This window comes from Leucoraja erinacea, chromosome 5, assembly GCF_028641065.1.
Source record: "Leucoraja erinacea ecotype New England chromosome 5, Leri_hhj_1, whole genome shotgun sequence".
In the NCBI taxonomy this organism is placed as follows: Eukaryota; Metazoa; Chordata; class Chondrichthyes; order Rajiformes; family Rajidae; genus Leucoraja; species Leucoraja erinaceus.
The window spans coordinates 60585197-61161912 of record NC_073381.1 but is presented as its reverse complement, the minus strand read 5'-3'; the positions used below and the strand labels follow the sequence as shown (position 1 = coordinate 61161912).

Below are 576716 nucleotides of genomic sequence, written 5' to 3'. Positions count from 1 at the left end.
CTCTCCTGAGAAATACATCAAGGTGCTAAAACTGGTTTGTGATCACATGTTTGCAACCATTCTTACATACAATGACAGTTTATATAATATTATATAATATTATATAATACAAGACGATTTAAGGTCAAAACTGGTGTCAAGCATGGGTGCTGTACGCCTCCTGCTCTCTTTGCCATCTTCATTGCAGCCATCTTCCATTTCACCAGCTAAATCCTACCGCCAGGCATCTAAATACCTACAGAACAGACGACAGGCTCTTCAACCTGAACAGATTCCATGGCAAGAGTAAAATCACCCCCACCTCCATCATGGCACTTCATCATGCGGATGTCAATGCCATTTTTTCTCACTCTGAGGCCATCCTTGATGTATTTGCAAACACTTGCAAGCTCTGTGGTTTGCTCTGAACATAAACAAAAACACCGAAATCCCCCACCAGCCACTGCATGGCATCTTGCCATCATCGCCAACAGTGCATATCATCACTTGCCACCTGGAAATATGGATCGCTTTCTTGATAGCCATCTCTTCTCCAATGCAGACCTCGTCAAGGAAATACATCACTGCCATTTCTGTGCAAGTGAGGCTTTTACGAAGCCCAGGAGTAGTCTTCAAAGACCATGGCCTCCAAGTGAGGGCCAAATCTACGAAACCATTATTCTTCTCACCCTACCATAGGGAGCTGAGACTTGGACCACTTACAATGTACACCGCAGAGTCCTTGAATCCTACCAGCAGAAGTGCCTCCAGAAGATCTTGAGAATTAATGGGAAGACTCATGCACTAACCCCAATGTTCTAGAAGAGATTAGCATTGCCTCCATCAGCACCACTATCACGAAATAGCAGCTCAGATGGCCATGTTGTCAGGATGCAGGATATCTATCTCTCATCTACTGGTTGGACAGCGAGCCCCCAGAGGTCGGAAGAAATGCTACAAGGATTACAGGAGGATCAACCTCAAAACGTGCTACATCAGTCCCATCAACTGGGAGGATATAGCAACATGGAGAATCACTGTTCCCAAAGGAGCAGCAGTTCATTAAGAAAATTTCCGAAGGCTGCAAAACATAAGTGCCAGCAATGAAAAGAGAGACTCGCCAACAGGACGACCCAACCACAATAAAACCAATGCCATTCATCCATGCCCACATGGGTGGTTCCAGGATTGGCCGTGTCAACAGTCTCAAGGCACACAGAGGCCCACTAGGAAGCCAACCATACTTGACCAAATGATCAACATTGATGTAGTACAGGTACCAATTGGCCCCATCTTCTTAGGACTAAGAGCCGATTCCAGCAACGTTGTTACATTTCCTATTAACATCTGCTAATGCTGCAAACATTAGAATCACACATGATAATGCCAGAAGATTCCCAGAGATTGAATGCTTGCTCTTTGTATCTTTATTTTCAATGAATTTTCATGAGGATGCAGATTGCAGTCATGTTTGCAGATCACACTAAAGTGGGTGGTATTGTAGATAGTGAAAATGATTGCCAAAAATGGGCAAGTTAGGCTGAAGAGACTGTTTCCACACTTTAGGTAGCGATGTTACAAAACTTACCTTCAGCGGCTCTGCAGGTCTGCCACCGTCCGTGTGCGCGACCTTGGCGCCTTTGAGGGGGGGGGGGGGGGGGGAATGGGATTAAAATCCAGTTTTCTACCGCCTGTCCGAGGCGGATTTCCTCGGGCTGCTAGCTGCTGAAGAAAAATCGATCGGTCTTCCGTTCCCGTTTTTTTTTATAATCGCTGTAGAATTTAATAGTTTGATTAAAATAAAATGCGATTTCTAACGGCCTCAATGCCTACAACGTGACAGATTGCATGAACGGGACAAAACAAAGGGTAAGTCGTGTATTTTATATGTAATCTTGCGTCTTGGGATGGCTTTAATCTAATTTTACGTTGCGGAAATGTGATTTGGGCCCCATACGAACCGGCAGTGTTTTTCCTGCCGATGTGGAGTTCAAATTCACCACGAATGCAACGTTCCAATCGATCGCGTTGCAGAAAACCCCACTTGCAAGATGATTCAAATGATCTTTTTTTTGGACAATCATGTCATAAAAACATCTAAATCATCTATATTTTGTGTTATTGTCTATTCATAGTCAATATTTTTATACTAAATATCAGTTTTTCAGTCCCATGTATTGTGTGGAGACAAATAAAAAATGTTAATTATATTGATCACTGTGTCTGGTAGCATTAGGTCATAATAGATTAAATTTATGGGATTCTGTTGATTAAACATTACATTCCTTCCATTCTGGCACAGAGATCAAGATCATGACAGTTTTAAGGATATTTTCATAAAAAAACATCAAGTTATATAATGTGAAGGACTTCTGTGAATGGGAGGCAGTTTGTTATTTGGATGACTTAGGCTATTTAAAAGGTGGACATAGGCGCCTTTTCTTAAGAAATTGAATCTACAGGACATTCTTAATGGGGAAAGTAGTGGGCAGAAAGGCATGTCATGCGTGGTTTGAAGAGCAAAAACCTGTAGTTTACAATGCCAAAATTGAAAAGTTGAGGAAAAACAAGGTGTACAGTTGCTTATTGGTTACAATCTGAGGAGCATGATGATGCTACTGATTATGATATGCCAATGTACCAGCTAGCAACTGATCTTCTCCATAAAGACTTGGTCTATTGCTAGTAATTGTCATTTATTTACCTATCTGTTACGGACATACAGCATATAATACAATAATATTAAAGTTCTGATCTTGAGAATATCACATTTTTGAATTTTCACGACAGTCTGGGTGTTTATTACTATTTCCGTCACAACAGTCAATTTTGTAATTAATTACAATTAGGTAGTTAACTAATTATATGCTTTAATTTCAGGTCATCCAAGTAAGATGTTTTATATTTGTTCAGAATGCTTCAATCTACAATAACTGAACATTTCATTCAGTTGATTTTTAAGAAAGTTATGGGCTTTTGACTGTCCTCGATCACAGCTTTTGTGTTAAGTCAATGGAAAAGCAAGGTTAATTTCGGAGTATGAAAATAGCGATAGCTTTTTTAATACTGAAGATATGAAAGTGAATTAGGTGTCAAATTAAACTTCTTTTTATGCTTCATCTGATGGGATAAATTGCAGACTTGATTTTTAAAATCTCAAAATTTTGTGACATTGCTACTGTAAGACTTTATGATTCTATAACTATGCTGACTATGGTCCAACAGGAAGCCATGGACATGTTCTTAATGTATTTTTACATTAAATTTTGGTTTAGTTTTGCACAGTCTTTCTCTTAACACTGTATTTTTTTAAATTTATGTGCAATTTATATATGATTTAAGTTTTTTATTGGTCGTGAAAGTGGGACAGGCCCTTTAGTTTATCATTGTGAACCTCTTCATCAGCTTACCCATTACTTTCATTTCTGTGGATCTGCAGGCTAGAAAGCTGAAAGGGAGCAAACATTACCTGTTCAGCATAACGAAGATTGTGTATGGGTGGTTGTTGTTTCACCATGCGTGACTGTATCAGCATCTAGTTAACGCTCTGGAACAAACGCAGTGTCTCCAAGCTTATAATTTCCCAATGTATGAGGAAAATGTCTTCTCATTTCTTTGTCTTTCTTCTTAGGGAGAATAAGCGTTTCACAGTTGGTCACACTCCTCCAGTATATTGGATCGACTGACATAGACAGACTAGAGAGAGAGGCATTGTGTGAATGCTTAGTTCTGAGGAAACTAATAACTATTTCCCAAGTATCATCAGATGTTAAAATATAAATGATGTGAGGGTATTCCTTGTAAAATATATTTTAAGGTTATGTGTGTCTGCATGTCTGCATGCATGCGTGTGTGCGTGCATGTGTATGTGTGCACAAAACTGCATACGTCAGTGGAAAATGAGTGGTGATAGATTTTCCTTTCTTTCTGCACCATAGGGGAAATGCCACCACTGACCATGCTTGTAGCTGAAAAATAGTCACCGTGTCACGTTCTGAATTAGTACCTTCAGGAAAGAAGAAACAAAACCTGACCTGTTTATAATGGTATTTGCTAGTGTTGTCAATCATTCCAGAAACTTTTGCCTCTTGGACTATTGTTCTATTTTGCAGGAATATAAATCTTGCTTCAAATAAAGAGACAATACTACGTTTCTGTCCCCTGTGAATTATGAGCATCTAAACACAAGTGCACATTCAGAATCATTTAATATGATATCACCAGGCAAACATAAAGAACAATAAAGAAACTGTAACTCTACTCACATCCCATTAAATCAAAGCATTGAATTAAGCATTTTGAAAAGAAGGCAACAGGCTGAAATAGTAAATTTAACTTGTCTTTCATTAAACCAAATAAGGTTCAGGTTTCTTAAGAAAACAAAGGTCTATGACAATCAGCGGCTGGATAATCTGCAAATATTGGACAAAAACATTATGCTTACACAACCAATGTCACATCCGACAATCACACTGATCAGCTTTATATAATTTTTTCCTTTTAATTCTTTCTCTGTGGCAATTCTGTTTAACCTGGTTCATTCAGTAATTTTGTTCGCGACCTGACATGATTATGATTCAACTTATTTTAAAGCCAATTCACAACAGGCCCAGAAAACCCTGGTTCGTTAATCTAATTCATTATCAACCTAGATCTCTCCGTAAGTTAGATTTCCTATGAATTTATTATTGTTGCACTGGAATCAAAAATGAAGAATAGAAAAACATATGACATAGAAGCAGGAGGAGGATACTTGGTCCTTTGTGCCTGCTGCATCTTTCAGTAAGATCATGGGTATTCCTTTATCCCAGTACCACTTCCATGTGCGTAGACTTGGTCCATTTTGGACTTCACCTTATTAGAGACAATCTACCTCTCTCCACAATTTTAAATCATGTTTGATGTTTTGTTTCAGATCTGTTGCAGCGTCATTGACCTGAAATGTTGACTTTGTTTCTCTATCCATGGGCTTGCCACCTAACCCTCAGAGTGTTTCCAGTATTTACTTTGTTATTTCAAATTTCCAGCAGCTGCAGTGTTTTTGTTCCATTTTCTATTCTCCGGTGGCTTTTTAGCAAAATACATGTAACCATTCAAATATGTTTTCATCCAAGCTTTACTCTTGTCTTTCTAAAGCCTAATGAACAAACCGAAGTTGCCAAAGTTAGGTGATCAAAGAAAACTCATTTGAAATCCTAAATTGTACATAAGAACATACATACATTATGAACAAAAAACTAGGCCTTTTCCACTCTTCAGACCTGCCCTGCCATTCAATAAGATCATAGCAGACTGTTTCCTGGACCATCTCTATATACAGCAAAAAAAAACACATTGCTGGGAACACTCAGAAGGTCTGGTAACATTGGTGGAAAAGGAAACATAGTTAACATTTTGGACTAACAGAATGGGAACTTCGGGATCATCGACAAGCAAAGTTGTTTCACAAAACAGTCCTGTAGTCTGAGGTACACAAAAATGCTGGAGAAACTCAGCGGGTGCAGCAGCATCTATGGAGCAAAGGAAATAGGTGACGTTTCGGGCTGAAACCCTTCTTCAGACTGATAGGGGGTGGCAGGGAGAAGGAAGGAAATAAGGAGGAGGAGGAGCCCGAGGGCTGGGGGATGGAAGGAGACAGCTCGAGGGCTAAGGAAGGGAAGGAGACAGCAAGGGCTAACAAAATTGGGAGAATTCAATGTTCATGCCCGCCGGATGCAGGCTCCCCAAGCGGAATATGAGGTGCTGTTCCTCCAATTTCCGGTGGTGCTCACTCTGGCAATGGAGGAGACCCAGGACAGAGTGGTCGGATTGGGAATGGGAGGGGGAGTTGAAGTGCTGAGCCACCGGGAGGTCAGGTAGGTTCTTGCGGACCGAGTGGAGGTGTTCGGCGAAACGATCGCCCAACCTCCGCTTAGTCTCACCGATGTAGATCAGCTGACATCTAGAGCAGCGGATGCAGTAGATGAGGTTGGAGGAGATACAGGTGAACCTCTGTCGCATCTGGAACGACTGCTTGGGTCCTTGAATGGAGTCGAGGGGGGAGGTAAAGGGACAGGTGTTGCATTTCTTGAGGTTTCAATGGAAAGTGCCCGGGGAGGGGGTGGTACGGGAGGGAAGGGAAGAATTATCAAGGGAGTTGCAGAGGTAGCGGTCTTTGCAGAAGGCAGACATAGGGGGAGATGGGAAGATGTGGCGAGTGGTGGGGTCATGTTGGAGGTGGCGAAAATTATGTAGGATTATTTGTTGTATGTGACGGCTGGTGGGGTGAAAGGTGAGGACTAGGGGGACTCTGCCCTTGTTGCGAGTGCGGGGATGGGGAGAGAGAGCAGTGTTGCGGGGTATGGAAGAGACCCTGGTGCGAGCCTCATCTATGGTGGAGGAGGGGAATCCCCGTTCCCTGAAGAATGAGGACATTTCAGATGCCCTGGTGTGGAACGCCTCACCCTGGGAGCAGATGCGGCGTAGGCGGAGGAATTGGGAGTGGGGGATGGAGTTCTTACAGGGGCTGGGTGGGAAGAAGTGTAGTCCAGATAGCCATGGGAGTCAGTGGGTTTGTAGTGGATGGCGATCAGAAGTCTATCACCTATCAGTCCTGCAGTCTGCATTGGTTTTCTCCAGTGTTGAGACCACATTGTGCGAACTGGATGCACACACTAGGTTTCAAGTGGACCACTGCTTCACCTGTTTGGGTCCCTGGATATTTGGAATCAAATAGGTGAAAGGTGTTGAATATCCCATGGTTGCATTGGAAGGCCTTGAAAAAAGGTGAGTGAGTGACAGAAGAACGGCCCATTAAACCTGTGAAGAAAATAGTCCATGTGGAATGCTGTAGACGTAGGAAGTAGATGGGACATGATCAAGGACTCACTATACTATAGTAGAGGGACAGCTATTGTTAGATTTTTTTTTTTAGAATTAGAATTAGATTCCTTTATTGTCATTCAGACCTTTCGGTCTGAACAAAATTATGTTGCCTGCAGTCATACACAGAACCAATAATAACAAAACATACAATAAACACAAATTAAACATCCACCACAGTGAGCTCACCAAGCACATCCTCACTGTGATGGAGGCAAAGTCTAGGAAAAAGGAATCTACGCTTCTCTTTTTGTGAGGACGGTTTTTGTTTCAGTCCAACTCCTCCCTCTTCCATCAACACTTTTTCCAATACATCACTAGCAATGTCAGAGCAGCTTCATGCACTCGTACAGAATACAAAAAGTTCAATACATTGTCCGATAATTTCCACACCGCAGAGAATTTCACACATTTTCTGGATCTCTCTCAAAGGGTAGGCTAGTGACAAATATCTGTTGCAAGCCTATTGACACTCATAGATATCACAACTATGTTTCATCCCACTCTGAAAGTCTATGTAACAACTCTATTCTATTCTCTCAGTTCCTTCATTTCTATTATTACTGATCCAACAATAAGACTTTGCATATGTGTTTCTGAAAAGCCTTGTGCCTGAACTATGGCTTCCCCTGCACCATAGGCGATGGAGCCCTTTATCAATCTATTTATTTCACCTCCGTAATCAGGCAATTTAATTGTCCTCTCACCAGCTAGAGTGTGTTTCTGACCTCCCATCTACTTCAGTGGAGATTTTTAAACTATATTTAATCAGACATCATCAGACTTCATCCTGCACTAAATGTTTTACACTTCACACTGTATCTGTACGTTATGGACTGCTTGATTGTAATCATGTATAGTTCTTTCATCGACTAGATAGCAGGCAACAAAAAGCTTTTCACTGTACCTCGGCACATGTGACAATAATAAACTAAACTAAAAAGGTGACCTTGTTTACAGCTGATCACCATAGTAGCAATGGCCACACCTGATCGTAAGCTTTCCCTTTGTCCAATTCATCTCTCATCGCCTCATGGTGAATTAATACAAAAGTATTCTGGCTGATGAAGGGTCATATTTTACATATTCCTGTAGAGTTTAATCCCGTGAAGTCAAAAGTCGGCTTATCTGAAAATGTCGAGCTTTATTTCTTGAGCTATTTATGAAAATGTTCCCAAATTTGAAATATCTTTGAAAGTAAACGAGCTGATGATGTCACAATGGATCTGCTCGCGCTGTCCATTGTGCACTGTGTTCCACGTGCTGTCTGCTGCGTACTGTTTTCCCGCGTGCTGCGAGTTACGAGTGAGTGTCCCCCCCCCCCCCCCCCCCCCCCCCCCCCCCCCCCCTCGCAGTCGTTTGGTTGCCGCCCGCCCCTCATGCCCCCCCCCGCCCACTCACAGTCCACTCACACTCGGACAGCCGTCCGCCCCACCCCGCCCCCCAGCCCAGCCGCCCTCCCCCCCAGGCTCTGGATTGAAGCCACTGAACACGCAGTAATTTGGTTGAATGCGCACATCGCTGCCCACTCCCCACTCCCTTCCTGCACTCCCTGCTCGCTTTTCATGGCCCACTCACTTTTCAGACTGTGGCACGTGCTGCAAGTGAAGAACGAGTAAGTTGGGCCCTGTAACAGAGCTCCCTCTCTCTCTTTCACTCTCTCTCTCTCCCCTCTCCCTGGGCCCTCTCCCCGCCGGACTCTCTCTCCCTCCCCTGGGCTCTCTCTCTCCCCCCCCTCCCCTTTCGGCTCGCTTTTTCACTCCCCCCCTGGGCTCTCTTCACCCCTCACCCCGCGCTCTCTCTTCCACCACCCAGGTCTCTCCCCCCTTTCCTCTCCCCCCCTCCTCCCCCCCCCCCTACTCTCCCCCCCTCCTCTCTCTCCCTCCCCCTCCTCTCTCTCCCTCCCCTTCCTCTCCCCCCCCTCTCAATCCCCAGCCTCTCAATCCCCAGACTTTCCCTTCCTCCCCCAACATCCCTCTCCTCCCCCTCCCTCCCCCTCCCCCCCCCTTCATTCCCCCCCCTCTTTCCCCCCGCCCCTCTCTCCCCCCCCCCCCCCACGCCTGGTATAAGTGCAAATTGTCCCTAATGTGTGTAGGATAGTGCTCTCTTCCCCCCCCCCCCCCCCCAGTTCCCAGGCTCTCTTAAAAATGTTACCATTTTTCAAAGCCTGAATTGTAAGCGTCTTATCAATCAATATTTCTTTCTTTTACAAAGCACTCTTTTCCACGCTCAATCAAAATTTTCAATAAAAGGAGCACCCCCCCCCCCCCTCTCTCTCCCCATGTGGATGCTGAGCAACACATGGCTTCTCCATTCTCTCTCTCCCCCCCCCCCCCTCCACAGCGTCTCAGCATCCATCCCTGCCTCCCACCCCGTGCCAACCTGACCCAGAATTTCATCTCCACCCCCTCTTCTCTCTCTAATATACATTTAGAATTTAGCATTCAATTTCTCTCCTCTCTCCCACCCCTCCTCTCCACCCCCTCTTCTCTCTCTCCCCCCCTCCTCTCTCCCAAATGGTCCTCTCCACCCCCCCTCTCTTCTCTCTCCTCTCCCCTCCTCTCTCTCTCCTCCCCTTTCCTCTCTCCCCACCCTCTCAATCCCCAGCCTCTCAATCCCCAGCCTTTCCCTTCCTCCCCCAACATCCCTCTTCCTCCCCCAACACCCCTCCCCCTCCTCCCCCCCTCTTTCTCCCGCCCCTCTCTCCCCCCCCCCCCCCCCCATCGCCTGGTATGTGCAAATTGTACCTAATGTGTGTAGGATAGTGTTATTGTGTGGGGATCGCTGAGTGGTGCGGACTCGGTGGGCAAAGGGCCTGTTTCCGTGATGTATCTCTAAACTAAACTAAACATGTGGCAATAGAGTTGAAGCAGTAGCAAGGGAATTTCCCTGGCTTATTTCTTATATGGACCCCTCTGTCCAGGGCACATGTCCTTCAACTGCCTGAAATACCAGAATGAAAATAGCAAGGGCTGACAGCCACAGAAGAAATGCCCAGCCATGATTGTATCAGCTGCAGCTTGCTACCCTGCCCCCAACCCTGCTATTCATCAGGCTGTAGTAAAAATGTTACCATTTTTCAAAGCCTGAATTGTAAGCGTCTTATCAATCAATATTTCTTTCTTTTACAAAGCACTCTTTTCCACGCTCATCAAAATTTTCAATAAAAGGAGCATCGAGGAACCTTGATATTTCTTTATTGCATGCTGGATGCTGAGCAACACATGGCTTCACCATAAGAGAATGAAGAAGGAAATACCAGAGAGATATCAGAAGCACAGTACACAGCTGCACGAGAGAAGTAATGCTTCACAGCGTCTCAGCATCCATCCCTGCCTATTTCACATCGTGCCAACCTGACCCAGAATTTCATATGCGCAGGAAGGAACTGCAGATGCTGGTTTAAACTGAAGATAGACATAAAATGCTGGAGTAATTCAGCAGGCCAGGCAGCATCTCTGGAGAGTTGGAATGGGTATATAATTTTGCAGATATGCGTATCCATAAATCTTGTGTTATAACCGTAAACTCATTTTATTAATATACATTTAGAATTTAGCATCCAATTTCTCTACTCTATTTTTACTACATAAAAGGGCCATAAAATGCTTGATGAAGATTGAATTGCTTATTTATAGTTACTTGCTTCTAGGATTAGGCTTCTTTGAGTAAAAGATTTCATTGTCCAAATGGTCGCGTATTCCACAATTTCTACACCTATCTCTTTTTTAAATTAAACCTCTTTAAGTACTATATAATGTTTTAATTTATTCAATTAGCAAATACTCTATTATTGAAAACTACTTGAAAGCAGATTGATCTTGCAGTCAATGACTTGTATATTTTTTAACTTTCATTTTGTAATTTGTTGCAACACAACCAAATATGCATATTACTTGCTTCATTGCTCATAATAATTCCCTTTTCAATGTCCTTATTTCTTTTCTAATTTCCAGTTATGTAATCTTCCACTGGTTTTTATCTTCAAGCCTCTCCGCCTCTACACTTGGGCCTGTAAAGGAATAAAACAATGCCAATTGTTTAGCTGACAATATTCTGGATGGGTGATTCATACCACATCCGTAATTTGGTCACAACCTTTTGCCATTGTCTCCTCAAGGTTTACAGCTAGGGAGTGTGCACTGTGTTCTCAGCAGTGGAGTCCTCATATCTCTGAAGGTCTCTGCTTCATTAAGTTGTTGGCACCACAACACATATTCACCTTAATTTGAGACAACCTTGTATAATATCTCAAGATTAGACTCCGAGAAAGGTGCTAACGCTGTGTAAACAGTAGCTGTTCTATTTCAGAAGACCTTGTAGCCAGCAAACCACATACGTTATACACTTGCCCTCCCAATAACCCAGAAGATGTCAAGCTGAGCTGAAAATCACTTTGCTCATTCAGCTAAGAAGCCAAAACCAGAACTCGGGGATTTGCAGTCACAACTGTTTTATCCATGACTATACATTCATTGGTTCTATAGATGTTGCCATCATTGTACCACAAATCAATCTCTCATGAGAGTTCACTCGCAGAAAAAAGGATCAGGTAAACACAAGAAACTGCAAATGCTGGAGTCTTGAGTGAAAAAAAGTGCTGGAGTAATTCGGCAGCATCTGTGGAGGGAATAGAGGGAGATTCAGGTTGGGCCCTCTTTAGACTGACTGGAGTAAGGGGGAGAACACTGATTGTGAAGCCTCACCAGCGCTGGTTAATCTAAAGGAATATCATGATTATTTCAGTGTAACGAGCCCAAGGCCGACAAAACATATCTTTACAATGAAGATGTGAAACAGGCATCACGCCGTCTCTTTCATAAGTAATAAAGCTAATTTCTCATTCAGATATGGACACTGGGTACTTTGCTTGTTGCCATCACTAACATGGCAAATAGTGCATTTCTGACGCAATTAATATGCAAAGAAAAACCACATTTTGTTCATTCAAGGAATGTTGGCTTCACAGGCTGAGCTAGTATTTAATTGCCCATTGCCAATTTCCCTTGAGAATGTGTTAGTGAGCTGCCTTCATGAATCACTGTAGACCTTGCCGATATACCCACACTGCCGTGAGGGAGGGAATCCCAGGGCGGTATAGCCTCAAGTGTTCTCCCACATTGAGGCTTAATTCGAACTCCGCAACATCGTCGCAGATGCCACCCGTTACTTCTACGTGGTGGGGGCGCTCAGTCAAGAGACTGCCGCCCGGTTGCGCCCATACCTGCAAAATCCGCCCACATTCGGTAAGTACAAAGGTCTCAAGGCGCTGCTGCTCCACACTTTTGGGCTCAGTTGCTGCGATCGCGAGGCCCGCCTGTTACACATGGATGGCCTCTGCGATCGTAAGCCATCCGCGCTGATGAGCGAGATGCTCGCTCTTATGGATGGCCACCTGCCCTACTTGCTGTTCGAGCAGGCCTTCCTCGAGCAGATGCCTGATGACATCCGCCTGCTCCTCACAGGGTCAGATTTTGGTGACCCCCTGCAGCTTGCTGAACGGGCCGACGAAAGGAAGATCATTGATGAAGCAACTGAAGATGGTTAAGCCTCGGACACCACCTTGAGGATTTCTTGCAGAGATATCCTGTGGCGAAGATGATTGACCTCCAACCATCTTCCATTGTTCAAGGTGTGATGCCACTTAGGTACCCAGAATAAACAGCAAGGCACGATCAAATCTTTATGCCTTGGATTCCAGTTATCTAATTATTATTGTGGTGCACGACAATAAATGTTTCTATATGTTTTTTCTCATCATTTCTCAATATAGGCGGCATGGTGGAGCAACTGGTAGAGCTGCTGCCTCACAGCACCAGAGACCTAGGTTTGACCTGACCTCGAGAACTGCCTGTGTGGTGTTTGCACTTTCGTCTGGTGACCACATGGGATCCCTCCAGGTGCACCCGCTTCGTTACACATCATAAAGATGCGCATGTTAGTAGGTTAATTGGCCTTCGTAAATTGTCCCTAGTGTGTAGGCAGTTGATGCAAAAGTGGAATAACATAGAACTTGTGAAAAGAGGTGATCGATGGGCAGCGTGGACTCAGTGGCCTGAAGGCCCTGTTTCCTTGCTGTATCCCATTAAATAGGTTTAAATGTTAGAATAGGAATCACGGAATGGAGAAACTTTATCCCTTTCCAGTTAACCAAATTCGTGCCTTTAAGGTTGGCTCAATCTTGAAACATGTTAAGAGATATTATATCTCAATTTTATTTCTAAATCATTCTATTGGAATGGTAATGTCTTTCCTGAGCATGATACAAGCTGGGTGGTTTCTGCTGAGTTAAAGAATGTAACCAAAACAATATGTTCGAGTTAGAATGAAAAGCAGTGTTTCTGGTAATCATATATCCCTTGCTTTCTGTTTAATTGTAACCAGGTTAAGGTATTTTACGGAATGACCTGTAGGAATTTCCTGAATAGAGTTGGGCTTGCATCATGTTAAGTCACCATTGTTACAGATCACATAATGTTATGCAGATGGCCAGTCATGGTTTTATATGGTACATTCATTGCACGATTGATTTAGCAGATTGTTATAATCATTTAAAGATAGAATTAATCAAATGCTATGCAACTGTGCACTCTAGATGAAGAGGATAAAACATTATTCTATATTTCACCAGTAAAAAAATGTCATTACAGTACAAATTTTAACAAGTGAGCTGTGTAAGTGAGCTGACTGGATATTTCTCTCATACTTGCTCATCTTAAGAGGGTGAGGCTCATTGAAAGTTATTCATAAATGTTACCACTGTTTATTAATCTAGTAACAATAGCAGGTGTTAGTGATATCAAATAGAATTAATTAAAAAGAGAAAATGCACAAATTTGAACCTGAGCCACAAATATAACATGACAAAAAGTTAAAGTTACAAATTGAACAGAAATTCAACCATTGAGCCTTTGAGCCCACTTCACTCTTCATGGCTGTGTCCCATCAAGCCAATTCAAGTTGCAAAATGCTAACAACCACAATATTTAACTATTTCCATTGGGCTATCCTTTTCGGGGTTGGAGATAGTTTTACGTTTCCCTTAGCCTTGACTGAAGAGTTCTTTTCTGAAAGCACCACAAAATTAGCCGACCTTTGGACAAATACATTTATAGAGACATGGTGTCATAGAGGCATACAGCATAGACACAGGCACTTCGGCCCAACTTCTATACTCATTACCCTGACTGATGAAGGATAATATACCCGGACCTTTCTTGATGACACCATTTTCAGGGAACTATATACATATACACCTGATCTCCCGGTTGCTAAACACTCTAATTCTCCTTCCGATTCCCACACTGACCTTTCTGTCCTCCATTGTGAGAGTGAGGCTAAACGCAAAGTGGAGGAACAGCATCTCATATTTTGCTTGGGCAACTTACAGCCCAGTGATATAATTATTGATTTCTCTCATTTCAAGTAACCCCGGTATTCCCTCTCTCTCCATCCCTCCCCCACCCAGTCGCACATGCTTATTGTTTTCACCCAATATACAGCTAACAATGGCCTGTTTCCTTTATCATCGTTACTTTTTGCATATCTTTCATTCATTGTTCTTTATCTCTCTACATAATTGTCTATATCTCTCATTTCCCTTTCCCCTGACTAATCCGTGGAAGAGCCCCGACGCAAAATGTCGCCCATTCCTTCTCTCCAGAGATGCTGCCTGTCCCGCCGAGTTATTCCAGCTTTTTGTGTCTCTCCATCTATACTTTTTGCCAGATGAGAGCAAGGAGAAGATGGAATGAGTAGGGTATAACATGCCTTTGATTATGTTTGCTGTTTTACTATGACAGTGTGAAGTATAGATGGAGTCCATGTTGGGAAGTTTGGTCAGTGTAATAGACTGGGCTACATCTGCAACTCTTCACAATTTCTTGCGGTTTTGGACCGAGCTGTTCCCAATCCAAGCTGTGATGCAGCCTGACAGTATAGTTTCCTATTGGATGTATTGGTGATTACTATATATTATGGCCTCCAGATATGCTGATCACAACATCAAAAACATTCTTTCCCCACCCTATCTCTGTACCCTTTCATCATTTTAAAGGCCTGTTAGGTTGTGGGAAGACTAATCCAGCATATTGTTTTGCCTGAGCTGATGGCTCATCCATCAAGGGATGGGGGCAGATGCACAATCCTCAACTACCTGTTAATAGCACTGAATGAAATTGAATACTCCTTGGATTTGGGCAGTAAAGATGGCTCTGAATTTATTGCGATCTCTACTACTTGTATAATGTGTTCCAAGATCATTTTAACTCTTCTGTCTGAATGTCATTTCTTCATTCAGTTTACTGTGAATCTTTGAAATTGTTTACCTAATAGGCCCATGCAGGCAAAGCAACTCAATATATTCAAGCAATCAATAAAATTTTGGTTTAAGAGATGAATGAAGGGCTATGGTATTAGTACAGAAAGGCAGTGCTGAGGTAAAAGACAATCCATGAGCTTATAGTATGGTGGAGCAACCGCCGAGGAGGAAAGCACACTTCCTTCCCTTTCTTATGTCTTCAATATGTTATTTTGTAATGATAAACCAGCAACACCTGTCAGCCCTTATACGAGGTGACTCTTTGCATAGTTTGTGTATGATATGCAAAACAGAAAATGTCACTGTGACAATCAATCAATCAATTTTTTTGTGAACTGATTCAGGTGGGCAACATATTGTGGGCGGCATGGTGGCACAGCTGTTGAGTTCCTGCCTTACAGCGCTTCCAGCACCGGAGACCCAGGTTAGATCACGACTACGTGTGTTGTCTGTACGGAGTTTGTATGTTCGCCCTGTGACTGCATGGATTTTCTCAGAGATCTTTGGTTTCCTCCCACACTCCAAAGACGTACAGGTTTGTAAGTTAATTGGCTTGGGTTTGTATACTTGGTGTGAGTGTAAATTGTCTCTAGTGTGTGTATTCTTGGGTCAATGTGCGGGGATCGCTGGTCGGTGCAGATTCAGTACTGTCCCCAGCGGGTCATATGCAAAGAGACAGAGCAAAGTCTAGGATCAGCTGACTGTTAGTCTTCTGTCTGAGGCCAAGGATCTTCTTGGTGGATGTTATAGCAAATGCTTTCTCAGAAACTGCCTCGATCTCATCTTCAGTCATAGTCAGTCTTCTCATGGACAGCAAAGCAACATTAAGCTGGAGGTGGTTTGAGTATGCAAATGTTATTACATTAGTCCCATGAAAGCTGCTGTCGATATTTAAGTCGGGAGTTCGACAAACAGGTGGGGACAGATTACCTCTAGAATTTCCCAGTTTACAAATCACAACTGATTATGGCTCAATTTCTGGTTGATTATTCCTCCGTGGCAAGAGAAGCCAAAAATGTCCATCCTTATGGTCAATAAAGGAAACTATGGTTATCCAAGTGGAAACAGAGACATCTCACAAAGGGTGAGTAGTCTGCCCAAGAACAAGAGGGGTATACTTCTAATATTTTCTCAAGGTTGAAGAAAAGTGGAGCATGCCAAATCAGGCTAGGATTTAGCTAGTCTGATCATGTGTTTAGTTAACCAATTTAAGATGGATAATTGTCTTTCAGCAATTTATCTGATTCAGAGGATTTAGGGCCTCAATCGATCTTGAAGATGTATACTTTTCCATATGTATACACGAGAGGCACATATATATCTGTTGTTTTGATGACAAGCCAGTGGTGGAAATTTTAGGCTCTACCTAGGGGTTTTCGTCAGGCCTAGGCTACCTTACAAAGATTCTAAAGCTAATGCTGCCCCACTGAGATTAAAAGGGCATTGTGTCATGCAGTTTATAGACGACATGCTTTTGTAGCAGATAAGTCTCAGGGGTTTTATCAGTAGATGCCTCTTACGATATTAAAGATGAGGCGACATGAATTTTATAGTGTCAATTTTGCCTACTCATTCAGGGTGTCCATTGTAAAAGGCAGCTGAAACATAGAAACATAGAAACATAGAAATTAGGTGCAGGAGTAGGCCATTCGGCCCTTCGAGCCTGCACCGCCATTCAATATGATCATGGCTGATTATCCAACTCAAGTATCCCGTACCTGCCTTCTCTCCATACCCCCTGATCCCCTTAGCCACAAGGGCCACATCTAACTCCCTCTTAAATATAGCCAATGAACTGGCCTCAACTACCCTCTGTGGCAGAGAGTTCCAGAGATTAACCACTCTCTGCGTGAAAAAAGTTCTTCTCATCTCGGTTTTAAAGGATTTCCCCTTTATCCTTAAGAAAGAAGCTCCTACTTACTCGAAGTCATGAGTGGTGGCCAGTTCAGCCTATTTCTTGTGCAGCTAAGTAAGATTGTTTCATATTTGTTTCAGAATGCTTCAAACTATAATAACTGAAAATTTATTTCAGTTCTCTTAAATTTTAAGAAAATTATCAGCCTTTAAATGTACTCGATCACAGCTTTTGTGTTAAGTCAATGAAAAAGCATTAGGGAACAAGATGCCAATTTCCAAGTATGAAAATGGCCATAATAATTTGAGAAGGCTTTTCAATATAATGTACTCTCATAATGAGGACAATGAAGATATTTCAGTTGTCACGCTGGATGCAGAGAAGGCATTTGATCAAGTAGAATGGCACTATTTATACAAGGTACTCCAAAAATTTAATACGGGAGAGAATTTTATTAGATGGATTAAACTACTTTACGATAGACCTACAGCAAGAATATTAACTAACAATACGCTATCTCCAAAATTTTACTTATCAAGGGGTAATAGGCAAGGGTGTGCCTTATCACCGTTGCTATTTGCCCTTATGATAGAACCGCTGGCCGAAAGGATTAGAAATCACCCGAATATTCACGGATATAACACCAAGGACTCAAAGAATAAAATTTCATTATATGCTGATGATATCCTTTTATATATTACTAATACACAAATGAGTATACCCACCTTATTAACACTAATTGAGGAATTCGGCTCTTTTTCAGGATATAGAATAAATTGGAATAAAAGCGAAATTATGTCTTTAAAACCACAGGATTCGAGACACTTACTAAAATTCCCCTTCAAAATTGCAACAGAAAAAATCAAGTATCTGGGTATTCAAATTACGAGAAGACACAAATCATTATTTAGTACCAATTTTATACGACTATTAAATAAACTGAATGATACGATTAAATTTTGGAAAACGCTTCCGCTCTCATTGATAGGTAGAATTAACGCTATAAAAATGACTTTCTTACCACAATTAATATATTTGTTTCAAGCGATCCCAATATATATTCCAAAATATTTTTTCAAAAAACTAGATTCCACTATCACTAATTTTATATGGGACTACAGAACACATAGAATTCAACGAAAGCATTTGTGCAAATCTAAAGAAGTTGGGGGTTTATCATTACCTAACTTTATGTATTACTACTGGACAGTGCATATTAAGAACATAATGTACTGGCTGGATAGTTCCACTCAGCAGTTGGAGTGGATAAGAATGGAGAAAGAGGAGTGCTATCCGCACGATATAGGAACGATCCTGCTCTCACCGATAAAATTGAATAGTATAATATATAAGAAGAACCCTATTCACAATATAATAAGAATTTGGAAACAAATAAAAGTATCCTTGAAATTAAATAATTTATCAGTACTAACCCCACTATTGAACAACCCCGCATTCAAACCTTCTCTCATCGACAACACATATCAACAATGGGATAGACTGGGGATTAGGAAAGTAGGGGATATGTATGAAGTGGGCAAACTGTTATCATTTCAACAATTAAAACTAAAATTTAAATTGAAGGATAATCAATACTTTAAATATATACAGGTATGTGACTTTATGAAGAAATATACACATAGAATTCAAACTATATTTTTAGACCCTTTAGAAGAAGCAATGAATATTAAGGCTGATTCACAAAAAGTAATATCATACTTTTATAATAATATATTAAATAGAGAATCACCCTCAACAGAAGCATTAAGGGAAGATTGGGAACATGAGCTAATGATAAAGATCTCGAAGGATAGATGGGAAAAGTATTTGATGAATACACATAACTGTTCTATTAATGCAAGACATAATTTAATTTAATTCAAATTATTACATAGACTATATTATTCAAAAACGAGGTTGAATAAATTTTATCCAAACGTCTCTCCCAGATGCGATAAATTTTTGTTTCAAAACGCTAATATAACACATTCATTTGTAGGATGTACAAAGTTTGAATAAATTTTGGAGTGATATATTTTATATATTTACAAAGCTTTTCAAGTCAAGAATAGAACCCAAAACGGAATGGATTATATTTGGAATAAGAGGAGAAGATACCAATTTAAATAAAGATCAAAATGTTTTTTTTAATTATGGGTTAATAATTGGAAAGAAATTGATAATTAAATTTTGGAAAAATACAACCATACCAACTGTTAAAATGTGGATTAGGAATATGATGGACATAGCACGCCTTGAAGAAATGAGACTCCGACTAATAGATAAATATGACCAATTCTTAAGGAGTTGGTCTCCTTTCATCGACTTTTTGGAATCATGTGATGCAGCGGTACCATAAAGATTGCTGATTTCAGTTCATGACGCGGATAGATCTACATCTCCAAATACAGATTTGAAAAATTCTCTTTTAAGGGGCCTTCTCTTCTATTTCTACTTTCCACTTTCTCTCTTTCTTTTTTATTTTTTATATACACACTTCACGTTTTTCTACTCTCTACCATCTATTTTTCCACTTTTTCCTCTTTCTATTGTTTTATTTTTCTTGTCTTGCTTACTTCCTTCTCATAACATAAAACTAGAGGTTGTACATAGAATGGATTACGGTATTACATAGTTGGCACCTAAAATTAGGTTCCACTGTACTGTTTTGTACTGTATTAACTCCTAATAAAATAAACAGAACAAAAATAAACAAAACAAAACAAAAAAAAAAAAAAAATGGCCATAACTTTTTTAATACTGAAGAGATGAAAGTGAATTAGGTGTCACATTAAACCTTTTTTATGCTTTATCTGATGGGATAAATTAAAGACTTGATTTTTTAAATCTCAAAATTTTGTAAAATTGCTACTATAACTGTGACGGCTCCCACGTTCCAGGTTGCACATTCCGTACTGCTTATGGTAAAATTTGCCACTACTGTAAGAAGACTTCATGAAATGAACCTACTGATAACAAATTCCAGGTGCTGGAAGCGCCATCCCCTGCTCGCCTCCCTGGGTACCAAGATAACAGTCCAGACATCCACTCACTGTTTGCTTCCACTAACAAGCAACTTGACCCTAAAGTCTCTCTGCTCGTTAACAGCAACATCGCGCTTGCAAAGATTGACACTGTTGCTAATGTCTTAATCTGAATTTAAACAAATGTCATGACCTTTTCTGAATTTAAACACATCCGTAATGCCGAACATTTTGCAAACAATTTGGCCATTTTACGAGCCTATGTGGGAGAGGTACTGCTCCCACTTGGAGAACCTGAACTGAATTGTTGCCTGGAGTCGCAAGCTCACAGTTTTTAATTGTCCGTGGGGATGCTGCAACTCTGCTTGGCATTAATGCATGCCAGGATCTAGGTCTGGTTACCTTTGGGCCTGCTGTCCATCAAATCTCTCCCACTGAGGGCTCCACTCAGCAGATACTTTCACAATACAAAGAACTATTTGACGACAAGCTTGGAAAGCTTCCCATCAAGTACAACATCGCCACTGATCCAAATGTCCTACTTGTGGTCCGAGCACCACACCGTATCCCGCATGCTATGCGCGACAGAGTACACATTGAGCTCCAGCGGATGGTGTCCCTGGGTGTCATTGCTATGGTTACTGACCCATCTGATTGGGTTTCCACCATGGTGGTTGCAACAAAAAAAAAACAAGAAAGAAATCCAAATCTGCATCAACCCCAGAGACCTAAACACAGCGATAAAACGCCCACACTTCCCAATGCGCACAGTAGAGGAAGTTGCTGCTCAGACAGGCAGTGCATCTGTGTTCTCTGTTCTGGATGCCAAAAGTTCATTTTGGCAGATCCCGCTGGATCCTGACTCATTCAATCTCACCACGTTCGACACACCCTTTGGCCGCTACAAATTCCTGCAGATGCCCTTTGGCATTAACTCTGCAAGCGAGGTTTTCCAATGCGCAATGGAACAATCATTTGCGGGGTACCTGTGTGCCATCATTGTCGATTATAAAAGTTGAAATAGCCGCACATAGCCGTCATGTACATCAATGATTTGGATGATGGTGTGGTAAATTGGATTAGTAAGTATGCAGATGATACCAAGATAGGGGGTGTTGTGGATAATGAAGAGGATTTCCAAAGTCTACAGAGTGATTTAGGCCATTTGGAAAAATGGGCTGAAAGATGGCAGATGGAGTTTAATGCTGAAAAATGTGAGGTGCTACACCTTGGCAGGACAAATCAAAATAGGACGTACATGGTAAATGGTAGGGAATTGAAGAATACAGTTGAACAGAGGGATCTGGGTATAACCGTGCATAGTTCCTTGAAGGTGGAATCTCATATAGATAGGGTGGTAAAGAAAGCTTTTGGTATGCTAGCCTTTATAAATCAGAGCATTGAGTATAAAAGCTGGGATGTAATGTTAAAATGGTACAAGGCATTGGTGAGACCAAATCTGGAGTATGGTGTACAATTTTGGTCGCCCAATTATAGGAAGGATGTCAACAAAATAGAGAGAGTACAGAGGAGATTTACTAGAATGTTGCCTGGGTTTCAACAACTAAGTTACAGAGATAGGTTGAATAAGTTAGGTCTTTATTCTCTGGAGCGCAGAAGGTTAAGGGGGGACTTGATAGAGGTCTTTAAAATGATGAGAGGGATAGACAGAGTTGATGTGGACAAGCTTTTCCCTTTGAGAATAGGGAAGATTCAAACAAGAGGACATGACTTCAGAATTAAGGGACAGAAGTTTACGGGTAATATGAGGGGGAACTTCTTTACTCAGAGAGTGGTAGCAGTGTGGAATGAGCTTCCAGTGGAAGTGGTGGAGGCAGGTTCATTGGTATCATTTAAAAATAAATTGGATAGGCATATGGATGAGAAGGGAATGGAGAGTTATGGTATGAGTGCAGGCAGGTGGGACTAAGGGAAAAAAAAAAATTTGTTCGGCACGGACTTGTAGGGCCGAGATGGCCTGTTTCCGTGCTGTAATTGTTATATGGTTATATGGTTATATGGTTATTTGGATAGCAGTAACAGGATCGGTCCAAGTCAGCATGGATTTACAAAGGGGAAACCATGCTAGACTAATCTTCCGGAATTTTTTGAGGATAGGAAAATGGACAAAGGAGAGCCAGTGGCTGTAGTGTACCTGGACTTTCAGAAAGCATTTGATTACGTCCCACATAGGAGATTAGTGGGCAAAATTAGGGCACATGGTATTGGCGGTAGAGTGCTGACATGGATAGAAAATTGGTTTACAGACAGGAAACAAAGAGTAGGGATTAACGGGTCCCTTTCAGAATGGCAGGCAGTGACTAGTGGGGTTCCGCAAGGCTTTGTGCTGGGACCGCAGCTATTTACAATATACATAAATGATTTGGATGAAGGGATTCAAAGTAACATTAGCAAATTTGCAGATGACACAAAGCTGGGTGGCAGTGTGAAATGTGAGGAGGATGCTATGAGAATGCAGGGTGACTTGGACAGGTTGAGGGAGTGGGCAGATGCATGGCAGACGCAGTTTAATGTGGATACATGTGAGGTTAACCACTTCGGTATCAAAAACAGGAAGGCAGATTACTATCTAAATGGTGTCGTTGGGAAAAGGGGAAGTACAATGGGATCTGGGGGTCCTTGTTCATCAATCTATGAAAGTAAGCATGCAGGTACAGCAGGCAGTGAAGACAGCGAATGGCATGTTGGCCTTTATAACAAGAGGAATCGAGTATAGGAGCAAATAGGTCCTTCTGCAGTTGTACAAGGTCCTAGTGAGACCACACCTGGCGCATTGTGTGCAGTTTGGTCCCCTAATTTGAGGAAGGACATTCTTGCTATTGAGGGAGTGCAGCGTCGGTTTACAAGGTTAATTCCTGGGATGGCGGGACTGTCGTATGCTGAGAGAATGGAGCAGCCTGGCTTGTATACTCTGGAGTTTAGAAGGATGAGAGGGTATCTTATTGAAACATATAAGATTGTTAAGGGTTTGGACACGCTGGAGGCAGGAAACATGTTCCCGATGTTGGAGGAGTCCACAACCAGGGGCCACAGTTTAAGAATTAGAGGTAAGCCATTTAGAACGGAGACGAGGAAACAATTTTTCTCACAGAGAGTTGTGTGTGGTCAACTACCTGGGGAAATTCATTCCAAACCTCAGCGATAAAACTGCCCCCCTGCCTGGTCCTGGTACCCACAGCACAAAAGAGCTTTCCAAATCTTCAAGTTGCAACTGGTCAGTGTGTGGAATTCTCTGCCTCAGAGGGCGGTGGAGGCAGGTTTTCTGAATGCTTTCAAGAGAGAGTTGGATAGGGCTCTTAAAGATAGCAGAGGGATATGGGGAAAAAGGCAGGAATGGGGTACTGATTGGGGATGATCACATTGAATGGCAGTGCTGGCTCGAAGGGCCGAATGGCCTACTCCTTCACCTATTGTCTATTGTCTATTGTCTATTCTCATTGCCGGACACAACACGGCTGAACATGATGCCAATCTAAAAAAAGTACTAGACCGTGCTAAAGACATCCACCTCAAGCTCAACTCTCTAAAATGCTGATTTTGTGTCACATAAGTCAACTATGTCGGCCACGTTTTCACCAGTAATGGTCTCCGACCGGACCCCTCCAAGACCACTGCCATCAACGAGATGCCAGTTCCCACTGACGTTACGAGTTTACAGAGATTCCTGGGAATGGTCAACTACCTGGGGAAATTCATTCCCAACCTCAGCGATAAAACTGCCTCCCTGCCTGGTCCTGGTACCCACAGCACCAAAGAGCTTTCCAAATCTTCAAGTTGCAACTGGTCAGTGCTCCAACCCTTGCCTACTTTGCTTTGAAGTTGCCGGTGAACTCACTTGTGATGCATCGCAATATGGACTTGGCACTGCTTGCCCACAGACTTCAACCGAAGGCGACTACAGACATGTTGCTTATGCCTCCCGCACCCTGACTGAACTGAACAATGTTATGCCCAGATCGAAAAGGAATTGCTTGCTGTGGTTTTTTGCCTGGTAAATCTGTGATTATGGAAACAGACCACCAGCCACTGGTCACCATTCTGAACAAACCGACATAATCGAGTGGCATGGAAAACACTATCTGGTTTTCCTTGATTCGTATTCAGGTTGGTTTGAAATTGACCTATTCCAAACCATCACATCCAACGCAGTCATCCAAAAGTTGTCATGCTACTTCTACGTGCACGACGCCTCTGCGCGTCTCCTATCTAATAACGGCAGTCAGTTCATTAGTCAGTGTTTCGAAAACTTTGCTCAACGATGGGATTTTCGCCATGTCACCAGCAGTCCTGAATTTCCACAGTCCAACGGACTCGCAGAACGGGCGGTTCGTAGCACCAAACAATGAATGGAGCCCTCACACCTTGCTAAATCTGATGTATTCCTGGACCTGCTCAACTTCAGGAACATCACCCGTGACCCAATACTGGGGTCTCCAGCCCAACGCATGATGTCTCGACAACCCCGTGCTGCGCTGCCCGTGCCCCAGTAGCTGCTGTAGCCACAGGTCCGTTCACCTCCTGTTGTCCAGAAACAACTCCAACTGAAACGCGATGCACAGAAACAATCTTTCGACAAGTCCAGCAAACCACGTAAACCTCTCTCTAGTGGACAAGTTGTTCGCCTTCAGACCGACAAGGGCAATGGCCATTTAGGTGACGTTCTCAGCCCTGCCAAGGAGCTCTTACCTGGTGAGCGCCGACGGAGGCCTTATAACCATATAACCATATAACAATTACCGCACGGAAACAGGCCATCTCGACCCTTCTAGTCCGTGCCGAACACATAATCTCCCCTAGTCCCATATACCTGCGCTCAGACCATAACCCTCCATTCCCTTCCCATCCATATAACTATCCAATTTATTTTTAAATTATAAAAACGAACCTGCCTCCACCACCTTCACTGGAAGCTCATTCCACACAGCTACCACTCTCTGAGTAAAGAAGTTCCCCCTCATGTTACCCCTAAACTTCAGTCCCTTAATTCTCATGTCATGTCCCCTTGTTTGAATCTTCCCTACTCTCAGTGGGAAAAGCTTTTCCACGTCAACTCTGTCTATCCCTCTCATCATTTTAAAAACCTCTATCAAGTCCCCCTTTAACCTTCAGGCCTTTTAAATAATCTATAATTCCCTGTATGTGTTATTAGCGTTTCAGGTATTGTATTATTTAGCAAATACTTATTAGTGTGTTTATGCTTATAGACCACCGGCATTTAGTTGTGCTTCATTTCATTTCTACAAGGAAAGATGTAGATTGGTTACTCCACACTAACCAATTATAGTGCTTTATTAGTAGAAGCTCCGCCTACTACACGGTTTATATTATCATAACCCAGCTCGTGCGGGCAATCTAATCGTCGCCACACTGCTGTAACAACTTGCTGAAGCGTACTGTAAGTGATCTTTAATAAAACTATGTTGTACCATGTTGTGTACAGACTGGGTCATTTACAGGTCACACCACAGTCTCTTTCATCACAGGGAAAACAGTCCTAACCTATCCAGTCTTTCCTTATAACTTAAAACCTCCTTTCCAGGCAACATTCTTGTGAATTTTTACTGCTTGCTCAATTGATTGCACCTTTCCTACACTGCACACAATACTCCAAGTGTGGACTAACCAATGTTTTGTGCAACTCTTTCATAATGCCCCAACTACTGTATTCAATGAACTTGATGAAGGCAAGAATGTCATTTGCCTTCCTCACCTGCCTGTCTATCTGTATTCAAGATGGTGATGGTAGATGGTGTATGCGAAGACCGGTGCCTGTGAATGGGCTGTGATCTCACCTCCCACACACATTTAGTTTGGTTTAGTTTAGTTTAGAGATACAGCATGGAAACAGGCCCTTCAGCCCACGCTGTCCATGCCAACCAGCGATTACCCCATACAGTGCATTATCCTACACACCAGGGACAATTTACATTTATACCATAATTTAACCTCCTAACCTGTACATCTTTGGAGCTTGCTAGGAAACAGGAGATCCTGGAGAAAAACCACGTGGTTACATACTCCATACAGACAGCTCTGGTGGTCAGGCTCAAACCTGGGTCCCCGGTGCTGTAAGGCAGCAACTCTACCGTTGTGCCACCATGCTGACAGAGGCATTCTAAAAGTTTCAAGGTCACCTAGGAAAAATGAGCGATGGCAATATTGGTGGGCAGAAGCAAAGGGACAACTGCAGGAGGCGATGGATGACAGGTTTGCAGAGGTTGCAGGGTAAAGTCTGTGGTGTAGACCCAGCAGCTGAGGGAAATATGTGGATTAGACGTTGGATGAATGCACAGATCTGGTGCGGCCTGCAGCAGCTGCACAGAGCAGCAGAGTGCCGGTGGAAGGTACCAACTGCACCACCAGATCAGGCTGACCCCTACATCACTGATCCAGTGCCGCTGTCAGGACAACTGGCCTTTAAGGCCAAGGTAAGACTCAATATGTTTAAGAATGTGATACTTGAGAGCTACAAGTTCACACCAAATAAGTGGGTCTATGTGTACTGCCTCAGAAGATATCAACTTTTTTTTAAACACACAAAATCCAAGATGGCGCCGGAGCATGGCATCTCTTTACCTGCCCTTCCAGGAGAAATATCTCCTACCATCCAATACAAATGCTCAACTTTTCTAAATCTCTTTCTAACTATAATCTGCACTTTATATATTTCCCTTTGCTCTATCCCTTTGTACTTGAGTTTGAACTTATTTATTTATTTATTTATTTAATTTATTCCGAACAAGTAAAGACATTAAAGATATTAATAGTAACCAAATCGAAATTATCAAACAATTGGACATTACAATCAATATTTACAAGCAATGAAAAGAACAAAAAGCAAATTTCCAATGTCCAACTCTGTGTCTGTACAAGCTCAAAAAGGAGTGAGAAGAAGAATAACTTATTAAATCTCACCCCTTTTCCCCAACACTTCTACCATATTTAAAAATCAATTAATTAATAATAATAATACTACCCCAGGCAATTTCCCATAATACCTACAGACATCTATATACATACAACTATTATACACATACAAACTTCATATATTCTCATGAACTGATTATATCTATGTGTGGTATATCTGATCTGTTCGGATAGCATGCAAATCAATTTGTTTTCACTATATCTCAGTACATGTGACACTAATAAACCTAGCCCAACAATTATTGCACTATTTTACGTATGTGTGAGTGTGCTTACGTACAGTGTGATTTGTATGCAAAACAAAGGATTTCACTGTATCTAGGAATATATGAGAATTAAGTAACTATTAAACTATTGAATTATTGTATCTTTTCCTTTAGGGAGCTGTGTACTTGACCCCTAGGTCACTGTTCAACAACAGTTCACAACGAAACTGCCACTCACAGCACACATCCTGATCTGATTTAGCTTCCCAAAATACATCATTTCACACTTGTCTCAAAGTCCATCTATCATTCCTTTGCCTACTTTATCAAATGATCAATATCCGGTTGTAAACTTTGACAAACTTCTTAACTTGCCGATACACCACCGTAGTTCTGGGTTTCAAGGAATTGTGCTCATTGAGAAAGTAACTACGTTTCAAAAATGCCAGACCACGATGCATCCCAAAGACATGTGCCCATCTCTCTGTGATGTGTCATTCATTTATTCTACCTGAATTAACAGACGCTGGGTCAGAAAAAAGAATTAAAAAATGTTGAAAATTAAGAATGTTAATATTTCTAATTCTTTTGAAAATTCATCGATCTGTAATGTCTCTTGTTTCTTACTTTATTAATGCTGCTCACCTGCTGAGTATTTCCAGAATTTTCTACCTTTTTAGCATCTTCTGACCCCGCCTTCTTGTTTCAACTAGTATTAGCATAATACTTTTATGCTGCCCTTAATCGTGTATCTGTACATTTTGGAAGGCTCGATTGTAATCATGTATTGTCTCTCTGCTGATTGGTTAGCACGCAGCAAAAGTTGTTAATTGTCCCTCGGTGTACGTGACAATAAACTCTGAGCTCTGAAGCTGAACCAAATGCTATCTGTTTATTTTACAGATTCCACTATGCCATCTAATCTTCCCTCATTTCCCTCACTGCCTATCCTACTGCTTCTCAACTCACAGACCCATTCACCCACAACCCCTCTTCTCCTACCCGTCCATCCTCTGCCCATTATATCTCAGACCTTTCAGCTCATATTGATATGCAAATTTTACATATTTACCACAGTGAGCAGCCAGGTTGCTTCTTTAAGTCAAGTTGAATGGAAAACCTTTCCAGGCTTTTGAATTTCAGTAACATCACCATTTTGGATTTGATTTTGCTCCACATGCTCTCGCCCCTCTTCGAATTTATTAACAATTTTTCATGGTTAATAGAAATTGCAAATGTCTTAAGTCTCACCAGTACAATCATAAAATTCAGAAATTATTACCTACGTGTCCAAACTTTACCACTCATAATGTTCTGGTTACAGATAAATAATAACCTTGTGAAATAACTGCAAAGGAAACAATGTGATTTATATGAAACAGGGGATCTATTTGTTAAATAAGATATATTTAATGGATGTTTCTAACTAAAGAGTCAGTTCTCAGCATAAAATGACACTGAGCAAGGAGCATTCTACAGAACATTGAGGGCACAGCTGTTACTTTCAAATAATAGAATGATCTTTAATTTTGTAAGCCAGCCAAGAAGAAGCTGTTGATTAAAAAAAAACGATGAAAGTTCTGGTAATTAGACCACCGGCAGTTCTTTTCTGAATGTTAAAGATGGATTGAATCAATGTTCAATGAAAAGTATACAATGTATTTTGTTTGTTGAAATCCTTATGTTACATTGAGAAAGTTAAGTAATATCTTCACAGATTCATTCTTGAAACTGGAGAAGCATTCAACAACATATTCTAAAGATCAGGGATATTCTGATCAACACCCTGTGGACTCTTTGTGCTGTCCACTAATTGCTGTTCTTCACAGTGAAGTCTGTAACAGGATCTGTTTTTGCCTTTAGAGTTTGTACTGATTTTAGGTAATCTGGTTCAATCCACAATACAGATGGTAAATTTCATTAATTGGTTTGTATTCACGTCAGATTACAGGGACAGCTGGAGGAGAAGCAGATACCATGCACATTTTTCCATGATTTCTTCAAGTCAGGCAATTCCATGAGACAGAGATAACGTTTTCAAAACTGTTTGGTTTTTGTTGGCTGATAAGGTCAATATCAAAACCACAAACTCTTCCACATATGTTCTAGGTGATGGCTGATGGAACATGCAATGCTGGACTTCAGTGTACCAATACCATTCCAAATGCGTAGACGTAGCCTAGACCAACATGCAAACCAATCTAGGAACAAAAAGTTGAAGACAAGGTCCCACATAAGAGATTAGTATACAAACTTAAAGCACATGGCATTGGGGGTTCAGTATTGATGTGGATAGAGAACTGGCTGGCAAACAGGAAGCAAAGAGTAGGAGTAAACGGGTCCTTTTCACAATGGCAGGCAGTGACTAGTGGGGTACCAAGGCTCAGTACTGGGACCCCAGCTATTTACAATATATATTAATGATCTGGATGAGGGAATTGAAGGCAATATCTCCAAGTTTGCGGATGACACTAAGCTGGGGGGCAGTGTTGGGTGTGAGGAGGATGCTAGGAGACTGCAAGGTGACTTGGATAGGCTGGGTGAGTGGGCAAATGTTTGGCAGATGCAGTTTAATGTGGATAAATGTGAGGTTATCCATTTTGGTGGCAAAAACGGGAAAGCAGATTATTATCTAAACGGTGGCATTGGGAAAGGGGGAGATGCAGCAGAGACCAGGTGTCATGGTAACCAGGGAAGGTAGGCGCAGGTGCAGCAGGCAGTAAAGAAAGCGAATGGCATGTTGGCTTTCATAGCAAGAGATAGGAGCAGGGAGGTTCTACTGCAGTTGTACAGGGTCTTGGTGAGACCACACCTGGAGTATTGCGTGCAGTTTTGGTCTCCAAATCTGAGGAAGGACATTATTGCCATAGAGGGAGTGAAGAGAAGGTTCACCAGACTGATTCCTGGGATTCAGGACTGTCTTGTGAAGAAAGACTGGATAGACTTGGTTTATACTCTCTAGAATTTAGGCGATTGAGAGGGGATCTTATAGAAACTTACAAAATTCTTAAGGGGTTGGACAGGCTAGATGCAGGAAGATTGTTCCCGATGTTGGGGAAGTCCAGGACAAGGGGTCACAAGCTTAAGGATAAGGGGGAAATCCTTTAAAACCGAGATGAGGAGAACTTTTTTCACACAGAGAGTGGTGAATCTCTGGAACTCTCTGCCACAGAGGGTAGTTGAGGCCAGTTCATTGGCGATATTTAAGAGGGAGTTAGATGTGGCCCTTGTGGCCAAGGGGATCAGAGGGTATGGAGAGAAGGCAGGTACGGGATACTGAGTTGGATGATCAGCCATGATCATATTAAATGGCGGTGCAGGCTCGAAGGGCCGAATGGCTTACTCCTGCACCTAATTTCTATGTTTCTATGTTTCTATGTTTCTATGTGTCTAACTCAGCGGGTCAGGCAGCATCTCTGGAGAGAGGAATGGGTGACATTTCAGGTCGAGACCCTTCTTCAGACCAGCCAGGAGAAAGGGAAACGAGAGATACAGCCGATGTTGTAGAGAGATAAAGAACAATGAATGAAAACTATGCAAAAAATTAACACTGATGAACGAAACAGGCCATTGTTAACTGTATGTTGGATGAAAATGAGAAGCTTGGGTGGGGGAGGGTGGAGAGAAAGTGAATGCTGGGGTTATTTGAAGTGAGAGAAATCAATATTCATACCGCTGGGCTGTAAGCTGCCCAAGCGAAATATGATATGCTGTTTCTCCAATTTGGTATAATCTCACTCTGACATTGGAGGAGACCTAGGAATGAAAGGTCAGACTCTGCGATAGATGTTGATAAGAGATCATTAGGAGAAGCGAAGGTAGGTGAAACGAGCCCAGTCTACGTTTTGTCTCCGCGATGTATAAGAGTCCACATCCACACTGGCCATCTGTGCAATTATAAAGCATGATCACACTGCCATCCTGAAAGCTATTTCTCCACTTTGAGCAATCATGGGCCTGGTATTCCAAGATGTCAGTGGGAACGTTGAAACCTTTCAAGGAGACTTTGAGGTTATCATTGGATCTTTTATTTCTCTACTCACCTGGTAATCATTTCAAATGACGGAGCTTAGAACAAAATTATTGTTTTTGTAGTGTGGTGTTAGTCAAGTGAGCATTACAACCTGCCTAGCAGAGCTGATTGAATGAAATTACGACTTTTTCTTGGAATATTGGTCAAGAAAGTGGAACTAAACTTTTGTTGTTTAACTTTCCAGTAGATTTGGAGGGTCTTATCTAGGCAGTTGGTTCAATTTTTCTCATATTTTGTAGATCGAGCCTCAGAAGCATATATGAGGCAGGAATCACAGCTGCCCAGTTTTGTGCCAGGTTTGAAGTCTTGATTTACAAACATTCTTTTCCTTCAACAACCAAAGAGTCCTCTGTCTCAGTAAATGCTTGGCCTTGTTGTGAGCAAAATCCTGTTATGTTTCAGAGACAAGTGAAATGTTATGGCAGCAGCCCGATCCAGCCCCTGGCTCCTGTTGCATTGCACCATTGTCTGTGTGAAAGACTGCTAAGATGTCTGAATCACCCACATGACAAGCACATTATGAATAGGAAGGAGCTGCAGATGCTGGTTTAAATCGAATATGGATACAAAATGCTGGAGTAACTCAGTGGGACAGGCAGCAGCTCCGAATGGAAAACTTTTCAGGTCGTGACAAGGGTTTTGACTCAAAACATCACCCATTCCTTCTCTCCAGAGATGCTGCCTGTCCTGTTGAGTTACTCCAGCATTTTGTGTCGAAGCAAATTGTGGGATTAGGGTGATCTCTGCATGATTTGCTCTTCTGCATCTAAATACTTGATCCTGGAATACCACAACAATAGAAATGTTGGCACAAGGAACTCAATGTCAAAGTTCTCAAGAACCCCTGAGCGGTAAATTGTTATTCCCAGCCCACAGTAGCGGTACAGTGCCCTTATATGGTCTGCTCTGAAATTTCATCGTAATTAAACCAAGAGTGAGGAGACTCTTTGGCTTCGGTACGACAAAGAACCAGAACTAGTTTGATGAGAATGACCAGGAAATTCAAGAGCTAAATGAACCACAAACCCAACATGTTCCAGGATTGTGAGATCCATTATTCCTCAAGGGAAAATAAACTTTTCCACAGATGCCTACGACAGAGATTGAGCAGTAAGTAAGCAAGTAAATAAGTTTATTGGACAAGTATTCACATACAAGGAAATTGCCTTGGTGCTCCGCACACAAGTTACAACATGACATACAGTGACAGTTACGAATGACTCAGAAAATACTAAACATTAATAATAATAAAACATTCATGATAAAACACCATTGATCAAGCATGTGAACCAACAAAATACCAGACCAAAGGGAGGCTACAGATTTTTGGCTGTTGAGTAGAGCAACTACTTGTGGATAAAAACAGTTTTTATGTCTAGCTGTGGCAGCTTTAACAGTCCGGAGGCACCTTCCAGAGGGAAGTGATTCAAAGAGTTTGTGGCCAGGGTGAGAGGGGTCAGAGATGATCTTGCCCGCTCGCTTCCTGGCCCTTGCAGTGTACAGTTCATCAATGGAGGGAAGGTTGCAGCCAATAACCTTCTCTGCTGATCAGACGATTCGCTGCAGCCTCCAGATGTCGTGCTTGGTGGCTGAGCCAAACCAGACTATGATGGAGAAGGTGAGAACAGATTCTACGATGGCTGTGTAGAATTGGACCATCATTGCCTGTGGCAGATTGTGCTTCCTCAGCTGCCGTAGGAAGTACATCCTATGTTGTGCTTTTTTGACTGTGGACTTAAGGTCATATGATGGTTCCCAGGAACTTAAAATACTCCACAGATGTGACTGTGGTGTTGTTGATGGTGAGTGGGGTGAGGGGAGGGGGAGCTCTCATAAAGTCTACAATCAATTCCACTGTCTTAAGAGCATTGAGCTCTAGGTTGTTGCGATGGCACCAGGACGGCAGCTGTGTCACTTCCTGTCTGTAGGCAGATTCCTCCCCATCCTGGATCAGTCCAATCAGGGTTGTGTCATCCGCAAACTTGAGAAGCTTGACAGAGGTGTCTGTGGAGGTGCAGTCGTTGGTGTAGAGGGAGTAGAGGAGAGGAGCAAGTACTCAGCCTTGCGGTGCTCCTATGCTGAGCGTTTGCGGGTCCGAGATGTGCTTTCCCAGCCTCACATGCTGCTTCTTGTCTGTCAGGAAGTTGGTGATCCACTGACAGAGGGGTTCAGGCACAGTCAACTCGGAAAGTTTGGAGTGTAGTAGCTCTGGCACAATGGTGTTGGATGCAGAGCTAAAATCAACAAACAGGATCCTCGCATTGGTTCCCTGGATGTCTAGGTGCTGTAGGATGAAGTGCAGGCCCAGGTTGACTGCATAATCCACAGATCTATTGGCCCGATATACAAACTGCAGAAAAAAGAGTAGATGGTGGGTGGAAATTGCACGTAATGTTCAACAAGCCATGGCCTGTTTCCTTTATCATCATTATTTTTTGCATATCTTTCATTCATTTGTTCTATATCTCTCTACATCACCATCCATATCTAGCGTTTCCCTTTCCCCAGACTCTCAATCTGAAGAAGGGTCTCAACCCGAAATTCCGTTTCTCCAGAGATGCTGCCTGACCCGTTGAGTTACTCCAGCTTTTTGTGTCTATCATCGGTTTAAACCAGCATCTGCAGTTCCTTCCTGCACATTAAGCAATAACCACATGGGTTCTTCAACATTGTCAATCCTATCTATAGCCCACGTGCCAACAGTTCAGAACAGAGGCAAACTTATCAAGGAATCCTCTGAAGAACTCCTTCTCTGTGATTGATGTGGTGTCATTGACATTCCATAGCAGCCTGTTCTGCTCCCTTTTGCTGCCACCATAGACCATACATGTTACATGTATGAACTCATTCGGACCGAAGAGTCTCCCACAATGCTGCAACCATCGTGCAAATCTGTACTATTAACTATCTATGATCAATTTGAATCATGGACCTGGTACAAAGGGCCACACAATTTATTTTGTTCCTATATGTGAGTTAACAACAACAAGGTGCTCCGTTTACAGCTGGTGAGTGATAGCCATGTTTGGCACTGGATATCTTACAACACATTTACCTTAATTCCTCTCCCACCCACCCCAAACCCATAACATATAATCTCCATAAGAACCAAAGTTGGAACAGACTCCCTTACCGTTAACTTCGGAACATAGAGCGTACAACAAAACAAAATAGTTAATCTATCTCAACACAAACAAATGCAGATATTTGTCATTGGCCCTCACTGCACCCCTTCAGGTACAGTTAAAATGTCATCAGGATCCATTTGGCAAATGTTCCTTCGTTGACATTGACATTAAATTGACATGAATGAAGGATGAAGAGCCACGCTGCCCCCAAACTCGGAAATGTGAGAGAAGGATCTGCAGATGCTGGTTTAAACCGAAGATAGACACAAAAAGCTGGAGTAACTTAGCAGGACAGGCAGCATCTCTGGAGAGAAGGAATGGGTGACGTTTCAGGTCGAGACCCTTCGTCAGACTATCTTTGGTAATGTGAGGATCTTTTTGCTAAAATAAATGGGACAGACACTTCTAGAGTGCTGAGAGTCAGACATTTGAAGAGATTGGAAAGTGAACCAAGAAAATAAATGAGGGAATATTCGGTCAGCATGTCAGGACTGATTAGCAACAGACTCTGCCTTCTGCATGAGAGCAACTAAACCAAAATAAAATCAGAAATGGCTGAAAGTACAGATCATATCATGTGTTGTGTAAAGAAAAGATTAATTAACATTTTAGCTGACTATTCTCCATCACAGGAAATAAATCACAATTATTTTTTTTTGTTCTGTGAGACAAGCCAGTGCATTAAGTGTATTCCAAATCCAAACTGAGAGATAAATGTTCAAACAGCAAGAACTAAGGGAGGTTAACCAATGACCATATTTGGGTAAATGTACAAAGAATGGGATTGCAAGTAATTTTTTCCAGATGCTTTTCTTTCTCTGTTTAGCGAGTGAATTTGTTCCATTTCCTTGGATTTAGACTCTCTCCCACAGAAATGTTCAGAAATTAACTGTTGAAGAAAAATAACACTGAAAACTCATGACATCCATATATAATGTATTTGATTATCAGTTTTCTTCCACAAGCTGATCTTAAGAAATTGTAGAATCATAAATGCATACAGCATAAAAACAGGCCTTTTCACCTCCTTGCTGACCATTTTACCCATCTAAACTCATCCCATTTGCCTACACTATCTCCATATGCTTTGCACATTGCCTTTTTATACGCCTGTCTAAATATCCCTTAAATGTGATGATTGTATCCGATTCCACACCTCCTCTGGCTGCAGGTCTAGATATGCACTATTTTCTATATTAAAAAAAACTTATTCATCAAATGCTCTAAAACTCCAACATGTCAATTTAAATGGTTCATTGAGGAAGGGAGGCTGCAATTATTGTGTTGTTTCTGTGATTCTACACCGCTGCTTTGAAGTAAGTCGCGCATGCGCACTGGACGGGTTCTTCACGTAATCCCTCATCGTAACTCCTCATAAAATACAGATCAAACTTCAAACTGGTAAGTTCTCATTTAATCTTACTATCAAATGCTACCATAAATTCAATAATATGAGATAAGCATATTGTGGAAAACTGGAACCCATAGTGCAACCAAGTCAAAGTCCATAATAGATCATTGTTGTTGAGGTAGTGGTTAACGTTGTGCAGTATTCAAGAGCCTGGTGGTTGCGGGGAAGAATGGGTTCTTGAACCTGGAGGTCATGGTTTTCAAATCCCTGTACCTTCTTTACCATGATAGTGAGCTGGGAGTATGCAAGGGTGGTGTGAGACCATGATGACATGAGTTGCCCCATTGAGACATGGCTCCTGGAGTTCCTTTCAATAGTTGTGAGGTCAATACCTGTAATGGACCAGGTAATGTCTACCACTTTCTGCAGCCTCCTTCATACCAGGGTGCCTGAGTTACCAAGCCAGTCTGAGATGCAACGAGTCAGTATGCTTTCTACCATGCACATGTTGAGGTTCAATAGGCTATATGGTGATGTACTGAAACTCCTCAATCTTCTTACAAGGAGAGGTAATGTTTGTGATTGCATCAATATGCTGGCCCAGGCCAGATCTTCAGAGATTTGCATATTCAGGAATTTGAAGCGTTTGACTCTCGTCACTACCATCCTATTGATGAAGCAAGGTTTGTGAATCCCTAGAGTGTAGGAAGGAACTGCAGATGTTGGTTTACACTGAAGATAGACACCAAATGCTGAAGGAACTCAGCGGGACAGGCAGCATCTCTGGTTAGAAGGAATGGTGACATTTCAGGTAGAGTCTGAAGAAGAGTCTCAACTCGAAATGTCACCCATTCTTTCTATCCAGTGCCTGTCCCACTGAGTTACTCCAGAATTTTGTGTCTATCTTCATGGATCCCTAGCTATCCTTGGTCTTGCCCAACGTTGAGATCAAGGTTGTAGTTCTAGCACCATTGATTCAGGCTATCAGTCTCCCTCTTGTAGTCTGACACTTTGTTATCCATCATTTAACAAAACAATGGTAGTATTGTCAATGAATTAAAGATGGCATTGCGATTGGCTATACAGTCATTGGTATTGAGTAGAACAGATAGACTTGAGGCTCCTGTGTTGATGGTTATCAAAGTGGTGTTGGCAAATCATATTGATTGTGGTCTGCTGATGTGAAAATCAAGAATCCAATAGCAAAATCCAATCCAATCCTCCCTTCTCTGGATTCCCCATTTTTCTTCTGCATCTTCTGTTCCTATCTAACAATCACCCCACCCTATGATTCTACATTTCACTCCCCACCTCCCTTTCTGATCAGATTCCACCATTTGTAACCCTTTGTCTTCTCCACTTAACACATCCAGTCTTGGTTACTATCTCCACCCTTCTCTCTCCCCACCCGGTAATATAATTAAGAGAGAGAATTCCAGAATTTAGGGCCTTGGCAGTTGAATACACAAATACCAGAATAATTAAACTGGGGAATAGACAAGAAGTCATTTTTGCAAAACCATCAATACAGTAGGTTGTACAGTGGGAAGAGATTTAAAAACAGACAGAACTAAAGACAGAGACAAACATTTAAAAAATAAAGCTTTGCTCTACCAGGAGTTAATGTCAGCAAGCATAGAAAGATGATGAATGGGATTAGCCACAAGTTAGGACAAAATGAGCAGCATTTTGGATGACCTCAATTTTTTAATGGAGTTTTTTCCAAAGCATCATACTTTTACATTCCGGGAAGATTAAAGTTTGGGATTAGAGTAAATTTGATTTACGATCAGATTTCTATTGACAATATGGCTTTCACATTTCATCAAATTACTGAACCCTGCTGATTTGCTGACCCTTTGTCCCAAACCCACACTGGTTTCTTGACCTGACTTCCACCTTTATTGCTCCCTTAAACTCCTGCAGAAATACCTGCTGGTAACCAAGTGTCTGGGTAATGAGTATAGATAATTAAGATCATACTGTAGTTACCATATTAGACTGCTTGTATTGTACATAGACCAGATACAGCAGTAAAAACAACAGCATGTGCCAGGTTCCATGTTTACTTTAAGCAAGTAAATGACAGCACTTGAAGAATAGGTCTTTTCACTTGATCCTTCTATCGTGAGAGATCAAAAGCCTCTCTCAATTTACTGACTTTGAAAGCAGTTTAGTGTAGTGGGTTTCATTAAAAATCAGTGGGACTCCTACATTTCTTCTGGTGATGCCAAACAGATACGTCAGCCAACTACTTATAAATTCCTTGGATGCAGCAAATCTCAATTATAACAAAAAGAAAATTTAAGTTTTGCAAAGTTATGTCAGAACTTACTGATGTGAGAAAAGAATCAAACTCATCGGAATTTTTACGGTTAATTAATTTTACAATAATTACATTTTGGCGCACAAAATTTTGAGGAATTGTTTTATTTGTTATGTTTTTATCTATGTTCGATAGAACTTTATTATAAAAGTATATAAAATGATTGTAAAATTATATAGAATCTTGAGAGGCATAGAAATAGTACACAATCGGAAACATTTTCCCAAGATGGAAATGTCAAAGACTAGAGGGCCTACTTTAAGGGACAATGTTTAAGGAAAATAGGTGGAATAATAATGCACCATCGGGTGTGGTGGTGGAGTGGCATTTAAGAGACTGTTGAATAGGCACATGGATATGCAAAGAATGGAGGGATAAGGATCATGTGCAGGTAGAGGCAATTAGTTTAATTTGGCATCATATTGGACATGGGCATTGTGGGACAAAGGGCCTGTTCCTGTGCTGTACTGTTCCATGTTCTGCTGTATATATTGATTTTTTTATTTATATCAACTTTTATAACCAAACCTGGGATCCACGAACTATAGCTGATAGATTTCAATGATCTCTCAAAGCATCAATGCTGGAGGCAGAGGTGTGTGGAAACTTGTTAGTGAAGCAGCAGGTCTGGAAATCTTGTGTATGCGCATCAATTGTTGTAAGTTGCTAAATAAGTGGCTGTCAATTATTTATTTTTTCAGTTTCGGTTTAGTTTATTGTCACGTGTACTGAGGTACAGTGAAAAACTTATGTTGCGTGCTAACCAGTCAGCAGAATGACAATACATGATTAACATTGAAACATTTATGGCCGGTTCTGACGGTGCGACCTGACGCAAGATGTCACCAGAGTGAAGTGGTCGTGGTTCAGCACGAGTTCCGTACGATATAACGGGGGGTAGATAAAGAGTTCCCACGGTACTCGGCAATTCTGTCATTTGTGCGAGTGACTTGTCCGTCTCCCGATCTTTCCCGTTAATCGTGAATGAACATCGTGGACTGTAGTGTAGTTAATCACGTGGCACAAATGATGTCACTTTTTTTCACACACTATATAAATATCCTCCGTTCGTAGAATTGGCTCATTTGCAGACATGCCTATACAAAGTTGGTTCGAGTACAGGCTGGTTGTTATTTTCATTGGGGCGCTGTATGCATTAGCGCAACATGTGCATCGAAAACGCTTGCGTGAAGGCAGAAGGGTGAGATTAATTAAAAAGAGAATTAAGATGAAGTCTCACTGGGTTAGGCCCATGTTTCAACATAGACCTCAATTTGGACAATATGAGCAACTGCTTAATGTGCTGTGCGAAGAGGATAAAAGTGCATTCAAAAACTTTGTCAGAATTTCACCCGAGCTCTTTAATGAGTTAAAGAATAATTTGGGACCTCTGCTGAAGAAGACTGACACGGTAATATAAGATAAATTAAAGGTAACTGCAAAAACAGCACTTTTACATCTGTAGCATTGTATGTTTTTAAATCATGGATAACATTAAATTGTTCTCCTGTACATAAACTAATATATTGTTATAGATACTCACATGAGCACCCGGGATACTCCGCAGCCTTCGTCTCCAGCAGGTTGCTCTGAAATCCCTATTTCTATAATGAAATGAAATGAAATAGAGAATCTCATTGCATTGATACCACTCCACCAGTTCCCCCCTCTTGTCCCCTGTGTACAGTATAGAGACAACTTCTGCCATCTTCCCTTTTTATCATCTGCTGAGGCTATTAGGGAGGCAACACTACTGGGGAGGCAATCGCGGTCCACCTTGATCACCCTCTCCCTGCCGCCAAGGAGCCCACAGGCAGTGGTATCTTGGCAGGCAAACCTGTCTCTCTTGCTGAGTCTCCTCCTCATTTACCTGCATGGTCAAAAACTTTCTGACTTTCTTTGACCCCTTTCTTTTGCACTTTTCTGAGAGGCATCTCTGCAAGTTTACTGTGAAAAAGATTCTCAGACAATGACAATTAGGTGGGATTCCTCGAACACATGGTACATTGGCGATATTGAGACCACCTGTCTTTACTCATTGTGTCCCCTCTGTCAAGCTTCCTGGTTTACCGTTCGCAGGAGTTCCCACGGTACCCGCATGAATCATTACAGATATCGCACGGATATCGCACTGGCATCTGCGTTCATACAATGTTGCAACGCTCACCAAAAAGTGCTCGTCACTCTTGGAGAAATTCAAGAAATTCAATCTCCCGACCTTACAAAGTTTCACGACTACCTGCCGTTAACGCCACGGAGGTCCTTGGTGGTCCACGAATGTCGCACTGTTATCGCAGGAGGTTCCCACGATGTTAAACTCTTGCGTCAGGTCGTACCGTGAGAAAACCCTTTTACAGTGTATAGATAAGGGATAGACACAAAATGATGGTGCATCTCAGCGGGACAGGGAGCATCTCTGACGAGAAGGAATAGGTTGAGACCCTTCATCTTTCCTACACATGATAAGGGATGATACATGATAAGTTTTGTGAAATCATATTGAGCTTATAAAGTAGTGTTTTTATTCGTTTTGAATTATTTTTAATTTTAGTTAATGCAAATCTTTACTTTCAGGCAATTTAGCAGGTAAATTCTACACTTGCAGCAAATGCTTGCAGTAAAACCCTAAGAAAGGGAATGCTATTATCATTTCTGAGCACTTGAATTCTTTTGAATTTTCAATACTGCTTTCAGTTGGATATTTTATCTTATTGACTGCATTTCAGTTGAAGGTAAATTCTGGCCAAATTGAGAATAAATATTTAGTGTTCTTTTACATAATATTGCCCTGTCCTGGAATGGGAAAAAAATGCTTGTGTGAGCAGGAAATTAATGTTTTAAGTTGAAGGAGACCTTTTCAGGAAATGATTGTATAAATGGGGAGGGAGGTGAAAAGGTTATGGTTGAACAGGATTATCCAAGAAGATTAGGGAAGTTAAGGGGAGATTTTCAGTCACTTGATGATACAAAGCTGGGCAGCAGTGTGGGTTGTAAGTAAAATGCTGAGGTTTCAAGGAGATTTAGGTAAGTTGAGTGAAGGGTCAAGAACATGGCAGATGAATATAATGTAGAAATCTGTGATATTATCCAAGTGGAAAAAATTATAAAATTATTTTTTAAATGGCGACAGAATGGAAGGTGTTAATGTCCAGAGGGATCAAGGTCAACTCATATTTTAATCAGTGTGAGTGAACATGCAGGTTTGGAAAGAATTTAGAAAGTCAGGTGATTTGTTGGCCCTTATAGCGAAAGGATTTAAATACAAAGGCAAGGACATTTTAATTAAAATATATAGAGGTTACTTCTGGAATAACATGGACTGGTCTGGTTTCACTAATCCAGGAAGGATATACTTGCAATGGGGTAAGTTTAGTTTTTTAGTTTAGTTTAGAGATATAGCATGGAAACAGACCATTCGGCCCACCAAGTCCGCACTGACCAGCGATCCCCGCACATTAACGCCATCCTACATACATTAGGGACAATTTACACTTATACCAAGCCAATTAACCTACAAATCTGTACGTCTTTGGAATGCAACAAAACTTTGTTAAATTGATTTCTGAAACAGTGTTGGCACAAGATGGTGGTTTAAGGTGACAGATACATAACCTCCAAAGTTTATAATTTATTTAAACATAAAAAAACATCTTACAGGGTAGATGCAGGGTGAGTTTCCAACAAGTTGGGGCATCTAAATCTGAAGGTCAAAATACCATTCCTGACTGGGATAAAAGAACACTGGCATTCTCCAGCCACCAAGCACATTGATGACATAGATCAAGCGTTCTGGACACTAAGGGAATCAAAGGTCAGTAGGGCTGAGGTAAAAATCAGTCATGATTTTATGAGTGGAGGAGAAGGCAGAAGGAGCCAAAGACCGACTCCCACTTCTGTTTCATGAGCTTCTCTGTTCTTACTTATATAATTAAAGGCTTTTTATGGAGTACATTTCACTCACTTTACTTTGACAAGTTTGTAAGTTCAATAGGTTAAATGAAGACAAGTGCCATGACTGGCAGGTAAAACGTTAGAACGGATATATATATTTTCATGCTAATTAGACACCAGAGAATAGAAGTTTGGTTCCATGGTGCATTGTTTAACACCATAATGGGTCCTCATTTGTGCGCAATTTCAATTAATATATATCTCACACAATACATGAAATTGGATTGCATACCTCCCTACGTTCCATTCAAAGCATGCCTGTAGCATGCCAATTGTGCAGCAATGTTATGAATCACCATGCTCACTTGAAGCCTATGTTCTTGTCTTAGGCTGTCAATATTAAATTTAAAAACATTATGGGCTATGCACAGGTCATCAGGTTCGAAGAGGCAGATGACACGTACAAGTGCTGTGTAAAGGATTCCCTTGGGACACAGTTTGTTAGGCCTTAACATATCAAAGCACATACTCCATATAATTATTCTTTGAAGCCATATGGTTGGAAAAAAAACTGATAAAAACACAATGAAATGAAAACTGTTGTGGAATCCATATAGATATTCCACGGAATTCTTTTAAAAAAGAACATGGAGCCACCCCTGTGCTCTCTTGATCAACATTCTACCTTCTATCAGCACCACCACAGGTAAATCACTTGGCCATTTAACACATTGCCGTTTGATCTGATACTACAATATGTAATGGCCATGTACAGTGGCTGTGCTTCAAAGCATTTTATTGAACATAAACTACTTTAAACCATTACCAGGAATCCTGATAAAGTGTCACATAAATATAAGCTCCTTAGAGTCATAGAGCCATAGAATTATATAGCATAGAAACAAACCTTTTGGCCCAACACGTCCATGACAACCAAGGGGCCTTCCTTCATTGATACTCACTCACTCACCCATTCACCCATTCACTCACTCACTCACTCACTCACTCACTCACTCACTCACTCACTCACTCACTCACTCACTCACCCATTCACTCACTCGCTCACCCATTCACTCACTCACTCACTCACTCACTCGCTCGCTTGCTCACTCACTCACTCTCACACACAAATTTCCTGTCTATAGGTTACTAATCTTTAGCACAGTTTAGTTTAGTTTAGTTTAGTTTAGTTTAGTTTAGTTTAGTTAGTTTAGTTTAATTTATTGTCATGTGTGCGGAGGTATAGTGAAAAGCTTTTTGTTGTGTACTATCCAATCAGCAGAAAGACAATACATGATCGAGCCATTACAGTTTTTTATTACATGTATGACTGCAAGGCAACAAAATTTCGTTTAGATCGAAAGGTCTGAATGACAATAAAGGCTACTTTACTTTACTTTACAGTGTTTAGATTGGTAAAGGGAAAAACTAAATTTCAGGTCATATGCTTGAAATTTAAATGGCTATAAAACTTTCTTTACAAAATGTCCTCTTTCTTTATTGCTATTGATTAGTCAATAACAAACTGATTATAATTGTTATTAGCCAGTAATTTGGTTTAAAAATTGGAAAAAGCTCCAAATACATAATTCAATGGTTTAATTGAAATAAGGTTACTGTTTCATCAAGGTATTTTTCTCATTTTCTATTTCCATTTCAGATTTCCAGCGTTTTCCCATTTCCAAATGTTTTTAATACAATTACCAGCTGATGGCTTAGCCTGCCCTTAGATATATCAATGAATATTTGGAAGAAAATCTGATCAGTTTCTATTTCAGATTCGGTTGGTTTTGTTCATAGCCATGTGTAAATGCGTGAGTGAGTAAGTGAGTGTGTGTGTGTGCATGTGTGTTAGTGTGAGAGTGAATTTGTGAGTAACTGAGTGCGTGAATGTGTGAGAGTGTGTATATGAGAGTGCAAGTGAGAGTGTGATGAGAGTATATGAGTGTGATGAGTCTGTGTATATGAGTCTAGCTGATAGAACCGGCAGTAATACAATAGACAATAGGCGCAGGAGTAGGCCATTCGGCCCTTCGAGCCAGCACTGCCATTCAATGTGATCATGGCTGATCATCCCCAATCTGTAACCCGTTCCTGCCTTCTCCCCATATCCCCTGACTCCGCTATCTTCAAGAGCCTATCCAGCTCTCTCTTGAAAGTATCCAGAGAACCTGCCTCCACCGCCCTCTGAGGCAGAGAATTCCACAGACTCACAACTCTCTGTGAGATAAAGTGTTTCCTCATCTCCGTTCTAATGTAATCACACACATTTAAATGTGGTTCAAGCTAAAATATTGTAATTTTGTGGATTTGTTTCTGTCAAAAATTGTAAGTTGCTGCCTGGTCAGTAGCCAAGCAGAGAAACATAGAAACATAGACAAATAGGTGCAAGAGTAGTCCATTCAGCCCTTTGAGCCAGCACTACCATTCAATATGATCATGGTTGATCATCTAAAATCAGTACCCGGTTCCTGCTTTTTCCCCATATCCCTTGATTACTTTAACCAAAGAGCTAAATCTAACTTTCTCTTGAAAACATCCAGTGAATTGGCCTCCACTGCCTTCCGTGGCAGATAATTCCACAGATTCACAAATCTCTGGGTGAAGACATTTTTTTTTTACCTCAGTCCGAAATGGTCTACCCCTTATTCTTAAGCAGTGACCCCCTGGTTCTGGACTCCCCCAACATCGGGAACTTTTTCCAAAATTTAAGAATTTGTATGTTTCTATAAGATCCCCCCTCATCTTTCTAAATTCCAGTGAATACAAGCCCAGTGGACGTATTCTTTCAACATATGTCTGGTTCTTCAGCTTGTTATAAAACCTCATCAGTTTCTGCTTCATTGAAACCTATGGAATTAAAAATGGGTTGGTTTTGTTCATAGCCAGTTGATCAGCTCCATACAGACAATGACCAGATGGCAGAGTTAGAACTAACTCTAAGAACATGTGTAACTTATATTACCTGACAATATCTGTAGAACTTAACAGGAAAGGGAGAAGTGCTCGAGCCCTGTTCTGTTTTAATTTGCATGCTTCTGGATTTGACACAACTGTCTCTACAGGACACTCACTATTCTCAAAACACCTTCAGAGATTTTGTTTAAAAATTGTCAGTTTGCATTTTATTTTCTCTCATCATACTTATTGGGTTATTTGGGGGGGAGGCAAAATGTCCATGTGTTTAAAATCATGGAAATAACTTTCTATGGTGAATCAGCAGAGAAGGATGTTTGTTGCCAAGAACAGATGAGCAACATCCCCTTGGGATCAAATGTTGAATGTGTGTCTGTGGGATGCTTTACAGGGATGTGAAGGTGATGGTGTGGTTGCTCACTCAGCAAGTTGTCAATGCCTTTTCATCTTCCAAAGCAAAATCTGGGAACTTTCCAGTAAACTTCAAAGGTAAGAAAGAAAAGAAAAAAATAAACATGTTTTCAGGATCTTCAATAGTGCCTTGTAGACAAATGAGGTATTGTAGACGGCCTCTGTGTCCAGATACATCAACCCATTTATGCACACACAACAATAAGATGGATGATCTTTTAATTTGCTTTTAGATGTTAGTTAAGGGATGAATATTGGTGGAGCAATAAAAGAACTCTCCTGCTCTTTTGTGCCCTGAATAGTGCTGAGCAATTATTTACAGACATTTGAAAGGCAGGTGGGGCCTCGCTTTGATGTCACAGTCAAAAGATGCCTTTTCACAACATAGCGTTCTCCGTATCAGGCTGGATTATGTGTGTGCAAGTTACCCAACAATTAGGATAGTATATGCTCCCTTTGACATGCCTCATTATTCCAAAAGTGTCATGGTTTCATTGTTAATTGTACTGTATATAACATTTCTAAAGATTGGATGGTAAACCAAAAAATTAGCAAAGCAACTGAGTTTACAAAACTTGCCAACATTTCAAGTTTGAGTTGATCAAACCACGGCAATACAGTCTGGTGTCCCTAAACTGCTCACTACTGATACATTGAATGCAAACATCAAAATGTTAGCAATTCCGATTACCCCTATATAAAGCCAAAATTTATCAGGCAACTGAATCATCCTACCATGACTAGAAAGCAGTCCTGAACTACTATCTACCTCATTGGTGACCCTCTGACTATCTTTGATCAGACTTTACTGGCTTTACCTTGCACTAAACGTTATTCCCTTAGTATGTCTCGATACATTGTAAATGGCTCAATTGTAATCATGTATTGTCTGTCAGCTGACTGGTTAGCGTGCAACAAAAGCTTTTCACTCGGTACACGTGACAATAAACTAAACTAAACTAAACTGAACTAAACTGAATGTATGCTTCCACTACTGAAATAGAAAATTTATCCTCCTGTGAAATTGTTCTCACTTTTGGGGAAAAAATTAATTCTGGGTCACCTAGCTAAATGTTTAATGAAAGGTTTGGACATATAATGTAATCCATGTGTACATGCATTCCACATGTATGTACACATACATTACATTATATATAATATATGTGTAAATTCCTATGAATGAGGAACACTGGTAAGGCACCCCATCCTTCAGGTTTGCACTACCTTTTATTCATCATAGACTTGGTTGTAAGATAAATCCACAGTAACGTTTCAGTCCTTTGCTAATCAAGTATCTTTTTACCTCTGCCTTAAAAATATGACTCAGCTACCACCACACTTTGAGAAAGAATTTCAAAGACTAACAACACTATGTGGAAAAAACACTTAATCACTGTCTTCAATGGGAGACCATTAATTTTAACTAGTGACCCTTATTTCTGGATTCTCCTGTAAGAGAAACATTCGCTCCACATCCACATTGTGAATACATCTCAGGATCTTATATATTTCAAAACAGTGATGTATGTGAACTCTACGTAGCTTCTAAATTTCAAATTCTAGCTCCTTTGTCTTCAATGGAACCAACTTTTACAAGAATTATAAAATCGCCACAGCTTTCTGTATTCTGTTTGATACGTAAAACCACAATTAGTTTCTACCTTGGCTCCAGAACCCGGCAAGGATTTAGAGTCAAGCCCGCAAACCTCTTGTGTCAACTGCAATTCAGCTGCTGGAACATGTGGTTCTGAGTCAGAAGGTTCAGATTTCATATCCCACCACAGGAACTTAAACACATAAGTCACCCCAGTACTGATAAAATGCTGTTGCGGTGGTGCTGCTGTATTGAGAACATGTTAAACTCTGACTTTGGCTCTGAAGTGGAGATTAAATAAAACCTAATGCCACTCTAATGGAGGAGAACAAGGGAGATGTCTTGAATGTCCTTAGCTAAAATTCGCCTTTTAATCATCATTATTTTTTTCAAGTATAATTCGATCATTGCAACTGGTCATCCATCTTATTGCAGTTGCGGGCTCTTGTCATGTTTAAATTGACACACATTTTCCCTACAATACAACAGCGTCTACACTTCAAAAGGATTTGGGGCACTGTAAAAAGCAAAACATTTTAATATAATATAAATTCAAATCATTCCACCATTCTTATCCAAAGATCTCTCTCATTATTGTAATTCTCAACTTGTTTCTCGGGGCAAGGATTGATTGTTTTCAATCGGGTTCTGTGGATTCTGTGAGATCAACATTCAACCTTTGATCTTGTCTATTATCGGGGCAGGTGATGCTTGAAGGATGGGTGGGGTGGTCAATTTAGTGGGTCAACTCTTCCTTCTCTCATTTACACTGAAACTCTAGGTACTCCAGATGAATGGATTGTGAATTATGAATGCCATTCTAGATGCTCCTTCTCTATTTTAAGTTGGCCTCAGTCAGGAAGCCAAAAGGAATGTTTTTGTACTTTCAAGGTGCTTTTTTAAGGTATCATTCCTCAGGTAATCTCTTAACTCTTCTGTCATGGAGTTCAGATTCGAGTCATTGTCATAGAGTCATACACTGTGGAAACAGACCCTTCAGTCCAAATTTCCCACACAGACCAACATGTCCCATCTACACTAATCCAACCTGCCTGCGTTTGGCTCACATTCCTCTAAATCTGTCCTATCCATGTACCTGTCTAATTGTTTCTTAAATGTTACAATAGTCCCCGCCTCAACTACCTCCTCTGGCAACTCGTTTATGCAACCACCACCCTTTGTGTGAAAAGGTTACCCCTCGGATTCCATTTAAAACGTTCCCCCCAACTTAAACCAATGTCCTCTAGTCCTCCATTTTCCTACTCTGGGCAAGAGATTCTGTACAATTACCTAATCTATTCCTCGCATGATTTTATACATTTCTATAAGATTTTAAAAAATGCCTTTTCCCAAAGTCTGGCATTAGATGACATACTCTGCTTTCAGAACTAACTGAGTATAATCGGGCCTTGGTCCAGGGGATGTTGACATGGGAGATGGTGCTGTAAATGGCTAACTAATTCTGCCAAGGATTTGAGGGGTTTTTAGAGATAGTATTTGTGGTATTTCCGCTTAGTGTCAAGGTACTGTTGTGGGTAGTCTGTTTCTCTGAGGTATACTGTACGTGAAGCCAGAGATCACTGCCAATAGCTGCTCTGGGAAGCTAAGATTAATCACTTCTCATCACAATACCTGCCTTCACTGAGGTGCAAAATTATTTATATTTTCAAAGGTATAATCTTGCCTCTTTATTGTTGTTCAGAGGTGTGTCTGTAGGAAGGGGGGGGGGGGGGAGGCGGGGGAGGGGGGGAGGAGGACATTTATGCAGAAGGGTCCGTGGTATATAATCTTTGTCTTCTGGTAATTAAATGTGAAGCTCTTTGAGTCCTAAAACTTCTCTGAAGTTTCAGTGAATGAGTGGATATTATAAAGAAATTGGTGATATATGGAACAAGCTGCTACAAGAGGTGGTAGAAGCAGGTACAATAACAACATTTGAAAGACATTTGGATAGGTACATGGATAGGAAATATTGAAGTTGACGGATGACCATTTCTGACAGTGAATCCTACCCGGTGAAAATAGCTTTTCTTTGCCATGCACAGTATTCTTCTGATCAGTTGGGCAGTTGGGCTGAGGAATGGTTAAAGGAGTTAAATACAGATAAGTGCGAGGTGTTGAATTTTGGGAAGTCAAACCAGGGCAGGACCTACAAAGTGAATGGCAGGGCTCTGGAGAGTGTTGTAGACCAGAGATCTAGGAGTGCAAGTACATACTCCCTTGAAAGTGGCATCATAGATCAAGAAGGCGTTCGGTACATTGACCTTCATCAGTCAGAGTACTGAGGATAGAAGTTGGGTAGTTATGTTACAGTTATACAAGACATTGGTGAGGCCTCATTTGGACTATTGTGTTCCATTTTGGTCACCCTGTTATAGGGAAGATGTTGTTATGCTGTAAAGAGTGAAGTGAAGATTTAGAAGGATGCAACCAGCACTTGAGGGCCTGAGCTACAGGTAGAGGTTGAGCAGGCTGAGCTTTATTCCTTGGAGCACAGGAGGATGTGGGGTGATCTTATAAAGGTGTATAAGATCATGTGAGGTATAGGTAGGGTAAATGCACAGCCTTTTACCTAGGAAACAAATTCCCCGTACGTTACAAAACATACTTGGCTAATAAAATATGATTATGATTATGATTATGACTATTATGATTATGAGTAAAGGAATCAAGAGCCAGTAGACACAGGTTTAAGGAGAGGGGTGGATGATTTAATAGGAACCTGAAGGGCAACTTTTTTACACAAAGTATGGTGGGTATATAGAACAAGCTACAAGAGGGGACAGTTGAGGCAGGTACTATCACAATATTTAAATTACATTTGAACAGATACATTGATAGGATAGGTGGGGTGGAAGATTACAACCTTCACGTGGTCCGCCCTGTTTCGACGAATGCAATCAACCCGCCGTGCACAATCAAGTAAGATCAAATAGAACAAGTTGTCCTACAACTTTAGGCTGTGCTCGCCATACGCAAGAAGAAGGAGATTGGGTAGGTTTAGACAACTATGACTCAAAGACCACAATATATTGCAGAGAGTTGTAGATGTAGCCCAGTCCATCACACAGGTTAGACTTCCTATTGTTAGCTCCATCTACTCTTCACTCTGCCTCGGAAAAGCAGTCAATATAATCAAAGACGTGTGCCACCCAAGTCATTCCTTCTTCACCTTTTGCTGTCTGGCAGAAGGTACAGAAACTTGAAAGTGCACGTTGCCAGACTCAGGAACAGCTTCTTCTCCTCTGTTATCAGGCTTCTGAATGGTCCTTCCATAAGCTAGCATATGTTCGACTCACCTCTACCTCTTTGAAGACATTGGTCTTTATCTGAGGAACTGATGTGCTACAACGCTGACAACTGTATTCTTCCCCTTTGCACTATCTATTGCACGAGATTGAACTAATTGTATCTATGTCGAATATATCTGATCTGCTTGGATAGCATGCAAAATAAATCTTTTTACTGTACAATAATGTGACCTTGTCACATGTTATTCGTATGGCTGTATGGTAACTCAAACTTCACTGTGCCAAATGGTGCATGTGACAATAAATGTGAACTTGAACTTGAACTTGTAATAATAATAAATCGGGACCTACCATAAACACATACTATAAAAAAACTCACCTGTACCATTGGAGACACAAGGAAATGCAGATGCGGCTTTACAAAATAAATAGACACAAAGTTCTGAAGTAACTCAGTGGGTCAGTTAGCATCTGTGGTAAAAATGGATAGGGTACATATTCAGACTGATTCAGTTTCGACCCAAACCTGTTACCTATCCATGTTCTCCTAGATGCTGCCTAATCCATTGAGTTACTCCAGCATTTCATCTATATTTTGTTTTTCATCTATACCATTGTTACTTCCATAGCCAAATATTCAAGGTTCTCCATGGGTCTATTTAATCTTAAACTACATTTATGTTTGCCTTCCATCTTTTACTAATTCTCTATCCCAAATCACTCACAATTTGTTACAATGCACGGTGGCGCGGCGGTAGAGATGCTGCGCTACAGTTCTGTCGACCCAGGTTCGATCCCGACTAAGGGTGCTGTCTGTATGGAGTTTGTACGTTCTCCCCGTGACAGCATGGGTTTTCTCCGAGACCTTCGGTTTCCTCCCACACTCCAAAAATGTGCAGGTTTGAAGGTTAATTGGTTTGGTATAATGTAAAACTGTCCCTAGTGTTTGTAGGATCGTGTTAATGCACGGGGATCGCTGCTCGGTGCGGACTCGGTGGGCCAAAGGGCGCGTTTCTGCGCTGTATCTGTAAACTAAACTAAACAAAATTATTCTGGTTCCACATACTAGTTGTGTTTTTTCTACTTCATCTAACAGCAGGGTGAGGGTACATTCACCAGAAGGAATGCAGTAATTCCTTGCCATCACCTTGTCAGGGAAAATTAGAGATGGGGGGGAATAATTGCCGGCATTACCAGCAACACCCATATATGGTAGAATGAACTCAAATCTTTTTCATTCACACCAGGCTCAGCTTAATTGGCTCCATACTCTGGACCAGTCCCAGCTTCCTATCCCATCCCTTGAAAGACTCTTCTTTGAATAAACTTTTAATTATCACTTCTAACACTTATTTCACACCAATTTGTGCTCAATTCTGCTTCTGTAAAGTGTTTTCTGAATGTTTATTTACGTTAATAGAAATACTTAACTCCAAAAGTGTTTCCCTTCTACTATTAGTTTTTTTTTAAGTCTAATCTTAATATTGGTCAAACTTTCTCTAATTTATATTTAATTCTTTCAATCTCAAGACTGCCTTGTAGTAAAGAAGAGTCCTCGCACCCACTTCACATAAAAATCCTAAAGTGTTTCCATATTGGATGATATTCATTTCGACATTTCTAGTGAATTTCTAAAAAGAAAAAATAGCAACATTTGAAAAATGATATATACCTAAAATAAAATCACTCATTTTGTGTCATAACAGACATATAGGATGATATACTGCACATGATTAATGTAGGTGCTTGGATGTTTCACATCAAAAATCAGTACAGTTGCCATATGCTCATCTCTAACTATAAGCCATAAGGTAAAGTTCAACCATAAGGTATGAAGAGAACAATATTCTTGAGGGTTTATTTCAGGTTATTCACCACATATTGATGCCCAATCTATCGTTGGCATTTTGCTCCCTATAACAAGATAGTTAATGTCTTACATTAATTTCTATGGTTATATTTATCCATCAACACTTATCCATTGTCCATTATCCATTATTTTGAGTCATTAATCCACAAAATTATTCATCAAGAAATCCATCAATAGGGAGAAAAACAAAATATGTTGAATTATATATAGATCCTAATGAAGAAATCTGACATTTAGATGCAATTTAATTTAAAAATCCTTTTTTTTTTCCATCAAAGAGCTGAAAATCCTGGTCCAAACCCTTCCTCACCCATTAGTTCACCAAACCGTCTGATGGAACAAGCACCTCATTTATAAGAATGTATTCCAAGTGCTGTTATTTTATTGTCATGTTTAAAGGGCAATATACCATGCTATGGCAAATCTGCTGAGAAAATATTGCAGCTTTATATTCTGTTGATGTACCCATTGGAGCAATTGCAATTTTGCACAACTAATGATGAAGATCGCCATCTACAGGTCTATTTACAAAGCTGCAAGACAGGAGACTTCAAGTAAACATAATTATTGACAGCCATAGATGTCACATAGCATCTTTAGCTATTGGTCCTGTACATACTAATCCGGTCAATAATTAATGCACAAAGAACTGTTCTTCCAGAACCCAAAGCATCTTATTTAAGAAAAGTTCTGTTCTTCTTTAAATTTAGTGCAAGGAATGAGGCTTACAGCCGCTGTGATAGCAGATCTCATAGTGTAACCAGGAGCATAGCAACCTGCATGGTAACGGTGCATCAGACTGCATTCCTCGACTCAGTGCAAGCAAATTCATAGACATTGCAAGGTCCCTGACAGTGAAACCAATGACATTTTTTCAGCAAGGTTATATAAACTGTATCAACATTAGAAAAGCTATTGGCCAGCATTATTCTGTAAAATCAAAATCCCACCTCCTCTATCTCACCCACCACTGCCTTTCATGCTGAAATCAGGGATAATTATGGTTTACAACTAGCTGCCATGCCTGCTATTTGATTTTGTTACCATTTTGAAATGGGTGTTTTATCAACCACATAATGTCCATTTAAACCACAAAAGGCTCTCGTATGATGCTACTGATGTCAAGGTTACGTATTTACAATCTTTTTTATCCATTTGAAACTAAAATTAAATGTAGCTGTTTAGATTACTATATATATCATTTTCAGACATAAATATGTATGAAATGCTCAATTAATTATAGTTACAATAATGTGTAGGAAGGAACTGCTGATGCTGATTTACGTTTGGCTTCAATATGAATGCTAAATGATCAAATTATTCATATGATAACATCCTTTCATTTTAATAGATGGATTATCTGCAATTTCAGTGTTAAAATTGGTGTCTGCCGTGAAGTGACAGTGATTTTTGCTGATGTAGTAAAAAGCTCCACACAAAGTATTTAGCAATCTATTGCAAGAATTTCCTCTTTTCTAACTCCTGCTTGTGAGAGGGATCTCCAGCACTCAGTCTCTGTGATGCCATCAAACTGGTTGAACATCTAATAAATTGTAGAATTCTCTGTAACCTAGTAACCTTTGTTTTAAGGTGAGGGGGGATAAATTAGGAACCTGAGGGGTAACTTTTTCACACATATGGTGCTGGGTATATGGACCAAACAGCCGGAGGAGTTAGCTGAGCCAGGTGTTGGTCCAATAAGGGTTTAATCAATGTTGACTTCCTGGATATTGATGATGGAGATCTTGGTGATAGTAATTTCAAGGGTATTTGAGCTGCCGGAGGAGGTAGTTTAGGCTGGTACTATAGCTTAATTTAAGAAACATTTTGATAGCTTCATGGATAGGACAGGTTTAAAGGGATATGCGCCAAATGCAGGCAGGTGGGACTAATGTAGATGGGACATATTAGCCGGTGTGGATACGTTGAAAGGTCTGTTTCGATGCTGTAAGACTCTATGACTCTATAACTGATGTTTTAGGTGGAATGTTAACTAAAGGCTGGAGTATATATATGTAATTAAAGTAATATTGAAATATAAACTGCTGGTGGAACTCAAAGAGTCAGGCATTTGTGGAGAGAAAGGACAGCTTGTCCAGCACTTTGAATTTTGCTCAAGTTTCCAGCATCTGCAGTTCCTGTGTCTCTAATGTTGACATACCATTTATATACAGTGAAAAAATACTTTTAATTCTAAAATCCCCAAAACAAGATGTTTTCAGGGAAATTACAAATCAGACACATAAAAGATAAGGAGATAAGGCTGGAACACCAAGGCCGGCTGGATCGCTCGTTTGCTAATGATTTTAATTCACTTTTCCATTCCCTTGTTCCCTTCACATTCAAGGCAATTTTACAGATGTGAATTGACCTACAAACGCATACAATGGGCTTTACAGCGACTATGATTATATGATCCTTTCTCAGGAGAATGTTATTGTGAAGACTGATATTCAGCATGGATGTGGATCCAAATTGGGATGTGGGAGGAAATGGAGCGCCTGGAGGAAGCCCACATGGTTACTGGGAGAATGTGCAAACTAAACAAATGCAGCACCTGAGGTGAGGATCAAACCCAGATCTCTGGCATTGCAAGGCTCCACCAGCTGCACTACTACGCCATCCCACATTTGATGTAACTCTTTTCAAATCATGGAGACATTAAGTGGAATTCCCATAGTGGAAGGGATAAAATCTAGAGATCTTTACAAAATAAACAGTAATAAAGACAATTAGGGATTCTGCAGAAGCTTCTATACCCAAAAGAATATTTGGAATCTAGAACCTGCTACCACTGTGACCCAAAATATTGACTACTTCATTTACTGCAGATGCCGCCTGGCCTGCAGAGCATTTGCATTATTTTCTGTTTCTCTTTCAGATTTTTGTGCACACTTTAAGAAAAAAATTAATTTCCCAAAAGTTGTAGTTGGGGTAAATAACATATACGTATATAAGTGGAAGTGAAAATAAAATACATGCTGGAACAGACTCATGTTTAGCATTGACCAGTGCAAGTCGAAGATAAGGTAAATGGCTATATCTTTGCTGCAAAATATAAGTAAATGAATCAACTTAATTAGTTGAAAGAGCTGCAATTAATCTGATATTTTCAATTAGGGTAATGCTGGATATTAGGACTGGATGATACTTCCTGTATTGCAAAGAAAATTAACTAAAAGGTGAAAGATTAGGAGGAAAGTTTGATCTGAAATGTAAGTGATCTTCAAGGCACCCCAGATCATCGGATGCGTAAACCTCTGTCATATTGCAAAATGTCTAGATAACTTACAGTATAAGAAGTTAACAATATTATAACACTACTAAGCTGAATTTACCTCAGAAGGATCTAAATTTATGGAAGGTGACAGGTTTGAGCTTTGAGTCCAAAGGGGAATTGGATAATGAGCTTTCCTGAAATGTAATTAACCACCAATCATAACATTCCCAGAAGGCATTGAAATAATATGTTGAGTGGAGATTGAATTCATCGATACTTACATATACATTATTCAAGTTAAACCACACCTTTAATGTGTGGTAGAGGCCGAGTGTGGTTGTTAGGGTTTTGGGCAGCAAGAGTTTGATCAAAGGTCTATAATCTGACCCAATAATCATAAAAAATTAGATCTAACACTGCTGACTTCCTGCTCAGATAGATTCAGAGGACAAAGCACACATCTGATTTGAATTTCAGAATATGCGCTGAGGGAAGGACATTCAGAGGAACTGATAAAATCGAGAAGGATCTCGACCCAAAACGTCACCCATTCCTTCTCTCCAGAGATGCTGCCTGTCCCGCCGAGTCACTCCAGCATTTTGTGGCTACCTACGATTTAAAACAGCATCTGCCGTTCTTTCCTACACGATAGAGTTAAGGAGATACATTAAAAAATAAGGTTGATCAGAAAGCATGAAAACTGAATCTGCTGATGTGATGAGGAGATAATAGACCTGCATCTTCAATGTGCCCCCTGTGAAGATCCTGTGAAGCAGACGCGGGCGGGCATGGTTATTACTTGCATCGGCGACCACCTGGGAATGGCAGGTGCAATAGGGCCTCTGCCTGACAGCAGATTAAATTCATGCCCCATCAAGAATCTCTGTCACTAATACAGACACTGAATAAAGTAATGGGGGAATGGCATGGAATGATTTATTTGTTCTGATACAGGATTGTCAAAGAATGATACAATTATCTATAAATAAATCTTTGTTCGCTTTATAATTGCACAATGCCTTGTTGATATGTTTTCAGCATCTCACTAATGAAATATGAATCATTTCATGTTTCTGAAGATTAGAGATATACATGTGCAAAACTGCAGTTTCAGGACCAGTTAATGTGGTATTTTATGTTCGAACCAAATCATGTTGTGCAATACAATTTGTACATTATTGTTTAAAAAAGCACACCACACTCACAGGATCACATACAATCCACACACAGGAATGTGAATAATAGATCTGAAACATATCCAAAAACAATCTGTCCAGAGATATAGCATAATTATATCTAACAATGTTTCAAGAAAGGCTAAGGTTTCACCAGCAACTGCAAAGTCCACAGATTGTGCAGTTTCTGCATCCTTTTGAACCCCCCTCCAGAACAAGGGGCCACAGTTTAAGAATAAGGGGTAAGCCATTTAGAACACTTTTTCACACAGAGAGTTGTGAGTCTGTGGAATTATCTGCCTCAGAGGGCAGTGGAGGCCGGTTCTCTGGATACTTTCAAAAGAGAGCTAGATAGGGCTCTTAAATATAGCGGAGTCAGGGGATATGGGGAGAAGGCAGGGATGGGGTACTGATTGGGGATGGCGGTGCTGGCTCGAATGGCCTACTCCTGCACCTTTTGTCTATTGTCTATTGTCTTATCTATTTTGTAGAAACTGCAAGATTTTAGTTTTATATAGCATCTCAAGATGTTCAGATTAATAACATTTAGAAAAGAATAGATATAGAGAAAACAGCTACAACAGTATTTTGCTTTAATTTGAGGATTATACTTTATGGTTGCTAGCAGAGTCAATTAAAATCTGCATATTTGACCATGTTGCCTGATTTGTCTAACAAACAGAAAAGGCAGGTTTGCACGTACTTAATTTTCACAGCCCATCTCACTGGCTAAAATTGTATATCCCATTGCTAGCACCTGCCCAGTGTCTGGAGCCACACACATAATTATCTAACAGCTGCTACAAGACCAACTCCTCCACAGTATGTCTTAAATTTCTGCTTTGCCTGTCAGATTACGATCATGTCCTGTCACAATGTCAGTAACATTTTCTGTTGTAACTCCATCCGTTGGCCAGCAGGCGGTTACAAAGTTTATGGTTCAATCTTTTCCAATATAATCCATGTATAATTTGGATCGCCACAGAGTCACGTGACATGGAAAATCCTCCCCATCTGCTTTTCTTATCTTTGTATGTGGGTCTATGAAACTTATGTCCATCTGAAGTCAAGCCATCATTGTGAAGTCAGAGTTAGCCAATTATTACATGGATAAATACGGATAAGCTCTTGAAGATCATCCTTCATTCGTATAATGTATTGTCCTATTTGTATAGTTCCCCTCTTGTCTCCATTTGGCTGGATATTTTTACCTAACAAAAATATCTATTAATTTCAGCCCTGGGAGAGAGTTTGCCAGAAGATTTTGCGTTCCCCAGAAGGCATGTGAAAACAAATAATGTTTGTGGCTCAGTGTCAACACATTTGTTTCTCTCTAGGTTTCTTGCTTCATGAGTGGTTTCAGCCAGAGGCCAGCCTGACTATCATCATATTTATGATTTATGTTAAAGAAATGAATCGCTTTTCTGTGTTGTTACCCCATCCCTGATCCTTGCAATCATAGAAACATAGAAACATAGAAAATAGGTGTAGGAGTAGGCCATTTGGCCCTTCGAGCCTGCACCACTATTCAATATGATCATGGCTGATCATCCAACTCAGTATCCCATCCCTGCCTTCTCTCCATACCCGCTGATCCATTTAGCCACAAGGGCCACATCTAGCTCCCTCTTAAATATAGCCAATTAACTGGCCTCAACTACCTTCTGTGGCAGAGAATTCCACAGATTCACCACTCTCTGTGTGAAAATGATTTTCTCATCTCGGCCCTAAAAGACTTCCCTCTTATCCTTAAACTGTGACCCCTAGTTCTGTACTTCCCCAACATCGGGAATAATGTTCCTGCAACTAACCTGTCCAACCCCTTAAGAATTTTGTAAGTTTCTATAAGGTTCCCCCTCAATCTTCTAAATTCTAGCGTGTACAATCCGAGTCTATCCAGTCTTTCTTCATATGAAAGTCCTGCCATCCCAGGAATCAGTCTGGTGAACCTTCTCTGTACTCCCTCTATGGCAAGAATGTCTTTCCTCAGATTAGGAGACCAAAACTGTACGCAATACTCCAGGTGTGGTCTCACCAAGACCCTGTACAACTGCAGTAGAACCTCCGTGCTCTTATACTCAACTCCTTTTGCTATGAATGCTAACATACCATTTGCTTTCTTCACTGCCTGCTGCACCTGCATTCCTACTTTCAATGACTGGTGTACCATGATACCCAGGTCTCGTTGCATCTCCCCTTTTCCTAATCGGCCACCATCATCATCAAATGAACATGTGCAAATGAGGGATAAATAGTGAAATAAGATCCCCAATAATTGTCATGCCGAATAAACAGCCAAATCACCAAGGCCAAAGGGTGCCACCCATCTATAGTGACCCATCAAAACATGCGGGGCCAGCTATGAAACTATGAAGCAAAGCAAACCATGTGTTTGACTAAGCCTCAATGGCAAATGTCACTCCAGGTAGAGACCAGATATCTGCACAATATTCCAGATGTGGTCCCAATAGAATCGTATATAATTGGATTAAAGTGTCTTTACTCTTATACTCAAATCCACTTGCAATAAAGGATAGCATATTGTTTGCCTTCCTGGTTGCTTGGTGAACTTGTGTTACCTGTTAACAGTGGTTCGTGTACCAGGACATTCTTATCCCTGTAAATACTTTCACTCTCTTATCATCTAAAAAATACCCCTCCTTTCTATTTTTTCTACCAATGTGGATACATTTACATTTCTCTTCATTATATTCCACCTGCCATGTCGTAGCCCATTTATTTAGTTTTTTTACTCCACAAAAAGCTGGAGTAACTCAGCAGGTCAGTTGGCATCTCTGGAGAAAAGGAATAGGTGACGTTTTAGGTCGACAGGCTTCTTTTTCTCCAGAGATGCTGTCTGACCCGCTGAGTTACTCCAGCTTTTTGTGTGTATCGTTGGTTTAAACCAGCGTCTGCAGTTCCTTCCTACATATTTAGTCTGTATATATCTCACTACAACTCCTCTGCAACAAGCTCACAGCACACACTACACATAGTTTAGTATCATATCAAACTTAGACCTATTATATGTTGTCTTCTCATTCAGATCATTGAAATGGGGCGCCCTCTGTGTATAATTACTCAGCATTTAGCTACTTGATGAATTACAAAAATTGTTCTGAGTACACATTACTTCTATTTGTTAGTCATTGGTGTTTTGAAGTGAGCTTCCTACATTGTTTAAAACTAGACAACAATGCAACCTTAACTTTCAAACCTGTTCTATTGAGATGAGCTTGTTGAATCACTTCTAAATTAATTGTTGAAACCAATGGAACAGTTTGATTAATTGTGCATGTCACAAAGACAACTCAGTAGGCATTTGTCTGAGAACACTGTGTGGCCATGCATTGCTGTGGATGTCCGAAAGAAGACAAAGATGAATTTGCAATGGACCAAGAGCACAGTTCAGTACATGTCCTAATTCAGTTCAGTACTGTTTGCAAAATATCCTTTGTAGATTTGGATTAGGCAGTGGAAACTGAAATCATATTTTGTTTGTTTCACTTTGTAAATAGCATATTCCTCACTGGTCTTCCATGCAAAGCCATTGGAACACCAACAAGGCCACTCTACTTTTCTTTCTGATGAGATGGCCTATCACTTATCTGTTGGATTTGATTCACAAGCTGAGCAAATTCTAGGTCTCCATTACACTGATCAACATTCTATTTTGACTCCCATCAATTGTTCTGACACAGACTTTCCAGGTCATGATCTGGATTCCTGCCAGGCACTGATACATTATTTCTCCCAGACACAATTCATGGCCAGACACTGATGGCCCATATTCAGCACCCAACCTCTTGCAGCCTCTTTGTTTTGCAACCCCTATGATCAGTCCTGCTTTCAAGCTTACCTACTATGTCCCTTTCTGCAATTGCACATTGTGTACAAGGAATACAACAGTGCCCTATGCCTTGGGAACAATTGAGTTTACATGTGACAAGCCAATGAATCAAATCAATAACACATTACCTTGTGGATGTCACAGTATTTCCAGCCTGAGACATTTAGGTGGTAGGATATGTCTTGGAGAAATTTCTCAAGCGCAGTAATTATTATTGACATGACCTTCCTATGCTGTCTAGAAATTTAACTTTAATGTAAAGCTTAAAGAAATAAGATAACATTCCCACCATGATAAGATAAAGATATATATCACCAGAATTTTAAAATCAATTTGATCCATTGCAAATTTCAAATAATTCTTATTCACAATAAGGTTTACATACTTTTGTGGAAAAATTCTGTTCATGAAATTATATTCCATTTCCAATCTAACCCATGAATTTGTTTTCAGCAGTCCTTCAGAACTGATTTAATTTAAGTTGATGTGAAATTATATAATCCATTGAATTATTTACTTTACTATTCTGTTTATTGCAGTGTTCAACATTCACCTTGATCAAATAATGAATTAAGGATATAAGACAATTCCGATCAATGACTGTGAATGCCACATATGGGAACAGGCTGTGTAACATTGTATTCTTGCTGACAGCTGTTTAAAAAATGTCTGGGGTAAAGCATCATATTGACTGCAGCCACTGTGAAATGTAAAAGGGAGCCACGTATCCAATCATGAAGCCTGTCCAATTATGCAAGAGTCACTGTACAACATAAGAATAAGTTCTGCATGGGCCCATGCCACTCAAATGTCTAATGTTCCCAATGCATGCTGGCTTCATCCAAGTTCATGCCAAAAATATTATTGTCTCCATATTAAATTAAAAGCAAGATACCAATGATTCCTTGTAAAATAGAACATTGTACTGGATAAAGTTCACCAGTTGGAGACGTATAATAAATGTAATCAGGCCCTTTGGCCCATTAGCTTCAAAATAGTTCTGAATACGGACAGGGCAGATCCTCAGGTTAATGTTCTAAATTGGGACAAGGCTAATATTGATGTTATTAACCTTGCAAAGATTGGCTGGTGTAGGTTGTTTACGGGCGAAGGGACATCCGGAATGGTTGGTTTTAAAAGGGTCATAGTGAGAGTTCAAGGTATGTTCCTGTTTGAGCGAAGGGCAAGGCATGTAAGGAGTAAGAAACCATGAATTATGAGGCAAAGGTCGGATATAGGGAGCTGAAATCAAGTGTATTCCTGGAGGAGTATAGGATATTGAGGAGCGTAATTAAGAAGGAAATCAGCATGGCAATAAGGGAGCTTGAGATTGCTCTGGCTGTTAAGGTTCAGGAAAAAACAAAGATAACATAAGAATATTAAGGTGCAGGAAGTAACTGCAGATGCTGGTTTAAACCGAAGACTTCAGACTGACGAAGGGTCTCGACCCGATACGTCACCCATTCCCTCTCTCCAGAGATGCTACCTGTCCCGCAGTTACTCCAGCATTTTGTGTCTATCTTCAGAATATTAAGGTGAACAGGATAACTAGAGAGAGAGTAGGGCACCTCAAAAACCAAAGTGGCCCTCAATGTGTGGAGCTACAGGATGTGAGTAAGGTCCTCAATGAATATTTCTCCTGTTTTTACCCTTGGGAAATACCTAAAGACAAGGGGAAGTTATTTTGTATGTTTTGTGGGCAGTTCGTATAACAGTCGTGGAGGTACTGTATTAGGACATATGAAGGTAGATAAATCTCCTGGGCATGATCAGATATATCTATGGGAAGGCTAGAGAAGAAATTGCAGGGATCCCAGCTGAGATATATGAATCATCATTAGACATGGATGAGGTGCTATATAAGTGAAGCGTGGCTAATGTGGTGCCTGGGAACTATAAGCTTAACATCTGTGTAGGAAAGTTAAGAAAGCGGATTCTGAGGGATAAGATATTGGACAGACACGGGTTGATTAAGAATACTCAGCATGGGTTTGTGCGTAGGAGGCCATGTCCACAAATTTAATTGAGTTTTTTGAAGAAGGTTGATGGGGGTAGGGCCATAATCGTAGTCTGTGCGGACTTTCAAGGGATTTTGCTTGGTAGGTTGCTTGGTTACATTGCATAGGATCTAGGGAGAGCTAGCTAGCTAGATACAGAATTGGTTTCATGATAGGAAGCAGAGGGTGGTGGTAGTTGTAGAGTTGTAGGGCGGAATTGTAGAGGTGAAATGAGACTGAGTGCCCTTGATTTCACTAATCGATTTAACCAAAACTGACATGAGGGTGCCCTAGCTGGATCAAAGTCAATGGGATTCAATATTCTAGTAGGGTGGAAACATGCAGTGCCCAAAAGGAGGATGGTTGCAGAATGTTGAATTTTATTCACAATAATATGGCTGAATGGGAGATGCCAGAGGGTAATGGTGGATGGCTGTTTGTCGGGTTGGAGGCACGTGACTAGTGGGGTGCCTCAGGGATCTGTGTTGGGCCCTTTGTTGTTTGTCATGTACATCAATGATCTGGATGAAGGTGTGGTAAATTGGATTAGTAAGTATGCAGATGATACCAAGATAGGGGGTGTTGTGGATAATGAAGAGGATTTCCAAAATCTACAGAGTGATTTAGGGCATTTGGAAGAATGGGCTGAAAGATGGCAGATGGAGTTTAATGCTGATAAGTGTGAGGTGCTACACCTTGGCAGGACAAATCAAAATAGGACGAACATGGTAAATGGTAGGGAATTGAAGAATGCAGTTGAACAGAGGGATCTGGGAATAACCGTGCATAGTTCCTTGAAGGTGGAATCTCATATAGACAGGGTGGTAAAGAAAGCTTTTGGTGTGGCTAGCCTTTATAAATCAGAGCATTGAGTATAGAAGCTGGGATGTAATGTTAAAATTGTACAAGGCATTGGTGAGACCAAATCTGGAGTATGGTGTACAATTTTGGTCGCCCAATTATAGGAAGGATGTCAACAAAATAGAGAGAGTACAGAGGAGATTTACTAGAATGTTGCCTGGGTTTCAACAACTAAGTTACAGAGAAAGGTTGAATAAGTTAGGTCTTTATTCTCTGGAGCGCAGAAGGTTAAGGGGAGACTTGATAGAGGTCTTTAAAATGATGAGAGGGATAGACAGAGTTAATGTGGACAAGCTTTTCCCTTTGAGAATAGGGAAGATTCAAACAAGAGGACATGACTTCAGAATTAAGGGACAGAAGTTTAGGGGTAACATGAGGGGGAACTTCTTTACTCATAGAGTGGTAGCGGTGTGGAATGAGCTTCCAGTGGAAGTGGTGGAGGCAGGTTCGTTGGTATCATTTAAAAATAAATTGGATAGGCATATGGATGAGAAGGGAATGGAGGAATTATGGTATGAGTGCAGGCAGGTGGGACTAAGGGAAAAAAATTGTTCGGCACGGACTTGTAGGGCCGAGATGGCCTGTTTCCGTGCTGTAATTGTTATATGGTTATATGGTTAATATCAAGTACCCCATGCCTGTATGCAGCAAGACCAAGATAAACTTCAGGCATGGGTCAGCGTGGCGATTAAGTGTTGCATCTTCACCAAGAGAGTTTATCCACATTGACTCATTCAGTGAGGAAACAGGCCCTTCAGCCTAACTTCTCCACACCGACCAACATGTTCCATCTACACCCAGTCCCACCTGCCTGCATTTATCTCATATACCTCTAACCTGTCCTATCCATGCACCTGTCTAAATGTTTCTTAAACGTCGCAATAGTATCTACCTCATCTACCTCCTCCGGCAGCTCACATACTCACAGAAATTACCATTACCAAGATCACCATCATCAATATCTAGGGAGCTACCATTGATGGATGCACCATAGAGTGCATTCCATTTGGATGCATCACAGCTAGATTTGTCAACTGCTTTGCCCAAGAACACATGAAACTGCAGGGAGTTGTGGATACAGCTCTGTCTATCACACACACATACCAGCATGCCTCCCATTATTGTATCTGCACATCATGCTGCCTCAGGAAAGCAGCCAACATCACCATGGAGTACTCACAACATGGTTATTCCTTCTTCTCCCCTCTCTCATTGGGCAGAAGATACAGAGGTTTGAAAGCATTTCCAACCAAATTCAAGAGTAACGCTTTTCCTACTGTTATCAGACTGTTGAATGGACCTCTCACAAGCTAAGGATGTATTTCTGATCATTCAATCTAATTTGTTGCAGCCCTTGCACTTTTTTAAAAAATGCACTTTCTCTGTAGCTGTCTGATGTTACCTCCCAAACGTATGAACTCCGCTACCAAGGCGCTGGCTCATGTAAAAGCCACCACTTGTTGGTTCACCTTTAAGCTGCCCTTCATTCCAAGTCAAGTCAAGAGAGTTTATTGTCATGTGTCCCAGATAGGACAATGAAATTCTCCGAGTTGGAAATATGGTGTTTCTTCAATGTCATTGTCCAAATCCTGGAACTCCTTCTCCATCCTGAAGGACTGCAGCAGTTCACGATTATGTCTCATCAACACCTTCTCAAGAGCATTATGTATAGGTAATAAATGAGTAGATAATTGGATTTCCTTATGCAATAGCAATAGGCAAGTTAATATGCATAGTCTATTTATCTTGACATAAATAATGACTCATTGCATTAATGTTTATGCAATACAAGGGAATGACAACAAAACAAGCCAAAGTGCACATTACAATTACGAATGATGATCTTTTTAGAGTCTTGTGCTGGACTGGATGTTTTTTCTCTCTTTATGATAGTCAGCGCACTAGGTGGCAGCCTATCCCACATTTCAGCCACTCAAACAGAAATGTTCCCAGAGTTGGCAATATGCAGTGTGGAGACCATGACCTGAATCCCAACCAATGCATTTCTTTGACATGCATGTGGGTTGAATCAAGTTCCCCAGCCCATGAGAATAAAATCTAACTTCTTTCTCGAGTGAGCGCAGTTTCTGCAGCATTGACTATATCATGATAGCACTTAAGGGGCTATTTAACAAACTCCTAGATATACAGAGAATGGAGGGATATAGATCACATGCAGGCAGAGGAGATTAGTTTAACTTGGAATCATGTTCGGCATGGACAATGCAGACCAAAGGGCCTGTCCCTATTGTGCTAGGCTCTATCCAATTTATTTTTAACATTGTAATTGTACCTGTCTCTACCAATTCCTCTGGCAGCTAGTTTGAATCTTCCCCCTCCTACTTTAACGTCCACATGTGAATGAAGGCTGTGCCATCCACCTTATCTATGCCCTTGATGATTTTATAAGCTTCCAATGGACACTCCTCAATCGCCCTCACTTAGTCTATCCAGTCTCTTAAGCTTTCTAATCCTGGTACAATCTTTGTGAAACTTTTCTTTGCCCTCTCTAGCTCAATCATGAAGAGTATATGAGAATGTTTACAAAAAGACGTCAACTTTTATTTTAATTAAAATATAATTTTAACATATTCTTCAGGATCCAGAGTTGGCTGTTGCAACATTATTGGAGACCACACATAAAAATGTTTTGGAACTATGAAAACATGTGAGCCCAAAATGTAACTTTATTGACAATTGCTATGTTTACTCATTAATTTTGTTAATCTTAATTCAGAGGAGAAGTCTCCTAGTTGTTGTTAAAAGGAGGAGAGGGATGTTGGTTCATGGGAACTGCTCCAGTACATCGAACGCACGAGCCGGCCGGACTTTGGACCTTGAATAATTGTGCCAAAAATGGCGGTGCCACATGTGTGATATTTGCAAAATGAATTTCACTTTGCATTTGTGTATGTGCCAAATGAAGCACTATGGAACTATAGAACTATATTGAACTATTGATAATTAATATAGCTCCATTCAATTTCTAAACCATTATAGCTCTCTCCTTAGTTTGAAAGATGAACACTCAATCCATCCTGGGTAGACAAAAGTGCTGGAGAAACTCAGCGGGTGCGGCAGCATCTATGGAGCGAAGGAAATAGGCAACGTTTTGGGCCAAAACCCTTCTTCAGACTGAAGGGTTTCGGCCCGAAACTTTACCTATCTCCTTCGCTCCATAGATGCTGCCGCACCTGCTGAGTTTCTCCAGCACTTTTGTTTACCTTCGATTTTCCAGCATCTGCAGTTCCTTCTTGAACAATCAATCCATCCTGCCTCTGTTAATGGTGTTTACTTTCCTCCTCTCCCCTTTTATTCTTTATTGGATCTCTGTTCACAAACCTGATTCATTGGGTAACATGTGGAACAAACAACTTTGGATCCTGGCTGCACGGTGGCGCAGCAGTAGAGTTGTTCCCTTACAGCGCCAAAGGCTAGAGACCTGGATTCATTCCTGACTAGAGTTGCTGTCTGTACACAGTTTGTACATTCTCTCTGTAAACACATGGGTTTTCTCCGGGTATCCTGGCTTCTGCCCACATTCCAAAGATGTGCAGGTTTGTAGGTGATTTGGCTTCTGTAAATTGTCCCTAGTGTGTAGGATAGTGCAATTGTCCAGGGTGATCGCTGGTTGGCACGGACTCTGTGGGCCGAAGGGCTACAGTTTCCACACTGTATCCCTAAAGTCCAAAGTCTAACTAATTTATGCCCTTCAGCTCTCAACTTCCAAATGCAAAGTTGTCTTCTCTTTTGTCTCACCACATTCTTCCACCAGTCATTAATGTGTTGCAGAAGAGACAGTGGCTTTTAGTTTGAAGAAGGGTCTCGACCTGAAACGTCACCCATTCCTTCTCTCCAGAGATGCTGCCTGTCCCACTGAGTTACTCCAGCTTTTTGTATCTAATGTGTTGCAGAAGCCAGATTTGCAAGCTATATGTTGCTGTGTCTGCGGTTTTATGTTTAAAATGTCCGGCACAATTTTATGTAGGGCCGATTTACCAGAAAATTCAATCAATTTACTGGATTCTGCAATTTAACAAGGGTGACCAATTAAGCTTGCTGATTGAATGCCAGACTAAATTGCCAAATTGAATCGTGTGTTGTGAGGGAGATCATTTTTCATTTCAGAGTGGCTGACTGTGGGAATGCTTGTGGAAGGAAATTTTGCTGAAAGATTATGAAGGAAACAGATTTGGCCCCGACTGGAGTTGGCAGTTGTGCTGTAAGTGAAATGGTGTCATCCTCCTCCAGAATTCCCACCCGCTACGCCTATGAGTTTCAACATTTATCACAGACATCTGGACAATTTGTTTCCCTGTCATTGCAATGTCGAGGATAACAATATTTCTTTTCATGATGCTGAGAAAATATAGAAACTGCAAGCTGTGTAACATTTGTGAAATCTTCTGTCAATAGAATTATTGACTGGGTGATATCATGCACAACACTGGATAGTAGAAGTCACTGAAATACTACTTACCTAAGAGAAACCTCCTACACTTGCAAGGATCTCACCTTACCAATGTTAGCTTACAGCAGGGTAGACTGTCAGAACCTTTATTCCAGGGTGGAAATGTCAATGATTAGAGGGCAAAGCTTTAAGATGGAAGGGGCAAACATTAAAAGAAATGTGTGAATCTAGTTATTTTTGCACAGAGGTTGTTGAGTGCCAGGAACATGCTGTCTGAGATGGTGCTGGAGACAGATATAATACTGGTGTTTAAGAGGCTTTTAGATAGGCACATGGATCTGCAGAGAATGGAGAGATAGTGATCATGTACAGGAAGATGAGATTAGTTTATCTTTGCAATATATTCAGCACAGTCACGGTGGTACAGCGGTAGAGTTGCTGCCTTACAGCAAAATGCAGCGCCAGAGATCCGGGTTCGATCCCGACTATGGGTGCTGTCTGCATGGAGTTGGTACGTTCTCCCCGTGATCTGCGTGGGTTTTCTCTGAGATCTTTGGTTTCCTCCCACACTCCAAAGACATGCAGGTTTGTAGGTTAATTGGCTTGATAAAAATGTAAAATTGTTCAAGTTGGCGATATGCAGAGTACTGCCCTGCCGACTACAATATTCAGAAGGTTCATAGACATTGGTTCAATGGTTCCTTATTGTCACACCGGAGAACAAGGAACTTATTTTTGTTGCATAGTCAGTAAAGTATTACTATACATAAATCTTAGATTAAGTACAAAGTGTACAGAAATAATTTACTGAGACTATATACAGGATTTGTCAGCATTCTCAAAGTCCAACTGGCTTTAAGTGCAAAACCCTGTTGTCCTGGTGGTGTTGCAGGGTTGGCCTAGCCAAGTTAAATTGTTGGCATCCTCCACCACAGCTGAACCTCTCTGTGCCACTGTAGGCCATGTCCATTCCGTGTGTTAGGTCTCTATCGAAGCTATGGCCAAGAAAGGTTGTTTCTACTACCTCAGAAAGCTTAGGATGTTTGGCATGTCGCCAACAATCCTCACCAACTTCCACAGATGTTCTGTAGAAAGCATTTTATTGTGATGCATCACAGCATGATTTGGGAACAGCTCCAAAATAGCCCACAATAAATTGCAGAGAGTTGTGAACGTAGCCCAGACCAAAATGCAAACCAATCTAGACACAAAATGCGGGGCAGACAGCATCTCTGGAGAGAAGGGATGGGTGATGTTTTGGGTCAAGACCCTTCTTCAAACTGAGAGTTGGGGGAAAGGCACTCGAGAGATATAGATGATGTAGTAGAGAGATATGGAACCAATGATTGAAAGATATGCAAAAAAGTAACAAGAATAAAGGGAGCAGGCCATTGTTAGCTGTTTGCTCGATGAGACCGAGAAGCTGGTTCTTTCATTAATTTGTTCTATACCTCTCTACATCACCTCCCTCTATATCTCTAATTTCCCCTTCCCCTGACTCTCAATCTGAAGAGGGATCTCGACCTGAAACGTCACCCATTCCTTCTCTCCATAGATGCTGCCTGTCCCACTAAGTGACTCCAGCATTTTGTGTCTAGATTGGTTTGCATGTTGGTCTAGGCTATCTCCATAACTCTCTGCAATTTCTTGTGGGCTATTTTGGAGCTGTTCCCAAGCCATGCTGCAATGCTTCACAATAAAATGCTTTCTATAGAACATCTGTAGAATTTGGTGAGGATTGTTGGGGCATGCCAAACTTCCTAAGCTTTCGAAGGAAGTAGAGACATTGGTTTGCTTTCCTAGCCACAGGTTCGATATGGCTGGTCAATGATAAATTGTTGGTGATATTTAATCCTTGGGATTTAAAGCTTTTAACCATCTCAACATCAGCACCATCAATGTATGCCGGGGTGTGTGTACAGCTTCACTTCCTAAAGTGAATAACAATCTCCTTGTCTTGCTGACATTAAGGAAGAGGTTGTTGTCTCAGCACCGAGTTACAAGGTTCTCAATTGCCTTTCTATACTCCATATCGTCGTTATTTGATCTCCGGCCCACTACAGTGGTGTCATCTGCGATTGAGATTGACTTGGATTGGTATTTGGCTGCAGTCATGAACGTATTGAATAGTAGGGGGTTGAGAATGTATCCTTGTGAGCAACCGGTCTTCAAAATTATGGTAGAGGATTATTTGTCACCTCTGGATCTGGATCTGGATGCAGTTCGCTGAAAAGTTCTAGGTAGAGCATCACTCAGCACTTTTTTTAACACAATCCCACACTCACTTGGGACAATTTTTTTTTTTTTTTTTACATTTACCAAGCCAATTAACCTACAAACCTGCACATCTTTGGAGTGTGGGAGGAAACCGAAGATCTCAGAGAAAACCCACGCAGGTCACGGGGATAACGTGCAAACTCCGTAAAGACAGAGACTCTCTTTTCACACAGAGAGTGGTGAATCTCTGGAACTCTCTGCCACAGAGGGTAGTTGAGGCCAGTTCATTGGCTATATTTAAGAGGGAGTTAGATGTGGCCCTTGTGGCCAAGGGGATCAGAGGGTATGGAGAGAAGGCAGGTACGGGATACTGAGTTGGATGATCAGCCATGATCATATTGAATGGCGGTGCAGGCTCGAAGGGCCGAATGGCCTACTCCTGCACCTACTTTCTATGTTTCTATGTTTCTATGTTTCTATGTTTCTATGACAGCACCCGTAGTCGGGATCTAACCCGGGTCTCCTGGCGCTGCATTCGCTGTAAGGCAGCAACTCTACCGCTGCGCCATCGTGCCGCCCTATCCTGGCTGATTATGGTCTGTTGGTCTGTAAGTCGAGAATCCAGTTGCAGAGTGGAATGCTACCTCCAAGTTCCACGAGTTTGGATATTTATTAGCTTTATTAACTCCAAATACAATGGTTAATGGAAATCGAAAATTGACCAGAAATTAATATTCTGGAAATGCTACGGAGATTAACACATCTGTGATGAACATTCAGATTCTCTGCTGAAAACTGATCATTTCTGCTATTTACTGGCAACATTTTGAACATCGATTTGTTGCTCACATATTTACCAGATAATCTCACAAACCTATTAACGTTGTTAATTGACATTTTGTTGATATTCCCATTGGCATTTCTAAATAATGGTTATAAATATTTGCACTAAAATATGTTTTCCCGCAATTAGACATTTCTTGACAATTACTACATTTGTTTTCTTTGTTATAAACAAATTGTGTTAGTCATTGATATCGTGATTTGGGATTTGCTCTGTTTAATGGTTTCAATTCTGGTTCTGCAGCCAACCCCAGTAGCATTGGAAATGCTGAACTCCCAGAAGAGGGCAGTATAAATAGTATTCAAAATCCTTGCTAAACCCCCGCTGGTGCTTTTATGTGTAAGAAGGAACTGCAGATGCTAGTTTAAACCGAAGATAGACACAAAAAGCTGGAGTAGCTCAGCGGGACAGGCAGTATCTCTGGAGAGAAGGAATGGGTGACATTTTGGGTCAAGACCCTTCTTCAGATTGGTTAGGGACAAGGGAAAGGAGAGATATAGACTGAGATGTGGAGAGATAAAGAACAATTAATAAAATATATGCAAAAAAGTATTGATGATAAAGGAAATAGGCCATTGTAAGTTGTTTGTTGGGTGAAAATGAGAAGCTAGTGCGACTGGTGGGGGAGGGATAGAGAGAGAGGGAATGCTGGGGCTACCTGAAGTGAGATGAATCATGCCACTGCACTGCAAGCTGTCCAAGCGAAATATGAGATGCTGTTCCTCCAATTTGCATTTAGCCTTTAATATTTGAAGTAGGTGAGGTTTGGAGTGTGTGAGGTTTGCCATATAAATAGTGCATTTCCTTCCAAGATCCCATCGTCTATCTCTCTCTGTAAGTTCTCTCTTTTTAACTCATCCTGTCCAGTGACCTACTGAATTATGAGCAGAGGGTGAAAACAAAACTGTGATGACCTCTATACATGAATGATCTAGTACAGTTCTCCATCCTGACACGCTGTGGAAGGTTTATGATTTAAAAATAACAGACAACTAGCTCTGATGGACTGACAACTGCTTCCATGTGTTGAGTGGTAAAGGAGAAAGATCTGCTGAATAAATCTGCTGGAAAAATCAATGAAGGGAAACAAAACAACAGGGAAGGAGTTAACTGAAATAGCCAGAGACGCTTCCCTTCTACAGTCATGTTGATGAAGCTACTTTGATGTTATTCCATTTCTCCTCCAGCTTCATAATTGTGAATGCTATGTACTCATATAAGGCAATGCCAAAGAGCATTTTTTTCAAGCTTGCAGAAAGATTCCTTTCAGTTCCCTAAAAGGAATCTTTTGATTGCTGAAGAAGCCGTTACAGCTACATGTGCTGTTGAAAAGCTATGCACCCTGCATATTTCATCTGTGAAGAAAGATTTCAAAAGGTTGCCTTTCATAAATATATTGGTCACTGTTTTAATTTTAATAAAGACATCAAGTAGAAACAAAACATGAGATTTTCTTAAATATGTATTTTTAATTTACTGATTTTAACGGTATATGTTGTATGTATTACCTCTTTTTCAATTTAGTGCATTTTACACTTTTAGTATAAAACATAGAAGTGTCTGGATTAGAACTCCAGATTTTATAGTCGTAGACCTTTACAGTACTGAAATCGGCCCTTCAGCCCACCTTGTCCATATTTACTAAATTGGAATATTGAGCTAGTCCCACTTGCTTGTATTTGACCCTCTAAACCTAAGCTGTCCATATATCTCTCCATAGGTCCTTTAAAATATGTCATTCTATAACTTATTCTGGCAGCTCAAACATAGACTATTCTCTGACTGGAAAAAAATCCCTTCATGAGGAATTTAAATACTTTCCAATAAGGAACTAAACTTTTAAATATCTCCTCTCCCACCTTAAGCGTCTTTGATAATCATCTACCCAGGGGAAAAGACTATTAGTGTTCACTTTATCCATCCCCCTCGTGATCCTGCACAGCAAAATAGGGTCCCCCCACAGCCTCCTTTGCTTCGAAGAACACATGTTGCATCCTGGTGAATCTCTTTTGCACCCTTTGCAACATAATAATATTTTTCCTACAGCTGGCTGACTAGAACTGCACACAGTACTCAAGGTGTGGTCTCACCAGTGACTAGTTCAGCTGCATCAGATTGTCCCATCTTTTATACGCAGTATCCTTCCAATGAAGGCAAGCATGCCCGACACCGCCTTCACCGCTCTGTCCACGTGTCTCACCATTTTAGGTGACCATGCACCTTAACCCAGATCTTTGTTTTGCACCACTCTCCAAACCCCTTCCATTTACTGTCTAAGTCCTGCCTGGGTTTGACATACCAAACATTGATTTCATAATAAATGATAAGAAATTTGCAGACTTGCCCAGGAAGGGCAAATCAGGAGGGAATTAAAGTACGTCAAGGTACTGAACGTGGTTGATTTAGAAACATAGAAACATAGAAAATAGGTGCAGGATGAAGCCATTCGGCCTTTCGAGCCAGCACCCCATTCATTGCGATCATGGCTGATTGTCCCCAATCAATAACCCGTGCCTGCCTTCTCCCCATTTCCCTTGATTCCACTAGTCGCGAGAGCACTATCTAACTCTCTCTTAAATCCATCCAGTGATTTGGCCTCCACTGCCCTCTGTGGCAGGGAATTCCACAAATTCACAACTCTCTGGGTGACAAAGTTTTTTCTCACCTCAGTCTTAAATGGCCTCCCCTTTATTCTAAGACTGTGGCCCCTGGTTCTGGACTCGCCCAACATTGGGAACATTTTTCCTGCATCTAGCTTATCCAGTCCTTTTTATAATTTTATATGTTTCTATAAGATTCCCCCTCATCCTTCTAAACTCCAGTGAATACAAGCCTAGTCTTTTCAATCTTTCCTCATATGACAGTCCCGCCATCCCAGGGATCAATCTTGTGAACCTATGCTGCACTGCTTCAATCACATGGAGTCCTTCCTCAAATTAGGAGACCAAAACTGTACGCAATACTCCAGATGGGGTCTTACCAGAGCCCTCTACTCCTATACTGAAATCCTCTTGTTATGAAATTTAATGCATTCCAAGAAACAAAGGAAGGAGAAAATTATGTAACTGAATATAAATTTCTCTGACCTGATGGGTTGCCTCGAAGTAATAGGTACGGAAAGAAAGACGTTTCAAACAAATTTGCCACGCAATTTACCAAAACTTTTAAGATTCAGAAATTGAGTCAAGGGATCAGCAATTTCCAAATGTACACGAATGTAAAGATGGGGGCTCAAGAAATGTGAATAATGGAGATATTCCTCCAATTTGTCTGATACAAAGTTGAGGCAAATAGCCAGGATTTAATTGAAGGACAGATAGATAAATCCATGTGGAGGAAAGAAACAGAAGCTTTTCCAATAGAATTTGATGTAGTGAAGGCGGAGTCTCTTGAAGAGTATAAAAGGTGCATGTCATCTAGACTGAACAATCTGTTTCTAAATTGCATATCCAAATATAATTGCTCTACAATTGATGGGGAGGCAGGAAACCATATCTAGAAATTAGATCAAGTAGAACTGTGGTGGTAGTTCACAAAGTGCTGGAGGCAACATCTTCCCTCCACAAATGCCTGCCCTGCTGATTTCTCCAGCACTTTGTATTTTGCTCAAGATTCCAGCATCTGCAACCCTTGCGTCTCTCTGTTTCAGTAGTTCAGTTTAAGAAAGCATTTAATAAGGTCCCTTTGGGTAGGGACGTCCCAGCGACACTAGTCCCACCCGCTTTTGGCCCTGATCCCTCCAAATCTCTCCTATTCATGTACCTGTCTAACTGTTCTTTAAATGTTGGGATAGTCCCAACTTCAACTACCTGTACCATCTCTGGCAGCTTGGATTTACAGAGAAATCTTAGCATGTCTCTAGCACCATGAACTCTTAACTCTAGGTTTTCTTCTGGAATACTTCTGCAATCATGATACAGAAATATACTAACATTTTAAATATTGCCATATGTAGAACAATACAACTTTGGCACAATTATATGGTAATCTAAGCATAGAAATATTAATTTCCACATAGGATTACGTATTTGGCAATGGATTTTTCCCACAGTGATATGCAGTTCACCCCAGCCTACTTGTATTCCTTCATTACCAATCTACTAATAGTATGATTTATATTCCCTATTATGAACATTTGATGGATAAATACATATTCTGCATATGTTTAAATTGGGACGATATAATTTACCCACGGAAATGTGGTTTACATAGTCCTGAAATTTCAGATGTTTCATTAAAATATTTAAATCTTTTTAGGAGCACATTCAAAGACAATAACACAATTCATCGTTTGGTTGGAGCATAATGGAATGTATTCAGCTGAAGTATGTCAATAGAATTTGATTTTTAATAAGCATATCCATTGATGTCTTCTTTCACCATTAACTTTTGTCTGTAATCTGAGCTAATTGCTTCACGTGTTCTGTGGGAAATAATCAACAGAGATGCCTACAAAATATTTTTCAGCCTCATTTCTTTTGCTATTCACTGGTACAGAGGACAAATCTTGTTTTCTTCATTTATAATAATTACAAACTGTAATCTCTATCAAATTACATTTTAAATATTTTCTATCATCTTGCTTATGAATCTAAATGTTACCACTGTTTTTAGTTTTGTTTAATTTTGAGATACTATAATAATAATAATAATAATAAATTTTATTTATGGGCGCCTTTCAAGAGCCTCAAGGACACCTTACAAAATTTAGCAAATAGAGTAAAAACATGTAAGCGGAATGAAATAAATAGTAAAGACATCACCAATACACAAATTAAAGACAGAATTCAATCCAAAGACAAAAATCAAAAACACAATATGAATATGAAGAGAGAGCAGCGGCAGCTAAAGCGCACCAGCGTACACTCTCCCTTCCGGCAGCCATCTTGGACACAGAATAAAATAATCATTTACACACAAAAAAACATCCCCCCACAATGGTTACCACTGTGGGGGAAGGCACAATGTCCAGTCCCCATCCCCAGTTCTCCCATAGTCAGGACTATTGAGGCCTCCACAGTTGCCTCTACGGAGGCCCGATGTTCCTGGTCGTTCTCGCCGGGTGGTGTTCCTCCGGCCTCGGGAAAGTCCTCACAGTGGCTGGGATGGCTGGAACGGCCGATTCGCTACCGGAGTCCGTGGCATTCCGAAGCCGCCAGGGCCGCGTCGGTTGGTGCTCCAAGGCTCCCGATGTTAAAGTCGGCGCTGCCGCCCGCAGCTGGCCGCTCCACCGTCCCGCAGCTCGACGGTGTTGATCATGGCAGTTTCAGCATACCGGAGCTCCAGCGCGGCGACCCAGAGCGGCGACTCAGGCAAGGCATCGCCCGCTCCACTGCACAATAGCGCTCCAGCGCTGTGCCGCCACTGAAGCTGAAGGTGTTGGGCGGTCCCCGCCAGGAAAACGCCGCTGCACTCCCGCTGGTAGGCCGCAAGGACGGGTCGACGGTGCAGCCCGGGGAAAAAGCTGCCTCACTGACCAGGTAGGGACCTAGAAAATAGTTTCCCCCTTCCCCCCCCACATAAAAAAGTCAAATTCCCCAACAAACATAGGACAAAATTCATTAAAATTGATTTAAAAAAGTCAATTGAACGGACAGCTGCTGGTTAGGATGGCTCCTCCTCCTCAATACAGCACGGTTATCAGGCCATTCAGCCCACTGAATCTGCACCGACCAGCGATCCCCGCACATTAACACTATCCTACACACACTAGGGACAACTCGCACATACACCAAGCCAATTAACCTACATACCTGTACGTCTTTGGAGTGTGGGAGGAAACCGATGATCTCAAAGAATAACCATGTGGCCATGGGGAAAATGTACAAACTCCATACAGACAGCACCAGCAGTCGGGATCGAACCCGGGTCTCCGATGCTGCAAGTGCTGTAAGGCAGCAACTCTACCGCTGCGCCACCACGTCACCCACTGATTATTATGTACTTTTTACGTTAAGTAATGGTCATTTAATAAAAGCTGGCAAGATAATTTTTAATTGTATGGCATTTTAAAAGGTTTTTCATATCATTTTTGTACAGTAAGTTTGAAGTCCAATTACTCATATAGTGATAAATGCTGCAGTTACTCCAACAGCTTTGTTCCACAAGCACCATTGAATAGTTAAAATGTTTTTGTGAATAACCAGGAGACCTTGAATTCGTTCTCTGTGGTATTTCTTTCAAGTACAATCAACCTGCTGTGTGCTGATTACTCTTAACTATATAATCCAAATGTTTAACATGTTATGCCAAGGAGCATTCACATCAAATGTTCCCATTACATCAGTCTGACCAGCACCAGGTTGCATCCAATACATCTTTGTCCAATTCAGAGCTCATGTAGTACTATACTAAAATGTCAGAAGAGATTGTTTACTCAAATCTTGGTGTCAAACTTGAATTTAGAACCCTTAATTTAGTGTGCTTGGCAGTTTATTATTGTCACGTGTACCAAGATAGAGTGAAAAGATAGAGTGAAAAGTTTTTGTTTTGTGTGCGTTCCTGTCAAGGAAAAGGCTAGTGTTGAATACAATCAAGCAGTACACAGTGCACAGATAAAGGATAAAAGATAAACATTTAGTGCAAGATAAAGTTTGATAAAGCCCAGTCAAAGATACAGTAGTTCAAAGGTCTCCAATGGGGTAGCTGGGCTGTCAGGACCACACACTAGCTGATGAGGGGAGTGTTCAGTTGCCTGATAACAGCTGGGAAGGAGAGAGCAACAGAGGGAGCAACCAGGGTGAGTCATACTGTTTCATGCTCAACGGGGGCACTAATTGCAACAAAAAGCAAAATGTGGTGCCAAACCGCTGATGTGCATCTCACGTTCACTTTTTAACAGGATCGTATTCTGAAGTGTCCCATAGATGATAGAGTTGTCAAAACTTACAAGTGTTAATGGGAATTAACAATGTAAATTCTATGTTAAAGCAACAAATATACATCATTGAACAGCACCTCATATTTCACTTGGGTAGCTTACACCCCAGTGGTATGAACATTGACTTCTCTAACTTCAAGTAGCCCTTGCTTTCCCTCTCTCGCTCCATCACCTCCCCCTTCCCAGTTCTCCCACCAGTCTTTCTGTCTCCGACTACTTTCTATCTCTGTACCACCCACTCTCCTGACATCAGTCTGAAGAAGGGTCTCGACCCAAAACGTCACACATTTCCTCTCCAGAGATGCTGCCTGACCTGCTGAGTTACTCCAGTATTTTGTATCAATTTCTCATTCTTTCTTAAGAAAAAAACAGAATTGAGATGCATAAAATTTCCTTTGACTAGTGATATGTCTGCTTCCTATCCTATAATATCATTTTGCTTGATGAATTATCTCTAATCTCATTTTACCAAAGGTTCCTTTCCTGGTCTTGAGAAAGAAGACAAAAAGGGGTAAATGGGTAATTGACTGCATGTTAAATACACTTGCAAATAGCTGTGGGATTTTTATTTTACATGCAAATTAAATATCATGGATTTTCTTAATCTAAAGTCGGTTGAAAATTTGGATGTGCAGCTATATTTTCTTTCTCCTACTTTACTGACGTATATGGTGAAATAGTTGAGTCTCCTCTGGGGATGATGATTTGGATAACAGACTATTTATCCCTAATTGCTGGCCAAGAAATTCTGGTAAAGTCATAAAGAATGAGATAAATTAAACTGAACAGAAAGATAGAGCATGAAAACAGGCCATTTGGTCCACCGAGTCTCTGCCAACCACCCATACCTTGTTGTCATAGTTCTGTGTTATTCCACTATTGCATCCACTCCATACAAAGGTTATTTATTGTCACCTGTAATGCAACACAGTCAAATTCCATTTTTTTACATATAATTCAGTAAGGTATTACTATACATAAGCACAGTCTTAGATTAGGTACAAAGTGTATAGAAATAGACCACTGAGACAACAAACAAGTGTCGCCAGGTGTTGCCGCCTTTATAAAGGGGAAATCATGCTTGACAAATCTTCTGGAATTTTTTGAGGATGTAACAAGTAGAATGGATAAGGGAGAGCCAGTGGATGTGGTGTATCTGGACTTTAAAAAGCCTTTGGCAAGGTCCCACACAAGAGATCAGTGTGCAACATTAGAGCACATGGTATTGGGGGTATTGACATGGATAGAGAACTGGTTGGCAGACAGGAAGCAAAGAGTAGGAATTAACGGGTCCTTTTCAGAATGGCAAGCATTGACTAGTGGGGTGCCGCAAGGCCCAGTGCTGGGACCCCAGTTATTTACAATATATATTAACGATTTAAATGAGGGTATTAAATGTAACATCTTCAAGTTTGCGAATGACACAAAGCTAAGTGGCTGTTTGGGCTGCAATGAGGATGCTATGAGCGTGCGGGGTGGCTTGGATAGTTTGGGTGAGTTGGCAGATGCATGGCAGATGCAGTATAACGTGGATAAATGTGAGGTTATCCAATTTGGTGACAGGAACAGGAAGGGTGATTATTATCTGAATGGTGCTAGATTAGGAAAATGGGAGGTGCAATGAGACCTGGGTGTGCTTGTACATCAGTCACTGAAAGTAAGCATGCAGGTACAGCAGGCAGTGCAGAAAGCCAGTGGCATGTTGGCCTTCATTGCGAGAGAATTTGAGTTTAGAAGCAAGGAGGTCCTACTGCAGGTGAGACCGCACTCGGAGTATTGTGTGCAATTTTGGTCTCCTAATTTGAGGAAGGACATTATTGCCATTGAGGGAGTGCAGCGTAGGTTCACCAGATTAATTCCTGGGATGGATATGTTCTCTCTTTGGGTTTTCTATGCTGTTGTACGGTGATTGTTGGTTGGCACAGACTCAGTGGGTCGAAGGGCCTGTTTCCATGCTGTTTCCTTTCCTGTTCATATTTTTGGAGAAACAGGACAATGCTGTGAAGGTGTCAGTTTCTGTGGAATAAGAAAGAGGAGTGTTATTCGTGATTGTTATTGTTAATTAAAATAGAGTGAATTAATTCTGATGTGTGGTCGTCAACCTGGAATATTGTTCTTATATTCTCTAGCCACAGCAGTCGGCTTGGCTGTGAGTACGTTTTATATTTGCTTGGGTTTACTGTGCATGTGTCATTTGACTGTGTTCCTTTCTTGCATCAAAACCAGTCATTCTTGCAGGAACCATAGTGGATCATTATGAAGAACAGGAGTGAATTTGGTATTGAAGATCCAAATGTGATCTGGTTGCTGCGATCGCATTCAAACTTCACAATGAACACTTGTCTGAACCATAACCAGGTTGCCAAAGCAATACAGGAACAAGTAACAATTTGACCGTTGAAGTGGTTTGAAAGTATGAGTGACTATCCTACAAATTAAAATCTGATAGTAGTTGGTTCTCAGTCTCAAGAGAGAAACATAGAAACATAGAAACATAGAAAATAGGTGCAGGAGTAGGCTATTCAGCCCTTCCAGCCACCCCGCCATTCAATATGATCATGGCTGATCATCCAGAATCAGTACCCTGTTCCTGCCTTCTTCCCATATTCTTTGATTCTGTTAGCTTGATTTCATTCCGAGAGCCAAGAATATTAAATTGTTATATGTGCCTTCAACAGAAAAATTAAATTCTTATTTGTATCAGCTTGACAGGCCCATAAATGCAATACGTGTGGATAATAATCACAATCACAATAATACTTTATTAGCTAAGTATGTTTTGCAACATTCGATGAATGTCATTTGTCAAGTCTGTCATACAAATCGGATCCCAAAGTCGGTCCGAGGAGGCCTCAAGCTCCATCGACGGTAGGCCACAAAGCGACTGGAGAATGGGATCCGAAAATTAATCACATCTCCGGCAAGGTCAGAAACTCCCGACCCCAAACAAAAAAAGACGAAAAAACAAACAGACTGTTGGCGGGGCTGCCAATCGTGCGGTGCCCCATAGTGTTTATTTGTTTAATAATTTTATAAATTAATTAATGTATTACTATTACAAAAATCAAAGTCCTTAATGTGACTGGACAGTCCGTAGAAGTTCATAATTGCTGAGGTTAGTGTTTGGTGTTCAAGCTGGTTGTCGGAAGAAGCTATTCTTGGCCACATTGTTCAGTCTCTTGAGAATGAGTAAAAATGAACTGAAGACTAAAGGGATGAGATATAAAAAACTGAAAATGCAGGAGACAGCCCAGACTAGTATTTTGGGTACTTGGAACTGACTCAAAAGAACTGTCAGATACAGGAGTAAACTAGCAAGTTTCTTTATTGTAGGACGCCACCATGAGTCTCCTCTAGTGCGTGCGTCCCCTCGCACAAGACATAACATATGCTAATTACATTATATACATTACACTGCTCCCCCTTTTACTTGGAGGCAGGTAACACCGTTTACATTATATACATTACAAAATTGAATGCATTTTTTAAATTAATACACATGTGATGAGTTGTGGTTAAAGTATAAAGTATTTCCTTTCAGTTGGGCCACAATATATCTTGGGTGTGTTCAAGTTTGTTCATGAATTCTCAGGTCCCAGATTTATGGTCCACAGTCAGACACTATTTCTCAGAGTGGTAATGTCAAAGACGAGATGGCATAGCTTTAAGGTGAGAGGAGCAGGGTTTAAAGAAAACACGTGGAACAAGTTATTTCACACAGAGTGGGGGGTGGCTGGAACAAAGAGCCAGAGGTGGTAGCGACATCAAACACGATTGTGGCATTTAAGAGCTTATTAGATCGGCACACGGATATGCAGTGAATATGCATGGATACACTGCACATTTCATTTTGACCTTCTGGTAACTTGCCCAAAATCAAGGATAGTTATGGTAATCCATCAGATTAAAACATGTTACTGATTTAGATCAGCAAGATTAATTCCATCTTCTTAAACTGGTGACCGGGTGCGAATTGAATTCTGACCACCGTAATAGCTTAATAACAATTTAACATGGACCAGTATTCACAGATAATTTCAAAAGAGACCATCTTCAAGCAACAACATAAAAGAAACCATGTTGCACACTTTCAAAACTACTTGATATTGGAAAGTTACATTGATTTGGCCTCTGGTTACAACCTTAATGGAGTACACATAAAAAAAAACACTTTATTTTTTAAAAATGTAGCAAGACTGCACTGAAATATCTTGGCTGCATTTTGTTTAGTTTGAAAATATAGATGCCATTATGCTTGGTCAATTTAATATTTATTAAGTAAACAACAGTTCAATCAAAATGTACAATGGCAAATCGCAAGAGGAAAATCTGAACACTGCAACTATTTCAGGTATTTGTCAAATCTGAGCATGATTAAATTTAAAAAGAAATCTTGTACCTAATTACTGCAGTGAACTTGTGTGCTCTTAAACAATGTCAAGCCTCATGAACTTCAGTATCTAACAATAGAGTCCCTTATTTGTAGCTGGTGGTCACCAAATTGATTATTCCACTTAAAGGACTATTAAGCATTCCAAACAGATGATATTATCGTGCCATGGAAGATGAACCCAGCTTGGTTCCGTTTCCCTCTTTTTTTACATGGGTGTAGTTGATCTTGATTAAGAGCTATCTGTCTAAGGGACAATCTGTGCTAAACCATTCTTGACAGGCTGAAGAGATCACAGTGCATCAGTTATAAAATATTTTAAATGCCGATTTACCGATTGGTAAATTTGAAACATTTCAAAGGTTAAGTTCATTCCAATTATTTTGTTCCCACAAATTCCATCAATTCAACAGTGCATAATTTATTGAATTGGATAATACAGTATTACAAAATGGATTGCATTTTCATAACTTGTATTTATGCTGTATTGCAGTTTACACTCCATCACCAAAGTTGCTGCTTTTTCCTTTACAGGGGCCACAGAGCGTTTTTGAAAGTGGGGGGCTGAGCGATCACTAATCACTGGCTGTGTGTGTGTGTGTGTGTGTGTGTGTGTGTGTGTGTGTGTGTGTGTGTGTGTGTGTGTGTGTGTGTGTGTGTGTGTGTGTGTGTGTGTGTGTGTGTGTGTGTGTCTGTGTGTGTGTGTGTGTGTGTGTGTGTGTGTGTGTGTGTGTGTGTGTGTGTGTGTGTGTGTGTGTGTGTGTGTGTGTGTGTGTGTGTGTGTGTGTGTGTGTGTGTGTGTTGCCCTGATCTCACCCAGCATCCCTTGTGCATATTCGCAGCCAACAAGTGTGTATCCAGCCTTCGCAGCCCCATGGCCGCGAGGGTCACCAAACGTCTCGCCTTGCCGACAAGGGGGTCTGGTGCCGGCACGATGTCTGGAGCTGTGGTCAGGTGTCTGGCGTCAAGAGTGTGGCCGGCATCGTGGATCCCAGTCTGGGATAGAGGGGAGAGGCAGTCGGCAACGCTCGGGGGCGGTTGAGAATCGCTCCCGATCTGTAGGGCAGGTATCTGGCTGATAGAGTGTGTTGGCGACCAGGGCTCTGGCTCTGGGACATGGATGGGCAGGATGCTCCATATCTGAAGGATCTGAGTGACTGTGAACAGGTCTCCTAATCCTCAATGTGAAGCAATCATGTACAATAAACATTTAAACACCAAACAGTGGCCTTGCCAGCCCAATGGCAATCGGTTGATCACTAATGATTGCATCGATATCTTGCTCATTGCCAATTTATGGCAGCTCCTCAAGCGGGAATATGTCGCACATCCCAAACCATGAGTTATTCTTGGTTTTCTCAATCTTTTTTGGATTGTCGGCGATGCAAAAGAAAAACAAACGTTTGAGTGAATGAATTGCTGCTTTCAGCAGGGGCGTAAATTGCTTTTAAAACATGGGGGGGTCACAATGAGGCCTGACATCTAGGACAGAGATCAACAACCTACGGCCCACGGGCCGGATCTGGCCCGTAACCTGAAATCATCTGGCATGCAGGAGACCTGGGCGCTACAGCCAGACCTGGGGCAAGCAAGCCGACCTGGGCGCTACAGCCAGTCCAAGGGCAGGCGAGCCGACCTGGAAACTGCAACTAGTCCCGGGCTGCTGGAATCGACCTTGAGGGCTTCGGTCGCAGAGCCTATGGACTACCATCATGGAGATGGCAGACTTCGGAGGCTGTGGTGGCGTAGCGGTTGCAACCCGACTTCGAAGGCTTTGGTTTTGCTGCAACATGTTTCACAAAACATTGAGGGGGGGGATTGTCCCCCACCTCTCAAAACATGGGTGGACAGGTTCCCCCCCCCCCCCCCCCCCCCCCCCCCCCCCCCCCCCCCCCCCCCCCCAAGATTTCCCCCATGCGCTGAATCTCTGGAACTCTCTGCCACAGAGGGTAGTTGAGGCCAGTTCATTGGCTATATTTAAGAGGGAGTTAGATGTGGCCCCTTGTGGCTAAGGGGATCAGGGGGTATGTGGAGAGCGGTGACGGCTGCAGTCCGGAATGTCAATGGATGACCACTGTGAACTAGAAGCTGCTGTTCGTGCAGCAATTAGATGGCTGCAGAGGTCAGCATCCAGCAGAACTTTTGTCTGATCGAACCCTCCCTATAATATCTCCCAGATACACATTACTCCGGTAGACACAAAATGCTGGAGTAACTCAGCGGGACATGCAGCATCTCTGGAGAGAAGTCAGCTGGTAATGTTTCAGGTCGAGACCCTTCATGTAGAGTGAGTTATTCCAGCATTTTAGTTTACTTTTGAATTAAACCAGCTTTACAATTGGTACACATACCAGTCCGGCCCGCTTTGGTCTTTAGACTACAGCCTTTTAGACTTTAAAGATGTAGTGCGGCAACAGGCCCTTCAGCCCACCGAGTCTGCGCCGACCAGCGATCACCCCATACAGTAGCCCCCCCCACCCCCACCCCGGTTCCGCAGCCCATGCTTTACAGAACAATTACTGTCCATTGCTAATCTATTTCTGAAACAATAATGGGTAAAACTGGAGATAAAAATTGTTTGATGGAACGATCAAAGATACACTTACTGCAGGCAGAGCTGTGCTAAATCTGAAACTATGCTGCGAGGTTATATCAAGCCAGAAGTTAAACATGCTATGATTTTTCCATTGGGTATTTAGTGTCTTTGGCCTTACTAGCAATTTCATATTTTAAAAAGAGCACTTGCTTCTACAACTATTTTACTTGTTTTTTTGTTTTATTTAATATTTTTATTAGAAGTAGACATATTATAGTAAAAAGACTTTTCATATACATCAGTCATACATTATTAAAATTTTCAATTATCAATTACTTCTGCTTCTAGTGTTTTTATTTTTTTATAGAAAAAGAGAGAAACAGAGGGTAGAAAGTTACAAATAAAAAAACAAAACAAAAAAATACACAGAAAAACAAAGGAGGTGGAATGGATTACCTGTAATACGTCAATGGAGATAGGTTCGTAGATTATAAAGTATAGCTTTTCATCTGATCCTGAGTTCAAGTTTCAGTTGGGTCCTCGTGCTGTGCCAATCTATCCCTTCAGATAGTTAATGAATGGAGCCCAGATTTTATCGAAAAGATCTTGTTTGTCCATTAAGACAAGTCTAATTCTTTCTAAGTATAGGGTCTCCGACATTTCCGTAATCCACATTTTAATTGTGGGGGTTGTAGGGCCTTTCCAAAATTTTAATATTAATTTTTTCCCGATTATTATACTGTAGTCGAGGAAATTTCTTTGGTTTGTTGTGAGTGTTAAACTTTGTTCTGATATTCCAAGTATTATTAATTTTGTGTCTGGGTCCAGTTTTGTATTAATAACTTCTGAAGTTATTTCAAAAATATCAGTCCAGAAATGTTTAAGTTTTATACAGTTTGCAAACGTATGTGTTAAATTAGCCTCTAGATGTAGACATTTATCACAAATAGGAGAGATTTGTGGGAAGATTCTATTTAGTTTTATTTTAGAGTAGTGTAGTCTATGTAAGACCTTGAATTGTATTAAAGTATGTCTGGCATTTAATGAACATTGATGTATTTGTTGTAAACTTTCGTCCCACATATCTTTCGTTATAGGGTGACCTATTTCATTTTCCCATTTGTATCTATATGGTTCGGACGGTGGTACCTCGTTGTTTAGTAGGGTGTTATAAATATAAGCTATTAGTTTTTCAGTATTAGGATGCTTGTTCAAACATTCATCAAGAATTTCTGATTCCCTACTCCTGTAGACTTGTGTATTAGATTTAACATAATCTCTAATTTGTAGATATCTGAAGAAATTATTTGAGTGCAGTCCATAATTCTGTTGTAACTCTTGAAATGAAAGAAAAGTGCCTTTCCCATAAAGATGTCCTATATTTTTGATTCCATAATTTTTCCATTGTGTGAAACCTTTGTCCATAAAGGATGATTTGAATAAAGGATTATTTACAATGGGAAGGCATAGTGGTATATTATTCAATTTTAAATCTTTTTTTATTTTTTTCCAAATTCGTATTCCACTATGTATTATGGGGTTTTCTTTATAGGTTTTTTTGTGCAGTTTTGTGGGGGCAAATATGATCGGTCCAATTTCAAAAGGTAGACAGTCTTCCTTTTCCATCATTAACCAATCTGGTTGTTGATCCATTTCTTCCAGCCAGAAATTCATGTTTTTAATATGGACTGCCCAAAAATAAAATAAGAAATTTGGCAAAGCCAAACCTCCATTTATCTTTGACTTACATAAATGTTTTTTACTTATTCTATGATTCTTATAATCCCAGACAAAACTTGTAACAATGGAGTCGACTTTTTTGAAAAAAGTTTTTGGGATATATATCGGAATTAATTGAAGTAGGTACAGTAGTTGCGGTAAAAAAATCATTTTTATAGCATTAATTCTCCCAAGCATAGAAATGGGGAGTGTTTTCCAGTATTGAATATTCTTATGTAGTTTATTCAGTAAGGGTGGGAAATTTAGTTTAAATAAAGAGGTATATGTCTTAGTTACATAGATTCCTAAGTATTTAAATTTATCTTTAACTATTTTAAAAGGGGATTGTTGTATTGTATGTAAATTGAATTTTGTTATTGGCATGATTTCGCTTTTATTCCAATTAATTCTATATCCCGAAAACTGACCAAATTGAGTTATTAGATTTAATAGGTTTGGAATACTAGTTTCTAACTTTGTAATATATATTAGTACATCATCTGCATATAAGGAGATTTTATTCCTTGTGTCTCTAGTATTGTATCCAAATATTCCTGGATGGTTTCTAACGCTTTCTGCTAGGGGTTCGATTGCAAGAGCAAATAATAGTGGGGATAGTGAACATCCTTGTCTACAGCCTCTAGAGAGATTAAATTTAGTTGATAACATTTTGTTTGTTAATATTCTAGCTGTTGGATTAGAATATAACAATTTAACCCATGTACAGTACTTCTCTCCTAGTTGAAATTTTTCCATCACCGAAAATAAATATGGCCATTCTACCTGGTCAAATGCTTTTTCAGCATCTAACGAGATAATTGCTAGATCTGCATTAGGGATTCTATTGGAGTATATAATATTAAATAATCTTCTCAGATTATAAAATGAATACCGTTTGGGGATAAACCCTGTTTGGTCGGGATGTATTAATTTGCTGATCACTAAGCTCAATCTATTAGATAAAATTTTAGTTAATATTTTCTGATCAGTATTTAAGAGGGCTATAGCTCTGTATGAACCTGGGTCTTCAAGATCCTTGTCCGTTTTTGGTATGAGTATGATTGTAGATTCATTTAGAGTTTCTGGGAGTTTCTGTTGAGTATAAGCGTATTTGTACATTGTCTGTAGGCGTGGGGAAAGCAAATCATAATTTTTTTAATAAAATTCAGAATTTAGACCATCGGGGCCTGCAGACTTTCCGTTTTTTAAAGATTTGATTGACAACTATTTTACTTGTTATATGAAGGTTTTTAGTTTTTACCTTTTTAGCTTTTAGTGTTTTTGGTTTTAGAGATATAGTGCAGAAAGAGGCCCACCGAGTCCGTGCCGACCAACGATCCCTGCTCACTAGCACTATCCTACACACCAGGAACAATTTACAATTTTACCAAAGCCAATTGACCCACAAACCTGTACGTCTTTGGAGTGTGGGAGGAAACCGGAATCTCGGAGAAATCCCACGCGGTCACAGGGAAGACGTAAACTCCATCCAGACGGCACCTGTGGTCAGGGTCAAACCCGAGTGCATGGAGCTGCAAGGCAGCAACTCTACTGCTGCACCACCCTGTCGCCCATAATTACAAGGCACTCCCGTTATAAAGTATAACTCCGAAAATTTCGAAACTTTTTTTATCTTTTAAAAGAAGTTACCACCCATAACATTTTGAATTGCAGTTGTTTTCTCACTTTTGAAACTGCAAGGAAGACCTTTTGTGTGTAAGAGGCAGGTTTGTTTTACAGCATTCCATAAATGCAACAAGGCATAATTCAAGGACATTGGATTTATAGATTATTTTTAATCCTTGACCCTAAATACCACATAAAATGGTTGCTGGCAGAAACTTGATCTTTAAGAAATGCTCAATAAAATGGAAACATTTGAATACAATCAGCATAACCTGTTTGAATGCTGCCGTGTTCTAAAATTGAGATTGAAATGGATAAACATTGTACACAAGCATATTTGGAACAAAATGAATAATGCCAATATTGCATGAGAATTTGTTTGAAGAAAAGACTTTGACTACCATTTCCCTTAATCCCTTAAACCCTTCATGATTTTGGGTTGTTTAATGTATTCTGCATTTCTTAATGTGTATCTTTTTATAAGAATGCTGATTTTTTTGGGCAAAAGTGTCGGTCCTTGTGTTGTGCTATTCTATGTTTGAGTTTGAGTTCAGTTTATTGTCATGTGTACCGAGGTACAGTGAAAAGCTTTTTGTTTAATTTAGAGATACAGTGCGGAAACAGGCCCATCAGCCCACCAAGTCCACACTGACCCACGATTCCCATACGTTAATGCGATCAATAGGGACAATTTACAGTGTTACCAAGCCAATTAGCCTACAAACTTGTATGTCTTTGGTTGTGTGCTAATCGGTCAGAGGAAAGACAATACATGATTACATTCAAGCCATCCTCAGATCCATGAGAAAGGGAATAATGAGAATAACGTTTAGTGTAAGATGAAGTCCACGTAGGCCTCGCTGGTCAGGTCCTCGTGGTGCCAGGAGTCATTGCGGTAGACAACTGGTCCAGGGAATTGGAGAATCGATAGATCTGTGAGGAGATTAAGTAGAGCATAGTTAAAGTAAGAAAAGAGATTAAAATGACGAATGATTGTAATGCATTTCTGTGTCTAGCACACAAAGAGTCGACTGGCTTGAGTGCCATCTTGGACCTATGTAAATAAATTCTGGCCAACAAAGTTATAGAGATCTAAGAAAACAAGGTAGAATGTAATTTCTGGACAGGTCAATTCCTGGAGTTACTTTCTTTATTCCAATGTTTAAGTTCAAAATGTTTGGAGATACAGACTATTTAGAGCAGGCGTCTCAGAGCCCAGGAGTGACAGCATCAGCACTATCCATGCTAAGCCTTCCAAATCACTGGTAGGATGAACACATGAACATCAGTGTCCTATCCCAGGTCTGTATTAACCAGCACTAGGGTCAAAGAAACACTTATTGCTTCTGAAGTGCAGAAGAAGTCTGAACCAGACTCCTAAAAAAGTATTCTACTGTATTTACCATCATAGTAAGAGATGGACAGGTGGACAGAGGAAATGATCCACATTTCCCCATTCATTCGTGAGACTCTCTGGTCCAAGAATGCTAAAAGAAACAAAAAGGACCTGGAGCCCTGGTGTTAAGGTCATATCAAAGCCCAGAATAAACTGTGGAAGGAACGCATCACCTTGAAAATTACCTCTTTCCACCCATTCAAATATTCACTGCCCCACCTGTGACAGAGTTGTTGGATTTCACCTTGACAACAGTCCACATTAAGTGGTGGGGAAGCAGGTTTTAGCTGATTCCAAAGGACAGCTTAGGATGACAGAGACCCAGGTTCATTCATCACTTCTGGTGCTGTATCTGTGGAGTTTGAATAGACAAAGGGGAATGAGAAGATGGGAGTAGAAAAAAAGGATGAAGTAGAAGTGTAATTTTTTCATATAAGTAGAATTAAAGTTGAGGCCTCACAGCCGCTGGTTCGATTCTGATCTCTGAAGCTGTTTGTGTGGAGTTTGCATGGTCTCTCTTGACTTTTTCCCTCGGGTGCTTTGGTTTAATCCCACATTCCAATAACATGTAAGTTGGTTGGCTGCTGTAAATTACCATTAGTTCAGATGAATGGTAAAAAAAAGAGGGAAACACAATTAAAGACCATGGAGGAGTGAATAGATTAGAGCAAAATAAATTGGCATAGACTTGATGGGTGGAATGGTCTCCTTCGAAGGAAGCTATATTTTCAATATAAGGAAAATGGATTGGACAGCTCTTGTTCACCAAGATTTGAATGATAATGAATAATCATAAAAATAACCAAAGCCTGGACCACAAACCTTCTTGGACATCCAGTCACAAAATATAGGAAAATGTAGGCCTTTTTAAAAGAAAATGAACAGTGGGAACATTCAATGGGAAATATGAAACAAGACTCAGTACTGTACTGTTGTGCCACAAATTCCACAGTAAATGACTTAATTCACTTCGTCATTCATTTCCATTCTATTTAATTTGGACCTTGGTGTCAATCCAACAGAACAAGAAGATCTTTCAATTTTTAACATTTTATCAGGATTGCTTGTGTCCTGTGTGAATGGGTATTTTTTCTTATTTTTGCAGCATCCTCCCATCACTTGATCAGACTAAAGTTTTACACCCGCTTCAAGCCCTGTTAATTTCCTAACCACTAGTTTCAAAATCTGTTTGTTTTGTTAAAATAAACTGGTTAGTTACATTAACATCCCTTCACACAAAGTCATGCAGTTTCTGAATGTGCTAGGAAGCTCTTTTGGCACGCTGTTGAAAAGGCACCCTGTGCAAGATTCAACATGTGTTATTGCAGGCATTTTACATTTTCATCTACAGTATATTATTGAAAATATTAACCTCTTAAAACTTTTTTGGTCAAATAATGGTAAAGAAATTTGATTAATAATGAACAGGATTGTAATTATATTATTTTGTGGGAAGTTAATTTGCCTTTATCCCCTCATTTGCTTTTGTCACAGCCTTCTGGCTGTGGAGGGCAAGTCAGTGGATATTTTTAAGGCAGAGATAGATACATTCTTGATTAGTACATGTGTCAGAGGTTATGGGGAGAAGACAGGAAAATGGGGTTAGGAGGGAGAGATAGATCAGCCATGATTGAATGGCACAGATTTGATGGGCCGAATGGCCTAATTCTGATCCTGTCACGTGATCTTATGATCTTTATCAATCATACAGATTTGAACGTCAAGAATGTTTAATTGCCTAATGTACCTTCAATGGAACAATAAACACCTCTCCTGCTGCAGCTTAACAAGTCATTAAATGCAATAACACACATAATAAATAATCAAAAACACAGTAAAATAATAACTGTTACTAGGTAACTGAGGTCACTTTTAACAAGCTGTGATATTACAGTCAACAATATTACAATTGTATTGAACTCAACTGCTATTTAACATCCAAAACTATTTGTCTTATACTTAAATGTTCAAATTGCATTCATTCCTATCCACCTTCAAATATGTAATGTAAAAATTGTTAAATATATTAAAAAAAACATGCAATAGGACCAATCCTAACAATTGCCTTGAAGCAAAATGTTTTCTTTCAATTTGTGCATGAATTGGATGTTAAAATGGCATTTATTGTTCATTATTGGTTTTGATGCTGGATCTCAAGAATGTTTTTATAAATTGCTGCATCCCGATCTGGTAGACGATGAACACCAGGATTGGTGAGGAAGGATCAGTGATAAAGCTCCATGTCACATTGATGAGGAACTGTAGATGGTATTGTAGATGGTATTGTATATGGTATTGTTCTATCAATTTGCTTCCATTATCCGGTAAATGGATGAAGTTGTAAAGCCGGGAAGTACTGTTGATTACATTTCAGAGGATTCCAGTAATTTTTATCAATGGGACGCACAGCATACATAATGCCTTGGCTGTAATGCTAGGTGGTGGATTGGGGCAGCTTTATCTGTTGTTGCATTCAAGGTAAGTAAAGAATATTCAATCACACTCCTGCCTTTTATCTTGTTGATGCATGAACGGTTTTGAAGATTTTGTTGGATGACAATTAAGGTGAGGAACGTGGATGGGAGGAAGAAACATTTGCTGCAAAATATTCAGTGTCTGACGTAGTCCTATAGTTACCTTTCCAGTCTCCCAGGAATTTCCTGGCACAAATATGTGTTACGTTTGCCAATTATCAGCCAAGCCTGAATTTTTGTTAAGGTCTTCATGCATATGGGTATGGACTACTTCATTATTTGATTGTATGAACTATGCAATCATCAGCCTGCATTTTTCATTTTATGGACCGTGAAAATCATCAATTGTATTTAGTGAACCTTGCACTCTGCCCTGGTGGAATCTTACAGCAACCCCTTAAAATCAGGATGATACAAAAAAAACAATTAATTTCCTTTACACTTGCTGCCAAGCTGCATTGCATTTCTGAAGATGAAAGAAAGGGTGATAAAGTTTTCATTCCCCCCCCCTCCCCCTCTCACACAGTCACATCAGATTCTCTTTAAAAAATGTTTGATTTAAACTAATTTACTCAGCATTGAAAACTTCATGAGATGCAAACTTTTCAAATATGTTCTCCAGTTTTTCAAATGGCTTTGAAAAAAAGCAGGAAAACTATTCCAGTCAAAGAGTTAACTTTCTAAATTCATGGAAATTAATTGAGATTAACAACTCTTGACATCTGCTTTGTAGTTTTATATTTATTTTCCATTTTGGACCTTGGATATTTCCATTGGAGGGGGAAAAAAGTGAAACAAAAACTGGATATCGGAGAAATATGTCCAAAAATGTACAAAACTACAGCACTATAAAGATAGTTTATTGTTAGACTAGTTTACACAAACCTATAAACCTGGGCAAAATTGGTTAAAGTCATTTTTAACTGCACAATAATTTTTGGGGGAAGTTTGAAGGTTCAGTATTCTCTGTATAGTTTTGGCATGTAGTGTCAGTTTTTCCATCTAGGGTGAAGATTGCTAGTGCTACCTTACATCACCTCTCTGTACCAGAATGCCGTCTTTAAATTGTCAGACTGCCTGTCCTATCCGGCACTGAATGAGCAGCAGTTTCCAAATTTTCAGCAGACTGAAGCCAATTGTATTCAGTCTGGCCACAAACTCTTTTCCTTCATGACAATTGTCGAAACTGAAACAGACCGTTTGAAACCTCAGTGCATTTTTTTACATTTTTGTTGAATTTTGTGCTTTGTTGATCTAAATGATGACAGAATAATCAACTCACTAATGCCGATGACTAAATGGTAACATTATTTAAAAGTCCAATTACATGAAACCTGCATTCATAGCCTGGCTGCTATTTACCTTTCTACATATTTGCAGATTAGCCTGCACACTGTACAGAAAATACTGAGCCTTAACTACTCTCTTTTCTACCTAAAACTAGAACTGACCTTCAACAGCCAATTGACCAGACCTAATATTCATCTTTTTGGATGAAATGGGATTGCAAAATGCTTCTCTCAGATATTACAGACTACCACAAGAACAGGCCACCTTCACTCTCAACCTCCTGGCCTCTGGATTTTTGCAGTTCTCATTTGTCTTTTGTCAAAGCTGGGTGATCCCAACCACACTCAATGTCAGCGGCTACTCCATCATCCCATAGCAGTGGGCATGACGACAATATCTACTTTGCTGGTGCCACAAGCTAGAAGCATTCATGGCCTGTGTCCCTGTGTTTTGAGAGAGATACATCCCTGGCATCTTACTGGCAGGAGCACCAGGCTCAACTAGCTGCAGCGCTACAAGTTCTTTATTGGGGCTACCAACAGTCCTGATATCATTTGTCCTTCATCCTGAACCATTATCCTGTCTCTTATTTTTTTTTAATGATGTTGGGAAACTTATTCCCTGCAGCCTGATGATGAAGAAACATCTCTTCCGCAGCTGATGTTGCCCACTAGCTTATAGAAATCCCTATTCATAAACTAAAGAGAACCACTCACTGCCCTCAAGAATCCCAGTGTTGTCATGGTGATATAAAGAGTAGTGATTATAGAATAGGTTTGCGATTTTATGTGCTCATGCCATTAAAGGATAAACTCTGATAAGATCACTGATAAGCTCTCAACACATTGTTTAATACATTTGACCAGGAATTTTCACTATCTGTGAAACAGTCAGTACAGTAGGGAGCTCAACCAGTGCTGATGAACCTCATGTTTTAAAAAATACATTTTTGAGTAAAATATTAACTTCAAATGTTTAAAATATGGTGAAGATGAATTCTCAGGCCAATGCTTTTAACAGACTTTGCTTAGGGGCAACACATAAATGAGATAGAGAAAGGGCGATAAGGATGGCTCCTTGGGGAACACCAGAGGAACAGTGTGGGTGTGGGAAGGAAAACTATTATTGATGATTCACTGGTAACAATCAGACATTTTAAAAAAAGAGACAGGCAAGTGAAGTTCATCCAGCTGTGTAACCATAGATGGGATTTAGTACAAAGTGAAGATAGACACAAAAAGCTGAAGTAACTCAGTGGGACAGGCAGCATCTTTGGAGAGAAAAAATTGGGTGACGTTTTGGGTTGCGACCCTTCTTCTACCGAGTGATATGGTCAGCTTTGTGATGAAGATTGCAGACTAGTTGAAAGGCAGGGAAAGAAAGATTGTATTTGCCATAATCACAGAGGCTGACTTAGTGTTGGTCGCCTGCCTTAATCATAATGATGGAATGTGGTTGCAGACTATGGTGGTGTACAATTCTGCTGCTGAAGATTCACCACACTGAGGAGTCAACAAGTAAATCTGGTCATTAATACTCCAGATGCACACCTACTGCATCAATAGATACAGTTAAAGCACAGTCTTTTACCCAGGTTTTGGGAATCAAGAACCAGAGGACATGGGTTGAATGTGTGAAGGAAAATAATTAATAGCAACCTGTGGAGCAACTGATTGGTAAATGAAATGAGCTGCCAGAGGAAATAGTTGATACACATACCATAACAGAATTGAGAGTCAAAAAGCATGGAATCATGCTCTTTGGCCCAATTTTCTCCTGACAACCAAGATGCCCCATCTACACGTCCCACCTGCCTGCGTTTCACCCATATTCTTCTAACCCTTTCCAATTCTTGTACCTGTCCAAACGTCTTTTAAATGTTGTTTTGGTACCTGCCTCAATTGCTTCCACTGACAGCTCGTTCCATAAACCCACCTCTGTATAAAAAAAATGAAAAGTAACATGGACAGGTACATAGATAGGAGAAATTAGGGTGGTCAAAAAGGCTTTTGGCATGTTAGCCTTCATCAATCAGAGCATTGAGTACAGAGGTTGGGAGGTCATGTCGCAGTTGTGTAAGACATAAGTATTGTGTTCAGTTCTGGGCACCATGTAGTAGGAAAGGTGTTGTCAAGCTGGAAAGGGTGCAGAGAAGATTTACGATGATGTCACCAGAACTCTACGGCCTGAGCTACAGGAAGAGGTTGAGCAGGATTGGACTCCTTGGAGTGCAGGAGGATGAGAGGTGATCTTATAGAGGTGTATAAAATCATGAGAGGAATAGATCGAGAAGATGCACAGAGTCTCTTTCCCAAATTTGGGGAATTAAAAACCAGAGGACATAGGTTTAAGGTGAGGGGGGAAGATTTAATAGGAATCTGAGGGGTAATTTTTTAACGCAAAGGGTGGTGGGTGTATGGAACGGGATGAGAGAGGAAGTAATTGAGGCAGGGACTATCACAATGTTTAAGAAACATTTAGACAGGTACACGGTAGGACGAGTTTAGAGGGATATGGGCCAAACGCTGGCAGGCGGGACTAGCATAGATGGGATATGTTGGCCGGTGTGGGCAAGTTTGGCTGAAGGGTCTGTTTCCACTCTGTAAGACTCTGACTAAGTTTATAGGGATATCCAGACATGTGACATGTAAAAGGCTTTTCTATTGGAAAATCCATGTAGCAAATTATGAAGAAGGTTTTGATGGAATTTAAACTGAGCTTATGAACTCTGCTCTTCACTACATAAGTTGTAGATGTGGCAATATGTTAATTGTAGTTTGTAGCTCTCCATAACCACATCAGCTGCTTACACTACAGAACATATGTCAGTGTATTTTCTAAGACCAACGCCCTCAGCATTGAGACTATAGCCACTCTGAGTTGGCACATTTGTGGAGGAAAAGATCAGGCAACATTTGTGGAGGAAAAGATCAGGCAACATTTCGAGTCAGGGATTTTCTTCAGATTCTGACGTCTGAAGATGGGTCCTAACTTGGAAAGTCACCTTTCTATTCACTCTAGTCTGAAGAAGGATCCCAACCTGAAACATCCTATCCATTCCCTCCACAGATGCTGCCTGACCCAGTTGATTTACTCTAGCACTGTGTGTTTCGCTCAAGATTTCAGCATCTGTTGTTCAGAAGTCCATAAGTTATAGCAGCAGAATTAGGCCCTTTGGCCCATCAAGTCTACTCTACCATTCAATCATGGCTGATCTATCCTTCCCTCTCAACCCCATTCTCCTGCCGCCTCCCCGTAACCCCTGACACCCATACAAATCATGAATCTATCAATCTCCTCCTTAAAAATATCCATTGACTTGGATTCTACAGCCTTCTGTGGCAAATAATTCCACAGATTCACTACCCTCTGACTAAAGAAATTCCTCTGCATCTTCTTTCTAAAAGGCCTGTCCCACAAGCATGCGCCTGCATGTGGCAGGCGTGACCTAACGTGGTCGCTTGAGCCGTCTGGCCTCACGGGGCCGGTCCCATTTCGATCGCCGGAGCCGTATGGAGTTATGCGGAGCTGGTCCCGACATCGCGCGGGGCTCCAAAAAACTGACAGTGTTTAAAAATTCCGCGCAGCAACGGCCTGCCGGCCCGCAGCCGCCTCAACGCCGTGTCACTCACTCGACCTCCGCGCGGCTCCCGTTTCTGGTTTGGTCGCGCTTGCCGCATGCAGGCGCATGCTGGTGGGACCGGCCCCTTAGGTTGCGCATGTTGGTGGGACCAGCCCGTTAGGTCGCGCTTGCTGCATGCAGGTCACATGCTCGTGGGACAGGTCCTTTAAGGTACATCCTTTTATTCTGAGTGCATGACCTCTTGTCCTGGACTCTCCCACTACTGGAAACATGCTCTCAACATCCACTCTATCCAGGCCTTTCACTATTCGGTAAGTTTCAATGAGCCACCCCCCCCCCCCCCCCCCCCCCCCCCCCCCCCCCCCCCCCCCCCCCCCCCCCCCCCCCCCCCCCCCCCCCCCCCCCCCCCCCCCCCCCCCCCCCCCCCCCCCCCCCCCCCCCCCCCCCCCCCCCCCCCCCCCGCCCTTTTTCGACATGTATTGCATGCTGGTCAGAGAACATTTGTCACGAGGGTGAAACACAGCTCTAAATAAAAACTACATAATGGGCCTGTCCCACTTACGTGACTTTTACGGCGACTGCTGGCACCCGTCATAGGTCGCTGCAGGTCGCCAAAAATGTTCAACATGTTGAAAATCTAGCGGTGACCAGAAAGATGCTACGACTCTTTGGGCGACTGAGGAGACTACTCACGACCATAGAGACGACACCCCGGCAACATGTGTAGCCTGTATGATCGTGAGCAGTTGACCAAAGAGTCGTACCTTGTTCTGGTCGCCGCTGAATTTTCAACATGTTGAAAATTTTCAGCAACCTGCAACAACCTATGACGGGTGCCGACAGTCACCAAAAAAGTCGAGTAAGTGGGACAAGCCCATAACAATTCCATGGAGGCCTCATATTTAGAGAATAATTTGCATTCCTGCAGTTTGAGAGTGTGAGTGCATGCTTTCCCAGTCTCCCTTTTATCCCAATACCTTACCCATCTACCTTATGTCTTCCTCTCATATCTAATGAGTTGACCAATACAAAATACCTCAATGCCCATGACGTGATGCTCCCTGTGATCACCATTCCCTGATGCTCATGCTCCATCCAATGCTAGGCTTGATCATCCCACGACTTCTGCCACCTGGGGTCTCTTTACCCCATTGTTACACTCTACACTTTGCTTGACTCTCTCTTTTCAAACCACAACGGTGAAACTTGTGGAGGAGAGGCCTTTCTTTACACAAAGTGTTTACGATTACATTGGCTTCTTGCACCTCTCGTGTGATGGAATTTATTTGAAGTGCTTGAGCTCCCGCACTGCAATACTTTATTGTGCCTTTGTGGAAGCTTGAAAATGCTAGCCGGGCATGTTTAAAGGTTTAATTAGAGAAGCAGACTTCCACAAATGCAAACAACTCTCCAGATCTCATTTAATTTACCCTGTCATTTGATCTGTTTCTGTATTGTGAAATACAGCTCATATACTTGTAATTGAAAATAATCATGGAAAAGTCCAACATACTATATAGCTAAATATTATTTCATGTGAGTGGCATTCTACATACACTGAGGCTCCTGTTCACACGTTTCACAAAGTACTCTGTGTGTTTATGGAAAACGTTTACTAGTAATTTATTTAATCGGTGCATGAAGTACAACTTCAGAGTATTACTGCTTGATTGAGCAACTTTACTTCAGAAGAACTGTATTATAAAACATGTTCTGCATCCTATTGGTCTTTCCCCCTTATTCCGTGTACGTGTGACCCTTTCCACGTCCGAGCCTACTGTACATTTTAGATTAATCTGCCAAAGCCTGAAAGCATAGGGGCAGGAAGTTGCAGTGAACTGTGGACTGTTTGCAAAGTCCTGGCTTTTTGGATTTGAGCAATAAACCGTGAGACAGAGGACGTTGATGGAAATATGAGAGCGAGCTGCACGTTTGAAAGAAACCAAAGCTGTGTGTAGGTTCCGTCTGTATCCTGGTGAATTTGAGATAAGGTGAACGGGAACTGCTGCACTTTCCTGCAATACAAATCTTTCTCCTGACAGGATTTGTTCCAAGTGCTGCCCAGCTGTGTGTTGTTTAAGAGGAGCCTCTAGGGGAAAAGCAGAGCAGAAGCTGGGAAAGGAAGTGAAAGCATTTTTCAAGGGCTATCGTTAAGACTGCCTTAAAGTGGTACATCTGGCAATTGAAGGCAGGAGGTAGGAAAAACATCCATAGCCTCGAAACAGGAGGAGCAAGCAGACTCCAGAGAGAGTCTGACAATAACCTGAAGAAAAGACTGTCAGGAGAAGGGGAGGAAATGGCTTGGATTTCACTCTGGCAGCGTGTTTTTTACCTAACTGTCTTTGGATTGCTTTACCCAGCCACTAGCTCTGGGGAAAGCAGTGGTCTTTCTATTAACACTGAAGATAATCCCACTGGGAAACCTACCAGCTTTAGCAATCGGCCTTCAGTGCACGTAAAGAATCAGTCTGAGAAGGTAATCAACTAATTTTCTATAAAGAACATGTAAATATTAATGCTGTGTTCAGGTGAATGTTATCACTGTTTAAAATAATCTCTATAAACTATTTATAATCTGTTTAAAATAATCTTTATAAGATATTTATAGAGAAAAATATCTCCATAAGATATTTAAGAAACAAACTAAGAAAAGATGAAATCTATACTTGGAATTCCAGCAGCATACAGCACTGCGATTGAACAGTTATTTTGTATATTTCTGCTATTGTTCTCAGTTTTTCTTCTATATTGTGTTAGTAAAAGGAAACGGCTGCTGACCTTTCCATTTCTAGTGCTTTCTGCTGCCTCTCCCACTGTGCCACATTCCTTGCCTGGGTCTCAAATCACTCCAGTTTATCTAAGATTAATTAGTAGGTTTGGGGACTTTGGATCTGTTGAACTGCAGTTTATGGATGAGGAGGAATGCGAAATCCCATGTAATTCAATGAACAAGTTACAAATAGGCAGTGATTGTTTAAAAAAAAAGAAAATGTAAACACATAGATATATAAAAGAAACAAGATGAGTAAGTATTAAGGGACTGAAGAGGAGCAAATAAAAAGGGAGGGGTTTCAAAATTATTACTCCAGCAGATGAAGGATGAAAAATATTTTTTAATTAAATTTGAATCAAAATTTTAATTGCAAAGCAATGGTATTTTGGTGTTTCTTTTAAGATGGAAAAAATGACTGATCCTTGTCATAGGGGAGTAACTTGTGGAAATGGTTATCTGAGGATTTATTTCTCCTAAATCAAAGGCATATGTGCTCGGATACTGCTGATTTCCTATAAAGTACATAATAATTTCCAACAAAATGTAAGAAGGAATCATTAACCGCATTGTTTTCTTCATGTGTCCAATGATGTCAACATCAGGGATTCTCAACAAATTTCTTATTTCAGACTGCAGGCGCAGCCACATGGAAAGGGGTTGACAATAAAGAGAAATAATGATCAGTAGGATATGTCATTAAAGACATCATTCTGATGGGAGTTTCTCTAGTCTGGAGAAAAAACCTAGCACTGTTTCTTGTGAGCAAATGATTACCAAACTATCTGAGCTATAGACATCTGTGGAATGTGCTACATACTTTTAGGGTCACAAAAAAATGTTTTTTTTAACATGGTACAAAGACCCCAGTCACTGAATTTAAACTTCTGAGTACGAGCACAGAGTCAGGTTTAAGTTAGTATATATTCCACTCTGGCAAGAGATCTGAAGTCTTCAAGCAGATCTCCTTGCCTGACCGTCTATCAGTTAATTGAGGAATGATGATGTCCAAGGATTCAAGTAAAGAGATAAAATTATACAAAAAGTTGACGTGAAATCAAAATCTACGCTTTAAGTGTAAATGCTAGTCTGACACTGAATAATCCTCTGAAATCACTTGTGTAATTCAAATTCCAGTTGTGAAACTAATTTGTACTTTCTGCAAACACAACATTAAAACAGCCAAATACATCTGTGTCAGTAAATAGGCACACTTGAAACATGACACATAACTGTAGGAATTGAGTAATTGTGTGCCTTTGTAATGTGTGCGGCTACCTTTGAGGCCCAGTTATTTCAAGGGGGTTAGGCTCTGTTTAAATTATGAAGCATGAACAAATGAGGAAAGTTAATAGTCATTTTGTACCCAATTATCAATGCCGAGCGCAATACCAATGTTAGAAAATACACATGTAAAGTTCAGCTCCCAAATAACATGATACATAGCAGTCACAATAGGTTTTTTTTTATCTGCTAATATAAGAAATTGGCAAAGTATGTTTAGATCTTGGCATGCTGGCAACTTGCAGTCTTTCAGGAGTCAAAGCAATCAAAGTGGCCATGGCCACCTTATCAATTGTTTAATGTAAAAGGGACAGATTATCCAGTGTATCTGATTTCATTCAGCACACAATTTGTAATTACATGGGAGGTTTGTTGAGGCCTCATAATCAACTTTGAAGAAATTATACCTTGTCATATTTATTCCTATCAGAGATTTTTGGACCTTTACCAACCAAATAAATTTGAGTTTTGTTTTTATTTATAATCCTGTTAAATAGTCACATCACTCCTTACAGTATTCATACAGAACCTAAATACCACATTTATTTAGAGTATTGTGTTCAGTTCTGGGCACCATATTATAGAAAATACATTGTTAAATTGGAAAGGGTGCAGAGAAGATTTACGACGATATAGCCAGGACTTGAGGGTCTGAGCTAGAGAAAGAAGATGAGCAGGTGCAGATTCTATTCCTTGGAGTGCAGGAGGATGAGGGGTGATCTTATAGAGGTGTATAAAAATCATGAGAGAAATAGATCGTGTGTATGCAGAGTGTATCTTGCCCAGAGTTGGTGAATCAAGAAACAGAGGCCATAGGTTTAAGGTGAAGGGGGGAAGATTTTATAAGAATCTGAGGGGTCCTTTTTCACACGGAGGCTTGTGGCTGTATGGATTGAGCTGCTGGAGAAGGTAGTTGAGGCAATGACTATCGCAATGTGTAAGAAGCAATTAGACAGGTACATGGCTAGGATAGATTTAGAGGGATATAAGCCAAACAAAGGCAAGTGGGATTAGTGTAGGTGGGACATGTTGGTCGGCGTGGGCAAGTTGGGCCAAAGGGCCCGTTTCCACAGTATGACTCTAAATCTAAACAGAATGTTTGGCCCAAGTTCTCCAAGCCATACCTGAGCTGGCTACCTTACATTTGGCCCATATCCCTCTTAACTGTTCCTATCCATGTACCTGTCCAAAGGTTTTCTAAACATTGCAATTATACCCACGTCTACTACTTCCTCTTGCAGCTCATTCCATATACATACCACCTTCTGTGTGTGAAATAGTTGCCTCTCAGATCCCCTTTAAATCCTACCCCTCTCATCTTAATCAATGCCCTCCAGTTTTGGACTCTCCGACCTGGGGAAAAGTAATTTCACGATCCATTTTATCTACATCCCTCATGGTTTTATAAACCTCTATAAAGTCACCCCTCATGCTCCTTTGCTCCAGGGAAAAAGTCCCAGACTATTCTTGTACCTCAAGTCATCCATAATTTGTGTATTTACCAGCATCTACAGTTCTTTGTTTCTACTCTTATCTGCACCCTCTCTAACTTTCTCATATCCTCCTTATCGTTTAGTGACAAAACTTCCCACAATATTCCAGGCACAGTCTCATCAGCGTCTTATACAGTCGCAACATGAGGTCTCATCTCTTGCTCCATCGATAAAGGCAAACAAGCCATATGCCTTCTTCATCACCCTTGTCTACCAGTGTTGACACTTTCAGGGAACTACACAATTCTACCTCTTGGTCTCTCTGCCCTGCAATACTCTCCGGGGCCCTGTCTTTAATTGGGTATATCGTGCTTTGGTTCAACTATATATCTCTTCATTTGATTTTTAAAGATTTGAAAAAGCTTTAACAGCTGGCTTCTTCTTCTTCTTCTTCTTGCGTATGGCGTGCTAGCACAGCCTAAAGTTGTAAGACAACTTGTTCTGTTTGATCTTCTGTTTGTGCACGCCAGGTTGATTGCATTCGTTGAAACAGGATGGACCAGGTGAAGGTTGCAATCTCCCACCCAACAGTTGGCTAAGCCACTCACTCTATTTAACCAGGTGTCAGGAATATTTGAATTATTTTGAAAATGCCTATTATTTAACAACATTCAAAAACGTAATCAATGGAAACATTATTTTATTTTGAAACTAATATTTGAAACTCCCAAATAAAATCATCAAAGCAACTTGATTAATGTAAATTACATAAATAGTTGCTTACCTCACTTCCTCATTGTTGTTTCTTCCCATTCAATTGAACATATACATTGCAGACTCAGTGGAGAGATATCCCAGTGTAAGTGTTGGTGAATTGGTGAATTGCTTTGGGCTATTGCTCTGTCCCAGGTCTCCAATAGAAGTCCCCATAAAGCAGAGCAGGGAGGTTGCTGATGAGAAATTGCTGGTCAAACAAAGTTTTCATAGCAGGTTCTGGCTACTTGATAAAATGACTTGGAATATTTTAATTTATCCAGAATTCTTTGTAAACCACCATAAATACAATTTTGATTTATATTGTTTTATAATCCATCATCATTATACACAATTTGATTAGCCCCAAGGAACTTGATTAGATTTGCCCCCTTGATTAGATTTAAGTGAATGCAATGTGAACACCATGAGCATTCCAATTACTCTGGGAGATTGTATATTTGGACCTCTAACGTAAATTGAGTTTTATGTAGGAACATCATTCATTTAAGCTTTTGCCTTAAAAGCAATTGAGAGATTTTACCAATTAAGGGAAATTCTGTTGAAGTGATGATGTACTCTTGAGTCTAATGTTTTATGTTACTAATAACAGAGGTTGGTGTGAAATGCATAGTCAAATGCATTGTTAAACAGTATGTGTTGAGCTAACAGTAGGAAGTGCTGCAATAACAGTTTGAGGAAACCAGCTGGATTTTGTATGCTTAATATTGTATACTGGAGTTCAGATGTGTCCTCCATATGATATTTTTAACCATTAAAGAGTCAAGAGTAATTAATTACCATGTACAATCAACAGAACAATAAAATTCTTACTTGCAGCCGAATGTTAGGTCTGTAAACACAATACCATCGAGTTATACAGCATGGAAACAGGCCCTATGGCCCACGTCGACCAACATGCCCCACCTATACTAGTTCCGACTGCCTGCACTTGGCCCATACCCTCCAAACCATTCTATCCAGGTACCTGTCCAAATATCTCTCAAGCATATTGATAGGACCTGCCTCAACTATTTTAAATATGGTCCCACCAATGTCTTATACAACTGTAACATTCTATACCCATAGATAAAATATAATAAACAACAAAAACAATAAACGAATAACTCCAATATTAGTGCAAAAAAGCCAAAAGTCTTTAGTGTAGCTAAAGACAGTCCAGACTTCATGACTTAGTCAGTGTTTGCAGTGTTCCAGAATTTAATGGTTGCTGGCAAGAAGCTATTCTTGAACCGAATGATCACGGTTTTCAGATGGTAGGTATGAAATGAGAGTGTGGTCAGGGTGGTGTGGGTCTTTCACGATACTGGCTGCCTTTTTGAAGATGCCTTCAATAATGGGGAAGTCAGCAACCCATGATGGAATGAGCATGTCCAATTATTTTTGCCATCTCCTTCATCCCTGGGTATTTGAGTTGTCAAAGCAGGCCGTGATGCAACCAGTTTTCAGATTTTCTTGATTTTGTTTTATCCCTTTTTGAGATGTTCTATGGCTCATGAATTCTACATTTCAGTTTAACCCTTTTTTTAAAGTTGTCTAGATTGAAGATCTGCTGGAGAAAAAATAAGAGATTCAACAAAATGTTGGTACACAGATTTATTCACATATCAATCTCAATTAACTTCACTCCCCACTTCACAGAAATTACTTTGATTACCCTTGTCACCTTCCCACAAGATCACTCAAAATTAAAATGAAACATTCATCTGAGAAACCTTGATGTCACTGATTGAATTCTGACTGGCAACAAAGACATATGTTCTAAGAATGCCACAAGAAACTGCAGATGCTGAAATCTTGAGCAATAAACAAAGCTGTGGAGCAACTCAGCAGGACGGGCAGCATCCGTGGAGAGAAGATGTTGGCTGACTTGTTTTTTCCACAATCTTCTGAGGGCAAATACAAATCAGCCAGCATCTTCTCTCCACATATGCTGCCTGTCCTGCTGAGTTCCCCCACCATTTGTTTGTTGCTCAAGATTTCAGCATCTACATTCCCTTGTTTCTGAGGGTAATTGCGTCTGTGATCTTTTTGTTCTGATTGGACTGGAAACAATAGTTAGGATCATTGTGTTTAATGTTTAAGAAGGAACTGCAGATGCTGGAAAATCGAAGGTACTCAAAAAAGCTGGAGAAACTCAGCGGGTGCAGCAGCATCTATGGAGCGAAGAAAAAAGGCAACGTAACGGGGCTAAACCCTTCATCAGACTGATCGGGGGTGGGGGGGTGGGGTGGCAGGGGGGAAGAAAGGAAAAAGGAGGAGGAGCCTGAAGGCTGGGGGATGGGAGGAGACAGCAGGAGGGCTGAGGAAGGGGAGGAAACAGCAAGGACTAACAAAATTGGGAGAATTCAATGTTCATGCTAATAAGGGCCAGATGAGGGAAGGAATATGTTTGGTTAAAATACAACCAAATTAGGCTGCAGATGCCAACAATAATATTGAGACAGAATAAGCCCTGTGTTTAGTTTGTGGTTTAGATAATGAATGCAAAAATATTGGAATTTCTAAATTTGAGACCATTTTGCATTATTTTGTGTAATGACGAGAAAATAATGATCGTCTTTCAAGACAAACATTTTTAACTATATATTGAATTATTTTTCAAAACTTTTAACTACTGGAGGAATTCAGCTGGTGAAGCAGCATCTGTGGAAGTAGGGTCCTGATCCAGGGCTAATCCTTTGCTTCCATAGATGCTACCTGACCCTCTGAGTTCCTCCAGCAGTTTGGAGACTGCTTTTGCTCCAGATGCCAACCATCTGCAGTCACTTGTTGCATTTGTTTCACTCTTTCCCCCTGCTTGCGTCATCCTAATACCCGATGAAAAGACTGTGTGCCGGCATTATTAAAAAGGACACAAGCCACAGGGATAGAGATTTATTAAAAGATATTTACTTTTAAGAATGCAATATATTGTTAGTTGCATGTTGTAGTCTACTTCCAAAATTTGGTTTTATTGATAGTTGTATCAAACATTTAATATACATGGGTTTAAATGCAAAAGACAAGACATAGGAATCAAAAATGTAATTATCTCCCTTTTATAAATGTTTGTTAATTGCTCTGCATTCTTTTCTTCCACGTAATTGTTTATTGCATTAAAACCCTAGTCCAGACTTTAGCTGTGTGCTGGGAGAGATACAAAAGTAGTTTAGCATAAGCGACTAGGGGTGCTTTTATAGCCTTGAGAATCAGTCGATATACACCTGGCTGGAATCCAGGTCTTCAAGTTGCACGCCATCCTGTCTTGGCCATATGTGATTGTTGGACGAATGCTCAAGAATAACTAAGCAAATGCCATTTTGGGAACACTCTAACCACAAGGCTTACAACCATTCAAATAGAAGTCCCACTATGACTTACAGGGAGATAACAAATTCAGCCCTGTGCAAATTATTCACATCATGAAAATAAATCTGTTTTAGACAGCAGAGCCAGAATAGGATTATACGTGATCACAGATATTGTTATGAGGAGGCACTTGGTATACAGTTCCAGGACTGTGTCCAATATATGTCAGGTTATTTTCAAACTGATGCGATTTTTTTTAAATGACCATTGTCGGATTTTCAAGGAACTCGGGGAAAATTATGATTCAGAAAAGGTGGTTTGAGTGTGATATGCCAGAGACAGAATGAACTATTGCACAAAACTTTGGTAATAAAGTTGCTCAGAAAAAGAACAGGTGGTTACATTGTAACAAAATTCTCCAGTTCTCAATGACTAATTGTTTGATCAGCTTTCGAAGAGGCAAGGTTCCATGGTGTGAGCAATGGTTAATATTTACAAACAATAATATTTTTGCTCTCTTCTATAACTTCCCGTATACTGAGCCCACAAATTCAGTTCATAAATAAAGCATTTATGTGGAAATTGCATACAGAAGCAATGGGTAATTCAACTATGTTTATGCATCTTTCAGTACATTCAGTTAATTCTAAACTGGCAAGATCTACCTGCAACAAGAAAACTAGTCGCACAGTGAAGATACTGCATTTTTGCATAATCATATTTGCATTTTTTCATTCGAATTTCTCCATTTAAGACCAGAAATGGCACATGGTTTACATTAGCGGGGACAGTTGCATTAAGTAAAGCATTCGGTTTTTTTTACTCTTTCCTGTGAGCACATATATATCACACTGCTGACGGGTGTGCTCATTATGTTAAAAGGAGAAATTGCTGGAATGACTCAGAAGGTCAACCATCATCTGTGGAAAAAGAAACAGTTAACATTTTAGGTCAAAGAACCTCATTGCAATTTTTGGTTCATGAATACTGTTAACTTCAACCAACTGTCACAAATCATAATTACCACTAATGTTGTTACCCATTTCATGACCTTGTGAATCAACCATGTCCGTGATTTGTACACTCACACTTCGAACCTAATTGCAAATACAAGATTAATGAAAAAGTGGAAAAAGTTTTTTTTAGGTCACTGAAAGTTTTTAAATACATAGGTTTCTGAGTATGGATGATTATTGAAAAGAGATATTGAAATAGATCATATTATACACAATAACATTTGTAAGCCTTCCTCCTCCTCCATCCAAGAGAGTCTGGTACTTCATTTTGGCAAATCGACTATCTTTTGCAATCACAAATTCTTGGTAGATTATCAACTGATTACCCCTCTCATATCCTTATAATGAAGGAGACCTTACACTAAGGTGTGGTGCAGTCAGATGGAATTGCAATGGCATCTGAGACAAGCTGAAGAAATCCAAACTAAAAATTACTTTGAAATTCAGGAATGAATGTATTGCTCATAATATCCAGCTGCCAATGCTTGGAGGTAACTAAACATTGACTCATAATTTTATCTGACTCCCACTTCAGTTACCATGTAGTAGCTCTACTTTTGTTGCATGTAACCGCTCTCAGTAGTTTGACATTTCTGAAGGATGATCAATAGGAGATCATTATTTCCATTTTCATCTTTTTCCTTTTATATATATTTTAGTCTCTTTTAAAACTAAAACATCATAAGAACTGAAACAGTAGGCGATTCAACTGCTTTAGTCTGCTCCATGATTAAATAAGATCAAAGGTAATCTAATTTTCCTCAATTTCCCTTTCTTGCCTTCTCCTCAGAACCCATAATTTCCATGGTGATTAAAAATCTATCTCTCTCATCTTTGAATAAAATTCAGACTTTGAGATTCCACAGTTTTCTGCGTCAAGGAACTCCACAGATTCACAACCTTTTGAAGGAAGAAAGTTTTCCTCATCTCAGTCATAAATTAATTTGTATACTGTCTACTGTACATTTACTCAAAATCACTAATATATATTGGGACAGTTGTAGTGCCAGCACTGAAGATGACACCTTACTCTACTCCCTGTTTCTTATCAGTACCCTAATTCTCAATCCATGCAAAAACATTACCTTCCACACCTACCAATATCTCCTACACCAACAAAGGTCATGTGCAATAACCTTTTCATTACATCCTAGAAGTTCCTTTACTTAATATCATTTCCCAAATCTATCTCATTATACGTTACTGATCCAATATAGTCTACTCTCTAATTTGGCTTTATAAAACATTCCTGTAAATCTTATCCTGAACGCATTTGATGAATTCATCAGGGCAGCACAGTAGCACAGCTGTAGAGGTGATGCCTTAGAGCGCAAAAGACTCAGGTTCGATTCTGACCATGGGTGCTGTCTGTACAGATTTTGTACGTTCTCCACGTGACCTGTGTGGATTTTCTCCGGAATCTTTGGTTTCTTCCTGCACTCCAAAGAAATACAGGTATGTAGGTTAATTGGCTTGGTATAATTGTAAATTGTCCCCAGTGTGTGTAAGATAGTGATGGTGTGTGGGGATCGCTGGTCGGCACAGACCCGGTGGGCTAAAGGGCCTGTTTCCACGCTGTATCTCTAAACTAAACTAAACTAATTCTTTGGTTCCCTTAAAAGTTCCAGTTACCTTGTGGACACATTTTAAACTTGTGGAATCATATTTTAATGCATCGAGGACTAAATCCACAACTTACTACCATGTACAGTATTTTTATTCACTCAAACACCATCATTAAATAAAAAGTTGTAAGAGCTGCTCCATTGAATGCTTGAGATGGATATAATGCCATGCAGACCATTTACTCTGCTGCTACTGTTGATGGGCTTCATTGGCTGAATCTTGATTGTTGTAGGATTTTAAGGGCTGACTCAGATATTTTGTTGAGAATTTTACATAGTAGTCATCAGAATACCACTTTGTTCAGGGAATGTAGATTTCCCATTGACCATTTATTTTGACAAAATGAAGAAAAGAATGACAATGTCATAGAAACATAGAAAAATACAACACAGGAACAGGTTCTTTGACTTACCATGGCTGCACTGACCATGATGCTAAATTAAAACTAATCCTATCTGCCAGAGCCTGTATCCTTCTATATATTCTGCCCACGTGTTCACCTTAAACATTGCTATTGTATCCCCCCTCCCTTTACAGGCATGTTAACACTTTCCACCCTCTTGTGTAAAAAAAGACTTGCCTCACAACCCCCTCTTAAACTTTCACCCTCTCACCCTTTTGCCACAAATCTCCTTTACATTTTCTCCCTCTCACCTTTGCCATTTGACATATCCATCCTGGGAAGAAAACTTTGACTGTCTACTCTATCTATGCCTTTCATCATATATACTTCTATCAAGCCGCCCCTCAGTTTTTGATGATCCACAGAAATCAATCCGAGTTTGTCCAACCTCTCTATAGAATTAAAACTATGCAACCTAGGCAGCAGCCTGGTGAAATTCTTCTGCACCCTCTCCAAATATTTTAACATCCTTTGTATAATTGTGGTCATCAGAAATATGCACAATATTCCAAATGTGGCCTAACCAAATATTTATACTACTGCATGACTTCCCCCAACTTTTATACTCAATGCATTGACCGATTAATACAAGGACACAATATATTACATCAAGATAAAAAATAGTTTGAGACAATAGTTTTAGAATGGTTACATATTGATTATGTGTTCTAGATGTCTGACTTTTTAAAAAAGCACAATTCACGCTACAGTACCAACCAATCCCCATCTCCAACAAGACAGAATAACCAGCTACCATTGTCCTTCCATCATATTCCTGGCACAGATATTCTCAACTTCACCATCTTGATGTTATTATCCAGACCAGTCAGATAAATACTGTGGCTGAAAGAGCAGATCGCAGGCTGGATATTCTGTGGTGAGTGGCTCGTTTCACAACACCCCATGTTGTTCCGATCATTTTGCAAGGTCCCAGCTGGGAATGTGATGGAACATTCTCCACTTGTCTGGATGAGCGCATCCAACATGACTTAAAAAAATGAACATTGCTCAAGATATTGGGCGGCACAGTGGCACAGCGTTTGGGCAGCACAGTGGCACAGCAGTAGAGTTAGTACCTTACAGTGCCAGAAACCCAGGTTCAATCCTGTCTATGGGTGCTGTTAGTATGGAGTTTACACGTTGTCCCTGTGACCACGTGGGTTTTCTCCGGGTGCTCAGGTTCCCTTCCACACGCCAAAGACGTGCAGATTTGTAGATTAATTGGCTTCTGTGAATTGTCACGAAAGTGCAAGATAGAACTAGTGCATGGGGTGATTGTTGGAGGGGCGAAGGGCCTGTTTTCACACTGGATCTCTAAAAAAAAACAAAGAAGCCCATTTGCTGTACAGTCCATCCACAACCATAAATACTTCCAAGCACACTAACTATAAAATTAATTTCACTATCCAGGGGTTCTTCAGTTGCTTAATGCAATACCACTATTTTGATGTCATAACAGAAGAATGATAACAGGCATATTGAAACACTACAACCTGTACTTTTCCCTCTTTTTCACAGACCTTTGTGATATGCAAGTATATTGTCTTTCCTTCATTATTGTTAGATCAAATTACCGGAGTGCCTTAAGTAACAACACTGTGGAAGTATCTTCACTGTACAGATAATACAAGTTAATGATAGCTCAAGACCATCCTCCCAAAGGGAATGTGGAATCATCGCATCTTCTGAAATGAAATTTTGGGGAAGGACAAATAAATATTGGCTTTGTAGTAACACTATGTCACATATATTTTTAAAGATCCTGATTTTTTATACTTTAGGTAATTTTGTGTATATTGTATGTGAATGAATATTGTATGTTTTCTTTTGTTTTTTGCAAGTGTCAACTTTACACAATTAATTCAATTTATTCCCCAAAAGTGTTCAATATTTGTGAAAAGATAAATATTATTCTGTATTCCTTTGTTAATTTGAAATACTATTAATAAAAATGACTAATTTGTACAAAGTAGTCATTAAGGTTCAAAAGCGAATACGTTGAAAATTGCTTTGGATATATTGAGCTTTTGAACAGTTTATTTGGTTGTTCCCAGGCTAGGATTTTTTTAATATACTTGAGTTTGATATGGGCTATTCTATTCAATGAAATCTGAATCCAGTTACCTGCTCTTTTTCAGAATTGCCCTGCAGGTTTCTACAGCACAGATAATGGAGTGTGTCTGCCTTGCGACTGCCACGGACATTCAGCGGAATGCCTTCATGATTCTGGAATCTGCATTGTGAGTGTTTGTAGCTTTCATGCATCAGATATTGTTGTTAGATTTTTTAAATCCGAGTGGTTTAAACATTAGTCAGTTCCAAATGACTGAACAACTGAATGTTCTAAGTCACTCTGGCTGTTTCACCTTTTTCCTTGTTTTTTTCATGTCCATATCTGGCAACTCTAATGACCATCAGAGTCGTGTTTTACCAGCTGTTTCTTTTCAGATTACACTCTCGAAAGATAATACATGGCTTTACTTGCTAGACAAAAACAAGCTGGGTATGATTGCAGGCCACATGGATTGGTTGGACACATTCTAAGTAGAACATTCCTTGCCAAATGGCCATGTTTAGTATGGATTTTTTTGATAGCGGGGTGAACTGTTGGTAAACTCTGACTTAATGCTAAAGAGGAATGAGGGGACAATGGTCAGTGCACATTTTTACATGTGCTGAATCTAAATTTATTTCGGTCCCTCATCATTAAAACTATTCTTAATTGTTAAAATGGTTAAAAAATACAAATTAAAATAAACCCTTCGTCTGCATATAGGTGCTCAATTACATGGAACCGATTGATGAATTAAAACAATTAAGGAATTAACTTACATCTTGTAATTCTGAACCACTCCTATTGAGGGGAACAGATTTGAGTGATATCAATTCTTTTAGCCTGTGCTTTCGACTGCTGAAAACTTATACACTGTTAAGCATGTCTGTTGAAACTATATATTACTCTCATAAAACAGGTGGCCTTTGTTCTAAGTGACCAAAGGCCAAGGCTAGACTTTTGCGCTGGGAAACTGTTCAAACAGTCTGCTTGTGAAATCATATAAAACACATCATGGAATTTGCATTTTCACAAAAGACTTGGGGGTAAAGTAGTTGATGTAACTGTTAAGTGCAGGTAAGACTCCAGATCACGAGCTAAGTAGTCAACAGATGCTTTTGTGCAATGATGCACAATACGACACATATAAATTGAAGAACTTAAATGAATCAGGTACACTAATGTGATATACCTTCCGCAGACAATTTATTAGATTAGGACTAAGATGCCTGAACAGAAGGAACAAAAGTTGTTGTTGGAATGTTTAAAAATATGGCACAATCCAAAATTTGAAACGGGGTCCGGAGGAGCAGAGGGATCCCGGAGTACAGGTACATATTTCACTGAAAACAGGTAAAAAGGATGATCAAGAAGGCTTTTGGGACATTTGTCTTCTTCAATCAGGGTATATAGAAGTTGGGATGTTATGTTACAGTTGTACAATGCGATGGGAGGCAGTTGGAGTATTGCGTTCAGTTTTGGTCACCCGTGTTGGACCAGTTTTGGTCAGTTTTGCTACAGAAAGAGTGTTATTAAGCTGGAAAGAGTGCAGAGAATATTTCTGAGGATGTTGCAAGGACTCAATGGCTTGAGCTAAAGAGAATGATTGGGCCAGGTAGGACTTTATTCCTTGGAGTGCAGAAGGCTGAGGGTGATCTTATAGTGTATAAAAACTTGAGAGGAATAGATAGGGTGAATGCACATAATCTTTTACCCAGAGTAGGGGAATCAAGAACCAGAGGACATACATTTAAGGTGAGAGGGAAAATATTTAATAGGAACTTGAGGGTCAACTTTTGCACATCGGAGGTGGTAGGTTTATGGAACGAGTTGGCAGAGGAGGTAGTTGAGGCAGGTAAGATAACTTTTAGAAGGCGTTTGGACAGGTACATGGATAGGAAAGGTATAGAGGGATATAAGTGAAATGCGGGCATATGGGATTAGTGTAGATGGGGCGTGTTGGTCAGCATGGACGAGTTGAGTGGAAGGGCCTGATCCCATGCTGAATGTCGCTAAATGCCTTTGTAATGCCCAAATTGCATCCTTGCAAATCCTGTCTTGTGGCTACTTACTGTACTGTAATAACACCTAATATCAAATTTAACATGGGTAAAACTATGCAGGTTTATAACTGGTTACTGTTAAAGATGTCTGAAGTTGGTTTGACTTTCCAGTTAATTTTGCATCTTTGGTCTCAAATCTTTGAATATTTTCTAATGTATGTATTTCCGGAAGTGGCGGCACTGCCCAAGTAGCTGCGGCTGGCCTGAGGTCTGTTTGTCTTTTCTTTTTTTGGTTTATTTTTGGCCCGTTGCTACAGTTTCCTCAGGACTTCTTCCTGAGGAGACTAAAGAAGGTCCATCTTTCTCCTCAGATTCTGGTGAACTTCTACCGCTGCACCATTGAGAGCATCCTTACCAACTGTATCACAGTATGGTATGGCAACTGCTCTGTCTCCGACCGGGAAACACTGCAGAGGGTGGTGAAAATTTCCCAACGCATCACCGGTTCCTCACTCCCCTGCATTGAGTCTGTCCAAAGCAAGCGTTGTCTGCGGAGGGCGCTCAGCATCGTCAAGGACTGCTCTTACCCCTACCACTGACTGTTTACCCTCCTACCATCCGGGAGGCGCTACAGGTCCCTCCGTTGCTGGCCCAGCAGGTCCAGGAACAGCTTCTTCCCTGCGGCTGTTACACTACTCAACACTGTACCTTGGTGATTGCCAATCACCCCCCCCCCCCCGGACACTCCTCCCACAGAAAATAAATAAATAATTGCACTACTCTGACAGTATGCACGTAAATATATGTATTTATTGCTCATATTCCATGTCGCTCTTCTAGGGAGATGCTAACTGCATTTCATTGTCTCTGTACTGTACACTGCACAATGACAATAAAGTTTGAATCTGAATCTGATTTATTTCGGTTTATTTTAGTTGTGTATGTGTGGGGGGGGGTGGGAGAAACTTGTTTTAGTCTCTTCCTTCGGGGGGATGCGACCTTTTCTTGTTGTATACCCCGTCTCCATCTCCGTCTGTGCTGAGGTCTAATGGCGGAGCTGACGGCCTCCAACTGGGACCGACCTCGAGGCTCCGGAGGCAGAGCCAGCCAGGGCTTACCAACGTGAGGCTGGCCGACTTCGGGGCTGTGGCGGCAGCAACCCGACCTCGGCCGCGGGCCAGTAGACTACATCGTCGGGAGCTTGCAGGCCCCAGGTTGGTGACCTGTTTTTCCGGAGCTCCCGCAACAACAGCTTCGTCCGCTGGACTGGAGGGCGGCAGCTTCAGCAGCTTCGACTGCCCCGGGCCACGGAGTTTGAACTGGCCCGTTCGCGGAGCTCGGATTCAGCCGCGGGACTTAATTACCATCACCCGGCGGGGTCACAACATCGGAAACCTGGATCTCCTCAACACAGAGGGAGAACAAGGAGGGAAGAGACAAGGACTTTAAGACTTTTGCCTTCCATCACAGTGAGGAGGGCCTGGTAGACTCACTGTGGTGGATGTTAAATCTGTGTTTATTGTGTGTGTTGTTATTTTATTCTATGTTATGACTGCAAGGCACGAAATTTCGTTCAGACTGAAAGGTCTGAATGACAATAAAGGATACTTGACTTGACTTGAAAGGCAGCAATAAAGTTTAAATATGTATGTTAAGGTATATATTAGTAAGATTAAACGAAAACTTACCAGTTTGAAGTTTGATCTGTATTTTATGAGGAGTTACGATGAGGGATTACGTGAAGAAGTCCGCCCCAGGACGCATTGCGGCATAACTTCAAAGCAGCGGTGTGGAATCACAGACAGACACGTATTTGAAGTAACATAGTAAAGAATAAAGAGACATCAATTATCAGTTTGATCCATGTAATGAGGGTGGGAGCGGAGGGCACGTAATCCCTCATCGTAACTCCTCATAAAATACAGATCAAACTTCAAACTGGTAAGTTCTCGTTTAATCTTACTATTTTACTTCGGAGTCACGTGAGTGACTTCGTGAAGATTTCAAAGCTCTGTGATTTCAAACCGTGTAACAGCTTTATATCACTCGCTGCCGAAGCCTTTGAGGGAGGAAGCGTGTTATCATAATCAACCAATGATTCTGTTTATAGAAAAAACCAATGGTATTTTTACAATAACACTGAAGAATTTTAAATGCTCCCCTTGGCTAATTTGAATATTTGCAGATTGGAATCTTTCCTGCAAATAAAAACAGGTTTTGTCAACAGTTTATAATAATTTATTTCTCTGAACGTTTTACCCCCACTATTCTGCTGTAGCCAGGATGTGGTTTACAGGCACGTCCATTCTTTTGCCGTTGACGTGGAAGCTTCTCCTGTGGGATGACAACTTTATACATGTTAGTTTTATCCCAGGAGCTTTAACTTGCTTGAGCCATTTCAAAAAAGGCTTGTTACCCGACCACAAGGTGTTTTGTGACCAACCCACAAGGCTTTTCATCTCCCTTGCATAATTAGGTTGTGTCTATGTAAGGTAATAGGGTCTTGGCACATACCGTGTTTTCTGGCGGGTAGCCCGGGTTTTATGACTGGATAAGGTGTTCCTGGTCTGGTTTGACCATTCCCTGGACAAATGATAGAGATCTGGTCTGAAGCTGTGAGCATGGTGTCCAGTTGAAAATAGGAGTAGTGACTGGACCCTCTGTGCTGCTCCATGTGCCTTCAACATATGTTTTTAGTGCATAGAAGGTTCAGGTTTAGGGCTCTGGCTGGTGGGATCCCCTGAAGTATGGTTAACCACTGTGACATCCCATATATAGGTGTACCTAGTCTAGGGGTTTAGAGTTTTAATACCCTTCAACTTTACCACCAGCCAGTGACCCCATGGCCTGTTGTCCTGTAGCTGTTTTGAAAAAGAACAGGCAGGGCAATTCTAGCTGTGTTGATGGCACTGTAGCCGAATCCTTCATCATGATGAAGGTTCTCCAGGAATTCCAGTTCGTAGTACCTGTATCGAATGAGTAGGTTTTCCCTGTATCCTTGCAGTACTTCTCTTGATGCTGGACAAGTGTTGTAGTCCAGTGGATGTTCAAAAGGATGCTGACATGGTGTCGATTGTTCAGTATAACAATCCCAGTCCCAGAGGCTTGCGCAGAATCTGCAGCTCAGGAGCTTATTTTCTCATGGCACAGTTGATTTGTGCCCGGCTCCGATTATTAATAATTCTGGGTACTGGAAAACACCATCCAAGTTTCAACAGCCATGTCATGGCGTGAAGTGAAACAAGGGCTGCGTAAGTCCGTCAGGTACTATCAAATACCTGAAGCAGAATCCTTTTGTACTGTGCGTTGTTCTCGATTGGTGAGGCAGAAGGGAAAAATACATAGAATTAATTTCACCAATGCAGCGTGAACGCATTTGTCTATCAATATTATAAATACATTCTTGAATGGCAACATGACCTATAGGTCAGAAAAGTTAATATATATAGCTGACGATCTTTCTGCTGGAACTATCTGTCCCAGAGAAATTTTTTAATGAGGATTCCACTGGCCCAGGGTCTGGTTTCCCCCCGCGACATACATAGGACATCCCCGAACACCTGGTGATATAGCGTTAATGCAAATAATCGATATCAGTTTCACATTCCATTTTTATTGTCATTGTCAGTGTACAGTACAGCGACAATGAAATGCATTAATATCTGTTGCATCATATAGCTTAATAGTTTTGTTAACTTTATATGAAAACATCTAATTGATGTAGTCCTTAATATTATGTGACCTGGTGTCTGTCACTGTATCTTGCTTACCGCCCAGGTAAGTTGTTGATAGTCAAATACATCTATGGATATACCATTGCCAAATTGGTTTGACCAACTTCTCATATGATACCGACTTTATGCTGCCATATGGTTAATATAGGCCACCTCCATAGTGTAGTCTATTTATACCCATACATGCAAGTGCTTTAAAACTCATAAAATTCACCCGAACATTTTTTAGATAATTAATGCCCAGTATAAGTGGTAACCCCACCACTGTCTTTCTGATATTACTTCAGTGGGTAAGTTCATGAGATGCTCAATGACAACCTATATGTTGTTTTTGATACTAACATCTGAATGATGTAGACAGAAATGGTACCATTTTTTCCCCAATTACTCTGTTATTTGTCGAGTAGTTGGTAGTTTGACCATTACTTTGTGCTTGTTTGTGCCAATTCAACTATGTTGTCTCTTGGCATCCTTATAGTTACGTGGACTGAATTAATATGAAAGCCAAGATAGTCCAAGAAAGCGCTCTATATGCTGGTAGGAACCAGACCCACCTACCTCCATGGTTATTGGCGGTTTTGTGTTTTCTGTTTTATGAGTGGTTTTGTTCTGAGGATGTGCTGGCGACGTTGGGGGGGGGCGCATTTTCCAGGGGGTCCGCGGCGGGCCCTGATCTAAAAGATCTTTGGGGATAGTGCGGCCCCAAGCTTTCACCAGTCCCATATTCTAGACATAGACTGGTGGATGCCGTGAGGTGCTGCTGTTAGGGTATCGAAAGTCGTGGTTTGCTCGTCCCTTGGCCTGCCCTCATGATGCCGAAGGTTTTTGATACCTCTTCGATCTCCTTCAGCTTTTTGTTCAGATCTTTCCCAAATAGCAGTGAGTCTGCCTCCGCTGCTGGGCTTTGCTCAAGCCTGCATCTTTGAGATTGAGGGCAGGTGTTGTATTTCCCTTCAGAGATTATTTAGTTCGAATCGTGGTACACCTTAATACCAGCACTTTCTGGTGGCATGTGTTGATCTCGTTATCTCCACAGAACAAGCATAGGCTGTGATACCTGACATCAGGAGCCTTCGGATCCGCTGTAGCTTGAGTTTTTATGCCCGCATAAGGGCCCCCACAACTTCCAGATTTTGCTGTTTTAGGCTTATTCCCCTTAAGGGCCTCATAGTTCTCTGGTGCTGTATATTCTTGCTGGCTGCCATTGTTTTGGCTCCGGCGATGCTCCAGCCCGTGGGGTTGCTACGAAGCGGTCCACGACACCCAACAGCTGTTCCTGATCCTGCACCTCATGCATACTCCCGATTTTGTCCGCCTGCCCCATTTGCAGACCAGCCCTGCCCTGGTCACCAATGCTAGCCTCCTGCTCCAACCCGTGGTATGAGGGTAGCAAAGGGCAGTGCCTGAACGACACTATGGAGGAGGTGCCTGTCCTGTCTCGCAGGGAGCGCTGCTGTTCCCGGTGGACCTTCTCCTCTAGGAGCTGCTAAGTGCAGCTCAGACGGCTGTCTCTCTCTGCTTTGGTAGAGACATGTCCCCCTCCGACGAATCGGAGACGACCGGCCGTTTGGCTTCCTGGCCGCTTTCCCAGTCCGCCGTGCAGGCTCTGGCGAGACTGGCTTGGCTCGGTCTCAGGGATAGCGAAAAACCGCTCTGCGAGCGACGCTGCCGCCGGTTGCTGCCCCGCTGGTAGAGTTGGAGCGGGGCAGTTTCTCTTTGCGAGTTTTTTGCGTTGTGTTCCTGAAATCTGTAATAAAACACAACTGCAAACTCACCTTTCCAATGCCCAAGAGCCGCTCCTGCAGCTCAGGCGGCTGTCTCTCCCCCTCCTGGGTGGAGAGACGTCCCAGTCCGATGTCAGCTCCACCGCCGGGTTTTACACACATCCAGCCCGCTGCTCAGGTGCTAGCGGGCTGGCTCGGTCGCGGTGTCGGGTTTGCGGACCGCCCGCTAAGCGGTCCACCCCTGTTTGCTGCCCAACGACGTCCTTTCGTCCTGCGGGCAGGTGCAGCATTTCCCCCCCCCAAGCCCGCAGCTGATGCTGACGGCTTGGTGCAGAGTCGGGAGCGGGGCGCTGATTAGCGGTCCTCGCTCTATCTAGCAATTCTGGCTGACTCTGCACTCGGGCTGCTGCTCACCTGCACTCGGGCTGCAGCGCACTCCACGCCAGCACTGCACAGTGGGTCCCCCTAACGGCTCCGCAAATGTCGGAAGCCTCCTCCCGCCCGCCTGCCTGCCTCACCTGGACAGTACTCGCGAGCGAGCGAGGACTGAGGGGGACCACAACGCAGTGCTAGCGCCGTCTCCTGCGCTCTTGATGTCGCCCCTGTGGAGAGTTTACCGGCACCGGCACAGCTCCCATTCATGGTCCGCCGGCGCTCTCTCTCCCTAGTAGCATCTTTCCTCCCCTCCCTCGAACGGAAAACTCCTCCCGGAGTCCAAGGGGGCCGCTTGCACGCCCTGCGGGAAACAAGCAGACGCAAAGGGGCTGTAACAGTAAAGGTAAGTACTTACCTAAACTTAAATTTTTTCTCGTTTCTTCGGGAGCCCTGACTCCCGGCTGCCGCTTTGCATGCTGAAACGTAATGCCGCAATGCGTCCTGGGGCGGGCTTCTTCACGAAGTCACTCACGTGACTCCGAAGTAAAATTAGCATATAAAGCTTAAGAAGCATGTCTCCAATCATTTTGAAAGAGTGACGATCAACAATGATATATATAATTTCTGAAATATAACTCTCCTTTATACAATAGTAAAGAGACGAAAATGTGTTCTTCATTGTACTCGTCATCTCCTTAAAAAGGCCAATATAACAATACAACAATTTGCAAGGATTTGTGTTATTTTTCTATGCTGCACACATTTTTTCTGCACAAATGTGAAGAGGATCAGTTCTGCAGATTTTGTATTACATGTTTTCAGATTACATGATGAGTACTGTGCAGTGTCTAATTACAGAGTGCACCAAAGGCTATCATTCCACCCACATACAATTTTAGACACTATTTCTGACCTAAAATATTTTTTTGCATGTGCATATGAATTACTCCCCAGACTAGCAGTTAACAACATTATATAAATGATTTTAATTACAGAAGGATATAGGCCTATAGACCGGTGTCTATTCAAACATGGGAATGCTAAATTTGATTTGTTCACACCATTGACCTTGCATCTATAATGGTAGATGATGGTTGCTGGGCACAAGGCTTGATAGTCTACATGAGAAACACGGGCACAAAATATAATTGGAACCTGTTCCATCTCCAATGAGCAGGTTTTATTTTCTGTCAACTCTCCTCTACATTAAAATTGTCTTGGCTTCCATTCTGCTTCTTTTTCTACAAAGAACAGAATTGTTGTTTTGTATTCGCAAGGATCACTTGATTGACCAGTCTTCACATTTGGGGCAAATTTAGCTTCTTTTTTTTAATTCCATGCCACCTTGATATCTGCCATAGCAGTATTGTGCAAAAACAAATGTGTTTGTATAAATGCCGGAGAGGTAAACTTGCTAAATGTTTGGGATAATTCTTGAAATGTAACATATGGTTTTCTATTGGATTGCAGCGTTGAAAACACTGTTGAAAGTGATTTTCACTTCTCTTTCCTTCCTCATCCTACTTAACTCTTTTCTACATGGCAGTTTTATGCTGTGTGTCCTCCAACATAAAGCTTTGCAAAGTTTTGGGTTCTTTTTAACCGTTTCTTCAGGATCCAGGCATCCTTAATTGTAGTGGTTTGGCAAATGAATAGCTTGCTATGTCAATTCCAATGCATTTATGGATTTGGAATCACATACAGTCCCGTTCAGGTGGGGACAGCAGATTTACTTACGTGGAGACACGAGACACTGCAGATGCTGGAATCTTGAGTAAAACACAAAGTACTGGGCGGCATGGTTAACCAGCAGTCGAATTGCTGCCTTACAGCGTCAGAGACCAGGGTTCGATCCTGACTACGGGTGCTGTCTATACGGAGTTTGTATGTTCTCCCTGTGACCGTGTGGCTTTTCTTTGGGTGCTCCGGTTTCCTCCCACACTCCAAAGACATACAGGTTCGTAGGTAAATCGGCTTCGGTAAAATTTGTAAATTGTCCCTAATGTGTCGGATAGTGCTGGTGCATGGGGATCGTTGGTCGGCACGGACTAGGTGGGCCGAAGGGCCTGTTTCAGCACAGTATCTCTAAACAAAAGTAAATTAAACTACTGGAGTAAACAGCTGTTCAAGCCTAATCTCTGGAGTACATGAATAGGTGACATTTCAGGCCGGGACATTACTTCCGAAGTCTGGAAAAGACCTGAAACGTTGCCTATCCATGTCCTCCAGAGATATTGCCTGACCTACCGACTTACTCCAGTGCTTAGATTTCTTCACCTATTAGGCATTAATGGATGAGAGGAGGCTTGGTTTAGTGTCATTACCAGTCTTTTTTTTAATAAAATTCCAGATTGTTAAATTAATTCAATTTCCACAGTTGGATTTGAACTCGGCTCTTTGGATCATTAAACCAGGATTATCAATCCAATAATTCAACTGTTCCATCAGCACCATGACCATAGGAAGGTCAAAGGAGCACCAGCTGTCATAGTCATGCATGATACTGTTCCTTTAGTTGAATCATATATCCCCTGTATCTTCCTCTCAATCACTCACTAAGCCATAGGAATATAGTGGGTAAATTAAACCAAGTACTTTATTAAACAAAGGAACTTACAATGTGCCAAAACAGCATTTTTATTATGTGCTCACTCCCCACAGGCAAGCAACTTCTGGCAGAATTTACCACAAAGCAATTACACACCATTGAACAGAGCAGTTGCTATAAATGCATATTTTAAAGAAACATTTAACTTCTAGCAGCACCTGATGTACATCAATGTGTAGCTGCTCTCTGGTTGTTTTCCATTCCTAAACCGGGACACCAACATCAATCAGCACGTCACACGTCTATCTTCCTGGAATAGAACATCAAAATTTAATTGATGATAAATTTGAATAATCATCAAATTTAGGACTTTGCTGACATTCATGGTTTAGATTTGCACTGAATAAAACTTCATACCAATGATTTTTGTTCTAATAATATCTTGATGAATACATTTTTGGCACATCTTTTTTTCTATTTTCTCAACCACATTCTCGGTTCTATGTAATAATTACATCCAGTAGAATCCCTGATTACTTGGTGTTAAGGAAGAATACTGTTAACCTTTGATAATATGAAGTAGCATTTATTAATTCTGCTTGTTTCAATTTTCATTATTGACAGAATTGCTGACCTCTCTGTTGATTCTAAGCACCAATTCTCTCCAGAAAATGTATAATATAGCAACTAAAGTAATTTATTATTCTCAAGCTTCCTGATATCAACAGAGGCCTGAAATACAGTGCACTGGTTGCAGGTTGTTAAACCTGTCAGAAGATTCATTGCACCTGATTAACTTTTAATCTTTCCAATTGCCATCTCAGTCCTCAAGATAATTTGCTGATAATCTTTTCCCTGGGTATACTGTGTCCAGATTGCTCATTAGGTAAATGGCATGGAGAAGTTTGAGGCTTTGATCAGTGAATGATATGTATACACTAGATATATCCACCTGTACCTTGGTAACCAGCCACCTAATTGAGAGCATTTTATTCCCACATTATGAACCTCAGTACAAACACACAATATGTATGCTCCATTGGGAAATTATTCCACTTGCTGCAGATTACAGTTCATAGTGGGGTGGATAACATACTAGATCAGCAGTGTCAATGATGAAGGTTAAAACCCATAAGCTACTTCAACGATCAGTGAATTTTAAGGCAAAATACCAGTGATGTTGAAAATCTGAAATAAACAGTGAGAATACTAGCAAAACTAAGTGCATCAAGCAACATTTATGGATGGATAAAACCAATGTATTGTTTCAGGTCGATAATCAGTCCATTCAAACAAAATATTGTCAACCTAAAACATTAGCTGTGCCATTTACTTAAACAAATGTTGAGTATTTCCAGTTTTCCACTTTATAGTGTATCTGACATGTTCTTGCATTGCACAGTCACTTGACACATCTCTATCCACTTTATCATAATCTTCTATAATAATAGTTATTATACATAATTTATAATTTAAATATTATTTATTCAATTTGCAAAGCCTTACTCTGATAGTGGAGGAGGCCCAAGACAGATGAGGAACAATACCTCATATTTTGCTTGGGCAGCTTACAACCCAGCGGTATGAATATTGACTTCTCCAACTTCAAGTAAACCTTGCTTTCCCTCTCACTCTATCCTTCTCCCATCCTAGTTCTCTGACCACTCTGACTGTCCTCCTGATTACATTTTATCTTTGTATGCTTCGTTGTCACCTTCCCCTAGGTGATCTAATCTATATTGTCTTTGAACTTCGTCTCCTTTAATGACTTGTTTTCACACCTAACCCTTCCATATCTCTTTTTCAGCCTCTCCCCTGACTCTCAGTCTGAGGAAAAGTCGCGACCCGAAACATCACCCATTCCTTCTATCTAGGGATGCTGTCTGGCCCACTAGTTACTCCAGCACTTTTGTGTCCATCCTTGGTGTAAACCAGCATCTGCAGTTCCTTCCTACGCATAACTTGCCAAAGACTCAACTCAATCAAATATTATTTTTAAAGTGCTCTGTGATTACATCCTTCATAATACATTTGAATTCTGAATGTAAATGCAAGCAATGCCCAAGATGACAGTCTCTTCCAAAGAAATCTTCTCACTCTCTTCCCATTGCACAGAAATCTCTCAGTGCTCATTGAAATATCAGTTTAGTTTATATTTGAGTGGAACTCAAGCTCACAAACTTCTAACATGGAGAGAGTGAATCATATCTTACATTACACTGCATTATGCACAATGTTCTAGGTTTCAATCTATGCCAGCCTGAATATGGTTAACAGCAGAACCACATGACAGAGTTAAGCTATAACAAAGCATTGCCAATGTGATTGAGAGCAACAGCATTTACAAATGTAACTGTATTTGAACGGCAACATATCACTGGTCACAGAGGCTAACTTATCTCAGTTGCACCACTGAATTGTAAAGACATATGAAGGTTGTCATTTATACTAAGCTAGTCACTCACAAAAAAAATGGGTCTTTTCAGAAATAATAGGCACCATGCCAAATCTCCAGGAAGCTGCTTCAGAGAGATATTGTGTTCCTGGAGCCATAAGTCTGACATTCATGAAAGCCGTCTGTGCTTCTTTCCTCTATTCTAACTATTAAATATGCATCAAAACCAAGTTAAAAACATACACAACTAAGGTATATCATTTAAAAAAAATGTAAGTCACATGGATTGCGCGAGTGAGTTACGAAATTGGATCCAAAATTGGCTTGGACATTGAAGACAAGGGATAGTGGTAGAGGAGTGGAGGTCTGTGACCAGTGGTTTTCTGCAAGAATCAGTGCCTGAACCTCTGCTATTTGTAGAACAGTACAGCACAGGAATAGGCCCTTTGGCCCACAATGTAATATATATTAATAATCTGAATGAAAAGGTGGGTTGGTAAAGAAGGCAGGTGCCATGCATGCCTTAATCGGTCAAGGCCTTAAATATAAAAGTTGAGAATACATATGTATTACATTTTTGGTTGACTACATTTGGAGTATTGCATGCAGTTCCAATCGCCACTCTGTTGAAAGCACATGGATCCTTTGGAGTGGCTGCAGGAGAGATTCACCATGTTGTTGCCTTGATTGGAGTGTATTATTAGTATTTGTATCAGTTTAGTATTGTCATGTGTATGAGATCCAGTGAGAACCTTTGCTTTGTGTGCGATCCAGGCAAATCATACCATACATGACTACATCAGGTAGTGCAAAATATACGTGCAAAAGTACAGAATATATTATAACAGCTACAGAGAAAGTGCAGATATTTTTTTAAGTGTCAAGGCTGCAGACACTTAAAAGGCCCTTTTTAGCAATCAATAACATGTTGAACTTCACAACCAATTTTGACTTCATACATTGCTCTTTCCTTTTCAATAACTAATAAATCAAGAGAGACACAAACAGCTGGAGTAACTCAGTGGGACAGGCAGCATCTCTGGAGAGAAGGAATGGGTAACGTTTCGGGTCGAGACCCTTCTTCAGACTCAGGGTCAAAAAACAGCTGCAAAAAACACTTAAGAAACTCAGCAGCATCCAAGGCAAACCAGCCTGTTAGCCTGTCCCGGGCCTCCTACCTTGCCAGAGTGAGGCCACACACAAATTGGAGGAACAACACCTCATATGGGTGTCAGGTGTTATGGGGAGAAGGCAGGAGAATGGGGTTAGGAGGGAGAGATAGATCAGCCATGATTGAATGGCAGAGTAACCTTTATGGGCCGAATGGCCTAATTCTACTCATATCACTTATGATCTTATGATATTTCACAAGGATAGCTTACAACCCAGCAGTACAAATGTTGAATTATCTAACTTTATGTAACTTCTACCTACACCCCATCTCCCTTCCTCCACCCGAACCATTTAACAAGTTCCACAGATTACCACATGGTATCCCTCTTAAGATTATACTTAAGATCGTACCTTGTCAACAATCAAACAATGGGCCTACCAAGCACCACCTGCCTGAGATCATTTGTTGCTTGCCCTGATTGGTCCTGGTCTTTTCTTGCCTCCAGCTTTAGGCCAACACTGACCCGCTGAATTACTCCTGCACCTTGTATCTATCTTTGGTATAAACCAGTCTGTTTGTCTGGTATCTTATCCATCACCCAGTATATTCATTCATTCCCTCCATCACCAGCGTACAGTGGCTGTGGTGTGTACCATTTATTAAGCTGGAGTTGCTCTCTAAGATACTCTGGCAGCAATTCTGAAACCCATGACCTCGACTACCAAAAATAAATTGAGTAGCAGAAAAATAGAAACCCAACATCTGCTCACCATCCCCTCCACATCTACCAGCTTCTCCCTCACATCCTCTCTCCCATCTGGTTCTATCTTCCCATTAACTCCTCCACACCTGGTTCCATTGATCATTTACCAAGCTCTAAATCCACCCTAGGAATCATTCCTCTTCCCTTTCAGTCCTGATGCAGGATTTTGATTCCAAACACCTTACAACTTGTGCCTTCACAGATACTGTTTGACCCATTGTCCTCTTCCAGGGTTTGGTCTGTGGTAACACCATCTGTATCTTCCTCCAAATCACTGAGCGATTTGTAAATATATAATTTTCCTGTCATTTTTGCTGGTTCAAATCCTGGAACTCCCTATCCAGCAACACAGAGAAATTCTCTCAACTGTGCAAGGCCCATGGGGCACTATTGTATAAGTACTTTGAAGGTGTGGCCTGCTTTGTGTGTGCCAAATGGGGATTGGGCTGAGCAAGTCCCAGACTATGCCAGCTGATGCTGTAAACCAGCTGTATGAAGTTTCCCCTTGTCACATGTCAATGGGACCATCAACACCTATACCCAAACCTCTATTCATCCATCCCAGTGGCTATAACTTAGACCACTCCAGTATAACCTTCACAAAATCGGAGCTCAATACTAGCTGCACTTCATTTATCGTAATTATAATTTCATACAAAGAGCGGTGGGTGTATGGAACAAGCTGCCAGGGGAGGTAGTTGAGGCAGGGACTATTGCAACATTTAAAAATCTATTAGATAGGCACATCGAAGGACAGGTTTGGAGGGATATGGGTCAAACACAGGCAGGTGGGACTAGTGCAGGTGGGACTTGTTGGTCGATGTGGGCAAGTTGGGCTGAAGGGCCTGTTTCCACGCTATATGACTCAGCCTTGCTGTCAAGACCAACATTCATTGTTCACCACTAACTGCCCTTTAGAAAAGTGATGACATGTTACTTTTTTGAACTGTTGCAGTCAAAGATAATACTTTCTCAAGGGCACCTTCTTGGTTATATGATCACTCCATTATATGAAGAGCTCCTGTGCATTAAGGCATAATAAATATGTAATGTATCTAAATATTCAGTATACTTTATTTTTTTCTATCAAATCAAGCTCTTCAGGCAGAACTATTTTGAAAATATGAGTTTATGTGGGAAATTGGGGTGACATCACAATTAGCAAAATTGGGAGAGGAAGTAAAAATGGAAAAAATTATTGGATTTGGTGTTGTCATGGAAATGTCTACTGTAAATATTCACATCATCTACCTTGTTGTCATGGGAACATTACTTGCTTTGCATCCAAATTTCTGTTTGAATGGAGTTGAAGGAAATATTGCTGCTGGCATTTGAGAAGAATTCTCCAGGAAAGAAGCAAGTCTTTCAGGCAGAGTCCTGCGCTGGAATAAATCTTAGAATAGTATCTTTATAACGCAGCACGTCCCAGCTGTTTAAATTAGATTCCAGAAATTTGGAAATGAATATCATATGAGTAGAGGTTCCTAAAGATGGGAAAACAACATGAGTTCAAAATAATCTGCTTAATTTATAAAGCCCCTTTGATGGCTTACAAACAGACTTAATTATTGAAAAAGCAGAATGAGGTAATTTATTAATTGTTTGTGGGCAGTGATTAGTATTGCCACCCCCATCTTTCACAAATGCAAAGGTTTATGGAATATATTTTGTACTTTTGTGCCATTTTGGTTTAGATTGTGATCTTGAATGAATCATGTTAAGAAAATGCAGCCATATGGAAACTCCAAGCAAATAATTGAAGAGAAAATAAAGCATAATAACTTCCATCATGATCTTATTTCAACTACCTCACCCAGTATAAAATGCAATTTATTGGGATGAAACGTGTAAATCTGGGCCAGATCAAGTTGGACTCAACCTACATCTCATGTTTGCAATCCCACCCAACCTCCTCCAAATTTCATGTGAGCCTTACAATGACACTAATGCATTCTGGCCTTGCAAATCAAATGAAAATTGAGGCATCACAGTCATGATCACCCTGAAAAATAAAGTGGTCAGCAGTCAGGTCTCAGATGGTGAAATATGAGGCTTGAGCTACAGGTTGCCATCATGTTCTGTTAACAGTATGTTGTGTCATTGGCCTTTGGCTCCACTTCTGCACGGATTCAATTATCAGAGAAGATTAAAATCAGTAATATTAAAATGCTATAAAAAAAATACATTAAAATATTAAAAAATAATTTGGAAACACATTTAACTTAAATACTAGAGGGCATAGCTTTAATGTGAGAGTACAAAGTTTAAAAAAGATATGCGGGGCAACAACTTTTACACTGAGATTGCTGAGTACCTGGAACACAGTGTCAGGGGTGGTAGCAGAGGCAGATTCGATAGTGGCATTTAAGAGACTCGTGTATATGCAGGGAGTGGCAGGATATGGATTATGTGCAGGCAAATAGCGTTGTTCTCTTTTGTACTATGCTATTCTAATGTTCCATGACAAGATCATGACAAAATTGACCATTGCATTAACAAGAGAGTACTTAATACAGTGAAGGTAGACACAAAATGCTGGTGTAACTCAGTGGGACAGGTAGCATCTCTGGAGAGAAGGAATTGGTGACGTTTAGGGTCGAGACCCTTCTCCAGATTCTGTTTCCAATACATCTGTATTCGCTTTATACAGTGAATTTGTCAGTATGCTGTGCAGTGGGATATTTCTCGCTAGACACTATTAAAAGATGATGAGAAAGTACCTTCTTTATCATCCAGTCAATAATCGTAAATAAATTAGGTATTTTCACACAAATGAATTGTTGCCATTTTTTTAATGTAATGCTGTTTATTGTGAAAATTCCGATAAGACTTGGTATGGAAATCCAATTTTGGCTTGAGTGGTAAGAATGTGTAAGGCAATCGGCCACCAATGATTTTCATCTTGCACACATTTTCAAAAGAACTGAATGTGCCGACTTGTGAACTGCCCATCGCCAATAAATTTCGACACATTTTACACTGGAAACCAAAAAAACAATTTCCACTTTCCAAAATTGCATTCAGATTAAATACCCAACAAGTTAATTAAATCAGAAGTAAAGATTTCCTTCATGAAACAACAAAAATAATTTCAAAGTTTGAGCAATATATTACAGAAGCTTTGTCGCAGCACAGTAATGCAGCAGTAGTGTTGTGGCCTCACAGCGCCAGAGACGCGCGTTTCGATTATGACTATGGGTACTGTCTGTACAGAGTTGTACGTTCTCCCTGTGACCACATGGGTTTTCTCCAGGTGTTCCAGTTTCCTTCCACATTCCAAAGGTTTATAGGGTAATTAGCTTAGGTAAAATTGTAACGTCTTGAGCGTGTAGGCTAGTTCTAGTGTACGGGGTGATCGCTGGTTGGCATGAACTAGGTGGGGCGAAAGGCCTGTTTCTGGGCTATCTCTCTAAAGTCTAAAGCTGGAATCTAAAATAAAGAGAAAATGCTTACTCGTTCACCAGGCCTAATGGACCCTTTACAATGAGAAATAAGAGTTGATGTTTCAGGCATGAGATCTTTTTATTCAACCATGAAAGGTTGGAAATGAAAGAAATTTAAAATTGTAGTGAAAAGAGAAGGAGTGGAGAAAACAACAGAGAAGATGTGCGATGGGGCAAAGCTCAAGAGAGATTAAATGATGTGTGATGTGAATATCAGATGAGAGAAGATAGTAAAGATTAATGAATAACAAGAGTTATGATTGGGGTTGGAATAAATAGGATACGAGTGAAATCTACAGTCCTAGAGGGAAAGAGATAATACATTCTAAAATGTTAGAGACATGAATGGAAAGGTTAATTATCTGTAATTGTTATTGTGATAATTCCCCAAGGTGGTTACTTTAACTCACATGGAGTTTTGTTGGAACAATGTAGGAAGTCAAGGAAGGAGAGAACACAAAGGGAGTGTGATGGAAAATGATTGCTGGGAGGCACCTGGAAATTCAGGGTCACTGCTGCAGACTGAACAGTGTACTGCAAAGCTATCACCCAATTTATCTTTGGCACCAACCCTGACTCGCGCCACTTCCAGGCCAGACACCCGCCACCACTGCCAACCCGTAGTTGCACTCCGGCTGCCTAAGGGCCTTGACAATTTTCTCCCCTTGTAAATACACTCTTCTCAAGCATACCCCCCAGTCTAGTTCATCAAAAACCACTGAGTCAAGCACTGGAACAACTAATCTTTATTTTTGGATTGCACAACAAATTCCCCTATACAATACCTAAACCACCGCGGGTTTGATCCTTGTATCTGCCTGGCCAATCCCTTCAGCATCATGCAAGCAGAAACACTCCAAAAGGTCACGAAGATCGACAAAAAACCTCGTGGGGGCTGCCTTTTATAGGTCCCCGAACCTTGAGGGGCCGAACTACATAGGGGTGGTCTCTTTACAATACAATCAAACATATTAATTACATCAGTACATATAGACAGTTCCCCAAACCAATAACAGAGGCTCCCATATATTGCTTCAGGAGAAGCTTCTGGAAGAGGCTAACTTAACTTGAATAATGGAACATTTACCCTGGAATTCAAACAAACCTGCCAGTGCTCAACACTTTGGTCAATCAACAAACAGCAGGGTAACTGTCTCACAACATTATTTACAATATTTACAATGCTGTTGCAGTAATGCAATCAACTTCATGCATTTTACACTTTCTTGGAGGTCATCTGCAGAGATCTCATTCTTTCTGTCAATTGAAGAAATACTCATACATTCCTTATCTGCAACATTGATCTGGGCTCTAGACTTACTGGCACCATTCAGCAGCTTGTCTTATTTCTGCAGAGTACATCAGACTTAAACAAAATGGCCTAACAATACACGAGTCCTTTACCAAATTTTGGTGCTATTACTGCTCTGTTTTAGCCAGGATTTACACCCCAATCCTCACCTCCCTCGCGGCAGCTAACAGGCCGGGACTGTCAACTCGCCTGGATTCCAGGCCCAGTTCCAGACCAAGAGTCTAAAGAAGACTCGGTGGCACGGTGACGCAGCGGTAGAGTTGCTGCTTTCCAGCACTTGCAGCGCCGGAGACCCGGGTTCGATCCCGACTACAGTTGATGTCTGGACATTTTCCGCGTGACCGCATGAGTTTTCTCCAAGATCTTCAGTTTCCTCCCACACTCCTAAAACGTACAGGTTTGGGTTTCCGTAGTCCGTGTAGGCTTGTGTCAATGTTCGGGGACTGCTGGTTGATGCGGTTCAGTGGGCAAAGGGCCTGTTTCCACGCTATTTCTCTAAACCTAAAACTAAAAACACTAAAAAAGAGTCTCGACCCGAAACATCACCTATCGTAGAAACATAGAAAAATCAGTGCAGTTGTAGGAGGCCCTTCGAGCCAGCACTATCATTCAATATAATCATGGCTGATCATCTAAAATTAGTACCCCGTTCCTGCTTTTTCCCCATATCCCTTGATTCCTTTAGTCCTAGAACTAAATCTAACTCTCTCTTGAAAACATCCAGTGAATTGGCCTCCACTACCTTCTGTGGCAGAGAATTCCACAGTTTCACAACTCTCTGGGTGAAGATGTTTTTCCTAATCACAGTCCTAAATGGGCTACACTCTAGCCTGTCCAATCCTTTAAGAAGTTTATGTTTCTATAAGATCTCCTATCATCCTTCTAAATTCCAGTGAATACATCAACCCATCCTTTCATCATATGTCAGTCCAGCCATCCCGGGAATTAACCTGGCGAACCTTCGCTGCACTCCCTCAATAGCAATAATTACCTTACTCAAACTAGGAGACCAAAATTGCACACATTCTTCCAGGTGTGGTCTCACTGCAGTAGAACATTCCTTGATCCTAAACTCAAATCCTCTCACAATGAAGGCCAACATGCCATAGTTTTTTTTCACTGCCTGCTGTACTTGCATGCTTACTCTCAGTGACTGATGTACAAGCATACCCAGGTCTTGTTGCACCTCCCCTTTTCCTAATCTGACAGCGTTCAGATAATAATCTGCCTTCGTTTATAATTGGATAATGTCACATTTACCCATGTTCTCCAGAGATGCAGCCTGACCCGCTGAGTTACTCCAGCATTTTGTGTCCTTTTGTGTATTAACAAGCAACTGCATTTGTTTCTTTCTACCACTTATACACCGTACTCGATTATAGCAGACAATCGGCAATAATAGACACTAATCCGCTCTCCCCATGGTCCATTATAATGAGGTTTACTGTACAAGCAAATTGTTGCTACCTCAGGACATGGAATTCAATGCCTTAGACAATAGGAAGGAAGAATAAGATGGTACATTTTGGATTTATTAAGCATCAGAATTCTATTGTAGAAATAAAAGCAAATGGTGACTTTGGATTTCACAAATAGAGAAGCAGTGATTTATGTGCCTGTCCCACTTAGGCGACTTTTTAGGCGACTGCAGGAGACTATACGGTCGCCACATGGTAGCCACATGTTCGCGGGTGATTGCCGGGAAGTTGGCTTCATGGTCATGAGTAGTTCCCGCATTCTCTGAACTAGTTGCAGATTCATTCTGGTCGCATGTTGAAAAATTAGCAGCGACCAGAATGAAGCCGCCATGGAAAGTAGCGAGAATTCTCGTGCGGTAGGTGCAGTGGTAGTGGGTCAGCAGGAGGTCGTAGGTTATCGTAGGTTATTGTAGATTGTTGCTGATCAGTGAATTTCATTGGATCATTGGGGAAAAAAAAAAGTAAACAGTAGTTTCAGAACCAAGGGTAACCGACCGTTAATGTTAATGTCCGCCGAGCTCCACAGCCGTGTATCACTGGCTTCTTAAAAGTTGTCTCCCTTTTCTCTCCCCCCCCCCCCCCCTAAAGGACTTAAGTGACCCTTCCCGTACACTGTGCTTTCATCGTCATAATTACAGCACCAACCTTCCCGTTCATCGTGGTGTGTGTCTGCATCACATTGGCTTTGCACCGTGTGAATTTCACTCAGACAGCGCTCCCCCCGCTTGCCCTGTCCCCCACCTGCATAACTGGCTGGTGAAGGAAGCGATGTGTGTGTGTGTGTGTGTGTGTGTGTGTGTGTGTGTGTGTGTGTGTGTGTGTGTGTGTGTGTGTGTGTGTGTGTGTGTGTGTGTGTGTGTGTGTGTGTGTGTGTGTGTGTGTGTGTGTGTGTGTGTTCCACTCTGACAGTCGCCGTTCCAGTCGCCGGTTTTTCAGCGACCTGCTATGACTTGACAGTCACCGGCAGTCGCCTGAAAAATCACCTGCGGGACAGGCCCATTATCCACTGTTAGAATTGAACAAAATCAGTGACCTTCAGACAAGCGCATAAGAACTGTCATCATTCTTGAATGTTAGGGAGTGGGGGGGAGGGATAATATAATGATGACAGAGAGTAGGAGTCATATGTGTCATTATTTGTTCTCCTCACCATAGACATGGCCTGAACTACTGGACTACTTCCAGCTTGTCCTGCTTTGGTGTGGCCTCTTGTTCAATCTCTAAATGCTTTCCAAGTATTTTTTTCATAAAGCAATTTTCCTAGATAGATATATTTTTCACTCAATCTATACTAATGTCAGAACTAAGATTGTTTATAATCCAAGCAAATTGTACTCAACAAAAATATAATCTGTAAAAAAACAAGAAGTTGAAAATTCAAACAGCATATGCATCTGCTTCTCTTTCTGGTATTACATGAATAATTTACTCACGCATATTTCAGAGTGTTAACTAAAATAAATATTGCAAAGATAAAAATTACTTTAGCTACATTTGGAACTGATTTGGAATATTTCACTCAGTAAATGATAAAATCTGAATAATTTATCCCTTTGCATTTCAGAATTGTCAGAATAACACAACAGGAGAGCACTGTGATAAATGCCTTGATGGATACATTGGTGATGTCGCTGAAGGCCATTATAAATCCTGCCAGCCTTGTCCTTGTCCTCTAAGTGTACCTAAATACAAGTGAGTTAGATAACATTGCCCTAATAACTGCAATCTTGCTTCTGCCAAATGCAACAAAAATGACAAACAATGTTTAAATAAGTGTCTCCAAGCCACGTAATGAAAAAAAAAGTCAAATGAAGATTTGCTGTCAATGTGTTATTGAAGTCTGATTACAGAACTTCCAGTGTTTTAATGTAAACATGTGAGATTCTGCATAAAAATGAATGTGACATCAATAGTTAAGGCAAACATGAATTTCAACTGGAAATTACATTTAATTCAGTGGAAATCTCCTTACAAAACCTAGTATGTGTTCTATCTGTTTGAGATATTTATAAATGACTTGGACCTCAATGTAGTCTGAAGTCTGAAGAATGGTCTCAACCCGAAACGTCACCCATTCCTTCTCTTGGAGATGCTGCCTGTCCTGTTGAGTTATATGAGTTTTGTGTCTATCTTTGGACCTAAACGTAGATTAATTGATTAGTAAGTTTGCAGATGACACCAAGATTGCTTGGACCGTGGACTATGAGGAAGGCTGTCAAAGGGTATGGTGGGATACTGATCAACTATAGAAATGGATGGAGAATTGGCAGATGAAGTTTTATCGAAGCAGGTGTGAGGTATTATACTTTGGGAGGTTGAATGTAAGAGGAATATATATCATTAATGACACAACTTTAACAGCATTGATGTACAGAGGGATTTTAAAGAGAATTGTTTTTTTCTGGAACAGCAGAGGTTTCAGGGAGACCTGATAGAAGCATAACATAATGAGGCATAGAGTAGACAAGCAGAATAACCTTATTTCGAAAGATGGAAATCCCAAAGGGCAAAACTTTAAATTGAGATGGGCAAATGTTTAAAGGGGATGTGCAGGGCAAGTTTTTTTTTTACACAGAGTGTGGTGGACGCATGGAACGCACTGTGGGGGGTGGTGGTGGAGGCAGAAATGATAGTGGCATTTGATAGACTTTCTGATGGATTTCCAGGGAATGGAGGGATATGGATTCTGTGCTGGCAGATAAATCTTTGATAATGGCATTATGTTTGGCACAGACATTGCAGGCTGAAGAACCTTTTCCAGTGTTCTACTGTGTTATGTTAGAAATAAACTGTTGCAAATGCTGATCTCAGCAAGTAGCATTGATTTTGAATAGTTAGAATGTGCCCTGAAATATTATCTAAGGGACTACAGTGAGTGGAAGAAAATCTCGGTGCCTGTGAGAATCTTGATATGTAAAAAAAACTTTGAGATGTAAACTGAGAAACTAAGTAAAATTGCTTTTATTTTGTAAATTATTATATATAGCTTGCAGCTTGTTGTATATAGAATTAATGCCCTTTGTTCATTATGAAAAGTTAGCGGATCATCTAACGATTTGATGAATTTGTTCATGTCATTGAACATCAAGGATGTTAAATTATAATAAATGAAATTCACTCAATAAATTATTATGATATTAACATCACAATGTGAAGCCTGATACAAAATCTACCAGAAACCATGAAAACATAATATTTATGTGCACCTTTTTAATTTTTATTTTTATTTACAGTTTTGCAGTTTCCTGTACGATTAAATCTGATAAATTGCGGTGTATTTGCAAGGAAAATTATGCTGGGCCCAAATGTGAAAGGTCAGTATTTTCTAAACCAGATTTTTAAACCCGGTTTGCTGGATTCATGTTGACCTGACTTGTGTTTGTAATACCAGAGTTGTTGCCCTAAGGTTGTAGTTCCAGTCGTGTATTACAAGTGCTTTATATTTATGTATATTTAAAAAATGTAACACTATGCATGACCCACCTCCCCCCCCCCCCCCCCCCTCTACTATTCATCCCATGCTATCAACAAAACCCTACTATTCTTTCCACCTGCTTAGATTTACTGTACGAAACTTAAACTTGGATTGTCCCATAAATTAGATGGATATTTGTGGTTTTGAATTTTAATGATAATGATCACATAAACGCCTGGTAAACTGATTGAATGGATCGCACAATTGTTTCCAACCTGAAGTGAAAATAGTGCAGACTGTGATAGGTAACTAAGTCTGCTATTTAAGGAGAAAGGGCATGAATATTCTATTAAAAAATATATAACATAACTGAAATAATGATTTTACTAGATGCAACTGCAATCTCACCAAGCTATAAGTTCTTTCTAAGAAGATAGGAATTTAAATGATCTTTCACCCACACAAAATTAGCCATCAATAATAGGATAGTTCATGAACCATGTTATAGCTGTTAAAGTTAATTCCAATGCAATGTCTTGTGGAGCATTTCATCAATTCCATTTCCGCACATTTTACAGTTACTCAGCTTAACTATTGTATATCACAATGGTGAACAACCATGAGTTTAGTTTAGTTTTAGTTTAGAGATACAGCGCAGAAACATGCCCTTCGGCCCACCGGGTCCGTACCGACCAGCAATCCCCGCACATTAACACTATCCTATACACACGAGGGCCAATTTACACATTCACCAAGCCAATTAACCTACAAACCTGTAAGTCTTTGGAGTGTGGAAGGAAACCAAAGATCTCGGGGAAAACCCACACGGTCATGGGGAGAACGTACAAAATCCATACAGACAGCTCCCATAGTCGGGATCGAACCTGCGGCTCCGCCCTTGATGTTATTTGCTTCAGGTAGCAAAAAAAAGCATTTCCAGTCTAAATTAAATGCCAACTTGGGTGATAAGGAGAGACCAAATTAATAAAATGAGAGAGTGATAAAGGAGACTAAAGGGAAATAAAAAGGGTATTTTGTTATCCCTCAAAACAATTAAAATTATAATAATAGACCTACTCTTGTTATATTTAAATTACGCTGCCAGGGAAGTTGATTGGCAATTATGTATAAGGATTTATGATGTTGTTAAAAGGATGCATGGACTGAAATATGCACATATTTGGAATATATCTAGTCCACAAATATAGGACATGCCATTCAACAAATGGGAAGCAAGATTACAGAATACTATTTTTGCAAAGTTAGCCATGCACAACTATAAATTTCTGCTTTATTTTCTGGCTCACTCTACTTTGGCAGAAATGTGCTTGTTATTTGGCCAATCCACTCATTGCTCTGGAGCCTGAACGTAGAACATTGTTTGAGTGTTGAAGAGAGAGTTTAAATTACATGCAAATACTCGTTTAATTGATCCCAGGGTACTTCGTAATGGTGTTCAGTAGAAATTTAGAACATGTTCCATTTCCTAGGAATAACAATCGTAATTTAGCCCACTTTAAATAAAAGGCGAATTATTTTAATAAATGTCCCATATATGTAAGAATACATCTGCATCATCAAAAAGGGGCAAGGCATTTGCTTGTGGTGTTAAATGATATGTGTTTTTTTCTAGGTGTGCACCTGGTTACTATGGAATACCTTTATCATCCCAAAACAGTTGCAGAAAATGTAACTGCAATGGCAACTCTGATCCGAATCTAATATTTGATGATTGCGATAAAATAACTGGATATTGCCGCCATTGTGTGCAATATACAACTGGAAACCACTGTGAACGATGTGCTCCGGGTTACTATGGAGATGCCATCAACATCAAAAACTGCACAGGTATTTATGTCTAGTTGCATAATTGGGCAACACATCATTTGACATGTTACATCTGAAACAGAATAGATAATAGACAATTTTAATCCATTTAGATGCAACTTAATATTATGCAGTGAATTATCAAATGAGACAGATATACATGTGCCAAATAAAAATTAGATTGTGACTTTCTGGGAAGCTTATTGTATTGACCACAGCTCTTATTCTTTTGAGAAATGAACACATGATTTAATTTCTCATCTTTCTAATAATCCTTTAACAGTCTGATAAAATGGACTTAATTTCCTGTAAAGAAAGATACTGGCTACAACCTATAAATGAAAATTTCCTCGTGGTGAAAGGTCTGTGGGTTAAGCATGTCACAGCCAGGTGTGCAGAAGAGCCATGGGCCAAAGTGTGTCAGTATTGTATTCATAATGAAAACTAGGATATCTAGAATCTTTATTGGTTTAGTAATGCCTCGGAAAATGAAGCACTTTCCTGCATACAGCAAAACAAAACATTTTCAGAGGTGTTCTAGCATGGCAAATAACAACATTGCCAGGTAATGGCCTCATAAGCGAGGGTCCATTCAACCATATTAATGTAAATAACATGGTGGGGAGGGAAGAGAAGTGAAGTCATGGTTAGCAGAAATCTTGTTGGACCAGCCACATGGACACAAGTGCAGAGCAGAGGCTGGGTATCCTGCATTGGGTGAGTTATCTCAGAAGACCTGCAAATCTTACCGCATAAGAAACCTAGGTCAGGAATTATGTAATTTATCCTCCACTTGCTTGGATGATTACAGCTCCAGGAGTACTCAAGAAATGTTTGTTTTGATCTAATACACAATAGCCCAGAGTTTTCTGGTGATCTGCACTGTACTTTCACCTGTCTGCTAAACACAGGCTTTTCCTACTATAAATGGTGTCATCTAATGGCAGGAGGCTTGGTGGAAGTAAAAAATAAAGTTACTGAAGAAAGTCTTCACAGTCATTTAGAGCATGCCACCAAGCTAATGCAACCAACAAACTTCCCTCGACGATAAAAATTCATGCACAACCCAAAAACAAAACAGAAATTAAATCTGTTTCTCTCAAGTTTTTTTTAAATATTTATTCAATCTGAAAATGTATTAAAAAATACTTAAAACACTAGAAAACACATAAAAACAATTGCAAGCATTTAAGTAAATGTAGTTAATGAAAATAAAAAAGTTAACTGAAACTTGCCTTCCTTCCTCACAAATATTCCTTCTATTGAAATAAGTGTGTGACTAACACTATTCAGTAATTGTACAACTGGGTTCGAACCCGACTACAGGTGCTATCCGTACAGAGATTGTTCATTCTCCCTGTGACCGCGTGGGTTTTCTCCGTGATCTTCGGCTTCCTCCCACACTCCAAAGACAAGATTCAAGACTCTAGATTCAAGAGATTCAAGAGAGTTTATTGTCATGTGTCCCAGATCGGACAATGAAATTCTTGCTTTGTTTCAGCACAACAGAATATAGTAGGCATAAATAAATACAGAACAGAACAGATCAGTGTGACCATATACCAATGAATATATATATATATACACACATAAACAAACAGACAAAGTTCAATGGGCTATTTAACGATCAGAGTTTTGTTTGAGTTGAGTTTAGTAGCCTGATGGCTGTGGGGAAGAGCTATTCCAGAACCTGGATCCTGTACCTTCTACCTGAAGGCAGTGGGGAGATGAGTGAGTGGCCAGGATGGTGTGGATCCTTGATGATGCTGGCAGCCTTTTTGAGGCAATGACTGCGATAGATCCCCTCGATGGTGGGGAGGTCAGAGCCGATGGTGGACTGGGCAATGTTTCCAACTTTTTGCAGTCTTTTATGTTCCTGGGCGCTCAAGTTGCCAAACCAAACGACGATGCAACCGGTCAGCATGCTCTCTACTGTGCACCTGTAGAGTTCGAGAGAGTCCTCCTTGACATACCAACTCTCCGTAATCTTTTCAGGAAGGAGACGTACAGGTATGTAGGTTAATTGGCTTGGTGCATGTGTAAATTGTCCCCAGTGTGTGTAGGATAGTGTTAATGTGCAGGGGTCGCTGGTCGGTGCAAACTCTGTGCGCCGAAGGGCCTGTTTCCGCGCTGTATCTCTAAACTAAACTAAGCAGTGCAGGTACATTGTAGGAATCTGCTATTTGCCAATTGCACTCAGCTGGAACAGATCAGCAGCAGGATCCACTCAGTAATACCTCACTGAGGTCCTGCCAGTAAATTTAGATGGGTGGGTGACTTGGACCAGTCAGGCAGGTGGTTGACTCTCCTCGCGTCTGCTGACCCTGTTTTTCGTGGTGGTCACAGGTTTAGGAGGTTCAGTAACTGCATTATACACTTGTCAAACTGTTGGCATTTCTTCGGGGAGATCCCAATCAAAATGCAGATATTTCCAAATCCTTTCTCACGTGGGAACAATAAATATCAAGAGAGTCAAGAGTCAAGAGTCAATTTAATTGTCATTTGGACCCCTGGAGGTCCAAACGAAATGCCGTTTCTGCAGCCATACATTACACACAAATAGACCCCAGACACAACATAATTACATTTTACATAAACATCCATCACATAGCTGTGATGGAAGGCCAAAAAAAACTTATCTCTCCACTGCACTCTCCCCCCCCCCCCCCCGATGTCAGAGTCAAAGTCAAAGCCCCCGGCTGGCGATGGCGATTGTCCCGCGGCCATTGAAGCCACGCCGGGTGGTGCGAGGTCGCACACCGGGTCTTGGTGTTGGAGCCCCCGGTGTGCGCTCGCAAAGTCCCGCGGCCATTCCAGCCGCGCGGGGCGGTGGTGTCAGGCCCCGCTCCAGGAGGTCTTCAACCCCGCAACACGGGCGGGAGAATTCGCCGTTGCAGGAGCCCCGAAAAGCGGTCTCCCTCCAGGGATCCGCGGGCTCCCGGTGCCACCGTCCGCAGACCCGCAGTAGCAGCCTCCGCATCAGCAGCAGCAGCGGCATCGGCAGCAGCAGCAGCAGCAGCAGCAGCGGCAGCAGCAGCAGCAGCGCTCCTCCACCGCTCCAACCGTTCCGGACTCGGCCAGCCCCGCGACGATAATAAATATATTCCTGACTGTAATATTGAATTGTATTAAAGTAATATCCGAGACAGATTATGTAAAAGCTTAGTCATAAAATAAAATTGATCCTTTCAGTTCTTTATGAATTATTCACAACTGCCATTGCATAAATCATTGTAAAGTCTGTGGCAAATTTAGCTACAGAATTTTATAAATGCAATATTTATGGAAATGATGTAATTCCTTGAATCTCTACTTTTACAATTCATAAATTGTGCCAGTCAGTTCATAAATGAATTGCATCAGTTTGCAATAAAATATTGGTGTAACATTTTTCTCTGATAGTTGTATATCCATCTCACCCTCATTGTTCTGCTGCATGTTTACATTGATCCATGCCCCATGGAGAAAAAAAACACTAGCTTCCTTCCTGCATTTGAGCGTCAGCACTATTGGTGGAAAGCCTTTAAAAGCCATTTTAACGGAAACACTGTCAATCTCAGTGAAACCAAAATAATACAGGATACAGGAATACTTATTTTTCTTCTTTATTTTCCCTTCTAACCCCAATCCCACTTTGATTAGTATGGGTGTCAGGGGGGGTTGAGGAGAAGACAGGGTAATGGGGTGAGGGAGAGATAGATCAGCCATGATTGAATGGCAGAGTAGACTTGATGTGCCGAAAAGCCTAATTCTGCTCCTATCACTTATGAATTTATGAACGCCCCCACCTAACTCTACTCACTACACTGTCTAAACATGAAAAGATGATTGCAATAGTAGAATTTACCTTATAATCGAAAACTGGGATACAACTTGAAGGCCTGAAAGAAAAATAGAAAATGGTGGAAGAGAAAACAGAGTTGATGTTTTGTTGATGATCCATCATCACAACTGGGGAGAATTAAAAAATGAAATGAGTTTCAAGTTGCAGAGAAAGGGAGAGTCAGCACTCCTTGATCTTGGGCCAAAATTCTGTTTTTCTCTCCATAAACCCAGCTAAGTAGTTCCAGCCTTTTTCCTTTTTATTTTACAATGTTCTTCGTCAAGGTCATCCTCCAGATTTACGTACTAGTGGAAGAGGCCAGGAGAGGCAAGAAGAACAAATCACCGTGGTGAAACATAACCCCCCTCCCCCCCTTACATTTTTCCTGCTGGCAAAGTTGCATTTGCACTTTTGTTATGCTGTGTTTTGGCCCAGTTTGGCAAATGATCTCTGTTGGAATTTTGGCTATTAATGGCTTTCAGGCAATTAAATGTTGGGATATTCAACTGAAGTAACTCGTACTTGTCATTCAAAAAATTCCAAGCTAATATCTGCTTCCCTGAAAGTGTGTGTATTGATAGCTCTGTCACATCGAAATATGCCAGATTTCTCTTGGACCATCAGTTCTCTTTCAAATGATGCAGATGCCAAATTGCCTTGGAACTAAAACATATCTTTTATTTTTAAAAGATTGTTCCTGTCAGAAGTGTGGCACTAGTGAGTGTGATCATGTGACTGGGCATTGCCGCTGTAAGCCAGGAGTAGTGGGAGCCCTCTGTGATCATTGTGAGGTGAGTATGTCAAACAATTCAACAGGACCACGTGGCATCAAACTGGTTAATCTTCCATTTTATGTTGTAAGGGGTCAAAGAAGAGTAAAGTTTTCCAGTCAACAGGGAAGGAAAGAGATAACTGGTTTCAAGAACAGAGGGAGACAGGAGAGGTGGTGGCAAGGAGTTGATTCATGTTGCAACCATCATCATTCAATGATACTTTATTGTCACATGGACCTGGGCGAGGGAAACAATGAAGAAAATGTAAAAAGGAATTCACGAAATGAAATACAGCAAGGGATGAGAGAAAATGCAAGAGGAAAGGAGGGCGGTCCAGTGAAGAAAATGTCCATTAACTCTTGCAGTTGTCGGAAGGGGAACTGGGTGAAATGGGTGCATTTCCTTCCCTGGACATAAGTGAAAGGGCATAGAACATGCTTCATCAAGCTAAGATATTTCTCTTGATTTAAACTGGCTGGTTAGAAGGCTCGCATACCTCAAGGTAGTGGAGATGGAGATTGGGGTTGTTGTGGGGTAGGGGAAATGTATGGGAGGTGGAGTTTAGAGCATGGAACTTTGGGCATAGAGCAATACAATATAGGAACTAACTCTTGGGCTCACAATGTTTGCACTGAACATGAAGCCAAGTTAAACTGATCTAATTTGCCTGCACATGATCCATATCCCACTATTCCTTGCACTTCCATGTGCCTACCTAAAAGCCCCTTAAATTACACTATCATATCATTCCAGGGTTCCGGGCCCTCACCACTGTGTAAAAAATACTTGCCCCGCACATCTCCATTAAACTTTCCCCCCTCTCACAATAGAGCTATGCCCTCTAGTGTTGGACATTTGTACCCAGGGGAAAAAGGTCTATCTCATCTTTTTATATAATTGTTAATAGGGAAAAGGGAATGATTTCCCAGTTGTATGCAGAGAGCAAGCACCTGTTTTTCTGGTGGAAGTGAAATGGAAGGCAGATCTAATAGCTCATCTGAATGTTCCATTCAACTGTTCAATTCCATTTTCTTGTTTTCAAATGTGGCATCCTTTCAGTAAAGGGGGGGGAGGGGGGGGAGTTGTGGAAAATAATAGGGACATGCCAGTGGTGCCGCTGATAGATGTTTCCACTAGGTTCAAGGTCATAGCCTCAGAATTAAAGGATGTCACTTTCGGAAGGAGATGGGGTGAAATTTCTTTAGCCAGAGGGTGGTGAATCTCTGCAATTCTTTGCCATAGAAGGCTGTTGAGCCTAAGTCAGAGGATAATTTTAAGGCAATGACAGATAATTTCTTCATTAGTACAGGTGTCAAGGGTTTTGGGGAGAAGGCAGGAGAATTTGGTTTTGGAGGAAGAGATAGATCAGCCATGATTGAATGGTGGAGTAGACTTGATGAGCCGAATGGCCTAATTCTGCTCCTATCACTTTTGACCTTATGAGATCAGTTGCTGCACAGCACCAGAGTCCCGGGTTCAATGTGGGAGGAGTCCAGAACTGCCAGAGTAAACCCTCAAGGTTACAGGGAGAACATACAAACTCCACACAGACAGGGCCCAGGTTGAACCCAGGTCTCTGTCGCTGAGATATAGCAGCTCTACCGGCTGCTTAATAAATGCAAAGCTATTATTAACAACATCAGAGAGTTTCAGCTATTTCATATTTTGTGTGTTTTTTAATGCAGAATGGTTACTATGGATACAGCAGCTGTTCTGGATGTTTGAGATGTGACTGTGCGCTGGCTGCTAAGGATGGATACTGTGACCCTATGAGTGGCCGGTGTGCATGTCGACCTGGAGTTACAGGGAAACATTGTGACCGCTGTTTGTATGGGTTCTGGAACTATGGACCAACTGGATGCCAGAGTAAGTTCAGCCCTTAAAGTTAGGAGAAAAAGGGTAGAGTATTTCAACCTGAAACGTCACCCATTCCTTCTATCCAGTGATGCTGCCTGTCCCACTGAGTTACTCCAACATTTTGTGTCTATCTTCCAAGTAAACCTTTAATGGCAATAAAAAAGACATTTACAGTATTTACAGTTAGCTTTTGTCGGCATTGATCAAAATGGGAAGCACATTGAAACAGCTTGCCCTGGTAAAACAAAATGCAACTGTAAGTATTATTGTTAATCCACACAGAAAAATTAAAATCTTAATATTTTGTAAGACACATAGTACTGGAGTAACTCAGCGGGTCAGGGAGCATCTGAAGAATGTGGATAGGTGACGTTTTGGATCGGGACCCTTCTCCAGACTTAAGAAGGGTCCCTACCCGAAACATAAAAACATAGAAACATAGAAAATAGGTGCAGGAGTAGGCCATTCGGCCCTTCGAGCCTGCACCGCCATTCAATATGATCATGTCTGATCATCCAATTCAGAAACGCCACCTATCCATGTTCTCCAGAGATACTGCCTGTCCCGCTGATTTACTCTGACACTTTTCTATAAACCAGCACCTGCAGCTACTTGATTCTCTATGTAATATTTCTTATTGCATTAGAATTACATGGAATTCTGAGTACAAATCAAATAATGCTTACAAAGTGTAAAATCAAACAGCTTTTTGCTTCAGAAATTGATACATTTTTCTTGTCTATAGGATGTGACTGTGAAGGACACTGTGACAGTGAGACTGGAAATTGCCTGTCAGCACCCACCGAGTCTCCAAATAATTGCTCAGTTGTCAGTAAGTACCTTACATTGATAATTTGGATACACATTGCTTTCCTACAAGTTGATCAAATAAAGACAAGATAAATCATGAAATCTGCTACAACCAGTAACAATCTGAAATACAACACTCTGCGGTGCTTTCACAGGGAATTATATCAACAGTACCTTCAGAACTGATCCACCAATTATGATATTTGGCAGTGTACTTAGATTTGTGCATCTATCCTAACGATTATGTGTGGTTAAATTTCATACTTCTCTTTCCTGGCTCTGGCCATTCCTTACACTAAAACTAGAAGTTTTAGATGAGAACTAAACTGGGGCGCTAAATTGGCGCAGCACTAGAGTTGCTGCTTTACAGCACCAGGTGTGATCTTGACTACGGGTGCTGTCTGCACAGAGTTTGTACATACTCCCCACCGTGTGGGTTTTCTCTTGGAACTGCAGTTTCTTCCCACATTCCAAAGGCATACAGGTTTGTAGGTTATTTGGCTTTGGAAAAAAATGTAAGTTGTCCCTAGTTTGTAGGACAATGTTATTGTATGGGGGGGGGGGGGGGGGGGGGGGGGGGGAATCGCTGGTCGGCGTGGACTCAGTGGGTTCAAGGGCTTGTTTCCACACTGTATCTCTAAACTAAACTAAGCCAGAAATATATAATGTTCAGTGTGGGTGTCTCAAATATTTTAGCTTTCTAACGTAACAAGTTCACAATTACGTCTAGAGTCTCAAATAATTACAGATATTAGTGCTAGAAAAGTTGACAAGATCCTCAGTGCTGCAAACTATTAATGAACAGATCTTGCAAAATAGTGTTTTAAGGACAAGTATTTTATCTTTAGGCATGCATAAGAAAACATTTATGAAAAGACTTACATTAAATTAAATCATTTTGAAACTTTCGAAGTTAATATTGGAACATCTGAAATTTATAAGATTTGTATGCTTTAGTTCAAGGACCAAAAGCAGCAGTAAAATCATTTTGTTCAAGAAGGAACTGCAGGTGCTGGAAAATCGAAGGTAGACAAAAGTGCTGGAGAAACTCAGTGGGTGAGGCAGCATCTATGGAGCGAAGGAAATAGGCAACATTTCGGGCTGAAGAAGAGTTTTGGCCCGAAACGTTGCCTATTTCCTTCGCTCCATAGGTGCTGCCTCACCCGCTGAGTTTCTCCAGCACTGTTGTCAACCAGTAAAATCATTTTACTTTTTTGGTTTTTGTATTATCTTGGAGATAACACTCTTGTTTCTGTTTCCTTTAACTATGACACTTAGATTTTGAATTCAATAAAAAGGTATTGCAGCAATATGGTACCAGAGAAATTTACAAGAGGGAAAACTACATGACTCATGCAATCCCTTGTGTGCCCGCCAAAATAGACCAGTTTAGGTTATTTCCACTTCCTAACTATCAATCAGTGGCCTTAAAAGAAATTGCCCTTCAAGTACTGACTTTTGAATCAGTGTTTCAGTATCCACTACCTATTCAGGCATTGAGTTTCAGATCCCCACTTTACTTTGGATAAAAATGTATTCACTCAATTTTCCCTTTAATCCTTCCTTCAATTTAAATCTATGTTCCTCATTCCTCCAAGGTAAAGGTGTGTTTTTTCTGTTAGTCCTAACTAGGATAGGATTAGATTTATACACATCAACTGCATTTTCTCTTGATTTACTTTGTAGCAAAGACAATTGCAGCCGAGTTAGTCTCCCCTCATAATTCAAATTCACCATTTCTCACAACATCTTCATATATCTCCAATGCACCCTTTCTAATGCTGACACATCCTTTCTGTAATATCATTCAGTGGTGGCCAGTGCTCTGTTTTTTGCTGTGGCCTGTTGGGGCATAGCGGACAAAAACAGACTGGACAAGCTGATCAGGAAGGCCGGCTCAGTGGTCGGGGCTGAGCAACTAACGGTCCAGCAGGTGGCAGAGGCCAGAACTCTGAACAAACTAGGTTCAATAATGACCAACCCCACTCACCCACTCCACGCCCTGAAGGTGATCAAGAGCAGCATCTTCAGTCAGAGACTGATTGCACCAATGTGCAAAACTGAGAGATATAGGAAGTCTTGTATACCAGCTGCTATAAGGTTTTATAATGCACAAAAATAATTTTGGATTTTTTTAGTATTCATTCATTGTATTTTAACTTATTAAGTATTGAAGCTATCTGAGGAAATGTGTGGTGTTATGTCTGTCTTGAAGCTGTTGTGGCACTGTAATTTCCTGTAAAGGATTATTAAAGGTTATTCAATTCAATTCAATATGGTGACCAGACCTTTACACAGTTCTCTCATATGACCTAATTAATGTTTTGTCCAAGTCCTCTCTACTCATGTTATATGCCTTGCCCATTAATTGCAAACATTGCCTTTGCTGTCTTCATCCGCTTTTACTACCTGTAACCCTATGTTCAGGAGTTGAAATCCAATGCAAGTTCTCCCTGTTTTCCCGTACTTCCTTGTATCCCACCAATTGCCACGATTTCCTCACCTTGATGGTCATTCCTATAAATATTACCTCTCATATCTCTGGATTGAATACATTTTTCATTTTTGAGTCCACATACAGAATCCATTAAAAGCCTAAAACTCCTCACTATCAACCAGATTGTTCATTTTGAGGAGGTAATTAACTAATCATTGGCTTTGCCAAAAAGGAAGCAAAGGGGAGAGGGTTCTCGTCATTTTACTTGCCAAAATTGTTATTGTAAGCTCTTCCATTGTAAGCTTTTCAAATGTAAAGCAACAGATGATCCAGTTATCGGGGTGATGAAGCTCCAGAATTAGCTAAAGTGGAGCTCAAGGCATCAATACTAAATGGGAGCTTGGTTTTTAATTCATCATAGACTGTTGCGCACTTTAAAAGAAGAAAGTTAAAGTCACTCTGGATGGAGTTTAAATATGTTTAAGCAATATAGGATTGGTAATGTTATTACAGCTGAGGAGACATGGGATTTCTGCTCGAGAGTCATTCCATGTGCTAGGCCCACTAATGAATTGAACTTACCTCACAATGTGAGGTCAGTTTAATAAAATATTTTATGTCTGCTCCAATATGCAAACGCATTGAAAGTGTGCCAGGATTGTGGGGCGGAGCTCTGAGCACCAACACCTAGGAGCTGCTCCCAAGCATGTCAAGAAAGGTGTGGTGTGGTTATAGGCAAGAGAGTGGATGTTAACCGGGAAAATCAGCAATTAAGGCCAATAGTTCAACTAGAGACATGTTGGGAGGTCTAGTATTGGATCAGAATCTCATATTAAAAACGAATGTGCAGAAATTCCCTTCCAGCTGAAGCAGTGTAGTAATTCTTTGTGGAACAGGACAAATTCCATATTAAGAGACCCTCAATGCGCATTGTGCATACTTGTCTGCTGGCTTCCAGACCAACAATATCTGTGTACATCAGTATATCTAATGTGTGAATCCAACTAAATAGAAACTCTACATCTGATAATAAATGAGCAGCTCAAGTTTATAAGCATGAAGTGATTTACTTTAGACTTTAGATTTAAACATCTTTTTGTAACTGAAGAAGAAAAATATAATATATTTGTCATTACACACAATGGTACCTATAGGGGACATGGCCATACAAATGGCCAGAAAGAAACATTAAGTTTATTATTTTCATATAATACACTATCAGCATAATAATAGTCCAAAACTACATCCTTCATTACGACAAATATCCAGTGTAACTTGGGTTACAGCCATGAGGCTATCTATTTCACTGATGAGGCAGAATGATTTCCACATGTACTATACCAGCACTTGTGTTAAATGCACGACCAAAGAAAGAAGATAGAACAGTAGAACAGTACAGCACAGGAACAAACCCTTCAACCCTGTTGTTTGTGTTGAACATGATGCCAGGTTATATAATGACGTTCTGGATACTGGTTCAGTTTTATTGGTATCCCACTCATAACTGGAGGATCTAAGGAAAAGCAACTGAGAATCCCACAGTATATAATGGGTCCAAGGAATACAAGAAAAAGAAGGCTGAGTAAAATACTTGGTCTACTTGGAACTTGGAACCTACTCTGCCATTCAACAAGTCCACGGCTGATCTGTTCGATTAACATAATTTTCCTGCCTTATCCTCATAAATAAAATCATCCTCATATCCTCTCTCTTCTTCCTCTGTGCAAGTTTCCTGATGTTTAGTCTTTGCATGTGAAGTTTCTCACTCCAAGTTTCAATGCCTGTCTTATTATATTGTTAGACTTGAGAAACTGAACAAAGTGACTAGTTTAGCGGTGTTCTATAGATAATATCAGAAAGAATATTAAAACAAAGTACATAATCAGCAATGACATGTATATTTGACAAAGCTAAACAGTTATTTAATTAATATACTCTTCATAAGGACTTTTTGATAGCAAGCCTTAAACATTTTTTTTTCTCAGCCCACTCAAAGCAATAGCATTTTCACTGCTTTTAACCAGTAAATATTAATTATCAAAAGCACATGCAGGATGAAAATTTAGGCAGCTTTCTAGGTTTTGTGATATTCCTCTTTATGGATTTTGATTCTTTGTTTGTGGTTTTCTCCAGTTCATTGTAATTGTTAATTGACTCAATTCAGTAAGTATTTTCATGGCATTAAACTAAATTGTGCCCAGCGTAATAATGTTCTCATATGATAGTAGGAAATGTAAGCTTCATTAAGATATGCATAATGATACTGAAATTTGGGGTGTTGGGGTGGATACAAACATAGCTTTGATTAAAAGATTTACAATCCCCTTGGTACTCAGTTTCAGTTTAGTTTATTGTCATGTGCACCAAGGGTCAGTGAAAAGCTTTTGTTGCGTGCGAACCAGTTAGCAGAAAGACAACACATGATTACAATCAATCCATTTACAGTGTATAGTTCCATAATAAGGGAATATGTGCAAGGAAAAGCCAGCAAAGCTGATCAAGGATAGTCCGAGGGTCACCAGAGAGGTAGATAGTAGTTCAGCACTGTTCAAAATAAGCAGGAAGAGATGTATTGTTCCTGATAACATGATATACTGTTACCTCAAACCAAGTACCTGTCCTCTAACTTCAACAGGATGTGACAAATGTATCTGGGACTTAATTGAAGATATGAAAATAGCAGGATCGTCACTGGAAGAAGCAAAGTCCACAGTTTTGAATGTTATTACTGGTGATGCCTTTAACAGCCGATTGAACAAATTCAATTTTACAGTAATCGACTTCAATGTAAGTGTTAACAATAAGAGACAAATAACACTCACAGATTAGTCAAATTTTAATTTTAGTGTATGGTTGTTTGTATTTGATATTGCCGTTATATTAATGGATTGTGGTATAATAGAAACAGAAAATAGGTGCAGGAATAGGCCATTCGGCCCTTCAAGCCGGCACCGCCATTCAATATGATCATGACTGATCATCCAGAATCAGTACCCTGTTCCTGCTTTTTCCCCATATCCCTTGATTTTGTTAGCCCTGAGAGCTATATCTAACTCTCTCTTGTGAATCCAGTGAATTGGCCTCTTCTGCATTCTGTGGCAAAAATTCCTAAGATTCACAAATCTCTGTGTGAAAACGTTTTTCCTCATCTCAGTCCTAAATGGCCCCTCCTTTATTCTTAAACTGTGACCCCTGGTTCTGGACTCCACCAACATCGGGAACATTTTTTTCTGCCTCAAGCCTGTCAATCCCTTAATAATTTAATATGTTTCTATAAGATATCCTCTCATCTTTCTAAATTCCAGTAAATATAAGGTCAGTCAATCCATTCTTTCATCATATGTCAGTCCCACCATCCCGGGAATTAACTTAGTGAACCTACGTTGCACTCCCTCGATAGCAATAATGTCCTTCCTCAAATTAGGAAACCAAAACTGCACACAATACTCCAGGTGCGGTCTCACCAGGGTCCTGTACAACTGCAGTAGGACTTCTACTAGTTTGTAATCAATGCCATTGACCATAAAGGGCAATGTTAATCAAATTATATCTGTGAAATGTATACTGAGATACAGAGGAGGAAATGGCTAAAAAGAAGAAAAAAAATGCAGGGTGCACAATATAGTTTGGATACTTAAAGAAAATAAGAAATATTTTGGCACTTATTGGGGTGCTACCAATTCGATCTCCATCTGTGGAGGTAGATGGAATGCACAGGAGGCATCATTACTACAGACACTTGGCATAAACTACCTGGAAATGTTGGGTGCATTCTATGGCCTAAAGTTATACTGTTCTGGAATATATCACCAGCATGTTAGACTACAGATTGACAATACCACCGTGGTGGTATATATTAACCATATGGGTGGAATCAAATCGACATCATGTGACAATCCGGCTAATACAATTTGGCAATGGTGTATCCAGAGAAATATTTGAATATCAGCTACTTACCTACTAGGTAACCTAAATTCAGTGGCAGACACCAGGTCACGCAAATTCAATGAAAACATCGAATGGATGTTGGATATAAAAGTATTTGCTGATATTGTAGCACGGTATGGAACACCAGATATCGATTTATTTGCATCTAGACTCAATCACCAGTTACCAGGAACCAGACCCTGGGGCATCAGTGATAGATGCTTTTTCGTTGCATTGGGGGAAATTGTTTTTCTATGCATTCCCTCCTTTCTGCCTCATCAGTTGGATACTACGCAAAATACAACAAGACTCGGCGTCTGGTATTTTGGTAGTGCCCGATTGGCCTACACAACCATGGTGCCCTGTGATACTCGACATGGTCTTAGAACCATGTATCACCATCCTGAAACAACCCGTTCATCCCGTAACGGGGGATAGCCATCCATATCATAATACGACAAACTTATTAATTTGTAGAGTTTAAAGAAACCTCTACTGGAACTGGGACTGACAGACCGAACATTGAACATTATCTCAGCGGCTCACAGGCAGTCCACCAAAAAACAATATCTGGTATACATCAGGAAATGGGAGATATATTGTCACAGAAACAACATCACTTACAGCTCGATGAATATAACATCTGTTCTGGAATTCCTGGCAGGCCTCCATTATGATGAGGGGCTCAGTTACAGTGCCATTAACTGCGCCAGAAGTGCCCTTTCAGCATATCTATGGCGAGGATCAGAGCGTCATTCTGTTGGGACTCACCCCCTGGCAACCAAACTTATGAGGGGAATTTTTAATATCAATCCCCCAAGAACCAGGTACTCTCAAATATGGGATGTGAGTATTGTCCTAACATTGCTAAGGAACTGGTCTCCAGCAACAGCTCTGTCCCTGCAAAAACTGACGCATAAAACAGTCATGCTGATGGCTTTGGTCACAGCACAAAGGGTACAGTCTTTACATAAGTTAAGGCTGGACAATATGACTTCTTCAACAAGAAATATAACTTTTATATTCACGAATTAGTCAAAAAGAATAGACCGGGACCATCAGGCCTCAAAATAGAATTTAGGGCTTACCCTATAGATGATTGTCTCTGTATAATAAGACATTTATTGTTATATATGGAGAACACCAAAAACATCAGAGGCTATTAGATGGCACTACTAATCAGCCACAAGCAACCCCACAAAAAAGTGTCGGTTCAAACTATTTCCAGATGGCTGAAACAGGTTTTAACTACAGCTGGAGTGGATACTAACATATTCAAATCTCATTCCGCCAGGGCTGCAGCTACATCGGCAGCTATGGAGTTCAATGTACCGATGAACCAAATCCTGGAGACAGCAGGATGGTCAAGGGAAAAAACGTTCCAACAATTCTACCATAAACCAGTGGTTAAACCTGGAACTTTTGCAGAATCAATTTTAAGTTCTGTAATATGATTTCACCCCATGAAATAGGGGCTATAATTTATTGTTAATAACTTTATCATGGATTTCAATGTCGGATTCATGTTTAAACATGTTAACACAATTCCTTAGTCAATTACGGCAGATGTGATGCATGGACTCGTTTCCATGGCATGAAATCACAGAGCTTTGAAATCTTCACGTAGTCACTCACGTGACTCCGAAGTAAAATAGTAAGATTAAACGAGAACTTACCAGTTCGAAGTTTGATCGTTATTTTATGAGGAGTAACGTTGAGGGATTGCGGGCCCTCCGCTCCCACCCTTGATCATAAAGTTCAACTGGTATCCTCTTCTCTAATCTTACTATGTTCAGTCATTACTGTTATCTGTGATTTCACACCGCTGCTTTGAAGAATGACACGCATGCGTCCTGGCGGGTTCTTCACGTAATCCTTCAATGTTACTCCTCATAAAATAATGATCAAACTTCGAACAGGTAAGTTCTCGTTTAATATTACTATTTCTATGCCCATATCTGTAACTGATCTATATCTTGCTGTATCTTTAACAACTGCACAGTTTTGTGAACTGTGCAAGTGAAATTTTCGTTATTTATGAAAATCAGATAAATAGCATGAGGATGATGCTCAATGCTGTTTAACACTGTTCACGCTAAAATAGGACGTAGTGGATGAGTTGCTGCCTTACAGCGCCAGAGGCAATGCTGACTACATGTGATGTCTGTATCGAGCTTGTATGTTCTTCCCGTGCCCTGCGTGGGTTTTCTCCGAGATCTTCGATTTCCTCCCACACTCCAAAGTCGTGCAGGTTTATAGGTTAATGGCTTGGTGTATGTGCAAATTGTCCCTAGTGTGTGTAGGATAGTGTTACTGTGCGGGCATCGTTGGTCAGTGAAGATTCGGTGGACGGAAGGACCTGCTTCCGCACTGTATCTCTAAACTAAACTAAAACCAAAACCATCAGAAGATCATGGTGCAATTTATCTATCAGGGTCTATGCTTGTCCAGTCTTGGTGCACTCCTTGCCCTCAAGAAACAGGCAACTCTGTATTTCAGCTAATGATATCCTCCAGTTTAGCTCATGAGACTTCACATGATTGACAGACTTCAAATCACATAGGAAGAACATAGGAAGTGTCTGAAGAAGGGATTCAACCTGAAACGTCACCCATTCCTTCGATCCGGAGATGCTGCTGTCCCATTGAGTTACTCCAGCATTTTGTGCCTATCGCCAATGTAAACCAGCATCTGCAGTTCCTTCCTGTGTAGGAGGAACTTAAGTCATATGTTTCCATGCAGAGGAGTGCGCGTACTACAAATGCCCATTTGCCCATGTTACTGGATCTCCAGTGTCTGGTTGCTACAATGGTATATGACTGCGGATGTCTCCTTTACTCCAGTCCACTGAAGAGCATTTGTAATTCCTGCCCAACATACCAGAATTCCCAACACCACATAGCTGTCCTCCTTTGGGACAGACGTCTCACATCCTTCAAAACCAATCAAGATTTTACAACTGTTGTAATGTCATTATGCACTCTATCGCTTACCCCTTTAGTCTAGTTCAGTAAAACACTGAGTCAAGCACTGGATCAACTAATTCTTTATTCTCACGAACACAAACAAACTTCCTATACGATATCTAACCAAGCCCACGAGTCCGATCCTTGGCTCTACTCATTCAAGCCCTTCAGCTTTGTGTGAATAGACACCTCCAGACAGTCAACACAGTCCCAAGTGCACTTCCAGCCGATCCATGTGGTGTTCCGTCTTTTATACTGTATCGGACCCATGGCGCAAAACTATATGGGTGGGGGGGGTCATGTTGTTTACTATCATATTTCCACTTTTGTCAGGAGAGAGGAGGCCACTTCAGCCCTTTAAGTCTCTGTCAATCCTCGGAGCAAACACATTCTGCCAGTAATTTTCCTTGCAAACTATTTCCCCAATATTACGATGACATCCCCTCAGATTCTACCCCTCATTTGCACACAAGGGGCAATTTACAGCAGCCAATTAACGTACCAAGCTGATTGTCTTTGTGATGTAGGGAATGCAGGGGGGCAAATTGTGCCATCACAGAAAGGATGTGCAAACTCCACAAAGACAACATTGGAGGTCAGGATAAGAGGTCAGGTCATTGGTGCTGTGAGGTGGCAACTCTCCCAGCTGTGCCAATACGACTTCCCTTCATTTGAAGAATGAACTGAATGAAATTCTTTCCAATGAAATCTAAAAATATAATGTTTATATCATAGTACTATGTATTTACAATGGACAATAAGCAATAGGTGCAGGAGTAAGCCATTCAGCCCTTCGAGCCAGCACTGCCATTCAATGTGCTCATGGCTGATCATCCAGTACTCCGTCCCTGCCTTCTCCCCATATCCCCCGACTCTGCTATCTTTAAGAACCCTATCTAGCTCTCTCTTGAAAGCATCCAGAAAACTAGCCTCCACCGCCCTCTGAGGCAGAGAATTCCACAGACTCACCACTCTCTGTGAGAAAAAAACATTTCCTCATCTCCGTTCTAAATGGCTTACTCCATATTCTTAAACTGTGGCCCCTGGTTCTGGATTCCCCCAACATCGGGAACATGTTTCCAGCCTCTAGCGTGTCCAAACCCTTAACAATCTTATATGTTTCAATGAGATATCCTCTCATCCTTCTTAACTCCAGAGTGTACAAGCCCAGCTGCTCCATTCTCTCATTGACCATTTATTATTTCTTACAATGTAGAACCAGATCATAGAGATGAGAAATGAATCAGCTTCACAGAAATTTTGGATTGATGATATTGAAACAACAGTCGATTCCCTGGTCACCGACCTTAATGCTTTGTCTGAAAAGGTAAGTTGTTTTGATTTTGTTAAACTTGTTAAAATTACATATGCCTTCAACTATGTAAACAGTTTCTGACATGCAACAAATTTCAAATGGTTCATGGTCTAATGTTGATTAAAATTCTAATCTATCAAGACATACACACACATCTTGTAATTCATAGTTTTGCAAAATAGTCATGTCTTATACTCTTCTGATTTTTATAATTTTATTAAAAATTAAATATCTGGAGCAGAGGTGAAAGTGACTTTGCTTCTTACTCGAGCAGACATACCACTAATTGCTGCTGATTCAACCCTCGTATTGATGGCATCTATCACTTTCTTTTCATATTTTCCATATCAGGCCATGTTGGGTGATTTTCTGGAGGAACCGTATCATCTAAAATGGAACAAACAAATAAGATGTAATTAGCCAAACCATGGAAATGTAGCTTGACAGAAAAGAACATCACTGTTTCACAAGACTGAATTACTGAGCAGTCTGTTCGAGAACTTGGCTGTCACATCAGGCAATGTGCTGTCACAATTGAATGGGTTTATTAGGAGAGTGCTGCAAAGAACAATTTGTAATATTATAGCAAAAGTTAAAAGTGACGTTTTTAACCAAAGCAATTAATGGGATGAATAATCCAGTGTCAAGATCTATGATCTATTTTGACAACCCAATTCTTCAAAGCAGCCTCGTTGTCGGCTTCCCCTCAACCTACAAGGAACCATTCCACATTTTTACTTGACCACCATCTGCTTTGATCTGTAGTTTTCACACCTTACCCTTCCCTATCTCTCGTGTCCATCTCCCCTGACTCAGTCTGAAGAAGAGTCTTGAACCAAAACATCACCCATTCTTTCTCTCCAGAGATACCGGCCTGTCCTACTGAGTTACTCCTGCATTATTGTGTCTATCTTCTTATCTCATTTCCAGCTGCAGAGGCTAGAACAGTTAACAGCAGTCTGACAAAAAAAAACACTGTCTATGAACATAATGTTGTGATATGAAATAGTGCAATGTTTTAGCTATAAATTAATTGGGTTTCTTTAAATAAAAAATAATCATTAAATAAAATCACCTCTTAGTACACAACAATGCTACAACAGAAGTCTCAAACATGCTTGAGCACATAGCTTAATAGCCACCTTTATTGAAGGCTACTGATTTACAGCCACCATTGATGCAAATTCTGTTTGTAACTAATTGGGATAATGAGAGGTTCCATGTTGTTTGCGACCTAATTCTATGATTGTCATTACAGCTAGGTCTAAGAATTCAAGTGATTGAAATCAATCTTGAAAACAATCTTGAAAACAATTAATCTTTTTTGGACGAATTCTATTCAGTTAACATATAAATTAGTGACTATAATCATAACTGTTTTGGATTGAGACAAATAAAGTCATAGAGTCTTGCAGTGTGGAAACAGGCTCTTTGGAAATATTCAATATAAACATTCGAAAGATTATTGTTGAGATTAGTGATGAAAAGCTGGAAGTTTGTAAGATTGTTTACCAAAAGCACCAGGTATCAAGTTTTGGTTGTGATTTCTGACACCTAATTTTCACCAGTCTGTGGCTGCTACCATTTTAGTCTTCTCTATCCTTCGTTGTGGTTGGTGATCATTTGAAATTGGTGATGGATCATTGTATTTCCTCCACACAATGCTCTCTTATCTTTGCCACTTCTCCTGACTTCTCCCACATCCAGCATGCTCCACACTCTGCCAACGTCCATTCTAATTAGCCGTAGTGCCCAAGCCTGGAGTAAAATATTAATTTGACCCGGATGAGTCTTTTGACAGTTTCACTTTTTGTTTTGCAAAAGAAAATCCATTCAATCCACTTTGAATCACCAGCCAAATTAGGCCATGGAAATAATTAGTTTATCTACAAGAACTGCTGATCTCCCTGGAATCTGTAAAGTGACCTCTGCAGTGCACTATATATTGCCAGATTTCAAGATGTCTTTTCAGTGTGCCATCCAAACCATTTGTACATCTTTAGTACAAAGTTGGGCATCATAGAAAAGGCCTTCACCGTGTGCCCGCTAACAATATTATCAGTGCCGCTCTTAATTAATTATTTATGGCAGGTCCTTGTAAACTGACCAAATACCAAACAATTCTTTGTGCCTGGATAACTATCTGCATTCAATGGACATCAGCCTAACTGAGTCAGCATTGTTTAATATATAAGGAGGAAATGGCAGCAATACTCATCAGGTCACACAGAAGAGATAGAAACAGTGTTAACATTTCAAGTTTGTTCTAATGAATGTTCATCATTCAAATATATTAACTGTTTTTATCTGCAAAGATGCAGTCTGACGTTGAATATTTCCAACATTTTTTTCCTTTTTACTTCAAATTCAATTACCTGCAGCATTTTTCTCTTGTTTAGCGCACCATTCTATATTTTAGACAGGGGTTGCACCTGCTTTTCTCTCAGAACGTTTAATGACAAATACATTTCTTAATCGATAAAACACAAGGAATGGTTTACATTTTAGAATTCCCAGTGCCCATCTTAGGTACAAACTATAATAATACAAAATCTAGGTCTCCTTGGAAGAGATTCCATTGTATCTTAGTTACTAACACCTACTAATTTTAACCCAGAATTATTGTTTTTTTAGGAGGACATGGCTCTCGCCAAGGCACAGCTGATTGACAAGGAAACGGCCAATACTAGTGACCGTGCCATTCAGATCAATGGACAAATTACAGATATTGCCAAGTTGACACAAGGTAAAATCATATGAATTCAAAGCATCTATTATTATCTTCATAAATTAAGGCTGTTGTTAATCAGGAAGGTAATTGAGTTGTCTTTTTGGAAACTTTATTTGTTGCCATGTGAAAACCATGAAGACATTGGGGAGAATTCAAAGATGCACTCTAAACCAAAGCACTAGTTTCTACGGAGAGTCTTATTTTTTCTTTAATTATAGCTGCTCATTAAACTGTTCCATCTGGTCAATTTGTTTCCTTTCCTGCTGACCATAATAGGTCCAAACTCCGCTATGTAGGTTTAGGCTTATCATCGCCACGTACACTAATGTACAGTGAAAACATTGATTTTTGTGTGCTATGCAAACAGCACAGATATACCGTACATACTTAAAAAGTCAAACACAAGTACAAAGGGGATGAAGCAAAGGAGAGAAAGAAAAATGCAGATTACAAGTCTCAGCATTGTAGTGCATCAGACCCTCAAACAAAGTTCAACGTCTACAATGGGGAAGAGGAGAATCAGACTGTAATCTAGCTTATGGAAGGACCGATAAGGAAGACTTCTATTGTGATCTTAGTTTAGTTTGGTTTAGAGATACAGCGCAGAAACAGGTCCTTTGGCCCACCGGGTCTGCGCCGACCAGCAATCCCCGCACACTAACACTATCCTACACACACTAGGCACAATTTACAATTTTACCGAAGCCAACTAACCTAGAAACCTGTATGTCTTTGTGGCATGGGAGGAAACTGGAGCTCCTGGACAAATACCCACGCAGGTCAGGGGGAGAACGCACAAACTCCGTAAAAACAGCACCCGTAAAGTCAGGATCAAACCTGGGTCTCTGCCGCTGTAAGGCAGAATCTCTACCACTGTGCCACCTTGGATATTTGGGAATTTGTGATTTTTGTCAGTTTGCTGCTCAAAGATAAAAGTGTTTATCCTGAAGCAGTAACTCTATTTCTCTTTCCACAGTTCCTCCCTGACCTGCTGAGTCCTTCCAATGTTTTCTGTTTTTATTTCAGATTTTCAGCATCTGCAATGTATTTTTCAATTTTATTTTCAATGACAGTCGAAATTAACCTGTTACCTTCTCTATAACTGGAATATTAAAATGTATATATATATAAAGCAAATTCATTCTGCTTTCCAGATATTATAGAAGGCTTAACTAAATATGGAATGGAAGAAGAGATTGCACCTGGGGAAATTGACATCATCTTTATTAAGGTCGAACGATTTTTGCAAGAGATGAAAAAACGGAACTTTTCTGACAATAAACCACTTGCTGAGGAGGAAAGTATAGAAGCCCAAGAAAGTATGTTTTGCCAATTTATAATATTATATATCTAACACTGAGAAAGAAACATGCTTGCAAAGTGTTGGGACTCTCTATGAAATGGATATGGATACCAAAGGGTGTGTTTATACATACACAAGTTTAATTAATTAATACATATTCTCCCCTAGACCCATCTACCTGCACTCAAACAATAACCCTCCATTCCTTTCCCGTCCATATAACTATCCAATTTATTTTTAAATGATAAAATCGAACCTGCCTCCACCACCTCCACTGGAAGCTCATTCCACACAGCTACCACTCTCTGAGTAAAGAAGTTCCCCCTCATGTTACCCCTAAACTTCTGTCCCTTAATTCTCAAGTCATGCCCTCTTGTTTGAATCTTCCCTACTCTCAGTGGGAAAAGCTTATCCACGTCAACTCTGTCTATCCCTCTCATCATTTTAAAGATCTCTATCAAGTCCCCCCTTAACCTTCTGTGCTCCAAAGAATAAAGACCTAACTTGTTCAACCTTTCTCTGTAACTTAGTTGCTGAAACCCAGACAACATTCTAGTAAATCTCCTCTGTACACTCGCTCTATTTTGTTGACATCCTTCCTATAATTAGGCGACCAAAATTGTACACCATACTCCAGAATTGGCCTCACCAATGCCTTGTACAATTTTAACATTACATTCCAACTTCTATACTCAATGCTCTGATTTATAAAGGCCAGCACACCAAAAGCTTTCTTTACCACCCTGTCTACATGAGATTCCACCTTCAGGGAACTGTGCACAGTTATTCCTAGATCCCTCTGTTCAACTGCATTCCTCAATTCACTACCATTTATCATGCACTTCCTATTTTGATTTGTCCTGCCAAGATGTAGCATCTCACACTTATCAGCATTAAACTCCATCTGCCATCTTTCAGCACACTCTTCCAAAAGGCCTAAACCTCTCTGTGGACTTTGAAAATCTACTTAATTATCCACAACACCACCTATCATCTGCATACTTACTAATCCAATTTACCACACCATCATCCAGATCATTGATGTACATGACAAACAACAGTGGACCCAACACAGATCCCTGTGGCACCCCACTAGTCACTGGCCTCCAACCTGACAAACAGCCATCCACCATTACTCTCTGGCATCTCCCATTCAGCCACTGTTGAATCCATCTTGCTACTTCACCATTAATACCCAACAGTTGAACCTTCTTAACCAAACTTCCACGAGGAACCTTGTCAAGGCCTTACTGAAGTCCATATATACAACATCCACTGCTTTACCCTCATCAATTTCCCGAGTAACCTCTTCAAAAAATTCAAGAAGATTAGTCAAACATGACCTTCCAGGCACAAATTCCATGTTGACTGTTCCTAATCAGACCCTGTTTATCCAGATGCTTATATATATTATCTCTAAGTATCCTTACCATTAATTTGCCCACTACTGACGTCAAACTAACAGGTCCATAATTGCTAGGTTTACTCTTAGAACCTTTTTTAAACAATGGAACAACATGCGCAGCACGCCAATCCTCCAGCACTATTCCCGTTTCTAATGACAATTGAAATATTTCTGTCATAGCATCTCTTTCCAGCCGCATCCCAAAGTTCCTTACATATCAGAAGGATTACTTTGGGATCGAAAATTTGTGACATATTTATGCACTATGTGATGGATATTTATCTAAACCCCAGTTGCAAGCTACATGTTTCAGTAAACAATGGTTCAATGTTTTTTTTATTGTCACGTGTACCAGGTACAGTGAAATACATTTTTTGTATACAGCTCAGCAAGACTATCCCCATGCATAAGCACAGATGCCCTGGTCAGTACATAATGTACATAACAACCCACTGAGTCCATATGCAAGAGGTGCCATTTTGGCACCAACTGGATTAGTTGTCCATGCAAATTATGCTTTTCCACACACAGCTTATTGGGTGTCCTGAGGGACATTACTTTAACATTTTTTCCAACAGGAATAATGGCTCATACACTGCATAGGTTTCAACTATAAGAGAGGGTCTTACCCATAGATTGCATTTTGATTCCTAAATTAAAACACTTTTGTCCTAATATGGGGTCTGGCTCTGGAGGTTTGTCCACAAGTCATCAATGAACATATCTGCTTTACGCCTTAATATATTCTAGGGATCTATGATCGCCTTCGGGAGGCAAGTGTTGCCCATATCTATATTTTCCCCTTTGCCACTTAAAGACAAATCATCCGTACTGCATGCCTCGGAGACACTACTCTACAAGTTCTCTCCATGGTAGGGGATCGCTGAGACAAGCTCTCAAGGTCACATTTCCCATCCAACTTTGAGCATTGCATATCCTGTGTGGTGGAACATTGATCGAAGGCCTTAACTAAACTGCCTCAGGAAGCAACATTTTAATGTTTTTTGCGTGTCACAGAAATTCAAGGTCATTTTCATTTGTTTCTGATACAAATTACCCTGTTGTTACATAGCACCTCCCTCTGACAAATCTTGGCTGAGATCAGAAAGCAACAAAATATAAGGACTTGCATTCTATCCTTGGAACTACATGTTCCTGAATGGTTGACTTCATTCACCAGCCTGGAAATTAAACCCAGTGTGTTCTATCAAAGATTAATAATAATTCCTAAATTATGAAAAGCCGAAGGGTAGTTCTGGCTCAGAAAGTGTGCCCTTGAGGTCAACTAATGGATTAAAAGATCATATTCAAAAGAATGTAAAAAGCAAGATTTATTTTGCCGTTCCAACAGAAATTGAAATCTGTTACCAATTTATTTTCTTTAATTAATTATGTTTTAATTAATTAATTTAATTCATTTTATTTAATTTATTAAAAATCAAGATTTTGTCAGCAGTTTTTTAAATACTACAGGTTTCATCAAGAATCAAGTTCTAAGTCTACAGCGTTCAATGATCTGAATATAGCATTCCACAGTAGTTGATTAAGAGTGGCATTTAATTTCGAACTCACCTGAAAGATGAACCTTGAAAGGGTTTAGAGAAGATTTACGTGGATGTTGCCAGGACTAGAGGGTGTGAGCTATAGGGAGAGGTTGAGTAGGTTGGCTCTCTTCTCCTTGGAGCACAGGAGGATGAGGGGTGATCTTTTTGAAGTGTACAAAATCATGAGAGGAATAGATCGGAGAGATGCATGGAGTCTTGCCCAGAGTAGGGGAATCCAGGACCAGAGGACATAGGTACAAGGTGAAGGGGAAAATATTTAATATGAATCTGAGGGGTAACCTTTTCACACAAAGGGTGGTGGGTGTATGGAACAAGCTGCCAATGAGGTCATTGAGGCTGGGACTATTCCAACGTTTAAGAACCAGTTAGACAGGTACATGGATAGGACAGGTTTGGAGGTATATGGACCAAATGCAGGCAGGTGGGACTAGCTTAGCTGGGATACGTTGGCCGGTGTGGGCATGTTGGGCTGAAGGGCCTGTTTCCACACAGTAGCACTCTATGACTATGAATTACTTTACACTGTCAGCGGTTATGATGAGCATTTCTCTTTGGTGGAAAGTTTCTATTAAGAATCATAAATTAAAGAATTTATGTTTGAAGATAAAGTAAATGTCAATTAGTAATCCTTTAAAACATTTCAAATATAATTACCATTGTCCAAGTGGATAAACTATGGCACACTGATAAATATGTAGTTCATGTTTGGACACTCCATTTTACCAATCAAAAAAGCTGTTTAACATTTAATAACTGTTTTTAGTGTTGGATCGTGTTCGTGGACTTGAAAGAATGATGATGGAAAACACTGATTCCGTTCATGCAATAATGGACTACATTACTACTTATGATAACAGTCTCTTAAACCTGAAAGAAGTACTTGAGGACGCAATCAAGACTGTTCGCAAAACTGAGGAGAAGAATAAACAAAACGTTAATGAATACCACAGAAAAAAGGTGAACACAATACTACAAACTCATAGACCAAACATTGAACTCACAAACAGAATCCAAATAAATTAATTTATTACATGTTGGAAAATGAAATTCTGATCTGCTGGTATCTATACTGAGATGCTGGCCCAGATCTTATTAGCATTGAAGAACCTCAGTCACTGATGCACCCAAGTATTAATGGATAAGGTGTTAGGAATAAAAACAAAAATATATCTACAATGCAAGTATCCAACCAGATACTAGTTTGAACAAAACATAAAGTGCTGGAGTATTTCAATGGGTCAGGCAGCATCTGTGGAGGGAATGGATAGTTGTCTTTTTGGGTTACATTGGGCTGATTATAGTAGAAGGGAGAATGCTTGAAAATAGTTGGGGCTGGACAAAGCCTGGATAGATAGCCAACAGATTGACATGGATATGGATGGTGCAGGATATGGACACACTCAGCTTATTGTGTGCTGGTCTTTCCTGCACCTCAAAGTCAACCACATAAGCACATTAGGCAACAGTTTCGATCAATACAAATTATTATGGAAGAAACTTGCTTTTGATGAGCAGAAAGCAAACTGTTGGTACTGCATGATGAAATTAGAGAGGATGTTCACAAAGGCAGAGTCTTTGATTTGGAAACCAACAGATTTTTTTTCTTGCTGATGAAAAATTATCAATTTGGAAGGATCAAAATATTTTCTTTCTTCTTTTGGGGCCATGGAATTTGTCTGAGAGAAGAAGCAGAGGATATTTTTTGGTGGAGAGGATTGTATGTATCTGGATTGACAAGAAGATGATTCATTAAGTAATGGGTGAGAAACAATGGAAAGCTAAGAGTGGTATTTTACATGAGCTAGTAACTGGGACAAGATAGTTGTACAAAACATTGGTCAAACTGCACTTAGAGCATTGTGTACAGTTCTGGTTGCTGCATTACAGAAGGATATAATAGCCATAGAGAGAATGCAGAAGATATGTATTGATATTATATTGATAGAGAAGATATAGAAGATATAGAATTAATCCAGAAGAAATTAACTGGACATTCATACCTGTTGTCATTTTGCCTCAGATCTTTCTATTCATATCGTCTTGCCTGCTGGCCATGTGTGCCTTGTAATCAGTAACTCATTACATAAATGAAGAAGCACATCCCAATCCTAACTGCTACTCGAACACTCACTTTGTCATTGATATCACTTTGTCATTGATATCACTATCAATTTCCCTGGTCAATTCGTCCCTTCCCACTCAAACCACCCCCTCTCTGGTACTTTCCCTTGCAACTGCAGGAAATGCTACACTTGTCACTTTACCTCCCCCCTTGACTCCATCCAAGGACCCAAGCAGTTTTTCCAGGTGAGGCAGAGGTTCACCTGCACCTCCTCCGACCTCAGTTATTGCATCCGCTACTCTATGTGTCAGCTGCTCTACATCGGTTAGACCAAGCGTAGGCTTGGAGATCGCTTCACTCAACACCTCCGCTCGGTTCGCACTAACCAACCTGATCTCCCGATGGCCCAGCACTTCAACTCTCCCTCCCATTCCGAATCTGACCCTTCTGTCCTGGGCCTCCTCCATGGCCAGAGTGAGGCCCACTGCAAATTGGAGGAGCAGCACCTCATATTTCGCTAGGGCATTTTACACCCCAGCGGTGTGAACATTGACTTCTCCAATTTCAGGTAGTCCTTGCTTTCTCCCTCCTTCTGCTCCCCTTCCCAGCTCTCACACTGCCTAATGTCTCCTACTCTTCCTTTCTTCTCCCCCCCCCCCCCCCACCCCCCACCTCTACATCAGTCTGGAGAAGAGTCTCGACCCGAAACGTCACCTATTCCTTCACTCCATAGATGCTGCCTCACCCGCTGAGATTCTCCAACATTTTTTCCTACCTTCGATTTTTCTAGCATCTGCAGTTCTTTCTTAAACATTCTATCAGAGATATTCTCTGTGCTTCACCCATCCTTTCTCCACTCTCTCTATGCTACTGACATGTAAATTGTTATCTCTCTACCTAAGTTAAATCATTGAGATGTTATTAAATATATTAGGAATCAGACTAGTGAATGCCTTTTCGTTGAATAATGTGCAAGTGGACATTTGGACGACGAGCTGGCTATTATATTCTCTATTGTCTGTAGACTGTCCATCTGTGGAATGGAAAGCTGCTGCAGTCTGTGGGATGTATATCATAGGACATTTCTCAAGATTAAAGAAGACAATTCGGATTGAAACATCTTTGCCATATTATCTTACTTTTGCAAAACTCAGTCAATGTAATGCTAGTACTTTGTCTTATCTCCATTCTGGGAACATGTGTCTAGGAATGCTAGATAATACATTTACTGATGACACTGAACAACAATTGTCTCTGCATGCATAGTCCGAAACTTGACAAATGGTTGTTTGGCAAATACACCAGGTATCAAGTTTTGGTTGTGATTTTCACCAGTTCTGTGGCTGCTACCATTTTAGTCTTCTCTATCCACAAGGCAGTATTAGATTAATGCAAAATTAATTTATTTTTAGTTTAGTTTAGTTTAGAGATACAGCGTGGAAACAGGCCCTTCGGCCCACCGAGTCCAAACCTACCAGCGATCCCCGCACTAGGAACAATTTACACTTATACCAAGTCAATTAACCTACAAACCTGTACGACTTTGGAGCGCTGGAGGAAACTGATGATCTTGGAGAAAGCCTACGTGGTCACGGGGTGAACGTACAAGCTCCGTACAGACAGCACCTGCAAGCATTGTACAGCAGCAAATCCACCCGCTGCGCCACCAGGCCACCCATTTACTGCTATTTCAGGGAATTCTGAATGATATCCAAACAGATAGATTCATAAAACTGTCTGGAATATCTCTGAAACGTCAGAGGATGAGGGGAGACTTGATAGAAGTACATAAAATTGTGAGAGGCGTAGATAGGGTAGACAGTCTGTATCTTTATCCCAAGGAGGAAATGTTCAACGAAATTCATATCTACAAGGTGAGAGGGGGAAAGTTTTATGTAAATGTATGGAGCAAGTTTTTTTACACAGAGAGTGGTGGGGGCCTGAACCGCATTGCCGGGGGTGGTGGTAGAGGAAGATACATTAGTGCTATTTAAGAGTCTTTCAGATAGGCACATGGAAGTATAAGAAACAGAGGGATGTGGATCATCACGTTTACCTTAGCACCGTGTTTGGCACAAACATTATGGGCTGAAAGGCCCATTCCTGTGCTGTACTGTTCTATTATTTATTATAAGTATAAGACCCCACCAATGTAAGAACTTTAAACAATTTTGGTGTTCTTTTTTCTTCTGCAGAGATTACATGATGAATTGAACAAACATTTTGATGCTGTTAATGTGACCCTTCAAATGGCTAATGATGATCTAAATGGCACAGAGCTCGCAATATCAGAAATACAAAACAAAATTATGGTAAGATATGTTAGAAATCACATAAATGCTAATAATTAGTAGGTGTGAAAGCCAAGGACTGGGTCAAAATACAATGATCTGAATTATTTCTTTAAACATCTCATTGAGAGTGAACTAAATATTGAAATATAAACATAAGAATTACTCAAATAAAGGTAATTTTTTCAAAATTAATTTAGGAATGTTGTAATAATATTTGAACAGATATGGAATTGAAATAATTATCTTTGGAGAAAAAAAAATCCATGTGTAAAATTAGTATTTCCCGCCCAGAAAAATGATTAACAGTCATAGTAGCTTGTTACACTTTGACCAATTCATTGTCACCTCGTGTAATCAAACAGCATTTTCAGAGCTTTCAGAGTGAGAATAGTCTGCATATTACTGAAGTTCTCATCGATTCACTGACCTGCTAGTATCCTAAAGAAAACTGCAACAGCACACTCTTTAGAGTTTACTTTTTAGGCAGCCCTTTGGTATCAAGGATAACTTATGTCCTCTTCAGTTTTGTGGGTTCTGAGATGGGCAAAAAAAATGTTGGAACCATAGTCATACAACATGGAAATAAGCCCTTCCGCTCAACTTGCCCATGCCGACCAACTTGCCCTATCTACATTTGTTCCACCTGCGTAAGTTGGCTCATATCCCTCTTAATTGTCTCTTAACTGTTGTGATGGTACCTGCCCAACTACCTCCTCCCGCAGCTCATTCCATATACCTACCATCCTTTGTGTGAAAAGGTTGCCCCTCAGGTTCTTAATAAATCTTTCCCCCCTTACCTTAAACCTACGTCCCCTGATTCTTGATTCTCCTCCACTGGGTAAAAGACGTTGTGCTTTTACCCCCATCTATTCCTTTAATGATTTTGTACACCTCTATAAGACCGCCTCTCCTTCTCCAGCGCTCCAAGAAATAAAGTCCTAGCCTGCTCAACCTCTCCCTATAACTCAGGCCCTCGAGTCCTGGCAATGTCTTTCTAAATCTTCTCTACACCATTTTCAGATTAACACCATCCTTCCCATAACAGCGTGCAAAAACTGAACACAACTCTCTAAACGTGGCCTCACCAATACAGGAACCACAGACTCTTCACAGATGTGGCAAAAAGTTTTGGAGAAGGTGTTGGGTGGACAGTTTTGATTTGGTCCAAATGTTTCCGTGATTTATACGCGGCTTCTCTGTGTTCGATGTCCATATCTGATTAATTGTCTGGCGCTGTTGGCAAATTGCATTGTCAGGTCGTGGATCAATGAAATCAAGATCGACCGCTTCACCCAGTCTAGGCATCACATTTTTGGGGGGACTTTCGGGAAAAATGTCAAGTACGCTCTAGTACGTTTGTCCGGATTAAAGGAGATGCCGGACTATCAGTTGCCAGAAAATCAGTGGTGTACCTGTACATGCTTAATGTCCCAATATGTTTCTCTTACATTTGAAGCACATTTAATGTTTTGTAGCCAATTACAGCAAACAAACCCCACCATAAAAATTAGATCAATGACCAATCTTTAGGGTTGCCTGTTGACAGTTAGGAAATTATAGTTAGGCCATCAAATGAGCTCCTGTCTCTTCTTCAGACAGTATCAAAAGAGCTTTTCATCAGTCTGGAAAAGTAAACAAGATCTAAGTCCCATACAAAGAACAGCACCTCCATCATCCCAAATCTTTGTCTGCCATTTCCCTCCACAGATGCCATTGAATTCCTGCAGCATTTTGTTTTACTCAAGATATCACCATTTGCAATCTTTTGCGTCTCCATCACATCGATCCATTTAGCTCTCAGCACTATGCTGTTTAATTAAAAGCTTTCAATATTTTTTTAATTGCCTTGTCCATTACAATGGTTTAAACACAGCAATATGATTCACAACTAAAAAAAATATTTCCTTTATTAATGTTATTAGTCAAAGTTCTGTGGAAATTGTAGATTCCCAGCCAAGAGCCACAAAGCATCCATCTCAATAGACTCCAATGAATTTGTTAGGAACAGCAGAAAATCCTAGATTAAGGTCAACCAACGTCATTGGAGTGAGCCTGAAAACTGAGGTTTCAGACATGGACCCAGTCTCCTGAAGAAGAACAGTTTCTAAAAAGGAAAGAAAAGGGAGGTGAAGAACATGTAGACATACACACAGATCATGAGGGTATAAGTAAAGGGATCTGTATACATTTTGTGTGGAGGAAAGGGAAATGATAGAAATCTATGTGTGAAGATAACTTAAATAGTACGTTTTACATTGTGCCAACATCTGATGCATTTTAACGTTTAATCAGCATCTTAATGTGTTTTTATTAGTCACCATGGGGATATCTGCCATTCTCGGCCTTCAAATGGTACAGGATTCATTGTGATATGGTTAGCATTTCAAATGTAAGCCAGTCCTCTAATGATGGGGCACTAACTTGGTATCGCACTTGAGTGTCAACATAGATTTATGTACTTGAATTCCAGAAGTGGACTTGAACTTTGTGCCAAGAGTCCAACCAACTGAGTCATAGCTGACTCAAAAAGACAATAGAAGGCAAAATACAATAAGAGAATTTTAAAAATATATACGAAAAGCTTAAACCTAAACAGAGACGCAAGTAAACCAGTGCAGTGACATTAATGTGTGGTATAATATCAATCAGAAATACATTTCTGAGCATAGATCTGTTCAGAGGCAGACACAAAGTACTGGAGTAACTCAGCAGGTCAGGCAACATCTCTGGAGAGCATGGATAGGTAGTTGCTGCTTCTGATCAGGACCCTCTTCCGACTTTTTCAAACCATTTTAACTCCCCTTCCCATTCCCATGCTGACCTTGCTGTTCACAACCTCCTCCATTGCCAGAGTGAGGTCAATCGTTAACTAGAGGAACATCACTGCATATTCTGCTTGGTAGCTTTCAACCCAATGGTATGAACATTAATTTCCCTAATTCTAGGTAACTAACCTACAAAGGTTGACCTATAAAACCTCCCCCTCCCCCCTCCGCCTCACCAAAGAAAGAGTCTGAAGAAAGATGCTGACCCGAAACGTCACCTATCCATGTTTTCCAAAAAAGCTGTCTTTCCCACTGAATAACCTTTTGAGTCATTTTTTGGACACATTTCCATGTCTCTACATTTTCTGTTCAAAGCCGTCTGGCAATGATTCCTCTTCCATCTGTAAAAAATTAACTTTTTAATAACTTGACATTGGCATGGTACCTTACTTACAGTTTTACTATTAATATTAGTTAGTACTTCTGAAGTTTTACTTTCATTACGGGGAGTTTACAATAACAAAAACATGGGTTTCTAACTTTTGATTTGCTTTTTGTGAATGACGTTCCTTTCAGAACCTGTCTACATTCCATGCCTCAATAGACGGTGCCCAGAATGTATTGCGGCAGAAACTAACAAATCTCTCCATCTATGATAAAGATCTGGCTCTCCGGGCTATAAATCAAGCCGAAGATCTTCGCAAAAATGCAGCAGAATTGTCCAAGTAAGTTGCACTATTCAATGGGTCCATGTAACAAAATTCAGGCAAAAATATAAGTACAATTAAATAAAAGACAATAGCTCAGTTTGTGTCAGAAATCTAATATTTCCTTATACCATTTTCTAGTGCCTAATTCTACATATCCCCTTCATATTCAAAATGGACATCTTAAACAGGTGAATAGAATAGAATAGAATAGAATAGAATAGAATAGAATGCCTTTTATTGTCATTCAAACAGACAAGGTTTGAACAAAATTTCATTCCTACAGTCATGACATTACAAAAAAAACCAAGACACACACTTAACACAATTTACACAAACATCCATCACAGTGAATCTCCAACACCTCCTCACTGTGATGGGAGGCAAAAGTCTTATTTCTCCCGCGTTCTTCTCCAGCGATCCAGCAGTCCAACTGCAACATCGAGGCGACTGGGGCTCACGATGTTAAAGCCCCCGGCAGGTGATGGTAAGTCCCGCGGCCGTTTAAGCCGCGCCGGGCAATGTTAGGCCCCGCTCCGAGTCATTTAAACCCCGCGATTCCAGCAGGAGAAGTTGCCGTTGCGGGAGCTCCGAAAGCGGTCTCCCACCAGGGACCTGCGAGCTCCCAATGTTCCTGTCCACCGGGCCTGCAGCCGGAGCCTCCAAAACTCCGAAGTCGGCCAGCTTCGCGATGACGAGTCCGCAGGCTCCGCGACTGGAGCCCTCAGGTTGTTTCCGGTTGGAGGCCGCCGCTGGCTCCATGATGTTAGGCCCAATGACACCGGAGACCCGACTGGGAAAAAGTCGGGTCCCCGTACAGAGAAGAGATTAAACGGTTTCCCCCACCCCCCCCATATATACTCAGCTAAAAAAGAATAAACATTTAAACCAATAACATACGTCTAACGGGAGAAAAATAAAAAAAGGACAGACGGACTGCAGTTGAGCCATTGCCGTTAGGCGCCGCCACTTCGCAGAGAAAACATTTGATTTGGGCTTCTTCTGTCCAAATCTCTCTTGGCTCATGCCACGGTTAAAATTGTCTGTTGTATTTAAAGCATCATTGAAATACAAAAGCTATTACAGTTAATCCCACGTCCACTGGAACAGGCAACCGTTCTCTGCCGATACAGGGAAATAAAACCATTGCAAATGGGATAACAGCAGAGATATGCTGTGAACGCATCCTGACACTTTAATTCCCTGCGTCCAATATTCATCCAAGGCAGACGGTGATTAAAATCAGTTCCTATGTCTCACTATTAAAATCAGTTCCTATGTCTTACTATAGAGTCATAGAGAGTCATGCAGTCGTACAGCATGGGAACAGGCCCTTCGGCCCAACTTGCTCACACCAACCAACAGGTCCCATGTACATTAGTCCCACCTGCCTGTGTTTGGCTCACATCCCTCCAAACCCATCCTATTTTCAGACAGGAAGCAAAGAGTAGGAGTGAACAGGTCCTTTTCAGAATGGCAGGCAGTGGCGAGTGGAGTGTCGCAAGGCTCTGTGTTGGGGCCGCAACTGTTTACCATATATATCAATGATTTGGAAGAGGTAATTAGGAGCAACATTAGCAAGTTTGCGGATGGCACAAAGCTGGGTGGCAGTGTGAACTGTGAAGAGGATGTTAAGAGGTTGAGTGAGTGGGCAGATGCATGGCAGATGCAGTATAATATAGATAAATGTGAGGTTATCCACTTTGGTGACAAAAACAAGGGGGCAGATTATTATCTTAATTGGGTTAGGTTAGGTAAGGGGGAGGTACAGGCGACCTGCCTGAGTGTCCTGGTACACAGGTCACTGAAGGTGGCATGCCTGTCCAGCTGTTTTTGATGAATTTTGTTGGCCTTCATAATGTAGGATTTCAGTATTTTATGTAGACAGTTTCTGTGCAGTTGGGGGGTAGGACTCTGGTGAGGGGGGGGGAAACTTTTGAATCTCTCCTGCTGCACTGGAGACCCGACCTTTTCTCGTCGGGTCTCAGATGTCGTTGGGGCCGCAACGAGGAGCGGGTTCCACGGGAAGAAGCCGGGATGGTGGGACTCTGGTGAGGAAAGATTGAAAAGACTAGCCGTATATCGCTGGAGCTTAGAAGAGACCGAGCGGGATGGATAGCGGTGGACTGGACAAGCTAGATGCAGCTGCCGCTGCTCAATGCTGGGCGTGCTGAACCGGAGGCTGCTGTCTTAGCGGGGAGGTCATTTAAGACGGAGGTGAGAAAAAACTTTTTCACCCAGAGAGTTGTGAATTTGTGGAATTCCTGCAACAGAGAATCAGTGGAGGCCGAGTTGCTGGGTGGATTTAAGAGCTCCTTAGATAGAGCTCTAGGGGCTAGTGGAATCAAGGGATATGGGGAAAGGCAGGCACGGGTTATTGATAGCGCACGATCAGCCATGATTGCAACACCAAGGCCCGCTGGCTTCAAGGGCCAAATGGCAATCGCCATCCTGCAGCCGGGGGCTATGTTTCTATGTGACTCTGACTCTGACATCGGGGGGGAGAGAGTGCAGTGGAGAGATAAGTTTTTTTTGGCCTTCCATCACAACTACCTTATGGAAATAATAAACTATTCCTTTTAAACAGTATTTTGTTGTGTCTGAGTCTATTTGTGTGTAATGTATGGTCCAGAAACGGCATTAAATGCTTGGACCTCCTATGGGTCCAATATTGACCAATTAAAGAGGCTGAGCTTGACTGCAACGACTTGACTCAATGAGGCACAGCGAGACCTGAGATGTCCTTGTACACCGGTCACTGATTGGCATGCAAGTACAGCTGGTAGTGATGAATGGAATGGAATGTTGGCCTTCATAACAAGAGGATTTCAGTATAGGAGTAGACAGGTTCTTCTGCAGTTGTATAGGGCTCTGGTAAGACCACATCTGGAGTATTGCGTACAGTTTTGGTCTCCTAATTTGAGGAAGGACATCCTTGTGATTGAGGCAGTGCAGTGTAGGTTCACGAGATTGATCCCTGGGATGGTGGGACTGTCATATGAGGAAAGATTGAAAAGACTAGGCTTGTATTCACTGGAGTTTAGAAGGATGAGGGGGATCTTATAGAAACATATAAAATTATAAAAGGACTGGACACGCTAGATGCAGGAAAAATGTTCTCAATGTTGGGCATCCAGAACCAGGAGCCACAGTCTTAGAATAAAGAGGAGGTCATTTAAGACTGAGGTGAGAAAAAACTTTTTCAGAGAGTTGTGAATTTGTGGAATTCCCTGCCACAGAGGACAGTGGAGGCCAAATCACTGGATGGATTTAAGAGAGAGTTAGATAGAGCTCTAGGGGCTAGTGGAATCAAGGGATATGGGGAGAAGGCAGGCACGGGTTATTGATAGGAGACGATCAGCCATGATCGCAATGAATGGCGGTGCTGGCTCAAAGGGCCAAATGGCCTCCTCCTGCACCTATTTTCTATGTTTCTATGTTTCTATCCATGTACTTGTCTACATGTTTCTTAAAAGTTGTGATAGTATCTGCCTCAACTACCTCATCTACGAAATAATAAACTATTCCTTTTCTAACAGTATTTTGAAGAGTACTGATGCAAATGGTATCGTCCAGAAGGCAATAAATGCTTCAAATGTCTATGACAATATTGTCCAATATGTGACAGAGGCTGAGCAGAATGCAACGACTTTGCTCAATGCAGCACAGAGAGCTGAAGATGTAAGTGTTTCTGTTTCTATTCTGTTAAAGACTGAAAAAAACATAGATAAGCGTGGAACTTTTTCTCTTAGAAATGGGAAATTGCTGCCATGTCTCCTGGCTTTGTGCAAGTAAGTACCGTGTAAATATCATTACCTATCAAAGAGAAATGTAACTACCTATTTTAACCTTGTTAGTGGAGCTGAAAATGTTAAAGTTAGGAAAATACTGCCATAGCACAGAAACAGTCCCTTCAGCCCTTTGAGTTTGTGAATTATTATTATTATTATTATTATTATTATTATTATTATTATTATTAACATTATACTTATGGGCGCCTTTCAAAGACTCCCAAGGACGCTTTACAAAATTTAATAATCAGATTACCAAAAAACATATAAGCAGATATAACGCAAGGTGAATCACATTGCACAAATGAAAAGTAGAAGCAGAGTACTAACATCTAGGTAAACACCTTGTAGTCAAAGAGAACTACTGCATAAAACAAACTTTTCAGTCCACTGAATCCGCACAGACTATCAATGACCTGTTTACACCAATCTTGTGTTAATCTCATTTATTATTCTCCCCACATTCTCAGAAACTATTCGCAGATTCTACCACTCACCTACACAATTGGGGCAATTTATAGTGGCCAATTAACTTATCATCCCGCACATTTTTGGATTATAGGAGGAAACTGGAGCATTCAAAGGAAACCCACACAGTCTAACGCAGGACATACAAACTTCACACTAACAACACACAAAGTCAGGATTGAACCCTGTTCTCTGGCTCTGTGAGGCAGCTGCTTTACAACTGTGTCACTGTGCTGCTGCATGGATAATTAACATGCTAGGAGCTCATATGAAGACAACTTGAGAGAAAAATACATTGCTTAATGGGTAGGTTGAGAAGTGCCAGTGCCAATATACTACCTGTAATAATTTTGATTCTCAAACTGTCTGGAAACTGTTACATACTTAAAAATCTCTTCCTTGACTGATTGGCATTTAAAGATTTATTTATGGTTTCCTTAAGTATTTCTGGTGTTTCAGCAGAGGTCTTAAACCAGATAATTAAAAAATAGAATTAAAGAAAAGGAAAGGAGTTGCCTTTGGCTCAGTGGAAATACTTTGACCATGAATCAAATGGACATGGTGTCAAGGCTCATTCTATCAATATTGGCCTGATGAAACTTTAATTGAAGGAGCACTGCAGTATTAGAAAAGTTGTCTTTAAAAAGGCACTTTAATCCAAATTTTCAATCTCTGTTTCTGCCACAAAAGGTAATTATTTGCAAGAGGACCTTCCCACGCAGTATGCCAGTTATATATTGGGTGGCAATCAGTGGTAAATCACAATCCATGTTAGCAAATATGTAAGAGAACTGTGCAGATATACCAATTTGTCAGCCAATTCCTGCCCATTGTAAAGTTTCTGGAAAAACAAAACCTGGCTGTATTGCCAGGTACAGTTTATGTTCCTGGAATGTTCCTACTTTAAGTTGTGTGTGAAACATAGAAATAGAAACAGGAGCTGGACATTTGGCCCCTTTTGATGTGGCCTTATTAATATGATTATGGCTGACCATCTTTCATGAGATTACAATAGATAAATAATTAGTCCAAGTGTCAAGTGAAGAGTCAAGAGTGTTTAATTGCCATATGCACTGAAAACAGAACAATGAAACTCTTACTTGGTGTATTTTAACAGGTGTGCAGAAGCTTTTGTTGAACCTAGATGTCAACGTTTTCAGACTCCTGTATCACCTTACCTATGGCAAGAGTGAAATGAGAGTATGGGCAGGGTGATGTGGGTTCTTGGTGATGTTGGACACCTTTTTGAAGCAGCGCCCCCTATAGATCTCCTTGATGGTTGGGAGGTCAGCACCCATGATGGACTGGGCGGTGTCCACCACATTTTGTAACCCGTTTCATTCCTGGGTGTTCGAGTTGCCAAAACCAGGCTGTGATGCAACCAGTCAATATGTTCTCTATCGTGCACCTGTAGAATTTCAAGACGTACCAAATCTCAACAGATAAATCCCAGCTAAAAGTTGCAAATTTTTACAGGGATTTATTATTTAAGCTGTGTGTAAATACCAATCTGTCAGAAAAGTTCTGCCAAGAATAAAATCCAACTTATTGTATCATGGATTACTTTTATTTGCTGATTGACCTTGATTGAAACCTTCCTAGTCAAGGAAGGGAAGTCTGGCTGAGTATGTTGAGAATGTAACATGATTGTTTTACAGGCTGTTGAAGGAATTCAAACACAGAGCACATGGCACAGAAACATCAGTGAGGTGCTTTTGAAGAAAGCAAACGAATTAGCTGAGACAATGGAAGACTGTAAGTACAGACATTCAAAGTAGGAGTGCAATTTTGAGCCCTCAGAGAATTCTTGAGCATTTCCTGATGCAGAACTCCCTCTCATTCCAAAAGCAGGTTTCCTTTTGTGTAGTTAAGGTCTTTATCGTTGAACGGGTCATGGAAAGTCAGCAATGATTTGAATCAAGTCTGGTTTCAGAAGCGAGGGAGGGAATTGTTAGGGATGGAAGTGATCTTGTGGCAAAGGTGCGGATGGATATGGTTGTGAGATGTGATGTTGGAGGCTAGCCAGTGTGGGGAAGGAAGGAACAACAAGCCTATCCCTTTCACTTTCTTGAAGCTGCCAGGTTTTTTGGTATGAATTTCCAAATATTTTTTGAACCTTGAGACATGTAGCCTTCTCAATGTAATTAAATGGTTGATCTGCCCCCCCACTTTACAACCTACCTCCATTGAAACCATCTGGCCTGGAGCCTATTTTTGTTTTCTTTCTGCAGGAATTTATGATTTATATGATTTGATTTATGGTATATTCATACAATCATGCCATATGATTTATGTCTTAATGACTACCTATGAGATATTGGGATGACAAGTTCAGCAATTATTGTAAATTCCTAATTGTCATGCTTTGATGATTGCTAAGGTTATATTTTTCCATCTTAAGGTATGCAGGTCACAACCCCAAAAGGCATTTTAAGAGTAATACACGATCGGGAATCTGAATGTAGTTTGGGGAGGAGGGGGGTGGGGGTGGTTTGTGCACCAAAAGTATGTCCTATTTCTGCTTACAGGCAGACAGTGTGTCTTCACGATGGCAACATCCAAATGTAAGGTTGTGATGAAGAAAATTCTGGCCAAGGAAGTTGTTTCCCTGTCCAAGCTCTCTTCTGAAACTAGACTTGATTAAAATCAGTGCGGAGTTTGCATGAATTGCTGAACTATAAAGCCCTTAAGTAAACACAGCTGCATTTCAGATTCATTGCCTTGTAAAAATTGAACAATTTTTATTTTCTATCTACTATATTACTAAATCTCTGTTCTTGACCGCTTTTGGCCTTCTGTGCTGTGATTTCTGAGAGAACGCCGCCACCTACGGCTGTCATTTTTGGCCACCTCGCTCAGAGCCCCCCTCCGCCGCATGTGTGCCGAGGATTATTCCCGTCGATGAAAAATGACAGATATATTAATGTTTTTACAAAATTCTCCATTCTCTCTCCTGCCCCTGCTGGAGGGAGGGGGAGGGACTATAAAACCAATCAGTCTCTGCAAGGAAGTGATGTGCCTCAATCAGTCTCTGCAAGTGGTGTGCCTCAATCAGAGCTCTGAATAACACTGAACAAATGTCTCCACAGCTGAGAGTACCCATAATGTAGTTTGAAAATGAAAATATGGTTAGTTTGAGGGGAAAAAAGCACTGCCTGCAAATGGTTGTTTGGGTTGAAGTAAAAAGGCACCCTCTCTCTCCCTCCCCTCCTCTTTCTCCTCACTTCTCACTCCCTATCCCTCTCTCTTTCTTTCTCTCTCCCCCCTGTCTCTCTCCCTTTCTCTCGCTCTCTCTCCCCCTCCTCTCCCCCCCTCCCTCCCCCCCTCACCATCCCCCCCCCTCTCCTCTTCCCCCCCTCCTCTCTCCCCCCCCCCCTCCTCTCCCCCCCCCCCCACTTCTCCTCCCCTTCTCTCTCTCTCCCCCCCTCTCTCTCTCCCCCCCCCCCCCCTCCTCCTCCCCCCCCTCATTTCTCCCCCCCCTCATCTCCTCCCCCTCCTCCTCCTCTCCTCCTCTCTAACCCCTCCCCCCCCCCCCCCCCCCCCCTCTCTAGATGTGACTGCAAGTTGGGGGCTATGCGTCAGTAGATAGGGTGGTTATGGGGTAAAAGGAGCAAATTAATAATATTAATATAATATCAAGGGGGGTAATTATCGTGAGTGTGTGTGACACTGCATGCAGGTGATACTTGGATTTAAGAAGCTTTTGGATTGGCATGTAGATATGCAAGGAATGGAATTGATCACCTGCAGGCATGGACATTTGAGGCTGAAGGGTTTTTTCCTTTGCTGTACTGTTCTATGTTCTATGTTCTTGGGGAATTTTATGAAAGGCAGCTCAGTTTCATGGCAAGGTAGCAAGTTGAAAATCTGATCTAAGTCTCAAAAAGTAAATAAAATGTTTCATGACTTTAATATTATAACTGTATCCTTTAACTGATATTTTCACACCCATAAAAAGAAATGTGAAGAGCAGTAAAATTGCTCAGAGGAAATTGTTTTAACTTGGATGTGTTTCCAGGAATACACTCTTCCTGGAAACATAACAGAATTATTTCCAAGTCTTTTCATATCACCTGAGAAATTTTAACAGAGCGCATTCTAGGTTGAGTTGTGTTGTTAAAAGGGTGTCAAATTATGCCATTTCCTGCACAATGCTCATTTTGGAGGGTTGGCAGGAAATTAGATCACGTTTATTCAGTCAGTCCCACAACAAATTGGCTTCAATAGTTCAAAAAAAGACACAAATTGCTTGACTGACTCGGTGAGTCAGGCAGCATCTCTGGAGAACATAGATAGTTGGCTTTACCTATCCATGTTCTCCAGAGATGCTGCCTGACCTGTTGAGGTACTCCAGGACTTTATGTCTTCTTTTGTAAACCATAATCTGCTGTTCTATGTTTCTCTTAAGTTTTAATACTGTTGTGTTGGACTCAGAATCCACTCTGATAACTTCTGCTGCTTTCCTTCTATTCTTTTGGCTCAGCACCTTTAATGCCACAGAATATCCCTGGACAAGATCACTACCAATTGTTCCTGATCCTGACTGATCCTGCCGACAGCCACCCCCTCTCACTGCCACAACTGCCACCCCAAAATCATCAAGCATTCCGACTGCTCCTGGTGCAAAACCACCCTGATTGTCAGTTGGCTACCTAGAATCACAGAACAGTTACAGGATGGAAGGAGGTCATTCAACCCATCAAGTCCATATCCATTTATTTGCAGGGAAAGTTCATTTGGGCCTGGTCCATAGTTTTTGCTCCCAAGCTGTATTTTTTTTTTCTTTCCAAATATTTATCCAACTTGCATTTGAAAGTTATCATTGAATCGTTATCCACGACCTTTCACCTGGCACTTCATTCCAAATTCTAATGTTGTTATGTTAGCTTTCATTGCAAAGGGATTTGAGTATAGGAGCAGGGAGGTTCTACTTGCAGTTGTACAGGGTCTTGGTGAGACCACACCTGGAGTATTGCGTACAGTTTTGGTCTCCAAATCTGAAGAAGGACATTATTGCCCATAGAGGGAGTGCAGAGACGGTTCACCAGACTGATTTGTGGGATGTCAGGACTGTCTTATGAAAAAAGACTGGATAGACTTGGTTTATACTCTCTAGAATTTAGGAGATTGAGAGGGGATCTTATAGAAACTTACAAAATCTTAAGGGGTTGGACAGGCTAGATGCAGGAAGATTGTTCCCGATGTTGGGGAAGTCCAGGACAAGGGGTCACAGCTTCAGGATAAAGGGGAAATCCTTTAAAACCGAGATGAGAAGAACTTTTTTCACGCAGAGAGTGGTGAATCTCTGGAACTCTCTGCCACAGAGGGTATTGAGGCCAGTTCATTGGCTATGTTTAAGAGGGAGTTAGATGTGGCCCTTGTGGCTAAAGTGAGCAGGGGGTATGGAGAGAAGGCAGGTTAGGGATACTGAGTTGGATGATCAGCCATGATCATAATGAAATGCGGTGCAGGCTCGAAGGGCCGAATGGCCTACTCCTGCACCTATTTTCTATGTTTCTATGTTTCTAAAATTATTTTACAGATCACTATCATTCTTTGTCCCCTAGTTGTTCATTTTTCTGTCAATTAGAACCGTTCTGTTCTATTCTATCTAGTTCCTTAAATAACTGTTGGATTTCCTCTCAACCTTTTCTGTTCCAAGGAGAGCAATCCCATCTTTTTCATATAATTACCCATAGAGTTAACACCCCTGATCCCTGACCATTCTAATCGATCTCCTCAGCATTGTCTCCAAGGCTTTCTAGTCCTTTTTTTTAATGTAGTGCTAAGGCTAATTACTTCAGTGGTGGTTGAACCAATGCTTTAAAATAATTATTTATTGCTTCCTTTTTGTGGATTTCTACACTTCTATTTACAATTCCACAATTCCACCTTTGTGTTCAATCTCTTTTTCTATGTGCTATGTCACCTTCTACAGTTTATGCTTGCAGTCCCCTGGACTGTTCATATGTCCCTTTCAGAATTGTGCCCTCAGGTTTATATTGGTTTTTCCAAACAAATTATTTCTGTATTGAATTACATCCAATCATTGCCTTTGGCCAGGAATTCCACAAACTCTTGACCTTGACAACCCCCCAATTGTTAATGACCCTCAATCCCTGATTTCAATGTTTTCCAATCATCCATGACCCCAAAGCAATTATCAACAAATTCAACACCCTTAGTCTCATCATTCCTGATACTCCATGCTCCTTAATTGCTTCATATATTAAATAGCACCCCAATGTACTCATGCCAATAATTCCCAGTCTGTTAACACACTCCCCATGTCCAATTGGATATGTACAGTAACCAACAGATATTTCTCCATCACCCAGCCCCACACACCTCTGCACTCCACACCTCTGCACCTCTACGCCCCCAAACCCAGCTACCAGCAAATTAAGTTTAGTTGTGCTCAGGGGCCAGGGCCTCAGATGAGCACCTTGGTCCATGACTAAAGCACCATGGTTTCCAATGACAATGGCTTTAATTGGACACTACATTTTTACATTTAAGAGACCAGTTGAAATTTTTGGTAATTAGATTAAGGACATAAGACTGAGAAGTATTTGAAATTTTCCAATTCAGTGATAACCATGTTTCTTTTAGATTATGTATATTATGACCTGACAAAGAGAAATTTGAACAAGTGCCTGTGGGAATGTATGTGTTCGTTTAAGAGTATCTTATAATTCATTAGTAATTTAATATCACGTACCTTGCTACAGATGGGGCTTTTTATGAGACCAGGCACCAGGTGGATGTAGTTATTAGGAAGAAAAATGATACAATGAACCTCTTGTCAGATGCTATCAATCGATTGTCATCAATGGAACCAAGTAAGTGCATTTCAGAGATATGTTCCCTTGAGATATGTTAGCAACTTTTATTTACAACAATATTCTAACCTTGGAAAAACTGGTGGTGGTGAATGGGCGTGTTTAGCTGCATTTAGTCGTTTACATTAATCAGCAGGGATGGGAGTCTCTCCATTTGCAAAAATGGACCACAATTCAAAACAGATACCTGAGCCCATGTAACCCATAGCTTTGTGGCCAAATGTATAGATTTTCTCCTCCTTAAATCTAATATATCCCCCAGGCTGCCCACAGGTAGAGTGTGTATCCTTTGAATTTAGAAATGCTATGTATTATCTTGAATGGAAAACAAATTACACATCACCTACCCCTTCTGAGTGTGAGTCTGAGGGCTGGGAGACTGACCAGGCATCCAGCAAAACAGATGCTTAAGCCATCCCCGGTGTCAGTTGGTAAAGGAAAGAGTGGAAAGTCTTGACACTTACATTCAGAATTTATTTTAAAAATGTAACTTCCATACAGATTATGTTGATGCATAAACAGTTTGTGCCTGTGTGTAACAACTAATCCATGGCCAGGGTCATATCTTTGTTGCAAGAAAAACTGACGAAGAAGCTAGTCCAAGACATTAAAGCATTTCTTAAAATATAAACATTTCAGGTAACAACAAGTTAAACCAGTCAAAGCTGATTGCAGAGGAAGCAAAGGAGACTTCCCGAATGGTTCTACAGACTGTCAACCCCATGGGTGAATTGGTGAGAGGTTGGCTTCAGAACCTGACCACTTCTGCTGACGATGGAATTGCTTTCCAGAAGACCGTGAGCTCAACTGGTGACACAGGTACTCAGATTATCTGAAACATAGAAAAATAGGTGCAGGAGTAGGTCTTTGAGCCAGCACTGACATTCAATATGATCATGGCTAATCATCTAAAATAAGTACCCTGTTCCTGCTTTTCTAACTCTAACTCTAGATAAATCTAACTCTCTCTTGAAAACATCCAGTGAATTGGGTCCACTGCCTTCTGTGGCAGAGACTTCCACAGATTCATAACTCTCTAGGTGAAAAAGTGTTTCCTCATCTCAGTCCTAAATGGCCAACACCTTATTCTTAAACTGTGACCCCTGGTTCTGGACCCCCCCAACATCAGGACCATTTTCCTGCATCTAGCCTGTCCAATCCTTTAAGAATGTTATGTTTCTAAAAGATACCCTCTCATCCTTCTAAATTCCAGTGAAAACAAGCCTGAAGCCTGGTCCCGACCAGAAACATCACCTACCCATTCTCTCCACAGATGCTGCCTGACTCACTCACTGTGTTTACATTTTGCTCAATATTCCAGTATCTGCAGTTACTTGTGTCTCCATACTCAGATTATCTCGCACCTCACATTTTATACCAAAAAAAAGGTTGTATTTTTTTGCAGAAGAAATTGATGAGGTTGCTCGAGACAATTATACAATGAATTGTATAACTTTTATTGTAAAATAAGTGAACAACTTTCCATCTTATACATAAATTTAAATGCAGAATTTTAATTCACTGCTGCTTACGGCTTCTTGCTGTAGTTTCAATTACTTCCAGTCTTGCAGCCTGCAAATCTGTTGTGTCCTTTGTGTTTTACAGTGAAAAATTTGACAGAAATAGTTCCACAGCTTTTGGATAAACTTCGAGTTGTGGAAGAAAAAAGGCCAGCAAGCAATATTTCTGCCAGTATTCAGCGAATCCGGGAACTGATTGCACAGTCCAAGAATGTGGCCAGCAAGGTGAGAAATCCCATTTAATAAATTTATTAATAGAATACTGAGAAGATAGTGTGATGCTCAAATGTAGTGCTTGTATTTTTGCAACTTAACCTAAACCACATGATGCGAATAGCAAATCAGGTCAGTATGACCATGTTTTTAGCATTATATCAAAGAGCACCTTTTGGCCAAAATAAGTTCAGGGGACCAATCTTTAAAAAATACACTTTTGCAGAATTCAATTCAGTCAATTATCTCCATGTAGAGAAATGACATGAAATACATTGTTATTAATCAAGGCTTTGTAAATCTTAGAAGATAGACTAAAATGCTGGAGAAACTCAGCGGGTGAGGCAGCATTTATGGAGCGAAGGAAATAGGCAACATTTCGGGTCGAAACCCTTCTTCAAATTTGTAAATCTTAGATCTATGTTTACCTCAAAGGTGGAGCTAATTAGCCAAACTGCTTATTAAATTATTAATGTTCACATTGATTGTTATATATCAATTGCAATTCTTGGTCCTTCATTTATGCCCTTTACACAAATGTTTCCATTTGTTAAGACTGTATTTACACCTACTTTTTAAATCTTAAATATAAACTCTGCACATGCTTCAATCTAGTAGCATTTTTTGTATGATTTATTTGCTTGTGAGCAGATTGAAAGAAGTGTCCATGCACTCTCAACATACAAAAATATGCAAACACTATCTGCTGCATGAATGATGTTTATCAGTTAGTCCTACTAATATTTGTTGCAAACACAACATTTCTGATTTCCTAAAGCTACTTTTACAAAATATTTATCCAGTTCTTTAGTTCAGAAGATTTTTTTACAGGGGTGAATTGTTAATCTATCAAAAGATGCCCAAGCCTCCATCTCATCAGATTTCCTTTTCATATTTCTCTCTTTTCACCTTTCCTATCCCCTCCCATGATCGTACAGCTTATCTCTCTGAATGCATTCTTAATTTAAATTAGAGCTAAACACACTCTTTAAGCTTCAGTTAAGACATTCAAAGCAGATACATTTTACAGTATGACATAGTTCTCCTTAAGTTGCCACTAGTTTCTCACTTGGGAGAGTGAAATGCATTAGATTGGAACTTAGCTTCCACTCTATGTCTAATATACAGGAGGCGAGCTATCAGCTTCTATCACCCATCAAAATAATAGTAATAGTCCGTAAACCTTTAGCCAGGTTTGTGAAAGCTACTGTCACCTATTTCCTACCCCAGGTATTATACATTTTTTTATTACAATTATTGCTTCCTTCACAGACAGAAACTGTCAAATGTAAGGGTTTTCAAACAATATAATTTAACAGAATATTTGGCATTCTTATTTCACCTCAGGTTCAAGTGTCTATGAAGTTTGATGGCCAATCTGCTGTAGAGGTTCATACAAAATCAAACCTGGAGGAGCTCAAGTCGTTTACTTCAATGAGTTTGTACATACGAGTCCCTTCATCAAGTGAACTAGGTCAGAGTGCCAAACAAGATAGATTCATAATGTATCTTGGAAACAAGAATGTAAGTTCACCTACTCAAGCCAATGTTATTTTCAAAGCTTCAAAAAAATATTGACGTACACAGAGAAAGTGTTCCTGTAATCTTGATTCAGCTTAATGGACTAAATAAAGCTTTTTGTTTGTAATTTTTTAATGTTTTAGGGTGGAAAAGATTACATTGGTTTGAGTATTAAGAATGACAATCTGGTTTTTGTCTACAATCTTGGGAGTGGAGATGTCGAGATTATTTTAAACTCAAAACCTGTGAGCACTTGGCCAAACTACTTCAATTTAATCAAAGTAGAAAGGTAACTTCCTCTTATCATTTATTAACACCATGCCTTAAATTAGCAATTTCAATGTTGCAATATTTTGGAAAACTTGTATTTACCTATAGTTTTTAATCTACTTGGTTTAAGTATTAATATGCAAGATGATACAATACATATTAAAAGACATGCTTTATTTTGCTCCAAGGGATTCAAAAATTGATTTTAAAAATCATTACTAATTATGAGGGGACCCATTCTGCCAGATGATATTTTAAGGATTCGATTACCTCGGCTAAGCATTGGCAACTTGCATTCCGTGCTACAGTGTCACACAACTATAGATCCATCCTGTGGCTCTTTAAAGGGCCTGTCCCACTTTCACGACCTAATTCACGACCTCTGCCGAGTTGGCCCTTGATTCATACTCGCAGCATGGTCATCACGAGGTCGTAGGTAGGTCGTGATGCTAGTCGTAGGTACTCGTGGCATCAAGTATGTCGGGGCATTTTTCTAGCCTGATGAAAAATGTCCACAAGTATAAAAGGTTGTGAATTAGGTCGTGAAAGTGGGACAGGCCCTTAAGGTTTTTGCAGCTGTACTTCCCATTTAAATCACTCTCACCAGCATGGATGGCACAGTAGCGCAGCAGGAGTGCCTTACAGCACTTGCAGCAATGGAGATCGGGTTCGATCCTGACTGTCTGTCTGTACTGAGATTGTGCGTTCTCCCCGTGACCATGTGGACTTTCTTTGAGATCTTCGGTTTCCTCCCACACTCCAAAGAAATACAGATATGTAGGTGAATTGCCTTGGTATAAGTGTAAAATTGTCCATAGTGTGTGTAGGATATTGTTAATGTGGATCAATGGTTGGTGTGGGCCGAAGGGCCTGTTTCCGCACTACATCTCAACTAAACTAAAACAACTTTAAAAAAAAGCTAGAAGAATTAAGGCATTCACTAGTATGGATACACCAGCACCAAGTTCAACACCATGTGTCTTGGGTGCACTGATTTTGACTATCATTCTAGATGCTATCATTCCATCATTGTCGCCCGATCAAAATCCTTGCGTTACCAACCTTGTAGTTTTGAGGTAATATCCTCAATGCATCAAGAAAAACTTGTATTTGTATAACTTGTATTTCATTATTTACAAGACTGATTACCAAAATAAAGAAGAACTGTATACAATAGAAGCAGCATTTACATGTTATTTTTCCCCCTTTTCTGATAGAGTTGGAAGGCATGGAAAAATACAGTTAACCCTACCCAGCGCAGGCAGCACAGCGGAGCAAAAATTCATTCAGAAAGGATCAGCTGAAGGCACTGATTCTCTGCTGGATCTGGAAGCAGACAACATGGTATTTTATGTCGGAGGTGTACCTCCAGATTTCCAGGTATGCTAAATTAGTCCATTCCCATAGTCAATGTATCTCTAAAAACCTACAGAATATTTGCCATTTTTTAATGTTAATATCTTGCAGTACACTCAAGCTTAAGTATGCATGTCCACTGGCTAGATATTTATACCTAGAGGGTTACACATCACTTTTGAAAATTTGATTTTATTACAGTTATTTTCAGAAATAGAGGAAAATATGTAGCTGACTGTTCAGTGCAAGGGGTGAAGTTATACTTCATTATTCTCCAAGTTGTACAGGATGATTTAACCCCATTTCTTCTCTCCTCCCAAGTTTTTTTACTAAATGTTCCACCCAGATTGTTTCTTGAACATTTACGTGATGAGGCTGCTGGTTTCAGCTTCTTGCTCCATTAGATGTTCTGCTTTTTTGTAAGCATGGTATTTTATGAATAACAGATACAATACAATAGCAGCAATGGATATGTGTAGTGACATACATCTCCCCTCTTAAGTGTTCACTCCCATGTGCTTTGCTGTCCCATCTCATTCGATGCAGTATTAATTTCCCATTACCTGAGCTATTCCAAATTATGTGAATGGTGAAAGTTGTTTCAACACTTCTTACACGATCTCCAGGTTTTCATTTTTCAGCCTTTAACTTTTGACTCAAATGTTCAGCATTATAAATCTTATACCGCTGCAGTGGGTCCTCACTATTGACCAAATAAACCATCAAAATATTACAAGGCTGGAACCTGTAGGATACTGGTGGCAAATCCATGCCATGCTGTTGACATACCTATACCACCATAATTGTCAAGACATTTAGGACAAAAACAAAGTAGAAGCATCAAAGTGCCTGATCAGACCCTCAGCTGATTTCCCACATCTTGCAATTTCCTTGCATGTTTTTGTGTTTTTTAATTGAATTGGCAGGTTAGTCATGAGCTAAAGAATGAATGATGTTCTGATAATGCTTTGAAGAGAATTACACTGGCTATTTCTGCCCTATGTTTTCAGTCCAGGTGATTAATCTCAAACCAAAATGTCAATTTTGCTCTATAGATGTTGCCCCACTGAGTTCCTTCAATTGTTCTCTTTTTTTTTTTTGCTCCATATCGCAGCACCCACGGTCTCTTGAGTCTCCTACAATGAACCAATATTTCCCTGCCTAGCCTTTCATTTGATTCTGCATGTTAATGGAGGCATCTAATGAGAGAGCTAATTGTGTTTTGTGAACTGCAGCTTCCTGGGAGCTTGAACTTGCCTGGATTTGTTGGCTGCATTGAAATGGCGACACTTAATGGTGACATTACAAGCCTTTACAATTTCAAGCACATATACAACCTGAACACAACTGTCCAGAGACCTTGCACAAGGTATGTAATCAATGCATGTAGCATTAGAAACATAGAAAGTAGGTGCGAGAGCAGACCACCAGGTCCATCGAGCCCGCACCGCCATTCGCTCATGGCTGAACACTAAACAGACACACTTACCCACAAACAGTAGACACAAGACACAGAACATAAGACACTACCCTCCCCTTTATACCGCTATCACCCCTCTCCACCCCAAGAACCTCGTGATCTCCTGGGGGAGGCAAAAAAACGGATAAAAACCCAGGTCCAATTCGGGAAAAAAATCCGGGAAATTCCTCTCCGACCCCAATCTAGGCGATCGACACTTGTCCAGGAGATCACTCAGGTCTTACTACACTAACCATACCTAGGTCCATATCCCTGCCCTCTCCCCGTAGCCCCTTATCCCCTTGGCAGCTAAAAAAACATCTATTTTAGTCTTAAATATATTTAAAGTTTCTGCTTCCACTGCTCCCTGGGGCAGTGAATTCCATAAATTAACCACCCTCTGGGTGAAGAAGTTCTTCCTCATCTCAGTTTTAAAAGAGCCCCCCCTTATTCTGCAACTATGTCCCCTAGTTCTAGTTTCCCCGATCATTGGGAACATCCTCGGGGCATCCACCTGATCAAGGCCCCTCACGATCTTATATGTTTCAATGAGATCGCCTCTCATTCTTCTAAACTCCAAAGAGTAGAGTTCCAGCCTACTTAACCTTTCCTCATATGTCAATCCCCTCATTGCAGGAATTAATCTTGTAAACCTTCTCTGCACTGCCTCCAGGGCTAGTACATCCTTTCTTAAGTATGGACCCCAGAACTGTACACAGTATTCCAAATGTGGTCTCACTAATACTGTGTACAGCTGCAGCAAGACCTCCGTGTTTTTATACTCAATCCCCCTAGCAATAAAGGCCATTCTTCAAAATTCAAAAAATAATTTAGCGCTGATTTATGCCAGATACTTTAAAAGACGTTTCAATGATCTGAAATAATCTTATTCCAGATACCCTAAAGTTAGAGAATCATTATTTTAATGATCTTTCGATCTGGATTCTGGCAGCTGGCAGTATTGTCTGTAGAGACTGTAAAATCATGCTCAAATACCTTTACTATCAAGAAGGATGCCAAAACGATGCAGACCTTTGGTGCCAGGGTGCATTCAGAGTGGCACTTCCACTCCTGATTCAGCCAGCCTAAGGAGCCAAGTTAAATATATTTGGTGGATATCTTCAGAGTTGTGGTACATCCAGATGTGGAATAGGAATAGGTATTGCTGTGCCTTAAGATGTTGATAGCCGTGGGTTTAGAAACATCTTAGTCATTAAAAAATGTTATTCCTGATGACCTGATATGTTTGCTTCAAGTGTGGAGAAATAATGAGAGATGCAGAGGTTGCAGGTGTCTCATTACTCTCTTCTAAACAGGCAGTCTAGTTATCTGTAAGAAGGAACTGCAGATGCTCGTTTAAACCGAAGATAGACACAAAAAGCAGGAGTACCTCAGTGGGACAGGTAGCATCTCTGGAGAGAAGGAATGGGTGACTTTTTGGGTCGAGACCCTTCTTCTGAAGACGTCTATCTTTAGTCTAGTTAACTAATAGATCCTAAGCCCACTGTAAAAATATTCTAGTTTTAGAATTTATTTCTTACTAATGCTCTATGCGACATGGAGGCGCTGCAGTAGAGTTGCTGCCTTATAGCACTTGCAACACCGGAGACCCGGCTGTATGTACGGAGTTTGTATGTTCTCCCCGTGAACTGCGTGGGTTTTGTCCAAGATCTTTGGTTTCCTCCCGCACTCCAAAGACATACTGGTACGTAGGTTAATAGTAAGATTAAACGAGTACTTACCAGTACGAAGTTTGATCTGTATTTTATGAGGAGTTACGATGAGGGATTACGTGAAGAACCCACCCAGCGCGCAGGCGCGGCATACTTCCAAGCAGCGGTGTGGAATCACAGATAGACACTAGTTGAAGTAAAGATAGTAAAGACCAACGAGACATTAGTCCGAATTTGATCTATATAATGAGGGTGGGAGCGGAGGGCACGTAATCCCTCATCGTAACTCCTCATAAAATACAGATCAAACTTCGTACTGGTAAGTACTCGTTTAATCTTACTATTTTACTTCGGAGTCACGTGAGTGACTACGTGAAGACTTCAAAGGTCTGTGATTTCAAACCGTGTAACAGTTATATCACTCACTGCCGAAAGATCATCGAGGGAGGAAGTGGTAGCTAAAGACCAACAAGTTTGTTTAGTTATAAAAGAATTGTTTATTAACTATAACAAAAAATAGCTCCCATGGGCTTTAAATCATAACTTTGCGGTTTCTAAAATGGTATCCGCAAAGACGTCCCGTTCCATCAGCGGTTTCCTGTAAAATCGTTGGAATGTCGATTCCCTTGACCATCCCGCTGCTCTGAGGATGTGGTCTAGGGGAACCTGCATCCTATCCGCCGCTGAGGTGGACGCTGCCCTGGTTGAGTGGGATTTAAAAACATTTGTGTTAATCCCTGCCATGCTGAGGACCTGTTTCAACCATCTGGATAATGTTTGGCTGGTAACCCGTCCAAAAGGCTTTCTGTGGCTAACCCATAAGGCTTTCTCTCTCCCTCTAAGCGTTTGGGTTGTGTCTAGATAATGATGAAGGTGGGTCACCACACACAGCCTAGGTTCTGGAGGGTAAGCCCGGAAGATCAACGGGGAGTTTGATGTACCTGGTCTACTTTGTTTTACCAACCCCGGCATGGTGAAAGTAATGGTATCTGGGGTGGTCACCATGTAGTTCAGATTTAGCTGATGGAGCGACTGAACCCTTTGAGCTGAGACAAGCGCCATGAGCATGAGGGTCTTATAAGTGGACTGTTCCAGGCTCAGGGATCCCACCGGAGGCCAACCTCGAAGGTGTGTCAGAACTACACTCACATCCCACATGTGAGTGTATCTAGGTGTAGGGGGTTTGGTATTAAAGATCCCCTTAAGAAGTCTGATGACCAGAGGGTGGGATCCCACACTATGCTGTTCTATCGGCATGAGGTATGCGGACAGTGCGCTCCGAGCCGTATTGATGGCACTGTAGCTCATCTTGAGATCATGGTGCAGGTGGGCCAGGAACTCCAGCACATCCGAGATCGAAGCCGTCTTGTAGGATGTCCCTGCGTCCAGACAGTACTGTTCCCATTTCCTGATGAAGGTCAGGTACTGTTTCTTGGTGGAAACTCGCAGGGATGCCGACATGGTGGTGATTGTTCTGTCTGATAACCCCAATCCCCGGTAAGGCCTGTTCAAAATCTGGAAACCAGGAGTTTCAATTTTTGGTGGCATGGATGGCTAATGCCAGTTACCGGGTGAGTCAATAATTGGGGGTGGTGTTGAAGGACCATTGGTGTCTCTACCACCATGTCGTGGAACATTGGGAACCATGGTTGGGTAGGCCAGTCGGGCACGACCAGAATGCCAGAGGCTGAGTCTGCCTGAATTTTCTGGAGTACCCGACTGATGAGGCAGAAGGGAGGGAAAGCATAGAAAAAGAAAGTTCCCCAATCCAGCGTGAAGGCATCTACCGCTGCTGCCTCTGGGTCTGGTTCCCAAGCCACATACATGGGTAGTTGGTGATTTAACCTAGACGCAAACAAATCTATATCTGGCGTACCATATTGCTTGACAATTTTAGCAAATAATTTTGGGTCCAACATCCATTCGATGTTGTCGTTGAATTTTCGTGACCTGGTGTCCGCCACTAAATTTAGCTTGCCTGGTAAATAGGCAGCTGATAGCCAAATACGTCTCTCGACACACCATTGCCAGATTATAGCAGTTAATTTGTCGCATGATACTGATTTAATGCCACCCATGTGCTGGATATAAGATACTGCCGTAGTGTTGTCGATCATAATTCTAACATGCACGTGCCGCATATCAGATGCATATGCTTTTAGCCCATAAAAGGCGGCGAGCATTTCCAAAAAGTTAATGCCCAGTGATTGTAGTAGCGATGCCTCTGAGTTAGTCCATCTGCCACCTGTGCTGTCTATGGAGTTAGTAGCTCCCCAGCCTAAAGCACTGGCATCCGTTGCAATGGTTATGTTAGGATTGGTTACGGCGATAGGACTGTGACTGTGCCAAATATTGTCAACCCACCACTGAAGTTCTGATTTGGCTTCAGCGGGTAAATCCATTTTGCGATCATAATGCCCCCTATGAAGGCGTAATGCATGAGTCCTTGCTCTTTGTAGATTTTGATAATGCAAGGGCCCATATTGGGCAGCCGGAAATGCTGCTACTATAGAGCCAATAACTCTGGCTACATGCCGTATTCTAGGTTGCGGTGTAGCAATTAAATGGCTACAAGCTTCAATGAGTGAAACTGTTTTGTCTCTGTGCAGAGTGACAGTCATGTGAATCGTGTCAATAGTGAAGCCTAGGTAATCCATGTTAGTAGTAGGCTCCAATATTGATTTATCTGGGTGAAGGATAAAACCCAAAGTTTCAAGGAGTTGTTTAGTGGCTAACACTCCTGCGACAGCTTGTTCCCGTGTTTTTCCTAATATGAGAACATCGTCCAGATAGGCCACAACTAAATGTTTTAGTTCTCTCAATTTCTTCATGGCCACTTTAAGAATTTTCGTAAATAGTCTGGGAGCTGTCGTTAAACCATTGGGCAGAGCTCGGTACTGCCATAGCTGGCCCCTCCAGATAAATTTCAGATATTTAAAGTAATCTTTATGAATGGGTACCAAATAGTAAGCATCTTTGATATCTATGCTTGCCATGTAGTATCCCTTGGAGATCAGTTGTCTGGCAGTGACAAATGTCTCCATTTTGAAATGTTGATACTCAACAGACTGATTAAGTGACGTCAGATCAATAATAATGCGACATCCACCATCTTTTTTGGTTTTGAGAAAAATATTTGATACAAATTCTTGCGGCTCGTGTGTGGTCATTTCTATGATGCCTTTAGCCACGAGCCGATCAAGTTCAGCTTGTCCTTCTACCTTCTCAACTGCCGAGGGAAGGAACACCCTTTGGGGCATGTGCTGAACTGGCGGTTCTACGCCTGGTTTGAACTCAATTTTGTATCCACTAATACTGTTGAGTATAAACTTATTGTTAGTAAGGGAGCACCAAACATGCTTGAAGAACCTCAAACGTCCCCCTGTTAATACTACACCCTTTGTCTGTGTATGTTGACAGGAACCAGACCCACCTACCTCCATGTTCACTTGTGGGGTCGTTTTCGGTGGGTCTGGCCCAAGGTTGTCCGTGTTGGTGCTGCGGTGGGGCGGCGCATCTTCCCACGGCTCTGCCCTGGGCCCCGCTCTAAAAAAGAGCACTGGGGGTAGTGGGAGGCGGTCACCAGGCTTTCACCAGCTCGGTATCTGCTGGTGGCTGCCGAGGCGTGCGGCCAACTGGGTGTCTTCACCCTGCTCGGTCCTGGCCCTGCCCTCATGAGGCCTACTGGTTTTGCCGCCTCTTCCAACTCCTTTAGCCTTTTGGCCAGATCCGCACCAAATAGCAGCGCCTGTCGTTCGGGCGCTGGAGCTTTACAGAGGCCGGCATATGTTGGGTTGAGGGCAGGCCTGATGTTGTCCCGCCGTAGGTTGTTTAGTTCATACGTGGTGCTGCACATCAGTGCGAGGGCATCCTGCTGGGGTATGGTCAGGTCTTCATCCCCAACGGACCGAGCAAAGGCGGTGACGGCTGCTGAGTGGAGCTTCAGGACTCGCTGCATTTTGACTTCCTGAGCCCGGATTTGCTGCCCCAGCTGGTTCCAGATCTGCCCATTGACCGTCTTGACCCTCAGCGCCTCGCAATTTTCTGGCGCGATGTAGTTGTCAAGGGCCTGCTGGACAGCCTTGTCCTGCAGCGGGTTGTTGGACAGCCTGTTTATCGTGGCCGCCATTCTGGGTGGCAACACCATCCCAGTTGTTGGTGGCGCCGCATATCGGCCCACTACACCCAGTAGCTCTTCTTCCGGCACGCCCGGCATGCTGACGGTATCCTCCGCCTGCCCTTGGGATAGGCCAGCCCAGTCCTGGCCTCCCTTACTGCCCTCGAACATAGAGGGTACAGAAGGGTGTGGAGAGGAGGAGGCCAAAGCCCGTCCTCCTGGGAGATGCCGCATCTCCTCGTTTATCATGCGCTCGAGGAGCTGCCTCATGCAGCTGATCCGAGCGTCTCCCCTTTTCGGTGGGGGAGAGAGTTCCCGTTCCTCCGATTCATCGGAGGACACCGGCCGGTCGGTTTTATGTGTCGCCTTCCTCCCTGTGCGGGGCGTCGAAATCTGCAGCACTGGGGGCGGCTCGGTGTCGGGTGAGCAGGAGCGTTGAAAAGGCTCCTCCGCTGCGAGAGGCTGCCGTCCCGCTATGGACCCGTCCTCGGGTGGAGTTGGGCAGGCAGTCCTCCTGGCTGGTCGCTTGCGAGAGGCCATTATTCTCTCTAGAGCGACTCTGTAGAAAAAAGGCACTTACCTGAGGTCTCGTCTTTATGCTGCAGCTGGAGAGCCTGGCTCCAGCTGCTGCCGCTGTTGTACTGCTGACGTAATGCCGCGCCTGCGCGCTGGGTGGGTTCTTCACGTAGTCACTCACGTGACTCCGAAGTAAAATCGGCTTGGTAAATGTAAAAAATGTCCCTAGTGTGTGTAGCATAGTGTTAATATGTGGGTTGGTGCAGAGCCAGTGGGCTGAAAGGCCTGTTTCTGCACTGTATCTCTAAACTAAACTAAATTAATTCAAGTGATTACGTCAGTGGACAGTTGAAAGAATATCAAATGGCAAAAAAGCCATTAATTCACTGACAAAGTTGAGTAAGGTTTATAACATCATGATGTCTATCTAACCATTAGTATATTGTTATTTTCCATCATCAAATGGATCTATAGGATCTATAGGAGGTGCTGCCTCAAAAAGGCATCTGATATCATCCAAGACCCACACCACCCTGGCCATGCTCTCATCGAGCTACTATCATTAGGAAGAATGTATAGGAGCCTGAGGACCCTGATCTCCTGCTTCTCTACACTTAACAGCAACCATTATGCTTTTGAGCTCTTTACAACATTAACCACAATCCTACCACAGCAACTATGGTCGTCTACTATTGACTTTGTTTTGATCGCATAATGTACATCGGTTTTGCACTATTCTGGTCTAGTTACCTAATATGACTGATTATTAATTTATTGTATTACTGATTATTGCATTGTTATTTGTGCGTCATTACACCAATGGGACTGTAAAGTTACAGCAAATAAGAATTTCATTGTTCTGTCGCTAATACATATTGCAATTACACTCTTGACTTTTGAGTCTTTTGGAATACAAGTATCTATCCTAAACGGTAAGCCAGCAAAGTACTTTCAGAAAGAAACATTTTAACCAGATGAATTGAAAGACAAGTGCAACTGTGCCAATCCAGTTTTGCCTATTTGTTTGGGAACTTGATTCTCATACTGGCATGCAGCAAATTAATCAATAATGTAAACATAGAAAAATAGGTGCAGGAGTTGGCCATTCGGCCCTTTGTGCCAGCATTGCCATTCAATATGATCATGGCTGATCATCTAAAATAAGTACCCCGTTCCTGCTTTTTCGCCATGTCCCTTGATTCCTTTAGCCCTAAGAACTCTCTCTTGAAAACTTGAAAATTGGAGTGTACCAATTAAAGGAATTATTTCTGGCAATTTTCCTAAGGTACTAATTATTCAGTGTATACCTAAACACCATTTTAATTTTGCATGCAAAAGTTAAATTAAAACAATAAATAATATTGCCAGTGAAACTGTCTTCTCTGATTCAAATTGATTTCATGCAACTACAATCTGTCTAGCAGCTGTTCCTGTGAACTCTCAGGGTACTGCATCATCTGGCTAAAGACCTCTTTCAGCAAAGACATTTCACAAGCACTGTTGGTATTACGGAAGCAACAGCTGCGGCAATGTGCTCTCCTCTTACAAATATGATTTAAACTGTACGTTACAATGGATACAATAACATTAATTGCAACCATTTGAGAAAGTAGCCCTCCATGACCTTCTCAAGGGCAATATGGATGAACCATAAATGTTACCTTTTACTGGCCAGTACTGCCCAGATCCTGATAATTAATTGTTATTTGTAAACTAGACATAAAGATACCAGCCTTTCAGTTAAACGGAGGTGGCAAGAAATGTGATTGCTAATCACGAAGATGAATAATATGGTGGGGACTTGTAGGCGCTCCTGAATTTAATGGCAGAATGTTATTACAAATGTTACCTAATCTCCTTCTTAATAATTGGCTGTATTGAGATTGACAGATTCTTGATTAGTAAGGATGCCAAAGGTTATGGAGAGAAACAGGAGAATGGGGTTGAGAGGGAAAGACAGATAAGCCATGAGTTAATGGCGGAGTAGACTTAATGAAATTGTCTAATTCTGCTCCAATGACTTATGAATTTATGAATTTATTGAGAGGTTGGATTATTGTCAGGGAGAAATACCATTAGTAATTGGTCACTAGTTAGTCATTAATTGGTCAGTCTGAAGAAGGGTCCCAACCCGAAATGTCACCCATTTCTACTCTCCAGAGATGGCTCCTGTTCCGTTGAGTTACTCCAGCATTTTGTGTCTATCTTCAGTTTAAACCAACACCTGCAGTTCCTTCCTACACAGCAACTGGCCATTGTTGGGAATGTTTTGTTAATATTAAATGTTAAAGGCAAGATTTGAAGCAAGGGTGAGGCAAAGAAAGGTTAAAGAATTGAACTGCAAGATCTCTTGGAAGGAACCAGGTTAGAGAATCTGAAGATTGCTCAAAGAATGTCTGAAGATAATGGCAGCAGTTTTGCTTACGAGAAATGTGTAATTGCTGCAGCAAACATCTCTTTAGGTGTTGAAAATCTCAAGCATTTTGGAGACTGGCAATCAATAGTTAAATTTATAAAGCTACAAAATATGTAGAACAGGGAGGTGTAAAGTGAAACTAAGTGAATCATTAGCGCTCTTGCTCTCGATTAATTACTAGCGGCAGGTTCACAAACATAGGAACATGTCACTGAGATCACACTTAATAGGAGAATATTATCCAGCCCCAAAGGTGATGGTGTGGAAGGAACTAAAGGTGAAAATACGTTTTGTGTGGTGGAATAGATTAACGTTGGGTTGTTTGCGTGCAGCAAGATTAAGTACAAATTTGTAAACTAAAATTGCCCAGCTTGATTGTAAATCGGAAATGTTCCCCTATTTACTTTGCAGGTACAAACTTGCCTTTGCCCAAAGCAGAGCTGCCAACTTCTACTTTGATGGTTCAGGTTATGCGTTTGTGCGCAATATACAAAGGAGAGGAAATTTCAACAAGGCCACCCGGTTCAGTCTGGACATTCGCACGTCAGCTGACAGTGCCCTCCTGCTGCTGATGGTGAATCAGGTAAGGACAGCCATCATAGAAACATAGAAAAAATAGGTGCAGGAGTAGGCCATTTAGTCCTTCGAGCCAGCACCACCATTCAATATTTCATGGCTGATCATCTAAAATTAGTATCCTGCTCCTGCTTTTTCCCCATTTTTCAGATTAGCCCTAAGAGCTAAATCTAACTCTCTCTTGAAAACATCCAGTGAATTGGCCTCTATTGCCCTCTGTGGCAGAGAATTCCACACATTCACAATACTCTGGGTGAAAAGGTTTTTCCTCATCTCAGTCCTAAATGGCCTACCTCATATTCTTAAACTATGACACCCGGTTCTAGACTCCCCCAACATTGGGAACAATTTTCCTGCAGCTAGCCTGTCCAATCTTTTAAGAATTTTATATGCTTCTATAAGATTCCCTTTCATCCTAAATTCCAGTGAATACAAGCCCAGTCAACCCATTCTTTCATCACTTATACAGGAATCATTGCCCAATATTGTTAGACTGTAGAGTGTAAAACTCACAGGAAAGCAATAGGAAATAAGTCAGAAAATAGTGCTCTGGCCTCAGAGCTTCACAAAGCACCTGATGGGAATGTAGCACAACCTATTAATTAAAAATAATCACAAAAATTAAAATAAAGGATGGAAGTTCTTGTGTTTGAGTACACTTTCATCTTCCCCAAAATAAAAGATTCATAACATTTAGCAATCCTAATAGTTTGGCAAGAGGATTTATTTAAATGTGTTCTTGAACATTATGAGCATTTATTAAACTGTTTCTCACTGCACTCCTCCACTGCCATAAACCCACACCGCCCACACTTGCAAACACATGTTAATCTCTGCATCTTGCTTTGTACACCATTTTAGAAGCAATAACTGTACTTGTATGGTTGATAAATATCACTCTGAAACTCCTTTTGAAAAAAATAATGCACTCATTGTTATCTATTTTATGGGCCAAACGTAAACAATTGGAACTGGCTTGGATAGAGCCTTTTTGTCAGCATGGACAAGTAGAGCCGAAGGGGCTGTTTCCATGCTGATGACACCATGAACATTAAAAAAAGTCTCAAACAATAACAAATGGAGAAAGGGAAATCAACACCATGGTACAGGATGCAGCTTAAATTCTCACAGTAAATCTCGTCCATTATTCTCATAAAATGATCAAAGATAACAATGTTTCAACCAATCATAAAAATATGTTACTAAATGTTATAAAATTTAATCGCATGTTAACCAGTTATGGTTGTAATCCTGTCATGGTCTTATAAAAACAGAATTAACATTAATAATGACAATGAGTCATCAGAAATATGTGCACATTCTCCATCAAATTGAAATGTTTTCATCTGATTACAATCACATTTGCCATTTTAACTACCTTCCATGAATGTTTATGTATTCCTCAAGAATATTTTGTTAGATTATCGTTATAGCCAAGTAATCCATTTGGAATGCATTTCAGGTCAGGCTGCATCTATTAAGAAAAAAAGACCATATATGGAGTTTTTAGCCGACTGACATACTCGGTCTTTGACTTTGTTTTGTTATTTTGATGTCCAGACATTTTTTATTATTTTTAAACAGATTAAACAAAGGCCTTATTTTGCCCATTTGTAATCTACATTTTAAACTATGAATTATGTGTATTTTTATCCTCTTGCTTTTAATGAACATGGTTTTGTCTCATTTTCTCAGGACATGTTCTTCAGTATGGAAATGCGAAATGGTTACATACGGTTGGTTTATGACTTTGGATTCAGTAAAGGTCCTGTCATCCTTGAGGATACTGACAAGAGGAAACTTATAAATGATGCAAAATACCACGAGGTAAATGAGACGGGGAAGAATTAGAAAACACATTATTTCACGTCAAAACTATTTTAAGGAGTAAACTAAAAGTTTTGTTTTAACTGCACATTGCTTAATTTTGTCATAGTGGAAATGTTGTCAATCCTTATTTTGGATGGTTGATTTCATGGCTCAAGTAGCAAAATAATGTTATTAATGGACAGGTGAATTCATCTGAAAGATTAATTAAGTGTTGCATTGGCTGACCAATCTTACGTAGATTTGAAAATAAAGTGTGATATTAAAAATGATGCAAGGATTTTGCAAGACTCCATTATCTTATGCGTTCCTGATGACAGAATGCTTCTGCATAGATTTGCAACATTTTGTTATCTGACTAACATTTTTCTTTCACGAATGACACCTGAAATAAATTGATCAGATATAGCTAGATTATCGCCCCTTTTCATCTTAATAATACATACATCAAAATGTATTTATTCTAAATGTTTTAAACACATTTTTATACGTGTATAAAATATAGATTTTAAGTATTATTTATATTCCATGTGTTGATTCCATGTTTGATGTCCTTTGAAAGTTTACATGCCAATTGGTGGCGAGGAAATATGACTTCCTTAACAAAAGTAATTGGAACTGTTTACGGTTTTGGATCTCATTACCAGCTTTGTTTCAGCACATTTGTTTGCTAATGGGCAGGCATGTAATACATTGCACCATTTCTAAATTTCCTGTCTCTGAGTAACGCTGTAAAATAAATATATTACCTCTTCAGGTCTCATTCATCTACCATAATTACAAGAAGATAATCCTCCTGATTGACAGAATCAATGTAAAAAGTGTTGAAAATGAAAAGAAGGAAATACATTTCTCTGACGTCTATGTTGGAGGAGCCCCTGCCGAGATCTTATCAAGGTTAGTTAATGTAGAGTGTAAATATTGCTTTTTTTTGCATAATATAAGTAATAGTGTAAATTACTAAATAAATCACCTAATAAGATTTAAATACACGCTATTAAACAATAATTTAGTACTTGTTTCCTTTTCCCCTTTATAGTGGAAAACCTATTTATATCTAAGGAAATCCAAAACTGGAAATGCTGGAAATCTGAAATAAAACAGAAAACACTCAGTGGTCAGGCAGCATCTGTGGAAGGAAAAACAATTCATGCCGCAGGTCCAAGCTCCTTATCATATCCAGAATGATAGCTCTTTCTCCTCGCATTGCTGCTGCCTTGCCATGCTGAGAGTTTCCAAATTATTTTTTTAGTAACATCTAGTGGTAGAATAATTATCACCATACAGATATTTGGGAACATTAGACATCACTATCACGCAGTACAAAGACTCAAGGGAAGGAGGTTTCAGCATGTGACAGTCCAGCCATCCCAGGAATTAACCTTGTAAACCTACGCTGCACTCCCTCAATAGCAAGAATTCAGTCTGAAGAAGGGTCTCGACCCCGCAACGTCATGCTGCCTGTCCCGCTGAGTTACTCTAGCATTTTGTGTCTACCTTCCACGTACCTGTTTAACCGTTTCTTAAACGTTGTGATAGTTCCAGCCTTGACTACCTCATCTGGCAGCTTACACCATACACCCACCACTCATTATGTGAAAAAATTACCCCTCAGATTCCTATTAAATCTTTTCCCTTTCACCTTAACCTATGTCCTTTGGTCCTCTATTACCCTACTCTGGGCATGAATAGGAATTTTAAACTGTCAGTTTCTGGGAAGAGCATGCCAATGCATCTTTAATGATATGTTCATCCATAATCTCATGTTTTTTTCATAACTATTACAATTATTTATTGTGTTGATAATTTGGGTGACCTGTGTTTCTGAGTTGCCCCTCCTCCCAATGTTGTTTTAGTCACTCAATGAATAATAGTTATAGTTAAAACTCACAAACTTTGCTTAGTCACTTCTTCTGAAAAAAATAGTGAAAGTAAATCATAGCACATTTTTCCATCCAATTTGCTGAGAGGGTTCCACTGTCTGGATCTGTTGCTCAGATTCCACATTTGCCCTGCGCTTGCCCAGTTTGGATTTGTTGGGTCAATCTTGCTGACCAAGAACATTGTGGCACAATTTGGCAAGGTTTGAATTAATGGCACAACCTTATGTAGACAAATTAGATCATCAAGTAAACCTCTGCTTCAATCAAAACTACATACTTTTGGATGCTCTGTCATACAGAAGCAGTTTAAAAAAAAGCAATCAGATTGTTGTATTTAATTTTTTTAATTGGAAATTATTTTTGTAGAAGTGAAAATATAATACCTTTTAACAATTAAAAATAATTATTATCAATGCAAAAACATTTAAACATAGGGTAAACCATCAGGGCGGAAATGTCAAATACTAAAGAGCATAGCTTTAAGATGAGAAGGGCAACATTTAAAGGAGATATACATGGCAAATGTTTTACACAGGGTGGTCGGTGCATGGAACAACTAGCCGGGCATGGTGGTGGAAGCAGATGCAATGGTGGCATTTAAGAGACTTTTGGATAAGCACAGATATGCAGGGAATGGAAGGGTTTGGGTTAGCTTGAGGCAGATAAGAGTTGGTTGAAGAATCATGTTTGCCATAGACATTATGGGCCAAAGGGCTTATTCCTGTGCTACACTTTTCTATGTCTATATAATTTTCTTTACTACTGCATTTTTCCTAACAATTGTACAAGCTCCATTAAAGTGGATGAATTTGCACTAAATTTATTCCAGTGCAGGAGCTGTGAGAACATTTCTCAGCACATGTGCTGAAGGCCTTCAATAAATTGTTGTAACAATACTGGAGTCAATGTTGAGTGAGGAACAAAGTGTATTACACGTGAGCAAGTTCAGCACTTCCATATTTCAATGAGCAAGTGCCTCAGTCTCTAAGAAAAGGTCCCTAAGATATTTGCACATAAACAAATAACTTCGCAATTCACCATGAAAGTGGTGATAGTTATTAACAAAATTCATTGCAATTAATTGATAACTTCATCTTCCCTTTATTTTTTGGATAGGCTCAGATCACACATAGCCATGGATGTAGGATTTCGGGGTTGCCTCAGGAGTTTCCAGTTCCAGAGGAGAGACTTCAATATATTAGAGGAAGAGGGGACACTGGGAGTCAGCAATGGTTGCACTGAAGATTCTCTTGTAAGTGCATTTGACATTATTGATCAATCTAAACGGTGCATTTTAAATTTGGTTTGTGAAATTAATTGCCACGTGCAGCTTACTTCAGACGGAAAAGTAAACTGATCAAAAATATGCATAAGCTATCATATAATTTTCCTTTGTTGCCAACAATTGAAAAGAACAATCAAATTCACTAAATTCAGGTAAATTGCTTTCTCTGTTTGTGTCCAAACTGGCCAGTCTTACTGCAAGTTCTCCATTCGTAATACTAACTCATTTTTTCTCCCTCCACTGACACAGTCGGATCTGCTAGGCATGTCTCACAGGGGGACTGAGCAGAGGTGTTCAGCGAAACGATCACCAAGCCTGCGCTGGGTCTCACCAATATATAGTTCACACCTGGAACAGCGGATACAGAAGATATTTTTATTGCTCTCTCCATGACTCCCTTACCTTCTCCGTAATTTGTTTTCTCTTTTACTTTTCTGATGAAGGGTTACCTCTATTCTCTTTCCAGGCCTACTGTGTACATTTAGTTCAGATTTTAAGCTTTTTTTGTGATGGGCCTTGCAGCAATACAGTGGAAACAGGCCCTTTGGCTCAACTTGCCCACGATGACCAACATGCCCCATCTACACTAGTGCCACCTGCAGCTTATTTTCCTTTTTCATTGGAAACTGCGTTTTTTTTATCTTTGGCTGCATTGTTTTGCTTGTTGTGCATCATTTTAGCGGATCAAGGACAAAATCTATAACCAAGTCTTTGCCACAGTTATTTTGAATGTCCCTTATCTCTTTTTAACCACATGTTAAGAGAAAGTTATCATTGATGCTGCAGCTATCAATGGTGTGATTTCAATTGTCGGCATTGATTTTTCATTGTACTTTAGCCATAGTTAGAATAATTTCTATTTTAGTGCTACTATTTCAAGATTGTTAAAAATAAATATTCCAAACAAATCCCCTCTATGACTATCAGACTCCTGAACCAACCATGTCTTTCACACATCCTTCCCAGAGTTGTCGCTACATACCCTTACTCTTAATTCTTCTTTGTTTGGTTATTCTGTCATTATACTTTAATATCTTTATTGCACTACTTTAGATTGCATGGCAATCTTGGATCATTTTGTACTTATCTGTGCATTTATTGTTGAATTTGACAATGCCTTATGTCTACTGTTTACTCTATGAGCTTCATGTGACCTAGGAATGTCATTGCGTCCTGGTGTATATGACAATAGACTCATCTGAATTTGAATGACACAGAGCATGGAATACTTTACACTCATAGCACTATTGTATGCGTCTGCTAGATGTAGTTTGTCAGGAAGATCCAAACGTGTTTTGTTTCAGATTTGTATGCTATCCACACATATGCTTAATGTTTGACTTAAACTTTGACGATCTGTGCATCTGGTAGAGAAGGAAAACGAAAGTTTAATTTTAATTGTCATTTTACAATACATAATTCTTTTCTTGCTGAAAAAAATGAAGAAAACAATAGTGCAGAAACACATATCCAGCAATGAGTTTCTTCAATCCATAGATGAATAGCATGCAGGGCAATCACTGACTAAAGAAACATTTGTCCCGTGTATGATCAGTTGAATGGGTGAAGCGTTTCAATAGCAAGTGTAGGAAGGAACTACAGATGCTGGTTAACACAGAAGATAAACACAAAGCTGAGTAACTCAGCAGGTCAGGCAGCATCTCAGGAGAAAAGGAATAGGTGATGTTTCTGGGCCGTGACCCTTCTTCAAACGCAGCTGCACCTATTTATTTTCTCCAGAGATGCTGCCTAACCCGCTGAGTTACTCCAGCTTTTTGTGTCTTTTTGTCTATAGCAACACATATTGATTTTGGGCATGATTGCTTATTTTCAATGTACACACTTCTGACCACAGATGTCTCGCATGGCCTATTTCAATGGCGAAGGATTCATCTCTTCCACAGAAAAAATCACGCCATTTTCAAACTTCGAAGGAGGCTTCAACTTCAGGACCATTCAATCCAATGGTCTGCTTTTCCATTACAATAACGGAGTGAGTATCAATCAGAAATTTCAGTGGGAATTTTAACTGCAACTAGTCTCCAACATTTTGTAGAAAATTATGGTATTAGTTACCACACAAGGAATTACCACCAAGTTAAAGGCCAAGGTTGGAAGGAATTGTTGAAGATAATCAAATTTTGGAGTGAGAAGACATGCTCAGTGATGCTGCAGACTGCTTAATGTTGAGGTCGTAATTTCTTCTAAAAATATAAATTATTCCGTTTTGTAACTAATAAAGGGTTGGTAACTGAATAGATCTTGAAAGGGATATTAATCAAGGGTATCAGGGGAATATTTAACCCCTGCTCCTCATTTTCTTAAGAGATTATCTCCAACCACTAATGCTGCCACCCCAGCTCTCCACAACCTTGACTCTCCTGGGTACCAGATGCCTGAACATGACTACATTGAACTAAGTTTCACAACTTGGAATATATCATTAACATTTATTTTATTATTTCTTGGTGATATCCATACGTTGCAGTATAATTGAGTGAAGTTCTTTGTTAAAAATAAATCTGGAGCATGAAATCTGAATTTGTATTTGTTTATAATGCAATCTCTAACATATTCATATTAAATTATAAATTAATACCAAATGTTGAAGTGCTTTATAATTAACAATTATTATTATATATTACAAGGATAATTGAACGTAACTTAGTACATTCAGGACTGAAATTGTCTTGTAAACTCAGATTGTCTAAAGCATTTGAGGTTACAAAGATAATTCTGGTATAGTTCTGAATTAACTAAGCTTTGAATATCATAGGTTGATATATTGCAAGATAGAGATGAAAGTGCTCAAGTTAAAAAATGGTTAAATTCAGTTGAGAGATTTTAATCCACATACAAAGGCTCTGGTTCCTTTTTTAATATTGAATATTTTGTCTTGAGATATAGACCCTGATAAAAATGGTATCACACATAGTGAGAGACCACCATGTATCACAATGTGATTTATAAATCTATTTTCAGGCTGATGTCTTCTCCCTTGCTTTGGACAATGGTACTGTCATTTTCAAAATTAAAGAAAAAACAATGCGATCTACAATGAAGCAATATAATGATGGGCACAATCATTTTGTTAGAGCAACTGTCACCCCATCAAGGTAAGTAACATTCTGCATTGATGTACATTGCAAAGTAATGAAAGGAGTTGTCAACAGTGCTCCTACGCTGACATACATTGTCTGTTCCAAATAGCATCCTTTTGAACCATTGCAATTCGTCCAGTGAAGATCAAGATGGTGGTCCACCATTATGTTCTCCAGGGATATTAGGGATATGTAATAATTACTGACCATGTCAGAGATGTATCCATGCCGATAGGTAGGGTCATAGAACATGGACACAGGCCCTTCAGCCCATTTTGCCCATGCCATCCAAGGTGCTCCAACTACACAGGTGCCACCTGCTCGCATTTGGCCCAGAACCCTCAAAACTTTCCTATCCATGTACCTGTCCAAAAATATGTTATTAACAAAAATATCTCATCACTAAGATATGATTTGAATTTCACCAGGATGACTCACAATTCTAGATGTTCCATTATAACACATAGGTTTAGGTTTACTATTGTCACCCGTACTGAGGTACCTTGAAAACCTTATGTTGTGTGTCCTATCCAATCAAATCAGATAATACTATCCATGAATACAAACAAGCCACACTCAAATATAAAATATGGAGTGAGAGAAAGATATAGTGCAGAATATCGTTCTCAATATTATAGCAAAACAGTTCCAGAGAAGAAGTCCAATGTCCGCAATTTATACTGTGCCCTAATTTATGAAAGGACTGTTCATAAGTCTGATAAGAAAGGGGAAGAAACAACCCGTGAGTCTGGTGGTGCGCACTTTCAAATATCTGTATCCTCTGCTGGATGCGAGCAATGACAAAAAGGAATGATGGGGGTGAGATATGTCTTTAATTACATTTCCTGTTTTCCTGAGGTAGCATGAAGTGGTCAGAAATGAGGATACTCACCAACAATTTTGCAAATCATCAATTCCATTCACTACTTTTCAGCTAATGAAGCAATCAATTTCAGGCATAGGCGCTGTGGCAAGTAACATTCATGCCAAAGAAGTGTCAGACATGACCATCTCTAACAAGTGAAAGTCTAACCATCTCCCCTTGACATTCAATGGCATTACCATCAGTAAATCCACCACATCAACTTACTGGTGGCTCACTGCTGATGACAAACTGAAGTGGACCAGCCATATAAATACTGTGGCTACAGGAGTTGTTCAGAAGCTGGTATCATGCCATGAGTGGCATACTTTCATTCAGCTAGCTTGGAAATGTCAATCTAAATATGTGTCCATATTCTGGGGCAATGCCCTGAAACAAAAACATTCCCATTATTTTCAAGGCTCAATTCAGAATTGTTATTGACTGTTCCCCACTTGGTTAAATTAACACAGTTCCAGAAATAATTTAAAAACTCAACTCTATCCAAATTAAAGTTGATCACTTGATTGATGCCCCATCCCCATTCATTCCCTCCACCACTGTCACACCATAGCCACTGTGCACTTACAAAATGCACTGCCTGAACTTGCTCAGCGACTCCAATTTCTCCTCTCAAAGATATGACTTCTACTTCCATGAAGCATAGAGGTAGCAGGAACCAAGGAACGCAACTACGTGCAGGTTCCCTGGTAAACCACACACCATCCTGTATTGGCAATAAATTGTCATTCCTTCATTGCAATGAATTCCTGAAACTCTTTCCCCAACAGCTTAGTGGTGATTTTGCTTTCACCAGAAGGATGGAAGCAGTCCAAGAAGCTGACTCTCCCACTTCTTAAATGTGGTAAGGGGCAGGCACCGAATATTGGCTATGGACGATCATATACTGAAAATTGAATAAATAAAACAAACATGCTCATTGATATTTGACAAAGGCGTAGTTCAAACAACATTATAAGCTCAAAAGTTGATTGCTGTTTCAGAATGTGGAACAAGCTGTCATGGAACCAGTCTGTGAAACTTACAGCTCTGGATGAATATTTAAGTCCATCATTCATGCATTGATTTGATGATTGTGACTTTCAACAATGGTATCCACGAGAGAAGGAGAAAATAGTTACATTATTAAAATCTTTCCTTTTGACCATTCCCATTTACTGAACGTAACAAATTTAACTGTATTCCCTTAATGGTTCAAAGGATTACCCTCAGGAAATTAAAGATGCAGACTTTAATAAACCCAACTAGATGGCAGTCCCATGTTTCTCCAACTTAACCTATGACCTCATGCTCATTCAGCCTACAAAAAGCAAGAGGGTCCAAATGAGACAATTGATAACAATTGTTAGGTATGTCTTATAAAGAATTGGAGCGGTTTCCTCAGTGACATTGAAGTATAACAAATTATAAGCTCAAAAGTTGATTGCTGTTTCAGAGGATCAAGGGGCTCACATTAGGATCAAGCTGGAAGAATGAATCATTGATGCCTTTATCCATTTCTTTACCCGGATGGTGATTCTCTTCCCTGATGTCCCCAAATGGACATCTTCCTTGCCCTCAATGCTGTTGCTGCTAAATTCAGTTTCATTTGCATCTTCTCAGTTAATTTCACAATACCTGTCTATTGCCTGTTTCATCTGAAACGTCCACATCCAAATGATACAAAAGCAGCGAGATAGATCCTGAAGGAGTGGTCCTTTTATGGTCCTAGGTGAACCCATTATCCCGTTACAATTTTGGCACAAGTGGCAATGAGTCCCCAAACTGTGGCAACTGCCTTGATGTGACCTACACTGACAAATAACCATGTAATGATATTCTCTCCAATGACTTCCTAAAGACCCTGAATACTTCATCAGGTTGTAGCTTTAAACTTTATTTTATGGCGTTCTCACAACATCACTGGTAAGAGTCTCCATTTTAAGTGATCCAAAGTTGGATCAACTTTGCCTGAACAGTAATTAAGAATTAACAGTAATTACTTGCCTTGGCCCCACTTCTTAAATTAATACTATAAATGCGAACTTCTGGAAAGATAATATTGTGAAATATAAATAGTTCAGATGGCGTCAGAGCAGAAGGGCTATTTTCCCTTTCCTTAATCCTTCAGAATTAAGGGATGTTCTTTTAGGAAGGAGGTGAGGAGACATTTATTTAGTCAGAGGATGACCTAATTCTACTCCTATCATTTATAACCCTATAACCTATATCCTCTATCTTCCTCCAACAATTCTTCTCCCCAGAATACTTGTTCTCAGCTGTCAGAAAACTGAATTTGGCTTTTGACGATAGTTTAATGAGTAATTGGCCAAAGAAATAGAAAAAAATATTTTAAAATCTCTGCAAATATTTTCTTCTACGTGTTACCCCTTTCTGCTAATATATTATTGAGCCTCATTGGTCTCCAGTTTGTAGTTGTTGCTACTTTTGCAATAAATGAGTAACCCTGAATTCTCCCTCATATATGAAGTGATTTATTTTATGTACTTCCTTTCCACTTTTCTACAGTTGTCAGCTAATAGTGGATGATAAAGACACAACAACAGAAGTTTGCCCCACAAAAGAAACAGGCCAAACCAATGCAAAGTTCTACTTTGGAGGTTCACTGTACAATCAGCATGCCAACTTCACAGGTTGCATCAACAATGCCTATCTGAGCAGGTAGGATGTTTTGCATTTAATCTATATGTATGTGTAACAAAATGGTAGGCATATGGATATCTCTTTCCATATATTTCCTTGAACCATTTGGTGCATCAAGACCATGCTGGCTAAAAGAAAGCTCTAATTTATCCACTAATTATCCCTGTGATCTATACACATCAACTACATTATACCACCAACGCATAAATGGGGAAATGTACAGTGATCAATTATCCAACTAAAGATAGACACAAAAAGTTGGAGAAACTCTGCGGGACAGGCAGCATCTCTGGAGAGAAGGAATGGGTGACATTGTAGGTCGAGACCCTTCTTCGATCCAAAACATCAACCATTCCTTCTCTCCAGTAATGCTGCCTGTACTGCTGAATTACTCCAGCTTTTTGTGTTTATTTTTGGTTTAAACCAACATCTGTAGTTTCTTCCTACACAATTATCCCACTAATCTACATTTCTTTGGGATATGAATGAATGAATAATACTTTGGTATCACATGTGACATGTGACGGTGAAATATTTTGTTTTGCATACCATACACAAAGTATGCAAAGAGTCGCCACCAACAAAGTTACACATCAATGTCGATGATTTGATGGAAAGAGATGCACAATCAGTGTTCAATACTCCTGTCTCTTCTCTTGTGACTCCATTCTGTACTGTCAACATCATGACCCATCACATATTGGCATATTGTGGATGCAAACCAGAGCTCCTGGAGGAAGCCACGGTTGCAGGGAAAATGTGCAAACTCCACTACATCAAAGACCATGGTGCTACCCTAGTACATGAGCTGTGAGTGTAGTTCTACTAGCTGTGCCATTGCGCAGTCCTTTAATGCTTATGGGCAAAGTAACTTTTATTCTAAATGAGTTTGGAAGAATAAGTGAATACATTTTATACATAAGACTGTTTTAATACTGATCTTAGTTATATGCACATGTTCATTATTGTTTTTGACTTCGTAACTATTTTAAGATGTTTGGTTCCTTTGAAGCCACTTGCCAGGTTTTACAAATTTTCGAGGTTCTGTATCAAAGAGACTTTTCACCAGCAAATTGAAACAAGGCAATTGTCTAAATGAAGCTTCAGCAGCTGCATTTTACTCTAGGGTGTGGCCTTGCATATTTTCACATCTGTCCAAACCACTTCAGTTAAAAGAATCCAGAGCTAAAACAATGGTCATTATAGCTATGTAATTTCAAATTGCACGGACGTATTCTCTGCAGACTTGCTACACAACAGGAAATCCAATCTGTACTTCAATGTCGATGATCTGATGCGAAAGAGATGCACAATCAGAGATGCATAATTTCTTCTCCGGTGTCTTTATTCTGTCCTATCAACATCATGACCTGTCATATGTTGGCATATTGTAATCAATGTGTATGCAAGCATGACTCGAGCTTTACTATATTGTGAAGTATGGGTGCTAAAGTCAGAAGCTGTAAAATTATTTTTTTTAAAGATAAAGGATATTTCAGTGAAAATTGCTTCAAAAGATCTCCAGTATAAAAAATGAAATCTATCACTATAAGGTAAAATCTCTAGAGGGAACTAGCATATCTTGGTAAATGAACACATGTCATGTTAGAACACAAATGAATAAACTTAATAGACCTCTAGAGAACCAAAAACTATCTAGTTACATAAAAATGTATGAAATGGAAAATATCAAGGATTATTACAACACATGTAAGCAACAGCAAAAGGTGTTACTAGATATACTGTAACGGGGAAACAATCATCTCACGACCTTGTGCTATTCTGAATGGACAGAGTTTTTATTCCTCTCATAACATGATGCCAGATTATTATTTGTGAAATTATGTCCATTAGGAGTCCATAATATTTTGAATGGAGTCTTATCAATTTTGTGATTATTAAGCATATTGGAAACTGATACAGATTTGTCCCTTCTATGAATTAACCAGGCTTGATAAAGATATTGAGGTGGAAGATTTCCAGACATACACAGAGAAAGTACAAGCCTCTCTACAGGGCTGCCCAGTCGAGACTATGCCAGCAGCAATTTTTGATAAACCTGAAAGGAACTTTGCAAAAGCCAAGAGAGAACGCGATAGAAAGGTAATCAGTTTCTACATGGATATATCAAAGCATTAACAGCTTTGAATTTGTTAGCAATATTTACCTTCAAGGCATCCGAGCTAGCTTTGCACATTGCTTCAGTGATACAGTTCTAAGTTCCAGTATGATGATGGATGAAATAGAACTTGACAAATCTTGTTTAGTTATGGATTTAAAATTGTTGATGTCAGTATTGTATACCTTTATTGTTAACTTTTTTTTCAGTTTCCTCATTTTCCACATAGATGTCCACAATGTATAACTAGGCATCATTTATAATAAGGCAAATTTAAATAGAGCTCAGGAACTGGGGCCCCATATGTGGAGATGGAGCACCATATCCAGGGATCTGGTGAGTAGAATTTGGACCTCCCTGAACACAAAGGAACATTAGAATTGGGGCTTCAGTGAGTGAAATGGAATGCAGGAACTGAGATGTCAATGAGTTGAAAGGGAACCCAGGAACTTGAGTCCCAGAGAGTTAGAGCGGTGGGGACCATGCCCCAATCAGTGTGATGGGAGAAAGACGAACATTAACTAACAAAGCAGATGAGAAATGATGAAGATTTCAAAATTATCAAATTATCAAAGCTTTATTCCTACATGTGGAGGAAGGAGCTGTAGATGCTTGTTTATACTGAAGATAGACACAAAATGCTGGACTAACTCAGCTGGACAGGCAGCATCTTTGGAGAGTAGGAATGGGTGATGTTTTGGGTTGAGACCCTTCTTCAGACCCTCAATGTGCAACATCGCCAATTCCTTCTCTCCAGAGGTGCTACCTGTCCCACTGAGTTCCTCCAAAATGTTGTGACTATCTTTAGAGTACATGTTTGTTTTTGGCCTCTGATGCCATTAGATCACTTATTCGCACAATGAATATCATATAAATGCATAAATCATTAACCGGATAATCCTATTTCACAATAGATTAAATAGGATCAGGATGAATATTATAAACTAAAAAGCAAGTTAAAGCTCATGGTTTGGCAATCCATCAAATGGGAGCATAAGCAACAGAATCAGTTTAACAACCTTGTGAGCTCCATGTCAAGAGCAGTGCTTCACAAAATTGTTTTTGTAACTACAGGTATTAGTTGTTGATAGTAATAAAATCTATTAAAGTGTTCCAACAAAGGATCTTCAACTGAAATACTAACTGTTTTACTGTCCATGGATGCTATCTCAGCTGCTGAGTATTTCCAGCATTTTTCAGTTTGAATTTCAGATTTTCAGCATCATCAGTTTCCTTTTCTGATTGTCAATTTACAGACATGGCTAAAGATTCATCCATGAAGGGTATCCCTCAACACATTAGTTGCAATATTATCATGTTGAGCTTTAGCACTGAAATTCATTCTATTTACTTCAATGGAATGAACTTTGAAGGAAAAGCTCCATGTATGTATATTACCACAGTTTGCTTGGGAAATGGGATACAGTATTTTTGTGTGGAAAATCTTGAAACATTAACACATTATTTATTTTTTGGAAACAACAACCACCATGATTTTGCAGTTCTTTTCCAATTACATGTTACTTTTGTTCTCTTGACAAAGTTTGGATCGGGATTAGTAGCCCATCCAATGGCCCATGAAGCAAAAACAAGAGGAAATAGCCTGCATGAAGATGTACACTGCCATCAAACAAACAATATAAAAACAATCCACAATGCACATCACTACGGAGGAATTCCCAACAACCGACAGGAGATTTATGGCATCTCTATTTTTTTCAATCATAGGTAAGTAAATGATATTGCAATATGTCAGTATTATTGAGTGTCATCTGCTCCTGGCAATACATCATTCGAAAAAAAAAATGCAGTTTAGATTTCCTATGGTATCATGCGAATGGTTGGGCCTCTGGAGGGAATTTAAGTGTCATTAGCCTTCAATATTTTTCTGATTCCTTTCACTGGGAGGACAATGAAATAAGTAAATGCATATGTTCATGAATCCAGACAAGGCTACCCGGGTGGTGCTTTTTGGTAAGCCTCTGATGTAACTTTTCTGCAATGTTTCTACAAAGAACAGAAATGGAAGTATTACAAAATAAAGGGGTTATTTCTCCATTTCCCACACTTGCCCACCGGTCAACACTTTATGCTGCTGTTACTGAGTAGCTGAATTGGAACATCCTTGCAACTTCGGTGCAGCTTAAAATGTAGGCCTTCTAAGCTTTGCCATTGTAGTAATGCCTGTGTAGAACACCACAGATAGTTGACCGTAATGATTGCATTGAAGCAACGTCTGTTCGAATAAAGGTTCATGTTACTATTAATTCATCAGAGTGGAGAGTTGTAACGAATTTGTGCTTGCAGATCTCATTTCTCTGTCAATGTGAGAACTCAGTCTTCTCATGGACTTATATTTTATGTGGCGAATAAAGATGAAGACCAATTCATGAAACTTTTCGTCTCTCGTGGTTATTTTGTTTACACGTTCAGCAATGGGCATAAGAAAATGAAAATAAAGAGCCTAGAAAAATATAATGATGGTCTCTGGCACAATGTAAGTCAAACAGCAATATCCTAAAATATGCTTTCTATTAACTTCTAAATAAAATGTAAATGCACATTTGTGTCCATTTGCGTGATGTTTGTATATTCCTGCATGTATGTTGCAATCTGTTATGGTATCCCTGCAAACTAACTACTTGATTAAGAAAGACGGCATTACAGTACAGTATTTAGGATCAGTACATGTGGGGAATAGATGTTACAGGTCGGGACCCTTCTTCAGATTGCAGTCTGAAGAAGAGTTTGTCAGAAAAAGTCACCCATCCAGAGTTGGTGCCAGACCTGTTGGGTTACTCCAGCACTTTGTGCCTAAGTTTTGTACGAATCAGTACTTCTACAAAACTAAGTATATATCTGTACTCACTCACATAATCCCATGTTCCATACAGGCCAGGCTCATTCACCTATTGGTGGCAACATAAGGACTGATATCTTTATTACCTAGAATTTGTTTTACCATTATTTAATTGCAATTTGTAAACATTTTGTGTAAAACGTGTTTGATGTAGAACATAGTCCACATTTCATAAGTATTTTGTCACCTGTAAAGCACTTTGACATGTGGTTATGAAAATAGTTGGGAAATTACAACTCTCGCTTTTATCCTTCCTAATTCTGGCAGTATTATGCCGCTAATATTCTTCTTAAACAACATTGGTCAACATGCCTCTGTTCCTAATTGTGACAATATCATCTCGTTGATTGTGATAACTAATAGTTAGCAATGAAAATACCACAGACATTTGTCCCTAAACTAGCGTAATTATCCATGCCCATTATAGAAACTAAGTCCCGTGGAGTAATACATTAGCAATTACTTTGTAGAGTTGAAAAAGGAACTTGAATCTTTTTAACTTGCATAGTGTAATTTAAAGCAGTTCACGAATAGATTTGGAAATGTCTGCAGCATTCATCTCTCAAATTTGGTCAGAATATAAAATAGACAGTACTCTCACAATTCTTCCATGTATCGCTTTTAGTGCATTGCTGATTTATCAAGGTACCAAACAAATCTTTGTACTGCATGATCTCCTCTTCAATTTTCCTGTTGGCCAGCCATGAAATACTATTTCATCTATTCGGGCTTCTCAAATGATATAAATGACATTAAAAATAAAATATGGCTGTAATCCATATCTACATATATTGTGCTGTTCTTTCATCTTAATATCGATATTCAAAACATATACTCTTTGATGGGCCACAGGTTTGTCCATATTTAGATTTAGATTAGATTAGATTTGTTTATTGTCATTCAGACCTTTCGGTCTGAACGAAATTTTGTTTCCTTGCAGTCATACATATAATTTTTTTTAAATGACAAAAACACATAGTCAACACAAATTTAATACTGCAGTCCTCAGGCATATCCTGAATGCCTTTTGGGCAATGGTATCATGCTAAAAGAGTCAAAGGAACTGCAAATTAGAAGGTTAAATTCTACAAGTATATTACTGATCAGATCCCAAAGGCATTTGAAATGGATTAATTTTTATCAAGAAGATAATTGGATCTCACTTGGTGCCTGTGCCAAACATTGAGGCATAGATGTCTCAAGACAATTAATATTTATCTATTTACTTTTGTGTTCTGATAAAAAGAACAATGTTAGGGCACATTGGCATTGTGTCTATGGAACATGGAACTCGATTAGATATCTACTTTCACTACTGAATGTGGCTTCTTCCCCAGAGTGAATCTTTTATGAACACCATCAGCACACTAATAAAGGGACACTTGACAGGGTCAGCAGCAGAGATTGTGTTTGTTGATCTAGGCTTTTAAGTTGTGCAGCTTTCCCACTACCCACTGTAGATTTTCAACCTCAGTATATTATAACATTCATATTAGATGAAAAATCACCGTGTTTCATGTAATATAATTTAATCATTATGATTAACTTAACAACATGATTAATTTGGTATTCAGGTCTCCCTTACACATGAAAATAACACAGGCCGCTTGATAATAGATGGTCAACAAGCTCTGAAAAATAGTCTCCACGCTCCTCTTACTCCATGGCAAATAGGTGAACCATTCTACATAGGTGGTGTCCCTCGCAGAGAAAACATTCAGGTGAGTTGCACCTGTAATCTAATTGCATGATGACTATGAATTGTGGTGCCATTGGATACATTTATTTCATGTACATTTTGGTTTTGTTTTAGGAAGATCTGAAAATATATCTCTCTTCTGTGTGCTTTGAAAGTCAAAGGGTCTAATCAGATGGAGCTATGTTAAACATTTAGTATTAATAATTTGTAGTTTGGCAACAGCAAATAAATGGCAAATTTGCATCAAACATCTTGTCCAATGGACTTTCATAAATTTCAAAATGTCACTGATATTATTGAGACCAATTTTCTGTTTTACATCAATGCATTTTCTCATTAAAACCTGTATTTTTGGTATCACAATTGCCAAGGTGACCCACCATCTTGTTTAAAGCTAAGTCAATGCTGAGGTTTTGCTATATTCCTGGAAAAAATAAAATCAATGGGGAATCGTGCTCAATGATTGACTGCAAAGCGCTTGGAAACTCCCAAAACTGAAGCACATAATGTTTGTCAAGCTAAGTCTCTCAGAATAACAAAGCACTGGTAGATCATGTCTATGCCAGCAATTTTCTTCCATATGGTATTTCTATTTATTGCTCCTCTACTGCCCTCCAGAGTCATAGTCTTACAGCGTGGAAACAGGCCCTTCGGCCCAACTAGCCCACACCAGCCATATCCTACCTACACTTTTCTTTAACACTTGTCAACAGGTTATTTCCCATTTCTGTGAATGGGGAAGGAGGATTGGGGAATGTTGAATGGAGAAGTCTGCCACGTTCATTGCCTGGGAGCTGGAGGATTGTCAAAAGGAGACATCAACCTTGTGTTGTGGGTTAGGAATATTCAGAATTTCCATGCATTTATCGTGATTTAACGATGAGGATTTGTGCTCTGGCAGTATTGTATGAAAAAACAAACACTACCATAGTAGGAGGTATTTTGCTCTGCCTTGCACCTGTTTCTGAAATTCGCCATCACTTTTGTCACTGAACCTCGATCATTCCAGGGGAGAATAACAGGTCAAAGCCAACAACATCCTCGAGAATTGATTATACTCCCACTGGTTACGACATACAGGCATCAGAGAAAATGCTAAATTATATTTGAATAGAAAACTTTATCAAGAAACTCCACCACTAAACACTTCCAAGGCAGAGTGTCACAGCATACAACATGTCTATGTTAATATGAATGTTTGGTGATCATAAGAATAATTTCATAAAATTTTAATTCATTAATTAAAATATCTTCTTTTGCCATCAGTACAAATCAATCCAAAGCTTTAATGGCTGCCTTCAGAACTTACAGCTAGATGGAAAATCTCTTCCACCAGCTAACTATACATTTGGTGTTACACCTTGTTTTGAAGGTCCAACTGAATCTGGAACATATTTCTCTGCAGAAGGAGGATATGTGTTATTGGGTAAGTAGGGCAGACACATCACTTTACGCATCAGCTACAAAGAGACATCTAACAGGGTAATGGACATTTCAAAGTATAGGAGGTCCCTGGGTTTTCAAAGGGCTAATTTATGATCATCTAACTTTATACAAGTTCTCCCAGATTCTGCTCCCGGGTATAGTACTCAAACAATGTGGAGATCATAGATAGAAATACCAACTGCCTTCTCCAGAAACTGGATTTGTGGTCTTGCAGAACAAACACTAGCAATAGTAAGAGGTATTTTGCTCTGCCTTGCACCTGTTTCTGAAATTTGTACCACTTTTGTCACTGAACCTCTGTCATTCTAGGGAAGTATAACAGGTTAAAATAATAACATCCTGGAGAATTTATTATACTCCCACTGGTTCTGCACTCAGGCATACACTTCTCCAGCATATAAAATCATGAGAGGAATAGATCGGGTAGATGCACAGAGTCTCTTGCCCATAGGTGAATCGAGGACCATAGATTTAAGATGAAGGGAAATAGATTGAATAGGAATCTGAGGCGTAACTTTTTCACACAAAGTGTGGTGGGTGTATGGAACAAGCTGCCAGATGAGGTAGTTGAGGTTAGGTCTATCCCAACGTTTAAGAAACAGTTAGACAGATACATGGATAGGACAGGTTTGGAGGGATATGGACCAAACTCAGGCAGGTGGGACTAATGTAGCTGGGACATGATGGCCGGTGTGGGCATGTTGGGCCACTTTCCACACTGCATCACTCTATGACTAGTCTCTACAGATTAAACATTTCAAACCCCGTGCCCTTGATTAGTAGATCAGCTGCTCCCCATCACCCATCACTCCACCCGTGCTGCATTCAGACAAATATCTCTCACTGATCGCTTGCAAATAACAAATCCTATCACACATGCTGACTTTCCACAATCCTTTGCAAATTAGTCTGCATGAGGGCTAGAGTCCAAAGATTTCACATTACAACTTGGAAATTGTTCATTTACAACTTGTTGAAAACTTCCATTCCGGGGAACACCACGTAAATGAACACTCATGTGACCCAATGACTCCCTGCGAAGTCTGAATAAGAGTCCTGATCCGAAAGGTGTTCTGACTATTTTGCTCCTCAGATGCTGTTTATCTCACTGTTCCTCCAGCACTTTGAAGATGCTATAATCTTGACTATAATCTCTTCTGTCTCTTACTGTGACCCTGCTTAAGAAAGTGATCTAATCAGGAAATTATAACATTTTAATATCCACTCACAGTGAAGCGATTATCTATTTATATGTTATACCTTGATATGACTGTAGAGTCATAGTCACACAGTCCAGAAAAATGCCTTTTGGCCCTACTTGCCCATGCCGACCAACATGCCCCATCTACATTAGTCACACCTGCCTGCATTTGGCCCATATCTCTCTCAACCAATCCTATCCATGTACCTGTCTAAATGTTTCTTAAATGCTGTGGTAGTACAGGCGTTATATTTCACTGCAGATGACCATAACCCTATATGAAGCTGATAAAAACAATATGAAGCATAAAACAGAACTGCTTGCATAACATGTAGACATGCAATTTATAACTATGTAATAAATCAATTATCTTTGATTTTCAGATTCATTCAATTTAGGATTACAGTTTAAGATTGTTTTTGAAATCCGTGCTCGAAATCATTCCGGAATCCTGGTATATGTTCATGGTTCCAACCACAAGTACCTAAATGTCTTCATGGAGTATGGACAGGTAAGGGAGTAAAGATTGGATCAGTTGGATGCAGAGTAGACAAGTCTGACTGGAAATGTTACATAGCAGTAATGGAGAAGGCGCAGCAATTATAAAACATCACGTAACTGACAAGTTTCTATTCTAATTTTTTTGTGTCTGCGCAGATCACATTAAAAGTCAGTAATGGAACTGCAGAGTTTGAAACTTCAGTAATTCCAAAGCAAAGTCTCTGTGATGGCCGATGGCACAGAATAGCAGGTAAATATACCCCATTAATATTCACAAATATTCCACTGAGCCATTAACTCAAAGACCTAGTGTGTTCCATGATAACTTCTATCATTAGGCTCAAGTAAGTTAGTGTAATAATCACAATCGGGGACAGAATGATTTTCACCATTTTGGCAGTCATTAAATTAATTTATTGACAACTTGCTTTTATTTCATAATTAAATTTCACCTTATTTAATCAAATCTATTCAAGAACTATTTTGTCTTTGTGTTATGTTTTTGTGTGTTTTTACCATGCAAAGTGCGCTGATTCTTCAGTAAATTAGTGGATTTATTATATAAAAGTATCCATACCTGGGGACAAGCTTTTCCAGGAATCAAATAAATAAAGTTCCCTTAACATGCCTTATTAACAACCCACACACATGGATTGCTGTTTCCATATCTAAGAAGAATTCATGTATACATGGATTTCAGTAAGGCATTCGACAAGGTTCTGCATGGGATCCAAGAAGAGATAGCTGAATAGATAGCAAATTGGCTCCATGGAAGATAGCAGAGGGTGATGGTGGAAGGTTGCTTCTCAGACTGGAGGCCTGTAACTAGTGGTGTGCCTCAGGGTTCAGTGCTGGGTTCTGTTGCTGTTTGTCATCTACATCAATGATTGGAAGTTTAGCAAGTTTGCTGATGATACAAAGTGGGTGGTTTTGCAGATAGTTACGATGGTTGTGAAAGATTGCAGCAGGATCTTGATCGATTGGCTAGGTTGCCTAGGGAATGGTTGATGGAATTTACTACAGAGAAATGAGAGGTGTTGCATTTTGGGACGGCTACAAGGGTAGGACCTACACATTAAATGGTAGGCCTCTGGGGAGTGTTGTAGAGCAGATGGATCTAGGAGTGCAGATGAATTTGCAAAGAGTAGGAGTAAACGGGTCCTTTTCACAATGGCAGGCAGTGACTAGTGGGGTACCGCAAGGCTCAGTACTGGGACCCCAGCTATTTACAATATATATTCATGATCTGGATGAGGGAATTGAAGGCAATATCTCCAAGTTTGCGGATGACACTAAGCTGGGGGGCAGTGTTAGGTGTGAGGAGGATGCTAGGAGACTGCAAAGTGACTTGGATAGGCTGGGTGAGTGGGCAAATGTTTGGCAGATGCAGTTTAATGTGGATAAATGTGAGGTAATCCATTTTGGTGGCAAAAACGGGAAAGCAGATTATTATCTAAACGGTGGCCGATTGGGAAAGGGGGAGATGCAGCGAGACCTGGGTGTCATGGTACACCAGTCATTGAAGGTAGGCATGCAGGTGCAGCAGGCAGTAAAGAAAGCGAATGGCATATTGGCTTTCATAGCAAGAGGATTTGAGTATAGGAGCAGGGAGGTTCTACTGCAGTTGTATAGGGTCTTGGTGAGACCACACCTGGAGTATTGCGTGCAGTTTTGGTCTCCAAATCTGAGGAAGGACATTATTGCCATAGAGGGAGTGCAGAGAAGGTTCACCATACTGATTCCTGGGATGTCAGGACTGTCTTATGAAGAAAGACTGGATAGACTTGGTTTATACTCTCTAGAGTTTAGGAGATTGAGAGGGGATCTTATAGAAACTTACAAAATTCTTAAGGGGTTGGACAGGCTAGATGCAGGAAGATTGTTTCCGATGTTGGGGAAGTCCAGGACAAGGGGTCACAGCTTAAGGGTAAGGGGGAAATCCTTTAAAACCGAGATGAGGAGAACTTTTTTCACACAGAGAGTGGTGAATCTCTGGAACTCTCTGCCACAGAGGGTAGTTGAGGCCAGTTCATTGGCTATATTTAAGAGGGAGTTAGATGTGGCCCTTGTGGCCAAGGGGATCAGAGGGTATGGAGAAAAGGCAGGTACGGGATACTGAGTTGGATGATCAGCCATGATCATATTAAATGGCAGTGCAGGCTCGAAGGGCCGAATGGCCTACTCCTGCACCTAATTTCTATGTTTCTATGTTTCTATGAATGGTTCCTTGAAAGTCAAGTCGCAGGTAGATAAGGTGGTCAAAAAGGGTTTTGGCACATTGGCCTTCCTCAGTCAGAACATTGAGTATAGAAGTTGGGAGATCATGATGCAGTTGTATAAGATGTTGGTGAGATCACATTTAGATGTTCAGTTCTGTGCACCATGTTATGGGAAAGATATTGTCAAGCTTGAAAGGGTTCAGAGAAGATTTACAAGGATGTTGCCAGGACTACAGGGTCTGAGCTATAGGGAGAAGTTGAGTAAGCTGGGTCTCTATTCCATGGAGTGTAGGCGGATGATGGGTGATCTTATAGAGGTGTATAAAATCATGAGAGGAATAGATCGGGAAGATGCACAGAATCTCTTGCCCAGAGTAGGAGAATCGAGGACCAGAGGACATAGGTTCAAAGTGAATGGGAAAAGATTTAATAGGAATCTGATGGGTAACTTTTGCACACAAAGGGTGTTGGGTGTGTGGAACAAGCTGCCAGGGGAAGTAGTTGAGGCTGGGACTATCGCAACAATTAAGAAACAGTTGGACAGGTACATGGATAGGACATGTTTGGAGGGATATGGACCAGGCACAGGCAGGTGGGACTATGTAGCTGGGACATGTTGGCCAGTGTGGGCAAGTTAGGCCGAAAGGCCTGTTTCCACAATGTATCACTCTATGACTCCAAGAATGTGTACATTGATTAATGGGTCAACATTACTTTGCTTGGTTGCTATGCATTGGTACCTATTATTGATCCAATGATTCAATAGATGATGTATGCTTCCCTTAATTTTCATATATCTAGATGTGCTCACACAATTGGTGAAAATCAGATTTATCTATCAATGAAGCAAGTATTCATAAAGATCTTTATCAAACTTCAAACCAGGAAAAAATAAACTTGCCTGTACTTGAAATGTCACAAGTATCCACAAGTCTCTGAACTAGTAAAATAATGTGACGTCAATGTGATACCTGACAATGTTCTGTTTTTCTCTGAGTGAAATGGCCAATCGTTGACATTTAACAATAATGTGCTGTGTTTCCCCAGAATGGTGGAAACTGGGTTGAAACCAACTGAAGTAATCAGTAGTCATGAGCCTGTTCTAAACTCATGTCCCAGAGTTGAAAATGCAGTACTTAATCTATCCCCGTCACACAATCCATACATTTAAATGATGACATTCCACATTCTCATTCTCATCATTTCATATTTTACTCTCAGAACTGAACCTGATATATTGTCCATTTGTAAGCAATGTCAGATGGCGAACAATAAACATTTATTAGTGATTTATCTTTCTGTTCTAGTCATCAGAGAGTCAAACGTTATGCAGCTGGATGTGGATTCTGAAGTAAATCATGTTGTGGGGCCACTGACATCACATTCATTCGACACCAAGGAGCTAGTATTTGTTGGAGGAGTGCCAGGTAGTAACAGTGCTTAAACCCTTTCTGTGTATCAGTGGAAAATGTTGCAAATGTATTATTTCAAGCAAGAATCACTTGAGAAATTGTATTGTTTTAGCTCAAAGCTAACACCCTTAGTGATGCTATATTATATTTGCCAATTTTCCAATTCACATCACAGGATGGACCACGGGGGAGTATAAAACTGAGGTATAGTGAAAGATATTCAGACATGGAACGATTGTCTTTCATATGCAATTCTTAATCTGGAAAATATCAAAGGATTATTGAGACAGACATACCCAACCTTTGCCTGCTGGGAATATTTTCTATAAAGTGCTCAGTAAAAGGTTGTCAGCTGCTGACAGGACCTCTTTATCCTGGTGTTTGTACAGGACGTGCAATTAGTGCAGGTGCATTTGTGGGGTTTAGGTAAGCTCTCTGCTTGGAGTAGCAGCAATGAAATGTACAACTGGGGCAAGGCAAAATAAATCAGTTGTTGGAAATATCCATTATTTTTGCTGATCTGAGAACGTTTATCTCAAGTTAATGATTCATTACATTTTTTTTAATCGATATTAAAAAAAAAGTACAGATGCGGTAAATCTGAAATAAAAGCAGAGAACACTAGACAGACAGCATCTATAAGTCGAGCAGCATCTGAGGGAACAGAAGTAGAATTAATATTTCAAGTCAATAACCTGGTGAGGGTAAAGATCCAGGAAATTTTAAATTGACATTATTGGCTCCGTGTTATAATGATTAATTTTGCACTGTAGCAGCTTGAAGAATCATTTTCCATTGTTTTTGTAGGGTCTCTGCTTAGCCCAAAGCTGAGCATACACCGGTCATTCACTGGCTGCATGAGAAACTTCAACGTCAATGGAACCCTTGTCGTTTTCACCAAAGCAGCAATGGTCAATGGAGGAGTCAGCATCAACTCTTGCCCAGACCCAGCAGCCTAGTGCTTACCAGCTCTGCTTCTGTCAGCCAGATGCAAGAATTAAGAAAAACTGAGACAAATAACATTCTCGTATCATTTTGAGGGCAGGGTGGTAATTTGCCTCAGTTAATTTTTTTGCGATTACTTTGTTACTTTCATCCCATCAGTTTTCTGATTGTCCATGTACTTATTTCACTTTATTTTACTTCACAGAAGTTAAATCCATTTGGAACCAATAAATGTTCTGTTTGCTTCTTCAGTCTTGGAAGTGCAAAAATCTAAGTGATCACGACCAGTGATGAGTGTGTCATGTTGTAATGTACATATGTAAGAACAGCAGTGGGTCAAACTAACCACATCAATTATTGCTCAGAGCGGGTCAACATCAATATAATGCCCACGTTTCCCATCGGCATAATAAAAGCAATTATCTTTATATAACTACACAGTACACCATTAGGGTAATTATGCCATTCACAGCCAATTGTCCAATGGAGCTCTATTATTGTGTCAGTGATAGATCAGTACTACTCATTTGACCGTTACAATGACTTGAGCTGGTTATCTGACAGTGTCTACTTTTTCAATTTTAAATTGCAAGTATGCCACCTTATTCTTCCGATCAATGAGCCTAGAGGTGGCATTCAGGCACAGCACTAGAGTTGCTGCCTTATGATGCTAGAGTCCCGGGTTCGATCCTAACTACGGTGCTGTCTGAATGGAGTTTGTACAATTTCCCAATGACCTGAGTGGGTTTTCTCCAGGAGCTCTGGTTTCCTCCCACACTCTAAAGACATACAGGGTTTGTAGGCGAATTGGCTTGGTTAAAATTATGAATTTTGGGTCCCTAGTGTGTTAGGATAGTATTAGTTTGCGGGGATCACAGGTCGGCGTGGATTCAATGGGCCGAAGGACTGTTTCCGCGTTGTATTTCTAATCATAAAAAGGCATATTGAAGGAATTAAAATAATCACGATCAAATCTCCTGAAATTGGGATTTTTTTTGTTTTAAATAATCAGAATTGTTGAGTCTGCTTGGCTTGAAAGTGTTAAAAACCAGCCTGCTCATTACACATCTGGTGTTGCCTGCCGGGATTCTCAGCTGTCACGTCACTCACAAGCTGACCCACATTTCTAAGATGATTTCTCTGTGCCATGCAGATGAGGGAGATGGAGAAATGGGCAAATTGTGGAAAAGGATTGAGGAATGAAAAACGGGCAATGGTATGTTACAGCAGCACATGGGCAATATTTGTTTTTAATTTTAGAAAAAAAAGTTAGGAGATATAACCTGTCCACAAAAAGAAAAATTCTGGCCATTTTATATAATGAGTCACGCCCATTTACCATGTATGGCAAATAAATGGAAGCATTGTTAGGGTGCATAACTCAGGAAGCATCTGCTTTAATTTGCATTGGCAGAATTTCAAAAATATTGATTTACACCCACTTACTATGCACAGCAAATTGAAGCATGGGTAGTCCATTCAGCACCTACACCTGCTCTTCCATTCAGTGATTATGGCTAATCCTTTATCTGCAGACCACTTTGCTGCACTAACACCATATGCCTTAATTCCTTCAATATCTATTAATCTCAGTTTTCAGCAGCAAGCAACCTTTAACCCCTCAGGCAGCAGATCCCAAATATCTAGTCCACTCTGTGTGAAATTGTTGCTGTTGTTTTGAGATTGTGACTCCTACCTCTGGATGCCACAGCATCCCAAATTTGAAGGTCAAACTTTGCAAGATTTTAAAAATAACTTCCTCAGTCCTCTGAACAACACAGGCCCAGTCTCCTTAATCCGAGGAGCCACTATACAGGAATAAACATGCTGAGTCCTAATAGCACTTGATCTATCATAAATACATAATTTCTTAGGTATAGAGACCAGAACAAGATGTAATGTTCCAGATATTGTCACACCAAGGTCTTATGTAATTGCAATAGGACAACTCCAACCTTGTACTCAAATGCACTTACAATAAAGTCCAACATATGCTTTGGTTTCCTAATTGCTTGTTGAAGCTGCAAGTGAACATTCAATGATTCATATGCAAAGACATTTTGATGCCTCCGAATCCAACATCTTTTGATCCCCTACCCTTTAATAAAACTCTGCTTTTCTATATTTTTTCTCCCCAAAGTGGATGACCTCACATTTGTTCCCACATTACATTCCGTCAACTGTCTTAGCTGATTAATCTATCTGGTCTACATCCAACTGAAGCCACTCTGCAACTATGCACTCAGTTAATGACATTTGATCTCTTCCTCCAAACCCCGTCCACTCATCTAAATCATTATGAACAGCTCGAAAACGGAAATGTGTTAACAGGAAATAGGCAAACACCAAAATAAAGATGCCACACATTTTATCTACAATCTAGATATTAAAAACAGTGTTAATTGGCCCAATTTTCTGGACACGTGCCTTTTAGAGAATCTTGCAAAGTGACATGGTTCCCAAATGAAAACAAGACTTTGGAAACATTTCAAATGTGACAGCATTCCTGTGCAAAGTAAATTTCAGCTTACAGATTTCAGTTACAAAAGCAATTAAAGTTAATTAAGGATTTATTGGGAACAATGACCTTTAAATCCAGTGAGCCAATGCATTCAGATACACAAACATTACTGATACCTTTATTAACAATTCAACTTTATTTCAAATTAATACTAGCTTTTAGCCCCGTGGGCTAAGTTTTTGAAAATGTTACTTGTGTGGTGGCCCAACATTCCACAATTCCACAAAACTAAATGCTAGGAAAGCTGGAATGAAAACAGTGGCTATCTTCCCTCATCAAATTGAACAATAAATATTGACACAGAGTTCCACTGCCGGAGCAGACCAAAATGATCTGGAAACTGGGGTACAATTACATTGTTCTAGTCACTAACTGAAATAGAAACCAACATGTGTTTGGGTCACATAGGCAATGCAACATTTTTCATTCAATATTCCACGCAATTGTTGTATTACTTAAAGTTAGCATTTTTCTCACAGCTGGTGCTGTTTGTTCTATTAAGATGGAAAAATATCGAATCCTGTGGGGCCCTCTGGTGGCGAACACAACTTCTACAGTCACAAATATAATAATTTTGCAGCAGCATTAACATTTTCAACATTATATAAATCTCACGATTTATAGTGTAAACAAATTAAATTATTTGTATTTATATCTCATTTATCATTTTTTCACTACATCTTATATCAGTATTTAGAGAGCATTTCCTGCTGCGTAGCCAGTAAAAGATTTCCTCCGTAATTAAAGATGTATTAGGAATTATTGAATTTTAAAACAAATTAGTAGATCCACACAGAACATCCAAGTTGCAAAAACCTGTTGAGATCTTGTTCTTTTACGGTTTGATTTATGGCTAATCCAAAAATCTAGTATCATTGTTTATAGGATTTTATGGTCACATTATCGCATTGTATTTGGAGTGGAATTCTTGAGGCATTTCTTCCCATACCCCCTGCAGCAGCAGAAACCCAGTGTAAACAAATTAAATGACTGGAGATCAAAGGAATTCCTTTAGAAATTCCAACCTTTCCTATAATGGCAGTAACAGGAGTCATAATACTGTGCCTCTTTCTCTGTAGTGAACAAGGTAACTGCAGAGCCTGACTATATAATTTAAATCATTATTTGATACAGCCTTCTATAAAAATGTTGAATAAAATATGATCAATAAGCATGGCATTCTGGAAAATTTACATATTATTATAAACTAAGGGGGGAAAAAACATTGTCAATCTGTCGACTGGCCTTCAGTGGATGTCCTATCTGTCTAATTTTGGGTGTGCCACATATTATTATAAACTAATATGTGTATAAACAAATACAATGTTTATGAAACTAAATATTATATTGGTCAAATCCAAAGCACAGTAATATCTCCATAAAAACTGATTCCACAAGCACAAAACGATGTAATAATAAACAAGTAGTTTTAAAAAGTAATTAATTCATCTAATAAAAGCTTTTATACTGCCATTACATCAATAATCATATTCTAGTCTTGCAGCTTCACTGGGACAACAAAAGCTTCAAGTATAGGAAGTATGAATACAAATAAAGACTAAGTTTGTTACGAGAATATTTTTACTTGCAGTGTATATTTTTGCATTTTCAATAGTGATGCAATTGGCAATCACATCCCAATAGACTGGGAGTGCAACTATCATAATGAGAAATAGCACACATTAATCTGACTGGCTGAACAGAACGTACAAAGTTGTACAGTTCATGTTAAGAGACAGACATTATGAACCAAATACACATAATATTATATGATCCTTTAGGAAAAGGCAATTTTACCCTGTGGAGTGTTATTATAGACAATAGACAATAGGTGCAGGAGTAAGCCATTTGGCCCTTCGAGCCAGCACCGCCATTCAATGTGATCATGGTTGATCATCTCCAATCAGTACCCCGTTCCTGCGTTCTCCCCATATCCCCTGACTCCGCTATTTTTAAGAGCCCTATCTAGCTCTCTCTTGAAAGAATCTAGCGAACCTGCCTCCACCTGAGGCAGAGAATTCCACAGACTCACCACTCACTGTGAGAAAAAGTGTTTCCTCGTCTCCGTTCAAAATGGCTGACTCCTTATTCTTAAACTGTGGCCCCTGATTCTGAACTCCCCCAACATCGGGAACATGTTTCCTGCCTCTAGTGTGTCCAAGCCCTTAACAATCTATAAAGAGAGCAGAGTGAAGCAATTTTGTCCCCCTCTGACTTCAGCTTCAATTCTTTATGTCATATATGCACCGCACAATGACATTTTTGCACCCATCGCCATACTTTGGAGCCAAAGAATGACGCCCAACGTGGGGCTCGAACCCACGACCCTGAGATTAAGAGTCTCATGCTCTACCGACTGAGCTAGCCGGGCTGTGTTGACCTTTGATTCTGTGCACGTAACTATACGGCCAACTTTCCACCAAAACTAAAAATATTTATGGGTACTTGGGAAATATATAAACATTAGTTTTGCTTTAAATTGCTGCCAGTGAAGCTTTTAGCAACACTGAACTCATAAATTGTAAAACCTAGTGAGCAACTTTTTTTCATTATCAGGATTTCACTTGTAAACATAGTGCAACAAACTACTCAAAGGGAATTTTCGAGTGTTCTTGAACCTTCTACCTTTAGGCTAATTCAGCAGGAAATGCTGAGAAATGCCAGCTTTCTTGGCGCAGGTGCCAGCAATTGCTGGACTTCTCCAGTGGCTCTGAACTTGATGGCTAAGCTCTGCCAGCTATTTCCTGAGTGCGTTTCCCTGCAGAATTCTGCACACACTACAATAACCATTTGCACTGGGAAATCTATTGGGCAGCAGAAGCACAACCAGTTCCCCTCCACCAACACACTCATTCACCTCGCTGAAACCGTTGTCCCGTTGAACAACTTCAACTCCACCCACTTCTCTCAAATCAAATTTGTACCTATGACACTTACAAGGGGGTGGCACAGTGGTAATGTTGCTGCCTTCGGATATGATCATGATTATGGGAGCTGGCTGTACGGAGTTTGTACATCCACCCTGTGACTGCTTGGGTTTTCCCTGGGTGCTCCAGTTTCCTCCCACACTCCAAAGACATAAGGTTTGTGTGTCGGATATGCTATTGTGCAGGGATCACTGGTCAGCAAGGACAAATAGGACGGAAGGCTTGTTCCCGCATTTTAGTTTCTCTAAACTAAAAAATAAACTAAATGAGCCCAAGCTATGAGTTATGTGTAATGGTCTTTGTTTTAATCATACCCAGCTCAAATTCCTTGATTCCTTTTTCAGTACATCAATGACGTTCGGCGAAGACTTTGGGCACATTGGCCTTCAGTCATAGTATTGCGTATAGAAGTTGAGATGATATGTTACAGTTGTACTGAAGGCAGATAAATCCCCAGGGCCTGATGGTCTGCATGCCAGAGTACTCAAGAAGGTGGCCCTAGAAATCGTGGATGCATTGGTGATCATTTTCCAATGTTTTCTCGACTCTGGATCAGTTCCTGTGGTCTGGAGGGTAGCCAATTTTTGAGAAAGGAGGGAGAGAGAAAACGGGGAATTATAGACCAGTTAGCCTTACATCGGTAGTGGGGAAGATGCTTGAGTTGATTATTAAAGATGTTATAGCAGCGCATTTGGAAAGCAGTGACAGGATCGGTCAAAGTCAGCATGGAATTTGAAAGGGGAAATAATGCATGACTAATCTTCTGGAATATTTTGAGGATGTAACAAGTAGAATGGAAAAGGGAGAGCCAGTAGATGTGTGTATCTGGACTTTCAAAAAGCCTTTGACAAGGTCCCATACAAGACATTAGTGTACAAAATTAGAACACATGGTATTGGTGGTAGGGTATTGACATGGATACAGAACTGGTTGGCAGACAGGAAGCAAAGTGTAGGAATTAACAGGTCCTTTTCAGAATGGCAGGCAATGAATAGTGCAATGCCGCAAGGCTCGGTGCTGGGACCCCAGTTATTTACAATATATATTAACGATTTAGATGAGGGAATTAAATGTAACATCTCCAATTTTGCGGATGACACAAAGCTGGGTGGCAGTTTAAGGTGTGAGGAGGATGCTATGAGGCTACAGGGTGACTTGGATAGGTTGGGTGAGTGGGCAGATGCATGGCAGATGCAGTATAATGTGGATAAATGTGAGGTTATCCACTTTGGTGGCCAGAACAGGAAGGCAGATTATTTTCTGAATGGTGTCAGATTAGTAAAAGGGGAGATGCCACCTGCCTGCGTCTGGTCCATATCCCTCCAAACCTGTCCTATCCATGTACCTGTCCAACTGTTTCTTAAATGATGGGATAGTCCCAGCCTCAACTACCTCCTTTGACAGCTTGTTCCATACACCCAACATCTTTCACCTTGAAGCTATGTCCTCTGGTCCTCGATTCCCCTACTCTGCACAAGAGACTCTGTGCATCGATCCAATCTATTCCTCTCATGATTTTGCACACCTCTATAAGATCACCCCTCATTCTCCTGCGATCCAAAGTATAGACCCAGCCTACTCAGTCTCTCCCTATAGTCCACACCCTCTAGTCCTGGCAACATCCTTGTAAATCTTTTCTGAACCCTTTCAAGCTTGACAATATATTTCCTATAACATGGTGCCCAGAACTGAACACAATATTCTAAATGTGGTCTCACCACTTATACAACTGCAACATGACCTCCCAACTTCTATACTCAATACTCTGACTGATGAAGGCCAATGTGCTAAAACCCTTTTTGACCACCTTATCTACCTGAGACTTGACCTTCAAGGAACCTGCACTCCTAGATCCCTCTGTTCTTCAACACTCCCCAGAGGCCTACCATTTACTGTGTAGACCCTACCCCTGTTGGATGTCACAGAACGCAACACCGCACACACTTTACAGTATTAAATTCCATCAACCATTCCTCAGCGCACCTGGCCAATCGATCCAGATCCTGCTGCAATCGTTCACAACCATCTTCACCATCTGAAAAACCACTCACTTTTGTATCATCAGCAAACTTGCTAATCTTGCCCTGTATGTTCTCATCCAAATCATTGATGTAGATGATGAACAGCAACGGGCTCAGCACCGAACCCTGAGGCACACCACTAGTTACAGGCCTCCAGTCCGAGAAGCAACCTTCCACCATCACCCTCTGCTTCCTTCCATGGAGCCAATTTGCTATCCATTCAGCTATCTCTCCTTTGATTCCATGCGATCTAACCTTCCAGCGCAGCCTACCATGCAGAACCTTGTCGAATGTCTAACTGAAATCCATGTACACAACATCTACAACTCTGCCCTCATTGACTTTTTTGGTCACGTCTTCAAAAAAAGCAATCAGATTTGTGAGACAGGACCTCCCACGTACAAAGCCATGCTGACTATCCCTAATCAGCCCTTGCCCACCAAAAAACATGTATAACCTATCCCTCAGAATACTCTCCAGTAAATTTCCAACTACAGATGTTAAGTTCACCAGCATATAGTTCCCAGTATTTTTCCTGCAGCTCTTCTTGAAAAGAGGCATAACATTTGCCACCCTCCAGTCTTCCGGCACCTCTCCTGTGTTTTAGGGTGACTGGTAAATTTCAACCAGGGCTCCCGCAATTTCCTCTCTTGTTTCCCATTTAGTTTTGTTTTTAGTGTATGACGCTCTGACTGTATGACTCTAGGTCCCATTTGCTGCCACAATTTCAGCAGCAACTCTACCGCTGTGCCACCATGCCGCCCTTTGTATACTTCCCTTCAACAGGGCAATATTCAAGGGGTTAACCAGAATTTATTCCTATTGTAATGCCAAATCCTGCAACAAATCTTCAAGCTACTATAACAACGAGTTTAGAAAGGATCCCAAACGCTTTGTAACTAGAGATGATTCGTGGGACTAACAAGTTAAAGTGAGGTCAGTTAGAGTAACTATATGACCCCTCTTAATTCCAGAATGATGACAGCACAATGTGCAGTCTGGAATCTGCCCATTGTCTGAACTTGAAACAGTTACTGAATTGTTCAATAACTGCAGAAATAATAAGTCTGAAGTTAATTTGACATCAGACGTTTTACTGACACAAATAGACTAGCAACCTCCAATGAGAATCACCAGTTATGAAACAACTTTTCAGACGCAACAAAGAAATGAAGACCTTCGGCGTCTGGCACCAACGTCAAGATTTCAGCTGCTGAAATTGAATCACAGGTGCTGATGCGATGAATCGTTAGGAAGCCTGTCCGTACTGTAAGTTTGAAGGTCTTCCCATGGTTACATAGACATCAATAGGCACATTGGTAATCGTCAGGCAGTGACTCCCATTGCATCTTCTAAGTTGCCTGTGTATTCAATAATTCCAGTTAATAAGGTAATTAAAACAAAAGGGCATTAAACAATAACATTTTATAATCATACTTACATAGATGGTGAGAGGAAACAAAGACCAATATCAGAATTAAACACAAAAGCTCAACTGGTGAATCAGAACACAAGTAGCATAAGAAAGGTCACTGTGTATTCAATATATTGACAGTCCTACCAATATGCTTCCATGATTCCAAGTTAAGCCCTTGAGGAATCTGCAACCACTTGCAGGTTTATTCAATGCAAATGCAAACTCATTTTTGCATGAGACCAATAATAGTAGCTGCTAGAACAGTGGCACCACATCTGGCTCTGTTGAAAAGCTGGGTCGAGCTAAGTCTAGGTGAGCAATTGTGATAAGGGGCTGGTGATAGATGTACAAGCAAGTATTTCTGTGGCGGCAGGCATGACTTCAAAATGGTGCCATGGTCAAGAATATCTCTGAGCAGGCGCAGGGCATTCTGAGAGGGCAGGATAAGCAACCAGAGGCCTTCATCTATAACGATACCAATGACATGCCAGAAGTGTCATACCAATAAAATTTTGGAAGTCGGGTAGCAATTTAACAAGAAGACCTCGAGGATTGTTACCCATATCACACATCCATCTAGAGGAATTATGTCAGTAAGCTGGAAAGAGTGCAAAAAAAGATTCACAAAGATGGTACCAGGACATCAGAGCTTAAGTATAAGGCAGAGCCTGGATGGGCTGGTGCTTTTTCCTTGGAGGGTAGAAAACTGAGGGGTGATGTAAAGAGGCATATACAAAGATCAGGGATATAGATACGGTGATTGGTCACAGTCTTTCCCTGACTGGAGAGGAAGGGGAGTCCAAAACTTGACAGTTTATGTTTAAGGTGGGAGGGGAAAATTTCAAGAAGGATCCGAGGGGGTGGTGTGTATATGGAATCAGCTGACGGAGTAAGGGGTAAAATGGATTAAATTACAACGTTTAACTGACATTTGGACAGGTACATAGATGGGAATATTTGAGAGGGATATGGGCCAAATGTAAGCAAATGGGATTACTTTGGGTAAGCAAATAAGTCGGCAAGAGCAAGTTAGGCCGAAGGGCATATTTACATGCTGCATAACTCAGTGACTCAATGATAATTCCACAATATAGTGTAAAATCATAAAGGAAATCAAGCAATCATGTGGATCCAATGATAAGACCTTTGGTGGCATATTGAATACAACATTTTTTTTGAAACTTTTGTCTTATTATGTCTTTTGACTTTCTAAGGATTAAAGATTTTCAAAAGAAAAGGCTGATGAAATGATTGTGAAATTTAGCTGAGAGGAGTGTCAGAGAATTTTATATTTCCACAAGACGCTTTGATGTTGCCACTCAATGATTGTTGCAAACGTTATAGGTTTGCAGGATTGAGGGTAAATTGTGTATATTTTACATGTCGCAATCCACCATCCCCACTCCCCGGCAGAGATAACTGAGTCTGAAGAACGCTCTTGAACCAAAACCTTGCCTGTCTATGTCCTCCAGTGGTGCTGCCTGACCCACTGAGTTACTCCAGCCCTTTGTGTCTGTCACTGAGAGTATTATTTGTCTTAGAGTTGTCCAGCTGCATCCGGGGCACTTACTATGGCGCAAGGCCTTCTGGATAAGCACCACGGCCATTGACAGCTTGTGTTCCACCTTGGCATTGGGACACATTCTGTGGCGGGTAGCCTTCTGGATAAGCACCGCTGCCTTTGCTGGCTTGTTTTCAATGTAAACTTGAGTCATCGTACAGTGTTGTGGAAATTACAAACTGCCAGACTGTTTACATAAGTGTGAGTTTACGCAAGTTGCCCATTGCACAGAGTGTCTGTACACACACACACATGGTGGATTTCATTCTACTTTTGAACTTTTCCTTCAACTCCACTCACTTTCTTTAGATCAAAGGTATAGCTAGGGAAACTCACATGGATGCCTGCCCTCTAGTGGGGTGCATACTTCTTTCAGCCCTATTTCGGGCCTCTCTCAACATTGTTCGCTACACTGTTGCTGCTCCCTCCTCTCCTACAGAACTCAACAATATATATTTACTTCAGCTGCCAATTTCCACCTTCACATAGTCCAGCTCTGTATGGCAGCAGCCCCCCAGCTGCACTACTGTGCTACCCATAGGTGCTCTCCAATAATCTTCACACCAACACTTGGTTAAATTTAAAGGGATCAATTAGCTCCAAACTATAAAGCAGCCTTGGTCTAATAATGGGTAAAAGTTCTGAATATCTGAAGTGTGCAAGAGTGACTGTTCTTGATGTCAAGGCAGCATTTAAAGTGTAGCATCTAGAAGTACAAGTAGAACTGAAGTCAATGGCATCAAGGGGAATGCACTTCAGTGGTGAAGTCACTTTGTTCAGTGGACTAAAGAAAATGGTTGAGGTTGATGGTCAATCCTCCCAGCATCTGGGCAAAAACATTCTTTTGTGCAAGTCAACATCACCACAGTGGAGATTACAATAGGAAGAACAAAATGTTTTCCCTTCAACTGTGAAATTTGAGAAATAGCCAGAGAGTGAACTAAGGAGGATAAATCAATATCAAATCAGACGCAGAAGAAAAAAGAGAATCAAGCAATTATAAATGAAAATAAAAATTATTCAAAATTTGTCTTCATTTAAAAAAAAAAATTCAAAGTAATTCACAAACTTAGATAAAGTGAACTCCATATTAAAAATATTTTACTTTCTCTGCAGCAAACAGCTCATTATTATTCATCATTTAATTAAGAGCTTTTAATTACTAGACTTTAATTGCCTTCGTCTTGCTAAGCAATTAATTAGCAAATAGAGCAATGAAAAAAAAAATGAAAAAAATGAAAGCAAATAGAGCAACTTCCAAAATTTCATGATGTTATTCTGTGGGAATAGTTTCACATCACTTTTTACATTACACTGAGTGGAAAAGTCAGTCCAGTCGTTCCATAGACATTGGGACATTTAGACCTGCAGGTTCTACTGACTGAGCTCTCCAGAGACTTATAGAAACTTACAAAATTCTTAAGGGGTTGGACAGGCTAGATGCAGGAAGATTGTTCCCGATGTTGGGGAAGTCCAGAACAAGGGGTCACAGTTTAAGGATAAAGGGGAAATCTTTTAGGACCGAGATGAGGAAAACATTTTTTCACACAGAGAGTGGTGAATCTCTGGAATTCTCTGCCACAGAGGTAGTTGAGGCCAGTACATTGGCTATATTTAAGAGGGAGTTAGATGTGGCCCTTGTGGCTAAAGGGATCAGGGGGTAAGGAGAGAAGGCAGGTACAGGATACTGAGTTGGATGATTAGCCATGATCATATTGAATGGCGGCCGAATGGCCTACTCCTGCACCTATTTTCTATGTTTCTATGTCATTGAGAATGAAAAACTGTTGACTGGCACACGCTACATGTCAGCCCGAGATTCCTTCGGGTATCAATCGGACCAGTGAAGTGAAGCATAAAAGAGAGAGAGAGAGAGAGAGACCTGCGCACTATCTTACCGTCCGTGATGGGGCGAAGGGAGTATCTCAGCGCACGCCTCCCAGTCCGAGGTGGAGCCCAGGCGTGGCAGCATGGCTCCCGCTTCACCCTGGCGTTCCACCGACATCAAACAGTCCCCCGCCTCCAGAAATCTCCTGGACTGCACAGCAGTCAATTCACCTGTCATGTTTTTAGCTTATGAGCTGCAGCTGGGATAAGTGGTGGCTGGATTAGAACAGAACGTTTAAATACAAATAAATATATTTTCAATGCATCCCATCCAAAGCTAGAAAATTCCCGTTATTTTTGCACACATACAGGAGCTTATGTGTTTGTTTTTGCAAATCAACAAAGAGGGGGTACTTTGAACAGAAATGAGTCATCTGGGTTCTCACAGTTTGGATAGAATCACAGTTCCTTCGATAATTTTATATCTATTCAAACCTGGAAACATTTGTGTTTGTAGTCTTGCATAATTCATATTTACCCCTCATCTATGTTACCTTTCACATATGCAACATATTCCATTGCTCCATCAAATACACCTACAAAAAAGGTTCCTTCTGCTAAATAAATTAATTGTCGAATGACCTGAATTGAGGAAAAAGGCTGAGTTAATATTTAACCATACCTATCCAATCCCAGCCCTCATATAAACAGCAACCAAACAGTTAGTCGGTGGGGGCCGCTGCGAGACGGCTGCCCTGCCAGCAGCGTGTTCGTTATTTTGACTTTTTTTTTAGTGTGTCCAAATGTTTGTTTTAGTGTCCCTTGGTGTGTCTTGTGTGGGAGATGGTGAGGGGATGGGGGGGCAGGGGGGAACCGCTTTTGGTCTTCTCCTCGACGGAGAGGCAACTTTTTTCCATGTCGCCTCCCTCGCGGCCTAACAGCATAGATTGGAGCGCCCTTTCCCGGAGTCGGGCCCGGAGTTTCTGCAGCGGGCGCAGCATGGACTTTTCATCGCAAGGGAGGGCTCCGATCGCTGGCCCGCGGACTGTTGTGTCCTGAAGCCGCGGTCTGCAGAGCTTCTAACCGCAGGCGCGGCATCCGGAGCCTGGGATCCCTTGCCGGGGATACCCGGAGAAGAGCTCCAACCGCTGGTCCACGGCCTATAACATCCTGAAGCCGCGGTCTGCGGAGCATCTAGACGCAGCATGGGTTTACCATCCGGAACCTGGGATCCCTCGCCGGGGATAGCCTGAGAAGAGCTCCGACCGCCGGCCTGCGGCCTACAACATCCTAAAACTGCGCTCTCTGGTAAGAAAGTGCCGATTCTGGACCTCCAAGCCGCAGAGTGTGTTTGACCGTCCCGACGAGAGGGCCTGTACATCCGACCGTCCATAGTGGAGGGTTTATGGTTTATGGCCCTGACCACGGGTGAACAAAGAGGAGGGCTGTCTGAACTTTGTGTCTTCCACCACAGTGAAAAATGCTGTGGTGGATGTTTATGTTAAATCTTATTGTGTATTGTGTGTTACTTTTTAATTGTATCGCTGCTGGCAAATTAATTTCACTGCACCTTCGGGTGTATGTGATGAATAAAATTGGCTATTGTGCTAAGATATAGCATGGAAAAAGGATCTTTGGCCCAACTTGTCCCATGCCAACCAAGATGTCCTATCTACACTAGTCCACCTTTCCCCTCTCTCTTGAAACCTTCCTTGTCCATGTTGTTATAATAACTTCCTCAACTGCCTCCTCTGGCAGCTCATTCCATATATATATACCCCCCTGTATGAAAAAATAGTTCCTCAGGTTCCTATTAAATATTTTCCTCTCACCTTAAACCTGTGTCTTATGGTTCTTGATTCACCTACTACCGGTAAAAGACTATGTGCATTCACCCTATCTATTCCCTTCATGATTTAATACACCTTGAAAAAAAATAATCCTTCATCCTCCTGCGCTCCAAGGATTAAGTCCAAGACTGCCCAACCTCCCCCGATAGCTCAGGCCATCAAGTCGTGGGAACATCCTTGTAAATCTTCTCTGCACTCTTTCCAGCTTAGCAACATCATTTCTTCAGCAGGGTGACCAAAACTGAACACATATTCCAAATGTGGCCTCCCCAACAGCTGGGTTGTGGGGGACCAATGTAAAAGGCCGTTACATATAGGGAAAAGGGCCGGATTTAGATGAAGAGAGGCCCTAGGCTATTCCACTTGTGACGCCCCTCCCAACCCCCCACCCCACGACGAGAGGAAGATGGAAGAGTCCACCAGATTGACACCGATGTGCAGCCACGCGTGGCAAATAAGATATGGGCTGGAAAGCTGCACTTTTTATTTATTGCCAGTGCTAGTGTCAAGTTATCAGCTTAAAACACTAATATTCTGAAATGGCAAGGAAAATTACTGAAGTGTTCTTTAGAGACTACAGTGCGTTGTGACAGCATATGTAAGAAAGGCCTATGACAGTGTCAAAAATATTATACATCAGGCCCGTAAGAAGCTTTTCATAAAGGGGGGTGGGGTGGCGTGGCAGGATTACAAAAATGTTATGTGAAATAGGTGCACTCAGCGCATATCACAAGCGTGAAGCTGAAAGACCCTTGCGGCCGGGGTCATCCGATTCAGAATGGAAGGGGGAGTTGAAGTGCTGGGCAACCGGGAGATCAGGTTGGTTAGTACGGACTGAGTGGAGATGTTTGGCGAAGCGGTCGCCGAGCGTACTCTTGGTCTCGCCGCTGTAGAGAGGATGATACCTACGACAGCGGATGCAATAGATGAGGTTGGAGGAGGTGCAGATGAAACTCTGCCTCACCTGGAAAGACTGTAACCAGCTTTAAAGCACAGAAGTTAAAGTAAACATTCCATCAATTAACAAAATAATAGAAATGAAACGCTGGTAATGGTTTAGACCCCCAGGAGTCAAAACAAACGCCTATTCACACACACTTGCAATGTTAATATCCCCTCTTGTTAACAAACACACGCTCTCCTGCTCCTACATCCGCGCTTCACGTTACTGCCCCGGCTGCAGCGATGCGGACGCTCTAACAGGCTGCGTTACCATAAGAGTGTCCTCTCGGTCAGTGTTGTGTGGGGTCTGATAATGAAACGCCGTTGCTCCTGGTCACAGTAGTCAGTCAGCCTTTGCTTTGAAATGTTTCCCGTTTTTGCGTGGGCGCCGGGAGCGGCGCCCAGTGTCACAAAGACGCTCTGTTGATGCGCCATGGCCAGCAGCAGACTCCCCAGGACAGCTGCCTTGCAGACGGGAACGGCTCAGGGCATGTCTGTGTCCTTTACCCCCCACACCTCTTCAACGTCTCCAGTCAGAGCGCTGCCCCCGCAGGTGGAGGGAGCTCCCCTGGGTAGCCGGACGGTGATAGAGAGAGTTGCACACCTCTGGGGTTTTGTGGCCGAAGCCTCCAGCCGTCCCTTCACAATAGGTGTCCCTTCAAGGGGGCTGGTGGGCGTGGGACTATCCCCGCTGGGCAAACCACCGCTTATTGCCCAGGAACTGGACCCCTCCTTGAGAACTGGTCTTGTAGAACACGAGATGTCTCCCGCACGGAGTGTTTCCCATACAGACGGCTTCTGCACACTCTCCACTCGGACTACCCACAGTTGTCCATTGGGCAGTGGGGTGGATGGTATTCCAAATAGAGGTCCCTACACGCGAGAGCCCTCTCCCTTTACACTGGGGATGTTGGGGTGGAAAGTGAACATTGCTGTTTTTGCCAGTCTGAAGAAGGGTTCTAACCCAAAAGGTCACCTGTTCCTTTTCTCCGGAGATGCTGCCTGATCCCTGAGTTGCTCCGCCTTTATGTCTGTTTTAGGAATAAACGAGCATCTGCAGTTTCTTCCTACACACATTGCTGCTTAAGTTGGTTCGCAGATTTTTTATTTGAAAATGTGAAATTTCAGGAGGTTTTAGAGAATGAGAAGAGCTCATGAACACTGCACAACCCTAACCATTACCCCATAGAACACAGAACAGTACAGTGGAAGACACAATAACCCTGCCAAATATAATGCTAACTGATCTCCTCTGCCTTCAATCACCTGTTTGTCCATGTTTCTAAAAGCCTCTTAAACACCACAATCTTAACTGCCTTCACCGCCATCCCTGTTCCAGCCACTCACAACTCTGTTTCAAAAAACAGCCCTGCACATCTCTAGGGCTGTCATGTTATTGTCCTGCACAGGACTAGGGCGACTCTGTCCCTCTTGCGACTGGGGGGAGGGGGAGCAAGAGTGGAGCTGCGGGGTACCAAGGAAACAGCAGCTCTATCTACTTGTGTTGGATGTTCAGGGAGCTATGGACTTGGGCCCCCTAAGTTCCCTCTGTAAACAATATTGTCTTGTCATTACCTCAACAATTATCATCTTACATGGACTTTGTTTTGGTTGTACTACAGATTTCAATTTTGCACCATTATGGTTATTAATTCATTGTATTATTGACATATATTAGTGTATTGTCATTATTGGACTGCAAAGCTGCAGCAAGTAAGAATTTCATTGGTCCATTGCCAATACATGACAATTAGACCAATTGTATCAGGCAGTATCAGGAAAGAGCGGCATTTTTTATCCCGACCCAACTTTCAAAGCAAGTAGTCTGACAGCATTCCAGGAAGATCTGCCTCTGGCAGAAGTCATAGAGCTCACTACCACTACAATTAGGGTTGGAAGCAAAAATCAGAGCAAATAAATTTTTGGTACAGAGAAAGTAATCAAGACGCCTAACTTTTTGAAACGGGACATTCCAGGGAGTCGGAGAAAGGTTTTGACAGATTGCATAATTTTCTGTGCGCTTTTCTGTGTGGCAAATTATCAGTTTTTGTGAGGGCAAATCAATTTACCCACTGAACCAATTTCTGTGGGTTGTATTTTGAATTATTGGCATGTTGCTGACTTCAGGAAATATAAAGTTCCCAAGAGGGAACCTTCAGAAAGCTGAATATTTTTGTTGGGCGGGGCTCTGCATGATGACCACATCTTCCACACCCATTGGAAAATTGTGTACAGTGGCCAGAACAGAAACCCCATCACAACCCCCTACAAAAGCGTTGAAGATTGACCATATGATCCCAGACAGATCAGTTAAGAACAAACATCACACAAATAAAGATTAAAACAACAAAAAATCCAAAATAATTTCAGACTCATGTAAACATTTTAATGCACATATTTGCAAGTCAACTATAATGTAAAGATTTTGAGGAAGTATTTAACAAAATATAATTAAAGTTAATCCTTCACAGCTGTTCCCATCCATTGAAATTAGGAATCTTGTCCTTCCTCTGGCCTGGTGCAGAATTTATGGTGAGAATCAATCTCAAGTCAAAGGCGATATAACCCATGTTCGCTCTCATGTGCTAAAGTCAATGAGGAATCCAGCCCGCTGTTCATTGGTAGATCTGACTGTAATTTCCATGTTTCCAGCTCAAAAATGCTGAAGTTGCCATTAATTACAACTTCAAAGAAGATGCTGACAATTTGCCTGAAAGAAGTGTGCATAGAAAAATTAGCCAAAATGTATTAAAAAAAAATTCTATGGCTCCCTGGAATGAGTACTATTTCAAAATCTTGGGAGTCTTGGTCACTTTCTCTGATGATAGCTTCACGACAACATTGGCCAATAAGATTTAGAACAATAGGACAGCTCTTCCACATGGGTATATTGCTGGATTCCACAAGATCATATGATAATCCTGAATCTTGTCCTATTTTAATATGAATGTCTATATTTTTCTTCTTGAAGTATAAACAAACAATGTAGATCGATCAATGCTGTCAGAGTTTCATTTGCCTATAGCTTCTATCACTGACATTTCATATCAGTTATGTTCTGTCAGCATGTACACTTACACATAACGTTAAAAATAATAAGTGTTAATGATATGCTGTACTATACATTTGTGACCCGGAGAGTCATTTCTATTGGTGCAGAAGGCAGAAAATGGCAACGGAATGCTGATACAGGATGCAGTTACAGATGTTTTTGGAAACCAACTTGAGAGATGAATCGCAGAAAGGTAAAAAAATTTCACTTCTGTTTGCACACTCAATCATCCCATTCTTCAATTTCATGCTGCAAAAAAAAGAGAAAATATTTTTCATTTTATTTTAGTGGCCACCTTGTAGCTTGTAGGCACAAAGATATGGCAGATCAAAGCAAGCACCTCTCCCAAGTCTTCAGCTCGTGATAAAGTCATCTGAATTTCTTCTTCAGTCATATCTAGATCAAATTCTTCATCCCAGTTTTCAAAAGAATTTAAAGTGCTTTCTGTAAGTGAATAAAAAGAAATATGAAGCAACAATCCATAAAACACAATTCATTAAATCTTATTACTGAAGAGAGTTTCTAATTGTTTATCATTATTTTAGATTGTTGGAAGGCATTAACCCAAGTTGTTATTTTCCAGCATCTTACATAGCAATAAGCGAGTTCGGTATTCTGAAAAAAGCAAGGAATCATGGGATTTGTCAAAGGTCATTGGCCATAAAGAAAAAGTGAACGAAGGGCTGAACAAACTGTGTATAAATTCTTATAATTATTCATAATTTATGTGTAAAAATATATTTAATCTGAGGAACGAGGATGCGATGTAGAGGGAGAGCGAGAGAGAGGGAGACAGGGGAGAGACTGGACCAGCAGAGAGACATTCTCGGCTGCTCTGCGCACAGACCCGCGCCTCATCCGCAGCCAGGATTGAACCCGGGTCCCTGGCGCCGTAACGCTGACGAACTGCCACGGGATCACCCCCCTCCCCCACCCGGAGGGTCCCATCACCGCCCGGGGAGCGGCCAGAGGCATCCAGCGCGGAGAAGAAGCATCAACTCCAGCCCAACCCCATTCCAACTCCCGAGGAACACGCTCCCCGAAGGGCTGGTTACCGCCAGCCACACCGCCGACCTCATTCAGCGGCCAACAGACAGCATCCCCAGAGAAAAGGAATGAGACTCAGGTTGAGACTCTTCTCCAGAGGTTGCCTGAACCGCCGAGCCATCGCAGCACCCCGTGTGCATTCCCACCGATGATCCGGCGCTCGGTACCGAGGTGGCCGACTGATAGCCACTGGACAAGAAGAGAGGCGCAGCCGACGGTCCCCGGCCCGGAGCAGAACCAAGCCGGAGCCAGCACCTCCCCCCTGCGCCGGCTGCAAGTCTGAGCTGGCACGGCGCCAGCTCAGGACCACCCTGGACACCTCCGGCCACCCCCGGACAGGAACGGAACATTTGGGAGGGCATGGGGTTGGCCCAGCAGCAACTCAACAGCGCCCGCAGCGCCAGAGACCCTGGCCGACCCTGACCACAGAGCCCCACCCCATGCAGCATCACAATATCAAAGTCAAAGCCAAATTTATTCGTCACATGCACCCGAAGGTGCAGTGAAATGAATTTGCCAGCAGTGATACACCTAAGAAAAGAACACACAATAGAATTTAACACAAACATCCACCACAGCATTCTTCACTGTGGTGAAAGGCAACAAAGTTCAATCAGTCCTCCTCCTTTGTTCATCCGTGGTCGGGGCCATAAACCCTCCGGCCAGATGTACAGGCCCTCTCGTCGGGATGATCCAAACTCCGAGGTCAGGAAGGTTAAATACACTGTGACTGTCCTACCGGAGACCACGGCTTCAGGATGTTATCTACTGCAGGCCGGCGGTCGGAGCTCTTCTCCAGCAATCCCCGGCAAGGGATCCCAGACTACGGATGGTAAGTCCACTCCACGCCCGCAGCTAGAAGCTCCGCAGACCACAACCCCATGATGTCAAGGTCACCAGGCCAGCGATCGGAGCACTCCTTTCTGGCGACACCCGGCAAGGGCTCGCCCACTCCGTGATAGAAAAGTCCACACTGCGCCCGCTGTTGAAGCTCCGGGCCCGACTCTGGGAAAGCTCGCTGCAATCCATGCTGTTAGGAGGTGAGGGAGGCGACATAGAAAAAGTTGCCTCTCCATCGAGGAGGCGACAAAAAGAGGTTTCCCCCTTTACCACCCCACACCACCACTTACACAAGACATACTGAGAGACACCTAAACTAGCATTTGGACACACCAGACAAAACAAAACAAATCGAAATAACGAACACACCGCTGGCAGGGCAACCGACTCGCAGCGCCCCCAACCAACCGATAATCTCGCTCACTAACTGAAGCATAAAGTAATAAAAACAACAAAATCATAGTAGCTTTTTACAAAGGAACAATAAATACCACTAATTCATAGTTTGAAAGCAGTATTTTCTTACCTAGAAGAATCAAAGCTGGAAAATACGGATGAAATGGTCTATACGTACACAGCTGCACAGCCTTCCGCAATGTTTATGCAGCGTGACCTATGACCTGGGCATGCCCAGTCTTAATACCAAACTCGCTTATAAACACCACCTAAATACATATTTGTAATAATCTGTTGAATTAACTACGCTCTGAGATACCCTGACATATCATGATTTAGCTTGACAAGCTTCAGATTTAAAACATTTTTTTTGTTTTTATCATTGGCCCGGGTTTGGATATTCAATTAATTTAAGGCAGAATAAAATATGGTATTTCTAATTTTGATATTCATTTGTTGTGAAAAATGAAACTAGAGGTACTTATGATTCCAAATTTATCATTGCACTCCAGGTTAGTTTGTGGTGCATCATTCAAATCGTGTATTTTAAATAGAATATAGAATGGTATACCACAGGAACAGGCCCTTTGACCAACAATGTTTGTGCCGAACATGAAGCCTTGATAAACTGATCCCATCTGTGTGTACATGATCCATATCCCTCTATTCCTGCACTTCCATTTGCCTATCCAAAAACCTCTTAACCGCCACTTAGTAGCTGCCTTCACTACCAGCCATGGCAATGCGTCCCAGGCCCCCACCACTCTGTGTAAATAAATGCCCTTCATATCTCCATTAAACTTACCCCCTTCTCACCTTATAGCAATGCCCTCTAGTATTGGACATTTCCACTCTGGAAAAATGTATCTGACTGTCTATCTACTCAACCTTTCAAAGTTCTATATGCTTCTATCAAGTCTACCCTCAACCTTGGTAATTCCAGAGAAAACAAGCCAAGTCTATCTACCCTTTAGCTGAACACCTCTAATCCAGGCAGCATATACTGCACGCAATACTCCAAACACGACCTAACCAAAGTACATTTAGATGTTTTAATAAAATTATTCATTTGTTTTTAAAACCAATGTCTGAATCTGCAGTCAGTTCCACTGATATCTATATCTTGCACAATTCAGTTAATTTACCAGGTATAAAGTATACATTATTATTTTTGTAAAAAACAGCCAAAAATAGAATTTCTGGTAGTTAAATATATTCAGACTATTTACACTCCCAATGTTCCATAATCTCTACTACTATTTTATCATGCACACATAAAAATAGCCATAAAACAGCTACAAGATAAATCACTAATGGTAAGTTTTTTTGGACTAGTAAATATGTTAAATGCACAAAAGCAAATTTCTAGCCTTCAGCATATTTCAAAACTGAAATAGATTATTAAAATCCATATGTGTGTATTATCATGGCCACAGGCTGATCTACACTGTAATTTGTTAGAGACAGAATTTCAACCATCCCTTACCAATTCTACATGATGTTAATACACAGCTATGAAAAGTGTCATTGTGCTTGCAACACCAGTGCCATCTAGCAGCAGGGGAAACTCGAGCTGGAAGATGACGGAGTAGGAGGATGGCTAGAGGCATAGTAGTTCCATAAGGGATGAAAGGGAGGGATTATCCAAAATGCAAGGATTATCCAAAAATGAAACTAAATTCTAGCAAAAAAAGTAAGTGCCAAAAGGAACTCACTAGGCACCACCATAATCAGGAAACCTCCCATGACATTGACAGAGAGAAATCAGAGAACAAGTCGTTTTAAAATGAGATTGATATTTTCAAACCAAAGCAGAACTTGGACTTAAATTTTAAAATTAAAATGGCAACAGGCATAAAACGTAATGGGGCTGAACTTTTAAAGGAACAGATTAGAATGAAAATAATTTAACATATTAGGGACTAAAATCAACACAACACATCACTTTGTGACTATAGCATAAATCTTGGAGTCCGGAGTTTTAAATTGATCAGACATCAGAAACAAACTAAAATAGATTACTTTAACCAATACTGGATCTGAGATCAGTACAACAAAATCGCGAGTGAAAATGTACCCTTAAAGATGAGCATGGAATTGAATTTAAAACAAATGCAGAATGCAAGCCAGATGCAAGAAAAAGTTCAAGACAGTTATGTTGTAAACAAAACCAATATTAAGAATAGGACTGTGACTACAAAGGTGATGAAAAGTGTTTTAAAAAAATGGAAAGTGGATGTAAACACTGTGGGCGAGCTCAGCCAATCTAATCCTTGTCACAGACTCTTACAAAAGTTGTTTTACAGCATCATTGCACTCCCCACCCTGTGTAGAAAACCTGCCCCGCACATCTCATTTAAATTTTGCCCCTCACCTTAAAGTTATGCCCTTTAGTCTTTGATATTTCCTCTCCAGGAAAAAGGTCTACACTCTCTATGCCTCTTATAATTGTATTTACTTCTATCAGGTCTCCCCTCAATCTCCAATGTTCCAATGAACACAATCTAACTTTATCCAACTTCTCCCTGTAGCCAATACCCACCAATCCAGGCAGCATTCTGGTAAACCTCTTCTGCACCCTCACTAATGACTCCACAACTTTCATGTAATGGGATGACCAGAACTGGACTCCAAATGCATGCCGAACCAGAGTGTTATAATCATTCTGATTATTCAATTAGCCAAATCAGAGAAGTACATAGACCAATCCATAAAGTATTTCCTAAACTGGACAGTACGATATCTCATTCAATTTGCCAGTATTTTTCCCAGAATAGGTTTTAGAATTTCACTTGCAGAGAGGAAAGTTAGTTACATTACCTATCCTATTGCTATCTATAAACTACTGGTTTCCGATCGATCTGGTGTAAATTGTAGTTTAAAGTATGTTCAAATCACTCACCAAGAGCCTGCTGCTTCTCACCACCAAGCTACAAATGTGAACTTGAGTTGAAACCTGTACTAGATATGATAGAATGTCAAGTATTTAAGAAATTGCAGTCAAGCAAGAAAGAATACCTTCAGGAGGCAGAGAAAGGTAAACACTGCCGGAAGAAATTGGAGGAAAATAAATATGTTTAAGATGCATTTTGTGATGTGTTAAAAAAAAACTTACCTTTTAATAAAGAAGATTCTATGACATTAGAATCAAATTGTAGTCGTGAATTTTGTTCAATGTTAGACAACAAATGCATACTCTCATTGTTTGTTCGGCTAGAGGTGGAGAGAAGACACTCATCAGAGCCTGAAGTGTCCTCACCGGCACATTTGGCCTCAAATAGTTTATTATGCACTCCTTCTTTTGAAGAACCTTTATTGCTATGCTCTCTTTCAATTTCCAATAATGCTTCTGACATTTGGCTGACTTCCCCCACAAAGGTTTTACATTTAACGTTTCTACTGTCTTCAACAGGAATCTTTACACAAAGCTGCCTTTCATGTAATGTACTTTCTGAAAGACTTGTCATGGTAGATCTTAAGCTTGCTTCTTCAAGACTATGTTCTGGTTTAACAAATGTTCCATTGGGGTTTGAACTGTGCATCTCTTTGGTTACTAGATTTACATCATTTGGTCTACATTCAGCATCCAAAATTATACTTGAGCCTTCCCATTCATCTGGGGAGAAAAAAAAGTCAACAAATTAATGTGTCATATTCCTCATTTCTTTACCTTGGTTTATAGTGATGTTAATGAACAGTTGTTGGGATAGTGCTACAAAATTTTTGTTGTTTATATTATCTAAAAGATGCATTACATGTGTAGAAATAATAATTAAACAGATTTATCTAACTTAGTCACATTAGTTATTGGGAAAGGGTATCAATTAAATCCTGAAAGCATTAAAACGTCTAAATGTATCCAATCAGTATACTGTTTGTTGGTATACACTAAAATAAGGCTACTGAATCAAACCAAATTGTGAACTAGATAAGATACAAACCAAAACTGCCATTTAATTTACTTTTGGATAAAATACCTGGGATAGGTTTCATTTCTCAATTCTCTGTTTGACATGAGAATTACTTTAATTCATTACAAAATGGCCCAAGAGAATAACAATGCAGTTCCAGTACCTTCATCATCTTCCCACTTGAGGTCCTCGGAGTGTGCAGTTTGCTCTGCTCTCTCTTTTAAAGCTGTTCTCCTTTCTTCCTCCTAGACATAGGTTGGAACAAGGAGTTTGCAGAACAATTTGCAGAACCACCTTTATTGCTATTTGATTTTGCCATAACAAAACTAATGCATTGTTAAGAATAGAAATGGCAAAAATGAAGGACCTGACATGATTGCCTTTATTACGTGGCTGGATAAATTATATTTGGCCTTATCAGGAATTACTATCCATACCTGATATAGTAAACATTCCTTTTGTCCATAACTATGAGTGGAATGATCCAACAAATTCATGTTGAGGGCTGAATTTATTTGGACATCCCATAAGAAAATCATTCTTTGTGCATGAATGAGAAAGGTTTGGAGAGATCTGGGCCAAATGCTGGCAAATAGGCACATTGGTCGGCATGGACTGAAGGGCCTGTTTTGTACAATGCTATGTCGCTATATATAATGACATCTCTCAGTCCCTTTCAGAGGGGGTACTTGCAAGGAGATGGATCAGAAATAGGGCACTAAGATTCAGATCTAACATTATGGAATTACTTGCTGTAGAATATTTTGGTATTATACACAACTGCCCAAGCCCATGTGTCAGTTGTGTTCACTGAAATGAAAAATAAAACACTAACCTATTCATTATGAATACTCCTGGGTACAGAAACCCCCACTGAGTGGATCTATTTGCATTGGTTTTCACTAACTAAAGGAGATTTTTCTCCAATGTCATATTTCAATGATTGTACATTTACATCTTGTCACCTCTCTTTTTTTTCTGTCAAGTTTTTTTAATTGTCACTCCCTACCCTCCTTCATTGAAAAAGTCAATTATGATCAAACATAATTATCACCAATGTTGATGGTCTTACAACAACAACTCTGATCATCAGAGCTAATGTCAACCCACTCCCTTGACCGGCATCCAAAATTAGATGTGACAGAAAATGAATGTATTTTTGCCCATCAACCCCCACCCAATGTTAACACAATATCAAAACAAATGATGCAGAAATTGATTATAATCTTCAGAATGTGAATCGTTGCAGCTTTACCCAGAGATCTCAACACATTGCAGTGCTGACCTGATGCAGTTCATGAACTTTGTAGAAATACCGATACCAGAAGTCATTATGAGCAACTTCATTTGGAACCTGCCAAACATATAAAAACATTGTAGGTTAGCCGGAGCGCACAATGTGAACTAAAACACAGCATTTTTTTTATTTTTTTGAACTGTGATGCAGCTGGTGGATCAACTGCCTCACACCACCATAGACCTGGATTTGATCCCGGCCTTATGTGGTATTTGTGTGGAGTTTGTACATTCTCCATGTGACCCTGTGAGTTTTCTCCAGGTGCTCCAGTTTCCTCCCATATCCCTAAGTGTTAGTTAATTGTCCTCTGTTTAAAATACTCCTAAAGTGACGGGAGTGGATGAGAAAGTGGGATAACATAGAGCTAGTGTGAACAGGTGATCAGAGGTCAGCATAGATTCAGTGGGCTGTATGGCTTGTTTCCATACTATATCTCTAATTTAAACTAAAATCGGAAATGTTGTATCTATTGAAAAAACAATGCTACATATAACTAACATAAAATTGAAAGATTACATTAACTCAAATCAAATCTTTCAAAAAAAATGTGATTAATGGTGTAATCTTTGGAAGAATCTAGAATTGTTGCTTCCCAAAAGAAGCTAAGTTTTTTTTTATGTTTGCATAAACAATATGTTGGAGTTAAAACAGATCTTACAAGACAAATTAATTATTTCTAAAGCTCATTGAAGAACATGGTTACAATTCAGTCGAGTTTTATTCTCACACTAACACAAAGCCATTTGGGATGAGGAGCTAAAAATGAAACAAGACTTTGTATACATATAATTGTGTGCATCTCAGATCAGGTACTTTAAATCACCATAATTACTACTTGGAACAAAGTATACCAATTTTGCATACAGATCCCTTATTTCTGGACTATTGACCAGGAGATTTGATATTGTCCACTTCTCATCTTCCAAGCTGAAGCCTGACAGCCAGAAATTGTATTGTTCTGCAGGTAGAAAAGATTTGCATTGAAGAAACAATTAGACAACTCAAAGAACACTGAACATAGTACATATTTAATATTCAATTAAATTCCTGGCATACTTCATATATTTCAATCCACTTTCTTCGCAGTTTATCCCCTTTCTTCTCCTTCAATCCCCTTCCTTCCCATGTTTAACATGGGCTACTCAATTATGTTTTGCCAGTGTCTAATTCCAGGCTGTGATTTACTTGATTGCTATTTTCAAAGGCCAAAGCATGAAGTTCATTTAGGGAACTGAAGCAAAAAAATTCAAGCTGTACAAAATGAGTGCAAGTCATATAATTGTCTGAAGAAATACCTACTATCTTGTAGTCATGGAGTTTCTAATGAATGGATGGAGGCTATTTAATCCATTACACCTGCATCAACTCTCTATAAGAGCCACCCTGTTAGTATCAAACTCCAATTCTTTCCACATTGCGTTGAAGTTAAAATAGCAGCAGCTGCTTCACAACTACAGAAATAGTAGATTGCCACACTACCTAAGTTTATTTTGCCTATGCTGCACATTCGATTTCAAAACCAAAAAATAAAAACAAATTGAAACAAATCAGGAATAGCATGGGATGGCACAGTGGCGCAGCAGTAGAGTTGCTCCCTTACAGTGCAAGACACTCAGGATTGATCCTGATTATGGGTACCGGTTATACCGAGTTTGTACATTCCCCCTGGAACCGTGTGGATTTTCTCTGGGTTCTCCGGTTTCCTCCCATACCCCAAAGATGTACAGGTTTGTAGGTTATTTTGCTTCAGTAAAATTGTATTTAGGTGATCATTGGTCTGCGTGGACTCAGTGAGTCAAAGGGCCTGTTTGCATGCTGTATCATTAAAGTTTAAAGATTGGAATGTAAAAAAAAGATGTTACAGTAATGATGCATCAGTTTGCCAAATCACCTACCCCCACCCCCGATCAGTCTGAAGAAGGGTTTCGGCCCGAAACGTTGCCTATTTCCTTCGCTCCATAGATGCTGCTGCACCCGCTGAGTTTCTCCAGCTTTTCTGTGTAACCTTAGATCAATTACAGTGTTTCTCCACACATAAAACCACTTGCATATTTGTAATGAACAGCATATAAAAAGTTGAATGTCTGCAAAAACCTTTGAAAGGTTATTTTATTTACAGTACTACTACAGAATGCAGCATTTAGTTGTATCTTACCATCTGGTTTAGCACAATATGTTGCTGGATCAGCCTGAAGATTGCATAATCGAATCTAGTAATTACAAACATATATTATGAAATGTTACCTTTGATATAATTCTCGCTCTTCTATAAATGCCACGACTTACATACCTTAACTCCATCATATGGTTCGCTAAATCGCATCTGTTTGTCTTTTACTGTTTTCACATGAGGCACATCCGATTCTTCTACTGCAGGAGTAAATGCCTCTGAGATGGCTCCGAGAAAGCTTGAAAGCCCTTTGCTGATATTATGACATCCTTCTGTGGACTCCTCAACCTAGGAAGTAGGAGAACCACCAGAACAAGTTATATGTTGTTCTGCAGTTTGTGGTTAGTGTGGTAGCAGATGTCTCTGGTCCTACTTGAGCATAGGGAGAACAAAAGTGACTGCAATTAATTAAATGGCTCCAGAGATGCTGCCTGACCTGCTGAGTTACTCCAGTACATTGTGTCCTTTTGTGCAATTAATCTTAAGCTTAAAACCACATGGCATAAAATATAATTGAACTGAACAATATAAAGCTATCAGAGACCTGTTGAATTTGAGTTAGGCATCACTGTACAGTTTAATATTAACGTTCATAAACTTACTCTTACTTTGTTACAGAGCGCAAAATATTGACAAATCTATGACATTTTAACTTGAGTTTCAGGAAATGTAGGCTAATTGTAATGTATCTAATTGAACTGTGAAAATCTCAGTAAAATCTAACCATCTAAAGACTATAAATAGAAATATAATGTGTTTGTACATGTATTATAATATATAATTAATGCACACATTCATAATATATAAATATATATATACATTCACCCATTAATTATGGACATGGGCATATATATATTTTACACGTAGGCATATAAATATCAGTGTACATACACCAAAATATATACACAGAATCATATTATATGTATATATATTCACTTGTATAATATTAATATTGGTATATCTAATTGCTTGCAATGCATGGAAAATGAACAGAAACATGACCCTTTTAAGTAAACTGAAGGTTTCCACATGTACTCTCTGAATTTGCATATTTTCTTAAAAACAATGCAGTCCATTTAGTAACAAATATGCACTCAGGAAGTTGTCATACGGTTACAGACTCACATTCAGTTTTTCTTTGAATGCTAAAGCTGTGGCAGCAATAGTAGACACGGTATCATTTTGGATAACCTGTGTGAATTCAGCCAAATCACACTTCAAAAGCTCCATGGCACTTGCAGACTGTTAATTAAAAATAAATTAAAGATGTGAACTTGAAATAAATGCTTCAATGTGAACAGCTACTTTATCCACATTGCACATATAACACACCTATAGAATGGCAATGTCATTAAGTACGATTTTATCCAATGATTTCATGCTCTCACAGCATCAAAGCTATGACTTTTGTTTGAAACCTAAATTAACTTGTGGACAGTCAGTATTGCAGTTGAGGAAGTACAGGACATTTGAAGGAAGATAAATCTTCTGGGCCAGATCACATATATCCAAGGACATAGAAACATAGAAAATAGGTGCAGGAGTAGGCCATTCGGCCCTTCGAGCCTGCACCGCCATTAAATATGATCATGGCTGATCATCCAACTCAGTATCTTGTACATGCCTTCTCTTCATACCCCCTGATCCCTTTAGCCACAAGGGCCACATCTAACTCCCTCTTAAATATAGCCAATGAACTGGCCTCAACTACCTTCTGTGGCAGAGAGTTCCAGAGATTCACCACTCTCTGTGTGAATTTTTTTTTTCTCATCTCGGTCCTAAAGGATTTCCTCTTTATCCTTAAACTGTGACCCCTTGTCCTGGACTTCCCCAACATCGGAAACAATCTTCCTGCATCTAGCCTGTCCAACCACTTAAGAATTTTGTAAGTTTCTATAAGATCCCCCCTCAATCTTCTAAATTCTAGCGAGTACAAGCCAAGTCTATCCAGTCTTACTTCATATGAAAGTCCTGACATCCCAGAAATCAGTCTGGTGAACCTTCTCTGTACTCCCTCTATGGCAAGAATGTCTTTCCTCAGATTAGGAGACAAAAACTGTATGCAATACTCCAGGTGTGGTCTCACCAAGACCCTGTACAACTCCCTCCCTGCTCCTATACTCAATGCTGTGGGAAGTTAAAGGAAAATTGAGGGCAGAAATATATGAATCATTGGTATACACCAATGAGGTGCCAGGTGACTGGGGGATGTTTATGTTATGTTTTTATTTAGAAGGTTTGCAAGAAAATGTCTGGGAACAATAGACCAGTGAGCCTAATAGATTGAATAGGAACTTGAGGGGCAACTTTTTCATACATAGGGCAGTGGGTATATGGAACGAGCTGTCAGAGGAGGTAGTTAAGGCAGGTACTATCGCAATGTTTAAAAAACATTTAGACAGGTACATGGATAGGACGGGTTTAAAGGGATATGACCCAAACACAGGCAGATGGGACTAGTGGAGATGGAACATGTTGGTCGATATGGGCAAATTGGGCCAAAGGGCATGTTTTCACGCTGTATAACTATGACTCTATATCCATACGCTTATCCAAAATTCTCTTAAATACCACTATTGTATCTGCCTCAACCACCATCCTTGGCAGTGGATTTCAAGCAATCATCGCCCTTTGTATTAAAAAAAACTTGTCCCGGCACATCTCCTTTGCAATTTTGCCCCTCTCACCTTGAAGCTGTGCCCTTCAGTATTTGATTTTTTTTCATCCAGGGAAAAAACGTTCTGACTGTCTTCTCTACCCATGCCGGGAATGACGAATAAATTCAGGAAATAAGTGATTTTTAGGTAACATGATCAAAGCTCAATGTGAATCAACTGTGATACCGAGCTTACAAACCATCTGATTCAGCCTCAAACAGTTGCCAGTGGAACAGATGTAATCGGTAGCTCGGTAAATTAGTGATTAGTTTGTGAGGGTGATGGAAGGCAATAGTTTCCCAAAATCTAGATATGGGCAATCAGGAGTAGACAATGCCTGGGATAGGGCGTTGGGGTCCAAAAAACTATTATCTAAACTCCATATTGCCTTGATGGTCATCCCTCAATTGGCTCCTTTACTTTTGAGTTGGATGGATGACGATGAGGCAGTTTAAAAAAAGACAATCTATTTAAGACTGAAAAAGCATTTATAGTTTTTAATCATACAAAGCACTAACGGGTAGGACATGACATAAATCTCTCCAATTACTGGTGCAATGCAAGGGGCTTCACAAAACGACCACTGTCGGCATAAAATATAAATCATCTTTTGCTAAAATTCGTTAACAAGACAACTACAAAATTAATTTGATCAAAACCGCGAAGCAATCTGACAGCGCGTCGCATCAGTCGGCGATGTTCAGATGTTAATCTGATTTTTTTTACCTTGGCTTTCGCCTTCGCGATGTTCTGCTGAATCCAGACTCCCCACCAACTGCAACAGAATCAGCAGAAATGAGTACAACCTCAGTAAAATGCTACCAGCTCTTAAATCTATAAATATTCTCAGCAAAGCACCTACTTGTCCGCCATTCTGCAGGCACTGTTATTATTTACATCTGTGGGCTGACAGTGACAGCAGTTGCAAAGGGTCCGGTCAGAAACTTTACTCTGCCATCTGGAGGCTCGGGCATTACTGCCACCGTGGCATAAACAACCCAAGAAGGCACCTCTGGCCAAAGATCTGCTGTAGGATCATTGCCTTTGGCCTCAACCTGAGTGAGAATATATGAGGGGCCAGGGCCAGGGCTAGACCACTGGGGGTTGGGGGGGGGAGGGGGGGGGGTTAGAGGGGGTTGGGGGGGGGGGGGGGGGGGGGGTTAGAGGTTGGGGGAGGGGGCCTGGGTCACGTGCTGGGATTCCTCATTTCCGCCCAGGTCGCGGCTGCCCGTTGCCGCGGCAACGTGATGTCAGACGTCAGTTACGTCTCCCCCTGGAAACAGCGCGCGAAGCTGAGGATCGGGCGGCGGGAGAAGAGGGAGAGAGAGATAGAGGGAGAGAGTGATAGAGGGAGAGAGTGATAGAGGGAGAGTGATAGAGGGAGAGAGTGATAGAGGGAGAGAGAGATAGAGGGAGAGAGAGAGAGATAGAGGGAGAGGGAGAGTGATAGAGGGAGAGGGAGAGAGATAGAGGGAGAGAGAGAGAGTGAGAGAGGGAGAGATAGAGGGAGAGGGAGAGTGATAGAGGGAGAGAGTGATAGAGGGAGAGAGTGATAGAGGGAGAGAGAGATAGAGGGAGAGAGAGAGAGAGAGAGAGAGTGAGAGAGGGAGAGAGTGATAGAGGGAGAGAGAGAGAGAGAGAGGGAGAGGGAGAGAGGGGAGAGTAGAGGGAGAGAGGGATGGAGGGCGAGAGAGGGAGAGTGATAGAGGGAGAGAGATAGAGGGAGAGAGGAGAGAGAGAGTGATAGAGGGAGAGTGATAGAGGGAGAGTGATAGAGGGAGAGAGTGATAGAGGGAGAGTGATAGAGGGAGAGTGATAGAGGGAGAGAGTGATAGAGGGAGAGTGATAGAGGGAGAGTGATAGAGGGAGAGAGTGATAGAGGGAGAGTGATAGAGGGAGAGTGATAGAGGGAGAGAGTGATAGAGGGAGAGAGAGAGGGAGAGGGAGAGTGATAGAGGGAGAGGGAGAGTGATAGAGGGAGAGAGTGATAGAGGGAGAGAGAGAGAGGGAGAGAGAGAGAGTGAGAGAGAGAGATAGAGAGAGAGAGTGAGAGGGAGAGAGTGATAGAGGGAGAGAGTGATAGAGGGAGAGAGTGATAGAGGGAGAGAGTGATAGAGGGAGAGAGTGATAGAGGGAGAGAGTGATAGAGGGAGAGAGTGATAGAGGGAGAGATAGAGGGAGAGGGAGAGTGATAGAGGGAGAGGGAGAGTGAGAGAGGGAGAGAGTGATAGAGGGAGAGAGAGGGAGAGAGAGGATAGAGGGAGAGAGAGATAGAGGGAGAGAGTGATAGAGGGAGAGAGTGATAGAGGGAGAGAGTGAGAGAGGGAGAGAGAGTGTGATAGAGGGAGAGATAGAGGGAGAGGGAGAGAGTGATAGAGGGAGAGGGAGAGTGATAGAGGGAGAGAGGGAGAGATAGAGGGAGAGTGATAGAGGGAGAGAGTGATAGAGGGAGAGAGGGAGAGAGGGAGAGAGTGATAGAGGGAGAGAGAGATAGAGGGAGAGAGGGATAGAGGGAGAGGGAGAGAGTGATATAGAGGGAGAGAGGGAGGGAGAGAGAGAGGGAGGGAGAGAGGGTGGGAGAGGAGAGGGGGTGGTTGACCGGCCGGTGTGTGCGGGGAGGAGGAGGAGGAGAGAGGAGGAGAGCGGAGCTCAGCATGACCCAGTCTGTCGTGGTGCAAGGTAAGTGCCGCCGGCTGAATGTCAGGCTGCGGGGAGACGTGCATCTCCTTTCAGCCTTGCCTTGCCCTGGTGGATAGAGCTGTTTTCTGTATCTCGGTACACATTAAAGTTTTCAGTTTTTAAGTTTATTGTCACAGGGGAAGGCACATCGAAACTGGAAACTGATGGAAGGGTCACGACCCTTTTTTACGAGGATGCTGCCAGGATTAGAGGTCTGAGCTACAGGGAGAGGTTGCGTAGGCTGGGTCTCAATTCCTCCCCCATATGAGGATGAGGGGTGATCTTATAGAGGTGTATAACATCACGAGAGGAATACATTTGATAGATGCACAGAGTCTCTTGCAGAGTAGGTGAATCGAGGACATGAGGTTTAGCAGAAGGGGAAAAGATTTAAAAGGAATCTGAGGGGTAGTTTTTTTTTTACACAAAGGGTGGTGGGGGTATGGAACAAGCTGCCAGACGAGGTAGTTGAGGCAGCTGGGACATGTTGGCCTGTGGGCAAGTTAGGCCGATGGGCCTGTTTACATAAGGGCTGTATCACTCTGACATGAAACGTCACCCATTCCTTATCTCCAGAGATGCTGCCTGTCCCGCTGAGTTACCCCAGCATTTTGTGTCTACCTTTAGTGTAAACCAGCTTCCGCAGTTCCTTCCTATACATTTCATCTGGTCTGCTCTGGGCTGCTGCATTGAGAGTGGGCACCAGCCAAAGGCACAAAAGTCTGTGAATGCCCTGATAGTAGGAGGAAGGCAGGTTTAAAGCAGGGCAAATGATATTGCTGATGTTCCAGTGCACTTGCAACACTGGCATGCACCCGGCTTTGTAGAAATTTGGTCAGACATGTGCAATGAGATAAGGCAGGAATTTCTTCCCAGCTATTATCAGACAACTGAACCACCCTATCATCAACTAGAGAGTGAATCTGACCTACCATCTACTTCACAGGAGAACCTTGGACGATCTTTTATTTGAGTTTACTGGACTTTATCTTGCGCTAAATGTTATTCCATTATCCTGTATATGTACACTGTGGACATTTAGTTGTAATCATGTATAGTCTTTTTGCTGAGTGGATAGCAGGCAACAAAAAAGCATTTCACGCTACCTCGTACACTTGACAAACTAAATTTAGATAGATTGATAGAATGTAGTGGAAACCAGGCAAATGGGGTGGGGTAGAGGAATCAAAAGACAGAATAATATCTAATTAAAGTGATGCTTCAAATCAATGAAGCTCGTGTACAGACAGATGAGATTATATATTTTTATATTTTTTCCCCAGGTTAATGGTTTCAGTTTTTGCAGATATCCATAAATTGATTTTTGTCTCTAAATTAGAAGGTATAACAATCACTCTTTATGGTGATCTTACTTCCATATATTTGTAATGATAGCTTCAACAGCACAAGACTGACAAGAAATAACAGTTGCCAAATGAGGAGAGAGAGGAAGCTAGTTCTTTCATAGGAATGACTTGAATATGTTGGACTTTTGAATTTAATAAAGTTGTCAGAGATTATTCATATATAGGGGTTGTTAGGAAATCTGGTGTTTATAATCCAGGGATAGACGCTAATAAATTGTCATCATGGTGGGCACACATGTTGTGGGCTGAAGGGTCTACTCCTGTACTGTATTGTTCTATGTTGAAAGGGTTTAGATTTATTATTGTTGTCTACTGAGGTACTGTGAAAAGCTGTACAGACGAATCAGACATAACGTACATAAATACAATCAAGTCAAATTCAAGTACAATAGATAGAGCAAAGGAGGCAATGCAGAGAATATAATTCTCAGCATTGTGGAGCATCAATTCCATAGACAAAGTCCACTTTCCACTATAGAGTAGAGGTGAATCGGGCAGCATCCTCAGGGAAGGACTTTTCAGAAGCCTGATGACAGAGGGGACAAAATTGTTCCTGAGTCTGGTGGTGCACACTATCTTGCTTCTATACCTTCTGCTGGGCGGGAGCAGGGAGAAGAAGGAATGACTGGGTGGGCCAGTTGCATTTTGGAGGCAGTGTAAAGAATAGATGGAGTCAATGGTGGGAAGTCTGGTCTGTGTGATGGACTGGGCTACATCTACAACTGTCTGCAATTTCTTGTGGTCTTGGTTAAAGCTGCTCCAAAACCAAGCTGTGATATTGCCTGCTAACTGTTTAAGATTCATGTAAGTGTGCCATACTTTCTATGGCAGGTAGAAGTAACAAGTAGTGAAAAGGTCAAATGACCTACTGGCCTTTATTGCAAACTGGTTGAAGTTTAAGAATAGGAATTTGTTAGATTTATACAGGTCATTGGTGAAGCCACACATGGAACATTCTGTTTTGTTTTGGTCCCATTAAGAATGGATGCGTTAACACTGGAAGCAGTCCAAAGCAAAGATACTAGAGGAGCCTTTGGTCCAAAGCAAATTCACTAGGCTAATTCCTGGGATGAGAAGGTTGTCATGTCAAGAGAAGTTAGATATTTTGTGTCCGTATTCCTTGAAATGTAGATAAATGTTGGGAGCCTTATTCAAATCTATAAGATCCTGGGCTTGACAAGATAGATATTCCCACTAATGGGAGAGAAGAGGACACAGCTGCAAAATAAGGGACTGGTGATTTAAAACTGAGATGTGAGAGATGACTACTTCTCTCATAGGGTAGTGATTCGCTAGAACTTTCTGCCTCAGAGCGGTGGAGACTAGATCATTAAATATCTTAAAGGTGGAAAATAGACCAATATTTGAAAGTGCAAGGAATTGAAAATTACAGGAAACTGGCACCAAAGAATAGTTGAGTGCCACAGATGTCAGCCGTGATCGTTTTGAATGACGGAGCGGTTTGGGGAACCTGGTTACCCTCTCCCTCTTTTGTGTTCACAAAACTGTTGTTAATAAACAGCAAAGTGATAGAAGTTGTTGTTGCCAGTGTTACCACGTAACAGTTATTCACCGAGGCCTTGTTTAGGCTTTACCAGAAACACACTGTTACACACCCCACTGCAGCCTTAATGAATGAATGAATGAATAAGTTTATTGGCCAAGTATGTACACTTACAAGGAATTTGCCTTGGTGCTCCGCTCATAAGTATCAACACAACATACAGTAACAACAAGGCTGCAAACATTGGGTGAGAGTTGATAGAGAGAAATTGCGAGGGAGCGTAGTGACCGAGGGGGAGAGGGTGTGGGAGGGGGGTGCCCCCCTCCCACGGAAGAGACCTGCATTTTTCAGCTTGAAATTGTGCAATCAGGTGCATACTGTAGCGAGTCTTTTAACATACTTGAATGCAATATTTATGCTTTAAATTGGATTAGGTATGAATAAGGCTAAATTACATTCCTAATTACATTCCACAGTAGAGCCAGGCTCTGATCAACAGGTGTAGCACATGAATATGCCTTAGTATATTCACGTATGGAAATCAGATCATAATTCATGCTGTTATTATATATATATATATATATATAGAGAAAAAAACAGAGAAACAAAGCAAGGGTCTTCCTTCACTGTTTTGCACAAATAAATCAATCAACCGTGTGTGTGTCATTAATAATAAAACATTACACTTTAAACATGTGAATGATTGAATAATAATAATAATAATAATAATAATAATAATAATAAATTTTATTTATGGGCGCCTTTCAAGAGTCTCAAGGACACCTTACAAAAATTTAGCAGGTAGAGGAAAAACATGTAAGGGGAATGAAATAAATAGTAGAGACGTGACTAGTACACAAAGTAAAGACAGAATACAATTCAAAACACAATATGAGGCAAGTAATGCACAGATGAAAAGGGAGGGGGACGTGGGGCTAAGGATAGGCAGAGGTGAAGAGATGGGTCTTGAGGCGGGACTGGAAGATGGTGAGGGACACGGAATTGCGGATCAGTTGGGGGAGGGAGTTCCAGAGCCTGGGAGCTGCCCTGGAGAAGGCTCTGTCCCAAAAACTGCGGAGGTTGGACTTGTGGATGGAGAGGAGACGGGCTGATGTGGATCTGAGGGACCGTGAGGGTTGGTAGGGGGAGAGGAGGTCAGTGAGATATGGGGGGGCCAGATGGTGGAGGGCTTTGTAGGTGAGGATCAGGATTTTGTAGGTGATCCGGTGGGAGATGGGAAGCCAGTGAAGTTGTTTGAGGACTGGAGTGATGTGATGCCAGGATTTGGTGGGTGATGAGTCGGGCGGCTGCGTTCTGGACCAGTTGGAGTCGGTTGATGTAAGTGGAGCTAATGCCAAGGAGAAGTGAGTTGCAATAGTCCAGTCGGGAGGAGATGAAGGCATGGGTGAGTCTTTCAGCAGCGGGAAGTGTGAGAGAGGGTCTGAGTTTGGCGATGTTGCGGAGATGAAAGAAGGAGGTTTTTATGACATGGCGGATGTGAGGCTCAAGGGAGAGGGTGGAATCAAAGATCACGCCAAGGTTGCGGGCCTTGGGAGATGGGGAGACAGTGGTGCCGTCGATGGTGAGAGTGGGGTTATTGATTTTGCTGAGTGTTGCTTTGGAGCCTATGAGGAGGAATTCTGTCTTATCGCTGTTGAGTTTGAGGAAGTTATGTTGCATCCAGGTTTTTATAGCTGACAAACAGGAGTTGATATGGGAGAGGAGGGTTGTGGGAGGATTTGGTGCCGAGGTAGATCTGGGTGTCATCGGCGTAACAGTGGAAGTCCAGGTTGAAGTGGTGGAGTATCTGACCAAGGGGGATGATGTAGATGATGAAGAGGAGGGGGCCGAGTACGGAGCCTTGGGGAACGCCTTGAGTGACTGTGGCTGTAGCAGAGGTGTGGTTGTGGAGAGAGATGAAGATTTAAACGGTGTGCATCTCGGGCCTGATGCATTGTCGAATTTGCTAGTGGCACGCATTTGGATAATATATCTGTTGGTCCATTCCAAACTGATTTACTTGCTAACAAATTCTAGACATATTTTCATTCTTATTTTCAGTAGGTCAGTGTGGGAACCAAATTGGCTGTCGATTTTGGAACTTGGTCTTACGGGAACATGCAAATGTCAACAAGGTAAATAAATGAGACACAACTAAGTGGAAAAAGTGGCTCGCACGTCAGTCTATTTAGATATCAGATAAATTCTTAATTAAAATTGTATTTAAATGTGAATATTAACCTGCATAAAATATATACAGCTAATTATATTGCACCATGTCTTATTTTTTAAATAAACATTTACTTTAATGACCGCAATTATGTTGTGGATAAATAGAGAAAACAGAATACACAGCCGGGGAATAATTTAAGTTTGAAAATAATCTCATTTAATGGAGAGACAAGAAACTGCAGGTGCCGGCTAGCTCTTGTCCCACCCACTTCACCTCTTTATACTAGTTATCTCCCTTCTATACTCTTTCAATCCAGATGAAGTGCCTTGACCTGAAATGTCAACGGACTTTTTCCTCCACAGATGCTGCCTGACCCACTGAATTCCTCTAGCAGTTTGTCTTTTTAAAAAGGGGCTGTCCCACTTGGGCGATTGAATCTGCGAGTTTAGAAGAGTGTCTTCGACCTTCAAACTTGCAGCATGGTCGAGACGTGGTCCTAGGAGGTCCTGTGAGGTCGCTGGAACTCTCCTTCATGCTCGAGGGAAATTCTAGAATACTCGTGGCCTCAGCTAGGTCGCGGAAACATTTTCAGCATGTTGTAACATTTTCTGCGAGTAAAATTTGGTTGGCATGAGTCTTTTTAACTCCTGGTGCAATGCAGTGGGGTCACTATTTACTTACATGGTGTCGAGGGCAACCGTAGGCAATCTCTTTTGCTGACTGGGCATTTTGATTGGCTCATTGAAGTTTTCAGGACCAAGGAAGACCTACTGGTAGGTAAAACGCCCGCTAACTTTATTAAACTTCTTTAAAGTGTCTCCCTCGCCCTCCCCCTTCCTGGGCCGGATTTACGTATAAGTTAGACAAGCTTAAGCTTAGGGCCTCGAGATCTAGGGGGGCCTACTCACCTCGCTGCCTCACCGGACCCATCGAACCTGGCCGCCCCACCGACCATCCACACACCAGGACCTACTACTCTTTGCCCGCTGACCCTGGCCACTCCACCGCCCTCCAGCAGCCCGCAGCCGTCACCTTACCTGCAGCCTGGACTCAGCACTGGGCCTGAAGTTTCCACGCTGCAGACTCCCAATCCCCTGGGTTTGACTGCGCTGGAGCTTAGTGCTAGTCCCACAACCCTGGTAATCTCTGGCTGTTCCACTGAGTCCTCCCCATTCCCCTCAAACCATGTGACCCCAGCTCTTCCCCACCCACGCTACAGTCCTCATACCCCCCCCCCCCCCCCCCCCCCATGACCATCCACCACCCCTTCACCAGACATCGCCTTGGTCTCAGTCCACTCACCTGCCTTCCTCCGGCCCCAACCCCCCGTCCCTGCCGTGTCTTCACCATCCCCCATGACCTCCCCGTCTCAGATACCGAACGGTCTGTCCTCAGCAGAGGCCTCACCTTTGTCCCCCTCCGTCCCCACCTCAATGAGTTCTGCGCCCGCCGCGATTTGGATCTCTTCTTCCGCCGCCTCTGCCTCACACCATTCTTCCATGGGAAGGAGTCCCAGCCCCCATTGATGATCCCTTTTCCCGTCTCCAACTGACTCCCTCCTCTTGAACCCCCACTCATGGCCATTGGTACAATAAATTTTGGGGGTCGCCATCCGACGTCGGAACGGGAGAACATTCTCAGCGGCTTGGACTTGCGAATCGGCCACTTCCTACCGGCGAGCGCGGCTCCCGAAGTCCACAGGCTTAGCTGGGTGGAGATTCACACTGGCGGTCCTCGGCAAAGGGTTCCCAGTGCTCCGCGATATTAAAATTAGCGCGGCCTGAGGCTGGGAGTTCCGCAAACCACAGCTCTGATGTTGAAGCAGCAGGCCCAACACTCCAGAGCTTCAAACGACGATCCAGGTAAGTCATCGCCCACTCCTCGGTGCTCCCCCGCTTTCCTGGCCACGGCCTTTGCGATGTGTGTGTGCGCGGTCGGTCGATCCAGCTCGCGGTTTCAATGTGGACGGTCGACCCAGCTCGAGGCTTTCCAGGCAAGTACCCTCGAGCTTAAAGGTTGAAGACACTCTTCTAAATTAGCAGATTATGTCGCCCAAGTGGGACATCCCCTTTATATACATTCAATCTAGGGAATATCTCCACAATAGAATTCAGAAGAGTGATTATAAAAAAAAAAGTGGACAGATTTTAAAGAATTTATCTAATTTTAAAACAAATCAAGCATGTGCACTTATTGGTTTGCCCATGTTAATACCAAAGTCAAAGAAATGGGGAAAAAGGGAAAGACAATTGCAATCCTGGATTTGGTAAGAAGCAGGAGTGTAGGTATCTCATAGAGTCGGTCATAGAGAATGTGAAATGTCATAAAGTCAAAAGTATTGATAACGTTCATGATTTACAGTGACATAAATTTTTCTATATATTGCATTACTTGATTGCCATTGATTGTTTTGGCATTGTGCCAATTAAGTTGTTGATGTTTCAATATAACTCATGAGCTCATATTGAGGGAAGAAAAAGACATGGTGTGTAAGAAGAAACCACAGATAGACACAATGCTGGAGTAACTCAGTGGGACAGGTGGCATATCTGGAGAGAAGGAATGGGTGAAGTTTTGGGTCGAGACTCTTCTTCATGGTGTTACATGTCCAGCTGCATTTATTGTATTGTGGCGTCAGCTAATACACAGCCCACTTATGGTCGAACCCTCGTCAGTAGCTACGAGGGCTGGCACGTGACGTCACAGCCTAGGGGGAGTGTCCTGCTACTTAAGCTTATCTCACTTTGAGACCGGGGGAGTCAACAGGCAGCTGAGGCCGAGAAAACAACCTCGCTCAGCTACAGCTGCAATGACAATTACGTTAGCGGACCAACTTAACATGTAACACCTGAATAAAACTACTGTTCTAACCTGCCTGACGTCTGGCCTTATTCACCACGTTTGGTGCCGCTACAGTATGCAATTAACATTCTTTTTCCAAATTGTATTTAAATATTAATCTATTTTGCTGCAATGAGTAACTTGAGATGTGATTTTAGAAACAGGCACATAGAAAAATAGGTGCAAAAATAGGTGCATTCAATATAATCATGGCTAATCATCTAAAATCCGTACCCGTTTCTGCTTTTTCCCCATATCCCTTGATTCCTTAAGCCCCAAGAGCTAAATCTAACTCTTGAAAACATCCAGTGAATTGGCCTCCACTGCCTTCTGTGGCAGAGAATTCCACAGATTCACAACTCTCTAGGTGAAGAGGTTTTTCCTAATTTCAGTCCTAAATGGCCTACCTCTTATTCTTAAACTGTGACCCCTGATTCTGTACTCCCCCAACATCAGTAACATTCTTCCTGCATCTAGCCCGTCCAATCCTTTAAGAATTATATGTTTCTGTAAGATTCCCTCTCATCCTTCTAAATTCCAGTGAATACAAGCCCAGTCGACCCATTCTTTCATCATATGTCAGTCCCGCCATCCCAAGAATTAACCTGGTGAACCTACGCTACACTCCCACAATAGCAATAATGTCCTTCGTCAAATAGGAGACCATTTTGCTGTGCAAATGTTTAATTATATGTAGTTATATTTAAAAATGGCAAAAACAGAACAATTTCAGGATTGTAGGTAGACACGAAATGCTGGAGTAAATCAGCAGGACAGGCAGCATCTCGGGAGAGAAGGAATGGGTGATGTTTCGGGTTGAGATCCTTCTTGAGACTCAATGGGTGATGTTTTGGGTCGAGACCCTTCTTCGTTTTGTGTCTACCTTCGATTTAAACCAGCATCTGCAGTTATTTCCTATACTTTCAGGATTGTAATGTGCATATTTCAATGTTTGAAATTGGCTTGAAGTGATCTACGGTCAGTAGTGTATAAAATGAACAGCTCTTCAGTGAATACGATTAGAATTATACAGCAGCCACGTTTGCATTTTGTTAATGTATGATTGGTTTTTTTTCCAGCTCCCTTTGCAAAATAGGTGTTCAGATTCTTCCTGACTTTGCTGCCGTTTCTTTAGTGCAAATCCAGTTTATCAATTAGTGATGATTTGCCATTTACATAGAAGAAAGTGTTCATTGGATTTTATAGTGGATGAGTTGGATTTTACAGTGAGAGACATGAAATATTTTATTTCTGTTTTAAATTTAGAAAGGCATCTATGATGAAGCTCTCAGCAATTTTTTTAGAAATGTGGACACAAGGTAAGCAATATGATTTTGCAAATGGGCTCTTAATCATAAATTCTGAAAACATTGTTGACTAAATGAGTGGGAACAAACTGAACAATACTTTTAATACACTTTAAATTATATGTAATAGGAAATGAATTTTCAGATAGCTGAAAGGCATATATCTGCAGCTTTGCTACTTCCTCCTTTGATGAAAAATCATTATCCCATTTTATGGACCAATTATTTTTCAGATACAGTGATGGACATGGTATAAATCTTTCCAAGGGACTAATTCGAACACTCAAAGCTCGGGTAACATTACATTAATTTTAAAGTATAATTATAGTGGTGATTTAAATTAGCAGTAATGTGATAATTGTAATACATTTTTGCCAGAATACTTCATGAGAAAGAAGATGGTAGATGTTCTGCTAATGATCCTATGTAGCATTGGCAAAGTTTTGCATCTTAATCTTTATCTTATTGCTTTCTCAAAGTGCAGTGTCATGTTATTTCAACTTTTCATACCATTGAGTTCCGCAGGGTCCTCGTTTTTAATCAATCAAGGGATCAGGCTGAGCCAGCATTTAATTCCCCATCCCTAGTTGCCCCCGTGAAGGTGGTGATGATCTGCTTTTGAACTGCTGCAGTCCTTGAGGCGTTGGTTACCCAGAGTACCATTAAAGAGAAACTTGCAGGATTTTGACCCAGTTATGATGAAAGAATGGCAAAATACTTCCATGTCAGGTTGTAGTGTGGTTTGGAGGGCAACTTCCTAGTGGCGCTGTCCTCATGCTATTGGTGCCCTTGTCCTTCTAACTGGTATAGGTTATGGGTTCGGGAGGTGCGATCAAGGAGTCTTGATATGTTCTGCAATGCAAATGGTGCAGATTACTTCTAGATTTCTGTGTATTAGTGGAGGAGTGAGTGAGTGAATGATTGTGGATGGGGTACCTATCCAGTGGGCTGCTATCTCCTGTATAGTGTTGAGCTTCTTGAGTGTCACTGAAGCTGTGCACATCCAGACAAGTGGAAAGTATTCCACCTCAATTGCTTGAACCTTGTGGTTGGCAGACAGCCTTTGGGGGGGTTAGGAGTGGAGTCACTCACTAGGATTCCTACCCCCTTGTTCTTGTATATGGTTGTCCAGATATCTTCATCTTGTTTCCTCTTGTCAGGAAATCTCTGGAATTTCAGGTGACTGTTTTAAAGTGAGGGACGCCGATTGTGGACAGATGAGGTCACTTTTTTTTTAGCGCACTTTGTAAAAGAGCTATGAAACAGAATTTGGGAATATTTTTTAAGGCAGATGTAGATATCTGAAGAGAAAAGGAGAAGGTTTGAGGGGCTAAGTGGCCAGTTCCTGCTCCTAATTCTTATGATTGTTGAGTTAAGTCTGATTGAATCACTGCATGTAATTGGAATTCCTTGACAATATTCTTTGCCTTCTAGGCAGTTCTCATTGATATGGAAGAAGGTGTCGTTAATGAATTACTTCAGGGTCCGTTGAGAGATGTTTTTGACAGTAAACAGCTTATATCAGACGTATCTGGTTCCGGTAACAATTGGTAAGGAAACATGTAACTAGTGCAAAAGGGCTTGTTGGACCCATGAAAGTTCTTCCTTCAATTCCATAACTTAGCTGGCCTAATATCTAAGTGGACTTTATGAAGTTATTGTCATTGAATCATAGAGTCACAACACATCGCAACAGACCATTTCCATGCTGAACATTATCATCCATTTATCCCAATCCTAAACTAATCTAATTTTATTCTCCCCACATGTCTATCAGCTTCCTTCAGGTTCTACCACTCACGTACACTGGGGGCAATTTATAAGGAAACAAATAAACCCACCAATTGACACACCTTTGGGATGTGAAGAAAACTGGACTACCAGAAATAAACCCATGGGATTACAGGGATAAAGTACAATTTCCACATAAAAATCATTGGCGGTTAGGATTGAATCTAAATTGCCGAAGTTGCAAGTCAGCAGTACTACTAGCTGAGCCTCTCCTACCTATTGGTGTGTACCTGAAATATTTTTAACCATATTTTTCATTTGCTAAATCTTTAGTTAGAATGTTTATGTTGTTGAATTACTTTGTTAAATTTAATTATCTAAGTTTGTTATTTTGGCCTGCTTTTGTTTGAAATTATATTTACTGTATTTGTTTGCATAACTATCTTGATACATGGATTCCTTTTTTTCTACCTCCAAAGGCTCACATGTAGACAGTTCCACACCTTGCCCAACTTCATTCTCTAAGATTACATCGACTACTACCCCTTCTCTACTAGGACTATCTATACTCTGTTTGTTTTTTTAAATTCCTTAACAAACTCGAAAAAAATTCCACCCCTTCTAGAACTTTTACAATAAGTCAAACTCAGTTAATATTAAAAATATTTTTTAAATGTTTAAAAATTGAAAGCCTCAACCACTAGGTCCTATTCTTCACACACCTCTCTATGATTTGTCTATCCAGCTGTTCCTGCTATTCTTACTGTAGATACGGCTTAATATTCTAACAGAAAATAATTTAGATCTCGTGAAACAGGCAAAGATTTTCAAAGATGGATTGTAAACAGTTTATATTCACAGCAATTACAGAATCTTATTCTTTTGGCAAATGTCGCAAATGGTGCTTTGAATCTTTGCTTGTTTGGCGTAATGATGAATGTCTTTTACAGAGAGAAATTAGAATACTTTGTGATCTTTTTCACCGAGAATCTAGAGAAAGTATTGGGTGATTGGAGCGTCATAATGGGGCAATAAAGAGCAATGCAAGAGGTAAATGGGGATAAAGAGGTCAAGAAAAAAAATAATATAGGCACCTTTATTACACCAAGGTACCTTTTATTGAAAATTGAGAATTGATGTGCTACAAAAGTTCAAATGTTAATGGAATAATCGCAGTGGAATAATCACAGGGTGGGTACATCCCTGTGAAACTGCAGGAAAAAGCCTGCAAGATGTCCATGTCCACGGCTTTTGTATGGACTGGATATTTGGCCCCTGCAGAAAACTAGAGAAGGGACAAACATAATAAGACTCCAATGGATATATAGAATTATGTTGTACAATGTGAGCATTAGGGAACAGTAAATTGTAACAGGGGATTTAAGGAAATACAATAGGGAAGATTGGTGTGGATATTTTTAAAGGAAGCCTAAAGGATTCTTGGAATAAATTACCGATATGGCAGAATGGGAAAAGGAAGAATGGAAATAAGGTATGCCTATCTTAAAGCCTTTTAAATGCCACTATTCTATCTGCATCCACCATCGCCCCTGGCAGCACATTCCAGGCACCCACCAAACTCAGTTTTAACCAAAAATTCATGGCCCACACATCTCCTTTAAATTTTTCTCTCTATGTACCCTCGTCTTTTGACATTTCCAGCCTGGGGACAAGAATATGCATATAGCCTAAGCCAATGGAGCCGCTTGATCTGCAATGGTGACCCAATTTACACAGAGGAAAGCAAGGAGAGGTTTACTTGAAAATCTCACCCATAGTTCATGGAGGGTATGGGGAGAAGGCAAAAAAAATGGGGTTAGGAAGGAGAGATAGATCAGCCATGATTGAATGATGGAGTAAACTTGATGGGCCGAATGGCTTAATTCTACTCCTATCACTTATGACCTTAGACTACCCAATTGCTAGAAATAGTGGAGAGCATGGAAAGAAGGCCTGGTGGTAGAATTTAAAGTTTCAAGGTTTCAAGGTTAGTTTATTGTCACATGTACCAATTAAGGTACAGTGAAATTTGAGTTACCATACAGCCATACCAAGTGAAAAGCAACAAGACACACAACCACATAAAAGTTAACATAAACATCCACCACAATGGATTCCACATTCCGCACTGTGATGGGAGGCAATAAAGTTCAAACTTCTTCCTCTTTGTTCTCCCGCGGTGGGGGTAGTCAAACCACCTGCATTTGGGGTGATCAAAGCCCCCGCAGCCGATGATCGAAACCCCCGTCGGGGTGATCGAAACTCCCACATCGGGGTGGTTGAAACTCTCCTTGGCATGGAGTCTCGAAACGGCCTCTTCTTACCAAAGACTGCAGGCTTCACAATGTTAAAGTCCACAGGTCCCGCGGTTGGAGCTTCGACCCCCGGCAAAGGGATCGAAAGCTCGGCGTTGTTAAAGTCGCGCAGACTCCCGCGGAGTGCCCGTCGGCTTCCAGGAAAGGCCACAAACTCCACAATGTTAGGCCACAGTGGGGATGGAGGTATGATACGGAAAAAAAATAGCATCTCCGTCGAGGTGAGAGATTGGAAATAAAAAGTTTCCCCCCACCCCCAACATAAAATAAACCAAGGAACACTAAAACATACTTTTAACAAATACCAAAAATAACAAAAAGAAGAAAGGACAGACAGACTGTTGGCGAGGCAGCCACTGCTGGTGGTGCCACCCGGTATTAAAGTTGATAAAATTATGGAATTTACCTTTTTCTTTTGATGTATTTTCTCATGTGCAGCTTATTAATGAGGAAGCAGAACAATTACAAAAATAATATGTCATAGCATATAGTTGTTGATGTGAATAATTCTGTCAATTTGTTATGTTTCTTAAAAATCAGTTTTTCCTACACAGGGCAGTGGGGTACAAACAGTATGGTAATCAGTATCGGGACCAAATTCTCAACATACTCCGAAAAACAGCTGAACACTGCGATTCTTTGCAATGTTTCTTTTTAATTCATTCAATGGGTGGAGGTGAGTCATACATCTTTACAATGCCTTGACTTTTATTTTTGAAAGTCAATAAAACTAAGCAGAAATTGTTGGAAGTACTCAACAGGCTAGGCAGCATCTTGGAAAAGTCTGTTCGAAACATATTTTTACTTCAGATTACTTTAGAGACACAGCATGAAAACAGGTACTTCGGCCTACCGAGTTCATTGGTCACCCTAAATCTGTGTTATCCCATTGACCACTCCCTACAAACTAGGGGGAATTTGAAACCTTCAAATTTGAATAAACCTTCAAACCCATAATCCTTTGGGATTCTGGAGTGAACCAGTCGGAGAGAATGTGCAACTCCACGCAGATATACCTGTCAGGATCAAATCAAGGTCTCTTGCGCTGAGAGACAGCAGTCCTACCAGCTGCACCCCTATGCCATTTGTTCAATTTCTTTCCACAAATTGTGCCTGTCCTGTTGAGTGTTTACAGAATTTCATGTTTTTATTGCCTTTTATTTTTAATTGATTGTAGATACTTTACAGATGAACCCCATGATTTAGGGCTGGTTCTCAAATTTAGGGTATTGCATGCCTGGAAAACAGACTTCATCACAATTTTCCATAACACAAGCTGCATAATCTGCACTTGTGTCCATTAATGTGATTTATTTTATATTTCTTTGCTTTTTCTCCCCACATAATTCGGTGATAGCAATTTGTAATTCTGTCCTTCAAATTTTCAGGTAGCGATTTGTGAACTCTGTAAAGGGCGAATTTCTATTATCCATGCAGACTAAATGCAGGGTTGCCTGTATCTTTAACCTGAGCAGTCTAAAGAAAACAAGTTTTCTGCAATTTAAGACCTTACATATGCGGCACTTTAATATCTATAAACTGAAGCTTCAATAATTTGTTTTGAGCAATTTGACTTGTAAAGTGAGAAATAAGTTTTAACAAGAATTGTTTTACAGTTATTTTTATACTAAATTGCTTTGCAGGGACTGGTTCTGGATTGGGTACCTATGTCCTGAGCCTCTTGGAGGATGAATTCCCAGAAGTTTATCGATTTGTTACTGCCGTCTACCCTTCTGCTGAGGACGATGTTATAACCTCTCCATATAATAGTGTTCTCGCCATGAAGGAGCTGACTGAGCATGCTGATTGTGTTTTACCAATTGAAAATCAGGTCGGTGACTTTTCAGGATGTATATTTCATTTAAACATCTTAAAAGACCAGTAATTAACAAAAATGTTAGTAATAATAAGCCTAGCGGCTTGCACAACTGAACCATGGCTGCTAAGTTTAGCATTAACGGAGTGAGAAATTTGCGGCAAGGAGACCAAGCATCTACATTTAGTTTGTTTATGCCTCAATTATTTTGTCTTGCTGACTCGGGTACAATTGCATTGGGTTGGAAATCACTGGGTTTGACAAACCATGCAGCTGAAGGGAAGTGAGAAGGCTTGTGACCAGAAGCTAACTGCACTGAGCATGGATCAGGTGGTGCAGAAATACTAATCTGAACACTCCCAAGCTAACCTGCGTCCCTCTCTGGAGAACATGGGTCGATGTTTTGGTAACTTTCAAATTCTGCCAGGCATAGAAGAGTGTTAGTAGAGTGGTTAGATCTCCGCTGGAGGAAGACCCAACCACTACAACGGTACCTCCCTTGTCCACGGGTTTAATAACAATATTGGGATAGTTGTTAAGTTCAGACAGGGTGAAATTGTAGTATGTGAGAGGAGTAGAAAACTCAAATCAATATCACATTGGCAGTTGGTAGTAAAAAGGTCCAGATAGAAAAGAATATGATTCTATGATCTCGTCTAAGTTTTCACAATGACCTGCTGCCTCTTCATTCTCCTCCCACCTTCCTTCCGCTCGTTCATTGTGACCTACCAGTATACATTTACCTTTTGGCCTTGGAATTTTGCTGGTGTCCACCAATATTAGCTTCTTTGGATGGATACCAATTGTTGAATCCAGCAGAACTGCCAAGCTGCAGTATTTTAGGATTTCTTTGTTGCTGCATCCATCCTATTGCTTTATATGCAACAGGAGTTGCAGTATCAGGCATTTATGTGGTTATTTTTTGTGTATGCCAAATTTTAAAAAGCAGATGTCCTAAGGTGCAACATGGTGGCGCAGGGGTAGAGTTGCTGTCTTACAGAGCCAAGGACTCCAGTTCGATCCTGACTAAGGGTGCTGTTTGTACGGTGTTTGTACGTTATTCCCGTGACCTGCATGGGTTTTCTCCGGGAGCTCCGTTTCTTCCGATACTCCAGGTTTGTGGGCTAATTAGTTTGGTAAAATTGGAAATTATCTCTAGTGTGTGTAGATAGGATAGTGTTAGTGTGCAGGGATCACTGGTCGGTGCAGACTCGGTGGGACAAAGGGCCTGTTTCTGTGCTGTATCTCTAAATTAAACTAATGTTTTATTTTCTAAATCCAGTCCTTAGTTGACATAGTCAACAAAATCAATCAGATGGCATGTACTGGTAAAATGGCTTCTACAATAAAACTGCAGAGTACACTGATCTCTAGCCAGACTGAAGTCAAAAGACAGGAAAAGCCATTTGATGCAATGAACAATATTGTTGCCAACCTGCTTCTGAATTTGACCAGGTGAGTGATCAATTGATATATTACTATCGATAAAAATGGAACCAATAATCTTCAGAAGGCATTCATTTAATAAAATGCACTAAAAGTTATTGCAGAAAATAAAAAGTTCCTGGTGACAAGTTAAGTTCATGAGGATTGAAAGATTGGTTGGCCCACAGCAAAAAGTAAGCATAAATGGATAATTTTCTGCTTGGCCAGATGTAACCATTGGTGTGCCACAGTCATTGATGTTGAGCCTCGGGTTTTTTTATAATTTATGTAGGTGACTTGGATGAAGAATCAAAAGGAATTTTATTCAAATTAGCACATGACACAAAGGTAGGTAAAATAGTAAATTGTGAAGAGGACATGAAGAAACCACAAAAGGATATAGGCAGAGATATGTTACCAACAAAAATCTGGCAAATGGAGTACAATGTGGAAAAAATGTGAAATGTTCCATTTTAGTAGCAACAAACAAATTACAAAATTGTTTAAATATTGCGAGATTACAGAGCCCTGAGATGCAATAATTTAAACACAATGAATTGCACCCAATGAGTATGAAGGTAAACAGTTAGTTTGACATGTGACAATAAACTGACCTTGAATAGTTAATAGAATGCAACTATTTATTACTGGTGCAATATCATGGATGTTTTGCCAATTTAAGGCAGTGATGATGTGATTTAAAAAAATATATATATTTGTTGCCATGTTTTGCAACTCATTTCTGTGAAGGATGTTGTGGTAGAACCAGGAAGGTGAAAAGTGCCGGGGATAGACAGGATCATAAAGTTGAAGTTACTATTGAATTAGCCCTGATCTTATTAAATCTATCTGGATGGCCTTTTCCTGCACTTAATTAATGTCTTCATATTTATATTTACAATCTTCCACAACAGTCATTGCTGTTGCCTTGCAAGTTTTGGTCATTAAAGGGAACAAAGAGGAATTTTCTCTGATCTTAGACTTTTCAGGCGCTTGTATTATTAATTGATTTATCATCTCTCCTATGCCCGACTGTCCAGTCTGCCACAGGACAAGACAGACTAGACAGGTCTGGAGGTCCTAGTTTGCTGGAGGTCCTAGTTTGCTGGAGGTCCTAGTTTGTGATCCCACATTCCCACATTGATCTTTCAGTCCTTGGCTTCCTCCAGTGCCAGAGTGAGGTCACAAGCAAAATGAAAGAACAGCACCATGTATTCCATTTGGGTAGTTTACAACCCAACAGTATGAACATTGAATTTTCCAATTTCCAATAATTACCCCCAACCCCTCTTCTTTCTCCTTTCCCTTCTGCTGTCGCCCATCGTGATGCACACACATTTCACCCACTGACCCTGCTACTTTCCCCACTGCAAGCTCATCTCCCACCTCTTTCAAGCTTTCTTCACCCTAGTTCATCAGTCTGAAGATTAATCCTGACGCGAAATGTCCATTCCGTTCACAAATGCTGTCTGACCTGCTGAGTTCCCTCAGCACCGTTTTTTCCTAGACATTAGTATTTTCTAGAATTGCAGCTTCAGCAAAGTCTGGGTTCCTTTAACATCCAGTTGAATTCTTGTATGTCTTTCAAGTGTCATATTTTATTTCAACTACTGGAGAATGCAACTGCTTAAGGATTGTTACTTATATTGTGGTGTGCCCCTTTATGGGTTGTCAAGGTCACAACAGCAAAGATCTTGCAAGCGAGTAATACTGACTGAAGCTCACTCAAGGAAACGCAACAATGCAGTTCAATGGACATAAATGGAAGATTTTGTTGTTTATGGAATTTAAAAAACAACATTAGGGTGATAGTCACAAATAGCTGGAGTAACTCAGCGGGACAGGCAGCGTCTCTGGAATGGGTGACGTTTCAGGTCGAGACCCTTTAGTCCTGCTGAGTTACTCCAGCTTTTTGTGTCTATCTCTCACTTCTGAGGTATGAGGTTCCCGCCTGCTTTAAAAGAGCATCAAAAGGGCCAAGAAGAGCAAGGTGACGTGCCTCAATGACTATCGACCAGTGGCACTAATGTCTGTGGTGATGAAGTGCTTTGAGAGGTTGATTATGGCGCATATCAACTCCTACATCGACAAGAACCTCGACCACTGCAGTTCTACTGCCACAACAGATCAACGGTGGATGCGATTTCACTGGCTCTCCACTCCGCTCTGGACCACTTGGACAACAAAAACTCGTATGACAGGCTGTTATTCATTGACTACAGCTCAGCATTTAATACCATCATCCCCTCCAAGCTGGTTACCATGCTCTCAGATCTGGGTATCTGCACATCCCTCTGCAATTGGATCCTCGACTTCCTCATCCACACACCACAGTCTATCCGTATTGGTGGAAATGTGTCATCCTCGATAACAATCAGCACGGGAGCACCTCAAGGCTGCGTGCTCAGGCCCCTGCTTTATTCACTCTATACTCATGACTGCGTAGCCGGACATAGTACGAACTCCATCATCAAGTTCGTCAACGACACCACTGTTGTGGGACGAATCACTGATGGCGACGAGTCAGAGCATAGAAGTGAGATCGAACGATTGACCAAATGGTGCCGGTACAATAACCTGGCCCTCAACACGAGCAAAACCAAGGAACTGATTGTGGGCTTTGGAAGGGGTAGGATATGGACCCACAACCCCGTTTATATTAACGGGACGATGATGGAAAAGGTCAAGAACTTCAAAACATATTGAAGTTGAAGAGGGAGCTAAGATGCCGTGGGCAAAATGGATGACATTTGTGCTGTAAAGTCTGCACCCTGCACAATAAGAGCAGTGAAGCCATGTTTTTATTCAAGTTATAATATCGAGTTATTGAAATTATCATTTCAGATTTTATCTGACAATGGTAGATGCCATAGCTTCTGGGTAATAAGGCAGAGAGCAATGATTTTTGAATCTGAATATTCAGTGAGAAAATGTTTGAAATACTCAGCATGTCAGCAAGCAGCCAGTTAATGCTTCAGATTGAGGAATTTTCATCAGAAGTTCTTTGCAGGTCATAAAATACAAGTTTATTTACTTTAAAAATCTGTAACTGTACACTAATATTCATTTTTTTGTGAGATTGTCAATATTTTATACAATAAGACCTGGAAAGGTTACTTTATTACTGATGTTGCAGAACATGACAAATTATATTACTAATTTGCGTAGATTGTTTATTGTACCAGTTTAATTCCTGTTCTTACTGCAGTTCTTCCAGATTCGAAGGGTCCCTCAACATGGATCTTAACGAGATCACTATGAACCTGGTTCCCTTTCCACGGCTTCATTACCTTGTTTCGAGCCTAACTCCGTTATACACCTTGGCTGATGTAAACATCCCTACAAGAAGGTGGGAGTTTCACTTTAACATGTCAGAATTTTAGCATTTAACATGTTAGAATGTTCGAACTTTAACATCTGACATTCATGTTAGAATGTTAGAACTTTAGCATATAGAAAGTTAGTATTTTAAGGAACATATGATGGTGGTTATCATGAAGTTAATATGTAAATTGTATCAATTTTTTTAAATGACCATCAAAAGGTTCAAGTGATTTAAGTTGGGAGAAAATACAAAACTGACTTTTGAATTGCGGATTGATAATACGTCAAGCGTGTTTAACTGTCATATGTACCGGCAATGGAACAATTAAATTCTTAATTGTTGCAGCTTAATATGCCTGTAAATGCAATAACACTCAGATAAATATATAATAATAACAACACAATCAATTAATAACCATAGTGCTAGTAACCATAATAGAACAAAACCGATATCCATAGTGCAACCGAAGACACAGACTATAGAAAATCCTAATGGCTGAGGTAGTTGAGGCCAGTTCATTGCCTATATTGAAGAGGGAGTGAGATGTGGCCTTTGTGGCTAAAGGGATCAGGGGGTATGGAGAGAAGGCAGGTATGGGATACTGATTGGATGATCAGCCATGATCATATTGAATGGCGGTTCAGGCTCGAAGGGCCAAATGGCCTACTCCTGCACCCTATTTTCTATGTTTCTATGTTTGTCTTGTACAGTGTTCAAGACCCTTATGGTTGCTGGGAAGAAGTTATTCTTGAACCTGGTCATGGTTTTCAGGTTCCTATACCACTTTCATGATGATAGTAACAAATTGAGAATGTTGCCTGAGTGGTGTGGGTGTGGGTCTTTGTGATATTGGCTGCCTTTTTGAGGCAGTGCTTCCTTTAGTATGGATAGCTTCAATAGTAGGGAAGTTGGTACCTGTGATGGACCAGGCAATGTCTACCATTCTTTGTGGTCTCCTTCATTCTTGGGTGTTTGAGTTGCTGAACTAAGCTGTGATGCAACCAGTCCATATGTTCTCCATCATACCTGGAAGTTCAATAGAGTATTTGTTGACATGCCAAAACTCCTCAATCTGCACAATGGATGTTAGTGTTACTGGTCAGTACTCATTGAGGCATGTCACCTTGCTCCTCTTTGGCACCGGTACAATTGTTGTCCTTTCAAAGCAGGTAGGAACATCGGACCTTAGTAATAAGAGATTATTGATCAAATCATGCTGGATTGGGCCCTAGAATCTCCACACACATTCCTCGCCAACCCGGACTTATCAGGGATCTATCTAAATAATCTATCTGGATGCCCAACTTTTAAGAGCAGAGCAGTTGATATATACATATCACAAAAATATCATAACCGTCCTTTGACCTCCTGTTTATTTGTTTATTTAAACAGATTGGATCAGATGTTCACTGATGCTTTCAGTAAGGATCACCAGTTGATGCATGCAGATCCAAAACGTAACTTGTACCTTGCCTGTGCATTAATGGTCCGGGGAAATGTTTTAATATCTGATCTTAGAAGAAATATTGAGAGGTATGTGGATACGCTTACCTATATATTTTTTTCATGTTCCTTAGTTGAAGATACTTAATCAGAACTAGGAACGTGTGAAAGCAAGTTATAAATTTCAGAAAGGATGCGGATGGAACAGAAACATTAGAGAAAATATCTATGAATGGGTGGGGGAGAGGGGAGAGGAGAGAGAGCGCACAAAGGGACTTTCAACAACTCTATCAGACAGTGAGAGTGGAGAGATGAAAACGGCATTATTAATCTTACAGGTGGAAAACCTTGCAGCATAATTGGAAATGTATTAGATAAAGAAATACAGTGGGATTAAGAGTGATTTGACGTTCAGTGGAAAGCTATTGAAAGAAATCAAGAAAATACTTTTTCCCCCCACAAGAAAAACATAGTTTAATGTTGATCAAGTTATTTAGCATTATGTGTAGGAAGGAACTACAGATGCTGGTTTACACCAAAGATAGACACAAAATGCTGGATTAACTCAGCCAGACAGGCAGCATCTCTGGAGAGAAGGAATGGGCGATGTTTCGGCAAGACCCTTCTTCAGACCATCTGAAGATAGGTCTCGACCTGAAACGTCACCCATTCCTTCTCTCCAGAGATGCTGCCTGAGTTACTCCAGCATTTTGTATTTAGCATTCTGTCAGTTTTGCAGCAATAATTACTTAGTAGTTACTTACTACATAATCATGTCCACAGCAACAATTTTTAATACTGTGGCTATAATTCATATCCAAGTTGAATAATAAAAGATCAACTTTAATATTTCCTTCCAGATTGAAGCCTTCCCTGCAGTTTGTTTCATGGAATCAAGAAGGCTGGAAAACAAGCCTCTGCTCAATACCTCCCGTGGGTCACACACATTCTTTGTTGGCACTGGCCAACAATACTTGTGTTAAATCTACCTTCACAGACCTCAAGGATCGTTTTGTAAAACTTTACAAGAAAAAGGTAAATTCTAAATAATTTGCCTTTGCAGTGTGTTGGTGTTTAGCAGCAGTCTGAATGGCAGAAATATTGAAAGACCAAAAATAGAATGGTATGGCCTGGCTATTTATGTGGTGAAGTGCCATCATTCTGATCTTTAGTGGGATAAATCTGCAAGGTAAAATTCTGTTATTTTTTTCAAGGTTTAAAACATTGCGTTGACTGGCTTTGTATTTCATTTACCTTTCGGTTGTTGCAATTTAATTGATAGTTTCCTGAAGCTCCTGATTTGCATTCATAGCTTTCATTGTAATGTCAGTAAATTTCTAACTCACCATGGTTCCAACCATGTACCTGCTCAAATGTATTTTAAATGTTGTTATAATTTTGCTTCAACTACCTCCTCTGGCAGCTCATGTGAAGAAAAAAAATTGTCCCACAGATTCCTATAAAATCTTACCTTATACACCCGTCCTCTGGTTCTAGATTCCTTGACACTGGGTAAAATACTGTTCATTCACCCTATATCTCCCCGTCATGATTTTATGCACCTCTGTAAGATCACCCCTCAGCCTCCTGCCCTCCGAGGAATAAAGTCCTCGCCTGGCCAAGCTCTCCATGCAGCTCAGGCCCTTAGGTCCTGGCAACATCCTCGAAAATGTTTTCTCCACTCTTTCCAGCTTCTCAACATCCTTCCTATAGCAGAATGACTAAATCTGAACACAACGCCCCCAATGTGGACACCCCAATGACTTGTACAACTGTAACATAATATCCCTCTTTCTATAGTCAATACACTGACTGATGAAGCCCAGCATACCAAAAGTCACCTTGACCACCTTATCGACCTGTGATGCCACTTTCCGGGAACTATGTACTTGCACTCCTACATCCCTCTACTCCCCAATGCTCCCTATGGCCCTGCCATTTGCTGTGAATGTCCTGCCCTGGTTTGACTTCCCAATATGCAACATCTTGCACTTATCTGCATTAAACTCCATGATTATACCTCAGCTCACTTGCCCAGCTGATCATTATCCTGCTGTAATTTTTGTTAGTCATCTTCACTATCTACAATACCCCCACTTTAGTGTCATCTGCAAACTTATCAATCTTGCCTTGTACATTCTCATCAAAATCATTGATATACACCTCAAACCGCAATGGTCCCAGCACCTATCCCTGAGGCACACCAGTCAAAGGGCTCCAGACTGATAACAGCCTTCCATCCTCACAATCTCCTTTCTTCCAGGAAGCCAATTATCTATCCCAGCTGCTAGTTCTCATATATCCCATGTGATCTAACCTACCACAGCAGCCAACCATGCAAAACCTTATCAGATTCTTGCTGAAGTCCATGTAGACATCTATTGCTTTGCTCTCATCAGTCTTTTTGGTTACTTCTTCAAAAAACTAAATCAGATTTGTAAAACACAATCTCCCACATATGTCAGTACAAAACCGTGCCGACTATCCCTGATCAGCCCCTGTTTCCGTGCCAGGTAATTAACTGCATGGCATAGTACCTGTTTATAAACCGTATGCAATGGAAATGAGTATGAATGTGATCTCCAGTGGCATATGGATAAAAAATATCAAAAGAAAGCTTTGATCCTTTTAGCCTTTTAATCCATTGATAGTTAACAACAACATTGCTTACAAATCTTGTCATAATCAACTCTTCTACATATTTCCATTATTTCACTTCCCATATTTAGATATTACTATGAATCCCATGATTATTTCAGTAATGACCCATGTTAATTCTGTCACTTTAGGCTCACATTCATCACTATCTTCATATAGATGGAATGGAACAAAGCTGCTTCACAGAAGCAACCGATTCTCTGACATCACTAATTGAAGAGTACAACCAATTGGATGCTACTAAAGGACAAATAATCAACAATGTTCCTCGTCTTTCCATTGCAATGTAAAATATTGGATAATGAAATGCAAGAACTGTTCAATCAATATTAGACAAATAATTAGAGAATGTATGTACATATTATACATATAATATCTGCTATATTATACTATAATATATATTAGACACATGTATTAGATATATGCATTATCTATAATATGTATCTACATACACTTATACTGTATATATGTTTAATGTTTATTGACAGTAACATGTATTGCTCAATATATAATTTTCTAACGGTGAGGTTCTAAACCTTTATTGCACAGATTTTCTGAATTACTATAGTATTTATTTCAATATATTTTGTTGTTCCAATGATGAGTTGGTGGCTCATCACAAACACAGTGTGAGTGCAGGGAACTTGGGAAGCCGGTGTCAGCTGGCCTATTACTGAATAGGCCTCAGTCTATTTAAGTTAGGAAAAGCAAACCTGAATCACCCTCTACTCCCAGACACTGCTCTGAAAAACTGGATGTAACCTTTTTGGATGTAAATAAAATCCTTACTGGATTTCATTAATATTTATGATAGCTTGTATTCTTGTTTGATTAAACTAATGACATTTTATGCATTTTTATAAAATGGATCTGTTGCTGAAACTTCTATCATTTTTGAAAAATGAATGAAATACCAAAGAACTAATGTTACAAGATGTACTATTTTTTATCCTTTTTATTTGCAATAATTTAGATTTACTATAAAATTGTATATTGTGTGTGTGTGTATAAAATGATCAATTCTGACAATTGAGTATCTAATCCAATAAAAATTAATTTGTCCACTGTAATGTGTGTTTTCATTCAAATCGCGAGAATTTTGTGTGTGAGATTTTCACTCAAATTGCGAGAATTTTTGTTTACAAAACCACCATGGGTTAGGGTTAGACTGGTACTTTCGAGATAACTCTCGAGAAATAGGTGTTTTCATTCAAAAAATCGCGAGAATTTAGCGTGTGAACTTTTCATAATGTTGCCTGGTATTTGCAAAAACTACCAAGGAGAGAGATTAAAATAGTGAAGTAAACAAAATATTACTCTTTAAACATTTTGCGTATTCATTTCAAGTTCATGGAGTTGACCTGTCCAATACATTTAAGGAGCATATCCACATAGATGAAGTGCATCACTTCCAATATGGATATTGCATTGTTTAATCGTTTCGATGCGCATGTACGCTGATTGATGACTGAAATCACTCTTTCGGCGGGAGTACGCCAATTGCCGACTTTGTTTCAACCAAGTTGAGACTTATTTTCCTATAACTAGTGTAATGAGCCTACCCCACAGGCAACTTTTTTGGCGACTGCAGGAGACTGCAGTCTCCACATGTTCATGGGTGGTCGCGCCTTCATGGTCGTGAGGAGTTTGCGTATTCTGGGAACTAGTTGCGGCCTCATTATAGTCACCGCAAATTTTTCAACGTTGATAAATTAGCGGCGACTAGAATTAAGCCGCCATGGAGAGTAGCGAGATTTCTCGTGCCGTAGGTGGGTCGCCAGGAGGTCAAAGGTTCTCGTAGGTTGTAGCCAGTGCTGACCGGTGAATTTCACTGACTCATTGGGGGAAAAAACATGAGTAGTAGTTTTCAGAACCGAGGATAACCGACTGGTAATGTTAAATGTCTGCTAAGCTTCACAGCCGTGTATCTCTGGGCTTTGCGTGTGAACTTTTCATTAAAAAATTGCGAGATGTTTTGGTTACAAAACCACCGTGGGTTAGGGTTAGACTGGCGCTCTCTAGAGATAATACTTGAGAAATAGGTGTTTTCATTCAAAAATCGCAAGAATTTTGCGTGTGACCTTTTTTCAAAACCATCATGGCGGATTCTCGTAGGAGACGAACTGCTGAGTCCATTCTACGTGAGATCTTTGCAGACAGTGACTCTGAGGAACTTTCAAATGATTCCGAAGATGAACTGGGTAATAACGATGATATTGAAAATGAAATTTCCGATGACAACACATCTGAAAATGACCAAAACTGGGTCCAAGGGGGTGATGTGGACATTGACAATGCATCTCCTACCCCTCCAAGGCATGTAGCACAGAATCGTGGGCCTGCAGTGTTGACTGACATTCAGAATTGGATCAAATTAGGTCCTGCTGATAAGCACCATTTTATTTTTAATCCCTCTACCTTATTTTGAGGTCAGCCTGAGCCAGGATGAAGGGTTCCAATGGACTCTGGACGTGATCAACCAGCTGATTCTACACTGCATTTTTTCCACCTGCTATATTTGCACTCATGGCTGATGAAACAAATAGATATGCCTCGCAATTCTTTGACAATCATGTTATTGATGATGAGCTACCACCCTCATCAGGAATTAGAAAGTGGCATGATACTTCTGAGGAAGAAAGTGAAGTGTATGTGGCCCTTGAAATCATCAAGGGCTTGTGTAGTAAAAATCACCTCCATGATTACTGGGATAGTTTTTGGCTGACACAAACCCAGGGGTTCAGTCGTGATGAGTACCTACTTCTGCGTTCCTTCCTGCATTTCAATGACAATGCCAATCAAAAGGTGAAGGGTCATGTCGATTGTGACCCACGGTACAAAATACGTCCTGTGATAAATCTTGTGAAAGATACGTATTTGAATTTCTATCAGCCACACCAAGAAATATCAATAGATGAAATAATGAAAGGATTCAAAGGCCTCTTGAGTTTCAAGCAATATATCCCCAATAAGCCTAGTAAAAGGAGTATAAAAATCTGGGCTTTGTGAGATTCTGTGAATGGATATAATCTACGATGGAATGCTTACACCAGTAAAAGTGAGAACAATGATCGCAAGATGACCTTGGGGTCTAGTGTGGTGAAAACTCTTGTAGGTAGAATTGATTCCAATGGTCATAAGGCACATATGGACAGCCGTTTCTCCTTTCCCCCTGAGCTATTTCTTACCTTGAAACAAAAGGGGACTGGTGCTTGTGGTACCGTAAGATCAAACCGAAAAGGTTTGCCCAAAAAAAGTTGGTAAAGCAGACATGGTAAAGCTGAAACAGGGGGATCAACATCTGTTTTGGAATTCTACTGATGGCCTTACTTTTACCACATGGCAAGACACACAGCCTGTGTCAGTTGTCTCTCATCTATACATGGAAATGAGACTGTCGACAAGGACATTTGGTCAATGAAAGAACCTATGGGAAAGTAGACTGTGAAGAATCCAGCCATAGTGCAGGACAACAACAAATTTATGGGTGGCGTTGACAGATTTGACCAATTATCGGCTTGCTACTGTTATCCACACAAATGCCAGAAATGGTATCAAGTTATTTTCCACTTTGTGAAGGAAACTGTGCTTGTGAATGGTTTTTATCGCTTATAAACTTTCACGTCCTGATGAGAACATTAATCAGCTTGGTTTCCACCGGAAAGTTATTGACTCTCTCATTCCAGTGAACATTCGTACCAAAGCAAGGACCAAAGCAGACACTGTTGATCAGCGAATGAGAAGGCGGTTAGTAGAACAGCATTTTTGTGCAGAATATAAGAATAAAAGGTACAGGCCTGAATGTATTGTGTGCTCGGATCGTGCCTCTGCTCTGTGCCACCAGACTACAACATACTGTGAGGACTGTGAACGTCCAATGTGTTCCCCTAAATGTTTCAAACGGTACCATACAGTGTATCAATATACAATTGAATATGAATAGACTACAAATAAACTGTATGCTAAAAATGACTATTATACCCTGGTACATTGAATGAATTTGAAACTGACATTGTGGTTTGACATTGCATGCGTATTCATGCTGTCGTGCATTTGATATTTCAATTTCTATGAATTATCTGGGATATAATCACCCACAACATGTTCAAAAAACTGTATTCACAAATTATTCACTTTCTAAAACAATTTTTATTGAATTTGCATGTATTTTTATCAAAAAGTACTTTTCGTATACACAAATATGCTAATTCGCTCATTTGCGTAACATCATACTTTTGGGTGAAATCTGATTTCACTATTTGGGAGTCCTGATTACATTACAGCTTCAGTCTTTATTGGTGATATTTTGTCTCAAACATAGCATGTGTAAGCAACACGGTGACCCCATTTTGAACCCAGCATGGAACACAATTAATGAAATTCTGGCTGTTGCAGCGACAAGGGTTAATAAAGGTTTAAACAATGTATCATTGCAGTTCTTAAACAAGCTTAAATTCCTTATCTCTGTATCTCCCCCTCCCCTGACTAAGTCTGAAGAAGGGTCTCAACCCAATACGTCACCCATTCCTTCTCTCCAGAGATACTACCTGTCACAATGGACACTCCAGCATTTTGTGTCTATGTTGAATTATAATAAGGCAGATACCAAATATAAATTTTCTTAATTTAAAAGTTATTAACTAAAACTGATTCACTTTGTAAGTAAACCTCAACGTTTTATGGCAAATTTAGAGGGAAAGTGGGAACCTATGCCCTGGTGAGTTGAAACTCTGGGTGCCATAGCCACAAGAATTGAAACAGCATGGCAAGCATCTTTAGGGTGATCCAGATGTTGAATAATTGTATTTCTGTATAGTTCAATAATGGATTATTGATGTTTTAATGCATTTTGTAAATTTACGTAATTTTGATCATATAACAACACATATCTGACTCTTGCCATTCAGTATACAAACTCTTACAACTCTTTTAAAACTCGGTTTTCCAGCCCATTTAGTATTTTAATGTAGTGAATAGTGACTTAATTAATAGAAGGAAAATGACAACTGATTTACTTATAACCATATAACCATATAACAATTACAGCACGGAAACAGGCCATCTCGGCCCTACAAGTCCGTGCTGAACAACTTTTTTCCCTTTGTCCCACCTGCCTGCACTCATACCATAACCCTCCATTCCCTTCTCATCCATATGCCTATCCAATTTATTTTTAAATGATACCATCGAACCTGCCTCCACCACATCCACTGGAAGCTCATTCAACACCGCATCATCATTTTAAAGACCTCTATCAAGTCCCCCCTTAACCTTCTGCGCTCCAGAGAATAAAGACCTAACTTATTGAACCTTTCTCTGTAACTTAGTTGTTGAAACCCAGGCAACATTCTAGTGAAAAATACTTAGTGAAAAATTCCCCAGTTAGCATTGAAACAAATGGCCAAATAATGTGCTCTATATATTGATTTGGGGTTAAATGTTGACCAATATTTATGCTTATTAAATTATGTCTTACTGTGGATGCAAAAAATATGGGCAAGCCATTGGTGTAATGTTTAATCTAAAAGGCAACTGTCATCAGACTAGATTACATACTCAATCTACAAGAGTATGTTGTAAACCGTTACCCACTTAACTCGGACAAGATTGCTCTTCCTGAACCAACTACCAGCTATCTGTTAAGTTTGAAAGGTCTAGATTTGAAACTTCACCCATTCCTTCTATAAAGAGGCGCTGCCTGTCTCACTGAGTTACTCCAGGATTTTATGTCTATTTTCGGTTTAAACCAGCATCTGCTACAACAGCTATCAATAAATGACCATCAAAAATCATTTTCAATTAAGTGAGAAATGAAATTTGTGAAAAAATAATTTAAATGCAAGATTAGCTATTTAATTGTAACAATTTAGATATATTACCTTCAATATTCTGCAGCAATTATAAACATCTGCTTTCAATGAAAATGTATATGTCAATTTCTAGAATATTACACAACCTTGTCTACTTCAAACTGAAACTGTAAATCTAAAGCAGCGATTTTAATTATAATAAAGTTCTAGTTCTTTTCCAACTATATGATAGAGGGGGATCTTTGCTGAAATGTAGAGTGAGCAACAGAGATTTTATTTGAGACAGACTCAGGCAAAGTAACTAATGATACAGATACTTTACAAATGGATTTTATTTTGCTGTCATGGTGGAGCAAATTATAGCTTTGTACAGGTCTGCATATCTCGTATGTGTATGTGACCAATAAACTAAACTTGACGACTTGTTTATGAAGATGCATCTCAAGCTGCTTTATGTATGTTGTTTAACTTTGTGTAATCTAGCTGTATTAAATTATAAGACCAAATTTACATCCTTTTGTAGAGAAGGCTTGTGTAAATGATTCTGCTGTCTTATGGTGCCCACATTGCAGGCAGCGATTGACTACAGCAGATTCAGATCTGAGAATATGTCCTCTGAATCAACACAGACTCTTTGACATTTACAAGATGTGATCGACAGCATCTTCCATATGATTATTCCCCCATCAGTACAGTTAAATTGTACTTTCACAGTCTTTTCTTGATGGGGAATGCAGCAACGAGAATCAGAGCATGTACCACAGAATGTTGGCCTGTAGCTTCTGCTTGTGCAACCAGAGAGAGAAAATCTTTCGGGCTTGGTGTGCTGGAATGATTGTAGGCACTTCTTGTCTTTCTGAAAGGAAAATACAAAAATGTAAAAACAATAAAAGTTATTGTTATTTTGTGTTATGAATCAAGTTTTTGGTGATAGTTTTACAATAAGCACTGGCAATGTTGCAGGACATTCAAATATTGATAGTACAGTCAGCCAAATATGGCATCCAAAGCATCTATCCCTTCTTGCCGTGAAATCATAATGTAATTGAATGAGCAACACTAGTATCTGGAGCATTATTCTGGCTCTCCACTCATTGCCCAATATTCTAAATGAAGTTTAGAAACTTGCATCATTTTCATTTATTTTTCTTAATTGATGGTAATGATTGGGAATGATGGTAGACAAAAGTGCTGGAGAAACTCAGCGGGTGCAGCAGCGTCTATGGACAGAAGGAAATAGGGGGGAGGTAAAGCGACCTTTACCTCCCCCCTCGACTCCAATCAAGGACCCAAGCAGTCATTCCAGGTGCGACAGAGGTTCACCTGCACCTCCTCCAACCTCATCTATTGCATCTACTGCTCTAGATGTCAGCTGATCTATATCGGTGAGACCAAGCGTAGTCTTGGCGATCGTTTTGCCGAACCCTTCTGCTCGGTCCGCATTCATTTCATTAACCAACCTGATCCGCCTGTGGCTCAGCACTTCAACTGCTCCGCCCATTCCGAATCCGACCTTTCTGTCCTGGGCCTCCTCCATGGCCAGAGTGAGCACCATCGGAAATTGGAGGAGCAGCACCTCATATTCCGCTTGGGCAGTTTGCAGCCTAGCGGCATAAACATTGACTTCTCTAATTTCTGGTAGCCCTTGCTGTTTCCTCCCCTTCTCAGCTCTCCCTCAGCCCTCTGGCTCCTCCTCTTCCTTTCTCCTTTCTTTTTCCCGCACCCCCACCCTACAGCAGTCTGAAGAAGGGTTTTGGCCCAAACGTTGCCTATTGCCTTCGCTCCATAGATGCTGCCGCACCCGTTGAGTTTCTCCAGCACTTTTGTCCACCTTCGATTTTCCCGCATCTGCAGTTCCTTCTTAAACATGATTGGGAATGAGTTGTGTTTAGTTTTTTTTTAATAAGTTTTCTTTTGTTTCAAGAAACTACAGGTTATATAGGAAGGGAAGGCATGTCTTAAAGTCAACTTATGGAATATCATAGGACCTAGTCAACCTTTAAGATTCGAATATATAAAATGCCTTTTAGCCAAGATGATCCCCTTTAGGTTTTTTGTGAATAACAAAATATTCTCCCTAAACCGTTAACGCAGTGGCAATGGTAGCTAGTTTTATTGTAGAACCTATCAATGGATCATTAGGGATTAAAAAAAGGTCAGGTTGGAAGTACATGTGAACATGCTGCCATTAATGTAAAACAGTGTATCAAATTTTATTTGAGCATCACTTCAGAGGTTCACTATTCCATGACTAAACAAAAATGAATGGGAATGTAGAAGAGGACAGGAAAAATGCACATGCTCAGATTGTTCCAATGTACTGCAAAGCCAATGGCATACATTTGAAGTGTAATCACCATTGTACATTGAGACATGTAGTTGGCAATTTGTAAACAATGTCCTATGAAAAGAATTGAGATAAAGCTAATGTAATCAGTAAATCTGATATACAATAGCTGAGGATAATCCAAGGGTAGCGGAAAATACTCAAAAAAATGTTGGGGGGGGTTTTAAGGCTGCCTGTATGGATAGAATTCCAACTGAAATTCTAATTCCTTCACTTATATGCTCCCTTTTTTTTAAATCTGACAAAATAAAAATAATATCAGACACACATGCCGAGAATGGACTTTGCAGAACCACAAACCTGTTGGGTTCTAATTTGGAACTAATTTCGCTGACTTCAACTGAATTAATATCAGATAGCTGGCTACAAAGTATGGAGCACTTTTTATGTTCGAAGCCAGAGGTGAATTTCTATCCTTACGAACTGACCCTGTCTCTTTGTACTGCATGACTAAAGGAGCGTTAATTTTTGAATTGATGTCTTTTTACTGAGATGCATGGATATGGGGGTGTTTCTGTAAATACAGCACTCAGTAGTGAAACTGAAGGTCTCCAAACTTCCAGGTTATTTTCCTGTTTTTTATGTAATATTGTGGCGCCACCTGGTGGTTAGGCCACTTACTGGCCGAACCCTTGGCCCTAGGGCTGGCAGGGTCACATGACTAGGTTTGGCGGGAGGAAGTCGTCACGTAGCTACAAGATACAAGATACAAGATAGATTTATTCATCACATGTGCCTGATGGCACAGTGAAATGAAATTCCCATACAGCCATACAATAAAAAAAGGGACACAACACACTATAGGGTTTGACATAAAACATCCCCACACAGCAGAATCAAAGTTTCCTACTGTGTGGGAAGGCACCAAAGTCAGTCTCTTCCTCCATTGTTCCCCGTGGTCAGGGCCTTCCCGTGCCCTCCGCAGTTGTTGCTACGGGCGGCCTGATGTTCAGGACCGCTCGCCGCAGTGTTGTAAGTCCGACGTCGGGGCTGCGGGACGTCCTCAGCGGCGTGGACACCAGAGTCGGCCCCCTCCTACCGGAGTCGGTGGCTTCCAAAGTCCGCAGGCCGCGCCGGGTGGAGACTGCTGCTGGAGACTCTCTGCAAGGCGCCCCAGGACTCCACGATGACGGTCAGCGCACCAGAGCTCCACGATGTTGGAGCAACAGCTCAACGCTTCGGAGCTCCAAACGGCGACCCAGGTAGGCATCGCCCACTCCGCGGTGACTCCAGTGCTGCACCGCCGCTGTAGCAGCTCTGGTCCGGTTCCCGGTCCCCGGCAGGAAAGGCCGCTCCGATCCAGCTGGTAGGCCGCGAGGTGGGAGGCGAGGCGCGACTCGGAGAAATAGTCGCGTCCCCGCCAGGAAGAGACTGGGAAACGGTTTCCCCCTTACCCTGCCCCCCTCCCCCACATAGAAAAGTTAAAGTTTCCCCCAACACAAGACTTTAGACTAACTAAATTTTTTTTTAAAAGATAGAAATAACAGACAGGCTGTAGGTAGAGGCTGCTGCCCTGATATTATATATATAGGGGTGTGCCCTGATATTATATATATAGAACTCTGGGAGAACCCTCCCCACTCGCGTGTGAACTGTTCTCTGTATTACACAATAAAGATCACTTTGTTTCACAACACGTGTCTCGCTTTAATATTCCCTTTATTTCATATCCTTTATTTTAAGTAATATAGGTCATGGTGTTTAGCCAAAATAATGAGACAAAGGAAAAATAAATAAATCTGTTTTTACAAAGAAAAATATCAGATATGTCCCTGTGTTTTCTTGCCTTTTTTATGACATTTTTCAAGCAGGATTTCATCAAATCCTTAGGCTAATTTATACCAGAAAAATTAAATTAATTTTGTAATTAAATAACTATGTAAGCCAAATTCTGATGATGCTAATGATTTTTATCATTTATCACCCGATTAGTTGGTTTTATGACGCCCCAAGTTTTTGCAGCACAACGTGAGTAGCAGTGTCCATTTGGTCGCGTGTGAAATGTGTGAATTAAAAGCAGAGTAACCGTTTTTTATATTTATGGGATCTTTTTTATATTGTTTATATTTTGTGTTTAAGCTTTCCATTGAAATACTTAATAATGAATAGAACTTAAAAGCATGAAATAAAAATCTAGTTTGCTCACCTATTTTAGCGATGTCTCAATCTGTAGTCCCTCCCGATTTTTGACATACTCAATGATATAACAGTTTATTTTGTGTACAATTTTGGTTCCGGGCAAATTTCGAGTAAATTAACATCGAATTCAATGAAAGGTTACTATATTCTTTCTCATTTATGTATATTAAAAAATATATATACATTTTTTTTCTCTCATTTATTTTTCAAATTTGGTCACCCATGTCACAGGTTGGTACTCTTATTTACAGGAAGACCCATATATCTTGATGCAATCAAATTAACTTTTCATCTTGCTTTCTTGTCTATACTCTTGAAAAGTGTTACTCATGAATTGTAACTAATTTTCCATAGTGATTTACCTTCATATTTTTCAATGTGCCTGTGTTGCAAGGTCGAATAAAACACAGTCTACTTTCTCTCCCAAGTTCACACCTGCTGTTGTCATTTGTCACTCTGACTGAAATTCCCATGTCACAAGGTTTTGAACATGCACTCCACGGAGTAGTTTGCAGCATACACTTCTTCCGCCACACGACCGCTCTTGCCTTGTAAACTGGTAATAGAATAAAGAGGACTGAGACACACCAATGCAAGAATTTCTCTTCAAATTCATATTAAGTGATCGTGATGAACAACTGACAGAGAAGGTTGAAGGATAGAAAACAAAGGGGAATTAAATGGAAGGTTAGTCATGTGTCCTTGGAATCTGAATGTAAATGATTTAGTCACTGATGCAGTGATTATAACCAGAATCATCTAACTACAGCAAAAAGCATAGAAAACAGTTGGAAGGAATGCAGAAGGTTGCAGGAAATGGCAAATTTATTGTGTCAACATCCAGTTCATTAAGAAAGTTTGAAAAGTAGAACAGTTTGAATTTATACAGAACACTTGAAGAAGTAAACTGCCCCAAGGCACTTCAAAGGAATGTTATCAAACAAAATATGAAAATACACTATAGAAAATGTCATTTAAGCAATCAAATGCTTGGTCACTGAAATAGATTTTATGGTGTGCCTTAAATGCACAAAAGGAGATAAAAGGTAAAAAAAAAAGCTTCAAGAGAGGATGCTAGAGGTTACATCCAGGTGTTTGCCCTTGAAACTTTGGCTATCAACAGTGCAATCATTAATTTCAAGATGTTCAGAGAGACAGCAATGGAGTGCAAGTAGCACAAAAAATTGTAGGATTATAAAAAATAGTGGGGCTATGGTCATGGAGATATTTTAAAACAAAGATCATCACTTTTTAATGGAAATTAGGAACGTTATAATGTAGGGAGGTGCACAACGTGTGAGAAATTATTAGCTCACCAATAATCATCTAAAATATATATACATTGCTTTAGATATTGATGCTCTTCACCCCACAATATTACAGATGTGCAACCATCGGTCTTGATTGGCTCTCAATGGCCCTTTCTATTTCCATTGGCTCTCCTCGGTCCCCTCTTTCTGTGTTCAGATTCTCCTTGCCTCATCTGTCTGTCTCCCTTCTGCCTTTTCCTGCTCCCCTCTCCTGCCTTTTCCTGCTTCTCTCTCTCCCTCAGGTCCCTCTGATCCTCTCACTAAGCAATTCTTATTCTGGACTTTTTATCCCACAGCACTTGCCCATTCTCTACCCCAGGTCCCACCATCTCTCTTCCCCAGTTTTAGTTTAGTTTAATTTAGAGATATAGCAAAGAAACAGGCCCTTCAGCCCACCAAGTCCACGCCAACCTGCTATCACCCATACACTATATACTATCCTACACACTAGGGACAATTTACAGAAGCCAATTAATTTACAACCCTGCACATATTTGAAATGTGGAAAGAAATTGGAGCACCTGGAGAAAACCCACATGGTGACAGGGCGAACATATAAACTCTGCACAAGCAGCACCCATAGTCAAAATTGAACACGAGTCTTGCACCAATATGATGGCTTAGTTGTTTATTTCTCCTTCCAATCTTGCCATGAATCTCATACCCCCAGCTGTCTATTCCCCACATCCCCATTCCCTTTTCCACACACACCACCCTTTCACCTCTTCTCAACCTCCTTGCTTTTTCTTCTTCCAATTTGTAGACAAGCGAAAAAGTGGTATTGCATTTTGGATGAAATGACTTCCATCTATACTTCAAAGCTGAGTAAGTCTATGCTCTGTTTTTTGTTCCTTGTTGTATAATCAAAATCAAAAAGAAAATATTATTATGGCTTGCAATCCTATAATATTTAACAATTTTTATGACTGAAAATAGAATTGAAAGCAGGAAATAAATGAAATATGCTGGAACATAAAGATTTACTTATTTTATTTGGTAAGTTTCATTATGTAAATAGAACTGAAGAGAGATATTTAACCACACTTCTTTAAGTATCCTGTCTCCTAACTTTACCTTAATAGGTTTAGAAAGTGCTTATTAACATAGTTAAAGAATGCCATACTTATTGTAGGACCACAATTTAAAAACAACTTTAAAAATTACGAAATAAATTGTTAAAGATTATGATAAAATAATAGATATAATATGATATTATGATAATATGATATAATAATATAGCATGTTGGGAGATTGCACCTCTTCTGAGAACCAATCAATTGGGATACATCCTTGTAAAAAACATATTGTGCATATTAAAAGGATATGAAATTGTTAGCAATATGTTTTAATCTTCCTGCAACACTGAATCGTAGCAAAAATCAAACCTCTTCCCTGAACAGGGCTAGTTTTCCTGGTTATCTCATCCAAATAATATTTAAACAAAGTTATTTGAAAAATAAACATTGGTGTTTCAATCCCAGATTTTAAAAAATGTCCTTGTTTTACATAAATAAATGTAAGTTAAAAAAAAAAATCAATCTCTGGTATGACTTTAAAATTCTTTTTTTTTTAAATCATAAATTACCTTACCCTTCAAGTCAGGGAAAAGCAAAAACATTCACATTCCCTAAACTTTAGAATCAACTATCCAAAAAAAACTGTTTTGCAAAACAATTACACAGCACTATAACATGGTCACTACTTGGTGCCAGTTTTAATGTATTTGTTTTTTAAATTAGAAATGTGCTTTCTTAAATGCTTTTATTTTCCAGCCAATATTCCCAGATTATGGATTCATTCAACGTCAATGTTGCTCTGTTACGTTTTCATTGAGAGCCCAGTAACCATAAGGGACATACATGCAAGCCAGGCTATTTAACTTTGAAAAATATTACTGTAACTTTTCAGCCAGCTTAGGACTCATCACATTAATCACATACCCATCACACAGTTGAAGGATTTAACTGATTTAGACCAATTGTACGGCTAAACCCAAATACATAAATTTTATTTCAATTCCATCACAACAGTTAGTACATTTATTTAAACAACTTACCAGACATTACTCTGTGGGCAAATGCTTGCACAGTCTTCCCTCCAGTCTTATCACAAAGGGACTTTTCACAGCAATATTCAGTTCTCTTTATGATCTTGACATTTTTACACTGGCCAGTTGATAATTTCTTTGTACAGGTAGGTGTGCATCCCAAAACACCATTCACACATGTGCATTTATAGTGACAATGAGGCTGGAATGTTTGACCATGTCTGTATAATATTCCATTTAACTCACACCCAACTCCAACAGTATCTAAAGAAAGCAGAAAGCAGTTTGAGAAATCAGTAGGTTAATCTTCATACAAGCTCAAAAGTAATTGATAACCCATACTTTTACAAATTCGCTGCTGCCATTGCCAATTAGCTGCGCAATGTTCTAACTGCATTACTTCACATTTATGTAGTAATAAAAATTATGGTGAATTGGCAATTAACTCCCATACGTGAGCTGGAGAGGAGGGGGAATTTTCTCAATGTTCAGAAAAATTCTGCCCACTCATTTTGTTTCAACTGAGAATTCTAAACTTTCCTATTCTAATAATCCTATTTCAAGTTTAACATACAGAGGCTGTTAGTTATCAGAAACGAGATGCCAGTGAAGATGGCTGAGCCATATACAATCACAATTAAAAGGCATTTAGGTAGGATACAGATTTAATGGAGGCAAATGGGATTAGCATTAATAGGCAATACATTTGGCATGGATAATAACCATATAACCATATAACAATTACAGCACGGAAACAGGCCATCTCAAATGAAAGCTGAAAGGATTGGACATTTCTAGGATTTGATGGTCAAAGATGATGATATTGTTATTGGCTCAATATCAAGAACGAGAAGATGGAGATGCCATCAGCACTTTCTTTTGCGTGCTTTCTGATGTTCAAAATCACCCAGCATACTGATTTACAGTGCAAACTAAAAACATATTTGTATCATTGTCATTATTCTTGTTAACTAATTGCACCTCTACAATGCTGTAGAATACTTAGATGTTGTAGAAGTTTAGATAAAAGATCATCAAACAAATGATTTGAAATATCGCCGAACAAACTTCCCCAGTGGAGTGATTCCATGTGAAACATGTTTTCTACGGTTCCTGCAATGAATAACTAAATGCTTATCTGATATGCTTTTTATTTGAAACTAAATGTATATACATTTTTTTAAATTTCACACCTTTGAAATAAAGGTGATACAGGTAAAATACAAATACATCAATCGTCATCCCTAAGAGTTTTACTCTATCTAATAAAAGTAACAAACATAATATTGGCATTATCATAGAATTCAAATATAATAATTAAAGAACATTCAGCGATTATTTACATTAGACTTGAAGAGAAAATATTGTTACAATTTAACTTACATGAACATACTCCAAATTCGTACTTAGGTCTATCGCCAGAATAGTCACAGTACAAATCCTTGTGAGGGTCACAGGTGTCAGCTTCAGTGCAGAGCTCCCCAAATTGCTTTGCACAGGCTTTGCAACATCCACAGCCATCAGTTACCAAACTTACTCCAGGTGCACATAAAGGTTTGCGTGGGCATTTACACGGCCATTTGCAAAATTGTCTGCGTTCAGGAGCTTCTTCAAATTCTGCTGCTTTCTTTCCACTTTCCACAACTGCCCGTTGTGCTTGACTCTGCTGAATCCTGCATAAGAACTTATATACAGTTTAAATTCTTGAAGGATACAATCTGGTCTCAAAGAGCTATTGTCACAATTTTGTAAAGTCAGATGGCACTCTCTTACTTTAATGCCCTGTAGTGGAATTTCCACTTGTTTAAATCAGTAATAGCAGTGCAATTGAGGCAGGATTGGCTAAGTCACCATAATTTGAGGAAAGTTTAAATATGAGCTACATCAGTATCATTTACAGTTGTGGTTTGTCCAGTTTTTCTCTGCTAGTTTCAGGTGCATTTTGTCCAAGACAACACATCAGATTGATTAAATGGGAGATTTGACTATAAAGAGTAATTAAGCAGACTTGGCCTAAATGTCTTCAGTTTAAAGAATGAGAGGTATTCACATTGAAGCATAAAATGGTGGTTGATATAATTAGTAAGGGTGTCAGGGGTTACGGGGAGAAGGCAGGAGAATGGGGTTGAGAGGGAAAGATAGCCATGAGCCATGATGGAATCGTGGAGTAGACTTGATGGGCCAAATCTACTCCTATGACTTATGAACATGAGGCACGCTTGAGTATCACGAGGAGACAATGTCTCAAATTTAACTATCAGCCATATAGGACAGAGATTGGATCATAGAACATAAAACATGATGTCAATGATATAAACTATGCTCATCAGCCTGCTCACGGCCCATATCCCATCATGGTTTGCCTATTCATGTGTCTCTCCAAATGCATCTTAAATATTGCAATTGTATCTTCCATTTCCTCTGCTGGCATCGTATTCTAAGCATCTACCACTCTCTGTGTAAAAAAAAAAAATTCAGGGTAAAAAACTCTGACTATCTATCTAATTGATAATCTTCCAGCAGGTTGCTCCTCAGACAACAATGATCCAGAGAAATAAATCCGAGTTTGTTCCAGAATCGAAGCAGCCACAATTCAATGCCATCTGTAACAGTCACTTCAGACTTTTTATATGAAGGGATCACTGACAAGCAGGTTTAAGTAGGTTTACTGGCTTATTTTGTTTCCCAACTTAATTCATTCATCTTAATTAATTAATAATGATCAAATTTTTACTTCAGTTGTTTGCAAATAGCAGAAGGTGATTCATATGATCCATGGACAGTTGCACTGTGATCCTCAGGCCAAGTTGCACTGCCTGAGGCCTACCTACAGTTGTTCAAAATATTTAATCAACTATATGACGTAATGGATAAATGTACAGTGTAGCACACAGTGGCACTGTTCAATTTTATAATATCATGCTCAAAAATGGAGTCACACCCAATTTTAATACCTCATGAAAGAGGTAAATGCAAAAATATGAGCTTTGTATCTTTCCTTAAGTATCCTCACAGATACCGTGTCCCTGGTCATTTTCAACATCATTTTAATGCACTGCTCCACTCTTTGGAATTGCAAGGCCCAAATAACCTTCTCTACCAATCTTCTAAATCATGTGCCAAATCACGTTCAAAGGGAGTGAATAATCAGGGTGCCAGCAAATTGAAAAGCAACATAGGAACCAGGACTCTAGTGAGATAGAACGTAATGCCAAACCGGGGCCCCAGAGAGTTGAAAGATCCCAGGAATGAGCGGGTTAACTTATGATGAGCCTTTGGGCCTATGCTCGCTGGTGTTTAGAAGAATGAGGGGGGTTCTCAGTGAAAGTTACTGAATAGTGAAAGGTCTGGATAGAGTGGATATGGAGAGGATGTTTCCAGTAATTAACTTATGAAAGAAAGTGCTGTGACATCACCCGATGAGCTCAATGCTGGCCCATTGGGCTTTCTGAAGAGTTGGATTGCAAATTATCATAGTTTTACTGTACCTAACTCTGCAATCTGCCACATTAAATGTGCTGGAAATACACACAGCCATGTTCTCACATAAGTCTATGTTTGCATAAGATTTCAGCGTTCCAATATTTTCATCTGACATGTTTTCAATATCTTAAATTATTTTGTTCATGAGTAATTATGCTTTTCTCCAACTCTCCAAATAAAATTATTTGCTAAAGGTTTTTGGAAAACAGCTGGATATTCTGATCATGATGAATGGCCAGGTTTCAACCAAAAATGTATCATATGCCACCGGTTTACTAACTTCCACACTTTACTTATTGAGAACATCCAATGTGCTTTCATCATCAACTGCCTTCTACCATCGGTACGAAGGTACAGCAGCCTGAGATCAAATATCTTCCGGTTCAAGAACAGCTTTTCCCCATCAACTATCAGGCTATTGAACCATTCTGCACTCAGCATGAATTTATGAAGGGGAAATCATGCTTGACTAATCTTCTGGGATTTTTTGAGGATGTAACTAGGAAAATGGACAACGGAGAGCAGTGGATGTAGTGTACCCGGACTTTCAGAAAGCATTTGATAAGGTCCCACATAGGAGATTAGTGGGCAAAATTAGGGCACATGGTATTGGGGGTAGAGTGCTGACATGGATAGAAAATTGATTGGCAGACAGGAAACAAAGGGTGGTGATTAGCGGGTCCCTTTCAGAATGGCAGGCAGTGACCAGTGGGGTATCACAAGGCTCGGTGTTGGGACCGCAGGTATTTACAATATATATTAATGATTTAGAGGAAGGGATTACAAGTAACATTAGCAAATTTGCAGATGACACAAAGCTGGGTGACAGTGTGAACTGTGAGGAGGATGCTATGAGAATGCAGGGTGACTTGGACAGGTTGGGTGAGTGGGCAGATGCATGGCTGATGCAGTTTAATGTGGATAAATGTGAGGCTATCCACTTTGGTGTCAAAAACCGAAAGGAAGATTATTATCTAAATGGTGTCAAGTTGGGAAAAGGGGAAGTACAATGGGATCTGGGGGTCCTTGTTCATCAGTCAATGAAAGTAAACATGAAGGTACAGCAGGCAGTGAAGAAAGCGAATTACGTGTTGGCCTTCATAACAAGAGGAGATGAATATAGGTGCAAATAGGTCCTTCTGCAGTTGTACAGGACCCTAGTGAGACCACAGCTGGAGTATTGTGTGCAGTTTTGGTCTCCAAATTTGAGGAAGGACAGTCTTGCTATTGAGGGAGTGCAGCGTAGGTTCACAAGGTTAATTCCCGGGATGGCGGGACTGTCATATGCTGAGAGAGTGGAGCGGCTGGGCTTGTATACTCTGGAATTTAGAAGGATGAGAGGATATCTTATTGAAACATATAATATTATTAAGGGCTTGGACACGCTAGAGGCAGGAAACATGTTCCCAATGTTGGGGCAGTCCAGAACCTTGGGCCACAGTTTAAGAATAAGGGGTAAGCCATTTAGAACAGAGATGAGTAAACATTTTTTCTCACAGACAGTTGTGAGTCTGTGGAATTCTCTGCCTCAGAGGATGGTGGAGGCCGGTTCTCTGGATACTTTCGAGAGAGAGCTAGATAGGGCTCTTGAAGATAGCGGAGTCAGGGGATACGAGGAGAAGGCAGGAGCGGGGTACTGATAATAGATGATCAGCCATGATTAAATTGAATGGCAGCTGGCTTGAAGGGCTGAATGGCCTACTACTGCACCTATTGTCTATTGTCTATAACCTGAACCACAATCCTGCCTCAGTATCGATCTAATGTGGATTTTATACTAACAAAGGCTGCTTGACCATAGTCTGATTTACCTAGAATAGCTGATAATTTATTGCCTATTTATTTGTTGTGTTGTAGCTTTTATTGTGTCTTGTCAAACTGCAGTGAGTAAGAATTTCATTGTTATAGTCCCAGTGCATATGACAATTAAACACTCTTAATCTTGATTTGAGTTGCTTGACTTGACCTCACCAAAGAGGCACCAGAACCGTAGGTCGAACCATCAAATATCACAATCACAACGTGGTTCATCCAGACAGAGTTAAAGGGTTGTACAACACCAAGGGCCCACCTCCATGCCAACCATTTTGCTCATCTACACTGAACCCATTTGTCCACACTAAGACCCGTATCAATCTATGTCTTGTCTACTGAATCACCGGACTAAATACTTCATAAATGTACTGATTGTATCTGATTCCATCATTTCCTCTGGCAATGCATTCCAGTTGTCAACCACTCTCTGTGCGGTATTTAAATGTGTAACCATTTAAACTAATGCTGTTAGAAAAACTATTTTTGTGATGGATTTATTTGGAAAACATTTATATTTTACGTTTGTCGTGCTTCAGCCTAGTGTACACAGGGAACCTATTCCAAGAAGGGAAATCAGATAATAGTGTAAATATGGTCAGATATGTGGCTGCGACTGCAGAAGCAACACCACAGTTTTATTTAAATTTGACAATGTTTTACTCATCAGTAAAGTATTCAGAAAATCATCATTGTTCAAAATAATTATCTTGATATTATAGTAAATGTAAATGATTTTGAAATAAGGAACAAGAAGCTATTCTTGTTCTTTGTTGGGGGGGGGGGGGGGGGGGGGGGGGTTAAAGCAAGCAAGCATAGAGTAAGCTATGCTTGTGATAAATTGAGTCAGCTATGCTTATGAAAAAAAAGACAAAGTGCTGGAGGAACTCAGTGGGCCAGGCAGCACCTCTGGAGGTCATGGATGGGTGATGTTTCAGGTTGGGATTCTTCTTCACGCCCGAAGCATTGCCTATCCATGTCCTCAGATATGCTGCCTGACCTGCTGAGTTACTCCAACACTTTGTGTCTTGTTTGGTAAAGAGCATCTGTAGTTTTTGTGTCTTCAAGATATGCTTGAAGACACACAGAAGATATACAGAGGCAAATGGAGGGTTGTAGATGTTCCCAGTAGTTACACTGTTATTATTGTAGGATCTCCATGTGTAACTAGTGCTGAGGTAGGTTGCTCGTGTGTTGTACCTGGTGTTCCTGATGTGGCCTCCTGTATACTGGCAAGACCAAGCATAGACTCGGCAACCACTTCGCCAAACACTTGCACTTGATCCACCAAGGCTTACCGGATCTCCGGTTTCTTTCCATTCCCCTACTGAGCTTTCTGCCCTGGGCCCCTTCCATTACCATATTTATTCATGTGTGTATATATTTATATTATGGTATATGGACACACTGATCTGTTTTGTAGTAAATGCCTACTATGTTCTGTGTGCTGAAGCAAAGCAAGAATGTCATTGTCTTATCAGGGACACATGACAATAAACTTACTTGAACTACCAGAGTGAAGCCACACACAAACTGGAGGAAAAACACCTCATATTCCATTGTCCCACCAAACTCATTTCCACATACCTCCATCCTATCCCCCCTGGTCAAATCCCTCCCTACCTATATCCAAGACCCCTCACATGCTCTTAGAAACATAGAAACATAGAAAATAGGTGCAGGAGTAGACCATTTGGCCCTTCGACCCTGCACCACCATTCAATATGATCATGGCTGATCATCCAACTCAGTATCCTGTACCTGCCTTCTCTCCATATCCCCTGATCCCTTGAGCCACAAGGGCCACATCTAACTTAAATATAGCCAATGAACTGGCCTCAACTACCTTCTGTGGCAGAGAATTCACCAGTTTCACCACTCTCTGTGTGAAAATTATTTTTCTCATCTCAGTCCTAAAAGACTTCCCCCTTATCCTTAAACGATGACCCCTTGTTCTGGGCTTCCCCAACATCAGGAACAATCTTTCTGCATCTAGCCTGTCCAACCCATTAAGAATTTTGTAAGTTTCTATAAGATCCCCCCTCAATCTTCTAACGTCTAGCGACTGCAAGCCGAGTCTATCCACTCCTTCTTCATATGAAAGTCCTGCCATCCCAGGAATCAGTCTGGTGAACCTTCTCTGCACTCCCTCTATGGCAAGAATGTCTTTCCTCAGATTAGGAGACCAAAACTGTACACAATACTCTAGGTGCGGTCTCACCAAGGCCCTGTACAACTGCAGTAGAACTTCCCTGCTCCTATACTCAAATCCTTTTGCTATGAATGCTAACATACCATTCGCTTTCTTCACTGCCTGCTGCACCTGCATGCCTACTTTCAATGACTGGTGTACCATGACACCCAGGTCTTGTTGCATCTCGCTTTTCCTAATCGGCAACCATTCAGATAACAGTCTACTTTCCTATTTTTGCCACCAAAGTGGATAACCTCACATTTATCCATATTATATTGCATCTGCCATGCATTTGCCCACTCACCCAACCTATCCAAGTCACCTTGCAGCCTCCTAGCATCCTCCTCACACCTAACACTACCCCCCAGCTTCGTGACATCCACAAACTTGGAGATGTTGCATTCAATTCCCTAGTCCAAATCATTTATATTGTAAATAGCTGGGGTCCCAGCACTGAGCCTTGCGGTACCCCGCTACTCACTGCCTGCCATTCTGAAAAGGACCAGTTTACTCCTACTATTTGCTTCCTGTCTGACAGCCAGTTCTCTATCCACATCAATACTGAACCCCCAATACCGTGTGCTTTAAGTTTGCTAACTAATCTCTTATGTGGGACCTTGTTGAAAGCCTTCTGAAAGTCCAGATAAAACACATCCACTGGTTCTCTCTTATCCACTCTACTAGTTACATCCTCAAAAAATTCTATAAGATTCGTCAGACATGATTTACCTTTCATAAATCCATGCTGACTTTTTCCAATGATTTCACCACTTTCCAAATGTGCTGATATCCCATCTTTAATAACTGACTCTAGCATTTTCCCCACTACCGATGTTAGACTAACTGGCCTGTAATTCCCCGTTTTCTCTCTCCCTCCCTTTTTAAAAAGTGGGCTTATATTAGCTACCCTCCAATCCTCAGGAACTACTCCAGAATCTAAAGAGTTTTGAAAAATTATCACTAATGCATCCATTATTTCTAGGGCTACTTCCTTAAGTACTCTGGGATGCAGCCTATCCGGCCTGGGGATTTATCGGCCATTAATCCATTCAATTTACCTAACACCACTTCCAGACTAACCTGGATTGCACTCAGTTGCTCCATCTCATTTGACCCCCGGTCCCCTGCTATTTCCAGCAGATTATTTATGTCTTCCTTAGTGAAGACAGAACCAAAGTAGTTACTCAATTGGTGTGCCATGTCCTTGTTCCCCATGATCAATTCACCTGTTTCTGACTGCAAGGGACCTACATTTGTTTTCAATAATCTTTTTCTCTTCACATATCTATTACATTTTTTGCAGTCAGCTTTTATGTTCCCTGCCAGCTCTGCACATGAAAAAAGTTTGTGCTCTTAGTTTTATTCCCCAAAATGTTGCATTTGACATGCTTAGCTCATGGAATCGATAGAATTGCCGAGCACATACGTAGCTTGTTTTCAAATGTCGATCGCCTAGTTTCCAATGTCAAGAAAAATCTTCCGTAAAGCACCGCCACGTGTGCAGTTGTTCAAGGAAATAGCACCCGAGATCCCGCTACCTCCTCAGCCTATTTTGACTTGGTGGGGTACATGGCTCTCTGCGGTACTCTACTATGCTGCAAATTTGGAAAAGATAAAATAAATTGTCAACTGTTTTGAAGAAGTAGAATCTGCTGCAGTCAGGATCGTCATTGAAATCATGCAGAAAAAGTCCTTCCAACGCGATCTTGTGTTTATTGCTTACAATTTTGCAAACTTCCCACAAGCTATCACTTCCCTTGAGAAACGTGGCAAAACATTAGTGAATAACTTGCAGGTTTTCAACAAAGTAACTGACGATATTGGTAAAGTTCCTGGCGATGTAGGTAAAGATTTACAATGAAAATGTGAGAGTGATTTTAGCTAACAAGGATCTTGAAGAAATACAAAACATAGCTAAAGTTCTCAAAGGTTGTTGTTATGCACAAGATATGAACATGAATATAGAGTCGGTAGCTTGTTTCGGGTATGCACCAGTGTCCTCAGCTGAGGTAGAAAAAGGTTTTTCACAACTGAAGCATATTCTGTCTGACAGACCAGATAATTCCAGGTTAACACCAGGTAATTTGAAAAAAATGCTAGTAATTATGTGCAACCAGGGAACTTTGGTCATTTAATGTAGTATACCTTTACATTATCATTTTTAACCATATTTTGTTGGTGGAAATAAATGCCTTGTTATGTCTTTTTTGTCATTATGCGTTTTTCATGCTTTTTTTGTACTTTTATTATGTCTTTCTGTCTGCCAATTTGAGAGATTTTTAGCACCTAAATATCCTAGCTTTACTCATCAGTTTCGGGTCGATATCCTTCTTCTGAAAATCAGTGGAAAGGGAAACAAGAGATAGAGAAGGTGATGTAGAGAGATAGAAAACAAATAAATGAAATATATGCAAAAAAGTAACTATGATAAAGGAAACTGGGCATTGTTAGCTGTGGCCTAGGTGAGAATGAGTACAGACAATGAGGCTCAACTAGATGATTTTGAAGCTGGTATGACTTGGGTGGGGGAGTGATGGAGAGAGAGGGAATGCAAGGGTTATTTGAAGTTAGAGAAATCAAATATCATACCATTGGGTTGTAAGCTGCCCAAACGAAATACGAGATGTTGTTCTTCCAATTTGCGTTTAGCCTCACCCTGACAATGGAGGAGGCCGAGGACAGAAACATAAGTGTGGGAATGGGAGGGGAAATTAAATTGTTTGCCAACCGGGAGAGCAGGTTGATCCAGGCGGACTGAGGAAAGATGTTCAGCGAAACAATCGCCGAGCTTGCGTGTAGTCTCACCAAGGTTTAAGGGTCCACACCTTGAACAATGGATACAATTGATGAGATTGGAGGAGGTGTAAGTGAACCGCTGCCTAATCTGAAAGGACTGCCAGGGTCCTGGACAGATATAGGGTCAGGTGTTGCATCTCCTGCGGTTGCAGGGGAAAGTCCCTTGGGAGGGGTTGGTTTGGGTGGGAAAGGATGTTAACCAGGGAGTTGCGGAGGGAACGGTCTCTGCGGAACACGGAAAGGGGGGAAATGCGAGGATGTGACTAGTGGTGGGATCCCACTGGTTGTGGCAAAAATGTCGGAGGATTATGTGTTGTATGCGACGAACGATGGGATGAAAGGTAAGGACCTGCGGGACTGTCCCTTTCACGCCTAGGGGGAGCATGAGCAGAGCTGCGGGGTACCAAGGAGAAACGTGTGAGGCAGGGCGCATTTAGATGAAGAGAGGCCCAAGGCTATTCCACTTGTGAGGCCCCTCCCAATCCCCCACCCCCACGACGAGAGGAAGATGGAAGAGTCCATCAGATTGACACCGATGTGCAGCCGAGCGTGGCCAATAAGTTAAGGGCTGGAAAGCTGCGCTTTTTATTTATTGCCAGTGCTAGTGTCGAGTTATCGGCTTAAAACACTATTATTCTGAAATGGAGGGTAAGGAAAATTACTGAAGTGTTGTTTAGAGACTACAGTGCGTTGTGACAGCATATGTAAGAAAGGCCTATGACAGTCAAAAATATTATACACCAGGTCGGTACGAAGCTTTTCAAAAAGGGGGATGGCATGGCAGGATTACAAAAAATGTATGTGAAATAAGTGCACACAGCGCATATCACAAGCGCGAAGCTCAAAGACCATGGCGGCCGGGGTCCAGGGCCTGCTTAGGGCCCTGGAAGCTCTGGGGTTTTAGATGCTCTCTGGTGCATTCTGAGCCTTATTTTAGAGCATATTTGCACCAAATGTATGACCAATATTGCAGAAATCGTTTTGGTTGAGCCAAGAGTAATGAGTGGGTGGAATGGGATGATTGGGCCCATTGTTGTATACATTTTTTTTAATCGTGAATTGAAACTGTCCTTGTTTTAATAATCAAGTTGTACTGTAAAATGTTATGTAAAATGTTATAAAGGAGCATGCAAACACTGCAAATAAAATACTATGTTTTTGCAGTAAATAAAACCTTTTTTTAGAAAATGTTTTGTGTGTTGATTTGATTGCCTGTTACTGTTAGACTGTGTTAGTGTGTGCACATTAAAATATGATGCAAAATGAAGGTTGCAAACTATGTAATTCATATTTTTCAGTATTGTTATCAAGGAAAAGAAAGCAGTTCCAATTGTTCGATATTATTCATATGGAGGAGAAAATATAATTGCTCTAAAACCTACCTTCATTTTGCAATCTCACTAAATATAATCCCTCTTTCCCTCTCCCCTCCTCCTTCCCCCTCCCTCTCCCTCCCCATCTCTCTCCTCTCTCTCTCCCCCCCCTCCCCTTCCCCTCTATCTTCCCCCCCCCCCCCCTCTCCCTCTATCTTTCCCCCCTCCCCCTCTATCTCTCTCCCCCTCACCCTCCATCTCTCTCCCACCTCTGTCTCAACCCCCCTTTCCCCCTCTCACACCCCCCCCCCCCCCCCCCTCTCCTCTCTCTCCCTCCCTCCCCATCTCTCTCCCTCCCACCCAGTGAGGCTCCGATTCCGTGCCACAGACACCGCAGCCTCCCCTCCCCGGCCTGGAGAAACGGGCACTCCCGCAACGCAATATTCCACAACTTACCTGGAGTAGACACGAGGCATCAAGGTGATTGTGTGGAGTGCAAATGGAGATCTGAACCCGCCCGGCCCCACTGCACACGCGCGGAGAGACAGCATCATTTTGCATCGCTACTGCATCACCGGCTTCCCCCAACTGCGCAGGCACGGATGGTCGCAATTTTTTTCCCTAAAACTTCCAGCGGGCCGGAACCAGAATTTCGGGTAATTTCCGTCAAAGTGGAAATGCTGATAGCGCTCCAATTTTTTTCTCTGGATTTTTTTTACTCTGGGAAAAAAACACATTGGCCAGAGGCCCCCTAGATTTTGAGGTCCTAGGCTTCAGCCTACGAAGCCTATAGGTAAATCCGGCCCTGCCGAGCCCCCCCTTTATCTCAAGGCCCTAGGCTTAAGCCTATGAAGCATAATAAATCCGGCTCTGGTGTGAGGGCCTTATCTATGCTGTAAGTGGGGAATCCCCATTCCCTAAAGAATGAGGATATCTCAGATGTCGACTTCATCTCTGTACAAATAGTGCAAGAGTCAAATGAATGATCAATAATCTGCCTTGTCATGTTAAGATTAATTACATTTAAATCACAATTTAATACTATTTATCAAACATTTTTTCTTAATTCTTGGTTTGTCTTGTTGCCAAGATTTTGAGAAAAACATGATCATCTGAATATTTGCCGTGTTTCTTTCTAATGAGTTAAAAGATTGATTTATTCTATTCCCTTGCACGTCAGAAGCGAGTCATTATTTATCTGTTCTTTATTCCTTTTTAGAAATTATATATAATGAAACCATTGAAGTACTTTCCCTTGGTCAGCACTTTGATAAATATGAATGTTTTTTCAAGAGAGCACAAGGCAATTCATTCCACAAATATCCACAAGAAACATGAGATGGATTCTATATAGTATATGCTTTTATTATGGCAGCACAAAATGCTGGAGTAACTCAGCAGGACAGGCAGCATCTCTGGAGAGAAGGAATTTATGATGGCAGTCATATTGCCTTCCTCAAACCAACCAGATTGTTTGACTATAATCTAATTTTCAATATGTACAAACATAAACAATTGTGAAAATTTGGGGTTTAAAAAAAATTGTGCACAGCGACCACCATCTGTGTGTTTCATCAATGCCCTTTAGGGAATCTTTCCCTCTTTACTCTGAGTGGTTTGTTTGCGACTTGAACCTCAGAGCAACACCTTGTATTGGAAACAATGGATATGCTCAGTTGGTCAGGCACCATAAGTTCATACGTTTTAGGAGCAGAATGAGGCCATTCAGCCCATCGTCTACTCTGCCATTCAATCATGGCTGATCTATCTTTCCCTCTTAACCCCATTTTCCTGCCTTTTCCCCATAATCCCTCACACCCTTACTAAACAAGAATCTATCAATCTCAGTGTTATGTAAATAGATATCAGAGTAATATGTAAATACATGCTGTCAATATTATTGAATGCTGTGATTTTCTTAGCAAGCCAAACAGCATCCATGGAAAGAAACACAATTAATGTTTCAGGTCTGAGACCATTCGTCAGACTGACAGAGAAACTGAAAAGCAAAAAGACCATAGATGCTGTAAATCTGTAATAATAAATAAATACTGGAAAAATTCAGCAGGTCAAGCAGCAACTGTGAAAAAAAGAAACAATCAGGGTTTTAAACCCTTCATCTGAGTAATAATAATAAAGAATCTTCAACCCAAAACATTAACTGTTTCACTTTTCACAGATTCTGTATGACCTGCTGATTTTCCACCATTTTATAATTATTAAACAGAGGAATGTAGGGGAACGTGTAAGGGGGAAATGATGGGGGCTAAAACTGGACTTGATTTATTCCTGGTAGATAAGATAACGGAAATAGATCAACTTGGAAAGGGTGCAAGGGAATGGCAGATGGAATTTAGCACATAAATGGCTAAGTAATGTATTTTGGGAAAGACGGTATTTAAAAGAAATCTTTCCCACACTTATAGAACATAGATCATAGAACATAGAGCAGAACAACAGAAGAACATGCCCTAAGGCCCACAATGTCTGCACAGAACATGACACCAAGGCCATCACTTATCTACTTGTGCATAATCCATATCCCTCCATTCCTCACATATCCATATGCATATCCACAAGCCTCTTAAATACATTCATAAGATAGGAGCAGTCTTAGGCCATTTGGCCCCTTCAAGTCTACTCTGCCATTCAATCATGGACGGCCTCCACAACGTTCTGTGGCAATGAATTCCACAGATTCACCACCCTTTGACTAAAGACATTCCTCTTCATCTCCTTAAAGATACGCCCATTTAATCTGAGGCTATGGACTCTGGTCCTAGACTCTCACACGAGTGGAAACATCCTCTTCACATCCACTCTATCCAGGCCTTTCACTATTCGACCTAAATGCCATTTATTTTGAATAATATGATAAGGAGGTATTAGGTATTTAAAATAAATTCACTAGCCAAACCAGCACTTATGCACTTATCTCTGTTCAGCTTCTATCCTGCCTATTGCATTGGGTATGAGGTAAAACCGTGGCACCACCCATGGAAAGTAAAACAGAATCAATGCTTCAGCTCTGAGTCTTGTTATCAGAGCTGCCTCAATTCAAGCCATTCAGTTGAAAAACAGCTAGGGATGTGCAATAAACATGGCTCTAGCCAGCATCTCGCAACAAATTAAACATTTGTGCCTCCATGTTATATCTCCAGGTTTGTCTATTTGAATACTTGTTCTGTTGCATCTGAAATCCAATGGAAGTCACTTAATTTAAGACCATATGTTTATTTTTCAGACGGCAGTGATTTTAAATGAGTGCTGATATTTGCCAATCCAGCAGTTCCAAATATAATCATTGTCACGGATAAAAATAACATGTTTGGAAGCTATCTTTGAAAAAAAAACATTGGTACAATGACCAGCCGAGTTTATAAATCCAGTCAAAAAGCTACAGACAAAATATGATTTTAGAAAGTTTATATTTTTGCACACTAAGCCGTTTCTGCAGAAAGTTGCATTTTCAATAATACCATGCTGCAATGTGTCATAATACTTAGTAATTAGTAATGTAGTTTCCTACAGTAAGGAAATAATCGTTCTCTGTCGTAATATGGCGAGATTTGCTTCAAACGTTGGTAACTGGGCGAAATTAGGGGCCGATATATGGGCAGATTTGTTATAAATTGGCCAATTGCCAAAATATAAATTCCTGGAAAAGGGACATTTTTCTTTCACCAGGTTTAAGATGTAACACTGTATATCTAGCTCACATGCTGCGGCAAGCTGAAAACGTTTTCATATTTTCAATACAGACACTGGAGAAACTTATTTTCCCGCGGTTCGACTTCGAGTTTTGTTTTATTATACATCTGACATTTAGTTGCAACAAATCTATGCAATTTCGTGCCTTTAAAGATTGTGAATATTCTTGGTTGTGCCTGAATGCATTTTAATGCAATCCGAATTAGATTTATGTGTTAATGGAGCATGAAGCAAATGATAGACTTAAATTGGTTAATTATGCGCGTTTAGACTTAAATTGGTTAATTATGCGCGTTTAGACTGCCAACTGTACATTGGATGGTTTCCAATATATTTGAACAAATGTGTGTTTCAAAACGCGTTTCCAGTAACAGTCCAGCATCGCCGTTTCAATCTACAAACTTCTACAATCTACAATTATTATTTGAGCTGATGTGGTGGTGGAGCAGATAAAACTATTGCTACATCACTTAAATAAAACGCAGTTAACAATTCATTTACTCGGAATACGGTAACTGAGAACGGGGCCAAATGAAGGCTGAATAAAAATGTTTTAATGCTCAAACTTACCTGATAAGTACCAGTGAAAAGCAGGGTGGAAAGGAAAAGAGTCCGCATGGTGGGGATTTGCAACGTGAGTTGGCAGGAGCTGAGGACAAGCTGTTCATAAGGCGTGCCTGTGTCTCAACCCCACACGCATCTCTGCTAACATTCATACTTCTTTTCATACCCAGCACTTTTCCCTGACCTTCCTGCACCATTTCCCATTCACAACAACTGTCCTGCCAAGAACCACGCTTTGGTTGCATACTTTCTCTTATGTGTAACTTTATGGATACAGTGTGTGTTTAATTCAACAAAGAATGTTATGCGTTATATTAATATTTTGATCAGAAATAATTATTTGCATGTACTTTGCACCTTCAATGCTTCACCGGGGCAAGAAATAACAAATGAATGGTTCAGGCCAGAGCAAGAGATATTGAGAGGCACGGCAATAAAATCGACCGAGGAGATGACTGGTGCAACTGTAAAGCAGAGACAGCGGCACGATTATTTCGAGGGGGAATTCGAAGCATAAACCCAGTGAAGTTAAAAACGAGGCTTCCAATGATGTGCCAAAGGAATTAAGTAGAGTTCTTAATTGGAGTACACTTGGCGCGATACGCGGTTCTGGGAGGAGTGTGGAGGTTTCTAGAGATCTGAAGCTATGAAGGATGGAATTTCTAAACAGACCATAAGACATAGCTCATAGACCATAAAACACAGGAGCGGAATTAGACCATTCGGCCCACTGAGTCTGCTTCACGGCCACCCCTTCCTGGTGCTATCCATTTACTACCCACAGTTTTCAACCACTGGACCATCTTGTCCATCTACCCTTCACCTCTCCCACTGGCTCCCATTATTACCTCGCTTACAGCACTTTGTGTCCCTGCTTATCACCGTCCAGACTCTGCCTCCACCTGTATCCACATCTCCCCTCCCCACCTTGTTCCATCTGCTATTTTTTCACTTCTTCCACCTATCACCCACCTGCCTCTGTCTCCTAACTCTGCCGTGCTCCCTCCCCAACCTAGCTGTATTTCCCCATCATCCGTCACCCTTCCTTGGTTCACCTATCACCTACTGGACCAAGTATCACCCCTCCACCTCTCCTCTTTAAACTGGCTACATGTTAGCTCCACTTTCAGTCCTGATGCAGGATCTCAATCTGAAACATCAATTGTCAAGTGCTTGCAGTGAATCAAACTGTGACCCCATTTTTGACCGCATAATTTCCAGGACCTTAAGTTCAAAATAATTCTTACGAGGTATACAGTGGAATTTCCATGAGGATTTTGCTAATCATCAAATGTAACTTTGGTGGAAGATCTGCAGAACCATCTGTTTATATTGTGGCTTTATGCTAAAAAAACCCCAGTGGAAACTTCCAGTTATAACACTTAGTGATTTCAGAAAAATACTTCTAAAATTATAAATGTGTGCTCCATGGTGGGAAATACACATGCTAAGAGCATATGCTGAATGAAATCATATGCAGATTTTCAATGCATGCTCTGGCCTGACCACCAGAAAGGAGGTTAAAAAACATTCCTTGCAGGAATTTCAAATATGTCCTATTGGAAGGCCATGCCGCAAGGCAAAGAAGGAAACTAACCTTTTTAATGTAAACGATTGCTGTTAAAATTACTGTACATGGAAAAGAAATGTTAGAGGCCTTGAGACTCTTGAAAGGCGCCCATAAATAAAATTTATTATTATTATTATTATTAGAGGCCAATATCTTTGGATATTTTAAAGGCTAGAATAACTTAAGATGTAAAAAACAGCTTTTTCTCATGTTTTGCAAATAAATGTTATGCTTGCGTATTTAATTGCTTTGTTCTAAAGTGTTCTATAAATTTGTGATTCTGTACATAAGCAAATTCCATTCTCTCATATATAAATTATACTTTGGACGTGGGAGGCATGTTCAGTGGGTTTGTGGAGAGATTAGCAGAGCTGTTGATAATGCAAACGTAGTATTTAACCTGCAGAGAGATAGCATGTGTTGGTGAAATGGAATAAGGAGTGGCACATTTAATTACATCTAGATAGAAGTTAGATGATGCATTTAGGGTGTACTAATACAAATTAATATTGAGGTTTTTGTAGTATCAAAGAACAGAGGGACCTTGAAGGCCCAAATCTTTAAACCCTTCAAGGTGAAACGCTGGGACCAAGCTCATAGATCCTTGAAGGTGGCAACACAGTTATGAGGAGCGATTGGAGAAACAAGATCTGTTCTCATTGGAGCAAAGGAGTTTAAAACAGAATATGATTGAAGCATACAAAATAATAAGCTGTATAAGTTTTGGCCTCGGGATTGTTTTTCTATCAGCGGATAACAGCAAGTGCAACACAGCTGTTTTAATGGGAACAGCCATTTTATGGAATGGGGCCAATTCTAGATAATCCCATCACATTTGGAGGAATGCAACATCAAATGTTTAAATTTAAATGAGACTTTTTGTCATGTGTCCCAGATAGGACAGAGAAATTCTTGCTTGAAGATTATTCAACAGAATTGGTGGATTGTTTCTGCAAATGCAACTGCCTGTGGGGAAATAAATGGAATGGGGCCATGGATGAATCCAGATTTGGACAACATCAAGTTCAAGTAAGAGACTTTATTGTCATATCCCAGATACAATATAAATTCTTGCTTATGCTTCATATATATATATAGGCATATATTTATACAGAACAAATCATCCATATACCATTGACTGTTAAACCCAACTCAAATATAAAATCTGAACTTTAATAGCCTATTGTACTTTATAAGCTTATTTATGTATATACATAAATAAGCTTATAAAGTACAATAGGCTATTAAAGTTCAGATTTTTGTTTGAGTTGAGTTTAATTGTCTGATGGCTGTGGGGGAAGTAGCTGTCCCTGAACCTGGATGTTGCAGATTTCAGCCTCCTGTACCTTCTACCTGAAAGCAGCAGAGAGATGAGTGTTTTGCCAGGATGGTGTGGGTTGTAGGATTCGAGGCATATAATAATCAGCAAAGATGGGCTTATGAAGTGAATGGAACATAAGGGTCCAAATTTTAAAAGAAATAAAATTTGTTTGATAAAATTTGATAATCAATGAAGGTTGGCAAGCACATGGGAAAATACCTGAATGGGACAAAGCTCAGATTAAAATGTAATGAACTAAATGTTTGTGGATAATGGAAGGGCAATGCTAGTCAGCAGAATGTTGGCATAATCGAGTTAGAGACATGGAGAATCCATTCAGCAGCAAATGAATAGGGAGTAGGTAATGATGGGAAGTGTTTATATATGGAATATGGGGGTTAAGCAAGCAGGTACAGCAGGCAGTGAAGAAAGTTGGCCTTCATAACAAGAGGAGTATAGGAGCAACGAGGTCCTCCTGCAATTGTACAGGGCCCTAGTGAGACCACACCTGGTGGATTGTGTGCAGTTTCGGTGTCCATACTTGAGGAAGGACATTCTTGCTATTGAGAGGGTACAGCATAGGTTCACGAAGTTAATCCCAGGATGGCGGGACCGTCATATGTTGATAGATTGTATACTCTGGAATTTAGAAGGATGAGAGGGTATCTTATTGAAACATATAATATTATTAAGGGTTTGGACACACTAGAGGCAGGAAACATGTTCCCAATGTTGGGGGAGTTCAGAACCAGGGGCCAAAGTTTAAAAATAAGTGGTAAGCCATTTAGAACGGAGAGTGGGAAAAAAGTTCATACTGAGTTGTGAGTGTGTGGAATTCTCTGCCTCAGAGGGCGGTGGAGGCTGGTTCTCTGGATGCTTCGAAGAGAGAGTTAGATAGAGCTCTTAGGGATGGCAGAGTTAAGGGACATGGGGAGTAGGCAGGAACGGGGTACTGATTGTGGATGATCAACCATGATCACATTGATTGGCGGAGCTGGCTCTAAGGGTTGAATGGCCTACTCCTGCGCCTATTGTCTATTGTTTTCTATTGTTATATTGGGGTTGGAAGTTCGATTCAGCGTCAAATAGGATGCCAGGTTTGCAATAAGCTGAATGCAACAGAGAATTACCTGCGAGATGTTGGAATTAATGACATGGGAATGGACAGGTTTAGGCCAAGGTGGCCATAATCAGCCGGATACTGGGAATTGAAGGGAATGCTAAAACGGAAAAAGACAGATTCTCCGTTAGCACCGGCGACAACAAATAAACTGGGGTGCTTTTTAGGAGCCTTTTCAGGATTCAGGTAAATGTGAACTTTAAGTCAATGGGCATGTTCTATCTTCATATCATACTAGTTTTCTCATAAACATAGATTGAAAACGCATTTAATAAAATCTCCGATATGTGTAAGAGAGTAATGGGTGGTTCACAGGGCAAACGGTTTGCAGCTGAAACCAATTCGCATTCAATGGAGAAATATATTTAACGCTGTAGATTTTTAGCATTTCAGGTGCTTTCTGTCCCTCTCGCTACAGATTCCACTCTCCCATTGCCTATTTCCCGCATTTTCTGATTTTACCGCAAGCACAGGTGGCGCACCACACTGCTTCTGGAAAAAAAACAAAGTGTTTGGAAGAACTCAGTGGGTCAGGCAGCATCTGCGGAGGGAAATAGACAGACGAAGACCCTTTTAAGACAGATGGCGTTCCGATGGGTCCGGACCCGAAACATCTCCTGTTTATTCCCTCTACAGATGCTGCCTGGCCCGCTGAGTAACTCCAACACTTTGCGCTTTGCTCAATATTCCAACATCTGCAGTTGTGACTTCACTATTTCTGAAAAGGCGTCATTTCATGAAGTGGGAACCAATCCCTATGTTCATAAAGCGATGAAGCTGCTAGCTATCACTGATGATAGCTCGACCCCTCCGCATCGGGAACTACACCAAAGCTGATGGATTTAAAGGGCACAATCAGATCTCTGGACCAAACGCAGAATTAATGAGGCGTCAGGAGCTAAACAATAACTGTTCAGAAATCAAATCCATGCTACTGGTGGGGGGAAAACAGTGGCTCCTCATCCTATAGTAAAGGGCCAGATGGGAGCAGTGACGTGCGGACTGGGCACGAAAAAAAAGACACAGAATCGATTAGCAAGATAGGAAATGAATTCTAAGTATGTTGCTTGCTCTTTAATTTACCATCTGTGATAATCTCGTGTGGGAACATTGTTCACCTGATGGGCAATATCTTTTCACGACAGTTATCTTTTTACTCTGTTTCCGCACAAAGTTTCAAGAGTCAGTAATGTGTTGGCTCTTTCAACCCCTCTATCACGGATTTAGCTATCTACCGCCTTATACACAAAAAAACGTACGATAAACACAAATCTGAAAGGCGCATTCAAAAAATGATTGTTCTCTGCAGTTAATCATTAATGTTTTCTGAGTTCTCCTCTCCACATTTCCTTTACATGATAAATACGCGTAATTCATCACTCGGTCGTAACCACGGGTTTAATTAACAATGTGGCGGTGTCTACTTTCACAGTAAGAGCTCCTCACATTCAATTCCCCCATCTGCTACTTATTGCTGACTTCGTTTTTGATATCTGCCCCGTGCAAACAAATAGGCGTACTCTGGAGAGTTTAAATAGCTATTGAAGGTGCGCACCCTGGAGCTGGTAGGTAGATTGTTGGTGTTCGATCCAAAAACCAGGATGCTTTCTCACATCAGGGGAGCTCCAGTTACCTAACCATGACCTGCTATTTCAAACCCATCACTGAGAGTGAAAACTCAACTAAACCGTTTTCTAACAAGAACACCTGAGATTCAGATCGAGGAGTTGGTTATGGTGTGATGTGAGGCTGTGGAGATTATATATCATGAGCCATTAATGTTGATTCCCAGCGACGGCCGACTCTGGGTGAAGAGATAGTGCTGGGCCAGCAAGCCCAGGCTCTGCCAGCCGTTCGCCATGAAGATGCCATTGAAGAGAATGGCTGAACCCCATGGATCGTCCATGCTTCACCTGCAGCCTCCTCATAAGGTGTCGGCCAGAGTTCATGACCAAACCTACATGACTCTGATCGGCAAACACTTAGATTCATTGTCGGACGAGTGTGGCGGCAGTGAGGAGCCGGAGTCACTGCCTGAATGTGGAGAGGAGGAAATAGGGGTCGATCTAGGCATTAAATCAGGTGAGGTTCCGTCAGTCAGCCCACAATTTGCTGCGACAGGACACGCACTGTGGAAACTGGGCAGGATATTTCGCTATCGGCTGCGCAGTGCCTTACAAGCAATCGAGCTTCAATAGTAACACGTTTAAAACCAATAACAGACTGCATTTCGAGTATTATGTTCAGTTTTGGGAACCATGTTATAGGAAAGCTGGAAAGTGTGAAGAGAAGGTTTACGGCGGAGAAGATTTACCAGGATGTTGTCAGGACTGGAGAGCCTGGGCTATAGGGAGCAGTAGAGCAGGCTGTGACTCTATTCCTTGGAGCGCAGGTGGATGAGGGGTGATCTTATAGGAGTGTACAACATCATGAGTGGAATAGGACGGGTAAACGCGCATAATCTCTTGCCCAGAGTAGGGGGCTCGAGAACCAGACGACATAGGTTTAAGGGGGAGGGGGGAGAGATTTAATAGGAACCTTGGGGTAACTTGTGCACAGAGGGTGGTGGGTGTACTGTAAGGAACGAGCTGCCGAGGAGGTAGTTGAGGCAGGTACTATCGCAGCGTTTAAGAAACATTTAGACAGGTACATGGATATGACAGGTCCAGAGGGATATGTGATAAACGCAGGCAGGTGGGACTAGTGCAGATGGAACATGTCGGTCGATGTGGGCAAGTTGGGCCGATGGGCCTATTTCCACGCTCTATGACTCCAATATCAACGAATATTGAACGATAGACTGTTCAATGTCAAAATCATATAAATGCAACTGTATTAATGTTTGCAGAAGCTCTAATACCGAATCAAAGCATCGGCTAACTCTTTTCAGCACCACGGCCCTACTATGAATGAGATTCCCACCTGCTGCTGCTTTAATAAAGCACTGTACGCCGCGAAATGCAATTCAGGATTTATGATATTGAGTGATACAGCGTGGAAACAGGAAACAGGCCCTTCGGCCCAACTTGCCCACCGGCCAACATGTCCCAGCTACACTCGTCCCACCTGCTTCCGTTCGGTCCATATCCCTTCAACCTGTCCCATCCATGTAAATGAATATTATATTATTATTAATATAATATTATTCGATATTATATCGAATAATGTAATGTGAAATGATCGTGGGGAAATCTATTCACAAAAAGCTGGAGTAACTCAGCGGGTCAGGCAGCATCTCTGGAGATAAGCTATAGGTGACGTTTCAAGTCGAGACCCTTCTTCAGACTCGACCCGAAATGTCACCCGTTTTATTCCTTTTCTCCAGAGATGCTGCCTGACCCGCCGAGTTACTCCAGTTTATAAAGTCTATCTTCGGTTTAAACGAGCATCTGCAGTTCCTTCATACATGTAGAATCTATTTGTTGGCTTCCATTAGAACCACCCACAATATGGCCACGGAAATCTTTCCCTTGGCAAGCTAATGGGAATTAACCATATAAATGAGAAGCTACAGAAAACGCCGTGGACGCTATGTCCTCTCTCTGGCAGTTTAGAATAATTCAGCCTCTCACACTTCACAAAACGGACAGATAAAACACAGCAAATTGATGCGTTGAAATGAAATAAATAAATACAAATAGATCACTGAAAGATTAACCGATAAGGACCTTGTCGTTCGTTGATTCCACCAGAATCGGAGAATTGCAACGGATTCGCATCGTCTGAAGAGGAGGATGGGAACGTTTCTGAAGAAAAAACGTTCTTGAGCGACAAGCAACAAAGTCCGAAAAGAACCATCACACAAATCATCAAGGACAAGAAGAAACAAACGCAACTCACCCTGCAATGGTAGGGACAGCTCAAACTGGGAATCCTATCTCAAGATGATGCATTAGTTCCTTAGTTTCATACATGATGTATATATGGAGTATGTGTATGATATTTTGATATAGCTTTCACTGAGGCCCTTTGATTCGTTATACTTTAGATGAATTCGTTAGATCTCAGATAATCTGAAGCAATGCATGTTGTAAAGTATCATTGAATGCTGGCAAATTTATCGGCAAATGCTTTAATGCTCCGAACTAATTGGATTGCGCGTTGTTGACCTTTCTTTTGTCAGGTTGGAGGAAAACTACATAGTTTGTGAAGGGGTCTGTTTACCCAGATGTATCCTCTACGCCCACTATCTCGATTTCTGTAGGAAAGATAAACTGGAACCAGCTTGTGCAGCGACGTTCGGCAAGGTATTATCTGCGGCGACGTCTCGAAACCAAGAATAGGACTGTTACCCAGAACAAAGAAGTGCAGATGCTAGAATCTTGTGTAAAAACGCCCAGTGCTGGAGTAACTCAGCAGGTCAGGCAGCATCCCTGCAGGACATGGACAGGCGACGTTTCAGGTCGAGACCTTTCTTCAAGTTCTAGTGTTCCGATGTTCGTTTATTGATGATAAATAAGCAAGTCTTTGAAGCACGGGCCAACAAAACATATCAGGGCACCAATGGGACCTCCCCCTTTTCCAGTTGTCGGTATAATACATTAAAACAGAAAAAACGTTTTAAGAAAATACCCGATTATAAAAGTGACCATTTTTTTTCTGTGCCTTCAAATTGGCTTTGGGCAAAGCTACCATTCCCTCTTCAGATGCTGCTGAGTTCATCTAACACTGCGTTTTGCTCACGATTCCAGTATCTGCATTTTCTTGCATCTGCAAAGATGGGATATTTTATTCAATTTCTTTACATCTTCCTTCCTATTTCGTTGATAGACGATAAGACAAAAGTTTCCCCTGTTGACGACGAGAAGACTTGGAACGAGAGGACATTCAAAGTGAGTTCGTTAACATTTTGTCCGGTAAAGCACTCTTTCCTTTATCCCTTGGGCGTTAGGCTTGTCGAAGCTCGAAACCATCTGGATCTATTAGCAGTGGTTTTCTTTAATTGTTTTAACGGCATCCGTTTATTTGATGACAGTACCTGTCAAGAAAAAAAAAACCCGAGAGCAGTGTCGCAAACCCGGTAAAACAACGCGAACAATTTATTTTGTGGATATTAAATGACGTGTGCCAATTTTTGGACAGATGTTATGTTTTTAAACATTGACTTGGTATCAAAATAATATATGAATCTTGACCCTATTTTGCAGGTATCACTATTATGGTATTGGCATCAAAGAGAGCAGTGCATATTATCATTCGGTATATTCTGGTAAAGGCTTGACAAGGTATCTTAATCCTCTACATGATACATTTTTCTAATATATCTATGCCTATACTGAAAGTGATTAATGGTGTAATATTTCATTAGGCAGCTGTGTGCTAATTGTGATTATATTTATTAGAATTACTACTTGGTGGCTTCAAACAAAAGTGAATAATAGTTGAGGAATTGAAGGTTTGATGGATCTGGCACAGGAGAGGAGTTGAGGCCTGCATAGATCAGCCATGATCATACGGGATGCCTGGCATGTTATCCCACTTCCTCATCCAGCACCAGAGACCCAGGTTCTATCCTGACCTTGGGTACTGTCTGTGTGGAGTTTGCACATTCTCCCTGTGACCGTGTGGGTTTCCTCTGGATACTCTAGTTTCCTCTCACATCCCAATGACGTCAGTGTTTGTGGGCTAATTGTCCTCTGTAAATTGTCCCTGGTGCGTGGGGAGTGGATGAGAAAGTGGCATAATTGGAAAAACAAATGTGAATGGGCGATCAATGGTCAGCGTGGACTCAGTGGGCCAAAGGGTCTGTTTCCATGCTGTGCCTTTAAACTAAACCACATGCTTGAGGAGACTGCTGGCCTGCTCCTACTCCTATTTTCTTGTGTTTTTATGCAAGTTATTACTAGGACAAAAACAAATGGTGATATAACATGAAAGGCAAATTTGCATGTTAACTGCTGAGTGTACTAAAACAAAAAAAAAAAATCAGTTTCATTTAAACAGTTGCACTCGGGTAAGACACCTTTTGGTTGTGAATAAAGCTGAAAATGTGGTTACGTTTAGCATCTGTATACAGATTAACAGAGTTAACATTTATTGTGTTTGTTGACGAAATGTAAACACAATTTCTCTGTCTAGATGAGCTTGGGCCAGCTGAATGTTTCCTTTTACTTCATATTTCCAAGATGTGTTTTGTTTCTGGCATTTTAGTTGACTTTAGAGACTATAGCTCCATTTTAACAGCATTTTAAAATTGCTCTCTATATGTAGGTGCCATATGCATGAAAACGTTTCTACGTGAATTGTCTTCATGTGGACAAAAAAAAGCTCTCTCCCGGGCTTGTGATTAAATGCAGCAGTTAATTTTAGCAATTGAATACTTTATAAACTCTTGAAGAACTGGCATAAGATTTATCATTATTCAAAATAAACACAGCAGATCAGTTATGATCTTTAAGCATTTGTTTAGTTTAGCGGCCAATATCACCCTTTTTATTTCTCAGTCACATAGATATTCACTTGTTATTGTGATGTAGCTCCTCTTTGACTGTAGCTACTACAGTTAGATAGCTGGTCCCACTGAAATGTCTGTTCAGTTGTGATGCCTCAGATGATGGGGGTTCTCAGCAATGGTAATACAGCTAAATGTAAAGAAAATGGAGATGGTTAGATTTGCTTCTGTGGAGCATTATATTTACAGTACCACTAACATATATAACATTTATATAATTGTTTAATATAGATAAAGTCACCAAGGTGCTTAAAATGCATTTAATAGAACATGTAACTTTTCTCAGCAGAAAATGATTGAAAGTTTAATTTCAGTCAGCTGCTGAGAAATAAAATGAATTTACATATTTAGAGTGTCACACCCCTTTCCGAACATCGCAGTGCACTTTACTAGGGAATTGAGATGCTTTTTATTGATCATTGCAGTAATATAAGAACATATAGTAGCTAATGCATAAACATCAACTGTTCATAATCAGCAAAAATGATCAGATTATCTATTTTGTCTTGACATATGTTAATCAAGCATATAAATATTAACTGGGCTACTTAAGATACTTCTTCTGATCCCTCACTTCCAAAAGAGCAGGTGGTCCTTGAACCTGAAAGCGAAGAGCTTAGAGATACCGAATGGAAGCAGGCCCTTCGGTCCACCGATTCCATGCTAACCATCAATCACCCATTCACACTAGTTCTATGTTATCCCACTTCCTCATCCATTTCTACAAACAAGGTGTAATTTACAGAGGCTGATTAGCCTACAAACCAGCCCATATTTGGAATTGGGGAGAAAATTTGATTATTTGGAGAAAGCCCACGCAGTCACAGGGAGAACATGTAAACTCCACACAAACAGCGCTTGAGGTCAGGATCAAACTTGGGCCTCTGGTGCTGTGAGACAGCAGCTCTACTAGCTGTGCCACTGTGTCACCCTTAGGTAGGTGGACCTGAAGATTAGGCGTGTCTTGATTCAACATCTTAGCTAAATGAGTGCTGTACTAGTGTCTCTGTCCTGCATTGAAGGGTCATTTTAGTTTATTGAATTCATGTCTCTGAATTAGGATTTGAATCCAGGACTTTCTGACTAAGAAGCAAAATTGCTATTGACTGACACTTGCTGACAAACAATTAATGCTTATCTACTCATTCTATTTCACCTCAATTTGATAATCAAAATCCATTAATTTGGATAGATAGATAGATAGATGCTTGATATTTTCTGTGATTAAATTTCTAATTTCTTGTTAATTTCATTTGATATTTTCTGTGATTTAAATACCTTGTCCTGAGAAATGCAGAGCTGCTGAGGAAAATGTTACAAGTTTTATAACTTTAGTGGAAACATAGCAATATTTGCATGTGACATTTGGGACACATTTAGTAAGAATTTGAGAGAGGTTTACTATCGATTGAGAAATCCCCCTTGTAACATCATGCTTCTTTGTCACATCAACAGCTTTAATGGGCCACCTGAATTTAAAACAATTGAAGGTGTTATGTTTAGAAGATGTATTTAATTGATCATGGATTGCTGTAAGGAATGCAATTATATTAACAATTAATTATTTGATGTTATATCTGACAGATTTTCAGGAAGCAAACTGAAAAATGAGGTATGTTATATAAAAACCATATTTGTCACCATATTTCTGAATCACACAAATGAAAGCTGCATTCATCATTACAAAGAAATGAATCTAATGGTAAAATATGACATTACATTTTTTTCCAGAGCAGTCTACAGCCAGATAGTTAAAGCTATTGATTGCACTGTGCAATAATGATTGAACTTGACAAAGACCACAAAGCAGTGATTATAAATAATTAAGTTAAGGTAGCATATGTGGTTGTGCATAAGTAAATATTTCCCAATGTTAATGTGTAATGAAGACTTTAAAGATAAGCATTTCCATCTAAAAGAATAGATCGCTAACTGTATGCTGTCCATTACATCCTTTATAGTTGAAGCAGTAGATGGCTTAGGTTGAATATTAGGCTGAATAATCATTCTTGGGGGCACATATGGCACTCCATAGGCATGTTAACATAACATGATCATGGATGCATAAATCAAATTTAAAAAAAAAGTAATGATCAGTTATCTAGGTATAATATATTTATGACATGTAATATTTTTTACACAGCGAGTGGAGGGTGCCTGGTGGTGGAGGCAGATTTGAGTGGGATTTAAGAGGCTTTTAGACAGGCATATAGAAATGCAGGGATTGGAGGAATATGGATGATGTTTATCCTGGCACCATGTTCAATGTTACATTGTGGGCCAAAGGGATTGTTCTTGCTATACTGTTGCATGTTCTATGTAAGAGGCAACTGCTTCACTTTCATCTTTGGGCAATATCAGTCCTATACTATAATGGGACATTAATTGTGCAGAGTGACAACTGAAAGTAACACTTGTTTGACATTGCATATGAAGTAACATAACATGCATGATTTCCAAAAACAAACTAATATAGAAAGGGAAACAACAATTTCATTTTAGAAGGATAAGGTTAGATTAAGGTTTATTCATACAATTTATCATCTCCACAAAAACAGTAAACACATAAAAATAAAATTAAAAGTAAGAACTTTCGAAGGTAAAATGCAATATGATAGTCGTGTCATATTGGCATAGTAATTCTAGTCACATGATCACATGATTGCTAACAATTGTTTGTAAATTAATTATTTTTCCGGTTTTATAATGCAATTAGAGATGAAGAATTATTTTTAAAAGAACGCATCCCATTTAGCATTTGGCTGTGCCACTTATACTCCATGTCACCAACTTTATTGTGCATAAATTAGAAGAGGTGTGAGAAGCAATCTTCAGTGATGCAGTACAATTTTATGAAGACTATTCTAAACAGAAAAAAAAATCCAAAGAAGGTGAATGATATAGAAGAGTAAATGTGTAGTCCCTAGTTCCTATAAGTCCCTAGTGTGTAGGATAGTGTTAGTGTGCGTCGATTGCTGGTCGGCACAGAGAAATGTAAAGCCAAATCATTAAGCTACAGCAATGTTTAGACCTATTATAAAGGAACACCTTTGACTCCTAATCAGTGCCTCGTAGGTACCATTAAAATCAATGAGATGTCAAATCCTGCATCAACATAATAGTGGGGAATCCCACCATTGACTCCATGGGGAGCCTTGTAGCAGAGCCCACTGACAAATTCAGTACTCTGGATCTGTTAGTAAGTCCCCTTTTCACAATTACTCTGTGGAAATCCAGGACCTACTTCTGTTTGAATGGCAGAATGCTACAATTTTGCATTCATGTTTTAGAATAGTTCTCAGAATGCTCCAAAGCGCTTTACGTACAGTAAATTGTTTTGTAGCCAATATTTGGCATGAGATCTAGGAAACCACACTGAAATAATTATCAGTTCAATTATCATTAGCAATGTTGATTTAAGAGAAGTGTGCTGGCCAGAAGTCTTTGCTATTTTTAATCAATGTCTGAAGATCTTTCATGTCCATTGAAACAAACACACAATTTTGTCCATCCGATCTGAATCACGTTAGTCTTTTATTTTTCTAACAACTTTGTGAATTTTGCAATGATTTATTTGAACATATGAAGTCAAATGGAGTAAATATAAACTTTCCTAAAATTGATCATGTCTTCGTTTGGATAGCGCACAGGATCGACTGAAACAAATGTACTTCTGAAATTCAAAGGGCAATGATTGATGACAGAAGATGTGTAGCTAAAGACAGATTTTGGCATTCTGCAAAATATTGAAATATTGGGTTTTTCAGCTTTAACTTTCTGCGGGTGGCAATGACCGACTTTGAGATGCCAGCAGCCTTATTTACTTGACAGATTTGTGAATTACTAAAGGTTTCATGACTAATTATGCGGAAGATTATTACAATAGCTATATAAATACAAACTGCTAATTAGAAACAGATGTCCCTGGATAAAAGGTGATTTAGATTATAAATTTTGATTGAGTGATGCAGAATTGTTCATAAATGCACATTCATTAACTTGATCTAAATGATATTAGCATTTGGTTTTCACCAATGAAATTACTTAACGTAACCTACTTTATCAAAGCCAAGTCCATTTGCTCATAATCATTATATGCTCCTCATGTTAACCAGTGCAGTAGATTTTTAAGAGTTAATTAAGCTGATATAAAATGACTGAACTGCGCTATTTGCATTGCAAATAAGAGTAAACAACATGCAGTTAATGGGCAATTATAGTGGCTAAAAACTTGAAGTTGGAGGACTAGTCCATTTAATTAACTAACCAAAACAAATTGACATGGATTGGAGAGAGTGCACCGTTAATATTTCAGGTGCTAGCCTGCCCTTCTGAGTTTTTCCAGTAGTTTTGTTTATTTATTGAGATTTCCAGCAACTAAGATTTGCTTTTTGGTTTGGACTGGAAAATGTAGGCCCAGTCTCCCCATCAGAGTTGCAGCCTGTGGTTCATCCATCTACACTTACCTGGGCCAGATGAACATAGAATAGTACAGCACAGGAATGGCCATTTGGTCCACAATGTTTGCGCCAAATATGATGCCGTTAAACTGATCTCATCTGCCTGTACACAATGTATATCCCTTTGCACTTCCATGTGCCTATCTAAAAGCCTCTTAAACGCCACTATCATATCTAACTCCACCACCACCCCTGGCAAAGGGTTCCAGGCCCCCTCCATTCTCTTTGTGAAAAAACTTGTCCCGCGCATCTCCATTAAACTTTTCCCCCTCTCAGCTTATAGCTATGCCCTCTAGTGTTGGACATTTCCACTCTGGGGGAAAAAAAGGTTCTGACTGTCTATCCTATCTATGCCTCCCATAATTTTATACACCTTCACCAAGTCTCTCCTGAATCTCCTTCCGACATTTCACAGAGGATGGAGAGGGTATTTTTCACTGTCCTTTACTGCTGGAAGTCGAGATGCTCTGGATAGTGACTGGGGCCTCAGTGGCGTAATGCCAAAAGCTTTAAAAAGATTCCTAAAGCCAATGATATTTCAAACTATTAAAAATAAAATGATTAAAGAAAACAAAAATTAAACAAAATACAAGCACCACAAAAATATTTAGGAAAATTTAAAACTTTAAGTTAAAGCAAAGATGACGTCCACCATTTACACTCTAAAGCTTTGTCCTAATAAGTTTATGGACCTGTGTTAGGTCCATTCTAGAGAAGATAATTTCTCAATTATCGGCAGGCCAGCAGTAAGTTATACAGTCAGTCCTCTGAATCTGCCATACCTCCCGGGGTTTTACGTTTCGCAGTGCGAGTCTGTGATTATCTGTAGCTATAATGACCAAATGCTGATGGTTCTTAATGGAACAACTAGCAAAAGGCAACATGATCCTGCCCATTGTTGTAGTATTGGTGTACAATTAGTTTTACACAATTTTAAAATAATTGTCTTTACTTTGCAATTGGAAATATTTGACTGATTCAGAATAATGGTGTTTGCTTGGACTCTAATGGGACACGTTTATTTCATGACAGGGAGGATTTACTCGGAAGTATTCACTCAGTTCAAAAACTGGAACTTTGCTTCCTGATTTTCCCAGTGCACAGCATCTGATTCTTCAAGGGCCTATTTCAAAGGAAAAGGTACAGACTGTTATTAATTTAATTCAATTCACACATCATCATAGAACACCAAACCACTATTGTGAACAACCATGAAACAAAACTTATTATCATTCATGTTACTGTGAGAAAGACTGGATAATATAGATGAACATTTGACCAGAATTTATAAACAATTCCTGAACGATTTTTGGCAACGTTAGTAAAAGAATGTTCACCTGAAGCAAGTGCATCATCTATTTTAATGCATGGTATTGTCGCATATATTTAACATGTTTAAATCTGTGCAGCTAGTTTTATGTCCATATTTAAAATATCTATATGCCTTTCTGAACAAGTTATTTTTGGTTTGAAAACAAAAATACAATGATGTTCAAGATGTTTTAAAATGAACGGTAGGTAGTTATACCTACAATGTGGTTTTCTCTAGAAAATAAAGACATACGTTTTCTGTATTTAACAATTACAGCAAAATGTGTTTCTTTGAAAATTAGAATCACTTAAATGGTAAGCGTTCAAATCTCAGTCACAACTGTAATTTACATAATGTATCTGCTTACACTTTAACTGTAACACCTTCAGAAGGCATAACGCTTATATTTAGTACTATTTTTAAGGTGTTACTTTTTCTGGGATTATGCTAGCTTTTGTTTTTATAATTCAGAGTGCTTTTAGCAGCATGTTAAAATATAATAGTTATCTGTATATGCACTATTGATGGGTAATTTAAAATCATAGAGTCATATAGCATGTAACAGACCCTTCAGCCCAACACCCATGTCAACCAACATGCCCCATCTACACTAGTCTCACCTGCCTGACTTTGGCCCATATCCTAAACTCATCATATTTATGTACCTGTCTATATGTATTTTACCTGTTGTGATAGCACCTGCCTCAACCACCTCCACTGGCAGATCGTTCCATATACCCATCACCCTTTGTGTAAAAAAAAAGTTGTCCCTCTACTTTCCCCCGTCATCTATATCTTTTGGTTCTTGATTCCCCCGATCTGGGTTAAAGACTCTGTGCATTTCCCCTATCTAATCCCCCCCATGATCTTATAATAGCACTGTCCCATGGTACGAGTTCATTCCAAGAGCTCTCCCGAGTATAAAAAAAATCAAACTCGTGGTAAGCACGGAGAATGAATGTAGCGGGTACGTCGGAGTTCGGGACGTCTCTTAGCGGCTCGTAACGCTATCGGCAGGTACTCGGGAAGACTCGCTAACAGCAGGTAAGCACGGGAAGACTCGTGAAGATTTTTCAACATGTGGAAAAATGTCCACGAGAGCCCGAGTACCGACGAGTGGCCATTACCGTAAATCTCCGAGTTTGAATCAGGGCAAACTCGGGAGAGCTCTTGGAATGACCTCGTACTGTGGGACAGGGCACCACCCATGTCTGCTTTTCAAACAGGCGTTCCTGGAGCAGATGCTTGATGAAGTCCGACTAATGTTCGCTGGAGCTGATTTCAGCGACCACCAACAACTCACGGAGCGAGCTGACGAACTGTGGGCACACAGACGGTGGGACGTGTTTGATTTCGTCCGCCCCCTGATCACGGTGCGGGTGCAGCCGAACTGACATCGGGAGGAAGAAGAAGCCCAGCCCAGCGCTGAAGAAGCATCGCCACGGCCAGTGATCTACAGCCAACGCCGCTGGTGTTATTACCATCAACGATATAGGCCCTAAGCATGAAGATGTCGGAGCCCCTGCCAGTACCCGGGAAATGCCTCGGCCGATCGTCCATTGAGCCGAATGCGATCGGCCCAAACGGACGCCTCTATGTCCGCGATCGCCATTCCGGCCACCGTTTCCTGGTAGACTCCGGTGCCCATGCCAGCATCCTGCCTCCGAGCACCCCAAGATATTCACGCTGGTAAGGTAGGACCCATCCTCTTGGCTGTCAACGGGACCGACATTCGCACTTACGGTACGCGGACCCTGGACTTAAATACTGACTCTCGCCTGTACAGGTGGAAGTTTCTCATTGCTGACGTCGCCCAACCGATCCTGGGGGCTGATTTCTTGCGCGCGCGCTCCCTGTTAGTCGATGTGCGAGGTGGACACATGGTCCCTGTGTCGGACCCGTGCCCCGCCAAGCCGTGCATTCCGTCCACGCCCCTACAGCAACTCGACGAGGTAGCTGAGATCCAGCAACCTTTCGCAACCCTACTCGTCGAATTCCCAGGGTTGACGGGGCCACTTCCATCATGGCGTGGTCCACCACATTCCCACCGAGGACCCACCGGTACACGCCCACGCGCGCTGCCTCCCGCCCGATAAACTGCGCATCGCACGAGACGGGTTCCAGCTTATTGAGGACATGGGGATTGTCCGGCGGTCGGATAGCCCTTGGGCTTCCCCGCTGCACATGGTGCCCAAAGCGTCCAGAGGTTGGAGACCTTGCGGTGATTACAGGCGTTTGAATGCAATAACCACAGCAGATCGGTACCCAGTCCCGAACATCCAGGATTTCTCGGCTCATCTGGAGGGTGCTACATTTTTCTCGAAGGTCGACCGTATCCGCGGGTAAAATCAAATTCCGGTCCATCCCGACGACCTCCCTAAGACGGCCACCATCACCCCTTTCGGCCTTTTCGAATGGCTAAGAATGCCTTTTGGCCTGAAGAACGCCGCTCAAACATTCCAAAAGTTAATGGATCAGGTCAGTCAGGGTTGCCGTTCATATTCATCTACCGCGATGACCCAGCAGCTCGCAGGCAGAGCACGTTAGGCACCTCCGCCTGATTTTCGAACGGCTGCGCAAACACCGGTTCACCCTTGGTGATCAACCCTGCGAAGTGCCAGTTCGGATTGCGTTCCATTTCTTTCTTGGGTCACAGCATTACCTGCCACGTTGCACAGTCGCTGCCCGAGAAGGTCGATGCCATCCGTCACTTCCCGAGGCCCCTCATCCATCAAGGGCCTGCAGGAGTTTATCGGGATGGTAAATGTCTACCACCGATTCATCCCATCACCAGCTGCCATCATGCGGCCATTGTTCCAATGTCTGGCCGGTAAGCCTAAGGACCTGGTCTGGTCCAAGGAGGCGGAGAAGACGTTCGAGGCGGCTAAGACTGCATTGGCCAACGCCACTATTCTAGAACACCCTAGAGTGTCAGCCCAAATGGCACTCACCGTGGACGCTTCCGACATCGCAGTAGGCGCCATCCTCGAGCAACACGTAGGTAATCGCTGGGTGTTGCTGGCATTTTTCAGCAGGCAGCTGCGAGCTCCCGAAGTTAAGTATTGCGCTTTCAACCGGGAACTCCTTGCGCTCTACCTAGCGATCCGCCATTTTCGTTATTTCCTGGAGGGGCGCGCTTTCACTGCATTCACAGATCACAAGCCACTCACGTTCACATTGACCAAGGTATATGATCCCTGGTCTGCCAGACAGCAATGGCACCTCGCCTACATTTCCGAATTCACGTCCGATATTTGGCATGTGGCAGGGAACCTGAACGTTGTTGATGATGCGTTGTCCCGTCCAGCACTGCCCGAATTTTCAGCATTAAGTCTAGGCGTTGAATATGTGGAGCTGGCCGCTGCCCAACAGGCAGATGCCAGTATGGAGGTTTACCGCAATGCTAAATCGGGTCTCAAGCTGTCAAAGGTGCCTTGCAGCGCCACCGGCGTGCAAGTCCTTTGTGATATCTCCACGGGCAAAGCCCGTCCCATTGTACCAGTTGCTTGGAGGCGTCGGATTTTCAACACTATCCACAGCCTAGCGCACCCGTCCATTCACGCCACCTCTACCTTGGTCACGGCGAAGTTCGTCTGCCATGGGTTGAGGAAGCAGGTCGCAGCATGGGCCCATTCCTGCATCCTTTGCCAGACTTCCAAGGTGCAGAGACATGTGCGCCCGCCGGGTGCAGGACTTCGCCATCCCGGTCGGCAGGTTCCTGCATATCCATGTCGACCTGGTGGATCCTTTGCTGTGTTCGCATGGGGCTACTCACCTACTGGCCATTGTGGACGGGTTTACCAAGGTGGGCGGAGGTGATACCATTAACGGATACCTCCTCTGAGGCGTGCGCGAGGGTCATTGTCTCGAATGGGATCGCTCGTTTCAGGGTCCCCTCCGATATCACTGCCGATTGTGGGGCCCAGTTCACGTCCTCCCTGTGGAAATGATTCAATTTAATTGTCATTGTCAGTGTACAGTACAGAGACAACGAAATGCATTTTTAGCATCTCCCTTGAAAGGGAGACACAGGGCGTCGCGGTGTGCCCGCGCGCCTGCCGCCGTAATTACATTCCATTACACACAGGCAAAGGTGGGTGAAGTGTCTTGCCCAAGGACACAACGACAGTATGCACTCCAAGCGGGATTTGAACCGGCTACCTTCCGGTCGCCAGCCGAACTCTTAGCCCATTGTGCTATCTGTCGCCCCGATATGTGGAGTGGTATGGCGCAGCTGTATGGCGCGAAGCTGCATCCGTATGACCACCACGTATCACCCAGATTCCAGATTGGGTCGACCAGTTGCCTTGGGTCCTCCTAGGCATCAGAACCACGCCTAAGGAGGACCTCAATGCCTCCTCGGTCGGGTTGGTTTACGGCTCGGTTTTGTGAGTTCCTGGGGATTTCCTGCCCGTCCCCCGGGATCAAGAGGTCCGGCTTTGGCGTTGTTAGCTGACCTTCGCGAGCGGGCGCGTGCCTTGGTCCCGGTTCCCACTTCCCGGCATGGTTCGTCTGCGGTGCATGTGCCTACTATGTTACGGGATTGTGCTTATGTTTTTCTCCATAGGGATGCTCACCGTTTTGCGCCTGTCCCTTGCTCGCGTTTTGCACGTCCCTCCGGTTCTGTTTTGCCGGCCCCTACTGTTACGCTCGCCCAGCAACCTCGGACTACGCGTTCCGGTCGAACCGTCCAGTTACCCATGCGTTTCCGTACCGCGGATTCTGGGGGGGGGGCATGTAGCGGCGCCTACTGGCGCACGCAGGTATCGAACCCGGCGTTCGGAAGCCGTGGTCATGTGACTCGGGAGGGGTTGCTTGTTTTCGCGCGGTTTTGCTTTCGCGCAGCAGTTCAGCGCTGACCACCGATGTGGCCAAACGTGTCGAGAGAACCTGTTTACTGAAAAAGTGAATTTTCGAATAAAGATTAGTTTAAAAGTTCAGTTGTCGTTCTTGAGACCGCCAAACACTTGGACTTTATTCTATATGTATATGTCATCTATAAAATATGGCAAAAAATAACTATAGTTTGTTGACTATCAATAAATCTATTTAGCTTGTTAAGCTTCAAGTGAGTGGTGTAGTTCATTTAATATCTTCATTGTGAAGTTTTGAAACAAAAACCTAATTGCTTGAATTGGGAATATGTCCACTAAAAGGCACACCCATTTAACCAAACACAGGAGATTAATTTATTGAGAGAATCTACCCGAAACAATGCTGGCCATTTCACTCTTGATTGGGGTCTGTGGACATATCATTTATCCATTAACAATTGAGCAGGTAGCAGTCTGATTTAAGGGCTTGCTGATGACCTGGTGTTCAAGGAGAGAAGGGGCAGGCAGCAGGTTGGGTTGGAAACTATTTATCAGTGAGTTGGAAACCTACTTTATCTTCAAAATTCTGCAAACAGATTTTAGATTCTAGTTATGTTACATGATGGTAAAGAACAACTCGAATTATTCTTAAACTGAAAAGTTAGAACGGACATAAGTACTCTTATTTTAGCTGTAGGTAAGGTGACTAATTCTAAATATTGTCACCAAAATACATAGAATAATTAGCAAAACCCAAAGTAATGGATGAACTCAGTGGCCCAGGAAGCACTGGGAGATGAAATGGAAAGATGATGGTTCAATTGGCAACCCTTCTTCAGAGGCGGCACGGCACGGTGGTGCAGTGGTAGAGATGCTGCTTTACGGCACTATATCCTGATCCTGACTGCGGGTGCTTGTTTGTATGTTCTCCCTGTGATCTGCGTGGGCTTTCCACGGGAGCTCCGCTCTCCTCCCACATTCCAAAGACGTATAGGTTTGTAGGTTAATTGGCTTGGTAAAATTGTAAATTGTAAATTGTCCCCAGTGTGTGTATAGGATAGTATTAATATGTGGGGATCGCTGGTTGGCGTGGACTCGGTGGGCCGAAGGACCTGTATCCTAAACTAAACTAAATAATTTTTGAGTCTGAAGAAGGACCCTGATATAATCCTATGCATGATTATATAATATTGTAGTAAGTTATAAGGGTTGTCATTCTAATACATTTCTGGTACTTTTAACAACACAGGTAGATATATTAATTATGATGTACAAAACACATTGCCAATGCATCCTGGATAATGCAATCAATGGAAACTTTGAAGAGGTAAGATATTTACACAAAATTGCAGTTTATGTTTCTTTGTACATGTCTAAGTGAGACTAACACGAGCTTAAATCTAAAAGCAAGTGTGATTCCAATATGTTCAATTTAATTTTCAGATTCAGAACTTTTTGTTGCACTTTTGGCAAGGAATGCCTGACCATCTTCTTCCATTGTTGGAAAATCCTGTCATTATTGATATATTTTGTGTCTGTGACTCCATACTTTACAAAGTGAGTATTGATTGAAATGATAATAAATAAATAAAAGATGCAGCTTGCCAAAGTTGTAATATAAATAAAGCCTGTATGGAGTAAGGTTTTTAAAACCATTCGAGCAAATCGATTTTATGCCTGGTTACCTGACCTAAACTCAGTGTCTTCTGCAAATTTACAAATTCATGCCTTCATCCAAATCATTGATATAAACTACAAACAGCAATGGGCCTAGCACCAATCACTCAGGCATGCCACATAAGAGTCATAGGCTCTAGACCAAAAAGCAACCTTCCACCATCACTCCCTGCTTCCTTCCATGAAGCCAATTCTCTATCCAGTCGGTTGGCTTTCCCTGGATCCCATGCAATCTAACCTTCTAGAGCAGCCATACTGCGGAACCTCATCGAAGGCCTTGCTGGTCTATATAGACAGAGTCTATAGCAATTTCTTCTCTAGCCTCCCACAGTGTCTTCAGATATATCAGATCAGGCCCAGGATATTTATTTGCTTTCATGCGCCTTAAGACATCCTTCAGTCGCATCTATTCGACCATAATATGGACTGTCCTCAAGACATCTCCGTTAATTATCCCAAGTTCCAAAATCTTCACATCTTTCTCCATAGTAAAAAGAGGAGAAATACTCTTTGATGACCTTGCCCATCCCCTGGTGCTCTACACAGATGATCATTGTTTCTGAGGGGCAATATTCTCTCTCTCTCTCTCTCTCTCTCTCTCTCGAGTTACCATCGTTCCCATAATGTACATTTAAATTCTTGATTTTCCTTAATAATAACTGTCAGAGCAATTCCCTCCACCATTTTAGCCCCTTTAAGTGTGTTCCTCTCAATTTATTTCTTAAGTGTGCTCCTCAGTTCTCGACACTCCTCCAGGAAACAATTAATCATTGATGCCTAAACCTGTCCCATGGCTCCTTTTTCGCCTCCTTTTTTCCTGACGAGAGCACCAATTTCTCTCATTATCCAAGCTTGCTTACTCCCACCTGCCTTGCCCTTAACTCTAACAGGACCATGCATGTCCTGAACTCTTGTTATCACACTTTTAAAAGCATCCCATTTCCTAGACGTTTCATTGCTCGCAAATGACTTGCTCCTATCAGACTCAGCAAGTTCCTGTCCAATGCCATCAAAGTTGACCTGGCCCCAATTCACAATTTTAACTTGTGGGACTGCCCTATCTTTATTCACAACTATTTTAAAGCTAATCCAGTGAGCACTAGTCCCAAAATCTCTTACCCATGGACTCTTCTAATTCCTTGTACAATCAATTTCCTAACTCTAGATCAAGCTTTGTCCTTTAGAATGTATCTATTTACATCTTAGGACATTCCCAGGGAAGGTCTAGACACAAAAATTGGCATTATGACACTCAGCGGAAAACAGGGAAATCTGTGGATACCAAGACAAGTTTATAATCAGTCCCGCTGCCTGCCTGCAAGTTACTCCTGCCATTTTTGCTCTTCTAAATCCCATTGTACCTTCCTTCACAGCCATATTCTGATTATCCCTGTTATTTATAGGGGATCTATAGAACATAACCTTACTGGATGAGACCATCAGTAATGTAGTATCGGACTGCTACAATGCACATTTTGGATAATAGGAAATTCTAATCAAGATGCTGCCTGGCTCTCCTCCTTTATTCCCACATCTATCTCTCCTGCAGCACATACCCTGGAACATTAAGCTGCCAGTCCTGTCGCTCTCTTACCCAGTTTTTGTAATGGATACATTATCCCTTTTCACATTTATTGGTTCTGATCCATATAGCCTTACTGGTCGAGCCTCTCGGTAATTAAATATCGGACTGCAAATCAATGACTTTGCTCCTTGCCAAAAATGAAGCCTACCCGTCCACTGAACTTTCTTTCATCCCTTCCATACAGACTTCTAGGCTCGCACATGCCCTGAAACCTTAAGCTGCCAGTCCCCCCCTCCCTTACCCAAGTTTTTGTAAATGGCTACAATTCCCAGTCACATGTACCTATCCACGCGTTGAGATCATCCTTACTTGTCAGGCCTCTCACATTAAAATAAATGCAAATCAATCTTTGCTCGCTCCTGCCAAACTGCTGCCTATCCCGTCCACTCGCCCTGCATGAAATCCTGCCCTATAATGTAGCTATCTCAATACCACTAACCAAAATTAAAATCTGGTCAGTCTGAAATTCAGAAGGTCTTGCAGTGTGAAGAATTGTCCACAGCTGGATGCAGGTCCACTCTAAGATGCAGATCTACAGGTAGTGATTAAGGGAAGCATCTATGAGTATTCTAGAGAGACAATGCACGGTTTGAAGTTCTTTTGCCAATGTATGGGAACAGAAAATTCCAAATGTTTGTGTCCATAACTGTCATCATTCTGATGTAAGGCTTGGAATAACACTGTTTTACTGTAAAAGCTGACAGATGAGAGTTCTTCTGCGTATCATGGAGCTGCAGAATTTATGAATAAACTAGTATATTGAAATAAATCAGAAAACTGGAAGATGTTTGTTTACGTTAAGCGGCAATTTCTTAAATTCACCTGCAGTCAATAAAATGAAAAACTTACATTTCTAAATATTTCCCCAAGGTGCTGACGGATGTGCTTATTCCAGCGACAATGCAAGAAATGCCAGAAAGGTAAGAATATATCCCTGAAGAGTAAAATAATTCATTTACATTACAGGATATATAACTATATCACAACCATTCTTTCCAGAAAATATTCATTGGAATGTTTTATATAATCATTAATGTAACAAAGAAGTCAAGTCTGACAAACTTGTAACTTTACTGAGTATTTAATAAAGACACATATAAGGCACGTCCCAGTACTGACTACATCTAGTCTTCAGGCGTACTGGAACCAGGGGAGGAGCAAGGGGAAGATATCACAATTATACTGAGATAACTAAGGCGTGGTTAGTGGTATTGAGGTAGCTACATTATAGGTTGCATGCATAAACCATCTACATCCTTTCCCTTAGAAATCTAAAAATGAAATTAGAACAGTGGCAGTGTGATTATACAACACATGCAAATTTAGGCAAAATCACCGTAACGGACAGGAGGCTTGACAACCCGACCCGAGCGTGTGCGTATAGCACCATCACCCTCCCCACCAGATAGAAGAGGAGGCGGAGCAGTAGCAGCCGGGAAGGAGAAATCAGGCGGAGACTCAACCAGGAATGCAGGAGGGGACCCAACCAGCACGGGGGATCCAGGAGGAGGAGAAGGGGAATGAGCAGGGGAGCAGATCATCCGCCCGAAACCAGGAGGCACAGATGGAGGAGAACGTGGCAAGCGAATGGACCGGGGCATGGAGGGAGCTGCGGGGTAATTAGTAATAGCAGGCTGTAAGCGCAACGGAGGAGCATAAGGAGCTGCAGGAGTAGGCTGTGGCTCGTTAACGGCCAACAGGTGCTGGCGGCTCCGACGGTAGAAAGCTCCATCAAAGTCCACCAGGTAAGATCTCGGGGAGTCGTCCACACCAACAACGGTCGCGAGTCTGGTGTATCCGGTGGCTGTCTGCATGTGGACAACCTGGCCAGGCAGCAGTGGTGAGAGCGGGCGGCAGGACTTGTCGTGAGAGCGGCGCTGTACCTCATGTTTGTGATCGATCCGTTGTTGAACGGCGGCAGGCTCGAGGACCTTGGGTATCAGGGATTGTTGTGCGGAGGATCGCACGGTAGGGTCTCGAGAGATGTTGCGGAGGTTGAGTAGACCCAGGTAAAAATCGCAATTGGAGAGGCAAGACTGCTCGAGTAAATTCTTGGCACTGCGGACAGCTCACTCGGTCAGTCCGTTGCTCTGCGGGTACTCAGGGCTGCTGGTATAGTGGTGGAAGTTCCACTTGACAGCGAAAGCCTGGAATTCTGCGCTGGTGAACTGCCGGCCGTTGTCGGTCTGTAAGCGGACCGGGGACCCGAAGGTAGCAAAGTGTCTGCGCAGCTTGCTGATAACCATCTCAGAAGTGATAGCAGGGAGAAGGTCCACCTCGAACCAGCTGGAGTATGAATCAACCAACACCAGGTAGTGCTTGCCTCGCCATTCGAATATATCAGCAGCCAGCGAGGTCCAGGGCATGGCAGGCGCAGGCTGCTGTAGAAGGGGCTGGCGCTGCTGATGTGGGGCCAGGGTGTTGCAGTCAGGACAGGAGGCTACTCGGGCTTTAATGTATTTGGCCATGCCGGGCCAATAGTATTGTTCTTGGGCATGTGAGATGGTGGCATCGGCTTCGGGATGCCCCATGTGGGCAGCGTTGTAGTACAAGTCGTACAGGGAGGCAGGAACGACCACCTTGTGACCCTTGATGATGATGCCGTCCCGGAGCACAAGCTCGTCGCGGACCAGAAAGAAAGGGTGGGCACCCGCAGGCAGTGAGGTGCGTCTGCTGGGCCACCCCCGCTGGATGACAGCTGCGAGCTGTTGCAGGTCGGGGTCGTTGGCAATGTGCTCAACCAGGCACTGCAGCTGCTTAGAGGGAACAAAGTTGACATTGAGTACCTGCAGATCCTCCTGCTCGTAGGGGTGCCTGTCACAGGAAGAGCGGGGGGCCCGGGACAGCGCGTCGGCCACATGCATCTCGGTGCCCCTCTTGTACACGATCAGAAAGTCGAATTGTTGGAGCTGTAGCATCATGCGCTGGAGTCTGGCAGGTGCGATGTGAATGGCCTTATTGAGGATGGTCACCAAGGGTTGATGATCGGTCTCGACCGTGAATCTGCTACCGAAAAGAAAGTCTTTAAATTTGGAGCAGGCGAATACAACTGCAAGAAGCTCCTTCTTGATTTGTGCATAGCGCTGCTCAGTGTCTGTCATGGTACGCGAGGCATAAGAAATGGGCTGTAGCGAGCCGTCATCGTGGAGCTGCAGGCAGGCAGCACCGAGTCTGAAACGGGATGCATCACGCGTTACTAAGATCGGATGGTGCAAATCGAAAAACTTGAGAGTCGGTGTGCTGATCAGCTTTGTTTTGAGATAGTCGAAAGCCTGCTGGTGTTGAGGAAACCAGGACCAGGCAACGTCTTTTTTCGTCAGTTGCCTCAGGGGTGCACTCAACTCGCTGAGGTTGGGGATGAACTTTCCCAGGTAGTTGACCATGCCCAGGAATCACTGCAGGCTGGTTACCTCGGTCGGGGCAGGCAGCTCGGAGATAGCGTTGGTCTTCTGCGGGTCAGGTTTCAGCCCGTGGGCTGTGAAGATGTGGCCAACATAGGGTACTTCAGCTACACGGAACTTGCACTTTGACAGGTTGAGTTTTGGCAAGTTAAACGCGCGCCTCCTGTTGATCGGGTTTTATTTGCTCCTAGTTTTACTAGTGTTTAAATCCCACTTCTGACACCATGTAAAGAAGTCAAGTCTGACACACTTGTAACTTTACTGAGTATTTAATAAAGGCACATATAAGGCACGTCCCAGTACTGACCGCATCTAGTCTTCAGGCATACTGGAACCAGGGGAGGAGCAAGGGGGAAGATATTACAATTATACTGAGATAACTAAGGCGTGGTTAGTGGTATTGAGGTAGCTACATTATAGGTTGCATGCATAAACCATCTACAATTAATAAAACTCATTTGTGAATTTAAATTGACCCATCATCAATTTATAATTAATATTGCAATGCATATCAATTTGGACCTAAATAGCCTATATGGGTCAATTGAAGTACAATTTGCAAAATTTGACTTTGGGTGTAAAGGAAGGGGCAGAGGTAGATATGTGGCTGAAATGCTTTGAACCTTGAGGAAATGGAGATGAATTGCTTGCAGAATAACAGATACAAATGACAATTTTTGTCATTGCAACCATTGTTTGGCCATTTGGATGCAGGATAACAAGATTGTGAGGAAAGGAATGTAGAAAACCAAAATTAGGGCAGCATTTAGAACTTACTGGTTCATTGTTTTCTTCATTTTCAGTTTGCTGGCAGATATCAGAAATTTTGCTAAGCATTGGGAGCACTGGATATCTTTATCCCTGGAAAATCTGCCAGATACTCTAGCTGAGAAGAAGTTGCCCATTGCACAAAGATTTGTGGCTTCTCTGAAACGGCAAACTTCATTTCTGCATCTTGCTCAGGTAGGTTTTGAGCTAGTTGTTTGCCACCATGTACGTGGGTTCTTTAGTGTTCAGCTCTGTGAATTGTGGTTGTGTGCTATTCTGCACAGATTGCCAGGCCGGCTTTATTTGACCAGACTGTTGTGAATTCCATGGTGGCTGACATTGAAAAGGTGGATCTAAACAGCATCAGTTCTCAAGCCCTTCTTGCAGTATCAGGTGGAGCTGACCAGGAATTTGAACTATATTCTGATTGTAAGTATAATACTTGACATGCTGTAATAGTGATACATTTTAATTAACAGCTCTACAGGTTACAGAACATCACATTACCGATAAGTCAAGATTTAAGATAAACTCGTGAGAGTTACTGCAAACATCAGCTATAATTATACATGTTAATCCTTCAAATAGGTTTTGTTGTAATGGTTTATTTGCAGTAGTTTGTTTTCATATCATCAGTGTTTCTAATTGGCCTCTATTTACTATTCCAATATTCAATAAAGAATATATTTCTGACTGGTACTCAAGATCATTACCCCAAAGGATCGCAGCTCCTTGCAGGATACACATGCTCACAAATAGGTACTTTTCAAAAACTTTTTTGGAGATACAGCACGGCCCACCGAGTCTGTGCTGACCAGCGATCACCCCGTACACCAGCACTCTCCTACACATTAGAGACAATTTACAATTTTAACGGAGCCATTTAACCTACAAACCTGTACGTCTTTGTGGAGTGGGAAGAAACCGGAGCACCCGGAGTAAACCCATGTAGTCACAGGGAGAAAGTACAGGCAACACCCTTAGTCGGGATCAAACCCCCATCTCTCGTGCTGTAAGGCAGCAACTCTACCGCTGTGCCACAGTGGCGCCCCAGGTAGTTAAGTGCTGGTGGATTTGTAAAACATACAATGCGATTCATACTCATTCATATCTTTCCCAGAAGTTCAGCATTCGGTCATCTATCCAAATACTGTATCTCCTCAATGTGTCACAATGGCAAATTTTAACTGATAATTCTTCTACAGAGTACCCAGCTACATTACAAAATACTATATGTGTTATTATACTATACCCAGTTGAAGCTATGGCATTTTATGATGGGAAAATATTCATGGTTGTCAGAATAATTGCAAACATTCCGCCATCAAAACTGATAGCAACTTTGGGTTTTCATATGAATGTGGAATTTCAAAAGTCTCAGTAATTTTCACCTCATGGAGACAAGCTGTGGAACAAAAAGATGGGGCATTTCCCCTGTAACATATTTGGGAATCCAATCAATCAACTTGCATCAGGTTATAAATGATGCAATTTGAGTGGAGAAGAACATTTCCAAGTATCAGGTAAATTTTATTTAATTTACCTTCTTGACATTATGTTAATTTATTTTGTTTTCTTTGTTTTGTGTTTTAAGTACTGTTGCAAGGTTTTTGAATATTTCTGAATTTAGCACCCAGCAAACTCCTTACTCAGTTCTTCAGTCCTCTCAGTTCTTCATCCTGTTTCTAAGTCTGATATGACTTAATTAACCCTCCATATCAATGAACTAATCTTTATCAATTAAAAAAAAAAAAAAAAATGCTGCAGCAACTCAGTGGGCTGCAGTTTGAAGACACACCATCTGTCGATATTTCCTTGCAAATTATGCTGCAGATGCATCTTAAACTGAGTTCAAAGGAAGAGCAGAATGTATTATATACATCTTTTAGTCCTTCGAGATGTAATCAATATAACAGGAATTCTTATAAACATGAACCGGCTTCTACTTAAGCAACAGCTTTCACGTTTTTGTTTTGGAAATTACTGCTTCTAATTTTTCAAATAGTTAGAGCAATCTCATATTTTCCTTTTTTACATGCTAGATGACTCTATTACAGTGTTTCAAGAGCTGAAGGATCTGTTGAAGAAAAATGCGACGGTCGAATCATTTATTGAATGGTTGGATACAGTAGTAGATCAAAGAGTCATCAAGGTATGCTTTAATAATGTGATAGCTGTATTAAAATAAATAAAATATACTTCCTTATGTTGTTTTTATTTAAGTGGTGACTTTCGATATACTCTCCTTTTTAAGCCCAGCAAACAAAATGGAAGGTCCCTTAAGAAGAGAGCGCAGGATTTTCTTTTGCGATGGAGCTTTTTTGGAGCTCGAGTCATGCATAATCTCACTCTCAACAATGCATCAAGCTTTGGTAAGCTTTTACATTTGATTTGTTTTAAAACATGGCCTGCTGTAGGTAAATACGACAGATAATACTGTACAACATTGGATAACAATATTCAAGAGCTCTCAGGCATGAACATTTCTCAACCAAGAGCACATTTTGGGGAATCCAGGTTGGAGAAGTATCAAACATGTGTAGGGAGGAACTGCAGATGCTGGTTTAAACCAAAAATATACACAAGATGCTGTCTCGATTGAAATGTCACCCATTCCTTTTCTCCAGAGATGCTGTCTGACCCGCTGAGTTACTCCAGTTTTTTGTGTCTATTTTCAAAGTATCAAACATTTCAGGCTAGGTGTCTAGTATTTTCCATTAAAGTCCTTTTGAAGGCACCACTTGTCCAAAATTGAAAAGTTACCTTCAACATTTTTTTGGATTGTTTGCCATTTCATTCCCCTAACACAAACTTATTAATACTTGTGCTTTCAAACATTTTTCTGTTTCAATTGACTAATATAATTTGCCACTTTAACTGATCAATGAGCATTCGGTTGTTTAATATTCATTACAGTTGCTCGTAAAGAGCTGAACTGACTGCTGTGAAACCGAATCAAATTAAATAATAACAAAAGTAAAACATTGGAGAGTAAGATGCTCCTTATTGTAAAATGTTAAAGCATGAAAACAAAATATCACGTTATTTATCTAGATGGCAACTTTCCTGCAATGTTATTGACAGGAAAAAATTATTCCCCTTTTCAAAACATAATTCTTAGTGCTTGATACTATCAAAGGTTTAAAGGGCTAGCACCATTGATATTACTGTGATTAAGTTATCTTTGGCTCTATTCACCACCAGATGAATGTTAGTTACATATTTAATATTTGTAAAGAACAAGCTGGGCAAGAATGATGCATGAAGGTGTAGGCAGGAGGATTGTATAAAGCAAAAAATAACTGTTGGCTCAAGCTATTTTTTTCTCTGTGCTCTAATGTGTTCTTTTCAATGTAATATATTATATTTTGGTGTAAACCAGCATCTGTAGTCCCTTCTATATTATATTTTCATGTAGTTAATAGCATGGAAACATCTTCAGTTAACTTTCTTTAAATGATGTCTATCATTTGCCCATGGTTGGCTATATCCCTCCAAACCTTTCTATCCATGTACAGACTTATTTCATCATAACTGCTTTGATTACCCTCTGACAGCCACCCCCCCCCCCCCGCGTGCAAAAAGTTGCCCCTCAGCTTCCTATTAAATCTTACCCATCTTACCTTAAACCAATGCTCTCTAGCTTTAAACTCCCCTTCCCTTGTGGAAAGATTGTAGCTGTTTGCCTTATATAGGCTCCTCATGATGTTATAAAGGTCTTGCTGGTAACTTAAGATAGCCTTTGGTTGCAGTTATACCGCATTGTGCAACGTCAAATAACATTTAAAAAGAATTAAGGGCCGCAATGGGTGCTCCCAACAAACAAAAAGTGGTTGCAGACACATATTTTTGGAAATATTAGGTTGAGCACTCTTGATTTTCCATGGTGTCTATCCAATGAGTAATGGTCCCCACTGAGTGTGCCGCAGCACACAATTACTTTTCATCTAATCGATCATACATAAATAGCACAAGGTTCTCATCGATAATTAACAATTTTTAAGTTTTACTGCACAGAATGCATCAAATAATCTTAAACTATATTGAAACAATCTCAAATGCATTAAATAATTGCTCATGTTCATAAGTCACAGGAGCACCATTAGGCCATTTGGCCCATTGAGTCAATTCAGCCATTCAATCATGGCGGATCTGTCTTTCCCTCTCAACCCCATTCTCTTGTATTTGTAACTCTTGACACCTGTACTAATCAAAGATCTGTCAACCTCTGCCTTAAAAATACTCAATGGCTTGGCCTCCAAAGACATTTGTGGCAATGAATTCCACAGATTCACCACCCTCTGACGAAACAAATTCCTCCTTCTCCTTTCTAGAGGTGTTGTCAACAAGGTTGTTATAATTTTGCTTTTATCTGAAACATTGTATGGTAAACAGTGCTGAATAACGTTAACTAGCTTTATTGGGCATATTACAAATTAAACTTTCATGACCTTATTTAAAATATTTTATGATATTATAATTTTCCAATTTTGGAAAATATTAAAATGTGTAACACAATTTATAAAGCAGAATCTCTAATTAATCATCTGTGACTACAGTTCTGTTTTCACGATAATCCATAAAGATTTTTTGTCAGCAGTATGAGGAGATAGTGAAATAAATCCCCAGACAAATTGACCCCTTCCTCTTTAAACTGCTATTTCTAGTGCCCAGGTTTTGGTGTGGCTGGGATCACTTAAATCAGAAACTGGTGAATATCAAAATAAAGCTTTTGTTAGTCTGCACATAATAGTTCAAAATATTTTGGAGAGACAGCAAGGAAACAGGCCCTTCAGCCCATTGAATCCATGCCGACCATCGGTCACCCTTTCAGACTTGTCTAATGTTATTCTACTTTCATATGCACCCACTCACTACACACACTAGAGGTAATTTACACAGGCCATTTAACCTATAACCCACAGGTCTTTCAGATGTAATTGGAAATCGGAGCATCTTGCAGAAACTCACGCAGTCATAAGGAGATCATGCATACTCCACACAGGCTGCACCCCATGTCAGGATTGAACTGGGTCTCTGGTGCTGTGAGGCAGCAACTCTACCGGCAATGCCACTGCCCCTCTAACTTCATACTTCTATTTCTAAACGGTCTTCGGGATGTGTCATGCTCTTCAAGCAAAGCCACCACTATATTGTATGATTTAACTGCTTAGCACAGAAGAAACGTTTTCATTGTATTTCGGTACACCTGATGGTAATAAACCAATCCATTTTCCTTTAGCAATTCAATATGAAATTAATTTCTGGTCCTCATCAAACAAGGGAGAGATTAGTAACTCAGCATTATGACTTTATGAGTGTGCTATTTCACACAAGGGGAGCTAGCTGCTTGGATACATAATTGGCTTCATGGAAAGAAGCAGTGTGGTGGTAGATGGTTGTTTTTCAGCCTGCATGCCTGTAACTAGTGGCGTGCCTCAGGGATAGAAACATATAAACATAGAAAATAGGTGCAGGAGTAGGCCATTCGGCCCTTCGAGCCTGCCCCGCCATTCAATATGATCATCCAACTCAGTATACCGTACCTGCCTTCTCCCCATACCCCCTGATCCCTTTAGCCACAAGGGCCACATCTAACTCCCTCTTAAATATAGCCAATGAACTGGCCTCAACTACCTTCTGTGGCAGAGAATTCCACAGATTCACCACTCTCTGTGTAAAAAATGATTTTCTCATCTCGGTCCTAAAAGATTTCCCTCTTATCCTTAAACTGTAACCCCTTGTTCTGGACTTCCCCAACATTGGGAATAATCTTCCTGCATCTAGCCTGTCCAACCCCTTAAGAGGGATAGGTGCTGGGCCCATTGCTGTTTGTGGTTTATATCAATGATTTGGATTCCAATGTACAAGGCAGATGACACTAAAGTAGGTGGTATGTAGACAGTGAAGATAGTTATCAAAAATTACACTAGGATCTTGATCAGCTGGGCAAGTGGGCTGAGGAATGGTTAATGGAGTTCAATGAGGATAAGTGTGAGGTGTTGCACTTTAGGAAGTCATACCAGGGAAGGGCCTTCACAGTGAGTGACAGGAACCTGGGGAGTGTTGCACAGCAGAGGGATTTAGGAGTACATGTACATAGCTCCCTGACAGTGGCATCACGGGTAGATAAGGTGGTAAAGAAGGCTTTTAGTACATTGGCCTTCATCAGTCAGGGTATTGAGTATAGAAGTTGAAATGCTATGTTATGGTAGAGAGAGTACAGAGGAATTTTACTAGAATGTTGCCTGGGTTTCAGCAACTAAGTTACAGAGAAAGGTTGAACAAGTTAGGGCTTTATTCTTTGGAGCGCAGAAGGTTAAGGGGGGACTTGATAGAGGTCTTTAAAATGATGAGAGGGATAGACAGAGTTGACGTGGATAAGCTTTTCCCACTGAGAGGAGGGAAGATGCAAACAAGGGGACATGACTTGAGAATTAAGGGACAGAAGTTTAGGGGTAACATGAGGGGGAACTTCTTTACTCAGAGAGTGGTGGCTGTGTGGAATGAGCTCCCAGTGAAGGTGGTGGAGGCAGGTTCGTTTTTATCATTAAAAAATAAATTGGATAGTTATATGGACGAGAAAGGAATGGAGGGTTATGGTCTGAGCGCAGGTATATGGGACTAGGGGAGAATACGTGTTCGGCACAGACTAGAAGGGTCGAGATGGCCTGTTTCCGTGCTGTAATTGTTATATGGTTATATGGTTGTACAAGATGCTGGTGAGATGTTGCTGTTCCTTCACCCTACGAAGGGAAGGATGTAATTATTTAGAAGAATGTTGCCAGGATTCGGTGGGTGAACTACAGTGAGAGGTTGGGCAAGCTCGGACTTTATTCCTTGGAGCACAAGAGGCTGAGGGATAGCCTAATAGAGGTATATAAAATCATGAGGGGAATTGAAAAGGAAAATCTTTTACTCGGGGTAGGGAAATCAAGAATCAAAGGACATATGTTTAAGGTGAGAGGTAAAGATTTAATAGGAATCTGAGGGACATATTTTTCACACAGAGGTTGGTGGGTATTTTGAACCAGCTACCTGAGGAGGTAGTTGAGGCAGGAACTACAACAGCATTTAAAATACATTTTGATAGGTATATGGATAGGAAAGGTTTAGAGAGATATGGCCAAACCTGGAAAAAAAGGGGACTAGGTTAGATGGGGCACCCTGGTCGGCATGGATGAATTGGGCTGAGGGGTCTGTGTATGTACTATATGGCTCCATGATTCTATGACAAAGTGTTGGTTGTTTGTAATTTAACTGTTGTAAAGGTTCTTTAATTCAGTCCAAGTCCCTTCATTGAAACACATATCTAGTGTCAATTTAAAGAGAAGATATATAAAAACGAACACAAGCAAATCCTCAAAGTATAAATATTGTACCTTCTATTGTATCTGAAGTTTGGCCTACTTTCATCACTAGTTTCATGTAATTAGTTGTCAAACAGTCTGTGAAAACAGTAAACAAAATGAGAGGTAGGTGAACCTTACAACAGATTAGGATCAGAATTTAAAACAGTGCCATGTTTGAGGTAGAAAGAGGTCCTTTGCAATCAAACAATGGCTTTTATTTCCTTTGCCTCTTAAAGTGAACTGATGGTCACTGAGATAATTTTCCTTTGCTCCTCTTCTCCAAGGCTCCTTTCATCTGATTCGAATGCTGCTTGATGAATACATATTGTTGGCCATGGAGACTCAATTTAACAATGACAAGGAGCAGGAGCTACAGAACCTCCTGGATAAATACATGAAAAATTCAGGTACAGTACTTCAATAAAACAACCATTTTTTTTTTCTCGTGAAAATCTAAAATGTTGCAGCCGTTTGTTCTCTTTTGCAAAAGTTAATTGAAGGCAGGAACAGCAGCAGGCTATACAACTCTGAGCCTGTGCCATCGTTCAACAAGATTATGGCTGATGTGAAAGTGCAGCAATCAGGACTGCTTTACCTCATATCCAATACAACAGACAGGATAGAAGCTGAACAGAAATACATGCTTAAGTGCTGGTTTGGTTATTGATTTTATTTTAAAATACCCTATACCTCCTCATCGGATTATTCAATATAAGTGGCATTGAGGTTGAATAGTGAAAGGCCTGGATGGAGTGGATGTGGATTAGATGTCTCCACTAGTGGGAGAGTCTAGGACCAGAGAACATAGCCTCAGAATAAATGGGTGTACCTTTAGGAAGGAGATGAGTGGTAAATCTGTAGAATTTATTGCCCCAGAAGGCTGTGGGGCCATTCAATGGATATTTTTAAGGCAGAGATTGATAGATTCTTGATTAATACAGGCGTCAGAGATTATGGGGATTAAGGCAGGAGAATGGGATTGAGAGGGAAAGATAGATCAGCCATGATTTAATGGCGGAGTAGATTTGAAGGGGCCAAATGGCTTAAGTCTACTCCTATAACTTTTGAATGTATTTAAGAGGCTTGTGGATATGCATATGGATATGCGAGGAATGGAGGGATATGGATTATGCACAAGTAGATAAGTGATGGCCTTGGTGTCATGGACGGCGCAGACATTGTGGGCCTTAGGGCCTGTTCTTCTGTTGTTCTGCTCTATGTTCTATGATCTATGTTCTATAAGGGTGGGAAATATATATTTTTAAATACCAAGTCTTTCCCAAAATGCATCACTTAGTACTAGCTTGTGCTAAATTCCATCCGCCATTCCTTTTCCCACTTTCCCAGTTGATCTACTTTTGTTATCGTATCGGTCAGGAATAAATCGTCCAGTTTTTGCCCTCCTAATTTTCTCCTTACATGTTCCCCTACATCCCTTATGGTCCTCAGTTCAATAATAATAAAATGATGGAAAATCAGCGGGTCACACAGAATCTGTGAAAAGTGAAACGGTTAATGTTTTTGGTTGATGATTTGTCATCATTATTATTCTGATGAAGAGTTCTCAAACAAAATCATCGATTGTTTCTTTTTTCACATTGCTCGAGTAATTTAAGGGGTCAGGAATAGATCCTTAGCTTGTGAGAAAAAAAAGCACAAAGTGCTGGAGTAACCCACAAATCTGGCAGCATCACTAGAGAACATGGAAGGGTAACATTTTGGGTCGAGACCCTTCATACTAAAGAAGGTTCCCACCCAAAATGTCACCTATCCATATTCTCCAGAGATGCTAGGCGACCATACGATTTACTCCAGCACTTTGTGTCTTTTTTTATAAACCAGCATCTGCAGTTCCCTGTTTCTACATCCTAGCTTGTGAGAGGTCTGCTCAAGGGTGTGATGGCAGCGGGGTGGAAACTGTTCTTAAATCTGTTGGCATGTGCTTTCAAGCTCCCAGGAGAAGGGAGAAGAGGGAATGGCTGAGGTGTGAGTAGTGCTTGTTTATGTTGGCTGCTTACCCGAGACATCGTGATAGAGTCAATGGAGTGGGTAAACTGGACTGCATCCACATCTTTCTACATAATTCACCCGCCGTCTTGGGAAGACCAGTTGTCAAACCACATTGTGATTCATCCTGATAGAATGCCTTCTATGGTGCATTTATAGAAATTGGTAGAGTCATTGAAGACATGCCAAATTTATTTAGTTTTCTGAGGAAGTAGAGATATTAGTGTGCACACTTGGTCATAGTGTCAATGACTTTGCACTAGGACAAATTGTTGGTGAAGATTACTCTTCAGAACTTGAAACTTTTGAGCATGTCCACTGCAGCACTATTGATTAGACTGAGGCCTGTGCCTCATGCCATTTCCTGAAGGTGATGACCAGTTCCTTTGTGGAGAAATGTAGGCATAGGGAGCAGGGTGACAAGTAGAATAGCTCAGCATTAAATGAAGAACAATCCGATTATTTTACAAAGGTTATTTTTCACAGTAAATTATGAGAATACAGCATAATTAGTTGGCTTTGGATAATGCCGTCAGAAATTGTTTTGGCAATTTCCAGAAACTCCTCATTTGATTTAGAAAGGACATCGACTTTAAACGTGCCAAGTGGACAGTGCTTTTACAAGCAATAATCCTAAAGATGTTTGAATATTAGGTGAAGTAAACTACATAAAAACTATCCTGCTTTTTAAAAAAAAAAAAAAAATTATAACATAATTGCAGTTGTATGCCCTCCAGGGCAATATATTCTTGCCATTTAGCTTGTTTCAAAATTTTATGCAGAATTTTCTTTCAATATTTTACCAATTTCCATTATTTTATGCCAATTTGTGATCAATTTTTGGTTTCTATTTTTTGTTTCCTTCCTGATGTTAGAGAAGGGTTTTCGCCATAATAAATCTTAAGCACTCTTACGATAATAATTCTCAAGTTGTCTTCTATTTAACTTTACAGATGTAAGCAAAACGACTTTCACAGCACCACCAAGCTCCTGTTTTCTTGCAAGCCGAAGTAAACACGCATTACTTTCTAATGATGCCATGGTAAAAAATGAATCTTTGGTAGAACAGCCATATACATCTCTCTCCACAAGTCAACACAACATGGCTACCAATTTAACTTCATACTCAAATGCTGAAAACACTGCTCTTCAAATGGCAGGTAAGAAAGTATTCTTATAATTTTACTAAAACTGCATTCTTGTTACATTGTTCATCTTTATTCATAAAATACAGCAGCCTGTGTTGAACTAGTTTGGGTGGTTATTTCTAATCCATACATGTATTACCATGGAATAGCATTTTTGGGATGGAGATCACAACTCAATAAGTTTTCTTTGTCTAACATTGACTTCTCAAACTTCAAGTAGCCCTTGCTTTCCCTCTCCCTCCACCCCCTCCCCCTTCCCAGTTCTCCGTCCAGACTTACTGTCACAGACTACATTGTACCGCCCACTCCCCTGGCATCTGTCTGAAAAAGGACCTCGACCTGAACCGTCACCAGTTCCTTCTCTCCAGAGATGCAGCCTGTCCCGCTGAGTTACTCCAGCATTTAGTGTCTAAGTTTTAAGATTGATTTGAATAGAGAGAAGGCTGGGCCTTGCAGGATGATACTGAATTGGTGTATTGCAAATTACAATGTTATTGGGCAGGAACTCGAGAGGGTACACTGGGAGCAATAGTTATTAGGTAATTCTACATCTGACATATGCAAACGGTTTCAAAGTTCAGGGCCGGCGTGTTCCAGTAAGGAGGGGAAATAATGACGGCAAAGTAAGGAAACCTTGGATGAACAAAGATGGTGTACATTTGGTAAAAATCAAAAAAGGAAGAGCATGCAAGGTTTGAGAGAATGGGATGACACAGAGCCTTTGAATAATATAAATAAAGGAAGAAAGAACTTAAATTCGCGAGTAGAGGAACAAAGGGGCCACAAAGTGACATTGACGAGTCCATTAAAGAAAATCCCAAAGGTTTCTATACTTGCGTTAAAAACAAGAGGAAGAAGTTAGGACCACTCAGGGATACAGGAATTTGTGCTTGGTGTCAAGAGATGGAGGCAGGGTTGTAAATGAGTACTTTGCATTAGTTTTCATTAAGAAGGACATGGAGGACGGTGAAATTAGGGTGGAGAACATTATTACTGTTTAGTGTTTTCTGAGTCATTTGTAACTGTCACTTTGTCATGCTGTTACTTGTGGGTGGAGCACCAAGGCAAATTACTTGTATGTGAATGCTTGGCCAACAAACTTACTTACTTAGAGCAGTTTAAGATTAAGATGGAGGAGGTGCTGTGGGTCTTGAAGAGCATTAAAGGGTATGGATCTCTAGAGCCTGATGGGATACATCTCAGATTATTCAGAAATTAGGGCCAAGCTTTACAATTGCAGATGAAAAGCCTGATTTTCCACATCAATAGTTTTCCATTAAAATGTTTTCCCCACTTGTTAGATGTTTGTTCTTTGACGATCCCCATTTAACATTAATCTGTTGGGGTTTTTTTCAACTACTTTACTCCATTATTTCATAATTATTATGCTTTTTAGTTAATCTGCCATAAATGTAATATTTTTTTAACTGTAGCTACATTACAACTACAAATTCAATCATTCCTACTGTGTTGTTATAAGGGGATGTTCGGCGATTATTAAATATTAAGAAAGTCCCTTTCAACTATCTTACATTTTTCAATATTAATAAGATCTCAATATTAATTGTCAACTCTGGTAATGCATCACATAACCTCAGATCCATTGTGTTTTTAAATAGAAATTAAAATTCTTTATGTATTTTAAGTTTATTTAATTGAGAAGATTGGAATTCGATCAGTAGATTTGGATATAATCATTTAGTTCATCTTTCAGCATCCTGGAATTGGCATGATTCATTGAAAATTGAACTGTTGACTATATTATAGCATAGTTATGGAGAAAATAAATTCTAGATTCTCTAAAAGAAGCGGTACTTAAAAAAATACCCAATATATTTGTGCAAGAGCAGTCTGAAGAACGGTCTGGACTCGAAATGACGACTACCCATTCACTCCACGATGCTGTCTGACCTGCTGAGTTACTCCGGCACTGTGTGTTGAGCATAATAAATTTGAGACGTTTATTAAAATCAAGGAAGATGAATCTACATCAGAATCTGCAACAGAGATAGAAGAGTAAATGTTTCAGCATTGGAAGAGGTCATCGAGTCATAGTCATAGAGTGATACATTATGGAAACAGGCCCTTCGGCACAATTTGCCCACAATGGCCAACATGTCCCAGCTACACTAGTCCCACCTGCCTGCGTTTGGTCCCTATCCCTCCAAACTTGTCCTATCCATGTACCTGTCTAACTGTTTCTTAAACGTTGGGATAGTCCCAGCCTCAACTACCTCCTGTGGCAGCTTGTTCCATACACCCACCTCCCTTTGTGTGAAAAAGTTACCCCTCAGATTCCTACTAAATATTTTCCCATTCACCTTGAACCTATAACTATATAACCTTGAACCTATGTCCTCTGGTCCTCGATTCACCTGCTCTCGGCAAGTGATTCTGTACATCTACCCAATCGATTCCACTCATGATCTTATACACCTCTATAAGATCTCCCCTCATCTTCCTACACTCCAAGGAATAGAGACGCAGCCTACTCAACCACTCCCTATAGCTCAGACCCTCTAGTCCTGGCAACATTCTCATAAATCTCAGAACCCTGAAAGGTCAAGTGACAACCTTTCTTTAACTCAGTGGTTCTAAGGCTATGGGATCTGTTAGCAGAGTTGGTGATTGTTGAGGCTATAATAATATTTAAGGTTGTTAAATTAATAATAAATAGGGAAATACTTGGAGTTACAATGTATTTTATTATGTTGAGGCACTCTACAGCATATTGAAGCACATTTTATTGTATAGGGATGGAAGAGATACAGCAGCCATTTTATATGCAACAAGCTTCCACACAAAGTGATGTGATAATGAGCAAATATTCTGTTGCTTTTCTCATGACACAAGAATAGGCAGATGTAGGAATCCGGAGCAAAAGTTTAACTCTCATTGCTGAGGGAAATGACGTAGGCTGCATATAGACGTTAGTTGGTTAAAAGGCAAGCACCTAGAGAACACGTATCCCTGTTCTATCTCTGGAAAGCACCAGGTGAGGCCATAAGTTTGGGAAATGGAGGAAATACAAGTGAGGGCTCCATCAATCACAGCAAAGGGAAGCCATGTTTCCTGAAAAAGGAATGCATTTCACATGTCCTAGAATAAAAGGGATCACCTTAGGAGCAGCAGCAGTGGAGGCAGAGAACTGAGAGAAAATAATGGCATTCTTGCTTCAAACATAATGGGAAGAGTGAATGGTACTTTATTATCACATGTGACCTGATAATAAAGTACTCTTTGCATACTTTGTAAAGTATGCCAAGAGTTGCCATGAATAGGGCGTCCGCAAAGCGACAAATTGTTCAACGTAGTTGACAATGGTCCCTCTTTGCTCTTGGCGGCCCTCCGCGCGGGTCCCTCTTTGTTCTCTCAGTGGCACATCCTCGTCCGACCTTGGGCACATCTTCGGCCCTCCTCGCTCACTGACAGTGACTCAAGGATTCAAAGTGTAGTCAAGGGATCTGTAGGAGCTGTCTCTTTTGATATTGGTATAAATAGGGGTAAATATTGCATAAGATTTTGGGGAGATTTCCCTGCACTTCTTTGAAATAGTTCTGGAGCCATTCAAGGAGCCATGCTCCTTGACCTGCTGATTTTCTCCAGCAGTTTGTTTTTTGCTCTTTGAACTAGTGTTGTGGGATCTTTTACATGCTCCCAAGAACACAGTTGTGGTCTTGATTTGGTCGTAACATTATCTACATAGCTCCCCCTAATTGTGCAACATATTCTCAATGGTATGAAGAGTCAGCTTAGAACTTTGTACCCGAATGGGTACTTGGTCATAACCTCATCAAGAGTATGCCAACATTTGAGACATAGAGGACACCAGTTGAAGGGGAAAAAAATAGAGATTTTGGAACAAAGCAAACATGTGAATTTAAGTCTACATTATGGCGGTTTAGGTAATGGAAATTCATGCTTATAGCATTAAAAAATATCTACACAAAAATTTGAGCTACCGAATAAGTTAAATTGGGTCACAATAGTGCATGTTAACTAAAATGTATTAAAGGGTGTGGCAACATATTATACCACACTTTGCAGTAAAAAGTGTACGGGGGTTTATGCATGTGAGAAGAGGGTAGCAGCTTTATTTTAATATACATGGTGCAAACAATATTCAGATTACATTTACAACATATTAACATTTCTTATGTTCAAAACTTCTTCAGGGTCAAAAGCAAATTTTTTTTCAGATATCATTACTTATCAGTTCTATGATAACACTAAACTGTTCTTCATTTTATTGACATTATAACTAGTTAATACATGTCAAGAGTCAAGTCAAGAGTGTTTACCTGTCATATCCTCCGGATATGAACTGGAACAATGAAATCTTTACTTCCCACAGCTTTGCAAACACATTAGAGCTGTTTTAGGCATAACATTTCCAAAAACTTATTTCCAATCACAGGACACTTCTTCTTTTAAAGAACACTTCTTTCCTTTGAGAACACATTAACTATCTGATAATCTCTCAAAATTAGAAATTTTGCACTGCAAAATGAGCTTAGCAAAAATTTGTGTAAAATATTAAAACAAGTTGCAATGTATTGATTCAAACTGAATCAAGACATTTCCAAATCTAGACTTCAAGATTTATTAGTTGGCGAGCTCTGAAAATGTTAAAGAATATCCTTAGTTGCCTTATAAATTTAGAGAAGGAATGTAATTCTTAACAATACCTGAATGATTATGTTTTTCTATTTTCATTAACACTAGTGAACCAGGAGTTGAGTTGAGTTTCCTTTATTGTCATTCAAACTTATTAGTTTGAACGAAATTGGGTACCTTGCAGTCATAACAGAAAATAAAGTAACAGAACACACAATTAACGCAGTTTAACACAAACATCCATCACAGTGGTCTAAGGTAATATGTTGTATTGTATTTATAAAAAGGTATTTTGATAAGTTAGATCTAGACTGGAGTAATCACATGGTTTACAAGTAAAGAGACTGTAAGGAAATTAAAAATACTTTACGAGAATAGCAATTTAAAGATATTAAAGAAAATTGTATTCAGTTTTGGACAAAGTGAAGAAATATAGATGCATGCTGTTTTTAGTGTTCTCCCAATTTCCTCATGTGCCAAAAAGCTAAAGATCAATTTATGAATTGATTCCTTATTGATGAAAATTTGTGGACTTGAGTCTATGTCTGTCATGCTTTCTGTAAAAAAACATCTTTCCAGGTTTAACATAGAATCGTTTTTAAATTTTAAACAACTTTAAAATAATGTTTTAAAGCATTATTTACAATGCTATTCAAATGAGTGACAAAAACAGGTTTAATCTCTACATGATTTTTTTAAAATTTGTGGTGAACTGCAAACTCATAAAATAATTATTGAGATAAACCAAGTGTGCATTTTTGTTCATCAAATCAGGAACTCTTCAGATTATTCCCATCACAGCATTCGGTCTTTGATATGATTCCAATGATTTTTTATCTTACCAGGAGGAATGTATCCATTCAACAGATAAAATGTATGAGCTTAACTCCCTGTCCCACTTAGGGGACCTAAACAGCAACCACTGGTGACCTTGCCCACCACCCAAGGTTTCCATGAGGTCACCGGAGGTTTTGGGATCCTCTCCCTAATGGTCGAATGTGGTTTCCGTGCGGTCAATGGCTTCATCTAGGTTGCTATTTTTTCATCATGATTAAAACCGGCCTTGACTAAAAATAGGTTGCCGTTTTAACAAATGATAATTTTTTTAGTCGAAGCCGGTTTTCTTCATAGTTGAGGAAGGTTTTCAACATATGTGTGGGAGGTTGCAGGTCACCTCAACCTTGATTTTTGTTTTTGGGGTGGCGGGCAAGGTCACCAGAGGTTGCTGTTTAGGTCTCCTAAGTGGGACGGACTTAGTGTTACTGCTGAGACAAAAGATAGAAGCATGGAAAACTATGAGCTGGAGATTTCAATCAGCACTGTGTAGGATTATAGAAAGATTTGAGAACAACATTTTTCATTGCAGCCACTTTGTCTATTCAACTAACACTGCCTTTTTCTTTAAATACTGTTTATATCTTTTGTTCACAGATCCCATGGAACTTGCCCACAGTCACGGTCATGTGATGACCCCACCTCTATCTCCAGTGTTGGGCAACAGGGGAAGTGTAATCAATCAAGGACCAATGGCTGTAAGGTCACAAAATGGCAGCTCAGCATTATCCATCCACACGCATTGCCACTCGTACCCAGATTCATTCTATCAGACTTTGCCCCAGCCCAGCCAAAACTTCTACGGTACAAACTCCAACTATCAAACCATGTTCAGAAATCAGACTGCTGCAGGTTACCAGCACAGAATGGATCCTGGCCGTTTCACTTCTTTCAATGAACAACCTGTTTCAAGAGACTACTTCAGAAGCTGCGCCATGTCGCCATATAGCTCCAGATCTCCGTCTAACTTTGGGTCATCTTCAAATCCACAGGAAGCACACAATTTGCAGCTGCTCAACGCTGGCAACTTTAACTTTTTGGGGAATTCGGTTGCATGCCAAGGAGCATCCTTTTCTTCCGCCGGTTCAAATGGTAAATATCAAAGGGGCAATTCAATTCCCTTTAATCAAATGCAAGGAAAGTCATTTATCACCAGTCGAGAATTAAATTGAATCAAACCTTTGAGCTGAAAATCAAGCCCTAATGGATAAAGATAGCCAACAGTCTATTATCTTGAAATTTGTTCTTTATGAAAGAGAACGAAAGATTTGTTTTCACATTAAACATATTTTTCATTTTTTATCATGTGGAAAGGGCTATAAAGGTTTCACATTGTTTTAATTTTTTTTTTTATTATTGCAAAACATCAGAGAAGATGATTATTTTAATGTATCTGTCAAACACAAATATTGTTCTATATTGGCATCGCTCTCTAGCTTGTGGTACAAAGTGTGGTCATGACTTCTTTAGTACAGGAAATGTATTTCTGGTGGTTGGTAGCCTGCCTGTTGTAGAACCTTTGACAATAGGGTTCCAAATGCTGGGAAAGTGCAGGGAGCATGGGTAAATCCATTGACAAACCTGTTTGCTAATTGATCCCATTTAGTAAATTACAAAGATCTCCATGAGCAGTAAAATGAGATACAAGAACTGCAGATGCTGGTAATTAGTCACAGCATTGTGAGATAGTATGATATAATATATTTAAACATTAAAAATCAAAACATCAAGTGGTGGAATTACAAAACACAACCCTTTGATTGGAGCATCATTCTTTGATTAAAGTTATTGTTGGACTGCAGATTTGAGAACTAAAGAATCCTTTGTGAAACACAAACCTGCATCTTCATCAGTGTCATCTTGATATTACTGGGGGGAGGTGCAATTATTAACCTGTTATGTTATCCATTTGAGAACATCAGATATACAAATCACATAAACATGCTAACTCAGAATGTGTAAACTAATCCACGGATCAGATCATTGTGTATATTCTAAGAGTGGATCAGATTTATTTTTGATGAATGCTACAGATTCAATGAAAGAACCAAACATATAAAGGTGTATTTGACTGGTCTATCTGTGTCACAGTTTTAAATCGTATTTTCGGAGATTTTGCTATGTTTACCCAACCAAGTTGAAATTGGAAACTTAGTCTTGCACTGTAGGTCTTATTCTTTGCTCTTAGTGTATGAAATCAGAAAGCAAGTCATCAAGTTCCAGGAGTAGTACAGGACATTATATCCAAATGTTTTGGTGGGGAGTGAATGATAAAGACGCACATTTTATATGTATATGGGGGCATGAAATGTGTCAGTTCCATGTTTAATGATCATTCAAGGCCCATGGCATTGTTAAAGTGGGAGTACATTGGATGGCAGCCACGAATTGCACTGCTGGCTGTGGAGGATTGGGAGGTGCTGAGCAGATTTGTAACAAAAAATAGGCCAGAATGTCTATCGAAAATGTCCTTGGGATATGGACACTCCCAGCATCCAGCCTTCATCACTGGATTTATTAAACCACTGCCTCGGAGGTTGGAGACAAAATCATGTGTGTGTAGTTTAGAATACCCATTAACGAGGGTGGAAGAGATTGCCTGGGAAGCACTTTCTTGACATTAGAGATGGCCATGCTGGTAGAATATCTTGAAACGTTATCCAAGAGTAAAATGTAGCCTATGCTAGAAATCTGAAATCAAATCAACATGTCTGATATTTTGCTTTTAGATTATTCTTTATTTCAATGATACTTCTCTTTCAGGAATGCGACTTTGGATAAAATATTGTTGACTTGGAGCGTTTGTTTCGCTTTTCACTTGCTCTGCTAAGTGTTTTTACCTAAACAGTTATCATTAGCTGATGCTGCAATTAGTTGCTGAAAGAACAAATTGCCTTCTAATAATTGTCAGCCCTACTTCTCTCACGAAATAACCTCTTCAGCCTATTTTGCATCAAAGCCACGGGGCAATATGGATGCTGGGTGATTGGGTGAACACACATCACCCTGTTAATCTTGCTTCCTTTAACATTTTTGCCACTGTAAAGAGCCAGATGAGATATATTTTGAAAAAAATTATGGACAGTCCTGCTGCCATTTCAATTAGAACCTTTGGTCCAGCAGAGGCTGCAGAATTTAACACAACTTGATATTGTTTTGGGTGCTACTGTATATTAAAGCCATAGACCCATGTAGCACAGTAACACTTCAACCCAACTTATCCATGCCAACCACGATGCCCCATCCAAGCTAGTCCCCAATGCCTGCATTTGGTCTTTTGTCCTCCAAACCTTTCCTATCCATGTACCTGCCCTAGTGTCTTTTAAACCATGATACCCCATCTAAACTAGTGTCATATGCCGATTGTTGGTCTATAGTTCTCTAAACCTTTCATATCCACGTACCTGCCCAAGTGCTTTTATTGCACTTGCCACAACTACCTCCTCTGGCAGCTCCTTCCATATTCCACATATTGGGATTCTCGGCCACAGAAGGCAGTGGAGGCCAATTCACTGGATATATTCAAGAGAGAGTTAGATATAACTCTTGGGGCTAACGGAATCAAGGGATATGTGGTGAAAGCTGGAACGCGGTGCTGATTTTGGATGATCATCCATGATCATATTGAATGGCGGTGAAGGGCCGAATGGCTTACTCCTGCACCTATTTTCTATGTTTCTATATCCTAACACGTTACGAATGAAAAAGCTGGCCCTCTGGTTTGTATTACATCTTGCTCCTCTCACCTTCTACCTATGATCTCTGGTTTTGTATTCCCCTGTGCTGGGTAAGAGACTGTGTATTCCACCTATTTTAGGTGTATGCACCTAAAATATTCAGGAGCCAGTGTTTATTTTGATTTGTATTTAATTTGCAGGATACTATGGCAACAACAATTACACAGAATCCCACAGATTGGGGTCAATGATTGACCAACATGTATCAGTTATTAGCAGCGTTAGCAGTATCCGTTCAGCAGCTGGCTACAACGACATCCACGATCCACTCAACATTTTGGATGACAGCGGAAGGAAACATCCAGGGTCTTTCTATACCGATTCATCACCTTTAGTCTGCCGAACTCCCACAGGTGAGTGGAACAGATTAGGATTATATGACAAAGGGAATTTTTTTCCCTTCATGATAAAAATGTATAAAAGTTGACGTGGAAGTGTTGGCAAAATAAAAGACACATAAACTGTAATCCCAACAGGATGATTCAACATGCACAGGCCTTGGTGTGGCTGCACTCAGGGCATTGTGTTCACTTTTGGTCATCCTGCTAGAGGAAGTGATAATTGCTCGTTTCTAAGCTTCCCCCCCAGTCTAGTTTCAGTAAAAACACTGAATCAAGCACCTGAAACAACTAAATTTTATTTTACCAAAAGCGCGTCACAGATGAAACACTGTACCTATCCCACCGCGGGTTCGATCCTCGCGTCTGCCTGTTCAAGCCCTCTAGGCCTCGCTCAGACAGAGACACTCCAGAAGTTCACGCAGTCCCAAGCGCTCTTCCAGAAGATCGACGCAGAGCCTCGTGATCGCGGACTTTTATATGTCCCGGGACCTCGAGGGGCCGAACCACATGGGGGTGGTCTCTCAATAACCCAATTACAGATATCGATTAACCCCATACATAACAGGCATTCCCCTAACCCAATGATACAACAGTTATATACATTGTATTCAAAACGGACTTCAAGAGGAAGCCAACTAAGAAACATTTACCCTGATTTACAGATAACCCAGACAAGGCTCAACACCTCATCCAATCAACACTTGGCAAAGTCAAACTCTGCAACATTATATGCAATTATTTACAAGGTGTATGCCTGGTTTGCAGCCATCCAATCCATTATATGCATTTTGCACCAAATAGACAGGGTTTGCAGATCTTCCCATTCTTTGCTTGCAAATTGTATCTAAGATCCAGACACTCTGGCACCTCTCTGCAACTTGTCCCAGCTCTGCAAAGAGTAATTCCAATTTGACCAAATCTCCCAGCAACCCTGAACTTAACCCCATTTTGAAGTTCCAGCTGCTCCAATTTAGCCAGGATTAACATAAGAATGTTGTGAAGCTGGAAAGGGTGCAGAGAAGATTTACGAGGATTTTGCCTGGACTCGAGGGCCTGAGGTTAGGCAGCCTGAAACTTTATTCCTTGGACCGCAGGAGGCTGAGGTGTAATTTTGTAGAGGTGTATAGAATCATGAGGTGAACAGATATGGTAAATGCACAGAGCCTTTTACCCAGAGTAGGGAAATCAAGAACTAGAGGACAAAAGTTTATGGTGAGAGGGGTAAGAATTAATAAAAACCTGAGAAGTAAATTTTGCACACAGAATGTGGTGGGTATATGGAATGAGCTGCCAGAGGAGGTAGTTGAAGCAGGTACTATCACAATCATAATAATACTTTATTAGCAAAGTATGTTTTGCAGCATTTAAAAGATATTTGGACAGGTACACGGATAGGAAAGATTTGGAGGGATGTGGGCCAAATGCAGGCAGGTGGGACTAGTGCAGATAGGGCATCTTGGTCAGTATTGGCATTTTGGGCCAAAGGACCTGTTTCTATATGGTGTGACTCTATAACTCGGTACTAATTGGCAAGTGTAGTGCCAGCATAATACTAGAATCAGTTAACATTCTTTCCTCGCCCAACAATCTAATTTCTATTTGCTCTTCCTGTGTACTTGGAAAAATACATATTTGTAAAATTACCTGCTTCTGTGGGTAGAGGCACTTTAATTATTACCACCTCTCCCTCTCCCTGCTTGCGCTTACATCTTCAGATCATATACTGAACCATCTTAACCTGGATAAGCTCCTCAGAGCCATTTATTTCAGCACCGTGTAATTAAGTCATACCATAAGTTGATATGCGATAATAACCATCTTTTGCCATGCTGTTCCAATAACTGCCCATAAAATCATGTAACCCTGTTGATATTTTTATCTTATAAATTGGACCCATTATCTTTAATGCCCATATTATGCATAAAGTGATTTTATCCAGGTTACTTCCTGTTTGTGATCATTTTCAGGCAATATTGGCTCCATTGGGAAATTGGCCAGACTCTTCTGTACACATGGAGAAACAAGGAACTGCTGTTGCTGGAATCTTGAGCAAAACATAAAGTGTGGGAGGAACTCAGTGGGTCAGGCAGCGTTAGGGGAGGGAATGGACAAACAATGTTTTAGGTCAGGACCCTTTTTCAGACTTATCTGAAGCAGGATCGTGACCCAAAACCTTGCTTGTCCATTCCCTCCCCAGATGCCATCTAACCCGCTGAATTCTTCCAGCACTGTGCTTAACTTTTTTTCATACGATTCACTTTATTCGCATGTTTAAATTTTCAGTGTCATTCATAAACCCATTGATACTCAAGTCCACAGAGGGCATTATCCCTTTTCACTAAAGTTCCATAAATTGAGCTTTTGTGCATAACTTTCAAAGGAAACTGGCAGTACAACCAGAAATACACTTGCTATTTAATACCATCTGTATCTGTTTAAAGGGTTATTTTATTGACCTTGACCAGCAAGCTTCAGAAACAGATTACAGGCAACTCAAATAATTTCCAACATTTCCACTTTGCTAAAACTAACAGGAAGAGCTGTCTTCCTGGTGCGGAATGGCAATGCAGACCAAGAAGTATGAGACTTTCAGGTCTACTGAGTACCTATTGAGGCACTTAAATTAATATACTGATAATGACTCACAATTTGTGGCCATGGAACATGATAATGATGTGACTAGGAGATCATTTCTTTATAAAGGGATTCATGATTTATTCATCTTTGTCATGAAGAGAATATGGATTTTCACCAAACTTATTGACATCATTGGTCAGGAAATGAATGAAAGAATGAATGAATGAATGAATACGTTTATTGGCCAAGTATTCACATACAAGGAATTTGCCTTGGTGCTCCGCCTGCAAGTGACAACATGACATACAGTGGCAGTTAGGAATGACAGCAATAAACGTTAATAAAAAAACATTGTTGATTAAACATGTGAATTAAATAAAATACTAGAGTAAACATAGAAACATAGAAAATAGGTGCAGGGGTAGGCCATTCGGCCCTTCGAGCCTGCACCGCCATTCAATATGATTGCCATAGAGGGAGTGCAGAGACTGTTCACCAGACTGTTCCTGGGATGTGAGGACCATCTTATGAAGAAAGACTGGATAGACTTGGTTTATACTCTCTAGAATTTAGGAGATTGAGAGGGGATCTTATAGAAACGAGAATTCTTAAGGGTCATTGGACAGGCTAGATGCAGGAAGATTGTTCCCGATGTTAGGGAAGTCCAGGACAAGGCAGGTCACAGAAAGCGAAGGATAAAGCTTTCAAGCCTTTAGGATTTGAGTATGAGAAGCAGGGAGGTTCTACAGCAGTGGTGAAATCTCTGGATCTTGGTCTGCCACACACCTGGAGTATTGCATACAGATTTGGTCTATAATCTGAGGGAGGACATTATGTGCCTTGAGGGCTAAGGGATCAGGGGGTATGGAGAGAAGGCCTGGTATGTCAGGACTGTCTTGGATGATCAAAGCTGATAGACTTGAATGGCGGTCTAGGCTCGAGGAGGCCGAGATGGCCTACTCCTATAGAAACTTACAAAATTTCTAAGGTTTCTGGATCAGGCTAGATCAGGAAGATTGCTCCCGTACCTGCCTTCTCTCCAGGACCCTCTGATCCCCTTAGCCATAAGGGGGACATCCTTTAAAACCCTCTTAAATAACTTTTTTCACACAGAGTGGCCTGAACTCCCTCTGCGGCAGAGGTTCCAGCCAGTTCATCACCTATATGTAAGTGGGAAAAAGTTGTTCCCTTCTGGCTAAGGGATCAGGATTTCCCCCTTAGGTCCGGGATAAGAGTTGGACCCCTTGTCCCATGATCATATTGAATGGCGGTGTAGGCTCGAAGGGCCTGCATCTAGCCTACTCCAACCCCTAAGAATTTTGTAAGTTTCTATAAGATTTCTCTCAATCACCTAAAGCTAGAGAGTATAATAAAAAACATCTATCCATCTTTCTTCATAAGACAAAGAAGGGTCAAAAAAGGAGGCTACAGATTTTTGGTTATTGAGTCAAGCTACTACTCGTGGAAAAAAGCTGTTTTTATGCCTGGCTGTGGCAGCTTTGACAGTCCGGTGTCACCTTCCAGAGGGAAGTGATTCAAAGAGTTTGTGGCCAGGGTGAGAGGGGTCAGAGAAAATCTTACCCGCTCACTTCCTGGCCCTTGCAGTGTACAGTTCGTCAATGGAGGGAAGGTTGCAGCCAATAGCGTTCTCAGCTGATCGGACGATACGCTGCAGCCTCCAGGTGTCATGCTTGGTGGCTGAGCCAAACCAAACCATGATGGAGAAGGTGAGGACAGACTCTACGATGGCCGTGTAGAATTGGGCCATCATTGCCTGTGGCAGATTGTGCTTCCTCAGCTGCCGCAGGAAGGACATTCTCTGTTGTGCCTTTTTGACTGTGGAGTCGATGGTGGCCCCCCCCATTTAAGGTCCTTGGAGATGATGGTTCCCAGGAACTTAAAAGACTCCACAGATGTGACTGTGATGTTGTTGATGGTGAGTGGAGTGAGGGAAGGGGGAGCTCTTCTAAAGTCTACTATCAATTCCACCGTCTTAAGAGCATTGAGCTACAGGTTGTTGCGATGGCAACAGGCCGCCAGCTGTGTCACTTCCTGTCTGTAGGCAGATTCCTCCCCATCCTGGATCAGCCCAATAAGGGTTGCGTCATCCGCAAACGTGATAAGTTTGATAGAGGAGACAGTGGAGGTGCAGTCATTGGTGTAGAGAGAGGGGAGGGTACGCAGCCTTGTGGTGCTCCCATGCTGACGATTTGCGGGTCCGAGAAACATTGTAAACAAATGCCATCTTGAGGATATATATGTAGACATAACAAATTTGAGGGCATGAGCCACAGGGTCAGGTTGAGCAGGCTATGACTTTATTCCCTGGAGCACAAGAGGATGAGGGGTGATCTTATAGAGATGTACAAAGTCATGAGAGGAATGGATTGGCTAAATGCAGTATTTTACCTGAGAGTTGGGTAACTGAGAACCAGAGGACATAGGTTTAAGGTGAGGGGGAACAATTTAATAGGAACCTGAGGGGTGACTTTTTTCACACATAGGGTAGTAAGTATATGGAACAAGCTGCTGGAGGGGGGGAGTTGAGGCAGGAAGTAGCACAACATTTAAGAAACATTTGGACAGGTACATGGATAGGATAGGTTTTGAGGGATATAGGCCAAATGCAGGCAGGTGGGACTAGTGTTGGTCAGTGTAGGCAAGTTGGGCCAAAGGGACTGCTTCCATGCTCTATGGCTCTATTACATATGGATGAGTGTTACAAGAGAAGAGTACTGAAAGCTTTAAACAATTAAATTGTTCTTCATAAATAAGAAGATGACAATTTTCCCCTCCAACCTCTGCTAGACATAGGATTTCTTGTCTCCTGTACTAAAGGTATTTTATCTACCACCATGAAAAACAGCTTTGCTAAATTGATATCTTCTTCTTTCCGGACAACAGCACAATGCAACCTGCACGGGTGTAGTTAGTGTTACTCCCACTAGGAGTCATAGACGAGTGGTGGGCAAAACAACTTGTGACAGGATTCGCTTGGGCAGCTTACAGCCCACTGGTATGAATATTGATTTCTCTCACTTCAGGTAGCCCTGGCATTCCCTCTCTCTATATCCCTCCCCCACCCGTCACATTAGCTTCTCATTTTCACCCAACAAACAGCTAACAATGGCCTGTTTCCTTTATCATCATTACTTTTTTGCATATCTTTTATTAATTGTTCTTTATTTCTCCACATCACCATCTATATCTCTTGTTTCCCTTATCCCTAACCAATCTGAAGAAGGGTCTCGACCCAAAACGTCACCCATTCCTTCTATCCAGAGATTCTGCCTGTCCCGCTAAGTTACTCCAGCATTTTGTGTAATATTCAGTTCCTTCCTATACATCTTTTCTTTTGACTAGTATGGGAACTATGTGCATCCATTCCAGAGAACTAATATGATTTAATTGAACCTGGCTTGCAAGTCTAACTTTCAGCTCCTTGAGAAGATACGATAAATAAAAATTCCAGTGGCCACTGAACCCGCAGTGGGGTAGAAATCCCATCCACTGCTTTGTCTCTGACATGGGAGCCATTGGTGCTTCAGGTTGAAGATTGTACATTTTTTTAAAGCACATTATTATGTTCTAATAAGTTACTTAACTTTATCCCATGCATTCCCTGAGAACTCCTTGCAGGGAAAAGTAACATTTCCACTTTTTATGCCGAGCGTGAAAACGGCACTAAATGTGTTACACGAGGATCATTGGTCAGGAGGTCATTCTGTAACAAATGCCATCTTAAGGATATGGATGCAGGCATAACATAAGGATGAGATTTACAATAGGGAAGAGCAATGAAAGCATTAGCAATTACGTTGTTCTTTATAGATGACAATCTTTCCCTCCAACCTCTTCTAAACACGGGTTACCAGGCCAGACAGCATCTCTGGAGGATATAGACCTAAAAGATGTTTCTGATCAAGATCATTCTTCAGACTGAAGAAGGGTTCTGACCCAAAAAGGTCACCTGTCCATTTCCTCCAGAGATGCTGGCTGAACCACTGAGTTCTTCCAGCAGATTGTGTTTCACTAAAGATGATAGGAGTTCAGCTGTACGAGTTAATCTTCTAGATACATTGAGTTTTGCTAAAAAAAAACAAATGTTGGTGTAGATTTATGATTAACATGTCAGACTATCATATGGTTAATTATTAATCAATAAATGTGTTTTCAGAAATTAATTTAATCCCATTATAATTCAGAAGCAATCAATCAAAAGATAAAGATATCAATGTTTAACATCAAACAAAAGAAGACCGTAATTTTTGTGGAAGTAATAAAATAGAAAACCCTCTTTATTGCTATATCTTTGTAATGAGATGACATAGGTATATCACACAATCAATAATAATAGAAGTACTCGAGTAGTTCTGAGGCAGGAAGACAAATTAGTTTGAGATTAAATTAACAGTGCTGAGGGGCAGATGGCTGGGAAGATTGTTTACCAGATTATTGCAATGAACACTTATTGCAAATGGAAGATAGACACAAAAAGCTGGAGTAACTCAACAGGACAGGCAGCATCTCTGGAGAGAAGGAATGGGTCACATTTCAGGACGAGACACTTCTTCAATCTCGACCTGAAACGTCACCCATTCCTTCTCTCCAGAGATGCTGCCTGTCCCGTTGAGTTACTCCAGCTTTTTGTGTCTATCTTTGGTTTAAACCAGCATCTGCAGTACCTTACTACACCTATTGTAAATGGAAAGCTTGTCTTTGCTTTGCAGACTGCTGCTCAGTTGCATCGTATAGAGTTATGAAAAAAAACAGGATGATTGGGCATTGTGTTCAATGTAATGGATCTTGTGTGCCTTTACACTTTGCATTGGTAGCCTCTCATTAAAAGTTTGATGTGCTTCTCCCAATTAATGTGCCAAGAGTTTCTAACCCAATACATTTTGCTGGGCATCACCTTCATGCCTGTCCTCCAGTTTCCTGCTTAATTCTTTTTTTCAAGAATCTAAATAGTAAGATGAACTAGGTATTTGCTGAACAGAGCTGGATTTTATTCTGATCCACTGTCTACTCAATGGCATTTTCTATCAGGGTTACAAGTCAGAAGAATTAAGTAAAAGTTTAAATAGATTTTCCTTTGACCAAGTTCATTGAATTAAATTGCAGGGAGTCCCGTTCCTTTTTTTTTATTGAAAGTGATTTTATCACTTATCTCTAGATGGTCTCCATTAATTGCCAATCAACATGTGTATTAAGCCTAATAATCTCAGGAAAGTGAATAATATTCTGTAGAAGGTTGTTAGTGGGAATATTACTGTGCTTTCCTTTTTGATAACAAACAATATTCTGCAGAAAAAACATTTGTAAGGATATTATAATTGTCTTGTTATTTACTATGACATCCAATTCCATTTTTTTTAGAAGGCATAAAAGGTCAGTATCAATCAGCAGCATCAAAGTAGCTGATTTGTCATCTTTAAACTTTAGAGATACAGCTTAGAAACAGGCCTTTGGTCCATTGAGTCTGTGTCAACCAGCAATCACCTCGTATATATGTTTGTGTGTGTGTTTTATTTGCCACTTTTTTTTTGCTATTTGCAGTTGTGAAGGATTGCTATCCCCAAATTTGTAAGCTTAACTTGTGGATTATACACTAATTAAAACAAAGCAATGCACAGAAATGATTACTTGATCTCAGTGCATTAAGGAAATGAGATCTTTAAGTACCATCTTTTTTTCATCACAACAGTCAGTATTCAAGAGCATCAGTGTAAATCGAAAAATACTTCACTTTGCAACTAAACATGGCATTTATTACAAAATGAGAGTCTGTACATTGCACTTCAATGAAATCCTTCCCTGATATCTGGTTTGACATATTGTGTTGTACAAATTTACCTCGTTTGTTCCTGAGTATATTAACCTGTTCAATGCCACCTCCGAGTATACTCAGGTTATGGCCAACAGTGGGCAAAAAAAACTTGGCAGTGAACAGGCTAAACACGATTTAGTCTTGAAAGAAACATAGAAACAAAGAAAAGGCTATACAATCCAAATTTTAGGCTAATGTGTCTGTGGTTTTGTTGAAAATATATTTTGCAGACATTCCATTGACATGCTATTAAGATATATTTTCTCTCTTTTTACAGCTTCGCACATGCAAAGTGTGATATCTTCATCTTCTTCTCAATGCATGTACAGTGACTCTGGGCAATATAATTCTCAGGACACACTGGAAACCCGCAGACAATCTGGGGAGGTGACAAACATGGTGTCATCTCTACCCTCGATCAACACAGTATTCATGGGAGCCACCGCTGGAGGAACCTAAAGGGCTTTATTAAGCAATCAATGTTTAAATATTCCTATCAAGCATAAAATATGTCTCAAGCCTTTACTGCTTTATGGTGTTTCCTGAACAATATTTCAGGAGTTCGACCAGTCAGTAAATCCAGGAACTGCGATAATATTTAAATTGTATATTTTTCTATTTGACTTTGACTTGCAGAAAACCCTGACATGACTTTAGACTAAAGGGTCCTATTTTGAATCTATATATCTTTCTAAAAGTTAAATTAACAAATTATACAGATAATAATTTAGAAATAGTAAGATTGTAATGTTTGCTTTTAATTATTTATAATTGTATTTTATCCGATGGAATCATTTCCATATCGAATTAATAGTTTTTCACTTATTGTATTATCACTTATGACCAATGTTCTTGTGGAATTATTTTTCCATTGTGTTTATCTTCTGCAGCCTTATCATTTTAGTTTCAATTGCTCTGCTTATTTCAGCATTAATATATAAGAGTAACGGTACATGAATTGCCATTGGACTTTCCACAATAGTAGCTCATCCTATTGTAGCAATGCTGCATAGCCAATGCACATTCTAAAAGTCATCGTTATCCCGCCATAAATTCTTAATTTTATTATTAGCTTTTGCCGCAGCAGGTAGTGTCACAGTGGTACAGTTGGAAGAGCTGCTCTCTCATGGGTCCAGATCCAAACTCCACAATCCTGACCTCTGCTGCTGTCTGTGTGGAGTTTTCACATTCGACCTGTGACGGTATGATTTTCCCTGGTTGCTCCAATTGTTCCCCACTTCCTAAAAGATATGCATGTTTGGTTAACATATATCATGTTGGTTGCATAATTGGCTACTGTAAATTGCTGCAAGTGTGTAGGTGCATGGTAGAATGGTGGGGGGGGGGGGGGGGGGGGGGGGGGGGGGTTGATAGGAATGGGAATAGAATAAAAGAGGTTAGGGTGGAATTAGAGAAATATGAACACTTGGTGGTTCATGCAGGTTCTGTGGACCGCAAGAATTTTTTTTTCTGAGCTGTGTCTCTCTGACTTTATGAATGGAAGCTAACTAGAAAAAAATAGCTAATAGGAATGTTTGTCAATTTTTAATGACTTGCAAATAATGGCTTGGAACTTACAGTCATGGCAAATATTTCTGATCCAGGAAGAGGTTCCCTTGGTCTATATTACAATTCTTTTATGGACATTTCCCTTTTTCTAACACTTGTGCTTATCAGGTATCAACTAAACAGCATCCCTGGGTCAGTAAGCAAACTAAGTAGCCAATCACATTGAAGATTATTCATGGATAACCAAGTAGGAAGGCAAAATGATTCATTAACTTATTAAATATTATTCAGACCAGATTGAAAAACACATATAATTAAGGTAGAAGCAAAATGTACAAACAATAAATAATATTATGAATCCAACGGCCTAGACTATTTAATCGTCCATGAGTTTCAATCCCAACATAACAGCTTGCAGATTTAAAGTAATGCTATCAATCTGGAACAAAAAACTGTTACAGTAACAAGTGATCATGAAATTAATGAATTGTTGGAAAAACAAACATCTCATTCAACACATTCTGTAAGAACAGTTTCCATCCTCATCAGCGCTGATTTATAATTAGATCAATTCATAGATTACTTCTCAAATAATCTAACAAGGGTCTCAGATCTGGGATATTTTGAGATGGGTAATAAATATTGGCCTGTCCAGAAGCACAAATATCTCATAAACATTAAAAAAAAAAAGAAAAAAACTTCTGTTTGATTATTCCACTGGTTTCCTGGTTAGTCTCATATTTGATAAGATGCATATTGAAAACATGTATTACAAATTGCAAAGCAGATATTATCTCCCATTTGCTCATCACCCTGTGCTTTCTGAACTGCATGGGGTCACAATCAAACAAGGCCTCAGATTTTAAAATCTTTCAAACCTCTCCATAATTTCACCTTCGCGATCACTCAATTTTTCTTCACCTTCCAGAAATTCATGTGCTCCTCTGAATCTGACTTCCTCCTCTCTGATTTAATCACCTCCCCATTGCAGCTGTACCTTCAGTAGATAAGGTGCTAAGCATAGATATCTCCTTTTTAAACTGCTTCCCATCTCGATCCCTCCTGAGAAACACCTGCATTTGTGTTAAAACATTTATGTGTCACTCTGTGGAAGGTTTTGTTTGAGAAAACTTCTGCAAAGTGCTTTCGGTAACTTAGGTAGGAAATGTATTTATGAAAAGTAACCATGCAGGATATGGGGGAATGAATATGGATATAATTGAAATGGACTACTTCTGGACATATTCCATGAGGTTCCATGTAATAAATTGTTAAAAAATAAAGCACAATAACCTAAAGATGTTCTCGATGTGGCCTCCTATCTTGATGAGAACAAGTGCAGACTAGGCAACTGTTTTACGGTGTACCAGTCCTCTGCCCATACTGCCAACCTGTCTGTCTTAGGCCTTGTCTGGTGCCACAGTGAAGCCATACACAAACAAATTAAAAGAACACCTCATATTCCACTTGGGTAGCCTACAACCTAATGATTCATGGCATGAACATTAAATGGTCCAATCTCTGGTAACCCACATGCCCTATGTTCCTTTCCCACTCGTACTGGCATATCTATGTTCTCCCTTTGTTCATGTTTTCAATCCCACTCCCTGCTCCTCATTACCTAAATTTGTCACTCAGCTGAGCCTAGTTTCATCTGCTCATTATCCCTCATCTGATTACACTTATCACCTTCCAGTCTGCCATTCTGTCCCCTGCCTCGACTTGCCTTAAATTGCCCTTTTCCTTTATCTATTTCTATCCATCACACACCAGCACTATCTAACTTGCCCAAATCCCACCTGGTACCATCTGCTCATTATTGGGCCTGGTTTGGCAATAATCAGCTTTGGGTCAGGTCAGCTTATTTTATAATCAGTTGGGTTTCAATTTTATACTTGATCAGGGACTGACTGAAGACATTTGGACAGGTACATGGTTAGGAAAGGTACAGAGGGATATGGGCTCAATGCAGGCAGGTGGGACTAGCCTAGATGGTGCATCTTGGTCAACATGGGCAAGTTGGGCCGAACAGCCTGTTTCCCACCCTTTCTCCCCATCTATTTTGTTTCTACAACTCCCACCCTTCCCCTCTCTCTCTCTCTCTCCCTCATTTTTCCCACCAATCGCTTTGCTGTGCCTCACTTACATTCGCAGCTGACTGATGAAGGCCAATGTACTGAAACCCTTCTTGAACACCCTATCTACCTGTGACACCACTTTTAGGAAACTATGTACATGCATTTCTTGATCCCTCTGCTCTAATACACTCTCCAGGGTGTACTCCACTGTGAAGACACTTGTTTATCCAAATGCATATATATCTTATCCTTCAGAATCCTTTCCAGCAACCTACCTACCACAGATGTAAGGCTCACACTGCCCTGATTTTTCCTTGCAGCTCTTTTTAAATCAAGACGCAACATTAGCCATCTTTCAATTTTCCAGCATCTCTCATGTGTCTAATGATGATTCACATATCTCAGCCACACTCCTGCAATTCTTTCTCTAGCTTCTCACAGTGTCCTCAGAATTTTATGTTAGGAAAATGTATCTCCAGATTAAACTCCAGATACCAGTCCACCCACATTCTCCAGTAACTTGCTCACCAGGCCTTTAAAAGGTAGCCCGCCTCTGAATGTGGGTCCATGGATTCTAGGAATACATTCACTCCTCATTGGGGGTGCCAGATCGTGGAATTGTTCCCTTTCATTCCAGGTTGAACCAAATCTGTTTAGCCCTGTATTATTCATAGAATGGATTAAGATAATAAGAAATATATGGATGAGCACTTGGGTCACCAAGGCACAGATTAATCAAATGCTGTAAAATAGTATGAATGTGGATGATTACTAAATGGTCGCCATGGACTTAATGGGCAGAAAGCCTCTGCTTCTATTATGTATAACTCAATGACTTTACATATGATTGATGAAGTATATATGAACTTACAAAAGGTGCTTATTTAGATGCCACACAATATGTTAACATTATTGAAGGTTATGGAATTAAAAGGCACATCATAAAAAGAATACCCTTCAGCCTGAAGAAGGGTCTCGACCCAAAACGTCACCTATTCCATAGATGTTGCCTCACCCGCTGAGTTTCTCCAGCACTTTTGTCAACCTTCGTAAAAAGAATAGATTAGCTTCTACATTGGAGTTCCACAGGGTTTGGCATTGTTTCTCTTAACATGCAATGATGATGTGGAAGATAGACACAAAATCCTGGAGCAACTCAGGGAGACAGGCAGCATCTCTGAAGAGAAGGAATGGGTGGTGTTTCGGGTCGAGACCCTTCTTCAGACGCAGAAGAAGAAGACATTTTGGCATGCTTGCCTTCATTGGAAAGGTTATTGAATACCACAATTGGTACATCATGGTGGATTTATAAAACTATAGAACTTGTTTAGAACTGTGTTCTCTTCTTGATGTTGCCACTCCTCATTCATTCTATAGATATATAACGCTTTGTAATTTGCAGATTAAAAATATCATCAACTACCCATCTTCCCATCAGATGTCTTTATCTCCTTGTCTATTACCATCCTACATCGAGTATATTGCACATAAAAAGGGACACAAAGTAAATCAGTAGGTAGCCAAAAATGCTGGAGGAATTCATCAGGTGAGGCAGGATCTGTGTGTGATTTACTCCATGTGATTTACTCCAGCACTTTGACTTTTTTTTGTTACTCAATCTGCAGTTCATTGTTTCTCCAGTATACTACACCTCCAGCTTTTGAATCATCTGCATAACCATCCACATCAGCCAATGTAGGAAGCAACTGCAGATGCTGGTTTAAACCAAAGTTAGACACAAAATGCTGGAGTAACTCAGCGAGACAGGCAGCATCTCTGAAAAGAAAGAATGGGTGATGTTTTGGTGTCATCTGCATATTTCTTGTCATAGTTGTAAACTTATTAATTGTCTGGCATTTTATGATGGAACTCGTGGGTGTCCAGACGGAAAAAGATGGTGAATCTGTGGAATTCTTTGCCACAGAGGGCTGTGGAAGCCAAGTCAGTGGATATATTTAAGGCAGAGATAGATGGATTCTTGATTAGTACAGGTGATAGAGGTTATGGAGCGAAGGCAGGAGAATGGGGTTAGGAAGGAGAGATAGATTAGCCATGATTGAATGGCAGAGTAGACTTGATGGGCCAAATGGCCCAATTCTGCTCCTATCACATAATAATAATAATAATAATAATAATAATAAATTTTATTTTTGGGCGCCTTTCAGAAATCTCAAGGATACCTTACAGAGATTAAAAGGAATAAAACACATATAATCAGAATTAAATATATAATAAAGACATCACAGAAACACAAATTAAAAACAGATTTCAGTCCAAAAACAAAAAATCAAAAACACAATGTGAAAAGGGAGCAGCGGCAGCTAAAGCGCGCCAGCGTCCACGCTCTCTTCCGACAGCCATCTTGGACAAAGACTAACAGGATTACTTAGACAAAAAAAAAATCATCCCCCCCACAATGGTTACCACTGTGGGGGAAGGCACAATGTCCAGTCCCCAACCCCAAGTTCACCCACAGTCAGGCCTATTGAGGCCGCCACAATTGCCTCTACGGAGGCCCGATGTTCCTGGCCGTTCTCACCGGGTGATCTTGCCCCGGCGTTGGGACAGTCCTCTCAACGGCTGGGCCACCTGGAAAGGCCGCTTCCTAGCTGGAGACTGCGGCTTCCGAAGCCGACAAGGTCACGCCAGCCTGGAGCTCCCAGGCTCCCGATGTTGAAACCAGCAACGCCCGCTCTGCTCCGCGACAGTGCCCCAGTGCTGAGCCGCCACTGAGGCCGAGGTGCTGGGCATTCCCCGCCAGGAAACGGCGCTCCACGCCCGCTGGTTGGCCACGAGGACGGGTAGCCCGGAGCAAAAGCTGCCTCACCGATCAGGTAGGGACCTAGAAGTAAAATTGCCCCCTACCCCCACATTAAAAAGTCAATTTCTCCAAAGGACGAAACACAAGACTTACTAAAAACTTTAATAAAAAGCGAAGTAAACGGACGGCTGCTGGTTAGCAGCCGCTCCCCAAGATGGCTCCTCCTCCCAACTTATGACCTTATGATCTTATGAAGGGGTTATTCCTTTCACGTTACCAGAAGGTCATCAAACAGAATTTCTTTGCCCCCAAGTGCTACCTGTGGCCTGAATAAATTACCTCACAAAAGCACCATCTGTTTGGATGCAGGTAATAAACACTGTAATAACCATTGTTAGAATTAGTTGGAGATAAAACCATTACCCCTCTCTGTCAGTGCACGATAAGAGAGAAGATTTACAATTCACCTGGCTCCAGGCGCATGCAGCACACCTGACTTCACATCTACATGGCTGACCAAATCAGTTCAGTAAACACTGCTTCACATACTTGAGACAAGGAGAACTATTTGTAAAGGATTTGATGCAGATGCCCAGACAACAATGCAGCTTCTTTACCTGCAAAGAATTAAACAAATTCACATAGTTGCCCAAGGATCGTAAATTCAATAGCCTTTAAATTTGAACTCAATATTGTTCTATTTTCACAAATTTGATTTACTGACAATAAAAAATTATGTGGCATTTATTATTCTCTTTTTTTTCTTTTAGTTATTGGAATGTTTGCATATGAATTAAGAAAGCAATAAACATCAACAAAAGTTGGCAGACATATGAAGGTGTTATTTTGTCCCAGTATTTCAAATATTAATGGATGATCCATTTTAAGTACGGTAATCAGTAATTGCTCCAGTGCCCAGCTACTGATGTAGTAAAAACATAGAGGTAGCATTCCGTGCACACTCAACTGAGCATTGGAAAGCAGATCATAGAAATAACTGAGAATGTTTAGTATCAAAATCTCTACTTCCTCTAAGTGACACTATGTGCTGAATGTGCAGGATTAGATTTTATTCTTAAAAATTAAGAGAACTGAAAGAAAATTTCAGTTATTATAGATTGAAGCATTCTGAAACAAATATGAAACAATCTTACTTGGATGACCTGAAATTAAAGCATATAATTAGTTAGTTATCTAATTGTAGCTAATTATAAAATTCAATTACTAGATCTAAACATTTATCCATTTCTTAAGAAAAAGTTAACATTTTTAAATAGCCTAAGTGTCCTAATAACATTCACACAAGAATTCACAATATAACATGATTTTTAAATCTCATTGTCATGAATTTATAGGCCATATTGAAGCAATTTAGTGTTTAATTGCCCGTAAATTAATGGTCATTTTAATCATCTTGCGAGTGGGTTTTTGTGGAACGGGATCGATTGGAACGTTGCGGTTTGCAGTGAATTTAAACCCAATATTGGCAGGAAAAACACAGCCAGTTCGTATGGGGCCCAAATCGCAATTTCACAATGTGAAATTTTGATTAAAGTCATCCTAAGAAGCAAGTTTATATGTAAAATACACAACATCTTGCTTTGTCCCATACGTGCGATCCGTTCCGTTGCCTGCATTGACGGCGTTAGAAGCCACAGGCTTGTCACTTCCTTTTATTTTACTACAGCGCTGAAATTGTTCCGCGGTTTTAAAAAAAAATTCCGAGAACGGCAGTCGGAACGAATTTTCAGCATCAGGTAGAAGCCCAAGAAAATATATCTCAGACAGGCAGAAGAAAACAACAGTTTAATCCCGCCCTCCTCCTCAAAGGCGCCAAAGACACGCACATGGCCAGTGACAGAACTCCAGCGCTGCTGAAGGTAAGTTTTGTAGCAATGAATGTGAAAGTGAAATAAAAATAGAACTGCTCTGGGTGACCTTTTGGATCGAGAGCCTTTTTCAGACTTAGGTCTCGGCCCAAAATGTCCCCCATCCCTTCTCTCCAGAGATGCTGCCTGCTCCGCGGAGTTACTCCAGCATTTTGTGTCTATCTTTGATGTAAACTAGTATCTACAGTTCCTTCCTATGCATAGAACTGGTGTGAATGGGTGATCAATGGTCGGCGTGGACTATGTGGGCCAATGTGGGCTTTCATGTTGGATCTCTAAACTAAACTAATCAATATGACTTCATTACATATATTACATTGCATATGCACTGAAGAGTCACTTTACAGATGTCTTAAACGGTTCTGTCAGGGATCTATCAGGAGGAAGCATGTTTAACAATATCTGGAGATATACTACAGATGGGACGAGGGGTTAATGAACACAACCTTGTCCTCATAAACAGAGATGTTGTAGAGCTGGTCCATATCACCAGAAACCTAACCTGGTCCCTTCATACTAATGCGATGATGAAGAAAGTGCATCAGCGTATGTGCTTCCTTAGGACTCTGAGAAGATTCAGCATTTCCATACGGATTGCCGCAAATATCTACAGATGTGCTGGAGAAAGTATTCTGATAGGATGCATTGCAACCTGATAAGGGCAACAACCTTGCTCTTGACCATCTGAACTGCAGAGGCATAACACAGCCAGGTGCATCACAGGCTTGTCACTTCCTTGCATCCAGTCCATCTTCTCAGTGAAGATAGACACAAAATCCTGGAGTAACTCAACGGGACAGGCAGCAACTCTGGAGAGAAGGAATGGGTGACGTTTTAAGTCGAGACCCTTCTTCAGACTGAAACATTTTGACCTGAAATGTCACCCATTCCTTCTCTTCAGAGATGCTGTCTGTCCCGCTGAGTTACTCCAGCATTTTGTGTCTATCTTTGATTTAAACCAGCATCTTCCTACACATATCATCTTCTCAGTGCATTGTATCAGGAAGGCTGGAAGTATCATTTAGGATGCCTGACACCCTGCCCATTCTCTTTCATTCCTTCTATCTTCTGGTAGAAGGTATTATAAAGTACAGAATCCAATCTTTTGACAGCTTTTTTCCCATTACTGACAGACTCCTGAAACAATAATTTATTTCCCACCTCCCCCCCTGTAAGCGCTGCCACATATTCTTAACTCCACCTCATTCGGTTATTCTGTTTCTGACCTTGAGTATTTTTTGTGCCCTACTGCAGATTACACCACAATCTTTACACCATCCTGATCTTCTGTCATTGTATTTACTGTTATACTTACTATTTAGTCTATGACCATCAAGCAAACATAATAATAATAATAATAATAATACATTTTATTTATGGGCGCCTTTCAAAAGTCTCAAGGACACCTTACAAAAATTTAGCAGGTAGAGGAAAAACATGTAAGGGGAATGAAATAAATAGTAGAGACATGACTAGTACACAAAGTAAAGACAAAATACAATTCAAAACACAATATGAGGCAATTAGTGCACAGATGAAAAGGGAGGGGGACGTGGGGCTAAGGATAGGCAGAGGTGAAGAGATGGGTCTTGAGGCAGGACTGGAAGATGGTGAGGGACACGGAATTGCGGATCAGTTGGGGAGGGAGTTCCAGAGCCTGGGAGCTGCCCTGGAGAAGGCTCTGTCCCCAAAACTGCGGAGGTTGGACTTGTGGGTGGAGAGGAGACCGGCTGATGTGGATCTGAGGGACCGTGAGGGTTGGTAGGGGGAGAGGAGGTCAGTGAGATATGGGAGGGCCAGATGGTGGAGGGCTTTGTAGGTGAGGATCAGGATTTTGTAGGTGATCCGGTGGGAGATGGGAAGCCAGTGAAGTTGTTTGAGGACTGGAGTGATGTGATGCCAGGATTTGGTGTGGGTGATGAGTCGGGCGGCTGCGTTCTGGACCAGTTGGAGTCGGTTGATGTAGGTGGAGCTGATGCCAAGGAGAAGTGAGTTGCAATAGTCCAGTCGGGAGGAGATGAAGGCATGGATGAGTCTTTCAGCAGCGGGAGGTGTGAGAGAGGGTCTGAGTTTGGCGATGTTGGGGAGATGAAAGAAGGAGGTTTTAATGGCATGGCGGATGTGAGGCTCAAGGAATTTCAGTTTAGTTTATCAGTTTAGTTTATTGCCACGTGTATCGAGGTACAATGAAAAGCTTTTGTTGCGTGCTAACCAGTCAGCAGAAAGACAGCACATGATTACAATTGAGCCGTTACAGTGTATAGATACATTATAAGGGAATAACGTTTAGTGCAACGTAAAGCCAGCAAAGTTCGATTAAGGATAGCCCGAGGGTCATCAAAGAGGTAGATAGTAGTTCAGCACTGCTCTCTGGTTGTGAATTTCATTGCACTCTGATGTATGTGACAATAAACTAATCTGATCTGAAATGATCTGAGGAATTCCTAGCTTTTAACAGACAAACAAGCAGTGTTGATTGCTTATAATCAGGAATGTGGTCTCGGGTTTCCCTATAGATCATTAAATTTTAAAACCAAATAAATAAATTTGCGTTGGAGTAAAATAAAACTTTTAATCAAATATCTTCTCTGTTCCAAGAAAAGGATAACGGCCCCAGCCTCAGAAAAGCTCTGGTATCTTATTTGCCGAGTGGCCAAGTTTTGCACAATAACCATTTCCAGGCTTTCCCCTGGCTGGTGCTCAGTAGTTAATATGGCCTATAATATGTTTTCCATTATCTTTATTGTTCACATATGATATTTTGATGTACACTATGTTCAAAATAGATAATGCAAACTGAATTCTAGAGCAAGTTTATCCCAAGGCAGGGGGTAGAAACAATGACAGGTGTGATTAATGTAAAAGGCCAAACATATTTTTTATGTTATATTTTGAGCTTAGTTTTGTTTAACTTTCACTCAAGTACGATTTATTGTCAAAAGACTCTGACAGAGGTTCTGTTAAAAGAATCTGAAAGTAATTATATCAATTTGCAAAAAACTGGAGACTATAATCTATCTCTTGAATATTTTTCTTGGTTGAGTTACGAAAAATTGTCAAAGAATTCTCTTGTTTCTTGGAGGGTTTCAGGAATGTACCTGACATATTTCTGAAGACACAAAATGCTGGAGTAACTCAGAGGGACAGGAATTTCCTTGTGGATTCTCCGGATCATGTGGTATCCTGGATGAATACCTGAAGAAAATATAATTGACATCATCAGAAATGATTTACCCCTCCTGAGATTTCTAATTCTACCAACTCTTGTAAACAGATTATCATTCCCATTATAAATTGGTCCAGCACTACCTAACTTTGGTTTGTTACGGTCAAAGACTAAGAAAGTTCACAAAGTAAGCCTGTCCCGCTGAGTTACTCCAGCATTTTGTGTCTACCTTCGATTTAAACCTGCATCTGCAGTTCTTTCCTACACATAATATATTTCTTTGGTCATTGTAATAGCCTCAAAAGCAGACACAAAGATTAAGGTACTGTTTCAACATTAGCACAATACTTACTTCAGATTTCTTTGATTGGGACTTAACAATGACAACTTCCACTTAAATGATATGATTGACACAGCAAAAACAACCTAGGTGCTTCACAAGTATTGTCAAATAAAAATCTACATGGCAAAACACAAGGGGATATTAAGGCAGACGGCCAAATGCATGACCAGAGGTCAGTTTAAGTGTCAAAGGAGGAAATAATTGTAATTGTGTTGTAAATGTGTCTGCCATTACTGCAAATGGTGCATTACATAAATGCAAAAAGGTATTGTAGGCAATGCAGAGCTTATTATAAGTTTTTTTTTTTAATGAGCTATTATTCAAATGCATTATTAGGATTACCATCAGTCTGGATCAGTTTCAGTTAGTTTCCAGGGACAGGAATAACATCAGTGGCTCGGGAAAGGAATTTGTAACAAGGGCCAAAAATGGGTTTTATTCTACTCCATATTTTGTAAAGGAAAATGGACAGGACAAGTTTGGAGGGATATGGACCAATCATGGGCAGGTGAGACTAGTGTAGCTGGGACATGTTGCCTGGTGTGTGCAAGTTGGGCCGAAGGGCCTGTTTCTACACTGTATCACTCTATGAAATTGTTGATATCACTATTGGATTTAAGAGAGCTTGGAGACAATGGAAGGTTTAAGGGAAAATAGACCAAGTGGGACCCGTTGGGTCCCGTCCCCTCAACGCGCAGTTGCAAGGGGAGGGGGGCGGCCTGCAACGTCTCACACACACACTAACCAACCTCTCACACTCACACACACACTAACCACCCCCATTGACATTATATTAATATTATTAATTCACTCCTTTTACCCCAAGGATGGTGGAAAGTGTGCCTTACTCGAGTGTGGGGGAGGGGTGGGCGGTGCCGCGAACAAGGGCATTGTGACGTCCGCAGCTGCCGTAACGGTTTGATTTTTTTTTTTTTTTAATGTCCGTTTTGGGACACCGAACACAGAGGCTGAGAGGCTTTATAAAAGGGGAGATTGCCTTTTGGAGGGGGTTGCCGAATAATTGACAGCGGGGGGCCGGCCGATCATGGCTTCCGCGACAGGAAAGCTCACCCACCTTAAACAATCGGTCGGGGAGAGGAGTCAATGACAGCCAGGTGCGAACCATCATAAAGTTAAATCTCCGTGTCCCTACAAAGGAATCGCATGTAAGAAAGGGAGTAATCAGGGCCGTATTTCTGTTGGCGTTGTTGAGAAAAGCTACAGAGGGGAGGGGGGGAGGGGGGTGGGGCGGCAGCAGCAGTTATCACACGCGAGATGAGAAGGTGGCTCCGGCGGCCAATACCCCCCCCCCCCAGCACACAGAAGGCACAAAAATGCTAACTGCCCCTCCTTGATGTTATATTAATATTATTAATTTTCTCTTTTAACCCCATAACCGCCCTATCCACTGACATGATAGGGCCCAACTCTGCAGCTGCGCAGGTTTGATTTTTAGAGTTCGGTGAACAACTTATATAAAAATTTGGGGAAATAATTGACCAAATTTAGAGAGGGAGTCGAGAGCGAAATCATAAGTTAAAATGGGGAAAGAAGAGAGAAAGGGGCCGAAAATACAGAGAAGGGTGGGAGACAGAGGGCATCACACACACTAACTACCCCCCCCCCCCCCCCAGAGGGTGGGTGGGAGGGGATGTTGGAGGGTATTATTAGATTCTCTTTTAAGAGAGAGAGGGGACTGACGCATAGCCCCCAACTCGCAGGGTCTAGAGAGGGAGGGGGGGGGGGGGTAAGGGGCAGAGAGAGACTGGGGAAAGACAGGGAGAAGGGGGGGGAGACAGAAGGGCAAGAGGACAGAGGGGAGAGGGAGGATGGGGATGGGATGGGGAGGATGAGAGAGGGGGGAGGTGAGAGGGGGGAGGGGGAAGGGGGGCTGGGGGGGGGGGAAGGGAGAGGAGGGTTAGGGGAGGGGGGAGGGGGGGGGGGGGTAAGTGATGGGGGGGGGAAAGGGGGGGAGGGGAAGGGGGGGAGGAGAGAGAGAGGAGGGAGGGAGGAGAGGCAGGGGGGGGAGGAGGGGGGGGAGAGAGAGGAGAGAGAGAGAGAGGAGGGAGAGAGAGATAGGCGGAGAGAAAGAGAGAGCGAAATGCAACTACAAATTTATTTTTTTTAAACTGTCAGGGGGCAGTTGGGCCAGGTGCAAAGGCATTGTGAGGTCAGCAGCTGGGAAACCTTAATATTTTTTTAAAATGTCAGGGAGGGGGAGAGATCTCCCACCCCAGTCCCTTTGTGATGTGATTGTACATCTGTGAGATGGCACTGTGAATCATGTAACAGTTTGGTTTTAGTGGGACCACGTGAAGGTTGCAATCTCCTACACCTGTCCCATTGTGATGGCATATATGTAAATTAGATCCATTGTGATTGGATCTGTGAGGTGGTACTGTGACTCATGCAGCAGTTTGATTTAATTTTTTTTGATGTTTTGTGAACAATTTTATTGAAAACCTGGGGAAATAATTGACCAAATCTAGGGAGGAGTAGATTTCTGAAATCATAAGTTAAATCCCTACCGAAATATGTAAAAATCTCCGCGTTTATGCGTCTGGTTTTTGAGGAAATACGTTTCAAAGGCAAAATGAAGTTGGATCTCATCAGAAGTGTGGAAATTGCTGCCATGTTTGTGAAGGCCTAAAACTAAGAAATTGGAGCAGAAGGAGGAAAATTCCTTCAAAAACTTTATAAAGGGAGGATATTTCGGGTGATCCTCTGAATCTGGTTCTATGGATAAGAACAGAATCAAGTGAGTTGGACTACCACCAAATTGATGGTCAATGGAGGTGAATGGTTTGAGCCATACCAACGCCTAAGGCAAAATTTAAAGAACAAAGAGGAGCAGTTTAGCATTGGTACAGCCAGGTATGATGCCATGAGTAACTTCCATCAGAGTAACCACATTTACATAGGACGACCATTGCATGTTCATGTAAGAGAGTCCTGTGTAAATTGGTGAGATTTTGTGGTATCTTGTTCATATTTTCCAAATTTATGACTATTAATGTTATTCAAAATAAATAACATCTTAATTTGATTAATGGCTCTAAATTTATATCCAATGGTATGATTAGTAAACTTAAGATTTGCCCTCTGATTGTATCATAAAGATTTCAATATGTTGCTGCCTTGCCCATATATCAGTTTTAGCTTAGTTTATGCCGACTATCGATCAACTGTTCTCTCCAGTTCTATGTTATCTCAATTCCTCCTCCGCATTAGGAGCAATTTTACAGAGGCCAATTAATGTACAAACCCGCACATCTTTGTGGTAAACTGGAGCACCCGGACTAAATCCACACAGTCACTGGGAGAACACGCAAACTCTACACAGAGAGCACCCGAGGCTAGGATTGAGCCCAGGTCTCCAGTGCTGTGAGGCAGGAACTCTACCAGCTGCACGATTGTATCTAACAATTGGTCATGAAACATGATGCATAATTGCTCCTTCGACTCAAGAGGACTGAGCTAACTTTCAGTGTGGCTTTGTATTTTAAATTAATCAAATACCATTTGAAATACTCTGGGATATATTAATTTGAAATTTCCTTGTGGATTCTCCAGATCTCCTGGTATCCAGGATGAATACCCGAAGAAAATATAATTTACATCATCAGAAATGATTTCCCCCTCCTAAGATTTCTAATTCTACCAACTCTTATAAACAGATTAATCATTGCCATTATAATTTGGTCCAGCACTACCTAACTTTGGTTTGTTAAGGTCAAAGACTAAAGTTCACAAAGTAAAGAACTAAGACTTGGTCATTAACATGCATTTCTGGAATATTGTGTGACTGTCTTTCTCTGAGTAAACAGAGCTTTATGAAAAACAAACATTGCAAATGAGTAATTTTAAACCATTGACAGCTGGATCAGGTTTACTTTAGGAAAGTACTAAAATCAGAGTGACTGAACAACCAGCAAATCAGTGAAGTTACATTGTGATCGGACTGCACATCTTAAAACCCCAACTAATTTTGAATAATGACAGGATTAGACCTTGCACTCCTGGCCAAAGGTACATGCATTTCATTTTGGTAAATATATGTTTATGGTGGCATTACCTTTCCACTGCAGGCAATAATTAAACAACTTTAACAAATATGTCGGGATAGTAATGAGATGATTAAACAATGTTGCCACATATTAAAATAATTTTAATACAGCCAAAGGCATACAGACACTTTCACATAAACATTTGCCATCTGTTCTAATTTAGTACATCATCTATACTGTGCTCACTCCATTTCAGACCATGCGATTGAGCCACTTTTGTTCATTTACTTACATTCATTATTTTTAATTCAATAGTTTGAATTAAAATCCAGTAATCACATCATCAGTTATGTTATAGTTTTTATTGCAAACTGCAAAAATTCATAATGTTTTTTTAAGGTCAGATTGAATTAATAATTAGGGTTGGATCAAATGCCCAAAGTTTCCTGAAGTTTCATTGGGAAATTTTATTATAGTGTGATAAAGTACAAGTGGATTCTCTTTGTACTCCAGGATAAAGCCTGTCCAGCTTTAATTAGCTTATTTTAGTTTAGGAATACAGTGCGGAAACAGGCCCTTCACACTACCAAGTCCTCGCAGACCAGCAATAAAGTTGCTGCCTCACAGCACCATAGACCAGGGTTCGACCAAGACTAGGGATGCTGTCTGCATGGAGTTTGTATGTTCTCCCTGTGACCTAGTTGGTTTGCTCTGGCTTCCTCCCACAAGTATAGGAGCAGAGAGGTTCTACTGCAGTTGTACAGGGTCTTGGTGAGACCACACCTGGAGTATTGCGTAGTTTTGGTCTCCAAATCTGAGGAAGGACATTATTGCCATAGAGGGAGTGCAGAGATTCCTGGGATGTCAGGACTGTCTTATGAAGAAAGACTGGATAGACTGGTTTATACTCTCTAGAATTTAGAAGATTGAGAGGGGATCTTATAGAAACTTACAAAATTCTTAAGGGGTTGGACAGGCTAGATGCAGGAAGATTGTTCCCGATGTTAGGGAAGTCCAGGACAAGGGGTCACAGCTTAAGGATAAAGGGGAAATCCTTTAAAACGAGATGAGAAGAACTATTTCACGCAGAGAGTGGTGAATCTCTGTCTCTGCCACAGAGGGTGGAGTTCATTGGCTATATTTAAGAGGGAGTTAGATGTGGCCCTTGTGGCCAGGGGGTATGGAGAGAAGGCAGGTACGGGATACTGAGTTGGACAGCCATGATCATATTGAATGGCGGGTGCTCGAAGGGCCGAATGGCCTACTCCTCCCTAATTTCTATGTTTCTATGTTTCTAATCCAAAGACATACAGGTTTGTAAATTAATTGGCTTCAGTAAAATTGTAAATTGTCCCTAGTGTGTAGGATAGTGTTAGTGTATGGGTGTTGGTTGGCGTGGTCTGGGTGGACCGAAGGACCTGTTTCCTCATTGATTCGCAGAAGTCTTAAGTCTACAGCTAATTATTTTTAGGACTTGAATAGCTTTCCTAGTATCAACATTCAAACAACTGTCATCTATGACACTCAATTATTATTCTTGATTCCTTTTCTTCCTACTTTATATCCAACAGTAGGCTTTAGGAATGTGGATATGATTTATGTTTGAATCTGCAACATATTAAACTCAAATCTGTCTGGCAATCCTAAATCCAGTAATCACTGACTGCCTTCAACTCGAAATTGCACTGAGCCACTTAACTTAGCATCTGTAATGAAGTGTAAACTTTGAAAAATTGACCCAATTTCAAATTGTGTGTGGACATCATAATTAGTGTAGATGCGACATGTTGGCCGGTGTGGGCAGGTTGAGCCGAAGGACCTGTTTCCACGCTGTAAGACTCAATGACATCAGTAAGATTAAGAGTTGTAAACTTGGAAATGAAAGTACAGATTATATGAAGTAAAAAAATTGAAAGAGATTAAATATTTTGATTTAAAAAAGGACACAACAGGAGTAACTCAGCAGGTCAGGCAGCATCTCTGGGGAACATGGATAGGCAACATTTTGGATCAAAGCCCTTCCTCAGGTAGAATGATCAATTGGATAATACCAAATTATTTTGATTCCAGGAATGCAAAAGGGGGATAGACACAAAAAGCTGGAGTAACTCAGCGGGACAGGCAGCATCTCTGGAGCGAAAGAATGGGTGACGTTTCAGGTCGAGACCCTTCTTCAGACTGAAGGGGTAAAAAGGGGGAAAAGTTGTCAGATCTGGGAAACTCAAATCACAAGAGATTAATGCGTCTTTGAATTATTCAAATCATCTTAATTTACCCATCCAATTCAACACCATTTGTCTTTCAGAGCTCCTCCACCGCTAACTCTGACCCACTGCAGCCTTGAGTTTCTTCATTAATTATCCTATGTTACCCCATACAATACCCTCTATGGATGTACACTGCAAGTATTGATTATTTGTTGAACGAATATGAAGCCCAGGATATTTGACCAAGATAGGTTTTCCATTCATTTGAGCCAATATTTTTCATATCAGTTGATGATCAAAACATTTTATATTAAAACTCACCAAATAAATGTATGTATATATAAAATAGGTAAGTAAGTAAGTTTATTGGCCAAATATTCACATACAAGGAATTTGCCTTGGTGCTTCACCCACAAGTTACAACATGACATACAGTGACAGTTACGAATGACTCAGAAAACACTAAACATTAATAATAATAAAACATTAATGATAAAACGCCATTGATCAAGCATGTGAACCAACAAAATACCAGACCAAAGGGAGGCTACAGATTTTTGGCTGTTGAGAAGAGCAACAACTCGTGGATAAAAACTGTTTTTATGTCTGGCTGTGGCAGCTTTGACAGTCCGGAGTCGCCTTCCAGAGGGAAGTGATTCAAAGAGTTTGTGGCCAGGGTCAGAGGGGTCAGAGATGATCTTGCCCGCTCGCTTCCTGGCCCTTGCAGTGTACAGTTCATCAATGGAGGGAAAGTTGCAGCCAATCATCTTCTCTGCTGATCAGACGATTCGCTGCAGCCTCCAGGTGTCGTGCTTGGTGGCTGAGCCAAACCAGACCATGATGGAGAAGGTGAGAACAGACTCTACGATGGCCATATAGAATTGAACCATCATTGCCTGTGGCAGATTGTGCTTCCTCAAATGCCGCAGGAAGTACATCCTCTGTTGTCCCTTTTTAACTGTGGAGTCGATGGTAGCCCCCCACTTAAGGTCCTTGGAGATGATGGTTCCCAGGAAGTTCCAGAACAAGGGGTCACAGTTTAAGGATCCAGAACAAGGGGTCACAGTTTAAGGATCCAGAACAAGGGGTCACAGTTTAAGGATAAGGGGGAAGTCTTTTAGGACCGAGATGAGAAAAACATTTTTCACACAGAGAGTGGTGAATCTCTGGAATTCTCTGGCACAGAAGGTAGTTGAGGCCAGTTCATTGGCTATATTTAAGAGGGAGTTAGATGTGGCCCTTGTGGCTAAGGGGTTCAGGGGGTATGGAGAGAAGGCAGGTACGGGATATTGAGTTGGATGATCAGTCATGATCATATTGAATGGCGGTGCAGGCTCGAATGGCCTACTCATGCACCTAATTTCTACATTTCTATGCTTCTATGAATTTAAAAGACTCCACAGATGTGACTGTGGTGTTGTTGCTGGTGACTGGGGTAAGGGGAGGGGGAGCTCTCCTAAAGTCTACAATCAACATTTAGCTCTAGGTTGTTGTTACGGCACCAGGATGCCAGCTGTGACACTTCCTGTCTGTAGGCAGAATCCTCCCCATCCTGGATCAGTCCAATTAGGGTTGTGTCATCCGTAAACTTGAGAAGCTTGACAGAGGCAAAGATCTTATAGCGAAGCAAGGTGGGTTACTCTCACGCAAACGTGTAGTACGCTCATGGGCGGATTCATGGGCGATTTTATGACTCATTTTAGCAACCTGCCTCCGCCATCTTGTTCCGCCATCTTGTTCCGCCATCTTGCTTCCGGCCAAAGATTGGATCCGCAGCGGGGAGAGGGAGTGCGCGGCCCGGGGCAGCGGGAGAGGGAGTGCGCGGCCCGGGGCAGCGGGAGAGGGAGTGTGGGGTCCGGGGCAGCGGGAGAGGGAGTGTGCAGCGGGAGAGGGAGTGCGGGCGTCCGGGGCAGCGGGAGAGGGAGTGCGCGGCCCGGGGCAGCGGGAGAGGGGATAAGGCCTAGTGTGTGTGAAGTTGCGGGGAGGTTTACAATGTTTCTTATTTACAATGTTTCTTATTTAATGTCCCGTGTTTAGTCTGAAATAAAGTTCATTATTGGATCAGAATATAATTGTGTGTGTTATATGATTATATACATTTATATAATTTTCATGTATGTGTGTTTATAAACATTTTATTCTTTAACAAGAATTAACAGAATTATGAACTAACAGAATTATGAATCTAACCCTATATCACACACAAAAACTTCCCCCGCAATGTCAATTACCCTGCGAGTCGGGTCGGTTCCGGTTACTACAAAATCAACTCAAACACTGTTTGTGAGCCATTTAAAAAGAAATGATTTAAAAAAACATTAAAAAAGACAATTACCAGAGTCAAATTTTATTCTTGACAAGAAAAATGAACTGACAGAATTATGAATCTAACCCACACAAACTGTTGCCCCGGAACATTGATTACACTGCGAGTCGGGTCGGATCAGGTAGGCTCAAATGGGCATGGAAAAATGCCCAGGATCCCCTCCATAGCATACTACATGTCAGCCCATTGCATTTCGCAGAAGTAGCCCATCTTGCTCTGCTATAAGATCTTTGGACAGAGGTATCTGTGGAGGTGCAGTCATTGGTGTAGAGAGAGTAGAGGAGAGGAGAGAGTAGAGGAGAGGAGAGAGTACACATCCTTGCAGTGCTCCTATGCTGAGGGTTTATGGGTCCGAGATGTGCTTTCCCAGCCTCACATGCTGCTTCCTGTCTGTCAGGAAGTTGATGATCCACAGATAGAGGGGTTCAGGCACAGTCAACTCGGAAGGTTTGGAGTGTAGTAGCTCTGGCACAATGGTGTTGAATGCAGAGCTAAAATCAACAAACAGGATCCTCACATAGGTACCTTGGCCATCTAGGTGCTGCAGGATGAAGTGCAGGCCCAGGTTGACTGCATCATCCACAGATCTATAGGCCCGATATGCAAACTGCAGAGGTGTTTGTGATATTTTTCAGCTTGGCCAGCACAAGTCTTTCGAGTGTCTTCATGACTACAGAGGTCAGTGTGACAGGCCTGTAGTCATTAAGACAAGTAATCCTTGCCTTTTTGGGTACAGTGACAATAGTGGAGACTTTGAAGCAGGCAGGGACAGTACATGTTTGCAGGGACTGGTTAAAAATGTTTGTATAGACTGTATAGCCAGCTGTTTGGCACAGAGCTTAAGACTAGAGGGGGAAACATTGTCAGATCCTGGAGATTTCCGGCTCTTTTGTCCTCGGAAAAGCCTCTCCACCTCCTATAATTTTATTGTTGATATTGGATAAGTTATGTTGTGCAGCACAGAGGATGTGGAAGATTGGGTGTGAAGTGGTGATTGGAGGGGGGTGGGTGTAGAAAGGCATAGTCTTTGCAGACTGAGGTCAGCCTGTGAGTTGATGTGAAGTGTTGGTTGGGGTGGGAAATAGTCCAGTCTTTTCATACTGGAGTCTTGCCTTAAGTAGGTGTGAAGTGTTGAATGGGAAGGAGAGGGTGCAGGGTCCATTCTTTGTAGACTGGGGTCTGGCTATGCAATTCATATACCGTGGGATTTAGGGGGGCGGGTGCGGTTTATTTTTCTCTTTGCACAACCTAGTCTACATTGTGAGCCTCATGTCATGTACAAGTCACAAGTATCATTACAGTACAATTCAGTATCAGTTGCCCTGTCCACACAGAACATGGTATGTTTGTGTTTGGAGTGCAGAAATGTTGAATGTTATTTTGAAGGATGTGGTCAAGCAACCCACTCTGGCACTTGTTTGCTGTGGCATGCCCTGAACTCAACGATTTTACCAATGTTTCTAGTACCAAAGCTCAGTCCAGCCTGGGCACAACAGGATAATGCCAGTATATTATTTTGATGTATGTCTTCAGTAAAAACAATGACGACAGCCATTCATTTAACTATTGGAAGTCGAATATAAAAAAGATGAATAAATGAATTGTAAACTTAGATAAACCACCAACTAGAAATATGTTGAAGAAATATCTCTCTTTGATCAGGAAATAACCCATAGAAATGGTCTACAATGACACATTCAGTGAGATAAAGGGCATGAGTTTAACATCTGTGACCATGCCTATGCTAATTATCCTGGAATCTGAAGATCAATCATGCAGCTTTTATTAAAATGGTCACCTAACCTTCTTCTATTCAGATATCAATAAATTGGTGGGTTTACACGTAGCTGGAAAATTATTCTAACCAGTCTTGTTCAATATGTAACTTCTCAATGTAACTTTAAAACTTTAAAGACTCGGGAAACAACTCGCATTCAAATCCTCTAGCAATGAATGTTATAACTTAACACACTGTGAGGTCAAATGTAAGGGGGAAGTATACAGTTCATAGCAGGACCATTAACAGCATTGATGTACAGTGGGATCTTGGGGTCCAAGTCCATAATTCTCTGAAATTAGTATCACAAGTGGATAGAGTGGTAAAAAGGTGGTTTATCTAAGTTTGCAAGTCATGGTCTTCATTGATCAGGGCATTAAGTATAAGAGTAAGGAAGTCACGTTACAGCTTTATAATCTTTGGTAAGGCCGCAATTCTAGTCATCACATCGCAGGAGTGATGGGGAGGTTTTAGAGAGGATGCAGAAGAGTTTTACCATATTGCTGCATGGATTAGAGGGTTTTTGTTGTAAGGAGAGGACAGACTAACGAATGATTTTGTCTAGAGTGTCAAGGCTGAAGGGGGGACCTGAGGGGAAGTTGATAAAATTATGAGAGACATATATAGACTGTCATAACCTTTTTCCCGGGGTGGAAATGTCAGAGACTAGAGGGCTGAGCTTTAAGGTGAGAGGGGGGAAGTTTAAAGGAGGTGTGCGGGATACGTTGTTTCATGCAGAGAATGATGGGTGCCTGAAACACTCTGCCAACGATTGTAGCAGAAGCAGATATGATAGTGATATTCAAGCAATTTTAACATAGGCACATGGAAATGCAGGGAATGGAGGGATATGGAACATTCGTAGACAGAAGAGTCTACTATGGCATTATGTTCAGTATGAAGTATGTGGGCCGAAAGGCCTATTCCTGTGCTGTACTGTTCTATATTACAGGTTATATATGGTGTCTATCTGCTATTCCTGCATCTCAAGATGTCGCTTTATATGGAGGCCAACTCAAAACTTCCAACTCAAGTCATAGTGATATTGTTACACTTCCTATCTGAAAAAATGAACTAAGTGACAATGTGAAAGATTCATTCTGAATATTGATAATCTGACTATTAAAAACACAGGGAGAGCATTTTGCTAAAACATATGAATGAAGGAACAGAGCAATACAATTATTTTGTTTAAAAATCTGAATTTAAAGACCAGATCAAAGGTTCAAGTAAAAGACTACAACATTTTGTGATTAAATTCGAACAGGCAAGACCTGCTGATAAACTAGAACTCTGCACCTTATCTAATATTCTGGTTTTATCTGCTTTGTGCTGTGATAGTAATTATTTGGTTTCTCTATTGGACAATGTTGCAGTGATATCACTAAGCAAACAGACAGTTAATGTACAATCCAGTAGTCACAAAAGCAAAGAGATGCTAAGTGTTGGGAGCCAGATGTTCCATAAATCTCAGACAGGAACAGGACCAAAATTAATTACCACCATATATTGTTTTTATCTTTAGGTTTCAGAACTTCCTTTGCATATTCAGGTACACTCTGTTTTTTTCTCTAGACAGCGACGTGTGGATTCATAGTTAGCATTTCAACTATAACTAACAATAATATGGCATTAACGTGGAAAATGTGCCAAAGGACTTCACAAATGAGAAAATAAGAAAGATATTGAGCCAACAAAGCTATTAAAAAATTAACCATGAATTTGGTTTAGGAGGCAAATTTAAAGGAGGATCTTGGTAACATGTGGCTTGTTGGGGCAAGTGAGTTATAGAGTCATAGAATGATACATTGTGAAAACAGTCCCTTCAGCCCAACTTGCCCACACCAGCCATCGTGTCCCAGTTACACTAGTTCCATCTGAATGCATTTGGTCCATATCCCTCTAAACCTGTCCTATCCATGTACCTGTCTAACTATTTCTTAAATGCTGGGAAAGTCCCAGCCTCAACTAACTCCTCTGACAGCTTGTTCCATTCACACATCACCCTTTGTGTGAAAAAGTTATGCCCTCAGATTCCTATTAAATCTTCAGAGTTCTACATCAGAGGGAAAAGAAGCTCCAAGGGAGATCATTAGGTTGGAAAAGGTTACAGGGAAAGCCATGAAAATATATATTTTAATTAAGATATTAAATTGATTGCATTGGACGAACCTAGGTTTTGGTTTATTATTATCATGTGTACCAGTGAAAAAGTTTGATTTGCATGCTGTCCAATAAGATCAGATGACACTACACATAAAAACAATCAAGTCAAACTCAAGCACAATAAATAGAGCAAAGGGGAAGATACAGAGTGCAGAATATAGTTCTTAGCATTGTAGCAGCTCGGTGTAGACCAGGGAGGACTGGTGTGATGGGTCAGCAGCACAGGCTGTGAGCATTGGAGATTTTGATGAGAGTAGTGTAGAACTTTACACTCCAGTGGACTTTCAGAGGGAGAATGGAACCTTAAAACTCTAAAAGAACTGTGTAGATACTGTAGTGAGAATTTACAGTAATCCTTAAAAAATAAAGCCAGCATAATGATGCATTGTCAGCTTCTATATTAACTACAAACTGCATATAAGCTGCATTAATGGAAAACTTACTTTTTCCAAACACCACAAATAAGAAGTGCAGAATAAAACTGAAACTACCATCTTTAATCATTAGGATATGATCTTTTTGACATGATATCATCTTTTTTATTAAAGGAAACTTGATTTTTTAGTGTTTTCTGTTTAGTAAGCAGCAATTTAATTGCTGGCCTCATATTTGAGTTTGCTTATGGATACAAAGTTTAAAATGACAGTCGGGGGAGTATGTTGTTTGCTACATCCAAGATTCAGTTTTATCAACTTTATTGGATTTAAATCTTTGAAACTAAAATACAGCAAGCAACCAGTACCACATTATGAGTTCAGTACAAATGCCCAAGATTGAATACTTATCACTATAGTTGTCAACGTAAAGAATAAAATTTAAGACAACAGGATACTGTTGTGTGGATGCATGATGACTAAAAGGATTCTGGGAAATGTTACTTATCGGCCAAATGTTGAAAAAAAAATCAGTCATCAAACTGGAACAGATGGTTTTAAGTGTAATGAGTGCAAAATCCTGAAGCTAAAAATGTTTAATTGCTGAGTAAATACTGATTTTAACAATTGCACAGCCTTTAGTGTAAAAGCGACAGAAGGCATAATGCAAACTGCAAGACAATATTTAACCAGAACTTTACATTAGCAGGTTTGACCTCCATTTGTATGAAGCCCACGTGACACCAAAGATCAAAAGATTCTCAGTTTCTTTGAACAAACCCTTTTGCAAAAAAGCACCTACTTAGAATGAAAAATACAGGCTGCTTAGTCTGTGAGTGAAAGTTATCTGAGACATATGTGCTTCAATATTTATCAAAAAGAGTCAACAGCCAGCATCAGCTAATCTGTGAGCCATTAAAGCAAACAGAAGTAAACAGAAATCAGCTCATTTAACAGTCATCATAATCTCTTTCAGAAAACACCAATGTAATAATTTCCCAATAGAAAATTAGAAATAGAATGCCATTGTAAAACCTCATCTCAGAGTTAGAAAGGATTTATTACACAGGTCAATGACATGGAATTACTTAGACCCTTACCCTACTCCCTTCCCCCCAATCATTTGCATGTTCCAGATTAGTTCATTCCACTCTCTTTCGTCAACCCAGCAAAACCTATTTGCCACAGAGACTGTCTCTACTAATGTTTCACCCACCACAGTTTACTTGCCGTCTTGTCAAGGTGGCTCAGATGGCTTAACCTTCTCACTGAACTTATTAGCTCAGTGAAATCATCAATCATTGATTGCATTGTTTACAGGTTATAGCTGGTAAACTGCTAGCCTTTACACTTTAGATGACTGAAGCGACATGCTGGAAAGCCTTTAGTCCTTTGCTTTATAGTGTGGCTTACTGTCCATCTCAGGCTGACAACTTTTAAGGAAAGGCAATTACAAGAAAACATCAAGAAAATTTATACTATTTTAACAACCATAGATTTCAATTAACAGTAAAGTTAATAGAAATTAGATCTTTACAGACATTGCCATAATCATTTATTTAAAAAAAAAAAACTTGCAAAAGTCATTTACCAGATAAGCTTCATAAAATTCATGACATACTGGGCAATAGCGATTCCTCTTACATGTTTCGGAGTCATGGACTAGCACCTCCAGGCAATGGGAAGATACCAAATAACTCTGTCTCTGCAATTCATTCGATGGATAAATGAACCAACATTGGTATTCTCTCCAGGACCATCATGCCAATAATGAGGTTCTAGTCAAATTGAACTGGCTCACATGGGCAGGCCATGATATCTGCATGTTTCACACCGCACCACCAAAACAAATACACTATTCTGAACACAATCATAGGAAGAGATTTACCAGAGGGATGGTGGAACGGATTCATGGATTTGTTCAAAATCTTTTTTGAGGAAATCTAATATCCCAACCGATTTTTCATGAATTCCTGGCTAACAACTGCTCAAAGGAGAGATGGTGCATTCAAGACAGTACTGAGAACACGGAATCTATGTAATGGGAGCCCACCGTGGCCGAGAGGAGCTGATGGAAACAACACACCACTTTACAAACTAGCCACCCATTCCTCCCGGTCACACTGCAAAAGCCAGCTGATTCACCACAGAATCGACAGAAATGAAGTGGAAATGAATCATCCTAGATTACCAAGGGACTGCCGAAAAGGAGGAAAGATCTGGATAATCAGAAATGACGGATGGATAGTTCTAATGCTGTAAGTACAGACATTACACATAGTACCATGTTCTCATACATGTAGTTCCAAATTACATGCAATTTACACCCTCACAGGGAGATTTAGAACTTATTTTAATGTGTTCTGTATTAAAACTTTGAGGAATATTGGAGCAGATTTGTGGTGTACCTCAGTATACCTCAGTTTTATACCTCAGTATAAAAACCAAACTTTCGCGTATATATTTGTCTCGGCTCCTGAACACTTCAGAAATAATCCTAAATTGCAAAATTAAAATCCTGTATTATTTGGTAATTTAGCACAATAAAGATAGTATGCCTTGCACAATTGCATTTACTATACACACACCATTGTATTTGCTATGGCATTAACCTGCTGTCAATATTTGTATGTTGATCCGCAATGTCATTCTCTAAATTTGTGATCTTTTTTCGCAGCCTCTTCTCTGATAACATTGGAAAGCAATAGTGATGACAGTATACTCTCATTTTCTACAGCCCTTTTTATAACAGATTTTAAACGACCCCAGCCCTGGCCCGCACCGACTCTGTGGCTCTCGGCTTCCAGACTGGACCTGCTACTGCACCACCCCCAACCTGCACCAACACCCCAGCAACTGCCAGGACGGAACTGCCGCCAACACCACCCATGGCCCACACCACCTCCCTGGCCCCCTCCAGGTAGGACCTGCTACCAACACCGGCCCTCATAGCTTCCTCAGTCGCTTCCAGGCTGTGCCTGCTGCCACCACGGAAAATTACTTGCACTCTGGCTCCCCTGCAATGTGACCTCTCCCCCATCAGGCAGAAGGTCAGGGCCCTCAACACTGAGAGACTGATGACCTAAAATGATACCTACCATGTTCTCCAGAGATGCTGCCTGACCTGCTGAGTTTGGTAACCTTTGGTGTCCTTTTCTTTATTTAACAGCATCTGCAGTTGTTTGTTTCTAATACAATAGACAATGGGTGCAGGAGTAGGCCATTCGGCCCTTTGAACCAGCACCACCATTCACTGTGAGCATGGCTGATCATCCACAATCAGTACCCCGTTCCTGCTTTCTCACCATATCCCCTGACTCCGCTATCTTTAAGAGCTCTATCTATAATAATGCCTTACTCCGTTATAGCGGACAATCAGCACTAACAGTCACCATCCCCCTGCCCCCCTCCACCCCCATGGTCTGTTATAATGTAGATTTGCTGTATTTACCGAATTACACTCAAAAAACTCTTAACTTCTGTCCCAGAGCAGTTCTTTGGTCTTATTGCCTTTAGTGTCAATAGATTTTCTTCCGATTCCGGGATACAATTTCTGTTATAGTTTTAAAGGTGTTGCACTTATCATCGTGGCATCGTCATTGCAATGACCAAAATTGCAATGTTAATATCACCTTAATGTTACACTTTAAAATCGTCAATAATTTTTTGGATTGAAGGCACCACTTATGTAATTCAACCATTTAACCTCTGGGCAGACTGTGCACATTGGGGCTGTGCATCATTCTCCGGCTGTAACTCATCCACCGTAAGCTCATTTTTCAGGAAATGTGTGCTTCAGTGACAGACAAACCAGAATCATTGAAACACTTAGGATGTTTAGGCACTAAAAAACTGAAATAGGCAGGCAAAAAAGCATAATAAAATTACAAAAAAGGCATAAAAAGGCATTTATTGGCAAAAAAAGGCATTTATACCCACCACCAAAATATGGATAAAAATGATAATTATAAAGGTATACTACATTGAATTACCAAAGTTGCCTGGTTGCACATAATTACTAGCATTTTTTTCAAATTATGTTAAACTATGCCGTCAGTCAGATGGAGATATGCTTCAGTTGTGAAAAACCTTTTTCTACTCAGTTGAGGTCACTGGTGCCTACCCGAAACAACGTACAGACTCAATATTCATGTCGATATCTTGTACATTACAACTACCTTTGAGAACTTTAGCTATGTTTTCTAATTCTTCAAGAGCTAAAATCACTCTCTCACCTTTTCCTTGTATGTTTTTACCTACATCGCCAGGAACTTTACGAATATTGTCAGTTACTTTGTTGATAACCTGCAAGTTATTCACTAATGTTTCGCCACGTTTCTCAAGGGAAGTGATAGCTTGTGGTAAATTAGCAAAATTGGAAGCAATAAACACAAGATCGCGGTGGAGGGACTTTTTCTGCATGATTTCACTGACGATCCTTAATGCAGCAGATTCTTCTTTTTCAAAACAGTTGACGATTTATTTTATCATTTCAAAATTTGCAGCATAGTAGAGTACAGCAGAGAGCCATGTACCCCACCTAGTCAAAACAGGCTGAGGAGGTAGCGGAGTCTCAGGTGCCATTTCCTTGAACAACTGCACACGTGACATTGGAAACTAGTTTCTTGACATTGGAAACTAGGCGATCGACATTTGGAAACAAGCTTCGTATGTGTTTGGCAATTCTATGAAGTCCTTGAGCTAAGCATGTCAAATGCAACATTTTGGGGAATAAAACTTGAAGTCACAAACAGAAGACCATTCTCGTGTTTTATTCCTTCTGGCCAAAGTACAGCAAGTGAAGGTGTAAACAACTGAGCAATAGTTGAGCTGTTTGACTTCTCAAATACCTCCGATGACAACAAATACTTCTTTGATGGTTAGAAACATAGAAACATAGAAATTAGGTGCAGGAGTAGGCCATTCGGCCCTTCGAGCCTGCACCGCCATTCAATATGATCATGGCTGATCATCCAACTCAGTATCCCGTACCTGCCTTCTCTCCATACCCCCTGATCCCCTTAGCCACAAGGGCCACATCTAACTCCCTCTTAAATAAAGCCAATGAAGTGGCCTCAACTACCCTCTGTGGCAGAGAGTTCCAGAGATTCACCACTCTCTGCGTGAAAAAAGTTCTTCTCATCTCGGTTTTAAAGGATTTCCCCTTTATCCTTAAGCTGTGACCCCTTGTCCTGGACTTCCCTAACATCGGGAACAATCTTCCTGCATCTAGCCTGTCCAACCCCTTAAGAATTTTGTAAGTTTCTATAAGATCCCCTCTCAATCTTCTAAATTCTAGAGAGTATAAACCAAGTCTATCCAGTCTTTCTTCATAAGACAGTCCTGACATCCCAGGAATCAGTCTGGTGAACCGTCTCTGCACTCCCTCTATGGCAATAATGTCCTTCCTCAGATTTGGAGACCAAAACTGTACGCAATACTCCAGGTGTGGTCTCACCAAGACCCTGTACAACTGCAGTAGAACCTCTCTGCTCCTATACTCAAATCCTTTTGCAATGAAAGCTAACATACCATTCGCTTTCTTTACTGCCTGCTGCACCTGCATGCCTACCTTCAATGACTGGTGTACCATGACACCCAGGTCTCGCTGCATCTCCCCCTTTCCCAATCGGCCACCATTTAGATAATAGTCTGCTTTCCTGTTTTTGCCACCAAAATGGATAACCTCACATTTATCCACATTATACTGCATCTGCCAAACATTTGCCCACTCACCCAGCCTATCCAAGTCACCCTGCAGTCTCCTAGCATCCTCCTCACAGCTAACACTGCCCCCCAGCTTAGTGTCATCCGCAAACTTGGAGATATTGCCTTCAATTCCCTCATCCAGATCATTAATATATATTGTAAATAGCTGGGGTCCCAGTACTGAGCCTTGGGGTACCCCACTAGTCACTGCCTGCCATTGTGAAAAGGACCCGGTTACTCCTACTCTTTGCTTCCTGTTTGCCAGCCAGTTCTCTATCCACATCAATACTGAACCCCCAATGCCTTGTGCTTTAAGTTTGTATACTAATTTTTTATGTGGGACCTTGTCGAAAGCCTTCTGGAAGTCCAGATACACCACATCCACTGGTTCTCCCCTATCCACGCTACTAGTTACATCCTCGAAAAATTCTATAAGATTCGTCAGACATGATTTACCTTTCGTAAATCCATGCTGACTTTGTCCAATGATTTCACCACTTTCCAAATGTGCTGCTATCCCATCTTTAATAACTGACTCTAGCAGTTTCCCCCACTACCGATGTTAGACTAACTGGTCTGTAATTCCCCATTGCCTCCAGTGTACTAATGACCATATTAGCAACATAACTCCCCACAGCATCGGTTGTCTCATCTATTGAGATCCATATTTTTTTGCATGCAACTTCATCTCTAATTTTCTGCATAACAATGTTGAAGTTGCTGTCAATTTTTCCATAATGATGACTCGCTTGGTATATGTTCCTCTGTGCATTTTTCTAAAAAAACCTCTGAGGGATTAGTTTTCCAATTTCCACAGTGGAATTCCAGCATCAATGAATGCCTTGCACAGATTGCTCGAAAACTCAAATTTGCGACTGGAGCCAGCAGTAAATGTAGTGAGGAGACAACCTTGGGTATTTTGTTTGGGTAGTCTACATCCCAGCAGTATCAACATTGACTTCTCTACATTTAGATAGCCCCTGTCTTCTCCCTCCTCCCCCTCCCCCTTCCCAGCTCTCCTTCTAGTCCTATTGTCTCCCCCTCTTTGTTTCTTTATCCCGCCCCCTCCCCCTCCACATCAGTCTGCAGAAGGGTCTCGACCCGAAACGTCACCTATTCCTTCCCTCCATAAATTTCTCCAGCATTTTTTGTCTACCTTCGATTTTTCAAGCATCTGCAGTTCTTTCATAAATCGATCTTGGAGAAGACTAAACCAATGGGCAATGGCACGAACAAATGAATGACTGACGGTGGTGCCCCCGGTGGTGGAAATGTTCTTGTAACTTATACTAGGTTAACAGGTTAATAATAATATTAATATTAAAGTGTTAACATAGAAAACCTCATTGTAATCATGGTACAACTAGAGAAAATAGCACGTCATTTTAGCAAAATTTCAAAAAAGACTGATTTAGGCACTCGATCATGAAAAATTATCTTGGTGAAATCAAAAAAGGCATGAAGAGGCATTTATAGCATTTATAGCATTAATGGCAAAATCCTGGCTCTACATAAAGTACATGGAAACAGTGTGGAGGTAAAGCCGCTAAATGTACTGAAATAAATTTCCTCAAATAATTTAATATTCATGTTCATAAGTTATAGGAGCAAAATTTCTCCTGCCTTCTCCCCTTCTCATCTGTACTGATGAATCTATCAATCTCCACCTTAAAAATATCCATTGACTTGGCCTCCACAGCCTTCTGTGGCAATGAATTCCACAAGTTCACCACCTTCTGACTGAAGAAAATTATTCCTCATCTCCTTTCTAAAGGAACATCCTTTTATTCTGATGCCATGGCCTCTGGTCCTAGACTCTCACAATAATGGAATCATCCTCCCCACATCCACTCTATCCAGGCTTTTCACTATTCACATATCACATTAAAAACAAACATCGGCAGGAATTTTAACGTTCAAAGCCCAGGCATGTTTTTTAATGTCCAGAAATAATTGCGAGAGCTTTGGTGTGTCCATTGCATGTCCATTTGTGTAAAGGATGGAGCCTGTCTACACCAAACGTGGGCACTGCGCAGGGCTGAGATCAGCCACTCACTAAGCTGGGATTTGTGCCTCGATTTAAAGGGGTAGATATTTGAAGGTATGTGCACCTACTGAGGAGTGCTGTACAATAATAAATGGTCCTATAAATGGGCCACATGAGGACAGCAATTACTTGCAGCAAAATAAGCAAAGCACCAAAACTGATGGGAGATAACAGGAGCACGACTGATTGTTCCTAAAACCAGCTTACTGGTACATCTTCCTAAAACACTGAATGTCAGTGGTCATTTCAGTCATCGAGTCATATCACACTTTGGATACAGCCCCAGTGTGTCAGTGTAGTGATAGGAGTCATATGGCACTCTGAGGAATGAATTAAATGAATCTGACGGTATTATTAAATTGGGTTAGAATTGGGTGATAAATAAGGGACAGAGCATTTAAATGTTGCCCTCTTTTCATAGCTTCTGGCAATTCCCTCTCTTTCTCTCCGCATGCCCCCCATTGATCCCCAAGCAGATGACTTTACTATTTATCCCCATTCAGGATTCAAACATAATCAGCCTGGCTTTGTTGGGGTGATCATGTTGACAGAAATTTTGAATTTAAAATGTATTTGTGAAGGCTGTGCATTTGATATAGCTTAAATGAGTTTCACTAAGGCCATTGACAACATCCTACATGGGGAAATAGTAAAAAATGTGCCTGTGGAATCCAAGACACCTGATAAGTGGTTGAAGGTTAGCATGGGCACATAGGGTCAAAGGGCCTGTTTCTTTGCTATAGGACGCTATGACATTAACCCTGGATTCACCCCATTACAAATATTCCCTTTGTCCTATCTATCCTTCTGCCATCTTCTCCACAACTTAAAACTAACTTGTTATCCCTCTTTCCCAGCTTTGACGAAGAGGTTAGAACCTAAAATGTTAACTGTTATTCTTTCCACATTTACCAGCTGATTTATTTTCTTCCAGTCATTACGTTGTGGTGTATATTAAACATAAGAATAATGCTTGTACATTTTAATTTACTTATACAAAATATCAGAGATTTAAAAATAGTATTTTTAACTAATTGATTTGCTTACAATCTTTTAACATTTGCTTTAGATGTTTTTACCTCACTGTATAATAATTGCAAGATTATTATTATTTTTTAATGTTTTCTTGTTTCTTGCTCCAGAAAATGTGGTTGATTATTCAGCTAGTTTGATGTCATCAAAGATGATGGAATGGGGAATCCTATAGAACTGAGTCCTGATAGCAGCAGGCATTAGGCGAGTAGCAGGTCACACTACTATACAGAAACAGGCTTTTCGGCCCATCAAGTCCACACTGACCATCAAGCACCCGCTCACACTGATTGTGCACTAATCTCCTTTTAATTCTCTCCACATCCCCATTAATTCGCTGAAGTGTCTACAATTTATCCCACACACTGGGGGCAATTTACTGTGGCCAGTTAATCTACCAACACCCACGTCTTTGGGATGTGGGAAGAAACTGGAGCACTCAAAGAAAACCCAGGGAGTCACAGGGAAAACATGTAAACACCATACATATGATATAGCGCTTGAGAAAAGGACTGAACACTGATAACTGGAGCTGTGAGGCAGCAGCTTCCCCAGCTTCCTCGCTGAAAATTTGGGACTTCCATCAAAGTCAGTATCAAGTGCTGGTGTATTCCTTCTGACTGCAAATTTTGGGCCTTCATGCCTGCTGGGTAAGGAAATGTAAAATGTTGTTTCATGCTTAATTATTAAACATTAAGGGTGGCACCATGGCACAGTGGAGCTGCTGCCTTACAGCTCTTACCACTAGGGGCGCTGCATTGGCAGCAGCCTCTACCTACAGCCTGTCTGTTATTTCTATCTTTTTTATTATTTTTAGTTAGTCCAAAGTCTGTTTTAGGGGGAAACTTTAACTTTTCTATGTGGGGGAGGGGGGCAGGGTAAGGGGGAAACTGTTTCCCAGTCTCTTCCTGGCGGGGACGCGACTATTTCTCCGAGTCGCGTCCTCGCCCCCCACCTCGCGGCCTACCAGCTGGATCGGAGCGGCCTTTCCTGCCGGGGACCGGGAACCGGACCAGGGCTGCTACAGTGGTGGCGCAGCACTGGAGTCACCGCGGAGCGGGCGATGCCTACCTGGGTCGCCGTTTGGACCTCCGGAGCGTTGGGCCGCTGCTCCAACATCGTGGAGCTCTGGTGTGGAGAGCTTCCAACGCGGGCGGCGCTGAACAACATTGTGGAGTCCTGGGGTGCCTTGCAGAGGGTCTCCAGCAGCAGCCTCCACCCGACACGGCCTGCGGACTTTGGGAGCCGCAGACTCCGGTAGGAGGGGGTCGACTCTGTGTCCACGCCGCTGAGGACGTCCCGCAGCCCCGACGTCGGACTTACAACACCCCGGCGTGCGGTCCTGAACATCGGGCCGCCCGTAGCGGCAACTGCAGAGGGCACGGGGAGGCCCTGACCACGGGGAACAGTGGAGGAAGAAGACTGACTTTGGTGCCTTCCCACACAGTGGGGAACTTTGATTCTGCAGTGTGGGGATGTTTTATGTCAAACCCTATAATGTGTTGTGTCCTGTTTATTTTTATTGTATGGCTGTATGGGAATTCATTTCACTGTGCCATCAGGCACATGTGACAATTAAATCTATCTTGAATCTTGAATCTTGAATCTCTAGAGACCCAGGTTCAATTTTGATTAAAGATGTGGGCTGTACAAAGTTTGCACATTGTACCTTGTGACCGTGTAGGTTTTCTCCGGGTGCTCCAGTTTCCACCCATACTCCAGAGACATATATGTTTGTAGGTAAATTGGCTACAATAAAATGCCCCTAGTGTATAGGATGCGAAACAGATAACATAGAACGAGTGTACTGGTGACTGTTGATCGACGTGGACTCGGTGGGCCGAAGGTTGTATCTCTAAAACGAGAAAAATCTATTGGTATATTATCTCAGTAGAGTCCCCCAGCATCCTCAATGTCCTTGGAAGAAGCAAATAAAAATATATCTATTTAAATCAGAATTAGATTTAATGGAAAGGTGCTCCACCATTAGGAACTTTCTGGCATTTCAGTTCTTACTTGAACCAAGTTAAATCTCTTTGGAAATGCTGCTGCCAATCCATTTCATTGATCACCAAGTAATGTATTAGTATGGAAGTGAACAAATACAATGTATTTTCACATTCACTGAGCCATTATAAATATTTAATTAAATCCAATATTTGCACTTTGCAGCTTTTAAGTAAAAGTACCGATGATGTGGTTTTGTAAAGCTGTCAAAACAGAAACAGAAACATAGAAAACCGGTGCAGGTGGAGGCCATTCAGCCCTTCAAGCCAGCACCGCCATTCATTGTGATCATGGCTGATCATCCACAATCAGTAATCTCTGTATGCCTTCTCCCCATACCCCTTGATTTCACTAGCCTCAAGAGCTCTATCTAACTCTCTTTTAAATTCATCCAGTGAATTGGCCTCCACTGCCTTCTGTGACAGAAAATTCCACAAATTCACAACTCTCTGGGTGAAAAAATGTTTTCTCATCTCAGTTTTAAATGGCCTCCCCTTTATTTTTAGACAGTGGCCCCTGGTTCTGGACTCCCCCAACATTAGCAACATTGTTCCTGCATCTAGCTTGTCCAGTCCTTTTATAATTTTATGTTTCTATAGATCGCCTCTCATCCTTCTAAATTCCAGTGAATACAAGCCCAGTCTTTCTAATCTTTCATACGACAGTCCCGCCATCCCAGGGATTAACCTTGTGTACCTACACTGCACTCCCTCAACAGCAAAGATGTCCTTCCTCAAATTAGGAGACCAAAACTGCACACAATATACCAGATGTGGTCTCACCAGGGCACCAGTACAACTGCAGAAGGACCCCTTTACTCCTATACTCAAATCCTCTCGTTAGGAAGGCACACATCTGGATAAACAGGGTCTGATTAGGAACAGTCAACATGGATTTGTGCCTGGAAGGTCATGTTTGACTAATCTTCTTGAATTTTTTGAAGAGGTTACTCGGGAAATTGATGAGGGTAAAGCAGTGGATGTTGTCTACATGGACTTCAGTAAGGCCTTTGACAAGGTTCCTCACGGAAGGTTGGTTAAGAAGGTTCAATGGTTGGGGATTAATGGAGGAGTAGCAAGATGGATTCAACAGTGACTGAATGGGAGATGCCAGAGAGTAATGGTGGATGGTTGTTTGTCAGGTTGGAGGCCAGTGACTAGTGGGGTGCCACAGGGATCTGTGTTGGGTCCACTGTTGTTTGTCATGTACATAAATGATCTGGATGATGGTGTGGTAAATTGGATTAGTAAGTATGCAGATGATACTAAGATAGGTGGGGTTGTGGATAATGAAGTAGATTTTCAAAGTCTCCAGAGAGATTTATGCCAGTTGGAAGAGTGGGCTGAAAGATGGCAGATGGAGTTTAATGCTGATAAGTGTGAGGTGCTACATCTTGGCAGGACAAATCAAAATAGGACGTACATGGTAAATGGTAGGGAATTGAAGAATGCAGATGAACAGAGGGGTCTGGGAATAACTGTGCACAGTTCCCTGAAAGTGGAATCTCATGTAGATAGGGTGGTAAAGAAAGCTTTTGGTGTGCTGGCCTTTATAAATCAGAGCATTGAGTATAGAAGTTGGGATGTAATGGTAAAATTGTACAAGGCATTTGTGAGGCCAATTTTGGAGTATGGTGTACAATTTTGGTCGCCTAATTATAGGAAGGATGTCAACAAAATAGAGAGAGTACAGAGGAGATTTACTAGAATGTTGCCTGGGTTTCAGCAACTAAGTTACAGAGAAAGGTTGAACAAGTTAGGGCTTTATTCTTTGGAGCGCAGAAGGTTAAGGGGGGACTTGATAGAGGTCTTTAAAATGATGAGATGGATAGACAGAGTTGACGTGAATAAGCTTTTCCCACTGAGAGTAGGGAAGATTCAAACAAGGGGACATGACTTGAGAATTAAGGGACAGAAGTTTAGGGGTAACATGAGGGGGAACTTCTTTACTCAGAGAGTGGTGGCTGTGTAGAGAATGAGCTTCCAGTGAAGGTGGTGGAGGCAGGTTCGTTTATATAATTTAAAAATAAATTGGATAGTTATATGGACGGGTTATGGTCTGAACGCAGGTGTCTGGGACTAGGGGAGAATACGTGTTCGGCATGGACTAGAAGGGTCGAGATAGCCTGTTTCTGTGCTGTAATTGTTATATGGTTATATGGTTATATGTCATTAGCTTTCTTCACTGCCTGCTTTACCTGCATGTTTACTTTCAGTGACTGGTATGTAAGGACACCCAGGTCTTGTTGCACTTCCCTTTTTCCTAATGACACCAATGAGATAATAATCTGCGTCCTTGTTCTTATCGCCAACGTGGATAATCTCACATTTATCTACATTATAACTGAATCTGCCATGGATCTGCCCACTCACTCAACCTGTCCAGGTCACCAAGTCAAGTCAAGTCAACTTTATTTGTCACATACACATACAAGATGTACAGTGAAATGAAAATGGCAATGCCTGCGGGATTGTGCAAAACAACAGAACAGAACAGAACCAGTATTTACATTTAAAAAAAAGACACAACAGTATTTATGCCCTAGTGAGATCAGAGTTTACAATCCTGATGGCCTGTGGGAAGAAACTCCGTCTCATTCTGGTGGGGATTATGGTGTTGAAAGCTGAACTGAAATCAATGAACAGCATCTTCACATAGCCCCCCTTCTGCCTGTCAAGGTGAGAGAGAGTGGTGTGCAAAACCTGGGAGACTGCATCATCCATGGATCTGTTTGGACGGTATGCGAACTGCAGCGGATCCATGGTGCAAGGGAGGAAGGCGCAGATGTAGTACTTGATCAGCCACCGGTCGGTAGTCATTCGAGCAAGCTGAAGAGGCAGTCTTAGGCACTAGGACAATAGTAGATCTCTTGAAGCAGGCAGGGAATATGGACTTGGCCAGGGAGAGTTTGAATATTGTAGTGAACACTGGAGCTAGCTGATTAGCGCAAGATACCATCACACTGGAGCTAGCTAATTAGCACAAGACTTTAGTACTCACCCAGATATACCATCTGGGCCTACAACTTTCCGTGTGTTCACACGCGTCAGAGCCCTCCGCTTGTAGTCGGACACCGAGAATGTGCGCACATCTCCAGCGGTGGAACTCCCTCCAGCCTTGCTAGCCAGCACGCTGACGATGTTGTTGTTAGCCGGCGAGCTAGGGGTGTCGTTGCCCACCTCAAATCGTGATTCAGGTCATCAGCTACGGAGGTGCCGGCACTCCGGGTTGAGGGGGGGCTGCTATGGTAGTTTGTTGTAGTCTGTAGCCCCTGCCATAGGCGTCTGGTGTCACGCTGCTCCATCTGTGACTCCATCCTGTCCCTGTACTTCCTTTTTACGTGCTTCAATGCCCTTCGCTGTCTATAGGACTCGGCCTTGGAATCATCCATGTTGTCAGCTATTGTTGCTATGAAGTCGGTGACAGCTTCCGCAAACTCACTGACAGCTCTGGAACTTGATTAGAACATATTCCAGTCAACGTCACTCAGTGCATCCTGTAGCATGGCCACTGAATGATCAGCCCACCGCTTTACCGCTTTGGAGCAAGAGGAGGAGTTTCTGGGCGATGAGTTTTTAAATCGAGCGCGGGGATTAACGAAATCTGTACCGTTCCACACTTCATAGGAAGGGTTCTGGTGGAAGCCACTGATTGGTGGAAGCAGACTAGAAGAAACAGCTGATTGGGTGCAACCTCAGGTTAGCATTTCTGCTTTCTGGTTAAAGGTACAGTGCTTTTTTTTAGTAAAGGTACAGTTTAAAGGACACGAGGGAGCAGCTGTTTGTGAGTCAGATCTCTGCTGATTTCTCCCAGCAGTTTGTATTGTATTATACTTGTATTGTATCCAGGGTAACGCGGGAGAATGACGGCCAGGGCAGTTTACTGTTCTGGATGTCAGATGTGGGAGGTCATGGAGTCGGATGGCCATCCAGACGTCCACATCTGCGCCAGGTGCATTGAGATGGGGCTCCTAAGGGACCGTATTAGGATCCTGGAGCAGCAGCTCGATGACCTCTGTCTGGTCAGGGAGAGTGAGGAGGTCATAGAGAGGAGTTATAGGGAAGTGGTCACTCCAAGACCACGGGAGAGAGACATGTGGGTCACGCTTAGGAAGGGCAAGGAGCAGAGGCAGGGACGAGTGAGTACCCCAGTGTCTGTACACCTGGAAAATAAGTACTCCTGTTTGAGTACGGATGGGGGGGACAGCCTGCCCGGGGGCAGCGACAGCGGACGTGCCTCCAGCACAGAGACCGGCCCTATTGCTCAGAAAGGTAGGGATAAAAAGAGGAGGGCAATAGTAATTGGGGACTCTATAGTTAGGGGGTCAGATAGGCGATTCTGTGAACGCAGTCGGGAGACCCGGATGGTGGTCTGCCTCCCTGGTGCCAAGGTCTCGGACATGTCTCAACGCGTCCAAGATATCCTGAAATCAGAGGGAGAGGAGCCTGAGGTCGTGGTACATATAGGTACCAATGACATAGGTAAAAAAAGGGAAGAGGTCCTGAAGGGAGGATTTAGGGAGTTGGGAGGAGAGTTAAGGAAAAGGACCAAAAAAGGTAACAATCTCAGGATTACTGCCTGTGCCACGCGACAGTGAGAGTAGGAATGGAGCGAGGTGGAGGATAAATGCGTGGCTGAAGGAATGGTGCAGAGGGCAGGGATTCAAGTTTCTGGATCATTGGGACTTCTTTTGGGGAAGGTGTGACCTGTACAGAAAGGACGGGTTGCACTTGAACCCGGGGGGACCAATGTCCTGGCGGGGAGATTTGCAAAGGCTACTGGGGAGACTTTAAACTAGAATGGTTGGGGGGGAGGGACTCAAATAGAGAAAGCTAGTAGACAGAATGTAAGGCAGGAGGCAGAGAAGGGAAGCACTCAGACCCAAAATCTAGGGGAGAAAGAAAAAAAAGGAAATAAACAGAGAATAAGAGGCGGTGGATTTCTTAAATGTGCATATTTTAATGCTAGGAGCATGGTAAGAAAGGTGGATGAGCTTAGAGCCTGGATTGACTGCTGGAAGTATGATGTTGTGGCGATCAGTGAAACATGGTTGCAGGATGGCTGTGATTGGAAACTAAATATTCCAGGATTTCGTTGCTTCAGGTGTGACAATTGGAGGAGCAAGAGGTGGAGGTGTTGCATTGCTTGTCAGGGAAGATATTACAGCAGTGCTTTGTAAGGATAGATTGGAGGGCTCGTCTAGGGAGGCTATTTGGGTGGAACTGAGAAGTGGGAAAGGTGTAGCAACACTTATAAGGGTGTATTATAGACCGCCAAATGGGGAGCGAGAATTGGAAGAGCAAATATGTAAGGAGATAGCAGATATTAGTAGTAAGCACAAAGATTGTGGGAGATTTCAATTTTCCACACATAGACTGGGAAACACATTCTGTAAATGGGCTGGATGGTTTGGAGTTTGTAAAATGTGTGCAGGATAGTTTTTTGCAGAAATACATAGAGGTACCTACTAGAGGAGGGGCAGTGCTGGACCTCCTGTTAGGAAATGAGACAGGTCAAGTGGCGGAGGTATGCGTTGGGGAGCATGTCGGGTCCAGTGATCACAATACCATTAGTTTCAATATAATTATGGAGAGGGTCAGAACTGGACCTAGGGTTGAGATTTTTGATTGGAGAAAGGCTAACTTTGATGAGATGCAAAATGATTTAAAAGGAGTGAATTGGAACATTTTGTTTTATGGGAAGTATGTAGAAGAGAAATGGAGGACATTTAAAGGGGAAATTTTAAAGTACAGAATCTTTATGTCCCTGTTCGGTTGAAAGGAAATAGTAAAAATTGGAAAGAGCCCTGGTTTTCAAGGGAAATTGGACACTTGGTTTGGAAAATGAGAGAAATCTAAAATAATTATAGGCAGCATGGAGTAAATGAGGTGCTTGACGAGTATAAGGAATGTAAAAATAATCTTAAGAAAGAAATTAGAAAAGCTAAAAGAAGATATGAGGTTGTTTTGGCAAGTAAGGTGAAAGTAAATCTAAAGGGTTTCTACAGCTATATTAATAGCAAAAGGATAACGAGGTATAAACTTGGTCCATTAGAGAGACAGAGTGGGCAGCTATCAGCAGAGCCAAAAGAGATGGGGGAGATATTGAACAATTTATTTTCTTCAGTGTTCACGAAGGAGAAGGATATTGAATTATGTGAGGTAAGGGAAACAAGTAGAGTAGCTATTGATACTATGAGATTCAAAGAAAAAGAAGTACTGACAATTTGAAAAAAATATAAAAGTGGATAAGTCTCCAGGTCCTGACAGGATATTCCCTAGGACATTGAGGGAAGTTAGTGTAGAAATAGCAGGGGCTATGACAGAAATATTTCAAATGTCATTAGAAACGGGAATAGTGCCCGAGGATTGGCGTACTGCGCATGTTGTTCCATTGTTTAAAAAGGGTTCTAAGAGTAAACCTAGCAATTATAGACCTGTTAGTTTGACTTCAGTGGTGGGCAAATTAATGGAAAATATACTTAGAGATTATATATATAAACATCTGGATAAACAGGGTCTGATTAGGAACAGTCAACATGGATTTGTGCCTGGAAGGTCATGTTTGACTAATCTTCTGGAATTATTTGAAGGGGTTACTAGGGAAATTGATGAGGGTAAAGCAGTGGATGTTGGCTATATGGACTTTAGTAAGGCCTTTGACAAGGTTCCTCATGGAAGGTTGGTTAAGAAGGTTCAATTATTGGGTATAAATGTAGGAGTAGCAAGATGGATTCAACAGTGGCTGAATGAGAGACGCCAGAGGGTAATGGTGGATGGCTGTTTGTCAGGTTGGAGGCAGGTGACTAGTGGGGTGCCTCAGGGATCTGTGTTGGGTCCACTGTTGTTTGTCATGTACATCAATGATCTGGATGAAGGTGTGGTAAATTGGATTAGTAAGTATGCTGATGATACTAAGATAGGTGGTGTTGTGGATAATGTAGATTTCCAAAGTCTACAGAGAGATTTAGGCCATTTGGAAGAATGGGCTGAAAGATGGCAGATTGAGTTTAATGCTGATAAGTGTGAGGTGCTACATCTTGGCAGGAAAATCAAAATAGGACGTACATGGTAAATGTTAGCGAATTGAGGAATGCAGTTGAACAGAGGGATCTAGAAATAACTGTGCCCTGAAGGTGGAATCTCATATAGATAGGGTGGTAAAGAAAGCTTTTGGTATGCCAGCCTTTATAAATCAGAGCATTTAGTATAGAAGTTGGGATGTAATGTTAAAATTTTACAAGGCATGGGTGAGACCAATTCTGGAGTATGGTGTACAATTTTGGTCGCCCAATTATAGGAAGGATGTCTACAAAATAGAGAGAGTACAGAGGAGATTTACTAGAATGTTGCCTGGGTTTCAACAACTAAGTTACAGAGAAAGGTTGAATAAGTTAGGTCTTTATTCTCTGGAGCGCAGAAAGTTAAGGGGGGACTTGATAGAGGTCTTTAAAATGATGAGAGGGATAGACAGAGTTGACGTGGACAAGCTTTTCCCATTGAGAGTAGGGAAGATTCAAACAAGAGGACATGACTTCAGTATTAAGGGACAGAAGTTTAAGGGTAACATGAGGGGGAACTTCTTTACTCAGAGAGTGGTAGCTGTGTGGAATGAGCTCCCAGTGGAAGTGGTGGAGGCAGGTTTGATTTTATCATTTAAAAATAAATTGGATAGGTATATGGATGAGAAAGGAATGGAGGGTTATGGTCTGAGAGCAGGCAGATGGGACTAGGGGAAACTAATTGTTTGGCACGGACTTGTAGGGCCGAGATGGCCTGTTTCCGTGATGTAATTGTTATATGGTTATATGGTTATATGGTTTACGTCCCTCGTCAATGCCGCTTCCCGTACTATCTGTTGTTTATACTCTGGCAGCAGGAAAATGGCGGCATGGTCAGATTTTCCAAAAGCAGGGAGAGAAACGGCCTTGTATCCTTTCCTGAATTGTGTGTAACAGTGGTGCAAAGTGCTTTCTCCCCTGGTGATACACGTGATATGTTGGCAGAAGTTAGGCAAAAAAATGTTGAGGTTTGCCCTATTAAAATCGCCAGCCACCACCATAGCCGCATCATGATGCTTGTTCTGATGCCGACATAACACATCGTGTAGGACCGATAGTGTCGCGTCGGTGTCTGCATGCGGTGGTATGTAGACGGCTGTTATGATGACTGAACTGAACTCCTGGGGAAGGTGGAATGGACGGCATGAGATCATCAGATGCTCCAGGTCCAACGAGTAGGCACCAGTTGTTATTGGTCATGAAGCAAACCCCTCCACCCTTAGGTTTTCCGGACTCTTCCGTTCTATCTGCACGAAAAGCAGAGAAGAACTCGGTTGGGCATATTACTTGATCTGGCACCAGCCATGTCTCCGTCAGACAAAAGAGGTTACAGCCTCTTGTGTCCTGCTGGAATATAATCCTCGCCCTGAGATCATCCATCTTGTTTTCCAGAGACTGGACAACCTCCGAGCATTTTCTTCGCCATCCAGCTTTGTATCATCTGCAAATCTCCCCGTATCGTATCGCCGTTCCCCCTGCGGCCTAACAACGTGGAGTGGTGCGGCCTTTCCTGATGACCGACCCGACGCTTCGAGACTACAACATCGCGGAGCCTTCGATCTTTTGCCGAGTATCGACTGTAAAGAGCTCCAACCGCGGGGCCTGTGGACTTTAACACCGTGAAGCCGCGGTCTCCGGTAAGAAGAGGCTGACTCGGGAGCTCCATGTCGTGGAGTGTTCCAATCCGTCCCAATGCCGGAGTTTTGATCATCCCGACATGATGGTTTCGGACATTGGACCGTCGGCAGCGGCGACTGCGGAGGGTTTAACAGTCCCGACCACGGGTGAACAAAGTGGAAGATGATTGACCTTTATTACCTTCCATCTCAGTGAGGAATGTGGATTCTGCTATGGTGGATGTTTATGTTAAACTATATTTTATGTGAGTGTGTGTCTGTTGCTTTTTACTTAGTATGGCTGTATGGTAACTCAAATATCACTGGACCTTAATTGGTACGTGACAATAAATTTGAACTTGAACTTGAAATTGAACTTCACATAGTTGCGCCCCAGCAATGAGCCTTGCGGCATTCCACTCGCCACTGCCTGCCATTCTGACAGGGACCCGTTTATTCATACTCTTTATTTCCTGTCTGCCAACCAATTTGTTATCCATGTCAATACCCTAGCCCCCAATACCATGTGCTCTAATTTTACCCACTACTCTCCTGTGTGGGACCTTATCAAACGCTTTCTAAAAGTCCAGATACACTACATCCACTGGCTCTCCTTCATCCATTTTATTTGTTACATCCTCAAAAAATTCCAGAAGCTTAGTCAAGCAAGATTTCCCCTTCATAAATCCATGCTAACTTCAATCAATCCTTTTACTGCTATCCAAATGTACCGTTATTACATCTTTAATAATTGACTCTAGCATCTTCCCCACCACGGATGTCAGGCTAACTGATTTATAATACCCCGTTTTCTCCCTCTCTCTTTTCTTGAAAATTGAGATAACATTAGCTATCCTCCAATCCGCAGGAACTGATCCTGAATCTATTGAACATTGGAAATTGATCACCAATGCGTCCACAATTTCTAGAGCCACCTTGAGTACCTTGGGATGCCGACCATCAGGCCCTGGGGATTTATCAGCCTTCAGTCCCATCAGTCTACCCAATACTATTTCTCACCTAATGCAAATTTCTTTCAGTTTCTCTATCTTCCTGAATCCTTTGTCCTCTAGTACATCTGGGAGATTGTTTGTGTCTTCCATAGTGAAGATAGAACCAAAGTACCTGTTCAACTCTTCTGCCATTTCCTTGTTCCCCATTTCACCTGTTTCTGTCTTCAAGGGACTCACATTTGTCTTTACTAATCTTTTTCTCTTAATATATCTAAAGAAGCTTTTACTATCCTTCTTTATATTCTCGGTGAGCTTACCTTCTTACTTCATCTTTTCACCTGTATTGCCCTTTTTGTGACCTTCTGCTAAATTTCGTTGTCTCTGTACTGTACACTGACAATGACAATTAAAATTGAATCTGAATCTGAATCTGATGTCCTTTGAACATTTCCCAATCCTCTGACTTCCCGCTACTCTTTGCTATGTGATGCATCTTTTCTTTTAGTTTTATACCATCCCTAACTTCCCTTGTCAGACATGGTTGCCACTTACTCCCTTTAGAATCTTCCTTCCTCTTTGGAATGAAATGATCCTGCATCTTCTGGATTATGCCCAGAAATTCCTGCCATTGTTGTTCCACCGTCATTCCTGGTAGGATCCTTTTCCAGTCAACCTTGGCCAGCTCCTATCTCATGCCTTCATGGTCCCCTTAGTTCAACTGCAAATCTGACACCTGATTTAACTTTCTCCCTCTCAAATTGCAGATTAAAACTTATCATAATATGGTCACTACCTTCTAGCGTTTCCTTTACCTTGAGTTTCCTTATTAAATCTGGGTCATTAGACAACACTAAATCCAGAATTGCTTTCTCTCTGGTAGGCTCCAATACAAGATGCTCTAAGAATCCATCTCGGAGGCATTCTACAAACTCCCTTTCTTGGGGTCCAGAACCAACCTGATTTATCCAATCTACCTGCTTATTGAAACTCCCATCACCACAGTGGCATTACCTTTATTACATGCCAATTTTAACTCCTGCTGCAACTTGCACCCTATATACAGGCTACTGTTTGGGGGCCTGGTGATAACTCCCATTGGTGTCTTCTTACCTTTACAATTCCTCAATTCTATCCACAGCGACCCTACATCGTCAGTCCCTATGTCACCCCTCGCAAGGGACTGAATTCCCTCCCTCACCAACAGAGCTACCCCCCTCCTCTGTCCACCTGCCTGTCCTTTCTATAGGATGTATAACCCTGAATATTCAGTTCCCAGTCCCGATCCTCCTGCAACCATGTCTCTGTAATCTCCACAATGTCATATCTACCAATTTCAAACTGAGCCTCAAGATCATCTACTTTACTTCTTATACTTTGCGCATTCATATATAATACTTTTAATCCATTACTCACCTCACCTTTCACATCAATTCCTATTTCACTTGGCCATACTCTCCTATCCCTTTGTGAGCTTTGTGTCCCGTTAATTCTAGTGTCTTCCTCAACTTTTCCAATACTCTCTTTCCCTTTAACTCCATCATTGTATTTCTAATTTGTCTTCCCCCCCTCCCCCCATTATTTAGTTTCAATCCACCCGTGTAGCAGTTGTTAATGTTACCTGTCATTAATACATTTAAAATTTGTTAGTCAGAATGTACTAATGTATACATTAGATAAGAGTCATATCAGCACTCTTTTCCAAAGAAAATATGTCCCACCTTATCAAACCTCTTATTGTATATGAGCGTTTAGAAACATAGAAACATAGAAATTAGATGCAGGAGTAGGCCATTCGGTCCTTCGAGCCTGCACCGCCATTCAATATGATCATGGCTGATCATCCAACTCAGTATCCCGTAGCTGCCTTCTCTCCATACCCTCTGATCCCCTTGGCCACAAGGGCCACATCTAACTCCCTCTTAAATATAGCCAATGGACTGGCCTCAACTACCCTCTGTGGCAAAGAGTTCCAGAGATTCACCACTCTCTGTGAAAAACGTTTTTCTCATCTCGGTTTTAAAGGATTTCCCCCTTATCCTTAAGCTGTGACCCCTTGTCCTGGACTTCCCCAACATCGGGAACAATCTTCCTGCATCTAGCCTGTCCAACCTCTTAAGAATTTTGTAAGTTTCTATAAGATCCCCTCTCAATCTCCTAAATTCTAGAGAGTATAAACCAAGTCTATCCAGTCTTTCTTCATAAGACAGTCCTGACATCCCAGGAATCAGTCTGGTGAACCTTCTCTGCACTCCCTCAAAGGCAATAATGCCCTTCCTCAGATTTGGAGACCAAAACTGTACGCAATACTCCAGGTGTGGTCTCACCAAGACCCTGTACAACTGCAGTAGAACCTCCCTGCTCCTATACTCAAATCCTTTTGCAATGAAAGCTAACACACCATTCGCTTTCTTCACTGCCTGCTGCACCTGCATGCCTACTTTCAATGACTGGTGTACCATGACACCCAGGTCTCGCTGCATCTCCCCTTTTCCTAGTCGGCCACCATTGAGATAATAGTCTGCTTTCCTGTTTTTGCCACCAAAATGGATAACCTCACATTTATCCACATTATACTGCATCTGCCAAACATTTTCCCACTCATCCAGCCTATCCAAATCACCTTGCAGTCTCCTAGCATCCTCCTCACAGCTAACACTGCCCCCCCCCCTTCCTTAGTGCCATCCACAAACTTGGAGATATTGCCTTCAATTCCCTCATCCAGATCATTAATATGATCTGTTTGACAGCACTGGGCCTATATTCGCTGGATTTTAGAAGAATGAGGGGATATCTCATTGAAACCTACTGAATAGTGAAAGGATGGAGTGGATGCGGAGAGGATATTTCCACTGGTGGGAGAGACTAGGATTAGAGGTCATAGCCTTAGAATTAAAGGATGTTCTTTTAGGAAGAGGAAGAGAAGGAATTTCTTTAGTCAGACGGTGGTGAATCCGTGGAATTCATTGCCACAGAAGGCTGTGGAGCAAAGTCAGTGGATATATTTAAGGCAGAGATAGATGGATTCTTGATTGCTACGAGTGTCAGTGTGTTATGGGGGAAAAGGCAGGAAAATGGGGTTAGGAGGGAGCCATGATTGAACGGTGAAGTAGATGGGCCGAATGGCCTAATTCTACCTCTTATGATCTTATGATGTGTAACTCAAGCTTGCAAGCCCAGCGAACATGTTAGTGGATTCATTCTGTATTGTTTCTGACCATGACTGTCTTCTTATAGCTGCGGGACCAACGTTTGTACCCAATACCCTTCCCAATGAAGGAACGTACTGCAAATGTCTTTTCCACCACACCATGTACCAGGCTCAGTGCTTTCAGGTCACCATGCAACCTCACTGAGCCATCCTCACTGATCACTGCTCCGCTACATTCCCCGGGGCTCTGCCATTTACTGTGTAAGTCATGCCTGGGTTTAACATATCAAAGTGCAACATCTCACACTTGCTCAGAGTTAAATTCCATTTTCCCTTCTTTAATTTATGAGGTACAATCTCTCACGCACAAAACCATGCTGACTACCCGTAAGCATAAGTGCAGTCTGAGTCTATTCAAATGCTGGTTAGTTGTCTCCTTGGGAATCCCCTCGAACAACTTTCCCACCACTGACGTCAGGACCACTGACCTGTTATTCCTTGCTGGCATTTTTAAATAACAGTACAACATGAGCCACCCTGCAGTCTTTCAGAACTTCACTTGTGGCTAAAGGTAAAGCAAACATTTCTGCAAGGACCTCTACAATTTCCTTCCTAGCTCCTAGCTTCCCACAAGGTTCATGGTTACACGTGGTCACGACTGGGGATTAACCCATCTTAAATTGATTTAAAACTGCCAATACATTGTCTTTAGTTATTCATATACTGTATGATCTAAGACATCATAATGCCTATGCCTCAAATCCTTAGCTTTCATGATCTTATCCTCGGTAAAAATGGATGAGGTATTCATTTAACATCTTCCCCGTCCCTTGTGCCTCCACACACTGCTGATATAAGGGGGAATATTCTTGCCCTCACCTCCCTTTTACTCTTAATATATCTGTAGAGTATCCAGGACGTCTTTACCTTGCCCTGCCACCACAATTTCATCTCCTTTTTCATGCCCATCTCATTATCCAATCTAATGACCCATGTTCAAATCCCTTCAAGGTACAGTAACTGTAGAATTTAAATTTGGTTAATAATCTGATTTTGTTTTAACTCATTAGTAATGAAATGCAGAAAACAATTAGATCAATATACAGGCCTTTCTTGATTGTTGATACTTTTTGAGAGAGGAACTCTGTTGTTCTTATTTCTGTGGCCAATTAACCTATCAAGCCGCAAGTCTTTGGGATGTGGGAGGAAAATGGAGCCTTACCATAAGTGAATTCAGACCCAACGATGATGTTGATTCTTGATGAACGTAGAAGTCACTCCATTAAAGAACACTTAGGAATGAGCAATAAATGGTGATCTTGCAAGCAATGTACAGATCTGGAAAGATCAAATAAATGCAAGAAATAAAGATTTTCTTATGCAATCACTCAGGATGAAATATGTCTTGCTCCTGCACCAGTTCAGTGTGCCGTGAGCTGGCTAATGAGGCAGTATAGGACTCACTGACTCTGTCATAGAGAGCACAAGATGTACTCAATGATATGGGAATCAGAGCATCCCTTCTGAAATGGATGTTGCATTTTGTATGTGCTCCAGACAAATGAAGTAGAGATTCTTAGTGCAATCCCAAATCTCTTCCGCACAGGGTGTTAGTGGTCTCAGGAATGGGATAGGGAAGTCGAAGAGTTGTTGGAGTTAACAACTTTTTTAAAGAGACTTTGAGCACATTGCTAAATCTTTCCTTCTGTCTTCCCACCAATCACTGGCTCCTAAAAAATTAAATCAACAATGTTTTTTTTTTGTGTGCGGAAAGAAATCAGGGAATATTGAAACTCTCAACAAAGTAAGGTGTTGTAAAATTTGCCAATGAAAAAAATGTTAAACACACATTTATTATAATGACATGCTTCTCACCATTTAGTACCACAAATGCTAGCAACAAAGTTATTGACTGCATGAAGCATGCTCGGTACATAAAGAAATATTTTACATCCTAAATCTATCTAAAGTTAAACACTTCACATGCTTCCTTCACCCTTGAAATATCTGTGTTGGGAACTATCCTTCTATGTTACATTTTATCAACAGCATGATGAACCATCACAAATACATTAATCTACAAATACATAACGAGACGTTAATGAGGCCATTTATCCTGCCCCTTAGAAACTGCCACCTGTTTATATTTGAACTTATTTTACTGACCCATTGATGTAGTAGCTTATATCAGAAAAACTCGGTTTTAAAATTGTTTTTAACCACAATTAATATGTTTAATATTTCTGTTTGAATCCATTAATTTATTTGTAAGAGGAAATAGTTGATGTGTTAATAGATCAAAATAGTTTTTCACAAATTTATCCTCTCACTGAGTCAACTGGATAGTTTACCTTCCTTTAATTTCTTTGACACAGCTATAGATATTAATATTTTTTTATTTGCATGTCTTTGCCCATTTTTTTCACTATCTTAAACCTATTCCAATTAATTTGAGTGCATCAATTGGTCAGGATAAGGTCATACGAACTGTTAGAGCAGTAAAAAGCACCATTGGCTTTTCAAACTTGGTCTTGCCACAGGATGTATATGAACAGTTGGGGTTTCCATGTGCCATGTTAATCACTAAAGGGAAACCCACTATAATGTTCAAATGTAATACACTGCATCCAATATACAAAGTGCTGGAGTAACTCAACAGCATCTGAGGAGGGAATGGATGGGCACTTATGGGGTAGGATCCTTTGTCAGACTACATCCAATATATTCCCTGGTGGCCTTTTCCCCACAGAAAAGTATTACCTTTCTGCCCTCCACTCTAACCTTGGAGATTAAATTCCTCATCCCCGGGGCCATCTTGCAACTTTTTTTCTCAGCCTCTCAAGGATATTCACAAGCTTCTAGGAGTGTTCCACTGTGAAATTGTTTTGTCAACAGATGTGTTCGAAAATTGGATACTTGCATGTATCATTTATGGTTAACCAATATCTAGACATTCAGAGAGTAAAAATGTTTTGAATCCAATTGGCAGTAGCAACACCGGCTGAAAATGTGCTCTATAATTGATCGGTTCTACAGAACCTACTAATATTTTCTAAATTTCTAAATATTTTCTAAATTTGGCAATATGTATGTGTTGAGATTCTTTAAATCAATTCAGTTGTGCTCTCCAGAGTTATTACTTTACATATCAGTGACCATTATCTGGAAAACAGTCAGGATGTATTAAATGCCAGCAGTATTTGAAGGGGAAAACATGCTGACATGGCTCTTTAAAGACTGGCACTGTTCCTTTCATCCATAGCTGCTTAGTACCGGTCACATTCAAATGAGAAACGGGGGCCCAGCCACTTATGCACAATGACAGCAAGTACCTGCAAAATGGAATGCTGAGTCAGCAATAAACCCGCTAAACATTAAATAGTACATGGGGTGAGGTGTGAGAGTGAGGAGAGTTCAATCTGAAGAAAGGTCTTGACCCGAAACATCACCTATCCATGTTCTCCTGAGATGCTGCCCGATCCGCTGAGACAGTCCAGCCTCTGTGTCATCTCGGGTAGAGTGAGGGGCTGGGGATGGTAGTGGGTGACAGGAGTGAAGAAGATCTTTTCACAGTGGTACAGTTTTTAACATGCAGTTAACACTCGCTCCAAGCTGGATTTATTCAGAGGGTGGTGAATCCTTGGAATTCATTGCCACAGATGGCAGTGGAGACCATCAATGGATTTTATAAAGAGGAGATTGACCAAGTTTTGATTAGCAAGGGTATCAGGGGTGATTGGGAGAAGGCAGGAAAATGGGGTTGAGAGGGAAAGGTAGATCAGCCATGATTGAATGGCATAGTAGACTAGACGGGCCAAATGGCCTAATTCTGTTCCTATAATAGACAATAGAAAATAGACAATAGGTGCAGGAGTAGGCCATTCAGCCCTTCAGCCAGCACCGCCGTTCAATGTGATCATGGCTTATCATCCCCAATCAGTATCCCGTTCCTGCCTTCTCCTCATATCCCCTGAGTCCGCTATGTTTAAGAGCCCTATCCAGCTCTCTCTTGAAAGTATCCAGAGAACTGGCCTCCACCACCCTCTGAGGCAGATAATTCCACAGACTCACTGTGAAAAAGTGTTTCCTCATCTCCATTCCAGCATCGGGAACATGTTTCCTGCCTCTAGCGTGTCCAAACCATTAATAATCTTATATGTTTCAATAAGATATCCTCTCATCCTTCCAAATTCCAGAGTATACAAGACAGGCCTCTCCATTCCCTCAGCATATGACAGTCCCGCCATCCCGGGATTAACCTTGTAAACCTACGCTGCACTCCCTCAATAGCAAGAATGTCCTACCTCAAATTAGGGGACCAAAACTGCACACAATACTCCAGGTGTGGTCTCACTAGGGCCCTGTACAACTGCAGAAAGAACACTTTGCTCCTATACTCAACTCCTCTTGTTATGAACGCCAACATGCAATTTTCTTTCTGCCCTGCCTGCTGTACCTGCATGCTTCGCATATGAACATATAACATATGAACATGATTCTTCCAAAGTAATTTGGGGTGGCTGACGTAAAAATCAGTGTTGCCTGAGACTGGCAACACCAATTCCCGATCCTGCCCATTTCAAGTTTGTGCTCACAAAACACATGATCTTGCCACCCACTTTCCTGAGTAGCAAAAATCTGATTTCAGAGTATGATCGAAATTGGAACCTGATCGAAATTGGAACCCGATACCCATAGTATTTAAAAGAAATTACCATATGGCACCATTTCACATCCATTGTAGCTAATATCATAAATAGTTTAATTTTCCTCAGTTGTGTCAGAGCAACCATACCTTGCTTATCACTGTACATTTTCCTTCCATTAGCAATGAATAGAAAAAAAAGGGTTAGTATGTGAAGAAACAAGTGTTCTCCTTAATACTGCCTATAAAATGTTGCCTCTCTCCAGCACTATTCTTTTTTTGTTTTCCTTTGCAGTCTATTTTATTTATTTTTAATGTCTTACAGCATTTATGTGTAATTGATGTCTAATTTATGTATGATTTGTTTTTTTGTAAGTGGTTTGAGACTATGTGCCTGTGATGCTGCTGCAAGCAAGATGTTTTTATTGTACCTGTGCCTCACCATTTGACAAATAAATATGACTTCACTTGACTGGAAAAAAATACTGCAAATAAATGAATCATTAAAATCCTCCAGTTGTTACCGATGATCTAATTTTATTTGCTGTTAACTGGAATCAAAATTATTTTTAAGGATTTGAATATTCTGAACCCGCGTCAATTAACAATTCCAAGATCACATTATCAGGAGATTGTTTCTCACAACAATATAAATATCCATCATAATCAATCATATGGACACCAATTGCTGGGGTAATTCAGTGGGTCAGGCAGCATGTCTGCAGAGCATGGATAGGTGAGGGTCAGGCCCCTTCTTCAGTAAACCCTCTTCAGAAGGGTAAACCTGTGTAAACTATTATTTGCAGTTCCTTGTCTCTACTAATCAGACAAAATATTGTTTTATTGGAAAAGACTACGAAACTTATCTGCTTCTTCCACCAACCTTCTCGTCTGAAGAAGGGTTTTGGCCCGAAATGTTGCCTTTTTCCTTCGCTCCATAGATGCTGCTGCACCCACTGAGTTTATCCAGCATATTTGTGTACCACCTGACATTTATTCAATACCTGTTATAAAAAAATGTTGATTTTCCACAAAGATGGCAATTGTGTGCTTATTCTGAGGCTTCCTGAAGTTAGTGTTCATTATATCACCAGTAGAGGGCATGCCATGTCAGTCTATAAGGAATCTTCCTAAAATACCAGGCGTTGAAGCCATGCACTTGTCTCGTTTGCAGTTTCCTAGAAAACTGAAATATTTGAATTCATTTATTAATACCACTAATATTAAGGATATCTGGAGAATAGAAAACCCAACCGGACGGGAATATTCATTTTATTCACCAGTACACAAAACATACTCAAGAATAGATTACTTTTTAGTTGACTCTACGTTTATTCCATTTACTTATAATTCAAAATATCATAACATTATAATCTCAGATCACGCACCGTTAACATTCATGATTAAATTAAATGGAATGTCCGAGAAACAAACATATTGGAGACTTAACCCACAAATCTTGAACGAAAGATCATGCCAGGAATATATTATTAAACAAATCCAAATATTTTTTGAGGTAAATGACAACCCTGACACACCTGCTTCTCTTATGTGGGAGACGTTTAAAGCGTATGTTCGAGGTACATTAATCTCTGCCCAAGCATTTTATAATAAAGAAAACAGGATTAAACAACAAGCACTGGAAAGTGAAATTAAGCAACTAGATACAGAAAATGCGAGAACGCCATCTACGTTAAAACATAATAAAATTGCTGTACTGAAATATAAATTAAATAAAATGTACTCAGAACAAGTAATAAAACTTTATCAAAAAACCAAACAATTACAGTTTGAATTTGGAGACAAACCACAAAAACTATTAGCACGCCAGCTGCGAAAAATGGAAGGGGAAAAAATAATTCATAAAATTAGAACAGAGACAGGAGAATTATTAAAAATGCCCAAGGATATAAATGATAGATTTCTACAATACTATCATAACCTTTATTCAACTAAAACTGTAGCACAATCAGAAGGAATAACAGATTTTTTTTAATAAAATGTAATTTAAAAGGTTTAGATTCAAAGGATAGAGAATTATTAGAAAGGGAAATTACGATAAAGGATATTGAGGAGTCTATTGGCTCTCTAAAAAATGGTAAGGCAGTAGGGCCAGATGGTCTAGGTTCAGAATTTTACAAAAAATTTCATGATTTGCTGTGCCCACGCTTGCAAAGACTATATGATTATATCTACACCCAACAGAAACTCCCAGACACCTTAAATGAATCTATAATAACGCTTATTCCTAAAGCTGATAAAGATCTGGAAGATCCGGGATCATACAGAGCAATTGCACTTCTGAATACAGACCAGAAAATACTAACTAAAATACTAGCACGTAGATTAAGTACAGTGATGAATAAATTAACACACCCTGACCAAACAGGCTTTATTCAGAAACGGTATTCATATTATAATCTAAGAAGATTATTTAATATTATATATACCAAGAGAATTATTAATGAAGATTTAGCAATAATCTCACTTGACGCTGAAAAAGCATTTGATCAGGTCGAATGGCCTTATTTATTTTCAGTGATGGAAAAGATGCAGCTAGGGGAGAAATTTTGCACATGGATAAAACTGCTATACACAAATCCTACGGCTAGAATACTTACCAACCAAAGACTGTCATCTAAATTCAGTCTATCTAGAGGTTGTAGACAAGGATGCCCGTTATCTCCATTACTATTTGCACTTGCAATTGAGCCACTTGCAGAAAGAATTAGGGGGCATCCGGAAATATATGGGTATAACAGTAAAGACACAGTGAATAAAATTTCTCTATACGCAGATGATGTATTAATTTACATCACAAAACCAGAAATTAGTATCCCAAACCTATTAAAACTAATAAACCAATTCGGTGCACTTTCAGGATACAGAATAAATTGGAATAAAAGTGAAATTATGCCAATAAGGGAACATAACAAACAGATAATACAACAATTCCCATTCAAAGTAGTAAATGAAAAATTTAAATATCTAGGTATCTATGTAACTAAGATATATACATCATTATTTAAAGCAAATTTCCCCCCATTATTGAATAAATTACATAAGAATATCCAATACTGGAAAACATTACCTATTTCAATGGTTGGTAAAATTAATGCCATAAAAATGATTTTTTTACCGCAAATATTATACCTTTTTCAGACGATTCCGATATACCTGGCAAAAAACTTCTTTAAAAAATTGGACTCTATTGTTAATGATTTTATCTGGGATTATAAGAATCATAGGATAAGCAAAAGACACCTGTGTAAATCAAAGAATAATGGAGGCTTGGTTTTACCTAACTTTTTGTTTTATTTCTGGGCAGTTAATATTAAAAATATGAACTTCTGGTTGGGAGAAATAGACCAGCAACCAGACTGGTTAAAAATGGAAAAGGAAGATTGTATGCCTTATGATATTGGTTCGATATTATTTGCTACGTCTAAATTAAACAAGAAAATTTACAGGGAAAACCCTATAATATTTAGTGCTATAAAAATTTGGAAACAATTAAAAAAGACATTAAAATTAGATAACTTATCTCTTTTTCTTCCAATTGTGAATAATTCATTGTTTAAGCCTTCATGTTTAGACGGGGGTTTTACACAATGGAAGAATTATGGAATTAAAAATATGGGACACCTTTACAAGGAAGGCTCTTTTTTGACATTTCAGGAGTTGCAACAGATTTATGGACTTCGAGGAAATGATTATTTCAGATATCTTCAACTTAGAGATTATGTTAAATCGAATTCTAAAAATTTTCGAAATAGAAACCCAGAGATTCTTGATGAATGTTGGAATAAGCATCCTAATACAGAAAAATTAATATCTTATATATATAATATCTTATTAGACAGTGACATTCCTTTGACGGACTTACACAGACAAGCATGGGAAAAAGAATTAAATCAGGTAATAACGAAAGACACTTGGGAAGAAAGTCTACAACACATACATCAGTGTTCACTAAACGCGAGACATTCTCTAATACAATTTAAAGTAATACATAGGTTACATTACGCCAAAACAAAATTACATAAAATTTTTCAACATATCTCACCTATATGTGATAAATGTCAACATTTAGAAGCTACGTTATCGCACATGTTTACAAACTGTACAAAAATTAAAAATTTTTGGGTAAATATTTTTAGTATAATATCCAAAGTAACCAACACACAACTGGAACCAAACTCAAAATTAATAATACTCGGAATATTAGAATTAAATCAAACACTTAGTATAACACAAAGAAACTTTATCGATTACAGTTTAATAACAGGAAAAAAAATGAATCCTAAAATTTTGGAAAGGCCCTACGGCCCCCACAATCAAAATGTGGATTATAGAAATGACGGAGACCTTAAACGTGGAAAGAATCAGATTTTCCCTGTTGGATAAACAGGAATTATTCGTTGGAACATGGTCTCCTTTTATTGATTACTTAAAGGGTCAGAATAGTTCAGCACAGGAACCTGACTAGCACCCGGACTAAAGATTGGATGAAATGCTATACTTCGAAATGTACGAACATATCTCGAATGATGTTTTTAAACTCTAACAAATTTTTCCATTCTTCTTCAATTACCTCTTTCACTCCTCTTCCTTTTTTTTTATTTTAGTTTTCTTTTTCCTTCTTCCCTCTCTCTATTTCATCTATCCCTTTAGCTCTATCTAGTTATATAAAAAAAAACGAAGAAAAATGCAAAAAGTATTGGAGACAATGTAATAATAACTGACAATATTATCAATTTAAAAATGATGTAACAGTAATGATGTAATAGATTATGTACCTATCTCCAATAATAAAAAAAAATAAAATAAATAAAAATAAAAATAAAAAAAATAAAAAAAAAGAAAACTGATATATATTTTATATTAGAGGTATGGTGGTTACTGATCTAAGTTAATAAGGAGAAATATAGTTAAATATCTGCCAAAATATGACAGAATCACAATAGTCTTAAAATACAGTGGAGCTGTGGTCTTTATCCACAGACTAGCGGAAGACTAATGGAAGAAGCCAAACCTTTCAGGCTAATACGGTATCTTCTGGCATGGCCCATGTTCGCTTGCAAGGGGAAGATCATACATCTGACCCTCGCAGGACAAATGGGACTGAGTAAAGAGGGAGGAAATCACTTAGCAATGATCTCCAGTTATTGACACATGACAGGCGAGTGCACTGGAAACAGAGGTGCACTATTCTTGATGAAGATTGGTTCCTTGCGTTTAGGATGGATACTCAGTTTTGGTCGGAGTGTATAATGGAAGGTTTCATGGCAATGTAGGGCTCAGCCCTCTCTGCTGGATGCTGATGTTGCAAGCCCAGCAAGGAGAGCAACAATGGGTTGCACATGATCAGGGAGGTGGGAACTGCAATAGGCCCTTATGGACAGCTGTAAATAAGACTGTGAAATGGTGCACAAACCTGGCGACTATTGCATATAGACTCAGCGTGCTGTTTCTATGTATTATGTACTTATTGTATTTACGTATGGCAATAATCTCCTGATCTGCATGCAAAATATAATAATTTCGTAGTTCCATGGTACACATGATAATAAAGGAAACCATTGAAAAAGACACACAACAAAAATGTGTAAATGATAATAACCCAAAAAGAAGAATGTTGACGTATTGGCTTCCTGCCAGTTCCCAGGAAGCAAATATATTATTATTAGGGTTATGGGGAGAAGACAGGAGAATAGGGTTGAGGGATGGAGTTGAAGATAGATCAGCCATGGTTGAATGGCGGAATGGACTCGATGGGTCAAATAACCAAATTCTGCTTCCATCATTTATAAATGTATTAGTTGTCTTACTCTTCTTATTTCTTGGTACCCTTACAACATATTCCTTCACACATGCCCATCAACTCCTCTTTGTTTCTTTATCTGCACAAATGGGCCTGTCCCACTTAGGCGATTTTCAGTCGCATGAAAAACCGGCAACTGGAACGGCGACTGTCAGAGTGGAACACACACAAACACACACATCACTTCCTTCACCAGCCCGTTATGCAGGCGGGGGACAGGGCAAGTGGGGGGAGCGCTGTCTGAGTGAAATTCACACGGTGCAAAGTCAAGGTGATACAGACACACACCACGATGAACAGGAAGGTTGGCGCTGTAATTAAGACGGCTAAAGCACAGTGTACGGTAAGTTGTTTAAAAAAGGGGGGAGAGGGGGGGGGATAGGGGGAGAGGGGGGAGGAGAAGGGGGGGAGAAAGAGTGAAGACAACTTTTAAGAAGCTAGAGACACGGCTGTGAAGCTCAGTGGAGGTTATTCTTGGTTCTGAAAACTATTGCTTACTTTTTTTTCCCCAATGAGCCAATGAAATTCACCGGTCAGCACCGGCCTCAACCTTCAAGAACCTACGAGAACTTTCAACCTCCTGGCAACCCACTAGGACCTCCTGACGACCCACCTACGGCACGAGAATTCTTGCTACTCTCCATTGCGGCTTCATTCTGGTCGCCGCTAATTTTTCAACATGTTGAAAAATTTACGGCAACCATAATGAGGCCGCGACTAGTTCCCAGAATGCGGGAACTCCTCACAACCACGAAGGCGACTCCCCGGCAACTACCCGCGAACATGTGCCGGCCATGTGGCGATTGCATAGTCTCCTGCAGTCGCCTAAAAAGTCACCTAAGTGGGACAGGCCCATAAGGGATAAATTACAGTGGTCAATTAACTTAGTAACATGTCAGGGATATGGGAAGAAATTGTAGGACCTGAAAAGAAATCCTAGTCAGAGAGAGAACATGCAGACTTCACACAGCCAGCACCAGACGGCAGGATTGAACCTAGGTCCCTGGATCTGTGAGGCTGTCCAGCTTATAACCATATAACCATATAACAATTACAGCACAGAAACAGGCCATCTCGACCCTTCTAGTCCGTGCCGAACACGTATTCTCCCCTAGTCCCATATACCTGCGCTCAGACCATAACCCTCCATTCCTTTCTCGTCCATATAACTATCCAATTTATTTTTAAATGATAAAAACGAACCTGCCTCCACCACCTTCACTGGAAGCTCATTCCACACAGCCACCACTCTCGGAGTAAAGAAGCTCGCCCTCATGTTACCCCTAAACTTCAGTCCCTTAATTCTCAAGTCATGTCCCCTTGTTTGCATCTTCCCTCCTCTCAGTGGGAAAAGCTTATCCACGTCAACTCTGTCTATCCCTCTCATCATTTTAAAGACCTCTATCAAGTCCCCCCTTAACCTTCTGCTTCTCATCGGATGTGCAATGGCACAGCCTGTTTCTTAAATTGGTGAAGTTTCAGGGTTGCAGTGCCATCACATGAGGATGACAGAAATATTCTTTGCAGTGTCACATTTAAAATGGTTTATCCTACAGGTTTCTTGGGCATTTGTGCAAAGTTCAGCACCACAGGAACAAACACAAATCCATAACCCCTGCCACAAAGTAAAGGGCCTGTCCCACTTGGCCGACCTAATCCACGAGTTTAGAAGACCCTAGACGAGTTGAAAAAAATGCCGAGGTTGTGTTGACTCGCCTAAGTAAAGACCTCCTACGACCCCCCTTGACCTCAGTCTTCCAAGACCAACTACGACTAGCTACGAGTGAAAAATGATCGCATGATAAAATTATGTTATGTTTGCATTTTTTTCTCGGGCCAGTTACTGACCTATGACTACCTACGACTACCATCACGACCTACTGTGACCTACCTACGACCTACCTACGAGTAAAACGTATCCACTTTTTCCATGCCAACCTTTTTTTTACTCGTGGACATTTTTTATCAGGCTGGAAAAAATGGCGCGACCTACTTGAGGCCACTCACGAACATTAGACCTCCTACGACCTCCTACGACCTTGTGGTGACCATGCTGCGAGTATGAGTCAAGGCCAAACACGGCAGAGGTCGCCAATTAGGTCGTGAGAGTGGGACAGGGGCTTAACTATCCGATCTTGGTTCTCAGCCCTGGTGGAACACAGGAGCACATGGCAGCATTGTTGCCAACCAAGCAATGAACGGGTGGATGTTATTGACAGTGCTGACAAGATCTTGTCCTGCATACTACTTGTTGATAGTATGTAAGCAAACGTCACACCAAATTTTTCAAGCATTAGGCGGCAACCAAGGAACAGATACTTTACAATCCAGCGTAACCTTGAAAATCCTAAGAGCTTTTTGTGTGCTATTGATTTGTACGATTCTCACATTCCAATAGCTATCCTTTTTATTTGTAAGCTGTTGTCTGTTAAAATGGCCTAAATAATATTTTTATGTTTTGACTGATATCAGCTAAAAGGAAATTCCTGGACACACGTGAAAATACTGAAACAGTAAAATGGTGGCCTGTAATATTTTTGAATTCCATGATTAGCTTCAGTTATGCTTAAAACATTAAAATAAAAAAATTATCGAGTTGTGAAGATCAAATGGCACAATTATCTTGCAATCTTATGTGTATTACAGAAAATATATTTTGTCATTTTGAGAGAAAATCAATTTTCATTGTCCTCAATGGATTTCAACAACAGGCCATCACCACAGGAGCACTTGATTTCTTTAGTTTAGATATACAGCGTGGAAACAGGCCCTTCAGCCCACCAAGTGCGCGCCGACCCATATACTAGTTCTATCCTACACTCTAGGGACAATTTACAGAAGCCAATTAATTGACAAACCTACAGATCTTTGGAGTGTGAGAGGAAACCAGAGTCCCCAGAGAAACCCCACGCAGTCACAGGGAGAACGTGCAAACTCTGTGCAGACAGCACCCATTGTCAGGATTGAATGCGGGTCTCTGGCACAGTGAGGCAGCAACTTAAGTGCTGTGCTACTGTGCCACCCTAATCATCATCAACAAACACAGAAACGTAACATTTGGTCCAATCAGCCATGTCGTTGAGATAGACTGTAAATATCTGGAACACTAACATAGAAACATAGAAACATCGAAATTAGGTGCAGGAGTAGGCCATTCGGCCCTTCGAGCCTGCACCGCCATTCAATATGATCATGGCTGATCATCCAACTCAGGATCCCGTACCTGCCTTCTCTCCATACCCCCTGATCCCCTTAGCCACAAGGGCCACATCTAACTCCCTCTTAAATATAGCCAATGAACTGGCCTCAACTAACCTCTGTGGCAGAGAGTTCCAGAGATTCACCACTCTCTGTGTGAAAAAAGTTCTTCTCATCTAACATCTTGTGGCACCACTAGCCACAGCCCACCAGTCTCGGAAGGATCCTATCCTTTGCTTTACGGACAGTAAATAAACCTCTGTGCAGGTCAGAATGCTACCTGGATTTTCATCTGATCTAACATTGATGACCAACTATCTGGATGGAATTTTGTCAAAAGCCTTCTAAAAATCTGAAAATACATCATATCCACCAATGTGTCACACCTCATCTGCAGTTCACTACAATGTCTGTTTCCAGCTTTCATACCCTGGGATCCATTCACAGCCATCACACTGACCTGACACATCACAGTTCTGTTGTCAGAAATTCTTTCCTCAAAACCCCTTCTCTTTGATTCACCTTGAGGTAGGTTTTGAAAGATCTATTCAGTTCCAATTGTGTTGGCCGATGTAGTACTGAAATACAACTACTTTGATGATTGAGGGGAGATACACCTTCTTCATAAGCCGCTGGTGTGTCCGCTCACAGTCTGGCAATCGGTTTTATTGAAAGCTTTTGTTGATGGGTAAACCGTATGTTTTCTCCAAGTGTTTGCACAACATATAATGCTACAGTATTTAAGTGTTTACTATTTAGTTGGCATTGTTTGTCTCTTGCAGTATTTTTGCTCAAAATCCAACTTTGGACATATTGAATGTATTGGATTCCATAATGTGAATGTGGAAGGCTCTGAATTACATTGCTGCTGGTGTGTAGGTGATTTACAAGATGAAAATGCTACTGCTTTAGCAGACAGTTCACTTAGATCCAAGACAGACACAAAAAGCTGGAGTAATTCAGCAGGACAGGCAGCATCTCAGGAGGGAAGGAATGTGTGACGTTTCGGGACGAGAAAACTTCTTCAGACCAAATTGTTTATACACACCTTGCATTATTTATTGTTTAAGATTTCAGCAGAGCTGCTGCCTTACAGTGCCAGAGACCCGGGTTTGATCCTATCCATGGGGGCTTCTCTATATGGAGTTTGTATGTTCTCCCCAAGACTTACGTGAGTTTTCTCCAGGTGCTCCGATGTTCTCCCACACTCCAAATACATGCAGGTTTGTCTGCTAATTGGCTTGGTATAATTGTAAATTGTCCCTAATGTGTGTAGGATGGTGCTAGTGTGCAGGGATCACTAGTCGGCCGAAGGGCCAATTTCTACGCTATATCTCTAGTCTAAACTAAACTACAGTCTGAAGAAGGGTCTCGACATGAAATGTCACCCATTCCTTCTCTCCAGAGATGCTGCTGCTCCTGCCGAGTTAGTCCAGCAATTTGTGTCTATATTTGTTGTAAACCAGCATCTGTAGCTCCTTCCTAAACTAAATTTAATCTCTGTGAGTAATATAGGAACAATTAACAGCAGTTCATTAACAACAATTGTCACTTTCCATCCACTTCCTGGCAGTATACAAAATGTATGTTGGAATACCACCAAAATGTTTGGTGTGCACCAAGCCTATAAAACTCATTGAAGATCAACCCTTCTGCAATTAGTTGCATTCAAATGCAACACCGCAGATGTTTATCCCTCTACTCTTGGTTTTGGAAAATAAAGGTGAAGAAAGAGGATTTTTGTTAATGGCCAAAGGGGGTGAGATTCAATTACACCACAGGTGTCCAATTGGGTGGCCAACTAAGATTAAATACATTGAAAAAGTCTTTATCCCTTAACTTGCCTCCTCAATCTCTACACATCCACCACATTCTTGTGCCACTTAATGTTAACTTAACATGCCATAGGTGCAATGCTACTTATACAACCGTCTAATATCGGCTGACTGTCCCTTTAAAGAAAAAAGGTGTTTAATTGGTTTGCACCTCAAAAGCAGACAAATACAAACCTAGGTCAATTAACCACAGTGGCGGCACAGTGGCACAGCTGTTGGAGCTGCTGCCTCACAGCGGCAGACACTGGGGTTTGATCCTGACCTTGGCTGCTGTTCAGTACACTTTAATACTTAACCGTATATTACTAAAATTACATCGGTTATGATAATAGACCTGCACTGGTATTGATGAAGGTCCATCTACTGTACTGCCAATGTAAAAAGTGAACATCTGAAACTTAACGATTTTTGTTTTGGTGTATTTTTTATTGGTGACCATAGAATGTCACATTGTATTAAAGTATAGCTTTTTATATTTAACTAGACCAAGTGGGTTGTGCGGGGGGGGGGGCTGCGGCATCACACACACACAGGAGGGGGGAGGAGGGAGAGAGAGGGGGGGGAGAGACAGAGGACAGGGGGGGGAGGAGGGGGGGGGAGAGGGGAGAGAGAGGGGCGGAGAAGGGGGAGAGAAAGGGAGAGAGAGTGGGGGGAGAGAGAGAGAGGGGAGAGAGAGGGGAGGGAGAGAGAGAGGGGGAGAGAGGGGGAGAGGGGGGAGAGAGAAAGAGAAAAAGGAGAGAAAGAGAGAGGGGGGGGGAGAGGGAGAGAGGGAGAGAGAGAGAGAGGGGGAGGGGAGAGAGAGGGGGGGGGGGAGAGAGAGAGAGGAGGGGGAGAGAGAGAGAGGAGGGAGGGGAGAGTGAGGGGGTGTGCTGAGAGGGGGTGAGGTGAGGCGAGGGGGGGGAGAGGAGGGGGGAGGGGAGAGAGGGGGAGAGAGAGAGAGGGAGGAAGGAGGGAGGAGGGAGAGAGAGAGAGGGGGGGGGAGGGGGGGAGAGAGAGAGGGGGGGAAGGAGGGGGGGAGAGGGGGAGAGAGAGAGGGGAGAGAGAGAGAAGAGGAGGGAGAGAGGCAGAGAGAGAGAGGGGGAGAATAAAGTGAGAGGGGGAGAGAGGGGGGAGAGGGGGAGAGAGAAGGGGAGCGGGGGAGAGAGGGAGGGCCCACAGTGGGCGCAGGGAGGGGGGAGGACAGAGAGAGGGGGGCCATGGGGGGCGCTATCTGAGGATGGTCAAAGGGGAGAGGAAGGGAGCCGACCAAGCGGCGGGCAGCAAGGGGGAAGGGCCAGACCCGGGGGAGCGAGAGGGAGGGGCCAGGGCGAGGGCTACGGGCGACAGAGAGGATGGGGGGGGCAGGAGAGGCGGAGGGAAATCAGAGGAGGCCATGTCATGGGGAATAACCGGGCGATCTGAGTGGTCAAAGGCAGGGAGGCCCCGACCCACCCGCGTGGGTCAGCAAGGGGAAGCCCACCCACCCCGTGACGAAAGGCGTCAATCCCCCGATTCCCCGGAGATCTGAGGATGGCATGGGGAGGGCCAGGGGGGAGGGATCACCATAGACAGAGGAAAAGGCGTCAAGAATCCCACCGAGCAAGTGGTCCCGCAATGGAATGGAGGATGCAGGTCTCCATAGACGGCCTCTCCAGAGGGAGTAATGGCCGCCACGGCCACCTTCCCATCGTGCTGCGACCACTGCCGCCATGTTCTAGAACTTCAAGGAGCCCAGCGGAGAGGGCAGCATGACCTGAGCAGCAGTTTAAAAACGCTAAGTGGCGAATGTAAAGAAGTAAAAGTTAGGAAGTACAGAAGACAGAACAGGGGTGATGTCACTCGCAGCGGGAGCAGAGGCAGGCAGTCAGATCCATTGTGACGTCCGCAGCGAGACCATCTCATTTAATATGTAAGATTTGAGATTTGTGAACATTTTCATGAATAACTCGAGAAATAATGCATGAAATTTTCAGATAAGGCAAATGTTGACATCATGGCATAAATCTCTATCGGAATATGTAAAAATGTCTTCTTTAGCACGTCGTGTTTTCGAGGAGATGTGAAACGCACACGAACATCACACACACACACAAATACACACACATCCAAGATCAGAGTTTAAGTATAGAGATAGAAATGTGTTCTTCCATGCGGTGATTAGACTTTATTACACTCTCACCAACAGTTAACAATGCATTAAAATGGTTACAATGAGAAAGTTACTTATATATCAATGGAAATATTTTCATGTTGGATAGTCTTTCATACTGCAACAGTCCAGTATATATTGTTTGAAATGTCATTTTTGTTCCCCCATTGATGAAAGCTTATAAAATGACAGTATGGGAATTCCAGTGAACATTGGTGGAAGTGCACTAGATTTAAATATCATTCAAATAAAAACGAGTTATTGAAGGCAAGACAATTCAGGAGAGCACTTCAAAATGCTCACATGCCCATGAAAAATAACCACTTTGCAGTAGCGCCATAGTTAAATCAGAACTTTGCCTGACAGTGCATCCCATGAACAATTAAAGTGTGGTTGCTAAGCACTGATAGAGAATACTTATCCTGCTCAAAGGCACCAGTGGCAGTGGTTTGTAAAGACAAGCCTAACCTTTAAGCATAGAACTGCAAGCTACAGTATGTCCTTGCCATTAGCATTTTGTTAAAAGGATGAAGTTGATTCTTACTACTTCACACCTGACATGAACAGCGACCGGTAATCCGGGGGGGGGAGAGCAGGAAATTTAGTCTCAAGCATGTGAATGATCCCCAATGCAATTGGTTTTTCAGTCCTGTAAATGTACACTAGGAAAGATGGCCTGTAGAGGATGCTGTTGTTAGTTCACTTGTTGTTAGTTGCTGGTAGATTCAGGAGGTTTTGTGGAAACAGTATTGGTGATTTCTCACCAGCGTTTTGAAGTACTTGTTTTTGGGTAGCCCACGATTTAGAAGTGCAGGGATCAGTGCTTCCTGCTAGACCACAGGCTCTGTAGCAGGTAAGAGATTTGAACACTTTTCTATGGAAAGGATTTAGCTGATACACTGAAGGCAAAGGTGAATTAAATCACCAATGTCTGGCTTCACTGAGATATGGCTAAAAAATATGCAGGAAAAATGTTCCCGGTGTTGCAGGAAAAATGTTTCCATAGTTGCAGGAAAAATATTCCCGATGTTTGGGGAATCCAGAACCAGGGGTCGCAGTTTAAGAATAAAGGGTAGGCCATTTCGGACTGACATGAGGACATTTTTTTTCACCCAGAGAATTGTGAATCGGTGGAATATGTTTTTAGAGAGAGTTAGATAGATATAGTTCTCAGGGCTAAAGGAATCAAGGGATATGGCGAGAAAGCAGGAACAGGGTACTAATTTAGGATGATCAGCTATGATAATTTTCAATGGCGATGCTGGCTCGAAGGGCCGAATGGCCTACTCCACCTATTTCCTATGTTTCTATGTCTACTATACAAGCCAACTTCACATAGATACTGGAACCATAGGGTCCACTCCTTCAGATTAATCTATCTGAAAGTTTGATGTGGATATGAGTGGCTGATTTACCAAGGGCAGAATTGGTACATCTCTCCACAGGGTGTTGGTCAACAGTCAAATTCAAAAGTATCCCAAGTTCTCTAAAATCCACTAATGCCAACATGTACCATAAATCTGACAGGATTGAGGCTGGGGCAAGGCTGGAGGATGTCAATGGGTCTATAGTGTTTGAGCATCACCAAACCAAAGAATTCCACAAGTGCGTGCATCTGAACCGAGTATGTGTAACAGGTCACTGGAGGTGTGTTGAAAATTGTGACATATATTGCAGATATTTCTCTTACTGCTGGTAAATATCTGAGAGAATCCAAATAAGTTTTGTCCATTCATTATTTTGCAGCTAACAGCCAACAGTCTAAGATTTTCATGGAAATTAAAAAGCGTTTTTCTCAGCTTAGTTTTAGTCAGAAAAAAGGTTCAATAAATTTTGCAAGTGATAATTTAAATTAAATTATTACCATTTCAAATTTTGTTGTCTAATCTACAATAAGAATAATGGTGTTGTCTGTTTTTTTTTTCCATGCAAATGATACAGCAACATCAGGAAATGGCTGATGAGCATGTGTTAACTATTCAATGCCTACTGTCCATATTTGCTCTGAGTTTTATGACTGTCACTGATGTGGTTCAAACAGTAAATGATTGCTATATTTGAATGTTGAATATAAATTAAACGCACTGCATCCTAACATCGTGGATATTGGCGGCCAATTGTTTGGGACTTCTAGAGCTCCAAAACCACGAAACCTGCGGGCTTTAGCATCTTGGATCGGGCGATCCCTTTACCAGGGGTCGACCTTTGGTGCTCCAACCTGCGGGAGCTGTAGACTTTAACATCGTGAAGCTCGCTGTCCCTGGTTAGGGTCCAACTTCGAGGGCTACTTGCCGCAGGAGTTTTGACCGTCCCGATGTGAGATCTCGATCGCCGGCTGCGGATGGTTCAACTCCACCGACCGAAGGAGGAGAGGAGGAAAGAAGTTAAGACTTTATTGTCTTCCATCACAGTGGGGAATGTGGAGGAGCCGCTGTGGTGGATGTTTATGTCAATTTTTTATGTAGTTGTATGTCTCGTTGCTAACGATTTAAAACACCACAGGTGCATATGGTGAGAAATGTGAGTCAATGGAGTTGCTGGGGAAAGAAAGATTTGACTGCCGCTGTCAGTTCCCCCATTTTAAATCAGAAGAGATTGTATTATGGGGATAAATTGGAATGCAATGAAACATTTTGGTTGTGAGGACATTGTTATTGTTTATTTTAGGCATCACCCTGTTAATAGCTGAGCGCTTCTCATATCTGTGATGCTGTAAGCAATAGTTTTCTTGTAGCTGTACTTCCCCTTACGTGCATACGTCAATAAACTTATGATGAGTGCTGTGTCTGTTATTGGAGCCTGCTGCTTCAATGTTGTTGTTCCTTGCTGAATGCCCATCCTGCAAGAGACAGGGAAGTGTGCAAGAGAGAGACATACTGTTGTTCAGTCAATGTGTCAGTTATGTTTGAATAGGTCACAGTGCATTCCTACTGAAATCTGAGGGTGGAGTTTCTTGTGGTCCAGAGATTTTGAAATTAATTATTTGATTGCTAAATGTTGTTGGAAGATTCATGATTGGAGTTTAGAGTTATAGAGTGGTACAGTGTGGAAACAGGCCCTTCGGCCCAACTTACCTACACCGGCCACATGTCCCAGCTAAACTAGTCCCATCAGCCTGCCCTTGGTCCATATCCCTCCAAATCTGTCCTAGTCTAACTGTTTCTTGGGATAGTCTCAGCCTCAACTACCTCGTCTGGCAGCTTGTTCTATACACCCACTGTCTTTTGTGTGAAAAAGTTACCCATCAGATTCCTATTAAATCTTTTCCTCTTCACCTTGAACCTATGTCCTCTGGTCCTCGATTCCCCTACTTTGGGCAAGAGAATCTGTGCAACTACCCAATCTATTCCTCTCGTGCATTTGGGGAAGCTTTTGTGGATTTGAAGGGGTCTTACTCTCACCTCCCTAAACTTTCAATTTCTCTCAACCAGGCCTCTCAAACAGCATGGAAAATAAGAGAGGGTTGTGAGGGGCTTTGCTGGTATGACTGGTGAGTGATAGGTGGATACAGGTGAGGGGTGGGGGGTTGATAGGCAGATGGTTGTATAAAGGCCAGAAATAAAACGGAAAAGGTGTAAGATAAGGATAGACAAGGTGCGAACTGTGGAGCCAGAGGAAGGAATTTAGGTGTAAGGGAGGGACAAGGATAGAAATGGGTGCGTGCACAAAATTTGGGTGGGTGGGTGGGGGGGGTCAGTAGGTTAACTACCTAAAAGTGGAAAATTCAATGAACATTGTACTCTCACATTTCAGGTGACTAAACTACAAACATCACCCCCTTTCTCTCCCCCCCCCTCCTCCTCCTCTCCCCCCCCCTCCTCCTCCCTCCCCCTCTCTCTCTTCCCTGTGCTCCACCTAGACTTGCACCCACTTCTCCCCTTGTCCCACTCTTTCCATCTACATTCCTTCTTCTGGCTTCACAATTTGCAACTGTTCTGTTCTTATTTCACACCTGTATCCAAGTTTTGTCCTGCCCTCCTCCCTTCCAGCTTTTTTCCCCCGCCCATCACAATCAGTTTGAAGAAGGGTCCTGAAACACCATTTATCCATGTTCTCTCGAGATGCTGCCTGACCCGTTGAGTGACTCCAGCGCTTTATGTCAGAAGGTAGGGTCACTTACTGAGTTAGTAAACCAGAGAACACTGTAGTTAGCATTGGCTATACTTAGCAAACATTGACTGTGCAAAGTTAATAGCTGCCTGCATCAATAACAAGTTTGTAGGAAGGCAGTGCAGATGCTGGTTTATACTGAAGATAGACACTAAGGGCTGGAGTAACTCAACGGGTCAGGCACCATCTCAGGAGAAAAAGGATGGGTGAATATCTGACCCGAAACATTACCCATCCTTTTTCTCCAGTGTTTCTGCCTGACCAGCTGAGTTATTCCAGCACTTTGTGTCTATCTTCAAAAACAAGTGGTTGTATTTCATTCTCTTAGAGTGACGTCCGCACCAGTTTTTACTGGCTAATCAAACCATCTACGAACATCCCTGCATCAGGTCAGTGCTACATGTTTTTAATTACAATCTGGAAATTCAGGTAAAGAGTAAAAGTTTTACTTTTACTCACTGTGCTGTTTCTATATATTCGGTGCTTAATTGGGTATGGTACTTATGTATGACAATTGTCTTACTGATCTGTATGCAAAAAAAATAATTTCATTGTACCTTGGTATACATGATAGTACATGATAGTAAAAGAGCCACCAATCTAACCATTATTTTCCCCTGTGCTCTCTCCTATATTACATGTCCTGCCATACCGACAAGAAATAAAACATTGGAACAGATCTTTGTGCAATTATGTAAAACCTGTGAGAGTTCATCAATGGAAGTGAAAATCAATACCACCTGTTTCATATTATCTAACAAACTTTAAATCTATTCCTTTGTCTCCAGATGCAAAGGCATAATACGTAAATGATCGATTGGCCATTTAAAATGAGTGACTGACCAAGGGCAATCAATGAACACCAAAATGATTGCTTTGAACAATGTTTTTCAAGGTAAGTATGTGGAAAGTTTATTATAAGTAGCCGAGACAAGAAATCTCTTTCCCTTCATAACTATATTGTCCTTAGGGGGTATTTGAAGTTTTACGAACAGGAAGCCATGTAAATATCCTCACCGTCATGTAAAACAAACTCTCTAATATATTTTTATATATAACAATAAAATTAAATCAATAATATAATTACTAGTGGATAGACACAAAGTGCTGATTAAGGGGCTGTCCCACTGCGGCGACCTAATCCACGAGTTCTGGCGAGTTTGCCCTTGACATACTCGCAGCATGGTCGACACGAGGTCCTAGGAGGTCTTTGTAACTCTCCTTCATACTTGAGAGTAGTCCTCACGTACTCGAGGCCTCAGCTAGGTCGCGGCGTATTTTTCAACATGGTGAAAAATGCCCGCGAGTAAAAAGATGTCGCCATGGAAATAATCAACTTTTTTTACTCGTAGGTTTAGTCAAAATAGGTTGTAGTAGGTCGGCATGTTATTCATAGGTAATCGAGGGTGGTCAAAGGTAATCAAACGTAGTCGAAGGTAGTCTTCAACATAGTCGAAGGGAGGTCATAGGAGATCGAAGGAGGTCGTCTTCACTCTCCACTATTCGGTGTCCAATTTTCCTGAAGCTAGTCGAAGCTTCAACATAGTCGAAGGAGGTCTTCAACATGACATTTTTTCACACTCTCCTAAACTCTTCTAAACTCGCGAATTAGGTCGCTGCAGTGGGACAGACCCTTAACTCAGCGGGTCACGCATCCTTTTTCTCCACAGATGCTGCCTGACCTGTTGAGTTTCTCCAGCACTTTGTGTCTATCTTAGGTATAATCCAGCATCTGCAGTTCCTTCCTAAACATATAATTACTAGTTCTAATTATGTTATATGATGTAGTATGTGTTGGACAAAATTCTCTTTTGCAACCTTCTCTCCAATTTTGGAGAGAATTATGCTGAATCCTATCGCCATTTCACTGAACCTTGAAGAGCTCCTGCCCCTTCAGTTCCCAGTGGATTCATTGTTAAATTCATTCTCTGCCCAACTGCATGTGAATGGTGGGTGTTAAGATAATTGGTAGTTTAACATTGCCTTTAACCTGGGAATTACCTCAAAGATAGTCACAAAATGCTGGAGTAACTCAGCGGGACCAGCAGCATCTCAGTAGAGAAGGAATGGGTGACATTTCAGGTCGGAACCAGATGTTTGCAGAAGCACTGAGATACAGTCAATGAAGACCTCAAACACCACAATGCCTTGGGTTCTGCAGGTCATGCAGTGGAAGTCTCCCTTTCGAATTGTCACACAACTCTTGCTCTTTTGACAAAGGGACATTATCTCTGTAACTATGATGTCACAATGTTGTCATGCTTATTCTGCACTCCGGTATTTTTCTCTCTCTGCACTACCTGTTGTACTTGTGTACAGCTTGATTGTACTCATGTATAGTATGATTTGATTTGACGGGACAGCACAAAAAACAACAGCTTTTCAGGAATAAACCTAGTTTGTGTGATTTCGCAAAAACCCAGGACAAGGGGTCACAGTTTAAGGATAAAAGGGGAAATCCTTTAGGACCGAGATGAGATAAACATTTTTCACACAGAGAGTGGTGAATCTCTGGAACTCTCTGCCACAGAAGGTAGTTGAGGCAGGTTCATTGGCTATATTTAAGAGGGAGTTAGATGTGGCCCTTGTGGCTAAAGGTATCAGGGGGTATGGAGAGAAGGCAGGTACAGGATACTGAGTTGAATGATCAGCCATGATCATATTGAATGGTGGTGCAGGCTTGAAGGGCCGAATGGCCTACTCCTGCACCTATTTTCTATGTTTCTATGTTTCTAAATCCCAGTAACATGCTCATGTCCATATTGCACTTCCTCGCCCCTTCCTAAGGTGTGGAGCTGAGAATCATTCACAGCAAACCTAGTGTGGTCAAACTAATAGTTAGTAGAGGTGCAGCATATAACCTATGAGACCTTTATTGACATATCTGTTGCTGCAGAGCTTTCCCAGCTGCGGTTGCAACTAGAGATTATTTGCTAATGCTGGCTGGTTCTCTCATAATAGCAGAAGTACCACTAAAGTGCATAATGAACCTCAAATCAAGACAATCAATTAAAGCTGAGAAGACAGGTTTCTTGCACACTGGAACTCGGTTGGAACCTAATTCATTCCACATAACGTCCAAGGTGGATTGATTAACATGTACATTCACATTTTCAGATGAGATATTAATCACACAAAGTTTGGATGTAGGCTTAGTATATGTATGAAATTGTTGTGTTTTTCTTAGTGTGCATAATTCCACAGAGATCATTAACCCTGTCTGAGTCTACCTTGGAGCATATTTAAATCAGGTTCAAACAACTCCGCCAATCCCCAGTGCATGATAATTATTAAACATTCAATATTTATAAAACACATGGCGTACAATGCTAGCTGTCAAGGTTTCTTTTCTTTGTTCTTAAATGACTGATGACTAACTAAAGTACTGCTTCAGAAGCTCATAGAATACCACTGCAGTCTTTCTGTTGTAAGTAATTTGCTTGAGATTTATAAAGGAAAATCTCTCCAGCTGTTCAAAAAGAAAATGAATATACTGCGTTCCCAGATCATATGATGCTGAAGACAACATTTCAGTTAATTGTGAATGTCACAATAGAAATTGAAATGATGTTGGAAGTGTTTAGAATAATTTTTCTTTATCAGCATACATTGTTATTTTACTTTACTTTATTTGAAATGGTTTATGACCTATTCAACTGTTTCTTGTATTCATTAGGGTTAAATAATTTTTATATATTGCCCCAGAGATTCAAATTAAATCCAATTTTAATGGGCTTTCTTCCTTGATGATTGTGCCAATTTAATAATAAAATCAGAGGACAGTGACCTTCAACACTTAACATGATGGAGAATAAAGTCCATCTGCACGCTTCTGAATATGTTGAAAATAGCTTGCATTCTTGACATCAGTTACAAAAAGCAAGGCACAATTGGTTCAGAGTGTCACGGCCACTGACAAAATAATACAATGTAAATGATGTTGATCGGAGATGCTCCCCCTTCTCAAAGATTCAAACGGCTTATTTTGTACTCGTCCTTTCATTAAATGAATGCTTGTAATACGGTGTCTCTGTTTCACACAATTTCGTATGTGATTAACTTGTAATGAACCTGTCAAATACATACTTATATTAATAGAATTGTTCCTTATAAATGCCAATTATTTTTACATGTAATACAACGTAATTAATTCTGGAACATTTAGTTCCAATGCGTATAATATGCAAAATCAAACAGTTTTAAATGCTTGCATGTCATCACAGCAATTCTTGCAAGCTCGTGCTTTGGAATTGATTTAATGAAAGACAGTATCCTCTTCTCCAATACCTCATATCATTTATAAAGACACTTCATTGATAATTAATAGAATGCACTAATAATGATATCAAAGCCAATTTGGCAAATTGCATAAAAATCCTCACTAACTGACCTTGGTCTTCTTTCACTTAGTGAAGAATAAACATCACATGAATATTTGTCTCACAATGTGCTTCATATTTAAATAAAGGGCACTGCTTTTACAATCAGACTGTATTGAAATGAAACTCTTCCCTATAAGAATGAATTCAGAATAATCATAAATTGCATATTTTTATCCATTCATTTTGTTAACAAATCCATGGACGTTTTCACAATGAACCAGATTCATATTGAAATATAGTAAATATGCAATTTCATTTATAATTTTGTTGTCGACATCGCCAATGTTACTTCGAGAAGATATATTTTTGTATACAGGCTCTGAAATTGTTGCCTGTATATAAGCTCCACCTTGCAGTTACTTCAAATTGGTAATGGTATTAGTTTATTATTGTCACGTTACTGAGAGACACTGAGAGACATTGAAAAGTGTATGTGATATCCAGTTGAATCATACTGAACATCCGTACAATCAACACACACTTAAGTACAACATGTAGTGAAGAGAAAAATACCAAAGTATAACATTGTAGGGTTATGGTTATAGAAAAAGAGTGCAAGATCTGCAGCAAGGTAGGTTGGAAGATCAGGACTACATACTAGCTTATAGGGGAACTATTCAGTAATCTGATAGCAGACGGGAAGAATCTGTTTCTGAATCTGGTGATATGTGCTTTCAAGCTTTTGTGTCTTCCACCTGGTGGGAGAAGAACAAGTGGGAATGAAAAGCTCCTTGACAATGTTGGCTGCTTTCCCGAGGCAACATGAAGTGTAGATGGAGTTGATGGGGGTCTGTGAGATGGATTTGGCTACATCCACAACTTTATTGCTGCCTTTGGCAGAACTTGCCAAACCGAGCTGTGATGCATCTTGATAGAATACCTTCTAGGGTGTATCTGCAGAAATTGGTCAGAGACTTTGAAGACATGCCAAACTTTCTTAGTCTTCTAAGGAAATAGAGACATTGGTGTGCTTTCTTGGCCATAACTTCAAAGTGGTTGGTCCAAGATAAAATGTTAATAGATCATGATAACATTAAAGGATTTTTATTTCCACATTAAACAACGCATATTACCCAAATTGATGAATCAAGTCCATTAATGGTTTCTGGACATATTGAATTTCACATTTATAGAAGAAGCAATTGTCTGCATTTTGTGTATTCCACCAGCCACTTTATTCTATGCAATTAGTGTGATACATTTCATACTCATCCATGTACTGGCATGATTAGTGGGAATTCTAGGAAAAATTGGTTTGAGCAAAATTAATATATGAATGGATGTAATTTTAAGGAACTGAAGGAAATCCACATTAGGCATGAAATGGTGTTGGGTAGACTAATGGAACTGAAGGCTAATAAATCCCCAGGGCCTGATGGTCTGCATCCCAGGGTTCTTAAGGAAATGGCTCTAGAAATCATGGATGCATTGGTGATCATTTTCCAATGTTCTATAAATTCAGGATCAGTTCCTGTGGATTGGAGGGTAGCTAATGTTAACCCACTTTTTAAGAAAGGCGGGAGGGGGAAACAGGGAATTATAGACCAGTTAGCCTGACGTCGGTGCTGGGGAAGATGCTGGAGTCAATCATAAAATATGAAATAGCTGCGCATTTGGATAGCAGTAACAGGATCGGTCTGAGTCAGCATGGATTTACGAAGGGGAAATCATGGTTCTCTAATCTTTTGGAATTTTTTGAGGATGTAACTAGGAAAATGGACAAGGGAGAGCCAGTGGATGTAGAGTACCTGGACTTTCAGAAAGCATTTGATAAGGTCCAAATAGGAGATTAGTGGGCAAAATTAGGGCACATGGTATTGGGGGGTAGAGTGCTGACATGGATATAAAAATTGGGTGGCAGACAGGAAACAAAGAGTAGGGATTAACTGGTCCCTTTCAGAATGGCAGGCAGCTATTTACAATATACATCAATGATTTAGATGAAGGGATTCAAAGTAACATTAACAAATTTGCAGATGACATAAAGCTGGGTGGCAGTGTGAACTGTGAGGAGGATGCTATAAGAATGCAGGGTGACTTGGACAGGTTGGCTGAATGGGCAGATGCATGGCAGATGCAGTATAATGTGGATAAATGCGAGGTTATCCACTTTGGTAGCAAAAACAGGAAGGCAGATTATTATCTAAATGGTGTTAAGTTAGGAAAAAGGGGAAGTATAACGGGATCTGGGGGTTCATCAGTCGATGAAAGTAAGCATACAGGTGCAGCAGGCAATGAAGAAAGCGAATTACATGTTGGCCTTCATAACAAGAGAAGTTGAGTATAGGAGCAAAGAGGTCCTCCCGCAATTGTACAGTGTCCTAATGACCACACCTGGAGTATTGTGTGCAGTTTTGCTCTCCAAATTTGAGGAAGGACATTCCTGCTATTGAGGGAGTCCAGCATAGGTTCACAAGGTTAATTCCCGGGATGGCAGGACTGTCATATGCTGAAAGAATGGAGCGGCTGGGCTTGTATACTCAGGAATTTAGAAGGATGAGAGGCTATCTTATTGAAACATATAAGATTATTAAGGGAAACATGTTCCCAATGTTGGGGGAGTCCAGAACCAGGGGCTACAATTTAAGAATAATGGGTAGGCCATTTAGGACTGCATTGAGGAAAAACTTCTTCACCCACATAGTTGTGAATCTGTGGAATTCTCTGTCACAGAAGGCAGTGAAGGCCAATTCACTGGGTGTTTTCAAGAGAGTCAGATTTAGCTCTTTGGGCTAAGGGAATTAAGGGATAGGGGGAAAAAGTAGGAACGGGGTACAGATTTTAGATGATCATATTGAATGGTGAGGCTGGCACGAAGGGCCGAATGGCCTACTCGTGCACCTATTTTTCTATGTTTCTAAAAATACTTCCTCTTTCAAGTGTAATTGTAAGCCATTCAATTTGATTATTTCTTTAGAATTTAAGAGATATTATTGTCTGTATTGATACATTGTGAACAATTATATTAGACATAAGTGCTAGCCGGCAAGGGGATCTCTTAAATAGATGAAGAATAATAAAATTATTTCTGCACTATTACTGCACTGTATCTCTAAACTAAACAAAAAAATGTAAAAATAGTACAGATTTTTTTTGTGAACCTGTTAAACCTTCTCGGATATGAATAGTCTGAAGCCAATGGCACTGACAGGTTTGTTGCATGTATTGGACAAAAGGTAAAAGCAACCTGTCCTCTAGATCAGAGTAAAGAATCGCGTTTTTTATACATTAGCGACTTCGATTTTTTTTTAAATCACTAAAATGCAATGAAAAGAATCTTAATTGTGTAAACATGCCATTTTATATCGTTTTGATCGACTCATGGTATCACAAAGTCTTCTCAGAAGTTTGATCCTGTATTATTCACGCCAAAAGTATTTTCCATGTCAGAACTTACTTGCTGAAGGAACGTTGAATTTTGCTTAATATTAGACATTGCCAGAAAATCAAGAACAGCTGCCTTTTACAGATGAATGATGTGAGAAAATAAACAGCTTTTCCTTGTCAAAGAGATTTGCTCCTGTGCTATTCCTCCCAAGGACAATGCAGAAAATGAATAATTAACACAGTGTTGGATTCTTGTCTGGTAGATAATCATGGTTTAAATTCTACTTCTTGTTTTAAACCCCTGTCCCACGCTACGAGTTCATTCCAAGAGTTCTCACGAGTTTGCCCTGATTCGAACTCGGAGATTTACGGTAATGGCCACTTGTCGGTACTCGGGGCTCTCGTGGACATTTTTCAACATGTTGAAAAATCTTCACAAGTCTTCCCGTGCTTACCTGCCGTTAGTGAGTCTTCCCGAGTACCTGCCGTTAGCGCTAAGAGACGTCCCTGAGCCCCGATGTACACGCTACGTTCATTCTCTGTGCTTACCACGAGTTTGATTTTTTAACTTGGGAGTGGTCTTGGAATGAACTCGTACCGTGGGACAGGGCTATTAGACAGATGATTCCCAGTCATGCATTAAAAGAGATGGCACAGGAAGCTGAAAGCTCGCCTCTCATTCTTTCTTTTTTTGTTTTATTTAATTTATTGTCATTGTCTTCAATTAAGAGACAGCAAAATTCCCTTACAGTCATACAAAAAAATAAATTAAAAAACCACAAAAACACAAAACACAGTATTCCACAACACAAACATCCCCACAGCGGCACCAAAGTTCCCCACTGTGAGGGAAGGAACCAAAGTCCAGTCAACCTCCTCACTGATGTTCCCCAATGTTTACCCGTGGTCGGGACCTCCCGAGCACCCTGTAGTCGCCGCTACGGGCGGCCCGATGTTCAGACCCTCTCGTCGGTAGCGATGAAACCTCAACGTCGAACAGGAGAACATCCTCAGCGGTCTGGACCTTGGAATCGGCCACCTTCCACCGGAGTCTGCGGCTCCCGATGTCCACAGGCGGAGATTCGTGCTGGTCGACCACCGGCAAAGGGTCCAAGGACTCCGCGATGTCAAAGTCAGCACCGCCCACGTTGGGAGCTCCGCACCCACAGCGTGATGTTGGAGCAACGGCCCAACACTCTGAAGCTCCAAGTGGTGATCTCAGGTAAGGCCTCGACCGCTCCGCGATGTATCGAGCGCAGCGCCGCAGCTGATGAAGCTCTGGTCCGGTCCCGTCAGTAAAGGCCGCACCAATCCAGTTGGTAGGCCGCGAAAGGGGGGAGGGGGGGCGAGGACGCAACTCGGATAATAGCCGCATCCTCGCCAGGAAGTGACTGAAGGACGGTTTCCCCCTTACCCTCCCCGCTTTCCCCCACATAAAATACTGAAAATAACTAAAAAAACACTCTAAACATAATAAAAAATAAAAGACAACCAGACCGTGGGCGGAGGCAGCCAGTAACAGCGCCACCGGATGTCCAGATGTTCTATTTGTTTAAAAAACAGGAATGCCTCATGTACGACTCACTGCCAGAGCTTCTGGATCATGAGTGATACAATGTAAGAAGTACAGTGAGTGACAGTGTCAGAAAAGCTAAGCATTGTCAAAGAAGTGACACTGGTCAATAGACAATAGACAATAGACAATAGGTGCAGGAGTAGGCCATTCGGTCCTTCGAGCCAGCACCACCATTCAATGTGATTATGGCTGATCATCCCCAATCAGTACCCGATTCCTGCCTTCTTCCCGTGTCCCATAGAGTCATAGAGTTGTATAACATGGAAATAATCCTGTTGCCCAACTCATCCATGCCAATGAAGGCATTTACTCAAGCTGTACCAATTTACTTCCACATGGCCTATATCTCTCTAAAAGTTTTTAAGCATGAGCATGTCCAATTATCTTCTGAAAATTGCAATTGTACCTGCGTCTCCAACTTCCTCTGGAAGCTCATGTCAAATACCAACCATCCTCTGTGTGCAAACGTTACCCTACATGTTCCTTTTTAATCTTTCCACTCGCCTTAAATCTATGCCTAGTTTTATACTCCCCTACTCTGGGGGAAAAAAGACTGTAACCATCCACTTTATTAATACCTTTAAGAAGGAACTGCTGAAGCTGGAAAATCGAAGAGAGACAAAAGTGCTGGAGAAACTCAGCGGGTGCGGCAGCATCTATGGAGCCAAGGAACTAGGCAAAGTTTCGGGCTGAAACCCTTTTTATATACCATTCCTTCTCTCCAGCGATGCTGCCTATCCCGCTGAGTTACTCCAGCATTTTTTGTCTATCTTTGATTTAAACCAGCATCTGCAGTTCTTTCCTACACACTTAATACTACATAATTCCTACATAATGCCCCGCATGCTTTTATATACCTCTGCAAGGTCAACCCTCAATCTCCTGCACTAGGGAAAATACTTCCAGCTTAGCCAACATCTGAGAAAGAAGGTTCGTTCTACTCAAATAAATTCAACCAGCCTTCTTTGCACTCCCTTTAACACTATTGTTTCCTTCCTTATCTAGAATTAAATGTCGACAAAACGAAGGAGATGGTTGTCGACTTCAGGAGGGCGCAGCCAAAGCATACACCCCTCAACATCAGTGGCACTGCAGTGGAGAGAGTGGAGAGCATAAAGTTCCTCGGTGTGCAAATTACAGACAGCCTCACCTGGTCCAGGAACACCACTGGGACCGGCAAACGGGCCCATCAGCTACTGCACTTCCTGAGGAAACTAAAACAGGCCTCACTCCCCACCAACATCCTCAGGACTTTCTACAGGGGTACGGTGGAGTCTGTACTCACGTACTGCATAAATACGTGGTACTCCACCTGCAACTGCTCGGACAGGAAGGCTCTGCAGAGGGTAGTGAGGGGAGCAGAGAGGATCATTGGCGTCTCCCTACCCTCGATACAAGAACTGTTCCAGAGCCGCTGTCTGAAAAAAGCTCAGAGAATTGCTAAGGACAAACTGCACCCCCTCCACATACACCTGGATCTCCTGCCATCAGGCAAGAGATATCGAAGCATCAAAGCCCGGACTACAAGACAGCTAAACAGCTTCCTACCACAGGCTGTGAGGCTGCTAAACAGTCACTCTGTACTCACAGTCACTTGATTCTGCGGCTGGCACGGACACTTTAATAACTGGCACTGGCCACTTTAATAACTGGCACTGGCCACTCAAATCAGCCGCCCCGGACATTTTTATGATTGGTTTATTGTATTTTAATGTTGTGTTTTATCTGCTTTAAACTATTTATTTATACTGTTCCATTAGGGACTGGATTGTTTTTAGTGGGGTTTTTTTGTTTTTTTTTGTTTATTTTATTAGAAGTTAATACAGTACAAAACAGTACAGTGGCACCTAATTTTAGGTGCCAACTATGTAATACTGTAATCCATTCTATGTACAACCTCTAGTTTTATGTTATAAGAAGGAAGTAAGCAAGACAAGAAAAAGAAAACAATAGAAAGAGGAAAAAGTGGAAAAATAGATGGTAGAGAGTAGAAAAACGTGAAGTGTGTATATAAAAAATAAAAAAGGAAGAGAGAAAGTGGAAAGTAGAAATAGAAGAGAAGGCCCCTTAAAAGAGAATGTTTCAAATCTGTATTCGGAGATGTAGATCTATCCGCGTCATGAACTGAAATCAGCAATCTTTACGGTACCTCTGCATCACATGATTCCAAAAAGTCGATGAAAGGAGACCAACTCCTTAAGAATTGGTCATATTTATCTATTAGTCGGAGTCTCATTTCTTCAAGGCGTGCTATGTCCATCATATTCCTAATCCACATTTTAACAGTTGGTGTGGTTGTATTTTTCCAAAATTTAAGTATCAATTTCTTTCCAATTATTAACCCATAATTAAAAAAACATTTTGATCTTTATTTAAATTGGTATCTTCTCCTATTATTCCAAATATAATCCATTCTGTTTTGGGTTCTATTCTTGACTTGAAAAGCTTTGTAAATATATCAAATATATCACTCCAAAATTTATTCAACTTTGTACATCCTACAAATGAATGTGTTATATTAGCGTTTTGAAACAAACAAACATTTTAGTGTTATTATGTGTGAAACGTTTTAAATTTCATGTGCGATGCTCCGCTATTCCCTGGGAAACGTCTTTTCATTTTGCACTGTACAACTGTTGCTTGCAAGATGACAATAAAGGTTGATTGATTGATTGATTGATAATGTTTGATGTATTCATGTCCATAAAACCCAAATGCCAACTTTCCAAAATATCCCGTTTAGTTTTCTATTCTATTTACCAAAGCATATAATTTCAAATTTCCCAACATATTGTTCCATCTATCTTCTTCTTTCTTACTCACTCAACCAGCTTTTATTCCTTTCCTGCCCTTTTTGCATCTTACTCATCCAGCAATTACTGTCAGCAAACAAGGATCTATTAAACCCCAAAGATGAATGAATGAATGATTGAATGAATGAATGCATGAATGAATGAATGAATCTTCGTCTACTTTTGTGTGGCGTGCACAGCCTAAAGTTGGTGGACAACTTGTTCTATTTGATCTTCCGTTTGTGCACGTTGAGTTGAATGCATTAGTCGAAACAGGGCGGACCACGTGAAGGTTACAATCTTCCACCCCAATGAATGAATGTATGATTAATGAATTAATGAATGTATGAATGAATGAATGAATGAATGAATGGATGAATGATTAAATGAATACGTTTATTGGCCAAGTATTCACATACAAGGAATTTGCCTTGGTGCTCCACCCGCAAGTGACAACATAGAAACATAGAAACATAGAAAATAGGTGCAGGAGTAGGCCATTCGGCCCTTCGAGCCTGCACCGCCATTCAATATAATCATGGCTGACCATCCAACTCAGTATCCTGTACCTGCCTTCTCTCCATACCCCCTGATCCCTTTAACCACAAGGGCCACATCTAACTCCCTCTTAAATATAGCCAATGAACTGGCCTCAACTACCTTCTGCGGGAGAGAATTCCAGAGATTCACCACTCTCTGTGAAAAAAGTTTTCCTCATCTAGGTCCTAAAAGATTTCCCCCTTATCCTTAAACTGTGACCCCTTGTTCTGGACTTCCCCAACATCGGGAACAATCTTCCTGCATCTAGCCTGTCCAACCACTTAAGAATGTTATAAGTTTCTATAAGATCCCCCCTCAATCTTCTAAATTCTAGCGAGTACAAACCGAGTCTATCCAGTCTTTCTTCATATGAAAGTCCTGACATCCCAGGAATCAGTCTGGTGAACCTTCTCTGTACTCCCTCTATGGCAAGAATGTCTTTCCTCAGATTAGGAGACCAAAACTATACGCAATACCATATAACAATTTACTCCAAGTGTGGTCTCACGAAGACCCTGTACAACTGCAGTAGAACCTCCCTGCTCCTATACTCAAATCCTTTTGCTATGAATGCTAACATGACACACAGTGATAGTTAGGAATGATACATAAAACATTCAACATTAATAATAAAATATTATTGATTAAACATGTAATTTAAATAAAATACCAGAGCAAAAGGAGGCTACAGGTATTTGGTTATTGAGTAGAGCTACTACTCATGGATAAAAAGCTGTTTTTATGTCTGGCTGTGGCAGCTTTGACAGTCCGTAGTTGCCCTCCAGAGGATGCTGACCTGAAACGTCAATTATCCATTCCATCCCCAGATGCTGCCTGACCTGCTGAGTTCCTCCACACTTTGTTTTATGCTCAGCATTCATGCATCTTTAGTTTAGTTTAGTTTAGTTTAGTTTAGAGATACAGCACGAAAACAGGCCCTTCGGCCCACTGAGTCCACTCTGATCAGCACATTAACACTATCCTACTGGGGACAATTTTTTACACCAAGCCAATTAATGTACAAAGTGTCTGAAGAAGTGTTTTGGCCCATAACGTTGCCTATTTCCTTCGCTCCATAGATGCTGCCGCACCCGGTGGGTTTCTCCAGCATTTTTGTCTACCATCGATTTTCCAGCATCTGCAGTTCCTTCTTGAACAATGCACAAACATATACATCTTTGTGGGAGTAAATTGAAGATCTTGGAGAAAATCCATGCAGGTCACGGGGCGAACGTACAAACTCTGTACAGACATGCGCCCGTAGTCAGGATTGAACCCGGGTCTCTGGCGTTGTAAGGCAGTAGCTCTACCGCTAGGCCACCGTACCGCCCGTTTTTTATCTGCAGTGGCTTGTGCCTCTAGATATTATACCCTTCCCCTTTTTCATTCATAGAAGTTATGAGGCAACACCACCAAGAGACAAAACAAGACTGCTGCAACTAAGACAAAAAGTATCCGTAGGAAGTTGGGATTACAATACGTTAATCACTCACTTTCAGGTAACCAAAATAAATGGAAGGAGGTTTAAAAGGCTTTCAGCTTAATCCAGAAACAAAGCAAAGCCTGAAGAAGCAAGGTGTGGGCTATGAAGCTATCTCCTGGTTGTATCCCCTGTTACTCTGTTCTTTTACTATGGGAGATTCAATCACATATTAAAACTGTTGCTTTAACCTGAAAGATGTTATTTACTGAGGAAAATATAAAGATTAGTAATCAAATGTCAGATTCATTAATTAACCACATTTTTCATAATTTTTCAGTTCTTAAATGATGCCGTTTTAAACATTAATCACATGCTCATCCATTCATGGCACATGGAGAAGATTTAGATATCAACAGTCATGGTATAAATCTTTCCTTTCTGGCACTAGCAAGTTTTGTTTGTAGAACATGAGGCATGTCTACAATTAGTTCTCCTTATTTATATCTGTATTGGTGTATTATTGTGTACTGAGATAGAGAGAAACTTTGATTGTATTCTATCCAGTCAAATAATACTATACATGAGTATAACCAAGTCATACAAAAGTACACCAGGCAGTTTAGACCTAGAGGGCTTCAGGAAGACTTTCGACAAGACGAGGACTTCCTTTGCCCCGTGTGTGAGTTTGGTTTAGTTTAGAGATACAGCATGGAAATGGGCTCTTTGACCCATTGAGTCCATGCCAACCAGCAATTACCCTACACAAGTTCTATGCTACACATTTGGGGTAATTTACAGAAGCCAATTAAACTACAAACCTGCACGTCTTTGGCATGTGGGAGGAAACCGGAGCATCCATAGAAAACCCGGTCACAGGGAGGACGTACAAACGGATCGAACCTGGGTCTCTGATGCTGTAAGACTCTACCACTGCGCCACAAGAATTCTATGAATAATGGGTGGAGGTGGAAGTTCAAAATACCCGAGTAGGGAGAGAAACTCATGGTTGGACAATAATTTGCCAAGGATCCTCACTTGAAGCCTTAAAGTAAAAAGTATTGAGTTAGAATATCTGCAACCACTGGGTCCATGAAAGCAGGCTCCTTGGTCCCCTACCACATTGGAGGCAACTATCTCAGGTGTAGTTTAAGATATTCAGGATGATAAAATTAAGGAGGATTAACTGGAAAAAAATAGAATGGTAGAAAAGCAAGTGCTACCTTTGCAGCTCAACACCTTTCAGAGACAGACTCATTGTTTAGTAATATGTAAATCATAGGAGAGCAGCAATGCACATTGACATTTTAAAGTAAGCTGTACTGTGGCAGCACAGGGGCAGCACAGTGATGCACGGTGGGGCAGTAGTAGAGTTGCTACCTTACAGCGCCAGGGACCTGGGTTCAATCCAGACTACAGGTGATGTTGTTAGAGTTTGTATGTGCTCCCTGTAATTCCGTAGGTTTTCTCCGGGTACTCCAGTTTCCACTCACATCCCAATGATGTACAGGTTTGTAGGTTAATTAGCTTCAGCTAAATTAGAGATTGTCCCTAGTAGGATAACGTTAGTGTACTGGAATCGCTGGTTGGCACAACTCAGTGGGCTGTTTCTGCACTGTATCATAAAAATATAGAAAACAGGTACAGGAGTAGGCCATTCAGCCCTTCGACCTATTCAATATGATCATGGCTGATCATCCAGAATCAGTACTCCGTTTTTGCTTTCTCCCCATATCGCTTGATTCTGTTAGCCCTAAGAGATATATTCTCTCTTGAATAGTCTCAATAGTGTAAAGTAAAGTTTAATGCTCACCATGTTGATCATGAGAAACCCATTCTCTCCTTGACAAGAGTTCAAAACTATATTTGTAGAAAATAACAGGAATAGCAAGAAAGATATCACAATTAAATCAGTCAGTTGGAGCCTCACAATAATCTGTGCAGATTGCAAACATTTTGAACTAATTAAAATGGCAAACAAGTTTATAATGCGTAAAAAGCTTTCCATTTTTGTATATTTTAAAGCCTTAAACTGTTTATTGTAAAGAACATTATTCCTGGCAGTAATGGAATGATAATTATGATGCTCATATTGGGATGATAAAAGTTTATATCAATATTACTGTGATAGTTGTTTAGTTTTCGATTTTTGTTTTTATGGAGATTGCTGAAGCAGTGATGGTGGTGACCTCGCTTCTACTCTTCAGATGTTGCATTCTTAAGGGCCTGTCCCACTTTCACGACCTAATTCACGACCTTTTTTTACTCGTGGACGGACATTTTTCATCAGGCTAGAAAAACGCCCCGACCTACTTGATGTCACGAGTACCTAGGACTAGCATCACGACCTACCTACGACCTACCTACGACCTCCTACGACCTCGTGACGACCATGCTGCGAGTATGAGTCAAGAGCGAACTCGGCAGAGGTCGTGAATTAGGTCGTGAAAGTGGGACAGGCCCGTTAGAGGTTTTCTTGCTAAAATTTAATACTGTAATGGTGTGTATTTTCAAGCCAAATCACTACCATTGATTGATACCAGCTTGGAGTATGAGAAAAAGGGATATATTACAACAGAAGAATTAATAAATCTCTGAAACACCAAAATATTGCCTCACCATGTTCAATTTGCCTTGTTTAACCAGTCAATTGGTGCCAAAGGAGTGATTTAATATGACGAATGAGCAATTGTGTTAAAATTCTGATGCCTCTCCAAATCAGTCTAAACTGTTGATCTTACAGCAAAATTGTTTCTGCTTTCAAAATAAACATGCTATTACCAGAATACAGTGATAATTAAATAATATCCAAATCAAATAATATACAAATCAAAATTCAAAAACACTCCACATTTCGTGTTTAATTTTACTCTTTCGGTGCCAATTCACATTCCTCCCTTCCCACTTCTTCATTTTCCAGTTTCACAAACAGTCGTCTTTTGGATTTTTAATGAGATAATTTTCGAAGAAGAGTTCTTCTGATCATTTGGTACAATTTTTGCAAATTATCACTGAGATTCCTGGCAAATAGTGTAAATGTTTTAACAGCTGCGCTGGTGGAGCTGCTGCCCCACAATGTCAGAGACTCAGGTTCAATCCTGATCTTGGGTGCTGTGTCGCGTTTGCATATATATAAGCATATATGTGGAAGGATGAGCTGGTGCTGCTACTGGAGAGGGTCAAGAGGAGGTTTACGAGAATGATCCCAGGAATGAGTGGGTTAAGCTATGATGCACGTTTGACGGTGCTGGGCCTCTACTCGCTCAAGTTTAGAAGGATGAGTGGGAACCTCATTGAAACTTACCGAATAGTGAAAGGCCTGGAGAGAGTAGATGTTTCCACAGAGTCTAGGACAAGAGGTCATAGCCACAGAATAAAAGGACAATCCTTTTGAAAGGAGAAGAGGAAGAATTGTGTTAGTCAGAGGGTGGTGAATCTGTAGTCAGGGGGTATGGGGAGAAGGCAGGAGAATGGGGTTGAGAGGGGAAGATCAGCTAAGATTGAATGGCAGCGTAGACTTGATGGACCAAATGACCTAATTCTGCTCCTATCACTTATGAACTTATATTGGTGCCCTTTTATACTGAATCTGAAGTCTGAAGAAGTCTGAAGAAGGGTTCTGTCCCAAGACGTCACCCATTTTTTTTCTGTGGAGATGCTGCCTTGGCCGTTGAGTTACACCAGCATTTTGTGGCATTCTTCGGTATAAACCAGCATCTGCAGTTCTTTCCTACCTCCTTTTTGCAATTGTTCATTCTAAAGACCCAATCAGATAGAAGTGTGTGAGATAAAATAGGAGAAATGTAAAGCAGGCAGGTATTTTGCTTTCAGCATTTTCATACTATTTGTTAAAGTCACGATCTACACTATTAATACTAGTCCATGCCTCCCTTATTTAAGAATCTAATAAATCTGATAGAAATGAAACCTAGGTGGTTCCATAATAAATTTAATTAGTCTTACAGATTGAGAATTCTGGAGCTTTATGTATCAATTTATCAGCTGTATCCGATTCAAGCTATTTTTTTTAACAAGCATTGAAATGCAGTAACTAATCAGCTTCTGCAAACAACCATGTGATATAAAGTATGTGTGCTCAGTGGATTCTTAGCAAAGTCCATTGCAGAGAGCACAAACAGTACCTACACATAAGGCACATGATGTATACATTTTTACAGTGCTCTTCACCGACTGACTCTGTAACTTTTCCCATATATTGTTGCAGCCCAGAGAGCAGATAGCCAAATGACAAATTACTTAAAGAGTTGAGAAACTGAAAGCAAGAATTATGATTGCCAGCCAATATTATATGTTAGAATAATTCCTTGTTTTAAGAAAAGAAAACATACACTGATTTAACATCTTTACAACTTTCCCATTCCCAGTGGTCGTTTTGGCCATGCTGTGTAACTTTTGTTGAACTCACTGATGTTACAGGAATACTATCCTTCCCTGGACTCAATGATGTTTCACACTGATTTTTTGGCAGAAATATCACGTGTTGACTTCCGATGAACGATTATCAGGTTCCCTTTGGAAAGTCTTTAATCTCAACTTTCTTTGCTTTTCTGGATTATGTGGTCCATGTGGATTACCCTGAATTTCCTACAAATCTTCATGAGATAAATCTTAGAAATGTGAGTTTCCAAATGTTGTCAATCTCCCATCTTTGTTATTTGGAACAGCAAAAAGGTCTCAGTATGCCAACTGCAACAATTTTTTTTTTTGGGGGTTTGTTTATTTTATTAGAAGTTAATACAGTACAAAACAGTACAGTGGAACCTAATTTTAGGTGCCAACTATGTAATACCGTAATCCATTCTATGTACAACCTCTAGTTTTATGTTATGAGAAGGAAGTAAGCAAGACAAGAAAAAGAAAACAATAGAAAGAGGAAAAAGTGGAAAAATAGATGGTAGAGAGTAGAAAAACGTGAAGTGTGTATATAAAAAATAAAAAAAGAAAGAGAGAAAGTGGAAAGTAGAAATAGAAGAGAAGGCCCCTTAAAAGAGAATTTTTCAAATCTGTATTCGGAGATGTAGATCTATCCGCGTCATGAACTGAAATCAGCAATCTTTACGGTACCGCTGCATCACACGATTCCAAAAAGTCGATGAAAGGAGTCCAACTCCTTAAGAATTGGTCATATTTATCTATTAGTCGGAGTCTCATTTCTTCAAGGCGTGCTATGTCCATCATATTCCTAATTCCAGCATTTTCTTTGCAGTTTATAACATGGTTCTTATTCTATTTGGTCTGTTGTTATTCCTTTATTTCATTCCTATTTGGGGTTGTAGAAATCTCCAAGTGTTCCATGCATTATATATATATATATATATGTGTAGCGTTGTTTTATAACTTCAAAGAAATCCTGCAATCAATGTTTCTTGGGGATAGTCAATTAGTGTTGTACAATTTGATTTTTCACTACCTCATTTACCATGCAGTTTAATCTTTGTGCCTCTCCATTTAATACTGATCAGTAACAAAAATTGAAACTCAAGTGATCTATGTGTGTAAGCCTTGCTGGTTCCTCCTCCACTCCTCTGTCATATGGGGTTCCACAGGGCTCAATTTTATGGCCCCTGCTTTTCTCACTGTACTTACTTCCTCTGGGTTCCATTCTTAGAAAGCATGGCATCTCTTTTCATTGTTATGCTGATGATAGTCAGATATATGTGCCGCTGAAGAAGAAAGATGTTTTCTCAGTCAAACCACTTCTGTTATGTCTTGATGACATTAAATCCTGGATGGCCCTAAACTTTTTTAATTTTAATGAAAAGAAAACAGAAGTGATAGTGTTTGGTCCCAATGGCTCCCGTGAACCTCCCCCTGTTGACTTGGGTCCCTTGGCACTGTATGTGAAGCCAACAGTTTTAAACTTGGGTTTTAAGATGGACAGTGATTTTAAATTAGATCGTCAAATAGGCGCGGTAGTTAAGTCCATCTTCTTTTCATTTAAGGCAGCTGGCAAAGGTGAAGCCCATTCTTGAACGACAGCATTTTGAAACAGTAATCCATGCCTTCATCACGTCTCGGCTGGATTACTGTAACGCACTTTATTTTGGAGTTAGCCAATCTTCCCTTGCACGTCTCCAGTTGGTTCAGAATGCTGCTGCTCACCTTTTAACTGGAACACGTAAGAGGGAGCACATAACGCCTATTCTGGCCTCCCTCCACTGGCTCCCTGTGTACTTTAGAGTTAATTTTAAAATTATTTTATTTGTTTTTAAATCTTTAAATGGGCTCGCCCCGCCTTACCTCTCTGAGCTGCTTCATCCCTACATTCCTGCTTGGTGCCTCAGGTCAGCTGATCAGCTGCTCCTGGAGGTACCGAGGTCAAAGCGGAAGCTCAGAGGGGATAGAGCCTTCTCTGTTGCTGCTCCGACACTATGGAACACTCTACCTTTGCACATTAGACAGGCCCCTTCACTGTCCATTTTCAAAACTAGTCTTAAAACCCTTTTCTATTCCTTGGCTTTCGACCCTGCATGAGACTTTGCTCCTGTTTTAGTGTTTCTATTGTTTTTTTATTGATTTTACTATCTTTTAATGTTTGTATATGTTTTGTTTTATGTTTATGAATAGTCATGTACAGCACTTTGTTGCAACAGTGGTTGTTTTTAAAGTGTTCTATAAATAAAGTTCAGTTCAGTTCAGATCTAAACTGTTGATCAATATTCTATGACCTCTTCCAGAAGATCTTAATTTGTCCATTATGCATTCTGTGGTGGTGCATGGCCCTAATCCTTTACTCTGGCCCATTGTGTATGGCTGTTCATTAATTCACAACATATATGGACATATAGGAGAGAATTATAGGTCACTGGTGCCTAGGACATTGTGTTCTGCAATCTTGGTATATATAATGCATTTCTACTGGCTTGTTCATCTATATTTTTAATAATGTTGGACCAACAGCCTATTGCTCTGGAAACCATGTCTTCTGGTCACTGCCACAGAGAAGTTCTGTGATTTTCCTTTGTAATTCTTTCAGTAATATGCCTCCTTTCCATTCAGAGCAGTTTAGTCAGTGTGCGTGGTGCATGAGCAAAAGGCTTCTTATGGCCACTGTCCATGACATGGCAAATCTCTGCTCCAAGTTGATGGTAAGAGCATCGTAAGTAGGTTTTGGTGCTCGAATGTTTTCACATTGCCCGAAAGACGATTCACTGTAGAGGCTTGGTTTGAACAGGTCAAATATTTTTCATAGAAACATAGTAAACAGGTGCAGGAGTAGGCCATTCGGCCCTTCAAGCCTGCACCACCATTCAATATGATCATGGCTGATCATCCAACTCAGTATCCTGTACCTGCCTTCTCTCCATACTCCCCGATCCCTTTAGCCACAAGGGCCACATCTAACTCCCTCTTAAATATAGCCAATGAACTGGCCTCAACTTCATTCTGTGGCAGAGAATTCCAGAGATTCACCACTCTCTGTGTGAAAAATGTTTTTCACATCTCGGTCCTAAAAGATTTCCCCCTTATCCTTAAACTGTGACCCCTTGTTCTGTACTTCCCCAACATCGGGAACAATCTTCCTGCATCTAGCCTGTCCAACCCCTTAAGAATTTTGTAAGTTTCTATAAGATCCCCCCTCAATCTTCTAAATTCTAGCGAGTACAAGCCGAATCTATCCAGTCATTTCACAGATCATTTTCAAACAGTCGCCAGTTGCCATTCTTTCAACATATGTAAAATAGAGCCAACACTGTGGCAAAGGTCAGGTATAAATCTAGCATAGTATTGAATCATCCTTGGAAATTTCTAGAGCTCAGTGATCTTTTCCAATTTTCTGGCTCTCATAATGTCCTTTGTGTTCAACTTTTTATCTGGCGTCAGCCGATTTCCAACCGCTCACAGAACCAAATAAATAATTTCCACTTCATGAATGCATTTTAAGGTTGACAGTGTGTTGATGAATTCTTCTGAACACTTTCTAAAATATGCAACAGTTTTTTTCTCCATGGCTGGTGCAATGATGACAAACACAGCCTGATTGCACAAACAAAGCCCCACGCAGCATCGTTTCCATTACAGTGTGGAATAAGAAATATTTGTGTGATGATGTTACCCCATAAACTAGCTTGGCAGACAAGTACAATCCCTTGTTGATGTTAATAGTCTTGTAATGTTGGCTTTCTTCATCTACATTAAATTAGACATTGGCCCGAGAATCTAACTTAATGAAAGCTCTTTGCCTCTCCCAATTCAGTGAACATTGCTCATCATGTACAGTCTTCTTTGCTTTAGTTATCACCACATATAAATATAGGATATCCCCAGGTTACAACTGATTTCCATTCCTGAGAACTGTTCATATCCAGAGCAGTTCGCAAGTCAGAATTGCAGCCAGAATTCCCAAGTGGCAGAAGATGCCTGCAACCTCTTAGCAGTCAGTAAATCCATCCCACCAGTATCTGAAATTGTAATTTGTATATGCAGGCTGTACAGAAGTTGTGCATTTGTAGGCTTGGAAGGACGTGTATAGAATCCTACTAAAAAAAACATGACTTTATATTTATCTGAACTGAAACTCATCTGCCAATTAGTTGTTCCTTCTGCAACTTTACTACGGCGCTCTTATAATTGTTTTAATGTCCTCCCTTGAGTTCAGCATCATCCATAAATTTAGAAATGTTACTTTTGATTTAATTGTTGAAATTATCAATGCAAATTGTGAACAGCAGTGGCACCAGCATTAATCCTTGTGGAACATAACAGTCCATCCGAGTTCTACCTTGTGGCCAGCTAGTCACCTATTCTGTTACTTGTTCCCTGATTTTACACCCTCTGACCTTATTCGTTGATCCATTATGGGGTACTTTGTCAAAAGCCTTTACTCGGATTTTTCAGCTGTGGAAAGTATAGGCATTTTTTTCTGGAAGGATAGAGAAAAAGTGCATACGATTAGGGCAGGTTGATGGGAAAATGTGATAAATCTCAATGGGGTGAATGGGATAAATCTCAATAATGTATATGTTTCCCTTTTGCTAGAGAACTCAAAATAAATGTATTCCAAAAGCAGTAGAATGTTCATTCCAAGTAACCAGGTAAACATAGGAACATAGAAACTTAGAAAATAGGTGCAGGAGTAGGCCATTTAGCCCTTCGAACCTGCACCGCCATTCAATATGATCATGGCTGATCATCCAACTCAGTATCCGGTACCTGCCTTATCTCCATACCCCCTGATCTCTTTAGCCACAAGGGCCACATCTAACTCCCTTTTAAATATAGCCAATGAACTGGCCTCAACTACCTTCTGTGGCAGAGAGTTCCAGAGATTCACCACTCTCTGTGTGAAAAATGTTTTTCGGTATAAAGGTGATGAATCTGTGGAATTCATTGCCACAGAAGGCTGTGGAGGTCGTCAATGGATATTTTTAAGGTGGCGATTGATATATTCTTGTTTAGTATGGGTGTCAGATGTTATGGGGAGAAGCCAGGAGAATGGGGTTGGGAGGGAGAGATAGATCAGCCATGAATGAATAGTGGAGTAGACTTGATGGGTGAAATGGCCTAATCCTGTTCCTATAACTTGTCAACTTATAATAACCAAAATGTCCAATGTGTTCTAGCAGTTGAAGGTAATATTTGCCTAATTTCTTTCAGTCTTTTCCCTCTAGCACATCTTTCTGTACAAGAACATCAACCATCTCGACTCCTTACCCATTCGAATCTCATACCCTCAGCACATACATGTAGCCCTCCAATCACTCAGTATGTAGGCTGTACAGAAGTTGTGCATTTGTAGGCTTGGAAGGATGTGTATAGAATCCTGCTAAAACATTTTAGTGAGAGGGTAGTCCTCTAAATTCTAAACTTAAATTTAAATTCTTTGGAGTTCAGAAGAATGAGGGGTTATTGTCTTGAAACATATTAGAACCTTAGAGGACATGACGGGACAGATATTAGTGTTTTGCTCAATATTCTAGGATCTTTACTCACTTTGTCTCCATTCTGTACAGAGTTATATATTTGTTTCTGGAAGATTAAATAATCTCCATAATTTTATTTTCTTTGTACAAACTGTTCACCATTTCACAAAAAAAGTCAGAAAGTATATTCTTGAAACATAAATAAACCTGATTTTACGTGCCTCAAACTGCCCAAATTCCAATTCCAGGTAGCTACTCATATTATTTTCTTTTTCGGTTGTTTATGTTTACTAATGAAAAGTTACCTGTTATTACGGAGGCTGCCCGGGGCTATTTTGTTTCACTTACTTTGATGTGTTGTAAACTTATTCTTAAAGTTGCTGGACCTATAGCCAAAGGCCAGTCTGGGGGACATCAAAGCATGAAAACATTAGATTTATGGACCACACAGTCAGTTTTCACATGGAATGTCACTGAATCCCATTTAAACTGTGGTATAAAAAGATTCCATGTTCAAAGCCAGGGGTTGCTCCTCTATTTATAATATGTCTGATTGTAGAAATAGTTCTGATGCTTGAATCATTTCATGATAGCAGGCTGGTGCAGCAAATGGTTAGGAAGGCAATGGGATATTACTGAAAGAGGGTTGGAGTTTAACAATAGGGAAGCATTGTTACAATTGTGCAGCGTACTGGTGCTGCCATGCTTGGCATTCTGAGCACAGTTTTGTTCCCTTTATCGAAGAAAGGATATATTGTCATTGGAGGCAGTCTAATTCACCAAGCCAAATCCTGGGATGAGAGGGTTGTCCACTAAATTCTAAACTTAAATTTAAATTCTTTGGAGTTCAGAAGAATGAGGGGTTATTGTCTTGAAACATATTAGAACCTTAGAGGACATGACGGGACAGATGTTGAGATGTTTCCAACAGTGGAAAAATCTCAAAAGAGGGAACTTTGTTACTGGTTTTGGGGGTGGCCTTTGAAAACTGAGGTGCATAGCAACATCTTCTGACAGAGGGTGGTGAATCCCTGGAACTCTCTACCTTGGACCCTTAGAGTAATTAAGAGGGAATAGGTGAATTTTTGAAACATCAAGGAATTGAGTGCAATGGAAGAAGTCCAAACAGAATACCCCCCCCCCCACCAACCCCCACTACAATCAGTCTGAAGAAATATCCCGACCCAAAATGTCCTCCAAAGATGCTGTCTGACCTGTTGGGTTACTTCAACACTTGGTGAATTGGTGTTTCTTTTGTAAACCAGCATCGTTATTTCCTTGTGTCTGCGGTATAAGAAGCCAAAGGGCAAATCAGCCATGATCTCATTGAATAACAGGGCAAAATGGCCTACTGTTTCTATCTTCATATGTTCTTATGGCCAGAGTAAGCAATTATTGTTCAACAAAGTGCAACAAAATAGTATTAAAAGAGATATCTTCAAAGATAAATGTAACTTGAGTGTTTGAAAAGATTGTGCTTTAAAAATTCTCTCACCTACTGTACCAAATGTAGGTATTCCTTTAAGTGGTGGGTATCTATTTAAATAGCATTTGAATGTAGAAGATAGAACAGTACAGGACAGGAATAGACTCTTTAGCCTACAATGTCTGTACTAAACGTAATACCAAGATTATGAAATTTCCTCTGCCTGACATGATCAATATCTGTCCATTCTCTGCATGTCCCCGTGCCTATCTAAAATCAATGTTAAAGCCTAATTTACGTCTACACAACTGATCATTGTTGGAGAGGTCATTATTTTAAGTTTTCCCTTTCAAAATGTTGTGAGGCCTCAACATATGCTTCAGGTGCTTGAAGTAGTAATCTTGCATTGGCTCCAATTCCTTTACCAAGATGGCTTTGTGAGTTAAACTATCTTATTATTTTGAGGCCATTTCCCACCTGATGTTTAACTCAAAAGTGCTTAAACTATTTAGCAAAAATCACCAAATGTATATTAAAATGTAAGCTCGTACGTGACAAAGAAAGTTATTGGAAAAGCAACATATTTTGTAATAAATCATTCTCATATTGGCAGATCATAGCTAGATAATGGCACTGTTATCAAATTCACTGAGTAGAGGTTTGGAAAACAAAGTTGCTGTTTCACCTAAGCTGTGTGAAAACACTTAGGAAAAAAGACAAAGCACTCTGCTATTTACTATCTTTTAATATAGTCAATAAGTGAGTGTCAACTGCCTGATTTCTTTTCCAGGTGGCCCACATGGAACATACCTTTTCTCTGCAACACTTTGAAAATGTATCTGCATTTTGTTTTTGTAAACTTTCTACATTCTTGTTTCTACTTATCCTGTATTTGTCATTTCTTGCAATCTGTTCAACTAAGTTAACATGCAATTAGAAACTTGCTATTTGTCTGCAAATTGTGTATTTGCTTCAGTGATACACTGCAGAAAAAGGCACACTATTCTGCTGCAGGGGTGTAAATATAACAGTAGGCTCTGAGTTTCAGTGCCTTGTCAAATAGCTTATACTCCGTTGGGTGGTAGCAAGTTGCTGTTGGTTTAATCTCCTTGTAGTTAGCAGACAATGCATACACCTTGTACGAAGGTTAACCACTTGATGGTGGACATTACTTGCCAAAGGCCACATTCAACATTTGGCTTCCCAGATATCTATTTAGTTCTCCTGCTGGGATAGAAAGAGGCTGTGGCTTGGGTTTCACCATTATCTTTGAATTGATCAGTCAGGAAGTGCTGCTTTACTTACTCTACCATTAAGTGAGCCTCTCTAGTTCCAATCAACACAAAGAAGTCCACACCTTTAGGCTTGCATAATACTATGCTCACAATATAACTTCAGCAATTACTAATGGTTTCTACAAGCCGTGTCTTTGGTATTTAAGATTCCATTACCATTACTGGGGTGTAGTGGGCTGAATGTTCCCCTTTGGTTTTAACCAAGTAGCTACAAAAGCAATGTCTTCAAAATTAATCATTGCATATCATGCACACACACACTGAGTTTGAGAGAAAGAAGAAAATCAGTTTCTCAAGACACAATTGGGTCTTTTGACCTTGTCTGACTTCTGTTGAACTGCAGGTGAAGTGATCTACCTTTGATTTTTTTTTTAATTTGGACATTGGCATCGTGACCAAAAGACAATACTGAACAGTGACAGTCACCCTTGTACCCTTATAAACAAGTTGTCTAGCCCAGGAAATTTCTGCTTTTTAATAATGAACCTACTCCCAAACCGACAGCAGAGTTCAATGTGGGTGCAGATGACACATATACTATAAACTACAGTCAGTGCAGATGACACATATACATAAGCTACAGATTAAAATGCTTTCAATGAAAAATGCGGTGCTGAAATGTTTTTATGTGAAGAGTACAATTATAAAATTGCTACATAAAAATTCTGTCTATTTAAAATTCTGAACATTATCAACTTTGTGCTGTGATGATTAAAAATTGTCCAGGATACATTTATAAAGAAGTTATGCCAGATGGAGCAATATTGGGGAAGTTTTAATGAACCAAAAATGATCAACAATAAATCTCTTGTGATGTGTATTTTATTATAATGGGGAGTGTGGAATGGATATTTTTAAATGTTGCCAGGATGGGAAAATTGTATTTGAGAGACATGTTTGGACAAAGCCACGGTTATAGAAACATAGAAAATAGGTGCAGGAGTAGGCCATTCGGCCCTTCGAGCCTGCACCGCCATTAAATATGATCATGGCTGATCATCCAACTCAGTATCCTGTACCCGCCTTCTCTCCATACCCCCTGATCCCTTTAGCCACAAGGGCCACATCTAACTCCCTCTTAAATATAGCCAATGAACTGGCCTCAACTACCTTCTGTGGCAGAGAGTTCCAGAGATTCACTACTCTCTGTGTGAAAAATATTTTCCTCATCTCGGTCCTAAAAGATTTCCCCCTTATCCTTAAAATGTGACCCCTTGTTCTGGACTTCCCCAACATCGGGAACAATTTATCTTGAACAAGCGCAGGCTGAGAGTGGACTTAATTATAAGGAATGACCTATTCCCCTCAGAGGAGGAGGTATAGATTTAAAGTGGTAGACATAAGTGAATAGAGGAGAGATGAATTAAAATATTTTCTCTCAGGGGGTGGTTAGGATCTGGAGCTCATTGCCTGATAGGGTGGTACAGGCAGAAGCCACATTTAAATCACACGAGGGTGTATACTTGAAAGACAATGCATAGTTGCAGGATGGGAGGCAGCACAGTGGCGCAACTTGTGGAGCTGCTGTCTCGCAGCACAAGAGAAACAGGTTCAATCCTGACCTCGGGAGCTGTCCAAGTAGAGATTGCATGTTCTCCCTGTGAACATGCAACCAGATTTGGAGGTTAATTGCTGCTGTAATTTGCCCCTTGTATGTCGGCAAGTGGTAGAATCTGGGGGCTATTGATAATAATACGGAGAGAATAAAATTGGATTAGATTAGAGTAGTAATCTTTGCCAAGCTACTGTGTGACATAATCCAGTCTCTGGTCTTTTAAAGCAGGTAAATTACTCTTTCAGAAACTCCTGATATGTGCATAGTGGAACAATACTGAAAATTCCTGCTTGAAATGATATTACACATTTGTGCCAACTTTCATGGCTTGCCAGAGGATCACAGATCTTTTTGAAATGAGAGTGAAGCAAATCTTCATTTTTCACCATGGAATCTGACAAATCAACTGAAGATCTCATTTTAGGATTTCTCCTACTTCATCCAATGGAAATTAATGGAATGAAACTGGATGAATTCCTTAGCAAGTGACATGGGGCCTTATGATGAAGACGGACATTTATGAAGAAACTTCAAGATGTTCATTATTTAGCCACTGAAACATAAAGATCATTTAGACAATCTAGGTAAGATTACATCTCAAGGCTGTGAATTCTTTAAAACTGCAGGTATGAAATCAACAGATTGAGCTACACATCTCCTTCCTAAATATAAAATCATTTTAAGTCACAGGGCAATAAACTCCTGAACATATGGCCATGTGCAAGAAGAGATAACAAGAAGAAAATAATTGCATACTGCAGGCAGATGAGGTCAGTTCAGCTCAGCAGCATGTTTGGCACAAAGGACCTGTTCCTGTGCTGTAGTGGTCTATGTTCTTACTCTTACTATGAACACAAATAACAATTTAATTAATCCATAAAATCATTCTTAAAAAAGTGCATTTCAATTCAGTGGATTCATGTTTATTAAGCAATGTTATATGTAGTGCCAAAATACTTTTTTCCTTCTTCGTCTATTTAAGAGATCCCCTTGCAGGCTCGCACTTATATCTAACATAATTGATTGTTCACAATGTATCAATACAGACAATAATATCTCTTAAATCCTAAAGAAATAATCAAATTGAATGGCTTGCAATTACACCTGAAAGAGTAAGCATTCTTAAAAACATAGAAATATTGAAAAATAGGTGCACGAGTAGGCCATTTGGCCCTTCGAGCCAGCATCACCATTCAATATGATTATCTAAAATCAGTACCCCATTCCTGCTTTTTCCCCATATCCCTTAATTCCCTTAGCCCTAAGAGCTAAATCTGACTCTCATGAAAACACCCAGTGAATTGGCCTTCACTGCCTTCTGTGACAGGGAATTCCACAGATTCACAACTCTGTGGGTGAAGAAGTTTTTCCTCATCTCAGTTCTAAATGGCCTACCCCTTATTCTTAAACTGTGGCCCCTGGTTCTGGACTCCTCCAACATCGGGAACATTTTTCCTGCATCTAGCCTGTTCAATCCTTTAAGAATTTTGTATGTTTCTATAAGATCACCTCTCATCCTTCTAAATTCCAGTGAATAGAAGCCCAGTTGACCCATTCTTTCATCATATGTCATTCCCGCCATCCTGGGAATTAACCTGGTGAACCTGTGCTGCACTCCCACAATAGCAATAATATCCTTCCTCAAATTAGGAGACCAAAATTGCATACAATACTCCAGGTGTGGTCTCACCAGGGCCCTGTACAACTCCTTAAGAAATAGATTCTTTTGACAAATGCAATGGAACCATTTTTGTTAGATCACATAGAACACTCAACAAAAAAAAACTGCACGCCTAATTAAAATGTGCAAAACAATTTGACCCTTGGAGAAAAAGACAAATCAGAGAAATGAGATTCAAAATCGGCCTCATTAATTATTAGTATCCAGAATCTAGTTTGTTAAAGAAATTGAGGCAGTGCATGTTGGGCTTGGAATTTGTTGTGTACATATTTCTGGAACAGAGCTTTGCCCATCAGGAATTCAGATTCATTGATAAACTCGTGAAGTAGAGACTGGCAGACAGATATCCATGACATTATCGCTTCTTTGCAAAAGAAAAACAATAAGTAATTAACGATAATGGAAAAACATTTAACAAGAATTTGCCAAGGCAAAAATTTAAAGTGAACTAAAGAACAAGATAGTAAGGCATATGGCTAAAAGTATATCATCATTTTCAATTTTACACACTGTAAGTAAACAAAACGCTATCACCTTTTGTTGAAATAGCATGATATAAAATCAATCCAAAGATAGGCACAACATGCTGGAGTAAGTCAGTGGGCCAGGCAGTATCTCTGGATAGAAGGAATGGGTGATGGCTTGGGTCGAGACCCTTCTTCAGTCTGAGAGTTAGGGGAGAGGGAGACACAGAGACGAGGAGGGATAAGGTGTAAAAACGAGACATTAAAAGAGATTTGGATTAAAGGAAATGTAGAAATGTCATTGTTAGCTTGGAGAAATTGACAACAAAGCAAACAACAAAATGTAATTGGGGACAGTCAGACTAGTCGGAGAACTGGGAAGGAGGGGGATGGAGAGAGAGGTAAAGCAAGGGTTATTTGAAGTTAGAGAAGTCAATATTCATACCGCAAGGGGTGTGAGCTGCCCAAGCGAAATAGGAGGTGCTGTTCCTCCAATTCGCGCTGGACCTCACTCTGACAATGGAGGAGGCCCAGAACAGAAAGGTTAGTGTGGGAATGGGAGGGGGAGTTAAAGTGTTTAGCAACCAGGAGATCAGGTACATTTAGGCGGACTGAGCAGAGGTGTTCAGCGAAACATTCGCTGAGCCTGCGCTTGGTTTTGCCAATATATATTAGTCCACACATGTCACAGCAGATACAGTAGATGAGGTTAGAGGAGGTACAAGTGAACCTCTGCTTCACTTGAAAAGACAGTCGAGGGAGGAGGTAAATGGACAGGTGTTGCATCTCCTGTGGTTGCAGGGGAAAGTACCTATCTGATTTCTCATTTGCTAATTACTTTAACTCCCCCTTACATGAGTAAGAGCTCTAAAATGATGTTTCAAGGTTCCATTCTATTGAATATGCCTTCAATTAATAGAATTGTGGATTGTATTAGCAACTGCAGTGGACGTGCTAGACTTCACCTTAGAGATTTTAATACCATACAGTATTTATTAGTCACCAAAGTTATACATTCTGAATTTTCTTTAGCTGCAAACTAGCATTACATAATATTTCAATTGGCCAAGTGGGTTAGTTTTGTGATTAATCATCTAAACACACGGTTCAGCATTTCTTACTCCTTAATATGTCCTTCCAGCACCCCATTTAAAAGGAAATCTTTTGAAGGTTGTTTGGATGACATTCAATTTCTCTGTAGTTGTCACCTTATCAAATGATGGGTTTTCTAGAACTCTGGAATTGTTAACCATGGATAGCGATTTGCAGCCAATTCCTGAAATATTCTTGGATATTGCATTATTTTGTAACCACAGGCATATTATTTAATATAATGCTATATTTTTTTTTATTTAAAATCAATTTATTTTAGCTATAAACTATTTGCCTCTGAAATATTGCAATAATTTGACCTGACAGTTTAATATAATTTGCCTAAGTATGAAAAGGAATTTGCACCACTGCAAATGAAATGTATTTTCTTTTAGCCATAGGTAATGATTTTTATACTGCACATACCAATAACATGTCTGAGGAAATTATAGATTCCATGCCAATATACCACAAAAATAGATCAGCATTCAGGCTCGGCTATTAATTGGCAATCAGCACTTTCTGCAAAATGAAAGTTTCCTGTCATTTATCCCTGATATTCAACAGCACCTCTGGTGTGGTTTAGTAATCCAGAGACCTGGATTTACAATCTGGGGATCTGGTAACAAATTCCACTACAGCACCTGGATGCATTAAAGTCAGTTAAATAAATTAAACAAAAATTTAAAAAAATCATTATTATTGGTGATCATGAAAGAACTGGAATTCTTATTAAAACCCATCATGACTCATTCTTCAGGGAAGTTAATTTTGCCCCCCCTCTCTAAACTCCAGCAATGTAGTTAACTCTTAATTGCCTCTTCAGCTCAGGGCAATTATGGATAGATGATAAATGGCAGAATCAACAGTGTTGTTCACATCCTGTGAATTAATAAACAAAGTAACCCTCACCATCAACAGCCCGAGGATCATTTTTAACCTGAAACATAACTGAACAAGTACACGATTACCGTGACTGCAAAATTATGTTCCAGGGCCAGGTGCTCTGCAGTGATGGACTCAGGTACTGGCTTTCCACCTTTAGAAAAGCACAAGTCAGGAGTGCAAAGAACATCCTCCATTTGTCTAGATGAGTGAAGCTTCAGCAACAAGAAAGAATATTCTCCACTTGTCTACAAGAGTGCCGCTCCAATAACACTCAGGATGTGTTTCCTTTTTCTGGATGACTGCAGCTCTGATCTCACATAAAAGGCTTAATGTCATCTAGGGCAAAGCAGTTCACATTGATGGCTTTGTATTAACCACTCTGCCATTCACTCTATCCACCACTGGTCCTCCTTGCTGCAGTGAATGCATTCTATAAGACTGCCAAAACATCTTCAGCAGTATTTAGGAAATCCCAAACTCATAATGATGCAGATTATCTGTTGCCAGTATTCTATAGTTGATTATTGAAGTGAACACAAAATGGTATAAACTGAGTAAAACAATCTCAGCCAGGTTTGTATCAGGATGGATTAATTTTTGAAAGCGGTTTTGCTTTGAGCAACACAAGTTTAGGCTGACTAGCTGACATGTTTAACACACATTTTCCAGCACAGTTAAATTGCCCTTAAACAATACTTGGACGTATTTCAAATTACTCCATTGGATCGCATCACTTGAGTATATTTTAATGCTCCAATATTCAGAACTATGACAGGATTTTTTTGCACTCTAACATTAGCTATTATTTTAATTAATCATTATCATATTTTAAAATGTCATAAAATACTAATAATTTCAGATCATACCTTGAACAAAATAAACATTGTAATCTTTAAAAAAAATTAATTTAACATGCAGAAGTAGCATGATCGTTCTGCTATAAGCCAGGTGAGCAATTGAACAACCATGATTATTCGCAATTTATCAAAACATTTCCAAACATTGCAGCTGCAATTATGGGTTTTTCAGACGTAATGAGCATTAGACCTTTAAGAGCAGATCTGTGAAAACTGACACCGGGTTTGTCACAGTCACTAAATCTTTGGAAAGGAATAGCAGCCCAATAGAGTCAGTCAGATCGGAGAAGCGGAACTTACCGTGTTGTCATGTTCTTTTGACTCAATTTATCTTTGTCTGGGATCATTTTAAGCTCTGACCAATCCCATGCAGTCAGCTTTGAATGGTTTGTAGCTCTTATAGTGTCAATATCAATCAGCTACAATTAGAAGCTTCATCTTTAAAGTGAACTAAAGCAGATAAGTGTCAAGTTTTTTACCCCATTTTCATTATTTTTTAAGCTTCTGTAAAAGGATGAATAATTTTCTGGGAACTATAATTCTGACATACTTGTGCTTTAAGAACCATAAATGTGCATTTTTTTCTGATTCATATTTGATTCTGATTTAGTCATCATTTATTTGTTGTTTGTCATATATGTACTAAGTATATTTTGATGTCATCATCAATAATGGGAAGGTTATGCCACCTGCTCATCATTCTAATGCCTTCCCTTCACTTGAAACTACATAGAATTTGGTAACATATTTATTTGAGGTGAATGAAATTAAGGTTAAGGTTTTAAATAGTAAGATATTTGTTAAAGTGTATTTTGATCCTTAAATAGTAATCATGAGCTTTTCTACAATGTGTCAAATTGAGGTAATTAAATTAATTTCCAACCCTTCAGTTTTGCTTCCAGAATTTATTTCTCCCTTCACAACACATTAAATCAGAACTAAGTGATGCAAAGGTGCCTCAAGCTGGTCTTCAGTGCTCTTCTATGATTGACAGACACTTGCAATGTAATTAATATAATTAGCTTTTACTAAACACCAGAAAACTTAAAGTGTGGAAGGAAACCAAAGAGCTCGGAGAAAACTCAACTTGCCACGAGAAAGCTCGTGGCAAGTTGGGCCAAAGGGCCTGTTTCAATGCTGTATCACTGTGTGACTATGACTATATGACTCTATAACAAGTCCCAAGCCTTTATGTGTGTGCTGAGTCCAGGATTTTGCCACTCAGATCCTGCACCATGACATACATGACCAGATCCAAGACCCTATCAATGGGATCCTACGTCATTAAATTGGGAGGCAAAAGGGAAGGAAATTTATTTTTTAATTGAGTTTTCACTTAAGGTTCTGTGCTCTTCTGCATTTTCCATCAATGAAAATAAAAATAGTTTTAGATTCAAATTTGACTAGAACAGTATTTTAATTATTGTTACTTATTTAAAATAAATATTGTTTACTATTTTAAGGTTTTGAATAATTTCTGAATGTCAGACATTTAAAATATATTAAAAAATTGTGACTATTTGTCAAAGTCCAGCAGGACCACATGGGCAGATTCTCCATTACACTGTGTAGGAAGGAACTGCAGATGCTGGTTTTTACCGAAGATAGACACAAAATGCTGGAGTAACTCAGCCGGTCAGGCAGCATCTCAGGAGAAAAGGAATTTGTGACATTTCAGATTGAGACCATTCTTCAGACTTTACACTACCAAATGCCCAGTTTCAATCCAGTCCTAATGCCCCACTTGATGGTGAGGATCCCAAACTGTTCAACCCTCTGCATCTGGATTGAGTAAGAGCAGATTGTATGATGATGAGAACTAATTATAGGTCTTGGGCCAAGTCCAGTAAAATCCACCCCATTGAACGACCACTGCACAAGTAGTGATCAAACTCGCACAATGGCATTAGATGGAAGTTTCCAGCGACAATGATGAGAGGTGATATTCAAGCCACTGTGTTGCATGAAACGGGTGTAAGCTGAAGGCACCAGTACTCCCATGGCATTGTCACGTCTTTCTTTGCAGACTGTGATCATACAATGAAATTAGGTGCCATTGAGCTGGGGAGCATTTAATTAGCTGAGCAACCTTATGTCCTTAAACCTTAAGTTTCTTAAGTGCAATCAGTTCCAGGTTTTGACAAGAAACTAGTTTACTCAGTAAATCTTGAAACTTGTTTAATTAATGAGCTGGACACAGTTTTACCCTTGCATTTATCCCTCATATGATCCATGCAAAAGTCCTGCAGATCTAATTAAGCACATCTAGTTAAGGTAAGTATCAACCACTAAAGTATATTACTTTCCATAAGCTCATTAAGAAATTAATGAAATATTTTTTAACAGTTAAGCAAGAAGTGCACTAAAAGAGGGGAAAAATGGAAATGGAAACATTGCTCAATATAAAGACAATTAAAAAAATATGTGAATAAGAATTAATTAATCTGCAAGACGATCAAAAATAGATAATTGTGGTTAACTTCATTTTAGAGTCATTTTTTCGTTGACATGGACATGTGGGGCAAATAATCTCACCCTCTGCCCTAAATTTCTTGGTGTCTTGGTGAGACCACACCTGGAGTATTGCGTACAGTTTTGATCTCCTAATCTGAGGAAAGACATTCTTGCCATAGAGGGAGCACAGAGAAAGTTCACCAGACTGATTCCTGGGATGTCAGGACTTTCATATGAAGAAAGACTGGATAGACTCAGCTTGTACTCGCTAGAATTTAGAATATTGAGGGGGGATCTTATAGAAACTTACAAAATTCTTAAGGGGTTGGACAGGCTACATGCAGGAAGATTGTTCCCGATGTTGGGGAAGTCCAGAACAGTTTAAGGATAAGGGGGAAATCTTTTAGGACCGAGATGAGGAAAACATTTTTCACACAGAGAGTGGTGAATCTCTGGAATTCTCTGCCACAGAAGGTAGTTGAGGCCAGTTCATTGGCTATATTTAAGAGGGAGTTAGATGTGGCCCTTGTGGCTAATGGGATCAGGGGGTATGGAGAGAAGGCAGGTACAGGATACTAAGTTGGATGATCAGCCATGATCATATTGAATTGCGGTGCAGGCTCGAAGGGCCGAATGGCCCCCTCCTGCACCTATTTTCTATGTTTCTATGTTTCTAAATTCCAAAGATTATGGTGTTTTATTTAATGGAACCAAGAACAAGTTCAATATTTTAAGGAAATTGACCGTTGTCTTAGCACTGTTAAAGCAGATATGGGGTGGTACAATGGGGCTGTGGTAGAGTTGATGCCTTACAGCACCAGAGACCTGGGTTTGATCCTGACCACGCGGGTGTTGTCTGTATGGAGTTTGTACATTGTCCCTGTGACCATGTGGGTTTTCTCCTGGTCCTCCAGTTTACTCCCACACTCCAAAGATGTGCAGGTTTGTAGGTTAATGGCTTCTGTACATTTCCCCTGGTGTGTGGATTACTTACTTACTTACTTACTTACTGCCTATTATGCCTCCTGGCATGTAGGGCAGCAACAAAGGTCCACTCAGTAGTGTTGATTCCTTCAGTTGCTGTTTCCATAACATAATTGTTTTACGAGACAGGGTTGTTAGCCCTGTGCTCAACCTCCAACCTGGAGGACCAGTGGATCGCTCTTCGTCTCGTCTCTACCCTTCGACCTGTCCAGCATAGGAGACCCTAACAGGAGACGAATCTCCCGCTGGCATAGTTCGAGGGGTCACTGAGACACAAGCTCCCCAAACACGACAAGGTTGCGATCCAATGGGGAGGGTGTGTAGATTAGTGTACATGCAATCGCTGGTCGGTGCGGACTCAGTGGGCCGAATGGCCTGTTTCCACGCTGTATCTCTGAACTAAACGAAACAGACACTATTGTGAAAGGCTTTATTCTAGTCTCAGATTAAAACTAATTGCGAAGATATGTAGTGAAACAAGAATAGGTGTGATCAATCTAAATATCAAGGAAAGAACATGGAGAGAGCAACTTGCAACAACAAAATCTAAAGCACTCCTCAGATTTTCATCGAACTTTAATTTCCATAAATCTTAGTTAGCCAGGCTACACAGGGAATCATTTTAGACAGGATCTTAGATTGTAACTCCAACAGCTGCTGGATTCTTTCCTGGCTATGAAGGGCTGCAATTCCAAATGAACAAGACACTGGGCACCCTGATAAAACGCAGTACAGCAAATATATCACACAGCTATTTTGTTCGAAGTAACAAAGGCACGTACACATTGGCAATGGAAGCGTGAATCCAGAGATTGCAACACAAACCTCTGCAAGATTACTTCAATTGTGTTGCCAGTGGAACTATGGAAACCAGTAAGACTGAAAAGATAACCAGAAAGGCAATATTTGAAACCAGCTAAACCTCCCACAGCAATAAACCTGTCAACTGTATAACATTTACAATCAACTGACAATGTGTTGCAGTCAATTTGGAACTGAACACTTAATTATTATATTATTATAGCCGTGTTGCACAATATCATACACATCAACTATAATTTGTTTTCATATTTTGTCTTACACAGCTCTAATAAAAGCATAGTTGAAGTATCCAACACCACATCCTAAAAAGCATATATTAGTCTTATAGTGAAAATAGCATCGATTTTCAGGATCATACTTGAATGCTGAGTTATATAATAAGCAGAGTTTGTGTAAGATAAATATTAAGTACTGTTGGAAGATTGTCGACTCGGTTAAAGACTCACTTTGGTTTGCTCAAACCTGTTGGTTTTTCAGTGCAATGAGATGTCTGTAAGTAAATCCTACTGCCTGGCACATTCCAGGCTGCAGGAGTACGTGCTGAGGGACACACTACAGCTTGATGCAGCTAATGCAAAGGGTTTGTGCGCATGGACTGTAATCTAAGGTCCTGCCACCAATAAACTCTGAGGGGCTGGGTACAATGAAACAGGCACATAAACATGTGAATGATATATTGTTCAAAGAGGTTACCTGAGTGACATTGGCACTTTGCACATAATGTATTAACATGATGACTCTAAAAATGTATAGACTTGACAACACTATGAATATATAGACTGGAAAATGCTGTGGATGTAAAGAAAGTCATGTGCTGTTTTGTATTTCCTCTATATAGAAGAAAAACAAACATAGAAAAATAGGTGTGCAGGAGGAGGCCATTCGGCCCTTCGAGCCAGCACCACCATTCAATAAGATCATCTAAAATCAGTACCCTGTTCCTGCTTTTTCCCCCCACATCCCTTGCTACCTTTAACCCTTAGTGCTAAATCTAACTCCCTCTTGAAAATATAAACTTTTCTCAAAGTTTAAAGAGATTTAAAGAGATAATCAAGGACGAGTTGCACCCTGGCCGTTCCCTCTTCCCCCCTCTCCCATTGGGCTAAAGGTATAGAAGTATAAGAATGCACACCTCCAGATTCAGAGACAGTTTGTTCCCAGCTGCTATCAGGCAACTGAACCATCCCACCACAACTAGAGAGCATTCCTGAACTACTATCTACCTCATCGGACTCCATCGAACTATCTTTGATCGGACTTTACCTGCTTTATCTTGCACTAAATATTATTCCCTTATTAAGTATCTATACACTGTGAATGACTCGATTGTAATCATGCTTTGTTTTTCCACTGACCGGTTAGCATGCAACAAAAGCTTTTCTCAATACCTTGGTACATGTGGCAATAAACTAAACTATGTAAGATTCAGGATGTCACCAAATACTCTTACAAACTTCTATATACAGTATGTACTGCATAAATTATCCTGATAGTTTGCGTCATGACCTCGTGTGGCAATTCCAATGCAAAGACCTCCCAACCATTGGAAGCACTGCCTCAAGATGTCTCAGGTAATGTCTATCATTAAAGAGCACCATTATCTGGGCAATGCCCTCTCCTCATTGCCACCATTGGGCATAAGCATGAAGTCACACACCACTGGGTTCAGGGACACCAACTTTGCTACAACCATCAGGTTTTTAAATCCACCTACATAAACCTCGACTAAACATACCTCAACAACAGAACACTAAGGAACGTCTCCTGCACTGTTCTCGTGTGTTCTCTGAATCTATGTGCGTGCTATGCTGCTTCAAGCAAGATTTTCATTGTACCTGTATCTCTATATTTGCATTGATAATAGACTCAACTTAATTTGAAATATTTGAGGAATAAAGTTAATTTGGGTGAAAAAAATAGGTTCATACAAGCTGAGGTTTTATTCTCTAGAATGTAGCAAGTAAGGAAATGACTGAGGGAAGCACAGTGGCGCAGCAGTAGAGCTACTGTCTTACAGCACCAGATATCTGGGTTTGATTCTGACTACGGGTGCTGTCTGTATGGAGTTTATCCTTGTGACTCCGTTGGTTTCTCCGGGTGCTTCAGTTTCCTACCATATTCTAAAGATGTGCAAGATTGTAGGTTAATTGGCTTCTGAAAAATTGTAAATTGTCCCTAGCATATAGGATAGTGCTAGTGTACAGGGTGACTCTCGTTGTCATGGACTCGGGGGGCAGAAGGGCCATGGTAGTCTAAGAGTTTGTCCGTGGTGTTCTATTGCTGAAGTAGGATTAGGGATGTGCAGGTCAATTCAAGAACCTAATGGCTGCTGGAAGATAACTGTTCCTAAACCTGGAGGTGAGAGACCTCTGGCACATTTAATTCCTGCCCAATGGTAGCAGCAAAAGAAAAGTATGGCTCTTGATGATAGATACTGACTTTTGAGATAGTGGTAGACTGTGCCTGTGATTGACCAGGCAGAGAACACCAACTATCTGCAGCCTCTTGCATTCCTGTGTGTTGGAATTGCTGCACCAGACCAAATCAGCAATGATTTAACCAAATGAGGGATCAGCTCTATAGATTAAATATCATGCGACTGCTCATATTTTCCAACATTCCAATGTTTCTACATAATAGAATCTTTCGTTGAAAGTGCACTCAGATAAAAATCATTAAAGATGATCTCATCTTCTTTCTATCTCGCAGTGGAACAGTCTGAAATGTTCCTGAATGGTTAGGTCTAGATACCATGAACTTCCATTCAGCACTTGCTCAGAATTAATATTTAACTTTGTTTCAAATAAAAATGTTCCATGATATTGTGACTGTGTAAATAAGGTAGTAATTTCCAATGTAACATGCGTCTACCAATTCAATATCAATCAAACCAGAGATTAGCGCATCAATAAACTGGAAAGTTTAACTCCAGAGCTACTGGGTGCAAATGAGGTAAAAGGAGAAAGTGAAGGAACTACTTAGCAAGTCAGGCAGTATCTGTGGAAAGAAGAACAGAGTTAACATTGCAGAATGTTGGCCCTTCATCAGTTAGTGAGGTTTGGTCCGTGAACGTCAGACAAATATTTAATGTTTGTTAAAGTAAAGGAAGCGCAGCCTGAAACAATGCGATGGAGGAAACGGGGAAACTTAAACTTGAGTAAATAGTCAGACAAATGATTTTGCTCCTCAAGAAATTAATTAAGGGATTGAGCATTAAATAGACGAAAAACAAAGACTGTTTAATGTTGGTGAAAGGAATGGCAAAGTAAGGATAAAATACATAATATCTGAATATTCAGCATTTCTAACTAGCTTCAATTCAATTAAAAAATATTCAAATTACCTTGTGCCTACCTTAAATCTTCAGGACATTTCCTCTCCGTTCAAATGAATAGACATATTAGTTTGGTGCCAAGTCTAACCTGGCATAACCTCTAGAAGCATTCAGCATCATATGTTCTACGATGAGCCAAGTATCAGAGCAGAGCCAAAAACATAACAATAAGACAGCAAACAAGTTTAATACTTCCACATTCACACACACCCACACACACATACTGTACATGGTGACACAGCGGTAGAGTTGCTGCCTTACAGCACCGGAAACCTGGGTTTAACCCTGACTAGGGTGCTGTCTGTACGGAGTGTGTACGTTCTCCCCGCGACCAGGGGTTTTCCCCGGGCGCTCCAGTTTCCTCCCACACTCCAAAGACATAGAGGTTTGTTGGTTAAAATCTGCTTGGTGAAATTGTAAATTGTAATATTTAAGAAGGAACTGCAGATGCTGGAAAATCGAAGGTACACAAAAATGCTGAAGAAACTCAGCGGGTGCAGCAGCATCTATGGAGCGAAGGAAATAGCCAACGTTTTGGGACGAAACCCTTCTTCAGACTGAAAATTGTAAATTGTAATGATGGCTCTTATGTGGGGAAGTGCCTGCAGTTATGACCCGTTGGCACATCTATGCAAATTTGGACAAATGAATTCTGCACACAAAATTGACAGTTCTTTTTGTTACATTTACATAGAACAAAGAGCAACTAACAGTGGACGGCATCCTGAAATGTTATCACTGTGAGAACCACAGATGTTCATATTACTTTACATTAAACACATTAGAATGTAATTTTAGAATTTGAAACTTAAAGATTATATTCTGAGCATTTTATTCCAAGTGGTTTAATGTGACATTGTGCATTGCTGGATTTGAATTTGAATAATCAAAAATAATTTTTTGGAGCATTCCTAAATCTTCAATATAATTTTGGTTTTCACCATGTCATTCTGTCAACCCTGAGGATAATAATCAATCATACCTGGTCTAAACTACCAAGGAGAGCAGTCTGAAGAAGGGTCTCAACTGGAAACATCACCCATTCCTTTTCTCCAGAGATGCTGCCTGTCCCGCTGAGTTACTCCAGCATTTTGTGTCTACAGTATCTTTGTTGTAAACCAGCATCTGCGGTTCCTTCCAACACAAGGACATTTACGTACTGAATACATGCAAATAACATAACGAATGAGATAGCAGATTTAAACTAGCTCATGGAAAGCCAAATCAAACAAAACAGTTCAGTCTGAGGAAGAACTCCAACTCGAAATATCACCTATCCATTCCCTCCAGAAACGCTGTCTGATCTGCTGACTTACTCCAATGCTTTGTGCTCTAAACAAAACAGTTAGTTATATTTTTTTGAAAAATGTTCTATGGTGATCCTTAAAAAAACAATTGGCAAATATTTTTTTAAAGAAGTGACTGACTCGTTCAATAACAGGTATGTCATATGATGATAGAATGGAGCGACTGGGCTTGTATGCACTGGAATTTAGAAGGATGAGAGGGGATCTTAATGAAACATATAAGATTATTAAGGGATTGGCCACGCTAGAGGCAGGAAACATGTTCCCGAAGTTGGGGGAGTCCAGAACCAGGAGCCACAGTTTAAGAATAAGGGGTAGGTCATTTAGAATGGAGATGAGGAAAAGCTTTTTCACCCAAAGAGTTGTGAATCTGTGGAATTCTCTGCCTCAGAAGGCAGTTGAGGCTAATTATCTTGATGCTTTCAAGAGAGATTTAGATAGAGCTCTTAAAGATAGCTAGTGCGGAATTCAAAGTGACACTAGTCAAGAGATATGGGGAGAAGGCGGGAACAGGGTACAGATAGTGGATGATCAGCCATGATCCCAGTGAATGGTGGTGCTGGCTCGAAAGGCCGAATGGTCTACTCCTGCACCTATTGTCTATTGTCTATTGTATGGTTTTAAATTCAGAATTACAGACCACAATATTTTTTAATCATCCATACTTATCCATAGATAAGACTTTCAGAAAGCCCACAAAGGAGATTAGTGGGTAAAATTAGAGCACATGGTATTGGGGGTAGGGTATTGATATGGATAGAGAATTGTTTGGCAGACAGGAAACAAAGAGTAGGAATAAACGGGTCCCTGTCAGAATGGCAGGCAGTGTCGAGTGGAGTGCCGCAAGGCTCAGTGCTGGTGCCGCAACTATTTAAAATGTATATCAATGATTTAGATGATGGAATTAAAAGTAACACTAGCAAATTTGCAGATGACACAAAGCTGGATGGCAGTGTAAACTGCGAAGAGGATGCCACAGTCTAAGAATAAAGGGGAGGCCATTTAAAACTGAGATGAGAAAAAACTTTATCACCCCGAGAGTTGTGAATTTGGGGAATTATTTGCCACAGAAGGAAGTAAAGGCCAATTCACTGGATGATTTTAAAATAGAGTTAGATAGTGCTCTTGGGGTTAGCAGAATCAAGGGATATGGGGAGAAGGCGGGGACGGGTTACTGATTGTGGATGATCAGCCATGATTCAGATTCAGATTCAGATTTAATTGTAATAGTCAGTGTGTCAGAGACAACGAAATGCATTTAGCATCTCCCTGGAAGAGCGACATAGCATATGATTTGAATAAATATTTACATTAGCATATATACAGACATAGTGTTTTTCCTGTGGGAGGAGTGTAAGTGGGGGGGGGGGGGGGGGGGGTGGGGGGGTGTGGTGATTGGCAGTCACCGAGGTACGTTGTTGAGTAGAGTGACAGCTGCCGGGAAGAAGCTGTTCCTGGACCTGCTGGTCCGGCAACGGAGAGACCTGTAGCGCCTCCCGGATGGTAGGAGGGTAAACAGTCCATGGTTGGGATGAGAGCAGTCCGCAGACATCGCTTGCTTTGGACAGACTCAATGGAGGGGAGCGAGGAACCGGTGATGCGTTGGGCAATTTTCACCACCCTCTGCAATGCCTTCCGGTCGGAGACAGAGCAGTTGCCATACCATACTGTGATGCAGTTGGCAAGGATGCTCTCGATGGTGCAGCAGTAGACGTTCACCAGGATCTGAGGAGACAGATGGACCTTCTTAGTCTCCTCAGGAAGAAGAGACGCTGGTGAGCCTTCTTGATCAGAGTTGAGGTATTGTGGGTCCAAGAGAGGCCATCGGAGATGTTAACACCCAGGAACCTGAAGCTAGAAACAAGTTCCACCTCCGTCCCGTTAATGTGGATGGGGGTGTGCGTGCCGCCCCTGGACTTCCTGAAGTCTACAATTAGCTCCTTGGTCTTCTTGGAGTTAAGGGCCAGGTTGTTGTCAGCGCACCATGCTGCTAAGTGCTGGGCCTCCTCCCTGTAGGCCAACTCATCATTGTTGCTGATGAGGCCAATCACCGTTGTATCATCTGCATACTTGATGATGGTGTTAGTACCATTCCAGGTCGTCATAGGTGAAGAGGGAGTAGAGGAGGTTGCCAGCACCATACTGCCCTACAGTGGAACGCCGGATGCTCTCGATGGTGCAGGGTAGAAGTTCACCAGGATCTGAGGAGACAGATGGACCTGTCACTGACTGGGGTCTGTTGCTTAGAAAGTCCAGTATCCAATTGCAGAGGGAGGGTTCGATGCCCAGGTTACCGAGTTTAGTGATCAGTTTAGATGGTATAATGGTGTTGAATGCTGAGCCAATCGAGAGGGCATCGGTAAGATCTGTTGACTCCCAGGAACCTGAAGCTGAGATGGCACGTCCTCCGTACCTCCTGTCCTTGCGTTAGGCAAACTGATAGGGATGGGGGTGTGGCGTTTTGAGCCCCCAGGACTTCCTGACGTGATGATACAATGTGCAACTGGGCTCCGTTGGGCTTCCGCCGTGGAGTTAAGGCACAGGCACGAGGAGGTGTTTTAAGGCACGTCAGCGGGCACCAGGTGAAGATGCTAAGTGTCTGGACAGGCCTCCCCGGGGATGTAGGGCCAGCAGCCTTACGTGCATCGTCCTACTCAGTGCCATGTATATGATAGAGGCCAATCACCGTTGGTAGCTCATCTTGGCATACTCTTCAGGTTAGCCCTGGATGAGCTTAGTACCGGTGTAGCAGTAGTGACCTGCAGTTCATCCATGGCTTCTGATTCGGGAATATGGTCACCTGTTTGAGAGGGAGTATTGATGGGAGTTTATAGGGAATAGAGGATGTGTAGCACACAGCCCTGTGGAGTCAAGGGTGGCCGGGCTGCAAGGCCTTCCAGTCAGTGTTTCCAAAACACTGCTGAAGTGTGCTTGTCTAAACTAACTGACTGTGGTCTGTTGGTTAGAAAATGGCCAGTATCCAGTTTCAGAGGGAGGGGTCGATGCCCAGGTTACCGAGTTTGGTGATCAGTTTATCATGGTATAATGGTAGATGAATGCTGAGCTGTAAAAAAAACATTATGAACCAGCATCTGCTGTTCCTGGTGTCTAAGTGTTTAGTCTGTTTATGTCATCGCACTGAGGTGGTGAGAGTTGGCGGTCAGTGAAGACAATATATGATTACAATCGAGCCATCCACAGTGTAGTACATGATTAGGGAAATGATGAGACAACAATAGCGCTGGAAAACATGCAATACAATCACAATGCATGAGTAATGTGTTTGACCAAGTGGACGGTGCCCTTGAGATTTATGATGGCACTTTATTATCATGATTAGATTGCAAACCAGACTAGCCATTCTATTTATTGGATTAATGTGTATTTGTGCATTTTGGGAATTCCTTGTGCCAGCTGAAGAACTGTAATGAGGCCATGATTGCCGTCTCCAAGAGAGGGTGATCATTGTGTCCAATTGCTGCAAAGCTTTGGGAAATATGGAACAGATTATGGGAACAAATGGAAGAGGGCAGGTGTCCCAATTTTCTGATATAGTTTAAGATGTCTGAGCTAACAAGATTGAGGAGAGAGTTATTCTATGTCCAGGGCCCAGTTAGACTGGGGATATCTAACAAGGCCAATGGCAGGAATGTAGCACCAGGAATCTGGATAAGTGCCAGGAAAATGATAATCAATTCAAATTTGCTGCAATTATTGAGAAATTGTTTTTTTTATGAATATTGTTTATTTTATTTTAGATTATTATTGTCATGTATGTACAGAGTCCAGTACAAAGCTTTTGTCAAGCCGGCTGCAGTGCAGAGATAAACGATAAAGGGTACAACATTTAGTATAACACAAAGTCTGATAAAGCTCAATTAAAGATAGTTAGAAGGTCTCCAATGAGGTATAAGGGAGGTCTGGACCCACAATCTAATTGATGAGAGGACCGTTGTGTTGCCTGATAACTGCTGGGCCGAAACTGTCGCTGAATCTGGAGGTATGTGTTTTCAAACTTCTGTACCTCTTGCCTGATGGGAATGGGCAGAAGAGAGAGTGACCTGGGTGAGACTGGTCCCATTTCTCTCCCAATAATCACCACTCACCTCACAACATAGCTAACATTCATCTGCCTGCCACATCCGTCATAACACAAAGGTACCTTGATAAAGGTGGACTTGACCTGACACTTACATGGCATGAATACCCACTGGCCTTGACTGACCAACTCTCTCTGGTATCCTGGTTTTACTGGAGCCTATCTTCTTGTACACTTTACATGGCCTGTTCTGAAAACCCTCCTTTGAAGCTATCTGAAAAATTCCTTCCAAATCTTTGCACTGGAGAGTGCTATGAATTGTTGTAAGGCACTTATCTTTGGATTTTTTTTTGTTTTCCTTTAGTCTATTAGTTTAAAGCAAATTGTTTTTACTTGACATTTTGCAATTGGTCTTAGTATTTTTGTTTTTTGGATTTTTTTTTTTGGATTTTTATCTTCTCCCATTCATTCTTGTCAAACACTCAAGAGTACAAAACTGGGCATATCCTGGATATTCCCCAAGCTCTTAGAAAGTTTTCATATTAGTTTCAACAGAGGACTGGTACCTGAATAAGGGTGAAAAAAGCTGGACATCAACTGCTGACCCAACAAATCTATGTTGGCATTGGAGAACTGTAACCCAGCCTAGCCTAGAGAGGCCAAGCAGAATAGCTGGGACTTGAAGGATTGCATAAACATTGCCACATGTGCTCGACCTGCAAACCAATCTTGCATTCATAATTTATAATGCATTAAGCAATCATATAATTTTACAATTGCCTGTAATTTTTTATAGATGAACAAGTAAATGTGCAAAGACTTTGAGATGCATATCAATAAATGTAACCGGACAACTCCAAAAAAATATTTTTCTGTAATTCCAGTGTTACAACTATACAACTAACAATAATAAGACCAGTGCAGTGGTGCAGTTGTTGCCTCACAGCACCAGAGACCCGGGTTAGATCATGACCTCAGGTGCTTTCTGTGTGGAGTTTGCATGTTCTCCCTGTGACCGCGTGGGTTTTCCAGTTTCCTCTCAGGTCCCAAAGAAGTGCAGGTTTGTAGGTTAATTGGCTTCTGTAAATTGCCCGTAGTGTGTAGGGTGTAGATGCTAAAGTGGGATTACAGTGAGCTGGTGAGAACGGGTGAACGATGTGGGCCAAAGGGCCTGTTTGTAGGTTAAATGTCTTGGTATGAATGTAAATTGTCCTTAGTGAGTGTATAGTGTTAATGTGCGGGGATCGCTCGTCGGTGCTGACTCGGTGGGCCAAAGGGCCTGTTTCCGCGCTGTATCTCTAAACTAAACTAAACTAAGACTGCACTATTGTCCATTTAGACACATGTCCAGCAATTTGTTTCTTGCAGCACCCAGATGTATGCTTGGTGGGTCTCTATACCTTCTTTGCACAAAGAATGTGCCTCTCATGGGAATTGTTCTTCATCAGCCTATCCAGGTCCTTTTGATCCATGACAGCATTTTGTCACTCCTCTTCTATCGTAACGTGCATTCATTTAGAAGGGGTACTCACCTGTTCCTGCAAGTGTTAGCTCATTTGGCAACATGCCCCTTTCAGAGATGGCTGCAAAGATGACACGTGCTAGGCTAGGTATTGACAGTAATGAAAACTTGCAGCACATCAGTGACGAATGCTTTGCTGAACCAACACCATCAGATTCAGTACAAGTCTCGCAAAGAATTCCAGCAATGTTGTTCTGCATATCTGGAAATCAAAGTTTGCAAACTTAATGTGAGTTTCATAACAGTATTAGTGTGACTCTCAGCACAGTTCTAATGGCATTAAAATATAGTATTGCAATTTTCAGCCATCTATATTTGAATGAATGGTTGACAGGAGGAAACTGATTCCTAGGTAAGTATTTGTAACATTCAATTCACAGTAAACTATTCATTATCTGGTATTTATTGTAAGATAGAGTTGTTTTGCATGTTTGGACATGCGGGTATTTGTTAAATTTAAATTTATGATATTTACATGAATTAATTTGAGATTATTCCTAGTTGTTCAATGCATTGTTCTGGAGTTTTTCTTCTGGGATGAGGTCAAGAAAAATTGATCTTCTTGCATATTTTAAATGCAAGAATGGATTTGAAGGGCCGAGATGGCCTGTTTCTGTGCTGTAATTGTTATATGGTTAAATGTAATTTTATTTAAGTACTTTTCAATATTTCACAGGCGGCTCAGTGGCGCAGCACATTGAGGTGCTGCATCACAGCGGCAGAGATCTGCGTTTGTGTCCATAGGTGCTGTCTGTGTAACTTTGCACGTTCTTTCTGTGACCATGAGGGTTTCCTCCTGGTGTTCCAATTTCCTCCCACATCCCCAATACATGATTTGTAGGTTACTTGGCCTCTGTAAATTGCTGCTAATGTACAGGGAGTGTGTGTGAAAGTGAGTTAACCTAGAACTTAAATGAAGGGTAATTGATTGTCAACATGAACTCGTTGAGCCGAAGGGCCTGTTTCCATGTTGGGTCTTTCAATCAATTCAGTTGATCAATTTTCAGAATAATCATTAACGTATACCTAACTAATTATATGATATTGACTGTATGATATGCCAAGACATGATGCACATTTATAACTCCAACTTAAAATACTAAACCTGACAGATGTGTATATCACCCCATGAACAGGCTGCTCTGTACAGTAAATGGCATATGATTAGGCAAAGTTTTCATCACGGATCTTCAGTGTTATGGCAGAGGGTCAGTTTCAAGTAATAAGCCCAGGATGTTTGTCTTAAGCAGTTGAGTTTAACTTGGAGTCTTATTAATCTTATCATAAACACCCACAGAACAGACACGGCTGCAGATACTTTTGTTTTAAAACTAATGGTGTAAACTGCGACAGGCTTGAACACTGAGTTCTTTATGAGAGAGACCCGGCTGTTCATTTTCACACTGTTTCTCTTAGCTTTAGCCACCATTTGTCTTTTGAGTTTTGAAATCAGCCTTTTTGCGGTATTGCAGCAACTGCTGAGCTGAGACAGGTGCAGGGATCAAAGAGGCTCAACAAATAAAACATCTGGACGCAAAAACCATAATAGGCTCATTTTGTTGCCAAAGTCTCACTAGGAATATGTTGAAAGTATAGACAAATACAATTAGACCAATGATCCAAACACTGACAAAACAATTAAGCATTCTTTATGAAGTCACATCAAACAAAACGTCCAGTGTCATGAAATCGCATTGGATTATTTCACAGAAATGGTAATACATCATTTCTATGATAAACCAGAGATGATAATCTTGAAACAGGTGCTACTCATAAAATCCATAGCCTTTCTCATGTAAGAAATATTTGCCTATTTGGCTGTGAAGGGATTTTCAGGATTAATTTAGATTATAAATTCTCCATGAAACTAAATTAACAAGGCACTTCTTTCAAGATAAATGCTATTTGAACTGTTCTTTCCCTGCTAATCACGTGATGCTTCAGTTTGGTTTCCCCGAATGAAAGATCAACTCAGATAATTAATTAGTTCCGTGAATGCACATTTTGAGAATATGTGGGATTGGTGCCTTGCTTCCATATTCCTTATTTTCAATTTAAATCAGGTATTATGATTTGTTTTTCAGGGAAAGTAGGGGACGAACAGATTAAAAGATAAAGTGATCATTTTGAGTCAAGAGTCAAGCAAGTCAAAAATGGTTAATTGTAAGTGTGCCATCAGCAGAACGATAAATTCTTACTTGACCTGTAAACACAATACACACAGATAATATATAGTCAAAAAAACAAATTAAATAAATTAATCACTACACTCAATAATAAGAAATAAGGAGCAGCAGTTGCTGTTTCACAAACAAAAAAACACAAAGTGCTGGATTAACTCAGTGGGTCAGGCAGCATCTTTGGTCTGAAGTAGGGTCCCACCAGAAACGTCACCTATCCACATTCTCCACAGGTGCTGCCTGACCCGTTGAGTTACTCCAGCACTTTGCCTCCCTTTCAGTACCATTGGTTAGCATTTAAATCAATTATTTTGATGGTTGTATTCAGCACCACACAATCTTTTGATGGGAATTATGAGGTATTTAACATCCCGTTTGTACAGACAAATAAGCACAAGCCTATTTCTGTAAGAACCATGGACTCCAATTTTCCAGTCATTATATTGGTTGCCAAACTGCCAGGATGGATTGAGACTGTGAAAGGGAAAAAAAAAATTGTATTTGGGTTATTTTTAGGAACCCCAAATGGAATGTTTCAAGGGCAGGGACCTTAGACATGATTTGTTAAAATCTGTTTCATGAAAAGTGGAAACGACAACTGAGTTTGAAAGGTCTCAACCCAAAACATCACCAGTCCATTTTCTCCCTAGGTTAGACTTTAGAGATACAATGTGGAAACAGGCCCTTTGGCCCTCCGAGTCCACGCTGACCAGCAATCACCCCGTACACTAACACTATCCCACACACTAGGGACAATTTACAATTTTTACAGAAGCCAATTGACCTACAAACCCGCACACCTTTGGGATGTGGGAGGAAACCAGAGCACCTGGGGGAAACCCACGTGGTCACAGGGAGAACATGCAGACTCCACGCAGACAGCACCTGGGGTCAGGATCGAACCCGGGTCTCTAGCGCTGTGAGGCAGCAACTCTACCGCTGCGCCACTGTGCCACCCCCAAAATGCTGCATGACCTGCTGTGGTTCCTTCAGCATTTTTTTAAATATACAAGATTCCTGCATCTGCAGTTTCTGGTGTATCCGAACAAACAATTGAACCTGACGTAAGTGGAGAGGATTTGTAAGAGGTTGGCATTGATCATAGAAACATAGAAACATAAAAATTAGGTGCAGGAGTAGGCCATTCGGCCCTGCGAGCCTGCACCGCCATTCAATATGATCATGGCTGATCATCCAACTCAGTATCCCGTACCTGCCTTCTCTCCATACCCCCTGATCCCCTTGGCCACAAGGGCCACATCTAACTCCCTCTTAAATATAGCCAATGAACTGGCCTCAACTACTTTCTGTGGCAGAGAATTCCAGAGATTCACTACTCTCTGTGTGAAAAATATGTGTGAACATGTCATCATGACATAAACTGCAAGGAGTGCAAGGAGTCTTTTAGGTTCCTGGGAACCATCGTCTCCAAGGACCTTAAATGGGGGGCCACCATCGACTCCACAGTCAAAAAGGCACAACAGAGGATGTACATCCTGCGGCAGCTGAGGAAGCATAATCTGCCACAGGCAACGATGATTCAATTCTATAAGGCTATTGTAGAGTCTGTCCTCACCTTCTCCATCATGATCTAGTTTGGCTCAGCCACCAAGCACGACACCTGGAGGCTGCAGCAAATCGTCAGATCAACTGAGAAGGTTATTGGCTGCAACCTTCCCTCCGTTGACAAACTGTACACTGTGAGGGCCAGGAAACGAGCAGGTAAGATCATCTCTGACCCCTTTCACCCTGGCCACAACTCTCTGAATCACGTCCCTCTGGAAGGCGACTCCGGACTGTCAAAGCTGCCACAGCCAGACATAAAAACAGTATTTTTCCTCGAGTAGTAGCTCTACTCAATAACCAAAAATCGGTAGCCTCCTTTTACTCTGGTATTTTATTTAATTCACATGTTTAATCGATAATGTTTTATTATTGATGTTGAATGTTTTATGTGTCATTCCTAACTGTCACTGTATGTCATGTTGTCACTTGCGGGCAGAGCACCAAGGCAAATTCTTTGTATGTGAATACTTGGCCAATAAGGATGTGGCCAGCTGGCCACAACCATGTGGGAGATCACATGACTCCTTAAGATTATTTCAATACCATAACATAGAATATAAAACTTAGAACAGTACAGCACAAGAACAGGCCCTTCAGCCTACTATGTTTGTGCCTAAAATGATGCCAAGGCCATCTCTTATCTGCCTGCACATTATCCATATCCTTCCATTCACAGGGATTCCAGAACGGAACTAAGGCTAGGTGAACATTTCAATAATATTTATAACTGAGAAAGTTCTGAGGCAATGAAGATCCTATTTCAGAAAACATCCGTAACTTTCAGAAGGGAAGTTAATATATAATTCAAACAAAAATATTGCAGGACTCTCTCCTGGTGTGTGACAGTGGGAAAATCTGAACACACTTTCAAAGAAATGTGAAATGTCCTTTTGCTTTAGACACAGGTTTATTATTTAGTCCAGTGTTAATTAGTCCATAAATAAGAGAATTCCCTTTTGGAGCAGAATCTTTTCAAATGTCACCTTCTGTTATTCACTGGCTTTATACTTTGGCCCTGCTTTTTTAAATTTGCTATTGAAGCAAATGCTGAAGCAAAGATTTAATACATCAACATGTCATGAATAGCCACCTGTAAAGTTAAATTAAATAAATAGAAATGTTTCTACTTTTCGTAAAAATCATCCTAGCGGGATGCATCACAACTCTGCTGAAGACCAGCAGACATTGCTGTGACATGTGGATGTAGCCCAGTCCATCTTGCAGACCAGCCTCCCCACCACTTCTCTCCTTCTCCCCCCCCCCCCCCCCCCCCTTTGATTCTGTCTATACCTCATGCTGCCTTGGGAAAGAAGCCAACACAAATAAGAACCAATTCCACCCCAGTTACTCTCTCTTCTCCCTTCTCCCATGGACTGATGATACAACAGCATCCACACCACCAGATTTAACTGTTGAACAGTCTTTCCATAAGTTAGGATATAGTCCCGATCTTCCAACAACCTCATTGTGGTCTTCGCACTTTTTCTCTGTAACTGTAACAATATAATGTGGCAACACTGTAGTCTGTACTCTAATTTAGTTTAGTATAGAGATACAGCACGGAATCAGGCCCTTTGGCCCACCATATCCGCACACCAACCAGCAATTCCAGCACATTAACACTATCCCACACACTAGCTACAATTTTCAATTATACCAAGCCAATTAATCTACAAACCTGCACATCTTTGGAGTGTGGGAGGAAACCGAAGATCTCGAAGAAAACCCATGTGGTCACAGGGAGAACATACAAACTCCATACAGACAGCACCAGTAGTCCGGCTCGAACCCACGTCTCCGGCTCTGAAAGCACTGTAAGGCAGCAACTCTTTTGCTGCACCACCGTTCCACCCTAGTTATTTTTCTCTTTGCTCTATTGTTGTGCATGTGTTTGGCTTGCTTGTACTCGTATATCATATGATTTGACTGGATAGCACACAAACAAAGCTTTACACTGTATCTCAGTACATATGACAATAATAAATCAATACAAATACCAACATCTTACACAATACAGAAAAATTATTGTTTGCTGTGGGAGCAGTGGTTAACTTTATAAATTGTGACATTGTTTGCACAGGAGTTAGGAAAATAAAGCTTATTTTATTTTTACTAATGTTAAATAATAATTTTATTTGTTATTATTCTATTTAACATTTATTTTTATACAAATTAGCTTTAAATCTTAATAGGCTGCATCATTGATTGTAAAATTTTTATAATCAAATAAAAAAATCATGGAGCATTAAAGCTCTCAATGTGTTCATCACTAAAACCAATGGTGTTCAGGATCCTTTTGTTGCATTAAAAGGATACCTCATTTCTTTGTCCCTCACCTTGCTTGTAGATGAGATTCCATTCAAGTTGCTTAGAAACTGCTTGGAGATCCGATAGCATCACCTCGTTGGATATTCCTTTTATATGCCCTTAGCTGTTTTTAATTCCGATGTTGAATATTTATTTTCTCTTCTATACAGCCTTTCACTCCATTCATCTTGTTTTACAACATAAGATCATTATTAATACAAATGTATATTGTGTTGAAAGGCACCAAAATAATGAATACATTTAAAACTTGGTGCTAACAGGTGAATTCATTTCAGCTTTTTATTATATGCTTTCTGATTTTAGCTTAACTATACCAAAGTTTAAAATGCATTGCAAGTTACCAAACATTATTTATATCTTGGTCAGAACATAATGTACAGAACATCATTGAATTCAATCAAAATGCTATTCACGAGAAATAGAAAAGAAGCAGTATTTTATTGACACCCTCGGCCATTGTCAAGAACTCACAGCAAGACTCAAATTTGATCAAGGTCGTGAAGTTTTCTGATATTACTAAAACCAGTTACTAACACAAAGGTAACACACTTTTGCTTTATCTCCTTCTCATGTCCATTCTGAAGTCAATATGATACATTCGCTGAGTGGTGTTTTTGCTTGTATTCATACCATCAAGATAAAATAGGCCCGTCAAAGTGGTTTTGTGAAGGGGAGATCTTGCATGATGAATTTGCTGGAATTCTTTGAAGAAGTGAATAACAGGACAGACAAAGGATGTTGTTTACATAGATTTTCACACAGCCTTTGATAAAGTGCCACATGTGAGGCTGCTAAGGAAGATGAGAGTCCATGGTATCAGAGGGTAGATACTAGCATGGATAGCAGGTTGGATGGATGGCAAAAGGCAAAGCGGCAATAAAGGGGGCTTTTTCTGATTGGCTCGCGGAGTTCTGCAGGGGTCGGTGCTGGGGCCATTACTCATCACGTTGTATATTAATGATTTGGAGAGGGGATTTTAGGAGGGCACATCATCCGAGGACGTACACTCCATTGAGGATAAATGGGGATCCTGTGGATAGGGTGAACTGTTTTAAATATCTGGGAGTCCACATCTCCGAGGATATGACATGGGCATCACACGCAACAGCACTCGTGAGTAAGGCAAGGCAGCGCCTTTACCACCTCAGGTAATTGAGGAAATTCAGAGTGTCTCCGAGGATCCTCCAGTGCTTCTACGCAGTGGCGGTGGAAAGCATCTTGTCCGGAAATATTACCATCTGGTTTGGGAATTGCTCTGCCAAGGACAAGAAGGCTCTGCAGAGAGTAGTGCGTTCGGCCGAACGCACTATGGGAACTTCACTCACCCCCCTGCAGGAACTATACAACAGGAGGTGCAACTCCAGAGCAAATAAAATCATGGGAGACCCCTTCCACCCCTGCAACGGACTGTTCCAGCGGCTACGGTCAGGCAAACGCCTCCGTTGCCATGCGGTGAGAACGGAGAGGTTGAGAAGGAGTTTCTTCCCAGAGGCCATTCGGACTGTAAACGGGGACTATCTCACCAGGGACTAACTCTACTGAACGTTTTTCCTTCCATTATTTATTATGTAAAAGAATATGTGTGTTATGATTGTGTTTATAATTTGTTTGGTTGTTTGGTTGTTTGTCTTTTGCACAAAAGTCCGCGAGCATTGCCACTTGCATTTCACTGCACATCTCGTATGTGTATGTGACAAATAAACTTGACTTGACTTGACTTGACTTGACTTGACTGGCTTTATGGTAATCCAATTTTCACTGTACCAATTGGTGCATGTGGCAATAAATGTAAACTTGAAACGTGAAGATTTTGTGGCCTGTACTCGCTGGAGATCAGGATGAGGGTGACCTCATTGCAACTTACCGAATAGTGAAAGGCTTGCATAGAGTGGATGTGGAGAAGATGTTTCCACTAGTGAGAGAGTCTAGGATACAGGTCATATCCTCAGAATTAAAGGACGTTCCTTTAAGAAAAAAGATGAGGAGGAATTTCTTTAGTCAGTGGGAGGTGAATCTGTGGAATTCTTTGCCACAGAAGGCTTTGGAGGCCAAGTCAATGGATATTTTTAAGGCAGTGATAGATAGGTTATTGATTAGTACTGGTGTCAGTGGTTATGGGGAGAAGACATAGGAGGGAGAGATAGATCAGCCATGATTGAATGGCTGAGTAGATTTAATGGGCCGAATGGCCTAATTCTGCGCCTATTTGCATACAGTGCCAACCGGTCTGTGGAGGATGCTATCAACTTCGCTCTTCACTACTCCCTACATCATCTGGAATCACCGAACACTTATGCACGCATCCTGTTTATAGACTTTAGCTCGGCCTTTAACACTATACACCCAATACACCCAACTCTACAATAAACTGTTGGTCATGAGCATTCACCCAGCCATGTGCCATTGGATTCTACACTTTCTGACAAACAGACAGCAAAGAGTCAAGGTGGGTGAAAAACTCTCCAGCCCTCTGACTCTCAACACAGGAGCCCCTCAAGGGTGCGTTCTGTCACCCCAGCTCTTTTCACTTTACACCAACAACCTCACATCCCAATGCAGCTCAGTCAAAAATTTTAAATATGCAGACGACACAACAATAATTGGCCTCATCTCAGACAACAACGAATCACAATACCATCTAACAGTCGATAGCGCAGTCAAATGGTGCGCAGACAACAACCTCCAGCTTAATACTTCAAAAACCTTAGAAATCATCATAGATTTCAGACGCAAACAAAACCCCAAACCCCCGGTCCATGTCAACTCCCATCCCATAACCTCCACAAACTCATTTAAGTTTCTGGGCACCTATATCTGCAATAATCTAAAATGGCACATCAACGCAGACCACATCATCAAGAAAGGACAACAACGCCTATACTTCCTCAGACAGCTCAAAAAGTTCAGAGTCCACAAACACCTCCTGGTCCGTTTCTATCAATCCATCATTGAAAGCATCATCACCTCCTCAATCACAGTCTGGTACGGAAACACTGACAGTCACTCACTACACAGATTACAGCGCATTGTCTCCAAGGCCTCCAGGACCATCAACTCCCCCTTCCCCTCAATCCATTCCATTTACCTCCAACGTACCTCAAAACGGGCAATAAAGATCATCTCGGACCACTCCCATCCAGCAAACCACCTTTTCCAGTCTCTCCCTTCAGGGAGGCGCCTCGGGTCACTTGTTACAAAATCCACCGCTTTAAAAACAGTTTCTTCCCCTCAGCAATAAGAACACTCAATTCCCTCCAATAACAGTCAATATTAAGGACTTTTGATGTATACAGTGTCTTGTCTATGGTCTTTGTCTGTTCTTTTGCACTATGTATTGTTGGTGAGATTTGTGATTTGTGATGTGGTATGGATGCACTTTATTACTGTGATCTGTGTTGTTATTAGTGTTAATGTGACTAAAGCAGTGTACCATCATGTACCGAACCCAAATACCACCAACCCTGGTCGTGTGGCAAATAAAGATTCTATCTATCTATCTATCATCACTTATGACCTTATAACATGACCTGATAGAGCCCCTCTTTTTGGGTATCTTGAATGTTTTTCACTACTTCTCATTTGAGTTTCCTTCTTTGTCCTACTTCTCCCAAAGATTTAAAAGTCCATTTCCTTTAGCTGAACTTGAAGCAGCTAAAATATCAAAAATCAACAGAATAAAATTATCTTGCTGCAAATCTAGTGTTTTTAAAGCAAAGCATACAGTGTTGTTCAATAACTTATTTGCTCTAATGGAGCAAGGTCTACAGCATAATTTTTCACACTAGGAACAGTGACCCCAATGATAAGAAGGTAGTCAAAGGGAATGTATTTCAAACCAGGGCATCGGAGATGTCCTCATTCTTTAGGGAATGGGCGGATCCCCTCTTCGACTATAGATGAGGCTCTCACTAGGGTCTCTTCTATACCACGTAACTATGCTCTCACTCCCCATCCCCCCACTCGTAACAAGGGCTGTGTCCCCCTTGTCCTCGCCTTCCACCCTACCAGCCGTCACATACAACAGATAATCCTTCAATATTTTCGTCACCTCCAATGGGATTCCACCACTTCCTGCAGAGACCACTCCCTCCGTAACTCCCTGGTCAATTCGTTCCAAACCACCCCCTCCCCTGGTACTTTCTCTTGCAACTGCAGGAAATGCTACACTTGTCACTTTACCTCCTCCCTTGACTCCATCCAAGGACCCAAGCAGTCTTTCCAGGTGCGGCAGAGGTTCACCCGCACCTCCTCCAACTTCATCTATGGCATCTGCTGCTCCAGGTGTCAGCTGCTCTACATCGGTGAGACCAAGCGTAGGCTTGGCGATCGCTTCGCCCAACACCTTCACTCAGTTCGCAATAACCAACCTGCTCTCCCGGTGGCTCAGCACTTCAACTACCGATCCCATTCCAAATCCTACCTTTCTGTCCTGGGCCTCCTCTATGTTCAGAGTGAGTCCCACCGTAAATTGGAGGAGCAGCGCTTCACATTTCGCTTAGGTATTTTACACCCCAGTGGTATGAACATTGACTTCTCCAATTTTCAGGTAGTCCTTGCTTTCTCCCTCTTTCCCCTCCCCTTCCCAGCTCTCCCACAGCCCATGTTTCCACCTCTTCTTTTCTTCTTCCCGCTCCCACCACCCCCACCCCCACGTCAGTCTCAAGAAGGGTCTCGACCCAAAACGTCACCTATTCCTTCGCTCCATAGATACTGCCACACCTGCTGAGTTTCTCCTGCATTTATATCTACTCAATTTTTCCTGCATCTGCAGTTCATTCTTAATCATTTCTGAGTGTGCTTCTTTTTCCACTGGCCCGCCGATACACAGCACAACCTTAGGTGTCTAACTAATCTCGGATATCTTTGCTTCAGGAATAAACCTTGGTTTCATTCCTGCACTAAGTCCCCATGCTTTCAGCTGTTAGAAATAGCAAAATTATAAAAAAGCAAAGGCTACCTCACGTATGTAAAATAAATGTAAAACAAGTATGTAAAAATGGAAAATAAAGCTCAATTTAAAGGAAAATGTAAAGTCCAAAAATGGAAAGGGAACGTTTTACTTTTACTTAGAACCAATGACAAACATAGCCAAAAATCAAAGTGGGCCTAAAGTTTGTTGAATAACAAGTCTTAACATTTATAGAGATAACTAGCTTTCATACCAGGTAAATTGAGAACATCCTATAAGTGTGTGTATGTTATCTGTAGTCAGAAAAACCAAGCTAGCATTTCAGTTCAATGATCTAGCTTAAGAAGATGCAAAAATGCATCAGCGTCTTCTAATCATACAAAGCTATGATGATTCAATGCAGGAATTTGTTGCTTAAATTTTGGTCAGAAATGGTTATAATAAAGGGTGTAACAGGTGCGTGAGAGAGCCCGGAATGAAGGCGAGAAGCCAGGCTAATTCTGTAGAGGCTTTAATAAGCACAGCTCCCTACTCCCCGCTACAGTGAGAGACTGAAGACTGGTCTCGCGCCAAAAATCCCTGCTCTTATCTTCGTAGCTGGCAGCCGCCCCCCAGACCTGTCCATCAAGTGCCGAGGGGGAGTAACCAGGGAATGGCCCACTCCCCAGGAACCACCACAAGGGAATCAAAAAAGCTGGTGAAAGAAAAGGATTTAGGAAGAGCACAGGTAAATTAGAAAATCATCGATGTTATGTTTGAAACTGTTTTCCTGATTTTAATGCTCGCATCTACGACATATGAAAATTATTCTGCACCTTCTACAGTAATAACATTCATTTTGATTAAGGGGAAATATTTTATTCATTTGAAATATAGGTGAAACAATCTAATAATACCAATATGGAAATGGAATTCAATCTATTTGCAATTTGGATGGCATGTTCTAGATTTAAGAACTTGTTTTGTTTGAGTATATCAGTAGAGCTACATGTAATAGGGTTAGGATTTTCTTTTAATGTAAAGGTTTCCTAATATATCACATTAGTGTGATATTGTGTAGGAAGGAAATGCAGATGCTGGATTAAACCGAAGATAGGGGTAAAAAGCTGGGGTAACTCAGCTGGTCAGACTGCATCTCTGGAGAAAAGGAATAGGTGACGTTTTGGATGAAGAAGGGTCTTGACCCGAAATGTCATCTACATTCTTTTTCGCCTGAGATGCTGTCTGACTCACTGAATTACTCCAGCATTTTGTGTCTATCTTCACATTAAATATATTTCCAATTACAGCACCAGAGACGAGGTACAAGAAATGATGAGCACAGTGTACATTAGTTATAATATGCCATCCTGAATATTTGTTTTCACTCTAATTGTATGGGGACTTCAATGTAAAAAAAGTCCCTGTTAGTCTTCTATTATGTTTCATGTATTGCAGAATTACTCCCTTTGTTGAATGCCGGGACATTTGGTAATTCATCTTCTTCATCTTTTTGTCATACTAACCTTAATAGTACATTTAATAGTCCGTCCTCATTAATAATTATTTCAAAGCCATCCAGTTGCCAATGGATTTCTAATAGTTAACAAAGGACGGTGGCCATCTGTTTATCTTGGCACACATATTTCTTAGTTTCCTTAGCAGTAGAGTGAAAGCTTTCATAATGTCTTCTCAATTCTATAGCAAACAACTTACTGCAATGAAGAGGCTTGACAGAGAAAGCGAAGAAACCGTGGTCTATTCTCAATGCAACTGATTTGTGCAAAACAGCTTTCAGATTTTATCGAAAAATACACGCACTTATAAAATTGTTCAAAATAACACAATTTTAACCAAATGAGAGGTACTTCTGTGTTCTCTGACCAAGTCCAACTTGCCAACAAAATTGACGGAATCCAGCTGCTGTATCTAAAGGTTGTTGAGGATGGCTACTCACAATCATGATCTGGACAGTAGGCAGAAGACCATTGAATTGACACTTTATAAATATTATGCAGGCATGGCCATAAAAATGTTTAAATAACAAGCAGAAGAAAGCAGCTTTAACCAATTCAAAGTACAGCTATAAATATTTTATCAGTGATGCAATCCTATTTCAGAGTATATTTTGTGTTATGTCACAGAATTGTTTGATAATTTGTCTTTCCAGAACAGATTTTTAAAAGTTTTATTTCATATTCTGCTTTGATTTTCAGCATTATATCAGTCAGGACGTCTTGTTGCCATTTTATTTAAGTTCGGTTAGACAGCATTTGCAATATTATATGTGTTTCTGGTTGCCCATTATACAAAGGACGTGGAGGCATTGGAAAGGGTGCAGAAGAGGATTATCAGTATGTTGCCTGGATTGGAGGATATTAGATACAAGAAGAGGTTGGACAAATTTGGATGGTTTTAGTGCCATAGAGTCATACAGCCCAACGTCCATGCTGACCAAAATGTCCGCATCCAAGCTTGCCCTTTTTAATCCAGTCCCATTTGCTCGTGTTTGTCCATCTATATAATTAAAAGGCTCATCTTGACCACTTCCTGTCTGCGCTGTATATTGATTTTAGAAAAAACGCTACTATATATCGTTATAGTTTGTGGCCATTTTACTCACAGTCTTCCTCCACTGAGCAGGCCCCGAGGAGTTTTCCCATCAATGAAAAATAAAAAAACTTATGAGTGTTTAAAAAAACCTTGAAATCCTCTTGCCTGTCAATCACTGTGATGAAGGTAATGCCTCTTCCGGGGGGGAGGGGGGTGGGCAGGATTATAAAACCCGGATGACTGAACATGACTCATTCACTCTGCAAGATTGCGAGGGAGAAGCCACAATTCTCATTCTAGGCTGTGAATCAAGTGAAGTGTGAGTCTGCAAGGTACTTGCAATAAATGATTTGTTGGCCTTTAGTGAAAGTGAAATGAATTGTTTGGCCTGCCCTGTGCTTGAAACTGCAATGGCAATGAAAATGAAATGAAAATGCAATCAGCTGTTTGGCTTGGCTGCCCTGTGCTTGAAACTGCAATGGCAAAGGAAATGAAATGAAAATGCAATCAGCTGTTTGGCTTGGCCTGTCCTGTGCTTGAAACTGCAATGGCAATGGAAATGAAATGAAAATGCAATCAGCTGTTTGGCCTGCCCTGTGCTTGAAACTGCAATGGCAATGGAAGTGAAATGAAAATGCAATCAGCTGTTTGGCCTGCCCTGTGCTTGAAACTACAATGGCAATGGAAGTGAAATGAAAATGCAGTGAGCTGTTCGGCCTGCCCTGCTTGAAACTGTAATGGAAATGGAAATGAAATGAAAATGCAATGAGCTGTTCAACCTGCCCTGTGCTTGAAATTGAATTGGAAATGAAATGAAATTAGTTGTTTAGCCTGCCTGAAACCACTAATTTCGGCCCACAAGGCTCCTATTAGCCGAGAAACCAGTCCCCTTTGCCCAAAATGCCCCTGTTAGCCCAGGAGGAGCATTTTGGCTCAAAAGGCCCATGCCAGGCCAGGAAAAGTCCAGAAAAGCGACTTTCACTGAGATTTAAATCAGATTTTTTTTTGTTCGCCTTTGGCCCATCAGGCATGTACTAGCCCAGGAGGAGCATTTGGCCCATCAGTAAGTATTCCTCCTGCAAGTATTAAACCTCACCCCCGTATTTTTCTCCCTCCCTTCATTGGATCCCTGTGAGATCCAAGCCAGGATAGACTTTCCTCCTTCATTGCTGTGATCTGCAGAAAAAGATGAAAAATGTCTAAAATTGATTCTCCACCCTCTCCCCCTTCTCTCTCACAGAGTCTCTCACCTTGTTGTGGGCAGAATTTCTGGCAGTTGCTGAGCTGCCAGCCCACCAGGCCTGAGTGACTGAGCTGCCAGCCCACCAGGCCTGACTGAGCTGCTAGTCCACCAGGCCTGAGTGACTGAGCTGCCAGTCCACCAGGCCTGAGTGACTGAGCTGCCAGTCCACCAGGCCTGAGTGACTGAGCTGCCAGTCCACCAGGCCTGAGTGACTGATCTGCCATCCCACCAGACCTGAGTGTGATCTGCCATGCCTGAGTGACTGAGCTGCCAGCCCACCAGGCCCATACTAGCGCTCCAGAAAGCCCCCCTCCCACTGGCCACCAATATTGGAATTGGTGGAGAGGTGGAATATTGCGTTGGGGGACCAGCCCAACGGGTCCCACTTAGTCTAGTATCCTTCTAAACCTTTCTTATCCATATATCTGTCGGTGGCTTTTAAATGGTGTTATAGTACCTGTTTCAACTACCTCCTCTGACAGTTTGTTCCAAAGACTCACCACCCTCTAAGTGAAAAAGTTGCCCCTCAGCTTCCTATTAAATCTTGCCCCTCCTATAAACCTATGTCCTCTGGTTTTTGATTCCCCTACCCTGGGTAAAAGACTGTGCATTCACCGTATCTATTCCCCTCATGATTTTATACACCTGCATTCAGCCTTCGTTACAAGGAATAAAGTCCTAACCTCCCCAACTTCTCCTCATAGCCTAGTCCCTCAAACCCTGGCCACAACCCCATGAATCTTCCCTGCACACTGGAGCATTGTTCAGTTCAGTCCAGTTTAGTTTATTGCCACGTGTACCAAGGTACAGTGAAAAGCTTTTGTTGCATACTAACCAGTCAGCAGAAAAACAAAGTATATAAAATTACGTGAGACACAGATCGGGTAGACAGTCAGGATCTTTTTCCAGGGTGCAAATGTCAAAGACTGGAGGGCATAGCTTTAAGGTTAGAGGGTCAACACCTAAAGGAGATGTGCAGAGCATGTTTTTATTTACACAGAGTATGGTGGGTGCCTGGAACGTGCTGCCAGGGGATTCCTGGAGTCAGATACGAAAATTGCATTTAAGATACTTTTCGAATGGCACATGGATATGCAGGAAATTGAGGTTATGGATCACGTTCAGGCAGAGGAGATTAGTTTAACCTGGCATAGTGTTGAGCATGGACATCGTGAGCAGAGGGACCTGTTCCTGTGCAGCACTGTTCAATGCTCTATGGTTTATTATTTTCCTTTGGAATTTTCTTTTAAGAAGGAATGGGGTTTTTTAGATAAAATTAAAAGCTAGCATTTGCTATTGAACTAATTGATATGTGTTCCGTGCAACAGGCTATTCATGGCCATCATAGCAGTCTCTTGACCTGAGGAATGGGCAGTGAACGATGCAGAGACACATACCTTGTTGCCCCTGCATTCAACTAGAACAGCACAAACACCTCCACTAGGGATCTCTAAACCTCGGAAGGTTTGTAGAAAGTAAATGGCAATAGGGTGGCACAGTGGCGCAACTTGTAGAGCTGCTGCCTCATAGCGCCAGAGACACGGGTTCAATCCTGACCTCAAGTGCTGTCTGTGTGGAATTTGTACATTCTCCCTGTGACCTCTCAGGTTTCCTCCAAATGCATCGGTTTCCTCCCACATCCCAAAGTTTCTGGGTTAATTAGCCTCTGTGAAGCGCCCCATCTGTATGGAGTAGATGAGAAAATGGGATGACATAGAATTAGGGTGAACGGGTGACCAATGGTCGATGTGGACTCGGTTGGCTGAAGTGTCTGTTTTCATGCTGTATCTTTAAACTAAGCTAAACTAAAGATGACCAATATTCTTCTAATGTGGAAAAAGAAAGCAAAACAAAAGATTGAACGGGAAATAAACTTTCTGGGTTTACTGTCTTTCCCTGAAGTGATACTGGTCATACTGCTTGTACTATTTTCAGCCAGCACATGTCCATTAATGCTAAACTATGTGCAAAGAGTATTATTGGGATAACCCAGGAATGCTTGCATCCTCTTCTCCTTTTTCGAAACTATTTGGAATGTATACAAGATTTTCCAAACAAGCTGAAAAAATGAATTCTGAACTGAAACATAATCACTACGACAGCTTCCAATCACCTACATTGCATCACTTCCCCTTTATTTCCTCTCCACTCATTAAAGAATTTTGATGTCTTTAATTTGTAACTGCATTACGTTCATAAACTTACTTGAAGTCTTTGCCTCAACTCTCTTTTTGAACATAAGGTAATTAGAAACTCTGTAATATTGTGATTGTGGTCTTATTCTATCGGGTTAGGAAAACTGTAGTGACATTCAATTATGAGCACCGGTAATATATCCCCATTCTTTGTGGCATGTTAAAAGAGGCATGCCAAATTAATTTCCTCTTTGAGGTTGCAACGAATAACTCTTAACTCAGTGTTTTTTGACATCCATCAATACCAAAAACCTTCCTCTTAATTATTATGGTCAATCCAATATTTATTAGCTAATTACTGAATTGGTTGTTCAAAGCATTGCTATTTTTTAATAGTTAACATAATCCAAAAATGCTGGCTGTGCATGATTTATTTTTAATTGTAATTGTTCTTTGGATACCACACGTAATGTACTTGTTACATAACATAGCTGCCAACATGGAAGTAGCTTGTCTAATCTTGTCCTCAATCATTGTCGCTGCCCCTTGAGTGAATTAATGAAGCAAATGAAACTCAACAGTCGATTACTCTGAACCCACTGACTGGTTTCTATTGTTTCATCAAAAAGATCAAGTTACCATATATGTATGTGAATTTCATACACCCACCACCCTCTCGGTGGAAAACGTTACCCCTCAGGTTCCAATTAATTCTTTCACCTCTCACCTTAAACCTATGACCTCTGGTTCTTGATTCCTCTACTCTGGGTAAAACCGATGTCTCAGCCATTGTGGCCAATGACATTGCATTTACCAATGCTGGGAAAATGTTGGCTGAACTAACATGAATAAGACAGAGAGGCACGTAGTTCGATGGTCGCGCGCGGCACCCCAGGAGTTTGGGATTCTGGCCACCTGCGTGACGCACAAATGACGCCCAAGTGGGTCAGGCCCTTAAATAACATCTTGTTAGGTCATTAAAAGAGTTTTCCTTGGTTGAGATGTAACAGTTAACAATTAAGTTTCAATAATTTGACCTGGATAAATAGCAAATATATTTACATGGTTCAACTAGTTTTTAATTTATTTTGTCAGAAGTATGACAATGTTATGAACAGTTTATTTTACAGGTTGTAAACTTGAGGGAAGCATTATGGGCCAAATGGCTGCACAATTGCCATTGGTCAGAATCACCGTCATCCATAAATGGCAAAAGGAGAACATTTTTGGGTTCTTTTATCCACTGAGGTTGGAAAAATACCCTGTGTTGTGCAGTTCAGTGAATCAGGGTGCCTTTCTTCATTTTAAACTCATGTAATTTTCATTCCATCAGCAGGAAAATAAGGAGAAAGGGGAAATAAGAGGAATGTGCATAATTGCTTTTCCCTTCCTCTTTGAATTTACTCTACTATTTATTGGGTTTGTCCAAAACCTCAGAGGCTTTTGTACATAGGCATATATCGGACTTTATTTGGGCAAGACAGCAGTACAGAGGTTAAACAGTCCTTCCTCTTCAAGTAGATGAGAATCAGGCACTTCAGAAGGAGCGTAATTTGATAAAATTTAACATCAACCAAAGAAGGATAATAGTGGAGCAGTCCACTAAAAGCATTGTCAATGGATAAGAGTCAAAATGTTATTGTAATCAATCAGTGAGGGCTGGAGAGACTTAAAAAACAAAGAAGTCCAAAGCTTATGGCTTAGATTGTTGAAAGCACCACTATTCAACTGAATGACACAGGAAAGCAGATTACATTCTGCAAACTCAGGAGACCCTTTGTGGAGGTGCCTGAGAAGCTGCAAATTTGCTTGGAGATCAGAAGTTATGGAAAGACCAGAGGCTACTTGGAGGAAAGCCTAAAGTACATGACCTTCCTTTTTTGAGAATTCCAATAAATGTTGAATGTTGAGGTCTCATGCTAACTGTCCTCAATAGTCAACAGAGCCATGGCCCTTTCAGTCTCTGATTCCCTGTGCGTTTAAGAAATCTTGATGAGCAAGATTCTGCACTGGGAATTTATATCTTCTCAGCATTCAGAAAAATAACTAGGAAAATGAGACGTAAGGTTGCATGGATTAAATACAGGATGGAATTTAATTTGGGTTCTTTTAAACTGCTAATCGCTGTTAAATACCCAAGAAAATAAGGTTTGGCAGTGTACAGAGTTCAGTGACCCATCTTGAGACAATCAGGGCTTGATTAGTTCTTGATTAGTACAGGTGTCAGGTTTCATGGGGAGATGGCAGGAGAATGGGGTTAGGAGGGAGAGATAAGTCAGTCATGATTGAATGGTGGCGTAGACTTGATGGGCTGAATGGCCTAATTCTGCTCCGATCACTTAAGAACCTATGAACATGATCTATTGATACCTTTGCCTAGATGGGGTGGGCAATTCACCATCCAACACAGGAAGAAACTGAGAGATTATTTCTATCAGTAAAGCTTGCACAGGCTGTGGAACTTTATTCTTGAAAATTGTGGACTGAAATATAACCTGATAGAGGCCATTTGAGATTATGAATGGGCAATGTGGCCAAAAGCAGTCGGGTGAAACAAAAATCCAAGGCCAAAAGTATAATATAGATACCAATAACTCAAAATGAGTCAATTGGGATCTGGAACCCTAAACCACATAAAGTGGGTGACTCGATAGTATATATGCCTTTAAGGGGAAGGTTGATAACAATATGAGAAGGGGTCACAACAATATAACAATTCAAGCAGGGCTGCAGGGAAAACGCTGTGAACTAAAGGCCGGTGAGCTTAACATCTGTAGTTGTAAAGTTACTAGAGAGTATTCTGAGGGATACATTATACAGCATTTAGCCGGATAAGGCTGATTAGGGATAGTCAGCATGGTTTTGTACGTGGGAGGTCATGTCTCACAAATCTGATTGAGTTTTCTGAAAGACGTGACCAAAAAGGTCGATGTTGTATACATGGACTTCAGCAAAGCATTCAACAAGGTTCCTCATGGTAGGCTGCACTGGAAAGTTAGATTGCATTGGATCCAACGACAGATTGTTCAATGGATAGAAAATTGGCTTCATGAAAGGAAGCAGAGGTGATGGTGGAAAGTTGTTTCTTGCACTGGAGGCCTGTGACTAGTGGTGTGCCTCAGGGTTCATTACTTTTTGTCATCTATATCGATGATTTGGATGTGAACATACACGGCAAGATTAACAAGTTTGCATGTGATACAAAAGTGGGTGGTTTTGTAAAAAGTGAAGATGTTTGTGAAACATTACAGCAGGATCTTGTTCGATTGGCCAGGTGGGCTGAGGAATGGCTAATATAATTGAATACAGACAAATGTGAGGTGTTGCATTTTGGGAAGTCTAACATGGGTAGGACTTATTCAGTGAATGGTAGGGCTCTGGGGAGTGTTATAGAGCAGAGCAATCTAGGAGTGCAGGTGCATTGTTCCTTGAAGGTGGAGTTGCAGGTAGATCGGGTGGTCAAAAAGGCTTTTGGCACATTGGCCTTCAACAGTCAGAGTATTGGGTATAGATGGTCATGTTGCAGTTGTATAGATAGATAGCCTTTTATTGTCATTCAGACCGAAGTCTGAACGAAATTGCAGCAGTCATACATATAATACAATACAATAAAACAACAATAAACACATATTAACACCCACCACAGTGAGTCCACCCAGCATCTCCTCACTGTGATGGAGGCAAAAGTCTTAGATCTGCAGTCTCTTCCCACCTCTTCTCCCTCTGCGCTGAGGCGATACTCGTATAAGACGTGGGTGAGGCCACATTCAGTGTACTGTGTTCAGTTCTGGGCACCATGTTATAGGAAAGATGTCAAGCTGGAAAGGGTACAGATAAAATTTACGAGGATGTTGCCAGGACTAGAGGGTCTGAGCTACAGGGACAGGAGGTTCTTTTATGTATACCATGACTTTTCAGACAAATGGTAAAGGATCATTAGCTGCTTATTTTGGCACAATGGCTCCAGAGGCTATGTGGTGAGGAGTGCCCATTGCACTGAAGCCCCTTGTGCAATGGAACTCCAGTATGGGGACCGGTTATGTACCACAACATACATTATACCCACATACAGCAAGTATACAAACTGTGGTGGTGATGGCATGAAATACAGATTATGAGCTACAGACTTAATTAAGAGTGTAATATGATTACTGGAAGTCATTGAAATGAGAAAGAAAATATCCAGGTGGAAAACAATTAAGTTAAAACACATAAGATACAGAAATAGAAAGTGGTAAAAACAAAACTAAAGGAGCTGAAAAACTATTACAAGAACAATGTTTCGAAGGCATGACACGAGGCATATTGTTCCAGGAATTTTCTTTGAGCTCTTACCTGGCAAAGGAAACGCTCAGCATAATCCTGTCTTAATTGGTTCAAGAATGATTCCAGGCTTTGTTTCAATGTATAGCATTTCATAGAATGTATAGCTCTAATTCAACGAGACTATGTTAGGTCAGAGTATTGGGAAGTGTGTACTGAAAGCTGAAGAGACACTGAACCAGCTACACGGTTCTCAGTCAGACAACCTGCTTTCTGAGCAAGTGATTTACGGCACTAATTTGCAAAAAACACCAGAAAACATTTGCCAAGAGCTTTTCATAACATTATTGCCTGGAATTTCCCTGGGGAGTTTTTCAGTCTCCAGCTGTAACTTCAGTTGAAGATCAACAGAAATCATAGAGAAACAGAGTTAGAAGCACTTTATCCAAAAAACTTCATTGGAAGTTGAGAAATAATACCCTACAAAGCCTTTATTGAATTAATGGCATTCAATACTATTTCTCTCACTTCTACTTTACATATTTTCATGATAAAGTAGGAGTTATGTTCTATCTACAATCTACTTTTTTCAAGAGCTAGACACGGATTGGAAACTGTATAATAGTTAGCAGTCTCAAAGTATTATTTATTCCCTCAGAAACATTTACTTTTGATTTGTAAACGTGGCTTTTCTCAACTCTCTGGTCAAAGTCACAAGTCAATAACATTATGGCTGTATGTGGAGTAAACTACAGTCTTGATGGAGAGAAACAACTTGCGCAGTTGGGAAATCCAAAGCTGAGTGACAAATTCTAAAGGTTAGATCAGGCGTTTCAACACTGAATTGAATCCCCATGCAAAGTGGTAAACTTTGTTTTGTTTTGCAAACTGCAACTTAAGTAAATTCAAGAGTAGATTTTAAATATGAATTTATTAGCTTATTGTACAACCTACTCTGTTCAAAAGCCTAATCAAAATAGGTGATATAGATTTAAACAATAAATTATTCATAGTCATAGAGCCATTGAGTGATACATCATGGAAACAGGCCCTTCAGCCCAACTTGTTCCAGCTACACTAGTCCCACCTGCTAAGCATGCAGCCCTGAGGTGCACGTATCTTGATGATCAATCCGGGGAAGGTGTCGTTACTAATTCACACTGGTTGAGATCTGCTGATGTTGAAGTTGAGTATCCAGTTGCAAAGACAGTACAGAGACCCAAGCCTTGGAACTTTGTGATGAGTTTGGAGGGGATAATTATGTTGAATGCCAAGTGTAGTTGATGAGCGTATATGTTCCTGTTATCCAAATGGTCCAGAGCAGGGTGGAGAGCGAATGAGTTAGCATCTGCTGTTCACCTGTTGTGACAATGGACAAATTTAAAGTGGATCCAGGTTTGTTATTGATTCGCACCATAACAAACCTCTCAAAGCACTTCTTTACAGTGGGTGTATGTGCTACCAGATGGTAGGATCTTGAATAAGCTTCCCAGTGGTTTTTAAAATTATTACAGGAGACACCTCAGAAAACAGCCATCATATAGCTTGAAATATACCTTGTGTCAAATCAGAAGGAGAAATTCTCAGAAGTGGGATCAACTGTAGTGGCTGCTAAGAAAATACACTGAGAATCAGTGTCCCATTACAATTTGAAAGAGACATTCTCAGAAACTCAGTCAGCTCAGAACACTAGAAAGTTGTATCTAAACAATTTGATTGTCATAGCCCGATTGCCAAAATTTGCTTCGTTGTCTACTGTTTTTGCTTAATTATGGGACAGGGTGGCATGGGAGGAGGCCATTAAGCCCATTGGATCCACAGCAGCTCCCAGCAGAAATATTCCATCAATCCCATTCCTTTTCTCTTGTCGTCTGCAACTTATTCTCTCTCACCTGTGCACCAAATGCTGAATCGTCATTGGGAATCTGCCCTCAGCCATGTCGGCGATTTTGGCGCTGTTTGGAGGGGGCGGGTTTAAAACGCAATTTTTACTAGGCTGTACTAATCGCAGATGTTCAGCCTAGTAAAACTCATTAACGAAAAATCGCTGCAAGACCCGGTGAAAATTGCAAAAGCATTATTAGTTTTATCGCTCCCCTCGATAATATAGTTATAAAAGCAAGCGTTGTCTGCGGAAAATTACTCTCTGCATTCGCAAGGACTGCTCTCGCAGCAACCAGGGTTTTATGTTTAAAGCAACCATCAGGGAGGCGTATGTACCTTATTTTTACATTAATTGGGGCATATGTATAACCCTATATATCAAGTTATCTATAACGAACGTTCATTTTGGGCTTTTTATCACCACCCCCCCAGTATTTTTTATTATTTATTCAAATTGAGGGCACTAATCCAGCGCTATGTCAACGTTCTAAACCAGCGCGTTCCACATGAACCCACTAGAAAGCCGATTTAAATGGGCATTTATTTACAGCAATTGAACACTAAATTCATTCCATTTGGCCTATAAATTAATGTAAATTAGATATAAAAATCATGTTATATTGTGAATTATTTGTGAATAATCTTTGGACACTTAGGCTATTTAAAAATGTTAATCTTTCCTTAAGAAATGGGCGTTTGACTATCCAAGATCACAGCTTTTTTGTAATGTCCATTGAAAATCAATAGGGAACAAGATGCTAATTTCCGAGTATGAAAATGGCCATAACTTTCTTAATACTTGAGATATGAAAGTGAATTTGGTGTCAAATTAAACTTATTGTTATGCTTTTATCTGATGGGATAAATTGCAGACTTGATTTTTTTTCTGTAAATCTCAAAATTTTCTACAATAGCATTGCTACAGCATGTCTTTGGGATTAGGAGTATATATGGCATCATGTTCAGGGCAAACATTGTGGGCCAAAGGGCCTGTTCCTGTGCTGTACTCTATCTATGGTCCAAGTTGTGATTCAACAGCACAAACTATTGCACACACTAATTGAGCCAATGTGTTGCATTATCTTGTGAAAAATCCAGACGGTTGGAAGTGGCATTAACTAGATGAGGCTGAAAATAAAAACTGCAGCCCATAGAACATTGAACATAGAGCAGAACACCACAGGAACAGGCCTTTTATCCCACAACACCCATGCCCGATATGATGCCAAGCCCACTCGTGTACTTATATGCACACTTCAGTTCAGTTTAATGTCACGTGTACCGAGCTACAGTGAAAAGCTTTTGTTGCGTGCTATCCAGTCAGCAGAAAGACAATACATGATTACAGTTGAGCTGTTACAGTGTATAGATACATGATAAAGGAATAATGTTTAGTGCAAGGTAAAGCCAGGAAAGTCCGACCAAGGATTGTCCGAGGATCACTGTATTTGTGGCCGACACTTACCCTGCAAATAAAAGTTTGACAAAATCTTCAGCATTATGAATCTTACATCATGTTCTAAACTGGTGTGAACTCATTATAATGTTCTAATTTATCACTTAAATGCAACTCAATTCCAAATTCTTTCAATGGGAATGTGGTCAAGTTCCCTATATAAACAGGTGCGACACACTATTGCAATCTTCCGTTTCGGTGCAATTTCAAACAAAAGATATGCCTCCTGCTGGCTCGTACTTTCATTCCATTGTTTGGAGCGATTTGCAGAGTGTGCAGGGCTGACTGTGATGGAGCACCAGTTTCCCTTCCTGCATGATGACATGCCTCTCCTTTTTTCTATTCAGCTGTCCTCTTCAGTGCCACAGTTCTAGAGTTACGGAACAGTTTCTAACTTGGAGCCATCAAGACAGTGGCGCATGGTTTATAATTTATGAGGGCACCCATTGAGCTGTCACTTTCCAAGCAGGTGCTGAGAAACTGGCCAGCAGCCAAAGCAAGAAAGAGGATTCTGAGCTCATCACTCAATACTTTAAGATGATGGCTGACATTTTCCATCAATAATTATTCCCCTTTCTCATAAAAAATATATACAATATATTTTTGCAAATAGCTCTTACATCATAAATAGAATGGTCTAACAACATGCTTAGGTATCGGTGGCCCAGGGACTTTGTCAAAGGGTTATTGTCAGCTGAGGTTAGTGCAATAGCCATAAATAACTGTATGGACGAGCTACGTAATTGAACCACAGTTCTTATTTTCCCCTCCTATTTTCATCCATATATAGCCTTAAAAATTGAGTAGCACCATTCATCTGCATGGGCAATGCTTAGCCAATCAAACTGGTACAAATTCTTTACTTTCCTTAATAAATGTGGTTAGAAATGACATTTATAGCATGAAAATATATAGTATTGAGAATCTACGGTAATTATTGATCTGACCAATTATATTCACTCATTTGATTTTAAATGTAATTCCTAATTTAAATATATTCATAATGTGCCATTTGAATACGAAAAATAAGTACATAATGTTCGGGTTTAACATTGTTGTTGGTTTGATTAGTGGATGACCAATTATCAGACCAACTATTGCCTTTTTTCCAGCACGTGAAAGCTACGGGTTATTGATTGCGGGCGATCAGCCATGATCACAATGAATGGCGGTGCTGGCTCGAAGGGCCGAATGGCCTCCTCCTGCACCTATTTTCTATGTTTCTATATTTATTTTAAGGATCAAAATGTTTGTTCTTGAAACAATCACTATTACTATTCTCCAATGAGCAATCCCAAAAAAGTTTCAGCATGATACAAATTATAAAAGTACATGCAATGCACTCGATTTGGCAACGGCAAAGCAGGATATATTTTCAATGGTATAAATAGGCTGCTTGAATGCAGACCATACAGAGAACAATGTTATTGTCATTAAATGCTGTAAACATTATCAGGTTATTTGTGCAGTCACACTACCGAGTTAAATGGCCGTGTCGATTGCAGATCACGAGTAGCAGACACACTGTAACAACATTTATTTGTGCTAAACTAGGGCATGACTTCTTGTCGCAATGTTGAAACGTGTAATACATCCTGTTGCATTAATGCCACTGGTACTTTCATGTCTATGTTGTAAATACGATGGCGCCGTACAATGGCAGCCTCACCAACAGTCCGTCTCATCCTTTTCTTCTTTTGTTGTTTATAGTCTGTGGTTAAATGTATGTTTTAGTGTATCTTTAGATTGTATTATGTCGGGGGGATGGGGGAAACATTTCTTTTATCTCTTTCCTCGATGGAGATGCGATTTTTTTCCGCATTGAATCTCCGTCCGCGCAGTCCCTTGGTTAGGGACCGAGTTCGGGAGCTCCAAGCCACAGTAGCTTCGATCGTCCCAATCACGGGAGCTTCGGTCGCCGGCTGCGGGAGTTTCAATCGCCCCGACTGCGGATGGTTTGACTGCCCTTTCCTCGGGAGAATAAAGAGGAAAGAAGATAAGGCTTTATTGCCTTCCATCAGAGTGAGGATTGTGGGGGAGCTGCTGTGGTGGATGTTTATGTTAATTTTTATGTAGTTGTTTGTCTTGTTGCTTTTTTGGTATGACTGTCTGGCAAATCAAATTCCTGGTATGTTTTTACGTACTTGGCTAATGAATTAATTACAATTATTCTGTTATTGTGATTCTTACAGTTATTCATCAGTATCACAGCAATGCTTGTGACACTGTTAACTGTACACACAATAGGCTTTTCCACAGAGCAGAGGATTCTAAACTGAGCATAGGTGAGAGGGGGGGAAATTAAAAGGGACCTGACGGCAACATTTATTTGCCGAACAAGTGCCAAGTTACACTGATCTCCTCTGCCTACATGTGATTCATATCTCTCCATTCCTTGCATATGCATGTATCTATTAACAAGCCTCTTAAATGCCACTATTAAATCTGTGTCCACTACCACTGCTGGTAATGTGTTCAGGCACCAACCACTCTCTGTGTACAAAACCTGCTCTGCACATTGCCTTCTCTCTCTCTCTTTCCACCTCTCTCCTTAAATCTATGCCCTCTAGTGTTTGACATTTCTGTCTGCCTATTATGCCTCTAGTATGTTGCCTCTAGGATCTATGCCTCCAATATTTTATATGCTTCTATCTTCTTCCTCAACTTCTGACGGTCCAGAGAAAATAATTCAAGTTTGTTCAACCTTCCCTTGGAGCTGATGCCTTCTGGCGGTCACGGTGGCGCAGCGGTAGAGTTGCTGCCCTACAGCAAATGCAACGCTGGAGACCCGGGTTCGATCCCGACTACGGGTGCTGTTTGTACGGAGTTTCTCCCCGTGACCTGCGTGGGTTTTCTCCGAGATCTTCGGTTTCCTTCCACACTCCAAAGATGTACAGGTTTGTAGGTTAATTGACTTAGTAAATGCATGAATTGTCCCTAGTGTGTGTAGGATAATGTTAATGTGCAGACCCGGTTGGCCGAAGGACCTATTTCCGCGCTAAATCTCAGTTTAGAGAAACTAAATCCAGGCAGCATTCTGCATCATCTACAAAGCCTTCATATTCTTCCTGTATCTGGGCGACCAGGCTACACACAATGCTCCAAATATGGTCTAACCAAAGTTTTAGAAATCTACATTGTGATTTCCTTACTTGATTGATTAATTCTCCGACCAAACATATCATATGCCTTCTTAACCACTCTACTACTTGTGTCACCATGTTCAATGAGCTATGGACCTGGACTCCAAGATCCTTCTGTACAGCAATGTTGTTAAGGTCTTGTCATTAACTGTGCATATTCCTCTTCCATTCAACCACAAACGGTGCTCACCTCACATTTACTTGAAGTAAACTCCATCTGCCAATCCTCCACCCATATCTGTAACAGATCTATATCCAATGACCGTTTTCCTCGCTGATTACAACTCCAGCAATTTTGGTGTCACCCACAAACTCGATAACCAACCTATCTATATTTATGTCTGAGTTGTTTCTATATATCATGACCAGCAGAGGTTCCCTGTGATACACCACTGATCACAGACCTCCAGGCCAAATAACACCCTTCTTTCACTTACCTCTCTCTTCGGGGTAGGGAAGGCAGTTCTGAATACAAATGACCAAGTCACCATGAATCCCATGCTTCTTAATTTTCTTGATCAGCCTGACAATCAAATTCATTATTAAAATCCATATGGACCTCATCAATCACCTTTGTCTCCCCTCAAAATATCAAGTTAGTGAGACATTCCATAGCACGGGCAAAATCATACTGACTGTCTCCAATTAGCCCATTCTCTCCCAATGCGAGTAAATCCTATCTTGAACAATCCTTTCCAATAGCTTTGCCACCACTGACATGAGGCTCACTGGCCTGTAATTTTCATGGATTATCTCCACTTCCCATCTTAAACAACGGAAAAACATTGACATCTTCCCTGCTAGAGAAGATACAAAGATCTATGTCAAGGTTCTTTTAGTCTCCTCTCTTGCCACTCTCAGTAACATGGAATAGATCCCATCAGCCACTGGGAATTTATCTACATTAATGCTTCATCTTGATCTGAAACTGCCCTAGCATATTCACATAGTCCCCACACTGATCTCATTATCATCCATGTCCTTCTCCTTAGCCGTAGAAGCAGATAAAATCATGACTTTCAAAAGACATGGACAGATGTATGGATAGGAAACATTTAGAGAGCTATGAGCAAAATAAAGGGACTAGCCCAGATTGAACATTTGGTCAGAATGGACCAAAGGGGCTGTTTCCATGCTGTATAGCTCCAATAGTTCCATGTGTTCTTTAGTTCTGTGACTGCAATATGCCACGCTTAACCTGTTCTAGCATTCAGGGTCAACTGAGTTCAATTTTGGTAGACAGAACAAAACTACAAGGTCCATCAGAAATTATTTAATGACAGTGGGAGTCCAGAAGGGGCAAAGAAAGCCTCAGCTGAAGAATCAAACTAAAATCAAGTCATCAATTAAGTGGATAAACTCTGTAATTTAAAAATACCCATGGAACGCATACATTTTCTTCGGGTATTTGGTCAGCGAAATGGTCAAATTTCACAGACATTTGTTAATATTGCATGACTAACAATATCGAGCATTATTTCGAAGGCAAAAATGTATTGTCTTCTTTTCCAAAAAACAGCTTACTGCAGAATATGAGACAATGTGAAATGGCAATGCAATGAAGACAGAAGGAACTGCAGATGTTGGTTTACAAAAAATATATACAAAGTGCTGGAGTAACTCAGCGGGCCAGCCAGCATCTCTGGAGAACATGCATATAAGAAGGGTCCCTACCCAAAACGTCACCTATTCCTGTTCTCCACAGTTGCTGCCTGACCCGCTGAGTTACTCCAGCACTTTTTTCATTCAACTAATGATCTGGAAACAGAGGTGTAATTGGGCTAGAGTGCATGAGAGATAGGAGTCTTAAAATTATTGACATAGAGTGTGGGTTGCTGCCATGAAAAATATTTTCTAATTGTCCTTAAAAAGGTAGTGACGTCCCAGCTTCTTGAATCTCCACAGTTCACATAGTGAATTTCCTTCTATTATGTTCTGTTGTAAACCAGCATCTGCAGTTCCTTGTATCTACATTGCATTTCTATAATGTTTCTGCTACAAGTACACAATTTAAATTCATAGACTCATAGAGTCTTACACCATGGAAACCGGCCCTACGGCCCAACTTGCCCACACTGACCAACATGTTCCTCTACACTAGTCCCACTTGCCTGCATTTGGCACTTATTCCTCTAAACCTATCCTATCCATGTACCTGTCCAAATATTTCTTAAACATGACAATAGTATTTGCCTCAACTACCCCCTCCCTCCTGACCCAAAACATCATCTGTCATTTCCCTTCCACAGGTGCTGCCTGACCCACTGAGTTATTCCAGCAATTTGGGTTTTGTTCATAAGGATGGTGACCATATCTACTCAGCAGATTGAGCTGAGAATAGTTGATCTTTTGTTTTGGGTTCATCACAGATGAATCTGGATATGTTCATGGAGAGACACCTCCCATATCTCTCTAGGTGCCTGAGTAGATGTTAAATTTATGTTTTGTGTTCTTCAGTCTAGCCCAAAACTTCACCTATTCATGTTCTCCAGCGATACCGCATAGTCAGCTGAGATACTTCAATACTTTGTGTCCTTTTGAGTAAACCTGCATCTGCAGTTCTTGTTTCTACTTCTATATAGCAGGTTGTCGCCTTAGTATCTGCCTGGAGGCACATATTGGCCTGACAGGTACTGACTGTCCAGTGGAATGGTCTCAACCCGAAATGTGACCTGTCCATTTCCCTCCATAGATGCTGCCTAGCCCCCTGAGTTCCTTCATCACTTTGTTTCTTTGCTCCAGATTCCAGCATCTACAGTCTCCTATGTTTCCAGTTAATGACAGCATATTTCTATTTCTAAAGAACATTAACAAATCAGAGGTAGACACAAAATGCTGGAGTAACTCAGCGGGACAGGCAGCATCTCTGGAGAGAAGGAACGGGTGACGTTTTGGGTTATGATCCTTCTTCACCCGAAACGTCACCCACTCCTTCTCTCCGGAGATGATGCCTGTCCCGCTGAGTTACTCCAGCATTTTGTGTCTACCTTTGATTTAAACAAACCTGCAGTTCTTTCCTACCATTAACAAATCAGATGTATTTTTTTGGCAACCTGTTTATTCTTCGTCATTTCATAAGTCATTCTTATTCTTTTTATTTTGATAAGCTTGAAATGAAATAATGACTCCTCTAATAAATGCTTTAAAGGATTCCCATAATAGCGTGGGGGATATATCTGGTGTATCATTTATCTCAAAGAATAAGCCCATCTGTTTTTTTAGATATATACTCCCTTGTGGGTCTTTTAAAAGTTGCGAATTAAACCTCCAGAACGATTTATTCATAGACATTCCTTCTAATTTTAAAACAAAGGTTAAAGGAGAGTGGTCTGAAATCGCATTAATGTGGTATTTAGGATTCATAGTGTGTGTAATTAATTTTGTATCCACAAGAAAATAGTCTATCCGTGAATATGTTTTATGCACCGTTGAAATTGACATTTCATAAGTCATAAGGTCATAAATGATAGGAGCGGAATTAAGCCATTTGGCCCATCAAGTCTACTCCGCCATTCAATCATGGCTAATCCATCTCTCCCTCTTAACACCATTCTCCTGTCTTCTCCCCATAACCTCTGACACCTGTACTAATCAAGAATCTATCTCTCTCTGCCTTAAAAATATCCACTGACGGCCTCAACATGGCTGTGTTTCCTATTAATGTAAAATGTACAACAGTGCAGAGAAGGAACAGGTCTCGGCCTATGATGTCTGTGACGATCATGATGCCATCTAAACTAATCCCATCAGCTCCATCCCTCCATCCCAGCCTGTTCTTGTGCTTGTCTAAATGCCTCTTAAATCTTGCTGTCAGACCAACGCTTTTTTGTAGAGAAGTCCACATTATATAATTGTGTTCAAGAAGGAACTGCAGATGCTGGTACCTTCACGTTATATAATTGATTGAACTAAAATTCCCCATTTCCTGTGGTGTGTTTAGAATAACTGATCAGACTGAACCATTCAGTACCATTTTCTTGTTTAGCCAAATTTTAATGGTGAGGTAAAAATATTGGTTAATCTTATTAGAAGATTAAACAGTAAGGAGATATATATATGAGACTATTAAACAGTAAGGAGACATACATTAAGAAGGAAAAGGTGGATAGCAGGATATTATATCATTTAAATTATACTCGTGGACATTTGGAACAGGGCAGATGCTGCAGAAACGTAGCTGGCTTCAATGTCAAATCCTTTGCTATCTGACACTGGTGGAGATCAACTCACATTATCAAAAAATCCGAGTGCTTGTACACACCAGCATGGTTTGATCATCTCAGAGTTGAGGGCTTCACACTGGCTGTTCCGCATCTCTTGAGGAAGCCAAATGATAATAAGTTTGATAGAGACCAAAACGAACCTGACAGAAGGCTCAGGAAATGTCATGTATGCTCTTGAGCATTCAAACTATGATCTCAGCGGTCATGCCAGAAAGGAATATTTACACAGCATTATAACCATACGATGGCACTGCTACAATCTTCAAAGATGTGTAATGGATAGCAGGGATGACAGCAAGGTCCACTGCTTTCAGCTGCAGAACTATCTCTACAATGCAGAGCATGTAGATGTGACTGACAGTCAGAAACTTCTGCATTTAGCCCACAGCACGTAAAGCCACCTAACACATAACTCCACAAATACATTAAGAAACAGTGATCCAAGGCTATGTATCTTGCTAAGCTGAGCATTAATAAGAAGGTCTGGTCCCTGGCAAAATTTCCTGGTGAGCCTGACTTCCCTGAGTTTAGTCCTTATAATTCAACAGTACAAATAAGGATTACAAATCCAATCAAAAGTGCTAAAACATTTTGCTTCTCTTTTTATACCAGGGAAATTTCATAAATTATAAATAATCATGAAGAAGACTTGCTGAAATAGGGTATTGAATTTTGGACTAACTCCCAAAAATACCACCCCCAAACATAACTTCAAGTAACCGTTGCTTTCCTTCTCTCTCCAACCCCTCCCCTTCCTAGTTCTACAACCAGTCTTATTGTCTCCAATGACATTTTATCTCTGTTTGCTTTGTTGTTACCTTCTCCCAACCAACAATGATCTATTATACAATGTCCTTGGTCTCCATTCGCTTTGCCCTGTTTTCACACCTTACACTTCCTTATCTATGCACATTTCCTTATCTTTTTACCTCCCACTCCCCTGACATCAGTCTGAAGAAGGGTCTCGACCCAAAACATGACCCATTCCATCTCTCCAGAGATGCTGTCTGTCCCCACTGAGTTACTCCAGCATATAAACCTTCCCAATGCGACTTATGATTGTCTGTGGCCAGACAATGTTCAGGTTTTCCTACTGTAAAATATAGTGGAAATGCATAAGGTTTAATCAAGCTTTCTGTCGTGGATGTTTCAAAGGTTTCAAAGTTCTTCGAAATACCAGTTAAGGTACAGTGATATGTGAATTACTATACAGCCACACTCAACAAGACACACAAATACATAAAAGTTAACATAAACATCCACCACAGCAGATTCCCCACATTCCTCACTGTGATAGAAGGCAATAAAGTCCAATCATCTTCCTCTTTATTCTCCCACGGTCGGGGCTGTCAAACCATCCATCGTGGCGTTCGAAGCTCCCGCAGCCAGTGGTCGAAGCCCCCGCGTTGGGGCTATCGAAGCTCCCACATCAGGACAGTCGAAGCTCCCGCGATCAGGGCAGTCGAAGCTCCTGTGGTTGGAGCTCCTAAAGTCAGTCTCTAACCAGAGACCGGGAGCTCCACGATGTTCAAGTCCGCAGGCTCCCGTGGTTGGAGTTCAGAAGTCGATCCCCGGCAAAGGGATTGCGAGCTCCACGATGTTGTCCACAGGCTCCCGCGATTGGAGCTCCCGAAGTCGGTCTCCAGGAAAGGCCACTGACTCCTCAATGTCAGGCCACATTGCAGACGTAGATACGATATGGAAAAAAATTGCATCTCCGTCGAGGTACGATTTTAGAAAAAGTTTCCCTCAACCTACTGAAAACTGCAGGATACTTTGTTGTACATTACCAGAATTAGTACTAAATAAATGTTTCCTCCATCTTTAGAACATTTAAATCAAAACATATTTAATCATTCCAAAGATGGAGGTAACATTTATTTTAATTTTCAAATAATTTCAATAAAATCGCTGAAAATACAAATATATCAGTCCCCACAAAACCATTCCCTTCCATTGAGATCAATACAGGAGAACTCCTTCTACCAAGTGCAGCATGACATGATGTTTGAGTGAACTCCCAAGCATAAGCAGTGGGGAACTGAAGCAACTTCTAGTTGTGCTACTGAATTCCATTAAATCACTGATGTCCAAGCGCAATTACTGAATCGCCAGCAAACTGATAGCAGATTTAATACTACCAAACTCATGCGTATTTACAAGAAATTGTAAACTTGCTGGCACCTACACATTTTGATCAATTCTCTGAGATCATGTCACAATCAGTGACATGTTGCCATTATCATTCATGTCAGTGCTAAATGTGAGCTATTATTGCAAAGCGGCTTGTATGAGCCCGCTTGCACAAAATTGGTTGCCACAATTTCTGTACCAAATTGGTGACCATACTTCAATAGTGTTTGATGAATGGAAAGTTAACAAAAATTATTTCTAAATATTTCCAGTTTCCAATTTTGCTCCTATCACATGTTCTTGTGAACATTAAAAAAAACAGGTATATGGATAGGAAAGGTTTAGAGGTATGTGGGCCATACATGAGGGGTGCGACTATTGCATATGGGACACCTTAGTTGGAATGAGCAAGCTGGGCCAGAGGGCCTGTTTCCATGCTGTATGATCCTGATTCTAATTCCTATATTACTTTGTGATGCTTGGTTAGGGAAAATTAACTAAATCTACGACATGATTGGCATTTTAAATGCAAACTTCAATTGTTTAGTTTTTACTTTTGTAAACAAAAATTAGATTTTTATCAAGTAGCTACATCTACTGAAACAAGATTTTTGAATCTATCATATTTTTTAAATATTGGATTAAATAATAATTTGAAAACCATATTAGTATTTTTATTTCAAGGATTTGCTTGGAAAAGAATGCCAAGGTAAATTGTGTCTTATTTTGTCTGTTCTTTGTATGTATCACGTAAGGAAAACAAATTAGTGAGTCATCTTAGAACTTGTAAACATTCACTTGCACTAATAGATGTAAGTGTAATGATGCTAACCAATGCAGATGATTTTCATTACTCTTTCCTCCCACCAAAGGCTTGAAGTCATGGCAAGTTAAGCTTAAGATTCTCAAGATTCCCCACAACATAGCAGCAATGCTTTAGAGAGTTTGTGCAGCTTGTTATGAGGGATGCCATGCATGGTTCTTGCAGTGTATATTTTCATTTCGTCTGAATACTTGGCACACTCTAACAGTAAACAGAGGTCTAGGTAAGCACGAGTGGAAGTGCTCCAATATACTGAGAGCACGCAAGGATTTCCACCTTTTTTGTATTTTTCTAGCTTGAGTATCAATAGCATACTCGTTTCACTTAACAAGCTTTTTATTTGTTAATTATTTTAGATTTAAAGAATGCAAATGCGTCATGCCCTATTTAAAGTATTTGGATGCTTAACAAATTTAAGATTGCAAAAATGGAAGCATAACGGTTGCAGAACAGAAAATATTTAAAGCAAATCCTTGATGTTATTACCTAATAAATCAAATACCATTTTACTCTTTGAATGGTGTAGCAGAATTCCAGATATCTTAATAGTCAAGCTATTCTAAGTATTTTAATAAGTGCCATAATAAAAGCTAACTAGCATTCACTGCCAATAATGTTAAGCTAATTGTATCCATAAGTATGCATTAACATTTAATTCATTCTAAGAATGTCACCACAAATGACAAGTGTTTTTATTTTAGTATAGAAAATAGTAATGGCAATAAAAAAATATTAATGGTTACATTTCTCTTTTGTGTTCCCTCTTTCTATTGATTTAAAAAAAATAGTTTAAATGTTTAAGAAGTCCAGCAAAGGAATGGAATGCAAATCAAGTATTTTAAAGAGCTTATAGTTGTATAGTGCCTTTACCATTTTCTGATGTTGCCTTGCATATACACCAAAGCTGTTTTTCCCATGGAATCAGAGATTTTTTTATGAACACTTTTCTCACTGCACCATTGTTCCCCATTCTCCCCGCCCCGCACCACAGACCACCTTCCAGTAAGCAACATATTCAATAGGTTCTCTATATTTATTCAAACAAGCCAAACATGAGTTTAAACCTTATTTAAAAAGCAACAATTCTCCATCAACAAAACAGTCCCAAATTTCCAATAAATTAGGTATAAATTAGGTTTCTACGTTTTTATTTTCGGAACTTAAGCATTTATCATTAAAAAACAAAATTTCTACGTTTTTAATACATTTTTTGTACCGCATTTTTTTTGCTAAATTAGAAGTAAAAAAGTGTGATTTTTTTTTTAAATCTAGAGAAGGATATTAGACCCTAAAAAAAAAAAAAAATTCTAACATAAAGGTTGTTTTTACCAACCATTTATTATTTAATTCATATAAAGATATAGAATAGAGAAACATAGAAACGTGTTGGAGTAAGAGGAAATCTCGGCAAACATATTGTTCAGGCAGCATTTCTGGAGAAAAAAAATATTTTTTTTCTTTAAAGGACCAAATTAAATTCATAATAAAGATATAGATAGAAGTAAATGTTGGAGTAACTCAGCAGTTCAGGCAGCATCTCTGGAGAAAAGGGGTAGGCGACATTTTGAATCGGGACCCTTCTTCAAACTTTTCGCTTAAACCAGCATCTGTAGTTCTTTGATATTAGAAAAAATAATATTTTACATTTGCGTTCAACGATAATCTGTGTTAGTTCCTGAATAAAGGGCCTGTCCCACTGTACGAGGTAATTCAAGAGTTCTCCCGAGTTTCCCCTGATTTGAACTCGGAGAATTATGGTAATAGCCGCTCGTAGGTACTTGGGGCTCACGTGAACATTTTTCAACATGTTGAAAAAACTTCACAAGCTTATCGCGTTTCCCAAGTACCTGCCGTTAGCGTTAAGAGCCACTAAAAGACGTTCCAAGCTCCGAACTACCCACTACGTACATACTACGTACTTACCATGATTTTGATTATTTTTTTTAACTTGGGAGAGCTCTTGGATAAACTCGTATAGTGGGTCAGGCCCTTTACTATTCAAGAATATTTTATTTTCATGTTTAATGTAACTCTCCAACAGTTGTGTCATACTTGGCCATTTTGATGGAAGTCCAAAATATCTTCTGATAATGACAGTTAATAATGCTATCCTTTATATAGATTACGTTTTGGATATCATTGAAAAAATCTTTAACATGGAAGAAAATTAGTTCAATCCTTCATGACTTCTTTGGTATCAAAAACAAATTGTAGATGGAAATGTAATTATTTTTCTGATCAACCACTGAGTGTTCTGTACCAAAGTTACTGTTCATAGAAATAACAATCCAATTTTACACTAATCATTCTTCATGCATTCTGAATAACTTTCCATTTGCTTGACAATGGTCCAAAATGATTAGAAGTGAATGGTCCCCTCTATTTTCCAGGAGAAAGATTTAACTTGTGAAGGGAGAGATTTAAAGGAGACTTGAAGGACTAACTTTTCACACAAAGCATCGGTGGAGCTGCCTGAGAAGGTGGCAGAGGTGGATACATTAACAACGTTTAGGAGACATTTGGACAGGTGCATGGATAGAAAATGTTTGGAGCAATACATGTTAAAGAATAGACATCTTAATCCCTATGGACAAGCTGGGGAATAAGAATCTGTTTCTGTGCTGTATAGCTCTGAGACTCAATTGTTAAACTCAATGTGTCCATTTTTCAATGTCTTTAAGCTTAAATTCAATAATTTGCAGCAGCTATGTTTATATATTTTTCCTGCTGCAGTATTGCATATTCGCTTGAGGTGATATGAAGGGGTTTATATGTAATTATGCCTATTTTACATGTCATTGTATCAATGAAAATTGGTCTTATTTCACTTGCAATATAAATAATGCCTGAAGCCTGAAGATCACCTCAATGTGCCTTTATTCTGAACACAAATCTGTCCCAATGTCAGCCAGATTAACTTTTTTCAAATCTTGTCTGAATTTTAAGCCTAGTTATCAGGCCCATTCCATGTGTTCTATTTGCTTTCTAATGTTTTGTTAGCCTTCGCAACGCCGAGGGTGTGTTGGGGATGGTTCCCGTTGGCTAAAAGATGAAACCAGATGTCCATCTGACCACTTATCTGGGCACTATTAACTCTACAGTATCACTCAAAAGAAAGTAGGAAAAAAATTCTTACCCCAGTGTCAAAATAACAAAAAAATGAACTGACTATTTACCTGCCAACATCTCCGGCTGCTTGTGTCTCCTATCTGTGGTGTTCTCAGTATCCCGCCTGATCCTGAGTTCCTTCAGTCAGTCAGGAGCTGAAGCTGGACACAATTCCCACAGGGACACTGGAATATTCCCTGTTCGCTCATATTCAGAAGGAGTGGGATACCATTGCCTTAACCGCCATCCCTTCTGCACTAGAGAAAGAGGAATGTTAAAAAGTTCTTACTTTATCTTACCTCCACCCTCTGCTTAGTCTCATTGCCAATGCCTCTTGAGCCCAAACCTCAGCTCTTATCCCTCATTCACAGCACTAACAGCCACCCACCCCCACAACTATGCAGGACATTTGACAGCACAAGTTTAATTCCAAAGGCTAGGAGCAAATTAATAATTCATTGTTCATATAACACTTCAGGATATCCTGACTAGAATGCCAGTTGATAGATAAATGATGCTTTCTGACAGAAACAATAATAACATTTATGTTGACTTCATATGTGTCAATATCCTAAATAATGCCAATGGGATCAACTGAGAAACAATGAGAGGAATTTGAGGATCAGAACTGAAAAATTGGTCACGGGCAGAATTTTCAAGTTTCTCTTTTCAACTGACTTTTCAACTGCTTAGATCTCCAAAATAGGAAAAAATAAATTCACAGAAATCAAGAGAAGGAATGCTGGGTTGTTCAGGCTAGAGGTCTTGCAGAAAAGTATTTATAATCTTTTGTAGATTTCATTTGTTGACTTGTAAAACAGTGGGGGCTCATAATGACTACCAACCACAGTGCTTTGCTGCTGATTATCGTTAATTAATAAATTGGTCTCCTTGCCCTTTGAGCAACATAGAAATCTATTTATACATTTTGTGCCATTTCAATGTGACAAATATGTTAAGAATACTTTACCCTGCTGAATCATGGAAACATAAACAAAAGAACATGTAAAATAAAATTGTATGGATTGAATGCTTATTCAGAATCTGGCCAAATTATGGGATGTTCATAAGGACATAAAGCCTAACAATTGGAGCTCTTGCTTTTTTCAAAGTGCCGAACACTTGCTGCAAATGATGTTAATATTATTGTGACATGGCAAAGAAAATCACTCAAAGTGACAAAAGTGAGTGAAATTTAGCACCAAGGCATTTAGTGCACATATATTTGGCAAAACAATACCTCTGTTAGAACTTCTCTGCAGAGTTTGCAGCTGTTATATCATTGATATTCTCTCTGTTATAGGAAGCAAGTTGAAGAATCGCCACAGAACAGCGGAAGGACAGTGATAAAAATGCAGGGGATATGGAGGGATATGGCATCCTCCATTATGTCTACAAACCCATCATAACCCATCAAACTAGCTTGCCGGCTCCTATGCCATCCGTGGTCACCAACTATTGCAAAATGCATGCAGATCAAGAAGTCTGTATTTGTCGCGCACAGCTCAAAACATATTTTAATAAAAGGTTGGAATTGTAAAAGTTGAGAGAGTTAATTGTCGTATATACCAGAAATACTGAAATTCTTACTTGCTGCAGCTATACAGGCCCGTCAATGCAAAACACACGAATAAATATGCAATTATCAATAAAACATAAATTAATAATCAGTAATACCAGGTATTAGTGCAAAACTGAAGTTTGTGGTGCAACCCAAGCAAAGATCACAGAAGATCACAGTTGCTGAGGTAGTGATTAGTGTTGTGCAGCGTTCAAGAATCTGATTGGTGGGAAGAAGCTGTTTCGAGGTGCCGTAGTCACGATACACATCCGGAAGGCTTGTCGGTTGGCGGGACCTGTAACCGCCCGAAGGCTCGTCGGTCGGCAGGACCAAGAACCAGCCCAAAGGCTTGTTGGACAGCGTAACAGGAGGGAGCTGGAGATGTCGGGCCCTTGGAGTGGGCCATTAGGAGGGTGAACCAGGGTCCGCTGCGGGGAGCACCACCGGGACACAAAGATTGCCAGGCAACAAGAGGAGAGAAACGTCAGTTCGCAGGAACTGCTCCAGTACATCGATGACGCGGGCAAACCGGACTTTGGACATTGAATAATAGAGCTAAAATGTGTAACACATGCAACGAGAATTTCATTGCAATTGCATATGTGACCAAATAAGGCACCATTGAATCATTGAATTTAACAATGGCATTGAAGCTGCAGCTGGTTACACAGCCAGGGGTATGGAAAGAGTAGAACAAGGCCTGAGCATACCACCTTGACGTGCTTCTGTGTTGATGGTTATCAAGTAGAAGGAGTTTTGGTCATGTTGATTGTGGCCTGCCAATGAGGACGTTGAGGATCCAATTGCAAAGGGAAGAGCAGTGACTCAATTTTCTGAGTTTGCTAAAATGTTTTGAGGGGATGATGGTGTTGAACGCTGAGCTGTAATCAATAAACAACATCCTGATGGTTCTTATTGTCCCCTGTTGCGAATTGTAGTGGGTCCAAATCCTTGCGGTATAGACAATTGATATAATAATAATAATAAATTTTATTTATGGGCGCCTTTCAAGAGTCTCAAGGACACCTTACAAAAATTTAGCAGTTAGAGGAAAAACATGTAAGGGGAATCAAATAAATAGTAGAGACATGACTAGTACACAAAGTAAAGACAAAATACAATTCAAAACACAATATGAGGCAATTAATGCACAGATGAAAAGGGAGTAATGTTAAAATTGTACAAGGCATTGGTGAGGCCAATTCTGGAGTATGGTGTACAATTTTGGTCGCCTAATTATAGGAAGGATGCCAACAAAATAGAGAGAGTACAGAGGAAATTTACTAGAATGTTGCCTGGGTTTCAGCAACTTGTTACAGAGAAAGGTTCTGGGTGTTAGGGCTTAATTCTTTGGAGCGGTTGAAGGTTAAGGGGGGACCATAGGGGTTTTTGAAAATGATGAGGGGGCCGAGTACAGAGTTGACGTGGGGAAAAGCTTTTCCCACTGAGAGTAGGGGCTGATAGCAACAAGGGGACATGGACTTGAGATTAAGGGACTGAAGTTTTAGGGGTAAAGTATGAGGGGGAACTTCTTTACTCAGTGAGTGGTAGCTGTGTGGAATGAACTTCCAGTGAAGGTGGTGGAGGCAGGTTCGTTTTTATCATTTAAAAATAAATTGGATAGTTATATGGATGGGAAGGGAATGGAGGGTTATGGTCTGAGCGCAGGTATATGGGACTAGGGGAGATTATGTGTTCGGCACGGACTAGAAGGGTCGAGATGGCCTGTTTCCGTGCTGTAATTGTTATATGGTTATTATATGGTTATATGGAGGGGGACGTGGGGCTAAGGATAGGCAGAGGTGAAAAGATGGGTCTTGAGGCGGGACTGGAAGATGGTGAGGGACACGGAATTGTGGATCAGTTTGGGGAGGGAGTTCCAGAGCCTGGGAGCTGCCCTGGAGAAGGGTCTGTCCACAGCAGCGGAGTTTTGGAAAGCGATGGAGTGGAGACCTGATGGGACAATGAGGGACCGTGAGGGAGGTTATTGGGAGGGAGGGGCAGTGAGAACGGGAGGGCAGGATGGTGGAGGGCTTTGTAGGTGAGGATCAGGATTTTGTAGGTGATCCGGTGGGAGATGGGAAACCAGTGAAAAACACTTGAGGACCAGTGGATGTGATGCCAGGATTTGGTGTGGGTGATGAGTCGGGCTGCTGCGTTCTTAGACCAGTTGGAGTCGGTTCATGTAGGGGGAGCTGATGCCAAGTGAAGTGAGTTGCAATAGTCCAGTCGGCCAGGAGATGAAGGCATGGATTAGTCTTTCAGCAGTTTAGGTTGAGAGAGGGTCATGAGTTTGGCGATGTTGCGGAGATGAAAGAAGGAGGTTTTGCGACATGGCGGATGTGGAGGGACAAGGGACAGGGTGGAATCAAAGATCACGCCAAGGTTGCGGGGGAGTTGGGAGATTTACAAGACAGTGGTGCCATCGATGGTGAAGTGGGTTATTGGTTTTGCTGATGTGGCTTCCGAGACCTATGAGCACAAAGAGTCGCGCTGTTGAGTTTGAGGAAGTTATGTTGCATCCATTCCCTCCAGCTGACAAACAGGAGTTGATATGGGAGTGGGGGGGGGGGGGTTGGGGGGGATTTAGTGCCGAGGTAGATCTTTAATCATCGGCCATAACAGTGGAAGTCCAGGTTGAACTGGCGGAGTATCTGACCAAGGGGAGGATGTCCATGATGAAGAGGAGGGGGCCGAGTACGGAGCCTTGGGGAATGCCTTGAGTGACTGTGGCTGTAGCAGAGGTGTGGTTGTGGAGAGAGATGAAGTGGGATCTGTTGGAAAGGTAGGAACAGAGCCAGCTGAGTGCAGAGCCTTCAATGCCGAGGTCTTTGAGTCTGGTGAGCAGGATGTTGTGGTTCACTGTATCGAAGGCTGCGCTCAGGTCGAGGAGGATGAGGATGTTGAGGGAACCAGTGTCAGCAGAGGTGAGGAGGTCGTTGAGGAGAGCAGTTTCTGTGCTATGGAGGGGGCGAAAGCCAGATTGGAGGGGTTCAAGTAGGTTATACGCAAGGAGGTGGGAATGAAGTTGCGACGCAACTATACGCTCCAGGGTTTTTGAAAGAAAGGGGAGGTTTGAGATTGGGCGATAGTTAATGAGAGAGGAGGGATCAAGACCAGGTTTCTTTAAGAATGGTGTGACAGCAGCAGTTTTGAAAGGGGAGGGAACAATTCCTTGGAACAATGAGGAGTTGAAGAGATTAGTGAGGTAGGGGCAGAGAACGGGGAGGCAGGACTTCAGCAGGGGAGTGGGGAGAAGGTCGAGGGAGCAGATATGTGTCATGAACAACCTCTCAAAACACTTTAACACCATGGATGTTAGTGCCACCGGTCGGTCGTCATTCAGGCTAGTCTGTTGGTCATTAGGCTTGCTCTTCTCGATAAAGGGAGTTTCAGTGAATTATTTAACATTATGCTGGCCATTGAAAAGTTTTGTTTACCTTTTTGAGTTTAGTTTATTATTGTCATGTGTACCGAGGTGCAGTGAAAAGCTTTTGTTGCGTGCTAACCAGTTAGTGGAAGGACGATACATGATTACAATCAAGCCATCCACAGTGCTGTCGGAGTAGGGATTTACAAGAGTGGAGCGATTGTAATGCGTGATTGCAGATCCACTTCTGTGACTAGCGCACAAAGAGTCGCCTGGGTTGGCGCCATCTTGGATTCATTCCCTCCACAGAAAAGTGAGGCTTCTGTGTGGGAGACATTGTGGGTAATGCTAAAGACCCTTTAATTGCCATTTTATTTCAAATGAACTGCTCCCAGTTTTACTGAAGACCAGTCCATTCAAAATTAATTTTATGCACAATAATCTTTAAATCACAAAAATGTGATTTATGCACATAAATCTTTAAATCAGTCCAGTTACTGAGTATGAATATTATTTCTATTTACAAACAACCTATTATGAAATATGAAGCTAACATTTAATTATAGGCAGGATTGTGTCTTGACAAACTCAACATTATAGACAATAGACAATAGGTGCAGGAGTAGGCCATTTGGCCCTTCAAGCCAGCACTGCCATTCAATGTGATCATGGCTGATCATCCCCAATCAGTACCCCGTTCCTGCCTTCTCCCCATCTCCCCCGACTCCGCTATCTTTAAGAGCCCTATCTAGCTCTCTCTTGAAAGTATCTAGATAACCGGCCTCCACCATCCACTGAGGCAGAGAATTCCACAGACTCACAACTCTCTGTGAGAAAAAGTGTTCCCTCGTCTCCGTTCTAAATGGCTTACCCCTTATTCTTAAACTGTGGCCCCTGGTTCTGGTTCTGTGGCCTATTCTGTCATATTACAATGTAAACACTAAGTGCAACAAATTAAATGTTTACTCTTTTCATAATGTCTTTGCAATGTATTTTGGCATTTTTATTACTGATTGTACTTCATTGTTTGTGCCAAAAATGTGAACTAAACTGAAAAACACGCTTCTCTGTTGAAGAAAATGTTCAAAATAGCTCGTTAAATGAGCTGCATTACATAATATCACAAAGAATTAAGAAAATCTGGCTTTGTGAGTTCACAGCATTTTTCTCGAGACAGGTAAGGGATTCAATGAATAATGAAACATATCAGCGACGTTAAGAGAAATCTGTACACAAAAAAAATCAGTAGATTTGCTGCCTAAGCGCCAGAGACCCGGGTCAATCCTGACTACGGGTGCGGTCTGTATGGAGTTTGTACGTTCTCTCTGAGACCGTATGGACTTTTTCCAGGTGTTCCAGTTTCCACTCACACTCCAAAGGCATACAGGTTTGTAGGTTAACATGCTTCGGTAAAAATTGTAAATTGTTCCTAGTGTGTGCAGAATAGTGCTAGTGGATGGGGATCACTGGTCGGCACGGACTCAGTGGGCCTGAGGGTCCGTTTCCGTGCTGTATCTCTAAACTCTAACCTAAACCAAACCTTAGCTTTTATGATAGTAGTAAACTTTCTGGCAAACACAGACAAGCTGGGCACTGGGTAAAACATGATTTTATGAGATTTTAATCTGTTTACATTTGTTTTAATTTTGATGACAGAGGTCTGGCTAATGTACTTTTTTAAATTATAAAGTCTAATTAAATCTCAGAGGAATAAAATAGGATACTGATTTTTGTGAAACGTCATTCATTACCGTAAGCAGTACAATTTTTTTTTTTGCCTTTTGGTTTCTTGTTTCTATGGTGTAAACATTGCTTATACTGTACTCATACTAAAAATAAGCATTCCAACAATGTGATTCCACTCTGCCATTGCTTGTCGTACCCCTTGTTTCCAACTATGGTCACTGGAAAGCCAGCTTTTGCTCAGAGCCTGCATGGAAATTGATGGTCGACAGAGAAGGGCAAAAGAGACGAGACAGCTGGTTCTGTCACCACCAAAAGGCCAGTGCAATGAAAGAGCTTCACTGTACTGAAACAACCCTCTCCCTTACACTAGCTTCTCTAGTAATCTGATTTGCCTGTCAACAGCTGCCCTTATTTTCACATTCCTTTTGAAAAGGAATTATGGATTCTGTTATATTTTTTATTTCATTTCCAAATGGAGTCAAAGATCATAAATTGAATAGAATCAATTCTGAAGATAAACACTCTTGACTTTTGACTCTTCAGATAGTGGGGATTGTTTGCATAGGAAAATATCGCAAGAGGTTTTTTAAAAAAAAGAATAAATATTTTGCCAAGACCAATTGTGAGGTTAAAGTGTCTCAATGAAAAGGCAAAGTTATGTTTTTAAGTTAATTATTTATTCTTCACTAATTATAACTTTATACTATTATTTTACAATATATCGTATTATAAAACTAGGAATTAGCTTGTTCCATAAATATGGAAATAATAATATTAGAAAATAGACAGCACCAGATGCAATTTGACCAACCAAACCTATCACCGATTATTGTCTGCTAGATCTACATTATCAGGGACTTCATTTCATCTCATAGGGAAAGATTCTGATGACTTTTCTTCCTAGATACAAAGATAGTAAAATGTTCCAAGATTTTTTTTAATCCACCATCACATTTTCACAATTTAACCCTGGGCACTTGTTTCCACAGGTGACACGTCTGTCGTTCCAACAGCACACGAGCCACTATGTTTCATGGGATATATGATCATGTTATTCTATATTTATCCAGATTACCACATCACAAATGAGAAGAGCCATTAGTCCCATCTTAGCTCATCCTTCTAAAAAAAAACAAGAGTCCCCTCTACATGTATGTCGCTGTTTTCCTGTCCTTTGACCTGATTGTTCCTTCCATACTTCATTGATTCTTATGTGAAAAATAACTTCCTTTAAAAATATTGAGCAAAAAGTGTTTGATCCACACATGACCTTGAGTCTACCTTTGGAGCCATTCATTGTGAACCATTTAATAACATAAACTTCAATAAAGTCATTTTCAATATCCTTCTTTCAAGGTTCAAAATTCCACGCTTTTCCAGTTTTACTTCAAAATTCTATTTTTCAACACTGGTGATCCTTTTAAAGATTCTGTGATGGTTTGTGTCTCATGATGAAAATTAGTCACAGTATCAAAATGTAATCTAACCTGATTTTTCATGTGGCACTCTTTGACATTTTGATTTCTTATATTCCATACTCTGTTGACATGACATCTCTAAATCAGTTTTCTAATGATTATGTTGACTGCAGCTTCACAATATCTTAAATATAATATCTGATGTAATTAATAATTATGTTCAATACTACTAGTACAACATTGGAACTCTGTTTTCCAGTAATATAGTATTTTATACTTATCTGTTTTGAATTACACCTTTCAATGTCCATTAATTTATGTATTTTATCTAACCTTCCTGTCTACCTTCCTGACCAAGGCTTCTCAGAGTAGAGGGCAGTCTGAAACATAGTCTGAAACATTGTACTTCTCATTCCATTTATTATGAAGAATACCAAGGAATTATAGACAATGAAACATCTGCAGTCAGAAATGTACTAGAGCATATATGAAGGCTGGCATGATTGAATACTTTGAAGATGTTCAGCTTAGGAGAAACAGCTAGGAGCATGTTGGGCCTTACAAAGCCGATCTATTTTTTTTGAAGAGTTGACTAAAGCAGTTGACAAGGAATGTCTGTGGAATTTATAGCATCACAAAGCTGTACAGCATACCACTCAGCCCATCGAATCTGTGAGAACCATTAAGAACAAATCCTATACTGATCCTATCTTATTTACCCCACATTCTCAATGACTATCTCCCAGATTCTACCACTCTCCCGCAGAGTAACAGCGACTTACACTGACCAATTAAACCATTGACCTGTACGTTATTGAAAAATACAGAATAGTGAAAGGCTTGGATAGAGTGGATGTGGAGAGGATGTTTCCACTAGTGGGAGAGTCTAGGACTGGAGGTCATAGCCTCAGAATTAAAGGACATTCTTTTAGGAAGGAGATGAGGAGGAATTTCTTTTGTCAGAGGGTAGTGAATCTGTGGAATTATTTGCCACAGAAAGCTGTGGAGGCCAAGTCAATGGATATATTTAAGGCAGAGAAAGATAGATTTTTTATTAGTACGGGTGTCAGAGGTTATGGGGAGAAGTCAGGAGAATGGGGATAGGAGGGAGAGATAGATCAGCCATGATTGAATTGCGGAGTAGACTTGATGGGCTGAATGGCCTAATTCTGCTCCTATCAGATATGACCTGATCTTATGATCTTCTTTGGAGTGTGAGAGACAACCTGAGCATCTGAAGGAAACCTATGTGGTAGAGAATGTGTAAATTCCACACACAGCACTCGAGGTCAGCATTGAATCCAAGTTGCTGAACCTGTGAGACAGTTGCTCAGATAATAAATGCCACTGTGCCACAAAGTATGACTTCAAAGAAAATATTTGATTAACCAAATTAGAGACTGTTAGTTCATGTTGAAATTCGGGCAATTAAATTGAGATTATTGACATGCTTAGGAAATTGCTATAGTAGCAGGAGACAGGTATAGGGATGACAGGCATGTAGGTAGAATATGATCACAGGTTTGGTGCAAGAATCTGCATTGTGAACCCAATAATCTACTACACACACAAAACAACTAAGATGATGGAAAAGGAGATGCCATATCCAAGTCTGTTAATGACACAATGATTGTTGGCAAGATAAACAGTGTCAGGCAAAACATTACATTGCGAACACAATAGATTAAGCAAATGGTAAAAAAACAAATCAAGTACAATTTAATGTACACATGCATGAGATCATTGGAACCAAGTACATTTGGTCACTTCGGAAACAAAATAAACCTGACAGCACACTTTCAATGAAACACTGTCACAAATGTAAATTACAAAAGCAGCAAATGTTTTTTTTTAACAAATTAGAAAATACCAGAGATGGCTGGTCAAGCTGCATCTATGGATAGGGAGCATTCCCAATTGATGAATATAATCAGGCAGAAAAGTTTAAAGTTTCTCTCTTCACAGATGTATCCTGACATTATATATTTCCAGCATTTTCCACTTTGATGTTTAGAAAAAGAGTTTGGAGTCGGTATGCATCTATCAATGAAGTGCCATGAACAAGTAGGAACAATAATTAAAAAGCCAAATGAATTGTGTTTTTAAATCTAAAGGGTCAAAATTAAGAAAGTATAATCATGTTACAGCTATGCAAAGCGCTGGGTAGAACACAACTAGTATGCTATAGCAAGTGTAGGGAAGAACTGCAGATGCTGGTTTAAGTCAAAGGTAGACACAAAATGCTGGAGTCTTTTTCTTGCGTATGGCATGCACAGCCTAAAATTTAAGGGCAACTTGTTCTATTTGATCTTATTTGATTGAGCAGGCTGGGTTGATTGCATTCGTCGAAACAGGGCGAACCACGTGAAGGTTGCTATCTCCCACCCCAATGCTGGAGTAACTCAGCAGGACAGGTAGCATCTCTGGATAGAAGGTATGGGTGACGTCTCGATTCCTTCTCTCCAGAGATGCTGCCTGTCCCGCTGAGTTACTCCAGCATTTTGTGTCTACCATCCTGTAGTAAGTTCTGGGCTCCAGAGCAAAAAAAAACATTGACCTTGATGGGGGTGCAGCACATAATAATACTAGGACTGGCAGAATGAAGTAACTTCTTCTTTCATGTGGCGTGCACAGACTAAAGTTGTTGGACAACTTGTTCTATTTGATCTTCCGTTTGTGCACGACGAGTTGATTGCATTAGTCGAAACAGGGCGGACCAGGTGAAGGTTGCAATCTTCCACCCCAGAATGAAGTAACAAGGAGCAACAACAGAACCTGGGATACAGTGGTTAAATACAATAAATGTGGTTCCAATGAAGGGTAATGACCCAAAACATTAACTCTTTCACTGTCAACAAATGTGTGTCCATAATTTTCTGTTTTTATATTATATGTGGTCTCTAAGCTTTGTAAGCAGTTGTCAGTTGAAAATAACCAGTTAAAAGAATTGTACCATAATCTGGATTTTAAACAGACTCCTAATATTTGTATGTTCCTCGACTGAAAACTGCAATCTGTTTAACTTCAAGGCAACAGTGTAAAAATTATAGCTAATTCTTCATGACTGAAATTAGGAAATATTTCTGTGTGCAGAGCTGTGGGACTTGGAACTTTTTTCTATGAATGGTAATAGATGCCTGGTATGTTGGTCATTTTAAATCTCAGAATAAGTCTTATTGAATAACAATGTAAGTTTGAGGGGCGTGTGGGCTGTTCTTGATGTCCTGATGATTTCATTTGCATACAAGCAATTCAATAAACCAGTTTATTCTGTTAAGTCAGAAAAAATCTTGTGGTTGGGTTATGTTTTCTCTTCTCATGTATTCTGTCTCTGTTTTACCATTTTCCTGGCGAGGGGTCAATTCTCAAACAGAGCTGTGAAATTCCACATCATTATCAGCATTGCTGCTGCACAAAAATGTCCTAAAATATTTTAATTAAAAATCTTATACAGAAAACATTTTTTTTTAAACTCTGAACAGAAAACTTTTCATTGGGCTTTTTGACATCAGATCATAATTCCCAAATTCACAGAACTTATTTTGGCCTCCTCCATTTCCACCAACCAAATCCCAATTGTGCTCAGTTTCTACCTTAAATAGCATTGGGATACTGAAACCCCATTGTAATACTGCAAAACACAAGGGCAGCTCAGAACCAGGTAACCAAGGTGCACTTTGAAAGCAATAGCTGACACTGGTGGAAGTGAAAAGCTGACTGTGCAAATCACAAAAACTTTGATAACTGATTGAACTGGGAAGGAGCTGTCTTCTGTGGTTCTATATGACTGGTTTGGCAGTGCTGCAAGTAAGAATTTAATTGTTCTGTTTCGGGACATGAGACAATAAAACACCCTTGACGCTCTTGAATAAGCATATTTGCTTTCAATTTTAGATGTCTAACATTTAAACATTTCCCCTTAGGTCAATTGGTACAACAAGCAGGGGATACATGAAATTTGTCAAATTAGAAAAGACTAGAGAAGGGAATTTGGATGAAATAAAATGCATTCAATTTCAAATATTTAAGAAATGATGAATACACATGCAAAATTTAGAAATCAAATATCAGCTAGGCTCTTCCCATTTCAAATAATTTCCAAATCTCTTCCTTCTTGTGGTGGCATTTTCGATCTTAATGCCTACATCATAGCAGTTTACTAACATTTGCTTGGTGATAATATTCTTAATATTCTAGATCATTTGTTAAGTTTGAAAGAATTAATGTTCGTTGGGATAAAGAACACGCAAATGCAACTTTGATACATATATTATATACTAGACTAAGTGGGACCCGTTGGGTCCCAGCATTACACGGGAGGGCTGGTCATCCAACGCAATATTCCACCTCTCCACCAATTCTAGTATTGGTGGCCAGTTGGGCAGGGTGGGGGTGCAGGGGGGGACAGCGAGACTTTCTGGAGTGCTAGTATGGTGGTCATCTTGCAGAGCTGAGTAGCCCACACCACATTCCCCCCCCCCCCCCGCCCACCCCCACGGAAAAGTTGTGGGCTCAACATTTTTTTTAAAACTAATAACACTTTTATTTTTCAAGGGAAGAATTCTGGTTTCCAGAGGGCTAGTATGCAAATTGTGCGCCAAATGGATTCTTGGGCTGGCGTCTCAGTCAATCAAGCCTGTTGTGCTGGCAACTCACTCACGGCTGGTGGGCTGGTAGTTGACTCACGGCTAATCCTTGAAACTCTATTTCAAGCAGGGTATAAGGCCACCAAATTCAAGTGCAGTTTCTTACCACTTCTAGCAGGGTGCAAGGCCGCCAAATTCAAGTGCAGTTTCTTACCACTTCTAGCAGGGTGCATAGCCACCAAATTCAAGTGCAGTTTCATACTATTTGAAGTAGGGTGCAAAGCCACTAAAGACAGCGAATCGTGACCTCTCCTCCATCTTCCAGAGACTGAGCCACACCCACATTTTAGTGTTTTAAACCCCTCCCCCCCACCGGAAAAGGTGTGGCTTTCATGGAGTGATTGACAGGAGGGAGATTCTCAACATTTTTTTTTAAACTAATAACACTTTTATTTTTCATTGATTTTTATTTTTCATTGATTGGAAGAATTCTCTGCAGCTGCTCAGCGGATGGGGACCGAGTAAGATGGCCAAAAATCACAGCCGTAAGTGGTAGCGTTTTATCTAAAATCAATATACAGTGCAAACAGGAAGTGCATTTACAGTAGTGCCTTTTAACTTCAAGCCAAAGTACCCAAGCCACCATTTGCAGTAAGTAGTGCCTTTCAACTTCAAACCACAATTTGCAGTAAGTAGTGCCTTTCAACTTCAAGCCAATGCACCCATGCCCCCATTTGCAGTAAGTAATGCTTTCTGGAGCGCTAGTATGAACCATTTTAGAACCAATTTAGAACCAATAGACTTTTTTTGCAAGCTTTAGAACCGAGAGACATTTTTTTTGCAAGCTTTAGAAGCAATAGAGACACTTTTTTGCAAGCTTTAGAACCAATAGACATTTTTTTGCAAGCTTTAGAACCATTAGACATTTTTTGCAAGCTTTAGAACCAATAGACATTTTTTGCAAGCTTTAGAACCAATAGAGACACTTTTTTGCAAGCTTTAGAACCAATAGACACATTCTGCAAGCATTTTAGAACCACTAAGGGCACTTACATTTGAGTAGACATGTGTTCAGTGTTATTCACAGCTCAGAGAAACGTGACCCTCTGCCTTCCTCCATCTTGAAGAGACAGTGTGGCACACCACTTCCTGGTTTTATAGTCCCTCCCCCTGCCGCCAGCGGGGGCAGCAGAGAGAATGGGGAATTTTGTAAAAACATTAATATCTCTTGTCATTTTTAATCGACGGGAAAAATCCTCGGCACACATGCGGCGGAGGGGGGCTCTGAGTGAGGTGGCCAAGAATGACGGCCGTAGGTGGCGGCATTCTCTCGGAAATCGCAGCTCAGATGGCCAAAACTGGACAAGAACAGACTTTTAGTTATATAGATATATATATATCTCTGCTGATGGCTTTACTAGGGATCAAAAGTTCTTGCCCGAAATAGGATATGGTGACACTGAAATGTTCTTCAAGGGATTGGGCAGCTGGCCAAAGCACATTTGAGATGGAGGAATTTCCTGGTTCTGTGGCAGGGCAATGTTCCTATCTTGTTTTAACCCTCCCTCCATCCAAACCTACCTCTACGCAGTTGGAGAAACCACACCACTGTCACATTAAACTAACAAGGAGGATGTGCCTCCCACTTAGCTGATATTTGTGCACCAGTCAAAAGTTCATGCCTGCCAGCTGTCTGCAAGCTTGCCCCAAGATTTCTGGAATGGCTGAAATATGTACAACTGCAATTTACCTTGCTGTGTTACTTCTTTAATAACCATTAAACATTCAAAGAATATAGCTTGTATGTGCTACAATTCATGTTATCCGTGTTTACCAGCTTCGTGCCTTAATCTGGATGCTCCAGTGTTCCTCAAGCATCCCACCTCGCAATGCATTCCCATTACAATTCCCCGCAGGAGCCTGATACAAGTCACCACTGAAATTCATAAAAGTGCCAGACACACTTGGCAGGTCAGAGCATTGTGGAGATAGAAAAAGAGTAAATGTGTCATGTCAAAGACAAGGTGCTGGAGTAACTCAGCGGGTCAGGCAGCATCTCTGCAGAAAAAGGCTAGATGACATTTTGGGATGGGACTCTTGTTATTGACCTGAATTATTAACTCTGTTTCATCCTCTCGAATTGTTGTTTTACCTGCTGGCTTCTTCCAGAGTTTCCTGTGTTTTCTTTATATCAGATTTCCAGCATCTGCCGTTTTTTACTTTTGGACAAAACACCAGAGATCTATTTTTACTAAATTCCAGCCAATTCTGCTGTGTTTTAGTTTACCCGGGGAAGAAAACTTTGATCAATTCCTAAGGTGGTCAGGGGGAAAGCTGCTGCAATGCTGTGGGCTGAGATCACCTCTAACTGGGAATTCCTGCTTCACGCAGGTAACTAAACACAGTTTTGGAAGCTCATTGTGAAGAACACAGAACATTAAACATTTGGCCCACATTGTCTATGTTGACCAAGATGTCAATTTATACTGCACCATCTGCCTGGAAATTGCAGCTACCCTGCCTGTTCATTTAGCACGGTGTGCTGGTCTCCAGGAGATTTTTAGTGGACTACATTGAGGCAAGAAAAATTAATTGATGCTTTTAAGCAAAAGGAGTACGTTTTTAACAAACTGGATCTGCACCCTAACCATCCCATTGCTCAGGAAGAGGAATAGAGGTGGTGGTCATAACAGCATTTGGGTAATCCCCTAATTACACAAGATATCTGATCATCTAGCTCCATCAAGCATGCAGGTATCAGACAACTGCTCTGATAGTATGGACATCTACTGTTCTGATAAAACGTAAATGTAATTTTCCAGAATCGGCCAGTTCCGATGGGATGATATTGCATGTCACCAGATTTCTTACAGCAGCCAATTTAGAACAGAGCTGACCTCGTGCCACAGACTGTATTGGAAGGAACATTGAGTTTCCTTAGTATATTATTTTCAGTCAATGTAAATTAACAGATATAACATCTGACTCAACACTCAGATTTCCCACTGAGTGCCAGGAGTTCCAAAACATGGATTCAGTCCTATTAGTAACACCTCTCATCAAATAAACCCATTCTAGTCCATCATCTCCTCTTTATACATTGTGTAAGAATTTAATGTGACTTGCTGTGGAATGAGTGTGATCTGGGAATGTATCGTTTGTCTAATATTACCAAAGGCATCCTCGTTTATTAGCACCAGATGAGTCTCAGCCAGCCAGTGTAAACAAGATCATCCTTTGGGCAGTACGCAGTGGCCTCAATGTTTCCATTTCCATTTTCATTTCTGGCACACAAACAGAAATAACATTCAGATTACCATTTAGATTCTCATCGCTCCCTTCTCAGCTATTCCAATTGGTATCCATATCATTCCATGTATCTTTACTAAGTGCAATAAGATGCACTGCTAACAATTCATTGCCATTGAAGTCATGCAGCTCAGTTGCAGAAATGGCAGAAAATAAGAAAAGAAGGAAAAGTTAATTACTATTCAAATATATACCTCCCAAAACCTTCATATTGCATTCCCTCTTCTTCTTTTTACACTTTCAGGAGTTTGGCTAAATCTTTGGTTATCTGTTCCAATATACCCATTATTTTTTACAACGAAGGGCAGCCCTGTCAGCAGCGGTCACCGTGTCAGTTTTTCAAGAGTTTTTTTACATACAAATTTTTAATGTCAGTGTGTCTCTTTATGTCTTGGGGGTATCTTCATTTACTGGCGGTGGGTGTCTGTCAAGCATGTAAGATGTTTGATGTTTCTCGGTGCGTTTTGGGCCAGTGTTTACGGAGAGGGTGAGTGAGGGGGGAGAGAGAAGGCAGTCCTGGTCAGTCCTTTGGGACACCAGTTGCTTGGAGCCGTTTTGGGTGGCGTTTCGGTCGCCTCCTCCATAAAATGGAGAGGCAATGTGAGATACTTTTTCCAGGTCGCACATATTGAGAGAAGGTGCATCGTGGCCTAACATCAAGGATCGGCGCGGGAACTTCTCCCCCGTTATATCGGAGACGTGCCTCCACTCTGGGCTTCAGCGGCAGGCGCAGCGTGGACTATCGGGGTGGAGCGGGTGAGCCCCTCGCTGGGGCTCGCTGGAGGGGAGTGCCCGGCGCGGCCTTTCCCGGAGACGTGCCTGGGGCTTCAGCGGCGGGCGCAGCGTGGACTCGGCGTGGAGCGGGTGAGCCCTCGCTGGGGCTCGCTGGAAGGGAGTGCCGTTGGCCCGGGGCAGCCAGCAGCCTGAAGTCGCAGCCTGAAGTTGCGGTCTGCAGAGCTCCAGCTGGTGCGGCGTCTACAGCCCGGGATCCCTCGTGGGGGACCCGGGGGAAGAAGAAGCCATCACTGCCGGCCCGCGGCCAACTTCTACCACGGGGCCGGCATGGACTTACCAACACCTCTGGAGGAGAGCTTCGACCGCCGGCCCTGCAGTGTACGGTGCTTCTGGCTGCGGCGGGGACTTTAAATCTCGACAGCCGGCCTGCGGCCTACAACAACTTAAAGCCGCGGTCTCCGGTGAGGAAGAGCCGATCCTGGACTGACTCTGGACTCTGGTCCTGTCCACGGGGGGGAAATGGAGGAGGACTGGCCAAATATTTGTGCCTTCCACCACAGTGATGAATGCAGTGGTGAATGTTTGTGTTACATTTTTTATTGTGGTTGTGTGTTCTTTATTATTGTATCGCTGCTGACAACCCAAATTCCACCAGCCTGGCTGTGTGCTCATTAAAATACAATACAATACAATACAATACAATGATATCTTTTGTTGTTGATTAGTAACGACCCTGTGAAATGGAGTGCTATATTGAAAACTTTGTATAATTGGAAATTGTTTTTGATATTGTAATGCCTACTGATGCTAAACACCGAACTCTTGCAAATGATCTAACACTTTTCTGATGAAGCATCAGCGGTAACTATTGATACTTTATTGGTGACTGCACATTTACCTGATGCGAAGTAAAAATGAAAAGTGGATGCAGTGTTTATTTCAGGACAGTGAGATTGGTTAAGTCCTCCTCCTCTTCAAAATTAGTTAATGATGAGCAGAGTATGTATGGTGGATGCATTGCCCATTTATTTGTGAAAACTCTAATGGGGCTATATTGATGCCCTCGGACCTATCTTCACCAAATCTTCACCTGTCACAGTTCTGCTAGGAGCCCTCAGCTCCAATCCTTACTTCAGCCTTGATCTAAACAGAAAGGAGAGCTGAACTCCAAAGGCAAGGTAAAAGGAATCACTCCTGTCATCAAAACAGCATTTAGAAACATAGAAACATAGAAAATAGGTGCAGGAGTAGGCCATTCAGCCCTTCGAGCCTGCACCGCCATTCGATATGATCATGGCTGATCATCCAACTCAGTATCACATCCCTGCCTTCTCTCCATACCCCCTAATCCCTTTAGCCACAAGGGCCACATCTAACTCCCTCTTAAATATAGCCAATGAACTGGCCTCAACTACCTTCTGTGGCAGAGAATTCCACAGATTCACTCTGTGTAAAATATTTTAGTTTTTTAGTTTTAGAGATACAGCGTGGAAACAGGCCCTTCAGACCACCGGGTCTGCACCGACAAGCGACCCCCACACATTAACACTACCCTACACACACTAGGGACAGTTTACACTTATACCAAGCCAATTTATCTACATACCTGTAAATCTTTGGAGTGTTGGAGGAAACCGAAGATCTCGGAGAAAACCCACGCATTTGACTGAGTGCATTCATCAGATTTATTGCAGCAGTTCAACGGCATCACTCCACCACTGCCTCAAAGCCTATTTGTCCCTTTGTCAGGAAAACAAAATGTGATGAATTACTGAATCAAATAAAATACACCCCTGATTTACATGTGGTGTAAAAATTTGACTCTTACATGTCACCCCAATCAGATTATTTTTTTTAAAGAATGTTGAATGTATTATTATAATCAATATAAAAGCTGATATTTTCACAAATTAACTTTAATAGATAACAAAAGAGGAAGCAAATATGAATAGTTTCATGTTCCACAGATGTGTTTGCCTCTTTAAAAGACTTTCACGGTTGACATGAAATAGCAGTTTAAAAAGCAATGAATCAGGAATAGATTTTATAATAGATAAAATGATTCCCAATAATGCTGCTTTTCTTTTTCATCATTGTTAGATTTAAAGCAAAGCAATCCCAAACTAAATACAGACACTTCCACATACCATACCCTTGGTGCTGTTCAGAAATTGTATCCTGTGATAATTTCTTCATCTGCTGCAATCAGTACAGGAAGACAGGTGACTCCCACAAGCCTGAACAGACCTGCTCTGTTCTAAGCTTTGCTCAGGCACTTCCACGGGTTTTATTCAGTTGCTGCAGTCATTTCTTTGCACAATGATAATACTCAACCCAACATCAGCTGCGTTAAACTTTTTTCCCTTTCTAATCTTTCACAGAAAACAATCTTGCATTTCTAACCAGATAAGCAGCAGCTTGATTGGATTTTGATAAGTGTCAGCCTTGGCACAGTAACATATCTTTCTCTGATGCAGCAGTCTCACTCCAGGAACCTATAAAGCCAAGCTTGATCAGAAGAAAAAAATATTAACAAGTATCTGTCATGAGATTTTATCTCCTGAGCTTCCGCTTTGAATTAAACGGAACTTGTGGGCTGCACGGTAGTGAAGCACTGGAGCTGCTGCCTCACCGCACCAGAGACCTGGGTTTGATCCTGACTACGTGTGCTGTACATGTACATTTTCCCTGTGACTGCATGGGTTTTCTCCGAGTGCTCCATTCCCCCCCGACACACAAACGTACACACATTCCAAAGACATGCAGGTTTGTAGGTAAATTGGTTCTGTAAATCGCCCCTAATGTGTATGAGTGATAAAGTGTATGGATGATTAATGGTCTGCATGGACTCAATGACTCCACACTGTATCTCTAAATTAAACAAGAACTAAACTACTCTGACATATGCTTTGCATAAATGACATCCTCCATTTGGTCTACCTGATATTTTCCATAATTACAGTAATGAATAGTTCCTGAATGCATTTTGTTGTCTCTGTACTGTACACTGACAATGACAATTAAAATTGAATCTGAATCTGAAAGAACCAACTGTAAAATGCTCTGAAGCTTCCTGAAATTTCGGTCAAAAATACTATATTAATGCATATTTTCCTTAATCCTTTTCTTTAAAGTGATTTCTGGATTTGCCAGAGTTTAATGCTAATTAAATTCTTCAAAGGTTTTTTGGAGTGCTTTTTGGTCTTGAACATGTTTTATGTCCCCAAAATCAAAATTGAATAACTGATCATTCTCACAAGTATTCTGGGGGATCGTACTATGTCTAAGTTGGTTTTGAAATTTCCCACTATTCTAACCGTGTCTAAATGCTAAATTACTTCATTGACTGTGTTGTGGGATACCCTTTAGATCGTATTTTTTTATCTGTAATTAGAAGTCAAATATTTATGATTGGAATTTAATCAAGAACCAATGTAATCTAATTAACTATAATTCCTTATCTTTGGCAGACAGACAGTTCCCAAGGTCAGGATTGAACCTGGGTCTCTGGTGCTATGAGGCAGCAGCACTACCAGCTGTGCAACTCTGCCACCATAATTCCTCTGTGCAATATTTCTGCCCAATTATTGGAGGTTCTATAAGTCAAACAGTTGTACTGCATGGAAATAGGCTCTATTCATCCATGGCAACCAAGTTGTCTACCTGAGCTAGTCCCATTTGCCTCCATTTGCCCTGTATCCCTCTAAACCTTTCCTAAACATGCATCTGTCTAAGTCTAAAATCTTGTAACTGTATCCAATTTAAATTCCATCTTCCAATCTTTGTCCCCACTTCCACAATGGATTACGATCAAGTTGTGATCTTACGTAATAACCTGGTTAATCCAGGTTCAAGCAGTTACTAACTTTTCTTCTATACTTCATGAAAGCTTCAGTACAGTTCAGTACAATTGTGGCAGATTATTGAGCCTCTGTGTTTAATTCTGGCATCTTTTTCCAACTTTGAAAAAGATTGAAACCAGCAGTGAGTGGATAAAATGAATGCTATGTTGAAAATAAAATAAAATTGACAGAAAAAAAATATCAGCTCACTTTGAAAACAAGATTTAAATGCAAACCTAACTCAAACTCAAAATGAACCACATCTTCTCACATCTACACAATTCCAAATTGTGTGAATGCCAAAGGCATTGCAAGTTGTTTCAATATGTATTTATTCTGATCTTTATTGCAATATTATTAACCTTACTGTTCAGATACATGTAGATGTTTCTTACAACGAAAAAATCACAGAGGCTATTTTGTCTCTCATATCTCTTTGAAAGAGCAAATCACTAAATACATTACCTGCCTTTTTTTATCTATCCAATATCCTTTCGATGGTAATTATTCAAACTTTCTCCACCATTGTTTTCAGTTTCCCTTTATGCAAAGTTCTAGATCCCTGATATTATTCTGATAAAGCACATCAACACTTTTTCTGGGGCCTTGACATCCTTTGAGGTGTGAAGATCAGAAATGGACACAGTGATGTGTCTAGGTGGGCCAATTTTAAAATAAAGGCTTACTATAACCTTGCTTTTGTGCTGCCTCGGTTTAGAAAGCTTACAATCCTACATACTTTCATATCTTGTTGTCCTGCCAGCTTCAAAGGCTTATGCACACCTATCCCCAGGTCCCTCTGTTCCTGCACCTACTTTAACATTTCCGCTTCCGACTCGTGATTAAAGCAGAGCTTTTTCAAAATGTTTGTGTCTAAAGTTGCACTATAAATAAGATCAGGGACCAAATGTTTCATTCATGTGGGGGAATGGAATGAACTAAATCGTTACATTTAAGCATCTCCTTCATACCTTTAATCCTAAAATAGGTTTGGTCTGGTGGCCAAGGTGTTTGGATCTTCAATCCCCCACCCTGTTGAGGATAAAACTACTTTCCTGTCTCACCTGTTTGAATTGTACTTTGGTATTATCCCAGCTAAGTGAAAAACAGAAAACACTGCTTATCCACAAGAAGGGATCAAATTCAAATGGCCAACAACAACTGATCCAAACCATGGCAAAGGTCATGGGAACCTTTGTCAATGAAAGGCTGCTGCAGCATCTTAGCTACAACTGCCTGCTATCTGGTCACTGACAACACAAAGAGGAAATTGCTCTACTTGTGGCATCCTAAAGGGGAAATTCAGCCATCTTTCAGACTATAAACAGGCATAACGATGACAACTTTGCAGTGTCCTGCCCTGACATGGAGCAACAGTAACAAATTGCCTTTATGTAATGCTGTCAACATAGTTAAACACCAGAAGGCAAATGAAAGGAATTATCAGTTAGATCTTTGACCGTATGGGAAGGTTGGTGAAACAGCACAGTGCAGTTATAGACAATCGACAATAGGTGCAGGAGTAGGTTATTCGGCCCTTCGAGCCAGCATCACCATTCAATGTGATCATGGCTGATCATCTCCAATCAGTACCCCGTTCCTGCCTTTACCCCATATCCCCTGACACCGCTATCTTTAAGAGCCTTATCTAGCTCTCTCTTGAAAGTATCCAGAGAACCATCCTCCACTGCCCTCCGAGGCACAGAATTCCACAGACCCACAACTCACTGTGTGAAAAAGTATTTCCTCATCTCTGTTCTAAATGGCTTACCCCTTAAACTTAAACTGTGGCCCCTGGTTCTGGACTCCCTCAACATCGGGAACATGTTTCCTGCCTCCAGCGTGTCCAAACCCTTTATAATCTTATATGTTTCAATAAGATTCCCTCTCATCCTAAATTCCAGGGTATACAAGCCCAGCCGCTCCATTCTCTCAGCATATGACTGTCCCGCCAAGCCGGGAATTAACCTTGTAAATCTACGCTGCACTCCCTCAATAGCAAGAATGTCCTTCCTCAAATTATTTTAGTTGAGACTGTGCTTGGAAGGAAGCAGGGATCATCAACTTATTCAGCTCTTCAGGGAATGCAAACATGTCTGAGGATGAGTCACTTCTGGGAAGCCAGCAAATTTGTGGGAACGTTTGGGAGAGTTGAAAGATGCAAATGGCAACTTGAGAAGTTAGAGTACTTTGAAAACAGAAAAATTGAAAGGAGGCTTGATGTCAGGCTAAAGAGCTCTAAAATGATATAACAAGGGAAAAAATCGGATAAGACAACAAAAAGCAGAAAGACAGATCAATGATCCAAATAGACATAAATGGTCACAGGAAAGTTCAAATTATCTAGGCATGGATGACACAAATGTGACATGTTGAGAATTCATTGCCCGCATTAATTGTTGATTAATGATTGTACATGAATATCAATGAATAGTGATTAGTAATCACACAATGATTTTTCCAGCACAAACTTCAGTTCACTCTAACAATACTGAGAAATAGATGTAGAAAAACTGACTCAAAAAACTGAAGAGTAGAGCATTGTAAAGGGCAATATGAAGAAAATTCCTATATAACCTCACTGGCCAGGAGTGTGCAGAGTTGATCACTGTGAAAAATAAATCAAAGGTGTTCTGCCACTAGCTAATATGCTCAAAACTGGAATGCATTGTGTTAGCAATCTAATAGTATAGTGGCTGCTCAATATTCTTTCTATTTGGCTTTGCATGCACCAAAAGTAAACTGTAGAGGGATGAGGCATGCATTAAATGTCCTTGGTGATTTTCAAAACCTTTGCCATTTAAAATATGCTTCTAACGTTTGAGAAACTGATGCACTTATGTGAAATTCATTTCTGCAGTGCCTGCTTCTACAGTACTTCATCTTGTCAGCAGAACATGGTGCATACAGGCAAAATATATATTTGGCCCATGAAGCTAAGTTCAAAATGGTTGCTTCAGAATGCTAGGGTGGCTCAGGTACATTTCTGACTGATTCAAGTCCACTAGTTTTGGGTGAATGTAGAAACCCATTGCTCCATTGTAATGCAGTTCCTCTGTTTGGGAAGGAACTTTGCATGATCTCTGATCATGAACCAGCTCACTGGCAAATTTCAAATATGCTCATGTTTTGCTGTTTCTCTTCTCATTTGTGTCAAGTCTCTAAGTCTTCATCCGTCCACGTTGGATGGATGAAGACTTAGGAATGATCAGATGCGAGATCACCCTCCCATAATCTGTGGCCTCAGCCAACATGTTTTTGTTCCTGCATGTAACTGTTGGCTCAATGTATTTTAGACAGACAACATTTTCTCAGGTACATGGATAGGGTAGGTTTAGAGGGTTATGGATGAAAAGCAGGCAGGTGGGACTCGTGTGGTTGGGGCATGTTGATTGGCGTGGGCAAGTTGGGCTGAAGGGCCTGTTTCCACGTTGTATGACTATGACTCCATGACCAAGTATGGATCAGTCTCACCTCTGTATCCACCTCTAAATTGTAGGGGAATACAATCTTGGAGCTGGTTTCCACAAGCATATTGTCTTAAGAAGGGTCTCGATCTGAAATGTCACCCATTCCTTCTCTTCAGAGATGCTGTCTGTCCCGCTGAGTTACTCCAGCATTTTGTGTCTATCTTCGATTTAAACCAGCATCTGCAGTTTTCACTACAGCATATTGTCATTCTTCTCCTAACATGATACCCTCTTCATTTTCTCCCACTTCTGCAACCAAAAGCAGAAACACGGCTGTTTGAAGCATAAATACATCAATCCTGTGAGAGGAGATACGTTTTTCGTAAGGTGAGAATGAGATAAAGATGTTCTTCAATATCATACCTATTCTGATGCACTTATTTATCAGCTGAGTGAGAATCATAGCTCAGATTTCACAGAAGTGAAAGATTGTGATTTGTTCTTCATTATTAATCGACTTCAATGGAAATAATAAAATGGAAACTCCTGATACATCTGCCACAATTTCTGTCACACTGCTTGTAATTGAAACAGAATGTGTAGGCTTTTTAGACCTCCTTCCTTATCACTCTACACCATCTGATTTCATGCAAGCTTGCCCTGCAAGAAAAAGGGGTTTGCATAAATAGTGACCCTGTGTTTTTTGTTTTGTAGACACAAAATGCTGGAGTAACTCAGCAGGACAGGCAGCATCTCTGGAGATAAGGAATGGGTGATGTTTTGTGTCGAGACCCTTCTTCAGAATGTTTGTATGTGCATAACAGGTCATTGTTGTTGGGACCTGGCGCGGATACTGTGTATACTTTGTACCTTTGTCAGCGCCTTATGTGCCGACTTTTGCATACCTTGACGATGCAAGCAAAGAATTACACTGTGACTTGTCACATGTGACAATAATGTATTCATTCATGATGCAAGAGATGGTGGAAGAGTGGGAAGTAGCAGATGCTAAATGTTGCAGTTACAGGAGGAGAAGGTGGAGTGTGCTCTGGCAATTGTGAAAAATAAAGTGTGGAGTGCTGGAACACCAGTTAGCTCAAGGCAGAATAATGACTAATGAGAGCTATCAATTTGTAGGCTACACGAGCAGGACTGTCAAGTCCTTGAGCATTGTTACACGCTACAACCACGTTGCTGTTGCAAAACATCTGACACCACTCATGCTGGGACATTGGTCTTAGAGTTTCCACATTGGGTGTTAAGAAAATATCCCTCCTCCTGTCAAACCCTTCCACTAAAGTCTTCAAGGCACTCTTGGATGCATTGACTGTTTCTTTTTTGACAGCCACATTCATTTTTTACCTGCATTAAAAGTGCACCATTTCTTTAACAGGTCAGAGATCCTGTTAAATATTATAAACAGCCCTAATTTTCATACAAAGACACAAGGTGCTGGAGTAACTCAGCACGTTGGGCAGCACCTCTGGAGAACATGGATAGGTAACGTTACGGGTCTATCTTCCCCAGAGATGCTGCATCATCTGTTGAGTTACTTTGTGCCTTTTGTGTGTTAACTAGCATCTACAGTTCTTTATTTCTAATAATTATCACATCTTCATTTTGTCAGCTGGCAAGCAGTAACAGAAGAAGAAATGAAAACCTGCCAATTCATTTAAATTAGGCATCAAGGATCCCTGGTAAAACTGGTCAATTGGTATCAAGTTTTTGCATAAAAAATGTTGCTGCATTTGTTGGAAGTCAATCATTTCAGCCACAGGAGATCCATCTAGGAATTCTTCAGAGACTATGCCCTAAACAAATGATCTTCCACGATTTCATCAATGCCCACTCATTATACCCATTCGGCTGAGCAGGTGGATTTTTATTGGTTTGCTCTTGCCCTGAGTAGGAAGGCGAATGAATACATTATTGTCACATGTGACAAGACATGCTCTGTGGAGCATATAGTGAGAATAGTGGATGGAAAGCAAAAGTAAGATGCATGAGAGAGAGCAGTCCAGTGAGATTAGACCAATGGCTGCATGCCAGACATGGTTTGTTAATGGCATTCTCATCTTTAGGTCAGATGGTTTAAGAGTCAACCCCCACTCTGGACATTACTGAGTAAAAGGGCAGTACTGAAGAAAGATTCCATTGTCAATGTGCAGTTTTGCAGACAAGATATTTAACTTGAGCTCCCTGAGATAAGTTGAACTTAAAATATCCCTTGGCACTTTATCAAAGAGGAGGAGAAATATTTTCAGTAAATTCTAGGTCAATGATACTACCATCACCAAAGTGCAGGTTAAAGAATTTAGTTTGTATGTTTTGGGAGGTTCAGAAAGATGGTCATATATATGTCCGTCTTTTATTCATCATTTATGTGACAAATGTTTAATGGCACAACAAAATTAGCTGTGTATTTATGTTACAGGAAAGTGACTTTTATCAAAGAATAATCAGTGACAAAATATCACCATTAAAAATAATGATACGGTTAAGTTTAACGAATGAATGAAATTGTGGTCACCGTTGCTACATAAGTCATTATAGAATGGGATAATGGGCTTTATTTGATCTGTGCCTAAAACGTTGCTTCATGTCTTCCATGTTTTCTGTTTACATATAAAGCAAATTGTAGACGGGTGACACATATTATGTCTTCCTATCCTTACTCACACTTTGAAAAGTATCATTTTGCTTTGTAATCCTAATAATCCAATGCATGTAAACAAAGTTGTTAACGATTGCTACACAACCATTTAAACATTACTCCAATCCAGGCAGTAAATCAGAAATAGCACTGGGATTACAAACTGCTCAACCAATTAAAATAGATTCATTTGGATTCCCTGTTGTTTTTTTAACCTCAATGGAAAGGGCCGGGCACAGTTCCATCTAATGAGCCAACTGGACATGAAGTAAAAGCCTTAAGAGGAATCAGTGTTCTATAATATGAATTTGTTCTCTGCTTTACCCCTTAGGTCAACAACCTCCAGACATCTCGTTCTAATACTTCAGAACCAAGTAGCTTGGCTTTACGATGGAATTTTGCTATAACAGTTCTCTATTGCTTCTGTGCTGATAGAGACTAATGTTACCTTTTTGTCAGCGAACTATGGGAAAACCAGTGGAGAAGATGGAGAATCCAATGGTCGAACCAATATTTAATTCAAACTCTGACCATAGATAGAGATAAAGCGCTGGCATGACTCAGCAGGTCAGGCAGCTTCTCTGGAGGAAAGGGATGGGTGACTTATTGGTTGGGACCCTTCTTCAGACTGAGAGTAGAGGGTGCAGGTGAAGAGCTGGCGGTGAGAAAAGATCTGAGCTGACCTCAAATGACTTCAGGCCTGAGGTCATTTGGAGCCAGCCCTGATTGGTCCTTATCTTTTCTCTCCTCCAGCTCTTCACCACCACCCCACCCGCACCCCCTACTTTCAGTGTAAAGAAAGGTCCCAATCCGAAATGTCACCCATCCTTTTTCTCCAGTGATGCTGCTTGACCCGCTAAGTTGTATCTCTACCTGTGGTACAGACCAGCATCTGCAGTTCTTGGTTTCTAAGCAATGTTTTAATGTTCTGTCTTGATGCATTGTTCCAACCTAAAACATTAACAATTCCTTTGCCTTCACAGATGCAGCTCAACCTGTGAAACTACTCTAGCAAATTTGTTGTTGCTCCAGATGCTAGCATCTGCAATCTCCTGCTTCTCTGCATTTTAACATTCAACTAGAACAGGATGGCTCGTCTCTGCCATTAGCAAGGAATTGACCTTGCATTAAATTAATTTTTTTATTTAGGCTTTATATTTCTCCTTCTTGTCCTTCGGTAAATATGTATTCCTGGACAGTATGAGCACATTTAAGTGTTTGCAATTTGGCCCTGTCGGGGTTATGCTTGAGCAGCTGGTTAACCAAAATATATTGCATGTTTTGCCCCAGAGGTACTGCCCCAGAGGTACTGGTCTAGTATAGTCATTTCGCCATCTTGGCTCTTGTCCTGTCATCTTGTGTGAGCAATAGGATTATTAGCTTCCAGTTGATCCTTCTCTACTTCACCTCTACAGGAAGATGCTCAGTAATCATGATATTCACATTAACGCCAAGACCACATTGGTACATAAGATCATAAGATCATAAGTGATAGGAGTAGAATTAGGCCATTTGGCCCATCAAGTCTACTCCACCATTCAATCATGGCTGGTCTATCTCTCCCTCCTAATCCATTCTCTTGCCTTCTCCCCATAACCTCTGACAGCAGTACTAATCAAATGGAACATATGGAACAGAAAAAGGCCATTCAGCCCATTAAAGCTATGCTAAAGCCCATTTGATAATCAATTTAATCTATTAAGATTGTCGCTATTGTCTCACAAGCTTGCCCAGTTTCCCTTAAGTATATCAATGTTCTGGCTTCAACCATATGCTTTGATTATGAGTTGCATATTCTCACCACCATTTGAGTAAAAATGTTTCTTCTGAATTCCTCACTGGATTGCTTGCTGATTAAAATTGAATCTGAATCTGAATCTGAATCTGATGATTATACATTTGTGATCACTGGTTACGGTTCTTCATACAAGCCAAATCATTCCCCTTGTATCCACTCTATCAGAACTCTTCATCCCATTAGATGAATATATTGGGTTACTTCACACTTATTTCAAGTATAAAGGGAGTCTGATCCAAATGTTGCCCCAAACACATCTTCTCAGGGGCAGAAGCAGGTGAGGAGTTTACCACCTGTACTGTGAGAATATAGGCAATAAGAGAAAAAACAATTGCCTATAGTGATTGTATTGTCTTCCTATAGTGCCTATAGTGATTTAATATAGCTGCCTTATTTGGGTATCATTGAACCATTGAACCATTCCCCTCAAGGTACACCATAGTCCATGCCTAGATATGGCTATATGATGACAACCTGTATCTTTTAAGATGGCAAAGGAACTGCCCACATATGGTCTATATCCTTCAATTTCCTGTCTGTTCACATGCCAGTCTAAATCCACTGGAATATTGTTATTGTATCTGCTTCCACCATTAGTTCCCTGGCAGCATCTCTCAGGGATCCACTACTTTTGCAAAAAAGAAAACTTGTCCCACAAATCTCATTTAAGGCCCCCCCCCCCCATCACTTTTTTTCACCTATGTCCACTACTATTGATACTTCTGCCCTGGGGAAAAGACTGTGACTATCTACCGTATCTATGCAGCCCATAATTTTATATACTTCCATCAGATAACCCTTCCTGATAAAAACAATTCAAGGTTTTCCAACCTCTCTTTGTGGCAGATACTCGGTAATCCAGGTAACAATCCAATGAACCTTTTCTTCTCCCTCTTCAAAGTCTCCATATTCTTCCTGCATTTCAATTCAGTTGACACAACCTTTATACTCAATGCCCCAACCAATGAAGGTAAGTATGCTGTATGGTTTCATTACTAACCTATCTACTTGTGATACCTCTTTCAGGGAGCTATAAACTTGCAGCAAAAGTTATCTCTATACATCATTGTTCTTAAACTTCCTGCCATTTACTGTAAACTTCCCTCATACAATTTACTTCCCAAAGTGCGACACCTCTCACTTGTCAGGATTAAACTCCATCTGCCATTTCTCTGCCTTCCAACTGATTTACATGCTATTGTAAACACTAACAACCTTTCTCCATCTATTCACAACTGCCATTTTTTGTGCCATCTGCAAACGTCCTGGTCAGCTCACCTACATTTTTGTACAAATCATGTATCTGTATACTTAACAACAGAGGCCCTAGCACTGATCCATGCAGAACACCACCGGACACAGGCAAATGTCACCAACCTTGTCACCTTACGCAGAGAGCATCAAAGGTCCCCCATGAAATATGTATCTTTGTCCTCAAAAGAGATGACATTTTTCAAGGTGGGTGTTCCCTCCAATGCCTTTCATCACTTGTTTAATTGTATTTGCATTTGTCTCCCTTTATTCACAACTGACAGGAAAGGCTACCAAACAACCGTGGCTAAGATCCCAAAACCCAGAGACTACCCCTGTAAAATGGATGTGAGGACTTTATTGATTACAGGATAAAGCTATTCTTTTTCTCTTATTGCCTATAGTGTTTGAGAGAAAATCTTTACTATCTATCATGTTGCGACGTTTCTATAAACCTTTAACATTTTTCCCAAACCATTCCTGCAGAAATGTTGGAAATGTCCTTTTTACAAACGGAAAACGGAAAATATATTCTTGTATTTTTTAGTGGATCACTCCTGTTCTGAATCCTTGACCAAGCTACCATCATTGCTTTGTCTTGCCATCTTTCATCTTCCTAGTGTTGCAATTTAGTATGCCCTAGCAAGGCCGAGGTAAATTACCTATAAAAAGTAAGCTGAGGCCAAGAATGTCTCTGGTCAATTACTGACACAAAGCTGTCAGGACAAAGAATGCAGAGAACCTTCTTTACAGAAGAGGGAAATAATAGACCTACAAGGTCTGCAGAATAAAGGAGTGTTGACAATAATGCTGGATTCAGCCCACACTTTCGATTATTTTCAACCATAGCAATCTGATTAAATGTCTTTACTTTCCAGAAGGTTGGTGTACATTGATCCAGGATTAATATTTGGAGCTTTTGTGCAGTTTACATGGAATTGGTGATAGTTCATAAGATTTATTCTTCACCACCAAACAGCATAGAAATGATGAACGTATAATTCAGACAAGAAAAATGGAAACATTGAAGATGTCCTTCAATAATTACTTTGTCCTCGTTTAACTATATTCAGAGAAATGTCTATTTCTTCAGATTGGTACGTCTCTCATGATGTAAGGAAGCTGATTTTTACTTGCTATAGTTTTTAAGCATTGTTTTGGGGGGGATACCTCTGATTCCAAAATTCCTAGCATATTCGTTAAAACAATTGTAGATATTCCATGGACAATCCTTAAATATTTAGAGTCATACAGTGCGGAAACCAACATGTCCCATCTACACTAGTCCCACCTGTCTGCATTTGACCCATATCCCTCTAAACCTGAACTATCCATGTACCTGTCTAAATGTTTCTTAAATATTTAGCTGACCATCACTACAGAGATTACTGTTAGCCACCTTCATCAATCTGCAGATAAATTGGAAGACAGCACTCTAAATCTTCAAGAATGCAGATTATAATTTGGAGCAATACAACAAAATAGTGAAGATACAGGATGCCTGGACTCTTCGTATTCTCAATGAGAATTTGAAACCAGTCCTAATTACCAACTATCTGCATAGATTTATATCAAAATGGTGGGAAAATACCACAACAGTCTTTGGTTTTCTGAAATATGGCATATACAGTTGTACATCCATGCAATACGGATTGCTATGACTTGTTTTAATTGCAAAGTAATCTGTCAAATTTGCCACACCGGAATATTCAAACAACTGGTTTATGCGCAGCTCTGCAGGGTTAATATATATGGGATACCATTAAACCTGCCAGGCTTTTCTTGTCCAGAGGATCTGCATGTTCCTCCTCATTTTTGTTAACAGAACCACACAGAAAAATAAAAGCAAACCATGGTGCAACTTAACAAAGATTTTATTCAAGACTAATGGGCCTGTCCCAAATAGGCAATTTTTTGGGTGACTGCCGGCGACTGTCATAGTCGTAGCAGGTCACCGAAAAATTGGCAACTGGACCCCTCTACAACAATGTCTACAACAATGTCTAGAACAACCTACCACCTAGTCGACTTCCAGCTGCCGACAACCGGCAACCCATTGGGACGTCCACCTTCGACCACACCTACATATGACAACCTATGACAACCGACGTCCACCCGCAACAAGTTACAACGAGGTAAGACAATTCAGTCGCCGGTGCCTGTCACCGATTTACGTAGTTTGACGTAGGTAATCGCCAATGGAATTCACCGAAGTCAGCACTGGCGACAGCACCGGCGACAACCTACGTCATCCTGGCGACAACCTATGACAGCACATACGTCAGGAGAGGTCAAGCTACGCTCATTGGCGTCAAGCCAACTGTCGCCGACTGTCGCCGAAAAGTTTTAAACATTACAAAATCCAGCAGCGACCAGAAAAACGCTACGATTCTTTGGGCAACTGAGGAGACTACTCACGACCATACAGGCGACACCCCGGCAACAGCCTAGTCACCTGTAGTCCCCTAACAAATCGCCTAAGTGGGACAGGGGCATTAGTTATTTAGATCATATAACCATATAACCATTTGGTGGATGTTAAATTTGTGTTCATTGTGTGTTTTGTTATTTTATTATATGTATGACTGCAAGGCAATGAAATTTCATTCAGACCGAAATGACAATAAAGGATACTTTGACTTTTGACTTTTTGACATCTAGCCATTAACACAATGGCTACTACAGCTGTCAAGAGGCTGAGTGTCTTTTCAGGAATTGCTCATCCTCTGACACCATAAACCATTTCCACTGTCTGCAAGACACAAGTCGGGACCGAAATGGATTGCTCTCCATTTCCTGATGACACCATCTCGGGTAAAATAACCCACTTGAGTGGCACCATCATTAAAAACATTATATTTCCATCCACCACCACCATTCAATGGCTACAGTGCCTATAATCTACATAATGCACTGCTGATGATGCCTATATTAAAACAACTTAAATTCCAATAGGGGAGAAGACAGGAGAATGTGGGTGAGAGGGAAAAATAGATCAGCCATGAGAATGATAGAGTAGGCTTGATGGCCAAATAACCCAATTATGCTCCTATGTCGTATTATCTTATGACTGTGACCACTAATATAAGAACTTTAGACAATAGGAACACCCCCAACTTGCAAGTAACGCGTAAACTGGTCTTCAAAATAGATTAGAAAAAGCAGATAGTTGAAGGGAAGACCTTTGAACTAATCGACCTTTATCAGAGACATTCTATCGGAACAAGATAACAATTTTGTCTTTCCGTCATCACTGCACTGGCGTCTCAGCCAAGATTTCTGAATGCAGCAGTATAACAGTCACCTGTGTTGGAATAGAACTGATGTGCATCAAATCGGGAAAGTTGTATTGCATAATTCATACGTTCATACATTATAGGAACAGAATTAGGCCATTCAGCGCATCAAGTCTACTCCGCCATTCAATCATAGCTGACCTATCTTTCCCTGCCAACCCCATTCTCCTGCATTCTCTCCGTCACCCCTGACACACGTACTAATCAAGAATCTATCTATCTCCACCTTAAAAATATCCATTGATGACCTCCTCAGCCTTCATGTGGCGTGATGCGGAGGTGATGTGCCGGTGATGTGGCATGATGACGTATTGACACGTGGTGTTTCCTCAAGTGTCGCAATATTTTTTTTGTTGCCACTGGATTTTGAAATGTTCAAAATCTTTTGGTGACCCTGATACATCAGTCAATGATGCTTGCTTTATGAATTTCCTGAGACGTACCGGAAGGGACATCAAAGGCGTTAGGTAGATACGTGTCTTTACCTTTAATGAGAGACTGGTCAGTACCATTCACTTTCTTAACATTAGAGCCTTTTCACTGGGTGACCAGACCCCACACATGTACATTAATCACACAGAGCTTTCTCTGAGTGGACAAAGCACTAGTCACAATCTGAAAGACTAATAGAAAACTTTAGATTGTATTCATCTCCTTCTTAGAAAGATTCTAACGGAGTAAGAGGCGACCGTGGCTGACAAGAGAAGCCGAGGACAGTATAAAAATAAAAGAGAAGACATATAACAGAGCAAAGATGAGCAGGAAGCCAGAGGATTGGGTACGTTTAAAGAACAACAGAAGGCAATACGGGGACAAAAGATGAATTATGAAGGTGAGCTTGCCAAGAATATAAAGGAGGACAGTAAAAGCTTACTTAGTTATATGAAGAGGAAAACATTAGCTAAGACAAATGTGGGTCCCTTGAAAACAGAAACAGGTGAATTTATTATGGGGAACTGGCAGACGAGTTGAACAGGTACTTTGGTTCTGTCTTCACTAAGGAAGGCACAAATAGTCTTGCAGATGTACTAGGGAACAAAGGATTTTCATGGACTTTCAGAAAGCCTTGGATAAGGTCTCACACAGGAGATTAGTGGGCAAAATTAGAGCACATGGTATTGGGGGTAGGGTATTGACATGGATAGAAAATGGTTGGTAGACAGGAAACAAAGAGTAGGGATTAACGGGTCCCTTTCATAATGGCAGGCAGTGACTCGTGGGGTACAGCAAGGCTCGGTACTGAGACTGCAGCTAGTTACAATATATATCAATGATTTAGATGAAGGAATTAAGAGTAACATTAGCAAATTTGCAGATGACACAAAGCTGGGCGGCAGTGTGAACTGTGAAGAGGATGCTATGAGGATACAGGGTGACTTAGACAGCTTGGGTGAGTGGGCAGATGCATGGCAGATGCAGTATAATGTGGATAAATGTGAGGTTATCCACTTTGGTGGCAAGAACTGGAAGGCAGATTATTATCTGAATGGTGTCAGGTTAGGAAAAGGGGAAGTACAACGAGACCTGGATGCCCTTGTACATCAATCACTGGACGTAAGCATGCAGGTACAGCAGGCAGTGAAGAAAGCTAATGGCACGCTGGCCTTCATAATGAGAAGAGTTCAGCATAGGAGCAAAGAGGTCCTTCTGCAGTTGTACAGGGCCCTGGTGAGACCACATCTGGAGTATTGTGTTCAGTTTTGGTCTCCTAATTTGAGGAAGAATATTCTTGCTATTGAGGGAGTGCAGCGTAGGTTTACAAGGTTATGTGACTGTCATGTGACGAAAGAATGGAATGGCTGAGCTTGTATTCACTGGAACTCAGAAGAATGAGAGGGTATTTTATAGAAACATATAAAATTATTAAGGATTTGGACACGTTAGATGCAGGAAACATGTTCATAATGTTGGGAGATTCCAGAACCAGGAGCCTCAGTTTACGAATAAGGGTAGGCCATTTAGAACTGATGAGGGAAAACTTTTTCACCCAGAGTTGTGAATTTGTGGAATCTCTGCCTCAGAAGGCAGTGGGGACAGATTCACTGGATGCATTCAAACGATAGCAACTACAACCCCCTCTCCCCCCCTCCGCCCCCTTCTCCCCCAATCCCCCCCCCCCCCCCCCCACACACACACACACACACACACACACATACCCCTGCACCCTACCTGGACGCACACCTCTTTGTCCATTCCAGCTTCCCTTCCTCTGGCCTCACAAATGGCAACTCTTCGATCCTTTTGTCTCACAGCTTCTGTCTTTTCATCTCTGGGCTTTGTCTTACCTATCAATCCCCATCACCCGTAACCACCTGTCAAGCTTTGTCCTGCCCATCCTCTCTTCTGGCTTTCTTTCGCCTCCACAATCAGTCTGAAGAAGTGTCCCAAGCCGAAAAGTCGCCTTTCCATGTTCTCCAAAGATGCTGCCTGTCCTCCAACATTTTAAGCCAGCATCTGCAGTTCCTTAATTCTACAGAAATCTACATGGCCGCCTGGTGACCCAGAGAGTCTGAGCTCCTGGATGGGTGACATGTGTAGCAACTTGAACAAACCATACTTTTGGCTGGGACGATGGACTAGTGCTGCTTTCTGGTCATCATATAATGTGCCTCTGTTCAATCAACCGAAGAGACAAGTTACACAGGAGCAATGAATAAAGAGCTAAAGAACGGGTCAGACAGCAACTGCGGGGCGAATGGACAGACGATGTTTTGGGTCGGGACCCTTCTTCAATCGTGAAAGAAGGGTCCCTACTTGCTCTTTCCACAGTTGTTGGCAACACGAAGAGTTCCTCCAGTGCTTTGTGCTTTGCTCAAGATTCCAGCAAACACATTTTCTTATATCTGCAGTTTCTTGTGGCATAAACTTCCACAGGACCCTTGTTAACTTTGGAAATGAACACATTGTGTGTCGCTCCCAATAAATGAAAGCATTGTCAACCATTCAAGGGTGTGGGAATATTTTGGAGAGAGGGCTGGCGATGCCATGGACTGGTGTCAAATGTCACAATAGAGCAATCGCACATGTAAATCTACTATTTAGAGAGGGAGGGAGAGGGAGAGAGAGAGGGAGAGGGAGAGGGAGAGAGGGGGAGGGGGAGGGAGGGAGAGGGAGAGGGAGAGGGAGAGGGGGAGGGGGGGGAGGGAGAGGGAGAGGGAGAGAGAGGGGAGAAAGAGGGGGAGAGGGAGAGGGAGAGGGAGGGGAGGGGGGGGGGGGGGGAGGGGGGGGGAGGGGGGGGGGGGGGGGGGGAGGGGGGGGGAGGGAGAGGGAGGGAGGGGGAGGGAGAGGGAGGGAGAGAGGGAGAGGGAGAGGGAGAGAGAGAGAGGGAGAGGGAGAGGGAGAGGGAGAGGAGGAAGGGGAGGTTGAAGGCTAGCTTCCTTTATCCTGCATCTCTCACTAAAATAGTTAAAGCGTATATTGGCATTTTTCCCAGCGAATCTGTTTTATTGAAAGTATACAGAGATGCGTGTATGGTCTTTACACCTTGTCCGTATTTTTAATGTCATGCATGCTGTATGTGTGACAGGTGTTATTCATCTAAATCTCAATATCCAGTAATTTGCATGTGTTAGTGTGTACTTAAACTGTCATTATTTTGCCTTTCTCGGCATTCTGCCATCTTACGTTATTTGTTAAGAGTTTCATAACAACACATGAACATGATAGGAGATGGAGTATCCCCTTGGCCCCTCGTCCTCTCCACCATTTCAGAACATCGTTATTCCAGTGATAATGGCTTTACACCACTTTCCTGCTGATCCCCATAACTCCAGATTTACCAAACAATGTACGTATTCGCATGCGTAAATTTGCAGATAACATGATAATTGGCAGTTATGGATCGTTAAGACTGTTCTCATAGAAGGGTCCCAACCCAAAACACCGCCTATCTTTTTCCCCCAGAGATGGTACCTGATCACAGCTTTACTCCAACACTGTGTGTTCGACACACAGCTCTGAAAGGACACAGTAGGGTGAGATCAAATGAAAATTTGGGGCATAGAAATGGCATATGGAATTTGCTCCAGACAAGTGTGCAATTATGCATTTTGGAGTTCAAGTGCAAGAGAAAATGATTCAATGAATGGCAGGAGTCTCAGCAGTATTGGTGTACAGAAGGATGTTAGGATGCCAGTCCATAGCTCCCTGAAAGTGGCAACACATGTGGACAGGGTGGTAAAGAAGGTGAATGGCATTCATGTCTTTATTGGTCAGGGCACTGATCAGAAATATTGGGAGTATAGCAGTATTAAACCTTGATTCAACCATGTTTAGAGCCATGCACGCAATTCTGGTTGCTTGCTGCATTATAAGAAGGAAGTGGACGCTTTGGAGAAGGTGCAGAAAAGGTTCAAGATGTTGCCTGGATTGGAATGTATTAGTTATCAGGAGAGGTTGGACAAACGTGGATTATGTTTTTATCTTAGAACATCAGAAGCTGAAGTGCAACCTGATAGAAGTTGATGAAATTATGAGAGGCATTGATGGGGTAAATATTCTGAGTCTATCCCATGACAGAACCGTCAAATACTAGACGGTGTCTTAACAGTGTTAAGTTAGTAGGGAGAATATTTATAGGGGATTGTAGGGTTTGTGTTTTTTTACACAGAGTATGTTGGGTGCATGGATTATAATGCCAGGGAAGGTGGAGGAAGCAGATACAAAAGCAACATCTAACAGCCAGGTAAATATGCAACCAGTGAAGTTACGGCTGATAAGCAAGGTCCTGACATGTGGAAAATATTTCTGTGATATTGGAAGTGTTCAAATATGGAACTACATAAAAGATGGTTTCTTGTAGCTCCATATGAAAGAAACATTGATTTCTGAAACAATTACATGTTCAAGAACCAGAAAAGAATGGAGTTTGGAAATGAGACAGTACTGATTAAGAAATCAGATTACTTAGTTGATCATAAGCCTTAACACCTTAGGATGCAAGAGGAACTTAGTGTCGGGCAGCAAGAATATCAGCTCAATGTTGTTACATAAACCAATGAGGGACTCCAAGTGACAAGGGCATTTTTGATGATCATTCATACACATTTAGATTTTTCGCATATATTTATCATTGAACCTGTACAGATTAATGCAAGGTGTGCAATATAACATGTAAGGCTACCAAATTTGCATTTGAACCAGGCTGCTGGTGAAATCTGTGCCAAGAAAAGTTTCGAAAAAAATTCCAGGTGGATCTCAATGTGTTTTTAATGACACTTTATTATTTTTAATGTTAAATACAGCAGAGAGCCCAAAGGTGTTTTTGTAACTGTAAATTAAATTTGCATTCAGCTGCTGACCTGAGGCTACAAAAAACTGTGAGTGAAAAATAAAAGCTGCAAATTCTGGAAATCTGAAATTAAGACAGAAAGTGCTGGATGTGCTCATTAGCTCAGGTAGCATCAGGAGAGAGAAAGAAAAAAAACAGAGTTTCAGCTGAATGCCATTTCATCACAACTCATGCTGACTGGTTGAATAAGATTCTGATCAAGAGGCAATTCTGCTACTCTCTCCATAGACGTTCCCTAATCTGCTGAGTAAACCCAGAATGTTCTTATTAAAGATCTGGAACTATTAATCGTCCATTGTCTTCAACTCAAAATTGCTCAATCATGATTCCATCCTTGACATTACTGCCCTGCACTCTCCCCTACAGCAAATAATCCACTCTAGTCTCACTCCTGGCTGATGGGAAGATACAAAAGGATGATATATCAGTGGTAAAACAACAAGGCCTTGCACGCAGATGATATCCCTGCTAAAGTTGGAAATCTGAACAAAGGGGAACTTCAGTCCTTTCATATCCGACCTGCGAAGAGGAGGACATGATAGAGGACCCCAGATGCACCATAATTGTGCCCATATTCACGAAATTACTCAAATTCATCTGTAATAACAACAAGAATATCTCCCTGCTGTCTGCCACAAGGAAAGTCATATCTGATGTCCTCCTCGATGACCATCTCTCAGTGACTGAAGAGCTTATCCCCAACACACTGTTGATTCTATCCTCTAGCGACATAGTGGATATGATCTCCATTGTGCATTAACTCCCAGAAATGCCAAAGGCAGTATACATAGACTATACATAGACATTTTTATTACTTCACCAAAGCTTTTGGCTCCATTAACTGAGAGGACAGATAGAACATCTTCCTCAAATGTGGCTGTCCACTGAAATGTCTGTCTGCTATATTGTGATATGTTAGTTGTGATCTTAATCAACAGGCCCACTACATCCAAATGTCAGAACAGATCAGAGCAAAGAAGGTCTATCACAGCCCCATTACTTTTCTCAGTCTTTTTTTGTTGCCACTCTGCTGCACTTCATGTACAACGAACATCCCTCTGGAATTAGGCTAATTTACAGGGCAAATGAGAAACCATGTCAATTTTATGTCACATCCACATCAGATATTAGGTAATTCCAACTTCTACCACTGAGCTGCAACATATAGACAACGATGCATCTGTACACATTCAGAGACCAAGCCACAAGTCTTGATCAACTGATTCATTGAAGCAGACGAGAAAATAGGCCTTTCAATGAACATTTGCTAAACAAAGATCCTCCACCAATCTTTTCCCAGAATTAAACATATATCTCTGGGTCCATCTCTGAATGACATCAACATTGCCTTAGGACTTCTGGTGAAAAGAATATTTGAAAACCATGACCTCAAACCCTTCACATGGTCTATCGGTGATTCCTACATCTGAGACACAAAAAAAACGGCCAGGAGCACTGGAGAGATATCATCAAAACTGGGGATACACAAAAATGCTGGAGAAACTCAGCGGGTGCAGCAGCATCTATGGAGCGAAGGAGATAGGTAACATTTCGGGCCGAAACACTTCTTCAGACTGATAGGGGGTGGCGGGGAGAAGAAAGCAAAAAGGGAGGAGGAGGAGCCCGAGGGCTGGGGGAAGGGAGGAGACAGCTCGAGTCATGTATAGTTTTTCCGCTGACTGGTTAGCATGCAACAAAAGGTTTTCACTGTACCTCGGTACACGTAACAACATACAAAACTAAACTGAGAACCCTGAGACCAATGCCGGGAGATTACAGAAACCCAGCCTAAATGCCCAGGTAAAAGCAATGCACCAACTCTCCAACTGTCTCGGTCTCACCTAGCATCTCCGTCCCCCGTTGTGACAGAAACTTCAACAATAACTCGTGGATTTTCTCTTTGCCGATTCTGATGAAGGCGTTCTGTCCTGAAACCATAACACGGCTTATCTCAAGCCGTCTGATCTGCTGAGTGTTTCTTGTATTGTTGCTTGATGTTTCCAGAATCCACGCGACTGTGTAAAATCAGACTCCTCCACAACCTCGGGGGACTGCCGTGGAAGAAAGTAAACTTGCACGTGGAAACGCTATGCGTGACATAACTGGGAGGATCGTAAAGGTAATAGTTATAGAGCACTTCAGTCCACCTTACCCATGCCGACCAAATTTGCAATCTGCGCTAGTCCTTTTGGCTGTGTTTGGCTCACAGCCCTGGAAACTCTTCCTCTCCCTTGCTGGTCATATTTATTTTAAAGGTCCTAGTTTTATCCGCTTCCATGGCTTCCTCTAGCAGTTAATTAACCCAAATATTTAAATGTAATCCCCCCCCCCCCCCCCCCCCCCACCCACCACCTTGAAGTCTCCAGATGCTAATCTAGTTCTTGACTAATATAATGCTAGATCTATTGCCAATGTATTTAATTTAACCAGAAAAGGTGAACGTGTGCCTGTCGATAGAACAACAACCATGGAAAGCAACCGATAAGGCAGTCACAATCGGATATCGCACTGTAACTAGTCTCCATGAAATAATTTCACATGCACACGTGTGAAAGAACCAACGTTTATGACTGAAATACTAGCGGGTGTGTGAACATAATCCAACGCCGCGTTTTTTGGAAGAATTTGGTGTTTGCAATTCAAGTGGATGTTATTAGAATAATGATGGCACGAAGAAGCATGGGTTGGAATTGGCTGCTTATTCATATTTGCGCCTTCAATCCCGCCTGCGAGCTGGTTGGAGCTCGGGTATATCGAGAGGGGCCGTATTAGGGCGACGTTCACTGACGTCGCGCAGCGCCGCGTCCCGTTTAAATGTTTGCTGTTGTTTTTTGTACTTAGTCGGGTCGGGGAGAGTGAGAGAGACGTGAGGGCACGGGGACAACACCGCGGTACTCAGCTGTTTGTCCCAAGCAGCGATGTTCGCTTACACTGGACACGTTCGCCCATGAAGTATCATCGCCCGTTGTCTCCCATCTATTAGCCCTGTTGACAACTCCAGCCTTCGCCATGAGCTGTCTGGATGTTATGTATCAAGTGTACGGTCCTCAGCCTTACTTTGCAGCAGCGTACACTCCTTACCATCATCAGGTACGTTTGGTTATACAGTGATCAATTGGGACTGTATGCCGCTAATTCACATCTTTAAAAGTTGGAGTCAAATACTCGGAAATATATAATTGGGTTTATATTTGGAATGATTCCTCGGTTCAGTGTTGGAAATAGTATCCAACTGTTGAGCCTCCAGTCCATTCCTTCCTCTGTTTGCAACTAGGTTGCAAAGGTTTTTCCTTTGATTTTTCGTTGCAGCGTGAAGGAATCTTCAATGTTTTCCCCTCCTTCTGACAGCCAACATCCATCTACAGGCATATGGTTTATTTAGCTACTTATTTTTGCACTTGAAACATCCATCTCTCCCCAGGGCCACTTTAACATGCAACTCTCCTGGAAGAGAGTGTACTTTGGAAATATTGAGTGATCCCTGAGACCATCAAGAGTTGCTGTGGTCAGTCGGATGAGGAATGGGGATTGCGCTTTTGAATGTGGTTGTGTGTCGCGTAAAATTGACAGAAATCGCGTGACCGTAAGTAATCACAAGTCACTGAGGACCATATAAGTTATTATTTATTTATAGGCTTCAAACTGTGGGTTCCTTACTGTCTCATGAGAGTCAAGAAGACTCGCTGCACATGCTGTTGAGCTGCAGAACCCAGTTGCTTCTCGTAAAGTGGTCTGATAGCGACTTCCCCGCCTTTTTTTTGTTGTTGTTGCAGAAATTAGCTTTTTACTCGAAAATGCAAGAGGCGGCGGACAGCACGAATATCAGCGGGACGTTTTCAGTGCACGGCTCTGCGATCAAAGAGGAAGACTCGGCCGGCGAGAAAGAGCGGCCACCTGAAGCGGAGTACCTCAGTTCCCGCTGCGTGCTCTTCACATACTTCCAGGGTGACATTAGCAGCGTTGTTGACGAGCACTTCACAAGGGCACTGAGCCAGGCCAGTTATGCTCCCGCCAGCAGCGGCTCCAAAACCTCGAGAGGAAGCACGAGTTCATGGAGAGGTGGGTTCAGCGCTCGCCTTAAATTAACCGCCGATATCCCGTTATTGTAACAACCAGGAATCAGAAAACCACAAGCGAGGGTTGCAGCAGCAATCACAGAGGGGAGATCCCATAGGAAGGAACTGCAGATGCTGGTTTAAACCGAAGATAGACACAACATGCTGGCGTGACTCAGCGGGACAGGCAGCATCTCTGGAGAGAATGGAAGGATGGGTGACATTGCGGGTCGGCCCGAAACATCATCCATTCCTTCTCTCCAGATATGCTGCCTGTCCCGCTGAGTTAATCATAGAGGGGAGCAGGTTTAGGTACTATGTTCAGCTCTATTATTGCCATATGCACAGAGGAACAGTGAAAAGCTTGGTTTTGCATGCTATCCTATCAGATCAGATAATACTACACATAAATACAATCAGCCAAACGAGCGAAGGGAGAAAGATACAGAGCGCAGAATATAGTTCTGAGCATTGGAGCGTCACGGTTGCAGAGACCAAGTCCAACGTCCGCAATGGGCTGGAGGGAAGCGGACAGTACCCTGGCTTATTTTAGCAGCTTATAATAGAGGGCAAGAAGCTATTTCTGAGTCTGCTAGTGTGCGCTTTCTACTCTACGTTCTGCCCGATGGGAGCAGGAAGAAGAATAAATAAGAATTTGATTATTTTTGCCTCCTTTTCCGAGGTAGCACGAAATGTAGACGGAGCAAATGGTGTGACGTCTGGTGTTAGATGGACTAGGCTACATCTACAACGTTCTGCAATTTATTGGGGTCAAGGCAGTGCAGGACTCCCGAAGGAGTGCGAAAGGGTCGCGACCGAAATGTCACCTGTTCATTCCCTCCCAAGATGTTGCTTGACATTTTGAGTCCACCAGTTATTGGCGTTTTGATCAGAAACACACGTTTTCCGTCAACAATCCCTTAGTCGTCTGTAAGATTATTGAAATCGGTCAGTTGGTAGATCTGTCTGGGAACTTATACTTAATTTCGAGTTGTGTTCCTATTTAAAATGAGTACGAAGCAAGTTGTAAGTAAGCATGGTGTTATATGTTAGCAGCAGCAGGATCTGTTTCATCATTTCACTATCGCGTGTGGGACCCGATGTCTGCTAACTACACGGTTGGCGGGTATCCCAGTGTCTGTGTTGTTATGCAACAGAAGCGAAGGTTGAAGGGACAGGACCCGTCTCCAGACGTCCGCGGCTAATCTTCGCGTTAAAACCGTTTCTTCCTTGCGGTTCACCGAGTGAGATAGTTAAAGAGGAAGTGTTGGGAGGGAAGTCGGGGAGTAGGAGTGTAACATTTCCAAGAAGCTACCAATATCTACCTTCCCCAGCTGAAGAAGGGTCTCGACCCGAAACGTCACCTATTCCTTCTATCCAGAGATGATGCCTATCCCGCTGAATTACTCCAGCATGTTGTGCCTATCTTCAGCGTAAACCAGCATTTGCAGTTCCTTCCTACACTTCCCATTCACTTCTGCCACGGGATAGATCTGGAAGTAGAAATCTGTTTGTTTCACCCTCAACTCAAGTTACGGTTTAATTAAACCCTTCATAGATAAGCGAAGTCTGCGGATTGCAATGGCGATATCGATCACGGCATTATAATGTTCGGTAGTTATTTATTTCAAATGAACAGTAATATCATTAGCGAGTAAGAAAGAACTGCAGATGCTGGTTTAAATCGAAGATAGACACAGAATGCTGGAGTAACTCAGTGGGACAGGCAGCACCACTAGAGAGAAGGAATGGGTGACTTTTCGGGTCGAGTCAGACCCTCATATCATTGGGACTTAATTCTATTGTTTACTTAAATTTGCTTTCATACAAAATCGAGATTACTGTCTGCAAACGAAATATGTGTCCCATGTTACAGTGGCCAGAAACTACCTTTCCTTACAACCATAAATAATCTAAAAATATCAATTTTTAAATCAAAAAATAGACAAGAACCCAGTCATATTTCGGAGACTTGCTATTTCTGAAACAGTTCCATTCTCCATGCCTTTCTGGTGCACCACATTTCTAAAGTCAATTCGATCAAATTATTTGAAAATCTATTGATATCTTGATGTCCCTAGAATTAGCATGATTAGCTGTGACTGAGTAAAAAGACTATTTAATAATCAAAGCACTTCTCATATTGCTTAGCAATTTTGAAGGTGAAAACACCACATTCGTTGAGTATATCTGACCATCCGTTGGTCAGAATTTATCTTTTAAAAGACTAAATTACGTTTCCAATAGAATCACTGAACCATATTTCACGGGTTTCAAGTGTTTGCCAATTGTATTCACCTTAAAACCTTTAAGAAACAGAGTGCAAATAAAGGCAAGTATTACTGCCTTAAGTATGATCAACATAATTGTATTTCACTGCCTAATCCATACAGACCCTCCTGAAGACCCGCAGAATGCACTTTAAGAATAAGGGGTATGCCATTTAGGACTGAGATGAGGAAAAACTTCTTCACCCAGAGAGTTCTGAATCTGTGGAATTCTCTGCCACAGAATGGCAGTGGAGGCCAATTCACTGGAAGTGTTCAAGAGAGTTAGATTTAGCTCTTATGGCTAAAGGAATCAAGGGATATGGGGAAAAATCAGGAACGGGGTACTGATTTTAGAAGATCAGCCATGATCATATTGAATGACGGTGCTGGCTCGAAGGGATGAATGGCCTACTCCTGCATCTATTTTTCTATGTTTCTAAATCTTCTCAGGTGCTGTTTAATTTGGCCTTTCTACTATATTCATCTCTATTTCCATGAACTACTTTTATCAATGGTATGGAAACTTTTTCCCACTGGAAAGCATTAAATAGGAAGGTAAAGAAATTCTGCCAACCATACTTAAGATTTATTCTCACTTATTAAGAGCATTTATATTGCATTTAGTTAAAAACAAATGAAAATAACAACACCCACGTCCAGGAGATTATATAAAAAGTCTTATTCTAATTATTTTACAATATGAATGATTATCATTTTGCTGCTGCTAATAAATGACTGACTTTAATTGAAGAATTTAGAATTATTGATTGGGATAACAGTGTTGATAATTAATAGTGATTTTCATCTCTTTTTTTACAGAGGGAGCCTTCCCAATGAACCAACGGGGTTTTCCACCTTCTTTCTGGAACAGCACTTACCAGCCCTCTATGTCTGCAAGCTTGAGTAGCAGTCTAGGTAATGCCCTAGCAGGAGCTCCCTCAGAGCTGCCCTTTGGAGCTGACCCATACTCAAGTGCCTCTTTGCACACACATCTGCATCAAGGAGCCCCCGAGCCCTGGCACCACCACCACTACTCACTGGGAAGTGCCATCAGTACACAGAGCTCCGTCTACACACGGCCTGGCATGCACGATGTATATGGGGTTGGTGCATCTTTTGACCCACGCTACAGTTCACTACTAGTACCTTCAGTGAGGCCACATAGGCTTCCTGCTATCCCTACTCCACAATGTGACCTGGCAAAGAGTGACACGGCCTCTGCATGGACCACAGGGGCCTTTACAGGTCCCTCCACTGACATGAGCCAAACCCTCAACCTCAATGTGGATGCAGGTAAATATTTTGAAAGAAGTGCATGTAGAGGTCAAAAAACAGAAAGAGTTCCAAAAACTGAAACTGTCTGTTTTCTGTTGGAAATAGAAATCATTTATTAAAGGGAAATGGAGGAGGTGGAGGGGGGTTCTGAAATGTTTTACTAATAAACAATATAAAGTTGATGTAGGATAAGGAGAGATCAATAGTAAACAAAAACATTCTTAGTTGTTCTGTTGGCAGTGATATCAGAACCGAACCACACAACCTCAAAAGGTTCCAACTGCAATAAACGGACTAACCTCAATGCTGATGAGACGAGAGTGCTCAGAAAGGGTTCAGAGGCTTCATAACCTGGGAGTAAGGACCATTAAGCAAGTCTCTGCTGCAAATCAAATAGAGAGGTGAAGGCAGATACTGTGTTTTACAATAGAATGATACATTTTAATTTGTGCACAAGGACAAGGAAAGGTGTTGCTGACAAGGGGCAATTGCCACACTGGTGATAATCATCTCCAACAAGAAGGAGGCTGGTAAATCCTCAAAATTAATGTCCGGGGGACCCCACCACTAACTTGAAGGACAACTAAATCAGCTTCATAAATAATGTGTGTATAAGGGGCCAGGTATTCTCCAGAGAATGGTCTAGGCCATTTTCTCCCAGTGCCATTCCACGTATTTAAGAGGTTAAAGGAGTACATAAACAGTAAACAAATGGAATCCCACTATCGGTAAGTTTATCTCCAATTAATACAAGACCTTCCTTCATCAATGCTGGGTTAAAAACTTGTAACCCCGTCGTTAATATTAGCTAATAGGATGGAATTCGCTGAACCTCACCTGTGCTTGATGTGATGACATGGTTTGGTGGTTTCACAACTCCAACATCCTCTTGGTGATGTTGCTGCAGCTTCCCAGAATAACAGCCTGGCCCAAGGTATCTAAGCTAGTACTCACTGAAACCATGGAAGCGTGGAAAAAGGCCCTTCCGCCCACTGAGTTCAGACCAACCGATGATCACCTGTACACTAATTCTATCCTACACACAAAAGAAAATTTACAGAAGCCAATTAACTTACAAATCTGTACATCTTTGGGATGTGGGAGGAAACCGGAGCACGCGGAGAAAACCCAAGCGAACACAGGCAAAACATGTAAACTCCGTACAAACAGCACAATTAGTCAGGATTGAACTCAGGTTTTGCTCGCTGTAAAGCAGCAACTCTACCACTTTGCCACCTACATAAAAAATGGAAAAGTATTAAAAAGATGTTTTAATATGTAAAATGCAGGTAAATTATAGAAATTAATTAAGACCATTCATTAACGTTTGAAAAATACTTTCACCTACTTTCACAGATAAAGTTGGTGACTGCATTCAAATTAATACCTAGCTGTTGTAAAAGTTTAGTTTTATTATGTAGACACAAGGAACTACAAATGCTGTTTTAAATTTATCATTATATGATATTGCCTAGTACTGATTTTTAATTCTTACAAATGGAAATATGAAGTAAAAGTAAAAGACACCAGAATTAATGAACCTGCCAGGAGCTAAAGCACAAATATTGATGGGAATCTTGCTCAAAAGAACGGTTTTTAATGATCTTAGATATGATTTTTAGTTAGTCTGTTGAGATAAGCAAATTGTAGCACAATTAGCATTACAAACAATTATGCTTTTACTAAGATGGACATAAATTAAACGAAAGTTTGGACCAATTTCATACAATTGTATAGGTTAGTGAATTTAACTAATCAAATATGATTGAATAAAATATTTATATTAAAGCTAAAGAAAATTGAAATTGCAGTTTTAGCCTCCATGGGAGATGAGGGTAGAAAATCTTAGAAAAATAACCTTTTATGTTTCCCAGTAGATTTTTTTGTAAATCAACATGGATGTATCAGGGCCAAAAACTCTAAAAATGGTAATCTTCCCTTTGCCTAGAGCACAACACAATGATACGATTTGAGTATTATTGTGTTGTTCTTAGTTACCAACAAAGCATATTATTGAAACCTTGCTGATGAAAGTGTTTATTTACAATAGAATGTCTGTGAATGAAGGACATTATGATGAGTTAAAAGGGCTTCAAAACTGTATTGATCAGCGTCACATTGAAAAGAAATCAATATAGTGACTTATATGAGCAAAGAGAGATTAACCAATTGCATGTTAATCCAAATAATAAATTAATGGAACACCTCATATAATGATTCAGGTTCTTAATGCTGGTATGCTTTCTCTGAATTGGTATTACCATTTGATTATCGGATCCCGGCAAATTCATTCTGTCTTACATAACAGATCACAACTTAAAATTATTGCATTCGACTAATTGAATAAAAATGCGATCTTGTACAAATAAACCAAACATTTTGTATTATTGCCAAATATTTGGGATCACTATGTATTTTATTGTCCTCTTGTTCAGCATATACCAAGGCAGCATTGGCATTCTGCATCAACACTAAATGCAGCTTCAGTTTTGCATGCTGCAAGAATTTTCAGGAATTTTGGCCCAGACTCAAATTTCATAAGCAGTTCCAGCGAAGAATACTCTGTGCAGAGAGTACAAAAGATGAACCAGTATCATATGCTATGATATGAATCGAGAACATAACTTTCACAGTTTGTATTGCAAGATGCACAGTCTTGATGTGAAAAAACAGGCAACTTTATGTATTTGCAACCTACTATAATTCTGGTAAATTCTGTAATATTCTGCTGTTACACTTCAAATGCAGGCCTTGGGTGCCTTGTACATCGCCCAGATGTCAAAGAGTTATATGCATGTGTGGTTGGAAGCATTTGAGGGCTGTTGCTCTACCTATGGTAATTCTTAAATTTCAGGAAAAGATATCTTGGATATTCATCTGTTAACTACATTGGAAAAAAAAAGTTCATAAAAGTGCTTTTGGTTCACATCAATTCTGATTCATGTTCACCTATACAGATACGAAAGATGGCCTGCCTTTAGTGATTTTAATACATACAGGCATTCAAGATGGCATCTGCCAGTTGCATTATGGTGAACACACCTTCACATCTGGCCTCAGTCAGTACATTCTTACAAAGACAATATTAAACAGTACCCTTGTCTTTTGAAGTTTTATATCACCTGGTCATATTTCACTGATTAAATGCATGCCTAGATTTCAAGGACACATTATTGATTTTAATGGAATTATTTTCCAGACTAATCTTCAATCTTGTTACATTCCTGCTGTACAATGTACATTCCTGCTGCCTGGGAGTTATGTCACTGATAGGAGCCAAGTGCAACCTTAAGCACTCAAGAATTAACTAGAGCCGAAGTTAAATGTACCACTTTTTTTGGTGTTTCCTAATGCCAGATTCATAAGAATGCCTTTGGCTGCCTCGATGGCCTCTGCGTGTGATTTTGAGCCGCATTATGAACAGCTGTGTGCCATTGAACTATGTGGGAATTGTGGCATGAACTCTTATTAAAGTTATTTCATGTAGGACTTTACAGCTGACATTGCAATTAGATATTTATCCTATTAGTGTGGACAGGATCCAAATAAACAGTGTAATCTCTCTGTACTAATTGGTTTCCAAAGTTACCTGGGTGTGTTATAAATGTGTTTCCCACAACTTCCCACAACGTCCCAGCGTTGTTCAACATGTGTTGAGGTGAAATGATGCGCTTATAGTTACATACGTGTCTGATATAATTATATCATAGAAATGTGAAGCATAATATAGCTATAAATGGTGTAGAATGAATCTGTGCGATAATTATTTATGCATGACAATGTGATTTGTTAGATGCATGAACTATTCGATATAACTAACGGATGTCTGCAATATACGTTATTAAATGAGTTAACTATCAAGCAATAAGGAAAATATTTCGATTAATGTAAACCTGCTGAAATGATGCTGTGCATTACTAATATCGACGCTCTTAAGAGACGGTAATAAAAATGAAATACACTGGGATGAGTATAGAATATAGTATCTCTAAGTGCGGTTAACCCTGAACAGTTATATATCAGAGGAATGGAACTCGCGTTTGTATGTTGTGTATTGCTTGTGCCGAAGAAATCCGTAATTTATTGAAACCCATCAAATAATTCTAAATGTGGATAAATATGTATTCAGTAGCATGAAATGTGGAGGTCCATGTGGAGGTTAAGTAATAATACTTAACAACTATGACGATAGCAATGGGAAAGTAGCCTGTAACTGTTTTTCATATTTAAACATATCAAATCCACAAACATCAGATCACATTAGATGCTTAACAAAATGTTCTATTTTGATATTGGTGATATGTAATGAGAGTTCAGTTGCAGTTTCTGACTGCAACAATGTGATTGATATAGGTTATTTTACATTTATATATTAAGGGGATTTAAATCCTGTCGGGTTTGTCGAATATAAGGACGTTAAGCAGAATGATTTTTGAAAAACGAAGTTTACAAGAAATGTATAAAAGTCTGTGTTTTCCAGGATAGATAAATTAAATATCCACATTTTTTAGGCGTAGGTGGTTATGTAAGCTGCATTGATATTTAACTGAAGGACAGCGGGGATGGACTTGACAAAATTGGAATTTGTCTTCGATTTACCTCAGAACCCTCTTAATGTATGTGTTTAATTATATAACATTTAAATTCGCAATGCCCTGGGTAAGTCAAATGCGTTTAACATTGAGTTCGGAATTATCTTTCTGTTCCTCGTGGACATTCCCTTTATTAATATAATTGCGAAACAAATTGTTTAAGTCGCATGGAACTCATAGTGCAAGAGTCAACTGAGAAATGAGTTATCTTCATGGTCTGTGACTTGGCGTCACAGGTCCCCTCGGCCACTTGTGGACTTGCCTGAATGCTCTTGTTTTTCCCCTGTGTGTTTGGCCGCTTTAGCCGGAGTTTCTATCTCTTATTGTTTCAATGCTTAATTTGTTCTGACTTTCGGAGCAAGCCTCTGGTTCTGTGTTCTATCCCTGTCCTGCTTACATGTCCTCTCTTCTTCTTTTTGCCTTTCTTATTCGATTCTCAGGTCTGGCGCACCCGGAAAAAAACAAAGATCTTTACTGGTTTTAGAGCACTACCAGCTACCTCGTTTGGCTGCCCTGTAAATTTCTACCTGAAACATTTCTCTTCCTCTGTGTACAGTGTGTAACAGATTTTGATCTCGGTTTCAGCTCGCCGCTATTCCCTTTGTGGTGGATCCCTGTTAAGCTGATTGTTTATTACACAACAAAACGCTTCAAGCAAAAAATAAAACAAAAACCTTTTGGAGAAAAAAAGTGTTTCAAACTCCACAGTTGATCGACCGGCCGTAGAAGTTAAAACTGCGACTGAATCATTTGCTAGATCGCACGCTCCTCCCGGAGAACATTAAGAGAAGCCGGTTTGAAGTGCTTGGATTTTAACACATTTTCAAAAATGCGCTCATTCTTTCAAAAGAGCGCCCAGATGTCCGAATCAAACTTTACTCGAATCCAGGGAATGTTGATATAGTGGGATTTCCAGGAATCCACAGTTGGGCATTTCATAACAGATCGCTTCTAATAGACTCAACAAGCTAATTTTTAATAGTAACGCACTGCTAATAACAGGACCACAAAAGGAACACGATTCATTACAAACAAACGAAGACTTTTTAAGAATGCGGAAAGTCCTGATATGCATTCCAATTGTGTTTTTTCTCTCTCGTGAATCGGCCTGGCGATGGAAAACTCCTGTAAGATGGAGAGCTTTAATGAGATCGGGAACATTGTACCCTGTGCAGCCATTCCCGCGGCCACAAGATCTGCCGAAGGCTTCAGGGCAGCAGCTGTTGCAACAACTGTGCAAACTATTGGGCTCTCGGAGAGGTTGCTGCAACGGGCCGATGTTGGGCAGCGTTTTCAGTGACTGCGAACTGACAAGTGGAAGCTTCTGAAGATCCGATGTAAGAGGGCGAATGGAGCATTGGGAATGGATGACCGTCACACCAAGCGGAAGAACGGAGAAAACAACAAGAGAGAGGGGATGGGGGAGCAATTTCAGGTTACAACAGCATTTCTTTTGGACAGATGGACTCCAGTTTATTGAAACGTTTTAATTCTGTGTGTCAGTAACGAGTATTTTTTTTGTTATTGTTGTCATTTTAGCCGTTTCGGAGAACGATTTGTAACTATAACAGTGAGTGAACATAAGTCTGGCCATTCGCGAAGTAAAAGTAGTTTGAAAAAAACTCTGTAAAAATAGATTGTATAAAATTGTACTATTTTGACAAGGCGACGCTGATCATTAAGTGTGACTATTTGTTAACTTTATTTCTGTGTTTTATTCATCCATTCTTGAACTCGTGAAGGTGAATCGAAACTGTGAACTGGATTATAGGCATTTCCTGTCACCTGGGTTTAAATTGATGGTGTTTAAGATTAAACAGCGTGCATCACATGATCTTCCTTCTGCCTTTTACGCAGCAGTCACCCACGTTATTTGTGAGTCTTTTATTCCCAATGCAACAGTTGTTTATTGGGAGCCAATTGAAATCAGAGCAGAATGTTTCTATAGCACATTATTTGAGATGCCCACAGCTAATAATCTACTCGTTCACCTCCCACCCCACGTCCCAAAATTCCTGCACAAAAATCATGATAGACACAAAAAACTGGAGTAACTCAGCGAGTCAGACAGCATCTCTGGTGAAAAAGAATGAGTGGAGTTTCGGGTCGAGACCCTTCTTCAGACTTGAGACAAGGGAAAGGGAAACGAGAGGTCTTATCCCGAAACGTCACCCATTCATTTCCCCCAGAGATGCTATCTGACCCGCTGAGTTACCCCAGCTATTTGTGTCTATCTTCGGTTTAAACCAGCATCTGCAGTTCCTTCCTACACAAAAGTCACGATATTACGCAAAAAGGCGTTTCCCCGGCCCTCTGGGTACTATGCATTGATATTGGTTTACTATTGTCACGTATACCGAGATACTAAAATAAATAGAAAGGCACGGCATTGACGTTACCTCTCTCCCAACCTAATTCCCTTCTTCAGAATGAGTGGGTTTTCTGTACCTATTTTCATGGTTATTAACACAAAAGATCTTTCGCAGTCGCTCATCAGGGCCATGTTTTTCAAAGCCAAGGAGACATCGCTTGTTCATTAGTGAGCAATAAATATAGGAGAGAGACATGTTACAAAGCCAAAGCTTCGAATTATCATCCCTCGTGTTGGAAAGTTACATAAACCCCAACAAATAAAACTTTCTGATCTGGAGAGCGCGGAGACGTAACCAAAAAAACAAAGGCTGCAGAGAAACCTGAAAGATATAGTAGGTAGACAAAAGTGCTGGAGGAGCTCTGCGGGTGCAGCAGCATCTATGGAGCGAAGGAAATATGCAACGTTTCGGGCCAAAACGTTGCCTATTTATTTCGCTACATAGATGCTGCTGCACCCGCTGAGTTTCTCCAGCACTTTTGTCTACCTTCGATTTTCCAGCATCTGCAGTTCCTTCTTAAACACTGAAAGATATGGTGTTCGGCTGCATCTGTCCCTTTAGACACTGGGCAGCAATACGCCGAGGATACGGTGTGGTGTTTCCTATTTGCACCCGCCTGCCTGCGATTTTCCAACACTTTAATGTCCAAAAAAATAATGACAAGCGATAAGAGAGTCAAAATGTACCTCTTTCTTCAAATTTAAGTATATTTGTCATATTTTCTATCTAACCGCCTTAAGTGTCAAAAAGAATTCCTACTGAAACAATAGAAATTTCTTTTGTAAATTCTGAAATCGCTCAGCAGTCAATTTCCACATTTAAACTGTCAATTTCACGCGTGTAAATCCAACAAGCTGGGATCCGACAGTGACATTAGCTTTGCAACATTGGCCACATTAACCGAGTAGCATTCGCTTTCAATGCTAATAAACTAATGGCTTGCGGCACTTTGCTGGGAGAACCAGCTTGTGAAAAGATGGAATGAGAAGCGTGTCTTGGAATAGCTCGCCTGACAATAATAACAGCCGCTGGAATAGACAGTTGTGCAAATCGTAAATCTTCATTCGCCGCAGACAGCATTCCGACAAATCCGTGTAAGTGCGGTATTTTTGAATTTATGTGGATCTGATCTGACTGTTGAGATAACACAGCCCCCTGCTCGGGGTTGACTACATAGCCCGTCAAAATGAATTGGTTCCAAGGTGCCTGATATTTGAGAGCGAGCTCTCGCAAGCTAATGTTTCCATGGTTGAAATATTTGTAAAGTTAACGCATAATCTGAAAGTGGAAGCCAATAAATTATTGGGTGCTAATTGAGGCCGGAGTGCGGCCGTCAGTCACTACCAATTCCGCCGCACAGCCCTCATAACCTAAAAAGGAAAGAGCCTGGGACCGAAACAGCATCGTTGCCTCAAGAAATGACCTCTTGTAAAGCCACGGGGCCATGAGATCCCGCTTTCCACGGCATGTGATCATTTCAAACAGAGCGGACAATCTTGTCGGAATGGATCGCGTCGCATGATGAGTTCCCGCGAAGCCTAAAAACAAAGTTCCCGTTTATAGAAGGGGCTTACGTGATATGCAGACAAGGGAACAAACGGCGCAGCTCCCAGTTAAAATAGAATCGTACCTTTGGTTCACCCTGAGAGTTGGAGGCGATGGCAGCGGGTTATTAACGTATAAATGCGGTTTCATATATCTCGCGTGCAGGCTAGAAGATAGGTGGTTATTTTCACAGTTTGTGATCTATACGTGCAGGAATATCGTACTGTACATTCAGCGGGTCAGCTGAAGACTTCAGTGAACCACGAGGGTGTAAAACATTTCTGATTTACAATATAACACATTTGTAAGAAATTAACAGTTTTCAAATTCCGAAATATGTTGTACTCGTAAATTGAGGATTTTTTTCTAGAATGGCCTTCTCAGTACATTCACCGATGCGATGCTGGGGAACCAGGAAATCGTTGCTCGGGAGATAATTCACTGATGCGACTGAAAGGCCTTTCTGGCGATTGAGAGACAAAAAACATCCACGGCTCATTGAGCAAAACAAAGTGCTGGAGTAACTCAGCATCTGTGGAGGGAATGTGCCGATTCGCGCCTGGATCCTTCTTCCTCCATTCCCTCCACTGAAGCTGCCTGACCCGTTGAGTTACTCCAGCGTTTTGTGTTTTGCTCAAGATTCCAGCATCTACAGCTCCTTGATTCTTCGAGGCTCATTGTTACGTATGGCTCGCTTCATTTTACTGCATCCAAATGATGGTGTAAATTATTTCCCAACATGTGGCCCCGTAAAGGATTAAAAATGCTTTCGGTTT

At 40.9% G+C, this 576716-nt stretch overlaps 8 protein-coding genes, 2 long non-coding RNA genes and 1 other non-coding gene across 21 annotated transcripts; 6 read left to right on the top strand and 5 right to left on the bottom strand.

The window, feature by feature from the left end:
• Positions 1-98207: 98207 nt before the first annotated feature.
• On the top strand, positions 98208-222955 carry lama4 (laminin, alpha 4). Its single transcript, XM_055635767.1, has 40 exons — positions 98208-98869; positions 111129-111230; positions 133497-133624; positions 135166-135246; positions 136981-137195; positions 141688-141788; positions 143456-143636; positions 144373-144459; positions 149510-149661; positions 154984-155094; positions 157717-157828; positions 158968-159132; positions 162850-163043; positions 166344-166460; positions 169784-169932; positions 173454-173595; positions 175832-175928; positions 180905-181015; positions 181655-181834; positions 182621-182760; positions 184096-184272; positions 184413-184558; positions 185757-185919; positions 187131-187264; positions 196488-196659; positions 198348-198479; positions 199237-199376; positions 201479-201614; positions 203503-203640; positions 204630-204763; positions 208140-208292; positions 210224-210377; positions 211937-212121; positions 212701-212890; positions 214828-214974; positions 216219-216378; positions 217983-218110; positions 218257-218350; positions 221627-221746; positions 222539-222955. Exons 1-40 carry the CDS (start codon positions 98690-98692, stop codon positions 222688-222690), a joined length of 5700 nt encoding a protein of 1899 aa, XP_055491742.1. The 5' UTR covers positions 98208-98689; the 3' UTR covers positions 222691-222955.
• A 4540-nt stretch (positions 222956-227495) lies between these two features.
• trnak-cuu (transfer RNA lysine (anticodon CUU)) lies at positions 227496-227568 on the bottom strand. Its single transcript has one exon. It is a non-coding gene; the product is annotated as a tRNA-Lys (tRNA).
• Positions 227569-231347: 3779 nt separating this feature from the next.
• LOC129697326 (protein FAM229B-like) lies at positions 231348-238155 on the bottom strand. 2 transcript variants are annotated; one of them, XM_055635770.1, is made up of 3 exons: positions 238014-238155; positions 235022-235210; positions 231348-231506 (listed from the first exon to the last, which is right to left on the bottom strand). In XM_055635770.1, the coding sequence occupies exons 2-3, from the start codon at positions 235186-235188 to the stop codon at positions 231395-231397; spliced, it is 279 nt and encodes a 92-aa protein (XP_055491745.1). In that variant the 5' UTR covers positions 235189-235210; positions 238014-238155; the 3' UTR covers positions 231348-231394. The 2 variants fall into 2 exon arrangements, with proteins under 2 accessions (XP_055491745.1, XP_055491744.1); XM_055635769.1 differs by having other exon boundaries at positions 235022-235226; positions 238014-238145.
• A 1951-nt stretch (positions 238156-240106) lies between these two features.
• Positions 240107-254218, bottom strand: LOC129697325 (BSD domain-containing protein 1-like). The gene is made up of 11 exons (XM_055635768.1): positions 253975-254218; positions 253839-253887; positions 251581-251697; positions 250576-250743; positions 250441-250495; positions 249137-249243; positions 248274-248342; positions 247152-247233; positions 246193-246693; positions 241135-241238; positions 240107-241043 (listed from the first exon to the last, which is right to left on the bottom strand). Exons 1-11 carry the CDS (start codon positions 253983-253985, stop codon positions 241017-241019), a joined length of 1290 nt encoding a protein of 429 aa, XP_055491743.1. The 5' UTR covers positions 253986-254218; the 3' UTR covers positions 240107-241016.
• Positions 254219-255687: 1469 nt separating this feature from the next.
• On the top strand, positions 255688-281300 carry tube1 (tubulin, epsilon 1). Its single transcript, XM_055635766.1, has 12 exons — positions 255688-255791; positions 260724-260797; positions 264943-264995; positions 265217-265277; positions 266418-266533; positions 269584-269705; positions 270673-270860; positions 272128-272300; positions 275479-275619; positions 276988-277128; positions 277899-278073; positions 279828-281300. Exons 1-12 carry the CDS (start codon positions 255767-255769, stop codon positions 279984-279986), a joined length of 1428 nt encoding a protein of 475 aa, XP_055491741.1. The 5' UTR covers positions 255688-255766; the 3' UTR covers positions 279987-281300.
• A 4445-nt stretch (positions 281301-285745) lies between these two features.
• On the bottom strand, positions 285746-309491 carry ccn6 (cellular communication network factor 6). The gene is made up of 5 exons (XM_055635765.1): positions 309229-309491; positions 294733-295033; positions 293359-293613; positions 290355-290548; positions 285746-286362 (listed from the first exon to the last, which is right to left on the bottom strand). The coding sequence occupies exons 1-5, from the start codon at positions 309274-309276 to the stop codon at positions 286090-286092; spliced, it is 1071 nt and encodes a 356-aa protein (XP_055491740.1). The 5' UTR covers positions 309277-309491; the 3' UTR covers positions 285746-286089.
• A 5601-nt stretch (positions 309492-315092) lies between these two features.
• Positions 315093-367445, top strand: rfx6 (regulatory factor X, 6). The gene is made up of 19 exons (XM_055636373.1): positions 315093-315315; positions 316926-317082; positions 317357-317480; positions 318004-318065; positions 318381-318458; positions 321269-321296; positions 325177-325284; positions 331520-331597; positions 331714-331827; positions 334403-334452; positions 337737-337896; positions 337986-338130; positions 339744-339853; positions 339956-340073; positions 345338-345460; positions 348014-348220; positions 354257-354751; positions 357537-357749; positions 366422-367445. The coding sequence occupies exons 1-19, from the start codon at positions 315093-315095 to the stop codon at positions 366601-366603; spliced, it is 2775 nt and encodes a 924-aa protein (XP_055492348.1). The 3' UTR covers positions 366604-367445.
• A 65282-nt stretch (positions 367446-432727) lies between these two features.
• On the top strand, positions 432728-523182 carry LOC129697320 (uncharacterized). Of its 4 annotated transcripts, none has more exons than XR_008723495.1 (3): positions 432728-432802; positions 520909-521045; positions 522930-523182. It is a non-coding gene; the product is annotated as an uncharacterized LOC129697320 (long non-coding RNA). The 4 variants fall into 4 exon arrangements; XR_008723494.1 differs by lacking the exon at positions 432728-432802 and adding an exon at positions 469348-469624; XR_008723492.1 differs by lacking the exon at positions 432728-432802 and adding an exon at positions 495188-495410.
• LOC129697319 (uncharacterized) lies at positions 442983-449154 on the top strand. Its single transcript, XM_055635764.1, has 2 exons — positions 442983-444990; positions 446350-449154. Exons 1-2 carry the CDS (start codon positions 444390-444392, stop codon positions 446940-446942), a joined length of 1194 nt encoding a protein of 397 aa, XP_055491739.1. The 5' UTR covers positions 442983-444389; the 3' UTR covers positions 446943-449154.
• Positions 481336-561975, bottom strand: LOC129697321 (uncharacterized). Of its 6 annotated transcripts, XR_008723497.1 has the most exons (6): positions 561673-561975; positions 539898-540031; positions 537420-537531; positions 521695-521878; positions 489783-489940; positions 481336-483902 (listed from the first exon to the last, which is right to left on the bottom strand). It is a non-coding gene; the product is annotated as an uncharacterized LOC129697321 (long non-coding RNA). The 6 variants fall into 6 exon arrangements; XR_008723501.1 differs by lacking the exon at positions 489783-489940; XR_008723500.1 differs by lacking the exons at positions 481336-483902; positions 489783-489940 and adding an exon at positions 501599-504411.
• Positions 561976-562636: 661 nt separating this feature from the next.
• vgll2a (vestigial-like family member 2a) lies at positions 562637-573854 on the top strand. 2 transcript variants are annotated; one of them, XM_055635762.1, is made up of 4 exons: positions 562637-562921; positions 563605-563890; positions 566976-567449; positions 572464-572696. In XM_055635762.1, exons 1-4 carry the CDS (start codon positions 562841-562843, stop codon positions 572505-572507), a joined length of 885 nt encoding a protein of 294 aa, XP_055491737.1. In that variant the 5' UTR covers positions 562637-562840; the 3' UTR covers positions 572508-572696. The 2 variants fall into 2 exon arrangements, with proteins under 2 accessions (XP_055491737.1, XP_055491738.1); XM_055635763.1 differs by having other exon boundaries at positions 562639-562921; positions 572609-573854.
• Positions 573855-576716: the final 2862 nt, after the last annotated feature.

What these genes read in the sequence shown, in the direction of transcription:
- lama4 (XM_055635767.1), top strand. Translation starts at nt 98,690, where the DNA reads ATGGCTTGGATTTCACTCTGGCAGCGTGTTTTTTACCTAACTGTCTTT. An exon ending in CCCTCTGTGATCATTGTGAG is followed by an intron (nt 141,789 to 143,455) that starts GTGAGTATGTCA and finishes TTTTTAATGCAG; the next exon opens with AATGGTTACTATGGATACAG. An exon ending in AAGTATAGAAGCCCAAGAAA is followed by an intron (nt 159,133 to 162,849) that starts GTATGTTTTGCC and finishes AACTGTTTTTAG; the next exon opens with TGTTGGATCGTGTTCGTGGA.
- LOC129697326 (XM_055635770.1), bottom strand. Translation starts at nt 235,188, where the DNA reads ATGACAGGTGAATTGACTGCTGTGCAGTCCAGGAGATTTCTGGAGGCG. An exon ending in CCTTCGCCCCATCACGGACG is followed by an intron (nt 231,507 to 235,021) that starts GTAAGATAGTGC and finishes TTGAATACACAG; the next exon opens with GCAACTTAGAAGATGCAATG.
- LOC129697325 (XM_055635768.1), bottom strand. An exon ending in CATTCAAAGAAAAACTGAAT is followed by an intron (nt 250,744 to 251,580) that starts GTGAGTCTGTAA and finishes CCTACTTCCTAG; the next exon opens with GTTGAGGAGTCCACAGAAGG. An exon ending in GGGATCTGTATGCAAAATTG is followed by an intron (nt 248,343 to 249,136) that starts GTATACTTTGTT and finishes TATGTTTGGCAG; the next exon opens with GTTCCAAATGAAGTTGCTCA.
- tube1 (XM_055635766.1), top strand. Translation starts at nt 255,767, where the DNA reads ATGACCCAGTCTGTCGTGGTGCAAG. An exon ending in AACATGCAAATGTCAACAAG is followed by an intron (nt 260,798 to 264,942) that starts GTAAATAAATGA and finishes TTTTAAATTTAG; the next exon opens with AAAGGCATCTATGATGAAGC. An exon ending in TTTTACCAATTGAAAATCAG is followed by an intron (nt 270,861 to 272,127) that starts GTCGGTGACTTT and finishes TTCTAAATCCAG; the next exon opens with TCCTTAGTTGACATAGTCAA.
- ccn6 (XM_055635765.1), bottom strand. Translation starts at nt 309,276, where the DNA reads ATGCGGACTCTTTTCCTTTCCACCCTGCTTTTCACTGGTACTTATCAG. An exon ending in TTTTCACTGGTACTTATCAG is followed by an intron (nt 295,034 to 309,228) that starts GTAAGTTTGAGC and finishes ACTGTATATAAG; the next exon opens with TTCTTATGCAGGATTCAGCA. An exon ending in TGCCCACAGAGTAATGTCTG is followed by an intron (nt 290,549 to 293,358) that starts GTAAGTTGTTTA and finishes TTCTATTACCAG; the next exon opens with TTTACAAGGCAAGAGCGGTC.
- rfx6 (XM_055636373.1), top strand. Translation starts at nt 315,093, where the DNA reads ATGAAGATGCCATTGAAGAGAATGGCTGAACCCCATGGATCGTCCATG. An exon ending in GGCCTATTTCAAAGGAAAAG is followed by an intron (nt 325,285 to 331,519) that starts GTACAGACTGTT and finishes TTAACAACACAG; the next exon opens with GTAGATATATTAATTATGAT. An exon ending in CACTGCTCTTCAAATGGCAG is followed by an intron (nt 348,221 to 354,256) that starts GTAAGAAAGTAT and finishes TTTTGTTCACAG; the next exon opens with ATCCCATGGAACTTGCCCAC.
- LOC129697319 (XM_055635764.1), top strand. Translation starts at nt 444,390, where the DNA reads ATGATTCCCAGTCATGCATTAAAAGAGATGGCACAGGAAGCTGAAAGC. An exon ending in GCTCCAAGTGGTGATCTCAG is followed by an intron (nt 444,991 to 446,349) that starts GTAAGGCCTCGA and finishes TTCCTTATCTAG; the next exon opens with AATTAAATGTCGACAAAACG.
- vgll2a (XM_055635762.1), top strand. Translation starts at nt 562,841, where the DNA reads ATGAGCTGTCTGGATGTTATGTATCAAGTGTACGGTCCTCAGCCTTAC. An exon ending in ACACTCCTTACCATCATCAG is followed by an intron (nt 562,922 to 563,604) that starts GTACGTTTGGTT and finishes TTGTTGTTGCAG; the next exon opens with AAATTAGCTTTTTACTCGAA. An exon ending in AAGCACGAGTTCATGGAGAG is followed by an intron (nt 563,891 to 566,975) that starts GTGGGTTCAGCG and finishes CTTTTTTTACAG; the next exon opens with AGGGAGCCTTCCCAATGAAC.